This window comes from Calypte anna, chromosome 4A (genome assembly GCF_003957555.1).
Source record: "Calypte anna isolate BGI_N300 chromosome 4A, bCalAnn1_v1.p, whole genome shotgun sequence".
Lineage (NCBI taxonomy): Eukaryota > Metazoa > Chordata > Aves > Apodiformes > Trochilidae > Calypte > Calypte anna.
Window position 1 is genome coordinate 19,148,282 of NC_044248.1, and position 562,777 is coordinate 19,711,058.

General features: G+C 35.9%; 1 protein-coding gene across 2 annotated transcripts; it reads right to left on the minus strand.

Moving 5' to 3' along the window:
- Positions 1-12,676: 12,676 nt before the first annotated feature.
- Positions 12,677-419,080, minus strand: SGCZ (sarcoglycan zeta). Of its 2 annotated transcripts, none has more exons than XM_008491837.2 (8): positions 418,959-419,080; positions 186,646-186,840; positions 125,196-125,297; positions 78,567-78,654; positions 56,783-56,905; positions 36,230-36,302; positions 22,933-23,056; positions 12,677-12,883 (listed from the first exon to the last, which is right to left on the minus strand). In XM_008491837.2, exons 1-8 carry the CDS (start codon positions 418,995-418,997, stop codon positions 12,677-12,679), a joined length of 951 nt encoding a protein of 316 aa, XP_008490059.1. In that variant the 5' UTR covers positions 418,998-419,080. The 2 variants fall into 2 exon arrangements, with proteins under 2 accessions (XP_008490059.1, XP_030305789.1); XM_030449929.1 differs by lacking the exon at positions 418,959-419,080 and adding an exon at positions 193,733-193,795.
- Positions 419,081-562,777: the final 143,697 nt, after the last annotated feature.

Below are 562,777 nucleotides of genomic sequence, written 5' to 3' on the forward strand. Positions count from 1 at the left end.
AGATATTGTGATGATAGGCATCAATTCTTCATGGAGAGGGTGGTCAAAGACTGCCTTCTAGAGAGAGGGTCAATGCTCCAAGCCTGTTAATGTTTAAGAGTTGTTTGGACAATGTCTTTAACAACATGCTTTAACTTTTGATCAGCTCTGAGTGGTCAGGCAGTTGGACTGGATGATCAATGGGGGTCCCTTACAACTTAAATATTCTGTTCAGCTCTATTCTAAATCACACAAAATCAGAACTAGGGGAATTAACTGAAATTATTTGAAGATCACTTTAAAACAGATGAAAGCAAGCTCTTATTTGAGCAGAAAGTGATGAACATTTGGAACTTGCTATCACAAAAAAGCTCCTGTGTCGGCAGCTTTGAAAAAGTATTACAGAAACTCATGGACAACAGATCCATAAACCAACACCAAAGGTGCAATACAACCACGGATGCTAGAGGATTCTGTGGGAAAGGGGCTTTGGAAATCATCCAGACTCTCATGCTGTCTTAAAGCACCATCCCCTGCTGCCACTGCCAGAGATTGTTCTGACTTACCCAAAGATTGTTCTGACTTATACTGGGACATGACTTGGCCTAAGTGAATTTATTGGGTATTTTCTCTAGTGTCCACAGAAGTCCAGTGGGGATGCTAACAGGAAAATTACTCAGAGTGCTATCTAAGGGGTTTTATTCAGAGGGTGAATCGTATAATTTGATTTGGAATTATGATAACATTTTTAAACTTGGCCTATAAAACATACTTGGCTGTGTGTTATTTCATTAAACTTGAGAAGGCAAGTCCATTAACCTGGACAACTTTCACATTATTAGCATTTACTGCACATGATTTCTTTGCAGAAAGGGTCTCCTACGAAGTTATAAGACTAATGGATAAGAAAAGAGAAGGCACAAAGCAGAGTAATCATCAAGAATGAAAACACAACTAGAATTTTTTTCAGAAAATTATTCTCCCCAGAGTACAGCTGACAGATGGAGTAGTCAATCCTTGTACAGCTGATAGCCAGATCTTCCCATACAAAATCTTATATTACAGAGCTGACATTTTCATGGGGCAAGACTATGAAACCTGTTATTTGCTTCCTCTTCCCCCTTCCTTTATACTATGATTACCAATTATTGCAGGTGTGAAGAGAACTCCTTTCTCTACTTCTCTGAACTCTTCTGAATTCCATGATAAAAAATCGGGCTGTCATGCAGCTCAGTAGCTTGTTACATTTTACAAACCAATTTCTTGTTTGTTTTTTAAACCCCTCTCTAAGACTCCAGTGTTATGGAACAGCTGGCAATACACAGTGACCATCTGTACTACCTTCATCTTTTGAGAATTCAAATTGATTTTCTCCAGTCCAGCATGTGGAGTTAAGGGGTGCTCACTGCCTGATGATGTGCATTCACACCATTCAATGTATCTGAGAAGACAATTTTAGTATGAGACAATCAGGATGAGCAAACTGCATTGTGGCCCATGAGTTGAGGAAATAAGCTGCTTTTCCTCCTTATCTGCAGGGTAGACGTTTCATCCATGTTTCAAAGCTTCAACTAATTTCTAGGGGTGTTTTTGTGAAACATAGCCAAATGTCACCAACTTGCTTCTGCTGATTGATGGTACTTATCCTCAGAACTAGAGTATGTTCATGTAAAGTCAGCAGGGCTTTTTAGGACTTGCAGAGAACATTTTCAACATAACAGATGCTGATATAACCCAAATCAAAAGTAAAAATGGGTATGATACATGCAGACAGTGCTGCATACAAGTCCTACATAAATCTGAAAAGGGAAATATCGATTAACGTAGCTTCTCAAGAGTGGCTTTATTCAATAAAACTAAACAAATTGCAGTACTGTGGAACATTCAGAAGAGACTGCCACCTTCATAATGCCATAGGAAGCAGCTTTTATACCTGCAGAATATTGCCTTTCTTTACTTGATTTATGAAAAATATTTTGTCATGCTCTTAACTTCAAACTTCAGAAGTTCCATTAAGTTTACAGGAATCAATCACATACTTATTGCTTAATACATATTCAGAGCTTTGAAGGAGCTTAACCTAAATATTAAGTGTAGTGGCAAAGCTGCATTCAGGATAAATAAATCCAAAGGATAAGCTGATATGCATTAAATAATAGAGAAAAAATATATGAACTCCACACAAAAAAGATGTTCCAAACATCAAAAAGTATATCCCACTCACATGAAGGATATACGAGATAATGGAAAACAACACAAAACATGAGAAGGATTAGCATGTAGTTTAACTTATTTTCCATATGAATTATGTTAATAGGAAAGTTCAATAAACTGAAGGTGCACATTTCACAGAAATTTATACTAAAGAATTTTATTTATATTTATTTAAAAAGTGATATAACTTAACTTGTCATACTTCACAACATAATAATACATTATATACTTCTAAAAGGGAATAATACACCATTTAGAAATTTTTCTTTGGAATGTAAATATTTTGTCATCACAATAGCCTAACTGAAGTGATATTTTTGAGGCAAACTGTACAGTGTCAAATTTAATTAAATGTTTGCTTGTTAGGTTTCCTGAAAATACAGAGAAAAAATTGAGTAAATCAAATGAAAGTATGCTCTTCTGTAAAATGTGAGACAATGTGATTTAAATGTATTTTTCCCTTTCAGTTCTCAGAGACATATGGCCATTAATAAAGTTTTGTGGTTTAGATATATAATTTAAATTTCTTAAAAAGTACATAATGTACTATAGTTAAACAAAAAGATAAAACCCACATTATATTAAAGCCATGCAAGATTTTGGAAACTGGAGGTAAATAAACAAATATTTTAGGAAGCAGCTCCAGGAATCTGGTTAATCATGAGGTGATTTTCTCGTAAATATATGCTACCATGCATGAGAAGAGATATTTATTATCACAGCACTATAGAAAGGACTGCTATGGTGTCCTAGACTTTGCCAAAGAAAAATGGTAGTACCAATAGTTCAATATCAGAATTTTAGTAGTTCTGCTGTAGACCAGCAGTTTATGCTAGGAAATGTGAAGGTGAGGTGGCAAGAATCATTATAGAGAACAAACACTCGGATGTAAAATTTGCACTGCATATGAGCTATTTAACCAGCAGAGGCTGAAACTATTTCTTTACAAGGTGATATAAGAAGAGGACTCATCTGGGCTTTAAAACTGTGAAATGTGGTATGTATGGACATAAATGTATTATGTGTTTAAAAAAAACTCAGTACAAAAAAAGCTTCCAACAGTCCAGTTCTTAGATGGTGAATCTACCTTTCATAACACAAGAAAGCTGTTGTTTCTAAAATGCTTGCAAGAAGACCTGCTTATATATTTTTTACATAGGTATATATATTTTTGAGTGCTGCAAAACAAATCACAGCAAAAGTCAATGCTTCCTCCCAGATGCTGTTTGGGAAAAAAAAAAAAAAAAAAAAAAAAAAAAAGAGAGAGAGAGAGAAATAAGAAAATATCAGATACAGATTCTTATATCAAAAAACACCCACCCGTCTATAGACTATTCTCCATTTCCTAACTCTTGCTCCAGCTATTTTTGTTTACACTGCAGTAGCTAATGTAAACCTCAGTGACTCCCTTCTTCCAGGATTGTCCTTTTGTACGTAAAACATTGTCTTCTATATAGTTTCCATAGCTCATAGATTCAACATCTTTGCCTTCTCATCACAGCCAGAGTAGCAACAGATTTTTTTTTATATTACCTGTACCATTTCTTCCTTATGAATAGTAAATTTCTCGTGTTGGAAATTATTTCTGAATCAGTGGTATCCTGAAGTTTTTCCTCTGGTTCCTGCACCTTGGGCATGATTATCTGACATGGCCAGAGAGGTAAAGAGAAATTTTAAACAGTATTTTTAAACCATATTTTTTAAACAGTATTTTAAACAGAAATTTTAAACAGTAAATCTTTTCTCACACCACTCTCTGTCTCTTTTTCCCATGCCTTCATTCTCTTTCCATGCCATTTCTCTGTTTAATATTTTGAATGTATGCCCCACCATAACAATAATGAGCAATAACCCACTCCCTGCAGCAATGAAAAGTCAGTTTTAGTAGCTGACATCAGACTTTTCTTTCTCCTTTACACTTAAAAACAGGGATTACAGAAAGTCTAAAGATAGACCATGCAATGAATAGGATTAATTTCCCAAACTTAACATGCTTGTGGTGGAAGGAAGGGAACCAGTGTGGTCTGCAGAGACTCTTTCTTGACTCTTCTATCACAAGGAAAATACTTGGTCAAATTATGAAAAGGCAGTATCAGGAGGTTTTTTGGCCATTTTGTTTTATGACTGAACTTGTATATCTTGCAATTTGTTAATTCAGTTTTCAAGTGACATGAATACACAATCACTTGGAGCTCTCCATGTATGGGAGTTAATGTGGTACCTATAGTTAGAAGTGAGAATAATTTTCAGAGAGAAAATTATACCAATGCTAATGCTGCATTGCAGAAAAAAACACCAAAAATCAAAACAAAACTGGAAATAGTCATAGACTCTTCAGGTTTTTTTGTACAAACTTTTAATGAACATTGACAGTGTAATCCAAACATGGATTTTGCCCGTTTCCTATTGTCTTTATCATTGCCTAAATCCACCCTAGTTGCCCAGCCTGTTTTCAGCTTTTTCTGTCATAAGCACACATACACATGTGAACAGAGTTCCCTGACACCTACTAATTGAGAAATACAGAGTTTATACATAGTTTACTGCTTTCCTCTATTCCAATTGGTGTTCTTAAGAAGAGTCAGGAAAAAAAAAGAACAAAGTTCCACAAGTATAGACACACAAATTATGCATCTCCACCTGACTTTCTGTCCATTTCTGATAGTTACTGTTGGGAAGTAGTCAAATGACAAACTTTTTCACTTAAACAAAAATTTTAAATCCAGCTTTTGACTATATTTCTACTGTGTACTGTTGCAATATGGCTGATTTTAATTTACTGCCTATGTACCACCTCATATCACCACCATAATAGGTGGTGATACTACCTATTTTCTACTTTTTTTTTTCTTTACTTTATTTTTCTACTTTTTACCTACTTTTCTACTTTTCTACATAGATAATCTATTTCCTTCATCAGGAGAAGTTCCCAATCTCCCAAAAGTTACACAAAACAACAGAAAGGCATGCCGCTGGAAAATAAATCAGTTTCTTAATGTACATGCATAGAATGAATGTGATTGTCATCCATGAGCTACAGAAACAATATTATGTTATTAGTAGGGGGGTTTTAACTGTTACCAGCTGTTTCAACAGAAAATTTATACAATTTATCACTGCAGGTTTTTTTTTTTTTTTTTTTCAAATTTGAAAGGTAAATAAATATGTGAGTAGAGAGGGGCAAATAATGAGCTTAGTGATGACTTTTCTATTTTTGAAAAAATAATCATAGAATCATGGAGTGATTTGAGTTGGAAGGGAATTTAAAGATCATCCAGTTCCAACCCCACTGCATGGGCAGGGACATCTCCCAGTAGACCAGGTTGCTCAAAGCCCCATCCAACCTGGCCTTCAACACTTCCATCGATGGGGCCTCCATAGACTCCAGGAAACCTGTTCCAGACTCTCACCATGCTTACACTAAAGATTTTCTTCATAATATCCAATCTAAATCCAGCCTCTTTCACTTTACCCCTTGTCCTATCACTACATGCCCTTATAAGAAGTCCCTCCCCAGTTTCAGGTAGGCCCCCATCAGGTACTGAAAGGGAATGTAAAAATGTAACAGAATAGGACAATGTGCATATTTATTTAAATACATTCACTGATTGATTAAACTTATAAGAAATTAAAGGTTATTAAGAAGTTTACAGGCCAAAAAATTTCACTGTTCACTCCAGTTAGTCAGAATAAAGTTGGTATTTACCTGTGTTTGCTTTCCTTATGTAACTTCTGTTTTCACAAAGCAAATAATCTTCCTCTCTGGTAGAAGATTCCCCTTTCATACAGCTCCAAAGTGTTACAGAGGAAGGAGTCTGATAAAGAGACTCAGCTAAGTCCTTTCTGTTGCCTACTCTTTTGTTATCTGGCAAGAAAGAAGGAGGCCAGGGGGACAACTGAAGCTCAGGTAAAGGAGTAAGAGTGGGTAGGAGTTAGGGGGAAAGGTTTTGCCTTCATTAACTGCTGTAGTGTTTGGAACAAGAAAACTGAGTAAACATCATCTAGAAATGAACCAATGTGGGCTTTTTTTTTCTTTGTTTGTTTGGGTTTTTTTGGTTTTTGCTTTGTTTTGTTTTGTTTTTCAGGAATATTCTGAAACATATTACAGAATCACAGTTCTCTTATTCACTGTGCTCTACATGACATTGGATGCTGAACTTCTTCCTCACAGGTGTCACAAAGAAGGAGGTATAGATGTGATTAGAAGGCACCATTACTTCTCAAATCAAGTCATGAATTTAATGAACTTGATTAAGCCAATGGCCAATTTTGTTACTATAAATTACTCTCAGTGCAATCTGAGACATTGGAAAATTATTAAAAGGGCCCTTAATGATTTAAGTTTTCCCCAAACTGAGAGGAATTTTCTAATTGCAATTTTTTTTTCCTCAGGTAACAAGATGAGGCTAATTTGTGTTATCTGTAATATTGACTCTAATCAGACCAGACATACAATATAGGCTTTTACCTTGGCTCTTCTGAAATTTGTCCTGGTCCTGGCCTGTATAAGAAATATATTGGTTAAAGATCGAATAATACTTTCAAATTCAATAAACATAACCTGCAGGTCAGTTCAAAGTTTCAGAGGAGAGACTATTTTACACAGAGAGTTTGTATGAAAATCTAGAAGCAGTACGGACTGTGTTGGATCAGCACAACGGTTATGGTAGATTTCTTTTGACAATACCTTCTATTTATATTTTAGTACCATTAGGTTTTCCCATATTGGACTAGTAAAAGCCTGAATAAAATGTTTAAGAGCAATATTTTTTGTGCCGTACCACCATTTGTGTTTCAGTCACTTGAGACTTAGCAGGACATACATTAGTGATGGCTCTATACAACTGTTGCTCTTGTAGAGAAATCGTGATTTTTGTAGGAATTATGTAGCTGGCTACTGTCTGGCTACTTGCTGAATATTGCTGAAATCGTAGCATGGCATCAAGCAGCTTGGTGCAAACAAATCAACCAGATGCTAACCCTGCTTTATGCCAGAGATCTGTGCAAAGCTATGCTGACTGATGCAACCCAATTTCTTCACATTGACCACAAGACCCTTTACACAGCTGTGTAATTGTCAAGTGGCTTGTAAATTGATGCAGTTTAAACATAAACATAAACAGTTTATGCTTCTTCTGGAAAGGTACAAAGGAACTTGAGCAGTGTAATTTGTTTTTATAGTCAATGAGATACAGTACTTATTCAGAAATAAAATCTGTATTTCAAACTGTATTTTCTTATTTTAAATACTGCATATAAATTCAGTGCCTGTTTTTTCGAAAATAATTTTGAACTAAAACTCTACTATATTGTGTGTGAACACAAAAAATGGAAAACCAAATTAAAGCTATTACCATATGGCTAAAAGAGATTGAAGTAAGGAAATGCATACTAACACAAGACCCTATCAAATAAAAACACATAGAAAACATAAACTCTCAGCAGTCATTCTATATCTGTCTCTCATCATTAGAAATTATCCCACCTGATTATTCTTGGAATGAGTTTTGATATGTCTCCTACTTTATGCATCAATCACATTTATTTATGGTTATAGAGTAGCACCAGATCAAAATGTGAAGACCAAATGAAAGAAGTACAGGAAAGATTTCATACTATGTTAACTGCATACTGTAAAAGATCTTACTTTCCAAGAAAAAGGAATTTCCAACTTCCAAAACCTTGCTACTATTTTCAAAGGACAAAAATAAAAAAAAAAACGAAAATAAAAAAATATGAAAATGTTTTTAAATAATGTTATCTACAATTTTAAGACAGACAGTCCATTAAATAGAAAAAAGATTTTTTTTTTTTACATAAAGCAAGAGAGTACAAAAGCACAGCTTTTGTAATTTTGGTAATATTGCAGTTTTACAAATATATTGCATAGTATGTGTAAGAAAATAGTTCCCATCTTTTTTTATATATTTATATATACAAGAAAAGTTTGACGTGAAGGTTACAAAACAAAAATGGTTAGCAGACTTTACTGAGTACTGATTGGCACAATATGACACTCAACTTACATATGCATTACAGTGGATCACCTGATAACAATTCCATAGTTTAAAGATTGGGTTTTTTTATTTTGTTTTTTATTTAGACAATGATTTAGATTCTAAAAAAACCCCATAGAAAATAATACATGGTATTAACAACTGAATAACTTAAACATCCTTCATTACATCCTTCTAGACATTTATGGCTGTCAACCCAGACTTAATAGCCCTCTGCATCTAAAATGTTTCAAAGTGAATTCTGTTATGCAGTCCAGTCACTGTTTTGCAAGCAAAACAGTATAATTTCAGTTAAAGCAAGCAATATTTTAGGACAATATGGAATACATCATCTTTTGTTTTCTTAGGAACATCAAAAGATCCTTGTATGCATGAAAAGTAACGTAATTGCACCACACTGACAAATACTTCAAACTCTGGAAAAAAGTGAACAATCTACAGCTCAAAATGCTGCACAAATCTAAACTATGTTACAATTTCATGTTGTAATTACAACTTGTCATCTCTTCAATCCAACAGAATTAGTAGAAGCAGCAGTGTCATAGTGTTAGATATAATAGAAGTGTCAGTCTTTGGTCTTATCACTTAGCAAATGAATGAACTGCAATACAAAACCATACAGCTAACAGTGCTCAGAGAGGTTGCTTTTCTTTTTCTTTTTCTTTTTTTTTCCATTTTTTTTTAAACAAGAAAGAGACAGTATCCTATCTTATGACACAGATGTTTTATGGAAGATAAATCTATCGTATATATTAAATACATGTAGCTAATAAGGTCTTTTCATATATGTGTTGCTATCATAAGGATAGCTCTGAAAAAGTTGAACAGCTGCAATATCATCTTAGTGGTTCCCATACAAACATTCTGTACAAAAAAGAAGCTTTATTTGATACATGTATTCATATACTATAAAAAAAACTCAGAGGAATTTTTTAGCCATTGACCATTTTTGAAAAAAATTGCACTAACAGTAATGCTGACTAATATCTTAATAACCTTTCCCTAAAGTTGTCAAAACAGGGACTTGTTATTGGAAAACTCTTGCCTTAACCAGAATAAGTAATGTGCCTTTTCTAAAACACACAATCAAAATATTCTGTCAGATAAGCACTCTACCTAGAGGAACATTAGCTGAAGCTTAATCCTAAATTGAATGCTGGATATTATAAATGTCCAACAAAGAGAAAGCAAAAGGCCAAGAATCTAGGAGGAAGGCGATAAAAAGAACTCAAAAATTTCCTATGGCTTTGCACACAATGCATTATAAAACCAGCACTGAAATAGCACAGCTATGGCTCCATGTTTTAATACAGTCTCTGTCAAATCTTCTATCTTCCTTCCATCTGAAATGACATTGCAGGATTTCTGGGTTTTTTTAGGGCACACTCTAAGTGGAAGAGCTCTAGTAATGAGGTTTTCACTATTGCCAGATCCAAACATTAAAAAATATGATGTCTGTTTCTCCTTCTACTCAGGAATGGTGCTGATGCTGGTTACAGATTTTCGGTGTTTTGATTCTTTCAGTTCTCTAAATGTGTTGAAATCACTTTTCCAATACTCTCTAAAATCATGTAAGCTAAAGGTATACTTTGAAATAAAAACCATGATTTTAGCCTTTTTACAGCCTTCTTTTAGCCTTTCAATTTATTTAAAGTAAAAAATCAATATTATGGAACTCACCAGAATATTAAGATATCATGAGAACTCATTATGCTATTTCGTAGTAGAGGTACTCTCTACTTCAGACTGAAGGGACTCCAAGCAAGAAAATCCTAACAGTGCAGAGCTATGTGGACTTACTGGCTTGGTTTTGTTGACTCCAACGTGCCATATACACCTCTGCCCTGAGTTTTCTTCATAGAAAGTGGCAAATTATTCCAGCCTTGCTGTTAAAATGAGTTTAGTAACAGAAGACTTAGGGATTTTTTTCTACCTTCCCACTTCCACCCATGTGTAAAACTTATAAAGTTTGGATCTTTCCACTGAGGGGGCAGAAATCTTTTTTGTATGCATTAAAAATAAGTAAACACATAAGGTGAAGAGAAAAGAAATAAGGAATTCTCAGTGGAAAATTCATGGAAAGTTATTTTCAAGAGAGTATGTGATTTTAAGAGAAAAAAAATTAGTGTACTTGTGTGCAATTTTTAAGAAGCCAGAATTAAATTTACCAAATACATTACTCATAATAACCTGTCTGTTCATCTTTAAGTTAGCAGTGTGTGTAGGTGTGCACAGACAATGAATACATACTGATGTTGTCATATATATCTATATACTTCTAAAATATTGTTTATCCACATGACTTTCTCACTACCATTCTGTTACTTGTGTACACAATAGAAAAAGACAGCTTATTTCCCTACAGTTTTAAGGGGTATTTTATGGCTACACTTTCTAATGTTTTATTATCTATCATCTTTGCTATCTGTATCTTTCTGTCCTTCTTACTGAAGATCCTCAGGTTTCTCATATATTTTCTTGCAATGCTTGCTAATACATTTTCTTTCCAAGTAAGAGAATAAAATCCTCAAAGAAACACAGATTAGCTCCTAACAGGGCTTTTTTAGTTCTTTTTGTTTGTTTCCTTGTTTTCTTTTTATTTTTTTGTTTTTTAAGAGATAATATATTTAAATCTTTCTTTAAATGTTATAAATAGGAAATACAGAATTTTTGCTCTGGGGTGAAATTCACACCTCTGAAGAGGGCCAATGGAAAGTTAAGCACCAGTCAAGCCTTGGACATGTCTTGTGCTGGAATTCTGCATAGGAGTGAATTTCACTTCAAATGAGAAAAAAACCAACATTATTAAGTGGTAATAAAATTGAAAGGTAATCACAGGATTATTTTGCTTTCTTTTATTATTTTCTCTAAGAAAAAAATAATTCTGTAGAAATACCCACCTTACACTGTCTTCCCTGACTCCCAAGTTACCTCACAAAGGCCATCATTGCATTGTTGATCTTACATTCAGAAGCTCCTAAAGCTCCATGCTATGTAACTTAAGTGTAACTTAAAGGATAGAATTCAAAAGCACACTTACCTCATGTAACCAAGCCATCTTCCATGATAGGAAACATTATTTTATATACTGTTTTAGATTCCTGGGTTCTGCAAGTTTCAAGATATTCTTGTTAATCAATCTTGCGATAAATTTACTTGCAGTGTATTTTATAAGGTTTGAAATACCACTCAAGCCAAACAAGTATGAGCATTGATACAAGAAAGAAATCACACAACAGACTTGTCAAAAATGGAAGTCAGTAGTGAGATCAGATCACAATTTAAACATAGACCTGAAAAAGTCAATGTAATATCAATGTACTTTTTAATATTGAATGTCATTTTGTATGTTTTCATATATATTATGTTACTTTGAAAACCTTAGCAGCAGATGGTAAGCAAAAGAGAATAATAAATGCAAATGTCATACCAGTTGTTAGTGCATTGCTTCTCACCATTACACATTAGAACAGTACTTGCATTTGTACTGTGTTCAAATGGCAGCAGTTGGATGCAACTAGAAAATGGACAGGATACACCTTTGAAGAATTTCTCTTAGCTTTGCTTTGCCAATTATAAATACCTTGTGAGGAACAATACACTGATCAACAAACATATCCTCAGTATCCCACTTTACAATTCCTCTTTTCCAGAAACTGTATGTTCTACCTAAAGTAATCACGTCACATGCAGTAGCCATGAAAATATTATATAAGGCCATTCAGATCTGACAAAGAAGAGCAGATATCTGTTTAACTCTGCAAGGTAATATTGCTGAGCACTTCCAAAATTTCACCTAGTGTACAAAACCCTAGACTTAGTAGACAAAGAGTAACAACACAATTTTAAAGAAACTAAACTCAGGGAGGGATTCTGTCTCTTTTTGTGTTAAAAACCATTTACTGAATTTAATTGTTTAGGAAAGCAAGCATCACACAATGCTTCAAAATTTTAAAATTCAGGGATAAAAGTTTACATCCAAAAAGATGAATGGAAAATTGTGCTTTCAGACAGTAAGGTTATTTATCATACAGGGGGAAACCAATTCATCTCACCATCAGATTCTGGGCAAATTTGTTTACGTACTATATATATTTATATATATATATATGTCTATATCTATGTGCAGTTCATATCCAGGTCCTGCAAAAATCTAAAACTATGTGCTTCACTTCATGTAGCAAAGGCACCTGTGTTATTCTCCCGTTTGCACAAAAGTTGATATTATGTTCCAGGTTTCCTGATGAAGATTACACTGATTTCTGAATATCTGACTCCCATCTCTGCGTTGAGTTGCAACACAAACTGCAAGAGAAGGCAGCTCTGTATTCCTGCTTACACTGGAAGAAGATGCTCTGCAGGCCATTTGAAGTGTCAAACTTGTCACAAGGGAAACCGAGCAGAACTGTGAAGCAGAGGGATAGTAACAAAAGGCTATTCTGGTGTGAGGAAAAATTGGAGTCATTCTAGCTCCACAAGCAGATGTTGCTACTGGATTGACACGTGGAGCCTGCTCCTGCTGGGGACAGGTAAAGTTTACCATTGGGACAGACGCAGAGCTCATATATAGTCTGGCGAGGAGCTGAAGAGCTGGGTGAGGAGGAGGAGGAAGAGGAGGAAAAGGAACCCATTGGTAGATTTCCCAGTCGGATTGTATCTGCATTTAAAAATATCTACAAGAGGAAGGAAAAAAGAAAAGGAATAAGTCGATTTCTTTCAGCATCATGACATATTTTAAAGATGTGTTTTGAGTCAGCCATGAATTTTTAGAAATATAAAAAAATTAGAAATATTTTATTGGAATTATTAGAAAGATTATTAAAAGTACAAAACAGCAACAATTATTTGTGAAACAAAAAGCCCTCAATATTTCTTGTTTTTCAGCTCTATAATTGTTTACACATTGGTGCTCACTTCTACTGTAATACAAATACTTCACCCAATATGTTTCTTTAGATACAAGTAGTCTCATAAAAAAACATTTTGACAGTATTTTTGAATAGGTTGAATTTTCATTTATACATTTTATGATTAAAATTCATGCATTCATGTCAGTAGCATATCCTTGCTCTGGAATAATCTGTGTTTTAATAAGTGTGAAGTGATATTTAAACACATTCCCCAGTGTGTTCCTGTAAGCAGCTGGAAATATGTGCTGAACTGTACTAAATTGCAGGGGCTTAACAATGGTTACATCCAGGGTACGGGTGCAGAGTCATGCACACAAAATAAAGATCTTATTTGACCTAATATGAGAAGATTTCAGGTTAAAGCCTTATTTAAAAAATAGATTTTTAAAGTCTATTCTCATTTGTTTCTGAAGATTTAATATAATTAAATTTTTAATTTTTTTTATTTCCTTCCACTGAAAATAACATAAGTCAGCATGAGGCTGTAAATACCAGTAATGTTTATGAACCTATATAGATTTCTGCAATGTTTATATGTAAGTTGCATTTTCAGGATGTTGAATAAACAGTGTCATTAAATTAGGTAACGAAAACAGGAAGAAAACATCTTTCACTAGCTGACACATTTCCAGCTGCTTCAAGTTTATTTTTTATTTATGGAAGGAGTATATGAGAGCCAAATTAAGATCAGGCATTTCCTCAGGTACAGAATATGGACTTCATGAAGATAGGTAACAAATCAAAATGTCTTTAAGCCCTGCAGATATCAGTACAATCCTTAGAAAAAGGTAAGTTCCTTAACTACTTACTAGTGTTTATTATAAGGTACTGAGTATCAGCAAAGCCAACTTGAAACCATTATATCACAAAGTTGGCAGTACATGTAAAAAATATGGGGAGATATAGCATGTGTTGCTTTTTTTCTACAGGAGACAAGTAGTATTTTCTGATAAAATCAGCAGTACATGGCAGAAAAGAAGCAAGGATGCATTACTAAGCCACTTTGGGAGATAAGTGAAGGAGAGCAGGCCGGGAAAATTTTGAGAAGGTGAGATGAAATCCCATACAAAGTCTGATGCACAGTCATGTTAGCATTCTCAGCAGAAGTGTTGTAAACGATCAGCAAAGAAAAGACAGGCTGAAAGTAGCCCAAAACAGTACAACCCCCCATCATCACAAGTTCTCCCCCATCAGAGCAAGCTACTGTCATCACTGGAAATTTTGCACTAAAAGGGACAGAAAGTGAGAATCTCAGAGGCACAGGTTAGAACTGCATGGCATGATACCCATTTTAATTCATAGCCAGGCTGATGGTGGAACTGATTGCAAGACAAGGGAATGATGCATTTACACATGCATCTTGCTGCTTTTGAAGTCTGGTATCATAGATCTGAAATACTTAGGAGTCAAAACCCCGGCAGAAATTATTTAGATGGAAGAAATGTGAATAGTGTTGGGAACAATTTAATAATATTCTGCTAGAATCACAACTGAAAAAAAAGTTTACACTTGTAAAACCATTCAGTTCAGATAAAAGTAAATGTAAAGGTAATGACAGCTAGCAAAATAAGAAAACAAAAAAAGAGAAAAAATCTTAGCAGAATAGAAGCTATTAATGGGTAAAATATAGGAAGGAAATAAAGGGCAAAATCATTACTCAGTAGCAAACTGAATAGTAATAACAAAAAATACTATTTCATTTTTCGTATCAAGATGAATAGAAAATTCAGCAAGTCCACTATTAAAGTAGCAATGGTGGACTTGTTAGTAGTATTAAGTAAAAATCCAATATTCAATTGGAGTAATTGCAAACTCCATGTAAGTATAAACATATCTTTGATAATGAATACTGTTCAGCACAACTCTGTGTTTGGAGAAAGATCAAGTATGGATATCAGAAAACATCTTTGATAAAATACTTTCAAATTGAACAGTAACTCAACAGGATATTAAACAGGAGCCAGTAACATCATATACTTTTAATCAGCAGCTCTTTGTAACTTTGAACAAATAAATCTTAAAAAAAAAAAATTAAAATTGAGCAGAGTTTGTTATCTATGTGATAGTAAAAGACACTTGACTGTAGAAGGCATACATATATGAAAAGCTAACAACAATGTAGGATTATATATACTTTTGTTGGAGCATGTGACTGGCCACTTGAACAGTTTAGCTACACTGTTGATGCAGAAAGATCATCAAATCTGGGAATCAAAATTAAATGGGTTCCACAAGGCATGTCTAGATTAAAATAAGAACTTAGAAAAAAAATCAAAAGACAAGCGTCAGAGAGCAGGATAAAATCTCTTGAACTTTAGGATATTTTTTTCTAGGAGCTCAATATTCTACAGAATTACAGAATCATTGATTTGAAAAGATCTTTAAGACTGAGTATGAGCATTAATCTAACTCCATTGAGCCCAGTGCTAAACCATGTCCCCAGGCACCACATTTACACATCTATCAGTTAAGGAGTTGCCCAATTCACAAAGGACTTTAGAGGAGCATAGTTCATATTTGAGGATACACCCTCTCCTCTCCTATAATCTACCAAAAACTGACATTCATGGCTGAAAAGTCCTCCAACATTCTTAAGCGACTACTACTTAGTCCTCCATTCTTAAACTACTTACCAATTTATGCCTGGTGTTTTAGGGTTTTTAAAGAGAAGGGAAGAAGTGGCAAGAGAAGAAAACTGAACAGAATTCTGATCCCAGGAAACACTGTTGCTAGATGACAGCAGTGAATGCTCCTACACGTGGTCTTTCTCTAAACTTTTGTGCTCTGAAAGGCACAAGATAAGCCATTTAGTACTTCATGTGCATGAAGGCCATGCAAGCCAATCATGCTCCTGAGAGTCTCAAACCTCCTCAGATAACCTGGTAAGGATAACACCAAAACTTTTACCCATTCTTGAAACATCATAAAAGACTTGACTGGGAGTATAAAATGGAAAGGCAGCAGCTACCTAGAGAAAGGTTATTTCAAAAAGAGCAGAGCTCTGAACAGCATCGTTCCTTCTAAATACTTACAGTTTATAAATCCTAGATCATTGCCTTGTCTTGTGCATCTTAGTTCTGAGAAAAACTTATTATCCCTACAATATTTAAAAGGGGACCTTATTTCTGAATAATTCAAGTAGCAAACTGAATCACCCTGTAGGGCATGTGATAGGAATGGAAAAACAGTGCTCTTTTTAGATAAATCTTTTTCTGAGAATCATCTCTTTTTTTTTGCTACAAGTCATTTGCTCAATAGACTTAATCTGAAGATTGAGAGGGAGAGGGAAAGGAAGGCAAGACAGAAAATATGGATTATCTGCAAACCAAGGAACTAAACCGAAGGAGAGAACTTTCTGTGGGCAAAATGCAGGCAAAAAAAAGCTAAAAAAGTCAAGTATTCCTACAATCCATTTCATTCAGAGATATGAACCTGACATACATAAAAGCTCTCCCCTGGTTCCTTGATGAAGGCCTCTCAAGGGAGGAGATGGTAAAGTCAAGTGCAAAAGTCAGGATTTATAAACATTGAAGAATTTCCTGTATTCATATGCAGTTTGATTAGAAAGATAATTCTATAGAGCTGCTAAGGTATACTTCAGGGCTAATGTGGATAAGAAATGGTAACAATCTGGGGGAAATATAGAAGAAAGAAAGGAAAGCTGAAAGGTTAATAATCATCAACCAGGATAAGGAGACAGTGTAATGACATTTTGCTGAATAAAATGTCTGGATTCCCTTAGGCTCTTCAGAATTAATCTGAATTATAACAATGCAAGATTTTATCTAGCCTTTTTGCTCTTCTGCATATGCTATCAGAAGCATACATATGAAGAGGATTATACAGGTTGAATCACTAGACTTGACTAATTTTCCGATGCTGGTACTTTTTAACATTCAAGGTGAAGATGAACTGTAAGATAGATTGCAGTACTTTAGTTCATGTGGGCCATTTGTTCTAACATCCATCTATGTTTTTGACATTTAATTTAAAACCACACACCTAAACTAGCTTACACTAAATCTGAAAGATAGTTCTGTGAGAAAAGAAAAAAAAATTGTAGTAGAAAATTAAAATATTAACTCAATAGCATATATGCTGTAAAATCTAAATATATGCCACTACAATATCTGGAACTATATCTGTCATAATGATTAATACTAGCCAGGAAGGGGTAAACTGTGAAATGAATGTGATGACTGGCATGAAAGTATAAGCTAGATATTCAGAGAAGACTAAAAGATCTAGTATACATTGAAAAATGCATTCTCTATGGGAAGCAGGATCAACTGACCACAGGACAAATGAAACCTTTAGGCCAAACGGTGGTGTGGTGAGTGTTCTCTTCCCGAAGTATATAACTGATACACCAGGACACAGCCACCCTGGTAAATTTAATTTGTTAACATTGCTCCCATTTCCACCTCCATGTTATGCCTGGAACTACCCACAACTTGAATTTATTTAGAAACTAACACACACAAATAAATATATATGTGAAATTTACTACTGTACATGAGTGAAATGTATAGGTCCTGAGCAAATAGAAGAATTTCTGTTTTGACTCCTCAATACTGAAGTGGTGCTTGTAAGAGCCATGTTTCACTCCAAATACACATTTTTGTAAATTCATGTTCAATAAACAACCATACATTTTAAATTCTGAGTTATAATCCCAGCTCTATTCATATGGGGGACAACTGAAGCCAAAACTTGCTGGTGTATTTATTCTTTCTATTGAGGAAATAATTTTCAGGCATAAACAAATGGGGTGGCTGTGAAAGTTGCCCAGTAGAAGTTTACAAGCTCCAGTGCTTACAGAATATCAACAGCAGTCTCTTACAAAAGAATTCTCAGAATCAAATTTTACATGATATGAGAAGGTTTTGCAAATTCATTCAATCAGGGCAGAGATGTGATTTCTTTGTGACTTACGTACCCAGCTCAGTGAGGAAAATACATTTGGCATATTTGTGCTTAGCCTAGAGTGCACAAAAATGAGGTAATTAATTACCATTCATATCAGAACTAGATTAAAATGTAATATTAATGGAAAATACTTTATTTCTATAATGAATTATTCATTGGCATTTCTTTTCCTCTTTCTAACAAAATGATTTATGGTGTCGGTCTTCAAACTTTGCTCATGAATAAACAGTTCAAAGATAGGTGAAGTCAATTAAAACCCTTTGCTTTTGTAGTTTAAGAACACTGTATTTTAGTTATAGACTTCTACATAAAAGTGCTTTTTGCTAGAAATTAACTTCCATATTAATTACTGTTCTAAGAACAAAAATGAAAGGTTTTGTTTAAAAATAACATGGCAATTTAATATTTTAAATACCTGTCAAAACAACTTAATAGAATTCTTGAAATCAATAATTAAAAAAATAAAGAAAAAAAATCCCTTAATTGCCACTAATCTCTTTCCTTCTAGAAAACAGTGACAAGTCAACCGTGAAGAAAGGCAGTGAGAACAAAATGCAGCACACATTTGTAAGACAATTTCTGGTGAATAAGCAGTGTATTTTTGAGCTCTGAAGCCTGTTCTTTTTTATTGAACTCACTTTATCATATTGAACACTTAAGTTGGTTTTAATCAGCCATTTTACCATAGTTACAGCAAGCAGCTTGCAGAACAAGGTAATTCCATTTCAGTATATTTCTATATACTTTGTTTTTATTTTATTTTTCTGTTTCAGAACATAAAAACTATCTACAGAAACCCCTCCAGAGCAAAGGCTTCAAAATGGTACTGTTGGTTCAGCTTACAAGGGAAAACTACTCCAGTTTGATTAAGTATTAATCTCTGTCCATTTTCTGGGTTAAGCAAGAATACCAGATGGAATTTGAGAAGAAACATTAGTACTAGATGCATTTGTCAGTCTCTAAAAAATAATCTTGGGTGTATGCCTCGTACACTATGTTGTACTAAAATGGTAAATAAAAGCTTGGCCCCTTGTCTGCTCCTCTGAGCTTGAGTAAAATTTGTCTGCTAAAGACTATTGCTCATTTTTATTATGATAGTTATAAGCCTCACTATGCCAGAAACAACCAAACACAGTGTACAAATGATGCTAAGGAGTGTAAAATGACAAGGGAATGCAAGAGCATAAAGAGGTAAATAGGAAAAACATCAAAAAACAGTGAGTATAATAAATATGTTTGTAAAAATGAGATGTCTCTGCATGTCTTTCTCCTTTTATTCATGGGAGGCAATGAAAGTGCAGACACTAGAAGATACTTGTTAAATACATAGGTGCACAAAACTCGTAAGAGCTGAGGCTGGTTAGCAGCCTTCTCCATCAAAGGGTGATGTATTGTCAAAATCATTAAAATCAGGTTTTAGACCAATAAATGGACAACTTCAGATAGACTTTTAAGCTTGTTATCATTATATGAGAATGTGTTTTATGCTCAAGTGTAAGATATTTTCATGCCTGGTAAAATGTAGAACCTACAGTACTCATTACTAATCTGTTCTTTTGCATTGTGTTTACATGTGAAAGAAGAAGTAGTCACTGTGTTGAATTTCCAGACAAGAAATGTTCTTTTTCTTCTTATGTGAACCAATATATTCAGATAGAGCCCGGAGCTTCACATTTCATTTTCCTTGTAAATGACTGCTGCTTTAAACCATTGGTTATGGTTTATTTATAGAATAATACAACTAAATGCCAAGCTGTAATTGAATCAAAGGATTCTGCTGATGCCTTGACTCACAAGGGTGCAGCTCAAGAGCTTTATAAAGGGCAGCAGAATCTGAGTCTAAATTACAGCACCCAGTATTCAGTCTGGAATCATGCATAATAGGGGTAAAAGGATTATTATAATACTGCAGTAAGTAAAAAGAAAATATATCAAGCAGCAAAATTCAGAATGCTTGCAGAGGCTTTCAGTTTATGATGTGGGGGGCTAGAGATTAGACTGCATGAGAAATAAGGCTCGAGGAAAAGTATTTCATAAACAGCCCCATGTTCTTAAAAATATTTTCAAGTTATTCTTAAATAAAAGGAAAACATGTTTCATAGATTAATCCACGATAAATTCACAATGTTCTGCTACCTGGCTCTAACTAGTGAGTCCAGATGCCACATAGTTATTTTCTGGCATATTAGGGCTAAGAAAAAGAATATTAATTTATATATCTTTGATGATTTTTTGGAATAAGCTTACAAACACTGAAAATTTAAATAGAATCAAACAGTGTGAAAACAAAATCAAAAACTTGTATTTTTTTCTCATACAAAATGTCTTGTCACAAAAAAATGGTTCAAAGATCCAATCCACTAAGATAGAATTTCTTTTGAATAACCTGACTGAAAAAGCATACATTTTTAAGGCTAAAACAAATAATATTTCTGACATAGATATTTTGTTTTGGTTTAGAATGTGTTTTACTAAAAAGGAGTAATGATAAATCCTTCACATTTTTTTTTCATCTTTTCTGCTTATCTGTGGTGTGTCTGTTGAGCTGTAAACAAGGACACTATTGCAATATTTTGTTATGTAGATATTTCAACCATCAGATGTTTACCCTGGCTGTAATTAGTCCAGCTATTCCCTAATGTGGCCAGAATAACTTTGCACAACTGGTGATGCTGTGGAAGCTCATTGTATGCCTTCCAAAGTGTTTCTGCATTTTCCTGTAATCCTTTACAGTGTAAGAGATAAAATAGGGTTGTAAAGGCATTGTTCAGACTTCAGGATGGTATTTCTCTGTATGTTTATGGTACATTTCTTTGCAGATCTTGCTAGAATTTCAAGTATGCAAGAGATAATTAGACACTTTGAACTTTGTTAGATGTATGTTTATAGAGAAGCTCCTTGGGAAATAGTGGGGAAAGTTTGGGAGCTTGTTTTTTATCACTATCAATCTAACATCAAAATGGGAAATCACAGATGTGCCACATACAGGAATATAATGATTTTTAATATGCAAGGTCTGCTTTACACTGCCATTTTTTCCCTAGAAAATATCGAATACTGAATTGAATTCCTGTTCCAAATAATATTCCGTATAATATTATTATGATATAGTAATTATAACTTTTCTGGGTTTTCTAATTTCAAAGTCCATCTGTTATAGGACATTATTTCTAAAACTATCTTTTTGGTAAATGGATGTAAACACTTAAAAAAAATGAAAAGTCATGCAAAAAACTCACAGTGTTGATTTAGACAAAACTGCCTGATGAATCCAGAAATTAAATATTTGTACAGAACACCATAGAGAGGCACAATGCTAAACCAAGATTTAAATACTGACATTGCTTCAGGGAACATGGGAGACTGAGGAAAGGCAACAGTCTTTCTGCTGGCTCTCTTTTTGCCTTCTTTTTCATTTGGGCATTACCTTTTCCCTCTGGCAAAATCGTGAAGGGAAAGAACAAAGAAATAAATTCTAGGTGAAAACCTCTTGTTAAAAATTGTAGGAAGCATACTAGGGATTTGTGAAGAGGTTACAGGAAGCTGCAATAAAAATACCCACAAAAAGGCCAAAGATGAAGGAGGATGATATTTAATACTAAAGAGGTTTAGACTGTCGTTACTGCTATCCTGGCAGCTTTAGGAAACTAAGACATTTGTGATGAATTTAGACAGATGGTAAGTAAAGATGAAAGATTACGGGAAGAGCTGCCTTTTGGAGGAATTCAGAAATAAAATGGGGCATGTGGTATACAACTATCTGAAGCTCTGAAATAGGAAAATATTGTGCTTTAACTATGCAGGACAGATAGTTACATCGATAGAAGTTATCAAAATGGACCTTTGATGCAATATGTTAGCCAAAGTATTGCTTCCTGCATTGTAATGAAAAGAGTGTGAATTGCAGGGAGGATTATGGGTAACAAATGTGAACGCTGATTTTGTTTGCAATTGATTATTTGGACAGTTTGTAAAGTAACTGGAAACATTTGGTAAAAAATAAAAAGTACAACCTCAAAAGGCAAAACAGTTCTGAAGAGCTACATTCCCAGTTAGATAAAGTAAGCAGCTGACTTTCTAAAATACTGTAACCTGTCAAGTCCTCCTGAGAATAATCTGAAAATCTGTAATTTTCTCCAAAGTGCCTAATAGAAATCTGAAAGCCTTTGATACCCTTGCACAAGGGTTTTTTTTGATGGTATAGCATTAAGTACTGAAGAAGAAAGGACTCTCACAACAGTGAGAGTCATACCTTTCTGCAGTACATGGATTAGCAACCAAGCCAGTGACCCAATTTAAAACTGTTTTCATGAGTTCACACAGGTTTCCACATGAAGAATCTATACCAAAATATTTCTGTGTCCAGCTGATCACTGAAACAAGACACTGATGAAACAGTACAGTGAACATAAAATCCAAGTCCTGTCTTACAGTGATAGTAACAGTTCAAGGACACAAACCACAAGAGGAGCATACCTGTAAAACCTGTTCATTGTGGTTTAATGAAGAATTAAACCAAATTAATCCAAGCTTCCCTCCTTAGTTTGTCTGATTCATCCAAAGTAATTTTTTACCACCATCACTTGGCTGTCTCTGTCCCACGGATATGCTGAAAGACTAGGTAGCTTTTTCCATGGCTCTTAGATTAATTTTTTTTTTTTAGACTAATATTATTTTCAGTGTGAATGCAACTTAGTGATTCAAATATTTGCAAAAAGCAAATAACTATTAATAATTGATCAAGTTAAACCAAAATTACTTTAACATAGGCAAATGCAGAACACTTCTTGTGATGTTTACCTTGCTGCTGAGTAAATTATCCTCATATTGTTTGCATAGTGCTGGGCATAGCTGTAGAACATTTTGCTACTGACCAAACTTACCTCCCCTTCTGTGGACTGTAAGTGCAGTTCTTTCCTACAGGTTGCCTTTAAGTCTCCTGCAGCTGCATTGACCTGCACTCCCCTGGGTGCTTCCATTACCAAAGATCTAGTAGGAGATTCAAGTCTGAAAGACAAAATCAGGCACTGAGAAAAAATACACTAAATCAAACCACCAGAAATGACCCAGCCCCCAAACCTACAATGCATGTAACTACCATAGTTTACAAAATGGTAGGGACTGGAAGGAAACTCCTGAGATCTTGTCCACCCCCACTGCAAAATCAGATTCACATAGGGCACAGAGTTATGTCCAGGTGAATTTTCAGTCTCCAGCGAAGGAGACTCCACAGCCTCTTTGGGCAGCCTATTCCATTGTTCTGTCATCCTTAGTGTAAAGAAGCTTTTCCTAATATTCAGATGGAACTTTCTGTGTTCCAGTTTGTGTCCACTGCTACTTGTTCTGTTGCTGGGCACCACTGAAAGAGTCTGGCTCAATCCTCTAGACACCAGACCTTTAGATATTTATAAGCACTGATAGGTTCCCCTCTCAGTCTTCCACATGTACATAAACATATTTTGAAAGATCAAGAAGTAAATGCCTGTTATATGTGGGACACTCTCACAACTGGCCCAGCGAAAGAAAAAAAATTAAATATATGTTTAAACCTATTCCTATTTAAGACATTATTTAAACATACACTGATATAAGCTTGTCTGCTTAGTGATGATTTTCAGCATTAGTAACTAATTTGCTAGGCTGCACTAATACTGGAATATGGGTACTTAAGAATCCACACATCTGTGCAAGTGCTTCTGTAATGACAGATTAATAACTAAAATCTTCCTAGTGACCAGTGACAAATATCCAACTAAATGAAAACAAAACACTTAAAAAGATTTAAATAATGATGTAAAACAGAGTAGAATGACTTTGCTTTCACAGGCTCATTCATATTTCAGGTACATGTAGCAGCATGATGTACACAGAGGAAAAGAAAATCTGCTATGTCCCTATTACTGGTGGGTTTTTGCATGCTTTTTCTATTTTGCATAATACTCATTATGTTCTATAACCCAGTTATAATAGGGTAATCACTGCTTATCACTGGGTCTTGGTATCTTTCCTTCAAGCACCGATTGATCTACTATCACTCTTTCCATCTCTCTCTGCCATATACACAAGATCCTCCATCAGCCTTTATGCAGAGTTATGAAACTTCCTTAGCCATGTTATCTCACAGTTTTGTATAGATTTATCTTGAAAGGAAGTACCAATGCAAGGATATTGTAGAAATCATGCACACAGACTGAATGGGAAAGATTACTGGTTGAAAATTACTGAATTAGGAAAAAAATATTTAGGCTTCCGATTGTGTTCACCTGTAGATTTATCACATAGCCCTGTTAAGAGGGAGACAAATCTTTCAATATCCCAATAATATAATGACAGAACACATTTCCACTGTACATGAACAAAGACTTTTTGCAAAATGGAATGTATTAATAATAGAAGTGTCTAGAATGAGTAGCTTGCAGAAAACATTGTATTTTCCTCTTCAGAAAATTGTATTTTGAGTGTTAGGTCTCATCCATCCAAAAATATAATAAGGTACTAGATGTCTAAAGGAAAGAATAGTTTTACAGAATTTGCTACACAAAAGCCAAATGAAAGATCTGTCAAGCAACTGAAGAAAAGAATTTCAGTGTGTTTCAACTATTGGGTTTTCAAAGTGTTCAGAATAATGATGGATTATCTCTTTGAAACCAAAATGCCACATTTGCATGCAAAGTAAGTCACTGAGATGTTGTCTGTGAAATATTTTTGTTTGTTACATGTCATAGACACTCAGTAGGGGAAAAACAAAACCAAAACAAACAGGAAAGCAATTACTTGTCAACAGAGTAAGACTATTAAAAGCAGATGTCCAGATAAAGAAAAATACTATTTGTAGTTACATATATATATATAAAAGAAAATACATGAGATATGCATAGATAGGAAAAGTAGAAAAAACTGTATTTCTTTTAAACTAAGTAATTTTCCTTCATCATTTTTTGACACTCTGAGGGAGAAGTTAATAGAAGGTCTGTAATTCTTTGTGCCAAAGAAGAATCTAAACATCCTTAATTATTTACTCATGTACCTCAGTGTTTTGCAGGTGGTGGTTTGTGAAATCTTAATGACTATAATATACCAGAAAAAGAGCTTCTAAAACTGTTAAGAAATCACTTAAACTATAAGTTTAGGCATTACATTTTAAAAGGTTCTCTGACAAATTCACCTTGAATTTAAAAGTATACTAGATTGTATAAATATTAAATGATGGGATACCTCCATTCCATATTCTTCAGCAGCATGAATTTTTTATTTAGAATCTAATTTCCATGAATATAAACATTTTTCAGTGGTTTCAGCTGACATTTCGTAATCATGAAGACAAAAGTGCTTGTAACTACATTTATTGCATTGACTTGATGGTTATCAAAGTCAGAAATACTTTGGTTTGATAACATCAAAACCACTCTCAGACCATTCAGCAGGTGATCAACAAAAATCTATTTAGGAATATCTTTCAAAAAACTATGATCTTGTTTGAGGAACTCCAGGCAGACCTTTTTTTTCTCAAAACACATGACAGCGTATAGCTCAGTTTTTTGTATAGTTGCATTACTGTTTTCATGAAATATATTCACATAAATGACTTCCAGTTTGTCTAAACAGGAGTCATTTAAGCAATTAATTTCTGAACTTAAGAAGAAGTTGTTCGTATCAGCCTTCTACATACTGTCTAGAAGAAACGTCTCTTTCAGACAAGAGATATTTTTTAGCACTTTCCTGGAATCAAATAAGACAGCAAAAATGTCAAATAATGGCTGATGATTAGCAGAGTAGTATTTAAAACCCCTCTACAAGCAAAACTGAATGCTTAAATCCATTTTGCAGTTAATAATTTACTTCTCATATAATAATTATAATAATATTATAATAATAAATATTCTCTGAATAATCTACATCTGAAAAGTGACTCAGATGTGCAATTTGCTTCATGCTACTGGAAATGCAGAAGTCTATACACAAGAAGAGATTATTTCCTCAATGTTTTGAGATAAATTATGTTTAACATACAGCTGTTTGATATTTCTTCTTTGTCATATTTATGAAAGCTTTAATCTCTCCTATAAACTTAGAGTAACACTCCACATTGTAATACTCATCCTGCCAAAGCAATATTACAATAACATATCAAGAATTTTCTTTTCCTTAGATATTCACTACTGGCCTCTCACAGTGACATTTACATCTGTGAGTGAATCCTTTTCATACAGTTTAATATTTCTCTCCCCAACAGCAAACAGCTAAGACAGAAAAGTAACCATTGCTTTTATTATACAGAAACTAAAACACTGTAGGAAAGATAAAGAGGTTTTTAAATAATATGATCTACCAATTTGCTATATGTCATGTAGACAGATGAGTGGTTTTATTTATCGATGATTAATTTACGACAAAAAGAAAGAATTCAGAAGTTCAAAGCTATAAGAATTTGAGTTGCATTAATCAAAGAATTATTGCTAAAAAAGGAAGCTTTTCAAATATCTGGAATATGTTCCTTTGAAGTTATTAAAATATTTTTCATCAGAAATGAAGAAACCTTGATTTTTCATTTGGTATTTTCTGTTTACAAGCTGACCTAGATTTATTAGAGAAAAAGAATTCAAAAAATGAGGGAAAGGGCTTAAGTTTGGATTTTAAGAAATATTTTAGATTTACCTCTCACACATCCCTCATTCTCACATGGAATATATCTATGTTAATTTTGCTCTGATGGCTAGTGGAAAGTATTTCTTAAAATAGAAGGATATGCAAGATTCCCCTGTGCAAATGTGAATAATTTATTTGGTTTACGTCTACTTAAGCAGTGGATTCCACCGATGCTACTTAGTAAATTGTTTGATATGAACCTCTAGCAATCTGGAATTTATATTCAAAACAGGGGATTAAAAAATATGCTCTCAAGTAGAGATCACACATGTAAAGCAGGGACTCACTTCCCCGCTACTGACATCTTCACACCTGCAGGTCAAGAAGTACAACACTTCCAGGTATTTAAGTTCTGTCTTCTGTTTATTACTTTATTGCTGCCTTTTTTTTTTTTTTTTTTTTTTTTTCATAGGAATCCTGCTATTTAAAAAAGTTCTGCAAACATGAAATTAATGAGAAATGTACACACTGACTTGGCAAACGTTTTGTAGATTTCTATAAATTAAAGTGATTGTGATATCTGTCTTGCTGCCTGAAGGTAAAGAGTTGCAGCAGGCTGAGGCTGCAGGGACGTAAGAGACCCAAAGAGGAGAAGATAAGGTAAATGGGTGTGCCAAGTCTCTTACTATTCCTCTTTCTTCCCTTTCCTTGTAAACAAACACCCCTAACCTAGGAATACTGTAGAACACAGGGTCTACCTCTAATAGAAGTGAAATAATTCTGTTCCAAAGTAGAAATAAGAATTTTTCTTATAAATAATTTTGAAAAAAAAAAATGTTTTCCAGAAACCTCCATTTTAACTATATATATTCTTTCAATTTCTGTTATTATAAAAAAGAACAGGTGGCTACCCTGACACTTAAGGAAACTGATTTCACTCCCCCTCAGTGAAACCATGAGTCCTTAAATGAGTTCACTGAATAGTGATAGTGCTAGACAAATTAGGGTTTCCACTCAGTACACTTCCAGAGAGCCAGGCTGCAAACTCAAGTAACATCCATAAGGAATAACCAGGGACTTTTATAAACACGTTCACAAAAATATGGAAGCCTTTTTTTAAGAAATAGTAATTAATCAGAGAATCGCTGCATTTCACATCACAGTGGGAATGATATGCAAATGAAATTACTTTTCATTCATTCCAATCTCATTTCTTAAACCATGTACAAGATTATACATGCACTTTAAAAAATATATATAACAATGACTAAAAACCTCGATATATTTACATTTATTGAAACATGCATCTCTGCAAGATGCATATGGACCATTGCCAGAATAGCTATTTTTCCTGAAGTTTGTTATATTACAGTGTTTTTAACCAAACACTTATATGAATTTTTGAAATGCAAGGGTAAATATGCAGGCCTCTTGAATCCTTAGTTTTATTCACAGATCATCAACTATCTTTTATCAAGAAGCAATTTTTTTTTATATGTACATGTGAAGATCTCTGATTTATGTGGGAATCTAACCTTTAGGTGTGCCATTTGGTTTTCTATTTTGTGACTTCACAATATAAGCCTTAAATAACAGAAAGTTAAATAAATGTTTTATGGAATATATAATGGCCTAAACCAGTAAATATCAACAGGACTTTTTTCCAATATCCAATTTTGCAATTCATGGACAAAAATTTTAAATAAAGACAAAAATTTCTTAAGTAGAACAGCAGCATGACATTCAGTACAGCATTTCGTGTTATGTCCACATTCTGCAGATCTCTGACTATGGCATGTGTCAGCATGCTCTTATTATAAGTCACGAATTTCTCATTAATCCAGAAACCATGTCACCAGACTAAAATCTGAGTTCTAATTGCCCCTGTACATGTCATTGGTTTCAGTTCAATGGGCCTGCGTTATCATAGTGACACTTGAAAAAACGGAATCTTTAATGTTATTTGGCATAGATGATAAAGCAGAAAAACAATTTCCACGCATAGTGAAATAAAGAATCTCTCCCAAGAATAAATATTAGTTATTCAGAAGGAAAAGTAAGGAATAAAATGTCATTGAAGATTTTTTCAATGATGTTATTAAAAGGCTACAAAAAGTGAAGGGCAGGTGAGGAGTGCTAGAGAGGACAGATGTTTAATGCAAGAGCTTGACAAAATAGTCTCGTGATGTGAGGAAAGTTAAAGAGAACTTTATGTATGACTCTTTCTTAATAAGGTGTAGTCACATTAGTTAAAAACAGGGAAATTATCAAATCAGAAATAACACTGAGAGCATAACAAACCAAAAACCTAAATGGATCATACATTTTTAAATGTAAAGTCCACCAAAACTTAAACCTTTGAAAATAAAGAATATTTGTAGAAATGTAAGATTTAGAATGTGAGCTACCATTTCTTAGAGTAATACCACAACATGCTTGAAAGTCTAAACTTTCAGGAGAGACAACGATCGGCATATGACATAATCCAAATTAGTCTCTTAAGGAAAGGTATGGGAAAGGGATTCCTCAGAGCTACCCTTATTTATTCTAGCCAAAACTTCCCCTCCCCATAATCTTCCTTAGTTTTGCTCCTGGAACCCCTTTCTACTCATGCTCTGCTACTCCACAAAACATCCTTACATAAAGTTTATGTCCTTTCCAGAAATAGTTCCATTACCTGAGCTGTCTTTCAAAATATATTTTTTTAAAATAGAAATGGATCTTGACAGAAAAAGTTTGAAGTAATGTGCCCATAGATAATACTCAAGTGGCTGTCAAGAGAACAACCTGAACATAAAGTGCCCAGAAGAGAGTAAAGGGCCAGACTGGGCTCTTTGAAGAACCAAAATCACGTGAGAACTCACTGACATTGATTTTGAAAACCATTGGCTTCTTGTGCTTAAGAGTTGTAAGTCCAGACAACCTGCAATCTTCTAATTTCACTTTCAGTAATTTCCCTAAAATGCCTTAAGCTGTTATAAACAATACATTTTAGCAGAGAAAAACCAGGTTTGATCCACGTCTTGAGGAAACTGCATCTCATGTGGAAAATTATTCTTCTGAAATTGTTTTGAAAGGTGTGTTTCAACCTTTGCAGATTAATCACAGCAGAGAGCTGGAATGGTGAGCTACTTTTCATCACTTTTTTATGGCAACCACCATTTCAGAAAGAACTAGAGAGATTTTTTTTTTTTCCTTCTGCAATACAAAATATAGAGTGATAGACTAAGAAGAAGCCAAATAGCTTTTTCTTTCTTTTTGGTAGTGAGTTCTATTTTGTAATAGAACCAAAGATAGAATGCAAATTGCAGGATAAGAAATGTAAGATCATTCATTCTTCTCTACTACTCAGGCTGCCTCTGGAGTCCTAGGTATACTTACAGATACAAGCAATAGGAGCTGTTTGGTGGAGTGGGGAACCAGCAGTTTTATAAACTCAGGTACTCCTTGTACCTATGCACAACACAGCTCTCCATCTTCTGAGCCTCCTTTTTCTTACACACAGCCTGAATGAACTTCAGATTGCTTGTCTGGCTCCAACATGATGCTAGACAAGAACCCAAGTCATAACCTCTGCACCCACAGCCACAGCACTGTTTAGAAACTCCATGCTGTCCATGCCTATAACCATGATGTGACCATGAAGCAAGCTATGCCAGAAACTGGGGGCAATCTGAGGCCACATGTATACAAATAGGTAAATTGATAGCAGGAATTCTTAATACTAGCTGATTTTCTGTCACCATCTCTCGTTAGGCATTGGTTGCAGAAAATGTAACGAAACTTAAGGATATTTTGCTTGCCTATAAAATATGAATGCAACCTCCCAGCTGCTTTGCAATTATCAGGGAGATGAGGGGAGAGAGTAGATAGACAGGAAAATGCAGAAGTCTTGTTTTCTTGAAAAGAGTGGCACAGAAAATGGAGATTCTCCTGGGATGGGGAAAAAGAACAACTCGAATGAAAAACACACAGGAGAGAAATATAGTATAAGGAAAGAATAAAAAAATTACATGTTGCTCAAATGACAAAAATATAAATAGCACTTCTTTATTGCAGCAGTAAGCCTATTTAAAATCATAAGAAAGACAGGATATTAAACTATTACAGATGTCACAGCAGTCTTACTTGTCCTCATTGATGTATAGTACAAATTTTTAAGGCTGTAAGAATTATTTCAAATCACATTTAATCAGAAAAAACACTGTAAAAAGAAGTATGGAGGTATGGCAGAATAAGTATAGTATATGTAATATATGTGTATATATATACATATATATACATATATTATAGATACTATGCAGTATCTATAATAGTATAGTATATAGTATGTAGTATATATACTACATTATATAGAGATACTATATATGGTATCTATACTACTAATAGTATAGTATATAGTATGTAGTATAATACTACACTGTATATAGATACTATATATATTATCTATATATAGTATCTATAGTATATGTATAGTATATAGATACACTATATCTATATACTTAGATATAAGTATTGTAAGGTTAAGGTTAGATATTAGAAAGAATTTCTTTATGGAGAAGGTGATCAGACATTGGAATGGGCTGCCCAGGGAAGTAGTGGATTCTCTGTCCCTGGAGCTATTTAAAAAGAGACTGGATGTGGCACTCAGTGCCATGGTCTAGCAACCGCAAAGGTGGTTCAAGGGTTGGACTCGATGATCTCTGAGGTCCCTTCCAACCCAGCCAATTCTATGATTCTATGATTCTATACTATATATAGTATATAGTGTATATATATAGTATATATACTACATATATAGTATATAGTATACAGTATATACTATATACTATATGTAGTATACTATATATAGATATAGACATACTATATACTATAGTATTATAGATACTATATAGATACTATATACTAAAGTAGTATATACTATATATACTATATACTACTATAGTATTATACTACTAAATATAGCATATATAGTATATACTACTTTAGTATATAGCATACTATTATACTAGTGTATATATACTAGTATACTATAGTATACTAGTATACTATAAAATAGTACTATATATAGTAATATAGTATACTAGTATATACTACTATACTATACTAGTATAGCAGTATATACTATACTAGTATATACTGTACTCTCTATATATACTATATAGTATCTCTATCTATATATATATCTATACTATATAGTATATTATATACTATATAGTATCTCTAATACCATATAATAGTATAATACTATATAATAGTATTTGGTCCAGAGTCCAAGGAATTTCAGAAATGAGTTCTGGTGCCACAAACATCAGACCCCAAGGCATTAAAGACTGTTGCTCAATTTCCATGTAAAAAATTAGTCAAATACTTCTACCTGGAATATTTATGAAAATTAAATATTTAAAGAAAGCGTGTGCTTTCCATGTCTCATCCTAAAGTGAAACTCTGTGGAACTAGAATTTCCTGAACATGCAGCAGCAGCTTAGACCTGGAAGCAATGTAAGAGCTCCAGGGCAATGACACATGTAAGCAGCCTTGCTGGAGCCAAGAGCACACACAAGGCATGACTGAAACCCTGAACACATCTTCCCCTGGGACTCTGAGCAGCCTGGGTGGTCATAGCTTCTCTTAGACCTGAGCAGGCTTCATGTAAATATTCTCAGCTGCCTTCACATCAGTCTGTAGAATGTAAAGTTGCCTTGTCTTTCATTAACTCAGCACTGTGCAAATGTTTGCTATTGCTCCAAGCTTTTTATGGCTTTTGAGATAGGATTAATAGGGTAATGTATTACACTCATAACCCTATTAGCCTGAGACAACTATGCTTGGAGCCCATCTGTGTGTTCCTGAAATCATGGCATGGCATAATCATAGAGCAAACATTCAGTCACTTGATAATAAAGATTTTTGGTTATCCCCGTTGTTTCTTTTGAAAGGCTATTCCAGAAACTCTTGCATCCGAGAGGGAGAATGCTGATTTCTGTCTAATATTTAATCCAATCTGCATGTAATAATAACTTGTTACTACTGACTTTGTTCTCTATTTCTCTTAGTGTCATATATATGTGAAATATTTATATACACATTCATACCTGTAAAAAAATGAGCTTGACTGACAATTTTTCAAATTTTTACTACATCCATATCTATCATTGTATGCATGTGGATGTAACAAAAATTTAATAAATCATATTTTCAATAGCTAGGGACAAGCCTAAGCAAACAAGTTTCCGAAAATTCACATTCTCCAACATTAAAACAAAAATTAAAAACCAAACGGAAAATAATAAATGTTTCCAATTTCTTATTTCATCATTGAAACAGCATAGGAAGGAAGCTGTTTTTGCTTTACTGCATCTTCTGTCTTTCCATGAGGTTTGGTTTATTACTTGATTTCTGTGTGAAAGACGTGAAGAGTCTCAGAACTTTTGCTATACTCAGCCTGCTCAGATGACTAACAAATTAAAGAAAAAATTCCTTTCCTATGCCTTTTCTGGGTCCAGGCTTTTATAAAATAGATATTTTGCCCTATTAGTAATCCATTCATTAAATGACACGGAACATAACTCTTATAAACCATCATTCATCATTAAGTGAAATAGACCTCTTGCACAAGATTTGTGTATTTTTGATTCTTATCAGAGGTAAAGTAGGATCCACCACCACCAAGGTCATTCCCTGCTGCTTGACCAACTTTCATCTTACTATGCCCAGTACTAGCTTGCAGGATTAGGTGGTAGTCAACAGTGTGAGAGTTGATATAGAAGAGAAAAAAAAGCCCCACACTTGATCTTCTAGCTGATCTTCTAGTTACCCACAGAGAACACCAAATTCATTTATTAAGAAGGTTACTGAGGGTGAAGCTATCTGCATTTAACTACTGCCTGCTTCTGGTATCACCAATTAGTTTACCATGTTTTAATGCACTATTAGCTTAAACCCAATATTGGGGGACCTATTATATTATCAGTTTAGTTTTCCTACTGTGTTCCTGTGAGAAAAAGTGGTGAGAGAAATATGAAGATTAAACTATTAAAACATAATTAATTTTCCTGATTCTAAGGCATGGTTCTTTTATACAGCTAATGAAAGTCAAATAAAATTAGTTTTCAGGATTTGACCCAAAAGGGCTTACCAGCTTTCACAAAGGATTGCAGAAAAACACTTTCCAAAAGCAAAAGCTTGCTAACTATTATTTGAAAATGTAAGACAGGGGAAAGATGTGACGCAAGTGGTTGAGTACATAGGAAAAAAATATTTTAAATCTCAACTGAATCTTATTTTCACACAACACACTTTTGATAGCAAATATTACAGATGTTTCTCTGTCTGAAGATCTCAAAATCTGTATAGTTTATCGGTTGAGCCTGAGGCCAGAAAAGTGGTTCTGTGTGGTTTTGTTTCTGTGACAGCAGTAGCTACTGAGGTCACAACGAAATGTTTAGGGATTTTGACCTATGCTGACCTCTGGGTGTATTTCGCAAACAGTCATCTAAATTATAGATCAATGTTTTCTGACATATTTTTTTTTAATTAGCACAAAAAAAGCATTTTTTTGGGGGGGGGAAGGGGAAGGGAAGTGGGGTGGAAAATGAAGGTCTTGAACTTAATAAATACTACAGTTGTTTGGTTTTAAATAATTTGAAATACGATCAAAAGGCATATGGTAACCTTCATTTTTTAAGGGATATGTATGATTGGAGCATGTAATTCTATTCTGCTGTCAGAAAATATCACACAAACCCACAATTATTTATAGATCTTTCAAGCTACAAGGTTAAAAAGGATTTTTAGGTTATCTTCTGGAAAGATTAATGCAAAAAACCAGTAAGACTCTGTCCTAATAGCTGTTGCCATCATTTTAAAAAGATTAAAATTATTTCAGAGTGTTTAAAAAGGAATTATCACTGAATCCTCACTTATATATAGGAACACATGTACAAAAACTTGCAGGACAGAATATAGACTGAATGTATTAAGAATAAAATCACTTGCGCATCAGCTAATGCTTCTTGACCAAACAGGGTTTCTGTTTCATCTGTATGAGTTAAGTTTGTTATTAATGAGAGGGCAGAAAGTTAAAAATTCTCACTTCAGAAGGAACAGTGGAGTTGGAAAAGCAAGGATGAGCCTCATTGCAATGAAGACAAACCACAGAAAAGGTGAATGCTGAATATATAAGTTTCACAAGCAACACAAGGTGATTTTAACCTTAGTGAAATTCATTCTGAAGACACTGGTTTATCTATTTTAGCATACATTTGCACTCTGTTATTATTGTTTAAGTATTACAAAGAAGTAGACAATACAGTGTCTCCATACTCTTTTGATTGGGACAAACTGCATGCTCTTACTCAAATTTTTTGGCATCTGAAAGAAGAAAAACTTGTTATGTTTTCACTTGGATTTCTGCTGAACCCCTTTTGATTCTAAACCATACCACCTTGCTGGTCATCACCAATAAATGCCTCTACAGCAACCCTCAACAAAGGACTGACAGGAGTCTTGGTAGGGGGTAGAGGTTTATAAGACAAAAATCTAGTGAATAGGATGCTCTGGAAGACTCCAAACCATTGTATTACCTCAAAATGTTCATTGTAAGTAATCAAACTCAATTACTTACTTCTCACACCACACAAACAATGGTCAACCTTGTCCACATGGGTAGCTTCCTGCACATGATTTCTGCAACATTACTGCTGGTCAATGATCCTACTTGCCTTTGCCAACATAGGGAAGGACATTTAACAGTGCTATTCTGTAGCAATTCATTGCAAACACTGCTGAGCAGGCAAAGGGCTAAATACATAATGCTTTGGAATCCCAACAGAGTTGAGTCCAAGTCTATACTGTTCAACTGAGAGAAACAGAAGGATAGACCTTTGATTTTCTGCGATCATCATATATTCTCATTGGTCACCCATATAAAGTGCAGATTACCATTTAGTGGTGCACACTCATGCACTTAAAAAAAAGCTATCACTATAAACCTTTTCTCTTTCTCAGTCCATACATTGTGTCAGGTTTTAGACTTGATTTTTACTATTTACTTACTTGTCCACTTCTGTGACTATGTACAGAAAACTTCAGATTTTTTACATTTACAAATGTAGCTTCAGTTGGTAACGAACTTTTGAAGTTTGATTCTGTAGTATTAAAAAACCACAACCCAGAAATATCACTTGAAAAAAAAAAATCTGGAACTTTTTACTTCACATATATTCTCTGACAGCTCAACAAAAAAAAAAAAAAAAAAAATCTGGGTCAAATGCTATTAAACAGTACTGCACATATATGACCTTAAAAACCCCTGACTATTCCAGTCCCTGGGGAAGGCAAGCTTCTCAAGTATTCCACTAGAGGAGGCAAATAATTTATAAAAAATAATGTATTTTACATTTTGTGTGATAAACATCCGTAGTTTGCTTTTTTTTTAACTAGTCAGAACAAATGGGAGTCTGCCAGCATTTTGGATATGTGCAATTCATTAAGTAGGCAGTATATAGTTTTGTACAGATATCTACTTTTACTCAAGACTTAATCACTTTTGAAAATACCTGATTTTAAAACAACTTTTTCAACAGCACCTACTTGAGGTCTTGGGAAGGTTCTGCTCTGATATGGGGTGTCTCCACAGAGTGCCCAAACACTGCCCCTTCAGTGCCTAAAATACATAAATAAAATACAGTATAATTACTTTGAAAAATAAAACCACACTTAAATGTATGACCACAAATTGACAGTTTTTAGCACAAAATATCTGATTGAATCCTTTATTAAAGTTTGTTGGTGTTTTTTTATATTTATCTTTACAATTCTGATCAAAATCTGGACTGACTTAATATGAAACTTTAGACTTGTGCTTATGAGTGGATTAATTTCATACAAATCTGAAAACATTTACGGATCCAAACTTTTCAGCACTGACTTGTTGGAATGGTCATCTCAGCACTTTGGAGATGAATTGTCTTATTGGTAAGAAAGAATATCATAGGTTTATTTTGCACAGACACACAGACACACAGACACAGATTACCTATTTGCTCATTTTGATTGCTTTAATTGAGAAGCCAAGCTTTCAAGTTTTGAAATAACAAAAGTTTATTACCTGAAATTACTAGCCTGAAGCTCAGTATTTGACAACTACCTCCTACTGGGCTCATCTACCTCCTACTGGGCACTCAAAATCAAGACAAAGAAAATGAGTAAGTATTTCCTGACCCCAAACTTATTCTCTTTTGAATTTTAATGAATATAACTAAGTCCAACTTGCATATGAGAGTTCCACATTTTGAATCATGTGACCAAGATTTTGTTTGTTTGTTTGTTTTTGTTTGTTTGTTTTTTGGGTTTTGTTTTGTTTTGTTTTTTGGTTTTTACTTTTTTTTTTTACTTTTTACTTTACTTTTCTGCTGATGGTAGACTGGCACTGTGTACTGCTAATTGCCTAGGAGCACTGTGTGAGTGTCCTTCCAACAGAGAACTGCCAATAACAAATGAACAGAATAAAAATAAAATCACACATAGAGCAGGTAATGTATTTACTTTCTATCACTAGAAAATCAAGGAAGGAAACTGTCTGAATAATTATTGCTGATTACTAAATATTCCAGGATTAGCCAACATATTTCAACAGCAGAATTTTTCCAATGTTCTGAACCTTGAATTAATTCTGAGTGCACTTACAACCAAACCAATGATATCTCACAGTAGAGGTGTTAGTAATGCCCTTATGAGGTATGACTCTCTTCTGTAACAAAAGATTGTTACAGTAAATTAAATACAAAGTATATTTTCTATTATTTAAATATTTTATTTAAATATTTCACACTTAATTTCAGAAGTCTAGCTGCTAATCGAGACGGATATTTAGATATTTTTGCAGTTAATCAATAACATTAAGTTTACTGGTTTAACCAGTATTTGAAAGGATAATGAGGCTTCAGAATTGCTAATACTATTTTATTCTATGATGTTAAAGAGAAAATATCCTGAGCAGAAAACTGAAAAAATCTAATTAAACTTTAAATTAAATTACTATAAGTAAAATCATCATATAAGCTTTAAGCTTTACCTATATCTTGGCAAAGCATACTGGGAACAATTTCATATCAACCTCTCAAGAAAACTACCAAATCCACTTTCTGTAACCAAACTTTGCAGAGTGTTATGGAGAACTGCAGGAAGGAAACAACAGCATAACTTTTTCCTTAGAAGTGCTCATAGAGGTGCTGTGCAGAATCTGCTTGTTAAACCTGACATTGCCTTGCAATTCTGCTACCTTGAAGAGCCAGGAATAGCATCTCTGTAAAGCCAGGCTTTCTGTCACTCACAATAGGTCTCACCCCCATCTATAATGGCATGGAAGAAATTCTATGGGAGCGGAATATCAGAAATCAAAGATTGTGCTTCCAGATCCCAATCACCTTTCCCATCAGCAAAATTAAATACTTTCAAGGCCAAGGGCTTTTAGTATTTTTGAAGGTGGCAATGGAATATGAAGATGTAAGTGCCTGAGCTGAATGCAGAATTGCCAGGCTTTACTTATGAGAAGACCACAGCTGTAATGTTTGAAAGAATAGAATCAATGCAGACATGTTTTAAGCATCACTGTAATGCAGTTCAGACACTAAATCAATCAGAATTGCCGAAGATAATATTAGGTAAGGACTGAGAAAAAAAGACAAATGACAGTTGTCTCTAAGCCAACATTAGCATTTCCTCACATTCAGCAGCATTTGTTTAAAAGCTGAGAAGGTGTTCCTCCCTAACAAAACAGAAATTTAAAAAGAAACTTTGTCCAAGCAGGCTAAAAATCCAGGCAGGTAGAACTAAGGATAAACTGATATAATTAAATTGAAATGTAAAATAATTAAAATAAAAAACATACCAAATGTGCTCCCTTTGCTATTTGAGTATTTTTCCTTCTCATAAAGCCTCAAAAGTAAAGGTTTCCTCAATAAATATTCATTCACTAAGTTCAAGAATATATCCAATTCCTTTTTTATTTTTTACTGGAAGAAAAGCAGGCACTCACAATTGCTTTGGTTCTAGTAAAAAATGGTGAAAACAATCTGCCAGCCAGAATGTACTGAAGTGTTTCCAGCAGGTAAAAACTATGATCAAGAAAAATGGAAAAATGGAAATGGATTGTACAGCAAATAAAAGACATGGATCGGCATTATTTAAATGTACAGAACAGAGGAAAAACTACAGGAAGTTTTCAATTTGCTATATGCAAACCTGTTGTGCTGTGATGGGGAGTTAGATCATGTAGATCATCACTGCTGAGGAATAGTGCTTCAAGCATACCTTTCTATGAATAATCAATATCTTTATTTTAACCAGGATTCAAGTGAATATTTTTCTTTTTCTTTCTTTTTTTTTCTTTTATTCTTTCCTTCTTTCTTCTTTTCTTTTTTTTTTTTTTAAATAGAAGAAATACACTTAAGATATTTAATGCTTTACAATGATAAAACACTTATTTCTGCAGCAACATTTTGCTTGGAAAAGACCTTTAAGATCATCAAGTACAACTGTTAACCTAGCACACTGCCAAGGCCAATACTAAACTACATCCCTAAGTATCACATTTACATGTCCTTTAAACACCTCTAGGGATGATGATGCCATCACTTCCCTGGGCAGCCTGTTCCAGTGCCTAACATCCCTTTAGTAAAGAAATTTTTACTACTATCCAATCCAAACCTCCCCTGGAACAACAACAAGAGGCCATTTCCTCTTGTTCTATCACTCGTTACTTGGGAGAAGAGACCAACACTTATCTTGCTATGAAAAAGACAAGCATATATTAACTGTATTTCCCAACCTAAAAGAATCTTAACCAGAAACTACTTTGAAATGAGTAAAATTCTAGATAGAGATTAATGAATAATAATAAAAAAATAATACAAAGGAAAGACTTGAACCTTTAAGCCCTTTCAAGTACAGCTCAAAAGGACGTAGTTAGGGAACTGAATTCAAAGGAACATGAGTTAGAATGGATAGCTATAAAAAGTGAACCTTTCAGAGGAAATAAAATAGCAAGGGCACGGAGTATATGCAAAGGTTGTAAAATCAAAACTTAAGTGTAGCTTAAGTGTACTTCCACCTCCAGCTTCCAGTGGAAGAGAATGAGTTAAGTAAAGACTTCAGTAAGAATGAAGAATCTGTGAAGGCAAACCACAGGTCAAAAAATACTGGTTGCTGTAAATAGCCCAAAAGTCAAGAAAAAAGGCCAAAAGACAATTTTGTATTTATAGAATCTCTTTATGAATAGCAGATGTATAAACATCAGACCTTTATACCATACCTACTCAACACAGAGCAAATTAAAAGGAAGCTTTCACTACAAGTAAAATAGTCACACATTCCTGCTGAAAATGAATATTCATGACACAGAAAGACTAGTATAAACTAATCATTTTTGCCCAGTTTACCAGTTCTTGAGATTAAGCCTTTGGGAAATGACAAGTTTCATAAAAACAATAAAAATACAATGTTGGTGTTTGGTGACAGATTGTATTTGCTTATGTCTGTGCATGTTGAGGAAATTTGGTTATTTAGTTAAAAAGCAAATAATCCTTTCTAAACTTACTAGTTCACAAAACAGCACTGGTACCTTTCAGTGACTTAATAATCCACCAGTGTGAAAAGACTTTCAGCTGAGCATATTGATTAGCAGAGCTATTTCTTTTGTAAAAAGAATGTCTGCAACAGAGTTGATGAGCCAAGACTTAAAAGCTAATTAACTATTTTGCAATGAAAAATGAGGCATATATTAACATTATCCCACTCCACTTTATTTGTGTAAGCAAATCACCTCAAATGTACCGACTATGGAATTCTGTAGTATTTTGATGTATACAAATTATACAGCATTGCAGCACCACAGGCACAGCTGAATCTTACTGTCTTGATGTTTCCCTAGGTTTTTCAGAAACATCAAGTAATAATATAATGAAATATTAAGATTATGCAAGCATATGTAATTCCAATTTATCTTCTGAGAGAGTTTAAAGAGTTTGTAAAATACTTATCCTTTTTGAAGCTTCCAATTTTACCCATTGCAAAGTTTTCACAAATATGAGTAATAATGATTGCTTTATCACCGAAGAGACCTTGAAAACAGACTTACATTATAAAAGTTTAATTGCAATTAAAGAAAACCCAATCCTTATATATTTTACCATGTGTACATAGCTAAAATTTAAAACTGCTTCTGTGAGATTATCTAGCTGTTGTTCAACACTACAACTTTTGGAAGCTGATCACTGCCAGCCTGAAAAAAAAATTAAATATTCAGCTAGGCAGATCAAAGATCATAAAAAGACTAGAGAAAGTTCTTTTTGCTTATTTTTTAAAAGCACAGTTATTATAATTTATCTTGGGATGATTAGAAATGCAAAGGAGTCAGAACGTACCTTCTGAACCTTTGATTGTGCAGCTCTTCACAACTTTCAATTATAAAAAATAGCTTGAAATGTAATTTAGCTGGGTATTTGTATCAAATAGTGTGATGGGACTGGGTTTTTTGCCATGGAGCTAAACAGAACTGAAATGAAAGTAAGTAGGTTATTTTCTGGAAACATGATTGGCATGATTGTGGAGTCTCTCAGCAGCAAAACTGATAAATGTTAAGCAATGAAGATTTCAGGTATGATACTGATGAGGCCATATGGGAGCTATATTATAGATAGAAAGCTGTAGTACGGCCTGCCTAGATACAGCTGTTATAAACTAAAACATGAGCACTGAAATCTCCATAGGTAAGACATGATTAAAAAATAAATTCTAAACCAAATGATTTATATTCATTACTCAAGGCCCTTGAAGATGACTAATGTGTGATTCATATTTTCTGTATGGCAAACCTACTACTGCAAAACTTCTACTAAGCCTTTCATTTAGATAAGTAGAATGAGTTCCCCAATAAATTAAAACTCAGCATCTTTAGTGTGATAAATTTTGATCAAGCAAACCAAAACTCCAGAAAATCCTTGCAGAATTGGAGCAGTCAGTATCTTTTGAATTATCATTTCCATTTCAGTTCAGTACAACCATTTGAAATATTGCTTCCTAATGGTGGACCATTGAGACACCTCTTGCCTGATATTGCAAATGCAACTGGATTATGCTTATATGTCCAGTTGCTCATTAACATACTTGTTTGAAGGTTCACATCCAAAACCTATGTTTGGCCACTGCCTGGTTTACTCTGTTGAAAAAAGTTAATTTATTTGAATAAAATTTAGACTGAAAGTAGCAGTAACTTAACTGGAAATGGCTATTCCAGATGATTCCAGGATGAAAAAGTCACTCTATTTAAATGAAACTGCTGAGAAGTCACATTAAAATTTAGAATCACTGCAAACATGAACAAAATGGAAATTATATTGGAGGTTTACAAAGAACAAGTTTTTAAAGTAATAATTTTAATAACATCTTTTACTATTTTCCTCTATGATGTATGACTGATAGAGATACAGATGACAATAAAAATTAACTACAACCATTTTCTGCTTGAATTGATACAGTCTCCTTCAAAAGTTACAACACCTAGATATATGAATAGGTTTAAACCTTACACTTAGATTTTACAGCAAATAATTCCTGAAAAGCAAAAAATAATCTTATATTCCCAGATACATATATGAAAGTCTGGAATTGCATTTTTCTTAAAATGGTGTAAATGACTCTGGGTTCCCACTAGCGGAACATAGAGCAAAAACTGCCCTTGTATGAATTTTAAAAAAATTAAGTTTTAGGTGGCTTGTTTGTTTTGTTGGTTTATGTGTGTTTTTGTTTTTTAATTAAAAAACAAACAAAAACCAAACAAAAAACCCCAAACAATAAAGGCTGTATTTTCACTTTGTTGATGATAACCCTAGGATTTGGAACACTCAGGCTTATGTTTTTATAAATAATTAGTCAGTTACAAAACAGATTTGCTGTTTCCTTGATGAAAAATGAAGGAATCAATGAGTAGGAGGACTATCAAACAACAGTCAGTACCTCCATAACCAGGGATGTAAAAGAATGGGACTTAGATATTCGTAGTACAAAATGAAGGCTTTAACTTCAGGGCTAATTAAATTACCTTGTAATTTTATCTTGATCTATACTAAAAGCAAGGTGTCATGTATTTGTACAGAATACCACAACAAATTGGTAGAATCTGAAGAGTGAAAAAATAAGAATGAGAAAACTGTTCCTCACCTAGTTCCAGTAGCAAAAATTGCCCATTTCAAAGCTTTCTGAAAATTTTATAACATACTTCTGCCTATATTCAAAACTAATTCAAAACCTACCTAAAATGTCTATTCGATTTGCTCCCAAAACATCTAAAAAAAATTATTAATGATTAGCTTTTGACAAAAGGGTATTTGCCCTTCAGTTAGGATATGCTGTAAATAAATAGTTAGATTTTGAAAAGTCAGAAGCTCAAAGGAATTTATTAGTTTATCAATTAAGTCCAGACATCTCATTAGCTGTCCAAATTAGAGGCACAGATTATTTATATTACTGTATAAGCTGTATAATATGAATATATATATATATATATGAACTATATAATAATATTTTTATAAGTAGCAAACTTCTGTTACTGGACTGAGAATAAAGCAATAATGCACAAAATTTAACACCTTGATATTTTTGCCTTAAACACCTGGTCAGTAGTTGACACAGCTGTACTCTACCAAAACTGGAAAAGTTTATTTGGAAAGCTCACTTTAACTGTATCAGAAGTCATCTACATCACCTTTAGTTTTAAAACTAATTCACAGGGTGCCTCATATAGGTTTCAGTGGCCAGTTCTTTATGGCATATGTAGATGTACACTTATTTCTGTCCTGTACTTTGCCATCACTGCAGCACACTGAAAAATTGTTATGATTATGTGATAATTACTACTGTATTCTTACAGTTTAGTAAATTGTTTAATTTAAGCAACATGGAGCCACAAAGCAGCAGGATCATTATTTAGATTTTTAAAATAGCTCTACTATAGCATTTTTAGTGTAAAAGAATCAACTCACTATTGAAAAATTAAAAGCAAACATTTAGATAAGTGCATTTGTGCACCCTGTAGAGGGTACAAATACATATATTAAAAATTCCATTATATGCAAATATATAGTATGTATTTTAAGTCACTGTAAAATATGCTTTCAAATACTTTTGTATTTATGAAAAAATTAAAATTGCAGAAGAAACCTTACATGTATTTCTACAATGCTGAAAAAGAGATATGTTGATACAACACATGTTGATGCCTATTAAGACAAAAAGTAAAACAAAAATGTTAGTATCCCCAATTATTGAAAGTCATAATTTTTTTTGAGATGAGAAATTAATTAAGCTACACTACCAGTTCCTTCAACAAGGTTGTTTAAAAGTTTCCATTTGATACTACCATAGTAACCTTGTTCATAACCTATTATGACTGCCTTTTCATTTCTGCTCTTAATGTTCTGTTTTTCTCTGTAGAAGTAAATTACACAGATGAATACAGCACACTCAAACCTGGCATTATTGCACTGCAAAAGGGCAAATGACTTAACTTAGATAAGTATTTACTGCATTTTCAATGGTAATTCTGCAGCTGTGAGAGACAGCAAATGTGCAACAATAATTTGTCATTTAATATTCTCACCTTCAAGTCAGCATAGCAATGAAGCAAGTCTTTTAATTTAGCAAGAAAATGAAAGCAGGTGTACTTCCAGTAAGTGAACTGCAATGGCTGTAAACCACCAATGGTCACGTTAGCGAGCATGTGCCTATCTGTAATCTGTATTAAGCACAGGATAGCATATTTTCTCCAGGTATAGACAAGATACTGAAACGTACTGCAATATGCTAAAATTGGCTGAAATACACATCTTTTGCCAAAGACTCCAATATATTTGCAGGCAAGAACCACAAGAGACTTGCCACATACTTGCAGGGGCTGTAGGAAGAGGGTTTATGTCAGTAATTTACTGCTAGATCTACTGCTCCGTCTTCAAGATGGGACTGTGCTGGTCACAGAGTAATTTATCAGTGTTGTTCTCAATACTCTGTTCTATGTAATCAAGGAGAAGTATCAGTACGAACAGAACAACTACAATTCAGATTACCTGACAAACCCTGTAATAACACCTCTCTGCTCTGAGTCCTGCAATATAACCCTAGTCTAGCTTTTGTTCTTTTACTGTTCTTGAGGAGACACTCAAAAAATCCCACTCTTGTCACTGCTGCAATCCATCTATCATAAATTAAGCACAGGACTTTTAGGGTTTAAGGTATTTTCATTGCCTTGCTACATAGCAAGCCATGTCTGGCTAAAATTAGCAAAGCAGGATTTACTTCTGCTTGAAAATTCGGTGCAATCAGCTGCCAAAGAAACCTGTTGTTCATGTATTCTTAGGCATTAAGCTACACTATGTTCAGGCACTTTCAGAACAGAATATTGAAAACCAGGCATGAGGGCTGTCATGTCTAGGGAACAGAACATCTTATAATTTGGCAGTCATTGTGAAATCCTCTCTCTTGCTTTATTATTTTTAAGTTGGAATTACAGAAATAATGTACTTTCTATGTCCAGCCATCCATGAGACACATTATCAGGTTCAGAGACAGGTTAAAAGACAAAAAGAAAATTTTCCTTACTTTGCATTCTCTTCAGATCAGCTCAAAGAGGTATTTCTCTATACTTACACAGTTAACAACACTTATTAATCCAGCCTTTCAGTTTTCACTGAAGAGAACCTTACTTGGAAAAACCTCTGTTCTTTTATTCTTAAACCTTACAAAGGAATTTATTTCTTTTAGACTCAAATTTTCTTTTTCCTTTAGTCTTCCTCTGGCCTCCAGATATCGTATCACTGTAAGTAATGTGGTCTGTTTTTTTCAGCAGGAGACTCCCCTTGCTCCATTTCTTCTTTTAAAAGTTCCTTTTGATGTCTGTACTAATTTTTCACATTAATGTTTTGCCAGAATTAAATTGCTTTGAGTTACTGTTAGTTTTGCTGTCATGAAGAAAAAAAAAAAAAAGTATTTTCATTAAAGCTTCAAATTCAGAAACTCTAATTGGTCTTCTGCTTTCATCCTAAAGCTAAATATAAACCAGGGAGGCCAGGCTAAGAATGACAATGAGAAGAAAAAAACCCTGCAACTATAAAAAGTCTGAAAACAGTCCTGACAGCTAAAACATGAAACAAACTTGATGATAAATACTCTTTCTGCACAGTATGCTTTATCTATTGTGTTTTCTCTGCTTCACACTGAGAGTGCAAAAACAGATTAAAAAAGTTGTCCATCATTTGGCAATGCTGCTAAGATAAAAATAGCAAAAATAATACAGCTGGTTTGCTTGATATGAAAATAATATTTTTAAAAGGTATTTCCCTTTGATGTTTAATGAGAAAAGACTTTCAGATGTTGTTACAAACTAACAATCCTACCTCATGTTTTCAACCATAAATAGGAAAAGGAATTTTTCAAGGGAACCTAGCACTGGGCTACTGGCAGCATTTTGCTTTTCTGACCTTGTTTGTCTTGTGTCTTAGCATGATCTTAGCATGTACTTTAAAAACTGTATGTGCTGTTGTATCTAGACCTTTGATCACTGTAACACACTTCCTTTGAAGTCACTGATACAGAAAAAGGACATGAAAAAGCACTATTCCTAGTTACACTGTAAGTACTTGCTGTCAGTTCTATCATGCTTTATAAATCAGGTTGGTTTGAACGATGATGACTTCAGTACAAAGTCTCCACTTGAGTTAAAAATCATTTTGGCATTTGGAAAGAAATAGAGCTTCCTGGAAGAACTGAAAGCCATTTCTGTGTTCATATGATTGCATATGACTGAGTATGCGTGTTCTTAGATCTCTGCTGTAGCAGTCTTTTTCTAGCATACTCACATATGTTCTAGATGTTTTACAAATCTGGTAATACCTTCAATAAAAAGCAAGATATTTGCTAAAGAACAGTTACCATAAAACTGAATTCTAATGCCTTCTGAGTAGGAACAGCTAGATAAACACATCCCACTATATCCATTACCAATATTTGTGTTGACAGGATCAATACAAGTGTTCTTTATATATCTAAACGCTGAAATTTATGGTATGCCTGTTGACTTTAGTTTATCTATGAATGTATCATATACCACCAGGAAACACTGACATGTAGGTTTTAGTGTGGGCTATCAACCATGGTGTGATTATACCAGAAATGAGAGATTTCCAGTTGCTTTACCTTGCTGTGCTCATTCATTCTATCCTGTCTTCTAGTGAAGTGTGTTTATTCATCCAGCTTTCTCATCTTCCCCTCACTGTACAGAATCTTACTTAAGTGAAATTCATATCAGTACATACCATAGTAATCACATATTAAAATTCAGTAAATAATATAAAGCCTTTTAAATTATTCAAAATAATACTATTATACAGTGGTATGGTCTGGAAGCGACCTTAAAAAGTCATCTAGTTCCAGCCTGGCCATGGGCAGGTACACCTTTTACTTGACCAGGTTGCTCAAAGTCCCATCCAACATCCCAGTGTTCTAGGAAGTGTTCCATCCACAGCTCCCTGGGCAACATGTTCTAGTGTATCACCATCCTCACATAAAATAATTTCTTCCTAATGTCTAACCTAAATCTACCCTCCTCTAGACTAAAACAATTACCCCTTGTTATTTAGTTACATGCTCTTAGAAGAAGTCCCTCCCAGGCTTTCCTGTAGGCCCCCTTCAGATTTTGAAAGGATGCTGTAAGTTCTCCCGACAGCCTTTTCCTCTCCAAGCTGAACAACCTGAATTTTCTCTGCCTGTCTTCACAGGAGCCTGTCTTTCTCTGCCTGATCACCTTCTTGGCCCTCCTCTGGTCTGGCTTCAAGACCTCCATGTCCTTTCCATGTCAGCAGCTCCAGAACAGGACACAATACTCCAGGTGGAGTCTAACATTTTCTATGTGAATAATACAGCTATATATGAAATTTAAAATAAAATAAACAAGCAGAAACTTATGAGAAGTGCGTAATAGTGATCATGAAGTTCAAAACCAAATCAGGATTGATCAACAGATGAAGAGGTGTTGATATAATTTGTTTTGTGGAAGAAAAGGAAGAAAATTCCACCTCCTCTACAACCAAACTATATAGTGTTTCACTATTCTTTCCATTTAAAACATTTATATAATTCAGTGTATAATTCAGATTCAACATTGATATAATAATTTTCCTTGTAATCTAAAAACCTTTTTTTGCAGTATGTATCTTGAAGTTGGGTTTTTTTATTTGGGTTTTTTTTTCCTGACCAACCTATGCCTATGTAGTTAGTAGAAACAAGCCCCCAGATATTCCAAAATGCAGTCACTAAGCCCTTTGCATTAGATGATTATTTTTATTAATAAAAAGCTTCATCTGTATAATCTTTGGTTTGGTGATCAACACTACCACATAGATTCTCCTGGTGCAGATTCAGGCTATTATTTTATAGTAAGTAATGCTGATTTTTGTAACTTTTCCTTCTGATATTTCTGTTACTCATTCTGAATTTCTATACATTTCTATCGACACTGCTTAATCTTCATACACAGATACATACAACCTACTTTCTGAATCTTGAGCAAAGCCACATTGTTATATACTTTTAATTCAAATACAAAGGCCTACATACATTGATGGTATTTTTCTAGAGCCAAAAGGATGGCTTGTTATATTTGTGTCTTGGTGTGCTGAATTTAATGCTGTCAGACACTGTGAAATGTAAACTTGTCATTAACCACAATGAGGACAGAAATTTAAATTCACAATGTAGGCTGAAGCCTGCAGGCCATATTTCGTGGGTGATAGAATTTTTTTTCTGGAGTAGCATCCTGTGGGTGAAATTATTCCTAGCTCATAAGAGTCTGCTATGAATAAACTTTGAGATGCATTGCAGAGCAGCAATTATTTGAGTCCGTGCTTCTCACAGTTTTCCTGCATACCTGTTTTATAAATAGATCTACAGGTAACAGGGAAGTCCAAAATGTTAATGGTGGAAATCTGCTAACTTTTCCTCTGAGTAAAGCTTGTTTTAAACCTTGGACTGCCTTGGACTCAAGCAATACCTCCTTGTAAGGACTTCTGTATTTAGTTTCTGCTACATTCTACCTAAGATGAGAGTGAAGATCTTCCCACTCATTCATGTATGTTACGAAAATATGATGTATTCATGACATATTCTTCTCACCTTGCAATTTATGGGTACTACATGTATTAAAAGCTGGGTAAAAAATTTGCCTTAAGATTGGACAAAAATTAAAAAGCCACTTTATACTGGTTTCAGATAGGATTCAGAGAAAAGTGTGCAACTCTGACATGTAATACATGGGTCACAGTAAAAGGTACTTGTATATAGTTTTTCATGAAAAGTCATATGCCTACTATATTTCCTAAAAATGTAATAGTATTCCTCCTATTCTGAAGACTTCAAAAAATTAAAATCCATATTATCTTCTAGTATCTAATGAGAACACTGTTCCAGCACAAAACAAGATATTTTTCACCTTTAGTATTATTATTATAGGATGAATATTTGGAGCCAAATACTCCTTTCACTGAGCCTAAATCCTACAGTGCCTTGCAGCCCAACCCTTATCTCCAACAATAGAGTTTTGTTTCTAGGCAGAAATAAATCACAAGTAAACACCTTAAGGCAAAAACAGAAAATGGGAATACTGGAGCTTTTCATGTTTCACCTTTCCCTTCTGTGAGTAGTTACATTAAAAATAGAGATGGGTCTGCCTGCTCTAATTTAAATGTGCAGTTTCAAAACTACCAAACCCTGAGGGCATGTGAGTGTCAGGTTTAGCTCAGGTTTTAAAGAGTTAGTTTTTTTACTACAAAATCTGAACCCAATTCATAAACAATTCCTGCATTAAAGCCTTCTGATTGTTTAGTGTATGTTTTGTAAACAAGATGGTTTGGTTCAATTTTCAAGTAACCTCAGTTTACTGAAAAGGGAGTAATTGTTCACTGGGCTTTGACTTGATACCCTTCAAAATTAGAACTACTATTGCATTTCCGACTCTGCAGTCCTTCAACTTATAATGTGAAATATAATTGGGAATTTGATGCAGATATTGGCAGGTTTTCCTGCTTTAATACATTGGTCAAAATATCCAACAATTTAATATTGCCAAGGTTTCATCTGAAAACCAGATTTAACCTGGAGGTCAGAATCAGTCTCTGGATGAATACTGCCCTGTATCAAATAGAGCAAAGAGTCTCTTCCTTAGCTTTAGGAACCTATCAGCTGTGTTATGCAAAGCAACAACTCAGAGAAGTACAAAATCAGCTCTATAACATAAGCTCTATTTCATAGAATTTAATGAACTACAGCCTTTTACCCTACCTAAATACCACTGTGTCATTTTGCAGGTTTTGTTTATCTTCGTTTTCCTTTCTCCTACCTGCCTGTATGCTGGCTCTTCAATGTGTTTGTCTATAGAACAGCCTTGTTGAACATTTTCTAGTGGAATGCCTATAAGAGCAAGCACGTATTTTCCTGGGCTGGTAGAATTGCTTGCACATTTCTCTGCTTTTGGTACTGTTCCCTTTTCAGAGAAAAGCTGTTAAAGCTTATTTCTCTTTACATGCATTCCTGAGAGTAATCACGCCGTTCCATGGCATGCTTTGTTAAGCGTAAAAATAAAAATCTCTTTTACAAACTGTTATTAGCTCAATGTATTCCTCCAACAATCTGCATAGTCACATGCAGAGTGATGTAAGTACATACAGCTTGCAACCTGAGCTGCCTAGATGTATTCTACCCTTAGCTAAAAGATATAAATCTAGTTGTGCAATGTCCTGAATATGAAATTTATTTTTTTAGTCTCACCACTTTCAGCCTGTCTAGAAATTTTCCACTCCATAGACACCTTGGAGCTTATATATATATGCCTGTAATAAGCTCTGTAGCTGTACCTCAAAAAGTAATGCTCTGACAGCTTGCTCTGTTGCCAAGTGGTTAGGTGCCTGCAATAACATTTTCTTTCAATCAGAGCTCTCACACAGATGAGCCTGGACATTAAGTGCTTCCTTGAAATCTAAATAAGCTTATCAAAAACTTTTTTAATCTAATACATTTTGGGGTACATATTAATGTAGTGATTACTGAAAATCACTTTTGTTACTTATGTATGATGATAAAATAATACTGGTTCTTTCAGTGTTTAGGGTACTGAGTGTTTGGCATATCTACCTAACAGTTTATTTTTTAGTACAACAGTAAAAATCATAGCTTTACTGTTATCACATTGTTTGTGTAAGCCATCTAAAGTGATAAAGGGCTTCCCTTCATTTTGCATTACTTCACTCTCCAAACTCCATCTGTCCTGAATGACAATCACCAACAGAACATGGTAAAACCAAGTGCATTCACACTGAAATTTCTATTCAGTGTTTGAAGGCACTAGATATATGCTGACTGTAATAACAACATATATCCCATAATCATTTATATTCTATATTTCAGTACTTGTTATAAATATTTTACTTCTTTTCCAGCCTAATTTGCAAGTTACATATATTTCCTCGTATTTCTGTCATATTTCCCTTTATAGCTGTGAGCCATATTTCTACTTTATCATTTCCTTTTAACTAGCCTGGAAGACCTTTCTGTATTTCAGTTACCTGCAGACTCACAGTCCTACAGAATAATCTTAAAATCAGAACTGAGGTACTGATGCACTCCTCTGCATGTTAATCCTGGCTATTATTAGAACACTATTAGAATATGAGTATGTAGGAATTTTCTGAAGTTTCCTTGATACATCAAGGCTCTCATCCTTCGTCTAGAGAAGTAAATGGCTTTGATCAAAGCCATACTGCAACCACTCTACGTGTATAGTGTAGTGTAATGAGAAAGATACTTGCAGCCCTTCACACATTTTTTCCCTGGCACTATTCTAATGTCAAAATAGATTCAACCTACACATGCTCTGCTATTAATCTGAGAAAGTTTCCATTTAAACTGAAGTTGCCATTAAAACTAGAACTCCTGTTCTCGTCTGACTTTCTGCACAACTTTGCTATTTGACAAGGAACAAAGCTCACAGGAGGTCACAATGATCTGCAAAGTTTGTATGCCTCTTCTTCTTGTTTCTCTGACTACTGCTAGAAGCTATGTGTAAGTCTTACTACAAGTGCAATTCCCATTATAAGATCTATGATTATGTTTGAAATATAGAATAAAAGTGATTTTCAGCTAATTATATCAGCTCACATGATACAAACATGGAGCTCCATATATTTGAAAAATTTTTATTAGCTTATCTATTTTTAGAGGAAAATATTACTGTTAAAGTATTAATTATAATTATTTAAAATTCACTTTAATCTATAAAGAACTTAAAGTCCTGTGATAAAACAGATTATAACAGTCAAACATGCAGGAACAAGGGATGAAAGAAAATAAGCCCGCAGTTAAGAAAGTAATAGGATACAATATAAATTAGTTTTACAGAAAGATGACTAATATTTTCTTAACAATCTATACTGGATTATTTAGAAAAAGTGGTAAAGCTCATTTGCTGCATCTAGAAAACATAATAGGATTTGACTGCAGAGTAGCAATGGTTTCTTGTGGAAGACCTATGTGTTTTAATTTGCAAATCCATATTTGCCTTGCCCTTTTAAAAAACATTATTAATAACAAAGCCACATATGCAAGTACAACTGATTCAGAAGAAGGTACCTAAAGATGTAAAAACCAAGTTAGGCTACTGTCTTGGAAGAAGTCTTGGAAGAAGGGTAAGAGATATGGTCAAATAAAGAACAGTAAAGCCATGTCTGAATGAAGTATATAGATGAGAAGAATGTTCACGAGACTACAAGAATTGAATTACAGTCTCTTCTCCATTAAAAATGAGAGAAATACTCTTCTTTAAAACCCACAAATTTTTACATAAACATTTTAGCATAAAACATTTTAAGTTTCACAGGAAAAAATGTTTCTGATAACATGCTTTCAGTCTTAACTGAGCACACTACCTCAAAAGTCAGAGGAGAAAAAAAACCTTGCATTTTCAAAAAAAGTAGGTGTTTTCTTAGATTATAATTAGACCACCTCCACTTCACTTAGTACTTCTTATACAGCTGCTAACAAGTTTGTGGAAGTTTCGATGAAACAATTACAACCATCTTTTGTGGCAGTGTCTCAGAAAAATGTATACTGAGCTAGGGGTTCTTAATCTATTTTCTTAAATGTAATCTAGCAGGATAAGGCTGAGTCACAATATATACTTGTATATATACTTTTATTGTTACTGATGAGTGTGATCACTACAGTGTTTTCAAGTTCTGCTACAAGAATACCTTGGAGAGATTGTATGGCTGTTAAAAGAAACATGAAATAAAAGCATAAAACTTTATACTGAGATTCAAATAATAGAGTAAAAGTCAAACAGATACTCTTGCTTTAACTAGAGAGTGAAGATGACTTTATGATGCTATAGATGCCGTCCATTCATTGGGAGAAAGTGAATATACTGGATGGAGAAAGGGTTTACTATGTGTAGAAAGAAATCTTAGAGCCCACCAGACATTCAGCTCCTTATTCTGGCTTGTTTCCCAGCTCTTTGGCAATGTGTTTACTTCATCTTGCTTTTCTCTTCCCTCCCTACAAAGGGCTAAAATATTTGTGAAACCTGACAGTAGGAGCCATCCCTGTATGGCGGGGCAAGAGTAAGCTGTAATTTTAACAGCTCTGCCTTTCAAAATAAAGGTTGACTCCTTTGTCTTCTTTCCTTGAATGATCAAGTATAAAAGAGCTAATGCAATTGAAGATAAAGCAAAAGTAACAATTGAAAGAATAAGGAGTCTGAACTAAATCAGGCAGCTGCCAAATATTAAGGAGAGGCACTCTTAGCAGGGAAATACAAAGCTGCAACTTCTCTGAAACAAACAGTACAACTGCTGACATATTTTTCTTACCTGGGAAACATATTGGTATCTGAATCATTAGCCTATTTCTACTATACCTTCTTCTCTGGAATGGACTGCCTATGTAAAAATTTGCAAATAAAAATGCCATAAAAATAATCAATGAAAAACCATAGGTTTAATCTTTCAAGTTTTTATTAATCAAGAATTTCTCACACTACCATATGCTGTATCACTTTTTAAAGCTGTGTATTGCAAAAGCATTCTTCTGAATTTAAAAAAAAAAACAGGTAAGATTAATCCCACATAGCCACAGTGGCTTATAAACGCACATGAAATGGGCACACTTTAGAGAATTAATTTCTAAAATATTATCTTGTATTGGACCTATTCATAGTCAAGTGTTCTTAAAGAGACACTGTTCACAGCTAAGCAAGAAAACAAAATCAAGTTTTCATTGTAGTACCACACTAAATTGGCCACATTTAAGAGTTTCATCTTGAAATAATCATAGCATATTTTTGCTTTTTAATATTTTTTCTTTTTTGTTCTTCCACAGCTCCTTCACTATATTCACTACAAAGGATAATGATTATCAAAACACAGGCTTGAGAAAAATACACTAATTTTTTTTCTGTTTGATTTTTGACACTAGGATGCCTTGCCAGGTTTCACCAGTCATATCACATTATATAGTGAAATGCAGCCTGGTTCATGCAACTCGCAGGGACTCCTCACCTTTAATGTGTTTGCTGAAGAATGTAAAGATATCATACATTCTTTGGACAGAATTCAAAGAGCTACTATATCAAAGATTGATTTTGTTAGTTTATTTTTGCATGAAGATAGAATTATTTTTTTTTCCTTTTGGCAGACTTTTTAAAGAACATTTTTCTTGAGATTGCACGGAACATACAACTTCTAGCCCCAACTGGGAAATTTATGCTAAATAATTTCAGCTTCAAACTGAAGTCAAGATTGAAGCATAGATGTCTCATTATAGATTTATGATTTGGCTACAGATTATAAATTACACTGCAAAAAAAATCTTTTAGGGATACATAAATAGATATGTGGTTATTCTAAGTTTTTCACAAATATTGATTTAGAAATCTAATACTATTCATTCATACTTCATTCTGTGGAACAGTAATTTTCTTCTCTAACAAGGTAACAGAAGGGTTAAACTAAAAAGGGATTCAAAGGATACAATTTTGAAACTAGGTTTTAATAGTCTCATTATAAGAAAGTTTACTAATGAAATCTGATTTCAAGACAAGATTATTATCCAGTGATTAAAATCATCCCAGCTCCCTTAAATTACTTTTGAATAAACAGTAAAGATGACAATAATTTTCAAAAGTAAATTACTCTTTCAAATTACAACTACAAAACACCTTCACGTTTTCTTAAAGAAACTGCCTGAAATGTTGGACATTAGAATATTTAATGGAACATAATTTGCATTTATCTTTATAACATAAATGACAACATTAAGAACCTGATAAATTCTCCCATATGCATATTCTCTTTGTGATGTTTAAATGCTACCTAAATCTTTTTTTGGTGTGTAAGTAGTTAAAATCAATGTTTTTATTTTTTAAACCATAAAAGAATATTTCTAGTTTAATGAAAGAATTGAAAATTCAGTCCTAACCCTTGTTTATATTTTATTTCAGCTACAGAAGGAACATCAATTACTTATACAAAAAACTCTAGTAACTAGAGAGATTCTCTGGTAGAGCTGAACAAGTATACAGTAAGCCCTGAAACTCAGATGATTATATCAAAGTAGAATTAGCTTTTGCTAGCCTTTACTTTTTGTTGTTGTTATTATTATTATTATCATTATTATTATTATTATTATTACTAGCTTGGGTATAAATTCACATACAGCAGGCTTTATTTCTTGAATTAAGGAGAAAATACTGTTCTTTTCACAGGGGATAATCTTATATTCCATGCTAAGCAACACTGAGTAAGTTTTCATTACTTCTGCTTTCTATACCATTGATGTCAATAGTTTCTTTGGGAACTCAAGCCTCTTCTCTTGGAAGTTAAAAACATCTGAGCAATTCTTTGCTTTTGAAGCCTGACAAAAAATATTACCATGACATCTACAACTTATTATATTTCTCAATGGCAGGATATCTAATCTTCAGTACAATTTGTAAGATATTTTATTTTTTAACTCATAGATACTTAGAAATCTCCTGTGTCAAATGTAAGTTTAAGATAACTTTCTCAGTATTTAACCTTAACTTTCTCAAGTTTGAACCTCAGCAGAATTCAGTATTGTTTTTTTCTTGTTTTACAGCTAATGTCTTGGGTTTTACTATGGTAAATTTCTCATACAGCTGTTACCTATGACAAACTGCTGCTGACTCAACAAAACACTGATGTCTCCATCTCCAGACCCTGAATTAGGTAAACTGGTAGAGTTTAGTTTATCAGATTGGAAACTGCACCATCACTAAACTATCTGCTTGTAAAAGACTTTAATTTTGGTTTAGCAGTATTTAAAAAGATTGATTAGCTGTAGAAGATATACAGAAGTCAGATAGGGATGAAAGGGAAAAAAAGGTTATCCCACTGTTAGCAACAATTTTGAGGCTTATGAGGAAAGTTCAGTTGCAGCTTGACTCTGGATTTCCTGGATCTATTTTAAAGATATATCTGGAATAACATGCAGAAATACCTAACTCTTTTTATAAAGGGCTTAAAATCCTTAGTAACGTGTTTCTTAGTTTTACAGACCAGAAAGGGATATCTTATCATAATCACCATAACCAAAACCATTTTATACTTTCTATGAAAACGAACTTTGACATTAGGAGGCTGCTTTCAAACTCTGTAAAACAGATGTTCCAAGATGTAGACTGATCTAAAGCTAAACACAGCTGTAGGTCTGGAGAAACGGTGAAAAAAACCCAACAGTTTTCATCATTGTGAAGGGGCATGACCTCAACATATGCCATGAGTTCCACAAAAATTGTTTAATGGTAACATCAGACACCCAAATCATTATGGTAAGGGTGGTCCTGAAGAGTTTGAATTCAAGTCTGCCTTTGGAGGAATTGGTTTTTAGATTATGCAGTATCTTTTGGTTGGTCAAGCAATCACTGATGATGAGATCATCCTCTTCACTCTCCAGAGTAAAAAAAAAAAAAAAAAAAAAAAAAAAAAAAAATGAAGAGCTCACATCAATTTAGAAACCTTATTAGTAGCGTACCTGTTACTTTCAGTCTGTCAGCTCCAATGACAATCTCATCTTCATCTGCAGAAAACAATACTCTTCCACCTTCACTTGCCCTCACTTCAAATCTCTTACACTGGGCCTCTACAGCATCAGCTCCTGAAATCAGGAAAGTAATGTTTAAGTCACTTTGTAAGAAAAAAAGTAATAATCAGCACACATGGAATATCCAAAACATAAAGAATAAATGAGACTTCTGTAAAATACCTGGTGTTATGAAAGCTTGATAGGTAATTTGTATTATATTAATTTACTGAGTAACTACTTTACTATTGCATATCAGGTTAGAATTTAGAGAAACTCTGAAAAACTCCTGCTTCATGGGTGGAAACCAAAACAAAAACAGAGAACGTGCTTAAACTCTGAGATCTGTAAATGCCAACACAGAGAGAGCTTTCTGGTGTGTACTCACCTTAAATTACATTTGTTTGCCAATGGAGCAAAAGAGAATACTATGTGCAGAAAGATGAGACTATTCCACTAAGACCATCAGATCAAGACAGCAGAAGAGAGTATTTTCATTCAGTTATATGCAAACTTGAACAGAATAACAAACAAAGCAAAAAAAATGAAGTACTATATCACAATTCGTCTCATATTCTGTGAAAAAAACCTCCCAAGTCTCTCAAAGTTCCAAAACCCTAAAATAATTCTGAAATCAAGCAGACCTACTAAGCGTCACTTAACAGTGCATTAAAAAAATGTGTGCAGATACCAAACATCAGAAGAATTTACTATGTTTTTCAACTTACAGGTCTTATTTTTCAATGTTTTGCTCACTAAATTGTTTCTGGGGTTTTGTTACAAATTTAACTAAACTTTTTTTATTATTATTATTATTATTTGTAAGAGGAAATAAAGTGTTAGTTTTGAGCTTTGAAACTGCATACAGCTGCAAGACAAATTACAAGATTTTAGGGAATAATTATCTGACAATATTCTCAGTGATTCTTAATTAAAATTCTTATGTACACCTGGAATGACCCATCAATTTATATGGGTAAAAATTCCAGGGAAGTTATTATGAAGAAAGAAATCCATGTGTACCATTTCAGTTTATCAGTCTGGTTTATAGGTTTGTGACAAACCTGCTTCTATAATGTGGAAGCTTTCAGTTTAATATGCAAATGAACATTACAAAAATATACAATAAATATAAACGTTGTGTTGACAAATTTTGGATTAGGAATTGTTGTAGAAGCCCTTAAGTTGCAGTATTGACTACAAAATAAAAATAACAGTTCCTCTCACTTTCAGATGAACTAAAATTTGTACTATAAAAAATCTGTGGTTATTTTTAAATTTTAAAATGTAAAAAGAAGATTGAAAGGACTTATAAAAATACTTGCAATCCTCCACATACTTTAAGTTATCCACACTGTCTTTTAAAAGTGTATTATGGTATTTTCTTCTACTCTCTGTACATCTAACTGTATTGCAAGTGTGATAATCAGGTTGATGGATTTGCTTTTTAAAAAAATACTACATTTTAGAAAGAGAGACAGGGGCAAATTTCAGATAACCTAATGTTAGCCATGGGATAAATGCTAGCTCTCACAAACATTCCAGGACATTCACTAACAGAAGGTATAACTAAGACAAATTGTTCATCAGGATAAACAAAATAACAATATCTATTGACCAACAGTTTTCTTAATTTGTCGATTACCCTTAAATACTGTCCCAAAATTCATATCTGAATTTTTATTTTTTTTTAAGGCTTGTATTATGCTAGTTATACAACCAGGAAAGTTATTCTATTCTTTTACACCATTCCAGATAAACATACCTTTTAAGAGAGCTATTGAATTTATTTATTTATTTATTGCATAAATGTTTATTTAATGAAGCCAAATGACGTGCAGGCATTATCAGATCCCTGGTGAGTTCAACAGACTGTTCTGTCTGGTGACAGAAATACAAGAGGAAATTCAAAGGTCAGTTTACCAATTTCTTCGATTTTACAAGTCTGCAATTATGTTAAATGTTGTTTTTCAAAACAATTCCACTGCAAAATAAATCATACTGCTGTTAACACTATCCAGCTACACTATGAAATTGGGATGACTGACCTGGATTACTGTAAGAACTGTAACAAGCCAGATGGAAATTATTGACCACAACGTAAGTGTCAGCTTCCCGTTTGAAATAAGGATGTATGCTGCTATTTAGCCATTTTGTTAAAGTTGGAAGAACAATTGTGCCCCCTCTGTTTATCACTGATATTTGGCCATCATGTTCTCTGGAGCAAAAACCAGGCCTCATTCCAAGTTTTTTTTGCCCTAATAAAATTGTACATGGAAAGGATCAAAATCAAACAGCCTTGCTATAGTAAACAAAGAAATCTTTTACATTTTACATAAGCCTTTTACAATATATAGCTTTTCTGAATTGATATCTACATTCTCACAGCTCTGTTGAGTATCTTTTTCAGAATTAAAAAACACAAACCTGTCATAGTATCGAAATATTCCATTTTGATACAATTTCAGAATAGTACTCAATTCTGGTTTGGAAATATTTGTTCTTCATTTTGAATTATTTAGAAGGCTTACAATTAAAAGGCACTAATTTAATGCAAAACTTATGAAGGCCATTTTAAAACTGACCTAAAATATATTGCTTAGAGGAAATATGGGAAGCAATAATTTTTCCTGTTTTAGTCACAAGATGGATTTCAAAATCTCAAAGCCCTTCTGGAATTGAATATTCATTTTTATGCACAATTCTAGTTTTCAGTAATTTTGCAGATTTCTTCTCATTTAAGTTCTTAGAATAGAATGTATAACATCAATGAGTCTGCATTTTGAGTCATTATTAGAAAGCATAGATAAAAATTCTGTTGTAAAAGTAATTTTCAGTTAAAAAGAAATGTTAATTTTGTTTTTAAACAATAAACTCATTTTTTCAGGTTACTTAACTACCTCAATTTCTGTGTGAAACTCGTGCCTAAGGGAACATATTGTCACATATAGACAATCACAATAATCAGGATCACACACTTTAAATTCTTTAAACACCACTATATATGAAGCAAGTTATGGAAACATAATAACAGGGATGAACTTTTTAGTAGGGTTTGTTGCGATGGGACAGTGGGTAATGGTTTTAAATAGATTTAGACTAGAAATATAGAAGACATTTTCCATGATGAGGGTGGTGGAACTCTGGAATAGGTTGCCCAGAGAGGAGTCAGGTGCCCTATCCCTGGAAACATTCAAGGTCAGGTTGGATGGAGCCTGAGCAACCTCATCTAGTTGAAGATGCTCCTACCCTGTTGAACTAGGTGACCTTTAAAGGTCCCTTCCAACCGGAATTATTCTATGATTCTACAAAACATTCCATTCAATAATTAGAGACAAAGTAATAAAATACAATGGTTCTTTTCCTGGCCCAGGAGACTTGCTCTCTACCAGGGATGGGTTGTAAAGTGGAGACTCCACCAGTGTGCTGCCTGCCTGACAACAGCAGCAGCATCCTGCAGGGATACAGAAGCAAATCTGAAAAAGGTGGAACTTATCCTTGTTCTGCAACCATAGTTATGGCTCAGAAACCAAGGTTAATGACAAATAAAGTAATACTAAATTAGTTTAATCTTTATTTAATAGCTAATGATTGCTGAGCTACCTAAAAGTGAAATTATAAGTACTGCAATGCTGTTAATTTACACACTGAAAGCTGCTACTTTGTAAAGAAAAGGGATTAAGAGAAAATGAGAAAACAAAGAGAAATAAAACCTGCCACATTCTTATTCATTATGTATCTTTGCAAGTAACAGCCTATATCTCAGTGACTGACTTCTCAAATTGTGATGTATTTAGGAGACTATAGCTTGTTATGAAGAACAACACAGAACAACGAGCTGAAGGCTTCTACAAAGAAAGACATATTTTAGATGCTCTAAATTTGTGCTTCTTCAGCATCACATTGTATAAAAGTACACCAAGAATTCAGCTAGTCCAAAATATCATTACAGGATATATCTCTAGGTTTTATGCTAAAAGAAATGGCCTTTTACTTTGTGTTGCACTCGAGACTTAGCAGTGCATCACTTAGTATTACTCACTCACTGCTGAAACAGTGGTTAGTGTATTCAAGCCACTTGAGAGATTACTTACAAAACATAATACATGTTAAGTTTGTCTCTTTGATGCAGAAGCAGATGTGGATGTTATGAAAATGATTTTGAAAAGTTAAACTGCCTACAGAGTAATCAGTTAAATCAAAATGGAATTCTGTTTCATTATGTTTTCATTTCCCAGTTGAAATGAGTAAGCAGTTGCATGTGCAAAGTAGTAGTGTATTATCTTCTTAGCTGTAATGCTAATGCAATGTTTTTGTTCCGAAAACACCCTACAAAAATACACCTCAGAAAGTGTCTGAATCTTGAATAGCACTACTAAAAAAAATTAGAGAATCAGCTCTTAGAATATCATTCATGAACAAAGCAAATCTTTTGAAATCTTTAGCTTAAGCTTGTCGAGCAATCACACTATCCACTAAGCTTATTTTCAGCAAATCATATCTGCTTGAATACTGCATACTTCAGTTCAGAGGAACATAAAAAAAAAATCGAAATTCTTTTTGGAAAGGTAATTTCTACCAAATATGTGGCTATCTGAAAAATCTAACTGTCCTACTTCGTACTAGAGATGCAGTCAGCTTCTGAATAGTTTAATCAGTTTCCTATGTCCATGGCAAACTCTCTTGTCATCTTGTGTTCAGAAAAACTAATTCCTTGTAAATGGAGTTGCATAATAGTGAATTACAGTATTACGTTTCTGTGAAATTCCATAATTTTCAAGTATATGGATGAAAAATGTCCATTTCATATTTATCTATATGCAATGATGGTTTAACACAGACTTGTTGCACAGCAGTTGCATAATCAAAACAGTCATGAAATCAGCTACCTTAAAAAAGATTTAAAGCATAAAATGATTCATTTTAGTTATAGTGAAGATTTGTTAAATGAAAATGCTGGGCCAACCATATAATATTAATTCAGAATATTATAGTACTGTAAACAAGATTAACACTAAAGGACATTAAATTTCAAGATAAGTATTGAGTCTATTTTGAACTCATAGAGTGCAAAGCTTGAATTATGAAGTATTTGATGATGACAACAAGAATGCATGCTTTTAACATTTTTTAAAATCAGTGGTGCCTTGTACTACTTTATTATTATTCAGGAAAACAAATTATAACCATTAATTGAAATTATAATAAATACTACCAGGAACACGTCAGTCTTCTAAGATTAGGATATGATTATAAAAATAAAATTTTAAAGATGGAAATGTAAACAATCCATTTACTAAATACAATGTAATGCTGATCGGGTGAAATCTTGATATGGTATTTACCATCATCCCATAATAGAAGTGTAAAATATTGGTGGTTGCTATTAAGAGCTGAGGTCAAATTTTCTGTATGGGATAACTGTACATACGTGGCTTGGGTGGGGGTCTTCTTTTGGCATTACTACAAAGCTTATTGCAATGGAAATTGCTGTTCCTCCTGGGTAGCATATATTGGGGTTTTTTTCACTGTTTGGAGAGAATGAACAGGCATAACAGCTTGCTGGCCAGTTTGGATTCATCAGCAGATTGAACCTCTTCTAAACTAATTTTGTTATGCATATTTTGCTTTATAATGCACTGCTTCATGTTTTTTACTGTAGGAAAAGATTTTCCGGTTTGATGGCCTTTTTTTTTTTCCTACCTGTTTTCCACAAAGTTTACCTCCCTTCCAATTATCTATAAAATAATAGAAGTAATAATGCTTGTCTTATCCTTGTGAACATAAGAAATGATGTAGAAAGTCATTACTGTGGAAACAAGATAGACAAACTAAAAGTCTCAATTTCCCTAATAGCAACAGTTTCTACACAAACATTACTTTAGATTCATTTTTTAGATTTTTAGGACTATCTAATACTGCTCATTACTCAGCACACAAAATATGTTTGGGACTTTTAACACTACATATTAGAATATCATATGTATTTCTTTGTTATCAGTAAAGTGCTCCACCCCCACTTCTATCAGCAGCAATGAAAGAAACACAAATATTAAAACCAGGCTGAAGGTAACATTCTTTGCCTTTTATTCTGGTCTGATTCTAGACATCTACTGTGCTTTGCCATTCTCACTTTACTGAAGCATAAGTTGAAACAGAGATGCATAAGTAATAACAACTGTCAGCAATACTAAGTAGATAAGAAATTACATTTTTTTTTCTCTTCTGTTGATCAAGATATTTTGTGTGCTGATATGAGATACATACAAACACTGGCAGTTTCATATCTGCCTGGTGAACAAACCAACCTTCCATAATCACCTGGCAGACAACAAACTCAGACATAGAAGTAGATAAGAATTTGAGCACTTTAAATTTAATATAGAGTCTAGAATTCAAAGACAATTACCATGAATTCAAAAATTTTTAAATGGAAAATATAATGAATTTCAACATCCTCTCTCCTGATTCTTCAATGAGAAATGGGTAATACAATAATTTACTAAATGGAGGGTGGTTTTGGATTACAAAGTTACTTTTATGAGAATGTGTTGATGCTTCTGAGATTGGAGATAAAAGAGACAAAGCATTTTTAATAAATATTCAAGCCCCAGGCAGGTCTGAAATCAATATTTTTCTAAATATCAATCTCATATAAACCTTATAGAAATTTTTCTTAATATTCATGGAAATGTTAGATATTATATTATTTTGGCCACCAGAGGTCTCAGAAGTTTTTCAGTGAAGGCAAATGCAATAATGCAAATGAAAGACTCATACCAGTTAAAAAGAAGCACTGAGGAATTTGAATAAAGAGAGCTTTTAGCTGAGAGCCAGACATCTACACAAGCAAACGTTCATGGCAATCAGAACCTGTTATGTGTTCTGTTTGCTGAGGGAGGGAAGGGACCATCTTTGTTGTGTGAATAAAGGGTGAAAGTAGCAGTTAATAAAAAACCCTGGTTCGGTCAGTCAGCAGTTGCTGAACATGCTATGGAGACATCAGGGAGATGTCTGCTTTTAGGAGAGGTTGAAATTTGAGTTTTCCTGCTCTGAATGATTGCCTGTTCCGAATGTTTCCCGTTCTGAATGATGACAAGGGAAACTAGAGCAAGTGACAGGCCAAAAGAGGCAGTGCGTGTATTTGTTACAGGTTTTTTTGCATGAAGCTACAATGAATAATACCAGCCATCAACATGAATTATTAGCTTGGGGATAAACCACATACATATACATATAGGAGAAATATATAGGAATAAAGCAAATTAAGCAGAACCATCTGAATCAGACAACAGGTATGGTGGTAGCATGGTTTTCTCATGACCTTTTTCATGACCTACAGACCCACTTGCATAGAGAAAAGATAAGTAATATTACAGGTTTATGACTTGGTCAAATGGAAACTCACAGGAAAATTTTGCCCTCTTGGACAGGTATTACTTACAGGAACAGAAACTTACATTGCCTGTCACCTTAGCAATGGATATAATATATCCTTCCCTCAGCCTGCTGTCCTGGTGCATCCTGATGGTGACACTCCAGGTATGAAAATACATATGTAAGTGGCATAGAAGTTAGAGCAGAGAGCATTCTGCATGCTATGAGGCTGCAACTGCAGAAGAGCAAACCTGTGCTTTTCCTGTGCTGGCTGGGATGGCTAAAAGTACATTCACTTTCTGCTCCTGTGGCTCAGCTGACAGGCTGTAACTTTAGCTATAGCATCTTAAGCACTTGTATGGATCCTTAGATAAAGAAGCTAAGCAAGCTAAAGGAACATAGGCCAGGCATCCAATTGTCTGTATAAGACTTCAGACTGTATGTTTTGTTCTATTTATAACCTGAATAATTTCATTTTATTCAAAAAATGAGCTAAATAATTGAATTGAGGCTTTTCATGAGTATAATGAGTCTCACTTGACTGATTTCTTATAATACTATTATAATGAAATATATTACAAATATATAAATATATGTAAATAATTTATTAGAAATATACTTAAAACCAAATTAAAATGGCTAAATTAAAAATTAAATTATTAAACAAAATACATCTAAAGAAAGTAGTAAAGATATTAAATAAAAAATAAATATATGTTAATCTTTATTATCAACCTTCTTATGTTATCCTTCATATGGATGTTTTTGTCTGTTGTCCAGGAACCTTTTGTGACATCAGTTAATAGCCACATTACATTAAATTTATCTTATCTATGCCTTTAAGTAAAATTTCACAGACAACTTCATGCAAATGCTCAGTTCATGCAAATGAATTATTACAACTCCAATGTATTTTTGAGTACTTCAAAACCTGAATGGCAATTGAAAGCTTATCAATTTTTCTTCCCCGTGATGAATACAACCTGAATAGTACTAAATCCTAAGAGAATTTTTCAAGTTTTCAGCATTACCGTCAGTCTTGGAGTTTTTAGCTTTCTGCAGTGTGACTGGTTTTTGAGCTAATTATATACCTTTAGGAAGCCAAAGCTTACAGAAGCAATCTGTGCATTATATTTCCACCTAAAATTAGTGGGAGAGTTTCCATTGTTTTTCTTAGGCGACTTAAACTACTTTTACATTATTTGCTCACTATTTTTTTTAAATGAAAATCCAAAGCTGCCTGCTAAGTAATGGAAGCATAATATTTACAGTATTTTCAACTGAAAAGAAGTGAGAGTAAAAACAAGACAGAAAAGTACCTGGTATGAGATAACTGACTGCATGCTGTGCTTAAATGAACAGCACATTCAAATCAGCTACCAAGAGCACACACAGGTCAGTGAGGGGAATATGAAATTTCTTAATTATATAGATGAAACTCCAAGACAAAACAGGAATTTTGCATATCTCTTTGAGAAACAAACCATTTTTCAGATCATAGGGTCATCCATTACTCTGTTTCTATTTCTCATGATACATTTCTTTTAATTCAGACTTTTAGTCTGACATATCTACTGAATGTTCTAAAAATTGCCTAGAAATTCAACTGGAAATGGCCTATCTGTAAATCTGTACAACAGTGCTTTTTTCTTTGGTTAAAGCCAGATCTGATGTTTGACCTCTGTGTATCCTTGGAGACCTTATCTCACATCCACATATTCTTTAAAATAATTGTTAATACCCCAAGTATTTTTCTGCTGCCTGCTTTATCATTCTGAGTTGAACAGTGCTGGAACTGATATGAAGTGAAGTGAAATACATTCATGTCTCATAACTATTCCTTACCTTTTGTCTTCCTGATTTTACCCTATGACCTTTTTATTAAATGTTACATATCTTACATTGTGAAGATTTAAAAAGAAAGGTATTTCAGTTTTATTTTTCTTACTGGTAATGTTTTCTGCAAGCAGAAGACAGAGTTATTCTAAAATCTGTTCATAATCTGTAGGTATTTTAAATATTTTTGGTGCTTTATGAATATAGTTAAAAACTAACAAATATTTCTATTGTACTCTTTAAACACACTTATTATTCAGGAGTGAGTTTTCTCTGCCTACTCTTTTTTTTTTTCTATCTTTTTTTCCCACTCCGTATTTTATATTTAAAAAAATAAAAATTCCCAGATGCCTTTGGCAGTTTTCCATGGACTTCAAATATAACCAAGCTATTGTCATGAGAAAATATTGTATAATATTATTCATAATGTACTGATTAGAGCATTAAAAGTTTTCTGATTGCAACTTAAACTTTTTTTAAGATGAATAATTGACATCACATTTTGAGAGAAGACTGAAACAAAGGGTATGAGCTACCAAAGCACCTAGAAATTTTCTTTGAAAAGGAAGGTAAAAAGAAGTTTTATGTTCTTATAAACTGAATTAAACACTGATAGCTAATAAGATGGGGAGGACTGGAAAATGCATTCTTTCCAAATTTCTCAGATTTTCTGCTTTAGAATCATAGAATCATAGAATCCTAGGGGTTGGAAGGGACCTCGAAAGATCATCTAGTCCAACCCCCCCTGCCAGAGCAGGGCCACCTAGAGTACATCGTGCAGGAACGTGTCCAGGCGGGTTTTGAATGTCTCCAGTGAAGGAGACTCCACGACCCCCCTGGGCAGCCTGTTCCAGGGCTCTGTCACCCTTACAGTAAAAAAATTTTTTCGAATATTCAACTTGAACCTCCTATGCTCCAATTTACATCCATTACCCCTTGTCCTATCACTGGTCACCACTGAGAAAAGCCTAACTCCATCTCCCTGACACTCACCCCTTACATATTTGAAAACATTGATGAGGTCACCCCTCAGTCTCCTTTTCTCCAAACTAAAGAGACCCAGCTCCCTCAGCCTTTCCTCATAAGGGAGATAGCTAGAGAATAAAAATCCACTGAAGTAATCTATGCAAAAGGTGCTAGAATTTCATATAATCACACTTTATCTGAGAAAGATTTAATGATTTAATGAAAATGAATGTACAAAATATTAAAAGATAACACAATGGCTACCAGTGGATGTTTCTGGGTAGTAAAACAAGAGTAAAATATTATAGCCTTATGACTAGAAAATGATGGTTTTATACCCTTCTGCTACTTTTTTGCAGAGTTTCAAACAACTAGCATCCACTATGATGACAGAACAAGATGAAGGTGGCTTAGCCCAGCTCTCAGGATTTTTATATTATCAATTTAGGAAATTACTTGCCTCTTTGCCCTTGGCAGTGGGACAAAAGCCAAGAAAGCATCAGAAGCAAGACAAAAGATGATTTTGGCTCTTAGCTTCTATAAGAGTCTCTTCTGATTAAGGTTCTCAGTAGAATTCATTGTTGACTTGTAACACAGAAGATGCAATTCAATTCCCAGATACCTCAGATTCCTACCCTGCTAGCACTTACATTCTGCATCTTAATCTGTGATTTGAATCACTCACAGATTGTCTGTCTTTCAAATACAACACTTAAAAAAGTTACGTTGATACCCTTGGGAGTTTTGTATCACGGGAAAATCTGATGTGTCCTTAAAGAAATGTATGATTTTGTATCTGAGAAGAAATCTAACCTAGATGCATACAGATGTATGAATTCAGAGGCAAGATCTGCAGCAGAGGTGGAATTTTTCTCTGGACTTGCTGAAAGCTTTTGCTTAGGAAATCTGGCAAGCCAACTAGAATCATTCCCCCACTGAGAGAAACAGATGTGGTAAATTAGCATCTGGCTTCATACATAAATTCCACACAGAGATAAAGTTAAAACCAGCCAATGAAAACAAACCAAAACCCAAAAAAAGCAAGTTAAGAACAATAAAAAACCAAACTAGGGACAGAGGATAAGCAAATTTCCTTTCCTTCTTAAAAGGAAGGTGACTGTGAGAATCATCCTGTCATCGTCCTCCTCAACAGAAAACTACTTTCTACATTCCAGAAGCAAAATATCTAGGAAGCTCTTAGTGCCTGACAGCTTCAAAGTGGTAGTGTCCAGGTGCCTTGTGACAGAAGACCAACAAAACATCTTCTCTAAACAAAACATCTGTCCATAAAATCACAAAAGGAAACTCAGTAAGTTTTGTGACTCTGCTGTTGAAACAGTTGCTTATAAAGGCAACGTTTTCCTTAATTCTGATTTGGCAAAAATGTTCACTAGGTATTTTTTTCATGTATAAATGATCTCAGTGATTCAACAAGGGAGAATTATTCCCAGTGACTAATTCATTTCAGATTTATAGAATGTTTTTCTTCACATGAAGAAATCTAGTTGAAATTTTAAAGTATTTATCATATATTCAGTTCCATCTATTCATAATTCAGCTGCAACTGCAGTATTTGTCACCATAAGAATAACCTAAGGATAAAGAGGGTATTTTCAGATCTTTATGTATCTATTGCAGAAATTCTAAAAATCCACGTTAAATATACCTTTAAATGCCCTGTACACGCTGAACACAAATTCCATCATGACAGCTCTGTCAATAGCACGATTTAACATCTCTAGTATTGGCATAATATGGGATTTGAAACTCCATACTGTTGACAACAAACCATGTTTAATATGGATATGAACCAGTATTTTCCAATGTATTATTCAAGTTTTGGTGTTATACATTGGAGTTGGTTTTGGAACTGCATATTTCTAAAATGCTCAGAGAAGCAGTACAATAAATAGAAAGTAAACTTCAGTATCAGCGTTTTTAAAAACACAAATTAATTGTAGCATGACAGTGAGATGCAACTTATGATAGTCTAGAGAAAGGCAAGAAAAATTTCAAGAAAACAGATTTATTTATTATTTTTTTTAACACTAATGATCTAATTATATGAAACAGAACTAAGAGGTTCATGAGCTTGTATGGATAAACAATTTTCATGGAAAACCAGACAAATGTTTCCAGGCCCCACTATCCACTTACAAAAATCTCTTTCACATAGAGAAACAGGATGTTTTCTTATTACAGGCTCAGTAATTGATTGACTTCAGACTTTTAAAAGATAACATAGCTGAATAAAGACTCCAAGTCTTCAATAAAATTACTCCTCATCCTTATTTTGATAAATCTCTTTGCTGTCACTTCAACATTGTAAACAGCAACAGCATGCTGTTGAGTTCCTTCTTCCAAATGTTCTTTGTAGCTCTGACATAATGGAGAATATAAAAAAGTTCTCCCGTTAATAACGGCTTCTCTTTTATCTGCCCTTATTTCACCCTTCACCTAAGCAACTCTTTTTTAAATAATATATTGTTACAGCTATTAATGAGCTGTCTGAATATCAGGAAAAAAATAAAATGGTAAAAATAAAATCTTTATGTCTTGTCAGGGACTTGCTAAAGGTCCAGATGCTCTAGGTAATTTAACAACACTTAGCACCCAGCAGCAGCTTTTGAATATCACAGTGGATGCACAGCACCTGTTCTTGCAGTTAAATTAAGTATTAGCAGTTGATAAATCTGACGACAAAAAATGAGAATCCTCTTTTAAAGATGTATGCTGCAGCCCTCAAAGCCTACTCAAATCTCTCTGAATAATGTCTATTTGTTTGGTTTCTGGCATCTTTCTCCTACAAAAAGAAATCACGTCTCTTTCCCTGCTCTGGACATTTGAGTAGTACTTAGCTGTCTGTATTGGCCAACAGTGTGTGGGTAACAACAGCAGGACAGATGGCTATGGATTAATGTTTAAACAGTAACACTTCTCTACAACCATGAAAACCACTAACGACCTCTTTCCAAAAAGACTCTACATCTACAATTAAATACAACCACTGTTCACAGTTCCATGTCCTTTGGTATAGAGGGCATATGGGAAAAAACAAACAAACAAAAAATAATACTGAGGATAAAATATTTGAGAACTGAAAAAGAATACCCTTTTCCCCAGTTTTCAGCATCAGTTTTCTGGAAACAGTGGAAGCATCCTGACTTGAATTTAAAATACAATGAGGTAATATAAAAAGCCTATAAAGCAGAAAAGAAGTGGAGGACTGCTGTACTGTTGGAAAAGTAGCTGTTAATAATTCAAATCTGCTTCAGTGTACATGTGTTCTTACTACAGATTTCTAGAGTCAAAGTTAGCAATGAGATGAAACACTGCAGCACTGAGCTGAGGTTCATATTCAGTGTACTGGTGATCCCTCCGCACAGAGTAAGTCCTGCACTCTTGCTCGTCCTCATTTGCTGCCTGGATAACACTGATTTAGTGTTCCCTTTCATTGCTTTTTCATCAACCCTAAAGTGACAGGGGGTACACAACATTAGCTACTGACCTCTCATGAGAAAAGAATCCTGTGTCTGCAGCTTTTCCAAAACTTTACTGTGGGAAGCCAGCACGCTGCCAGTCAGTCCTCTGTGTGTCTGGCTATTCCTGCCAGCACCAGCTGTCAGCAGCTGGGACCTGAGGCATCACTTGAAGCCCAGATTCCAGCAGGCTGACTGAGAAATTGTCTCCTACTTGTCCTTCTTCCTCCCCGCTTTGGATTTATTTTGTACTTCTTCAAAACAATCATAGAATACCTCAAGTTGAAAGGGACCCAGAAGGATCAGAGTCCAATTCCCTGCTTCTGGCAGAACTACCTAAAAGAAACCATATGACTGAGAACATCATCCAGACACTCCTTGAAATCTTACAGGCTTGCTGCTGTAGCCACTTCCCTGGGCAACCATGTTCTAGTGACAAACCACTCAGTGAAGAACCTTCTCCTATAGTCCAATCTGAACTTTCTCTGACACAACTTCATAACTTTCCCACACATAAAAGAAGAAATGTCCCACTTCAGAAAATGGCTCAATGATAAATTTTAGAGTGACTATATGCAAGCAAATTGGAGCAGCTGCAGAAGTAAAAAGCACACTGCCCAGTGGCTGCATTCACCTTGAAGGATTTCTGAAGTCCAAACATTAGAATGCATATTTTGCATTTGAAAAGACATCTTCTCCTCCATGTGCTTGTCCTTTACAAACCAGCTCTAGATTACGGGAATAAAAACATACCAGAAAACATGTACTGGACTGTAAAATTCCTTCCAAACATAGATGATGAACAAACTGAGAAAAAGAGAGAGAAAATAACCTGTGTGCATTTTGTCTTTTAGTCTTCCGTCTATAATATTTGTAGTAAAGTTCTAAATGTACAATGTGTTTTTCTTTATGTCTGTCATAGACAGCAAAAGGTGCTTTCCTCATTAAATTGATACAACTTCAGATATGAACTAAAACAAGCTACACCCTGTATAAGAGGTAGAAATAGGAACCTGAGCTCAGACTGAGGGAAGGAAAAAGAAAATAAGTTGGATCAAGATTCAAATGTCAAAAACTTTTATTCTGAAGAAGACAAAAAGAAGAAAATATACTGAATGCAGAAATAAGCGGAAGAGGTCTCAAGATCCCAGCTCTGGAAGTACTTCTGAAGTGTTTAAATAATTTAATAAAAAGTAATTATTTCTAAGATTAAGATAAAATTATGTATAACATGCTTGTGAGGATGTTAAAGCAAAGAGTTTTATATCCACAGCAATAGACTACCTTTGCTATGCTTTTTAGGACCAACAACGTAAAGGCACACTTATCCCTGAAATAACCACACAGAAATTGCAGAGAATTTAATTATTGTCTTACTGCTGCTTATGTTTTTGTTTACTCATGGGGGATTCTTGACATATCAACTGACATGATATGCACTTGTATTTCAGGAATGCAGTTTCAGGTTAAATAATGGCCATATCTACCAGGAGAATTAGCACTTAGTCCAAATAAGTGACAGAGATATAGCTTAATGCTCTTTATTTTTATAGCACAGCTTTTGTATGGCAATTCATAGGGGAGATGTAAGATTTATTTTACACCTCAGGGTATTTCAAATACTAAACAGCAATGTAGTGTGTGTCTGCACATAACATAAATAAGAGTATCTTAAAGATATGAAAGATATTGTTTAAATATTCAAACTGTACCTAAAGGATTAGCAGTGATCTGAAGTACTGCAGAAAGTATCTTTCAAAGAGATTTTATTACCCAATACAAACTGTGTTGCAAATGGTTGAGGACACCAAGTATATTTAATAGTTTTATGAGTTAATTAAGTAATGGATATATTAAAAAAGTATTATTTTTCAATCCAGTTAAAGCAAGGACTAGTAACAAGAGCCTAAGTTCACCACTGTTGAATATCAAATGTACATATGCAGATTAACACAGAGAATGATGCAACTAATTTACAAGTGAACCAGAAGTAAAAACTAAAAAAGAGTAATTTGCAACTGTTTTTACTGGTCCATTAAGTATTACTCCCTCTTGCTGCTGAATCAAAACAAACAAAGAGGCTTTGTATTATTGGAACATGCCTTAAACAGAGAGTTGCTGGTGAAATATGGATGAACTTAAAATAAATAACAGGTTAATTTTTAAAAGGCTATTTTGGCAGGCCCATCAAAGTGCTGGCAAAGAAGTTTCAACCAGTTTTCAGAGTTTCACATTTTCCTAATATTGTACTTCAAGATAATTAATTAATGGGAGTAGATTCTCATGGTAACTTAGCCAAAGTAATTAAGAGTATATCTGAATATATTTTATGTGAGCTCCTATTGCAAAACCTGTTACAGCACAGATGGTTTGTAAAAAGACTTTTCCAGAGCCCAGACAGACTGAAACAGAGGTAACGTCACATTGCACTGTAAATTATGAGAAGGGATGAGACTCAGATTCCAGCTGGGCATTTCAACTGTTATGAGCAGCATGGCTTGCTTTCTGACTGCCTCTTGGCTCATCTCACACGTTTTGCCAGGAGGAGATGTAAAGCCATATGGCCTCTCAGACTATGCTCTGTCGTACCTTCTGCAGTGATTCCTGAAGCTGAAAGACATTCTTTAACTCTGCAACTAAGTAGCTAGCTGGCTTGTGCTAAAAAAGGGCATGTTATCTTGCATTTACCTCTCTTCAAAAAAGTCTGACAATGGATTAATACCACAAACCAGAAGATGAGCTGTATTCTCACCTCCAGATAAGCTGCAGGTATTCCTACAATTGGAAAGAGTGTTTAGCTGGCTATAAAACTTTGATAAGAAACATTATACTGTAAAATGTGTATACTCAGAATGTATATTTTGCTGTATAAGTTATCTAAATATTCTCTAAATTGACAGCAACTGACTTAAAACAAGGGAGAACACAAGATAACAGAATAACATGAAACAGGAAATTCTGTTTCAGGTGCAAAAGTACATAAAAAATGTAAATGATGCAAGCAATTGGCACAGAAATCACAGATTCTGTGTTCATTGTTTCACATTAGAAAAGGCAGGAATGACTTAACTATAAGCTAAAAACTGGTGCAAAAATAAGAAGAGCCTGATCAATGATAACATGCCACAAAATCACCTCCATTTCCGATATCCACAAATTAAGGTGGCTTTAAGAAGAAAAACAACAACTTTTTTTTAGTTAAGGTACAAAAGAGAATGCTGATAAACAGATAACTGATTTATCTAATTTTGTTTCTGCAACGTGTCTTCTTAACAATATTCATAGTTCAACTGCACCACAGTGGTTACAAGCAAGAAAGTAAGACTAGCAGAATGTTTAATGTATTTTAGATTTTTGAAATGTCACTCTAGTTTGAGAGTACAGATAGGCAAATCTTCCTGATAGAGAAAGGAAAAAACCTTTATTTCACCTGTTTCTCAAAGTTAAGTTCTGATCCATATTCTATAGAATAATAGAATGGTTTGGGTTGGAAGAAGCCTTAAAGATCACTTAGTCTTGCCCCCTGCCATTGGCAGAGACCTCCCACTAAATCAGGTCGCTCACAGCCCCAAACAACCTGGCACTGAACACTTCCAGAGAGAGGGCATCCAAAACTTCTCCGGGCAACCTGCTCCAGTGTCTCACCATCCTCACACTGAAGAATTTCTTCCTAACATCTAATCTAAATCTATCCTCTTCCAGTTTAAAACCATTAACCCTTGTCCTATCACTACATGCCCTTGTAAAAAGTCCCTTGCCAGCTTTTCTGCAGGCCCCTGCCGTCTTCATCTCTCCAGGCTGAACAACCCCAATTCTCTCAGCCTTTCTTCATAGGAGTGTTGCTCCAGCCCTCTGATCATCTCTGTGGCCTCCTCTGCACTCGCTCCAACAGTTCCATGTCCTTCTTGTGCTGAGGACTCCAGAACTGGGCACAGTACTCCAGGTAGTGTCTCATGAGAGGGAAGCAGAGGGGGAGAATCACCTCCTTGACCTGCTGGCCATGTTTCTTTTGATGCAGCCCAGGCTACTTTTGCCTTTCTTGGCTGCAAGCATACGTTGCAGGTTCATGTTGAGCTTCTCACCCAACACACTCAAGTCCTTTTCCTTCAGCTTTTTCTCAATCTGTTGTCTGTCCAGCTTGTATTTGTGCTTGGGAGTACCCTGATCCAGGTGTGTGACCTTGCATTTGGCCTTACTGAGCTTCATGAGGCTGGCATGGTCCCACCTCTCCAGCCTAAGTCCCTCTGGATGGCATCCCTTCCCTCCAGTGTTTTGACCACACCACACAGCTTGGTGTCATCAGCAAACATGATTTTCTGATTCTATGATTTCAGGCTGCTGTGTATGCGAAGATGAAAAAATACATTAACATTGTTCATCCATTGTTACTTAAACATGTTAATACTTCCATTGTCTTAACAGAAAATTATTTCAGCTTCATAGGAATCTTAAATAAGCAAATGTCTGACAAAAGGTATCATAGATCTAGAGTAACATGAGTAACAAGTTCTACCAAAGGCAATTCTAAATTCAAGAATGTTTGAAATGCTGTCTCATGCTTCATATTTTATTTGACATCTGTATGTTGCAAAGGGAACATCACAGACAACATTCAGGTAACAATTTACTGTCATCACCTCCCAAGTGAAGGGGTAGCAGGATGTGTTACCAAGTTAGGTATTGGTAGATATAGACACAGGGGATTGGTACATGTGATACAAATAAGAACGATGAAGGAGACTATTTCCATTCCCGGAAGTTTCCATATGCATAATGTCTAATGTCCAATAGTTTCTGCAAAAGAACCTGTGTTCTTGTGGTGGAACACAGCAAGGAAGCAAGCACATGTGAAAAAAAAATCTCAAATACACAACCTAAATTTCGTGATAAATGGATGGAGTGTCATCAAGTTTAACAAGTTATTTGAATGGCTATATCTTTTAGTACTGTTATCAGTCATACCAAAGCTGTAACTGAAAACTATACATCTGCCTGCTATTTTCAAAAAGTAATTACAAAAGTGTGATATAAATTTCACTGGTATTGCAATAATTTTTCTCAACTTGCATAGCTCTAGACATCTGAGTGAGCAGAGCTCCAGGTTCAGGAGCTTTCTAAAGCTGTGACTTGTAGAGCTCTGGACATCTATGAGAATTATGAATCTTTCTTAAATAGCCCAAAGCTTAGCAAAAATGTAATGCACATTTTTGCACATTCGAGATATCCTCAGGGATCTTTATGAATGCAAAAAGGTCAAGCAATAGCTGCAAAGCCTGTCAGAAGCAATAAAATAAAAGAAGAAGAAGAAGAAAAAAACTCATGAAAAAATGAGAAAGTTGGTGAAGTAATAATCAAATCTGAATATGAAGTTATGCTAAATACACATACGGGTTTCAAATGTCATCTTTCAGCCATACTTAATTGGATCCCTTTAGCACTTGTCAGCCTAATGTACCCCCCATTCCAAACCAGGCAGAGCTCTACGTGATCTGTGAAGACAGCACAGGAACAACAGACTTTTGGCTTGAGGTGAGCAACTATTTTGCATTTGTAAGACTGGCAGAAAAGAAGCAAATAATTTTCCATGTAGCTTTAACCTATGGGAACATTGACTACAGAAAAAGGGTTGTTTCAAACTAATTGAGTAGAATGCATGCTGCAAAGGGTATTGCTAAGTAAGGGCTGGGAAGAGAGAGACGTGACTACTTGTTCTTATCTAGTTTAGATACAAAAGTCTGTGGATGGTCATCTTTACTCTGTAGATACACTTGATGTCTCTGCTACATCTGCTCTGCTAGTCTTAAATGGCATGTCTAAAAATTGAAGGCTGTAGAGTCCTTTTTGAGATCAAGATACAAACTTGGCAGCTTCCTGACCATATGTCATAAATAGACTGGAGCACAAACCACCGTTTCTAACTCACTTGGTACAGATCCCAACAGAAAGTGTTGCTACACCTGTGACTGTCTCTCTGTACAGTTTTCATTGTGAATATAAATACATTGTATTGTAATAATAGATGCATCCTTGGTATTGTAAGATCTGGAGCCATGACTTCACAACATTTAAACATGTAGCCACTGAATCATCCCGTTCTCCTAGCTATCTTTTCTTAAGTACTTTTTCTTTTCCTAGATGAGGTATGATGCAAAAATGTTTTAATGATGCACTTTACTGAAATACTTTGTGTTCCACAGCTACTCACAGAACTGCAAATCTGTTATCAAGGCTTTCAGTGGAATTTTTTCATCTCCATGGGTGATCATACAGTATTTTTCCTCCCAGACCCAGTTTACACTAATCCACCTTCCAGTTACTGTTAAAATCAGATGCTATTAAGGCAGTCCTACTCTTGCATAGTGCAATTCCAAATACTATAGAAATAATTTTAGTTGTCCTAAAATTGGACATACCAACAATCTGAATGTCAGAGATGAGAGACCAAGCTATTTATTGCCTTGAAACATCACTTATGTCCTGTCAAAGACAGGAAAAATGCCAATGATATGACACGTGCAGGAAGTGCATCATTATCTACCAAAATGCAAGGCCATCCTTCTTTCTTTTCAGAATGTTTCTACCATGCATAGAAATTTGTATTCAATGCCACACACACAGCTGCTTCAGCATCTAGCAACAGTGAAGGGACAAAGAGCATTTCTGAAGAACGCAGGGACTTTCCATAGCATATTACAGCTAACAGAAATAAATCTTTTCTGATGTTAGCAAACCTGGAATAGAGAGGTCCCCTTCCCTTAACTCAGCAGCTATTTCCATGATTCTACCTAGACAAGAATTTAAAAATTGTCTTTCTCTGCTCTATACAACAAAATATTTTAGAAGGGTAAGAATAATACATTTTGAATTTTACATTCCTATTAATTTCTTTAATTTCCAATAGGAGAATGTTCAGGCTTTTACTGATTGTACTGGTAGTTATGAGTGCCTGTACTAAGTAGGAAATATTAAATATTAAACAATAAAATAAGGAATATTTTATATGCATTCAATACTGCATGAGGAATTTATAAAAATTCAAGAAGATTTTTATGTTAATATAAGAAAACATAAAGGCAATACAGCCATCATGGAAAAGAAAAGGAAGATAAAGAATAAGAATGAATACAAATATGGTATTGCAATTTAGCGGACTTCCAATCTCCAGACACTCTGCACCAGCTGCACACCAAGAAGCTTACAGGTGCTCACTCTCATGATGGCAATGTAAGAACACATGTTTTCTTCAGGCTTTTATGTTTTTAGAATATTAACCTCTAGTGTGATGTCTTTAAGTAGGTCAGTCTCAATGCACTTGCATACGTTTTCAGTGTTGGATTCACTTAGCACGAATAGTGTTAGCAATCACAATACCATATTTATTTCAGTCAATGTGAATGTTTGCCATGGGCATCTCACCTTTTAGCAATTACCAGCTGAAATGGAGGGTTTTAATAATACAGCTACTAGATGAAACAGAACTATGTTCCATAAACGCACCGGGCAAGTACAATATGGCTAGAACAGGTGTTAGCTTAATTTTCCTCATCTGTAGCTGCTAGCAAGTCTGGTTACCTTTGCACACTTATTTGATGTGGTCATTCAGGGAAATCAGTGCAGATGGTGTGTCACTCTGTAGGCACTTGCCAAAGATTTTTTACAACTTGAAGCCACTGTCTCCAGCCATTATGAAAGCTCAATTACAAATAGAGTTTAGCTAAAAACTATTTGTGAGCACATCCTTGGCACTCAAGGAAAACAGAAGGGATAAAACAGTTTTATGCAGGAGTATGAAATATGTTTTGCTGAGATTTTTTAAAAGTTTATTACACCTGTCCTCCCAAAAATCATGTTCCATTAAGGTGTATTTTAACTATTCTGAGGCATTTCCACTTCCTCTGCCTTCAGTTAATGCTGAATCTTGCTTTTATGATCCACTGTATGCACTGGGGTTTGTATGAGTACACAGACTAGATTTTTTTCTCTGACTATTCATCAATCTTTTACTTTCAATGTTAATCAATGAAACCTATTCATAATGATAAATCAATATACATGAGAGTCTTATAAAGAACACTCACCTACTGTCAGTTGTCCAGTTAACTGTCCCATGTGATTTCTTGCATTCACTGTTACATTTCTGTCAGACTGTAAGACCAGCGGGCTATCCTGGGAAACATGTATAAGACAATACATGAGAGAAAAAAATATTTAGGTAAAATTAAATTAGAATTAAATATAGACATGCATGCTGAGAGGGGAATTGTGCCAATGCTTTTTTAAAGAAAAATCATAAAGTATTTTAAAAGTCCCTTTTTTAATACAAAAGAATAACAATAATACTACTTTAAGCTTATTTCTACATAAAATTCCTGTTTTAGAACGCAGAGTGAAACTTAGTTTAAACAAACTGGGCTTTATTTTCTGAAAATATTACAAAGTTACAAATTAAAAAAAGTTATTAACACAAACCTGTTCCCTTATCTCTTCCTACATACTCCTAACATATTTTTTATTACCTAACAGTACACCACATTATTCTATTAATCTGTACAACCTGTAGCATTTGGATTGCACTTAGTAAAACCTTACAAAGAAAGCTGTGCATTTTGTTGAAGGTAAAAGGTATTATTCTCAAAAAGCAGAGAAAGAGAGCTCTGGAAATGTGGTCATATAACAGACAACCCTGATCCACAACCAACAGTACCTGACAAGAACTACTAGCAATCAAGCTTACTGATCATGGTCTCATTGGAGAGGGATGAGTGCATGAGGGGAGGGAAAGTTAAGATGTGGCTGCTGCTGCAGATTCTCTTCCCTCCCTGGAATCACCTACTACCACGCTGTTCATCCCCTGAAGTGAGATCACGGGCCTATTAATGCTTCTGGCAGTTTGCTAGCACTTACCCATACTTAAGGAAGTTTATCCAGCACCAATAAGACAGAAACAGCTGGAGAACTGCCCTAGTTAGGGGCTGGGAAAATATTTCAGAAAATTACTATATATTCATTCCCTGGATATCCATTTTGGTCATTCCTGGATTGACCATAGTAGGTTATATGAACTACTTGTGTGTCTGAGTGTATGTCACTGAACATATTGGTTCTTCCTGATCTTGAAAGATTTTTGAGAAGGAATCGAGGAGACATAAAGATTTATTTTTACCTGAATGACACATTAGGTTTGCAATTTTCTATCTATTACATTCCTTTGAATCCAGGGCTTTCCTTTGTTAGAAGCAGTCTTTTCAGTTGTTTTCACCGTGTTTATTAACTTTAAATGATACTCAGTTCCCTGGGAAGTCTGAAATTATTCTGAGCTAATTTCTAAAAGTTCAGGTGTACTTCATCTCTCACTGGACCATGCTCTGACCTCTCTAGCATCCTGCCAATTAGCTCTGCATCACAGAATCTGGCAGATGAAAGTCACTGTTTAGCTTGTCCATCTTTCTAGATAAAAAGCTATAATTATCAGTGAGACACTGTGTTCAGTGTGACTGGTTTGAGCTAAACATGTGATGCAATCAAGGGAGCTTCTGGCAACAAAAGCAGATGCTAAGGACCTTTTTCTCAACACTTGATTTGATTTCCACTTTCCTTATGGTCCTTTGAAGATCATAAGTCCAGGCAACTGCTGCTCTGGGGAAAGTGGTTGTCCTGATATACAGCTGCATGGCCAAAGTATATTCTTAGGGAGCCCTTTTCACTTATGCCTCTCAGATTTCTTGTGCTCAGACTCTAATTCCAAATGAAGACTTAAATCTATAAATTCTTAAGTCTCAGACCTTAAATCTATAGTCCTTAGTTCCTGGATGGCAGGAATAGAGCTGCAAGCTTAAATTCTGGGCCAAAGAAAATGCAGTGGCAAAACTCCCATCAATTTAGGGAGTCCAGCATTTTATCTACCTGCTCTGTTTGCCTGAACCTTGGTTTTTCACAGGCAGTGCCAAAAGACAAGAGGTTCAAGGTACTCAAAGGTAGTCTACTCAGAGGAGTTAGCAACTCAAATAAGATTTAGCTAAAATCAGTGGAATTGCAGATCTTCAAGATCTATAGTAAGTAAGGCAAAGTCATATAAATACAAACTAGCATCTATCTGCAGCATAAAAATGTTGGATAATTTTATCTCTGGGTCAGAAAATTAGATCTGCTACTCTTTTGACATAAACCTCATCTTGCAATTTAATAGATTTGATATTCTACAAAATACTGCACGTTCAGATGGTAGAAGTGTCATAAAAGTGTTTTTGTGGCAACTGGAAATTTAGGAAAAAAATGCTTGATGAATATATGCACAAGTAATAGGATATAAAAATGGATGAGGAAGCTCTCCAAATACTGCAGAAGCACAGGAAGATTTATTTTTTTAAAGTCAGAGAAGCCTGGAAACATGCATAGTTACTGTCTTGATATAGTTTTCCAGGATGATACTGCCCAATAGCTGATAAAGAATAAAAAATCCAGACTAGTATGTTAGCAAATAATTTCTGTGTATTTACTTAATGAAAAACCTGATTACACCTGATGAAAAAAACACACATGAAAAAGGGTAAAGATATATTACTTCTGCTGCTGACATTATATACAAAGAAATATATATACACATATCAGATCTTCCATTAAGAGGAAAATATAAAGAATACATTCCCTTACACCTAATTAAGTAATGTAGTTCCAAAAAATTAGTTCCATGGCTTTCTGTAGCTCAGTGTTAAGAATTTCAGGAACAAACATGGTCCATATTTATAATATAATCACATACACGCAGTATAAAAGTTATAGTGAACAACTCCAAGGAACATCCCCAAAGAAGTTCTTCAAAACTTAATACTATTTCTTGACACTTCGTTCATTTTAGTACATGAGAAACAGAAATAAATGGCACATCTCTATTGCCCACCACAAGCTTTCAAACCCTGGAAAAGGCCATATCATAGTTGCAGCCACAGACCCCTGAGTTCAGAAGCTGGTTTTGCTGCCTGAAACTGCAGCAAAGGACACTGGAACAGGGAGTTTGCTGAGGTAAAGGAAATTTATACCATTTTTGGATCTTTGGAATTTGATCTTGGAGCAAAGTAGTCTAAAAATCCAATACTACAAGCTCAAATCTGTATTATAAAATCTTCCTCCACAAAAAGCACACATAAAAAAATTGTAACTGGAGAGCTGACCTTTTTCCTCCCCCTTCCTGTCATGGAAATTCAGATCCGGCCCTCCTGTTTCTTCGTTTTTCATAGCAGACAAACCAACACAGCTTATTTCACACTCGCTATAATTCCAACTTGAACTGCAAGAATGTGTGATGAATTAAGAATAGCAGTGTGCTATATACATTTTCTCTGAGACAGGTATAGTTTCACATATACTACAAAGCCAGTGAAAATTCTTTAAGTGGAACAAGTCACATTATTCATATGATAATTTTTAAGTATTCAGGAACAGCAATAGTAGGGAGTTCCTTAGATATCCTTTATATTTGTCGTATGAAACATTGGCACAGAGTTGTCTGTGATGTTACTAATTCATTAATATTTTCTTTACAAAAAACAGATGTCATTTTAAATAAAGCATAATGGGCTCTATATCTACTCATCAGCAGAACACTTGAGCTGTCTATTTCTGCAACTGGTCAGAAAAGACATAAATTATTTGTGATGAGATTTTCAAAGTTACAAAAAGGAGCACAGTCGAAACATTCTTACAGTTACATAGAGCTTTTGATAAGAAAAATACTCTAAAACAGAGGGATCCTTTCAGGGCCATGAGGGCACCAGCAGCCCTTCCTAGCCCTGCCCAACCTCCCTGGGGCATTCCCTGCCCCTGGGGGAACCATTTTAGTCCAGACCCACTTGAACCACTCTTGGCAGGGATTGGCTCCCCTCAGCAAGCAGTCAGCCCTCACTCCCTCCTGGCAAATATGAGGACAGCAAGAACCAGATGATGCTCATGATACTGCAGGAGAAGACTCCTATTACAAGTGCTGAAACATCACAACTTAATGATTTTCAATAGTTTATTCAGGGCAAACCAGATGAACATAATGCTATCTATTATAGTCACTACTTATCTAAAACAGTTATGCATCTGGGATTCATTACAGGATAAATAAAATTAATTCAGTTGGGTTTGGGGGTTTTTTTTGGTTTTTTGTTTTGTTTTGATGTCTTTTGTTGGGTTTTGTTGTTGTTTTTGGTTTTGTTTTGTTTTTTTTAAGCATTCTTGAATCTCATTCCAGTTATAAATACAATGAAAAATCTGGGGATAAAAAGGGTTTGGGTTTTTTTTTAGTAAAGTTCACAGTGCACTACTAATAAGTGTTAACTTTTATTTTTAGAGTTAGATGAGCAGATTACTGTAAGTACATGAAATACTTACAGATTGCTTTATAATTTTACTAAACAATGTTCCGCATGAGCAATCATAGTAAAACTCTAATTTTTTACAGATGGTTCAATTATTGTTAAGATATTTTGGACAAATTTCATGCCTTTTGTACACCATTCAGCCAGGCAATCCCAGCCAATTAGCTTGGTTTTGAAGAGCATTTCCAAACTGCACCTGTTAAATTAGAAACAGTTTAAATGGAACAATTTAATTCCTTTTAGTTTAATTCAACATTAGTTTACTCTAGGTAAGATGTAACACTGTATAATTAAATATAATCCCAGAATTATGATCAGAACACAGTTAATTATGATTACACCACCCACTTTGACACTTTTAGGAATAGCAGCAATATGTATACCCTAGCTTATAGTGCAAGCACAAGCACTCATGATTTGATTCCTGTTTTTGGGCAAGCACACCCCTTCAGGTTTCTACACAGTGCCGTATAGGTGTAAAAAGTAATTCAGTAAATAGACAGGATTCTGATCTGCCAAACCTATCTGTTTGTGAGAGGATGTAAGGTTATATACTGCTCTGTTGTTTGAGGATATCTCCATATAGATATGGCAGGACATTTCCTTACAAGGTTCTTACCTACCCTGATAAACCAATGACTCAAAAGGACCATTGTATTTCCAAGGTATTTTTGCATTAAAATAAAAATTTAAAATAAAATCAGTTAGACTGTGGTTTGTTGAGAAACTCACCATGGCAATCCCCATATCCAATCACACAGTGGCCGTACATTTCCAGACTTCAGCAAAGACAGGGAACGTGTTTCCCCACTGCTGCATAGCCCCACAGCTTGTCTACTGCTTTAGAGGCTCATACTGTTGGTGACTGGAGAAGTTGATCACTGTCTCTGGTCAGTGATACAGGAATTAGCACCAACATTACGTGAGTTATTTGACCACATCACAGCAACAAAATGGGAACTGAAAGAAATGGAAAATACTAGGTCCACTGGTCAGTCCAGCAGCCCAAGGGAGTCCAAGAGCAACTGAGCAGTTTTGCAATAATAACATGGACAGATCAGGCACATGAGGGATAACAAGCATAAAGACTTCTTTGAGGGATTTAATGCAAAAGGTTTGGGAGAAGAATGAGAAGGAGTGTCAGTCAAGATTGGTAGAAAGCTGAGCAAAGAAGCTGTGAGAGTACGGAGACCATTCTGTGAGAGTCTGCTGATCTCACTGGTTGGAATTTGCCTCAAAAGGACAATTTTAAAGTGAACAGCCCTGGCTAAGGTGGCTGGGTGATGCCAAGAGAAAAAGAACTCACCCCTTTGTGGCACATTGGACCAGATGGAAGCCCTCCCTCCAGGCAAGCCTGTCTTCAGTGGCTCTCATGCTAATGAACCTGGCTTGGCTGAGCACAGCAAGGTGTGGGTGAAGTTCAGAACTGATTGCTGGCATTGAAGGCTGTCTGAAGTCTCCCCCAGGCCATAGCTCTGACTAGGGTGAGGAAAACACCTTGATTGTTCTGCTGCTAATGCCCCTGGCTTCTGCAGCAGCTGACTGACAGCTAAACAAAAGGGACTCAGGGGTATATATGGCTGTCCATGCTGTGGCTGTTTTGTTGCCTCTTGACCCACCTCCATCTCACATCAGACCCTGTCCAGGATCAGCGACATCTTGAAGAAACTTGCTGGGCAGCTGGGCCACTGGTATTGACTCTCTCTCTCTCTCTCTCTCTCTCTCATTCTTTCTTCCCACTTTCTTACTCTTTTTCTCTCCCACCCCTCTCTCTCTCTCTCTGTCTCTTTCTCTCTCTCTTCTCCTTTTCCTCTCTCCCTTTTTTCCCTGGCAAAATATCCCCCATACTTTCACGGGGTTCTATCATTTTGTTTGTGTGAACTGTCAAATAAAAGTCTGTGACTGCACCTGACCTTCGATGGTTAGATTTTGTTCATGTGGATCAAAAGAAAAAAATAATTTAATGTTACTCCAAATGTTACACATTCTTTATCTGTTTACCCATTGTACAGAACCAGAAAGCCAGCATGCTGCTCAGTAACCTACCTTACAAATGCAGAGGCAATGATTGAAGCGGACTAAGAAAACACGTCTGTAAGTCTAGGAGTCTCAGAAACAAACTTTCTATCAGGAACTTAATTATTAGCATTAAGAAACATGAAGGAACTTGAATAAAGAAAGATTTGGAAAAAACCAGACCTATAAATGCCAGCAATTGCCAAGTTCTTGAGTACTGAATAAGATGGAAGTATCTGTTAAAACTAGTGGAAACTTTTAAGAGCTTAGGACCACCAAAGCAAAAATTAAAGAAAAATGCTAGTCATCAGAATATTCACAAGATACTCTTTCCAATAACATTTCCAACATTCTTATTTATCAATGTATTTTCAGTGAAATACAAATTCTATTTTTCCAAATCAAGGAGGGAATGTACCTCATTTAATTGACTCACCAAAGAACTGAAAAGCCGTGGAAGACAGGTAAAAAAAGAACAAGCAAATAGTTTGAAAAAACCACTAACTGATATTGAAAGAAATATTATACTTGAGGGTACTGACAAGGTTCCAAAAAGCATACTTTCTGGATAATTCTTGTTCATCAAAGCAAGTTATTTCACTTCCCAACCTCTGGCCTCATTTCATGTCAGCTTCTTAAATGCTGAAGGCAATCACAGCTATACTCCAACTTCATGATACAGGAAATCTGAGCCCAAAGTTGGTTATACCTACCAAAGGAGGTAATAGAGATGTAGCCAGCAAGAATCATACACAGCATTCTGAAGACCCACAGGAACTGGTGAAGCTGCGCAGTGATCATGGCTATAACCTCCAGACAGAAATAACTTCCTTGTTTTACTTCCTCGTATAATGCACCATGAAATTTTTATGACAGCAGAATTCAGTCATGCATAGGAAAACTTAGTGATAAAGTAGAAACAGATATTTTAAAAAGCAGACAGAAGACATGACTTTTCTGGAATTAATTTAAACTTCAAACAAAATTTTAAATGGACTTTAGATATAAACATCTCAGCTAAAAATAAAACAAGACTAAAAATGTACTTGGAGGAAGCCTGTTAAATACCCAAAGCTCTCTCTCTCTCTAGTCATTAAGCTTGTGACACAGCAAGTAAAAATGTATATTACTGAGCTGCAAAATCCCCAGAAGACTTTAATTAGGACAAATGTAGAAAACAAATATAACTCTCAAAATCTGAACCCAAAATCTTAAAGGTAGAATCACTATACTTCACTCCTTTCAAACCATCATTTCTTGCTGTGTGGATATATCAGTTACTGAAAGGATTTTTTTCACTAAAGTTAGTCCAACAGTAGTCTAAAAGCCCCTTATGCTATTTCAGATCCTGGAAAGCAGTCTTTCAGTTCCTGTTTGAGTGCCGGTTTCAACCATGATTTACCATTACAGTGAAACAAGACTGCGTTTCTCATGCCTTTTCAACTTAAAATGGTAAAACTTGAAATATAGCAGCAATTAACTGCAGGAAGAGGTTGAAGACATTACAGGAAAATCAAAGTATATGCACCAATTTAAAAGTAATTTTCCATCATTCCTGATTGAGGGAGCACTTCTCTGCAGAACTGGAATTGCACTTACTTTAGACTCACTAGCTGAGACAAAAAAAAAAAAAAAAGGTGTAGTCAGTGATCTGATCACCTAGATATATGTGTAACTTTTACCAGATTCCTAGTTACTGAGATGTCTATGGCATGTCTATCAGTTCAACATCCTATGGAAAAATTATAAAATGAAAAAATTGCCAAAATAAACTTATTGTTATATTTACCTAATAGCATGGAAAATCTGACATAAAAGTTCTAAAAAATGTGAAAACTCTAGCATATCAATAGCTCTGGATTTCACTTCTGTGGTGCCTTTTAGACATTTGAGTCACTAGGTTTTGGGGGTTTTTTCACTGATTTTTGTGACAGATCTTTTCACATTCTAAAGATGAAGAAAGATAAACAAATTCTAAAGGATGGTTAAGTTACAAAATTGAATTTCAAAAGTACATAAAATGTAGCAGAAATCTGGAATAGGTTATCTCAGACAAAGTCAAAAAAACTTGCTACTACTACTAATAAAAAAGACCATTTAGTATATATTAAATTAGTATGTTAAAGCAAAATATAAATGCAAAAGTAAGGCAAGACAATATACTTAAAATGTTTAGAGAGTTTAGCAAGAAGTTGTATTTTAAGCTAATATGAAACATTTTTTTATAGAAAGTTAAGGCGGTGGGAACATATTTGTTGAAATTATGTCACTAGTATTAGCAGCAGCTTCAATAACAAAAGTCAGAAATAGCTATCTGTATTTTTGTTTCTTCACATAGCTATCTTAGTTTCTACAATGCTGGTATTTCCTGATAAGCCTTCCTTCAAGAAGAATCACTCACTGCTGGATCCTAATTACCTTGGTACACGCTTTCTGCATTGATAGTTGTCTCTACTGTGCCTGTATTAAATAACCAGAAGCACACAGATTTCAAATGAACTCTGAAAGACCTTACTGAAAAGGAGGGATATTATTGTCACTTTACTGAGCTTGCACCCATTGCTTATTATGTCAATTGTTAGATGCTTTCAGGCTTCATTATTGCACTTCCTTGATGCAAGCACTAGCAATTCCACGGATGCTTAGCATGAGGTATAATGAGGCTTTAATAAAAGCAACAAAAAGAATGAGAATGGCAATTACAGGAATAACAAATAATACATTGATTATATTTAGTAATGCCTATTATAAGAATGATCTAAAATTTCAGAAAGCGTCTTGATCATGCTATCCCAGGGATGAGGACTTTTATGGCAAAAGTCTCAGCATGTATTTTATTGGCTGCCAAGCACAGGAATTCAGTCCAAAAATGTCTTTCCAGCATTTCTTTTCTGCAAGTAACATCTGTGGCATTATTGAGAAAATTAACTGTTGGCTACCTAGCTAGAAAAGTCAGATAACTTTCCATGTACTCTGGCTTTAAGAAGGCAGGGGAAGCTACTTGTTAACTCTTCCGTTTGATTTATGGAACTATGCCTTACACCCTTCCACACTACTTGCAGTCAGTCATAGTTTTGTTTTCAGGACCAAAAAAAGTTCCAAAATTTGGAACTCTCCTATCTTATAAGAAAGGATCAGTCTCATTATTTCTTTCCTTTTCTCTAAGACATTAAGTTTCCCCAGGTGACCCTGCACCTCTGACTACTTAATAAAATAAACAACTCTTGTTACCACAAGTTAGGAAGAATCAGTAAGAAACCCAATATTAGCTTGAACACAACAGGTAGAAGATAGAATTTGAAGATTAAAAAAACAAACATCCACTACACATCAAACATTTGCCTGTAATTCTGAGACACTAACAGCTAGAAAGTGACCTTGAAAAGGTTTTGCTATTGTTGATTCTCTAACCTTGCAAAACATTTAATAATAAGCTTTGCCATTAGAATGACACAAGCTTGGTCAATATATCTGAGCACAGAATTTGCTTCATGTCTCCTCTAAAACTTGTCATCTCTGGAAAGGAGATATTCATCCCCCCTTTACTGCAAGACATGACTTGGTGGTTCAATAAATTGCCTCTCTGCAAGAAAATTTGCTCTGAGACTTGACAATCACAGACTAAAACAACTCACCAGCGCTCTTCTGAAGGTCAAAATTGAGGAAACAAAAATGCCACAGAGAGGATTATGGTTCAGGGAAAGAGACGGTATATGCCCCTTTAGGGAAGCATATTATTTTCCAGTGGGAACAGCACTAGTGCCAACTTTGCAGTCATAGATAATTGCCACCTTTTAACAACACAGATCGTTTCCAAAGGATGTAATTAAAAATTTGTCTTTCTACTCGCTAGCTATTGAGAATTTATTTCTGTTTCAGTAACTGCTTAACTTTCTGTTACCAAACTTTTCCACAGAAGATATTAAAATACTGGCTAAAACTTCCCTCCACTGACAGAGGCTACAACAAATACAGCTCTGTGACTTTGCAGTTTTCTACAGATAACATTAAGATTAAAATAGTATGAGAAATGCCAAGGACCTGGATCACTTGTGCAACCTGCAGCATTAATCAGCAAAGTTCTAAAGATGGAATTTCTTTTAAATTCAAGATTATAGAGTGATATGGGAAATTTAAAATGGGGGTATTTCCTTAGCAACAGTGCTACGCTGCCAAAAAGGTCTCATTCTGACGTGCATTAGTTTTTCAGTATTTCTCATACTTCTGCAAAAGGAAAACAATGTGCATGGTACTAAAAAAGATGTAATTCTGAATTTTTTTCTTCACTAGTGACACCAGAGTGGTTTTAATATGCTATGTTGTGTTTCTGGAAACTAGTCAAGCTCTCCAAAACGTAAAGGGATGACCAAACAGTTCTGTGTAGTTCTGTAATGGACTATTACACTAATTGTCAGTACAAACATTATGTTTCTATTATAATCTTATTAATATTGTTCTATGTCCTTATTCAAATCTCTGCAAAACATTTCCAGTGCATGTTAGCTATTTTCAGCAAAGCTTTAAACTAATTAGTTTTTACCCCACACTTATCTTAAAGGGTGTTGCGAAGTTCTAGTTCGAGTTTTGAGCTCTGACTTTTGAGCAAAATTAATCTAAAAAAAGTTTGTGATTCTCACAGAATGCTTCTTGTAAAGAAAAAAGTATTTATTTTAAAACTGCCAAAGTGTTAGAATATAGGAAAATTATGCCAAAGTTGGCCAAGATACTGTAAAAATTATATATGCAACATTATAATAAAAATAAACTATCTAACAGTGAACTTTTCCAGTAAGTTCTTCTGGACTCTAGGAAGCCTGTCTGAATCTTTTTTTTTCCTTGAATCTTGTCAGACTTTTCAGGATTCTGGAGCATTATACACATGACATATAATCTGATAGATTTTATCCTTAAAATCAGTCCTACAATGGAAATAAACTCTGGAAAATTTGTCATGAGAACTTAGCTGCTATTGAACTACGCAAAGATACTGTTCAGTCTACTAATTCACATTTTACTACATACTAAAATTAAGAAAATTCCTTCTCTTAGTATTGTAAAGAAAACAATGGGTCTTCCTTTTTGAATCTGTAAGATAATGAAAAGAATTTATATTCAGGGATTTTTGGTTACGCTCCTTTCAACAGTAAATCAAAACAAAATTTTTTATCAGCCAATCAACATTCTCAGAGCTAATCACACAAAGTCTGCACAGAAAAAATTTTTCAGTGAAAATGTTCCAGTGTTTTATTCAGCTTAAAAGATGCATATATGTCTGTGTGTATATATATATACATAAAAATAAAGGCAACAAAACCCCAAAAGCATGGCCTCAGAATTGAAATAAAATATATTAAACATCTCCTAGCACAGGTTTTAATGGTGTAAGACTATTTTTAGCTTTTCCAGACCCAGAAAACAACAATGAAAGGAATACTTTTTTATCTTCTCTCAGGATACAGTTTTTATTATCTTTTCCTTGTCAGCCAAAGTAAAAGCTTACATAGTTCTACCTCTAGCCTTTGTCCTGTTACAGAAATTATCTTGCTTACCAAAGAATAAAACTAGGAAACAGCTAAAAAAATTAATTGTTTTTATTATTTACACCAAAAATGTCATTGTTTTCTAAAAAACAGCTTGACTAAAACCATTGAACTGATAGAAGAGTGAAGCCCTGCAGTACAAGATATGGTTGACCAAAGAGCACAGACTTCTTAAACCAAATCTAAGACTAGAGAAATACTTCTCTGCCGAAGTACCTAGCATGAAATCACAATAAGTCCTCCAATATTTACATCATTTCTGTTCAAATGATGCATGGCAAAGTGGAAGAAGTAGATCAGAACTTTTGCTCAGAATGTCACTATGCATTCATTTGTAACAGGCATTAAGATATTTGAACCAAATGCAGATAGTAAATACTAAAAGTACCAAAACCAACAAGAATTGATTTAAAAGGCTCCAGTTTTACTTCAGATAACAACATACAATGTTAATTTAAACGACTGATAATTAATGTGGTTTTATATCAGGGTGAAATTTATAGTTAACTCCCTATTGATCTAATAAAATACAATTCTGTACAAAAATAAAGTTTAACTTGTGAATTGCCAAAATTACTATCTAAACTGCAGCACAGTATTTATGAGGCAAACTGTGCTGTCAGTCAAATTTGATCTTGTTGGATTCTAATAAGTAACTGCTTCTTAATTGGTAGCTGTCTATGAGATAATTCCTCCCCCACAAAACACCATTCTTTTGTTTTTACTTTATCTATTTTGCCATTGGGGATTACACAGGCAGTTAGCACCTTGAGTACAAAGGATTGCCAGGCCAATGGAAAGCCATTCAAAGGCAAATTTTGAAACCATGCTTAAATATTATTTCTTGTAAAAATTTAAGGAACATCTTTTTGGAACAAATGTTTTGTTATCACTTCCAAAATGTAACTCCTTTAAAGAGAATTCTAGCTAACTGGCACAAGTTGTATTGTGTCCATGCCATAGGGGTAGGGGAGCAAGGTTAAGTACAATATATCAAGAATAAAAGAAAATTTTCTCAGCTGAAACGTCAATCTAAAAATAAATTCCAGCTAAATTTAGCTATATTGCTACTAATCTAAGGCCTTTATATAAGAAAATCTGAATTGCTAAATTTTTATCCTCCGTAAGTACTGTATTTATACTATATTTTTCACTTATTAATCTTTTATCCATGGTGGTAACATTTTCATGAGTAATGGAAGATAACCATCTATATATAGATGATATAATGGATGGATAAGCTTGCACCTGGAGAATGAAAATATATATAATATGCATATATTTTGAAAATAATTTTCTCTAACAGCCTGTCAATAAATCTATGCAATATACTCCCAATGTGATCTTGATACCTGGATTTTTTTTTCTCATCTCCCTTATTTAATAACTGTGATAACATTTATGGAATGCAATGCTTTAATCTATAATCAAAAATAGCTTTTAAAAAGTAGAACTATGCATCAGATGTGGGAAAACTATACCATAATTAGTTTTGCTTCTTCTCACTAATCTTAGCTAGTGGACGTTTTTATTTTAACCAATACAATCACAAAAGCCATGAAGAAATACAGTTGTATTTCCAAATTTCCTGAGCTTGAATTTTATCTGATCCTACACAGCCATCACTCAATAGTCCTACCTCAGCTAAAGCCTTTGAATGCTAGTCATCTATCAGTTTCTCTTCTGATGGTCTATCACAAAACTGCATTTTAACTGTGCTCCTTCTAGGTCAGCTCTTCTGTCTGAAGTGTCAGACATCCTGTGGAAAAAGGAAGAATTCTTGCTGGGAACAATTCTACCCTGAGTCAGCATTCGTGTAGCTTATTGTCAGGAAAGTTCAGACAAAAATTTTGAAAGAGAATGCAAAAGGCAAGGGAAATTCTAACCATAGCCTACATTGTAATCCACGTTTTCATGTCTTATAAATTATGCAAAATGAATTCTAGCAGTGAAAGTACACTAGTCAAAGTTTATACAGATGGAAATGGAGATTGTCAAAATCTACAATATTCCTGCAGTGTCACATGAGACAGAGTTCTGTACTGTTTTCATTTTGATGAAAAAATCAGGAAGGTGACATTCAATTTCACTAAATTAATCTATCTTTATTTTTATATGTTATACTGAAAACAGATAATGAATAACATTTCAAAATCAGGGAGGCTGTCTATTCAAGACAACAAAAAAGGCTGCCCAAGTAGAAAATTTCCAGCATTCAAAATGAAAAAAAATTAAACACTCTGACACATAATTGTTTCCCCAGTTGCTTTGATATGATTCTACTTTAAAATGTCTCAGTTAATTCCTGAACACACAAAGCTATAGCTTTTAATCTTGCCACCTCCTAGCACCCCTTTGGGAAGACAAACCTTTTTTAGATCATACAACAAGGTAGGTGCTTTACATGGCAGGCTTCATAGCCCTGAGTCTCTTTTAATTAAATCATTAAAAATTAATTAAATCATTTTAATTAAATCATGAAAAGTAGCCATTTCTTCCCTGGCCTAGGCATCTGGATTTCCTACTGCCAATAGGTGAGAAAGGATGGACAGATGCAGTTCATCTGGCTTTCATGACAGATGAATAACACCAAAATGCACAACTTGGGAAGCACTCCAAGTCCCATGATACATTTCTCTATCAACTCATTCTCCTGACAAGCTGAGCTATGAGGTTGCACTGCACACTTCAAGGACACGTTCCCAAATTTGTTTCAGACTCCAATGGAATTTCTTTCCCCATCTCTAAAGGAATCATATGATTTATACAGTTCAGTTGCTTTTGCACGGGCATTCAAAAAAAAGGCCAAATATATCAAATTGTCCATCCATTTTTACTCCCTTAGTAATTCTTTCAGGTGATTAAGCTACCAGTTCCCACCAAGCGGATGGAGATCTTGCCAAGGGACTTCATTGTCAAGGTGAAGTCCTTCACTGCCATGGAAGTCCCCTTCTCCTTAGCCAAAAATTATGTACTGTCTAAGGTGATTTCATCCAGTTCATTAAAGCATTTAAATCAAAGTTCTCTACTGCCAGCTCAGCGTCAACATTTAGGAAATGCTATCCTAATGTAAGGATAAAGAAAGAAAACCAAATTAGTTCTCCAGATGAAGTTTGCTGCAAGAGAGAGAGAGTACTGAATAAAAAATGTTAACCACAACACAATTACCCAATATATTATTATGTGGTATATTATTAAATAATGCAATGTATTAGATAATACCCAAGATTACTCTGCTCTTGTGAGACCCCATCTTGGAGTACTGTGCCTAGTTCTGAAGCCCTCAACACAGGAAAGACATGGACCTCTTGAAATTAGTCCAGCAGAAGGCCACAAAGGTGATCAGAGGGCTGAAGAGGGCAGGAGGAGCAGGAAGACCTTGTAGCTGCCTTTAGTACCTGAAGGGAGCCTACAAGAAAGCTGGAAAGGGAATTCTTCCAAGACCATGTAGCTACACAACAAGGGTTAATAGCTTTAAACTGGAAGAGGACAGATTTAGGTAGGACATAAAGAAGAAATTATTTAGTGCGAGGGTGGTGAGACACTGGCACAGGCTGCCCAGGGAAGTTGTGGCTGCCCCCTCCCTGACAGTGTTCAAGGCCAGGTTGGATGGGGCTGTGAGCAGCCTGGTCTGGTGGGAGGTGTCCCTGCCCCTGTAGGGGGGCTGGAACTAGATGATTTTTAAGGTCCTTTCCAACCCAAGCCATTCTATGATCCTATGATACAGAACTAATCTGAGATTATTTCAAAACATTTCCACAGGAGGACTGAAATCTAACCTATGTAGGCATCTCTGTACAACTATCTTGCATCACCTTATTTCAGCCTTTAGCTTAACTTTGTAAGATGTCGCAAATGCTGCGATGTCTCCCAAAGGTTGAAATGGCTTTGCCTTTTACTGGCTTGTAACTTCTTCTTCCTCATGCATTGTATAATGTCTACCAGTACTCTTTTATTAATATAGATTTATCTGAAATAATTTGACTCTACTTTAACACTAGTGATTCCTGATATCTGGATGCTGTAAAAAACAGAGAATTGAAATCAGAGAATTGATTGAATTAGGGGTAAAATGTCAAGAATTGTAGTAAATGGAAATTTCATAGAATTTAAAAGTAACATCAAGTTCTGCACTATGCTATGAATTCTTTGGTTTCCCTTCAGGAAAAATAAAAATAATCTTTGTAGCATTAATTAGCATTACTAAAGTTTAAATTAATTTTTTATTTTAGGTTGTTTGAAGGAGAAAAGTCCAGTAATGAAGCGATAGACTGCTTATAACTTAAAATGTTTTCTTATGTCTTTCATTCACTTCCTTGATATAGATTAGATCACAATATATTTTATCATCACTGAAAGTGAAAAAAAAAGAACTGGTTTTGTTGTGCTGATTTAGGGAAAATGACACATACATTGGTCAGTAGCTAAAAAATCATAAAGAATTTTTTATTAACAAGAAGTTTTATTTTCTCAAGGATTATACAGCAATTCTGATAGGTGTAAATAGATAATACAATTGTAGGAAGAGTGGTGCCAGAGATGACATAGATTTCTTTATGCTGATTTAGGTGCAGTGGTTTTGTGAGTACATAGGGATTTATATGCAAGATCTTTGTGGATGGCCTCTGCTTATTACAAAATGGCCTTTAAGTATCTGTATGCACCAATTATCTGTCTTTAGTATTCAAACTTCACTACTATCTAAAGAGAAAAAAACACTGCAGATACAAAACTGCAATTGCAAGAAAGATGGGAAAACCTGAATGTTCTGAATTGTCAGGAATAGTAGAAGAGAAAAACCAGCAGTAATTTCCTAAGCTATCTTTTCCATTTTGTCACTATGGTATCAAAGAACCAAAGCCTGCTCTGACACTGCTGATAATGAACTTGTCTACCTGAGCTGGGTGCTCAATCTTTGTGACTTCTCTGTGCCATTAAATTATTTTTGGGAAAGGCTGGGATATTCAGCACAAATACGTGTTCTACACCTTTGCCTGAAAAACTTTAAATTTCTTCACTCAGAGATTCACAAAAGTGGCAGTATAATTTTTAGTTCATTACTGAGGTGAAAACCAAACCAAAACAAAAAACTACAAACAAATAAAACAAGACACAAAAAATCAGCAGCAAATCCTGATTAGGAACCATAAAACATAAAAAAATAAAAATATAAAAATAAAATAAAAAAAAAAACCACAAAACATCACATAAAGTACAATGGTTGAGAATAAAGAGCTCTGCCTCATTCCTCGAGTACTGAAAAATTTTCACAACTGTTTTGAATTTGTTAAGGGTCCAGACTTGCAGCAACTTGTCTGGACTATTAAAATATTTTCACTACCAAGAGCGAATATAAAAATCACTATATTTCAGACCAGATTCCTTGAGGTGACATTGCTTCAGCTGTTCTGTATGCCCACTTCTATGCAGATTTCAAAGGGTTAACACAAAATCATGTGGCATAATGACAATTCCTATTTATTTATTCTAATTGCCACAGTTTCGTAGAAGATTGTTTTGGCCAAAAGATAACTTTCAAGCATTCTTTCTCAAGACAAAGCCAGGCTTTATCACAAGGCCAGCTGTCAGGGATTGCTTGTTCTCTAAAATTACAAACTTTGGATACATAAAAGCCCAAATGTCATCATCAGTGTAAGAGGCTTTTAGCAGAGGAAGACAAGTTGATCTGTCCAACAAAGAAAAGGCAAAAATAATACAGAATGCTTCAATTCTTATGATTCCTACCTGTTTTCACTTTCAAGAAAGTGGTTCGTTCTATGTTTACTGAAATGAAATAATGCACATATTCACATACATAACAAACAGATTTTCTAACTTGGGACTCAAGGCTGATATTTTGACATGATGGAACAGTACCAGAAATAAAAGATGATGTGGCAGTTCTCTTTTATCAGATAAAAAGTGAAAGTAATTTTCTCTATGCTGATCTGTTGAAAAATTTAGGTGTTGTCTCCTGACTCTCCTGCCTCACTTCTCCCCTCAAAAAAAAAAAAAAAAAAAAGACCACTAAGTCCCTAAAGTAAACAAACTGTTACTTTCTGTTGCACTAATAAGTACATTGAACCCACATTGGTTGTTCTGTCAGTTTCTGAATAACTGAGTAACTGAGTTTGAGTAATTATTGCTTAACATATCAAACCTATCTCAAGGGCAATAAATGATCATTTTTCTAGTATATACTATATTTTTAATAGATTTTGTGATCATTTGGGGTTATACAATAAATATATAAACAGAAATGCTAAAAATTCCTAACTTGTAGTCCACAGACATTTTTTTAAATCACATGTGAGACTGTTCCAGAGAAATTTTTAAAAATCTGAAAAATCCCACTTTGTTATATTTCCAGTCCCTGATAAATCTTTTTGATTCTTCATCTAGGGCTGGTCCTTTTTAAGGGGTACTCTTGGACTTCTGCTTGGTGCAGAAAGCCCTAAAGTATAATTAGCTAAAGGTAGATTTTGCATTTGCTCCTTTCTTATTATTTGTAAGATCTCCTGTTAGTCCCAGACCCTTACAAATAGTGGCATTTATGATATTGTTGTTGGATTTAATTTACTCTACAAAGTTAAGAAGCTGAAACAACAGCAGAGAGCAGCTTCCCTTCCTTTTATCCTCAAGGAACATATTGCATTAGTTTTAAATTTGTTTACACTCATATTCTGACCACAATACATGTTGTTGTTGTAAAGCTATGAAGTTCTATATAATCTGAAGACCAAAATTAAATGTTATGTAATGTGGTCTCTCTTCTTGTGTGTCACAACAACAGCACGTATCCCCAAGGATATTCAAGAAGAACTGTGCAACTGCAAGCCAAGGAGGAAAAGTAATTTTTCTCAGCAGACTCAGATATGCCTGAGCCCAATGATGTTTATGAAATGAATGTCTCATTTCTTTGGCAAGAGACAGAAAGGATAAACATACATAGATTTTCAAATTAGAACAATTAATTAATCTGGCTTTCAGTACAATGTAGACCACAGAGCCTTAAGTCAGTAACTTCTGCATTGCTTTCGCTCCCACATCCCTTAGGCAAACCATCATGCTCTCTCTTTCCCAGCTAACCAAAATTAATTATATTTATTAAAATATCAATGCAGGCCAAGATTTCTGAAAACACTAATTTCAAATCCAGGCAACAAAACACAGGCAGTCAACTCCCAGAAGATTCTTGTATGAAGAGAAACCTTAGCTACATTAGTAGCAATGTGTAACACTCTTGTATACTGTCAGAGATTTGTAAGTTAGTGATAAACTCTAAGAGGCTATCAGGTGAGAGAATCTATGGCTGTTAAGTCGAATACCTCTACTATAAATAGTTCGATGGTAGAATTCTCAAATGGGAAAAACTTACCCTTGCATTTAATAAGATAAATTTCAGAGAAATTGCATAAGATCACTCGATCAGTTCTACAGTTCAAAATAATTCTTGATGCAACTTCAAGTTTCCATATACTAGCTACAGAAACCACACAGGCACATCATCTTCAGTGTCTTTAGGAAGAAAATACATTTCAGGAAATACAGAAGGACTGCAAGTACCAAAGTTATGCAGACAAGAAACCCGATTTATATCTTTCCCTGGCATCTCAAAATATACTTACTAAGTACTTTAAAGTAAGTGCAGCAGTTGACATCGCCTTACCTTACGGTTTACTGTCCCTATTAACATTTAAAGTGCTATGAAGCACTAAGTATAACCATTGTTAGCATTTGATGAGGACAGGGCACAAACAGAATTTTACTGCTAAGGCAGTTGCCTTCCCCATTATTCTAGTTTCTTAAATTGCATAAAATCTTTCAATCTATTACATCACTCTATTTTATATTACAGCTTTGCCAGCCTCTAGGAGGATAGGGTCTGGTTATTTTCCAAACAAGCCTGAATATCCTTACAGAAAAACACATGGACAGATGGCTGTCTTCCCTGCTGATGTTACATTGGAAATATGCTTGGAGGGAAATACTGTCAACATCTCTGGAGCCATATTTTTGTATTACCGTATCGGATAGTATTTCAACATAAATAAACCCATGAATAAATTTTATATTAGTGTTCAATGGAATCTTATTTGATTGGTAAAAAATGTTCTTCATTTCTTTTTTTTTTTTTTTTTTTTTTTTTTTTTTTTTTTTTTTGTGGGGAAAATAAAGCATGCAACAATCTGCCAAAGTAAAAACTTTAGAGGAACAGTATTTTATGAACATTTTTTAATCTATTTTTTTCAGTTTAGTTCACTTAGAATAAACACCACACACAGACTTAGTATTGAAGGCCTGCAATCCCAAAATAGTCTTAGCAACCCTAAGTTGAAGAAGGTGATCATAAGCAGTCAGGATGGATTTACAAAGAAGAAATATCTGATGAAACTGACAGCTCTCTACAATGAAATGACTAACTTGACAGATGAGGAGAAAGAAGTTGATGTTGTTCATCCTAAGGCTTTTGACCCTGTCGCCCACAACTCCACACAAAGAGATGGCCTAAATAAAATGACAATTAAGTGGACTAAAAACTGATAAATAGCTGTATGCCAGTCCAGTTACCAGTGAGGTCCCCAGCGATCAGTGTTGGGCCCAGTCCTATTCAATATCCTTATTGACAACCTGGATGAGGGGACCAAGTCTACCCTTAGGAAATTCACAGATGACACCAAGCCTGGGGGCAGTGTCAGTCAGTTAGAGGGTAGGAAGACACTGCAGAGGGACCTAGACAGGCTGTTCAGTGAGCCAAGGCCAACAGTATCAGGTTCCACAAAACCAAGTGCTGAGTCCTACAGTTTGGCCACGACAACCCCATGCAGCACTGCAGACTGGGGGAATAGTAGCTGGACTGGGACAGAGTGGGACCTGGAAGCAGTGGTTGACAATCCATTGAACATGAGCCAGCAACGTGCCCAGGTGGCCCAGAAGGCCAATGGCATCCTGGCTCATATCAGGAATAGCGTGGCCAGCAGGACTAGGGATATAATTCTCCCCCTGTATTAAGCACTTGTGAGACCTCACCTCTAGTACTGTGTCCAGTTTTGGGCCTCTCACTTCAAGAAAAATATTGAAGAGTTGGAGTGGGTCCAGAGGAGAACAACGAGTCTGGTGAAGGGACTAGGGGGAAAGTCTTATGAGGAGAGGCTGAGGAAGCTGGGATTGTTTAGCCTGGAGAAGAGAAGACTCCGGGGAAACCTTATCACTCTCTTCAACTTCCTGAAGGGAAGCTGTTGTCAGGTGGAGGTCAGGGTCTCCCAGGCAACTCATGACAGGATGAAAGGGCACGGCCTGAAGCTGTGACAGGAGAGAGTTAGTTTAGATCCTAGGAAGCACTTCCTCACAGAAGGGGTAAGCAGATATTGGAATGGACTGCCCAAGGAAGATGTGGAGTCACCATCCCTGAAGGTGGTTAAGGAGAGACTGGATGTGGCACTTGGTTCCATGGTCTAGCCAGTGTGGTGGTGTTAGGTCACAGGCTGGACTTGATGATCTCTGAGATCTTTTCCAGCCTCAGTGATTCTGTGATACAAAAAGCTGTGATCAGTGGCACAAAGTCCAACTGGATGACAGTTCATTACATGTATACCTCAGGGATCTACACTGGAACCAACAGTGTTTAATCCCTTCATTAATGACTTGGGCACGAGCACAGAGTACATCCTCAGAAAGTTCGTATATGACACCAAACTGGGAAAAGTGCTTGATACACAATTATTGATGCCATTCAGGAAGACTTCAACAAGCAAAGATAGTCAACAGCCCCATGAACTGCATTAGGAAGAGTGTCACCAGCATATCTAAGGATGCAGCCTTCTTTTCTACCTTGTGAATCGTGTGAATCATGTGCCATGCTAGGACATGCAGACATTAACAAACTGGGTCAATTTCAGCAAAAGCAACACAGATAATGGAAGAATTGGAGCATCTGTCATAAGAAAGCCAGTGCTGAGAGAGCTGGGAGTGTTCAGGCTGAAGAAGAGGAGGTTCAAGGCAGAGGATATTAGTAATGTCTATAAATACCTGATGAAAGAAAGCAAGAACACTGTGGCAGAGTCTTTATTAGTGGTGCCCAGTGACAAGGAGAGTCACTTGTTGCAAACCTAGATAAAAGAAATTCCATTTAGACATAAGACGAAAAACCCAAAACATATAGTTTGAGTGTATTAAGCCACTGCAACAGGCTGCCCAGAGAGCGTTTGTAGTTGTTGGAAATATTCAAAACCTTACTGGACTCAGTCCTGGACAATGTACTCCAGCTGACTTCTTTTGAGCAGAGGAGTAGGACAAGATGACCACCAGAGATGCATTCTAACTGCAATGATTATGTGATTCTGTGAATGTAAACAAGTATGAAGTGATTATAAATTTTGCTCTTTAGGTGCCCACATGAGTCCCAGTAAAGCTGACAGTATTTTCTTTCCTCAGAGGTAAATAATAAATACTACAATAAAAACCAATCTGGATGAAGAACAATTTGTATAATTTAGTCATGCATGAAGACTTGCCTTTACGTGAAACCTGCTATCTCACCACAACTCAGTAAGATCTTCAAAAGGATATATATACCTTAGAACTTTGTGATCTCCAGGTGGCAAACGTGAAGATAAGGTTTTTTCCAGAACCGTATTAGAGTCTATAAGACATGATTTATGAGTACAAAAAAAGACACAGATCTGACTGACATTTGCAACTGAATTCTAAAAGAACATTCAACTCGTTCTTAAACTTGATAAACTTCAAAGAAATAGACAGTCTCTTACTTAGTCTAGTTACACATGTATTTATTTACCAAATGTTGTGCGGTAAGAAGTTAACTCTTGTATTCTGAAAAATAATATAGCCTGGTAATTTAGAATTGTATCATCTGTCATCTAAATAAATTCACAAGAGTACAATATTTATTAATGTTAATAAATGAACTGATATTAAAAATATTTAGTTCTACAGCAATTTGTTCTAAAGTACTGTTTTAAAGTTTCTTGTTTCTTAAGTATCAGTACCTTAATGTTATATCTAGATTTTCCTATAGAACTTTATGTACATTTATTTACCAGAGGTTTCTAAAATAACTAATAACCATATCTTAGCACCAGAAAGACTAACATGAAATGGAAATCAATTATTTGGTTTTCAAATTATTTTTATCTCTTAGTTCCTTTCACTCTGCAGGCTACATGAAACTTTCCCAATCTTCAAATCAGATATACTTGAGATCTGCACATTAACCAAGAAGAAACATTACTGGCCTCACTAGGTCACCAAGATTGACAAAAAGAAAGTTTTGTGAACAGTCATCCAGTGGCAAGGAAACTTTTACACGCTGAGGCCAACTACAAAGTAATTTTTTGCATTCAGTATTGCATAAAAAGAGAGACAATAAAAAAAAATAATGGATAAATCCATGCCAAATTAGTCCTGGTAGCATAGCTGAACCAGAGTGACCTACAGCAAAATGCAAAAATAGGAGCATCTTTAAGAAATTACTGAGAGAGCAGATGATCTCTACAGGCTGCTGCCAAAATCACTGGGGTACAAGAATGGCTCCAGGACATATTCATAGCTACTAGATGTTTTCAGTGCAGATACAAAGCACAGAATTTTATCTTATATATTCTTTCCAAAACATGGATTAAAATAGAAAAAAAATGTTCTGTTCTTATTTAAACCTACCTTTCAACAATAACTTATGAAACTCAAGCTATAGCACAAACTTTGAGTCATTACTGCAAAAAAGATTATACAAGGATTTGATGCAACTCTGTTTCCAGCAGGGAATCAGCAACAGAGATTTATATGGGCTTCTACTCTTGCTAAGAAATCTGTTATTTTTAGAGAAGGAAAAGGGAACAGAGGCAGAAAGATGAGAATGAAAACTGACACCATGAGTAAGGAAAGATAACAGGGTCTGAAAGACTGGCTATGTTCAGATTTTTTTTAAGGCAAATCAATTATCTTTAATCTGGAATTAAATTTTTTATTTCTTTTTAATCAATTTATTCATATGCAGCTGATTTATAAGCAGTGATAAATTAACAAGAATTACCATGAAAGGAAGAATGAATAGAAACTTAGAGAAAAGCCGCTTGTTCTAAAGGGGCTAAGTGTTGTTTCTGTATGAGTTGATGGGGAATAAAATAAAGTTCTGTTCCTGTACTGGTAACAAACACATTGAAGAGAACACATAAATCAAATAATCCTTGACAATTTATGTTCAAATTCATCTAAGGATTTTGCATTTGAGGCGCAAGAAAAGCACTTATGGTTTCTTATAAGAAGGCTAATTTGAAACTTATCCCATAAAACCCTATTTTATCTGCTCAAGTACATCATGTACCTTCAGTGCTTTTCTTTTTATAAGAAATAATTACTGGGATGCTGAAAGTTTTGGTCCCATCCATATACAAAACTAACATTCCTGTATGAATTAAAGTCACTAGGTGCCTCTGTACTAAGGATTTGTTAACAGTGATTCTTATCCTCAGCCCACAAATAGAGCATTGAGACTACATGTGCAGATTTTGTCACTACTACCACTCAGTTTTTTAAGTTGTTTAATGATCATAGCATTTGCTCAAGAAGTAGGAGGTATGGTCTAATCCCTTTTTCAGCACGAAGGAATTCAAATGTCTCTCTCTGACTTCTCTATCAACTGTGCCAACCAGGCTTCGAGCAAGAAAATAATAACAATGCTGTGTCATTCAAAAAGAAAAAATAAAAATAACACTTCAGTTTTGGAGGGTGGATATTGTAATTTTATAACGTAATAATTAGAGTGATAGTTAAGTTCTATTGTGTCCCATTCTCAAGCCTCCAGCTGGAAACATCTGCGACAAGCTCAACACAATCTCATAAAGATATTATGCAGCCAAACCACATTTAAACACTAGACACTTCAGAAAAACAAACTCCTTTCTCCTTCCAAACCCAACCCTGCTGTGGAGTACTGATGGCATCTGACTTCCACTAGAGATATGGTTACTGCATATGCTTAAACTTTGCTTTCTAGCCTCACCTGAAAAACACTCACTTATTTTCTTATTCACTTTTCACTTATTCACTTTTTTTTAATTATTTCATGTTAAATAACCATAATAAATGAATGCATTTATATTTTTATCAATCAGTTCTTTATAAAGCTTGAAAAGAACAACTACTAGCCTGGCACTGAGAGTCCTTTTTCAAATTATTGTTTATATCTAATCACACTGATATTTAACTGACATGTTCTAATGCATGCACATGAAATGTAGGTAATACCATAGAATCGTAAAATGTTTGGGTTGGAAGGGACCTTTAAAGGTCACCTAGTCCAACCCTCCTGCCATGAGCAATGGCATCTTCAGCTAGATCAGACTGCCAGAGCCCCATCCAGCCTGACCTTGAATATTTCTAGGGATGGGGCATCTACCACCTCTTTGGGCAACCTGCTCCAGTGTTTCACAACCCTCATTGAAACAGCAATCTCCATTATATTTAGTCTGTGTGTACTGTCTTCCAGTTTAAAACCACTACCCCTTGTGCTATTGCTCTACTAAAAAGTCTGTCCCCATGAATGAACAAGGAGTTCCTGAACACACTTAGATATAAAAAGACCACCTAGAGTGGGTGGAAGTTAGGACAGGTAGCCTGGAAGGAGGACAATGAATTTGTCTGAGAAGCCAGGGATCGAGTTAGGAAAGCTAAAGCCCAGATAGACTAAGTCTGGCCAGGGATCACCAAGGGCAACCAGAAAAGATTCCATAGGCACATCAGTCATAAAAAGGTTGACTAGGCAAAATGTGGCCCCTCTCCAGAACGAAACAGGCGACCTGGCCACATGGGGTAGAGAGGAGGCTGAGGTGCTCAGTGACATTTTCACTCCAGACTGCACTGTCAAGGGCTTTGGCCCTACAGCCCAGTTACAGAAGGCAAAGACAGGGACTGCAAGAAGGAAGATCCCCCACTGTAGAAGAGGTTCAAGACCATCTGAAGAACCTGAAAGTCCACAAGTCCACGCAGATCCAGCAGATGAAGCTATAAAATATCTTTCTGTCATATTTGGAAATTTCAGACAGTCTGGTGAAGTTCCCACTGGCCAGAAAAGAAGAAACATAATGATGCTGTGCCATCATCCATCTAACTGGTTATATCTTCATAGAAGCTTAATTCATTGGTCAGGCATGACTTCCCCTTAGTAAAGCCATGTTGACTGCTCCTGGTAAGACTTGCCTGGTGACAGCATCAAGAACAAGTTGTTCCATCACCTTTCCAGGGATGGATGTGAGGCTGACTGGTCTGTAGTTACCTGGGCCCTCTTTCTTGAAGACTGGAGTGACATTTGCTTCCACAATCTATAGGTTCTCTTCTTCCATTTGAGTATACCTAGCAGCTCCCTGTTATACCATACTGGTCTCATAGTTCCCTTTCTTGATTTCCTTCCCATTGGGATGCCCCGGTCTTGAGCTCAGAAGTGGTCCTTGAGTGTTTACCAACCACCTTAGGCCAGAAGACAGAATACCTCTGACTTCTAAAAGACATTCCCTCTGAAATAGGAAACAGAACTCAGTATTCTAGACTATGTATAACAGTGGTGCTACTGCTGTCATCAAGTTACCAGAAGACACACTGACATACAGTTTTTGCTGTGTCTACCAGCAGCTCTAGAGAGTTCAAAAGCTTATTGCATGTATCATTTAATAATTTTGCTTAAATTACATAAGTTGAACTGAGAATGAGTTCTATCCCTAACAGTGACCTTGTTAAAGTAGCTATTATTTTGTATCACTTTTCTCATTTTGATTTTTTATCTTGAAAGTCCAACTAAAGAAGCGAAATACCATTTATGTATCAAACTCAAGAAATTATGAAACTAACAAATTAACATGGTTTGTGCAAGATTAAACCAATATCTTTTTTCACTTTTACACTCTACTAAAACAACCATTCATTACATGATTTTATGCTTTTACTCCTATAGGTATTATTCTTATGAAGTCTATATACAGTGTACAAAAACTGTGCACTAGAAGACTGTTACAGTAGGGCCCATGCTTAAATTCTCGTAATTTCTGGAAAGTACAAAGAATGGTGGAAGTGAATGGGTAAGGATGAAAATGCCCTTAGAACTTTGGATTCATTACCTGCATCTGTTAAAATTTTCTGTTTACATTTTGGAGCTAAAATTTAAAACAGTATCCTCTTTAATCTTTACAATATTCCAGAGTTTTAATATATTTTCCTTCCCTGGAATCACTGATATACCAGAAAAGTCTGTCTGGACTCTAAATACCTTTGCCAAAAGAATGAGAAGTTAGCATATGATATCCCCCAAACAAAACCTGCCAGTTTCTATTTCTATTTCTACTGAGTCATTTTTGTTTAGTTAATATTTCAGCTGAAAAAGCTATACTCTTCCTAACACACTTTGAAATCTCTGACTGCTCTGAAAAAAATTTAGTTCAGAAGATAAAAACCTGCTGAGTCTTTAAAGCCTTTTCAAAATTTCTCAGTGTAATTCCTTTACTTCACAGAACACCATACTGTGAGCAGACACTGACACACTCACAGTGCTCTTCTCCTTGAGACAGATTGAGTCTCTTTGCAGGATATCAAGAGGAGGCAACATTTCCCTGTGGTCAGAGGATCCCATTTGGAGGCTTCTTTGTATTAGTTTGCAAATATGATTAGACCTAGTTGCATTTTATAGAAGACTGGAAACTGTCTTTCAATGGTAATAAACTTTTAGAGAAAAAGGACAATTAGTCCTTTAAGTCTTTGCCACCCTGTATTCTCTCTCCCTCCCTCCACATATTTGGGAAAAAATGAGAGATATTATCTGACACACCTATATAATCTACTGCTCCATATAGTCAGGAAGAGCAAAGGTAAACCAAGCCTCTCCAATACAAAACACAGAAGCAAGTTGTGCTTAGTAGGAAGTTGTGAGACATAAGAAGATTAGCATCACTGTGGGGCATGAGTTATAGAGAGTACACCTTGCAGGTGACAAAATGGAAATTTGTTTTCAGTGGTGCAAGGAAACACTTTTAATCACCTGGGAACTGTGTTTGGGGTAAAGATGAGCCAGCCCTATACATTCTTCATATTATAGGGATTAAGGATCAAATTTTGATGAATGAAATTTACAGAAAGGCATTTACTATAATGAACTCAGTGAGATCTGGGCAAAACCACATTAAGAAATTTTAAAAGTAGTAGAAAACATTTCAAAGTTTGTATTAAATTTACAAAATTTTACTAAGATCACTAATGGAACCGAGGTGCTACTCTTCCAAGTCAATGCTCCAACCACTTATGTGCTTACACTATCACATTAATGATTTCTCCCAATCTTCAGGATTTATACAAATTGAAGCAGACCCAGAAAGACAAGAAAACATCCTCCCACCCCCCAAAAAGAACCCAACCAACAAACTGGGAAAAAAAAAAAAAAAAAAAAAAAAAAGCATAAAGAGAGAAAAATAGAATGAGACAGAGGGTCAAAGGAAGAAATGAGAAAGAAAAAGGGAGGAAGAAAGATGGAGTGAAAAAGTGTGAAATAGAGAGGAGGTAGGACAGAAAGTCACTGCAAAATGTGTCATAACTAATTAAGTATCTTGTTATTCTGATTTCACAGTCACCCTTCCAATCCGAAAGACTGAAAGGATAAGCAAGTTTTCATTTGCTTTTCCAAACAAGGGTCTTTTAACCAAAGAAAAATTGGGAGGATTTCTAGTGAAGAAAAATGTGTTTCAACTATGAGCTTTAGAAAAACTTCAAAACAAGTGAAGAACTCAAGGACAAGATGTAGCTAGTTACCAAGCAACTAATTCTGTCACTCTCACTTCTACTGTGTAATACCATAAACCTCAAAGTTTATTTTTCCTTTACTTAATTCATTAAAATAAATATATATGACAAGTTACAAAGAACAAGGCCTATGGGGTAGGATTTATCTCAAAAGGACAAGCTAAGATATACCAGAAAAACACTACAAAGGCATGGCAGTTCTACAAAACCACAATGTGTTCCACACCAGTTATTATATATAAAAGCTAGTGAAGAAAAATGGTATTATATAAAGCATAAATTATGCACTCAAATCATTATTGCTTATTGGACAGGAAAGATAATAGCATGAGCAGATGGGTAAGGAAAGAAAAGCACCTATGTTGTACAGTCCTGTATATTGATTACAGATATTACAAGCTGAAAATAACAAAAAAAAAAAAAAAAATTGAAGCTAAAAGATTAAGAAAACTTTGCCTGAAAAAAATGCAGTCTTAGAACACAAAAATGCAGCCTCCACCAATGTCAGTCCTATTAATGAAATGCTATAAAGACTTTTACAAAATCTGGGAAAGGAAATAAAGGCACTTGCTTTTAGTTTCCTGCAGGCTAATGTTAACTGATTAAGGTTTTCAAAAGAAAATGTTCTCTAATTGCATTTAAGCCAACCAGAGAGAAGTTGTGATGGTCAGCTAGTTATCTATTAAAAACATTACTTGTGCCAGCTTGGAAATATCCCAAAATACTGAAGAATATTTCTTCTATGACAACAAAAGACTAATTAATCTTCACTGCTGTTTCCCTCCTACATCCTTCATAAATATCTGTAAATTAATGGAAGCAGCTCTAAAGACTAGGTATGGATTGTGCACACCCTGCTGCAGAAAGAGTAACTCTCTGAAATTTGCTCATTCTATAGTACAGTATATTTTCATAAATGCAGAGTAATTCAATAAAATAACAGGGACAGTGGGCTCAACTTTTGCAAATGTGAGACAGGTTTGGACACATATTTTAATTATTCTCAAAATACCATCTTAATTTATATTTCAGACCAATTTTTAGTGTGATTAAAGTAAAACAGATACATAAATGATGTCCCAAACAGGCTAGCATGTTGAAAGGGCACTGCTTCTATAGGTCAATAAATATTCAAGAGCTGCTATTAAAAGCTATCGATTTTGCTTCAGATAACATTTGACATTAAATTACTAAGGACCTAGGTAGAGTCCAGTGCAATCAGATGGAGCTCTGCTATTAGGTAAAGGCTTCTGGTTACAATGCACTTTGGTGCAGCAGGTGAATTCTCATAGAAGGCAATTTTATAATTAAGAATGAGTTTTGTTGAATTAAATATGAAAATAGAAATTAAAACCAAAACAGCTGCTCTTTGGGGATATTAGGCTGATGGTTTTAGTATACCAGTAGCCTTTCAGCTTTTCCATTTATGAACATTTTTGTCATTAAATCTTACATCATCAGAGTTGTCAAAAAGTTGGAGACTGGAGTTGTTGGCTAACTGATAGCTGGGCTGTTTCATTTCCACTGGTGAAGACACATCTGGAATGCTTCAACAACAGCATTTACTCAAACTAAACTATCAACAGAAAAATTAACTGACAATTTAGTGTTGGTATTGCTGTCTGTGGACATAAGAGTTAATATATTGACGTGTTTTGGTGGCACTTGTGTCAAAGCTCTGATAAAAACCTCTGGCTCATTCAGAAATCCTATTTTAGAGATTTAAAAATAAAGATATTACCTAACCATTTTAAAATTAAATGAGTGATCTGAAAGTATCTGTCTGTCAGGAACTAAATTTGATAGGCCACTGAGAGTTTTGTCCAACAGAATCAAGATTAAAATGCATAATATAGTGAAAGAGGGTTATGACTTCTCTTCTTCTGTTCTAATCCAATGACAAGAGACAGCTAATAAAAGCACAATACCATACATTTAAAACCATTAGGATTTTAAAAAAACAAATAATGAATAATTGTTTTATGGTAATTACTAAGGATACACAGGATATACAATCTATTTTGAGAAAGGATTAGAGATTTTCTGAAGGAAACTGAACACCTACTGCTATAATAAATAATGCATATTAAAATAAGCAAACAAGTTATCTGAATCTTCAGATTGCAAAATCTGAATCAGACATAAGTGGAAGAAATATGGAACAGTGAAGGAGAATAATAATTAAACATAACATACTCTTTTGTGACACTCAAGGTTTCTTTACTGGACAATTCTAACTGGGAAAAACTAGACCAACAGGTCATTTACCAGCATGAACTACAATGGTAATTGTATTCAAGGGCACTGGCAGTGAATATTACAAAAATTATCTTTTTTTTTGGCATCTCACATTTGATATTTTAAGTTAAATATGAAAAAATATTAATTTACTGCAATCTTCAGAAATTTATTAATTTTCATTAACAAAGAAGGAAGCAGTCCTAATCTGTTATGGAATTAGGCTCAAAGCCTTAGCACTTACCAGCAATCTTACTTCAATGAAATCTAAACCTTATCCAATATTCCTTGCTTTTTTCACAGAGGCCTCCTTATTCTAAAATCTATGAGAAACTACAGCTGTAGGTATATACTACTGCTTACCAAAAGTGAAAGCAACACAAACAAATAAGCCCTGCACAAATAAATCCTGCACATTCTCCCCAGATACCAGGCATTTTTACTACTGCACTATTTTTAGATTGAATGGTATTTTGGAAAAAAAACCCAACCAACCAACCAAAAAAAAAACCTGAAAAAAAAATCAAATTCTTAGAATTTGATAAACCTGAAATAAGGATCTTTACCAACTCTTTCCTAATTGAGCATACAAACATGAGCATAATTTAATTAATAGTTAGAAAATCTAGCTTACCTTGCTAGCAACTAGATACATTTACTAGCAATAAAAGTATTTCCCTGAAATCTTCAACTGATAGTATTTAGTTCACTTAGGATCTGTACTGAGACTGAATAACACTGCAATATATTTAAGATGAATCCTTACTTTGGTCAAGTCAAATCAAGCTTCCAGAGATTTTACATAAGTGTGATTAGCTATTTTACCTTGACAATATAAGCTCCTTATTTGACAAGATTGTCAATGTCTATATTGTCCCACTGGCAGTTACAACTCCAGGTTCACTTTTTTGAAATCAATGCTATTTAAATTTCATCCATTTACTGGATTATTGCAATTCAATTATTGGCTTTCAGCTGGTGTACAGCTCAAGGTTGGCACATGATTTCCTTTTCTTTTAATTTCCTTTTCAATGTGTCCTAATGGGGTACGGTAAGGTAGGAAATCACTATGAATGATGACCAGAATTTCCTGTAAGTCTGTAAGGGCAGGAGCTTCTGAGAATAATACATAATTTATACCAAAGGAAAGTAGAGTGAGAGATTTCATAATTTTAGAGATGGCTGCTCATACTGTGGCTCCTGAAAAAGATGAGACATAAAGCATAAATAATATTTTTTTCATTAAAAAAACTAACATAATAAATAATTATCTCAACTTTTATATGAAAAAATCATCTTTATATCTCAATTGCTCATATGAATCTTTATGAGAAATTCATCTTAGACATTTCTGTGAAGTAACCATATACTCTGGCAATCTGAATCTCAGAAGTCAGTCACAAATATATAAATAAGTTTTGATTGACCACTTTGTTTTCCTTACCCTGGTGTCTATGTGCACACTGATGAATCAGATGAGAGACTTCTGGCACTGAATGTACCTTCATGTTTTGACATGCAAATTATATTGTATCCAACATCACACCTGCTTCAAGCAGCATGGATGTTATTTCATGGTCACTTTGGCCTGTATAAAAATACAGTATGGGGATTTTTGTTCTTGAGAATAACAACATGAAGAAAAAATTTCCCAGATCCTTCCTGTGTTCTCTGGCTAAGGAACAATATGCATGCCTGCACTGCAAACTGCATCATTTTTAAAAGACATGAAAAATTTCCATGGAATAAAAAAAAAATTCCAACACTGGAGGTTCACACTAAACATAAAAGAGCCTGATGTAAACACTTTGAATTGAAAATACAAAATATGTCTCTTGAATCAATTTTTTTTTCTTCTTCCTGATCTGTTGCAACATACTGTCAATTAACATATCTTTACCTCACCATATGCCTGACAGACACCTAAAAGATAAGAATGCTTATCAGGTCGCCTCCTGGTGCATGGTGGAGACAAAGACAATAAAAGTAGCAGGACACCCAAAAGACTAAAAGATAAGGATGACTCATCTCCGGGAAGTCTGTGTGTATCTGGGACTTATGCAAAAAAGAGACCCCTCTTCTTTGTGCCGTATAAACAAAACCTAGGAGAAAAGGAGAAGCAGCGGCTTACTCTTCCCCCCCCCCTTCTCTCGCTACTTTGGCTTCAGCTACAGGACAGCAACAGCGAAGGAAAGGAGAGGCCAAGAACCCCAGATCAGCAGGAGCGACTCCAGCCTGAGGCCAGGGCCGGCGGACAGTGATAACATCTTCATTACGCCCCCCCCTTCTTTTCTCTTCTTAACGACTCTTCTCTCCAAAGTAGCTAATTGTATGAATCCTAAAATAAATCTTTGTAACTTGTTTAAATCATAAAGCTTGTTATTTTTGTAAATTAATGCATCATCTATGAGTAGTGGCTGAATTTTCCTCACAATCAAAATATAAAATAATAACTCGGATCGTAACAGAGCTACATCAAAAACTGTAGACATGGTCTCAGAGCCAGGAAAACATGTCCAGCCTCAAAGTGAGTGTGGATCTAAATGTCAGACAACAACCTCTCTCACCTGTGAAAGGTGAAAAGGACAGAAACCAACTCACATAACACAGACCTTAAGCTGTCAAAGCAAGACTTGCACCTACATCAGAAAGCACTATTTGCCAACTTCTACAATTCCAAAAGGCTCAAAAGAACAAATGCTTTTTTCAGTTTATAGAACTTCATCCTGAGCCTCTTCTCTGAGCATATACTGCCAGGAAAACTGGTCAAAGTTCTAGAATTTTCTGTATTCATTATTTCTAAGCTGTTGAAACTCTCTTGGAAAGTGCTTTTCGTTTCTTGCCATGCTTTAGAAGCATAAGAATCAGGCAGGGCTTCCTCACTCATTCTGGAAATTTAAGAAGTGCCTGGAAAAAAGGTAGTTAGGAATTTTTACATAATTCAGATGAAATTTTAAAAGAGACATTTTAAAAAATCAAATCCAGAAGAAATAAATCCTTAATAAGAAAACCCTTCCCAGAAAAAAAAAAATCATCAGATTAGTGACTATAGTCCTTTTGAATTAAATCATCTTTAGTAAGATCAGTAACTTGAAAATGAATCTCCTACAGCCCTATGTCTGGGATGAGGATCGCTTTCTCCCTCTTTTACACACACACACACACACACACACACACACACACACACAGGTATATGCCCCAGAAAGTCAGAAAAATTTAAATTAATCCTTGCAGAGGATAAAGATTAATTCTCATGGAAAATAGAGGAAAATACAACATTTCATATAGAGGGAAAGGCAAGTAATAAGTTTTCCAGCTCCAGTAATTCAATGAGATCTTCAGTTTCTCAGAACATGGTACACTTCGCATACTATCTTTATGATCAAGCTTCACTCATTTCTGAAAAGGAGCAAGCAAAAAAAGCTGTAGGAAACATCAGGCCCATGAAAAAGTTCTAGGATGTGAAGTTGCATTTCTAATGCATTTTAGTGAAAAATATAGCATTATGATGCTATAAAAACATTCGCTGAGAGTCAGAGCTTACTTGCACTATTTTGGAAAGAAACATTTCAGACAAGCAGGATGAACTCAGTCTTCCAATTTTTTTATCTTACATTGACAGAGCTGCTGCTTCTTTACATGTGCTCTCCTAATGTCAGTGCTCTTGTCCACAAAGCATCACAAAGGATGAAGACGTTTGCTAGAAACAATTAATAAAACTCCTTATCCGTCTTTCCCAATCAGAAGCAACATCATTATCAGTTTCACCTTTTAGTTGGGATATTGTATTGGTGGCTTCAGTAGCCAAACTACCTAGTAAAGCAATAAAATAATGCCAGGCTTTATTTTTTATAGCTTCTGGTCAGTATAATTACCATATCTCACAAGCAATTTATACCTCATCAGTTTCAAAACACCCAGGAAATATATTTTAAAAGAAGGATGATCTTAGAAAGGTGGCTACAAACTTGATCTTCAAGACAGGAAACAATAGTGATTGTAACAGTAACCGAGGACACTGAACACTATTGGGTGATCTCAGTATGCTTAATATAGAAAACTCTATACAAATACAATACATCTGTACTTTAATACCATGCCCTGATGTTCTTGTTTGCTGGCATTGTCTAACACTACACACAATCTTTAAAAGTATCTAGCTGTAAAACATCTTTGTGAGATAGGGAAGTGCTGTACATTTGTACCCATCGTAGTACAAAAGCAAATGGCATAAAGACAATAATGGTCTAAATTCTAAGCCTTCACATAACTCCTAGAAATGGCACTCCCTGGTCTCAAATGCAGTAAGAAATATCAGCTGGGTGGTAAAATATTCTTTGGATTGATGCTTTACCTTTAAAAGGCTTATCTCAGTCTAAAGAGGGTGAATTTCTTACTGTTAAAAATGTCATATCATTCTTACCCTTCATTCTTGCCTTAAGGAGAAAGACCAAAACATAAAAACAAGCAGATGGTTGACTGAGTTTCCCAGCTTTGCATCATATTCATTTGATAACACTTTTTTATTCTCAATTTATGAATGGTATTTCTGTTTGCTAAAAAACCAAAATAAAGTAGTAAAACATTGAATTACCAAAGATCTTTCCAAGACACTGAAAGAAGACTGATTAAATCTTGCTAAGCTAGAGGCCCAGCACACCTAGGTACATATAGGATACATAAGGTTTACTGTTTAGGGAGAGGCATGTAGAAAAAAAAAATAGAATTCAAATAAAATCATTCTCTCCATCAAAAAAAGGATTCGCCACAAAAATATTAATGAATCAAAAGGGTTATTAGTACAGTGACAATAAACCCAAAATAACTCTGAAGACATTATGAACCTGAAACCTTTGAATGATTGGCAAAATAAATTCTAAGACATGTTTCTTACATATGCATACGCATATCTTCTTACATAGATACCTGAAGATCTGAAAGAGAGTGAATAAAAAAGGAAAACAAAAATTTATTAAATACTTTAGCAAGGAAAACCTAAACTGCGAAGGAAAGGTGACTGTGAAAAGTTGTTGAAAACTGTGTGCATACACAGAATTGTTGATTATAATGCCATAGAGATTCCAGCCCATGGAAACTTTCTTAAAATAGTTTCTTATGTGAACAGGAAATCAAAAGAGTATTACAAGTGAGAAGAATAAATATTCAAAGTCTAATAAGAGCCAAAAAAAAAAAAATCTAATGAACTTTAGGGGGGAAAATTTTTAAGAAGAAAGGTTTCTCATTTATTCTCAGGATAATGATTCCTCAGCTACATTTCTAGTTCAGACATTTCAGTCTTCAGAATTTTATCAGTATTACTTTAGCTTAACCTATATATCCAAGGTCTCTGTGAGTGACTGCATTTTCCAGATCACAGATAATATTAATTAAGCCTTTTGCTTAAATCTCCAGGTGGGATGACTAACTAGCATTTTTCATTTTAAGGAAGCAAAGCAAAAGAAGAATTGCTTAATTAGTAGAAGCAAGGAATTGGTTATACCTACAACAACATGATACAATTAAAACAGATTTTTGCAATGAAACTTAAAGTGCTGAGGACCTAACATTATTACTTTTTTCATTTTTTTTTGTTATACTTCAGCATATTTCAGCTTAGTTTTGCAGAAAAGGATTCCAGTTTGCTTGCTGCAAGACCATATACCAATGGTTTATATTAATGGTTTTATATTAATGGATTGCATGCTGCAAGTGCCATACAAACCACAGGACAGTATTTGGAGAGGATTAGGAGGGGCATTTCACACTCTTGATGCTAACTAAAACACTAAATTTGATTATATGGATCATAGGAGATTTTGTTTTAAAAAGTTAAAATCACATTTTAAAAGGACTACAAGATGAAATTCTGAGATACTAAGCCCAGCTACAGGGAAGTGAGTCATTCACGTGTAATTTATCTTCAAGAACAAATGCTGAAAGTTTTTCTTAAAAAGAAATAAATCAAAACTCATTAAAATGTTAAGATTATTAAATTGCTGTAGAAAAACTTGAAAATCACAAATTTGCAGAACCTAAAAATAATGGCAGAAGTGTCTATTGACCTTCATACACTAAAGGGAAACATTCATATATTTAATATTTTTAGTTATTTTATCTAAGAGTAGTTTGCTTTAAGGGATATGCTATACAACATCATACAACAAATTTAACTTCATTATGTACATGAAGTGTAATTTGACCCAAGTGTAAAATTGTATGTGTCTCATCATTTCACACAGAAATCCACGTATAAAAATTGGTAATCTCAGATGGTCTGAAGCAAGCATCGCTATGCAACTTATAAAGGATAATTTCATTACTGTTTTAGGAGAACTAAGGGAGTTTGGACTCTTTTCCCTGGTCTTTACAGGTTAAATTGAAGCATGTGTTAGATTTTAGTTTGGACTCATCCACGCTTAAGGCTTGGTTTATGTTTATTTACTCTATTTGCTGTGTTCCAAGTTTCAACTTGTTTTATTCAATGGAAAGGAACATAGCAGCCAGGCTATATTATGCTGGAGGCATCTGCAACTTCTTTTCAGTTACTGGAACACTTTATGGTCCTGGACAAACTCTCATCCATACCAGACACTGTATGACCTTGTGGTTATAGGTCTGTATGACCTATGTGGTTCCTATGTAGAAACTGAAACACGTGGGAGATACTGGTGCCATGTGGTTCTCATTTTATCTAGTGACAGGGATGTGTGTGAAATACAGTCACCTAACTGAAAACTTGGTGGAGAGATCACGTTATATGGATGTAGATAGATATCACCTTATGAGAGCTAAAGTCAAGGTCAAAACTAGATTTATGCCTATTGTTGTTATAGAAATAGAAATATGCACTGAAGTATTCTTTGCAGAATGCCTCATTAGTTATTGATTTATACTACTTGAATTCACACAAAGCATCTGTGCCATGCTCATCAGGTGCCTCTTCCAATGTTTTGATTGTCAATTACACCAAATTGCTGAAATCCGCAGTTAAAAACCCAGACCGAAAAATAACTGCAAACCTGAGAAAGGTACAGAACAGATGACCAGAAATACAGAAATCCTAATAGCACTATTTGTAGCTTAAAACAGTTTTCTTAATGTTCCTCTCGAAATGTGAGGAAAAATTAAGTGCCTTAAAATGCTAACAATATATGAAATTACGAAATGCCGTCTTCAATTAGGAGAAGACTGCCTCTTGCATACTCTGACAGTATTTCATATATCAGTTTTCTGTGGTTTATGAAATTCTTTTAAAGCATTTCAAGCTATTCAACTAGCAGGAGAAAACCTTTGAGGAAATAAAAAGGAGCAGGAAGTGCCAGAACTAAGTAGAAGCACTATTTTTTTTTCCTCCAATATATCTGCTTTTTCCATACACTTACTTGAATTTTTTCCTAGTATCCAAACAACACCATTTAATATCGGATAAAAAAAGAAGCACTACATTCTTGCATCAGCTGTTTCGAGGTAATCCCAGCACTTTATTTTTGCAGTATAGGAGATCCACCAATTCAAATGCTACCACAGTTTTCCTTATTTTCCAAGTTAAGAACAAAATTTTATTACCCTTATTCACACTAACCAATCAACGAAGCTATTACAAAAATTAGTATACTAATCAATATGAAATATGAATCAGTGTTTAAAAAAATTACTTCATGCTTATACTAAGTACCTTTTAAGAGAAGCAGCACCAGCATCCTAAATGAACAAGCTGTAGTATCCAAGATCCAAACAGTCATAATGGTATTTTTATGCAAATATTTTTAAAAACAAATTTTCTGCTTATAGAATGTATAGTAGTTGTTCCTGCAAAAAGCTTATCCACTTTTTGCATTTTCTGTGCCAGCATTTTGACTCAGCTTGTCAGGAGAGTTAATTGACATTCCAAAGTGCCTACACTTTATTAAAATAACAACACAAGTGTGAAACACTTTCCTTCTGGGATTCTGTAGTTAGTTTACTTCAAGAGACCACAGATTTATATGAAGATTCTGATCTGGTGCATACCAGTGAAGAAACTCAGAGACAAAAATAAACTTTCTCCAAACCTTGTATTTATACATTGATCTAGCAAGAGAAAAAAAAAAAATCTTTCTAGCTATTTTTTACTCTTACTGAAAACTTCAATTTTTCTTCCTACTAAAAGACTGTGACATCTTGGATTGGATTGCCAAGTTTAGTATCAACACAGTATTGACACAATCTCTTGCTAATGAGAATTATGTACAATAACTTTCTATTTTTAAGAATTACTTTGGCTCCAAACCAAAAGAAAATTCACCATTCCCAACCTAGACCCATGCTACTGCAATTATCGCTTAGACTTGCAGAAACTTCAGCAAGAATATGTACTGTAGTAGCTGATGCAAAACTGTGCATGACAGATTGCCATCCTAAATTAACAAACTATGTTAACTGCTGTTACTTTCTTTGCAGAACAACCAATTTTAATTCAGCTAAAGACACAAATGAGTCTCTAGCTGAACCCCGAGAGCCAGTTTTACCAAAAATCCTTAGATGTTTGTTGTACAACCATAATGCTGAAACCGTAATTACCAATTTCAGTACAGGATGCTAAAATATTCTGCTGCTTCCATTGTAAAAATTCTGCCTTCCCTGGGGTGTAGCTTTATCCCAGTTCCACCCATGAATTCAAACATATATAGTCTGAAGATCTTGTCAGTGTTTATTTCCAACTGAATATAAAGAAAAAACAAAACAACAACAAAACTGCTTTAAATGAACAATATTTAGCAAAGATTCATGCATATAGTCCATAAAATCATGAATATTTTTTTCCCTAGGTTTATTCTATGCATCTATAGTTCTAAGGTTTCTACAGAGAAGCAAAAAGTAAGGTCTACCTTAAATTTATAAAATGGAGTGCAAGGCATACATTTTATTCTCCATCAAGAACTGTAAGTAAATTCCCACATGAAAAGATAACGGAAGACATAGATTTTTCTCTCACTTCAATCTACTTTTACACTCCAGTTTTGGAACAGATTTTCCATGGAGATATTAGTAATAATTTTTCTTCATGTGCCTACAAGAAAGCTGGGTAGGGCTTTTTGCATGATTGTGTAGGGAGAGGACAAGGGGAAATGGTTTAAAACTTGAAGAGGGGAGATTTAGGTTAGACAAAAAAAAAATTCTTTCCTGTGAGAGTGGTGAGATTTGGGAACAGATTGCCCAAGAAGGTTGTGGCTGCCCCCTTCCTGGAAGTGCTCAAGGCCAGGTCGGATGGAGCTTTGATTAATCTGGTCTGGTGGGAGGTGTCCCTGTCCATGCAGGGCAGGTTCAAACTAGATGATCTTTAAGGTCCCTTCCAATCCTAGCTATTCTATGGTTTTAAGAATACAAGAGTTATTTAAGTAGTTGCTCAGCCTCTTTAAATTGCAACTACTTTATGGTGAAATTGTTCAGGAAAATAGAAAGTTCATTCCTCAGGTTAAGATGCCCATAAAATTAAAACAGCTCAAACCAAATCCACTTTGAGTAATTAGGATCCAAAACAAGACATGATGAATGTCAAACTGAAACATCACAGGATTTTATTGACATTTATCCCAGTAGAAAACAGATGCACTCCATGAAGGATGTACTTGGAAAACTGAAAATACCAAGATCAACAACACCAGAAAAATAACTGATACTTCATTAACTTTCCCACATACTTCTGAAAAAGTGTTCCCAGATCAACTTTATGTCCTGAGGTTGGTATAAAATTGGGTGGATATAGACCATTCATGAGCTGTAATCAACCAAATTAAAAAGTCTGAGTAAAATTAACTCAGAGTTTTCATCATAAAGAGCAGAGATCCTCCTCGACTGTACAGCATAATAATAGGAGGAATAGTAATAGGAGGAGTGCGGGTTGACATGAAAAAATGATGTGTTCAAAAGACAGTGCTATTCAACTAGATGACCCCCAGACTAGTTTCAATCAAATGTAGCAAATCAAGGACAAAACCATGAATCATAAAAGTTCTTATCAGCTGTCAATGAAGAGCGAGCTCTGCCAATTTAATTTTAGAGTGGCAATCCCTACAGAGACCACCAACTAATATGAGTGACTTGTCTTGGCAAAATTTGTGATTAAAAAACCCTTATATCTTGGTCATAGCCAGTAAACTGACAGTGAGCTCTCAGTAGATTGGAACTACATCATGTTGAGAGCCAGAATGACTTAAGGAGTCTTCTATGCCATAATAATGACTTCATTGTCAGTGACAGGTGAGTGATCCCAAGGGCAAGGCTGGAGAGTAGGTAATGGAAAAATGAAGAGGGGAGCATTTCAGATTTTATCTGATAAGATTGTGACATGTAGCTGCAAGAAGCATGCATTGTAGTTCATACTGAATAAAAATTCTCATGTGTCTTTGATTTTTGTTATTAAAAAAAAAAAAAGAAAGCAATGACATCTCCTAATTGGAATTTCTCTGGTATCTAAAATACCTCAGTAGTAATAGGATTGCAGGACTATCTAGTTTTACTGCATAGAAAAAGCATACCTTACAGAGCAGAAAAGAGAGTGGATGACTTGGCCTTGAATTTTTAGAATGTATTTAAGGGTTTGGTGAGGGAATATGTTCTTCCTCCCCAAACCCAAAATCAACAAATATGACATACTTGCAGGACCTTATTAGAGATTATGAAAACCTTGCAAGAAGGGAAAACCTCAGAAACTTCATTTTCAGTACATAAGATTATGGATTCGGATACCTCTGAAAAGCAACCCAGATTAGATGAAGGAAAAGAAGGCAATAGGAAAAAATAAGAGCATGGGTTTAATAAGGGCAAGCAGCACCTCTTTTAGTGATTTTGTATAATGAGAAGACTGGCTCAGTGAACAAGAGCAGTGAATGACCTTCCTGAACTTCAGAAAGGTTTCTGATAATGCTATAAAGAAGAAGCATAAAAGATCATATGAGAGAGAGAAGCTCAGCAAAGACATTCTCACAAAAAAAAAAAAAAAAAGAATCTGGAGTTCTCACAAAGGCAGCTAAGGCCCAAACATAAAATAAAATATATGCTATATGCTGGCTGGAATTGATAAAGGTTAATTCTGTGTTGATGATTATAATCATTTAGAGAGACAGTGAAGATTAAAATATATTGTAGAATTCCATCTGTCAAGATTTATTCATGTTTGGAAATAAAAAAACCCAAAACAATCCATCTAAAAATTTACAAAGATATTTAGCCTCCCTAGTCACCATTTAGAGAGAAGGAAAATCTGAAAGAAGCTCTCCTTTGAAATCCACCTGCAGTTTCTTCTCATACAATCACATATTTTAAAAATAGAATGTATGGAGAGAGTTTTCAGAGTTTCCTGTGTTCAGTTAGAACAGTTCAATCAGTTTACATATATCCAGAATTTTTTGTTTTCTAAACCTTTTTCTCATGACTATTAACTACATCATTATATTCCATCTATTCTATCTATATTAAATTCTGTTTAACTATATCATTAAATTCTTTAAGGTCCCTCGAACCTGAGCTATTCTATGATTTTATTTCCTCTTCTAAGGAGACCTCTGGAAAACACAATCTCTAGGTACATGAGAATACACTTTTAACCATGTTAATTGTACAGAAAAAACACCCAACAAAACAATCCTCTCTAGTTCAAGGGACAATGATTTTCTTGTTTTATCTGCAATGGCAACAATTTAACAAAGAATACATTTGGTTTTCTTCAATACTTAATTATTTTATGTATAAATGTAAAAAATAATGAAGCCAAGAATACATTCTCAAGAAAACACCATGAATTGCTTTTATTGCTATGTAGAAAACTAGTAAAACTGTTCCTTTATAGTTTTCATTCACAGATGCAGTAGTAAAATGAAGAAATTTCATTCAGAAAAATTGAATTATTGTAATAATTCAGGTTAATGCATTATGTGTTATTTGATTTCATACATTTCATTAATGATACTGCTACAAAGAATGCAGTTTGCATTATTTCTTTACATTGTATCAATGGAAATTTCATAAGCATAGAAATATAATATTGTCTAAATTAAGTTTACTGGTTTCAGATTTGTAATTCAATCAAAAGTACTCAACTTGTATAGTCATAGTAAAAATAAATTCCCAGTAAAATTCAACTCGTAGACTATCTTTGCTTCAAGGAGATAGAGATGTCAAATACTAATCAAATGAACTCTTATCTGTTCGGGTTCTGATGTATCAGTTTAAGTTCTGGCATGTAATTAAGTCATTTGATGAAAATGCAGAAGTATCATTTTTGTGTGAGCATGAGATTTTTGGTAGACATCTGAGGTTCTGTAGACACCACTAACTGGATAGAGCAGCAAGTGTAAAGTAAGAGGAACAAAGTTGGGAAAAGGTACACTCTAAGCAGCTTTCTCATCAGAAAACATGAATGAATATTCACTTTACCCAAGGCCTGGATTGTTCAGTATTTCTTATTGAAAGAAAATTGTATACTGCCAGGAAAACAAAACAAAGCAAACAAACAAACAAAAAAAACAAAACCACACTTGGAGTTTTGGGGTTTTTTTTATGAATTAATGCATACTTGTTCTCTCACCAATTTAACTCAAAGTATTTTAGCATTTATGTTTAATAATCAAGGGTTTAATGAAGCAAATAAGAATTTTTCAACCTATATACAAAGTTCAATACATCTCTTTTGATAAAGGCAGCTTAAGACCTGTAATTTACCTCATGTAAATGATCTTCTTTGGGGCTCATTTCAGCCTAGCTCCTCAACAGATTGCCCAGGACTTTTATCAGTAGTCACTATCAGATTCAGAGGTGAATACTGTGCTATCAATGAACACGTTTTATCAGCTTCAGATACAGCTAACGAAAAGAAAGGTCCGGAATATGATGCACAGAACTCCATTCATTCCTCTGGGCCATAATCTAGCACGCCTGCGTGCCATACCCAGCTTCCAATATCATTGTTCTTCCCACCAAACTGCTTTGTCCTGAGTAATGGAATAGGAATCATGTCCTGACCTGCAGGGCTGAATGCCCTACACGAAGGTCTTCCCGCAGCCCTTCTACAAACTGTGTCACCAGTGAAGAGGAAATAAACCCATTTCAAGAAGTTATATTTAATACAAGTAATCTCAATAGTTTATGATTCACTGCCATTTTAAGGTCTGTGTTAGAGAATGGGTAGATTTCCTTAAAGAGCAAACTCTCCTTTCAGAAAATAAATAAGCATAAGCATTTAGAACATGTAGAACACAAGCATGTAGAACACTGCAAATACATCAACTTTAAATGAGTTTTTGTTTCTACAGTACATTTTAACTCCCATGTTTATCAAACTTAAATAATTTTGGCTTCTGTGGAATAGGCTGGAAAAGCATTCACCTCTGTATCACCTAAAGTAAAAAATAATGGCTTCTGAGCAGGTTAGGTCTTCCGAACCTATTCTTGATTAGGTTGTGACTGACTGTAATGAGAGCTCAGAAAACCTGGGTCATTCCTAGATTTTTAAAGCACAAAGGTCAGTTCTGTCAGTGACAATATATCTAATGACATATGCAGATGCTACACACCTGGGGAAACACCAGACAGTGACATCACAAATCCCTACTGGAAATGACACTCACAGTTTTATACACCACAAGTAATGGAAACCTTAGCACAACAGCTACTGAGCAAGCTGCCAAAAGACTGGAACATGAACCAAGTTCCCAGGTGCTGCATCATGAAAACCAAGTCTACATGTAGACCACATTACAGTTAGGTAACAAGTGTTACCTAACCTTAACATTAATAGAAGTTGACCTGAAACACTAAAAATATTTTAGTTGAAATACTTTGTCCAACTCTATCTCTTTCAAGCAAATATCCAAAACTGCAACTCTCACCTACAGTAACAGGATATGGAACAATAATAGACACACATGCAGAAAGGAACTGAGAAAACCCAACAAAACGTGACTAATGTTCAGCACCTCTAAGAAAAAGCATGGTTATGCAGCCTGGAAAGATTACATCAGTTTCATAAAGTCTATGTATCAGAATGTTCATACTAAAGAGGTTCATTCTTCAGGCATGATTTTAAATTTATTTGTTCTACTAGATATTAGGATTTGGCAATGCTTAAAATGTGTTGTTTTAGGTTTTTTTTTTCAATTTAGATACAGATAAAGGACAATGTACTTCAGTTAATTTGATGAACTCTGTAGTGTAAAAATTGTAAACAAATATTAGACTATTACAGAAGCTACTTTAAAGGTGCTCATATGTTTCCACAGCAAGGTACTCTAGGAAAAAATAAATCCACATCCAAGGTTCCCTTTTGGAGATACCTTTCTGTATTTAGGAGACAGAATCTCATTGTTTTGCTTTACTCTTGGTAGCAGTGATTACTACTTAAATGGTCCTTCATATAATTATGCACTGACTTTTCCATTGTCATTGTTCTCTCCCTCCCTCCCCCTCAAATTCAGATCAATATCAAAGCTACAATATTTGCATTAATTTAGAAAATTATTACCAAATGTTTTATAGTGCATTTACATAGATTTATCTTTGCTACTTAATACTATTTTAGCTGCTATTATAAAATAAAAATGATGAATATTTTATAGCATTGGTATGGTGAGTTGAAAAATAAATGAATACCTGTTCAATAAAGTGATCAAAAAATCAACATTGTTGGGGAAGATGCTGTTAATTATTATAGAATTTTTCATTTCCTAGGACAATATTGCTACTCTCTTAAACATTGAAAGACCTTCATTTTAAAGAAAAAGAGGACAAAGAGATTACCTGTTCATCTCACACATGTATTAATACCAGAGTGAACTAAGAGAAATGGGAAACTGTTATGATCTCATTTATTAATGTACCTCAAAGTTTTTCATAAACATAGAAAACAAATTTCAAAACAATTTTCCAGAGAGGCATTTAAGGTAAACACACTTTTAATTCCTGTCAAATGTTCAGTATGCGTATTAAAATTCTTTGCTAATGATTGACTGAAAACCATTGCAATATTCACCTCTGATCATAGGTCATCACTTGCATGGTAAAATGAATTAAGAAATTTCCAGTATTTCAAAATTAATTTTTAATTAATTTGCAATGTTAATGTAAATAGCATAACTGAATCAAAGACAGTGAGTTAAAATGAACTACATTAAATTTCTGAATACATAATATCTTGGTTTTCTTTTTTCCTCTGTAACAATCTGCTGTTAAATGATAAAATAATTACATTTAAGCAACATTAGAAATGATGTGCTTTGAAGAATTAAATTCTAGAGACATTATGTAGTTTAACAATATTGTTTGTACTTCAGGAGGGAGGGAAAAAGAAGAGAGGTAGGGAGTGAAAGAAGAGAAGGAAGGGAATGCAGTAGATAAACATCAGAAAGGGCTTAAGAATATACAAAGCCATTCTTTATTTTATTGCATTTTACACATATCACCAATCTTGTTTTTCTGGTCTCCACATAAAATGAAAAAGTCAGATGTTCCATTCCCAATGGTGAGGTCATTTGAAGTATTAAAATATACATGCTTTGAATCTCATTTCTTTAGAATGAGAAATTCTTTTTAAGGGGCAAGGAAGGTTTCAGAAAAGAAAAAAATATTTTTTTTTTACAAAAAGGAATCTTTTACTGAGTATTCTCAAACAAAACCTCTAGCGATTGCTAATTCAGAAGGTTCAAGAATTAAACTTTTTAGTTTGAGACTGAAGATATTAATTTATATTAGCTGTAAATTAAGAAAAAAAATTAAAAGCACCTACCTTTCGGGAATGGATTTCTTTCACGTATAGTGGAAGTAGAAATTCAGATATGCCTTCAAGTCGTATTCCTTTTTTAGTGACTCTCAAATTTCCCATTCCATCCTACAATCAATAATATATATATTCACTTTAAGAAATAACCTTATCCAGAACAAGGTAAAAAGAACACAATAGTTGGCCTAACATATAAAAATAATGAGGGCTGCCTCAACGTTGTCAGCTCTAATGATGACCTGGGCAGGAGCTGGATGGGGGGGGATTAACACGCAGAGCTTCACCTAGGACTGAGGTATTTAACTGTGTAGCCTGGTGGTCATCTGCATATTCTATTCTTTGGCTGGACCAAGGGTACTTTGGCTGGTACAAGGGTAATGTAGATTAATTTGCTGTAGACATGAAGTTAAATCTTGAATTACAACTGCTAAGTAAATTAATTAGCTAATTATCTCTATAACATTTTTTTTTTTAGTGAAATAATTGGAAAATATTATATCATTGTAATGTCTTAAATCAATTGTCATTGCTTTTCCCAGAAATTAAAATACATAGGAAAATATCCCCTAGGAATTAAAAAAGAAAAGGATTTTTTATTAGAAGTTACTTATCACTTCTAAGAGCATGCTATTAATGAAAAGAAGAACTTCAAAATGCTGAGGATTATTTCTGTATACTTGCTTTAATTTATCTGAATAGCAACAGGAAAGGATGATTGTAAAAGTCTGCACGAAACAAGCAAATCAAGTGATTCAAAATACAATTAAGTTTAAGCATAGAAAAGAGGCATAATAAGGCTTCAGCTGTATTCTTACAGGAAAAGCAATGAAATCTGCCTGATACTTAAGAGACAGGATCATTTTGCACACTGATAGAAATTCAATATTTTTATCCCTGGATGCTTATTACTATATTCCTGACAGAACATAATTCTTCCCTGTACAGCCAGTGAAATTCACCTTGATACACCTAAGGGCAAAATTAGCAAATTTAACCTAATTGCTGATTAAATGCTTTGAAGCCATTGCTGACTCTCATGCAGCAGAACAGCGGGAACTCATATTTCTGCTCTGTCAGCTGAATTGTGAAACAAGTAACCTCCATTTCCTGGGCAGGCATAAACAGCTTCATAGCAGTGTCATCAAGTGCTACAGCTGAAGCTGGGAGACAACAACGAATCAAGAAACATTATACTTACCTGAAGACAGTTCAGCTACTATACAACTATCTTGCTATATACAACTATACCATTGCCCCCTTTCTAAAAAAAAACCAAGGATGCCAGTATGGCAGATATTTGATACCACTGCATCCACACCTGAAGCAAGACTGTGAAAATGTTAATTCTTGAAGACAGCAACGAGAATTACATTTTATACAAATTAATTCATCGCTATCATTTCCCAAACGCAAAGATATAGTGATAGATAGCCTTTCACACTATGACAGATTTGCAAAGAACATACTGTTGGGAATTGTGTCTTCACATGTCAAAGCAGAGAAAATGTGGAATAAAAAAAGTTGCTGTGGAGGCTATCTATAACAGAGAATATACTTGTTCAAGTCATATGGCACCAAGAGACATTTACAGACTCTGTATTAGTCCATATAATTTGTAGCAAAATTTGTAACTGACTACATAAAGCCAAGAACTGACTTTTTGTTAGCAAAAGTGCTATTTGTATTCAAACTCTGTGTCATGGTTTAACCCCAGCAGGCAGCTCAGCCCCACATGGCTGATCTCTCACCCCCACCCCCAAGTGAGAGGGGGGAGAGAATCAGAAGGGTAAACATGAGAAAACGCATAGGTTGAGATACAGACAGTTTAACTGCCAGAGCAAAAGCTGTGCATAAGCAAAGCAAAACAAAGAATTAATTCACTACTTCCCATTAATAGAACCAGGCAGCTATCCAGCCATCACCAGGAAGACAGGGCTCCATCATACGTAACAGTTACTTAGGAAGACAAACACCATCACTCTGAACGTCCCTCCCTATATTTCTGGAGCCATTCACAAGAATTGGATAAGAATCCCTAAGAATTCCCCATCCACTCTATAAAGAGTGGATAAAGAGAGTAACTCTCTAAAGAGAGATGGAATAAGAAGAGTTTCTTCTTTCATTTAGTTGAACTATGCTGTTATTAAAAAAAAAAAAAAGTTTTCAAAAGTAACACAACTTGGTCAAAAGACAGTAACTGGGGACCTAGAACAGGTTTTGCAATACTGGCTGGGAAGACCATCAAGCTATGGAAATGGCTAAGAAACATTTCTTCTAAATCTTACAACTAGATGAGATAAAACTTTTTGCATGAGACTTGGATCAAATTCATACCTTTAATGTTACAAAAACCTGCAAACCTACAGGTTTCACCTATTATTTGAAAGCTGCAAAAGTGGAGAAGAGACCTACAGTTCCTTAGGATCATGTACTTAGATTTCTATCAAGAAGCACAGTGAAAAGTAAACTGAAGTGCTGGTTAATCTGAACTGACTAATATATTAATAAACAATATTTTGTATTTTGTGGTTTTTTTTCCTGTTTTCCTTAAAAATATAATACACCAACTATTTGTTTCAGTACTTTACAGCAGGAACAATAAAGTAGCTGGTAGGCTGGAAAATCAATTATTGTAAATAATAAATTATTATTACATAATAATAATTTAGATAATTATTATGTAAATTATATTCATTATTTCCAAAAGTTCTGCTGTTAGATGTGATTTTCTTCTTGTTTTCTGATTACATATCTCAACTCAGATTCTGTCTCCAAAGATTTACGGTCTGAAGCAAGAAGCACTATACAGCTGTGGAGAAGGAAAAAAAATCTTGTAGTGTTTAAATAAAGTGCTTAGACACAATGTCCTATAAATTAATAAACATTCACTACCTGTTGCCTTGTTGTCATCACAGCAAAGATTAAACACAAAAAGTAACCTGGAGGAGGTGTTTGCAGAGCACAGACGAAACATCTGCAGAGAAATGCTATGCAAAGGGAACAATAAGAGTATAAGGTATCAGAAGAAGTGTGGTTGAAGCAGTAGCAAATCATACTAAAGTGGAAAAAAAAATACAGATTTTGATATTATGGGTACAAAAAGCAGATTTATATGGTGGGACAGTGACAGAGAAAATGAAAGACATTAGCAGCTACATTGTTGACAAAATGGAAGAGATACACTAAGGCTGAGAGGAAGCTGATACAGGAAATTTGTATTTTGTTCACACACATGAAAAAACAGATTTCATTAACAGAGTTGTAGCATGATTCCAGCTGGAGAAAAATGATGCATGACTATGGATGTTCAATCAAAAGAAAAACTGTAGGTAGCTACAGTCCTATATGAACAGAAAAAGTGTAGTGGTATCAGCTATGTAAACAGAGTGTGTTCTCCTGGATTACCAGAAAATTACAATAAATTATCCTTTGTATGGTCTCAAGAAATAATGAATTAAGAAAAATATAGTGCCATTGTTCTAAAACCAGACATTTCAGGAATGTAAGCAGAATAGACAAAACCTTCAGACATACTGAACACCTGCAATTCCTACAGAAACTACATGGTGAGAAGGATATTAAGTCTAGACCAAATAGTAAAGATATGAACAATCTTACACTTACCATCTCTAACTTTCATACACAAAACATTATTTTCTTTATTTGGATGTATGTTTTGTGCTCTATCATTTCATTCAATCTTCTGTTTGAATTAAAATTCTGTGATTTCTTTTTCTTTTTTTCTGTGATTCTATTTCTTTGTGGTCAGACTAACAAAGTAATTTTTAGCTCAACACGTCTTTTACAATCAACAATTAATGAGTCAGAAAACGCAGAACACTGCTTACAACTCCCTACTTTAATGCAGGTGGAGTGGAAATATACAACATAATCAAGGCATGGTAAACCTCTGTAATCACCAGCAAAATTATAAGAGATAATGAAGTATTTCTGGTCTATGTAGAGTTAATTACAGGACACCAATTTTCTATTTCTGGAAATAGAAAACACTGAGAGATGAGATTATGAGGAGAACAAGTTCTGCCCCTCACCTAAAGGTAACACCAAGAAATATTAGATCCAGAACTGTTATTCTTTTCCTCATTATCTTTCCCCTCTTCTTTCCATATAGGAAGTGATCACAGAAAGTGATCAAGTAATTGGATTTTTTTCAGTTGACTTCCAGTCAGGAAAACAAATTCAATACAGAACTATTTTACTGAGACCTGTACTTTTCTCCACGTGGTTATAATGTGTAATTAATTGAACATGGAAGAAAGAAAAGATTAAAAATAAACCAAGCAAGCCAAATATGTCAAAAAATGTAAAAATAACTAAAGGGAGATGAAAGAGCAAGGTGGAAGAACAAATCATCATCAGTTCCATGCTGCTCTTGGAAAAGCATGATAATGATTCATGATACCACACACAGAAAGGGTAGGCTAACACGAGAGAGAGAACTGGACAGCAGGAACTTGAGTGTAATGCTTTTAATTCCTGCATCATTGGGAGAGAGCTGTAACTGCATATTTTGTATGATAACTGTTAGTCTGACTGTAACAGGACTGATAACTGAATAAGATGGCTAATTTTATATTAGACTAATACTAATTGATTGGGTGTAGGCAGTGTTTATTTAGCCAACATAAATTAAATAGGTTATATAATATGTTTATCTTCTTTTGAGGTTTGGTTGTAATTTCAAACAACATTTTGAAGATAATTTTATCCATGTTGAAAATATAATGACACATTATCCTTTTATTTTTCTTATAAGTGGATGCCTGACATCAGAAGGAACAAAGATAAACTGTAGGTTGCCTAGCATTCTGATATTGAAGAATAAACAAAGATGCTATTTACAAAAGAGGTCATCTTGGTCAATAAATCTGCAAGAAATATTGACCTATAAGAAAGAAGAAGAAATTTGTACACTCCTGTTGTTTCTTGTGTACATATGAGGCTTAATTAAAATGTTGGAGCAGAGGCTCTCCTGTTCCTCTTGGAATCTCTACAAAGAATTTACCCTCCTTGTGGATTCCAGTCCTGACAATGAAATAATGCTATAATATCTATTTTGAGAAGCAGAAATGTGATTTGGGTGGAGATGCCTAGTAATTCATTGTAACATACACAAAACAGGTTGTGTTGGTGGGATTTCCTTTTTGGTGTTTGTCATGTTTACAACTTGTTCTCTCAGGGAAGCCTAAAACAACCCAAAATTCTAATCCTTGTGTCACTGAAACTCTACTATATTCTTGTGACTATTTCTACTCAAAAATATTTCAAAACCATTTCAGAAGAAAACCAGGATAATAATCATAGAATCGTAGAATAATTTCTTTGGAAGGTACTTCTAAAGGTCATTTAGTCCAACCACAATGCAGTAAGCAGGGACATCCTCAAACAGACCAGGTTGCTCAGAGCCTTGTCAAGCTTCACTCTGAATATCTCCAGGGATGAGGCTCCAACTACCTCCCCAGGCAACCTGTTCCATTTTCCCTCTACTCTCATGGTAAAGAAATTTCTCCTAACATCCAATCTAAAGCTACTCTAATGTAAGACCACTAAACTTATACAATGTGGCAGTTCCTCAGAATCCATATATTTTAGTTTAGAACCAAATAATAGATTTTTTTTTCCAACGAAAACATTTTTAATTAAGTTCTTCAACCACGTTCTTAATGAAAAAAGCTGTGATGAAACCTTCACCCATCCCTAGTATATATTTCATTCAAATTTTATCATCTTGCATTGCTACTGTGGTTTCCAAGCAGATCACAACTGGACATTTCAAGAGTGGGAAAACTGGGAGAGCAAAGAATGCAATCACTAAACAACCAGTAGTAACCTTTCCAGCAGCATTTAGTCACATTCAAAAGATGAAAATCATGTCTTGAACTGAGTGGTAGGCTTAGTTGACAAGTTCTAAAAAACTCTGCTATTCTTTTGCATGCAAAATCAGCTATACCTAAGCTATTTCTTACATGATGGTTGAGTTTTCTCTTTTTATTTTCCTTAAAGACAGACTCTGCACCTCCTTTAAACAATTCACTGTATTGCCTCAACTATCTTTCTTTGTATGTTATTCTCTATCTTAGTGCTTCCTATTGCTTCTCATCTGCCTTTAGTTTACCCACACCTCTCTAAGTAGCAAAATAAAAAAACACTAACAGAACAAGTACAATTCGTGAGCACTTACCATAACTAAGCAGAGAAAATTTTCCTTATTTGTATGAAGTATTACCTCATATCTGCCTTTTTTTTGTAATATTTTCCTGTCACTAGTCTATGTTATGTTTAGAATCAGATACTTGTAAAAGGACAAATTAATTTAAAAATTGGATTCCACAAAGTGGCTGGAAAATAGCATCTCCTTTATGTACTCTTTAGAGTACTTACCCTGTACCTGATAGGGTCAATATTTTTTTAATTCCCTAGTCTGAGACAACTGCAATCTATTGATGACTATTATAACCACATTCCTCTAATAATTATTCTCTTCTCAGTAACAATTCTGCATGTATAAGTAATTAAAATTTCATTGGAAAAAAACAAAGTAATTTCTAGTAAATTCCTTTAACACCAAGATTATTCACCTCAACAGATCTGTTAACACCACTGGAAAATCCACACTGCTCTATCAGAAAAGACTGACAAACTTTTTAAGATAAATTTTGCAAGTTTGGACTCTCATCTGCACGTCTGATTACTAAATATAAAATATTCCTCAGTTTAGACTGCAGACTCCAAAGAAATAGGATTCTGGAACAACAGGGGAATAAGAATAATTAGAGCACTTATATTCAGCAAATGGTGCTTCTCCTAAAACAAATAACATTAGGTTGGAGCTATTACACTGCTTCCTTGACTCCACTGTAGCAAAAAGTATTAAAGATATCAAACTTCAAGACAGTCTAAGAAACCTATTAATGTAAAAAATGAAAGTGATTATTTTAATGTGAGGAAAAAGTGTTGCATCAGATTTAGTAGTTGCAGAAGTGTGACTGTCTAACATGGCAGTCTTTACAGCATCTATGTTCATACACATTACTTAGTATTCCAGCACAAACCCCGCATGCTTTTCAAAACAGCTACCACACATCTTTCAATAAACAACAGTTTGCTCTATTGATACACTCAATAAAATAAATGGAACTAAGAGCGAAGCAGCTTGCTGCAGACATCCATCTCTTGCTATCAGGGCAAAGGAAATGAAAGTGCAAGAAATGCCACAAAGTTGCTTGAAAATAACTCCTCTCTTATTTAACAGTCTGCTCAACAGAAAACTTATCTTGTTACTGATAGCTTCTAGCTCCTTCTCTACAGTCTGAAGGGATTAAAAATCATAACCTCCACTTTTTTGAAGAGTTATAATCACAATGATCAGGAGACCTACCTAATCTCCTTGCAGATAGCTCAGCGTGCCAAAAGACTTTGAGAAGTTATCAGATATGTTGGAAAATGGAAGAAGCCTCATAAAGACGATAATTTCAAAAGGAATCTGAAAACCAAACTTACTGAATCATTTTGAGGGATCACATGTGTGTTCTCACATATTACCAAGTTGCCATGATATAGATAAACTCCTGGTCACTGACAATGAAAGCTATGTATTTGTGAATCAACAGTCACTATCTCACTGACTTTCATAACAGGGAAATTTAAGAGAGCAATTGGAGAAACGTATTTTAGAAAGCAGTTTAGTATTAAAATTCAGCCTTTTAAAAGCACAGAATCAGGGTCATGAAATCTGTCTTAGTCTGTAGCTCTGAAGATCCAGGGTGGATACAGGGCAGTGTCCTGCAGCTGTGTCCAGACCAGAACCCTGGAGGAGAATTCTTTAATCCAGATTATGTGTGCAAACCAGAGAGCAGAGACCTGCATACCTGTAAGTGCAAAAACCAGGAAAGAAGCCCTGAAAATATTCTTTAAGAAACTGGTAGAAGTCCCATAAGCAAACTGATTAAGCAGAGAAGCCCTTGTGTTCCAAAAGGATATCAATAACACGTCAACAATGAAGACCTCTAATGAAAATTATTTGACCATCTGGAAGGGAATACAGGGGTATCAGACATGGAGAATGAATAGGACAACAGCCAGAGAAGCAGCTCACTAGGGAAGAAGGCAATGGCCCAGTACCCAATAGGAAATGAAGAGCCTATTCCAGTAATAGTGAAAAGAAAGGTAAGTATCCTTAACACCAAGACTCATTAGATTTGAGGGTCACCAGACTTCAGATTATTATTTCATGAATCTCATTTGTAATCATATAATAATATAACTATCTAGGGAGAAAAGAAGATTAGAGAATTCAAACTCATGTAGTACATCTTGCTGAGGAAGAACAGTAAGGGAGCATGGGTATTACACTTCTTCTGAGGTTCAGACCAAAATGGACTACTAAGTGACTCCAAATGATGGTTGTACATTTAAAAAGAGGTTGCCACTTTGGGATTTCCTTCCCAGACCAAAAAGATTAAGTCCATGATGTATTTGTGAAGAGTAAAGCAGAACACAGACCTCAGGAATAATGTAGGTTACTGATTGACACCCTTTGTGAATGCAGCAGGAGAGAGGATGAAGAACAAGTTCCTGAAATGCTTTCATGAGGAGAGTAATGAGAAGTTATCAGCTAAAAAGTTAATATTAAGTGGTAATGTAGTTGAGATTTGTCACAAAAGGAAAGAATCCTCAAAAGCTATACTACAAGGAAAATAAGAAAAAGCAAGGTGGGAAACCAGTAAAAGGACTCTGATGGACGATTTCCTGGAAGATTTCCACACTTAGCTAAGGTGAAAAAGGAATTACAGTGAAATGATAGCTCCCTAATGAAACAATTTACCCTCAAGAGAAGAAAGACTTCTGATAGATCCTGGAGAATATTGACATTTGATGTTGGGTTTTTTTTGGCTTCTTAAATTTCTCCTTTAGTCAAAAGGTCAGCATAAATTGGTTCACTGTTTTAACTGGTGTACCAGTGGTAAAAGATTAAAATCCTGAAGGAAAAGGATAAGTGCATTTATGAATACTTGTATAAGGCAGGTGTTTCCAAGCAGCTGAGTATAGTGAACTTCATCCAGAGGTATCCAAAATCTGCAAGCCTTAAATTATTTATTAGCTTAAATGTGTCTACAACAGTGACATTACGCAGCAGAATGCAGCATTCCCTTGTTTCCCCCACTTACTCCATGTTGGCTCAGACTGGGGGCAGTTTTTCTGCATGTGAAGGGGATTCCTTTTGGATGAAATTAAATCAGAAGATCTGTTCAAAGTGCAGCAACAGTCTCTAAAAGGAACAGAAAGGTCCCAATCAATGTGTGATCCCACAGCAAGTACCAAGTGCACATGCACTAACAAAATGCTCTCAAAGGCAACAACTGACTGATTTGACTTTGCACTTCTTATTGAAAAATGCTGGTAAATTTTATTCCTTGCATATTCTTTCCTCACTGTGAGCCAGCACATAATTCCTTTCATCTCTCATCATCTCTCTCTAGAGTTACAGTTTAGTTCACCTGTCCTGTCAAATTTCTTTGTTTTAATAACTTAGAAAGAAACTCAGCCTAAGGAGTTCTAAAAGGAGATCAGACTAAATGATGTTATGGTGATTTCTAACTGTATCTTCTGTACACAGAAGTTTCCTGAGTGTATGAGTCAAAGGCATGGAGGGAGAAAAAGAAAGTTCAGTAAGGTAATCCCAATGCTTTAAAGTCTTAAATATGTGATATTCACTGTCTGAACCATGAGGACATTTTGTTCTATTGAACACAAGAAACTTAAAATTTTTTTTTACAGTGAATCTGGCACTTGTGGAAACCCTAGGTAACTACTGTGCGTCTAATGATTCACCAAATCAAAAATACTTGACATATACTTTCATTTTGTATTTTAAAAAGTTTAAAACTCAGCCTTTCATACCTGTTTTTCAAGGCATATAATCTTCAGTACATCTTAATTTAAAAGAAGCAACACTCAAATATATCTTTTTTTCAAGGCTGCCTATCTCAGTTCTTCTGTATTGGTTCAAAGGAAAATTACTTATTCAGGATAATGTGCACAGACCTAACGAGAGAGGAAAGATTTTTAACAGCCTAAAATCTCTACAGCTTTGAAATGTTCAACAAAAAAACAGTTCTTTGAGTTGTTCTCTTTCACTTAGTAGTATCACAAAATTGCTGAATTTCCCTACTAATAGAATGCTGTATGACCACCAGTAAGAGATTAATCTGATATTTCATAGCCACAGTTGGGTATCATGATTTTGACTGTATTTTTGGTAGGGAAGAAAGATTCAGTATGAGAAAAACAAAGTAAATAATACTTTAAAAATATTAAAGGAAAACATCCTTCAACGTTAACTCCATCATGTGTTTCAGAACAAGAAATGTTAAATTATCATCAAACACATCACAAGCAGGAATTGTATCTAATGTCCTACAAAGTCAATTGGAATTCTTCTTTTGGTTATATTTATAGTCACAAGCAATTTCCCTGTATGCAGAGGATCAAACATTTTGGGTTTTTTTATCTTCAGTGAAGATGAAATGATAGATCTGTTGGGACATGCAAGGTTTTGGCCTGATGCATTTACAATGCATACAAAAGTGTACTTGCATTAGAGGTTATGAGCAAGATGTTGATAAAAAAAAAAGGAGGACAAAAAAAAGTTGATTGCGATACATCTATTCTGTTTTGGTAGCACTTCTTCCTAATTAAGCACACTTAGAGATGAATCAGTTTTTCAGGAAAGTTAAATAACCATAAATAAACACTTTTTCAAAATTAAGAGTATTAATCAGGAATTAAATAAATAAAAATATGTGAATCTTCTGCATGCAAGCATCATTCTGTCCTAACTACATTACGTGTTTTATATGAAAAATTCCAAATGCTTTTTTGAAAGTAGCAAAGAATGCAGTGAAAGTAGAAAAATTCAAGATCTCTAGTGCTGTCTTGTAAGCAGTATAAACCATCTAATAAGTACTACTCTCTGCCACCTTATTTTCCCTACCTGGTGTTTTGAAAAGCAGGAGTAAAGGTTTGAAACTTCATTAAAAAATATTATAAGCAGACTTAAAAGAACAATAAACCTACATTACTAATCCTGTCTATAAATCCACAGTTTGCAAACATTCAGAACCTTGTTAGTCCCTATTGCCAGCATAACCAACTTGCATAATAATGAGAGAAGTAAAAATACATTGCCAAGCAGAAATTTAAAACCAAAGGACTCTATCTCTGAGCTCCTGATTTTCAGTGCCACAAAGAGCTTAAGGAACTCAGTTATATCAAGAATTTAGCTTTACAAAGGAAAACTCTATTCAGCATTTCCAGAACTTTCAGATTTTAACTGCATTTGTCATTTGCTAGCTTCATAAGCATAACTCTGACAAGCAGTCACAGAACGCCAATAATACAGTCCTCACTTTAGGAAGACAGACTGAATCAGCTTAAATGTCCTAAATTGCAATTTTTGTTGTCCCCTAAGAATCTTCAGTATATTCCAAGAAAGCATTGACCAATTATATGATGACTTACTGATGCCACCATGCCATATTAGAATAAGAAAAAAAAATATCTAAAGTAGACAATAAAACAAATATTAATATGTAGTAAATAAAAGACTACATTAAAACCAGCAACACACTGGCAGAAATGTGACTTCTTTCATATGCACTCTGGTTTACCACATTTGTCAAAAAACCCCCAAAATCTCATATTGTCTTATCTCTGCAGGTTCCAAGATGAAATGTATGCATTACCATTCTGAAATTAGAGTCTATGCTTATATGTGTCATAAATTAAATCAAAGCAAGAGTAATAAAGACATATTTTATAGGGATACATTACATGTCAAACATTTTTTTTCTTCTGTGTCTTGTATGTCACACAGCTTCAAGCTGTAAACAACTAAAAATTGTTGGCAGGTCCATCTGTTTTATTATTCCCCTTGGCACAGGCTATATTTATCATATAGGTCTGAAATAGATTATATGTGTTTTATTAGATTAATTTGTGTATCAGCATCAGTATACATCAAAATAAATGGCTTTTTAATAACAGTACATGCTAATGATTAACTACAAATACCAAAGAAAGGTAAAGGTATGGTTTTAGATATGATTGATTTTATAAGTTTTTAAATGTTACTATACATAGAACTGACACACAGAGACACATAAGAAGAATGGATCTAGGTTTGTCTCCCTCTTCCTTCTATCCTGGAAATACAAGGAGAATGGCAAAGCACAGAAATAATACTTGCTTGTCTTTTATCAATCTGTAAGTACTCTGCATAACCCCAGTGTAGTTAAAATGTTTTTAAGTAAATACAAGGCAAAAATTTAAGAAAAAGAGTGAATACCACATCACTATGATACTGTATCTACAAACATGAACCGATTTTCATCCCAAGTTTTTTTACAAGTCCATTTCTACATCCATCACTACCCCACCTAAAGAGTGGTGTTTGAAATAAAAGTCCTGTGCAGGGCTGCTAAAATGGTCAGGATGCCAGAGCACAGCTCTGACAAGGGGAAGTTGAGGGAGCTGAAGGGGTCTGATGAAGGGGTGAGTAAGGGGAGATACAATACAGATTGCAAATATGTGGGGAGCAGTTCCAAAGACCTGGAGCCTCAAAAATGGCAATAGAACAAAGATTCATTATGACAAATTGCAGATGGCAAGCTTCAGGCTGAACATGAGGAAAATCTGTTTATCTAAGAGAGGAGGACAGTGTGTGAGCATTAGGCTGAGAAATTGTTTAATTTAGAGACGGTATGTATAAGGTGGAACATGGCAGAAAGATAAAGCACAGCTAGAAGTAGAGTAGTACCAGAGATAGATGTCTCACATGAAAATGACAGAGAGGAGCAGAAGTAAAACTCTATTTGCAAACTGAAATATAGAACTCTAAAAACCAAAAAAACAACCAACCAACCAAACAAAAAACCCAAAAAAACCCCCAAAAAACCACAACCAAACAAAAAAGACCCAAAGCACACACAAAAAAACCCCAACAAAAAACCACAAGCCTCCACAAACAGACGTTCTGAAATATTTTCTGCAACCACTACTGGCCACTGCCAGCATGTAGGGCAAGAAAGTTCACTGGTGTACCTGGCTTTGAACAGAGGAAAGGCTCATACACAGAAAAGGTTTGAAGCAGCTTCTACCTTTTCAAAAGTTGACAGCACTGAAGTACCTACGTGACAAGACTCTTGACTCTGATCTTTCCTCTTTCACCATCATAATAAATCAATTGACAGTACAATTTATTCTCCTACACCTTCTGAAGTCCAGCTGTAAAATTATGCACTTCTAGCTCCAAAACAATACATTGTAACTGCCAAGGAGTATTTATCATTTCAGATGTTAAGTTCTTAGTGGTATTAATAATTTATAGAACAAAGCCAACTCACCTCTTAAAATGTAAAATAAGGAGACAAAGTCTGCTTTGAAGGATGTCCTTTGAAATTTGAAAGTGTCTTAAATCGTCCAGTTGGTTATCTTCCCAGTTGAAACCCATCAAATGATTTGAACTTATCAGAAACATTTTGTGCTGTTCAGTTTAAGGAAGCCAACTATTCAGAAGATAATTGAATGTGATAATTCAATGCTTTGTACCAAGATTAGATATTGGCAGTATACAGGAAGCATCTTCTACAAGCATTTTTATAATCCTAGTTCTGGGGTTCACTTTGCAACAAACAGAAATAACCACCAACTGTGGTTGAAGCTTTTGCAGTGAGCAGTACATTACACTTGCAAGTGCAGTCAAGACAATAAAAAAACCAACAACGAAGAAGTATTGTCAGGATTGCAAGGTATCAAAAGTCTCTTCATAAATGTAGGAATGACATTGCTTTAACTAAAAATTATTGGTTTCATAGACTATTTAACATTCTAAGTCATGATGGAGACTGCAAAAAATGAAAATCATCTGGCTGGTACATTAAGCCAGATCACAGGTTAAAGGTTAAATAATTCTAAAGGATGGTCTGCTATTTAAATAACCAGGAGTATAATCAGGAAAAAAAAATTCTATCAAGTAATTAGCATGTAGCTTTAGCAGCAATTATAATCTAGAATATCATATTTTTAAATCTACAAAGCCTAGGAGGAAAAAAAGAACTAAAATTTATTCAAATATTACTAAAATTATTACTTTTTTATATTGTATTTATATACCTTATGTAATTACCTTATACTTCTCTATGTAATTGTGATCACCTTTAAAAAAAATAGTGGTGAAGGACTCCATTTGTACAGTCATTGTATTATGAAGACTGTATATTGCCTTTACGTAAAATGTCTGATTCTTTAGCATTATGCATTTTAAGGAGTCATGTTAAAAAAACAGGTGCTTAAATTATGTCACTTAACAGATGACAACAATAATATAAGGAGTTTATAGCTACGATTTTAGCTGAAGAGTATCATCAGCAGTTGGGATTTGGAGAAATTCACTCTAAAACAAGCAAAGTTTTCCCAGGCTGGCACTACAGCTTTTTTAATGGGACCATTGTTAGGAGAAAATGGAGGTAATAAAAAACAATTAAAAGACAAAAAAAAAAAAGGTTTTTGCAATAAAAGGATTTCAACATAGTACTGAGAGCTCAGGGTATTGCTAATTTCTCAATTAAAAAGTAAAACTTTTGGGAATGGCATAGTCAGTATATTTAAAAAAAAAAAAAGAGGAAAAAAAAAAAAAAGTCTTTTTCCTTGTCCAAAGAATTCACACCACCTTTGCATAAAGATCTCCCATGGCTTTCACTTTCTTGATGAAAAATAGTTATCTCAATACGTTCAATAACTGAGGCAGAACATCTAAAGAACAAATAAGTACTCTCATTAATATGAGGCATATTCAATTTTAAAGCATATTTTTTAACATCTATGATCATACACAGTTTTGCCTTAAAGTTCTTTTCAGCTCATTGTTCTTTTGGGAGCAAAACCAGAAGAAATACCCCAGTATTCCTCTTCAGGCATCAACCCCAAATTAAAGTCAGTAGTGCGTGTCTGTAAAGGATCAGGGGTTTTATTTATTTTACTGAGGGGGTTTTGCCCTTCTTGAGTTTTGGAAAGTTGGGGGGTTTGGAATTCTTTTTTTTTGTTTGGGTTTCTGATTTTTTGTTTTTCAAATATGTTCCATGTTAGCATCAAGTTGCTTGAGCTGCAACATCAGGTTACCCATTTTGGTTTTAAAATATTTTCCAAAGGCTTTCCTACAAGATAACATACTTCAACCTGTTTCACAGACAATGCCTTTTGTGCCTAGCTAAAAAAATTTTTATTTAAGGTTGGTTTTATTTAGGGTAGTTAATATGGCTGAGTGAAACAGCAGACAAACACATAATGGAAGTTCCTGAGTTACAGGACAACTTGGGGTATAATTGGTCCTCGACATAGTTTATTAAATTAATTTCTTGTATTTTCTGTAAGTCTGTATCTTACATACATGAGTTGTTATAGGTGGGAGGTTTTTAATTAGTAAAATGAAAAGCTAAAAATTAAAAAAAAATAGTCAACAAAATAAAAATTAGAAATTGAAAACCAGACATTAAAAAATGTTAAAACTAAAATTAAAAAAAATTAATTACAAAACTCAACTCCCCAAACCTCTAAACATTAAAACAAAAACCACACAAGATACCTAGGTTGCCAGCTAAAATACACCACACAACTGTGAAGTCCATCCTCACTAGAGCTTTATAACTCTCATTAAAACATTCCAGGGGGTGTGTTCTCTATGTCACTGTGACCACTAACACAGGTAAGGATTCAACTAATCCTTGTAAAATAACATCTGATGAGGAAAGACTGTAAGGAGATTAAATCACACAGAAATCATTCAAAGAAAGAAAAACTTGTTAAAAACTAGAATCCCACTCGTAGCTTCATAAAAATATTTTTCTTGCACATACAAATTAGACAGCATAGTTTTATCATGCTTATGGATTATGGAAACACTGTTTAATTTTGGTCTGCAGGGTACCTGACTGTCTTTTCTGTGCAGATCTAGAAGGAAAATCTGAAGAAAGCCACTGATGTTAAGCTACACATTTCACTCATTAGATAGTTCCACCTATGATTGTATTAATGTTTGCTGGGTTTACTGAAATCATCCTTATTTATCAAGCAACTATTTGATATGTGTATCTTTAAACATATATCTACAAATATCTTTTAAAATCTATTAAAGTAATTTGAGTAACACAGTATTCAGAGAGTAAAATAATGTGTTTAAGCATGGACTATTGAAAACAAAACTCATTTTTTGTAGCAATGCACTACATGTGATTTGTTACTTGTGTTAAAACAGTGTCTAACAGTTTCCCTGGTAAAAATCCAACTGTGCTTAGTGTTGTACAAGGAGGAAATAAAACCAACTGCTATCTTTAACAAAAAGCTGATAATCTAAAAAATCACAGACACTGCATAATGGAAATAACTATAAGAAATGTGTAATGGAAAAATACAGAAGCATTAGAAAGAACTTTAATTTGCATATACACAAGAATTATTCATAGATGGCTTACACTTGTTAATTTACATATTGAAACAAATAACTAAATCTAATTACTAGCATTCTTTATCAACAATCCCCAAAGTTTCTATGCTACATGGAATCAGCCTGTTGATTCCTATACACTGCAGCAGAAAGTAGACTCTACCAGAGGGTCCAGGCAAACTTCCTGCACTGCAGGACTGTGTTCTTAAAGGAAGAGAATCCCAGGAAGCAGCAGGGAAATACAAATGGACTGCTGTGACCAGATGAAAAAAACCTCAAAGGTCTTAATACAAAACTTCATTTAAAATATCAAACTCCTAATTGATTGGTTGAAAGCTACTGTCACTGCTACTTAAATCTTACTGCCATTTCTAGGTTCACATCCCGGCAATGTAACTGGAAGCAAGGTCCTTAACAGGACTGCAAATGGGCTCAAATTACACACGATGTAATCAAGAAAGAATTCAAGAATTTAATAACCCAAAAAACCCCACAATCAACCAACCAACAACAACAAAAAAACACCCAACAAACAAACAAAAAAAACCCAAACAAAACAAAACAAACCAAAAAGGTTTTTCAGATTTCAATGGATAAGAATTTTTTTTTGGTAGAGTCCTGAAACATGTAGCTCCAATGTGTGAAAAATGAGATGTGATCCCATTCAGCATTTAATCAGTATCTTAAATGTTACAAATAATGAATTCAAAAAAATGTTGGAATGGCAGGGACAAGGCAGGCATTAACAGAAGCCACATAGAAACAGCATAATATAAGGGAATGCCACAAATCTTTGGACAGAGAGGAAAAATGATGAGACACAGATAATGATTTCGCAGTCTTTCTTCCACCACTTCTTACAGTCAGAACTGCTATCTCTTTCTGGGAGAAAGTCCATATGCACTTTGCTTGTTTTGCCTAAGTGTATACAGGCCTATCAGTCACTGATACATCTGTACCTTCATTCATTACTCGTATCTGTGAAGGAATCATGAAATTTAAAGCATTTATTAAATCTTTTCCTCTTCTATCCACTTTCTATAACATATCACCTCAAAAACTTATAAAACCCAACTCCTCAGAAGTTTCAGTTATCTGAAACATTACTTGGACTTACTCAGTGACTCAGCCACTTAATAATTAGCAAAGTCCCTACCTAGATTGATCATCTAGAGTCTAATTAAATACTCAGTGTGAACATTTCCTGATTACATTCAATTGCATTATGCAAAACTAACACTAAGCCCAGACACCTATTCTTCACTTGAGCAATTTGTACCAGCAGTCCTCTCTTTTATAGCTTGGTTTCACCCCAGCTTCACATTCTGAAGTTTGTTATAAAAATTGCTTTTCATAATTCTGATATTTCAAATATTTAAAGTGCAATCCTTTTGTAAAACAAAATAACCAATGGCTGCACACGAGAACACTTCCTAAACAAGTGATCCTTAGGAGGATCAATCTCACTGATTTCCCTCTTATTGAGAAGGTCACTACTTTATCACCCCTCACCTACTTCCAATGCAAAGACTACTGTATAAATCAATACTTCAGAGGAGTCAATTCATATGGAGACAAAAAGAAAAAACATGCACACTGATTTCTCTATTCCTTCATAACACTGGTCATGAAGCCATAAAAGTTCCACTAAGTCGAGACTTCAAGAACATACCTTTCCTCTTTTTTTTTTTTTTTTTCTTTTTCCCCCCCTTCAAAAAGCCTAGTAAAATCAGACTTCTTCAGAAAATAAAAGACTTGAAACTCAGAGATACTGCCCTAGTGAACTTTTCACAGCAATATCCATGTCAAATTCACAGATACTATGCTTTGAAAAATGAAAGGGTACTGTGGAGACAAAAAGACCTAAAACTAAGAAGAAAGATAAAACTGGAAAGCTTTTGGTTGCATTCAGGTTTTTTTGTTGGTTTTTTTTTTTTTTCACTCTAGAGTTCAACTTCAAGGAAATTTTAGAATCATATAAGGTAAGCAAGACAAAAATGAGAGTTAAAAAAAATAAATAAATTTGAAACCCCACCAAAATTGCTACTTTGATACTGTTATTCTGGAAATATTCTTTGGTGTGCTCACTTCTAAAGGAAAGTGCTTTTCCGTGATTCAACTGCACATAAAAGCAAAAAAACACAAAGAAAAAATACACCCACCCCCAAAAACCCAACAAAAGTCAACATTGTTATTTCAGTAAGGAATGTCTACTTTCAAATTCATTTCAAAAGTAAAAGAAATTTGTAACTATGAGTTGAGCAGTCCTCACAAGGAAAATACTCCTTCCCCAGAAACCAAACAAAAATAAAAACTGCTGTTCTTACCTGTATGACTTTTTTATTATGTGTGAGAGAACATCTTGCAGTCACTCCTGCTGCTTTTCAAGGAGGAAGGAAGGATCTCACCCATAGTTATTTATCACAGCCCATACAAAAAGGCACAAAAGTAGCCAGGTATATTTTTGGTTAGAGTGAGTTGTAAGCAGATGAGATTAAGGCAATATGTACTGTTTTAACGAAACAGAATTACTTTGTGCAGATATTTTTCTTGGACACCTTTTTAGCTTCTGGCTTTAGCCTAGCAAGTAAGGCACTGCTTTCTCTAGACTCAGGCTGACATTCTTCCAACAACCATTTTTTCAAATCCAGTTCATTCCAATCCTACCAGAGCCCAAGGATGCTTATAGATGCAGCACCAGACATCACCTCGAACATAAATTTGTTGTCATTAATTTAAAAATCACAGCTGAACATTGAATGGTATCTAGGTATCTGTATTTTGAAAAGATCATATACTATATACCTTATTAACAGTCTAGATTGGAATTAAAGAAGTCTTGAAACTTAAAAAAAGAAGCAAGAAACCCCCCCTCCAAACACAAAAAAGTAAAACCAAACCAAAGAGAAAAAGCACCCACAAATTCTTGTAACTCTCAAGTCATCTGTGCTTTAACCACTGTTCTACCATGTAATGCAAGCAGGGCTGTACAATGTAACAGGCAGCACAGAAGAAGGATACATTTTAAGTATTGATAGCAAGACATACTCTAGTATAAACATTCTATAAATCCAAAAATAGTAAGCTTAGAGAACAACTGAAGAGCACTTAAATAAGCTAGTGTTGTAAATGCCTATCAAAGCATCAATGTATTTTATCAACATTATGCAATGGGCCTCCACTGGACATCCTGCAGTAAAATAAAAGACGAACTGGAAGATGTTTTCAATTTGGAAAAAAACGTTTCAGCATTTAATCCCTAGATAAACAAGAAGAAACATGGCTTCTTGTCTATAAATGCAACTACACTAAAACCTTCCTTAAGGCTAATTTTTCAGCACAATTACAATCCTGCAAACATAAAATTAAACAGACTTGATTAGAAGTCATATGGAATGGTTATGTCATACTCAACCTCAGCGATTACATAAAGACAGAAAAATAAACCACAAAAAGATACATCAGCATCATCACAAGATTTATAACACAGTAAAATGTGGACATTAAAACCAGCTATGTCTACAATGGTAATGATTCCTGGTTTTTATACTACCCAGAGTAGTTTTACTCTTTCTAAATTGACTGTTCTTGCTTTTCTCTTTTAATATGTATCAGGTGAACTAACCTTTCTTCTTTTATAAAACTTAGCAAACACAGTTTAGCAAAGACATTACAGCAAATAATTCTGAATGAAGGGCATTGTATATTGCCCGTGATTACAAAAAAGGTTTTTAACAAAAGTAGCATAAAAAAATAAACTTAACATCAAGTTTGTGAATTTACCTAATTTGAATAGCAGCACATCCATAGAGCTCAGGGAAGGTGTTTCCAAGAATGCCTCTAAGAGATGTCTGCACAAAATTTGATGTCTGTCAAGGAGAAACAAAACCTTTCTGCTACATTTTTGCTTGCTTAGTTCCCAAGGGCATTTTTAGGCCTCCCTAATTAAGGCAATACTTTACTGGTGCTCCTGCAGTTGCAGGTAATTGGCAATCACTAACAGCAGGGTTCTGATGAGGATTTGCTTTGTTAAAGTAGAAAAAACCCACCCAAAACCAGAAACCTGTTTTTTTCTGTTATTTCTCTGAGCCTAATCCTGCAAACAATGGTAATAAATTCCAATTTAACATAAATGCTACTAGGCAACCTATTTTATCAGTCAGTTATATGAAAACTTCAAAGAACCCAGCCATCAAAACAAGGATTTCTCATGGCTGCAAAATGCTAAATTTGAACAGTGAATGTTAAATTTTAAGTAGCAGATCTATGTTTTCTTTTTAAATACTGATAATACAAAGACAGGGGGGGAAAAAAAGCACATTAAACTATTCAATTTACATGAAAACATAAAGGTATGTTAAATGTTACATAGGAGATAATGTGACATGTGGCATTGCACAGTTCTTGTAAACATCAAGTAATTGTTATATAAAGTGGGGACCTGATCCTTACCAGATAGGTCTCCCAGGTCTCTGCTTAGAGAAATTGTCCAAAGAAGAGAGCTACCATCAGTAGATGAAGACTGAATCAAGGACTCATTGAAAGAATTCAATTTATAGAATTCAACAGGACCCAACAGGCTAAATCTGAGGGTGCTGAGAGGTCTGGTTGATGTACCTCCTAGACCTCTCTCAATCATCTTTGAAAACTTGTGGAGATTAGGGAAGATTCCCAACAACTGAAGAGAGAGAAAAATGTTGCCCCCATCTTCAAAAGAAATAAAAAGGACAATCCAAGGATGTGGATGGGTGGATAACAAGTAAAACTGGATAATTAGACTCACATGGTAGTGGTTAATGGTCTTCCCCTGTCACAAGACTGGTGACAAATGGAGTACCAGTGGGGCTTGTGGTATCTGTTTCAATGACTTGGAGGGGGTGGAGGAGGGGGAAATAAAGATGGGTTATCAAGACATTTTAGTGACACAAAACTAATCTGATCCAGTCTTAAAGCTGGACAAGTTCTGCAATTCTGTGTCTTTAATTTGTATGTGTATGTATACTTGTGTGCTTTTATGTGTATATCCTCACCTAAACCACTAACAATTTCAAATGTCTTTCATGAGTTCTCTTACCATAGCTACCCCAAGAAGGAACTACCTCATGAAAAGTTTAATCATGTTGAATTCATCTATGATGAAACACTACTTTTCTTCAGTCTTCTGCTGAAAAGCTAGAAAACGTAAGAGTTCTTTTTCCTCCTCTATACCTCAAAAAAGACTGCAAAACTGTGGTTTATTACACCTTGTTGCTATATATATGTGTGTATAATGTATAAAAGGGGGATTTAAATCATTAAAAGGTATTTTTTTGAGTTTTTTTGTATAGCAGTTCTTGTACAGTTCTACAGGTCACATATGAACATCATGGTACAGTACTCGGTTCCATTTTTTTGTTACAAATCACACCCTCCTCTACTCCTTCAAGCTTTACCTATGTTAACTGCAGGGACCATTCACTCAGTGATTAGAAATGTAGTAGCCTTCCTGGTTGGTCAGTACTAATAAATTCAGTTTTAATGTAAAATGTAGGTATTTCATAGAATCATAGAATCATAGAATTAGCCGGGTTGGAAGGGACCTCAGAGATCATCTAGTCCAACCCTTGACCCACCGGAGCAGTTGCTAGACCATGGCACTGAGTGCCACATCCAGTCTTTTTTTAAATGTCTCCAGGGACGGAGAATCTACCACCTCTCCGGGCAGTCCATTCCATAGCCTAATCACCCTCTCTGTGAAGAAATTCTTTCTAATATCTAACCTAAACCTCCCCTGGCACAACTTAAGACTGTGTCCTCTTGTCTTGTTGAAGATCGTCTGTGAAAAGAGTCCAGTTCCCACCTCGCTACAGCCTCCTTTCAGGTAGTTGTAGACAGCAATGAGGTCTCCCCTGAGCCTCCTCTTCTTCAGGCTGAACATCCCCAGCTCTCTCAGCCTCTCCTCATAGGGCCTGTGCTCGAGTCCCTTCACCAGCCTGGTTGCCCTCCTTTGGACCTGTTCCAGGACCTCTACATCCTTCTTAAACTGAGGGGCCCAGAACTGGACACAGTACTCGAGGTGTGGCCTAACCAGCGCTGAGTACAGGGGAAGAATCACCTCCCTGGACCTGCTGGTGACGCTGTTTTTGATACAGGCCAGGATGCCATTGGCCTTCTTGGCCACCTGGGCACACTGCTGGCTCATGTTCAGTTTCTTGTCGATGCAGACTCCCAGGTCCCTTTCTGCCTGGCTGCTCTCCAGCCACTCTGTCCCCAGCCTGTAGCGCTGCATGGGGTTGTTGTGGCCAAAGTGCAGGACCCGGCACTTGGCCTTGTTGAACCTCATCCCGTTGGAATCGGCCCAGCTCTCTAGTCTGTCCAGGTCCCTCTGCAGAGCCCTCCTGCCTTCGAGTTGGTCCACATTTCCTCCCAGCTTGGTGTCATCTGCGAATTTGCTGATGATGGACTCAATCCCTTCGTCTAGGTCGTCGATAAAGATATTGAACAGAACTGGGCCCAACACTGATCCCTGGGGGACACCACTAGTGACCGACCGCCAACTGGATGCAGCCCCGTTCAGCACCACTCTCTGGGCCCGGCCCTCCAGCCAGTTCCTAACCCAGCACAGGGTGCTCCTGTCCAAGCTGTGGGCTGACAGCTTCTTCAGGAGAATGCTATGGGGGACGGTGTCAAAGGCCTTGCTGAAATCCAGGTAAACCACATCCACAGCCTTCCCCTCATCCACCAAACGGGTCACCTGATCATAAAAGGAGATCAGGTTGGTCAGGCATGACCTGCCCTTCCTAAACCCGTGCTGGCTGGGTCTGATCCCTTGCCCATCCTGCAGGTGCTGTGTGATTGCACTGAGGATGATCTGTTCCATAACCCTGCCAGGCACTGAGGTCAGGCTGACGGGCCTGTAGTTTCCCGGGTCCTCCTTCCGGCCCTTTTTGTGGATTGGCGTGACATTCGCCAACTTCCAATCGTCTGGGATGTCCCCCGTGAGCCAGGACTGTTGGTAGATGGAAGAGAGAGGCTTGGCGAGCTCTTCTGCCAGCTCCCTCATCACTCTTGGGTGGATCCCATCCGGTCCCATAGACTTATGGGGGTCCAAGCAGCTCAAGAGGTCACTGACTGTGTCCTTCAATATTACAGGGGGGCTGTTTAGATTTTTATCACCTTCTATAGGCTCCAGAAGCCTGCTGTCAACAGGATAACCTGTCTTTCTGTTGAAAACTGAGGTAAAGAAGGTGTTAAATACCTCAGCCTTTTCCTCATCTTTGATAACTATATTCCCACCCATGTCCAGTACAGAATGAATGTTTTCCTTGCCTCTTCTTTTGCTATTGATATATCTGTAGAAGCATTTCTTATTGTCCTTCACAGAAGTAGCAAGATTCAGTTCATGTTGTGCTTTTGTCTCTCTGATTTTCTTTCTACATGATCTGACTATATTCCTAAATTCCTCTTGAGAAGTTAGCCCTTTTTTCCATAATTGATAGGCCCTCTTCTTAATCCTAATTTCTTTCAGAGTCTCCCAGTTCAGCCAGACTGGTTGCCTTCCCCGCCGGCTCGCCTTCCGGGACTCTGGGACAGCCTGTTCCTGTGCAATTTCAATTAGTAGTTTATAAACACAGCAAATATAAAAAGAATCTTGTTCTCATCTTTAACCACAGAATGCATAATCTTGAACAGCTATATCTACATACTAGGTATAAATTCCTACAGTCTTTACAATATCTTAAATATTAAATAAGCATGACCCAAGCTGAATGACAGAGAATTAAAATACTTCTTAGAATTTATCCATCCATACATAAGGAAGAAAAAAAGATATATGATTAACAGTGTTTTATGGACGTAAGCCTCCTAGCTTTACTTTGTAAAAATATGTATATTTTAAATAAAGTATGTACACCATCATATGGGCACCTATGCTCTGTATCTACCTTTAATTACAACCATTATCCTTTAAAAAGCCCAGGCAAATTAGGCAGACATCAAAAAAGAGGCCAGGAACTCAATAAATAAATCAGTGATAGACACAACTTTTTAAGTTCCTATGCTGAAGCTGTTCCTCCAGTTGAACAAATAACATAACTAAACTGCCTTATTTTTAAGTTTTTGTTTTCCTGTGACTCAGATTGCAACAACCAGAAGAGTAGGTGTGAATTTAGAGCGTTTTGTTTATGACTTTTGTTAAGTTTGGAAATAGAGCTGATAACTAATCTAACATTACCTGTCTCATTAGAAATGGAACGATTTCTCAAAATAAATCACTGCACACTAGATTTTCACTGTTTTGATTACACAAAGCACTTAACAGACTCAAGTATTTGACCACAGATTTCAAATGGAGAATATATCACTAATGAGGCATTGTTAGGAAAAAAATGAAATTGCATAGTTATTCATAATTGGTATTACTTCTGTCAGCATATGTCTTCGTAGTGAAGTAGAATACTTTAAGATGGGGAATGTTCCTCTTGGAATCTGCCAGGTTTTGAGCGCTAAAATATTGTCTCTCCCATATTTTTATGAAAGTGTAAAACTCAACAGAAACTCAAGAAGAAATACACTGGTAAAAAAACCTGAAGATACAGTTTAGAGCAGTGACAAACTACTATAGACTAGGAAAAATACTGTAAAACCTTATATTTGATTTTTATATATTCAAGGAGCTCCATCTTTAAAGCTACAGACAGAACTCAAAGTTAATGGTGTACAATATGAAATAAAACACTCATTGTATGCAATAAAAATCCTATAATAATGTTGTTTCAGTACCCAGGAACTAAATATAAAAGCCAGGCATAATACAGATAAAAAAGATGCACTTAGTATGTATTACACAGGAAAATCAACTAAATGACCGCAACAGATCTACTAGTTGTGTGGTGAATTAATTTCTCCTCCTCCTTTCTTTTCCTTTTTATTTATTTAATTGAAATTATAGCACTGCTTTGAGAGGCTGATCACATTAGAAGGATTATGATAGCTGCTACACAGACATAAAAAACCAATGCCCTCTTTGATGTCTGCAAATTAACACAACAGGAAAGATTTCAATGAGGTAGTCATTAAACATCTTTTTACTGATTGATTAAACTTCGGCTGATGTCTGTTTTAGGGAGGTGAGACCATCTCTACCTTTCTAAGCAATAACTCCATTTTTGTGTAGGTTCATTTATGGAAAGAGTGCTATAAAATAGCCCAATTCACAGAATATTGTGTGTAATTAAAGCTCCCTGAAGTATATGTAGGTGAACACAAGAAGCATTGTTGATTGGGTCTGGCTCACGAAAATGGAAACTCTATGTGATCAGTATTTAGCAGTTCTGATCTTTAAAAAGCAGAACCCAAATAAGACATTGTAAAAGAAACAGTGAGAACAAAAGTCTGGTTTCCTGGAAACAAATTGCAAAGAACATTATTGACTGGAAGCAATTTTATAACCAGGACATATAACTATTCTGCACATAATATTTGCAAATTAAATAAATTGTTTGCCACTGCCTTCTGATCTATATGAAACCAATGAATAGCCTATAAACTGTTTAGCTAAAATCAATCCAGAATGCTCACTACACATCCTATCTTAAAGAATTTTGCAAAATTCTTTGATCACTTACTGGGTTTAGAGATTGATCACAGAACATAAAGGAAGAAATAAGAGGAAAATACAATGGCTGTACTATAAAATACAGATTTCTAATTAAAAACAACAAATCTATGTAACTCACAAGATTAGCTTAGATTCCTCTATAGATGAACCCCACCAGCACACATATTTTGAATATGAAAAAGTAGCATTTCAAAGCGGAACCAGATTTGCAGCTTCCTGTTATGCACAGTGCTTCTGCAATCACAGAAACACAAACTCAAAATGATGGCACTACATGGTATGGTACTGAAACCAACAACCAAAACAAAGCAAATAAACAAAAAATAACCCCCCCTAAAGCCCAACCCCCCCCCCCCCCAACCAATAAGAAACATCAATAATATGAAGCTATGACAGTAGTTCCTTTTTCATGATTTTGTCCAGGAAAAAAAAAAAATAAAATCTGAGAACACTTATTAAAAATACAAACAGTATTTCAGAATGACAGCTTCTGTGTAGGTTTAGGGAATAAGTAGATTTACTCTCCCCTAAATTCAAGACATCTTTAAAAGGCATCACAGACCAGCGCCTAAACTCATAAAATACAAGTTCAAACTATCCCTCCAATGTACATATTTATTTTTCAAGAAACACTTTCGTAATTCACTGATACTGTATAAAAACAAGGATTACATTGACTCCTAACAGATAAAATTGCCTTATCCCCCCCAAAAAAAAAGTGCAGCTGATGTTCCTATCAGAAAAGTTTATGTTGCAAGATACCAGTTTGACAGCTAACTATACTTGAATTTTTATGAAGTTGAATTTAATTTAAGCTGTACTGGATTAATCCTATTATGGTTAACAAAGACAAGGCCTTTGGAAGGGATTTTTAAGTATCAGTGGCTGTGGCTACTCCTTTTAAATTGAGTCATTGAACATTCAGTAATTTTAAACAGTGGAGCTCTGCTTAGATATGAACTATTCAGCTAGCAAAAAAAAAAAAAAATTAATTAAAAAAACAAACTGCAAGCATCAAATGAAAACTAAAATCAATAGTAACATGGTACTTATGATAATCTACTCATTATCCAGAAAAATGAAGCATTAAGACCAGCCTCATGACTAATTGAGTTGTTGCACTGCTCAGTGCTTTTTGCCAAATCTCCCCTTACTACACTTAAACTGGAAAATTAGAATGCAAATTGAATGATCAGCTTACAAAAGCTCTACAAAGAAGCATTAAGCAAAGCAAATCAATATGGGTGAAATGAGAGAATACTTCATTTGTGAAGAAGAGCCTTCCTAAAGTAGGGGTAGAAGGTCAAGGACTGCAGTTATGGACTGTTATTTCTTGCATACTTCTTCAGGCTATGGAGTTTTTCTGCTCCCTATTAGGTGCAAAACCATAGAATGACAGAACGGTTTGCTTTGGAAGGGACCCTACAGATCATCCAGTTCCAACCCCCTGCATGGACAGGGACACCTCCCACTAGATCAGGTTGCTCAAAGCTCCTTCTAGTCTGGCCTTTTGCACTTCCAGGAATGAGGCATCCAGAACTTCTCTGAGCAACTTGCTCCAGTGTCTCACCACCCTTACACTAAAGAATTTCCTCCTAATGCCTAATCTAAATCTATCCTCTTCCAGTTTAAAGCCATTATCCCTTGTCCTGTCACTACATTCCCTTGTAAAAAGTCCCTTCTCAGCTCCAGGCCGCCTTCAGGTACTGGAAGGCTGGTCCAGGTTGAACAACTCCATCTCACTCAGACTGTCTCCACAGCAGAGGTGATCTGATTGTCTTTTTGACCCTCCTCTGGACTCACTCCAACAGCTCCAAGTCCTTGTGCTAGGTGCTCCAAAACTGGGCAGTACTCCATGTGGGTTCCCGTGAGAAAAGAGGGGGAGAATAACCTCCCTTTAACTGCTGCCCATTCTTCCTTGATGCAACCCAGGATAGAGTTGGCTTTCTGGGCTTGAAGTGCACATTGCTGGCTCATTTTGAGCTTCTCATCAACCAGCACACCCAAGCCCTTTTCATCAGGAAGGCTCTCAATACATTCTCTGCCCAACCGGTAATTGTGATTTGGATTGCCCTGACCCAGGTGCAAACCTTGCACTTGCCCTCACTGAACTTCATGAGGTTGGCATGGGCTCACCTTTCAGCTTAGTATATTTGGATACAGCTCTGATCTAGTCCAACCTCAATTCCTCTAAGGCTAGAACCATGACAAGTGCCAGCTGCACTACAGAAATAGGATATGAATGGGACCAGAGCTGAAGTGGGAGTCTCTCTTCTTTATCATATATGAGAGGCTCCTATTTCCTTGATGGAGGGTCAAAATGAGTATTTTCTTTCCAGTCTTGATACTTGCTATTGCTGTTTCTGTCCCCTTTTGTGAAACTGACTTGAAATAAAAAGAGTTGAAACCAATTTAAGTGTAGGCTGAGCCTGGTTCTGGGGCATCTGCTCACCCTTGCTGTTAGCCAAGTGTTCCTGGCCTCTATGTTGTGCCAAAGTTAGCACTTCTGCAGGTTGCATTTGCATAGCTAGACTTGAGAACTAATCTGCTTGAAGGTAAAACATTCTTTCTGTGTGACCATTGAACTAGGAGTTTCATGAAGTCTGTATATATCACATGGTTTGACAGGTTTCAACCATGCAATAAAAAGGTATTCACTAGCATTAATCAGTGCAATCAAGTACACACAAATAGCTTTTATAACTAGCTATCGGGGAAAATTATCAAGTAGAAAATTACTTTAACTGCGTTAATGCTGCCAGTTGGCTTGCATGTACCTCAGAATTATTCACAGAGGTTTCATGGTGCTACTGATAATGCCAGGTTCCCTTCAGGGAACCCTGAGGTTTTAGCTGGCAAATGAGCAACACAGGATGAAGTCTCAAACTGCTCTTCCCAGCTGTGCCTCAGACTGCCACTGTGAGATTGGGTAGATAGTCTCTTGCCTCATTTCATATGTAAAATGAGGAGGATAATCTTTTGTTATTTCCACCATCCTCTTTTGACAGGAACCAGATAATGTTTTTGAGAAAGAAGCCTGGCTCTCTGCAGACAGAAGTGGGAGTCTTCTCTGCACTTCTGTGATGCAACAACAGCAAATACAAACACACAGCCTCTATTTCATTATTACATATTATTCCAAAAGCCATCCTGCTGTTGTTTGTAATCATCCCACCTTTTTTTATTCTATTGAAGTGGTACAGAATGAGACATTTCCACACAATTTTTTTGGTACTAAATGTATTTACAGTAAGTTTTACACTGAAAAATCCTGTGAGTGCAAAGCAGAAGCAGGCATACAAATATATACCCTCTCCTAAGCAACCCAGTCTTCTCTCCAGCCCAAGTATGCAAAACCTATAAAAAAGACTGTAAGAACACATACCACTTCTCTGTTTCTTTATAAGACTCCCATTTTCCAGTCCTAAATTGGGCTATTTTCTTTTTTGTTTGTTTGTGTGTTTTGTTTGGGGTTTTTTTCTGATTAGACTAGCAAGATGTATCCTCTTCATATCTGTACATATCTGAGATAAGTAAATTCCTTGAAGGTCATGTCCTTTTATAAACTGTAACTTTCATTTCCTATTTTAACTTTTTTGTAGTGTCTAGCAGTATTATCCAACAGAAGTTTCCAAATTGTGTATTATTCCCTTTTACACTGAAGAAGTATGCTGAAGAAGAATCCTAGAATCACAGAATGGTTTGGTTTGGAAGGGACCTTAAAGATCATCCAGTTTGAACCCCCTACCATGGATAGGGACACCTCCCACCAGACCAGCTTTCTCATAGCCCCATCCAACCTGGCCTTGAACACTTCCGGGGAGGGGGCATCCACAGCATCTCTGGGCAGCCCTGGCCACTCTCACTACCTTCTTGATTAAGAATTTCTTCCTTAGACCAAATCTAAATCTACCCTCTTCCATTTTAAAGCCATTACCCTTTGTCCTATCTCTACAGGTCCTAGTAAAAAAAGCTTCTCCCCATCTTTCTTATATGCCCTCATTAAATATGGAAAATATTAAGAAAACATTTAAGAATGTATGAATAAATTAACAAACGATCAAATTAAGAAACAGTAGAGAATCAATTGAAAAACATCAAGAAAGCATAGAGAGAGGGCAGTCCTCAGTGAGTCACATAGTGAGAACCTGATAGTATAAATGTGGTAATTTGCAAAACAATAAACCAATCTTGCTTTCATTATTAAAAAACATGAAGTTGTTACTATATAAGCAGTCCTTTAATGCAAGTTAATATTTTAAATTACTAGTGGCCATAAGGCACAATCTTTAAGGACTTGGTTACTTATAAATACCTGTAATTATATTACGGGTTTCAGAAGCTCTGAAGCATTTAGTATTATTTCAGTATCAATTTATGTAAGTTGTATGCATTAAGTTTCAATATATTTAGGAAACTCCTAGCACTCTATATTACTAGTGTACGATGTAGCCTGTAAGGTTATTATAAATCTTACAGGTTTATAATTTTTCAAAGAGCCATCATCAAAGACAGGATTTGCAAACCAATCACACATATAAAAAAGAGATTTTACCACTTTGTGAACATTATAAACAATGACTTTTATGCTTGGAAATTTCCCAAGAATTATTAGAGTAGCATCTCATCTACCTATTGCAACCAAACAGTTCCTTCTGTGAAACGGAGGCATGAGAAATGCTACCCTGAAGTTGAATTTTCTAATTCTAAAACTGGGATTCAAGTACTTAAATCTGCATAGCCCCTTTTGGGATTTTTAATAGTGGTTACAGTAAGGCTAACAGCAAGACTTTAATCTCATTCTGAGATTCCATGATTTAAGAATTTTATCTGTGAATCTCAACAGTAGTTTATTGGCTAACTTGCTAATAAGATATCATGCTGGCTTTAATAAAAGAACAAAGTAGTTCGATTTCGCTGCTTGCATGAAGTCTCTTTTAGCTCTGAAAATGTTTTTTTAAATTATGGACAAATCCAGAGTACCAATGAAAGTGGTCAGGAATGGAAGATACAAATCTACACACCGTATGACCCAAGTGTCAAGCTGTACCCCATCTGTCTCTTCAGACAGTTATATCTATTTTATCTAAACAGCAGCAGTTATAGGATTTGTCTCAGAACAGATCTGGTGTGATACAATATATGACAATTTGCAGCAGCCTTTGCTTGAATTATTAGCATGGATGCCCCTAGCATTGCTGAAGCATCTTTTCCAAAGTTCAAGGACTGACCAACACTGGTTTTCCATAATTTGTTAATACTGTCAGACATGAACAAACAGATTCTTTTTTTTCCCTACCTAAAACCTGACAGATTTAGTTTTTACTCTGATCTGAAAAGATTACTTGTGTCAGAGCTTCATCTTTTTATCACAGAAAAATATGGTTTGTTTACACCTAGATCAAGCTCTCGATAGAGCAAGTTGTATCAGTATGTTTGGTAAGCGCAATTCATCCTAAATTCCTGCAACTCAAATTTTACAAACAGTTGTGCTTTATATTCCTTATCTAGCTTCATACTAATTTTCTCAACTTCTCCCAGGCCTGCATAAGCTTTAGGAACAACTCTGAGGTTGAATTTAAATGTATAGTTTTAGTTCAGGTGTGACTCCAGACCATTCTCACTTACATTGCTTAATTCTCAAAGCACACAAAGACCAGAGACTTTTCCAGTGAAAATCCTAGTGCTCTCTAACCACTAATGGGTATTCATTGCACTGGAAATACAATCTGTGACCATAAAAGCTTGCTTTATATTTTACTACTCCCACCCAAATCTTTGGTTTCTTGAAGCTGATCAAAACAGGTAATCACTTTTCATTACCAAGAAAATGCATCCTAAGAGGAGCCTTACTTGAGAACAGTTTGATACCTATGATGATATAAAACAAGAAAAGGAGCTTGGTTGAGCAGAAATAAACAGATAAGGCAGCCACACGCCCAGATGCTGCTGCTGCTGCTGCTGTGAAACAGAATTTTTTAGTTCACCATCTGGAGCCTAAAGCTGCCAAGCACATCTTGTGAGTAGTCAGTGGTACTGAATCTGCTGTTGAGGCACGTTACCTAAGCTGGCAGAGGATTACACTAAGCCACTTCTCTAGTACCACCAAGAAAGACAGACTGAAATTATCCTATGTGCCAATCCATTCTGGAGAACTCAGTTCAAAAACAGCCAACAATATTCAGAAGTGCAGCCTATGCTCTGAAGTTTGGACTAGGCTTTTTAAAAATGCAGTAAGTGAATAATGGAACATTTTTGTCAGGATTTTTTCATTTTCTGCTTTTTGTTTTCTTTTCGAGTATAGTCTACATTATGAAGACACAGTTTTTATGTGTTCACATACCAGATGCTAATGCTTTAGACTGCAAAGGGAAGCAAATAAAACAAGAGGCAAATCATACCATAGTGTCTATATTCTGTTCTCTTTTCAGTTTCATTTATAGTTTACAAGAGCACCAATCTATATGAATTGAGACAATCATCAAAAGAAAAAAAAAATACAATTCATACAATCATCAGACTATTCCATTAGTCATAATTCTAGTAAGCTCAAGATCATGTTCATGAAAATCTTAAGATTCCTCAAGGATCATTATGGAAATAATGCACAGTCAGAGGACAGTAAAAGCCTGATTTTTAAGCCTTAAGATTTATCTGGAGAGAGAGACACATGAGAACAATAAGATTCTGTTTCAATCCTGTTGTACTTCTCTTAAACCGAATACTTTTTTCTTGCTGAGACAGGAACATGAGCTGTGATTTAAAGCAGGTTTATAAAACCAAAAGAGCAAGCCCTGCTCGTGAAGTTCAGTCCCTTGGCTTTCACTGGGCAGTAACATTGCTCATTCAGTAAGGTCCCTGATTCGATGATTCTTTCAATGCCAGACACTGGCTTTATGGACAAGCAGCCTAAAAAGTGTAACATCAGTCACACACATGCTGTGGCAATACTGACAGAAAGGCAATGTAGAAAATCACATCTATATTCGGTGTAGTTAGGAAGGAAGTAAATAAATAAATAAATAAAGTGGTTTTGGCAGCAGAAGAGAGTTATTTTTCTAAATTGTAAACGACTACATCGTCATAAGGGACAGAGTGTGTTTACTCCTTCCAAGGGCAGACAGACTTTGATTTAGACAAGAATTGATTGCTAGTTTCTATTAAGAATCAAGATTACTTCTCCAGTATAATCTTAGACTGCAATGCATGGTTTACAGGATAGTAAAGCTACAACCTTTTATTACATCACTGTTGGTCCAGGTTCTGCTGGTCCTGGTTGCATCACCGTGTCTTGTCTGACATTGTCAGTGGGAGGATGCCAAGACTCCACTCACACTCTTACCCCATTCCTTCTGATCACACCAAAGAAACAGATACAGATAATCTTGTGAATCTCCAGCCTCAGATTCCTGTATTCATCATGTAAGGTGATTTGTAGTCAAGCCCTCACCAAACAACGAAGTCTTTCAAACACTGCAGGTCTGTGCACTGGTGCAACGTGGCTAATGCATTAAAATGGGTTTTTTTCTGCAGTGGATTTTGATGTGTGAATGCAGTTGAATTTATCCAGACAAATATACACAGAATATGCATCTAAGAATATACACTGAAGCAGCAATATAAATTAACTACATCACTCACCAAAAGTTATTTGGATTTCAAATGGCTTTTGATTTTCTCGACTATGAAAACTTTCCTGACAACACCAGCTACCTCAGAAGAGCAATGCTCTCTTTAACTTTTCATATTCAGAGACGATTTGTTCTTAAGCATGAGTTCTGAAAATTAAGGTGGTGGTGGCAGGAATGTGCCACTAACATGAACAAAGTAAATTTCCTGAGACTTACATGCACTAAGCCTGTATCAGACTTTAAAAACTTTTATAGCAATGACCAGATCCTGTAACAAACAGTATTTTTAATCAACATGACACAATGACCAGAGCACAGCAAAAGGAGATTATGAATAGCAACTGCTTTCTAGATTTCCAGGTTTCCTCTCATTTTGATACTGCCAGTAGTCTTTTATTTCTACATACAAAACTTTGAGTTTCACTGTACTTGAGTATATAAACAATATTAATTCCACAATTATACTAAAATAAAGTCATTTTCATTGATGAAAATAATGCTCTAAACATAAGGTGCCAGGAAGTATTTAAACCTTAATTTAATCTATTATTATTACTACTATTTGGTCCCTTAGAATATTATTTTATTTAATACTGGAATAACCTGTGAAATATAATCTCCAGAATGATAATCCATGATTCTACTATCAATATTTTCTAGCCATTTAAAAAAAAAAAGATGATTTTTGTTGATAAGAAATTAACCACATTTTCTTCATTTTCATATTTGAATGTGGTTTCTAGCATTTCTTGAAGGCATGAGGTCTATCCTTCAGCTAAAGCTCTGCCCCTTTTTTCCCTTATCTTTCCTGATATATATATATATATATAATATAAAATACCTTTAAGTAGGTCCCAGTTATGGTCCTTCACTGAGCTTTCGGGGCATATTCTTCCTGTGAATCATTAGGCACATTGAATTTTTTAAATAAAATATTTCCCTTTATGCTGTAGCATTATTAACTTTATTCAATAATGATGCACAAGTCTCTGGAATGTAAAAAAAAAAAACAAACCACCACCAACAGCAGAAAACCAACAAACAAAAAACCCAAACAAACAAACTAAAAAAGCCATACCGAAAAAAATGAAAGAAACTTGAGCCAAAAACTCCCCAAACAAATAACTGTATTTTTTACTTCATATGTTTGAATAGAAGGGAGTAGGGGTAGATGTTTTAAAAGTTTTCAAAAACTCATAATAATCAAAGAAATATTCCAGCTATAAATCAATTTAAAAATCAGCCTTTATTTCTTGCACTCTGAGTCATAGCAAAACTTTTTATTTCAGACTAAGACTTATTTTTTCTCACTTCAGTTTGGGTATTTAGCATCACTGTGCAAGTATTTAGAACGTTACTGATGCTTTAACATATCATGAGAGGAGGGGGTCAGTACCATCAGAAGTCTCGTTAGAGAGTGCTTCCACTGAATAACTTGGTAAGATGATGATACTAGTGTAACCTAATAGAGAAATTATATATTATGGAAAATTTCCCATAGTGAATTTAGAAACACTTTCTACTGCTTTCTGTATTCCCACAGTAAGTTAACATGTATTTCCATACTCTACTATCATAACATCATTTTCAAAACAGGCTTAGAATATTCACATTCACCTACTTTTTTGTCAGTTAGCTTTACGCTAGATTAACCTGAGATGATTTGAACAAGTTTCTTTATTTCAATAATAATACAGCTTGGTACTGGCATTACTTTGTGGCAAATAATGTTAAAGCTCACTAAGCTCTTTGATAAAGTCTGTCCATGCTAGGAGGATGGATTTTAGTTTTCTTTCTTCTAGGACTGTAGCAATCACTAGTGCCATTCACAAAGGAAAGATCACAGCATTGTATGCAGGCTATTAGACCAGAACCTGAGCAGGTTTTCTGTCACTTTCCAGACATCTGAAGATAAGAATCATCATCATTTCAAAGAATGTAAAAATAAGAGGTTTACGTCATCTAAACAGATTTCTACCTAGCCATTGGAAACTTCACTGAATTCCTTTATGAAAAGATATTTTAATGAATGCCACAGAACTCATCACAATACATCCATACACTGCAAGCTGGGGAAAGAACAATATAATCCATTATTTATGCTGTTTTCTACTGACATGACTTCTAGCAAGTTTTAGAGAAAAAATGTAGGAAAGTTCAAATGTGTATGTGAATACAGGCTCTGAGTCACTGAATACTAGAATTTTCTGGGGTTGTCTAAACACACTACAAAGTTTTTTAGTCATTATGGCTTCACAATTATAAGCACATTGATGGCCAGTATTTGGAAGAGGAAGAATTCAGAAAATGAGCCATAGGTTTTATTGTAAGATACTCAGAAATTATGCCTTGCAAGATGTATTTTTTTTTTCCCTGATACATCATAATTAATTCCCATTTAGGTGACAGCTGAAAAAGTTTCTTGAGGGGAGGCAGTTTTGACTCAACATTCAAATGAAAACATCTATCTAAGCACAGACTCTAAGCTGTATTACTTGACACATTGCAGCCTTACAGACAGAATTATCATCCTGCTACTAAAAGGTGTATAAGATTTCTACCTTCTGTTGCAAAGAGCCTAGAAATTCTGGAACAAGTAATAAAAACTGAAAACCAAATAGACTACTCAGTTAATTGTAGATTATTTCTTCATAAAAAGTCCACTTATGAACCATATATGACTGTAGATGTGCACTAACACTAGGTTTGGCTTTTGACAAAATTGCTGTGGTGTATCAAGGTGAGTTCAAACTAAAGCTTTACATTCAGCCAGTATAAGTATTTTGGACCCCCTGAGATAACTATATTAAACCCAGCAACCTGATCAACTCCCAGTTCATTATAGGAACAGAATAGGATGAACTGTATCCATTCTTCATATGTAACCTGTCATGTGTAATCTGAAAGACAATAGCACTGGATGATACAGGTGGACTTCTGGGGTTCCCTTATGGATTCCCTAACAGAGGAAAGTGAGATAGCATTGCAGCATAGCTCTGTAAAACATCAAGGAATGAGGATCACAAGCTAAAATTCAGATATACAATGCCTGTCTCTCTAGGACAAATAAAGAAAAAATAAAAAGGGTCCTGCAAACAAAAAACCCCACAATATCAGAAAACATAGTAACACATGTCACATCTACATACTGTTACTGAATTAAAATGCCTTGGAAAACAGGTCTGTTATTCAGAGAAATATCAAATTACTCTATGCTGATATGTATTAGTTCTAGTAACACCAGGAAAATGAATTCTAAAGGATTCCTGTTACACATACACATTCACGCAAAATATTCTGGAAAATACTGAGTCCATAAATAATAGCAAAATGAATAGGGATGTGATCTAAGAAGTACAAGGGAGGATTTCATAGCAGAAATGTTTATCTAACTTTGCTGAGTGCTCTCTACCCTTAGATGACAGTAGTGTGGCAGGGAAACAACACACAGAACAGCACTGAGCTTAAACATTTGGGGTTTAAACCCCCCTGTCACACTTTTTTTCCTCTGTACTGTCTGATTTTAGGAGGAGATAGTGGTATATTCTTTTAGCACTGTCAGAGTTACCTTTCTTGGTCTTCATTTCATATCATGAAGAAAAGGAAGGAAAGATATGACAATCAACATAATTGACAGAAGCATCACCATAGGATTTTAGATTGTGTGTTCTTATGTATTGACTTATTAAAGCAGAAAAGCCATTCTTCTGGAATAAGCACACTTTAGATTCTAGGTTGAATGCAACAATTCTGTCTCTAAACTTGGTTATTTGCTCAACAAACTTTCCATAACACCATTAATTGTGTGCAGCAATTTTTCTTTCTAGTCCAGGATATACATGTAAAATCTGTGAAAACACAATTCCTTCATTTTATAAACTTAAAACCAGTCATGAAATCTCTGCTTAATATCCCTCAGATTCTCTTATACCCCACATTATTTTCACTACCACCACTGCTGTGATATTTTATAGAAACTGAAAACTAATTTCATCAAGGTCAGTAGAAATTTACTTGATGTTTCCCCACTAAAATATTCTGATTTTATTCCAAAAAGATATTTTTTAAATTCAAATGACAATTCAAGAAATTCTAGAAATTCAAGAAAAATTGTAGCTTCTTTGCACTTAAAATGTGATGCCTTTGCATTTAAAAACAAGAAAAAAACCCCAAAACGTTCACTCTTTCAATCACTTCTTCCTTTTACCACAGTTGATGGATATTTCTGCCTATCCTATAAGAGTCTGTATGGAGATACAGCATGAACCTCTTTCCTTCTCTACTACACTAGGAAATGAAACAATTGATCAATCAGATCCAGAGTTCTCTACTGCATTACAGTTGACAATGATATCTTTGGCATGTCTGGGAAAACAGTATTTATAAATACATTAACTCATTTCATTTTGTCCACTTGTCCACTATTTATTTTGTAACTAATAGCTTACTTGGACCTTTTAAGGAAAATCTACCTTCTTTTTTCAGGAAAGTCTACCTTTTCCATTGGTTCAGCATTGTTTTACTACAGAATCATCCTAGAAACATAAAATGGGTTTGGGCTGTAAGACACATTAAATATCACCTAGTTCCAACCCCTTGCCACGGGCAGGGACACCTCCCTCTAGACCAGGTTGTTCAAAGCTCCATCCAGCCTGGCCTTCAACACTTCCTCCCACAACTTCTCTGGGCAGACTGTTCCAGTTTCTCATCATCTAAAAGGATTTAACAAGAATGAAACAGAACCTGACAGTCAAAAGAAGTTCTAAACTATGAAATCATGATTGCCCTGCCAGTAGTTGCTCAGTGCAACCTATTCTTTTGGTTGGAACTCCAACCACTGTCACATTTCATGAAGTCTTAATAGATCTCCTCACTCTCACACAATAAGGTTCAAAGCAAAAATATCATTCCTGCAGTGAGGAAGTTCCCATAAAAGAAAGCAGAAATCCCAGGAATGTACAGATCATACAGATTTAAAAGAAATTGGAAGTACTTTTGTGGGGTTTTGTTTTTTTGTTTTGTTTTGTTGTTGCTTTTTTTTTAATAATGTCACTGCAAAGATCAGGAATTCTAAACGTAATTTTAAAACATTAAGTCCAGTAAGCATCTAAATTCTTCAACAACTAAATAAAAGTAAAAAAATTAGACACAGTTATAATCAATTACACTGTGAGGTGGTTAGTGCCAGAAATGGAAAAACAAAAAATCTAAGCAATGACATGTACTAAACATGGGGTCTAGTTATAGATGTAGGAAACTATCTTTGAGTTTTTTTATTACCTTTACCTCCCTAGATATTACACACAGTAATGTTAAGATACCTTAAAAGTATGCTTGCTTTATAGATAATAGCCAGGGCTTAATGAAGTAAGATTCTTATTCACTTATTTAGAATACCAAATCTGATTGCAGAGTCTAAAGAAAATGTTAATGACAAATGAAAGAACCCTTTTATGATAATTCTCCCTATATAATCTCATCCTTGTAATTTATAGATTGGGTTAAATATATTTCTTCCTAGCATCTTTATGGTTCTGTGGCATTAGTTCCAACAAGAAATATAATATCATCTATAAATAATTCCAGCATGCAGCACATTTCCAATTCACAATATTAAAACGCCTAATATGAAAGATTTGCACTAAATTATTTTTATTTCATTTTATATGTAATAAACTACCAGAAAACTGGTTGTTTAAGCTTTCTAGATGATAATAAAAATTATACAGATGGTCTGATTCAGTTTAAATGGAAACTTAACTTTAGAAATGTTTAGAAACAATTCAATATTGGAAATATGGATTCATCAATCCAATCAACAATCAAATTTGTTACAGATTCAGGTGAATTACAGGTCAGTTTTGTGCAAACGCACGTAGCTGTTCCAGGCATTCAGTAAAAACTATTGACTTGCACAATCTGTACACCACCAACTTGGTCAGGAATCTCTGTGCTCTACTCTTAATCTATACCATGCTAGCAATGGTGGTGGTGGGCCACATACATTCAAGCTCCACATCCTACCTAAGAAATCATTATAACAATTGTCCAGCACATCCCAGATAAGTTCTGTTGCTCCTGCTCTCTTGGGCACTTAAGACCATTTGATTCCATTTAGTTTAGAAATTTAGGATTTAGAAATTCATCCCTCAACACGACAAAACTGTCAGAATTTATGCATTTCTTCAAGAACATTTTTCACATTCACATTAAAAAAAAAAACTAACCACAAAAACCCAACTTGCTGGCCAAATCTAGATGATAAAGAAAATTAGTATTTAAAGGTCCTTTCAGAATTTTTCAACCAGAATTGCCTTGAAACAATATAGAGAATTTTTGCTTAAAGCAACATTGCAATATATATTGTCACATAAGGATGCTGAATAACTGGCATTTAAAGAGAGTTCTTTTGTCTTTGACAAACTTTTTCAAACCTCAGGAAAAATAAAAGAAGTAGTTGGATTCTAATGAGACAAAAGAGGCCATCTTACACTGTTGGACTTTACATCCTGCTAAATTTTGATTCACATTCTGAGCACATTGTGAATTTTCAGAAAAATTCATTAGTGGATCATCAGGGATCTTGATGAAGGAAGTCCTCAAAGAGGACAGTAAAAAAAAAAATCCCATTAAGAGATTTCTTCATATTAAAAGAGAATACTGTTCCTTCTGAAGCAGAACTAGTGTACCCAAAAAAGTTTCAGAGTTGCAAAGGGGCAACAGAAAACTACAGCATAATCACATGGTGGCTTTGAAACCTTGGTGCCAGCAGTAAACAAGCTATTAGTTTTTCCCACAATGTTTTCTTTCCTTTCAAGCTGCTGTGCTACAAGTAGCTAAGAATTCAACACATTAGAAAGTACTCCATTTCCAGAAACCCTGCATTGACTGCCATGAATGACATTTGCTTTTATTAAAAACTAAGTTATACATTACCAATATTATACCTATTTAACTGATGAAGGTTTTGACACAATTAGAAATAACTTTGTTTCAGAAGTTGTTTTATCTATCCACCACTCAAACTACGATACTGTAAGCCAGTCATACGCTCCATTATTGGTAATTTTCAAAATTTGCAATTATCTTCTCATATGACAGTAGCAAGTAGGTCTAATGATACATTAGTATTTTTCAAAATATCTTTTAATATATTGCAGAAGACCTATCTAGTCCTATCTTGTTCCAAATGTATGCCATCATCGCAAGATTTATTTAAATCTATACTACTTCATTCCTAAAGCAGATAATAAAAACTATTATATTAAGGTCTTCTCATACACAGAAGTGAGGTAGTTAGCTGGTTCATTTGATTTTCCCTTATTTGTATATAGTGAAGTTATCACTTTTTTGGCAAGGATTCCTCAGTTCATAATTGAGTTGTGGACTGGTTCCTGTGTCAGGCTCTAGTGGGGTCTCCTGTAAATGAGAACCACTTAACACATTGTATTGAAGACAAGATGCCTCATGAAATACATGGTGCTAAATTCAGTCCTTCAGATGTGCACTTTACTCTTATTAACTTGCAGATGATATAACTTAAATACCAGCTACCTTACAGGAGCCATGAACTGGCTATTCCCCGTTGCCAAAATGGTTTTGTAAAGCTCAGAGGTTATGAATAAATCTGAGGTTTGCATGCAGGTGTGTAATGACCACGGACAAACCCTGTCATCTATCTGCAGTTCTGTGTTGTTATTTGAATCAAGGGAGCACAAAAAACCACAAACACCTGCCGAGGTTTCTGTCAGACTCTACAAAATCACATGGGAGAGAGTGGAAGAGGAAAGCATGACAGCTAGGAGACACCTGGACAATGGTTGCTGTGTGACTTAACACTGGGTCAAGATGTGGTCTCACAACATGAAACCTGCAGCAGCAGCAGCTGCTGTTCCAAGTTCCTTCAGAGATAATTTCAAAGCTGAATATTCACTATGCAGAGCATGCCCGTGGTAGAAATTAAAGGAAAAATAAATATTCTTACAAATCAAAATGTGAAATTTAATTATATGTTCCATTGACGTAATCCCAAGAAGAGCATTGCACTAATTACGATGCATTATTTGTCACTATTCAGGTAACAGCAAAATTTCCAATTGAAATCCTAATTCACAGGATACCTCGCTATGATTACTAGAATATATATATATATATATCAGGTGTAATATATATATCAGTCTATATATATATATATCAGTCTTCTAATTTAGAAAAAATTCTTCTCAACTACTGGAATGCACAATCAAACACATTCAAACTGTTATTACCTCCTTTGAATTTTGTCCCCTTTGTCTCTCATTTAATATGACTATGTAATAGATCTTTATTCCCACATTCTTTTGTCCTTGCAGACATCTTCTACATGCTTTTCAGGTCTTCTGACAGTCTCAACTTTCCATTCTTTCACCGTAATTTTATAATCTTTGAGATTCCTCACTTTAAACTTAATGTCTGGTAAATAAAGTTGGACAGTCTTGCCCACAAGGAGTCAAAAAAGAGCACATCAAGTTACAGAATAGAGTAAAAAACAATACATAAAAACTAGAAAAATATAAAATCAATCTTAATTCATAATAAGGCTGAGAATTAAACAGAATTTTTTAATGTGCTGGAACATTTTGCATTTAGTATCACAGAGTATTGACAGAGGGAAACTTCTGCACCTCCGACCAACAACGTGAAATCCAAATAAAGAGCATAACTCTATTCTTAGAAAAATTATACTGCTTTGTACTACTCTGTTTCTTCTAGCTCTTACTGTAAGTAAACCTCAGGGAACAGGTTGTTTGCAGTTCAGCAAGAACCAGGTTCAAAGCAGTACAGGCAGCCCATCTGGCTGTTCATCTGCACCACAGTTCACTTCTGCCAGCCATGCTCCTCTGGAAAACTATCACTGGCTAGGGTGCTTAGGGTGCCTTTTTTTTTAAAAAAAAAAAAAAAAAAGAGAGGTTGTTTCACTCATCCAGTGATACAGACATTCAACTGTAATGACTACAAAGTTTGGACAGCAATTTCATAAGCTAGTATGAAAATCAAATCTCTTACCTGGCAGCACTCCTTTGTGTTTACATTCTGAGAATACAGCAGGATCAATGAACTTTTACACAGACACAAGCACAGATTATTTTCTAACCATCTTTCCCTCATGATGCATGAAAAATACCAGAACTAACTATCTGGAAAGAAGAAGACAAAGGTATAGGAAAAAGCCGTATCACTTATTAGACCGGCTGGTACAAAATCAGTGAACTCACACTGAAATAGAAGCAAACAGAAATTGAGTACAATTGCTTTGACTTTAACTTAATTATGTTAATCAGTTACATAATGTGAGAGACAAGTATGGTTAGCACCTGTGAAGCAGAAAAGATATAGCAAGGGAATAAGTCATTAGCTTTAGAGGAACAGCAAAAGAGAGAAAGGTAGTTATTACCGATGAAAAATCAAGGGTGATCTGAGAGAGAGGTGTGAAGAAAATTATAATGTGTCAGAAGCTCAGCATTTTCACCAAGTTCCCTCTTGCTATATCTTATGGTGTTGCTAGTTCTAGTTCTAAGATTCATTTGCTGAAGATATTTTGAAAGTTTCCCTTTATAATTAGGGAGCAGAAATTAGGTCAAATGTTTTCCCACTGTTCACTGAGATTTTCTATTCATTATCATTGATATTAATTTATTTTGAAGCACAGACTATCTGATCTGATTTGATAAACATACCTTCCCTCTGATAAGTAAGCAATGTATTTTACATTCTCTAGTGCATGTCTAAGAATGGCATTAATTATACAACAATGGAAAAATGTATTTTCCCTACTGAAAAATTTCCTTTCTTCCATTAGGAAAATTAACAAATATTCTGCAATTTATCTTTAGCCAGCTGACAGTTTAAGGACAAGACATGTTCTAATCCATAGCTAGAAAATAAAATTCAGATTGAGACAGAAAAGTATCTGTCATTTCACTTCAATATAAAGAAAGCGGAGTATTTAAACAGCAAACACTGAGTGATTTGAAGTAAGAACAGAACAGTTTTGCTTTATAATAATATGATTGTGCTCCTCTAGTGAGGGGGAAATTATTTGAACATAGTGTTAAAGGGCACGATGAGAACAGAGTGTCTAAAATCACCTGATTTTCAGTGTCCTCAAATCTCAGAGACAACTATTTGACAAAAAAATAAGAAAAATAGCCTGTGCAACATTCCTAATATGCATCAATTTTCCCACTACTAGAAAGGATTTTTTTCACTGTCACACACACACACATAGACAAAAGTGTCAAACTTATTCCCTTAATAAAAAACTCTTCTAAACTGTTAGAAACTTCTCAAGGAGAAAGTCTGTAGTCCTTCCTTGAGAAGGCATACTGTTCCTATCAAGATCATTGAGAATTCTGTCAAACTTCTGTGCAGACCTTGCTTTTTCAAAGTAGGAATCTGTCTGTATATTTAGAGTCAGTTTTTCCAGCTGTGTCCTAGGGACAAGTCCAACAAAACAGGGTTAGAAAAACACCAGGCTGTAATTATTTAGTGGTAATTTCAATGTTTCCTTGAAGGCAGCAATTACCTTCTCACATGGAAAAAGAGTCTATAAAGGGCAGAAGGGACCAACCAGGTCATGTTCTGTGGGTGTATCCCAGGCTAAAAGGATTAGTCAGATTCAAAGAAAGACCTGCTGCCTCCCAAAGGGCTGCAGCAATGCATCAGCCCTGAGGAATTCAACAGACATCAGACAGACTGCAAAAGTCTCTAAAACTTGGCCCAGATTGGACTGCGGTCTGACCAAGTAACACTCCAAGGTCCCTTCCAACCTAAATTATTCCAAAGCTATGAGACTGTATGAATGTATGAATTCTCAGTGTTCTGCTCTTCTGTTCAATTTTACAAAAGAAATAAATGAATTTGTCATTTAGATAGTGGTAATATAACAGGTGTATATATCAGATAAATCTTAAGCCATCAACTAAGGCCTGCCAGCTCCTATGACATAAGAGATCCTACTATATGGAGACTTCTTCCATTTCCAAGTGCCTCAACATTGAGGACGGAATTACCTAATTCCTTCATTTTTAGTGAAATATAAAAATGTACAGAAAAGATCTTGAAATCACTTCTATTAAAGACTCATAAAACTGAAAACATTAAAAACCCCATAGTGCTGAGGGTAGGCATTTATCAAGCTGTAAAATGACACAAATCTGGACATAATCACTGATACATGATACAGGACTTGCAAGATATGTGTCACCTTCACAAGATGAAAGGCCACCAACAATACCTGAGAATCATATGCAGCACCCAAAATATAAAACACCAAGATTAATCTAGAGTGGCAAAAGGGTTCCCAACATTTAAAATGATCCCCAAGTACACTGTTATGAATACATAGGCCTTATATGTGAGTCATTTTCCTCACATTTGCAATAAAATTTCAATTTACACACAATTAGGTACCAGAGCAATGCCATGGCAATCTTTACTTGAAAAAACATGTATTTCAATAGAAAGTGTAAAATATAGCAGCTAAGGAGAGAAAATAATTTTAGCCCTTCCAGCATCTACTCAATGTACATCTGAAATAATAATACATCACACTTTAAAAAAATTATTATAAATTAAATCAGCAGGCATAAAATCATCAGTGGTAAAAAATTAATATTAAACAGGAGTCAGAATTTTTTTTTCGTTCCATTATATTTACAGCCTTGAACTTTATTTAAAAAAAAACAGAATTGTTGTCCTGTGTGTATCCTTTTTATTACCTGATTAGCTTTTTGAATTTACAAATATATGAGTGTAAACATGCTTAATAATTAATGTTTGTCACCCCATCCAAGCCTCTTAGTCTTCTTAAGAAAAAGGCTGCCTGAATCCCTTGCAAAACCTAAGTTACTTCCTAAATCCAAGTTTTCCCAGTCCAGAACAAATATTTTTGTTACTCTCATGTCAGTCATTCCTATAGCTTGTTTCAGGAAAAGTGGTCAGATAATCTGCACCACACCTATTTGGAGTGCATTAATCTGTTGCATAATCTTTTCATCTTGATTGTTTAGCATACTTCACTTATATTGAAAAAACATACAGTCAGCAGACATGTTTATTGACTCAGCCGAAATATATGTTCAACACATTATGTCTCAAAGAAACAAGAAAAATTCTATCACAGAATCTGAGCAGCTGTCTGTACATATTTGTTACACACTTATATATCTGAAATTATACCTAGAGTTGGAATATTCCACGTTCTACTGTGTTCATTCACCTGCATTTTCTCCTAATCCCTTTTAGTTATTATTGACATGAATCTGAAACCATCTACACACTAATCACTCTTCTGTCTTTTTTCACTCGTTCTTTAGGAACTTACTGGCCAACCAGCCCCACAATTATGTACACAGAAATATGCTCCCTATAATATGGGGATACATGATCAGTACTTCTGTTTTATAGGAACCAGTACTGCAAAAATGGCATGAGCACATATCGTATCTAGAAAGACATAGGATATTTCAATCACTTTATAAGTCTAAAGATTTTTACAATTTGACACCCTTTCCTTGCTTGCTTAACCTATAATTAGCTCAGAAAGTCTGAAGAAAACATTACCCACAGCATTAATGTTGTTTTACTCTTTTTATAAAGAAAATCACATCAATAAAATAAAAAAACAACCAACCAACCAAACAAAAAAATTAGCAAAAAAGCCAAAAAACTGAAAGTGGCCATCACTGGCCTGACTTCATCTACTACCATCTTCACTTCTCAGGTTTCCATTCCCCTGTTGGCCAGCTTTCTGGCTCCTGTCTTCCATCCTAGGTTGCTGCTATTAATAACTGGATTGAGAAACCAAGAAGTCTTTCAATTTAGTTAATGAGCTTAACTGGAAGATCACAATATTAGCAACAGAATTTTGTAGACAGCTCTATCTGTTTCCTCTATGTACTGCTTTAGAGTGTAATTCTGTAGGTCTCTGAGTGCCATAGAGCACTGTATGAATAAATAAAAATTTGAAGAAAAGCCTAGGATTAAATAAGTCATTCTGCAACACTGCAAATGCCTTTCTGAATTTTATTTACCATCATACATAGTTTTTTCCTACAATATTCACTCTTCTAAAAGATGCTTTTAAAATAATACATAATGGTATTTTCTATAAAATATCAAGCACTAGATGTTTGTTATATTTGTTTCTTTTTGTCAATAACTGTTCATGAAAATTGTTGTATTTACTTCTGTTTTAATTATATCTTAAGCAATTTTATATGGTTTTCTAGGTTGTATTTTTATTAGGGCTGTTTTTACTATTTGCTTCCTATTTACAAATGACTCGTCGTATTATTTGAGGGGAGGAGAGCACAAGATCGAGGACCACTGAGAAATGGTTTATTCTCTTGCCATTATTGGTCTGCCAGTACAAAAATTACACCACTTTTCTAGGCATGTAATTTTTGCTTTTTCTGTGCTATTTTTCTTGATATTACAGGTCCCAAGAAAGTTAAATTTTGTGAAGTAAAGGATTAGAGACAATTTTGTCTGCCTTCTGTTCCACTATGGGATGACAAAAGAATTATTTTTGTCATCTCACCTCCATCTACTGCCTGTTATTATCACCTAATGCTCAAAATCTCCAGACCTTGAATCTGTTCATGTTGAAGAGAACTGGAGACTTAATATAAACTTGCTCTGGTCTAGATTCTTGCCAAAACATCCACTATTTGTTGTTATCTGTTAGATTCTGAAACACAGTGAGTTTGATTAAGTAACTATTTAAATGTTAAAAATCAGTATGTAATCTAGTGGGTTAGTGAGAACAATTGTTTAGTTTTTAAATGAACATTGTATCTTTATTTGGATGATTCATTTTTCCCCTATGTAATTAACTGAATAAATTTATAGTGCTTAAGATGATAAATGCAATTCTAGCTAACTCTAGCAATTTATTTCTGTATATCCTTTTCTAAAATGTTCATAAGTTATTTTCTTGAAAATAATTCTGAATGGTAAGAGTAACTTGCAATAATAATTACTACTTGGAATAACCAAATAGGAGGGGACTAAATTACTACAGATCATGAAATGGATCTTTAAAAGAAGTAGAATTATACCACAAATAGAATTTCTGGTGTTCTCTACTGAGTTTTAGATTTTATTTTAAGGCCATGATCATCAGGCACTTGCTGTAAGGTAAGATACACATGTGATTTCAGCCATAAACCTGCATATCCACTCTTCCTGCTGACTGAAATTTCAGCAACTGTTTGACCTCACACAGAATGCCAGGGGTCAGCTTGCATAAGCAGCATAAGATCAGATGTATCATATTGTTCATCATCAGTGCCTGACTTTGCAAAAATACATCCCTAGAAATTATCTTATTTTCCTAGAATCAGACTGCATTTTCTTCCTTTTTGTTCTGTCTTTGCTATCAGCCTGAAACCACTTTTTACTAAAGACCTTTCTCTCTTCAAACTGAAATTTTTATGGTTTCATTACAGAGTTTAGAAAGGGTTTTATCATAAGTAATAAGTATTTCTAAAATCATTCAGGCATCCAGCAATTGTGTTTATTTTATGTTACCAGCACACCATGAACGACCATAATGGTTAAAGGCCAAAGGCATTTCTAAATTAATATAAAATTTATAGTCCTTCATTAATTAGGCAAAGTAATAAAAGAACAACTAATTAGAGCTTCTAGATATTTCAAGCACTTTTAGCATACTTGAATATTTCCAGATACATTTAAACCTATTAATCATATAAAAATGAATGTGCCACATACTTCTTGCTTTTCTGCTCACATACATGCAGGCAACTGTAGTTGTGAAAACTCACACCCACATAAATAATATATTACTGGTACTGGTAAATATGCTAGAATTTATTTTACGGTGACACAAAAGGTAAACATAACTGATAAGAATAAACTTGCATTTCCTCTAGTAGAGACTTTCAGAGAAAGCTGAATATGTGCCTTTTTCCAATGAAAGATAATAAAGAACATTCAATATAGTTTTCTGTCAATAAAATGCCAGAACCTTCTCAAGAACCCAGTTTAAGGTGTATTTTGGAGCACCTCTCTGTGACAATATACATGGCAAGTCCTACATTAGATGCTCTGAATAAATAAGGAGTGAATTTATTTGATTTGTCCTGCTTCTGATGTCTTGTTTTTATCTTTTTATTTCCTTTCCTATTACTCATTTTGTCCAACTTGTTTTTTTCCTGGACTCTCATTTCCTTTTCCTTCTCCAAAACAATATATTAAATAAACTTGTTTCCATAATTAAGTTGATTACTATCAGGAAAGCTTTTTTAATTGGAATGTTTATTTATTTAAAAACAGTGTATGACTAAAGAGGATGACAAAATTCATCAAACAAAATCAAGAATCAAGCACTTTTTGAAAGCCATCAAAGGTTGCCTTTGAGCAATATTCAAGTTAAGCACTCAATCATTTAAAAATCAACATTCTTATTAAACAGAAGTATTTATTCTTCCTCAGCAAAGGATATTTCCTTTCTACTCAAATAGTGTGAAAGAGAACACAAAGACATAAGATGCATAAGAATTAAACAGACCTCCCCAGATCAAAATATATTCCATCACTACATTGTCATCAACCCATTTTGCATTTATTCCCTCTAATATTGAGAGAGATATACAAGGTGCCAAAAAACACAGGTACTTTAATTGATCCATTGGGTCATATATTCCTCCTGTTGTAAAATTCTAGTAGCATACATGCATGTTGATTTCATTATCTATTTTTTAAATATTCACATGGGTTTTCCAGTAACTTCTATTTAAAGTAATAAATCACAAATACTCACAGTTAGGCATCTGCAAAGAGTGCTAAAAATCAAGCCTTTGTTTTCATAAAACTTGTCTAAGAATAGAATATTGCCTTGCAGTAGAAAACATCTGCTAAGGCTGTCACCATTTTAATTTTAGTGGCCTAAAACGTAATGGCCATTAGAAACTATTCCATCAATTAGCTAAGAAACTTTTTTTATATGAAACAAAAATAGGGTTTTATGGGTAATTTCTACCACATTAGGTAAGTCCTTTCTTCTCTCTTCCATTTATTCTTCCCTTTCCAACACACCTTTCCTGCACATCCTTTTACTTTAATTTTGTAGCCTGTAGGAACTCAAATGTTTACAACAGGTTCAGTAGTTGTATGAATAGTTCCACTCACAAAAAAAAATTGAGTGGATAAAGTATTTTATTTCTTGAAGTTTATGACCTCATACTCATTACTACCATATAATTACATTAAATTAACATAGCATGGCAATGGGTTGTATGGACCATGGATTAGCAAAAAAACAGGAGACTGGTTAATACTTATAAAAGAAGAAAAAAGGGGAAAAAATTATTATTATTAAGTCATTAGCTGAAGACTCAACAAGTTTAGCTGACTTGTGTCATTTTTGTCATGAAAAAAAAAGACACTGAAAATATGAAAGTCCTTTCTGCTTTCACTTTATATTAATTTTAGATTGGGAAGCTGGTTTTGGCTCTTATATTGAGGGGGTTTTTTAAGTTCTAGGTAATTTTAGAAGATGTTATTCTGTTAACCTGTTGTACTTTTCATTTCCTTTGGTTGATAGCTGAATGAAAACTGCCATTAAAGAAGGGAATGACAGAGCTTGGTTGTGGGCAGCTGCTACCCAGCCAAGGTCAACCCACAGCAGCTCACTGATGTTTCTAGTCAAGATAGTACAGATTTTGAAGTATTTTCCAGAAGTTACACAACCAATATAATATAATTGCATTTGTAAATGTGAAGTAAAAAATCTCTTCAAAATTCTCACTAAGAAAATACTCTAAACAGATCCATATACTGTTATTCCAATAACTTGAATTGTTCTTTTTACCATCTCCTTAGAATTTATCTTCATTTGTTTGTAAAATTTTATGAAGGCAAATATCACTTGGCAAAAATTTAGTAAACTACAACATATTTTTATAACAGAGAGCATTAATTTAGTGATCAAAATCTACTATTTGGTTTGACAAGGTATCTCAGTTTAGTTTTGTTCTGCTGTGCTACACTACAACACTGCTACTCAGCATACCCCAAGTATATTTTTTATTCATGGGAGATTTCCTATTTCCTATTCAGAGGAAAGAAAGGTTTATAACTAAAAACTATTCTGTGCACTTAAATCTTATTAGAGATCTTAGAATATGTATCTGATTATTTTTTTCTCTTTCTGGGGGGAAGATGCAACAGACTCAAAACTCTCAACATCTTACAGAAGGCTCTACACAATTTCACAGAATCACAGAATCATCTGGGTTGGGAAGGACCTCTCAAGTCCAATCTTAATCCACTACCACTGTGGTTACTAGATCACATCCAGTCTCTTTTTAAAAACGTCCAGGGATGGAGAATCCACCACCTTCCTGGGTAGCCCATTCCAATACCTGATCATCCTCTCTGTAGAGAATATTTTCTGAAGAAATTTGGTTCACTTAACTGAATTACTTAAGTGGAAAAAAAAAATCACAACAAAAAAATTGGCATTGAGTTTCCGAGGGCTGATGCTCAACCAAATTGGCATGATAGGCATTAATATTAGAGAAAAGGTATGCACCATGCTGCCTGCAATAACAAATCATTAGACAAGCTCAATTGGTCCAGATGCTTCAAGAAAAAAGTAGACAAATTTCTATCACAATCAAGGACTTTAGTACAGTGTAATAGTGTTGACTTCTACTTTGTAGTGGCTCCCTTATTTCTACATTGTCTCTGGCAATACCATTTATATTCTGATTTTATTGGATTTCTTTACTTTTTTCCTGGATTATATTCAGCAATATATTAAAGTATGACTGTCAGACATAAGCAAGATATCCCATCAGAGTTGCATCTTTTGGGTAAAGGTCTCAATTTTTTTTCTCCTCATCTTCTGCAGGCTACACAAATATCTTATTCACAATTTTGATTAAAAAGGTTCTTGCTGCTGTATTACTTTTGCTTTAAACTTTTGATTTCATCATTTAATCCTATCTGGGATTCCAACCATGTATCTAATATCCTGATTTATAGGGAAAGAAGGAAATATTCAGCCATGGAAGATACATATCCTTATATATTCTATCTTATCTTTAATTTTTTTAATTAGAATTTCTAGATATAAAAGGTCTAAATTAGGCTAGAATGAAAGCAGTGTTTTCTGCTCCCATATGTAGACTTGTATTGTTTTCAAGATGGAAGATTTGTACAAATAAAAGTAGGATTCCAAGCACTGACTGTAATTTTTTATGTACTCTATACCAACATAAATCATTCCAATAATAGACGAGAAGGAAGAAAACATGGTTCATTTAGCTGTTCACACAGATAGCTGCTGTCTTTAATTAACTGAAGTTTGTTCAAGTGTATTGATATCTTTCTAATTACTGCTAAATAAAATTACAAAACATTACTGCTTGGCCCACTTTTTGTGCTATTTGAAACAAACATGCTTTATTTACTTTTCATGTAATGACTTTCTGTTTATTATTAAAGTATTATTAACTTAAACTGATAATTTTTTATTTTTTTTCCCCCCAGCCTGCTACTCAGGCTATGCAACTGGACTAACCTGTCTGAAATGGCTTCCTGGATAAACCTTTAAGAATTCAGTTATCTTTGTATAATCTCTTAAAAATCTCACTTTCCACAAACACTGTCATGCCAAGGGAACACAGCTAAAAGCCAATAATGGAAATTAAGATAACTCCATTTTCTTGAAAGCAAATATTTGACAAAAAAATTAGAGATAGTTAATACAGCCTATTTACTCAGTGAAAAATTAAGAATAAGTTGTCTTGTAAACACTGATCACTCAGCTGAAATACGCTATTTAATGAAGGCAAATGTCCACAAATTAGAAATAAATATACATATTCAGTGTCATCTAACTTAGCACATGAACAGAGGTTGTTGCTGCCTTCTCTATACTTTCTATAACCATACTCAGAGTTCTTTTTGAATGTTAAAACTCTTACAAGCAGATGCTCAAGTCATAGTTCAATGCACACCATAATCACTGCAGTGAATGGTAGAAGAGATGCCATTCATACCTTCTTGGAAACATGGGACAAGTTACTTGTGGCACACTGAACTGCTGACATGGAATAAAGGTAATATTTATGAACCTGTGCCCCTTAAGTGGATTCTGAATCAGTCCTGTCACTTTATGAAAAAATCTGAAGCAATGAGACAAATGAGTAAGCAGTGACCTAGTATGGGCAAATACCTCCATGTTCTCAATGCTTTTCTGTAACTAAGCACTGGTAGAGTTTTTGCTAAGCATTCATTGGATCCTATGGTACCTTTTTCCAAAGCCATAAATGCCAAGTCAGGTTGAAATACCTTAAGCTATTGTACAGGTAGACAGTTTTTTCCTAAAGACAATGAAATCACATTTTTAAAAGGTTAAGAAAAATTCAAAAAAGTACTCTCCCTTTTCCTACAGCAAACTCTACTATTATTTTGGCCACTAAATCTTCATGACCACAAAAATACAAAAATAACTAATTATTTTTTCAAATTTTTCTTAGTCAGATATAATTTGTAACAATAAACACCAAGTACACTCATGTATGTCAGGAATAAAATAAAATATTTTAAAACTGCACTCAGTCACCCAGAATCAGTGATGTAACATGCACATCAAATGAAGGCAATTCCTCTTTGCTTAAAAAAATCTGTGAAATATCACTGCTTCAAACAATACCTTCCTACCTTTTACAGAAAGATGTTTTTTCATGAGATGCCTTTGACTCTGAAATAGCTAGTCAATGATGTGTAACAGTGGCTTGGCTGTGCAAACTGTTGTCATATGTATGTTCAACAAATAGGTGTTTTTTTATTTTGTCCCTTTCATTTGGAGAGGGGGGGAAGATAAAACATATTTACACATGCCAATTAGGATTGTGTGCATGAATTTCTGTACAGTCAAGTAAAGGTACACCATACTTGCACTGACAGACTAAGGTTGAATTATTATTGAATTATTTTTTCTCCCATAATGCTAGAAAAGCAGGCGTACACTACAGAAGTACACATAAAAAATGAGATTAAAAGTGAGTTAGAAGAATGTTATTAGAAATACTGAAAATGAGTTCTTTGTGGTACCTAGCAGAGCAACTCTATGATGTGCACAAAGGAAAGTAAAGGGGATGTCACAAAGTAGAGTAGCCACTGCACTTCAAATACAAGGGGACAAAAATTTTACAAATTACCCTTCAAATACATAAAGTTGTGCTTTTACAGAACGGTTAACAAATGGGACAAAAGAGTAGAAGTAAAATTAACTTGTAGCAAGATTCTTCTGCTGACATGCTACGAACAAGTCTCTGAATCATGCATGAGCTGAAGGGTTCCTTCAAGATGCTTAAGTTTCTGTTTTCCAGAGTGACATAAAAAGGAGATGAGAACACAGTCAGTTTCATAAATAAGACTCTGTGTGTGTGTGTGTGTATGCATATGCATATGCATTTTCTGTAACACTCATTTTCCTGCCTCACAATTTTCTAAACATCTTTTCAAAGGAATTATAAATTGGAGCAGAAAATATTCTCGAGGAATGCACAACTATTTCATAGGAATTTTCAATAAAATTTGTTATAAGGATAATGTGTAATGTTTGAGACTAAAAGACAGTAACACAGAGGTCATGTATCTATTGAAAAAGAAACATGAGTGATCAGAGGAACTAATAAGTAAGTGCCTATGAATAGCACACTTACCTGTGACATGGTCTATACTGCAGACTGCATGAATTTGAACCTTGCTGATATCTTGACTAAGTCTCTTAATCATTAATAATAAATGATATTGCCTGCTCTGGACTGGATCTTGCTCACTACAAAAAACAAGCAAAAATGAAACAAATGCTTTCTTTTATTCATCCCAAAATGGGACATCAGGTTCTTGAAAACTAACATATTAAGGGATGGATAGAATTAATTTTCTATCTAGTTGAGAGAACAAGTTTTGAAAATGAGATAATTTACATTTTAAAATAAATTACTGACAATAAGTGATTGCTACTGAAATAACTTAAATCTGCAGATGCAACAGAACATATTTATTAATATCCAACAACAGCCATTATTAGGTCAAGATAATTCAAAACCTAATAACTAAATGCTGCATTTGTAAAAAGAAAGATGTCTATTTGCCAAAAAAACAAATTATTTCTGAGTGGAGATAAGTACAGCTGTTACACAACTTCATAAATTTCAAATGTTTATTTGGTATATATTGGAAATGTATAAACAAAAAAGTAGCTAGGAAATGGAAAAGAGCTTTTTCTTAATTCTGCTTGAGACTGTGTTAACTGCCATGGGCAAATACTAGCTTCATCACATATATCAGCAGAACCAACTCAACTGATAACAGAAAAAACATTGTTTTGAACATCACATAAAGAGATCTGGCTGGTCAAAGAATGTTAGACACCTGAGAGCTCATATCACTGTCACACTTATTGAGAAATGGATAACAAGTATTACAGTATAGTTCTGCAAGGAAATTACTTGCTTATTCTACATTACGCCAAGATAGTTTGCAGTATGTCATTGAACACATCTGCTTTAGTACTGTATCACTAAAACTTTAAATATCAAATTATACCTTTAAAGAAGAAATTGTACTTTTTAAGAAATTATAAGCTCTTTTTCTGTATTGGGTATTGAGATCAGAAGTGTGTGTTTATTCCATCACAGAAATTTCCTCATTCTTGCACAGCAACCAAAATCCAGGAAAACATATTTGTGTTTACTGGTCTGTGTAAGTAATATTAATAAAATATTAACATTCAGATTTAGATTTTTGCAGATCAGAAAGATTCTAATTCTTAAAGTCAAGCTCTTAAAGAACTACAGGGACAACCTCTAAAGATGCAGAGAGGACTTAATGGCTGCATACATCTGCATTATTAAATATGCTGTCAGAGAAGAAATCATCCTTCATTGGCATGTGTGTCTTCCCACAGACATTCAACCATTTTGCAAACTACTTGTTGTTCAACCAACAATAAGTTGGAGCTAGACAGTCAGCAACTGGAGTAAATTCAACTGAGAACATGAAGGCTGTGAATTCTAGCCCGGAAATTCAAACTGTTGTTTATGTTCTGCTTGTGTTTGAAGATACACTGAAGTTCAAGTTCCCTTGAGAAATAGTCTCTACCAAGACGGTAAGTTGTCCCATTCCTGATCTTAAAAGTAATTCCCCTGGTACTTCTGCCAAGAGGAGTTTAACATGTACCAGTACTGAAAGCATCATGCCATGACAGCAGTAAAAACTGACTCAAACACTGCAAATAACTACAGCAAGGGAACAGACCTGAATTTGGTGACTTTGTTCTTAGAGCAGTAACAAAATAAGTCTTTTCATACACCTGTTTCTGATGGGAAAGCAAAATATAGAGAGCCACAAAACCAGATAACCATCCCAAACCAGTAACAGAATTATGTGTGATACTTCCTGCAATATGTGGCTGAGTCATCTTCCTTTGGGCCAAACCAAAAACAATATTAAGAACTAAAAGGGGCTCAACATTTTCATTTTTCCTACCATTATGTTTTTTTCAGTCTCAGTAAACTCCAAATTTCAATGTAATACAATAAGCAATGGAAAAATGCAGTATCCAAAATATGTTGCTAGTATATATGCCAGTCGTGTACATGTTAGAAAATGTATAAATGAACTGATATGCACCAGGAGAGGACTTAGCTTTCTATGTTGATTGACCTATGTCACTTCACAGCAGCAACAGGAATATTTTAAATGCCTTTTTAAAACTAACTTGAAATACCTGCAGAAAATTTCTACAGGGACAAAAAAAACAAGGTAAATCTCTTTTACAGAGTAAGCAATCAGACTGACAGACTATCAATATACTTCATTCTTTAACAGCTATATGAAGAATAAAATGTATACAATTATGGCTCTATTGATATTAAAATAACTTAAAGACTACTCAAGATAAACACTGTACCACAGAATAATGTTCAAGTGAGTAAATCTTTAAAGGAAAAGTAAGGTAATTACCTATCCTATGGACCATAAAGTACATGACAACAAGAATGCAGGCACAGTAAAAAAAAATCATTCATTGGTAACCTTTAAAATTTATCTATATTACATAAGTGAATCAGCCAGGATGCTATAAATGCACAACATATCCATGCTTTATCCTGTGGTTATGTCACCAAGTTATGACTTGAGCATCCCATCCCTCTTGAATAATTAGCATAATAATTGTATAGGCAGAAAAAAGAAACTACCAGTTTTGAGCTTCATTAGATATAAACTAGAATGAGTGAGAATAATTACATCCTGAGGGAAAGTGAAAGACAAGAGGTTTCCATGGGAGAGTCTGAGGGTGATGGTTAACACAAAGAAAGGAAATTCTAAATGTTCCATAAAATTTAAGTCCCCTATGTTAATTATTTTTATATTGACAAAAGCTACAGATTTTAGTTTGTGGATTGATTTTTATAAGGTGCTTTGCATGCATCCTTTGAAACCAGGCTTAAGAGACATGAGGAAAGTTGAGTTAATTCTCTAAAGCAGCATTTGTTTACTTTTCATAGGGTATTTAATGTAATAGATGAAATACGAAATTCAAGTATGTGATTCAGAGATTTTGACGGTTCCATTATGGGATGTAGAGGATGTTAAATTATTTTACCCTTACCAGTCAAGACAGAATTCATCCATTCGATACACATAAAACAACAGAAAGTTTTATTTCGGTTACTAATTTAGTCTGGCATTTATTTCAGGGCTAAATTATTTGCAAAGCATTTTGTTCAAGGTCAGATATTCCTCTAGTATAGCCTGCTCATCATATAGCCTATATCCAGTAAACCAAGGACAGTAAGATGTGTTACATCTTCATGCATCTATTAGTGGAAATGTTTAGGGACCTGAATTTCTTTCATGTTTTCACATGTATGAAAGATGTAACTAGATGATAGAGCAGCGAGGTAACATAGCTCAACTAGACATTAAAATACAGCTACTACCGAGAGAATATCTTTCAAAAAATGATTACTATATCTCTGATTCCTCCCTCTAACATTCTTTCTGCTACAGGTACTAATTAACTTTAGTTTTATTACATCAAATTATTTTTAACTTGTAGTTACCTTTCAAGTTTCTTTCTTACATCATACACCGGAAGAGATTGTAAACCCAAAAGTTTCTCTACCCTTCCAATATATACTACATAAGTCTAATAAGAGGAGACCTTCCTGTCCTGTGTTTTCACATAATTGAAAATGATCCATATTTCTTTTTTAATTACTTCTTTGATGAGCTGCTCAAGATCCATGCCTTACATTCACTTCAGTTGCCTGTCTTACTATAAAATGAAAGACAGTATGGGAGACCCTATTCTATGCACAAGAGCAGGGGATAATTAGCTCAGATTGAAAATACAACTTTTACATGCAAGGTCAGTATATTAAGGAAAAAAATTCTAATTGGACAATCTATAAATTGAACTTAGAAAGGCTTTCATTATGCCAGTAGGTCAGTGGCTGCAGTTGTACAGTTAAAAAAAAGAAAGTGAATATCTAATACCACTTAACAGTGTTGCAACTGTCGGGCAGCAAGGACAAACCCATACTCTGGCTCTTCACGACCTCTTGAAGTGGTAAAATTGCTATTGTTTTCTAACAAGCTTGACACTGGGTTCTGCTAAAACAGCAAATAATTTAAAATACTGTCAAAGGAGTTCAATTTAAACAATTATTTTGTCATGGCTATATTCCTCCTTTGTCCAAAACCTCTTTAAAACAGTTTACCTTAAGTATTTTCCTTTTCCAAACGTTTCTTCTAACTGCACTTATGATTTCCTATCACTGTGCAGACACACAAATACAGATTCTTAGTTTATATCTATCTATGCATATATACACATGTATGGGAGAAACATACATATGTTTCAAAGCTGCTGCATTCTTTAAAGACATGAAGTTTAAGTTCAAAAACTAAATTATTTTACTCTCAGATGTCTGTCACTAAAAATGTGACTCCCACAGACTTGATATGAATTTCCCACTGGTACTCAAATGTGCATGTCTGGACATAAGTGTAAAGATTTATAAGACAATCTTCTAGCAATCAATTTTCAAAACCATTCAGAGACTCTAATGTGAATACTGACTATTCCAAATCAAAGACTAATATCCCATGAATCTGGAAAAAAAAACTGGTATTCCTCAGCATATATTTAACAAAATTATTTTGATCATGATCTTAAGTACTAGTGCTTATAAAACCAACAGCAAATGCTGAAAGACTTTTTTAATTCTTTCAACTTTATATGATATCCCTACAGCTATTACATGCAGCTTTATAGTATTAAATAAACTATTGTAATGCTATTTAGTTACTCTATTTTTCAACAGTCTCTCCAGAAATATGTGCACTTTAAGAGATTTGATTTCAGATCATAAATCAGTTTTATGTCCACAGATTTTGTTTTCTGCAACAGTTTAATTACAGATCATTCCATACATTTATATAAAAGCTGGAAGACAAAGCAAAATTCATTCTGAAGCAATACATTTCATTAAGCAATGAGCATAAAATCTTTTGCTATAAAAAGAATAATGTTTAATAATTAGGTCAATAGGGATATACTACATATAAGTTTGAGTAAGAATGTCCTTGTAGAAATACAATCATTAAATAAAATGCTTCTATTATTCTTTTTAAGTACAAAATCCTTTGAAAACAGCAGTTTTTTCATACTGTTCAAAATGTTAAATTGGAATTTCCCTTTCTGAGGCAGTTAACGGGTATATTACATTCCAAAACGAATTCCCAAGCATATGCAATATTTTGTTTTCTTGGCTTTTCTTTTATGAAAGAGCAATGTTATGTTCTACTTTTATTTTCCAAATTACTTAATAATGTATATGACATATGTATATTAATGTATAATATATATGAGTTTATAAGTGAAGTATATAACATTACAAGCACTAATTTTGTGAAATTATTAATCCAGTGTTTGCATAGTTATTTGAGAGTCATTCAAATCTTAAGCTCCTAAACAAAGTTCCTTAAGCAGTAAACAGAATGGCTAAACCAGTCCAGTTGTTTCCTGGAGTAGATTCCTGCTCTGATTTAGTGATTCACCATAAACTTTTAACTTACCAACAAAGCTTTGGCTTGCAGGGAAGAAAAATATTTCAAAATCTCTTTTTTTGATTTATTTTAAAAAGCATGTATGGTCAAATTGTAAGACTTTTAAACTGGCTAGTACTATAGTAGATTTTCACAGGGAAGGTCAAACATTGCCCAGGTATGGAAGCAGTAGTTGCAAATATTTCACTGGAATGCAATCTTCTGCACAGAGAAAAAAATCTGTGCCTTTTAAAACACCTTCTAAACCTAACTACATTCCCATGCTTAATTTTTCTCCAGTATAACAGCAGACCACTTTACTGAAGTCAACACATATACCTAAACATCCTTCTTAAAGGAATGGTAAAAACAAATCTGGATGCCCTGTTTTGCAAGCACATTATCCAAAAAAAAAAAAACAACCAAAAAACAAAAAACCCAAAAAACCCACACAAAACCCAAACCAAACTGAAAACAATCAACTTCCCCCACCAAAATAACCCAAATTAAAACCCCAAAAGAATCCCAAACATCACCACCACCCCCAGATTCTAAGTTCTACATTACAAGAATATTAAAGTCGCACAGCTGCAAAATATGACTAACATATCAATCCAGTAGTGGCAACTCAGAAATAGCAATATGTTTGTATGTTTGTGTAATATATCTAACCAGGTGACCATCTAAAATAACAATGAATTACAGAACATGTACAGATGCAAAAAAATTTTAGATATGAGTTTAACGCTCGTTCTGTTGGCTTTTTTCATTTCTAATAAACTAATGGAGAGCAGAAACGTGCTATGACCCTACAAATCACAAATTTATTACCAGATACATCAAAATATGCCTTATGAAGATCAAAATCCATAGACAGACCACACTTATTCCAGCAGAAACACTGCAATTATAAACTGTGAAGTGTTCTGTCTTTTATTTTGATAAAGTAAATGACACTACCCCACTGCCAACTCCCGAGCATTGCTACTATGTTTATCAGAACAAAGCTTAGGAAACAGCTGGTCAGATAATAGTTTTCACTGAATGTGGATATTCTTTCAGATGTACATCTGAAATATAGATTTAGTAATACTTTGCTGATACTAAATATTCCAGCCAGAATTCCACCCGTACAATATAAAGCACAAAAATCACCTTAGGTCAGTGCAACTAACCTAATTTCCTCCTAAGACAGATACCATACAGAACACACACAGCAAAAGGTTGCTGATCACTATCAGTGGTTACAAGTAATCAAAAGATGCTTGGGGTTGTCACCATGATGGTTTTGGTTGGGAAAAGGAAAAAAAAAATAAATCTAAGATCCAGAAATATTTTCAGCAGATATCATTAGCCAAAAGTATCTGTATAGGGCAAAGGCCCACCTACTGTAGAATATGTACAAAAAAGTATAAATATGTGAAGTGACACTCAAAGAAGATACAATTTCAATCCAAAATTACAAGATTTGTATATAACATGGTGAAGGAAAGAGAATTAAAACTACAAGTTCACTACTTCAAGAAACAGGGTACATAAAGCCACTGTGATACTTACCACTGTGAAATTCATAACCTTCAAAATCCATATTGTCATTGCTAAATTAACAATCATGGTAACCAACAGCAGAAGGACAAAGAAGTATAAGCACCTCTTTCGCCATCCATATATCCCTACTGGGTAAAACTGAGGATGTTCAGTCCTTGGAAGGCTGTTCTGTTGTGTTGCTAATATATACTGCTCTCGTGTCATCTGTAAAAGAAAGATGTAAGCATAAGTAAGCAAATGAGAGCTCTGCTTTTCAAAGATTTTGCTACACAAGGATTATCTGAGAATGTATAGACAATTAGTTTCTATGGGAACAGAAGGGACACATTCATTCAGCACAAACCACATCAGTGTTATTTTTACTAGGCGTTCAGTAAAAATTGGGTGATTTTTGTTAATTCAAAGTACACCTTCGGTTTGATTTTTCAAATTGGATTTGAATTTTAAGTTTACAGAAAGAAAATGTAAAAAAAATTAATGTAATCCACGCATTTGTCTTACAGTAAACTGCTGAAAACTGTTTTATCGTGTTTTATAAGGTCATTCAGGAAAAATTGGTTTTGGAGAAAAAAGTCATGTAACTTTTTTTGTACTGGTTTTGGCTAATACAAAGGCAATTTTTTCCTTACTACCTTGTAGCTAAAGTCAATATACTACTTCATAAAAAGAGAAGAAAAATCTACACTTATACTCTACACAAAAGCATGCCCTTGTATAAAGTATAGTTTATCAAAAAAAAACCCAAACCAATAAGAAAACCTTGCAAAGTTTTAAATTTTGCCTTTAGCACATATGGACACTATCATCAGCCATTGTTTTCCTGAACTGGTTTAAATTCTTTCAGCATACAAGCACACAGATTTTAGATAATCCTGTTAGCAAACTGCTTAAAGAAGTTATCATTAGTTCTTCCTTGGAACAAAAAGTTTATACCATTTAATAGGAAAACTTTAATACCTTCCAGTCTAAAGCCAATGTGACTGCTAATTGTGATTATAAATATCTGTTAAAAAAACTTCAAGATGTAAAAAATGTTTAATTTTTCTCCATGACTTCAGAATGAAATTGAAGCAATCTCTTTGTTACATTATGTAAGTTTTTCCTGAAACAGGCTCATTGAAAAGACCAGTCTTACAGCTTTGTGCTTAGGAGGAGGAAAAAATCCCAAAACACAGAACAAAAAAATACTCCGAATAAATAAAGAAACAAACAAACAAAACTCCAACAAACTTATAAACCAGACAGAATTATCAGGCTTGCACTGAAAAACTGCTTTTCATTACTGAAAAGAAAGTAAGAAATGCACCACAATGGCTCAGCTGATTCACTTACAAGTAAAACCCACATTAAATCCATTCAAAGGATAAAAAAAAATGCTGAGTTCTTAAGATTTTTAAAATGTAAAGATAAAAAATGTTTACACATCTGTGTTGATAGATATTTATACAAATCAAAACTCTTGAGGTTTTACAATGATTGTTAGTGAATGAGATAAAAATGGCATAAATTAACTCATTGTGAATAATTACACCCACAAGTAATAGAAGACACATCCATATTACAGGTACAATACAAAAATCACTGAAATAAGTCAGAACAGAAACAATATACAAAGCACCTTTTTAAATAAGGTAGTAAACAGGCATTTTGTAATTTTTATTCTCTTCAATCAGAATGGCTTCTCTTTGACCATTACTTCAATTGAATGTAACCTTTAGCAAATTATTTATCCAGTGAGTCTTTACAAACCAAGTTTCCCTCAACAACATTTCTCTGTCCTCCCAGTGCAGAATTAACCCCACTGCAAGACCACAGAACACCTCTTTACTGTATGCTGCCAGTATTCACCCTAACTCTGTCTCATTTCCTTGTGAATTCAGAAAATGAACAGATGAAAAGGTTGACCATATGCCTCCTTATAATGAGCTTCTACACATTTACTCTGCCAGCTATTGTAATAAAAGCACAATGCATGGTTACATTGTGAGATTTACAGTAATTTGGATTTTTTACACCACTTCCATTGTCTTACGATCTTAGTCTATATACTACATTAAAAAATAAATATATTACAATTAAAACCTGTTGAAAAGTCTAATTCCAGAGTTTGAGAGTGCCAGAATTGCCACTGTCTCTAAAGCAATGAAAGTATACCCATGAGATACAGCTTTTGCAGCATTAAGTGCAATGACATTTTATTCCATCACCACAGCAAGGCATCCTTCAGTTCCCTCTTACTGTTCAACCAAGCGAGGCTTGGTGATGCCAATAGTTCCCCTGCAGCACATGGAGGTGAATGGTGGAATAGTTATCCACTCTGCAGTCTGTGGAGCAGGTAGAATTTTGACAGAATCTGTGACCCCTTGGAGAGAAGCCCAGAGGGGAGGAGCAGGTTATCTGGCATGACCTGGAGTAGTCCATTCCTGAAAGAATTCGACCCATGGAAAGATACCATGCTAAAGCAATCTGTGAAGAATCGCAGCCACTGCAAGGACTTATGTTAGAGAAGTTTGTGAAGGAGCATGAGGAGGAAGTAGCAGATGAGAAAATGTGAGGAATGGACCACAACTCCTGATCCCTGACCCCTTGCACTTATTGAGGAGGAAGTATAGAAGCCAGAAGTGACATTAAACCCAGGGAGAAAGGAGAGGGGGGGGAAACGTGTTTTTAGTTTTATTCTTATTTCTAGTTATCCTGTTCTGTTATTAATTTACAATATATTAATTTAATTTCCCCAAGCCAAAACTGTTCTGCGTGTCATGGTAAGTGCTGAGTGATCTTGTCCTTAACTTGACCCACGAGGCTTTTCTCATGAGCCCTATCCAATTGGGAAGGGGGAGTGATACACAAGTTTGGTGGGATTCTGGTGGCTTGCCAAGGTTGATCCACTACAATCTACAAGCAATTTTTTTTTTTTTCTTAAAATTGTGGAATATTTTTCCAATCAAAAAAACCCAAAATATACATTTTAACTCTGAAACTGTTCCATATAAAACTATGCACCACCAGCTGACTTTGGACCTCAGGCAAGCTGATCATATCCAGTTCATCTCATGTCAACTATTCCCAACCACTCACAAGAATTAAGGCCTCAGCTGTCTAAAAATTGCACAGATATAAGTAATAAACAGGCCCAACGAATGTGACATTTTCTATAAATATAAAAATGTTATTGTGATTTTGTTTTTATTTTGGGGTTATTAATCTGGCCAGTCACATTTTGTGGCAGCATTACCACTACTTATTTGTATACTTGTATAAAAATATAATCAGCTGATTTTTAAACTATTGAAAAACAAAACAAATCCGAATTGGTCTGGTAATTAGTATCTAGAGATGTCAAAAGTATTAGGAAAAAACCTCAGATAAATGGAATCATGGAATGGTTTGGAAAGGACCTTAAAGATCATTCAGTTACAACCTCTTGCATGCTTGATAAATATCTCTGTTTATCATCATGTTTTTATCAGCAGTGACTGAAAAGATATTAGAACATATCTAGATAAGTAATTTTAACTGAGGAGAAACTGGTGTGAGCTCTGTGCTTTTGTAAATCATGAAAAGACAAAGAAATTCCAGAGCACTAGAAGCTTAAGTTCTTAAAATATTCTTGTAAGAGTAACTTGAATGAGCCTTCCTAAACTATGCAGAATAAACTATATATGACAAAATGTTTCAAAAAAAGTCACACCTAAAAAAAAAAATCTGACAAGTTTTTTGCTAACAATTTTGTTTGATAAAGTGCAAATATACTTTATAAAAATGCATACACAGAGGTGTTTATAAAGATTGATGTATATATGTAAATCACAGAAATACATAAAAATATACACACAAACTTTTGATGACTGAGTTGGTATTTCACCCTATTCAACTTCTATATTATTAAAACTATATTATAAAAACATACAACTTAACTAGGTGGCTTGTTGATCTTATTGATGAGGAATCATTGTTAAATTAACATTGTTAAAAATTGACTGCAGTATCAGTTTAATGGTATTTGATTATTCAGGTCTTGTAAATATGAAATGACTGGTGACAAGATTTCAAGATGAGACAAGAATTATGGTTTGAAAGTTTACCTGAATTTTTGACATTAGGATGCTTGAGAGTCTCAAACAAAAAATAATTTCATTACAGAAGTGCTCCATTAAATTCTGGAAGGGTTTCAATGTTAGCATCTTAAACTTAGACTGGTAAACTCCATGGTGCACACATTCATTTATGCACAAAGTCATAAGCAAACCAGAGCCACATGCTAAAGAAATTAGAAATTGCTCCAGTGCTCTGATAACAAATGAGATTTCTAATTGAAATCCAAAGTAATATGGGATATGTTACTCAGTGACTATGAGGAAATTAAATCCACCCTTACATTGAACAACTGTCATAAACAAGATAAAGGACACTATCACTGCATTGCAATCTATTTATTCATGTCACAACAGTAACTCAATATATTTTGCAATTTTTTAATTTTCATTTTTGACTACTGCTACAATTTTTAATCTTTGTATCATAACAAATATGACTGTGCATATTTACAAGGCACAGATGAATCTGAGTAAGCACACAGCATGAAATCTAGATCACAATCAACCTAACGACCTTTAAAATTACTAATATTTTCGGGCCACAATGTACAATTGGAACAGATTTCTTAGACTTTTTAAAAATTATTTAATTATTTAAAAAATTAAAGAACAGAGCAGACACTTTACATTTTCAGAGCTTATTTTTAGTCTTCAGGAAAATCTGTAAGAGGTCAATTTTCAAAGCAAGATTAAAGAGAAGACATGGAGAAAATGAACTAAATCTAGAGATTGTGGATATACATCCTGATGTTAGATCCACTTAAACAAGTGTTAACAAAACCTCTTTTGAACATGATTATGTCTAGCAAATAACGCTCTAAACAAAAATAAATGTCTTAATGGCTAATGGCTCTTTTCTAAGTGTCACAAAAGAAGGATCAGACTCAAAACTAAAGGAATGAAATAAAAGGATCATTGTTCTTAATTAGAAATGGGTAGTCTAACAGGAGAAACCATTTTGTACACAAAAAAAGAGATGCAAAAGATATATTTAGATAAAATAATCTTAAATGATAGGGATGGGGTGCCAGATGGTAATTCCACCCCAGGAAGGCAATTGAAAAATTCTCTAATGTGGTTGACTGAATAAAAAACAAGATTAAGGCAAGTGGCTTCTCTATGACACACTGAGGAGTGCTTAGGAATATCACCTCTCAGCTTGTGCATCCAGCTGCTAAAACAGGAGGAAAGCTACACTTGGTGCAGTACCTTCAATCAAAGCACAAAATGCCTGAAGAAATAAAAATTACTACAGAAGAGTAGATGACATTTGACAGAAACAGAAGAAGTTATGAGAAGACTTGTATGCAGATTGGCATGGCTTCTACGTGTGTGAAAACCAGGCAGTCTGATAGAAGGTAGGAGAGAAGAAAGTGATCCTAAGTGATTTGCCAAGATAGCTACAATTTCTTTCATATCTAAACCAAACATTCTCCTCTAATAATTATGGCTGGAACTCTGGTGTTTTTCCTGTCCCAAATCTATGTTTCAAGCAAGCAAAGGTCTTTACATCAAAAAGATTTATGTCATCATCATACATATGAAGAATGGAAGCTCAGGGAGGGTTCTCCACAGACAATGAGCAAACACATCAAAACCTGAAGAACTCAATCATAAACCTCATTCCCATGTCTTCCACTTGGCATTGCTTTCAGGGATTTTTTCTGGTTTAAAGGTAATACAATTTTGGAGGCATTATAACGAGAGGTGGCAGAAGCTGTATTTTCTATTTCTTGTTCTCTCCCAATTTTGAGAAGTTCAAGTTGAAGGTCTCAAGAGTTCCACAATTCCTACAGCAAATGCTGTAACTCAGATTGCTGAGAGATCCACTGTTCTCTCTGATCTTCCCCAGACTTTTGCTTCAGTTAATAATTTCACAGGACAGTCCTTGCTTTTAACCAAGCTTTCATACTCAAAAAATATCATGCAGAAACAGAATGTATTCCCAAGATGGTAGAACATAAAATGCAAATTAAGTGTATTTGAAACATCAGTACAAGAATTAAAAGTGGTTTCAAATTTTGAGTGAAGAGTGCTCTGATTGAGAGCATGTAAATCCATTGAACATAATGTATTTGAACAAACTCCCAATAAAATGGAGATGGTTGCCATCACATCTTCACCCATATCTCAGGGTGACATAAGCACTTTTTTTTTTTTTACTGTAGGTTTTTTGAGTTCCTGTTTGTTTTTTCCTGTGTTTTTTTGTGGTTGTTTTTCATTTGGGGTTTTTTGTTGTTGTGGGGTCTATGTGTGGGGTTGTTCTGTTTTCTTTTCATGGTTGTTTTATATTTTAAAGACCATTCAATATTTAGAACTTCAACAATTTCATATTTGAATATGAACTAAAAATAAAAGCATTATTTCATGTTTCTTCTGAGACTTCAGGTTTTTTGTAATGCCACTTATTAACAGGAATTATCAACACAGATATACCAAAACTTAAATAAGAAAATAACCCGAATGGTGGCAGAAATATACCTCTGGGAAGGATTATGTAATTGTTACATTTTAAGTGGAAAAAGCTACCAGCAATTTTCAAGTCTCACAAGATGTTATCATAATAAATACTTAGCTTTATTTAAAAGAAAAAAAAAACCAACAACTAGGAAATCAACATCTAATTCAACAGATAGACAAAACTGTTTACTACTCACAACGTGATTTTCGTTACCTCAGGTACTGTAATTGTACATGACACACATGACACTGCTTCTAAATATTTTCTTTACTGATTGAATCGTTGTACATTATTTTCTTAATTCATAGGCAGACTGAAAAATATAGATTAATTTTAAATGCTTATGACAGCATCTAGACCTAATAATGATTTAAATTGGTTAGGAACATATCAGCAGATATGTAGAAGTGAACAGACAGAAGAAAAACCATAGATAGCGTGGAAAATTCTTCACATCAGCATTTAGAGAAAAAAAAATAATCAAAAAGCAACCTGTTCATAACTGCCTATAGCTGAGGACATCATACAGATGATTTACCAAAACCAGCTGGTTCTCTCCACTCTCCCTGACAGTAACACAGCCTTTGGTCAGCAGCTCATGCTGTGGACACCTCTTTTTGTATGACACTACAGCAGGTTATTAATTTTGCTTCACTCTACACAGTATGCAACATTAATTAAGCATAAGGTTGAAATATTTTACTTTTTTTTCTATATATACTTTATCAGGAAGTTTACCACACATAGTGAAAAATGTATCAGAGCAGGAAGTGCTGTAAGTGCCATAACATTTCTCGTACAGCAAATACACAAATACTTAGGATGATACACCAATTTCAACACTAAAATCCAGAGCTGAGATATTGATAATTCAATAAGTTCATTGCGACAGTAAATATGAAGATGGCAAGCAAGTATCTCTTGAAAAGGCCTTATGAACAGGACAGATTTTCTTGGAAAGCTTTTAAAATGCCAGCTATATACAAAGCTCTTGCTGTCAGTTCCAGCACACATTGAAGCAGCTAAATTTCTTCACTTCTGCAATGGTTTGGCACTCTACAATTGATTTCTAAATATAGTAGAAAAACACATCTTCAGTTAGTGGGAATCGTAGCTACTGTGTATACACCAGCTACGTAGCAGAGCTGAATTCTTAGAGAATCAGTTGGAGGGACAGAACAGCTTCCTTTGAAAGGATTCCTTAATTGGGCTACACATGAGACCAACAAGTCTTCTTATTAAGACTTTCTAAAAGCAGCTGAAAGCATGTCTTCAGCAGCTGACTTCGGTATAACTAGTCATTGGGCCACAAAATTTTGGCCAGATATGATAAAAGTCATCCTACTTCATTGGATGTTATTGGCAACAGAAATCAGTGTAAATCCTTTTTTCCCTGTTGGACAATTTTAAATTTGTCCGATGATTTTGTTTTTTCTGTTTAGTATAATTGTGGTCAATCACTATTAACTACAGTTACTCAAAAGCATTTGGAAAGTGTGTTCCTTCTGAAACCTGCACTAGGGAATGTCACAATCACAGAATGCTTGAGTTTGGAAAGCATCTCTAGAAATATCATCCAGTCCAACCCCTTATTAAGTAGGGCCACCCAGCTCAGGTTGCTCAGGACAATATCCAACTGGCACTTGAACATCTCCAAGGATGGAGAAACCCAAAACTTCTCTGGTCAATCCATGCCAGTACTCAGTTACCCTTAGAGTAAAAAAGTATTTCCTGGTGTTCAGCCAGAATGTTCTGTGTTTTGGTTTGTGCTCATCGACCTGTACTGTCATCAGGCACCACTAAAACAGAGCCAGTTTCTGACTTTTTTGCACCTTCTTTTCAGGTATCTGTACATGTTGTTAAGATGCTCCCTGAGCCTGCTATTCTCCAGGCAAAACAGTCTCAGTGTGCAAGATGCTCCATTCCCTTAATCATTTTCATAGCCCTTCACTGGAGTCTTCACTAGCCTGTCCTATACTGGGGAGCCCAGAACCTGACACAGTTGAGAAGAATTTATTTAAACTTCTTGGCCAAAAGGAACAGCTTTGACATCAGGATCAACAAGGCTTAAGTCAGCATGACTTTACTGACAATTTGTTTGGATTTATGTTGTCAATTGGAATTCTATTTTTTTGCTAAGTCAATACAATTAAATTACTACAGAGACTTCATTGCAGCCACAGGCAGGACAGCAGCTGGGGTACACAGTTTTCTCCCTATGATGCCAGAACTCACTAAACAGTTATTTGAACAATTGTCAGTAATAGGATAATAAATGTTTGCAACTTGAATATTGTTCTCTAATAAAATTATCAATTCACAAAAATAGATACTAGTAAGATGGTACTATCACCATTACTCAGTGAGAACTTTTATGGCTGTTCTGAGTTTAACATATTTAATTGTAGTGCTCTCATTGCACAGTGAGGTTCACAGCATGTTAACAAGAATAAGTAATCATCTAATTAATAGAATCATATTTTTCCCACTATTCCATGACTTGAAATGTTCGAATAAATAGGAATGTGCTATATTGAATTCTTTAGGAAGATGGATTAAAATATGTCTCAAGCTATGATGTTTTCTAGTAAAAGGCTTTTAAGTTATATTTTCAATGACACTTCCAGCATATTTTCAGTGTATTTTTTTCAAAGAAGCTTTGGCTTCAAAAGCTTACTCATTACTTCGCTTTCTCCAGGTCATCTAAAATTGTATAGTATTTTAGAAAAAATTTTGAGTTGTTCTGTCTAGCTACACTGACAAGGTAGTAGAAGAATAAACTTTATTAGATTAAGTGGGATTGCAGCAGCAGTCTAGTAGCAGCAACGCAAGATTAAGTATAGCCGAGTTGCCTGAGAGAAAAGCAGATACCTGAGAAGATGAGTAGATGATGAATAGGCAGCAGCACAGAGCCCTGGCATCTATTATAGCCCTCTGAACTTAATCTCATATATTCCAATGAAAAAAATAAACAGATCAAATTTGTCTAGCTGAAGATATTCTAAAAATCTATTAAAATAGCAAGAAAATTAGGAAAACCATAGTAAATAATTAGATTTGTTTTAAAAACACTTTTAATCCTGGTGGGCCTTCATTATGTCATGCTACATGTGCAAGGCATGTGCACAAGCACTGTGATCAGCACACTTTATCTTCTGCTGATATCCTTCTTCTAAGGCCACTGAGAAAAGATGAAGAATATCTTTGTTCAGGGTATTACACCAGAAAATAAAATGGCAATTGTATCAATGGAGGAGTGCAGGACTATAATTACAGCAGCTTCACACAACCTGGCACTAGCTTTCTCCTGTGAGTTAAATCGATTTTAGTAGATGATGGTGTAGGGAAGTGTAATCTTCAAGAGGCAGGAAAGAAGTTCTAAGAGTGGCAGATTCACCAAGGGAAGAAAACTCATCTGGACTGGAAGAAATACGAGTAATGAACACTTGAACTATGAGAGGAAACATAATTTAACTAGTTCATTTCTGCCTGTGAGCAGAAGTCTAAAATTCATGTGGTTGGGAAATCATGTAGCCCACTATCAAACAACAAATTTGTGGGAAATGTGAACCAAATAATGGATTACTAGGAAGATGCAGAACAAGTTTTTAAGTACTGTTCCTTTTCTTCTTATTTGCAGACACATGTAATGAAACAGCTGCATGTCTGGGAAACAAATGCTTGTAGAGGTAATGGCACGAGCATGTCTCTTCTGACCTAGAGACACACATCTCTGTTAATTCAAAAATACATGGACCAGCACATAATGAGCTGCACTGAGCAAGTGCTATCATATGAAGAACATCAGTATGCCTTAAAAAGACAATGTTTACATCTTGAGTTTGACTTCACTGTTGTGCTTCTTATGTAATGTAAGAAGGCAACAGTTCCATACCCTCAAGTGATACTGAGTTTTTAATTCCCCAGTGTAATCTTAATGTGAATTTGATTACTTCATCTTAAATATGAATCATATTCTCTCTGCTTTCAGATTTCTTAAGAGATAATAATTATAACAACATCAATACACAAATGAAAGTCTTGGTCTCATAAGAACAAGGTATTCAAAGCTCTACAGCTATTTGCTATATTCCATCTAGCTGCCTGATACAGTACAGCCAGAAAACAGCAGAATTATCTTATTACAAGAAGATAAAAAATTTAATTCTGGCAGAATTCTCTAAGTACGCACACATATATACAGTATCTCTCATTTTACAGCACCTACCAGCATGGGGTCCTGCTCCAGTCAAAAGGAATGACATTTTATAATTCTAAACAGATGTGTTTCACCATGGGATAAATATTAACATTTCGTTTACCAAAATCCTGTCAAAATAACATTCATGAACAACCCAATACTTAAAATATTCTGAGAGTATTTAAAGAAATTGCATAGATGGAAATCTTTGGAGAAACAAACAGAGAATACAGATTTCAGTTATTAATCTATGATTTGATCAGGTATTTCAGGTCATACTATAAAGCAACAGAGAACACCTGAGCTGTCTGAGCAGACACCAAGCATCTAAGATCCACAGCTCCATGTTTTATGTTTATACATTTTTAATTTAATATGATATATAGAACCAAGTCCCTAATTTGTTTCCCTATTTGTCTTCAGCATTTCCTCCCTTACATTGTGTCCACATCTACTATTAGGTGTAACTCTTCCCTTGTGATTATTAGTCCCATAACATCCTAAACATGGTTTCACACTAATGGGTTGTACCTGCCTCCATAAACAATAACCCTTACATTTTAATGCTGTGATAAAAATTTTCTTATCTTTCCAGTACTCACCTGACCCACACATCACACAAAACATCCTATACTACCAGATGCTGAATATGAAGTCCAATTTGTCAAAATCTGATGTAAAAGTAACTTTCATAATCTTCCTCCATGATCTGAAAAAAGCATTATCAAGACAACAGTAATGTCTGCTTTTTTATACCTGGAATTTGGAATTGATGTTTGCTGCACTCTTAAAACTATCTTCAATATTTAAAAAAATCAGCTGTATTCTTTAAAAAGCAAAAGAACTTGAGGGTTTTTTTAGATTTTATTTGATTTTTTGGAAAGAAGCATAACAGTTATGTTTGAAAGCTCCTAAATGACTTAAGATCCCAGAATGAAAGTAATTTTGACAATATTTTCAAAACCTGTTCTATAAGTAGATGATGGTATTAAAGGCATATTAAAGAAATTTCCTTTGGAAAAGGAGATCTAAACTCCTAAATCATCCTGGCAATTGTCACCTGGGAAATTTTTCATGAAAAATGGAGGCACATATTTTATTCTATTCTTATAATTTTATTCTATTCTTACTCTTATCTCCACATTTCACCTTCTTAATTTCATTTTTATTTGCATTTTGCCCTTCCATAAAATGCATGTAGAAGTACATTACTTCCCTAAGAGCCAACCTGTTCAGATTTAACAGAATACAAAGCACTTAGGGCAGAGGCTCAACCATTCAAGAGTTGCTTACTTATTTCACAGGGGATCCAAAAACTTGTTAATGTCACATTTCTGCTAGGCACATTAACACATTATCTAGCTAAATTGGCAGTACTGAACTTACTGAGCTAATCTTTGTCTTTTCTTTAACAGATGGTGCCAGCATCATGGGTTAAATAACAAAACTGAAGTCACTCAATTTCTGGGGTAAAAATCTCCCTCCGTTTCATTTAGAAATTCTGGAGACATTCAAGTGGTCATCATACTTCACCTTTATTGCATTCAACCACCTACAGTTCTTTACTGGAAAGAGATGGGCTAAATCCTTTGATAACATAATCCAGGTGGAGATTTTCCTGGCTTTCCTCAAATGACTAATAAAAATTAAATTAGACCTATCCTACATATAATGTATTCTCCCTGCTGTGAAAAAAAAAAAAAAAAGAATCAGCACTGCCAGATGAAGAGAAGACTGATTGGAATTGAACAAATGAAGCCTTCTATACTTTTATTTAAGAGGCTGATGGAGGAGACAGTGCCTATGCCATTTTATCTTGTAAAATACTCGTAAGCATTGTTGGAAGAATGGAAGAAAAAATAACTCCTCTTGTCTCGAACTATATTGAGGCAGCTTTATGAATAGACACTGTGCAGCTGCCTGTCCCTGCAAGATGGTCAGCAAAATGTAAAACTGACAAATATGAAACACTTGATTTTTTGGAGACTGTATTCAGATATCACTACTCAGCATGATTCTTGGGAACAGTAGATTAAGTACAGTAAAGACATACAGACAAACTCCTTAATGATCTGAAAGAAGAAAAAGCCTGGAAAACAAAGATTTTGAAGATTCTAATGTGGATACAGCTATAGACAGAACAACAAGCAGATGTCTTCCCTAAGTCTGTGTTAGTCCCACCAGCGATTCAGACTGGAATTTATAACTGATTAGATATCCACAGACAAGGCAGAAAAACCTGCTTAATGAGCTATGAGAAAGACTGGCAGGATCCAATCAGTATAGTTATGTAAAGAAAGAATGTATGGAAAGAAGAAAAAACACTGAAAAAAGTGTTGTCTATGGCTCAAAAAGCAACAAACTTTGCAGGAAACAAAGAACTGGGAAAAAAGCCAAACATTTGCTGTTAAACTGGCAAGAGTAAGCTAATTCTCTGTGTATTTTGGGAAGGCTGGTAGTGCATGAGCAGAAAACACCTTTGCATACCCTAGAAGTTGGCTGTGACTGTCACAAAGAAAGAAGCAATTCTTACTGAGCACAATCTAGGAAATTCATGAAACTTCCAGAGTCAGCAAAAATCCTCAGCACCAAAAAAAAAACACCAAAAACAAACAAACAAAAAAAAACCCCCACAAAAAAAAAAAAACCAAAAAACCCCAAACCAACAGCAAAAAAACCAGGTTATTTCTTTTACAGTTTGACTATACCACATTGTAACATTTGTCTTATCAATAAGCAAAAACCTCCACATTTTCCTTTATACAGTCAGATTAATAAGCAACTTACGTTATTCTTCAGAGCTAATTTGGTTAGTGTAAACTTATCAGTAATTGAAGAGCCGTTTATGAGCACTCTGACTGCATCTCAGCATGGGTAATGGATAATTATCAAATTATGATGGAATCAGAAAATAATCTCCCTTTTGATGAACTTCCTCTTAACTCGTTCATGTTTGTGTCGATGAATCAAGCTTTCTGAACACACACTTTCAGAGTATTTTCTCTCTTACTTGTAATGATAAATGAGGTATAAAGAAAGTTTGCAAAAATTCAGCTTATTGAGATCTATCTTTCCCTATGTTGCATTTCTGATAAGGAATATTTTTTACAAAGAATTACTAGATTTTATATTTCTGACCAACAGACTTACTGAGCAATGACATTAAAGTCTTTAATTAGAGCCCCTAACACTTAAGAAAATTCCTACTTCATTTTTACTCTGCAACATTCATTTTTGATGGATGCATCTGATTTCTTGGTCTATTACCTCCTCCTTATGCAAACCCCATGCGATGCAGTCTTTCAAGACTTCCTGATTCCAGACATTAAAAGACTTAGGATCTTGACTAAAGGGCCATTCCATAGTCAATTCCATATTTATGGAAAGCTAATTCCTAACTTCAATGTATTATTCTGGTAGTTATCCCTCTTACAGAAGGGATCATTGCATTAACAGTAGCCACCCCTTCCACTCCCAGCATCCCCCTTAAACTCTCTCCCTAAAGAAACAGAGAACATTTGTTGGTTACAAAGCTCTCCATTCCTTGCCACAACACAATATATAAACATACTGAAAATAACAGATGCTTATAATTATTTTATTGTCTCAGCTTCCTTGGTTATCCAATATATTTCAGGGATTCCAGAGTCCTCTTAGAAATCAAATCTCCCACTCCCTGTCATTTCTCCTTCAGAGCAAGACAATTTGTTTCTTTGGCACAGATTCATTTCAAGGATTTTATAGGCAACATCAGTTGTTCCTCAGGCAAGTGAGTCACACATAAACAGTATTTTTCTACTGGAAAGAAGTGGTGGTTAATTATTTCACAGCATGAGTAAATGAATCACCATCTCTTCCTAAATCTATATGTACCACGTGACAGACTACCTGACATACTGTGTGATACCCACAACACAGAGACTTAATAAAACAGACTGATTCTCCATTTGTTCAGATTAACTAAACAGGGTGTTTCACAAATGCCAGGCATCCAGCCCATGTAGATCAGTGTTGTTAAGGGAACTGCTTTCTTGGACTCCTGAAAAAGTTAACTGCAGAAACACAGAAATCCATCTCCTTTTGAGTTTCATAGATACGTTAGGGATTTAACAGTTAATGTGCAAAATCTCATTATAATATTTAGTGACTCTATAATTTGCCATTCGATTATGGCCTGAGTCCCATGTAACAGGACTTCAAGTAGAATTGTTTCCAAAACCAATCTCCTTCAACTTAATTGCTAAAATGGCTACTGAAATTGCTTTCTTTATTCAGCCTCCCATATCTTCAAGTAACACACGATCAGGCTTAAAAGCCATTTTGGCATTTATTTACTTCTTCCAGCACTCAGATTCCAAAAGGCTAATTTCCTGGAGATGTATTTTGTCAAGCAAGATTATATGCAACTAATCAGCATCCTCATTATCTAATTGCAAAAACTACTGGAGGCTATCACAAACCACTATACTGCAAAACTTAAAATCCACATCTCTTCAATCTTTTCTAGTACCATTAAATAAATTTTAAAAAATAATATTTAACAAAAATCTCTTTAGGCATTCAATTATCTTCATAGAAATGGAGAAATAATAAAGCATGAATCTAATAACATATCAAGTACACTGCTAACTGCGAAAAAACAGTTCAAAAGTTTCAAATGTACATGATAGCATTCTAGGTGCTATATATCAATGTTGTTAATAAACTGATTTAATTTCCTGAACTGAGGATAGTAGTTAACAAAGAGGATTCTGGCACACATTGAAGCATTGCTCTGTTAACACCTTGTTGATTCTAGGAAAATTGCTGTCAATAATAATAAACTACTAATAATTAATAAGCACTGCTTTTACTCAGCAGTTACATCAGGAAACTCATCTGAAAAAATAATTAAAACAGTGCTATAGTTCTGGAACAAAAGTAAATAAGCAGGCAGATTGTGCTTTTAAAATTTTGAACTGATCATTTTAAAGGTTAGTAGTATATAAATATAGAAAGTAAGCTGGAAAGCAAAATCTCACTGACTAATCAGTGAGGGAGTATTTTTTTAAGCCTTGTTTTTTTTTATTTTTTTTTTTTTTTTTTTTTTTGTTTGGATTTTTTGATGCATGACATGAACAGATCATTGGAAACAGGAATCTACTTGGTAAACACCAACCTATTGTGCAATCTGACATAAGAGTAAGTCTCCAAATGAGTAATGAGCACAGTATCATCATGATTCTGAATCCTTGGTTTTGTTTTTATTTTCAATTTATAACTCAAAATATCGTGCAAAATAGTTCCAACTAGGTCAGGTAACATTACAGTTAAGAGAACATGAAGAAATACAAATCAAGCATAAAACATATACACCTCAGGGAATTGTGGGAATTAGCTAACACCTTTAAAGAGCTCTTGATGAAGAAAAACTGAGTATGAAAGTAAACAGTAACAATAAAATACTTGATTAATTTAGGGGGGAGGGTTTAGTGGAAATGTTGGTCAGCAAATCATGACCCTTTCAGAAAGTGTTTATTAACTAAGAAAAAGAGGTAAAATGCAAATCTTTTTCAAAGGATGATTGATTTTCTAACAAAATGGAAAATAAACTAAAAATTAACAACAGAATTAGGAATGATATGCAGACATTTTAACTACTGCTAATAAATGGTTTGCAAATTTTATTTCCAATGAATTAGTTATGACATCATGTAAGGATATTTTGGTGAACTGATGAATGAATTACTTGATTGGATATAACAATTTTGAGTCTCTTCTTACTAAATATTTTTATTAAAACTTCAGAGAATGGGTACACAGCAACATTTATTCACAAAAAAATCAGCACAAATAAAGAAACTGCTCACAGAACTTAAAAAAACCCTAGTATTATGAATGTTAAAATAATTATACAGCATTTTTTTTAAATTTCAAAATGAAACTGCTTCTCAGACAAACTGAGAACAAAAAAAGCCAGCTGTTAAGTGGGAAAAACAATTTTAGAAACTGTCAAAGGAGCCAGGAAAAGAGAAGCTGGTAGTAAACAGGAAAAAGGTAAGTCAAGTCAAGAGGATCTGGCACAGATAAGAATAGGAACCACTTTGAGAATTTCTTGTCAAAATTATATTGTAGAGAAAGGTAACAACACTATTTCTATACCTCAGAGAAGACAGATTTTAAAATACTGCAATTCTGATACTTCAGGAAGAAAAGGGAAAAAATAAGAAAAACAAGAAGATTGGCACAAAAAGATAGATGTGAATTATCTTTGGCTTCTAAAGCAAGTATTAAGAGTCAATCACTGAGTTTCTGCACACAGATTCTACCTAGTGGAAATACAGTAACTACCATAATTTTTTTCTAAACTCTCTAGAAGGGCTTCACCTTATATGCACACCACTGAAGCTGCTACTGGAGTATGAAAGCATTGCACAGTAACTTCTTTAGACTGTCTTATGAATTATTCCCCAAACTTTCCTAGTGTGGAGCTTTGCCAAAATAGTGTAGACTTTGTCCCCTCTGAAGCTGCTACCTCTGTCATCAGGCACAAGGTTTTCTACCAACTCTGACCTCTTCCAAATTCCCACACCAAGCACATTTCATTTTTTCTAAGTCATCTTGACAAGCATAATATATTATTGAAAATAAATACAAATGTGTGTTTGATATACACACACAAGAAATACAGATCCAAAGTATTGTTTTTTTCCCTGAGCCTACAATGCCATTCCTCATCAGAAAGGCTATACTCTGCTGTTCATGTGGAAACTTAGTATGTACAACTAGATTGGAAAAGCAATTCAGGACTCTTTACCTGGATAAGAGTTTTAGTTTATTTATATTCAAAACTCTGGAATAGAGTGGGTAATTAACTCCTTTTGGAACTGTAAGACCTAAAACAATTAATTTACTTACAAGACCTAAAATTATTAAAAGTGGGTATTTTTTTTAACTTCAGGGAAAGGTTTACTGCTTTGTTTTAAGAACAATATGCCTGGCTTTCGCAGTCAGTAGATTTTCAACCCAAAATTTTAGTGGTATTATGGTTTGCTAAATTGAAGAAAATCTGTGTGTGCTATGTTACACTAGTCACATTTTCATATAGCTAGACTGAAATCAAACATTTATAGTGTATAAATCAATGTAGCAGGCAAAAAATAAAAACAAAGCAGAGTAACCAAGTAACCACTATCATTCATAATATGTCTCCCTCAGAGAGCTTAGATTGATCTTCTTGCTTATAGAAGACGGATCTCATTTTATCATATAGATCTTAAATTTCAGACAGACCAAAAAAATTAAACTGCCAAGTTTTTCCCTGAGCTCTCTGTACAGGGAGATACTTCACCTAGTGAAAACAAAACATTTTTTTCTGAGCTCTTCATCGTCTGTATTATACTTAGGATAGGGGAGTGAGAAATAGTACAATTTAAGTTTATATCCATTTAATAAAGAGCAGTATTTTTCAGGAGAAAGGCTACATTCCCTGACTTATGCGGATACAAAATTAAAAAGAAAAAAAATTGAAAATACTAATGCTTAAAAGAAACATTTATTGCATCCTTTAATTACACTTATCTTTGATTACCAAGTGTCTATTACCAAAAGAAAATTAAATCAAGTTCTACTTTACCATAATAGAAAATACCACTGAAACACCCTACTGTGAAACACTGACAAAATTAGTTAGGAAGTGACTTCTACCTCTCCTCCGTGTCTCAGGCATTCACACTGTGGAGAGTGAGCCATTCTTGCCTTAAAAGTCAAATTTCTGGGACACCATCTCATGAGATCCATGGGAAATGTTTTCAAAGGAATCTGGCATTTGCACATAAAAGTGGGCCCTGGGTCCTAGAGAAGGAATGAATTACAGTTAAATTTCCAGGTGAGGCATGTTAGCATACTCTGATTATCTGGCTCCTTGGAAACACATTTCTGCATAAAGATAACACAGTCTAAGAAATTCCTTGTTTTAGCTAGAATTTTTCTTTTCTACTCTTTTCTACTCTTTTCTTTCTACTCTTTTCATGATGAGGCAGGTTCTTCGAGATGCAAGAGTTATTATCTGCAAATATATATTCATATTTGTATATAAAAGATCTCATTAATGGCAAATAGGAAACACTAAAGGTAAGACCACACAAGTGACAGTGTTTGTCTTTTCTGACACTTGAAGATATGCCTGAACTTAAAATCAAGATTTAATAGTGTTGTGGTATCATTCTAAACAGTCAGTAATGTACTTATGACATAATGCCAACTGATTTTTGACCTGTTTGTGTGCTGTTCTGAGGTTCCTTACCTTACAACCTATGGATTTCTATCTTCTTCATACAAATTATGAACTTCATATAAATTATGAATTATCTCTCAAAAGAATTATTATAATAGTATAGCTGTCGATAAGACACCATTTGACACTACTTTAAAACTGCTCAATTTAGGCATTTATTCCAAGCTTATAATTATGGACTTGGTACTGTTTGAAAAGTAAATATGCTATCTATATTTTAAAACAATAATTAGGTATTGTAACACCTTAAAATATTACCACAGTGTTGCATCTGAAAGTATAGCTTACATTCACAGAAACTACAAGTTTCCACACTGTCCAAGTTTTATGCAAGGACTGTCAGAGAAAAGCAAAAATGTTTGTACTGATCCAGGGATATTTCAAAATAATTAAATTAGGCTGAGCAAGCACAAGTTCATTCTCAATACATATTACTGGCAGGATGAGAGGAGGATCCTTTAGCTCTCTAACATAGCTTGCTCAACTCCATCTCTTCTAAGTCAAAGTTGCTCTGATCGTGTTCTCATTTTCACAAAAATCTACTTATTTCCAGAAAAACATGGAAGCAGTGAAAAAAAGGAGGCAAGAAGAAGAACGGGAGACAACAATGTGCCCAAAAGCATTTAATTACTTTTCACATTTGATTTAGGATACACCTATCCCTAACAAGGCCTTCCTAACCACGAATATAGTTTTAAATGCTCTGGAAGTCCAAATGCCACATCTCTGTGTAGTCCTGCTTCAGACACATCAGCATTTCCATTTCTTGAAAAACTTTATTTTACATGAAAACTTCCAGATTTAGTGATCAGGCCTCTCCTGAACTGATTCAGAAATAGGCACAGTTATTTAATAAAACTGTTTGTTTCTATTGTCTTAAAGGAATGCATTCAACACGAGGACATAAAACTTGGTAAGATCTCTACTAAGCCAAAATGAATTGAGGAAATGGTAGAATTTTATTAATAATTAACTTGCAAACTACCATACTATATATAATTAAATAAGTTGCATTATTAATTTATCTCTTTATAAAATAGTATTTAAGAATAAACCTGAATATAAATTTGCAAGTTTTTAAAAAATAGCATTAATTAATTAATTAATTAATACATTAACCAGAGCTTCTAATTAACTGTTCTTCCGTATTAAAGAACACAACACCAAGAACTGGAGAAGAGAGAGAGATAGAAACTTAAATAGCCAGGGATGAAATTTTCAAAAAGCAATTAATTAGTATCTGATCTTTCATGTTTATGCTAATCTACATAGATTTCGGTATCACCTTCCTGAAAAAGGAACAAGAGTTACACTGTCTGAAATAAGTGAAGGGGACAGAAAAAGAAAAAAAGAGTAATATTAATTAAAAAAAAGTAATTAGGGATTTTGACCTCTGTCTCAAAGGAGGAGTCTGCAAACTGCTTTTCATTCTTTGGTGAATCCTTCAAGAGAGCAATCTCCACTATGAAGTTCAATGCAAAAGAGTGGAATATCTATAAATATCACACTCACAATGTACACGCTAAAGTACTAAGAATTTGTCCTCAAAGGACAGTGATAAGATATGGTGTAGTGCTGCTGGACTCATTTTCAATACATGGATTTCAAATATTTGTATTTGAAGTTAAAGAGTTACATTTGTGGAAGGTAATGTCCCTTTTTTTTACTTGCAGGTAGATTCCAAAGTGGGAACTTCATTTGTTTTTTTAATTAAATGGCATTGTGAAATCATTTTCTCAGATAAATCTGCAAATAGGGATCTAGTGCCTGAAGTAAAAAAAGAATGGAGACTTACTCTTAGACATACAGACTGCTGATGGCATGGGTTTTGGTGGGGTTTTTTTGGTTGGTGTTGGAGTTTCTGTTTGTGCTTGCTTGTTTTTTTAATAATTACTAGAAAACCTAATGAAGTTGATTAGAAAATAACTCATTTTCAAGTGAAACTTCATCTTGAATGATGTGCCTCATCTGCTGGTATGATCAAGAGACTTCAGAATTTCAAGCAGTATTTTTACAAAGGGCAGTGTCAATTTTCCTGCTATGCCTATATTCCTACTTTATGCATTCCAAATGCTGCTTCTTCCCATCCCAGTCTTCTGAAGTTAACTTCAAAGAGTTACTTGAAAGGTAAAGCATTTCTTTGCTAGCCATATTAGTATTGCTTGCTTGAATTCCTGTGTTGTGTTGTACTTGACAGCCAAATTACATCTTGTCATTAATTATGACAAACTCTTTTAATTTATAATGTTTTCTTTCTGCTAATATTTCAGACAGATGTACAAGATTTTATGAAGCTATACACCAGGTGCTAGATATAAGAAAATGAAATAATTTATTATTTCTTTCACCTCATCTTTAGTACAATTTGTAGCTTTAAACAGAAATATGAAAGAGTATTTGCAAGCATTTTAGTCCACTATGCCCTGTACTCACTTTCTCTCTAAAGTGATCACAATTTAAAAAAATAAGCAGCATGTGGCTGTGGTTTTCCACTTAACTGTCCTACCAAGCTAGTTGCCAATGTGAGTGTCTAGCTATTTAGTGCATATATCAACATATTAAAGCTTTAAAAAGAGACATACTTCTCCTCCTTGCTTTATCGTAAGTTCATCTGTAGGGTATCTACTGAAAGATAAGGCTTATATGAGATGTTTTAAAATATCTGAAAGGATAGCACTCACCCAAAGAGCTTCTGAAAGCTATCAGAGATTACAGTCTTTAAAAAAAAAAACACAACTATTAAATTTGCTATTATTCCAAAATTACCATTATTAAATGCTAACGACTGTAACCATAAAAGCTTTGAAACTGATATGCAATAATTACAATAAAATAATAAAAAATAAAACCTACATTGTTCTGCATTTTTCCTGATATTAAACTAAGAAAACAGAGTTCAAAATTTAACGTCTGCAGTTCAACTTCCACCTAAAATCACTGAAGGTGCTTGGCACTTTCTATTAGAAATTCAGTCGTTTCCTCAAATTTCCCAAAATAATAAATACTCATCAAAACTCTCTAGATGAACTAGAAAGGCAACAGAAAAAACTAAGTGAAATATGTTAACATACAAAGCTTTTACCTATGAAATAAAGGCCGGCAGAAAGCTACATGTAGACTGAGAGATTCAGCCAAGATGAAAGCCCATAAGCAAGTTCTATCTCCAACTTTAAACATTTCAATATGATCCAAAATTTTCCCTGAGCAGTAATTTTATCTGAAGTTGCGCAGTACCGGAGTGCCATTCAAAATATTCCATTTCACCAATCTAAGATGTCCATCTGAAAAAGGAGAGTTTAACCCTTCTAAAATATTTCTTAGAACTGCATATTCGAACTTATTCACCAACTGAAGAACTTTTAATGAAAATTATTCCATAATATATATATACACTCCATTATATATACAACTATGAACATAATATTAACAAAAGTCCTGGAGATTTACATCTATTATCAACAGGAACATATGAGAAAAATAGTTTTTCACTATTTATAAACATAGTTACACATATATATCAGGTATAACATTATCCTGATCACCATTATATGATTTGAGAAACTAAAACTCATTTTAATGATCACCATGACTAGATGCCATGTGATGCTATTAACAATTTATAGAGATTACAGAAAGTTGCAATATATAATAAATAGTGAAAAGACTAATAAGGTAGAACCATCATTAACTGAAGCAAAATTCTGGTACTATAAAAGAGTGGATAGAAAATTCAACTCCAACATGTTAAAAGCTGGTCGGTATTTGTGTGGAACCACACATTTTATCTTGACACATCTCATATGGAATTGATTATTAGTGATTGAAAGCCTAGCAAATAATGAAGCACTACCTAGAGTTCTAATATTGAAACAAACAAAAAACCAAAACCACAAAAAACAAAACAGAAATTAAAAATAAAAAGGAAAAGGGGAAGAGAAAGAACAAGAAAAAAAGAGATTCAAAAGAGATTCAAAGGACACTCTCTCATAAAAGTCTCCCCAATTCAGTTTATTCTATTTTTCAGTTCTCATATTTTATATAAGACCAAGTCTTGTATCTAACTGTTGCTAGCAGCTTTTTATAACTATTCCAACTATTATACACAAATGTATACACACCAATATCCCTATATTTTGGGACTCACTGATAGGCTTTGGATAAGGTTATTTCATCAGTTCTATCTAATTTTTCTAGCTACTCTTTATGTGGGGTTATTTTGATGAAAACATCTAAGACTGCAATTGGCATTTTGACAAAAGCAATCAGTAACTGGTCACATACATTGAGCAAAAAAATAGGGGAAAAAAAAAAAAAAAAAGGAAACATTGTTCAGCAGCTTTCTATCACCTCACACCCCTCCCAAAAGGTGTTTAACAGTCTAACAATGTCTGTGTAGAGTATTAGATCATTAGGTATGCTAGTTGTTACTAAGTCATCTGGACTGAGTAGCATTCGTGCCAGAGTACCACCTGGATGCAGCAGAACTGCTGGAAAGCTTTGCAATGTTACTGCAAAAAGTCTGAGAGCGCAGGGCTGCAGCGAGGGGTCAGTGCAACCTCCACCTGAAGAGAACACTTTCAAAAGTAGCAGTTCAAGGAACTACAGACCACTGACCCTGACTTCCAGTTGTGGTCATCTTTTAAGACTGTAATACAGCATAATGTCATGGTGACAAACATGGTCTGTTGGAAGGAGCCAGCACAACTTCTGCACAGAGAAATTCAGGCTCAGAGACCTACGAGTGGTCTGGAAGGTATCAGTAAGCACATGGCCAAGGGAAACAAGTGGGCAAAACCACTTAGAATTTCAGTAGGGCACGAAGAAGCTTCCACATCAAAGTGTTACAAAAAATAAGCAGCTGTTGGATGTAGGAAAAACTTTTGGTTAAGACTGGTACCAGTTTTCTTCAACTACTTCATTAGTGCTTTGCAAATGGCAGCATGCTGTGCAGTTTTCACCTGTAGATTATATTAATATCTTCTGGGTAATACTGCAAATCCTGAAGACTGCCTGGTCAGCTGAGTGGAGAACATGTTGGCAGATGATCTTCAGAGTTGATAATTGTAAGATCATGTACCTAGGGAAATAGAGCTAAGCCATAACTGCACAACCATGAACTCAGATCTAAGAGCTAAACTGAAAAAAAGGGATCTAGGGGCTATTAGCAATGTTTCTCTGAAATTATCAGGTCCATGTACAACAGCCAAAAATAGGCCAATCAAATGCTTGGAATGTTTTAGGAAGGATATTGAGAGTGTAGTGTCATTTTGACACTGTAGAAAACCTCCATAAATGTCTCTTTATAGACTGCTGTTTTATTAGGGTTTGCTATGTAAATATAAACCAACAGATGTTTTAAAGTAAATTATGATATAAATCCAGATTAAGTTCTTTAGGTTGACTCCACAGATGGAACAGTAAGTTCAAAAAAAATATTCATTACAGCAGTAAAATGAATGTCAATTCTCAAATATTTAGATAGTCTGTAGAATAGATCTGCTGCTTCCTTAAAAAAAAAACTTCCTTCTTGATATTGATACTATTTAGTTTTACTTTTTTAAACTCAAAAAACCCACAAAAAGCCCAAAACTAACAAACAATAAAGCCAAACAAAAAAAATGGAAAGGAAAAAAGGGCAATTTTCCCCATATTTAGTAATGGATAATTTAACTAATATAAAATGGCAAGAATTAAAGTATTAGATGTCTTCAGAGGAAAATAACTGTGGTATGAAATAGTTTCTGTAGTAAAAAAAGAAGTCTAATGTCATAACTACTATCCAATTTTCTGAAATACCTAAAAAGCCATTTAAAGGAACAGAGATACTGTGAGAAGTGAAATGAATGATGTATTACGAGGACAGTAACCAGCAAAAGAAATAAAACCCTGTGCACATGGAATAAAGCCATCTGAAATAGTGGAAAAGTTACTGCCAGGTGAAAGAAGTGGAAAAGGGACTCTTGCTAGCTATCAATTTACTAATCACTGATGAATTTTATGTTAGAGTCATCTTGTTAGTGTTCAGTTTTACACAGATTTCTAGAGATAAAGTCAAAGGTATCACACTAAATTGATGATGGGGAAAAAAACTGAAGATAAAAAAAGGTAAAGATAGATATATATGCTTATATATCACATTAATACTGAAATATTTTATGGGAAAATTGTTTCAGACTGGCATACTGAAGTGAAACCTCCTTCCTTACAAAACTGAGAAGTGGTTACATCAATTAATATAATGTCAAGCTGACACCGATATTTTTATTGGATTCTTGCACATCACACTTAAGTAACAGTCCCATATTATTTAAAGAACACAACAATATCTAAATATACAGGCTGCTGAAAAGATCTGTAAAGCATTCTTATTCTACTTACTCAAATTGCTATCACTTCCTGCACTTTAATATCTGTATGTGTAAAAATCAAGGCAAAAATCAGCAGAATTAGTAATGTTAAAAACTATCATTCATCTATCGTAAACCCTTTGGGTTTGAATTCTTAGTCTACATCAGGAGCTTCTTTCTCATCCTGTGGATAATAACTTACTTAAAGTTTCCTATCTGGCAAGAGTTACTGCTGCACGACCTTTGGCAATCCATACTGATGAACTACCACAAAATTCTCCTGTATCACCATACTCAGAAAATTCTTAAAAAATTCTAATAAATTCTATCAATCAACTCCTTTTACAAATACTATGCCTGATTATCCTCTTGGTTTTGGAGCTTTTTGGTTGGTTTTTTGGAGGGTTTGCTTGTTTTTTTCAGTATGCCACTGTATTTATTCTTTATTGTATTTTTTACTAATATATTTTAAGTTCTAAAGAAAACTATTTAAAATCTCTTACTCTACTACTCATAAATTTCTGTAAGCAAATTCTTTAAAATGTGTTGTTTCCTGCCTTAGTTCTTGATGGGGGTCAGCACTATACAACACTTTTAAAAAATCTGTATTCCTTTCATTCCCTGAAACTAAGGCATCTTCAAGCAAGAGACTATACATGATGTTTAGTAGCTCCTGTAACTCACTTCTGTGTTGCTCAGGAATGCTTAAGGAAAAAGTAATTAGTTCACTGTAGTTAATTTTGTGATCTTTGTCTTGTATCAACAGTTCGATTTGAAGCAGATTTTCTAGCATCGTGTGAGTAAAGGTGAACTGTTATTTTTCATATTTAAAAAAACAACCCATAAAGCCAAGCTGCTTATGCATATTGACAAAGACAGTAAAGTTGTGATTATAATATTATGTGTAATTGAAAGTCCTATGAGCGATGCATTTTTCTACTGTCTTCTATGAATAAGGTTTTTTATGTAGTTCTGTGATACTTTGGGTTTTGGTCTTTGAGCTAAGAAGCTTCTAAAAATGATATATTCCTCTTTCCTAAAAAGCATGTACCTTAGTGCTGAGAAACTGGAACAGGTTGATGAGACACTGGCACAGGAAGCTCAGAGAAGCTGTGCATACCCCATCCCTGGAAATGTTCAACAGGTTGGATGGGGTTGTGAGCAACTTGGTGTAGTGGAAGGCATCCCTGCCCATGCAGGAAGGGTGGAACTACATGATCTTTAAGGTCCCTTCCAATCCAAACCATTCTACATTTGTGCTTAGATGAGAAATCAATTAATCCTAAATGAAGAGAAGTACACAGAAACTGTTTAAAATGTCTTCAACCACCCACAGCTTTGATAGTTACCATACCAAGTATCCTTTAATAATACCCTTCATCAACTGGAAAATAATTATATATTTCTTATATTGTACATAATAAAGGTGAGACATCCCTTTGAACCTAGAAACTCTTCCTATTTTCCCAGCACTATTAGCACTAACATCACTATTCTAGTTTCCTATTTTAATTTCTCCCTTATAAATCACACAGTTTCTAGAAGAAGCATTTCCATCATTTCAAAGCCCTTATAAATGGCAAGGAATGACCCAAGTAACTCATTACCTGGATGCAAAAGTACATCTCCACCTAGAAGCAAATGAAGCAGAAAGACAGAATTGAACCCACCCTAGCCTAAATTTATTTCTAATGACTGTTATTTTCTCAATTCAGTAGAGCAAATAACTATTATTTTTTCATTTTTTTTAATACATGTTTCTTTATCCTTTACATCAACAGGTAATGAGCAGAAAATATCAATTCTATGCCAGCCTTTCTCTAAAGTAGCAGCAATGTCTCTGGCGCAAAATCTTAAGAAAAGAGCATGGTGCTGCTGACTAACCTAATAGCAAAACCAATGTAAAATCTTGTAATAATTGCTGTGAATATGTCCTTATTGTTTTTTTCAACCTGAATGTAGCAGAACTAATATTACAGTGAGTTTTTTCCCAGCCTTGAACATTTCATTTCTTGGAATTTATGAGAATGAGTGATAATGACAATCAAAGATGAAATAAAATTTATCTGTGTTTGGGACAGTGAGGAATGTTTATTTCTTCATGAGTGCAAGAACTACCAGCATGATGAATTTCTTTTTCCAGTCAGTAGACTCTATTTCCCAGCCCAGAGCTACAGGCAAGCATGACTTTGGCTATTGAATTGTTTTGATGGCTGCATGTATAAATAATTTGGGAAAGGTTTTAGAGCTCTTACAGAAGAACAAAGCCACAATTACTCAAACGGTAACTAAATACTAAGCAGTTATAATCTCATGTAACACATGACAATAAACTTTTTCAAGTAAATAGAACCTGTTCACAGCCAATACCCTAAATGACTGAGTGGTCAGATTTATTTTTATAATAATAATCTAATATAATAAAATGATTACTTCAGCAGAACCATTCCAAATTAATGGTGGACAACAAACCTTTCTATACTATCTGCCATCTCAACAAAACTTTCCTGTTCTAAACGCTTTAGTCTGTTTCCATCTTTTATTTCTCCCAAATATTAGAATCTTATAATTCCTGTGAGGAACAAGTTTATATTATTTATGCACCAAGTAGAAATACATCTCAATTTTAACATGCTTGGAATGAGATGGAGTTTTTTGGTGAGTGTTTGTGGTGCCAAGACCTCAGATTTATACTTGTCATTCTCATGTGGCAGACATGAAGTACTCACATTAGATGATGACTAGAAAACAAAGAGAGAAGGATCAAGGTTACAATGATTGCTTGAAAGAATAGTTTCTGTATGTAGCATACCTGTAAATTAAAGCTGATCTCTGCAAATGTCCATCGTTTGGTAGTAAAACAACAATCTCTCCTCTATTTAAACATTTGACTTGTGAAGAAAATAAGCTTGCAAAATTTTTAGGCTGCTTTGATATCTATGAAAAACTTGCTCAAAAAAACACTAGTAACAAAAATGTAATAAATGTACTTAAAAGTATAAATAAATACATGGGCTTGAAAGAGTGAAATAATTAAAAGGATAAGGCTTAAAAAGATAAATCCTGTATGTAGAGGAGATAGAAGAAATATACGAGAGGGAAACAAGACCAACATTATTCTGATTAAGGAAGATTTATTAAGATAGTAAACATAATGTAGAGAATCTTATTGTTCTCCAGAAAAACACAGTGCCTGAGAGGCCTGAGATGAACATGCAATCAAAACCAAACAAATGCTTCTATATTGTCTCCTTTTAGATAAACATTTTAGTAGTTCACACTTGTCTTGTTCATGTTCATGAAAAAAGTGAGCAGTGCTATAAATGACATAATAAAATCTATTATCTTGCATTGAGTAGAATATTTAATGAAAAAATAGACAAACTACCTAATAAATTCAAAACTTGCTGAAAGTTGTGAAATTTGGAACATTTTCACACCTCAACTCCTTTCAGAGCAAAGTACACAGTTCGTGCAACACTTCATTTCAAGAGTTCATCTGGTTAATCAGTGTATGATTTCTTTTGTTGTGTTTCACAATGTATGTTGGATGCAGAGTTCCACATAATTTTTACATAAATTCTCCTTCACATCTTGAGAAAAGGCTTCTTTGGATATCAAAGTTGTTAATTTCATGGAAACTTTATCTATAAAAATAATTACCCCTTTTTAAACTACTTGTCCTACTAACATTTCAAATTTTAAAATTAAAAATTTAACAACCATGTTAATCTATGATTAATAATTATTATAAATTTAAAAGTAGAAACTAAACTTTGCAGCTGAAGTAAATAGGAAATAAAATACAATTCTTTAAAGTTTAAAAGCATTAACTTTGGAATCCTTCATTACCTATAATGTTGTATACAAAAATTCCAAGAAACAAAATAGTACCATCTATGCTTTAAGAATATTATTTCATAACCAGATTAGCTTATTTACTGAAACTAAGAAGCTAGATTTTTGGATGTTCAAAACCAAAAAATAACAGCTTCTGAGGCTGGACTGTCATGTGGTGCTTTCTGTCACTGTTCATAAAGTGGCACTGCCAGGTATTCTAATGACATTCTGGAGAACACTGCCTGTCAGAAGTAATATTTCTAGATTTTGGGAGATGTCATGCAAAACATCCATGGGAAAGAATCAAATTCTGGTCATATTCTTAATTTGAGGTTTCTAACCTGTAAAAATATGTATTTTTACTTTCCAAATAGCATTCTCATGCCACAGTCTCAATTTCCACTCCCCCCCCCCAAAAAAAAAAAAAATAAGGGAGTAAAGAAATTATTTACATGTTAATACTATGCAATGTTATGCAATGGCTCATATCAGTCCTGTTTGTGTAGCATAAATAAATCACTGAAATGTAAGAAATAATATTTCTGGCTAGGGGTGACTGGCAGATTACCTCCATTACTCATCTATATAGGCTGGTTCTTCAGTCTTAGGGAAGCCATGGGCCCCTGTGTACTGCTCTGAATAGCATAGTCTGACTTTTATACTTGAAAAGTCAAGAGTCTTCTCTTACTTGGAAAAGAAAAGCTCAATCAAGCTGGATAGTGATGGACAACACTCACCTCTCATCTCTTTTCCTGTTTATTCAGTATATTCACTGTTTAGTGTACAATCTCCTAAATGCACTTGATTCATCATGTATCCCCCTGTCATAATAGCCCTCTGCAGGGCTTTTAATTCCTTTTTTTTTTTTCCCATTAAGTTTTAAAAATGTATTTTCTACTGCCTACCAGAATTACTGATGCTCAGATACATTTTTAGGGTGATGTGAAGAGACTACAAATTAGCCTGCTCTTTCAGTACTCTTTACTCACTGAAGCAGTGCCAGAGTGCTAAATGCTCTGCCAGCAAGAGCAGAACTAGGCTGTAGAATTCGTGAGATGTGAAAAAAAAACAAACCAAAAAACCTCAAACAAGCAAACACACCAACAAACAAAATGAGGCACCCCAGAGCAGGAGAGACTATAACAAAATAGACCATTTGAAAAGAGCCACAGCTTAGATAATCAGCTGGGGTCCACAGCAGAAAGAGAACATAAAAACAAAGGTATCAAAAGTCAATAATACATTTAATAAAAATATACTAGAGATATATCAGGAAAAATAGGCAATCGCTGTTTCTTGAGTAATGTAGTACAACATAACAGGATCCCCTACAAGAAGAATATTGGCAGTAATATTTCACTGCACATTACACACAGTCTCTTAAGACTACCAACACTTTTCAATCTCATTAATTGCAAAGATCTACAGAAAAGAGGTTACACAAATTCAGTTTCATTTGTTCTAAATGTAATCATGGAGATAGATTTGCAATTCCAAGCACAAAAAGATTACTAAATAATTCTTCTGCAGTGGTGCTCATTTGCATAATTAAAATCTGTCAGCTCTTCATTCAGTGTTCATTTCCTTTACCTACTTGTAATATTATTCTGTTTTCTCAGTGTACATAATTAAAAAGGAAATTTACAACTTATAAATAAATAATACTAATCACCAACTATCTAATTTAAAATATATCAATTACTTCTGAATTTTCTGTTGCTTTGTATTGCAGAATTAGCTGCATTCCCATAAATACAGAAGAGCCAAGATTAGTTCTCAGGGGAATTTAAGAGTGGAGGATTATATTTTTCCCTGTCTTCCAAGACACAAGCACTGTCCTGCTCCTGATTTGTGCAAATTAATGAGTAAGCAAACTAAACAGTACATACAATATACAATAAGGAGGCAACCACATGATTACCCAAACCTTTTCAGAATATGCCCTGCAGAAAAAAACACCTCAACTCAACAAACAAAAAACACCCCAGACTCCATATACTCAGACACAAACTCTACTCACATTGTAACTCTGCATGGCAATTCAGTAATTTTAATTAGTTCTCAGATTGGCATCTTATTTATCTATAGCTTTCTCTATTATAGTAGCAAAAGGTAAGAACATTGGCACTATCATTCAGGCCTAAGTTGGGAAGAACTGCCCTCAGAGTGTCACTCACTTTGCAGCAACAAAATATGAACCACCCAGAGAAACTAAGCTTCTCTCAGAACAGGCATCTCGTGAAAAATGTCTGAAATTACAATAATGAATCTGAACAATGGAATAAACCAAAACAGCAGAAAGAAACATTATTAGCCCTAATATACCATAAAATATGTTCAGTAAATGAGTTTCCTGTGTATTGAAAGAACATACAAATATTATTTATATGAAAATAGATATTACCATGTAAATACACTGCATGGACAAAATACTGTAAACAGTAAATGTATAGTAACAGTAAAGCATCAGGAGTAAATGACTAAGAGACACTGCAGTGTGGCTATGACTTTTTATTTAGAAACTCAGCAGCAATTCTTCATTTAAATCAGATCTGAGATCTTCATATTTCTGCTCTTTAAAAACCTTTCACAGATAAATAAAATAACTTAAGGTCAAGCAATAACGTAGGGTTTCTTCCCCACCTCTGTCCCACTTCCTTGCAGCCATCCTAACTCATCCTAACTCAGGCTGAGAGAGCTGAGCGGACAGCACCACCAAAACAGGTTACCATATGACCTTACAAGTTTGGGTATATTTTCTTGATTTTTTTCCTAGTCCTATCAAAATCTGTTTATTTTCACAGTCTACTGGGAATCTCTAAAGAACAGACTGTCACTACTAAGACTTTATCAGTCTTTCTCAGCTCTTCGTAACTGACACTACATTGAAACTTTTCAGCTCCTTCTTTAAGCTTCCATTTTTATTTGCAGCTCTCACTAACTGAAGTTGTCATTTAAATGTTTTTTGAAAACACACTCATTTTGCATCACCTATCAATCAATAATTTAACACATAAAATGCATTGCAAGATGCAATGCAGAGAATACATATTTTTAATCCCTGATATGTTACAATGCAAATTGTTTCATGAATCTGCTAAGCTTGTGCAAATGCAATTTGAGCTGTATATCGGAAAAAGGCTTCCTTCTCTTCACCCAACTTGGGCTACATTTTGCAGCAGGAAGGGCCTAAGGGCTATTTCAGCACCCAGTGCTGCTTTGCTGGACGCAGAAACAGAAGAAATAAGGAATGCTGTAGCTAGAATAGAATATGTTAAAAAGACCATTACTGGACCCTCTAGAATGGATTATGGCTTACTGGAACAGGCTTTGAATACCCTGTTTTTCTTCCATTAGGTTTCACTCAGGAGCACAGACATTAGCAATGCAGGAAAGTTTCTAAGTTTTTTGCTCTCTGGTTAAGAGCTTGTGTTTAAATTCAGGCTTCTAAGAATAGGTTATATAGAGAGTTTATATATAGGGCACTAGACTTAGGCTAAAGATATCTCCATACTAGTTGACTGATTACACATTTGCATAAAAACTGACTTTAACTACACTGAACAGCAGTGATGCAGAAGGAAAGTGAACCAGCACAGGCTTGACTGAGAAGACTTTTGACACCCAGCATACAACATCTGTTTTCCTGCTTCAAGTGTCATGACCTTATTGATTCTTAAGAATGGCAGCATTATTAAAACTCCTAAATGTATTTCGCAGGAACCAATATTCCTTCATAAGGTATGGAATTTTACTTGCCAAAAAGAGATTAAATCCCTCAGAAATTACTGGTTGTCCTTGGAGGTGGTGATGACACCATGATGCATAGTTTGAGGCTGATCAAGAGACTTCAGGGCATTGGGACAGCTGGTAAAAGGGAATTGGGAGCACAGGTTCATTTGCACTCTCTCGTTCCAGCTGTGACCTCTAAAGGTCCTTTCCAACCAAATTATTCTATGAAATCTGGCACTGCAGTTCACCAACAGGAATGTGTCCACTGTTGACGCTTAAAGGGGGGAAAAAATAAAGCAAATCTAGATGTTTTTTTGCTGGTAAAAGCACCAGAATGTGAATCAGCAGATGAAGCTATTAAAAACAGAATCTTGTCCAAAAGACTTCCTATTAACTTCTGCAAGATTTCTATTAGATATCTGAATAAATGTTAAAATGCTGAGGTTTTCCTGATAAGGTGATATATTTGTGGTTCCTAGACTTTGAGCAATGAGAACAGAATTATTTTACCACAATTGAAAAAAGAAAGGATGAGCCGTAATTTGCTACTCTGCTGCTGTGTAATCTCCTGGTCTTATCTTTGTAGAACTGGAGAATAATATCTGAATATAAGAGAACTACATAGAAAACTAAATCAAAACCACATACCCTTCATTGTAAGATACATATATACTGTTCATCAAATAAAAGAGTGAGAGTCATAAAAAGAAATACGATTCACAGAAGCCAGGCTCCATGTTGTTAAAATATCTATTTCATTTTCCATAAGGATTTCATATTCATAGAATCCTAGAATGTTGGAAGGGACATTAGACTTCATCTACTCCAACCTCCCAGCCATGGGCAAGGATGCTTCTCATGTAGAAAAGGATGCTTAAAGCCTCATCCAACCTGGCACTGAACATCCCCAGGGAGAGGGCATACACGACATCTCTGGGCAAACTGTTTTAGAGTGTCACCACCCTCATACTGAATATTCTGCTCCCCATATACATGATTTCATGACCCAGGACTGAATTCAGAATACAGTATGTCTTACCTAATTTATAACTAGTTCACAATTTTGTCCATCACAAAAGGTGAACTGATTAATGAAACAAACTGCAACCTACTTTCTAGATCATACCCTATATCACCTGCTTATAAACAACTGAACAGAAATTAACAGTTACATATGTTAATATAGAGAGAACTACACAAACTTTCAATTTAAAAACAACAATTATGTCAAAATTGTTATGAACACAACTTGAAAAAAACTATAACCGTCTTACCTGAAACTAGACTGGAAGCATAAAATCATTATATGTTATAGAAGAAAGCCCAAATATATTTAATATTAGTTTAAGATTTAATATACTTTCTCACAGCTACATATTAAGCAGCAGGTCCAAAGAAAAACCTGCCCCGTGCTGCAGATAGATAGGTAGATCTAGCTTGAGGTCACACATGACACAGTAACTAAATGAGAAGTCAGCAGATTCCAATAGCTGATACATTTTGGAAAAAAAGTATGTATCAGACTTACAGCACATATAGCCCAGCACAAGTTTCCCTTCTGGTTTTCAGGTTTATTTGCTACACAATGACCAAACAGTAGTTTGAATTTACACTGTGATGAGAAAAACTCCTTTCAGCTACATGTACAGACAGACTGTTCAGGGAACCCCCAGAAATAAACTGGGACCCACAAATTACCTGTTTGGTGTGTTATAATTTAAATGTATTTCTGTGACTTATCAGTAAAAAAATTTCTATGGACAATGCCAAAAGGACATGAAGTATCTGATTTCTGTGTAAAAACTATTCCCTTTATTTTCAATGTGATGTTAATAAAATTCTCTACTCAATTTTTCTGCTTTTTCTCTATTATATACTGTCTTCAATCAAGAACAGTGAACTACTGAAATGGCACTGAGCAACAATTTTAACTGCTTTATTTGGTCTGTGATTAGGCTAAACTCCTTTATTAAATGGATGTTCTGTAAAGCACAGATAGGGAATACAGAAAAACACAACATGGATGTTAGAAAATAAAAGAGCCAGACATAAGACTTTGGACTAAACTAATAAAAACTGAATTGCTCAAAACTACTTGCTATGAAGATTTCTTTAAAATTAAAACTTTGAAGAAAAATTAGATATATATACATGGACAGAAACAGATGTAGCAACTGATGAAACTGAAAGAAGAGCTTAAAATTCATGAAATGTATTACCATTAGTTATATGATATTAATCATTAGTTACTCAGGCAAGTATAAAGTATAATTACAAATATGAATTACTTTCACAACAAACATGCTCGCAAATTCTTCCTCCTTAACAAAGCCACTTTTAACCTTATAATAATTAACATAGGATACCTCTGAAGCTTAATCACATAAAAGTAAACCTACAAAATTTTTGCACAGACTATGAACTAGCAGCATTTTTCAAACTTAAGCATACACACTGTCTGACTTTAAAATTGACCATGTAGAGTAGCAATTGTGTCAAAAATTGCTTGCTGTCATCTCCTGTGTTTTCTATAAGAATTATATGGGATACACAGTATGGCTAACAATTCAACAGAAAATTCCAGTGCAAAGCATTCACCAAGTGAATCAGAATTTAATAAAAAAAAAAAAAAAATCAGATATGTCAATATTCATTGTATCATTTCAGGTCTTGATAAAATAACATGGGGGTTTTTTCTGGTTTCCTCAGGGGAAAAAGGGAGAAATGCACCTGCTCAAGTCAAGAAAACATGCAAGCTTAGGGTAAAAGCCATCCTGCTTTTCTATGCACACCTGTGCTTCATATTGAATTTATTGTCAGAAATGTCCATATTTCCACTGATCATAGATTTCCCCAATAGAACTCTTCCATGCAATTCCATTTAACTCCATCTCTGGCTAATTTCTTATATTACAGTTAAGTTCAACCTTGCATTTTTAACCTGACCCTGTACCATTCATATGAACTTCAATACTCTGGGACCTTCATGGTGGTGCAGTTTGCTATCAAAGTTCAGTTCCATTGCTTCATGAACTCTGTTGATCTGAAGATCTTCCAGAGCCTCAGAAAGCAACACCTTCTAGAGTTTCCAGCCCTGAAACATCATCTTATGATGAAAGATCCAAAACCGAGCAGACTTTCTGCTGCCTAACATCTGTTTTTGCAGCACAACATGAAGCCATCAAATGTTTACGAAACTGTTCAATGCTGGAGCTTCTTCCACACTTCAACAAGTGACTCTAAAATTCATTGTTAAGCTTCTTATAATGCTCAGCTCCAGCTCCTCCCAGATTTCACTATAGGCTGGTTTAAACCTCACAGTTATTAGCATCAGTCCTTAAGCACACAACTTTCTCCCAGAAGAATACACTACTTATCCAGAGTCCAGCACAGCAAAGAGCTTCAGCTTATCTACCATAACAAGTACATAGCAGCACTTCTGGAGAGGAAAAAAAAAATGCTTTAGAAGCCTATGAAGTTATGCACATGTACTATGTATTTCTGAAGCCAGTGGACTTAAAAAAACCTAAACAGAAAAACCCAACTCATCTCCAACTCGTGCCCTGCAAAAAGTACAAAAAGCCTCCAGACATGCACAGTGCTTTGCAGATGTGAGTACTGTACACTAAACATTGAATAGAATTTTTTAAACTATTCAAGCAAATTTGTTTTGCTTTTCAGTCTGTAATAAATTCCATTTAAGACAAAATTAATGTGAAAATTGTGAAGAAAAAGTCCAATAGCTTTCCACAAGTTTGTAGAAGAGTGTCTATTTTGTTGGAGGCAGCTTCTAACATGAAGTCAGCTAGAAAAGCAGGAGAACAGTTCCTATACTCAGTATTTATTCCTTACATTCCTATGTAAGAATGCTTCACTGGAGGATTCATCATCCCTGCCTTCGATCCTGGACCTTTCTACTCTGTTCCGTGAACAGAGAAACACCCTGTGTATGTAAGCTACCCTGTGATATCTATGTATCTGACTCATGCTCATGGTGCTTGAAGATAAATTTCTTCCATTTGCTTTACTCAGTAATTAATCAAATATTTCTTTTCAGTACACAGCAAACAGTCCCCCAGAAGTTTTCTAAGCAATGCATTTTTCAAGGTTGTGACTTGGTTCTGATTTGCCTTGGAGTGGCAAAATGAATCAGAACTCATATCCTGACTGCACAAAACTCTAGCCTCTCTCATATATTTTCAGTGATTTTTTTCTGAATGCATTGATATAACCACGATCTGACAGGATATGTTTTCTAATTCACAGTAAAATCTCATAAAAAGAAACCATAAGTCACAGGCCAGACTAGATGTCAGCTACACATTTCTCTTGAAAGAGCCAGACCAAGATACCATATCGGCAGAAAAGGAGTACAGAAATGATGAACAATACAACTGATAACCAAGAAATATGCAGAAGTACACTACACAAATTACATGGATTTAAGGTGTCATTTCTGTTTACAGACACTTCTATATTCAACACTGGGACCATGGTTTACATGGGAACTGGGCTGCTACCAGTTTTCACCTTCACCTGACTCCCACCATTCACAATATATGCTCAAACATCAGCAATGAAAGGAACATGGGCATTGAAACTAGAACACATTTGTGTAATAGGAATCCACCTGCCTGAACTGAATAAGTGAATACAGTTTATATTGCCTAAAATGACATCCATTCATTTACTCGATTTACTGACATCATTAGATCCATAAGATAAGCTAGATCCATATTGACATACTAAACTAGAAAACAGCTTTTAAACTAAATACAGCTTGCCATCTCTTGTTGCCATCAGTTTATTATTATTTTTTTCCAAACTCAGCAGTTAAAGAGAGGTGCAATAATGGTTAGCAGGACAGACAGTGGTTGAAAAAGAATATAAATGTAATTTTAGATTCCATTTTGTGGAGAATTAAGGACATTGACTAAAGAGAAGTCAGTCTTTTTAATTCAGCAGAGAACAGAAAGAACTTCTACTTTTGCTTTTTTTGATTCAGTCAATAAAACATTTATACAACTCCTAAGACAACACAAGATAAATTACCTTTCCCCACTCACCTATGCATGTGTGCCTTGTAAAGATGAAAAAAAATTCAATGTTTACATTACGAGCATTTTCTTAGCCCCTGACCATTTTTACTTTACTAGAACCACCTACCTGCCTACTAATTTTTACAACACCAATGAACTAGGATTGCAGTTTGAGGGTGATATTCATTACATGCAAAACCAGACCTAAGGTGAAAGGTAAATGTATTATCATCCTTGTAAAAATTCTAGTGCTATACATTGCAATAAACAGACATTCTGGGACCACACTAGATCCTCCAGCAACAATAAAAAAATTAAAACCAACTCTCTGTACCAAAAAGTAACTTCTGCAAAACTAGAAAACTGAATTGTGTGGCAAACAAGCCAGAGATATGCAGCCTGGAGTCATGAGCTGGGCAACTCTCAAATTAAATATCCAACAAAAAGTAATCTTAGTAGAGCAGAAGTGTTGAAGGATTCACCTTCTCACTAACTCACTATCACATTTCTGTCTCCTGTTATTTTACAGTGAAAATGAATTCTTCTACTGTCTTTTTTTACATAATACAGAATCAGAAAGCCATAGAATGGTTTGGGTAGGAACAGTCCTTAAGGATCACTAAGGCTTTCATCCCCCTGCCTGGGCAGGGATACCTCGCACTAGCCCAGGTTGCTCACAGCCCTATCCATCCTGGACTGGAGCACTTCCAGCATAGAACATCCACAACTTCCCAGGCTAATCTGCTCCAGTGTCTCACCACTCTAAATGGAATTGTTTTGAACACCAGTATTTAGTGACAGCATGAAGGGAAAGCAGTTGCACTATGTCTTGTAAAGTTGTAAATGGTAATTCATATGTTGAGCACAATAGCATTGCTCTGACTTTTGACTTTGAAGGTTGTATCAATTCTTTCATAAAGTCATGGAACAGTTTCACTTTCACTTTAAAGTTATCTATAGTCCAACCTCCCTGCAGAGAGCAGAGACACCTACTTACCATTAAGGTCACTCTCCAGGAGGTAATGAAATCTGAAGGTTTCCTAATTTATCCAAATTACTGTCTGCCTATTGAATCTATAGAAGTATTAGTGCAAAAAAAACATTATTTGGAATATTAGATGAAGAAATTTTGCATCAGCAAAATTAAACAGTGAACAACATCTGGAAATTATCCTTACTAAATATTCATGTTAGTACATAAGTGAACTGAATGATGAAACTCACTGTTTTCAAGTATATGTAATTTTACAGTTATTTTGACATTCATTTTGGAAAACAGCAAATTAGTTTTGATTACTAATGTGATGTTCTGAATTCTTATTCCAGTCTGCATTGCCTAACCTACACAGTTACAATCACAATATTCCTGCTATTATTTTATAAACTAATTTATTTCAACTAATCTACTCTAAAAGTACTTACAAAAAGAAAAAAAAATAATAAAAAAGAGTATCTCCTACTCAACAGGTTACAAATGGTCTGAGGATGTTAAAATACTTGATGTGGCTTAGGATAAATGGCAGTGGTGTTATGCACTTGAATTAACACAAATACAGAAAATGGATTAAACATGCCTAAGCTGCAAAAAAAATTAAGCAGTGACATATTTGAGAAGTTACCCTCATTATCACTAATTTTTTAATTAAACATTCCACATATATCAACAGGGCACTAACACATAAAGCTCCTAATGATTTTTTTTTACATAAGGCATTTTTACTCCAGATGGTAGTAGTGTATTGTAGGTTACTGTTAGCAAAATAGAAATAATGAACAGATACTCATATAAATTTCATGCATATTTCATTCTGTTTAGTTACACCTGAAGTCCTTCAAACAGCTATACTTTGCCTTCCCACATGCGCTTGAGAAAGGGGAAAACAATAGGAAATGTAACAAGAAAAATATCTTCAAGGTACTCAGCTATAATTTTGCTCCAGAAGTTCAAAAGGAAAAATAAAAAAAAAACCTGTAAATTTTAAAGTCTTATGCATGAAGTTTTTCTTCTTTCCCTGATGATTTTTGAAGGCTCCGTCAGACACATAAGGTAGAAGGATGACTTAACAAACACATTATTCCTACCACATCTTTTCCAGATTTTGGGTCCCTATTTTTCTTTCTTCTCACTTGCAATTTCACAAACAAAAGATTTCTCTGAAAAGCTTAGACACTGTGCTCAAATGAATTGGACAACAGTTTCATTGAAAATTCTGAAATTCTCTTCTCCATTCCACAAATCTTTTTTTTTCTCTTTCCTAAAAAAAGAAACCACAAAACCAAGCCTAACAAAAAAACCACACCATCCCAAACAACACCAAATTTACTTGTTTTCCAGATGTATTTGTAGTTGAGTTAATTAGACTTAGACAAGGGGACTCTAAATTCTAGAGGTTGACTGAACAGTTTTAAATATACCTTTACTTCACTATTAGAAAACATTAATGTACTTAATAAAATTCTCAGAAAATCTACTGAGAATCTGCTAGTGAGGATCCACAGTGTTATTCACAGAATAAAATAATTTTTTAGTGATTCCTGATCAGTTTCCTTCAGAAACTGGAATAACAAAATTGGCTATATGTACGACAACTTAAAATTATAAAACCACAAAATATTTTTATGCTGATTTTCAATGAATGGCATAAAATAAACGGCTCTGAATAATGTATATGTTAGCCCACAAATATCAAACTGATGAAGTTAAATTATTGGGGGTTTTTTTAGGGTTCTCATAGATTTATAGTTTCATAGTAAACCATTGTTTGGTATAATTTTAGGAACAGAGACAAAATAAACAGCATTACTTGCACTCTGACTACAGTAAGTATGGAAAAAAATCAAACTCCATGCAATGGAACTATTTATTTAGGGTGAAAACTGATAAAAATATGGCTATTAAGTCAAATAAGTAAATACCTATTTTTATTAGCTTATAATTTATCATTGTTTAAAGTTTAGCAGAAATATCTGGTTTTCTATCACCGTATTACTAGTATGCCACTGTGGGGAGAGATGGCCACAACAACCCAGACATCCCAGCAAAACCTCCCCCCTGTTCTCCCAATCCCAGATTCTCAAGACCTTGTATCATCTGCTTGGTATTGGTCATCTGTGTGGATGACATTGGTCCTAACTATAAAATCTGCAGTTTGTTACATTCTCATAGTAAATTACTAAAACTCTAAAGCACATATTAAATAAAGCTTCCATTTAGTACAGACCTGGAATAATCACAGAATCACAGAATGTTAGGAATTGGAAGGGACATCAAGAGATCATCAAGTCCAGCCCCCCCTGACAGAGCAAGATCACCAAGTGTAGGTCACACAGGAACATATCCAGGGCAGTTCTGAATTTCTCCAGAGAAGGAGACTCCACAACCTCACAAGGCACCTTGTTCCAGTGCTCTGTCACTATCACTGTGAAAAGCTTTTTCTTAAGTTTACATGGAACTTCCCAGGCTCCAGCTTGCACCCATTACCCCTTGTCATTTGTCATCATTCAGAAAAGCCTGGCTTCATCCTACTGACATTCACCCTTTATACAATTTGCAAACATTAATGAGGTCACCCCTCAGTCTCCTCCAAGCTAAACAGACCCAGCTCCCTCAGCATTTCCTCATAAGGGAGATATTCCTTAATATAACATATTATATTAATATATATAATATACACTTAACTTCTAGTTCACTTTTATGACTCTTGGTCCAGTTTCCACCTTTGGTATTTTATACCATTTACCAAGTCCAGCAATATATTCCACTTTTTTTTTCAGCCACCTGAAGGGGATTAATTGTGTAACAAGAGCATGGTTCCTTGTTCCACAAAACCAGCAAGAATGCCAATAGGGTCAGGCAGCACTGTATTTTACCACTCCCAAACTTGTGACTAGGACTGAGAAGACTTCCACTGGATGGCATGGTATCCATTCATTACACAATTGTAAAAGTAGTTTTATATGCAAAAGCCTTGTATTTTAGAGTAAAAAGCATAAAGAAATATTTTCAGATGTCTTCTCTTGTACCACCAAAAAGCAGTTCCATACCTGTTCTACTTCATCATTTACATCTTCTTACCCACTGGAGCACCTTTTCTTCCCCACTGAGTCAACCTTAATTTTCCATCTACCCATTAGGGCAATTACTAGATTTTCAAAGCAGGACACAGCTTTCACATCCTCAGACCTATGCTTTATATGTTCCCAACCATCTATTACTTCTCTCTGCTCTTTACAAGACCAAGCTATTTCTAGCTTAATCTTAGTAATGGAAAATTAATGTCTATTATTATCTTGACAACTACTGACTGAAAGTACATTTAAAGCAGGGTTAAACCAAAATCAGTATATTACGAAAAACTTGCAAACTGACAGTAAAAAAGGACAATGTAGTTAGACACACAATGCATTTAATTACTTATTATTTCACCAGTTTCAGAAAAAAATAAATAAACTTTTCAATCTAGAACTTGGATTTGAACACACCAAAAGACCATTCTGTGTGGGAGAAAAATCAATAATAAATAAGACACAAACAACAAAAACAAAACCCTCAAAAGGTGAATATGAAGCACCCAATTTGAATTATTGGAATGTGAATTTGGAGTGCAATCTTAACAATAAGAACAAGTATACAGATTGATTATTAATTGGAAAAAATTAGTGTTTCACCTTGAATGAATGTATTGCATGACTAAATGAGGTACAGTAGAAAAGAGCAGAGGGTAGGAAAATCTGGAGAATTACTAGATTTTAATTATTTACTGTAAGGAAGAAGTTAGCACCCTAAGTTGGTACATCATGAAAGGGACAACATAATGCACTAATGGTGAGACTTTTGATGAGACTGTTAAAATAAAATACGTATTTATATAAGAAAAAAAATGTTGAATTTCTGTTATACATTTTTTGGAGGGAAAAACACTGGAGAAAGAACATTAAATATAGTGGGATTTAGAGATTTTTGTCTGCAGGGCAGAGACAGGTAACATTCTGAATAGCTTTTCTAATAAATTTTATTGTTGCTCTCCACATTATTTAAACAAGATTCCTACACTTAAAAAAACCCCACAACAAACAAACAAACCTAAACCAAAAAAACCTCACCTCTGACTTAGATGACATCTATTACTGTAAAAGACAATTTTCCCAAAACTTCACCTGAACAAGCCACTAATACACTACTGAAAACAGCAGCAGACCATACCCAAGCAGACTTTTTTCCAAAGTGGTTTAAGAAAGCTTATTTGCAAAGATAACCTTTACTAACACTCCTTAACATAATAAGCAATTGAAGTTGGGTCATACTAAGAACTTCAGTACCTCTAAGTATAGTTATTTGAAATCAGTTCAGTCAAATTCACTGCTTCTGTTTCAAGATAAATGTTCCATTTTTATAATTACTTGTCCCTTGAGGTAAATACTTTCCTATTCCTCACAGAACCTGCAAAAGTTTTTTTATTTTTGTTTGTCTGGTTGTTTTATCCTTTGGAGGCTCTGAAGTTTTCATTTTTATTTTAAAGGTCAAAGGAAAGTGAGGCTTTCAAGTAAGTTTCTGCCTAACCCTCATCTATTCAAGAATCTCGTGGTTTCCCCTCAATTCTGCCCTCCCTAGCATTATTAAAAAATTATTTTCTGTAAATGCAAGTTTTCCTCACAAGATCTCTTTGAGCTATTTTTTCTACCTCTTATTTTTATCTGTATCAGTTCTCTAATGCTTTTTATTCTTTTCAACTATTGCTAGTTATCATTTGAAAAAAAACCAAACCAAACCTCTGTTTTGTTAACAACCACATCACTCATCAGTTTTACTTTCAGCAGTAAGGCTCTAAAGGCTTACAAACTTATTACTGAATCCTCAACAGGAGGACATTCCAGTACCTGGCTATTGTTTTGAATAACTACGAATTAAATAATATAAAATTAACTTTACTGAAAAAAAAAAGGAAATTTCCTTTTCCTGCATAACTAGTCGTATCTAATTCCAAGCAATAAATTAAAATGCTTTTTAAGAAGCCAAAAAACCCCCACAACTTAATAATCCTAAGTACAAGGAAAACTCAGTCCTTCAGAAGTGTTCTCCAAGCTAACTGCATCTTTTTATTATGGATGTTTCCTAGTAATAAATCTGCCACATTTAGAATTGCATGCTTTTAGTCTGTGTGTTTATATTTCAAAATTATCTTTGGTCCATAATTTTAAATCTTACTATTTGGCTTTCTTCATGAAACAATGAATACTGTTGAAAGGTGTATTTTATGTTTTTGGTCCATGAAGAATGTTTCTAGTAAGAACTCATTTGATTCACTGTAGTTATTGCTACAGAAAAGGCCAAAACATTTTAACTTTTCTGGAACAGTAACAGATATTGCTGAGATGAATAAATTCCAGCTTTATTTTTTAAACTCTGGATTTACTTCTTCCCAAGTACCTTTTACTTTCCAGTGGAGTACTTTGCCCTACAGAAATTTGTAAATTCTAAATAAATTTTTAACAAGGGACTATTTGCAGCTGCCCCTTCTTGTATCTGTAGCATTAAAATGCATAATCACTGTCATGCTTTCCTGACTTGGGTATTTTCTGCATAAACTTGAAAACTGAGTAAGCACTTTTTCTAGGGACTAAGAAGTAATAACGACTCAGTTTAAATCTTAAATGTATCAAAATGTATTTCATAAAAATCTTTTTCAAGTCACAAAATAAATCTGTCACTTCCTCTATAATCAACTTGTTTATGCAGAATTAATTTCTTGGTGCTCATTGTGGGCATATTATAAAAAGAGAAAATAAAAAAAAAATAAGATCTCTCTAATGTATAATTTTATGGTTCAACTCAATGATCTTAACAGTCTTTTCTAACCTAAATGATTTTAGGATAACGATCTAGAAATGCTAACTCTAATAATACCATTCAGTGGTGATATGTCAGTGGCACATTCTTTACTGACTTCACTGGTTCCCTGATTTCTCTGAGCTTCCTCTTCTGCTTCGATACAAATTCTTAGCTACGTGACACAAACTGCAGCCATCTAAGCAACCACTGAGCTTTGTTCATGTTCTGCTATTAAAGACCCATTTTCAAAAAGCAATATATTGCAGAAACCAGTACCAATTAAACGGTATCATTAGTTTCTACATTTTTCTTTTTTTTTTCCAGGTATTTCTTTGTATTTTCACTGTACAGCTCAGAATAAGTCTCAGTCTTCCTGATTATTTATTTGAAATATAGACATTCACATGTAACACAAGCTCTTTCCATGAAGCTTACAACTAGGACCCTAAATATAGAGCATCTCATTATTATTATTATCATCATCATCATCATTATCATCTCACTACCAAATCTTAGAAGACATTTCAGCATAAAAATTCCAATTATTTCATAAAATAATCTTGTTAAATTTCTCCTAACTCCTATTGTTTATGAATTAGTGAACAAATATATAAAAGATCTTCAAAGAATTTATAAGATAAATCAAATACTTGATTTTTTGCTGCTGTTTAGAGATCTGAAATCCAACAATTTAAACCCAAACATTTAGAAATCAACAAAGTTACACAAAATCAACATTTATGTCCAAAATTTTAGAGGCTTTAAAAGTTACATATTTTGAACTTAATATTTAACCTTCTACATAACCCCCTTGTTTTATTTTAACTTAAACAATACATGACATGATTTTTTTAAGTCCATACAGATAATAAATTAACATCTTGTTGCACAGGTGAACAAGGACTTGTGACCAAAATGTTTGGATGGGAGAATGGGACTTCAGATGGTTTGGTGCACAGGTTTAGACCCAAACTATAACCTAGATCTTCCCTAATGTATTTAATAGCATTTGGTATAACTGTTTGGAAATTACCTTTTCAGTTTCAATATAATCCAAAAAGCTTTGATTAAACTTGATGTTTACATTACTTAGTTCTCCACTCTGGAGCTCAGCAAGGAAGTATAAAAGTGCAGTGATCCTTAGGGTACATGCTGTTTCATAAGCCATATTTAATGATTTTTTTAACTACAGAGAAAATCCTCATGTGGTGAGCCTTGAACTACAATAATGTCACTTAAAGTAACTATTAGTACAGCTTTCAGTTCAGAAAAGATCTATTTTACCTGGCCATAGCAACCCCAAAGGAAGTTTGTCCTACATGATAAAAACCCAACAAAACAGAAGACAACCTCACACACAGATTCTAAGAAAACATATAAAACCTAATTAGCACTTAATTCATGGGCCAAGAAGAAAGAGGACTGAGTTGCTTGATCCTATTTCATTTCTTTTGCAAAACTGCACATACTGCATTTGACTGGTATTTATAATCTTAATACATCTATTCCCCTTGCTTTCATTACAATTTTGCTTCCCAATGAAGAAAAGGCAGCTACCTGAGATAAAGGCATTAACAGGACCAACTACATAAATCCTCCTCCTTTTTAAATTGTATTTATAGTCATTGCAGGTGCACATATCACCTATTGTGTAAACTATTTGTGCTTTGTGGTCAAGAAAAGAATTAAGACCTTTGCATAAACAGTATCCAAGGAAAGATGCATCACTTGCTTCCTGTAATAAGTATGATACATAAAAAGTTTGCAGGCTACAGGCAGTTTCAAATGCAATGTAAGGTAACTTACAGGACAAGACCAAAGTGGTGGATAGTAAATATACTGGTTCTTGAAACAACATCTGTTTTGTGTATGTTCTGAACTTACTTTAGATCAGCACATCAAGACATATTTATAGTATCTTATATATTTATGAGAAGAGAGAAAAAAGAAGCATAAGAAACCAAGGACACTCTGTTGAGACTAGATTTTTGGGTTATACATATAACACATACATATATATAAATGTTACACGGATATTAAAAAACACACATGAAAAATATATAATTTTATTAAAACACAGATATACTGCTAACAGAAATTACAGTATTTTCTTACAGAAGAGGATTTTAACAAGGATAAATACTTTACAGGCTATGATTCTAAAAAAATAGGATAATGGTGATCATGTATGATTTACATGAATAAAAGAAGGCAATTTTCAGTGAGAAAAAATACTAGCAATAAGTATACAAAAAAAGGTAAAACTTTATACACAAAATACTGTCACATGAAAGAGACAAGTGACTTGGAAAATAGAATGATTTTAATTTCTTCTTAACTTTCAGTCACAGGCATCTCAGATAACATTTGCACTCATAGCACACGCAACCTTTTTGATGGAAAGGGCTTCTACGTATACAGTGAAGACTTAAAGTGTCACAGTTCAGTCATCTGCGCAAGTTTGATAACTTTAGAATTATGTAAATTGTCAAAATGTTACATTTAATCTAGATTGCTAACTGATGGATGTTTTATCCATGTCCTCTGTCATCTGAAAGTGCCTGATAACTGCAAGACATTTAAAGTTTCTGTACTAGTTTATAAAATCACTAAGTGTCTGGTAAATTGTGTGCCAAATTCAAAGCAGTGGCACGAACCTGGGAGAAGCAAATCAAATATATTATATGAGCCACATCTTTTGAGATTCAGTACCAATTTTTAATATCCATGACCATGATAAGTTTCCTATTAAAATTTAAGTCAGCACTTCAGGAAGAAGAACAAACAAACAAACAAACAAAACGTTTATGTTCCTGCTCTGAGTTCCACCAATAGAGCGGTCATTTCATTCAAATCATGATGGTAATTTCAGACTGGCCTTTTCTTTACAAATGGCTCTTAGTCCAATTTGTGCATTAGCTCTTAGAAGTTTTCTAATAATTAGATTCAAATTAAGTCAGTAATTGGACATCTAAAAAAACCGTTTAGATATAGTTGAATAATTTTTGCAAGAAAGTCACATGATACAGGGCAATGGATCAGAAGTTATCAGACAGAAGGACATAGAGCTCCCTGAGCACGACCAGAGAGCCACAAAAATGATCAGAAGACTGGAGCACCTCCACTAAGAAGTTAAGCTCAGAAAGTTTGGATTGCTCAGCTTGGAGAAGACTCTGAGATGACCTTATAGCACCTTTCAAGTACCTGAAAGGAGCCTACAAGAAAGCTGGGTGGGTTTTTTGGTTTGGTTTTGGTTTTGCTGGGTTTTTGGGGTTTTTTTGCACAGGTGTCTAGTGAAGGAACAAGGGGCAATGGTTTAAAACTTGAATAGAAGATATTTAGATTAGATATTAGGAGGAAATTCTTTACTATGAGGGTGGTGAAACACCAGAACAGGTTGCCAAAGAAAGTAGTGGAAAACCCATCCCTGGCAGTATTCAAGGCGAGACTGGATGGGGCTCTAATCAACTTCATGTAGTGGCAAGGAGGGTTGGATCTAGATGATCTGTAGGATTCTTTCCAACCCTAGCCACTCTATGATAAAAATACTATTTTTCATTATGTGTTTTTTTCTGAAGAAAATGACTAATTTCCAAATAGAAGCAGTGCATTTCACAATTCCTGATTTTCTTCGATAACAGAAATTGCTCATGAGAAAGTTTTCAACTATTTAGGAAATCCTCTGGTGCTTATTAATGACGATTCCACTCCTTAATTAAGAAGTTTCAAGCAGATGAAAATTCAGAATTTCTTGGAATAGCCTGCATTCTGCAAACTATTTATGTTTTACAAATGCTATTAAGGATATTAAATATGACAGTGAAGGTGACCATGGTGTTGCAGAACTGCCTGTTACTGTAAAACCATGAAAAATAGAAGTGTTAATAATAATAATAATAAAAAGGCTTAGTAACCTTCCAAAAGAATAGCATTATTACTACCTGTTGTGTAGTAGAAGATTGGATCACTGCCAAAGTTTGGGCACTACATTGGTGGAAGGTAATTTAGAAGATAATTAAAGCAAACTAAATGAAAATAAATTACTGAAAACAATTAAGTCTTTTATAACAGGATATCAGAAACAATGAGAGTCAGGAAAAAAATGTCTATATAGAAATTAATATGGGTTCTCCCGAGTTTCTAGATCTCCAACAGGCTTGCTAGTAATAAATGTTTTTAAAGACAATAGTTTTCCAGAATGCAGTCTTAAATGAGCCACTATTTCCATTTCCATGAAGCCAGATTTTCCTTTAGGAGGTCTTCCTCCAAGGAACTGTGCTAACAAGTCTTTTGTGCTATCATTTCATGAAATATGATATTTCACAGTGTACTGGTAACTATGCTAATCTGCAGGCAATACATAGTAGTACCACGTCATTAAAATCTGTTTGTCTTAGATTTGATTCTCTACCTCTTTTCAGCCGTTCTGAGTAGTCCTACTGTACCTCCAACACAGTCAGCTCTCCCCTTGTGATCCACATAAACACAATACCCTTCACTCTCCTTTAAGATTACAGCTCAATTTTCTTTGGCATCTCCAGCCACCAATTGCTGCATAAAACCTGTTTAAAATTGGCTTATAATAATTTTATTGGCAATTTACAATTTCAGACTGAAATAAAAGTAAACACATAGACACCTAAACAACTACAACAGGAATTGTCACTAGTTAAAGGCAGATCAATAAAGTATTGAAACACACTTTGGAAAGAAACAAGAGGGAAAAATGAAAAAGAAAAAAACACGTAAAAGGCTTTTAATTTTATTTATGTGTTTCCTTTTTCTTCAGCTCTAGTACAAAAATTCAAAGTCCTAGAAGAAGAGACTGACTTTCGACAAGGTAAAGATGAAACCATCTGTTATGGATATCCATTTCTCCATTGTTAATAGGTAGCAATCCCAGAGAGCATGTCTCTCATCACTGCATTGCAACAGGACGAGACTAGAGATAAATTTAAATTAGCTGCCAGAATTCTCACTGTTGAGAATTAGACCAAATAGCTCAGACCAAAACATACTGCACTATTTCAGTCCTGCTTCTTGGGTAAATTTATATTTTGGGCTACCATAAACTAGGCTTCTTTTTATGCATGAACTGACTAAAATAGTCTTATGCACACATTATGCTGGTGTACTGTAATACAGACAGTTTTTCTCCTTACTTCCAACTCTAGATAGGCATCTTAAAATAAGTTTCTCTCGTCAATCTTCTTTTGTTATGTTTTTTTCCATGCAGAGAAGGGCTACATTTCTTTAAGATGTGTTATTCCACAGGGAAAATAGTATGTTATTTTTGTGGTGTATGTCAGCATTACAAAGAAAAAGACCTCCAACTTACATTCTATCTAAAGGAAATGTGCCTTTTTTTCAATCAGAAGTATTATTACAGCCATTGATAGTCATAACAGATAAAAAAAAAATTATGTTTTCAGGCAAGAGAGTTTTCATGCCATCTGCCAGTGTATCAATGGGGAAAAGATGCCTTCATAAAACATCAGCTCTACTGAATTTTATATGCCACCTCTTCAGAGACCAGCCTTCTTTGTGATATCACTGAATTCACAAATGAAGATTCATTTTACTCTCTCTAATGTTGGTAAAAAGCACTAACTGACAATTCCACTCACAAGCAAAATCAGGATTTGCTGTCACTTCATGACAAGCCACAGTATTTTTTTAATGTTTCAAGAGTTTTGATAGCCACTCTTAGATTACTGCCAATACTCAACCAAGACAAAGCACAGAACAAAAACTATTTTAAGCATCTGAATAACATTGACTAGATCAAAATCTGAATTTGATTTTAGCTTCTTTCCTGCCTTATTTATTAGTCTTTTAGGCTCATCAGGATGTGAAAGATCACAATAGCAGCTAGAAAAACCTACACTTAGTTCCATTATGCTCACTAGTAAATACACAGATGTAGATCAGCTCCTCTATGTAGAGACTGAAAGCAAAGGGAGGGTAGCTCCACCATTAAAATATATATTTACTTATTTTCGTTGCCAAATGTACTAAGAACTACTAATCTGTAATTAATATGAAAAATATTAATCTTATTAGTAATGTGGCTGCATGGCGGCTTAGTATTCTCTAAGATAAAAGGTATATTTTGACATGTCTTTCTACTGATCCATGCATCAGGAAGACAACAGCACAAACACACCAAAAAAAAACAAAAAAACAAAAAAACAAAAAAAAAACCCAACAACCAAAAAAACTCACCACCACCACAAAGAAACAAACAAAAAAACATTATTTTGGTATCTCAGGTCCTGAAGGAAGTTCAGTTGCAACAGGAAGAATGGGTGGGACAACAGGGGTTGGGATGAGGGGGAATGGGGGTACAAACAACCTGAAAATGTGTTTATATACAATTTAATGTAAACTAAACCTGTATGCCCTAGAGACAAGTCCATCACTGGAATGTTGCAGGACTATGGCTTGCTAATTAAACTTTCCAACTCCTGAAGCAATCTCAGAGGATAGCCTGAAAAATATTGATTGCATTGTAAGTTTGACACATATTTGGGCTGCCATTATTGAAATTATGCCACAATTCACAGTCCCTCTTTTTGATTAGTGACTTCCTAAAAGGTCAGGTTAAATGCTACTCATATCTGACTCACTTTTTTAATCTACAGTATACACCTTTTACTAACTGTCTCTGCTTAATCTAATCAAGTTTTTAAATAAGTATTTTAATTAAAAGATAATTAAATAGCCAATCTGGGAACGTCAAAGATGCACAAAAGATCAGTTTATTAATAATAAAAAGGTTCTCAGGTGGTTGAAGGGACTGGGAATACTGACTTAAGACAAAATGAAAACAGCTTGATACCAAGCTGCACATCTCTGCCCTCAACCCAAGTAATGAAATTGTATATTATTCACACTTTAAACAATGAGGCTGAAAGTAAAAGTCTGCTTTGTATTTGAGTGTGCAATGCACTGGATGTAACACCATCAATATGGCTCTCCGAAAGTATTTTTTTTTTCACTACTGCCTCTGTTTGGTTTGAGTCATTACGATAACGCATTCTAATTTATGCATTTAAAGATATTTCTTTCTCTGTATCCCCAATTACTCCTAAATTTAGTGCTTCTATGCTAAGTACTAGACATAAGCTTCTCAAATAACCACAACCTGTCATATAAAGTGAGGAAGCAAGAAACTGTATTCCATAAAGTGAGGTTTACAGGAAAACTTAAAACATGACATTTTACAAGGACTAAGGTAGAAGGTTTAATGACCAATTCACTTCTGTTGTATAAATAAATAATTTTTATTAGTTTACTGTATGCATTTTCCCCTGTAGCATGTACTTAACAGGACCCCTATTAAATACCTCTGAAATAAACCATAAAATAATTAGTATGAGACAGCATGTCATCTAAGGCCAAATACATCCAGGAGAGCATACTTCAAACGCAGGCACATCAATTAAAAGTCATGTCTGTTAAATATTGTAGAAGACAGTGAATAAGAAATAGTCCCCCTACCATTTTTTAAAAAGGAGAAATAAATCTGGAAAAATTAGAAACAACATGAGAGGAAAGAGAATGAGTGCCAGGAACACATTTATCTTGACCTCATGCAATTAGTATCGCACATTGGTTTATAACTGACTGAAACAGGAGGAATATCTGCTCTCATTTTGGTCTTCCTTGCATCCTGACTAGTTGGCTAAATTGTAACTTTGTGAGTTCCCAACTGTCTATACAGAATTACATACACCCAAGATTTTGACTTTCTCTGTGGATCCCTACTCAGATTGTTTTACTTGTGGCTTCTTTGTTTTCAACTCACCATTGGGGTATATGTGATTTATATGAAACATTTAGGTAGAACTTTGGGTTTGGATAATTAATATTTAATTCAAGAACACCAAGCATTACCAGAGTGCTGTTATCTTTTCTAGTGGCATAGCACTTAGAAGTCCTTGTCAGGATACAAGAGTTGGCTGCAGTAGGTACAGAAGAAGCAAGATAAGCACAGGTTCAAAAATGCTTCTAGGTGTGAGATTACACCATGCAAAAGACTTTAGAGAAAACCCTTGGGAAATCAGCTCCCAAATGTGCACTTATATGCTTTTATTAAGATACCATATCCATAGTCAATACACCTTTGTTGTTCCAGAAAAACAGATTCTGTATTCTTCATTAGTCATTCTTCTTGGCAGATATTTTGTGACTATTTTCATCTGGCATTCTTACTTGCCATTCTGAACTGACCTGAGTGAAATATATTGCAATAAGCTTTATTGAAAACCAGACCTGTATTTTTATACTTTAATCAGAGAAGGCTGAATCCCAAGTGTTGGTTAAATAATAATTAAAATTATCTTCTGTCCTATTCTGGGCCAAATTTCATCTCTCATGTAAGCAAGCAACACTCCAGCAGCCTTTACTGAACTTGTAACTCATCAGAATAGAGGATGAAATCTTAACTTCAGAGTTCACTTTTAAGCACACTAACAGTCCATATTTTCTTTACAGATAGTAAATAAAATTTGCATTTATCATGGAACCCAGTGAAAAGAATAAGTGCTGACAGCTTTCTTAACTCAATCTGGTTTATTTTTGCAGGCATAGGAAATCTGCTCCATGGATAAAAATCAAGCTCTGCATAGCATAAACAAAAAAGTAACAAACTTGAACCAAAGACCTATGAACAAAGTCTTCCAATGTCTCTTATAACCACTATATCTGGATTAAAATTATGAAGGTTATATATGAACAGCTGGCACTACAAGTCTCTGTTTCATCTTCTTCATTTCTCAGAGACTTTACACAGACTGAGGTAACAAGACAATTCCTTTTGGTTTTGTGACAAACAGTATAGTTTAAGTTGTATACACTCACCTAAAGGAAATAAGCATTATTATTACCTTACCTGCCTCCCCAGTATTTATACCATGTAGGTATCCTACTAATTTGCCCTCGTGGATGTGGATTAAACAAGTGGGAGAAACACTGCATCTGCTGGCACATTACCATCCCTTGAGTATAAGAAGGTGGAAGAAAAGAGAAGGTAACCTACATCTCTTGCAGCAATTGTTTCTTTCTTTCTTCCTATCACTCTAAGGTAATCTGCTAAATGCTAAAACCAATTTATTCTTTCACACATACATACTAGTACCAGGTTTCCTTCAAAATTATGTTTGTCCTACCCCATAAACAAACCTCATCCAAATAGACTAAGCCTCTCTGGGTTTTCCTCTGTCACCTATATGAAAAACAGAACTCACAATGTCCTAATTTTTCTTTCATGCACTTAATGGATCATGTATGAGAAATGAAAGGGCTGGGCTTTGTTTAGGTTGATTTTGTTTTTTCTTTTCACTTGCTATAAATTTATGTCTTGCATCATACCTTACAGAGCTGGATGCTCTTTCCTAGTGTCTTTATTCAAAATAAACAGCTACTAGAAAGTAATAATGTCGTAAGAATGCATCAGAATGAAACTTCCAAGGATGGAATCAAAAGCATTGTGACCAGACCAAATGCAAGGAAAAGCACACAGGGTAAATTAATTCACTAAGACTCTTTAAAGGTTTTTATGAACAAAAAAAGTGAGAGGTTAAAACACTGGTTCCAGTAAATGACTGTACTCCTAACACTCCTGCCATATACAACAGTGCTTCACGAAAATATCCAGTGATGAATCAACTACAAAAGCTGGAAAACTGAATCGCTGGTAATGAAACGAAGACCAGATCTAAAAATCTGATTCTCATATGCTTTTTAAAGAATCCCTTAAGTAAAGGGAAGGGGAGGAAAGATTTCAGTTTCAAGGGACATACAGTGAACACTGAGTCCAACTGCTTGATCACTTCAGGGATGATCACAAGTTGAAACATCTTAAGGGCATTGTCCAAATGCCTCTTGAACACTGACAGGCTTGGCACATCAAGCACTTCTCTAAGAAACCTTCTCCAGTATTAGACTGTCGTATTGGTAAAGAAAGGTTTCTTGAAGTCTGAATCTCCTCTGCAACTAACCAGAAACTCAACACTCTCTCAGATCACGGCAAAATCTCATGTATCTAACTAAGCAAAAATCTCCTATCAGAAGGATATCTGGTATTAACTATGAGGAAAACAACATTATAATCTACTTTACCATACACACAGAAGAATTAATTTCCTATCAAAGTCCACTCTGAACTGTGGTTAAAGGCAAATTATTATTTACTTGAATTCTGAACTATGTAACAGGGATAGAGGTTTTGATGTCCCTGGTGGAGATCTAGTATTTTTGGGTGATCCCCTACTTGAGACTAGAATTTTAATCTACTGATTAAAGCATTAAGGAAATCAGGATGTCAGCATAGTTAAAGATTACTGGAACTTTGCTAACTGCTTGAATTAAAAACATAACATAAAACCAAAACTCACTATCATGATAGCTACTTTGTCTAAATCCCTACTTGAAATCTGCACTGCTCCCTTATTTTATCTGAACTCAATGGCAAAAACAAGCCTCAGATAACTGGAACTAAAATTTCCCCCGTGCCCTGACTACCAGACCCAAAATCCAGTGGAGTCTGAAGAGGCAAGCTACCTAAACCAGAAAAGATATTTTTATGCCTTTATGATTTCAATTCACCACCTTTAGCTCTCTTAGAGTCTCGTCTTGTGATTGTTTTGTGGAAAAAAATGTAAGTGGAATAGTGAGGACTAACTGAATGTAGTTAGAGCATAAGACTAGATGCTGCAAACTATTTTTACAGTCTCTATGGCTCAGTTTCATGGACAGAAGTAGCTCCTTCTAAAAGTAGTACAAGTCACTCTACAGTTCAGATTCATGTTGTCTAAAAGGGAGTAATGCTTAATTCATAATCTCCCACAAAAATTCATGTGACAGACCAGTTGCATACTAGGATCAACACCTATTTCCCTAAGGAATAAAACTGCAACTGTGTAAAAAAAGAGCATCTGGGAAATAATATCTGTTTAATAATAATATTCTGTTTAGCATCTTTATTGATGATTTAGATGAGGGGATTGAGTCCATCATCAGCAAATTTGCAGATGACACTAAGCTGGGGGGAAGTGTCGATCACCTGGAAGGCAGGAGGGCTCTGCAGAGGGACCTGGACAGACTAGAGAGTTGGGCTGATTCCAACGGGATGAGGTTCAACACGGCCAAGTGCCAGGTCCTGCACTTTGGCCACAACAACCCCATGCAGCGCTACAGGCTGGGCACAGAGTGGCTGGAGAGCAGCCAGACAGAAAGGAACTTTGGAGTTTGGATTGACAGGAAGCTGAACATGAGCCAGCAGTGTGCCCAGGTAGCCAAGAAGGCCAATGGCATCCTGGCCAGCATCAGGAACAGCGTGGCCAGCAGGTTCAAGGAAGTGATTCTGCCCCTGTACTCAGCGCTGGTGAGGCCACACCTCGAGTACTGTGTCCAGTTCTGGGCCCCTCAGCTCAGGAAGGAGATTGAGGTCCTGGAGCACAGATCCTATGAAGAGAGGCTGAGGGAGCTGGGGCTGTTCAGCCTGGAGAAGAGGAGGCTCAGAGGAGACCTCATCACTCTCTACAAATCCCTGAAAGGAGACTGGAGCCAGGTGGGGGTTGGTCTCTTTTCCCAGACAACTCTCAGCAAGACAAGAGGGCAAGGTCTTAAGTTGTGTCAGGGGAGGTTTAGGTTGGACATTAGAAAGAATTTCTTTACAGAGAGGGTGATCAGACATTGGAATGGGCTGCCCCGGGAAGTAGTGGATTCTCCATCCCTGGAGATACTTAAAAAGAGACTGGATGTGGCACTCAGTGCCATGGTCTAGTAACTGCAGCGGTAGTGGATCAAGAGTTGGACTTGATGATCTCTGAGGTCCCTTCCAACCCAGCCAATTTTATGATTCTATGAAACAATGACACAGGGGCTGGCTGCTCCATAGTAGCCATACATACCTTTAAAAATTCGTATTACAAAGTAGCTAGAATCATTTATTATAAACAGACACTCATGTTAGTACAGGTTTCAGCTGATCACTTAGCCACAGTTGAACTCACATTACAAAATTGTGTCAGATAATAAATGTGTCTTCAAAAGAGATGACAGAGCAATGCTCTGAATTGTATTTAGCAGTTCACATTATGGAACAGCATCAGTGAAGTACCTGGTTTTCACCTACTGACATTTTCTTCAACATAAAATTTTTCAAAAATGCGTGTGGTGTTAAAAACTGGCACTGATGACACCCTGGGACTTTCAGAAACATGACAAGACAGATGAGATTAAATCAATCTGAGACCTAGGAAGTGCTATTATTTCAGAAAAATGATGTTCTGCCTCTCTGCAACTGAAAATAACACGAGGAAGAATGATGGCACAAGTAGGGAGCATGAAGAGAGGATGTCTGTCACCCCAAAAGAACATCTACCACCAGTCTATGATACACACATCATAAAAGAAGGAAAAACATATGACTGTCAGATGCTTTATTTTTACATCTTGTATCACCAGAAATAGGCTGCAGACAGAGCAGCATCACCAAGTCATGATATCTGAACTATCGGACTTGCAAACATGTGACTCAAAAAAAAAAAAACCCAAAACAACCCACAACAACAAAACCAAACCCAAAGCAAAACCACCCAAAGAGCTGCTGTTCTGAGGATTTTGATTCATATGATTCTATGATACAAGGCATTTATTTATTTAATCATAGAATGTCAGGTTGAAAGGGATATCGGGGATCCTCTGATCCAACCCTTCTAATATTATTGTTTATATGTTTCAGCACCTGTAGAGCTGACACTTAAAACTTTCCAAAGTAGGGGAAACACATCCCCTGGGAGACCATTCCAATGTTTTCACTCAGTGAAAAATTTTCCTTGTGACCAATCAAAATCTCCCCAGGAACAACTTGTGCCCATTACCCCTTGTCTTATCAAAGATTTATTTAAGATAGCAGATTCTATTTTACTTTCCTTTCTTTTCTCTCCAGAATTCCTGCAATGACATCTGATACTTCTTAAGGACATCTGTTTATCTCTTTGCCTGCTGTAACTCAGCATTTAGTATGGAATCTTCTGTACTTCCATAAAGGATGAGAAAAAAAACTCAAGACCTAAGCGTGTAGTTCTCACTCTCTACTTAAGCAGTACTATCAAACATGACAAGGAAGCCTTCATTTTTCTGCAATGAAAGATCAAAAAACTGTGCAGCTCAGTGCTAATTGTCTTGCTTTCATATATCATGAACCAAAAAGGGGAAAATAAATGCCTATCTGAACATTCTACTGTTGGACATTGAGGCCATTTTTGAAGTATTTGGCACCTGATACAGCATTTGATATTTAAAAAAAAAAAAAAAAAATCTTGGTGTTCTACTGTTGTCCGCATATAGGGCAATTCACATATTTCTTTCTGAGGAGTATAAATAAAGCGAACTGAAGCAACTAACACAGTTTCCCATTTCCTGAGCTGAAAAGTATTATTGCCCATTCAGAGACATGCAGGCAGAATTGAATAGAATATGACCATATTAATTTAGATGCAATTCCCATCTTCCTTTTCTCATCTGCACAACTGCACTATACTTAATAAAATCAGTCTTGAATTCAAATGCGCAGCATACATTAGTCCTACTTCTCACCATCTATACAATCCCTTTGTGGAGAAGAAACTGTATTTTAATTTTAGCTGCAGTATCAGGTAGCTTAACTCCATATTTGCTGGTTTGAATTTTTCTTGTCTTCAAATAATATCATTATCTCAATCTGAAAGCAGTTCAAACATTGCATGTCAAGTTTCCAAAGATATGAAGCATTCTCCTAAGTGTGAATTGTGAGGAACTTTTCTGTTTCTTACCCAAAATAAATAAATAAATAAAAGTCTCTTTGTGCTCACTATTATACAAAGAAGGTTTTCTTAGGAATACTGCTCACAGATGTTATGAAAATTATCTCTCATTAGTGGCATGGGTCATCTGGACAAAAGATAAAAGGAGACACCTAGATGGTATATATAGAATTAATACTTTGCAGACTAAGACCCTTGCTTTTGGCTAAGTGCAACTGAGAAAATCTCACAAATCTCACTACAACCAAAGTTTGAACAAATTTGTACTAGTGTTGTTTGTATACAGACTTAGTTCTGAAAAGAGACTGTAAAAGGAAGATGTGTGTTTCTATTTTTCCTGACCAAGTCTGCACAGCATCCTATAAATATTCTTTTTTCAGAGTTAGGGTCAAGACTCACTTATGGGGGAATTACCTGGAACCACAGGGAACAATTCCTTCAAACCATTTCATCAAACAAATGAAAGAAAAAAAACATAGCCAAAACAAATAGTGCGAAAATATTCCCCTGCGTTAGGAAGCAAATGGTTACATGCTTCCAAGAAGACTGAAATGGAAAAATAATTACTAGAAGAAACTTTTTAAAAAATTATAAGCCTAGTGCTTGTGCGATGAGTAACCTCAGTTCCAGATTGGGATTAATTTGTAAACACATTTATTAGGATATGAATTTTAAGATAGTTTAATTTTAAAAAATAGATAAATTAAAATCTATCAATTCACAAATAACACTCTTAGAGAGTTTCCATACCAGACAAAATGCTCTGCTTTACAAAATATTTAAGATAGAGCTGACTAGTTAGTACTTAAGAAGCATATCTATGATAAAACTCATTCTCTCAGTTTCAACACTATATTTATTAAATAAAATAATGTGTAGCATATCTAAAATTCATTGTACTGAGAGTGGGGTGTGTAAAAAATAACAATGAATTCAGGGCAGATAATATTTCTTAAGGTAAGGTAGTTCCTCTCTACCTTCCTTAAGTTTTACATAAAAGATATTTAGCTGCCTCCCTAGCTGTGAATCAAAAGGCCAACCATCTAATGCTTATGGTATGGGAAATCAACAGGAGGAACGTGAGCAGTTAGAAATTTAAGATATCATAGAAACACTTGAAACATGGTGATAAAACTCACATGGGATCTTAGTTACTATGACTACATATAGTTTAGACAAGTGTACACTTTGCTGGATAGCTAGGCCCAAATAGTTAAGGCAAATGGAGTTAAATCCAGCTGGCGGATGGTCACAAATAGTGTTCCCCAGGGATCCGTGTTCCCTTTAGTATCAGTATCAATGATCTGGGTGAGGGAAGCCTGTGCGCTCTCAGGAAGTTTGCAAAGGATACTAAGTTGGGAGGGAATGTCTGTTTGCCTGAAGGTAGAAAGGCTCTACAGAGGGACTGGGACAGGCTGGATCAATGGGCCCACACCAATTGTATGACATCCAACAACGCTAAATTCTGACTCCTGCAATTGGATCACAACAAATCCACAACGCTACAGGCCTGAAGAAGAGTGGCTGGAAAGCTGCCCAGAGAAAAAGGACCTGGGAGTGTTGGTCAACCAGCAGTGGAATATGAGCCAGCAGTGTGCCCACAAAGCCAACAGCATTGGTGTGGCCAACAGGACCATGGGGAAGTAATTGCCCTCCAGTACTCAGCTCTGGTGAGGCTGCACCTCAAGTGCTGTGTTCAGTTTTGGGCCTCCCACAACACAGAAGACACTGAGGTGCTGGGGCAAGTCCAGAGAAGGGCAGGGTTAAGGGTCTGGAGAACAAGTGTTACGAGGAGCTGCTGAGAGAACTGGGGCTGTTCAGTCTGGAGGAAACGGGGCTGAGGGGAGACCTTAACACTCTCTACAACTACTTGAAAGAAGTTGTAATGAAGTGGTGGTGGTCTTTTCTCTCAAGTAATAAGTAACAGAACAAGAGGGAATGGCCTCAAGTTGTGCCAGGAGAGGTTTAGATTGGATATTAGGGTTGTCAGGCACTGGAACAGGCTGCCAAGGGAGGTGGCTGAATCACCATCCCTGAAATAAAGATATGTAGATGTGGTGCTCAGGAATATGGTTTAACACTGGATTAAGAGAGCTAGATTAGTGGTTGGAGACTTGATGATCTTAAAGGTCTTTTCCAACCAGATTGATGCTGTGATTTATATTAACATATTCTCAAGTAATCCAATGGGCCTCAGACATTCTGTAATACGTGCTACAGAAACATTTTAATTCAAATAATTTATGAATAACAGTCAAAGTAATTTCAGTATTTACAAGAATAAGTAAGTACAGACATTGATCTGGAAACACGATAACAAATTGATAAGTGAAACGCAACTTCTATAGAGGCTATTTTTGTTATACTTTCAACTATTTATAGGACTGTACCTCTATGAAAAGCAATCAAAGAATTATGAACTTCATGTTCATGGAATGATAAAAAAAATCCTTTCATTGATTATCAGAAATAAAACCCAAATTATCCTCAAATTATACCTCAAAAAAGTAGAAATTTCACAAATTTCCATAAACACAATTCATTGCAATTTTACTTAAACCATAGTCTCAATCAATTAACAGCCCCACTCTGTTACAGTTAGTTACTAGCTAATGAGTTCAAGCATCTTAGACACATAGAATAGTACTTGAAAAGTAACAGTTCTGCTTCTCACAAAAGGTGGTGCTTTAAGCTAGACAGGTATCTTGTCTCACTCTAAAAAAATGTAGGACATCTTTCCCCTGAAGGCATTTTTTCACTTCATTATTCATAGTAACTGGAAAATTCCTAAGTTGAAGGTTTATGCTTATGCAAAGTTTATGTAGATCTAGGTCCAGATAGAGCTTTGAACAAAGAAATGCAACTGGAATAGATTCACTATAATCTATGATATAGATTATAATGATAACAGATAGATATATAATAGATAATATAATGGATTTCCAAGAGTTAGGCAGCCTAACTCAAAGCCAACAGAAATCATTACCATTTTTCACTGGTTTCATAATCTACAATCCATAATCTTATTATGAAAGATTCTGCATATTTCTTACTCTGAAAATACATTCTGACTTAAAAAGTCACTTTCTATAAGCACTGACCATGTTTCACATACATCAAAGCCACTAGGCTTAATTAAATGCTTGTTTACTCTAAATACTCACATAGACCTCTTTGGTCTTTCTTTAGCTTCCAAAGAGTTTCCAATTAATTTTTTTTTTTTAAATTAGTAAAAATAAAAAATTGTCACAGCTGAATTAGGCTTCAGTATACATGATTCCGTAGATGAAAAAATGCTAAGGGCAGAATTCCCATTTCACCAGCAGAAAAATAACTGGAATATATAGTGTCTAGCATCAAAGTATGATATGAATTCTCATAGTTCCATTACATAAAAACAAATTTACTACTTAAAATACCAATTTTTCTTGTGAACCAGTATAGGTTGGGGGCTGACCTGCTGGAGAGCAGTGTAGGTGAAAGAGACCTGGGGGTCCTGGTAGACAAGAGGATGACCATGAGCCAGCAATGTGCCCTTGTGGCCAAGAAGGCCAATGGCATCCTGGGGTGCATTAGAAAGGGTGTGGTTAGTAGGTCAAGAGAGGTTCTCCTCCCCCTCTATTCTGCATTGGTGAGGCCGCACCTGGAGTATTGTGTCCAGTTCTGGGCCCCTCAGTTCAAGAAGGACAGGGAAGTGCTTGAAAGAGTCCAGCGCAGAGCTACTAAGATGATTAAGGGAGTGGAACATCTCCCTTATGAGGAAAGGCTGAGGGAGCTGGGTCTCTTTAGTTTGGAGAAAAGGAGACTGAGGGGTGACCTCATCAATGTTTTCAAATATGTAAGGAGTGAGTGTCAGGGAGATGGAGTTAGGCTCTTCTCAGTGGTGACCAGTGATAGGACAAGGGGTAATGGGTGTAAATTGGAGCACAGGAGGTTCAAGTTGAATATTCAAAAAAATTTTTTTACTGTAAGGGTGACAGAGCCCTGGAACAGGCTGCCCAGGGGGGTCGTGGAGTCTCCTTCACTGGAGACATTCAAAACCCGCTTGGACACGTTCCTGCACGATGTACTCTAGGTGGCCCTGCTCTGGCAGGGGGGGTTGGACTAGATGATCTTTCGAGGTCCCTTCTAACCCCTAGGATTCTATGATTCTATGATTCCATAAATCAAACTGGCTTATCTCTTTCCCCTAGATTCACATTAAACAGATTATTCTGTTCTGATTTCTACTATTAAGGCCAGAACTAGAGGATTTGTCTCTTCTTGGCCACTTGGGGTAAAAAAATCATAAAGCAATGAGAGTGACACTGAATATGAAGAACAGTACCTGAGAAACCACAGAAACAAGTTCTGGATCAAAGATGTGGCTGAGAAAATAGGAATTTCTGCATACTGATGCTACACTTTCAGTTATATAAGACTCTCTAGATGAGAAAATTAAAGATTTTTTTCCTGAAATGCATTCACTCCAATTGCAGCTGCATATTATCTGGTAGCATGAAAGAATGAGGAAATTTTGTTAATTATGATATTTTAGCCAGTTCAAATCTCTACACAGTTCCTTAAAAAAACCTGAACACAGTCAGTACAGTTGGTAGAGTAAAAAGAATGAGAAGAACTGATTCTACTTTGAACTCATTTCTGTCATAGTAAAAATTTACATTTCAATTAATTCTTAACTGTGTTGTAATCTATTCACACCTTTTAAAACCATTGAAGCTTTTTTCCCTTTGACATATTGTGTTGAAATACCTTGATGAACTCAGAATTCCACAATTACTTTACAGAAAAGCCTTCACATTAGTACCACATAAATAAAAGGCTATTAAAATCAGTCTGATAACATCAGTGATAGAATATGTGCTTTTTATTTATACTTCAAAGCAGAGATTTTAATACACTAAATACATGTCAGAATTCTGCAGAACTCTGCATCTACATGCTTCCCTTCCCCTTCCCTTCCTTACTTCCTGTCTTTAAATGTATGCTATGTATTGCTAGATTGACTTTTTTTTTTTCATTCAAATGTTAATGTATTACATCTGAGTTTATAAGCACAGGCATGGAAGAGAAAGATAAGTGATACATCTTAGTACCTTTTCCTGTGAAATTACATTAGCCTTCTGGGATAGTGGATAGGATGAAGCTGCAGATTCAAAGATCATTACACTGCTTATTACCCTCTGTATTTATCTTCAGTGCTGCTAAAGCTTCATAGAAAATCTAATTTCTCTGAAGTTGCATTAATGTCAAAACCCACCACTTTTTTGGATGTCAGATTTCATTCCAACTGGCAGATAATGCACAAAAGGATCTAATATCAATCACAAGGAATTATATAAAAGCTAAAGGTTTGGCATATTTGGCAAAGAATTCAACCAATACTCCTAAATTACTGAATGACTTTGCTCTTCTAATTCAGTTCACGTTTTACTAAGCAGAAAGATGAAGTTTTGCGCAATGGAGTCAAGGTTGTACTTAATCCTTCTGCATTCTGTTATCACTTGGGAGGTCTTTTATGACTGTTACGAATAAGTTTTTCCATTTCAGCAACAGTCACTCTAGAAGAAATGGTACAGGGGCATGCCTGAAGTAGGAAAATAAAAACTCCAGTGTAAGCTCATTTTGGGTGACTGTGAGAGTCTGACCTCACTGATTTGCAACTGTCTCAGAGGAGCAATTTTAAAGTGAAGAGCCCTGGCTTGGGTGGAGGACCTGGCTGGCCAGAGCTGAGCAGAGGGTGACACCTGGGGATGTGATAAGACCTACTGGGTGGAGACTACTCCCCTTTTCTGAGCACCAGCCTGCTATGCTGGGTGGTCTCTCCAGGCACTACTGAGCCACCTTGATTGTACTTGTGAAGTACCTGGCTAAGAGGGCTGGAACAGAGCAGGGAATAATGCCTGGAAGAAGATAAGAACTGATGACTGGGTGGGGGACTGCACCCTTCTGCAGAAGCTCCCCTCCAGGCAGCCTGTCTTCTAATGAACCTGGCTGACTAACAGCTGCCCCTTCGGAATAAAAGGAACTCAGGGATATATATTGCTGTCCATGCTCTGGCTTTTTGGTTGTCTCTTGACCCACCGCCATTCTGTATTGGACCCTGTCCAGGACCAGCGCCATCTTGAAGAAACTCGCTGGACAGCTGGGCCCCTGGTGGTGACTCTCTCTTCTCTCTCCCATTCTTTCTTCCAACTTTCTTACGCTTTTTCTCCACTTTTCTCTCTCATTCTCTTACCACTTTCTTACCACTTTCCTCTCTCCCTCTTTTGCCTGGCTCTATAGTTTTGTCTGTGTCAATTGTCAAATAAAATATGCTTGCACCCAACCCTCCTACTTGGACTTTGTTTCATGGATCCAAAACAAAAATAAATTTTAACGTTACCTTGGACTGTAACAGTGACCAAGGAATATTCTAGTCAAAGCAAAGCAGAAAACAGAAACTTTCTCCGCTTTCCCACTCTACATTTTTTAACAAAACCAAAACAAACCAAAAAAACACAATAGCAGCAATTGAAAACCAATACTGCCCTCTCAGCCATCTATTTTAATGACTGGCTACTATTTCAATTAAAAAAGATTTCAAGTACAAGCATTTTAAAAAAACACATTGTAGTGTATAAAACTGTCTAAAAAAAAGTCTAAAAAAAAAAAGTCCATCCATGTCCTTAGAATTGATTCCATTTTGTTCACCTAAATATTACTGAAAATAGTCCAGTACATGATGATATGCAAGTATGATACTCCAATCTCTTTCTGTTGATGATAGTAGATAAGCTCTGAAATGAAGATTCTTTTTTGCCTGCATTAACACTGACATGAGAGGAATTCACATTTACAATCCAAATAAAAGACCCTTCAAAATTACCAGGTGCTCCCAGGTCAACACAGAATCACAGCGTGGATAGGAACAGACCTTTAAAGATCACCTAGTCCACCTCTCCTTGCCACATGCTGCAACATCTTTTACTAGATCAGATTGCTCGAAGTTTCATTCAACCCAAAATCAAACACTGCCAATGATGTGATATCCACAAATTCTCTGGGCAACCTCATCCAGTGCCCCACCACCCTTACTATGAAAAATTTCTTCTTACATCAAATCTAAATCTACCCTGGTTTAGTTTCAAACCATTATCATATGTCCGAGGAAAAAACAAAAAAACCCAAATTAAACCAAAAAACCAAACAAACAACAAAAAAGAAAAACACACTAAAACAAACAAACAAAACAAACAAACAAAAAAAACCCCACCACAAACCAGAAACACCATCAGAATTAACAAACTATTAGGGATATGAAAGACTAATCTAGAGCTCAAAAAAATGGAGTGGTGGGAACCATGTTTAAGAATTTAAGAACGAGAAATATAATGACAATGAATGAGAAAGAAAATGTCTAGCATACCACAGTTATCTTATGTCCAAACCAGATTTGTCCAAAGAACTGCCTGATTTTAATGGAAAAACCAAGCATTTAGGTTGCACAAGCAATTTCATTCTCAAATAGCAGCTCCAAATACCACACATACAAAAAACAAACTTATTTGAATATTGAACACAGTGGAAAGGGTGTATTTAATTTAATGTATACATTTCAGATTTTTAGATACAATACAGAGGACATACAATTTTTTAAAACAAACCTTTTAAAAATCAGGTTCTCTTAAATACTAAATTTCCATTCAGCTACATACCAGTACTTGGCATGCTTGATTCATGGCTTTTTTTTTTCTTATGATGTTTTTCCCTGTCATACAATTCTCTTACCTTACCCTTGTTAACTATTCCTAAAGCAGTCACCCTCAAAGCAGTAGTAGCAGCATTCTGCTGCTATTTGTCTCTCAAAACACAGATACAGCTTGCCTGAGCTTGCTGGACCACTATTCCAGTAATCCAACTTAAATCTGTTACAAATTGAACTATCCTGGGCTACGGATTTAGCAGTAATCTTTACTACTGTCACCTTTCCAATGACCTTCTCACCACCAAAAGATTATTTTCTATATAAGTACATCGTATTTACAAGAAAGTAGAAAAGAGCGAATAGCCAATAAAAATCAAAACAAAGTAATAAAAAGGTAAATCTATAGTATTTTACTTCTGTGCAAGAAAAGACAGAAAAGTTTTTCATCATATACAAAGATAAGTCACATAATTTTCATAGATTTCTCCATGAGAGGTACACTGAAGGAGAACACATCTATTGTAAAGACAATGAGCTATTATAACTGGGGGGATTTTTTGCCAGAGAAACATCGTAATAAATAAGAATAGAGTCCAGTTAGTAGGGACTCCTGAAAGTCATCTAGTCCAAGGCTGCTAAAATATTCACAAAATATTACCTTCCACCTTGGACTACGCTGCTCAAAACTATGTCTGCCCCAGTCCTGCCAATTTCCAGGGTAGTCTGTTTTAATCTCTTATGTTGAAGAATTGTGTCCTTATGTCCAGTGACAGCTTTCCTTTTTACAGCTGGTGACTGTTTCCATTTGCTATTTTATTATGTGTCTTTAAGGAAATCATGGATCTGTTGTCTCTATAAAAGCCTTTAAATGGAAAGACAAGAACTAGATGACCATCCTTCCTTTTTTCAGTATGAACAAAACCCTCATCCCTTGACATCTCCTCTTTCAGCCTACACTCCTACCCCTAACCATCTTGGCAGCTCTTCACTGATGCCTGTCTCCAGCATGTTAAAAATTTCTTTCCAGCACTACCAGATCCCAAAAACAGTTGTACCAGGATAAAAAGTTGAATTAGGAGTGCACCCTTGTGACAAAGATATACTACAGTATACTGAGTGGCTGAACAAGACTGCAGCCAGGAGATGGTGGGACAGGATTCTTCTCCACTGCTCAGCACTTCTGAGACCATGCTGAGTGTCAGTACTGGGTCCAGCACTGGGCTTCCCAGTACAAGTAAAACATTAATATACTGGAGCAGCTACAGCATACAGAGTACACAATGGTTGAAGAAAGAATGAGATTTGTTCTCTTCATGCTTAGAAGACTGAGAATGACCTTACTGCCATAATTAATGCGAGGAGATAGAGAAGGACCAGTCATTCTTCTCAGAGGTTCACAGAGCTAAGATAAGGGACTACAGATAAAAAAAGGTAACACAGGAAACTTTGAGTAGGTGCAAGTGAAAGAGTGGCCAAAGACTGGAAGAATTACAGTCCTTACAAAAACCTGAAATTTCATGGGGCAAGACCTGCACAGTCTGATCTAACTGGACCTTCTGTGAACAAGAGGTTGGACAAGAACACCTCCCTCCCATGCGAAATAACTCCATGATTTAATGTGTGATGCAAATCACAAGAAAAGATGGTATAAACATAAGCTGGCAACAATTCTCAGAGGCCTGAATATACATCAAAGCAAAACTTCAAAACAAAGATCAAGGAGTACTGAATAGTTGAATGACTGTTTCTTTCCCAATGTCGAGTTGATACTTTCTGATTCAAATGCCTCATCTATGACTGACATATGTATGTCATGGCAGCTCCATTAAGCACTGAAGAAGCTCTTCTCTTCATTAGCCTTTTTTTTGAAAATTTTGAAAAATTCCATTAAAAACCCACACACATAAAACTGCATATCGAAAATTTAAAAATATAAATTAAATTTCTTGGCAGAACTGGTTATCTTAGTTAACACAAAAAGTTTAAAACAGTTTTTGTACTTCACCAAGTACTGATTTTTTTGTTGCTATACTTCCTTTTACTTCTGCAACACATCAGAGGAAACGTACCAAAGTTACCTCAGTGAATCTACAAGTAAAAATGTTTGGGATTTCAGATGCTTACACTAGTATGTTTCCACAAATAAACAAGGGGGATTTGAGTAAGATTGAGATCTAATGTGCAAAAGTGCTCAAGAGTTTTTATTTGCAACTGAAGCCAAATGAGTTGTACTTGAATACTGGGTTTACATTATTTGTAAATAATCACTTTTGCAAGTGGAATACTTAGCATTAGTGGATATTTCAAACTTAAAATCCCACTATTCATACTTTGTGACTTACTGTCAAAGTAAGGATGAAAATGCTATGATACTATAAATTAAGCATTATGAAGCATTTGGGTGCCATAAAAAGAATTGTTACAGAAAAAAAAGAGAGCAAAATAAGAATTCTGTCTTTAGGGTATGTCTTAATAATAACGAATGAGGAATGTGATCATGCACAGCATAATGAAAAGAAAAAAAATAATAATTAGCACTTAATATTTGGACTTCGTCCATCATATAAAATGAATAAGAGAGTTTCCACAGAGTACTATATACATATAGAATTACAGACTATGCATAAATACAATGGGATTAAACGTAACAATTAAATTCAGTTAGTTTTATTTCTGGTATTTCCTAACTCTGAAATCCATAATTGTATTATCTTGTTATTAAGAAAGTTCTATTATACTACTTTATTTCAGAAATACAATTTAGCAAAACACCTACTATAACATGACACTTCAACAACAGCTACTGATTCTATAGTACCTGGGACCTGTCTTTATTGCAAGAACCTCAAATTAATTACGATGCAGGCAGAGGGGAGAATGATACTGCCTCTCATTTTCTTACAGCTGATGACTAATTATTCTACTGTTTTTAAATCTTCTTCACAGTTTGAAGTAACACTAATTAAAAACTGGCACATGCTTTATTCACAAATATTTAAGGATTCAGATCAAATGTTGTGAAATATCACAGATGAAAAATTCAGTATGTCTCTGCAATATCACCTACAATCCTGAACACAGTACGCTGTCTGCTTCACTATTTCTGATATTGCTTTTCTATAAATTAAATTCTTTTAGGAATAATCTAGAGAGGGCTCAAGACTTTAGAACTTCATTTAAATGTTTAAAACATCACTTTCTAACTGAATTTGTTAAAACTTTTAGATTAACCCAGATACTTACATTTTTTCTAAAATTAATTCAGATTCAAAGTAAATTTTTTCCATAAACTAATACTGTAATCTATTTCTGATTCTCAACTAATGTCTATAAACTATTTCTATAAACTAATAACCATAAACTGCATTACAATGCAGTTTGTGGGTTAAGATCCATGTACAGTGCTGTGTACCCAGCAGGGAAACACCATGCTCCCAACACCCACTGATTACAAGCTGGGTACAGAGTAGGTTGAGAGTAGTCCTGAAGAGAAGGACTTGGTGGTTGATGAGAAGCCCAACATGAGCTGGTAGTGTACTCATGCAGCTCAGAAAGCCAACCATATCCTAGGATGCACCAAGAGGAGCGTGGCCAGCAGATCAAGAGAGGTGATTCGTCCCTTCCACTGTGCACTTGTGAGATCCCACCTCAAATTCTGCATCCAGTTCTGGTGTCACCAACATAAGAAAGACACAGATCTGTTGGAATAAGCCCAGAGGAGAGCCACAAAGATGATCCAGGGGCTAAAGCACTTTTGCTATGAGGATAGGCTGAAGGAGATGGAAGTTCAGCCTGAAGAAAAGACTCCAGGGTTACTTTATACCTGCCTTCCAATACCTGAAGGGAACCTACAGCAAGACTGGAAAGGGACTTTTCATAAAAGCATCCAGTGACAGAACAAGGGGAAATGGGTTTAAACTGAAGCAGAATAAGTTTAGACTGGGTATTAGAAGTTCTTTTCTACAAAGGTGGTGATACTCTCGAACGGACTGCCCAGAGGGACTGTGAATGCCCTCTTTCTGGAAGTGTTCAAGGCCAGGCTGGATGAGGTCTTGAGCAACCTTGTCTAGATTAGAGGTGTCCCTGCCCATGGCAGGGAGGTTGGGACAGATCAACTTTAAGGTCCCTTCCAACCTAAGCCATTCTATGATTCTATGAATACAACAATTTCATACAACAACATACAACCTCGGATAATGCTTTAATAAATTATAATCCTAGAATATATATTTATGAAAGGTAATCATAACACAAAAAATTCTCTGTAATGGACAACTTAATTAGTGAAAAAAACCTAATTCTCAATAAGCATACTGCAACAATGGAATATATATATTTTTTTCCTAAACCTTTAGCAAATCCTTTGGACAAATTCAGGAGCTTGTCTGAGCAAAACAAGGCTGTAAGCCTCAAAAGCATCTCCACAGTAGATATAGAAAAGTAATAAAATATCTTATAGGAAATATCTGCCAAAATAGCTATGAGATAGAAAAAGAAACAAAGACTTTTAAAAATAATATAATCTGCAAAAATACTGAAATACCACGATTGTAATTATGCTAGTAAATGGTAACAAAAAGTACCAGAATTAAGGTTGATTGTTTTAGTGATGCCTTCATCTGAATAGATTCAAATGTCACATTTAATCATAACATTTAGTTTTCCTTAATACTTATCTTGACATCTCTCTAAGCCTCTTTATCCTGTATTACTAATATCTTATCAACCTACCTTTCATTTTCATATAGTTAACATTTTGAATATATGAAAATCCATGATTTTTCTCTCACAAACATAAGCCTCAAATTTAACAATACAACTACCAAAACACCAAATATTAATTATGCAATCCCAATTATTTTCTGATATTTTTCCTTTTCAAATTTTAACTAAATTTTCCATGTACAAGGAAAAGGAGTATGATTTTTTTTTTTTTTTTTTTTTGTAACTGAAACTGTACTTCAACTCCTCAAAACTTGATTAAAAACCCCTGGAGTCAGGATTGTGGAGACAACAGGCTCAGAAAGTGGAGGGAAAAGATGAATACAGACCTTCACAGAAAAAAAGCTTAAACTTGCACTTGTAGTTGTAAACCTGAAACAAGTGGCAGTCAAACCCATTAAATTTTGGGAACCACCATTGTAGATTCTGAAGCTGAAAAGCCTCTTGCCTTCCATGCAATATGATGTGCAAAATTAATATAGTTTAATTTTTCTTGTTATTCAACAAAGTATTAAATAATAGGCAAAGTGTCATGAGGGTCTGGCTAGAAAATACTACCCCTGTATTGGTATTTCAGAGCTTGTGAAGTTCATGTATGACAACTATTAATGTGTACACTGACCTAAGAAGTCATCTGACCTCTCATACAAGATCCCACTGGGGGAATACTAGGCATGCAGTATAAAGGTAAAACACCTACCTGAAAAGTAAATTCAGAAGTTATAATCTCAGAGCAGTCTTTAGAGAATTATGTTTACTTTGCTTACAATCATCTAAAATAATTAACTCTAGAAAATGCACAGCTGTTCCAAATAATTTCTTTAGCTTTCAATATTAAGTTCCAAAAATATATATCCTTTTTCTTCACAGCTGAGTGGGAAATGAAAATTACATTTCACAAGCAAGGTAAAGATTTTGAAATTTTAGCCTTATTCAAAACTTTGGACACTCTCTCCTTGGAGGTGTGCTTTTTTCTTCTAAAAATCTAAATCCTTTAGCACTTAGACTATATTCTACTTAAAAGAAAATTTGTTTTTCCAAAAGAGCACAAACCTTTATAAAACTTTATAAACCCAAAAGAAAATTAATTTATTAGTTAATTAACTACTGAATAAAAACTGATTCCAGATGCCTGAACAACGTTTCCTGTTATTAATGTAAAGTTTGCATAACAGTTTTTATGCTTTCTCCAAAGGAAGATGCTACCACAGAGCTTGAAAAGTAAAAGAAAATGAAAAAAATAAGAATGAGCTAGCTGGATTCCAGACAAAGTAGTGCAATTTCCTATTTGGGATGACTTATTTTTAGATCAAATACAAAATCCTTTAAAACAGTTTCTTCTTGTAAACAAACAAAAGTACAGCCTTTTTTCTACAATTCCTTTTTACAAATATAAACACTCTTAACTATTCTACATACTGAAGCATAAAAGTCTCAAATCCATCCATTAAATAGGTCCCATTTTTTTTCTTTACAAAGCAGAAAGAGACTTTTATAATTTCCTCATATATCAGTTCAGGAAAAATTTACACAAAATGACTGCAATATTTTTATATACTGTTTTTTAAAAAAACAACCCACTTTTGATTAATTTTTAAGATTTCACGGCCAAGAAATAACTTGATAAACATTTTCATGTCAGCCAAATGAAACTGTAATGAGCTAGTTGAGGAAGATAAATCTCAGCAGTTGCTACTCTACTGCTTTTATCTTTCAGTACTAGTTTTTACACCAAACATTTTGAAACAAAATGAGATGTGACCGTATTTTTCAGCAGTGCTCAAATTTTCTGACTCCAAATTCCTTCATGTGACTTTCTAGGCAATAATGAAATGATTTGATGAAGCCTACTTCTGGAGAATATGAGCAAACAATTCCTATGTTGGAATACTTAGACACTGAAACTTGATGCTGGTAGCTGAGCATGTTGATATGCAACACCTTCAAGTAATTTCAAACTGGTCACCCACTGTCTCTTTTCTTTGTTTGTTGAACCCCTTCAAAGAGTACGCCCAACAACAAAAAGTTTTTGATTTAAAGAAAGCCTAGCAGGCTGCTTCATTTTTTTAGGCCAACAGCAATGACCATCCGATAAAGGAATGTGTAACTCCTAGGATTTTTGGTTGTGAAAATAGTGCTTTGGCCATAAGCACATTGATAGTAAGTTGCAAGGATTATCGTTTGTCAAAAACCAAACCAGAACAAAACAAAAAAAGATCTCTCTTATCACGCAAGTCATCCATGGAAAGTAACACAAAAGCTAAAACCAGAGAGGAATTCTTTAATTCCTGCCCCTGCAACCACAGCACCATGACAGGCATATTTGTTTTTCAGATAAAGCAAATTCATACCAGGTGGTGATTCTGACCTAAACTTTGAGTGTGGTATCAGTGTTCCATATAAGGGTGCCACAGGAGCTATACCACAAAAAGTTACTCTAGCTGTAAGAGTTTTGACATTCATCTTAATCTAAAATATAAGCTATTCTAGAGGTCAGCTGTAGAATGATTCCACTTCTAATGAGTTTTTCTTTCAACAGAGGACAGCTCTACTCTTCCAGCATTGAAAACCAAATGGAAGTCACAGAACAGTAGCCTGCAGCTCCCTTGCAAAAAGGAAAATGGAAATCTTCCAACAAGCACAGGTTTCATTCAAAATACTTAAAAATATTACCAGTAACAGTATAAATTACACGCTTTTTCACTTGAATTGCTCATTCTCCTAAAATTGACATAAGGAATCAAAATTGAATTCTCAGTTTAAGACTACGCCTTCGCTTTCAAGCATTCGCTTCTGTATTTATCAGTTATCACAGAGCTGAAAATCAATTATGTATGGTATATGTTAATCCTAAACCTATATTTAAAGTTTGTATATTAAAATGTCAGGTATAAGAAAGTACAGATTAAAGACTAAATATAAGTTGGGAGGAAAAACTAGAACATTGCATTGAACTTCTTGAAACCCAAGATGCAAAGATGAAATTGCTAGGTTGGTGGAAGAAAGGTTCAGAGAGGCTGAGGAGTCATCAAGAGGACAGTAAGTGACAGCATCCTGATGTGGAACTACAGCCTGTGTAAAGACTAATGTGTGAAAAAGCCTTGAAAACCAAGTCAATAGAGCTGGAGAAATGTTAAATGCTCAAGTAAAAACTAGTATCAGATGATTTGCATATGTTACTGTTAGACGCCTGATGTAGAGACAGGCTTTAGTTACCACATCAGCCTTTAGCAGACAGGAGCACTAAGGTTCTGTGCCTGTCCCTGTCCCAGAAAGTCTTAAGTAGGCATCAGAGTAGAAAAGAAGGTATTAACTGACACTCAAAAAAAAAACCCAGGATGAATGCAGATCACGTAAAGCTGTAACTACCAAGTTATGCATGGCTGACAAGGGTTACAAGTGTTACATAAGGACATATGGATTGGGAAACAAATTAAAGCAAGAAACATAAATCTGAAACATTAAAATGGAACAAAGCTAAAGCCTGACAGTAATTATAAGCTAAGTTACATGTCTTGATTCAAGATGATCCAAAAGCAAAGGCAGACAAGGAAAGGTACTCCTTGTAAAAAGGAACATTCAGTTAACTACCAGTCAGTAGTTTAATGGATGCATATTCAAGCAACTGAAATTCATAATATCTCTAGATATTATGAATTTCTGCAAATGGTGTCTAGTGTTACAAATTTGTCCTTTCTATTTTATTAGCATGTTTTATTTCAACTAAACTACAAGGACACTAAAGATTCTGCCCCGTGTGAGGGACTCTTTCAAGTTTCACCTACTGTTACAGCAAAGCCCATCTGGAAGGTTAGAAAACTCCTCTACAAAACCAGAAGAGGAACAGCTCTTGCAGACTACTATTAGAGGAAAAGTTACAGCTTCTGCCACTGTAGTTATTTCTGATCTAGAAGGGTGCATAAAAGAACTGTACTCCTAAAAGTATTAAATTTAATTATCCTGATCAATGTCACTGCTTTAGCAGAATGTCCCTCTGTGAGTTTCGCTATTCTACTGCTCCCAGGAGCAGGAAAGCATACAATGAACACTAAGTCACTGTAGATTGTGAAGGAGGTTTGAGCAAAATGCCTTGAAGTTCGGAAAGACAGGTGGAGTGCATCTGCCAGGTAAAGAAAAAAAAAAAAAAAAGTATAAAAGGCAGTAAGACCACATATGGAATTTTAAGTACTTTTCTACTAAGTAGGCTAGTTTCACAGTATTTTCCAAAGGCTCTCTCAAAAATTATGTGCATATTTTTTTCCTCCCAGGCCTCTATTCATAAAATAAGGAATACTACTACTCCTCATTCAGCAACAGTGTATTGCTAAGCAATCACTTCAGTTCATAGTTGTAAGAACTTCTGTGGGAGTATTACTGGTTACAACAGAAATTTATACACAGTATGTTCTTTCATACAGGCACATAAGTACAGCTGGGGATTATGAACAAAGGTCCTCTCTTTACTTTTCCACATTATAGTATTTTTATCTGTCTCTCAAGGCACAGGAAAGAAAAAGGGACCGATACCAATACAGCTCAAATGCCACTTAATTCTTAAATACTAGATTAAATTTCTACTTTATAACCTGTTATATAAACCAAAACATTCAAAAGTCAAAAAACATCCTTCTAAAAAATAAGACTCAATTTGTTCAGACAGTTTCTACTGGATAAAATGTGCAAGTTCTTTACTGATTCGGTATAAATGAAGTTAAATACTTCCCAGGTTTCACTAGGCTTATCATATAACACTTTCAAACAATCTAACAAAAACAAACCTCTAAACCAGTTTGTGATAAATAATATATCAGGAAGCACACCTTTAATCAAGGTAGCTACAGTAATTTTAATCTAGAAATCAAACTTTCAGAAAGGTACAATATACTTTTCTCATAAGTGCTGTGTCTGATCTCACTGATTTGAAATTGTCTCAAAGGAACAATTTTAAAGTGAATAGCCCTGGCTAGGGTGGAGGATCTGGCCTGGGCAGAGGGGTGACACCCAGAAAGAGATAAGAACTAAGGGCTGGGTGGAGACTGCTCCCCTTTTCTGAGGGCCTGCAGTGCTGGGATGTCCCTCCAGGCACAGTTACCCTGGCCAGGGTGGAGGAAGCCACCTTGATTGTACTGATGCTGATGGACCTGGGTAAGGGGGCTGGAACAGAGCAGGGAGTGGGGACTGGGAAGAGATCAGACCTTAATAACAGGACCTCCTCCTAAAGCATTATAAACTAAGTAGGAATTGCATTTTTCCTAAATACAAAAAATCCATGTGAGCTGTTGCTCAACTGGGTTTAAGATAAAATTCATCTTGCTTGTATTCTTTGCATACACCTGGACACTTAGATATCACATTTAATGTATACATTTCAGATCTATTCTTGTTATAAATTTTATATTCATCATTACATCATTAATAAAAACCTGAGACAAAACTAAATGGAGTTCCTATATGGAACTCCTAAGTGGAGTTTCTCTACTCCCTAGAAGTGTATTTTCACAGAGAGGCAACTGATAGCAACCATTTTAATGGGTTACTTTGTATTGTTAAGGTACTGACATCCACTGCACACTGATCTTTATACGAAGATGCTACAATTCACAGTTCTTTGATGACACTTGGGTGTCCTCAACAGTCTCTTCTTTCTATAAATCTTTCATGGGCAATTAAGCTATTTCCCCACAGGTTTTAAGAGTGGAAAACTCTTCTACAGATATAAAAATTAATTTTCTGAGTTATGAATACCTATTTATAGCCTTGCAAACTACAAGGCAAATTTCCAGTTTCACATAATTCAATACATGGAAATGATAGGGCCTTAAAATTGCTGCAAAGTATTAAAAGAAAACTGAGACCTGAGTTTAGTACATCATCTTTTTGTTTCCAATATTAAGTCCAATGTGACTTTCTACAGTTCTCTTCAATGTCTTATTTACCCTGCTGTTTGTTTTTAGCTCTGTTCAGTATTGACTGCTCCATAAAAAAATCACTTACTATTTGTTGCAAATGAAACCAGCAGCAAACAAATTGAACTACAGAGAAATTAATCCAAATGGACTATTAGCTACCTGTGTTCCTTGGTTTTGGTTTTTTGTCAACTCCTTTATTTAGAACATTACAAGGTAGCAACTTTTGTGGTTGCCAAGACCTAGAAGAGAACTTCATGTCTGAATAAAAGATTAATTCATCTTCTTACATATTATTACATATCCCAATCCCAGTAACCTTTGCTAACAAGAAATACGTGAACGGGCGAATAAATCTGAATCTCATGTCTTATGCTCTTCCTACGCACTTGCCTCCTGAAAGCTTTCATCTTTTTACTAACAGGTTCATTTTTGTTTACCTGATTATTACTTCAAAATTAATTGGAAATTCCTAACGACAGACAAATTAAATTCATTTTTCATACAGATGAGGATCCTTAATAATGAACTTGACTTTATGAACACTTCATTTCAAACATCTTTAAAGTTACCTAAAAGAGAATTAACTAAGTGCTCTAGGGACCTTGCTACTAGCAGTCTTTGATTATACTCTCCAACATTCCTGTCATGACAGAAGGAACATGTTTAAAACAATGGGACACTATGTCAGGTACCCTGGAAACTTCCTGAGAAGCAGATAAGCACAAGATACAGCTTGTAAGGCAGAAGATCCTGAAGGAGCTCTGGACTCTTGAACTCTTGCTATTTGGCTAATCTGAATCTTGAAGGCTATCACTTATTTTGAACTGTGAGATGAAAATTAACTCTGGATATAACCTATAGTGTACATTTAACATACAATGTAAGAAAAACAAATCACTGTATATTGCAGTGATTTACTCCATGCAGGAGTTACTCCATGCAGGAATTACTCCATGCAGGAGTAATTGCAAGCAATATATATCACCTTTTAGTACAAAAAAACCTGCAAGATTTGTTTTCTAGGCTTCATGTAAAAGCCAGACCATTGCAAGATAAACTCAATTTGGAACAAATTCACAGAGTACAGGGAAAGTAGATAAAACAGGAAAACATTAGATGGCACTATATAGTAAATAATTCAGGATCTATTGTCATTGAAGACCGTGATAGCAGAAGGATGGGTGTCTGAAAGAGATGCACAGGATTTAAATAACCATTCTTCTACACATTATTTTCAGCAACAATAAAGGCTCATCTTCTTGAGTAAAGGGAAAAAAAATTATTTTTTATGGTTATTCTTCCAGCTAGAGCAGCATCTTCTATTAGCTATCTTTCAAATATTTATAATTTTAAAAGCTGTGAAACATCATCACACACAAAATCTTCTATGCAAGACAGACTTCAGACAAAGTGACAAACATTATACATGCATTATAACTTCAAAGCAAAGTTATCAAAGAAAGGACTCCTCAAATGTTTTAATCCCTCAGTAGGCACAGCTGATAAGCATTATTCATAATTTATTCTACTGAAAATATAGAAGGCTTAATTTTATAATTTTTAAATTAAACTTTGTATTAGCAAATGAGAGAAGCACATAAGAGCTCATCATACCTCATTTCCATTCAGTTGTGAAAGACCTAATTCATAAATCAAAGATGAAATAAGAAGCTGTTATTGAAGACAAAACTGTAACAATTACATGCAAGAATATATGGGAGAAACTAACAACACGAAGGCCCTGTCATCTCCTGTAGTTCTTTGCAAAAGACTAAGTGTCATCATTTAACCTGCAATTTGAGAAAGAGTGACCCAGGAGCCAGAATCCACAAGTCTCTTACATGCTCAAGATTCATCCTTGCAATAGGAGCCATAAAAGCAATTATCCTGCAGCTCTCCCTAATGGGGAATATCACTGGGGTAATCTTATCTGTCTTTCTCAAGAGCATTTATGTCTTTCTGACATTATAGGCATTTAGAAAAACAAAATAAATGTAAGGTGTTCAAACTACAGCACACAACAGGAAGAAAATACAAAATAGAGGTACGAAAAGCCGTTCATCTCACAGCCTTACATCTATACATTTTCAACCTTATGTCTATACATTATACAATTGCTGTATTTCCTCTTAGACTACTGATCATTTTTGCACAATGGTTTGTGTCACTACATCTAATTACATAATCAGAGTGAATTCAAGTAGCCACTAAATGAGAATATTTAATTACCTATGATTTATTGAGCTGCAAAGCATGACAGACTCTAGATGAGAAAAAAAGCTTCAGCAATCCATCTGACAATAGGCTTTTTTCTCTCTGAAATTAGGAAGTCTGAAAAAAGGTAGGATGAAGTAGTAGTACAGTAGTGAAGATGTAGAAAGGAACTGGGTTTCTACTATAGAAGTAGAAGTGAGGGAGAGTGGCAGGAGATATGGATGTTTTTCTCTGGACTGTCTGTATAGGCTTCTGTGAAATAAAAAATTTAAACAGATATCCTTTTTAAGTAAAAGTTTACAAGGAACAAGAACTCCATGTGTCTGAGGCATGTTCCATTATAAAAGTTATTATTGCTCTTTCATGTCACCTGTTCCTCCTAACCCTTCCAAAACTGGTATCCTATTTTTTCATGCTCAGTCACAGCTTGGGAATCAAGCAAAGCACCATGAAAATATTTATGCCTTCTAAAATTACTTTTATACATATATATTTATATACATATATATATACATGTGTGCATGTGACTTAAGTTGCCATAGAGCTCTTCAACACAAGGACATAATATTTTGATGGTCAGAGAAGTTTTTTTCATCCATTAAAGTATAATGTAAGACCTGAAGAATGGTATTCCATGGGTGTGTATTATTCACTGCGTGTAAATCTCAAAGAAAGAAAGGGAAAAAAAAAAAAAAAAAAAAGACTGCAGCAATCCCTAAGGACTCAGCCTTAAAAATTTCTGAATAATGAAGTCATTATATTTGTGAACATGAAGTCACTGTACTTTTTTTTTTGTTATGCAAAAATAGACAAAAATAAATCAGTGGAAGATCAGATTTCATAGAGACATATTTTGTTGCTGTTGTTTACCATGACACAAACTTCTTAATTTAAATTAGCTCATGTAAAGTTAACTGACTAGCTCTGGTATGCAGTGCCACAGATTTTTTTTTTCCCACATTATAAAACATGCTTTTTATGTTAATGCCTTTTATGATGATTATTAAAAGACTTTGGGTTTTTTTCCGTTTGATAATACAATACGGCAAATGTGAAATTCTTTCCAATAATAAGATAGCACCATCAACTAGCATAAGATGAATTCTCAATAATGATCTGGAAATAAACAACTCTGGTTGTTCCTAATGTTTTTTTATAACCCATTCTTCTCCAGAAGAACCAGAGAACTAATTTTCCTGACAATGTACCACTTAGAATGGTACAGTATATACAGCTACCTACACTTCAGCAATTCTAAAAAAAAAAAAAAAAAAAAAAAGGAATGATGAATGGCGGTTTCTTCACATTTAAGAGAAGGTTTGTGTCAGTCACATTTCTCTCCTTCAAAAGACTCATAACAAGATTATTTATTGTTGGCTTGACTGTGAAGAACTGACACACAAAACTCCATGGTTTGGGGAATAAGCAAACAGCCAATATTAAAGAGAAACCCCATTTTTCTTCTTTATTTAAGCATTAATCTAACATGCATGAATTTAGGCACTTTATGCCAAATAATTATTCTTGATACATGCAGTGTAGTTCAACAAAAAGCTTGACAACATGTTCTGCTGGTTATTGTTAACACCACACAAACACCTGAAAAAACTCATTCCTGAGTTTAATAAAATATGAAAATGTAAGACTAAGGTAATCCATCATCCTATTACACACAAAAAACAAATGGAGATTCTCCACAAAACTTGGGAAAAGTTTTAAAGAGTCACAAAAAGAGGTCTTTGCTGCTCTTTATAACTCCTATAAAAAGTTTCAAATCCACTTTTTTGTGATATCCTCTCCCATAAAAGCTGTCCACTAGTCCCTTGCCTTAACCTTATCTCAAATTCACACATCTACTTGCTTTCCTACAGGCTACAGCAGAAGTCTCCAGTACCACAGGCTGAAAGGTTGTAAGGGTAGAATTAGGATCCCACCCACCCACCACCACTCTTACTATATTACTTATTACTATATTTTTTTGCTTCTGCCTCCCATATTTCCTTGGCACAGTGCCATGGAATGTCTCCTTCTTAACTGAGCCTGGACTCCATTGCTTTTCATAAAAGCTGCATCACAGCATTAAGATATCTAGCCAGAAATGGTGTTGCAGTGAAGGAATGGGTGTCCTTATTCAATCACAGCCAAGACAAATTCAATCCAAATTATAGCCATTTTCCTCCCCACCTGCCCTCCCACTCCCTGTCCCAAAAAAGCTGCTTCTAATTCACATGAAACGTGATAAACCATCCCTGAACCTCTTCTAGCTCTCTAGAACATCTAGAGATACTCAGTACTGTCATACAACTTCAATGTATTTTTTAAAAATAGTTTTTAACACAGTCTACTCCTCCTTACTTTCCCTCCAACTCAAAAACGTATCCAGCTTCTTCTACATGATCATCCCAGCTTTCCACTTCTCGGGTACTCATTCACTTTCCAAACACTACTTCATATCTCAAAATTTCTTACTATAATTTTTCCTGTTTGTCAATTTCACTACATACTGCAGTTGCATTATATTTGTTTTTAAATACATTTATAATCGGTCATATACCTTTAGCTGCCAAGTTTACATGCCTAATTCAAGCATGTAAATTCATTCTGTATCTTCAGCAAAAACAAATCAAGAAGGCTATTCCAGCATGTGATTCAGAGAATCTATATTACCAGCTTATTTCTTTCAGCTAATTTACTGACATTTGAAACAGCTTTCTTTCTAAGATGTGTTTAAGATTTTGTGGTGTATCCCTGCAATTTTGGACTTTTTCACAAGTTTTATCCTACAATGAAACGAAGTGTCTAAAGAGTAATAGATACTTTGAATCAGCAGACATTGATAACATTACATGATTATACACATTTGAATGGTTTTGAACAGTTACTATAAGAATAGTATATAAATCGTGTATTTTTATATATTAAGTACTATAAAATTTATATATGAAGTTCGCATTTTAGTCAGCATTTTTTCCACTTTTTAGAAAAGGTCTATTACAAACCAACCTCACCTATTACTGACAACATTAAATGTACTCCTGTTGATTTGCTCTCCACAGGCTGGACACAGTCCCAGGTATGCCTGTTCCACCATTGACACCAATATTTAGAAAATTAAAAACTCTGCATAATTAATAAAATTGTGTCCTTTGTTTACTTCTGCCCATTACAATAATCCAATAGCTATAATAGCAGTTTCAGTATCAACATTATAGATCAATCTACCTCACCTTCAAATATGGCTCAGAAGAAACTGCTTTCAGCTCTGTCAGGAATACAGGTCAATGCAAGACCTTGATCAGATCTTCAATACAACATTAAGGTGTTCACTGTATTACTCAGAAGCATCCTTGAGCCAACATAATGAATTTGAAGTTATTGTCAATACATTTGACAACCACAAAACCACTAATTATTTTTAGAGAGCTGAACTGCATATGGTATGTAGGTATTCAGCACTGAACAAACATTTTCATTTTCTCTGTGAAGAAAACAAGTGCCATTTACTGTGTCCACCAATAATCTGTAACGTATCAATAAATCTTCCCTGTATATAAAAAGAAAAGTTGTTTTGGCCCTCCCTGTCTAAGGCCCCCCTTCATCTAAGTTTACTTAACCACAGAACTATTAGAAAACATTCAAATTCATTCCATGTGTATCTTTCTCCCTATATCAAAAACCATAAGACAGCTAAAAACTAGTTAATAAATATTAGGCATATAAATCCTTATTTAGTCACCTCCAATTATATTTAATATTTTCTTATTAAAAGTATTTCAAATGCATTTACAAACAGAAATATATGTCTTCTGTATCTACTTATAAAATATTTCTGAAAGTACTTACAAAATCCTGTTAGTGTTGAATATCCATTACTAATCTGAGAAATTTCATTTTCCTTTGTATAAAGGTGAACAAAGAGAAAATATTTTCTTGTTGAACTGCCACAGAACTTAACTAAACAGAACTAAAATTTTGTATCCAGTCGCATTAGCCACGATATTTTACATGTTTACCAAACCATGCAATGAGTTAGAACAACTTACTTACGTATTCACTTAGGTGAAACTTGGATATGATTTGGTAATGAGAAAAATAAATTACATTTTCTTTAAAGAAAGATCAAGATTTTATTTGCTTCACATAATTATTCCATGTGCAAAAGCCATCCTGTGAATTTCACAGCATCTGCAGTATCACCTATCTGTTGTAGCAAGCCATCTCTGCTCATGGAGCCTGTAAAATGCTAATAACATTTAGAAGAAATAACTGATGTTCAGTAGCTAAAAGTACTTACTGCTGTATGACAAGAGTTCAAGCACTAGCAAAAAAAAAGGGGAAATTCAGATGTGCAATTTTGAAGGGAGGACAAATAATGTAAAATTTAAGGAGTAATTGCTTGTAAATAAATTTGATGTAATTGATCATGCTAAAGTATCCATATCATTGCTGGCAAATTTTGTTAGGTGAGATGTGGTTCTGCTATTGCTTTGTATAACAGCAATTATGAAGCACACACACATTGACTTTATCTACTTTTCTAATTCTCTGAACATAGGTGGAAAAGTAATTCTGTCAGTGAAAAGGGATTCCAAGTCTTAATAAACCAGTCAGAGATGAGTCAAACTTAGTATCTGATTCAAGGCATATTAATTGATTGATTTTATTAAAAACCTACACATCATTTTTAAACATCAAAGATGATACGCTTTGTTACAATCCAAGTCATATACCTTCTTTTCTACCAAGTGACCCTTTATTCAATCTTTTGAAGAGCATCAATAATCAATAAAAGCAGTAAAATCAATATTTTAATGAAAACCAACAGAATTTTTTACTTTCTGTTCATTTTCTCACAGTTACTTCCTAAATATATCTGCATCAGCTCTGCACATATTACTAACATCAGCCTGCCCTCCTCAATGGGTTGGAACAATCCGCGCTATCAGTACAGGCTTGGGCGTGAGGTTTTAGAAATCACCCCTACAGAAAAGGAGTTGGGGTGCTGGTGGAGGAAAAGCTGGACATCAGCCAATAGAGAACACTTGCAGCCCAGGTCAATCACATCCTGGGCTGCATCAAAAGAAGTTTGGTCAGCAGATCAAGACAGGTGATTCTTCCACTCTACTTTGCTAAGACCTCTTGGAGCACTGCATCCAGCTCTGAAGACCTCTATGAAGGAAGGACATGGACCTGATGGAGTGTGTCCAGAGGAGGGCCAAGAAAATGATCAAGGGAGCTGGAATACCTCTCCTAGGAAGAGAGGCTGAGGGAGGTGGGGTTGTTCAGCCTGGAGAAGAGAAGGCTCTGGGGAGACCTAATTGCAACCTTCCAGTACCTTGAAGGGGCCTTCAGGAAGGGTGGATATGGACTTTTTGCAAGAACCTGTAGTGACAGGGTGAGGGGCAATGGTTTTAAATTAGAGTAGATTTATACTGGATGATAGGAAAAACTTCTTGCTATAAGGGTAGTGGAAAAATGGAACAGGTTGCCTAGGGAGGTAGTTGAGTGTGCATTCCTGGAGATATTCATTGTGAGGCTTGAATGAGGCTCAGAGCAACATGATCAAGATGAAAGTATCCCTACTTAATGCAGGCAGGTTGGACTGAATGACCTCTAGAGGTCCCTTACAATCCAAACTATTCTATGATTCAATTATCTATTGGCCAAATTAACTATAAGCAATGAACACTGATATATGGTTTACAATAATAAATTATGTGTCAAGCCAAAAGCAGCATACCAAATTTCTTTTTCTAAGATGAAGAACAGGTACATCATCAAATGAATACATAGTATCAAAATAAGCATCTCATTAGATTCTACTGTAAAAGGCCATGCCAAATCACATGGTCTGAACTTGTACAGAACATATGCCATAGAAAATATTCAGAATATTCTTTGTTAATTTCTGCATTCCATAGACAATATTTTTTGCAAAATTCACTGAGATTTGTAAAGTAACGGAGTCTTCCTCATACTTGCAGGCATGCTAGTTTCGATTTAAAATAATCAACTTATTTCTGATTTGGATCAGCTTATCATAAACTTTTAAATCTTAAATCTCTTTCCAACTTTTTTCCAGGATTCAAGAAACGTCTTCTCCCATATTCCTTTCTCCCTAAAAACTTAATCTTCTTTTATAAATTAAGACAGCTTCCAAAATCCCCTTATTCGACATACTTCCCTGAGCTTAAATTACTGTTTGTGTTCCCTGAGCTCTCCTAAGTATTGCAACATCTTTTAGACTTGCAGAGAAGTGAACAGAAGCCATGTCTGAGAAATCACTTCAGTATTACCATGGAAAAAAAAATACCTGAACTTTTTCTTACAGTTCTCTGAGTAATATTCTCTAAAATACCACCCGAGTTAAAGCACCAGAATTGAAGCTCTCCCTTCATTACAAGTACAACCACGTTCTTTAGGAGAAATGTGAGTATGCCCTTACCTACCCTCCCAAGTGAGCTTTGCATTTGGATAAAATGCATTTTAAGCCACAGATTATTTCAATGATGTTTTATCATTAATATTGTCAAATGGTTTTCTAGCATTTTGGGAAATCATTTTAGTATTAATAGTTTATAGAAACAAAAAAACACGGGTTGGATGAGAGAAGGAAAGACAGATCTTATAACTGAATACAGGTAAATGTAAAGCTTAAAATTCTTATAGCCACAAGGATTTTTCATTTTTCAGATGTATAAATAACTTAGAAAACATGGATGATATACAGTAAAACTAATTTGTTTTACTTAAGAGCTGTATTAAATTTAAGACTTCTCCTCAAGGGATCAACACTCTTAGGCTATTTTGTCTTTCCAACTAATCTCAATCTAATCATAAACTTTAAAACACAGTGTTTATGCTTAATGTTTAATTCATTAACATAATCCTAGAACTTCGATTTGCTGGTGTTTTGAGGTTTGGGGGTTTTTTAAGTTTTATTCTCCTTAATAGAGCAATTTTATATTGGTACAGAAGGATAGGACTGTGTTCTTAGTGAGACAGTAATACTGTAAAAATGCAGTGGAATTTTTAGAATGGCAATTCTTGATATAAATATCCATAATTAGATTTCCTACATAAAACTCCTAAAGCTTATACAGGAAGGTACAAATCCTCCCACTGACTGCAAATTCAAAGCAATACTTGATGGTTCCATTCAATCGAAATTATGTTATTATGCTGCTTTTATGTTTCCTCAATCCTGGTGTTTAGTAGCTATTCCTGCACCTAAGATTGAACAACTGAGAATAAACACCAGAACACCACCTGCTTTTATGTTAAACTACATGGGCTATCTCCTAAACATAGTTGTGGCAGCCACAGGTGACCCAAAACACAAAGAATGTTCCAGCCCTGATATTCCCAAAGCAAGCTAGCAGTGCTCAAAACTAATGTTAGCAAGCTATTAAAAATTTATTTAATCATATAATTTTAAGACTTTTGTGATTTCTATGATAAATATATTCAAACAATCATTAAGAAGCACAAAATACCTCTGACAAAATGTTGCCTTGATACAGTTTGGTGGTTACAAATAAACTACTAATCAAATTTCCCTCCTAGGTAGCAAAAGTGTTCAGTATTGCAATATTCATAAAGCAATTTCTCATAAAAATCTGAACTGGTACTTAAATAGCAGTTTGTATATTTAAGGATTCTTGAATTTGTCCTACGTCTCCATAAAAATGGAAATTAACAGCAAACCAAGGGACTTGTCCTAAACATACACTGTCTTCATGTAAACTTCGTGGCTAAGTGGTGTTTGTTTCAATTAGACTCAGGCATTGGCTGATGACAAAGATGCTGAACACAGCTTTGCCTGGTGCACTAGAGCATCTCACAGGACCAGTTACTACTTTCTCCATTATTCTCTGAGCCCCAGAGCATAAGGAGCATTTGAGTTTCAGTGGCATTGCAGGACATGGTGTTGGCAACAGGGCTAAATGCACCAGGGAGACTCAGTTGGTTACACACAAACCTGGCTTGGTTTGTGGTCCAGACCCAGAGAGAAGCATTTCATTCAGAAAGGCTGCAGGGGCACAACCTTGTGTCCCAAGACTAGGACACCAACTATAGTTCCTCATTAACAAAGACATGAAGTCCCTAAGAAATAGGGTAGTTCTCATTAATGCTGTTACATATTTTTCAGACTTCTTTTACAGTTTCTGTTGCTAAAATGAATGTAAAAGTGAGAAAGTGCCTTTTTCATTATAACTTCCCTTTTATCACACTATCCTGACAATCCTCAAACAGCTCTGGACAAACACACTAATGCTTATTAAATTCAACACATTGACATAGTTTACAGTTCACTACAGCACAGTAGAATAATATGTATACCACTCCTGCTTTTGAGATCCAACCTCTGCTGATCCTTGTGAAGCTGCAGTGATAAGTTCCAATGAACAGTTTTGGGCTACTAGAAAATTATCTCTCTGGGATATTCTCTACCAAAATTAAGCAATAACGAATACAAAGATTTTTTTTTTTTCCCTCTCAGTAATGCAAATGAGTTGCTAAACTCAGTGCTATCAGCAGTATCACAATACACAAAACAGCTTTGCATTCTTTCCTCTCCTCTCAAAGAGGAAAACAAAACCAAAAAAAAATGTAAATAGTAATGTAATTTCAGTCTATAAGAGGAAATGCTGCTGTGTGTTTTGTGCTGTAAAAGAATACAGCTGAAAATCAATAGAAAAGAAGGTGTTCAAGATGGGCAGACAGTTGTTCTATAGCTCCTGGGTCTAGAGGATTAGGTATTTTTCTGTATTTAAGGTGCTACAGGAGAAAGAATTAGAAGATTTATGTTTGCTGGGCAGCCAAGGCACAAAGAAATATGAAGCTGATTAACAAAAACCTGAGTCCTGAACAAAATGACAAAAAATTACTTTATACATAGAAAAACCAAAAGAAAGCATTTTTTTTCCCATGAGGAATTACATTTAAAAGCAGTGCATGTACTTAAGTATGTTACAACAATGTGATATACATGGACTGCTGTTAAATAATCATATTTTAATAAATTATGGGCCAAACACATTTCTAATATTTAGAAGAGTGAATGTTTTATGAAATTCACAACTCAAAATGCTTAAATATTATAATGATCACAGCTGACCTTCTCCCCTTATATTGTACTATGGATTGTCAAAATAAATGACATTGGCTCTTGGTCACACAGTAGGTCCCAGATAGTCACTTGCTTCACAGTCAGTTTGTCTTCCCCAACCACAAAGGAAAATCCTACCTGATATAGAAATTGGTCACAGCAAGTCCACTTTCCTACTCCCTAAAATCAATCTTTTTAAAGTAGACTTTAATCAAAGCGAGAACCCTTTGTCCTTCACTTGACCCAAACCTGTCCTTGATGATACACTTCAGGTTTCCACTGAAATGAAAAGCTGCTAAGGCTTATGTTAAAAATTCTGATGGGTATTCTCACTCTTTCTTCCAGGGGCTGGAAAAATAACTTTTCTGCCTCTGTCCTGCAATCAGTCAGGCTTTTTTGTCACCACTTTGCACAAGGTGACCACAGCTTCCTATGTAACCACACACAGCAGACAGAGGACAGCAGCATGGCAATGGAAAAACTACATTTCCTCTCACCTCATCCTAAGTCTTCCCCAAGAGACTGTCATAAAAAAAAAATATATATGAAATCACCTACACCAAAAAATCATCCACAAAAGTCAATTTCTTCATGCTTCTCCATCTCCACCCAAAGTTACAAAATGGTGTTAGAAATCTTGCTCTCTGCTCTTTTCCTCCCTTATTTGTTTCAAAAGTTATTCTTTATTTATGTTAGTTCTTCAGAGCTTATAAATAAAGCAAACTTATTTGAAAATGAAATGTCTGTACCTAACAGATGTCAGCCAGGACAGCAAGTAAAATAAATCCTTTCTGACTGTAACCTGTATTCACCTGTGCTTGTCACACTCTAAATAGTAGCAGTGTCACCAACATCCTGCCTTAGACTTCTTCATTTTTTACCGAAAGCCACTATTTTTTCAGGTTACAGTCTGATGTTTGTATGCTTTCATAACCACAGATCTAGTCTTAAAAATGGCTTCACTTGAAATTTTTGAAGAAGTGAGCAGCTCTTTAAACTTACTTTAATGGAAAGCTATATAATGTGCTAATTGAAGCCTACACAGAGAAATAATGGGAGAGTTCTTAGAAACCTCTTTTTTGACTCATAGGCTTTTCCATACATTCTGCATAACAACATATTCAGGAAATTGATTTTATGAAATTATCCACTAATGTATCGAAATTTCAAAACTTGTTTCCACCATGTATAAGTAGGTGCATAAGATTATTGATCTTCAGCCCTATTATTAAAAAATTTTGCTGGTAATTCAAATATGAATCCAAAGAAAATTGGTATTTCAAAAAGCAGCTGACATAAATAAGTGAGAATGTCTCTTATCTTTGATGCTGGGTAACAGTGGTATATTGGACCATGTTTTACATCTTTGAAAACAATTTACTTATAAAAAAGCCATCCTTATTTGGTAAAAAATTAAAAAATAACAAACATTGCATGAAGCAAAGGATTTAGTATAGTACATGGATCAGATTATTTTACTTAATGTCTGAAAATAATGTGTTTAATCCCCACACTCCACCGCCAATAACTCAAACATTCTGTTTGAAAGAACTGTAACCTTATACTTTTCTAGCAACCATTATCAGTATTTTCAGTTAAATACAGCTTGTAAAGTTACTATAATTAAAAAAACAAAAATAACAACAAACTCTAATGTCTAAATCAAGGTCTCTTTGAAAAAGATATATATTAGTTTAAGCAAACTATCTCTGAGAAGATTGAAGTCTTTTCTACAAGGTATTAGGTAACATGATCAAATAGATCCCTTGTGATAGTTTTCTGTTCCAAGAAAACATCACTATAAAAATTTAATAATGGTCCTCGTACAATTTTAATTTTTAAACAGCTCTATTGTTCCTAAATTCAGGAGATTTTAAATGAGTGAAGGCTCATAAAAGTAATTCAATCTGTTTGTAGATAAAACCAAAATTAATTAAATGCCATGATACTCCTAGCTCACTATTCATACAATGCAAATACTCATCTTCTCAGAAGTACTACCCACACAAGTAAGCTAGGAAAACACCATAACTATGCAAAACACAATTGACCATTATGGCTTGAGGGTTTTTTTAGCATTGTAGCAACTATGGCTATTTATACTGACCTTACTAAATGTAGAATTCAGTATCTAGCATTAATACAAAACTTTCACACAAAATTGTTACAAAGCTTATGATTAAAGTGAGCCAGTGTATTTAAAGTATTGAGCTTGCACCTGGTTTTATATGAACAAAAAAGTGATACAGCATATCCTTGTAAACCTAAGTCAATAAACCATAGTCCCCTGTGCTAAACCCCTTTGAGAGGGGGGGGAGCATTTATCCATGAGGCTATAAACCATTTATTTATTTCTGAATTGTTCTGCATGAACATGAAAATAAGCTCAGGGCACAGTAACTTGGTAAAAAATTATACCTATCTGTAAAGGCACTGCAATGGGGCACCTCATTTCTACTTCTCAGAAAAAGAAGCCAGGGAAGTCCAGTTGAAATAATAACATGCTCTTTCTTACTGCAAATTAATTGGCAATTTCTCTTTTGCTCACTCTTATTAAAACAAGAATAAATAATAAAAAATAAAAAAAAGTAAAGCTGCAGGAAAAAAATTACAAGGGTATGAACAGGCCTAGGAAAGCAGGTCCCTGACATGCCCTGGCAGTCCTTTTGCAGCCCTGGCACTCCTTTTGCAGCCAGTTGCCAGACCACACTCACTGGCTGTGTAACTCTTTCCCCTTCCCTGACTCACCAGCCTGCCACAGAAAGGCTCCATCCTTATCCTCCAAAAGAGAGAGAGGGTGAGCCACCAGAGAGGTAAAGAGGGGCCTCCCAAGGAATGGAGAGAAATGTATTTTCTCAAAAAACACGAGGGGTCTAGAGTAAGTTTTCAGTTGGTGAGTGTGTGAGGTGACAGAGAAAGCCCAGGGAAGAGGACTCACCCCTGCAAGGACGCCGTGAGCAAGCAGAAATGCTTTTGCAAACTGGTTTATTTTTCTTTCATCTTAGCCAGCAGATCTGAGTTTTTCCTATTGTACAGGTTATCTAAGCCTAATAAAAATCAGGTTTAAAGATTATAAAAGCTTTGGTGTTCTGGAAAGGTAGAGGGCTGGGTTATTGTGTCTGTGAGATGATGTCAAGCCCTACTTCCTGTATCAGTTTACTTAGCAAAATTACCTGGGGCAGAAAATCGATAAAGCAGCAGCAACTTCCAAAATTACTAAGTCTGACCTGAAAAAGCATGGACTGCCAGGAGAGACAAACTCCGAAACATTACATACAAAGTATTGTTCTAGGAAATAAAATCAATAGTCTTGCAGCCACATGTGATTTTGCAGTATCAAATAACGTGCAAATACTTGCAGAAAACACTCTTGTTTCCATAGCAGATGGGTCAGCTGAAAATGTTTGGAGTTGGCAGATTGGAAAGTTCACTGTTTACTGCTATAGGCTTTTGACTTACTGTACAGACAGTGGTCAGCATGAATACAAACTTGGTTTGAATAGGAGTGTGAGTCTTATTCTCCAGAGTCATGCACTGCATCATACTCCCCAGATAAAGTCAAGTCTGGGTGATAAATCCATCTTCTGGAGAAGAAATGGGAAAAAGTGAAGAGAGGACACACATTTCTGACTGCTGGGAAGCACCTGGATTTCTCTCCAGAGCTCTGGAGTACTCAAGAGAAAATTTGTTATGTATGCCCAGGGCTGGTTTCTTGAACTGACAGAGCTGTAATAGGGCATCTCCTTGTTCTCCCTGGTGAATGCAGAAAGATAGCAGGACTATTTTGCCATTTTCCCTTTTTTCCCTTGATGCAAGGAATCTGGTAGCCGATTACAGTGAAAAATTTATTGCATCATGTAACTGCAGTGGTGCAAGGCCAGGAATGTGGCGGCTGAGATCTGTCATAATCCCAGCAGGCTGTCATCTATGGCACCTTTGGATATTTTACATCCTTTCAGTTCTTACTTTCATGGCAATCAGTAATATAATGTAGAGATTATATTAGAAATCTTTAACGACACAATTTTCTAAATCTTTCACAGGAATTCGTTTAACACAGTAGAATTATTGTTCTCAGCAATTAAGAAGTGTCACAAATCTCCCAATTTGTTTGATGTAGAAATGGTTTTCATTTTGTGGAGCAGAGAAGTTGAAGGCAAAATAAAATATGAGAAAAACACATTGCAGAAGAAAGCACCTTGCTATGCACATGGTTTACTTTTTAAGAAAAGCTTTTTAAGACAAAAGAAAAGCAAGCAAACCATGGCATCAGTCGTACCACTGAATGTATACTACAAAGCCTTCAGACTACCCAGGCAGGTACATGATTAGGTAGTATCAGAGAATCATAGAATGGCTTGGGTTAGAAGGGACTTTAAAGATCATCCAGTTCCAACCTCCAGCTCCACCAGGTTGCTCAAAGCCCCATCCAACCTGGCCTTGAACACTTCCAAGGAAGGGGGCAGCCACAACTTCCTTGGGCAACCTGTGCCAGTGTCTCCCCATCCTCAAAATTCAAAAGAAATTTCTTCCACATGTCTAACCTAAATCTCTCCTATTCAAGTTTTAAACCATTCCCTTTGTCCTCTTACTACATACCCATGTAAAAAGCCCTACCCCAGCTTTCTTGTAAGCCCCCTCCAGGTATTGGAAGGTTCTCTAAGAGCCTCCTCTTCTCCAGGCTGAACAATCCAAACTTCCTTAGCCTGTCTTCATAGGGAGGTTCTCCAGCCCTCTGAGCACTTTAGAGGAGAAGCCCGAAATGCTGCCTGCTAATAGTCTCAGGCCTAATAGCTCGCTCTTCCTATGGCTACATTAAGGAACAGGTATTTTTTTGACAGTTCAGTTAAGAAGTACTCGTGTCTCTGTGTGTAAACGTGAAACACCTAGAGGAGAACAAGGTGATACTTTAGAGAATGGTCCCAGAGTTCTTGCCATCCCAGAGATCTCAACATTTTGTTCAAGTTCCGCTAATACTAATTATATCTTTTTATCATGCTTGAAAGGAGAAGGTGATTATCATCAGAGAGAGGCTAAAAAATATTTTTAAAGGCTATAGATCTGTTAACAAATACCAGATGTTTAAATGGATCATAGACAAAGCAATAAAGAAAAATATTATTTAAAGAAAAATATACTTCATGGATGAAATTACTTTTATAATGAAAAAAGCAGGAAAACCACCATGTTCTACTAGTTTAAAAAAAACAAAAATTGATGGTAGGGAAGTCCCACAAGAGATGTATGACCTGGGGAACTGCCAATATCATTTAGGACTGTGAAGAGTTGAGGCAGACCAAAGTAAAATTATATTTCCCTACAGGGATGGAACAGAGAAAGAAACCTCTACTGAGTGAGAGTTGAAATGAAACCTTGAAATAAATGCAAAAATAATTCAAAGGTAAAATTTTGTGAAGAAATGGTTTGTTAATTTATGACAAAAATAGTTTGAAATTTGGCAGTGGGAATGCAAACAGAAGAAACATCTTCAACATTTTTTTTGTCACAAAGCAGTATTACCTCCTCAGCAGTAGCCCTCAAACATGCTTTTATCAGTTAACCCAATGCACACAATAGGCACACATCTTGTCTTACTCGATACCGTACTGTTAACAGTAAAAAACAGGCAGTGATTGATGTTAACATACCACATCCCCATCTGATATTTTAGTGTAATTAAGTGCAATACGCAACCTCACCTCATGTTGTCTCATACAACGTACTGGAGTTTATTCAAATAAATGAGAAATGAAAAATCTGTCAGAACTACTGCAAACTGTGAAGCTATGCTGGATCTTTTGGCTATATTAAAATTGGTAGTGAAGTGATACAGTCACTTTCTATACAGGGTCAGAGCAAATAGTGAGATGCACAAACCAAGAAAATTTCATTATCAGTGTTGGGTTTTTTTCAGGGGAAGGCACTGGAAACCTGAAGGTATGGTGCACACACAAATATTTGTGATTTTCAGTGGGGTGCAATAGTTGTTTTCCTGAGCACATCTTTCTCAGCTTCTTAGAAGCAGAAGACACAAGATAAGACTCTTTTTGTTGGCATAGTAACATTTTGTTTTGTAAGCACTCACCTATTCACCCTAATCCCTTTTTTAACTAATACTCCTATTGAGCCCCTGAGCTTCAGACTCCCTCCTATGAAGGTTGCTGCATCCCACAACATGGGGGTTTTTTTGGTATCGTCTATAGCAGCTTTTAATCCTTTTAAGTTCAAACATTACAGTTTGAAAAATATGCATTTAACTATATCTAAATATATTTGTTAAGGCATAGATAATGTGCTGTGATCTTTATTCTTACACATTTCAGAGCCATAATAGCTCTCAGAACAGTTAGTTCCTGAAGGCATTTTACCTTAAAAACCACAGTAATAGAGTTAGAGGTGAAGGCCTTCTTCAGGCAATAGACTGTACAGGTGACTGGAGTGAAAAGCATTGCCTGATGGTAGCCAATATCAGCATTGCTTTCAAAGAACTGCTATCAAAATTAGAATAAAAGGAAACAGCCTTGTGACAAACATAACAGTGTACACATTAAAAATTTTTCTAAGCATGCAGGAGTTTGTTTGGTGGATTTTTCTTTTTTAGCTAACATGAGCAAATAGTATCATGAAATAACAGCTTGACATTTTTCCTTTCTCCTTATACTGGATTAAACAAAGTCACAGTGGACTCATGCCAAACTTTTGAAAGCACTTTGCCTTGGCACTGATGATTCAAACTGGTTTTGGCGAAAAAAATATTTTGTTTTCACATTCAATAGACATACTCAGTTTCTTTCATCTTCAAGGAAGTGCTTATGCCAGATGCTTAGATGTGGCTAAGTGTTTCCATTTCCAAAAATGCACAGTTTAATTTTGTGCAGCCTGTGTTTCCTTCGAAGAAAATGACTGAACTGTTTTGTTTAATGCTAGAATTAACCCTGTGATATACACTGCTATATACTCTAGGCATTCAAGGCATTGGGCTTTTTCCTGTCTCCATATTCAGGCAGTGCATGGCTTCAATTTATTCAACTGTCTGTTACCCTTTGTGTAATAAGTTGTGAGAAATATATAGTTACCAGGGAGAAGTGGCCTTGGCACAGAGAGGAAGGTCCTTCTAGCTATATTTTAGCCAGTATATCATGCTTTAAGTACATATCCTTCCAAATTTTTAGCAAAGTAATTTGGAAGCCTGGAAAGACAGTGAGGTTTTCTCTATTTCATTTATCATCACTGCTAAGATCTCATTTTCTATACACATTTTAGCTGATTATACAGCAAAATCACACTCCTAATACTAACAAAGTATGGTCTTAGTTCTGCAAAGAATATTTTTTCAAGTTAACAATCAATCTGTCGAGCAGTACTAAATTTAAACTTGGAACCCAGCTTTCCAGAAAATCAGAATATCATGAAATCAAGCTAAACATTTAGTAGTACCAGTACCAGTAAGCAGTGTCGTTCTGTGTTTCCCCTGCACCTGGAATTACTGTGTATGGAAAAGGCAGCAAACATGACACGTGTCATGAACTATATATATCACCAGTCCTGAAAGATGGGTGGAATGGAATGAAGGGGATCCTTTATTTAACTCAAAACCTTCCTAAACTTCCCATTCCATTCTTGGTTTTAAACTCTGCTCAACTGCACTTCAGCTAAATGCAAATGGACTAAGACTGTAAATGAATGAACAATTACCATGCACAATCTTACGGTTAGGAGACTGAATGATGCACAAAAGCCCTTTTGTTCCAGAAGCTGATGCACAGTGTTCTACACGTTTTTCATATGAACCCCTTAGTGTGCCACATCACTGGTCTTACAATATTATTTTTAAGCCCAGCTAGAGTTACAGGGCTACATGCATCTGTCAGAATATTAGTAACACTGGTTTCTGTATTGCCCTCTTAAACAGTACCAGAAATGTACTTTATTTCTGAATTACTGGTTGTACCGAATAATGGTTCATCCTATATTGAAGTCCTCATTTTACCAGAACTGAAGGTGACTTGTATTTTCATAAATTTCTAGTCTCTGAACTATTAAATGAAATTACAGGAAAACATACATGCTGAAGTACTGGTTAGGAACAGGGGACCTCAGTGAAATAAGTGTCTCCTTTCTTTTCCTCATGACTGAATTTACAGGACTGCCTTTAAAAAAAAAAAATCCACAGAATGCAGTGTTGAGGAAGAGCTTACTTCAAATTGTCCTCACCATGCTGCTTAAAACCTACTAAAAATATAACTAACATACATTCCATCTGTTTTGAATAATTATGAAACAGGAGAGGGGGGTAGTTGTTAGAAGGGTTTTTGAGAAGAAAAAAAAAAGTGTCAGACTTGTTTTGGGGTTTTTTATCTCTTGGCTGAAAAGTACTGATTTTCAAGAGAATGGTATTTTGATATAGTAGTAGTATTTTTTTCATATAAACCACACATAGAATGCTCATGTGCTTGCTTTTGATATTAAGTTTATATTTGAATCTTACAATAGTTTTAACTGGCATTTGTATCTCTGTTATTGTTCTGCTAATGAAGAAGGTTACAGTTACAGGTTGGATACAGAACCATCAAAAAGTTAGTGAAGAGACCTATAGAAATGATTGGAGACTCCTTATTTCATATAGTCTATCATATCAAAAGGCCAGAGAAGAAAGTAGAAAACAAGCAAACCCATCAACCCCGTTTGTATTTGGTTAGAGTCAAGCAAAAAACACCTAATAGCTCCACCACGACCCTCTGAGCTTTGAACAGTTTGGTGCCCATTTCCTTCCTCATCTTCTGTACCAGCTGGTACAGTCTAATTTTACTGCCAGGCCACAATTCCCAGTCCTCCTGGGAAGCAGCTCAACCTTCACAGAAGTCAGGCTGCCAGGGCACATAGTGACAAATGGCCACTGAATGCATTTGGACCTCCTTAAATGTCTATGATATTATGTCTCAGGTAATTCATTCTTGGCACTGATAAATGCTCAAAACTGGTACATACAGAAGTATTTGAAAGTCCTAAAAATGATTAAATTAGCTAATATGTTATATACAGAATCTGAAAAGAATCTAAAAGTGTACTTTGGAAAGTACACTCTTATAAATTAAGGAACTTTGAGAAGCAATGAAAACCAAGTTACCTAAATTGAAACATAAATGAGGTAAGATATTTATTACAAAGCCTTATTTTTCTTTAAAAACACTGATGAGCATCAGAACTATTCTTTCCCTTTCCTTGTTCAGGTATTAAATATGTATCTTTGATCTTTCCAGAGATACAAGAATCAGTTTACTCTAGACAAATAGGAAAGGAGCAGAAGAAAAGCAAAATATGTCATTAGCAAGGATATCTATACTGAAGATTACTGTTATCAAAGTCATACCACAAAAAACAAACAAACAAACAAAAAATCATCTTGGATACTAAAGCTATCCTACGGCAAATAAAATAAGGTAATGGGGAAAATCCTGAAGACAATATTCAGTCTACCTTGAACTGCCCGTCTTAGATTCTTTGAGCAACAAACAGTATTTTTAGGATGGGCTGTAAAAGCTAAGGTAGTTCTCAGCACACAGAGAGGTCTTGTGTTATTAGCATTGCTAATGGTGGAATCTAAGCCAGGTAAGATAGGTCTGCACACATACAGCCACATACCCACATCCTTCAGAATGCAATTGCAATGTTAAAGTATCATGGACCATCTCTTGAACACAAATGCTTTATCAAACAAAGATTGAAGTAGAGATTTCCATTGCTCACAATACACACACTTTGTATCTGTGCAAAGCTTTCTAAATTCTTATTTGTCTTTGGAAGAAAAATTAGGTGGGAGCACCAGTCAGTTTTTCTCCGAGTCACATAGGGATAAATCTTACCAGGAATTTATCTGGAAAAATTCTCAAAAACGTAGCTTCAGTTTGAAATTACTCTCTGTTTTAATAAAAAGTTTTTGGAGGACTAACAGTCTCAGGTTAAAGTTCTATCACAGCTTTCTTGGGTGAAGGCAATACTGATGAAAACCAAAGTAAAATTATATGCTGTGATTAATAGCTCCTAGTTTTTCAATTCTGATATTTACAAGCTGCAAACACTGTATGAATAATTTTTAATAGACCCTTACCACATGTTTAAGAGTTCTTAAATTCTAAGAAAGCAACACATCTTTTTAGATACACATAAAGTACTTTGAAATAATAAAGTGCATGTTTAGGAAATCTCTGTGGGCCTTTCTTACTTCTGTATTCCTTTAAATGTCTCTTCAATGTCTTTTAAAATTTTTATGATGATGCAAAAGGTACTTTTTGCAAACATAGGTGCAGCTGGGTCATCTGTTTATATTACTGAAAAGGGGATTTGAAACATACTTCTAAGCAACAAAAATACTTTTATCTAAACATTAATGTACATTTTAAGCATCATAGTAGCTATATGAGCCAAATCCTCCAAATACATTACCGAATTATTTTAACAAAATATTGCTCATCTTCTCAGTATTAGCTACTATTTGTAATTATTTTTATGGCAAGAATAAGGCTTCTTAAGAACCATAGAAATCCCCAAAGTGATAAATATAGCATGTAATAATTAGAAAATTATTCACAATAAAAAACTTTGTTGTTTCTTTTAAAGCTGTGTTGACTAACTAGATTTTGAAATGAGTTTTTTCATATATTACTCTTAGTCTCGTTTTTATATGCAGCTTCATGCAAAACAATCTGACTTAAAATCATGTATGCTGAAGTTAATAATGTAAAAATATGTGAGATTATCTCTACATTGCAATCACCAAAGTTAGCATACATTTAGCACTGCTACTGTAGAAAACAGTACATGAACATGAACCAATCAATAATAATCGCCAAGTGAAAATGGATGCAGCAGAATGTAGAAATAATAGGAATCTTCTCCACTTGCATTGTATTCTGATGAGCACCCAAAAGATTTCACTTTGTGATGAACTAAATGCTTCACAGTATTCATACTGTGCATTGCAATGAACAACTCTTCTAGAATGCTCATTTGAAAAGAATGCCCTATGCAAGAATTCAGCTGCTCACTGGTTTGAGTTAGTGCTTAAGAGTAGTATGCATGTTAGAAGCAAAAAATAAATCATAGGTGCATAATCAAAGTGCCTCCAAAGAGACCAGACACAGAATATATACACATTTGGGGGGCTACATTTTATTTCATTCAGATTTATGAAGCCCTTTTTGTGCAGCTCTTGCTGTACACATATGCTGTATTTCTCCAAGAAATACTAGTGAGGAAGTACTGATGAAAAAGTTGTGTTGACTTTTTCCTGTAGCTTGTTAATGCTCATATTTAGAATGTAGAAGGATACTTGTTTCTTAGCTTCCTAAGGAAGTAATTGTAAATGATGTGCCAAATCCTCTCTCTTGTTGCTTTCAAAAACAAATTTTTCAAGATCCAAGCTCACCTTCACAATTTCCTTTTAATTCAATGGGCTCTGCACATGAAACTAAGTCAATAAACCTACTAGCTAAAAATCACATACTTGCCAAGGTAATTTGATTGCTCATATAATTCATATTGCAAAAATAGGATGCGTTGAATGTCCTTCATTTTAGACATAAAACAGATTATATTACTTTATGATATATATGTAACTTCTGGTCTGTATATTTCTTTAGAAAGCTTGTTAAGCAGATGAGATGAGATACCTTAAAGTTTTTCATTCCTTTTCTTTTACCCCTTAAACAACTCAGAAAATTGTAAACATAAAATAAACATTTTTACTGCCTGGAAGAGAATAACCACTGAAGCTTACTTGAAAGCTTAGAATCATAGAATTGGCTGGGTTGGAAGGGACCTCAGAGATCGAGTCCAACCCTTGACATGCTTCTAACAGTATGTCTCATGATAGACTCCTATTTCACAATACATGCCACATTCCCAAAGAAATCAAGTTTGCCAAACGAACTGTCCCTTTGGACTAGAAAATTTCTTGCACAGATCTTGGTCCCTTGAACTCACCCAAGCAGTTGGGAAAGCTGGGAAGAACATGGGATGGGGTTGTGAAAGAGAGAGGAAGAGAACACCACACCTCTCAGACTGCTAAATTGCTAGTATTTATTCACTAGAAAGGAAGGAAGTTGAAGCATTGTTCACAGCATTAAATGTGAGCAACACTGGAATCTGGTAATGTGCTAATGAATAAAAGATAGCTGTATTATAATTACTCATTGACATTTACTTTAGGGAAGATACCTTGATCAAACAGCTATTGTGATGAAAAATATTTACGTGTCAAAAGACATTATACAACTATTAGTTCTAACTGCATAGATGTGAGGAGTGTTGGAAGGCCAAGTGTGGTAAAACATTTAATGCTACAGAAATAGAATTAAGTCTGGTCCAGGTTCTGAATTATGTCTGGTTTGTATTACTGAATGCAGCATCAAGGCCTCATACTTGTTATGCTTCCTGCTTAAGGTGAGTGGCTGCCTTGATAAACTTCACTTACAATTATACACAGAATCACAGAATTATTGAGGCTGGAAAAGGTCTCAGAGATGTCCAGCCTATGACCTAACACCACCACACTGGCTAGACCATGGAACCAAGTGCCACATCCAGTCTCTCCTTAAACACCTCCAGAAATGGTGACTCTCCCACTTCCCTGAGCAGTCAGTCCATTCCAGTGTCTGATCAGCCTCTCCAAGAGGTCACTATTATGATCCAAAGATTTTAAAAAAAGAAAGAAAAAAAAGAAAAAAACACACAAACATTTGATTACTTCCTTCCTTCTTAAAGTATGCTGCTTTACTGACATTTAATATTCTAGTGACAAATCTGCTTTAAAAAAGAAAATGAATCAACGGACTAGGCAGTCCCAGAATTTGGTGAGTGATCTAATTAAGAATGCATTTTCTAAACAGTTTGTCTGATAATCCAGACCAAACTCTTATGGCCCAAGCTGGCCATATCATGTCAGAAGTTTTCTTACTGCATTTATTTTCTAGTCTTGCTGTCCTCAGATACTGTTGAAGAATCAAGTACATTTATCCAAGACAATCACATTAAGTAACCGTAATCTTTAGGATCTAATTGCAGCCTGAAGCAAACATGGTTTTTATGACACAGAAAATACAGTATCGCTCTTACAGAGGACTATGTTCATTCTTAGTATTTCAAAGCATCCACATAATTCTTTATTTCTGTAACAGAATAGGTGTCAGCTCCAAAAAGACACTCCCCCCCCAGATTCCTCTGAAGAAATGCTATAATGAACCATACCAGATTATGTGGCAAGACAGTCAGTAATACGTATCCACAGGGAAGTGACAGCATTTTCTTCTGGGTTTCAAACCTTAGCACTTGATGAAGAAACAGGATCTTCAAGCAGCAAAAGGCTAGTACACCTGCTCTTTCTGACCAGGCAGTGCTGTGGCTGCTTAATATCTACTCAAAGCCACAATCACCTTCTGATCTGAGGAGCAGGTGACTTGGTGATTCTCTTCCATTGTGATTGCTATGCACAGACAGTCATGAAAAGGTTATACATAAAAGATTAAGTGGCATTCTAGTCACTCAGTTTATTTTGCCCTTTTGAGAATTGGTCCGATGCATCATCTTCTATCATAAATGGCTTATAATATGACAGTGCTGAATCTTTAAGGTTATCTATGCTTCAATGCTAAATAAGAAAGATAAATCTGCAGAAAAGCTCAGAGTAATTCTAGTCAGCAGTAAAGGGCTGGTTTCCTTTCCTAACAGGTAGTCAAGCCTCTAAGTCCAGCAATTTGAACTATGCCTGTGGCTCAGGGGATGAAGCAGCCTTAGTTACCAACAAGGAGATGCTGTGCAAGTATCTTTTTTAAATATTTAGCCATTGCCTGCTTCTATAATAAAGTTAAGAGACCAAAATCCAAATTTAGGTCACTCATTTCAGTGTATATTTAATAATTTGATAGACTACAACCTTTCATTTGCACATTTTTATTAAACAACTTTCTCATTTTACAGCACCCAATGCATTGTAACATAATGATTAAACTGAATCAAAGTTAGGACAATTCTAATAGCATTCAAGTACCAAGGCATGTCAGTAATGTTTTTGTTCCAAAATACTGGATTATACATTCTTAAAAAATATAAAAAGAATAAGTATCATTAGAGAACAACTGCTATATACTGTTAAACATCTGCTATATCTTGAAATACTGAATAAATTTGATGTTTGATAAGAGTCTACAATATAAAACTATATTCCAGATTTGATCAAACTGGAGAATAACCAGCTGCTTCTGAGACCACTATACAGTTTGATCCTTTGTTTGTTTGTTTGCTTTATTTTGTTCTTGCCTTTGGTTATTTTCTACTAGGGCACTTGCCCTCCAAGATGTACAAGGATTTGAAACTCATGGCTCAGATCAAAACAAGCTCTCACAATAAAGTTGTCTCCTGACCTTTCAATTTTGAGACAACTCTGGTAACTAAGAGTCTCTTTACCAGTGCAGACAAACTACCTGAAAAGTTATCAAAACCACTAAAAGTAAATGCATGGTTGAGGTTGTACTGAAAAGCAGTATAGATATATATACAAACATGCAGTAACATAACACCAAATGGAAATTTAAGTAATCAAATAAAGATGCTGTGGGAGTCACTGACAAATTTTAACAGTTCTTGACATAGATTACCAGGAGGTCAGTTTCTCAGGGGTAGCAGACATATGGAAAGGCATGCAATCAGGTTAAAAGTATAACAGCAATACATCTCTCCATATCAATTTACTTTGCTGGAAAATTGCCAAATGTGGAAAAACAAATTCACTGTAATGGAAAAAAGAACCATTAGGAGTTCCCAAAGTCTACTGAAGCAGCTCAAGAGTGTTCAGATGTTACATAAAGAATGACTTGAAGTGAGAGCAAGCCATCAAAACAAAGATGCTGAAAAGCTTTTTAAAAATATTGAAATTAAAAAATACAAAACTCTTGTTGATTTAAAAATATTATGAGGCTATATTTACCATTTGCTAAGCAGATTCTTTAATTTTTCCCTTTGAATTTTTTTTTTTTTTTAGGAAAATTATAAACATGAATTCCATGCAAACCTTTACCACATTACTCATAATGTAGCAATTCAAACAAGTAAGATTCAGTGCAGGATATCCTGATGTGTTCATTAGGACTGGAGAGAGGAGAGAAGTACAGATGACCACCTGTATCAAGAAGCAATCCACTATGTATTTAGGTTGTAATAAGTAAATAAATATGACCTGCATAAGAAAAACCAAACAAACAAACTTGAGCATAAATCTGATGGAGCATTTTAGCACCACCATCACCGTGCTACTGCAATTAGAAGCACCTTTCTCAAGGCAAAATGTGCACTTATTCAGCAAGAATTAGTCCAAACACAAGTTGATAATGAATACAGCTGGATACTCTGAATTTACACCATGATCAGTTTTGTAGTATATAAAACTTACATTTTAATTTGTTACACATTGCTAAGGAGTTGATGGGTGCTAATGTGCTGCTATTTCCAACCAGTACATGGCTGCTGACACAAAAGGTAACACAGTTCCTGAGTGTTCAGCTGCATTATTTGACTAAACCAGAAGCCCTTGGTTTCACTCTACCTGAATGGCACAATATAAACTCCTCAGGGAAGGAGAAGCTCACTGCACCTACGATTTGGGAACAACCTCCAAAAGACCCACGCTGCCCAAGCTTATGCACCTAATAATCTTAAATCAGGCACCTGTCATCAATGAATTAACCATCTTTATGTCTAACTGTATTTTAATTCCAGCACAACCGTTACTTTTGAAGACCCAGGGTGAAAGCTGAGGTCACAGATCTTTTGCACTGAAAACAAATGGTTGAACCATTCAGGATGTGTAAGACGAGTCTGCCTCTTCAGCAGCGCTCACTTTTTTGGGGAACAAGGAAACCAGATGGTTCCTTCCCCTTCTCTCCAGAACAGTCCCTCTCATTAATACCTCGGACTCATTAATATCAATTGTTTCATTATCCATAAACCCACAGCAAGGAAAAAAGACCTTTAACAGAGAGTTACCACCAGAGCTTTAAATTTCTGAGCTTGAGCATAGAGCATGGGTCATGCAGTTGTCTAATGTATCTAAGAAAACTGCCACAGAGAACAACTTGGTAAAAAGGAGACAGTCATCTTACTAAGCTTTCTAAAGGGTAAGGTTGCCTAGTGTGAAAACTATAAACTTTAGTTGAGGTTTGCAATCTGCTACTTCAAACTTTCAAGTTTTCTTTAGTTACCACAACCAGAGATACCCATGTAATTTTTAATCAGCTGCTACAGAAATGTTTACATAAAAATATCTGCACCCCCAGCTATGAAGACATTGTTGAAGCAGTAACCCTGTTGCCACATCTTATTGTTTAACCCAATGCCAAGATTTACTTGGTTGTGTAAATCTACACGCTAGTGCACTGATTATCTTCTGCCTCGCAACAGAAAGGTGTCATAAGAGTATCTGGGGCCTTTTTTACATTCTTCTAGGAGTTGGAGGGCTTAGTCAAATTTCAACAAAGCAAAGGTGCACTAAAAAAACCTGGCAAAAGCAAGTGTGCATATTCATATTCTTAATTTTCTATCCCCAGATCAATAATGAAAATATGATCTTTGCATTCTATCCATTCACGAAGAAAGGAAACACATTGTAAGAGAGACTGAAATTCAGAAAGAGATTAAATTCCAATGAAAGGTATTCAGTCTCTGCTCAGCAATACAGCATACTTTGTACAGTGTGAGAGAAGTTATTAATATTAATGTAAAGAAGTGGCTTTAGAACAGCACCATAGATGAACACTACAATAATCTCCCCTAAAACCAAGCTAAAGCTAAAGCCCTAAGATTAAACCCACCAATTTTCAGTGGAAAGTTGAAGATCAAAAAAAAAGCACAAGCCACAACCACATCAGCTTTTGATGTTATTTGATACAGAAGAACTGAACACCAAAAGCTAAAATTAAGCCATTTCCTATTTAACTAGATCACCACTGAAAGTTTGTTGAGTAATAGCTGACAGTTGCAAAAGTTTCAACTTTAAATTTTACTAATACTATTTTCAAGTAATGCCTTGCTGAAAATGTCTTTTATATTATTATAATCTGATTTTGTTTTGGTTAATAAGAGCCTGAGAGTTTCATTAGTATACATTTTCTAGACAAATCAAATTTTGCATTATAAAGTTAGAATTCCTATATTTAGGCAGAATAAAACCAAGAAGTATACAACCCCAAATTAAATGGCATGTATCACATCATATTAATTAAATTAAATTCTCACCACAGTACAATAATCTGAAAAAATAAAAATTTCTCTTTTCCAACAGTCAAATATAGGTCCAACAGAAGTTGACCATTTGAGGAGCAGATTAGGAAAACACCTGAAAGTCTGTTTACTAAGGACAGATCATTTCATACAAATGGCTCTTGATACTTCTCCACTATCTATATGTGTGTGTATTTATAGTGCTTTTTATATCTGATAAATGATTCTGAATAGAAAAATGGACTCAAAGCACAATACTTTTATAGAGGCAAAGACAGGATATCTTTTGAAGGTAAGCATAAGTTTTGATGTATGCAGCCTATAAATAATATACGACAACCCTGAAAGCAAACCAAAATTCTTTCAGAATTCAATATTCAGATTAATTCTAGTTCTCCGTGTGGCAATTTATTAGCAGGACTTTTTCACTCCATGTCCTTATTGCACAATTGTATGGAACTGATGTAGCATGATTTTTATGACACAAAGAAATGAAGGGCAATGCGTTACCTTTTTTAAGGTATGAACAACTCAGTGTATCATGTTTTTGTGTAGCATACATAGAGCAGCCTGATTCTCTTTAATTGCAGGTATTGAAGAGTTTGAGTAGGTTCTAGAAAAGCCATAGCAATTTAAAGGATAGGATGTGTCAAACCTTTTTTTGTATTATATAATCCAGACATTTTGTTCTTAGCCCTGAAAGTGTGCATATGGGAACATGCATATAAACTCATTATTATTTCCCTTCATTTTTTTTTCTGATACTGCTGAAGACTTATTTTTAACCAATTTTGACAATACCTTTTGCTCCAGATTGTTTTTTTTTCCTGCATTTTCTTACTTTGTTTGTTAATACTTAAACAACAATACTTAGCAACAAGAAATATATTTTATTTTGCCCATGGTCACATTCTGTGGCTTCCAATTCTTCAGAAATAATCTGTGTCCTACAATAACTTGTTACCACATACAATAGTTATATAATAGAAAATGCTAAGGTATTCATATGGACTGAACAGAGAACAAAGTTGTTCATATAAAGAACATTTTTTTCAGAGTAAAAGGTTAATAATGACATGGATACTTCATAGCCTGAACAGAAAGTGGTTAAAAGTAGCAAGAGATGTCAAGAGTAAATTTCGTAAAATTTCAAAGTGCCATTTTACTGTTGTGAAGATCTACAAAAATAAAAATAAGAGCCTATAATTCTAATTCTATCATCATTCATAGAAAAAAAAATATTTCCTTCTTAACCTAAAACTATTTGCGGATTTGCATTCATTAAGCTCGACTAAGTTTGTAAAAGTTTGATAAAGCCAATATTTCTTCTGACCTATAACAAAAAATTAACCCTTTAGGATCAGGAAACCTTACAGCCTTGTCTTGAACCAGAAAGAAAGAGGATCTGAGCTTAGGTCTTCCAGTCCTCCCACAAACATACTGGCAAGAACTCTAGTGGCTATTCTAGAAATTATCTCCATCTTATCAATGCTGGTCAATTTAAAAGGAAAAAAGAAAACAAACATTTTTTTTCCAAAATTAAGAGGAATATAGCAGAGTTGTAGCTGATCATTCAGGTTTAGATACCTGGCTACCAGTCCTTGAAACCAGTCAAATAAGAGGGTATTGTTGTCGGGTTTTGGGTGCTGGTTTTTCTTTGTTTGGGTTTTCGTCTTATGTTTGGTTTTGTGTTTGCTTTGAGTTTTTTTAAATCATGTGCCTCTGCCAGTAGCCAATATTCCTACCTGGTTTAAACACTGTTAGGAGTTGAGAGAAGAAACTTTATTGAAAAGAGAAGTAGCAAATAAACCCAAGTCTCATCCAACATCTTACTAGATTCTTCTGTGATCAGTGGAATACTAGCTAAGAATTTAATTATGTATCTGGGTACAGATACAAAAACTGTAAATATTTTACCAAAACTTGTCATTTAATCAAAAAAAACCCTCACTGTGCCACAGCCCTCTTGCTTAGCTCCCTATCTACATATGTTCCATGTCTGTGTAACCACATATGCAGACAAAACCAATACATCCCATAATCAGTAAAAATTCATTTTACATGCAATGTCAGTGCACACTAATTCCTCAAGTCTTAAAACATTTATGCAGAAGACCTCTGGGCTCTCTTTGCTGGCTGGCCTGGCAGGTTGCATATTTTGGAAAACTACATGGAAAAAGATTAAAAATACTTGTCTGAGAGTTACTAAAATTTTAAATGAGATTATTTCTCCACTCTCATCATAGATACGACCTCCTATTTCTATGAGCAGGCAAACGTAGATGATTTAAAATGAAAGAGATACCTGGAAAAAGTATGCTGTTCTTTTTATGCTTCGTATTTCTCTACCAGTAACCCTCCTATGCACCGGCTACTAAGAAGAAAAAGTTTTAGACTTCTTCCATTCTCCTGTATCTAATATAGCAGAAAATATTTTGGTATGCCCTTTTAATTCAGAGGTGTAATTTTATAGTAGGAATTATGAAATGATGTAAGAAAACAGAAAATTTAAGTCTTAGGAGAGAAGTAATGTGAACAACCTAAGCAAATGTCTTAGTGCCTGTAAAATATACAATAAGTTCCTTTCTCACTTAGGTGAAATGGACAAAGGAATTGTAAGATCAAATCTGTCTAAGTTTGCTTAGAGGAAACAAAAGCAGACAGAGAAGGAAAAGAGAAGATGAGAATCAAGTAGTAAGGAGTTCCTCTACAGTGTGGTTTTTAGCCTGCAATCCCCATTCCCCTGCAATCCCCCTAGATGAGACAAAGCTGTGTGATTACTCACAAAATCAGCAGTATCTCATTTAAAAAAAATTACTTAAGAAAAATCAATTCACCAAAACCTTTTTAAATTTTTTTTTCCTAAAATACTTCTGGCAAAGCAGAATCCTACATAATCAGCTCAACAGGAGGGGTTAGGTATTAAAGAAAATCATGGAAGGTATTGTTATTTGTTTGCAGATCATTCTTTTTAATTAGAATGACACTGAATAATGACATCAATTTCCATTTAGAATTTTATATTTTTAAAAAAATATTCCAGAGCTTTATCATTATACCAAGAGCAGCAGATTTTCTGGTCATAGATGGGAGCATAAATGAAAATTTCTTTACACCATGTCCAATCTACTGTATGAACATAACGCCAGAAAGATGTCACAGAGAGGTAATAAGGCAATATTCTTTTAGCAGGCATGCTGATTAGATTTCCAACTCTCTCAACTGTTTTTCCAGAATCACATAAGGTGCTAATTCCTACGAGAGAGCTTGACAGTATGTATTTGTCAAGTACTTATCACTTACAGTTACACTGCAGGGCGCAAAAATTCCAAACCTAATTTAATTACTCAAACTGCAATTATGTGATTCTCATACTTCACAAATGGCTCACCTACTTAAAATGCAACAACACAGCATTATGCATGGGCTATGAGACAGAATATGCACAGGATCATGAATTTTTCAGTCAAGCCAGATCTCTCTCAGAGGCATGTTACCTTGAGTCTACCAAAATCAGGAGGAAAGCTGTGCTTAGAGACATTTTGGAGGCCACTTTCGTTGCTGCAGTCTGTGTGACAACCTAAAGCCAATTGCAGTTTAGTCAAGTTTTTCTGTTATGTGCTCCACAGGGATACAGAGCAACACTGACATTTCAGTGTGCTGTGGGCAAATGGAAACACATAGTTTTGCCACTCAAGATCAAAGCAGAGTATAAGACAGGATAGTCACAATCTATCTTGTTTTCATTCCCTTTTGGGAAACAATTACCTCTATCCAAGCTATTTTTTTCTTTCTTTCTTTTTTGTTGTTGCTTTGTTTTGTTCAGTGCATTTAACCATCTTACTTACCATATTCCTAAATACAGGTGTACTGATACAAGTCAGCCCCTTTCACACTCCTCTTTTTTTGCTACAGGGAACTCCCCTGCTCTTGCTGCCATTAGCAGAGTGGTGCAGGAACAGGCAGGCTATGATGCTCTGGAGTTCTTCAGGGCTTCCAAGTTGGAACAGAGGCTCTTACAGAGATACAGCAGAAATTGGTACTAAAGATTGTCAGGAGCTTCCTAGAAATAACATTAATTTGTTTCTCCATCATTTATCTAGCCTGTCATGTGCTATTTTATTCTAAGCAAATATTCAGCCACGTTCTCAACTGTTCTACAGAGAAATTAAATTTGCATGTTAATATAGATGGCAGGCAATGCTCCATATGGAAATACATAGACTAGATTGAACACAGATTACTGGAGATTTAACATATGTAATTGGAAAAGAGAAGAAAGGTAAGCTTGAGAAGGACTACTGAAAAGGACCTTTTCGGTGATTCTGTCTATATTTGGTCTCATGTTTCTGTCGTCTCTCTACTAGCAGCCTCTCCAGTCACTGGTAAGATGGTATGCACAGGTGAACTTACCATCTGACACTCACACATTCTTGTAAGTTCCATCAACTCTTGGAACAACTGTAAAAACTGTTGAATATATTTAGCTTTCAAGCAAAAAAATTCTCAATTTTATTCTCAAGTTCCAAATATGTTTTATACTCTCTCCAACAATACCTAACAAACATTCTCATAGATATAAGTACAGACAGATTTAAATTGCTCCTTTGCATTTCACCAAGCACAAGGATATGGTTACAGAGCCTTTTTTTGACTGCATATAGTACTTCCTTTGCCAGGGACTTGGATCACCAATCCTGTCTTTACCTATTATTTGGGGGAAATAATTGTAGCAGCTAGCATATAACAAGAGTTCTCTTAAAGAAAAAAAACATCATCACTAGGAATTTTTTGGGTCTCATTATATATAAAGAGGGTTCTATTTTCACCTCTAGAATGTTTAGCAGGAGTGTTTCAGACAATAAAAATATGGCTGAACCATTCAGACCTATGATAATGATTATCTTTGAGTAATCATACAGAATGTCCATCTTGTACATCTGTCCATGATAGCAGGCTGTGTTGATGTTAATGCACCCACCTTCAGCTTATAACATTATTATAGCTTTAAGATACTGTATTTGTGACGACTGTAACACCATGCATGGCTCCATAAGAATCAGGAAGCTATGGCAGAGACAAGTGTGAACTTTAGTGCATGAAGGAGAAATGAAATAAATTTGGTTTTATTATGTATGCAACAATTTAGAAAATATATCAAGGTCAAGAAAGAAAACTAACAATATTAGGATGATACCAGCTTTTTTTTTTTTTTTAAATAAAAAACAAAAAATTAAAATATTTTTTTAAATCTCTATTTTGAAAAGGACTGAAATTCGCTTTGAGATACTGTACACTCCCCGAGTGAAAGGAATGAAAGTAATTAGAAGAAAGGAGCCATTCATGACTACAAAAAGGATATATGAGAAATTCACACTGTTCATAATCTACACTTTTTTTTTCTTTTTCAACCATCATCTTCTGCTCCTCAAAAAGTTCAGATTTCAAAGGGAAATAACTGTAGGAGTTTATTTATTAAAAATATATTGGCCACCTACAATGAAATTCATTCTTCTCATCACTTTCCTTAGACATCTTCTGAAACACACATTTAAGCATATGCATTCATTTGCTGAAAATTAATTCCTGTTCTTGAAAAGATAATTGACTGTCAACATTATAGCCCCAAAAGAAGAACCAGATTCTCATTTTTCATTACATACAAAAAACCATCTGCTCTGTCCATCTTGTTATCTCCGGAAAGAAACTGGCAGTGATTTGTGTAGGTATGTTAACCCAGAGCCTTGGCTTCAGGAGAACCAGAGGACCATCACTGCAGACAGGTGAACAGAGGACATTTAGAGAAGGATAAAGCAGAATATCTAGGGTAGTTCAGTGTTATATATTTAGTGCTAGAAGTGCACTGCGTTAACGTGGTTTAAAGCTGTGGATGAAGTGCAGGGTTTTCTCAATTATTTATATGTAACAGAAGATTAATGATATGCCAGTATTTTCAAAGTAATGAACTCAGTAGAAGAGGTAATGTCAGGAAGAGTGCATAAATTTCTTTTCTGAAGTACTTGACATCATCAGGATCTCACCCCAACAAATTCCTTCCCTTTCCAGGATTAGTTGAGGCCCATCACCTTCTTACATACTACTGTGCTTTTTAACCCTCTTAGAGAAAGATATAAATAAATATATGAAAAAGATAACAGATCATAGAGATATGAAAAGGACTCAGGTTTACAGAAAATGAAATGTTTAACTTGTGACAATTGCTTAAACAGAATAAACTGCCAGTCAAGAAAAGAATCATTCTATTGGCTCATTGCAAGGACTATGCCAAAATAAAATGTTGAAAAATAGTTTACTATTAGAGAATACCTCCACAACCACTTCCACAAGAGTGAAAATGGTAAGAACATTCAAAAGTTACCCAACTGACATATTTGTTAACACTTCCACAAAATTACACACAATGCCTGGCAAATACTTACAAGTACATATTCAGTCTGTTTTCGGTTTCTTTTCTGCTTGATAGTACTTACATACTTTAAAATATTCACTACATGTACCTAACAGTTACATTGATGCAGTTAGGAGTACACAAGTTCCAAATAATCATGACATGAAGTGAAAAGGCTAAGATGCTAGAAAAACAATAAATACATTAAACTGCCTAAGAGTCCTCTAGAAAGCCTTTGTGTTAGAGCAACACAGATATATATGCAGCATTAGGTTTTCAAGAAATAATATTCAAGAAAGATGCCTGTCTGCTAAATAATGGGAACAATTTGGTTTAAAAACTAATATTCTGGGGGGAATAAATCAATAAATAAAAATAATATTAAAGTTATTATTTCAGTATGTAGTAATAGTAACTATGCTTCTGTCTAAAGGTAAGAATCACCTTCCAGTAAATAATACTTTACCAAAAAGATTCTTTTCCCTACCAGTAAGTCTATATAAAATCATTAGCTATTTCACTTGAACTGTATGACTTTATGTTCAGTAAGTACAGCCTCCAAAGAGATAATAGTTCTGCTTTACATTTACATAATAGAAAAGGTAAGAATTGAATTCCACCTTGGATGATAGCCCTGGCATTTCTTTCATTTCTCTTTGCAATGAGAGCTACATAATTTGTTCCAGTCAAAAGGGAAATTTGTCGCATGGAAATGGAAAAAATACCACAGCTCCTAAACAAGAAGTCTCTACTCAATTTAATTTCAAAAAGCTTGGGGGCTGTGCCAATGCCCCCGATAACAGAAGGCAATAATAGCATTTGATTCTATTTTGGCCTCAGCACAGCTGCCATCCCCAGGGAGCCAGCTCACCCTCCTCCAGTCTTACAGCTGCAGTGGCCACGGAGAGCCCAGGCACAGGATCCCCAGGACACAAGGCTACTTTCACCATGATGGGCAAAGAGCACTCCTGTGAGCAGTGCCCTGGGGAAGCAGCTATCTCACCAAATCTGCTGGGAAAGAACATCAAAGCAGCGCTCTTGTCTCTTCCCCCCCCCCCTTCAGATCATTGTTTCCCTAATACATGGTTCCTTTCAGCATCCCAAGAGATTATCACGGCCAAGCAGAGAGGACACAATAGAAAACACAGTTTTGGAAACAGAAAATGTGTCAGAGCAAGGAATATTCCCTTGAAATACTACATGGAAACCAGGTCACCGGAAGCAGTAAAATGTAAATGCCACTGTGCCACTTGCCTGGAGTGTCTTTTTTACTTTAAGCTACTAAGGCAGCACTGAAATTTTTATTTAAAAATAAGTAAACAAGAAGCTCAAAGTAGCCAGAATGCTGAAGACCAAGGCGATACCAAAGAACACACAAAAAAGTCTCCCAGGAGAACTTTGTAGTCACTGGGGCAGTTGCATTGCCATGAGGCAGAAACTTTTTTTCCTACAACCATGTATGGTGAGAAGTACTGCAGACAGAAGGCAGACAGATACATTGCCCATTCTGAAAAGTAGCAAATATCAGTTTCCCTTCTTCATTCATTCCCAACAGATTAACTAAATACCAGTGGCATTTGCTAGACATTGTGCAGCCATTATCAATATGCTCTTAGATAGTTAGTAATGAACTGAATAACCTGGTCAAGAACAAGCTCATCTTTCTCACTCTTGTTAAGAACCCAGAGAAATCCAACTGATGTTCTGGAATTGTGACCCTTTCAAATAAGTGAATACAATAAGTCAAAATACAAATGGACAAATAATTAGATTTCAAAAATGTGACATGAATATAAAGTTTCTATGCATTTAGGAATTAAAAAAAAGAGCCTTAAATTTCTATTCAAGCTCTGTAAAATATTAAAAAAACTATTAGTATGACAGTGAAGAACTTTTAATAATAATTTTTCTTTTTCCCTTCAACCCCTCCTCCACTAAAGGCAAGTGTTTCCAATGTGATAGAAAGAATACACTTCCATGAAATTGGTATACTACCTCCAGAGGCAAATTCACAAATATTACTACAAATATTATCAGGTACAGACCAGCACCTGTAAGGGTGTTAATATCACTTTTATATTTCAAAATACTAAGGGAGTTGTGCATGATGGAAACATGTTTTGTTATGGTATGATATTTGTGATAACATTCCCATCAAGACAGATTTACACCAGGAACTTGAAGATATTTTTGTACCATCTTAAGGCAGAACCATAGAGGATTTTCAAAATGTCTCTAAGATAACAATCTGAGGACAATCAGGCTGTAAAAGAAATGCACCGTAACAGCTTGCCGTGACGTTGTAAGTAACTCAGAACTTCTCTGCAAACTTCTTGGTTCAATAAGTATGTGGAATAAAGGAAGTTACTGTTTAGGAGAGAAAGCAAGAGTCTTATCTTACTTTTTCACTCCATTGATCTTCAAACTGACAGCAGAACTAATATATTTAACTCAGTTGCTACCTGGTAAGGCATTGAGAACAGTATAATAGGAAACTGGAACAATAGTGTATTGACAGTTCCTTTTGTACATTGCTATAGCTCACAGGAATCAAGAGCTGACTGTGCTATCCAGACAGGCACTAAGATGAGTCCCTGTCTGGACAGTTTGGCTTTGAAGAGAAGTCTGAGGGCACACAAGAGTCTTCAAATACAAAGAAAGCTACAAGGAGATACCAAATTCAACTTTTGTTAATGCTGACAACAGATAGCAAAAGAAAGGGATCATACTTGAGGTTTGGTTCAGGTTAGGCATTACAAAAATATTTCTAAAAGAGAACAATGAAGAAACAGAATGGACTGAACAGACTGATTGTGGAATCACTGCCATTTCAGGGTTTGGTTTTGGTCAGTTGGGACTTTGTTTGCTGTTGTGTTTTTTGCTTTATATAAAGGGTATCTATCCTGGAAACTAAAAGGTGGTCCTTACTGGAGCAGGTATTCAACAAGCAAACGCTATTTAATTCTTTATGGTCTCATTTTTAAGTGTTGAACATACATGAACATATACAGTTATTATGCCAATACTGAATATCTGAAATAGTAACAGTAAAACATAAGCTTCTAGTGAAACTTAGCAATGCTTCATGAAATTCTTGTAAATAAAAATTCTGTGAAAAGTACTGCGAAAATATGTCAGTGTTTAATGGTATTAAATATATCAATGGATATATATAGTATCATGCAACCCTAAGAATTGGTATTATTTCTCTGAAAGAGGCCACAACGTGAAGCTCCATTGCTTTGTTCTGTCAAATATCAGAAAGAAGAGAATTCCTGCCTTCAATAGAACAGGGAGATAGAAGATAAATGTATTAACTTTGTTTGTCCCATCTCCCTCAATAGTATTTATCTACTTCGTGTGTAACCAGAGGTGCTCTTACTTTAAAAGGGACTGTTGGATTTTCACAGTCAATGCAACATTCAAGAGGGAAGTGAATCATCAGAATTAAAGCCAAGAGAGGATTCACAGCTGAGACCTGAACATCTTTATCTGCAGAGCCCATAATACAACTTAACTCCCTTCAACCATGTTGCAGAGGGAATTAGAAAACTGTACTATTAATGTACAGAAATAATGGTTTTCCTCTTAGGGTTGCCAAATCAAGCACTTTCACACAGGAAGACATAATTCAAACAAGAATTGTTGAGAAATGAACCAGATTTCCTAAATGCCAACATGGAACTGGAAGGCTCAAGGGTTTTCTTTGCAAGAAAGCAGAAGAATTACTTAGGGTGTTTGCTTCTAAATTCTTAGCTGAGGAGTGGTTTTCTCCGAGTTTTTTTATACTTTTTGCAAGCATGCAAACCAAAGTAATTCATGCAGTAGTGTCTCTGAAGATCACAGGACAGTGATAGATTGACAGAATGGCAGGTTGGAAGGGACCTCAAGGATTATCTGGTCCAACCCTTCTAATATTATTGTTTTAATGATATGTGTATCATAAATATCAAACAGGACCCCATCAAGCTGAGAATTAAAACTTTCCAAATTGGGGGAATCCAACGCTTTTCCTGGGAAACCATTCCAATGTCTGACTGTCCTCATAGTGAAAAACCTTCCTGATTTTCAAAGAGAATCTCCCCAGGAGCAACTTGTACCCACTGCCCCTTGTCTTGTCTATATTACTCCTCATAAATAGGGAGTCTCCATCTTCTTTGTAGCTGTCCTTTAAGTATTGGAACATTGTAATAAGGTCTCCCCTAATCCTTCTCTTCTCAAGGCTGAAACAGACCCAGTTTTCTCAGCCTCTCCTCACATGGCAGGTGCTCTAGTTTGGTGCTAGTCTGCATAACACTTCTGGCAAGCTGTCACTATCAGACTGAGACCAAACATTGTACCATGTTATATTTGTGAAAATCAGCTTTCTACATATTTTTCGCTAAACCATTACAGCACTATTTCCAGCAATATTAAAACACCTACAGCTTGGGCTGACTTTATTACAGTTACTGGATACCTTTGGAAACCACCCTGCTCTAAATCTAACTAAAGAAAAAAGTGAACAACTGTCTCTACGTATGTAATAAGTACATTTCTCTCTACTACAAGTAACCCAACTGGGGCAAAGGGAAAAACTCTGATATCAGTAACTAAGGCATGTTTTCAACTTTGGGATCTACAGCTTCAGTTAAAAAAATAATTAGATAAATTTTGAAATTTCTATTTTCTTCGCAATGCCCTTCAAATCCTGCTGAGCAAAGAGTTCTCTGCTTGAATATTTTACATACATATAAAGGATGGCTCAAACAGACAGCTCTGTTTCCACAGCAAGTTTCAAACTGCAGCTTTCCAAACAAAAATGAAAACCATGCAGAGTGTCAGAAGAAATTAAAAAGCTAGAATCAGCATGAATTTTGGGTTTGTAACCCAATTAATGTTGTGGGGGTTTTTAATCCTGTTACCATGTTCAGTAGCAACAGCAGTAAGTCAAATTAATTTAAATTAATTTAATACTTCATTATTTCAAGTCCTGTTGTTTCTTGTTCTGTTTCATATCATTACTGCCTAGTTGTGAAGTAAACTCATACTTTGCTGAAACTTATTCAGCAAATTCACCACAGAGATGGCAGTGGAAGTGGGCAAGGCATTTGTTCCGGTGCTGTTTAAAGCTTTTGTCAGATTCTGTAGTTTATTGAAATGTCTGCAAGATAAAACAAGCATTTCTGTAAAAATAAAATTTGAACTCACAATCAAGTGAATGCTCTAAAGAAAAAAAAATTATAACCACAAATCCTGTGTAAAAAATTTCTACATGGGCTTATTTATTTTTACTTTGATTAAATGAGTAGTTTTGGATTCTAGGGGATTTGAGTGAACTTTTCTGTTTTGAAAGTGTAAAATTACTTTTAACTAGGAGAAATTTATTTAGAAAGAGTCAGAAGTCCATTCCTAGCCTTCTCAGAATGATGTTTAAAATAAAAGGGTAAACAATTAGAACACTGAAAACTGGTGAATTTTTTTTTTAGTCTATTCTTAAATTTTGCTTTTGCCTCTTAAGAAACCATTGCACTATGGTGCTTAATCCAATATGTACACACAATTCCTAATTTTAAAGTCTTCAGTATCCATACTTTAGAAAATACTATTTTTTAGCTAGTAATTCCATAAATATTTGACATATTAAATTGTGAGAAACTGTGCACAAAATCAGAGGAAAGCAAATCAATCCAGTGTATATTGACTCTAAAAATGCACAATATTCAAATGAACCTGTTCACTTGCTACACATTAGTATTCTAATTCACCAAGTAAATTTACCTGCTAGAAGCTTTTCAAAATAGTATAATAAGGAAAGTCAATTTTAAAACTTGTGCCCACAGTTAAAAGCAGTAAATGGCAAGTGTTTCACACTAACCCTTTCCACCGTGAAATCAGTGAAAATAGTCAGTTTTTACTGAGCTAGGAACTAGATGAAAACCTATGTTGTGCATTCAGTTCTTATTCAGTGCACAAGTGTTCCAGTTCCAGAGTGTTTTTTTCATTTATTTACATTGACTTCAGGCTAAAAAGCAGATAAAACTTTAATAGCCATAAATCTAAACTGCAACAGCCATCATGAGGAAGTCAGAACATCTACAGATCCTGGTGTGATACCTTGCCTACTCAGGCTTTTACAGTTAAACCAATTAGAGCACAGTGATACCAATGTGCGAACAGGATACACAAGTTTCCATGAGGAAAGGAAAATAAGAAAAAAAACCCTATTCTATGAACACAATCTTTAAAAAAAAAAAACAAAACCAAAAAAACACACCACCACAGAAAACCCTGTAAGAATGCCATATATTAGGAGAAAAGATCAGCTGGATACCCTAGACAAAGGGTCATGATTTTTTTAAAAAAAGAACATATTATGGATGAAAGAAAACATTTCCTGTCTGAATTGGGGCTACTAGGCTTATTTTCTACAAACCTATCAGCAATAGTTTGAGGAGAAGCTGATAGAAACATTAGAAAAGAAACAGCATTCACCTCTGAAAATGTCACTGAGAATTCAAGAACTAACATCATCCTAACTAACTTACTGCGTGGAGGTATCTAAATCCCCACAGAATGGGGTCTAACTGGCATTGGGCTGAAATACATGTTTCTATGATACCCAAAACATAGCATTGCAAATGCCTAAAACCAAAATGTACAAAATCCAGAGAGAAAACATAAGACAGACTAGAAGTATGCATATTACATCACCCAAAACGATGGCTTGACACCTAAAAACATTGTTATTCATTAATAAGATACTTAAATAAAGCAGGAAATTTTTAATACTTCTGTTTTTTCAACTTCACTTTTCCATAGCTATTTATGAAGGAATATAAAGCACCGTTAATACATATCTTTAAAATAAGAGAGTGTTTCATGCCCTGAAAATGCTGTTTTTTAAAACCTTATTAACACTTATCTCTAGCAACAGAACAATAAAAATCCTAGTTTCTGCTATAAAAGAACTCAAAAGAGAAGCACTTAAACTGAAAGTCAAAGAAAGCCTTTATAAATTACTTCCAATAGGAGGTATATCTATGCATATATATCAGTAACTCTGAGTCTTTACAAGCCTTTGCAGACACAAACACTGAATGAGGTATTATATTGCATTAAAAATATCCAAAGTAATAAAACCACATATCTAGGTGGGAAAAAAATTAAAAGCTTAAGTGAAAACAGTCTTTGTAAGAGCTTGTGTACACTGCTCCTCTACTCTTTCCAGTAATTTTTGTTGCAGTCAGCTGAACATTTCACCTGCTTCTGTGCAAGCAATTTGCCCTGTACAGAATGAAACTCTTATTCTGCCAGTGCAAAACCCCACAGAAATATTTGCCAAATGGACTTTTCAGACTCATACTAAACTTAGAAACTGTTAACACACAGGAAACTAATATACCATTAAAAGAACATATGTATGTTGCAGTTTTGGTCTGTGTGCACAAATAGAGAGAAACCACTCACAATGCTATACATGGCCATCACTCCATTTTTGCCCAGAGCTGTGCTTCTAGGAGAGAGATTATGGAAAGGAAGCAACTCTTGACTTTCACACATGTGAAAGAGGCAAGAAGCAGAACAAACTACAGACTTTGAAAGGTCAGAGTTGAAGGTGTTAAAACCCTTATAAGAATATCTGTCTCTGTCCTCAAAAAGTAGCAATGTTACTGTAACTAGCTGGGTTGAACAGAAAGAACAGATAAAATGAGACTGAAGAAGAATGCAAGATAGACTACAAAAAAGCATTTTTAAAAGGAAAATGAGAGGAAGAGAAAGGTAGCTATAGCTGTTGAAAGAAGCACAAGAAAGACAAAGTTGAGAGTGATAAAATGTACATGAAACACTGAAAGTAACCAAGCCTGCACGGGCAACCTGTCCCAGCTGCTACCCTCAGGAATGAGTGCTAGAGATCAGTACCAGCTCATTAAGCTTTATCTGGTAGAAAGACTATTTTTATCACTTATATTAAAATGAAGATTGATGTCCTAACCTAGACCGCATTGATGCAGGAGCATCCACAGATACAAGCAAGACAAGCTGGTGGTTGAGTAGCTTAAGCTGCTTGAACTTAGGAGGAATACTTTCAACAACAAAGAGCACATCACTAAAATGCACCAGTTCCTGAGTTTCTGTATTATTTCGCACAAGCTTACAATAATTACCTAGTTTTACTTTAATTCAAATCAAAAGCTTTCTCAATCAAGTTTAATATTTCAACCAGTATTTAGTTAGTTAAATTTTTGATTCTCCTCAGCAGTTGATCTTTCTTGATTGGACTGTCAGAATCTCTATCAGATCCATTAGTTAGGAGATGTGTTGGCTTATTCCAGAGAGACAGCAGAAAAATGTGGCCAATCACAAATGCTACCAAGCAAATCTCACTTCTTCCAAATCATCATTCATCAGCTTCATGAGACAAGTAAAATTATGTATACGCAAACAGGAATGCAAAATTAGTTAGAAATTGTCTGTAATATTACTGTTTGGAGGTACTGATTATCATCAATTTATGCAAGCTACTGACTTCTCCAATTTGATCTTCTGTGCCGTGGCTTGGTTTTTGTCACAAGAGCCTTAATTACATTAGCTTGCTGCTCCCTGCTCTGCCTTTTTTTTTTTTTCCCTCCTCTTAATGGACTGCCTTTATATCGCTATCAAGCAGGCAGTTCAACATTCCCTTAATTAAATCTATACAGCTTTGAAACCAACCAAACATATAGTTATGACAGTAATGTAGTATTGTGATTCTTTGGTGCACACCATGTCACCAAATTATGATTTGATAGCAAAACCAATATGTACACCGAATTGTGGTCATTGCCATTTCATCCCAACAAACTTTGTTTTAATTTATGAAACTTGAATCTGGAACCATGTAGAATTTTATAGGCTGAATCTGCAGATCAGTGCACCAGCCAAAATGCATTCATTGACATAATGTGCAGCTGGTTAATTAAACTTTTCTATACCAAAAAGAAAATTTGAGGGCTAGCCACTGCAAATTAATTTTTTTTTTTAGTTCTTTCTTCCTCTGAAATTCATTACCTTTATCACTTAGTGCAGCAGAACCAATAAACATGTAAAAACATTTAATATCTGCCAGATTTATCACATATAGTGATAGTTGGTGTCACTGAAAATACTGAGTTAGTACAATCATTTACAACTGTGCCAATGTGATTGCTTGTAACTTGAGATACCATTATCTCAGGGTAAGAGTAAAAAAAGAAAGAAGTCTTTAAAGACAACACTATAAAGAAATTCTCTTTGAAATTAGCAGTAAATAACTTACAAGGTAGTTCTTCTGTACTAAAACCCACTCCACAGAACCACTGTTGCTTTTTTCCTTTTCCAGATCAAAGGAGAGTAATTGACTAATATCATTGCTGATATCAGCAGCTTTGAATAAGATTAACACATATCTCTTAGAACAGTGTTTAGTATTTGCCCATTCTGACCGGTTTAGGCTAATAAATTGTTAACAGCACAAGTAGTGTTACAGCTATGATTCCTCAGTGCGTAAGTTCTGCAGTAAGAAATTAAAACATTCAGTTTGCCTTTAAAGTGGTTTGACACCTGCTGGACTGGCTTATTCAGAAAACTGAATGTTAAGCTATCTATAACATACTGGTTTTGCTTTCTAAACTTCACTGTTTTTACTGGGGTTTTATTGCTTCCTTATATTTTAACCTTAAACCAACCAACCAAACAAAAAGTTAAAAACATATTTAAAAACCCAGAAGCATCCACCTGCTTTCTGAGGCAGAATTACTCAATCACTAGGTGTGTTTTCAGGATTCAGCAACAGGAATAGCAGCCAGTAAGCAACTGTTCTGCCTAGGTGTCCTTACAGTGTTGGCCATGCAATACACTCTTGCTACAGAAACAGGAGAGAGTCCCTGGGAGAGTTGCTGCCACAAAAATCAGCTTGTCTTCAGTTTCCATTATCTGGTTCTGTGAGAGAAAAAGCTCTTTAAGCTTAAAAATCTGGATTTTAAAAAGCCACTATATATTAAAATACAGCAGTCTCTGACAGCCTGCTTTCCACACCAATGCTTTTCATAAACCCATCTCTTCTGAAATACTCTCTGAGAGACAAGTCAACCTGAGAGGCAACAAAAAAAAATCAAAGAAAAGTTTCACAGCTACCTGGTTTGTTTCTCAAAATCAAAGTGCATCAAAAGAGAAAAGATGTGGTCAAAGAGAAGCAATTTGGATTCCAAAGCATGATGCACACACCCTGATCCTTCAGTAACAAAACAAACAGCATATACTACAGGCAGAGAAGAAAACGAAGACATTAAAGGGAGATTAGCAATAAGGCAATGGCTTCACAGGGACATACCACATTTTTCTGCTTTCCACAGCACCATCCTGGCAAAAGTTTCCTCTCACATCAGGGAGAAAATCAGAGAGCTTCTGTGATTTTCAAGAGATCAGCTTAGAATTACAGAAAATGCAAGTGCTGAAAAACAAAGTGGGCAGGGTGTGGCAAAGGGTTTTATTCCCTAGAGCCAGACTTGCTGATAGGCAGCACTTCACTGAGATAAATGGGAAACACCTAACATCTGTTTTGTATTAGTAGTTAATTTTTTCTCTCTGTCAGTCCCTTTACAGGTGGCCACTGTCAGCTTATCAGTTTCCTTCATGATTAGCAGGTGAAACAGAGACAGGAGATACTGGTAATTTAGAAGTAAGGTTCAATATGGGAAGCTCCTTGAGAAAGCACAGAAAGGTAGGAATAGATAAAAACAACATCCAGTAGCTTCTAGCAGACCACGCTGTGTTCAGAATAAAATCTGAAACTACCCCCCCCCCCATGGTACCATAAAATTTAAGATCAAAGCATGTTCATTTAAAAATAATCAATATTACACTATAAACCATCAAATCTATGTCTTTGTAGCTAACATCTATGATTAGAGCTACTAGGATTTCAAGAAGGTACTAGTAGCCAATTTGGAAATACCTGTGTTTGAACATATAAGATAAGGCCATCAAATTTCAAAAATCTGATGAGCAGTAGTCCACATTTCTGATTCTCTGAGTTCATGGTCAGGATTAAACACTGGGGAAATAGTGTGAAAGACTTAATCTGTTTTTACAACACACTTTTATCTTGTTTGCTGCTAGAGAAAGCAACGTAGGGTTAAAGATTGGTATCTGAGAAAGTTATTTTTCTCCAGATTATTCATTTTCTTGTCAAGTACCATTTTATGTGCTCTCCCACAGTACAAAAACTTAATCTGCAGAGATACAAGAAGTCTTTGTCATCGGAAAGGTGCAGAGTTCATAACAGATTTGTGTATATTCTGGATATAGAGTTCTTAGATGATGTGGAAGATGAATCAGAGGTGAAAGCAGAAGAATCCCAGCTTCTTCTGCAAAGCACTCTCCCATCACCAAATCTGACTTTCCAAAAGTACATTTCACCATTTGCCTTCTCTGTGTTCTACAAGGTCTAACTATACCATTGACTCCTGAACCAGGATGTTTGCAGAACTCTTTGTAAGGATGTATAAACAGCCTAACAGAATTTGAATCCTACAGTGCATAAATCTACCCAGTAACACCCTAGAAACAGACATTTTGCTTAATGCTGCAAGTCAGTGTGACTTTCTAATGCTTACACTCTCATTTTATTGAACTGTTGTTTGTATTTATCTCTAGACTTGTACTTTCTGACTCTCCTTATGAGCCAGCTTATCACAGCAAAAAGAAACCAAGTTAAAAATTAAAACACTTGAGTCCTCTTAATCTCTCTTTTTCCAGCTTTCACCCAAATAGAACTTTGGCTTCAGCTATTTGGGGACTGGCTGAACTGCAGATAAGCAGATCCCTACCATGGACCATCACTGGAATTAAAAGGCTGCTGCTCCTTTGACACATTTCCCTTTAGCAGATTAAACTAAGACTATTAATTTTGTATGGAGTTCATAGCACATCCAGTGATACCACCTACTGTTACTACTAGAACAGATGCTTTTGTATTCTAAACTTTGAAAGAAATATTGTGCTTTAGAACTTAATTGACCTTCTCAACTGAAAAAAAAAAAAAAAGTCAGCCAAAATTGATGGCTTGCTGAGAACTAGCAAATTTGAAGATTTAATTTACAGGGCAATTCAGTAGTGATCCCTGTATGAAGTTTAGGTGAGTGAATTGATCTACCAAGTCCATTAGCAGGCAAGACAGCCTGAGCAATCCAATCTTTTTGCAAATTCAGCAACAGAAACTGGTATAACAGGTCTGTGACATCCAGGAACTTCACTGAGCACTAGGTATTAATTGTCTTCATAGCATACATTGACTAAAGAATGTTATTCCAGTGCAAATACTATGTTTACAGAATACATGCAATACTTGAAATTTGCCTTGAAAAATCCAAAAAGGTACAAGATCTGTGGAGCACTTGTAAGTCATGATTTTATACCTTTATAACACAAATCGATGGCTAAGTGAAGCTCTTGGAATGAATCCTTTGCCTAGGTACTAAAAATAAAGATAGATTACAATATCAGTTCTCAGAAGAGGACGTTAATGCATACAGTTAATTATTACAGAGTTCTCGAAAGACTTTTTTTTCTATCCAGAATGATAATGTAAAACTGTTAATTACTCGTTACTGTTTCGCTTATTCTAATTTAAAAAAAAAAAAAAAAAAAAAAAAGGAAGGAAGGAAAGGAAAACGAAAACGAAAACAAAAAGAAGCAGTATTTCTCCACAACCAAATAATTATGTAGTTTGTCATTGTTTAATAAAACTTCCCTTTCCCAGTTTGGAGACATGCATGAACAATCAGCAAAATAATTTATATGCCTGTAAGCATATCAGAGTGCTGAAAAAACTGTGATGCTTTTTGTGGAAGATTACAAAAGTTGAGACTCACACCTTTCAAAGACATAGATACCAACTTTAACTCATATTTTCTTTTCACACTCTGCATTCCTTTTGTCTCTCCAGGAGCATTCTTCACTCTTCTTTATTTAAAAAAAAAAGTTTCATTCACAAAGAAGAACACAGCTTCATAGTCATTAAAGCCCCAAAAGGTAAAATTTGGACTTTTAATTCTTATTATTTATATCATGAGGTATCTTCAAAAGGTGTACACATACACTTGCCATAATCATTAACTGACCACCTTCTAGGTTCTAGACCCAGACCTGAGAGATGGTGTTAGCACTTACTAAGTTCCCATTGATCCTAAGAGGTCTATGGATCCATGAGCAGTGCTTCTGTGCCTCTTTTTTTGAAACCAACACATGCAATTCAGCATTGAGGATGACGCAAGGAGGAACTGGAGTCTGATTCTGATCTATGCTTCCAATGTATGGTATCAGTTTCTTTGTGCTATAGATATGTCCAACACTGGAACTGGTTTAGTATTTCCTTCAGTGTGCCTTAACCATGGATAGAAAGATGGGACAAGCAACATCCCTACAGGGAAGAGAGGAAAGAGAGCTCTGAGGCTTTTTCGTCTGTTTTCTCTCTCTGTCCCATTGATGTTAAACACTTCAACATGCCTTCAATTTTTCTAACATCTTTTAATCTTTCTTATGTATGACAACTGTAGTTACATCTTCATGTACTCCACTTACTAGTCTAGCCTTATATGCAACTCCAAAAAAGTTTCGTTCAACTCCAACCAGCTTTTTCCAGCATTTTACTTTCTTATACTGTGGACATAAATTTAGAAATTGTAAAGACTGTAGCAAGGATCATGATGGAAAGTTATGTGAGTTGTTTAAAAATTCTTGTAAGTCCTCCACAATTCTAATAATAGAACAAAAGCCTTTAGCAGCAGGTGGTTTTTGTCTTACTCCCACCCCCACCCCCCCCCCCTTTTTTTTTTCTTTTTTTCATTACTATGATTCAACAAGAAAAGCCTTATGGGCTTGAACAAGCAGTGAGTTTGACATTGCAGCAGGCAACACAAGCAGCAGCAGACCTTGTGCCTTTTTATCACAGATAGGACACTTTCAGAAGTTCAGTAATTTGCTGAAGATGTGACAACCCAAAAACTGCTGAAACAACTATCGTAGCAGTAACAGGTACTGCAAGATACAAGAACTTCTGAAGCCACAGAACTTGTGTTTCTCTGGGCTCTGATTTAGCCTATAGCTAACTCTGGCTGTCACAGCTGGGCAGCAAAAAGACAAGACCATCATTATTAACTCCAACCTTTATTTCTGCATGTCTTGCAAAAAGAAGAAAAGTTCAATATGTAGCAAATGTTGTACAGTAATATTGGTATCATACAGGCTTAGTCATAAAGAAGAATTATCCTATTTTAGGCCAACTCATAGAGAGTAGAATTAAATAGCCACCAAAGAAACAAATATAAAAAGTCAGGAAGAGTACCAGAGAGAGAGGACCTAATAGCAGCCAGCTACACTCTGTGCCTTAAGGCAGAGGAAAATACAAAGATAATTTGTACAATTAAAAGCTAATACACTTCTTGTTCATAATTTGAAGCATTTAAGAATCGTAATTGGTAAATTGTTACCAATTTTTCCCCATGAGTGCTCATCTTGCTGGTTATAACTAATACAAAAATGTTCACAGCTATATTTATTCCTATCAGAATTAAGAATTCCAGAGCAACTATTTTCATCATAAAAAAGACCTCTCTTCCTCTCTTTTCCCTCCGCTTTTTACCAATACTTCATCTATTATTTATATGCAACAAATATCCCATAAACTTTGCAGCTTTCAGCTGTTTAGTCCATTAATTAGCAAGTTAATAAAGTCTTTACTTTAGACTTGTCCTCTATATTTCTAAGAAATATTCTTAAAATACATTCTTTGCCTTGAAGCCAGAAGTAGAGCATGCCAAACAATACTAAATTAAACATGGTAAAATTCTGGACAAGGGTAAGCTCCTTCACTCTATGCCACACTGGTAACTGGTGGAAGATAAGATTTTTTTTCTCCTTATTGAAATTTTCATCTTAATTAGTCCAAATTTATTATTGTTTTCCAAATGTCATATTGCATAATCCCTTTATCTAGTTCACATTGCGACAAATCCCTAACGCTCTCTGCCAGTTGCCAGAAGCCCCTTCTATGTTTTTCTTCTCACCTTTTTCTGTTGGGCATGACTGTGTACATCACACAGAAAAAAGATTCAATTTTACAAAAGAAAACTGTTCAGCTTGCCATTGCCTGATAGGGAATTCATTACGTGCAGCTGATCAGATGCTTACATTAATCTTTAAAGGAATTTTTTACAATAAAATCATATTATCACCACAGTAAACATTAACAAGAAAATTCACATTTGTTTGGGTGTTTTTTAACACAAAATAGGTTTTCCTCCTTATGCAATTTAAGCTACATTAAGCAATTGCTCAGGACTGAGTCCATAGGCCTCTAAAGATTCTGAATTCTCTATTCAGTATTGCTGCACAATTCTCACTTCAGAAAGAGCTTCTAGTTACTTGCTGCAAATAAAGACCACCCTGTTGCAACATAATGTAGTCATCTCTTTCCCCTTTTGATACAGTTAAGGATGCTTCCTGAATAATAAGTTGTATCTTCTCAAAGAGATTCGCATTCCAACTAAGAGGTAACTAGTCTTACAGATTCATTAAAAAAATTAAAATCCAGCTATATACCAAATATATGTAGTTTTGTTAGTACATTACAACTACATGTGTCAAAGGCTATCACATTAATTCATAAGTGAGGAACAAGTAATTAGAACAAGATGTGCCTACTGTACAATGACCAACATTTCTAACCCAAACTTGTATGGACATGGTTTTTATGTAGAATTTAAAAATAAAAAAAATTAACAATTGGGCCTCAGTTGGCCCAACTGCATAATAATTAATGATGTACGATCTATTGGGGTTTTTTTTATCTACTATGACCTGATTTTTAAAATCATTTAAGAAAGACTTTTTATTTTTAATTGAACAGCTACCATGTCACAACATTCTTGCATTTCAACAGTAAGTGCTGTTTACAGAAGGATGAATTTATCTCAAAGAAAACAAAGATAATATTAAATCAGAATTGCTATAAAGAATAAAAATTACATTAAAAGTTGTAGAGAATATGAGAGGAATATGACTAAAACTGTGCATTAGTTTCAAAATAAAATGCCTAATTCAAAATAATAAAAAGCTTATTGTCTTTTATACAGGAAATTTTGATATATTTTGGTACTGCTTCTGCTTCATATCACACAAGTTTGATATGAACAGTACTAGTAAGAGATGGTGTAATGACTAACAGTGCAGATTAGAAAACAGTTTGACTTACTGCTGAACTCAAAATATTACTTTGATTTTCATTCTTAAAATATTTTAAGTACTGAGAAAAAAAAAAACCTTTTGAGATACCTCACCTGTAACAATATTTTTTTCTTCTCTCATATACAATTTCACATCTTTTATCAATATTGTCTATTCCTTATGAAACATCTTATAAAAAACGTTTTCCCAAGAATCATTGCATAGCCTCACTGATCTTCGTATTGTGTGATCTTCCTGTGGATCTAAACTTTCCTTGAAAATCATCAGAGAGAACACTTAGCAAGTAGAGCCCAACAAGTCATCCGGCTGATTACTCTAAAATCTTCTCCTCATTCTCATATGGATTTTTCTTCAGCCTCCACAGAGAAGCTACCTTTAATTACTCAGTTAAAATCATGTTATATATTATAAATAAAATAAGAATCTTAATATATCACCACCTTCCCAACCAGAGGTCAACAAGGACCTAAATTTATGGGCTACTGCAGTTCTTAAGGTATTTTGTATAGCTTTCACATTTTCTTTTTGGTTCTTCCTTTGGATGAAGAAACCTTGATTTCTGAATGGATTTACATTAAAGCACAATTACAAAGGAAGATAATAATAAAAACTTACTACAGTCAGTGTTTTTCCTACTCATTAACTATCAAAGATATTTTGTTTAACATAAAAACCAGAAATTATTCAATGTGATATTATTCATTTTTATATTTCAGGATGATTTATGATACAGCAGGCAGTTTTTCTGTTCTAGTAACTCCCTACTGGAGAGTTTAGATTATTTTATTCATCTGAAAGCTTTGATAATATTTCTCCTTTGAAACTCAATAAATGAAGAAATTCACGTGAGTACACATATATTTCAAATTTACTTGCACAAGTATTCACATTAAAAAGTTAACTTTTAAATCTGATTCCTAGCCCTAGCTCAGAGAGAATTTTAAATACTAGGTTCAAAAAGTGCATTTAATCTCTCAAAACACTTGTACCAATAGCAACTCCTTACTTAGTGAGTTCAACTCACTGCAGACATTTAATGCACAAATCTAATTTTTCAGGATCTAGATGTCAGGCACACCATCAAGTGCTGTCAAAAAAGAATTCTTGTGGACTATTGCCTTTCCAAGAAAAAGGAAAGTTAGTCCTTCTGGAAGAATTCAAAACTTCCGTTCTAGAATAAATTTGGGAAGTGGTAGAATTTCTTCCCATTTTGTAAAATATATTTATTACCTATCAGTTTGGGGCTGTTGTCAGGGGTCCCAGAATATGTCAGTTAATGTCTGCCAGAGCCCCTGAGAACACGTGCATTATATTTTTATAGTGAAGAGAATGTCCAAAACCAAATTTACCCACATCTTACATCTGTACCACTGTACATATGTTGTCTTAGAATCAAAGTGTTCACACTGTATGTAGGTAGAGTTCATTATACACTATTTTTTGATGGACTAAACTGCATAACATTGTGAAATTCTGCATCTCTACCTTCCTCTCACCATCTGGCCCATGTAAATTGCTGGGAGTTTAGGTCTGGATTAATTCACCCCCCAGGCGAGGCTCCTGGGAATGCTCCAGAGTTTGGAGTAAGCTGAATAAATGAATTGTCAGTGAACAATCTGGCACCAGGTTTTATAGCATCCTGGATGGTGTTGAGAACCAGCACAACCCCACTGTCACTTTGCTAATGAGTGCTGCATATTTATCCTGGACAGAAGTCCAGATCAGTATCAGCAGATAGCTTGCTGGGCGATGCACCCCAAGCCACTGCAAAGAGGAAGAAAAAAATGCACCTCTCTCGAGCAAAACCGCAAGAGTTCAGTGGTTGGCTAGTGAGGTATCAGAGGTGACATGTGCCACTGTAAGAGCTGAACAGCTGAGTGCACAGCAGCATCATGCTGGACGGGAGAGGAGGACAAGGCTCTGGGCAGCTGTCAGGGACAGAGACAGAGCAGACTGGCAGAGTCCAGACAGCAACTCAGGGGTCCAGTTTCAAGATGTTTCAGATGACACATTTTGAGTTCTGTGAATCAGCATCTACAGACGAAATGTTCACTAGGACATTTCAAGCCAGCTGTAGTAATAGGATTTTTGTGAAGTCATTAATCATCATTATCACACAGCCCTGCAGTAGTGCTGCGGACCCAACCAAGACTGTGATAGTGCCCTGAGGAGAAACAGTGCTTATCTCCACAAGTTTACAGTCAGAGTAGATAATTCTGATTTATGGATATGGGAAACAGACATAGAATGCAAAAACAGATTAATAACTTCTGAAGGCCACAAACATTTGCAAAGAGTTTGTTAGGAAAGGTGCAGTCTAGCACAAGGCAAGAGCAAAGAAAGCAGCAATATGGGGACAGAAGAGACTAGAGGGGAAGGAAGGGGGCACAACATAGCACCTAGAATTGCATCAAAACTGCAAATCTGAGCATCCCTGCAGGGATTTGTTTCCCACAAAGGACAGCTGGATGGGGGAAAAGCTTTTTAAGCTTTCTCTTTTTGAGAAATATTCTGTAAGACGAAAATATCAAACTCTGAGATAAAAATTAATAATTGTTGACATGAATTCTATTCCCTCCTTAATGATACTTCTTATGTATTATGGCTATAGAAGTAAACCACTCCATGCATTTTTATATCTCAACAATGCAGTGATATTTCACCTGAATTTGTTGCAGGCATAAAATGCTACTTAAGAGAAAGGATATAATTTTTCATGATTGCCTATCATATTTATGCAGATATTTATTTGACAGCTCTGGTAAGGTCAAAGTATTTGTGAGAGGACTGTTTGATTAAAAGGATAGAAATAATCAATCACAGACATGAAAATGGAGAAGACCAAAAATTTGTGATTTACTTAATGATTCTGTCTCCAAATTTTTGGCAAAACCTAAGCAATTCTTCAGTTCCATTGCAGAAGAAAATTTGGAGCTGGTTACTGCAAATGACATCAAACTGCCAGTCACTGATTTACAGAGGTGTTGAATCAGGCCTGGTTTGGCATAGACAGATTAAATAAACCAGAAAATAAGCTTTGCATCATTCCTGTGCTTAATTAGCTACTGTTGTTTGCTCTCCTGAAGTTCTTCTTGTTTGTGCCTCATTCTCAGGTAAGAGTTATTAAGCCTGAAGTACAGGTAATGAAGAACAGGACCTTCCAGAAAAGAGTAAGATATCACTTACATAATTATCATAAGCCATGCTCTCCTGAGCACAGGGAAACAGAAAGCAACACCTAATATGGATCTGTAGATCTTGTATAATATTTTCAGAAATTATAGATAGAATTTGGGATGTATCTTGAGCAAATCTCTGGGAATATACCAGTGCCCAGTCAGACTAACTACAATTTTTGCACTCTAGTACGTAGCTAAACTTGTATGTAGTAAGAGCTCCAAAGGAAAATGAAGTCACCTAATCCTGTTATATTCTCCCCAAAAGGGAAGACTTGCCACCTACCCTTCAGCCAACCCCTAGCATTACCAAGATCTAGATTACCAATATTTGGATTATTTGCTAATTCCTGTTTATTAATACAGGAAGATACATGTGAATAAGGTACAGGAGTCACCAGACTAACTTTCATTTCGGCATTTAAAAAAATGGCCAGTTCTCTAGAGGCTTTGGGACTCGGGATTCCCAGAGGTCACTTCCAGCCAACAGCTGCATGACTGTCTGAAAACAGCACCACTTGGGAGTCAGGGAATGGATCCAGCACAGGAGGGTAATGGCAAGAATGGAGGAATGTACTCACAATTGAAGCCTTTTATCCACTTCGTAGGTCCAGTCAAAGATACCTTCAAGCACTCACTCACCTCAATATTGCTCTACAAATTGTCAAGCTAACACATTAAAGTCCTCCTCTAGAAACAGAAAAGGTTAGGGAAGGGAGTTGTGGCACAGAAGAAACTCAGCAGTGACCTCAGTTTCTATAGGAACAAGGATAAGCAAAAGCCTTTCTGCATACCACTCATACCTTTACATTAGTAATAACTGTAAACAGCAAGCCTTATTAATTCTAGGAGCAGACACAGTCTACTGCAGAAAGTGCAGGCACTCAGAAGAGACTTTACTGAAAAGGAGAATTACCGAGAGGAAAATTGGTTCTGTCCTTGCTCAAACAAGGACAATATACTATAGTAATAATCATAAATATCAGGTAGCACAAACTAAAAACCCCAATGTCATAGACCAGGACTTTAAAAGTGAGTAAAAAGCTATACACATAGGTTTCAATAGAAAAATTTAGGACAAAGTCCAGAGTATGTAATACAGAGTAGCTGGTTTAATAGCAATTTTTAAGCTGTCAAATGCAATATCATGCAAGGAAGTTACCTATCAGACAGCAATACTTATGGAGATTTAAAAAGCAAGCACACAAAAACTAAATAACTGCGGATATTAGCTACAGAGACTCTAGAACCTAGAGGAAATGAGTAAATCTTAAAATATTATGTATTAAGAAATTTTCACTGTCATCAAGTCATTCTTTAATAATCTCTACCTTGTTTTTGCACACCTACATTCGGGAACTGCATACTGGACTCCACATATCCCTGGGCTTGCTCCTAAGCTCTTTATCTCATCAGCATGAAACATAATGAAAAAAAAAAAAAAAATAACCACTAGGAGAGAACAGAAGTCCCCTTGCTGTGTTGACCCGCTCTTCAAGTACAAGGAAATGTAAAGGCAGAATTGAAAACCAGTTAGAATATTTTAGTTATAACACTGCTTGGTATGAAGATACATTGTAGATCCCCACAAACATGTTAATAAAAACCCGAAGTTTTTAATAGCAGTGAAAATCAGGAAACCATCTGAGGTTTAAAAACAGTGTCAATATTCCTCCATCCTCTAACATTTATAGAAATAGATGAGTTTTCTGCTTTTATTTAGTTTTTCCAGTAATTTAATTGACTACCAGTGATTAATCTGGGTACAGAGACAAAACATTCTGATATTAACCTGAAAACTATATTTAAACTCAGTTACATTAGTCTAATCTATCAATTATCAAACTTAAATTAATTCATAAATGTATATGTATATGTTACAAATGAGATGGTTTTTAAGACCAGTTTTTAAACTGAGGTATTTTCAAATACCTCACTTGGAAAAAGAGCTGGAGTTTTGAAGAAGTAAAGCTGCACATGGAGTAAAGCTGCACATGGAGCTGCACATAATAAATGCTCTGAAGCATTAATGATTAACTAATCTAGAAAATAAAAATGGCCTTCCTGAGACCCTGCCCCAAATAAAATATTTCCTATTTAGAAAAAACAAACAAGGTGGAGTTTGGGGCACACTTATCACCTGACACCTTCATTTTTGATAACTGCAGGTTCCCAAGGGTGCCCAACACCCCCACTCCCAGCATCTTCCTTTCCAGCCATCCCCTACACAGGGCACTCACCTCCCAGAAGAAAGAGGGAGCCAGCACACAACAACATTAAACCAAGAGACACCCTCAAACTTGTGAATGTTCTCCTGAGTGATAACAAGTTCACCAGAATGCCACGCAGTCAGTAACAGAAGTATCACACTTTTATAAAACAAAGCACTCCAAGAGAATTAAGATATTCATGAGTCTTATTACCATCCATAATTTCTTCACTACAAGAGATTCAGGATAAGGCCAAGCTCCATCTCAGGTCAACAGAAATTTTCTCATAACAAAACAGAAAAGAGGAGGGAGAACTGCACTTCATATGAGTGAGATAGGGAGAGAAAGTGGCTGAAGACCAGTCACGGTTATGATTTTATTAAATCACAAAACAACACACCTCATAGTTATATAAAATTGCTGTAATACCCAGCAGTGACTGCCATCATGTCTGTACAGTTGCTAATTCCATAAAAGAGCATCTCATAAATTAAGGGAGAAGTGGAGCGATTTTTCCTTGCTCAGGAAAGCATTTTCAAGCTCATTCAACACATCTCAAAATCGACACAAGATAATTACCAAGTTGACCCAGCTCACGTCGTTTATTAATTCCTTCTGCAGCAAAATCAACATACTTCCACATTTACAGTAAAAAGATGTATGTGGAGGTCTGAATATTTTGCTTATCAACCTCATTTTTGCAGAATAAAGCAGGAGCAATGAATATACTTGCAACAAGCTGAGGAACTGAATACTGGTTCATCCACAGGAAAATCTTTCCACTATGAATTCATTAATATTATTTTGAACATTAACATAAGAACCACTCATGTGTATAGTAGGCACAATTAACAAATTATTTCTGTAAACCTACAACTAATGAAGAGTTTAAAAGGTTCTTGAAGGCTTTTTATATATTTTTTCTAAACATTCTAGTTACCACGAAACAAGGAAATACAAGTTAATAATAACAACTCAGATATTTTAGTTAAGTCAATAAGTTGTTTAGGTATCACACTGTGGGTTACTTTATTCATTAAGTGCTTGTCTACAAAACATGTATCCATAATACCAAGTTTAGAAATCACAGTAAGATTTGGAGCAATTACGTGGATTGTTTGGATTTCTCTTGAAGTGGAATGAAAATTAGTCATTCACCTGATTATAATAATAGCGATCATTTGAAAACAAATTAAAAGCATCAAACACCTCGATTTCTATATTGTCTAAGACCTTAGAAGCCTGAAAGAAAACCAAGTATGTTCAAAAATTGCAATTACTTAAAGAAATGTTAATCTAAAGTGACTAATATCGAACAAACAAATATCAACTAGGGAGAAAATAATAACTGAAGAAAATCAGTGGTTATAAAATTTTATTTCTTCATCACAGAAATAACATATCAGATTATACTTGAAAATCACATAAGAGACAACTGGAAAATAAACATGTGTCAGGTAATAATAATAATAATTGTTACATTTTCTTCAGAGTTCTCTAACATGTACTCCAAAATAAGTCAAACCAATAGTTTACATTTTACATTAAATTAGAAAGAGAAATCTCAAACAGATGATCAGATTCCCAAAGAAAAGTTTTCTGATATGACCGAAGGTGAAACATCTCAGATTTTTACAGAAAAGAGACAAGACGTAAAATAACACGCATCCATAAAGAAGGAAACACCCCTAAAGAGTCTGCTGTAGCTGTCTGACAGCTATTGGATTTGTATAGTGATTTGAAAAACTACTGAATATTTGTATCATGATACGTGAAAGAAAAATATGAGGTGAATGTGTTTAATTGTATGGGAGGAATAAAATCAACTGCATTATTACTAGAGACAAGACATTTGGAAGTGACAGAGAACAATAAACTGCAGTAATAAAAAATCACCCATAGGTTATGACAAAGCTGGACAGGAAACAACAGCTTCAGACACCTGGTTTGATCTTCAGCAGAAAATTAACAATTGATGAATTCTGCTCACACAGCTGTGGGCTGAAATGATGCTTAGATAGTAAAGGTAGAGATTCTGCGTGGCAGCAGAAACTCTGTGGGTTTTATTGGCTATGAAATCCAGATATGTATAAGGTGTATACTGATCCTTCTTGATTAAGTTTACAACCAGAGAAACAACACACTGTCTTCCATTAGGGAAAATGCTCAGACCGGCAACATAAAGAATGTTGAGTTGAGAGAGACTGAGGCTAAGCAGTTTGCTGAGAATCTGAATTTACAGTTCCTGTAGTCTGAGCCATCTGAGTTGCCTTCTTTGCTACCAAAATACACATTTCTCTTAGAAATGGAGAATAAATTCTTAGAATCATTAACTGGGAAAAAGGAGAGAAGCTGGTTCAGCAATATAAGACTGCAAGATACTGAACAGTAGCAAAGAGAAAACAGGAAAAGTTGTGAAATGGCAATTCTAAAGAAAAAAAACAACACCAACCAACAGAAACAGATTTGTATGAAAGAAGATCTGGATACTTCAATACTTATAAGAAATCAGGCATCATTTCATACTATTAAACTGAGATCTAATATTAAAGCTGGTGTGCAAATTCAGAAAATTTAAAATTCTTTAGTCATAATCTGAATTATAATTTGCATTCCGCATTAATCACTATTGAAAAATCTAAGTTCTATATTTACTTGGTTTTGCAAATACAGCCATTTATCTGTGAAATTAAACCACACGCTGACATTCTAAAATAAGCTGTACAGTACCAGTGATTTTCTCACCCTCAGAGTAGATCCAGGTTACTTTCTAGAGGACAGAAATGTAAGGAGATCAGGGTTGTCCATTGGAGGGACAAAGGAAAGGAGCTTGGAAAGTAGGGTATCTGAAGGAACAAAAAGTGCAAATAAACGAAAAGCTTCTGCCAGGGTGCAGAGACAGGGTTTAAATTCTGTCAGTTTTCATTACTGGTATTCCTACTATTGACAGAGAGAGCGGAAACTCAGGGCTGTCAGTAATGCCTCCTCCCTCTCTTTGCCTTATCTAGTTTATTCAGTGCAAGACTGATGTGATCAAAGACAGAGCAACAAGGCAGAGAATGGGCTAACAGGAACTTCAACAAGTTCAAAGACAGAAAGTCATTCACCTGCTGTTGCATTAAGCTGTGCCACAGTCCAGCACTGGCTTGTTCACCCGTGGCATTGCCAAAAAAACACCAACTTGAACCTGAGTCAATAGTAGAGATGTGGTGTGAAGATCTGTGCCATTCTGTTTACCAGTTTTCTGGTCACCCCAACACTGAAACATGCTGATCAGAGCTTGCTGGGGCAGCTCATCACTCCCTAAAACTGCAATAAGATCTTCCATGCTGGGAACATATCCACAGGTCACCTTAGGACCCACAAAGCAATTCCTGAATTCAGACTTTGAATACATGGGGCACAGTCAAGGCTTTTTGGGATTACTCTGGTATACATTTACTGCTCAAAGTGATGACGTTTCTACTGATTATACTAGATTATTTAAAAAAAAAAAAAAAAGAAAATCTTTCACATAAAAAGATGTGAGATCCTAAATTTTGGTAGGAAAAGCCACTTTAGCAGCTAATTATCACCTTTTACCTGCTCAAACACTGCTGCTGTTGCTTGCAGTATTGAGATGCAGAACAAGGTACATATTATTTCATTCTGCATTACATTTCCCAAATACAGATACTGTAAGAACCCCATGTGAGGAGCCTCAAAACCTTAGAAAAATCAGGTCAACACTCATCTTCTATTTCTAGAAAACTTCTGATCTAGAAGCCTGTGTTAAGATGATAAATGTCAAGAAAAAAGATTACTCTGTAGAATGGCCTCAAAAAGTATTTATTAGCCTTCTCACAAGATGACACTACATTCCATTACTATATTCCATTCCAGATCTACTTATAGCTCTTTAATGAGTTGCTTGTACTTAATGGGAAAATCTTTCACATGCCTCTTTGATCTTCAAGTAATTTCAGGTAAAATACATGAATGCCATTTCCTATAATTCCTGTTAGAAAATGAAGATTGCAATAATCTTAAACTTTAAGCATTCATCTTCCAGTAAGAATCTATCTAGTTAGAGGGTCTGCACAAACTTTATGTGAAAAATTTACATATTGTTTCTTCAACTTCTGTCAAAGTCATTGCATATTTTTGACAGAAATGCATTTTAGTAGGTATAAAAACATATCATGGCTCCCTAGAATGGAAAAGGTATTTGAAATTTTTATGTTTAAGAGATTAATGTCCAGTTTGGTGCTTGATTTTGAATAATTTAAACCTTAGTGGTTTATTGCTATATTTTCAGTTGAAATGGAAAATGTCTTGTAAATCTGCCAAGCTGCAAGACAGATGAACAATTTGTATATGTCCCTTTTTTTTTCTGCTTAGAACAGCAGCTGCCTTAGAAACACCTTTTTCTTCTCTTAGTATATGCTGGTGTCATTTTTATACTCTGCATAGTATGACAGGCAATTTCACTTCTTTTTGCAGTACTTGATCTGGTAGGGATTCTATATAATATTATGAGATACTAAAAGTAATACAGCTTTGCCTGTATCGAGTAGCTCAGATGGTGATTTTTCAAAACCCTAGAGAAAACTTAAATATTCTATTGGTATGTTAATTAATTTTCCTACATGAACTGAAGTTAGAGATGTACTTAAGTTCAAGAATGTGCAACTAACTTTCATCAGTTCCTACATATGCCACCTCCTCATGAATGGCAAGAAAATGAAGAGATGAACAGTAACCTTTTCAGTCATGAGCTGGGGTTCCCATCAAGGACATTTTTCCTCCAAGAAGGAAAGGCAGCAGCTTGAGCTCACCTTCCCTGGGAGGACTTGAGTCTGGAAGGACCCTGTTCCAACACACTAGATGGTGGGAAACAAGTACCTGAAATTAGACATGCCACCAGGTGCCCATCTCTCAGCTCAGATTGGTATAGGTACCTGGTATGTCACACCTCCAAGCCCATGAGGATATTTTGTACATTGTGGGTACCTAAAACAGCACTCCTCCCAGGATGTCAAAATTAAGGCTTTGAGACAGAAATCCCTTTGCACAAAATATATGGTACTTCTTTCTATATAGGAATTCAATGAGGTCTAGAGTAACAATACACTTCACAGAGAAGAGAAAAGAATTTGAGTAACATGATTAATAATATAATTTGCATCTTCTTGTCTTTCACTCCTTTGGCTGCTTTAAGATTTCATAAGCAGAAATAAACTATCATGCTAAGTAGATTTTATCTCTCTCCTCCTCCAGCACTGAAGGATAAAGGGAGGATGCAGTAGCTGTGAGGCCTGCCTAGTGAAGTTAGCACCTTCAAGAGTTATCCCAGCTAAAAGATCTAAAGTGCAGATCTCAAAATGCAAATTACCCAGTACTACAACCTAGAACTGCCAAAGGGCTGATTTTTCCCATCTGTTGATGACTTACTCAGAAGAAGACATGATGTCAGATAAATACATCATGGTACCAGAGTGCTTACAGAAACAAATATAATAAAAAAAATAATGAATGTGTATATTCTGTGAGAAAGATTTGATTAAAAAAAAGTTTGCCAATAGTTCCTGTGATAATTTTTTTTCATCAAATTCACTAAAATAGACTATAGCAACAGTATAGACTAACATTTTGTCCTAGAAGTAGTAGCATATTCAGAAAAACAATGAATAGAATATAATGATTAGAATTATTAGAACACTTGTTAGAGGCAGTATGCACTTTTAAAATAAGAACAACTGTAAGGTTTGTATTTTCTTGCAACTTCCCCTCCACACCAGCAACAACAAAACATTATGCTGGTTTTAAGCTTAGGAGATATCAAGGTCTTTATTTGTCTTCACTTCTTCCTCCATGATATAAGAAGGTAGCTTTTAAAAAGGAAAAGGTGGAGGTATGTCTTTTTCTTAGGAGAGTGCACTATTTTAATTTTCTTGTTTTAATGGTGAAGGTATCTGATATTGTTTTGCATGGGGTAGAGTTGTGGTTTTTTCATATTTCAGCCATACGGTCACTATTAGCATTTTATCAGTTACTAGGAAGTAAGAATCAATACATTTTACAGAAAATGGCTACAGAGAATGTCTGTGTTTAACACCTGCCTTTGGCTACTTCCAATACTTAGGCACAAGGCCAGGTTAATGATAAAGTAGGTCTTCAAATGCAGTAGCATAAAAATTAGGCACATGCAGTGCAGTTTAACAAGAAACCTTGCTTCTTTTTTAAAGAACCTCTGGAGCTAGTGTAAGATACCACTTTTCAAAGCACAGAAATGCAGAAACTTCTGAAATGTTGCAGAGGTGACAACCCCAAGCCCATGAGGGCACTCCGACTCACACTGGAAGGACTCTGTACACACTCGTTGATCCTTGTCACCCTCACCCCATATACAGGCTGTCATTTCACAGCCAGAAAACATTTTAAAACACAATTCCTCCCTCACTCCCCTCTCCTTCCTTCCATTAGCAGCAGGAGTTTGACATTTTCTTTTGTCATAACACTGCATTGGACAACAGTTTTAGGCAGGAAGGAAAAGAGCTCATAGCAAGGCAGCAATTAATTGCCCCATATTTCTTCATGGAAAAATTGCTTCTAACCAACAAAGGCTGCTTGTTCAACAAAGTTGTAGACATGAGCTAACCCAGCCTGGAAGCTGCACAGCTCATTACAATAATTTGATTAATTTTCATTTTATTTGTTGCCAAATTCAAATAGTGTTCATTTTTTTTTGGTCACAAATATCAAAAGTTACAGGTTCGCAAGCTGTAAGAGTCCCACTGTGTGGGAACTGTAAGCAAGTTCTCTAAGCTTCTGAAAAGTTTTCTGCCTCTACAAAAGACTGACTGGTTTTCAAATACAAATGCCTTTGACTACTCCATCTATTTAGCAAATTAACACATACCTGGATTTGTGAAACTGTCTTATTAGGAGATTACAAGATAGTGGCACAGTGCAGCTTGTAAAAAATGAAGCAAGCTATTAGCTCTGACAAACAGCTATTGAGTAGATGCTACAGGCCCAGGAGATAAAGCCTATCCTCAGATCAAGCAGAAGTTAAAGCCATCAGCAAGAATCCTCCTCTTTCTGGATTCAGATGTGTTGAGGAAAAGGACTGTATTACAGCCCATTCCCAACACCCCCCCACCCCTGCAAGGATTAGCCGGCAGTAGTGACAAATCCTGCTCATTGCCTTCTCCTCAGAGAAAAGGAGTCCAGAGAGATCAGATTCTATCAGCAGCTGCCCATGCTGATTAACATCCTAACAACCTGCTCCAAGCTAACATTCACTAATTTCTCTGGGATTTAGTTCACCAGATCTTTCCTCTCCAGGCAAGCATGTTCAGACAACTATTATGGATATGTGACTGATCTCAGGTGCTCAGGTCTCTTTTCATTCTTCACACTAGACAGAACTTGCCTCCAAGCCCAAGACAGAGCTGCACCAGGTAACTGCCCAGGCAAAGAGTTTCAAAACCAGCCTTCCTCAAAAAAGACATATTACAGAAGGTCTAACTCTTCCAAATCTGCACACAGAAAGGAAGAAATCCAATGCAGTTTTAGCTCAAGTGATGTTTGAAATTTGTGTATTTCCCTGTTGTTTACAAAAAGCGACTCTATATCACAGATGCGACAGTTTGAGTGTTTTACTCAATAAAAATTGAGCTCCAGTTCAAATATGGACCTTATAAACTGAAAAAATCATATGGCAAACTACTGAGTTTGGTACCAGGCTGAAAAAATGTTTCTGATCTTGTCTGAAGCTTCTTAATACAATGTCATTCTTCATGTATTCTCTAGTAGAGATACATTATAGTTTTAGGCATTACATTAGTAAATGCTCAGATTAGAACTTAAACATTTCAGCATTTTTAAAAACAATTTTCTTATATGCAGATAGAACTATTTTACAAATTACTTTCATTACAGAATAGATTTTCTTACCAGGAACCCCTGTGCACATTCTGCACATTGAGAAATAATGGTTCAGTGATCTCTGTCTTTTCCTGCTTATATAAAAAAGAGGAGCTGTACCCAGACAGGCTGAGTACAAGTGCAGACATGGCTACTTTTCTTTCTTCCAGTCTAAGGCAATAACATCTTGTGTCCTACTTCAATGCCTGAAAAGAAATCTTCAAGGCTTTCACAGCACCAGACATTTTATGGCTTCTTACTTCCCTTTCCAGATCTGTCAATACAGCTACATGAGTTTACCCTGGCTGCAAAACACCCTCTAATTTCACAGTGTCAAGAGTAGTGGTGTTCTGAAGCCAGGCTTACTCTATAGGATTTCTCTAAAGCCACTTGTATAATGTATGAGCACAGTGCTTCCATGTGTGATTTTGAGAGGGTGAGAGAGCACAAAGATAAGTCTTTTCCATCTTAAGATTTACTTTGTTACCTACAGCAGAACATTGGTATTGGTGACAGTGCACAGACTGTTGATCTTAACACCATGGCTGATGTGCAGATCCATAACTTGATGAGACAAAACCAGTAAAAAATGCTGGCGGGTGTGAGTTTTTTGTTTTCCAGGGTGCTGGCCAATATTAAGTGCACTTCTTATGCGAAAGTGAACCATTGCATCTAATATGGCATGAAAATCATGAGGATTATTTATTTTTTATTTTCAGGAACCTAACACAGAAATATGAAGCTCTGTATACTTTTTTACTATAAAATTAGCCTCTATACGCACCCTAAAGGATTGAATTACACTCATGGTGCTTCCCTTACAGCAAGTTCCATCAATAATTCCTCAAGTGGTTTGTTGTTGGCATTCATACTATCAGAAGGGTTCTCTTTTGATCCTGTAAATATGGTTATGTAACTACACTTAGCATATCATAATTTTAGGAGGCACCAAGGCTTTCTGAGAGAAGTAACTGAATGCCTTCCATCAAAGTAGTAAAAAACAAAACAAAACAAAACAAAATGAAGCAAGATCAGTTAAGCAACAACCCAGGTTCCTTTTCTCATTTTGCTCAAGTATATCGATTCAGATCTGAGGATCTCCACCTGCAAAAATTCTGGATGGAAACCCTATACGTACATTAGAACTCTTCAAATGAGAAATATTAAGAGTATAATACTCTGTTAAGAGTAACATGCCACTTCAGTAACATAGCATCTGCCTCTGACTTACCTGGGTTACTGAGTTCTGTATCTGTTTTGATAAGTTACATGCAGGTGTAACTCAATCATATGTGGCACTGGGTGTTTATAGGGCAGCTTCTCCCACTTTATGTTGCTTTGTATGGTACGTTTTCCAGCAGCACAGGAAGATGACATCAAGTCATATGGAAAGACTCATATAGAACATGGCACTTAGCCAACAAACTGCCCTGAAAGGAATACTACAGTATGCTTATAATTCTCTTTGCTAGTCAGAAAATCATCTGTAGCAATCTAGGCATGGTGGGGCAGAAGCTATTGGCTATTGGCTATTGAAGTTCCTTATAGCAGCAAAATTTCATGGAAACTTGACAACAGGCAGAAACTCTCACATTCTGAGACACCAAACCAGTCTCACATTTATGGAAACAAGTTGAAGAGTGTTACTAAAACATTTTCCCGGAGGACTTCACAGGAATGCTATTTTGGTTTATAGGCTAGGAGAAGTGAGGCTCTGAGTGATCAACTCAAAGGTCATGCAGTGACTCAGTGTGGAATTAGATGTAAAATTGAGTGATTTGTCTTATCTTCTGACTTCAGGTGAAAATCTGCTTCAAGGGAAAAAAAAAATAAAAAAGCTTCAGTAGTCTCACCAGCGTCTTATCTCTTTGCATATTTCTTCTGTATTTATCTCTATTAGCACTCAATTAGCAACTGTTTAAACACTGTTGAGAAGACACTGAACTTAGAGGAAGAAAATCTGTTTTATAGTGAAGAGCATCATGTTATCATTGGATTTATACACCACGGTATTCTATTCTTCATCTAATTTACCTTTAATATATTCAATCCTTTGGGAATTTATAGCCAAGAAACATGGAGACAAAAAATACTTGTCCTTCATGAACTTCTACATTCTAATTCAACAATTCCATGTTGTGCAATCACAATGACCAGCGCGTTTCAAACAACTCATTGTGTGCTTTGAGTTACATTATCAAATTCTGATGTACTGAGTTCCCCAAGTACAAACTGTGCAAGTCTCTTCATATTATTGAAAACAAGGTCACAGAAAGAGGACCTTGTTATAAGTGTTCTGAGACCGAGACACAACAGGAAAACAGGTACAAAAATCGAAGCAGCTTCAACAGAAGCAGAATGTGGTGCCTCAGAATCAGCAAGCAATTTTCTTGTGCACTTATCTGAGTCACCCCTCAGCCTCCCTGCACCATCCATGGGCACAGCCTGTCCCAGCACAGCTGCCTCAGCACAGGGATGTGGGCCCTATCAGGAACTGTCTCCCAGTTGGCACAGCCCATGGATAATTGCAGATGAAGCAGGAATTCAATATGCTTGAGTTTAGATTCATTGCAAAGTAAAACAAATGGCAGCAATAGCTGTATTTCCAGCCTTCCTTTCATAGGCCATACTTAGAAGCCATTGGCCAGACATACAAATGAAGAGACCTCTCCACTACTATCAAAGGCAAAGGTTCATTTCAAGGGTAGCAGTAACCATAACCCACAAGGCAGTTAGAGCTACTACATGAAGCTGGACAGAAAAGTAATTTGATGAATAAAGTAACAATGAGAATTAGATCACTTCCCAGTGTGACCAATTTGGCATAGATTTTTGTCACAGCATGCTACATAAAGGTAGAATGGGTCTTGGATTTTTTTTTACTGTGAAGTTATCCTGTTGTTACTTATTTTACTTAGAAGTCAGTAGGTTTTCAGCCATTGATTTGATTATTGCAGCATCTCCCAGATGGGTCATATGACAAAAGGTCTTGATTTTCAGATCTGCTCACCAATTTTCACTGATAAATACTTAATTAATGTGGCAGTCAGGGTGTTAAACAAGAACTAACAGGAGAACATATATTTTTCTCAAAAAAAATATAAATCCATTATTTAAACTAAAATGTTTGATTTGTCAAAAAGTTTATGAAATGGTAACTGCATAAAGCTTTTGGTAAGTATTTAGTTAGCATGATTCTCCATACACTCACATCATGTCCTCTGTGTCCTTCAGTAAACAGTTGCTTGCAGTATGCAAACAGTGTTCTCATGAGCTCCCTATGGTCAGGCAAGAAGGGTAATACAAAAGTATGAATCCAGCACAGTGAACTCGAGTTGGGAAGTCGATTTCCAGATGTTTTTGGACAAGATCACAGTAAGTTCAGAAAGAACAGAAATAATATTTTAAAACATTATGTGACTTGTAAAGTTATAAAAAAATTGAATAGAAGAAGAGACAATTTTTTATTCTGTAATTAAAATGTATCAATCTGAAAAAATAATTTCATTTTAAGCAAATACTTCATTCAGCCTTTTGCACCTAAAAGGAAATCCAGACTCACAATTAACTTATGTAATCAAAAGGCTCAAATAAATATTTAACAAACATTTTGTTGAACAAGCCTATTGAGTCAACATGACTGCTTCATCTAGAGTAACTCTTTATATAGCATTAAAAATATCTGAAATTTTCTGAAGCCCACAGCTGGAATATAGTATTAGCATTCGCTTCATTCGTAAGCCTACAAGAAAGCTGGGGTAGGGCTATTTGAACAAGTGTGTAGCAAGAAAACAAGGAGAAATGCTTTAAAACTTGAAGAAGGGAGATTTAGGTTTAACATTAGGAAAAAAAATTATTATGGGTCCCTCCGCACCTCTGCTCTAAGTGAGTTATTTATATATTCAGACCAAAGGGACCCACTGCACATAAGGCCATTTGTGTTCAGAAAAAACATTTGCATCTAGCTCCTGTTTTCTGTTTTTATAGTTCAAGTCCCCAGAATGAATTTCCTTTCATCTTTTGACAAGTTTTCAGGAGTCCCATTCACCTCATCATCCCAAACATCTCTCTATTTCTTTAGGGATTTTCTGTGGTTGGGTCTGTTGTTTTGTGGTTGTTTGGTTGGGTTTTTTCCAAATGTGCTATGATTGGATTTGCATTTTGAAGCTTTCTATTCAGTGTTATATATGGAACAACCAAAGCTTTGATTTCCACTTACCAACAGACAGAGATAAAAGTAAACATGCATGCAGTAAATGAGCTCCTTTTTAGCAGAAGTGCACTGCAGATGGAATGTAGAATTGATGACTACACAGTTTCAGCCATGAAAAATTCTATTTCATGTTTAGCACAACAAAACTGAGAAAGATCTTCTATCTAACAAGTGTTCTCACTGACACCTGCAATATAATTTTACAAATATCTGTTGTTCCTCTTTTGCTTTGCATTTACATTCCTCCTACCCTTCACTCTTTCTAATCTTTGACTTGTCATTGCTTTTTTTTCAAATAACTATGAGTAATGATAATGTATAAGTTCACCATTTCCCTTCCCAGCCCCTCCCAGCATTATTTTTTACTTTAACACAACAGTAACTATGCAGTCTAATATTTCAAGCAAATCAAATATTCCTCCTAATCCTGGTATGAGTCAAAGCAAAGCCAAAATTCAGGGGAAAATCTCTACTATTTCAATTGCTTGATTCCATTTAATTATGGCTAAATGACATATGGGAGAAACACTTATTCTGTACATCAAAATCTAGCTTTCAAGTAACAGTCACTCTCTCAGCTCACTAGCTCATAAAGGTCATATCCTAAGTCAACACGGTCTTCCTAAGCCCAATTTAGATGTCCTACTTCCCACCAGTTTTTTTGTTCCTACAGACAATGCCTGCCTCTTGTTCAGACAGTGTTGCAGTGATCAGTGCCTTCCCTTGACAGTTTTCTTGTACTAAGGTTCATCTGGCTGGATTTCCAATTACTGTTGGCTTCTTTTCTCCTCACACTCTAAAAGCTGTTTCAAATCCACCTGATTCCTACAGCATCCATTTTTCAAGATGCAGTTTACTTGCATGTGGCAAGAATACTAAATATATTTTCATGACATGCTGTAACAGGTATTTTTCTACAACTCCCCATAGTTATTTTTGCTTCTACTGAGTTAAGAGCATACAAGAGCATAAACACAAGGGTGTTTCAATTACACAGGTCACACCCAGAATTGAGATGTCACTTTTTATTTACAAGCAGGAATCTTGCCTTTCACAGCAGATACAATTTTTAGGATGCAGCCATCAAAAGAGGTGTGCTTATTGAGAAGATGTTTTTGGAGCATCACAATAGTATGCACAGAAAGGCCTGTTTAGAAGTGAAAGCCTAAAATCATATCCAGCCTGTGCATACATACAATGCACTTAGGAGAACACAAACATGGAAGAAGTCCATCATCCATCATTAATATACCTACAGAAAGTGAAGGTCTTTACTGTTAGATTGAGAAGGATTTAGATAAAGATCTGACTTCATTCTAGTTTAAACAGCTTGCATACTCTAAAGTGCTAATGAATGCTGACAAAGATTTATGCAGTATTGTCTGAATGCTTTAATGGCTGCCACTATGCAACTGTATTTAAATAATCACAGGAAGAAAAGTTGTGAAAAAGAGGTTCTAATGAAAGCTAGTTATGAAAACATGTCACAGCAGAGTGGCTTCCCAACAGACTACATTGATATCTACAAGTCAAACACGTTAAACACTGTAGAGGATTCAGACTTGGAATATTCATGAGTTCATTCTCATAAATCCATCATCTTGATATTTACAAACAATCTTTGAAAACTAATTGGAAAAATTACTTCAGGGTTTGCTTGTTTTTTGAAAACAAACACATGCATGTGTCAATTCAAGAGAAAAGTCCTACACCAACAGAATTTATATACAACATATTATTTCAAGTTCAGGACACTGAGTACATAATTTATACTTATTCAAATAGATAGGCCAAAAGGTTTTTATTTATTTCTTTTGAAAGTTAAAGTTCAGTTTTGTTTCGTTTGTTTTGCTGTTGTTTTTTTGGTACTGTTGTTTTGGGGTGGGTTTATTTCTACTGTTACAGGTAGAATTTATTATTAAAACAAAACTGAAAAGCCTCTTTGATGTAAAAAAAGGTCATACTCAATGCTAGCCCCAGAACAGATTAGCCGCTCCTCACCCTGACCCCTTTTTGTTATTTTACACATAACCCAGCAGCACACCAATATTTAAGCCATGAATCCTCAAGGCTCTATACCTGCAGGCTCTCTTCTTCTACAGCCCCATAGAAACCCTTATACAGTTGTGTGAATTTGGCTAACAAATAATATAGCACCCTAGTGGGTAATACCTTTGTTAAAGCAAATTTAGCTGTGCTTGATTACATGGGTAGTGCGTGGTATTCATAATACAACACTAAAAAATCAGAAGGAAGAGCATGTGTGTGGAGATGGTGGACACTGGTTTGTGCAACCAGAGTCAAATCTATGCAGTACAAAAACCTGCAAATATGGTTTTCCACTGATAAGAAGATCTATGCTTCCTGATTTGGGTTTTTTTTAATGCTTATTGCAGAAAGTATTCAACGTGGTTCAACCTTTCTGTATTGGTAATACTTCCATTGACTCTGAAGCTGGGAGTCATAAATAGTCTTTGCATAAATCTTAACATCAGCAAAGAGAACCCTCACCACAGGATGGGTATGATTCAAAAAGATTTTTTTTCTTTCTGTAGCTCCATGTTCAGGCTCCAGGCAGTATGTAAACAACAGTTTCTATTTACATTCCACTGGGAGATGTAGAAACTGCTTTTGTTTATAATTTTTTGTAATTATAGCAACAAGTTCAGAGTGTATGTATAATTGTTTGTAGCAAATTGATAGTCTATCTCTTTCATTTTAAAAACTGCTACCTGCTATTCTTCCTGTCTGGTCATTAGTTCTCTTTCAATTATAAGCACCAAAAACATTTTTACTCCTCAATTTGCACAATACTTATGAACACAGACATAGAGTTCAATGTGTCCATTGATTACAGTACTTGATGTGTACAATTTGCAGAATAAAACTATCACAAATGAAATATCACAGCAGCTACTAATGAAAGTGGTCAGTGATTCCATTAGATGTTTTAAGTATTTCATCTAGTTTGGTACTTGTCAACACTTTAAAATATGCTGGTTTTGAGATTACTGTAAGCCAATTTTAGGAAATAAATGAAGAGAGTCAAAGTTGCAGCAACATTACTGATATTAATGACATAAGTTTATGAACAAACCCAAAGTTCCAATCCTAACATACCCTATTTTATAAGTGCTTCTAAGGGCAGTAGAATGAAGATTTCTATTACAGTTTGAAGTATTAGCAGAACTTGAGTTTCCTTTTGTCACACTTCTGTAAAAAGTCACAGGAAACAAAGTAATTTTTTAGGGACCATACCAATCAGCATACCTAATTTATTTTACAGACACTCATCCTTTTATGTTGTTTAGTAAATCAAATTCAGTCATGTTTCCACAAAACTATACCAGCTGAGAAGCCACTTCATTGGCAAAATAAACAGTTTCATTAACCTCACTCCATCATTTCACCTTAAGGCTCTTAAGAAGTTTGGCAAAAAGTGTCTAAATATTTGCTTCAGTGATCACTTCAAAATAACCTTATCCAAAAAAAATCTTGAAAGCAACACATATTTTATATAATTTTGGGCTACTGTAAGGCATAGAGATTTCTTTGAAATCAAAGATATTACTGAACCTTACTATCTGCTAGATATTATTGTGTATCTAAAGACATCCAGTTAGTATGTGCTAATATTCTATGTGGGACACATTAACTCGAGCTATCTTCTCTCTCAGAAAAATTTATATGGATGTGAAATGCAACACAAAATTAGTAAGACTAAGTGTGCAGATGCTTATAAATTAGTAACACACCCCTAACCTGATTCTGAGAGAGCTTTCCTCTGCCTTTAGTTACACACAAAACCCCTGGTGCCCCCTGGATGCATACCCCCTGGTGTGCAACCCCTGTGTAACCACTATTGGTTACACAGTTGTACAGAATCATAGAATGGTTTAGGTTAGGATGGGCCTTTAAAGGTCATCTCATCCAACCTCACTGCAGTGAGCAGGGACATCTTCAACTGGATCAGGTTACACAGAGCCCTGTCCAGCCTGGCCTTGAATGTTTCCAGGATGGGACACCTATCACCTCTTTGGGCAACTTGTTCAGTGTTTCACCACCCTCATTGTAAAAAAGGCTCTCTTTATATCTAGTCTGACTCTACTATCTTTTAGTTTGAAACCATTACCCCTTGCCCTGTTGTAACAGGCCCTGCTGAAAGTTTGTCCCCATCATTCTTACTATCCCCTGTCATACTGATAGGCCACAGTAAGGTCTCCCCAGAGCCTGTGTAACTCCAAACACAACACCAACAGTTTTAGTGGATGCTCAAGTTTACAAACTGTTCATTTTGATCATGTTCAAATGTATCACCTGGTGCCTCAGTTCCTTATACTTGTCCACTGAAATTTCCAAATAAACCATAATGGAGGGAAAGTATAGTAGTGAATTAAGATATCAATGAACCCAGATTATCCGTGGATTATTTTAAGTAGCCTGTGTTCATAGATAACTATGAAAGAAAATAGTAATTTTGATTCCTAATTACATTTTCATATTCAGAATTAGAATTACTTCTCTTGCACAGAATCTCAATTTAATTATGTGAACTATTAAAGCATTGAGTTATCAGGTAAAATAAATTAAGTATAGAGCATGGATTCACACTTTCATAAAATATGGATATTGCTGTAGCACTTTCCCATGGGTTTTAGAAGTGGCTTGTTAAGAATCAGCTACATCTCAAGGATAATTTACACTTGATAGAGCCAGGGCAACTGAAAAATTCCAACAATTACTGTTACTACAGTTAATAGCCATCATCACTAAATAGTTATTACATTTTAGAACTTTAGGAATGCAAATGTGTTTATATGGATTTCAATAATCAGTTTTATAAAACAGTATTTATTCACAAGTTTTGTGGATCAAGACAGGCATACTAGGTGGCATCAGGACAAAGCTGTGATGCTGCAGCAATGGCTGGAATCCATTAAATGATTAAAGTGCTGAAACTGAACGATCCTGTAAGAAAGTATGAAAACAAAATGTTTAGCCTGAAACTACTTTTGTTTTTTTATGCTAAGCAGATTTACTGATTCTGATGTGGAAACTGTATCGAAGAACAATTACTGCACAAAATGAGGATGTACATATACCACAGATCAGTCCTTACCATGAAAACAAAATGGGAAAAAGGCCTCAAAAGTCAGTACTGTTGAAGTATATGGCCACTGAGAATTCTGCTTTCTTCTAAGAAAACTCCTAAGTCCTGTCACTGACAAGTACAGAGCTGTAGAAAACTATCCCACTGATTTCCTCAAAGCTTTGTAATCTAAAGTGTTGTTAGAAATACCAATTAAGTCATAATTCTAATTGACAGTTGAATTAAGTATCACCTCAACTGAGATCTGCATCTGTTGAAGTGAAAGCCACTAAAGGAATGTTCCCTTCTCCCAGTTACTACCGAAAGGTTTGTAACACACTTCTTACCAACCAACCTTGTCTCGCCTGCACCAGCAGGTGCTGAACACGTGGTCACCATTCACATCTATCTTCTCGGCACTGTGCCCATAAGCTCCATTTAAACCACTTGGGTTTGTACTGAAGGCAATACTCACACCTGAGCATGGATAACACCGTATCCATCACCCAGCTGAGCACTGCGAGAGAACTAGCTATGTTAAAATGATGAATTTAGGGGTTTTTTTCCTTCTCAAGCATGCTGGTTCCTTGATAGAGCTCCAAACAGCAAAGCTACTCTAATGTGTGTAGCTGCTTACTGTTAAACAATGTATTGTGGCAGACAGCCAACATATTCCTTATCCTTTCTTTTTCATCTACTAAATAGATAAAGAGAAATCTGGCTATTTACTCTAGTTTAAAGTAGAATGTGGAGATATAAAGACACCGTGTTTCCAGCAAGGGGGGTGGCAGGTTCTCTGGCACAGCCAGAAGTATAAATCTACAAGTTTTTTATGCTCAAACATTAATTAAAGCTTTAAATAAATAAATAAATATCCTTTACAATAACTTAAGAATAAAGAATCTGTGACACTACTTTTAAAACCCAGTCTGCAGGCACTGTAGATTACTTTAGTAATATATTACCTCTAATAATTTTCATAGCATGTACTCAAATACAAGCTGTTGGCATATCATCAGAATTTCAGATTTCTAATTTCACCTGACTATTGCATAAATTGCTGACTCACAGATTTTTGTTTATTCCTAAATTATAAAATATTTAACTTCAATCCGCAAGTATTTTCACATGATGTTGATTCACTTTGTATAAAACATTTACTGTATTGACATTTTTTATTTAAAAAACCCAAACCTGTTTACATACTTAGTGTTATACTGCTTCTAATTAAAAAGCATCAACAACTTTTGCAAAAAGTTTAGCTACTTAAGAGTAGTGAGAGACCTGCACTTAACTTGAATATTAATGTTTTACCAGTACTTCCTAAAACTGATTCAGACTGGATGAGAAATTCTGGAGCAGAATAAAATTTGGGACAAATAAATTAAGTAACAGTCAGTTTATAGCTTTATTATTGAAATATCTGAGATGGTTATAAAATTTCTATCATTATGTCCTCAGGATGTCTCTGTAGATGATCTTTTTCTTTTCCCATGCCCTTTCTGTCTGTTACTCTTTTGCCCTTGTGGTCTTCTATTCTGGGCTTCCCTTTGTTTTTACAATGCTGCTGTTAAGAACTTTAATACCATGTTACTACAGCCAAACAGCACTGTGTTACAACGACTAACTTGACCAGCTTTAGGGGGAAAAATTTTTAAAATAAAACCATAAAAACAAAAAAGTGTCCTGAACTACTCCATTAACAGCACAGTCCTACTTTTGCCAGCATAGTAGGACTATTCCCTAGAATAGGGAATTTTTTTTCCTAGAAGAAGGTTGAGCTAAAATCTACCTTGCTAAGCACTCGTGAAATTACATTTATATTTCTAGAAGACAATGGGATTACCTGCACCAAGACAAATGAGACAAACCCACGATTTTTAACATAACAAGAAGCTTTGGGGTGTAGTTTGACAGATTGGCTTGCTATACACTGTGCTAACAGTTCTATCTGTAGCAGTTTCTATTACAACTTCTATTCACAAATACTCAGTGAGCACATATACCTTTACAGTGCTCCAGTTATTCCACAAGACACAGCATCGAGCAGGAATATCCTCTAAACACACTATAAAAAAATAAGAAATACAAGATTGTTTATGGATCTCATGTGCAAAACAGAAATCATATGCTATCATTATTGTTTCCAAAATCTGCAGCTTAACTCCTAGAACAGCTGAGTGGTGCTGCTAAAATTAGTGTTTTACAACAAGGCTGCTAAAATAAGAGACAGAATGCGATGGGTCATTTAGATGAGAGCACTGTAGAAATAAACCTTCAGATTCAGTCCTGTTTTCAGAGCATTTTGATTCAATGTGAGACTTAAAGAAAACCAAAACCCTTTCTACTTCAGGTATTTTTGAACATTGCTGTGAACTGCACCAACATTTAACCTCAAAGTATTCCAGCACTGATCTCCAACTATTTTACTGTTAAAACATCCATTAGCATTGCTTGCATCACATTAGCAGTGTATTACAGAAAATGAGTGCTGCATCTCAGCCAATGTGCTAGTAAAAGTAAAGGGCACATTAAGATGCAGGCCCTATTCTACAGTGTAGATATTTATACAGAGATTACAGAAGCTAGTGGAAAGATTTCCAGCTAAAATTACTTGTGTCATTAAGAGAGAACATTTAGTCAGCAAATAAGCTCTGTTTTTTTCTCAGCTAGAGAGATATTATCCTAGGTACAAAGGCGATCACACTAATGCTTTTCAGAAGATAATCTAAACTTATTTTGGTACTCTAGATTTTTGTTAGATCCACTTAAAATTGCAGTCCTTTGTCAAACAGGTGAACTACAGCAATCTTGCAATTTACAACATCTAGAGAATGTCAAACGTGCACATTAGTGTGGCACAAAACTGATTTACGCTGCTCCAAAGTGTATTCTAGTTCTTGAGCAAAATAATGATTGGGGGAAGAGGCTTTTTTATTACCTTAATCTCTTCAATAAAAACAAAGCCTGTTATAAAAGAGCACAGCTTGATTTATTAAAAACCAAAACAAATCAACAATTATCTTTTACATCTATTCACAAGTCAGGTAAGTAGCAGAAGAGGATGCCAGTTGTAAACTGAAGCAAGATGTTGTCTCAGCTAATATGACTATTAGTTTTGCAACCAACAATCTTAGAATTGAAATGCTAGGGTAGATAGTATCACAGAAAAAAAAAAGCATACAACAAGTAATTCTGCAAGTTTGTTTGCAAGACTAAGGACTGAAGAATATGCAAAGAGAGTAAACAAAAGGCCAGTGTGGTGTGGGGGCTTGATTCAAATACTAAATCCTCTCAGGAGAGGCACTAGGTAACTTACTTATCACCTCTTGATAAGCTTCGTAGGCTTGTACTCTGAGGAGAAACATAAAATTTTAAATGTTTTGGGTTTTTTTTCCAAAATGAAGCAAGTCTACTATCCAACTGGTAGTAGTAGCAAGGACAAGACTGACATGCTAGTCTGATGAACTTGTTTGAGCTCTCAAAAGAAACCATTTACTTGGTTTGACATAGTTCATTGGAAGCTTATGTACCAGATAACCCACAGATGATGGCAGTGTTTTTGCAGATTCATTAGTAGCTAGGGCTTTGTCTTCTGAAATAGGTATCTGTAGATTTACAGACTCCAAAATGTATCTAAATAAATTCAGTGAAACTATTCTCACAAGCAATATGGGTTATGTTACACAACACCAACAGAGGTACTTTCAAATTTTAACTCATCTGTAACATGGTGTAACTATAAGCTTAAGAGAAACTGAGCTAGCTTTTACTTTGTCAGATCTAAGAAGAGACATTACATTTCCACTAAAGACCATAATCTCCAGACTCAGGTCTGTGTTGAGTAATATTCACTATAAAATGGTCCTCTTCTATGTTTGCAGGGCTTTCATGCAATCAGGCTGAAAAAGAACCAGAGCTAGCAGCAGAGGCTGAGGGGAGGGACCCAAAAACAGAGTTTTAGTTGCTGACATTCTCTAATGTAGCTTTTATTTTCTTCCTGTCCACTCATTTCGTAGGTTTTCTGGGACCCTAATGTAGCATATTGATGCTGATTCAGTGTTCTCCTTGAACATACAGAGGTCAGGATACAGACAGGACACTGAAGGCATCTATTTAGGTTCTCCCTTCCATGTAAATTCTTAGGATGAATGCCAAGAAATCTCATAGCAGAAGACACTGAACATTCAGAGATACTGAACAGCAGATTTTACCTTACCTGCTCAAGAACTTGCTGCTCTCTACATTAGTGAAATAATGTATTTATAAACCCCAAAATTATGCTTTCCCCTCATCCTGAATCTGCCATGTGCACTTCACAATTTTTTGAAATTGCACCACATTTTACAGCATGCACAAACTTCAGCTTTGTGGGGCTGTTCATACAGAAATTCAACATTTCTAACAACCAGAGGCATTCTTTCTCCTTCGTTTTTTTTCAGGATTTCCTGGTCATTATTCTCCTAAAATAATTCACAAGTCTGAAGGACAGATAACCTTTCTGAGTCCTTCAGTCCTTCAGAAAAGCTTTCCGTTTAAGTCTACTGATAAGTACTCCTGTTTAAAAACTCTGGTTGTCCTATTATCTCTAGGTAAAAATATGACAGCATAGCTGGGAAAACAGAAAAAGAAAAGTAAAGATTGAACAAGTTCTGATCAGTAACATAAAAGAAAGGCATAGGGAGCTCTCAGTGACTGAGTTTCATTTCCTTTGTAATTTTCAGCTTTTGTTTTTCTGCCTAATACCATATGACTAATGTATCAGAACAGGTTTTAATGATAATTGTGGATATGTTTAATTCACTTCCTCTTTGATCTGAAGCTATAATAAAACCCCAGATGGGATTTGGTTATGTTTTACTACCCAAGTCAAATCCTACATTCAGAAAAATAAATCACTTATATGCTGAAGTATACCAATGTCTTAAGATCCTGGGCCACACCATGGTTGCTCCTCAGTTGCCAGACAACCCAGAGTATAGCACAGATCCATAGCAGAGGTAAGAGGATTAAAACATCCTGATACAGAACAGTCATTTTTAGCTGCAGCAGATTACTCAGTAGTAGCAGCCACAGTAGAAAAGTAGAAAGGGGACATACTCAAATGGAGTAGAAGTGCTTGAATACTGAATTGGGGCTACTCTACCAGCTAGTATCCATAAGAGAGAGTGAAAGGGGTTTAAGAAAGTGCATGATGAGAATCAGTAAAACTAGAGCCCCCAAGACCTTAGAGCATCACCTAGCTATGTCAAAAGAACAGCTAAGCTGCCATGCCAAGCATTATTGATACCAACTGTTGAGCCATGTTCCTGACACCACACTGAGAAACAAGCTGAAAGAGGTGATAACTGCAAGGCATAAAACACAGAACTGCAAGGAAATGAAAATCCTCCCAAAACCCCAGAGTCACTTAAGCACACAGTAGAAAACATCCCTCTTCTACCAGGTGAACAGCTGCTGCACACTTGCCTGTGATTTAAAAGCACAGCTATTAACTAAATGGAATTTGGCAGACGTATCCACTGAGGCTCTCACCAGTCTGCACATGCTGAGGCACTCAAATTGTGCTTCATTAAAATGGTTTTTAAGCTGGTTTTGGCATTCATGAGGAGTTATATTCAAAGCAACCCTATTCTGGTCAGTGCAGACAGCATGTGAAAGGTTTTCAGCATGCATGGCAGTGGGGCTGGTACACTGAAACAGAATACTCAAAATAGTAAGGCTCTCCAGAAGCTCTGAGGAGGGCAAGTATGCCAGATAAACAACATATGTTTACATGTCATTATTTAGTTATAATGAAACCTTAGTACTCTAAGGTTTGACCCAAAAGCATAGACACCTACAAGAAAAGACCTGTTGATATAAATATGTATCTTAGCAGGCCCTTTCCTCCAAACACTGCTGCAGAAAGATTTTTCAGCCTGAAAGAGTCACCCAAATGACTGAGTAATTAAAGGTGCAGCTCTCAAGATAAGTTGGTCCTCATTCACTCTTTTACCTTCACATCCCATGAATGTGCAAAAGCTATCCCCCCCAAAATTTTGAAGATAAATTGTTTGGCCTTTATTGAAAAGTAGATCCTACTCTAAAAAGGATAAAAGATCTTTTGGTAATGCCACTTTGGTCCATATAAATTAACTCCTTAAACAGGAGTTGGTTCAAGACGACTTAAAAACAAATTGCTGGTTTGAGATGGAAAAGCATCTACAGTGTGTAACAGAGGTTGCTAATGAGTTTCTTCCATAAAAAAGAATTCATGAACCACATGTTCAGAAAACTCTTCCTGTATTATAAGGTTTTAAACAAGGATTTTTAAAGCTGCCTTCTTTACAGAACTCTTTACTGCTTGTAGAAATTTTTGTTTCTGTTTTACAGCTTAGGAGAGGAAAAACATCTCCTTCTTTCCCTTGCTAATTATTTCACGATTCCATAGACTGTATTATTCAGAAAGCCAGCAGCACAGGAGCATTTACTGACACCCATGACTTGCAAGTGCACAAGGCCCCATAAGTCAGTGGTGTGGCTACTCTATGAATAAGACCAGAAAACCTAAAGAAATCAGTGTACCTGTGTCAATACTACTGCAAATACGAAGCAGGATTTGCATTTGCTTTCAGTCAGCATCTGTTGTAAAAGATACTTGATCTGAAAGGGCACTGTATTCTTTTACTATTTAAGTTACACAAAACAAAATTTTCCCTTAGTGGAAAAAAAAATCACAGAGGAAACAAGTTTGAAAACATCTTCTTCAAATAATTTTGAATAACGGTCTTTGGTTTAATTATTTTCGTAAATTACAAGCTATACAATGAGTGGGAACATACTGGCAAACATTTGTGTTTCACATTTCCTTCCTTTCTAAAAAGGGTTTAAATATCCTGACCAACTGTCCTCTCAGAGATGGGGAGATCACGGGGTGGGGGAGAAAGGAGGATTTCAATTGAGATTATCCAGAGCTGCAACTAGAGGTGAAGCCTAACAAACAACAGCTACATATTTGTGTAATAAAGGGAAGACATTAGTTCTGTGTACCTTATTTAGTGAAAAATTTATTTACATCTTCCTTATAAGACTACTACAGAATAAAAAGAAAAATAAATCAAAATAAGAATAAAGAAATAAAAACTAGGCTTTAAATTAAAGTATAAAATAATTTTGAATGCATGAAAGTTAAATTATTTTGAATGAAATTGTAAAATGTATGCTTTAAATTTCAGTGCAAAATAAATTATGTTTTCTTTCTGAATGAAGGAGACAATAGAAGAAAAATCAAACAGGAGCAGACAAGTAGCCCAATAACTAGTTGTATTTACTGCTATGTGCTTGAACACATGCAGGTTACTGGAAACTATCAATAATGAGCATGGACTAAACATTACTGCTTGATATACGTGGATTTTCAATTCTTGTTTGCTTAGGGATGGCATTTTGTGTTTTCTGAACCTGAATATTTAGGGTCAAAGCACAGAGAAAAACACAATAATCACCTGTCTGAAAGAAGCACAGTGCTATCAGCCCCAGCTGTTATTGCTAAGATGGCTCTAGGAAATTTTCCTTTAATCCCCTCTCTACCCCTAAAAAAGCAGGTCTTAGAATTAATCATGTTACTTATAACATAAGTTAATTATGGCAATTAAAATGAGAATGCACTTGACCATGAAGTCACTGTAGCCTCCAGTCTCTGACAGAAACCAGCATCTGTTCCAAAAACCAATTTACAAAGTAAATTGTATCCTTAGAAAAAAGAGCAGGCTAGCATCTTCATCATAAATAGCCACCTCAATTTTTTAATCACTAGTGGTATATTTCCATACTGATGTGCATATATATATATGCATACATATTTATGTATGTGTATACACATTTACATATATACACACATGCATATTTATGCATCCTGACCAAGGATAAAGCATCCTTTCACTTGTGGAGAGCTCTAAGTTTTTGCACCCTGTAACTTACTAGTTTTAGTTACACTGCAATACTTGCATGGTGACATTCAAGAACGTCCCTCCTGTGAATCAACAGCAACAGTGTTCAGCTCACTCCCATGCTTCAGCTGAGACTCTGGCTCCTTATTTCCACAACAGACAAGGAAATCATCCAAATCCTTTTTGGCAGGTGTAATGAAACACTCCTACGCATTATTTTGCTATCTTGATAGCTCCTATCTAAAATCCTGGCTTTAGTGCTGCACACAGTAACATGTTTACTTTCAAACAAATCAGATTCTTGATATAGAACTGTATTTGAAGCCAGAGTGCTTAAAAATATTTCTTCTCAATTCTCTATCTGTTCCTAGACAAAAATAATTAGTGATGCTTCAGAGATCAGATTAATAGATCTATTATCTCATAATTTTTAACAAAACTACAGTTGTGAAAGCCTTTCCAAGTAGTTTTCAGGGGATGCCAATAAAGATTTCTTCTTGTTAACGTAGTAACCCTTAACTACTTGCATGACATGGAAATCCATAGATTCGGTACATAGATACATCACGAAAAAAAGGTATTTCCAAATGGGAAGTATTATCTGTGAGCTGTGTGTGCTCAGTTTTGCTAGCTTAGTTTGAGTTCCAGGAGCCTGTGACAAAGAACCATCCATTTCATGATGTTCTACCACATGCAATTAAGGTATTCTTTCTGATAAGGCCATCAAGCATCAAAGCAATTCCTATTAACTTCCCAGAATTCATAGTATAATAACATAATTATAGTGTGTAAAAGGGATAAGTAGAAGTGATTCCCAGATGGCTGCTGGGATGAAACTCTTCCTTTCTGGTTCTGAAAGCAGTTTGCATTAAATGTGCTAATGCTGGATGCCAGGTGGATGTTTTGACCTGCATGCACCACCAACGTGGAGGCCTTATGTTCTGTTAAAGCAAAGACTATGTGCAAGATGCACAGTAGTGCTTCATGTGCATGCTGCTGGTTTGCTCATTGCAAAGCCAAGCTCCCTATTGGTTCAATGCCCCTTTACTTGAGAGTCCCACAGCAAGCATCTTTAACAACAGCTTTTTATATATTGTCATATTTCACTACTGGCATAAGAAAAAAGCCAGGGGAAGTAAACAGATCTGGCTTCACTATAACCTTCATATTTACACCACCACATCATGCTGCTACAGAGCAGATAGAAATGCAACAGAAGTGTTCCCTTCTACATGGAATGTGTAGCTCTATGCACAGCTGGAGCAGAGCTAAGGTTATACTGACAGCTAGAAATAAGATTTTCTTCACCATAGATCACTTGAGTCTAAGACAGCAAACAGTACTTTAAAATACTTTGCTTATATTGTGCAGATATTGTATACACATGTATATAAAAGGACATTAAAGTATACACTGATACAAAATATTTATGAGAGCATTTTGTTCCAGATCTTTCTTGGTGAGTCTGATATGAAGGTATTTCATTATTTGATCATCCTTTTTTCCACAACTTCAATTAGAGAAAAAAATTTTGGAGCCATTTGATAGTATTTTTCAAATACTTTCTTAAAATTCTGCTGAGAAGTGTCTTCCCTGAAGTGATTGGTTTATTTGCTCAAGTGGGCAGTGAAACTAGCAGCTGTAGGATAAGGAAGTTTTAGCCCTGATGGCAAAAAGATCCTGCTTTAATGAACACAAGAAAAAAGAAAAAAAAAAGCTCTCTAAGATGCCCTCATCCACAAGCAAATAGGTGTCGGGTTTTTTCCATCAAAATGCAAACAATCACTGCATAGTGTTTGAGGCTTTCAATTAGATAGCTTGGTTTTAAATAAGACCGTAGGAGTAAGAAAAAAAACATAATAATATTTAAAAGAACAGTAAGTGAATAGCTACAAATCAACTACAGAAACGATCCCTGCCCTTCAATGAAGACAAAATTAACTACAGCAAGAAAGAGCCTGTGAGAAGGAAGCCTTGATTATCCAAGCAAACACTGGCCATCTGATCTTGGATGCTGGCAATAAGTAGTGTAATCATTTGGATAATTATAGTATTGGTGGCCCAGCACTCCCATATGTTCCATTAAACAAACCTTTGGCATTACACACAGGCTGTAAGCAGATCTGTCAGAACTGAATTGAAGATACCTGAACTCATAAAATGGATGGCAAAGCTTAATGAAAGAGAGCTAATAGCAACACATGATCCCAAACATCAGCTAAACTAGGCAGGCCCTTGATGGTTTGGGCTTGGAAAGATACAAGGTATGTCACCTCAGGCAAGTGGCATCTTTGCAAATTCGGCAGAGAACATTTTTTTCTTTTTAATTGGATGGTAAAGCTCTCATGAAATAAAGCAAGGTTCCTTGTTGTGAAGGCTTTTGCACACTTACACAGTTTGTCATGGCAGCCTGAAATATTTTGACATCTTTATCTCACATGGCGCTTGAATTGCTTTATCATCAGATGAGGTACAGCTGCAAATTCAGAGGGGTCTACCACTGTACCAGCCATTATGGACTCCAGCCATATGCTCATGTGCCAAATTGGTAGTCAAACACTCCCTACTGGCTGGATATGACAGTTACTGCTTGATCCAAACGATCTTTAATTGTCATGTCACAGCACATTGATCATGCAAAACTTGGTAGAGTGTACTAACTGTTCATTGTGTTTGGCACAAAGCACTGTCATTATAGTTTGTTACTATTCAAATGTGGTATCAGGTGTCATTTTTATTTTCTTCCAAACAGCTGATGATCCTGGGCACCAAAGCTAGAAGCCTGCCCTGCTGCAAGGATCATTCAGCATCTGCTGTCATCCCAGCGTTCTATGTAACAGAGGATTTCCACAAATTAATCCTTCTTGCAATCCTTTGTTTTCTTTAAGATTTCAATAAAGAACTGCTAAGCTGTTTGCCTGTACTGCCAAGGTCCAATATCATCACTGCGACAAAGTAAACAAGTAGCTCTCTATTTTTATGACTCTGTTGAATGCTTGCTTGAAATTTTCTTCCTGTGCCTAACTGAGGGGAACATATCAGATAAGTAACCAAAAAAGATATTTCCTAACAATCCCTTTTTACCTTGCCATTACATGTAGATTTGCCTTGATGCACCAGGTTTTGTCACTGCTATCTACTTCTTCTGGATTTACTAATGAATCCCACAGAATTTAGCAGCTTTGCATCAATGTTGTAATTGAGGAGAGAACAGTTTAATAGCTCTAACGCTTCATGTTACAATTACCAGCGTATGTGAAATCTCATTTTTGCTAACCCTACCAGGTTGCTTTGTTGGTTTTTAAAAACATAATTCATGAACAGTTCTTTGAAAAGAACTTCTTATAACATCCGATACAGAAATTAATAAGAAAGATAAACAACATCATGCAGGTCACAAAGGTTATTGCAAAACATTAAACATTCTAAGTGAATTATCATTCATTCTAAAGCATTTCTAAATCACTTCCCCATTTCTAACGACATGACAATAAAAAATTAAGTATTTTGTCATTTCAAAAACTGCACACTTTAAAAAGTTGCAATCCTGCAAGAAGTATGAAAAAGCCTTCCTTAGAAAGACACCGTTTAGATTAGTATTTCAAACTGAGTTTCTGGTGTTTCATTATTAATATTTCAGTTTAGGTTGTCTAAAAACCATGAAGTCAGAAGGCCAGGAGTCAAGTAGTGTTTCTAGCAAGATTCAGAAAACAGGCTCTAAATATAGCACTCAGATTTCATTTAGTGCTTTCTATCATGTCAACCGCCCTGAAATTACTATTCTAGGGAAGGAAGTTAGACAAATACTCACTTCCAGTATTTGATAGCCCTGTTATTACTTCACATAAAATCCAATTTTTTTTCTTTCAAGATCACACATTTAGTTACAGTTTACTAAATGCCCTGCAAAGGGTAAAGGCTTACACAAAGTATAAATAAGAATTCACTTGTTTCTATCACATATTGTTGAATGAAGGGCAAGTGCCTTCAGCTCTTTAGGGGTAGGGCTAATTTTAGGGCTATTTTATCTTGACCACCAAGGGGCCATTTGTACTTCCTTCTCCTCCTCTTTCTTCCACACTTCTTCCCTTTCACCCATCTGTAGATATCTCTTTCAAGGAATCCTTCAGGATAATCTGTAGCAGTCCTATCAGTAAAGAAAAGGAGAGTAAGAACTCATGACCTTCTCAAGACCAAAGCTATGTCTTGACTTAAATACATTGTAGCATCCGTTGTCTTCTGCTGAAATTTTAATCTGAGGCTTAAAAATAAATAGCAGGTTCTCAACAACTGAAATGACAGACTAGATAGTGTTAAGGACCATCAGCATGGTTGCATAGCAAGTTAAGGTAACAGTGAAACACCCATGGTCACGGTCAGATGAAGATGTTCATGAGCAAAGGCACTTTTGCATGAGTAGCATAATAAAAAATATCTGATTAGACAGGTACATCATCTTTTCAGAGACATTCTAGGAATAGAATGACTTCTCACATTTAAGGCTACTTAAATAAAAATCTTAAGCAAACAAACCTCACATCCCACACATATCCAAAAGCAACAGGAAGAAAGCCCACACAGAGTTTAGACCCCACTGACTGTTGTCATTCATGTTTAACTTTACCTGGATACTGTTTTTTTTCTAAAGGTACTAAATAAAACCATAATTGGGCAATAATTTACAGAGAAAACTAACAGTATTTTGCTAATACTTCATCTTAAATAAAAGGGCACTTTATCAAATTTCGCACACATGCTATCTTGATACACCTGAAGGTCTCAGGAAGGCAGCAATATCTCCATCAACAGCAGAAAGCAACCACTCCAGACCACCTGGGATTTCAGAGAAAAAACTCCAGCATGCAAGAACTGCAAAGTAGGAACTCATCCTCTTGTCAATGTTGCAATGAGATCTGGCTGATAAGCCAGGTGATGCTTCTCTTTAAATATGGACATTTACATAGAAACCAAAAGATAAGTGTGCCTTAAAGAACACAAGGAAATTACACTTCGAAATACTAATAAAAAACTAGGACCTACATGCAGAAGTTACTAAATATTGCTAACATAAAACAGCAGAAAATTACTCAGAGCAACACAGAAAAATCACTCTCAGAGAAAAGAAGCAACTAAAACAACTGTGAAAACCCAAAAGAACTGTGAAACTTCTGTGAAAACTTCTTCTCCAGTAGAAATAAAAAATGGCACTTTCTTCACAATCAAGTGTTGACACAACTGTAGAAAAGTCAAAAGAAATAACTGAGGCTTAATAAGGAGAGATTTAGCTTGCTTGAAGACCAGTAGCTGATAGCTTACCAAACACGGCCTGTACACAGTACGTGGTCTTGCAGAAGCTTGTGCAATTTAGCATTGACAGCAAAAAACAACTTAATGTTCCCCTGCTCACACCGAACCTTCAGACAGGTTCAAACAGAGTTAAAATACTAGAGGTTACCAGCACTCAATTAATCTTACGCAGCTATTTATAGAACTCTAATACCTGTATCTTACCCAGCTGTTTAATCCTTAACACTCTGAAGGCAGCTGGAAGGCACAGCCAGACACTCTGAAGAGGGAAAGCTCTATGTGCCACTGCAGCTGCTTTGGGACGAGTTCTAAAGCAGAAGTGGTTCTGGCAACGGTGAGGTTACAAGATTTTTGGAAATTCACTTGAGCTGGAGAGTCCTGCATAAACAAAGATAATTTACCCACATCATCACCACAACTCCAGTATTTCAGCTCAGTCAGCCAGACAGCAAATGTAAGACTCAGCTGCTGCCTCTGCGTAGCTGAGTTACAGCACACTGCAGAAATGCTGCTTTGGGTTCAGCTGATGGAGGAAGGGGGCACACCCACACCCACACCCACCCACCTACACACACACATACACCCATACACACACACACACACCCTTCTGAGAAAAAAAATCTCAGACACAAGACAACCCAGAGTTATGCTAGCAATAAACCCTTTCAGTTCAGGGACAGGCCCACAGAGCAGATTTAGATGAAGGAGGAGGACAGGTTATTCAGCTGTCACTCCGGTCACTCAACACAACTCGACTCCTCCATAGACTTAAAGTACTTCAACTGGATTTCCAGAAGCTTGTATTTCATAGCTTGAGAAACTGTTGACACAGTTAGCCCTTGGACTTCCCTCTTAGTGTTTCTCTTCTCCCCACTCTAATTTGGTACTTAAATTACAAGCTTTTTAGATGTACCACATGCCTTTTATAGTAAACAAACCAACAATATAATCCACCAGCCACCTAGCTACTTACAACACAGTAACTTCATCTTACCTACTAAATCATCTCCTTGCTCTGCTCTCCAACATTCTCCAGGACACTCTCTAAGCTACTCTCTAAGTAGCTTTTATATAACACACCAACTCACTCTTTTATTTGGAACTGAAGGAATTAATAACATTAATTGGAATCAGATGCTTAAATTTCCACTGTTTGAGGAACTGGAGAACCACTCTCATGAGGTCCTCAAGTTCAGCCTGGAGAAGGCTCAGGAAAGTTGCATCTTGTGTATAAAAATCTGATGGGGAGATGTAAAGATGAAGGAGTTACACTATTTTCAGTGGTGCCCAATAACAGGACAAGAGGCAATAGGCACAAACTGAAATGCAGGAAATTCTTTTCAAATGTAAAAAAATATTTTTCTTGTTAGGGTGGTCATATACTGGCAGACATTGCCCGGAGAGGTTGTGGACTCTCCATCCTGGCAGGTATTAAAAACCTAAATAGACATGGTCCTGACCTACTCCAGCTGATCCTGCTTTCAGCAGGGGAGGTGAATTAGATGATCTACAGAGGTCCTGGGCAGACACTTGATCTGTCATAACTGTCATGTGGTACAGTAATTCTGAAAAAAGCTTATTCTGCAGAAACATAATAAATGTTAAATATTCCAAATATAAGAAATCTCTATAGCTGCCATGAAAATGTTTCTGCATACAGAGAACTGTTCTTTCAAGTATTTTTGTACCTTTTAAGATAGAGAAGTCAAACAAGCAAGACGTTAGGGGAAATCACAGGAAAATTACTATTTTTAACCTTGCAAGAGAATATTAAATTAGCAGTCATGTAATGAAACAAAGCTGTTCAGCTAATAATCTTCTCTCCTGAGTCTTGAAAACCAAGTTCACTCTTTCATGAAATTCAACTCTGCAAAGATTATTCAGTGGGAAAATGCATTTGAACTTGCAATTCAAATATTCCCAAATATTCCTCTCTTAAGGCATTTCTGTGGTTGGGTTCCATAATCCCTCACGTTTGATAATGAAATTGTAGTCATTGCAGAGAGTGTAAGCAGCAGCCAGTTGCATGCTTAACCAGAGAAGCAAGAAAGACTAAGAAGTGAATACAGTCAGTACTACAACCAGGTTGTAAGATTACAGTATGTGATTGAAGTTATTCTGACTTTTACTTGATGATGTATATTAAAAGAGGTAGAAACATCACAAGAAATTATGGCTTTTCTGTAAATAATGCAGCCTTTGTTACCATCATTGCTGAATATCAGTGTCTGAAAATGCTACTTTACTTCAGGAGAGTATTATGCATAGCATCCAAGCCTCCTCAGTATGTAGCCCAACCTAGTTTTCTCATAGAAGGTCCAGTTCCTGAACATTTAAAAACATTTAAAAATAGATTCTAAAAAAAGAAGAAACGGATGAAAGTATCTATTCATACTCTGACAAGCTTTCATGTGTTTGGATGTTAGAGAATGACTTATTCCTGTATCTATTGAAGTTACTGGCAATTTTCCCGTTATTTTTAACGAAGGGAGGGACAGTCTCTCGGTGTCTCTGAGGATGAGTTATTCATTACAAGAAAGGAATATGGGTCACTATGGAAAAAGACCAAAGGGGTTGAATCACAAACACACAGTGAGATGCTTTGGTGCTTGTTTCTCTGTGAAATCTTGTGTCATATACTATCACTTCTCTGTCAAAGTCAGTCCTCTTCAAAGCCTGACTGCCAGGATGCCACCTCACAGGCAAGGAATCTAAGATTCGTATATTTTAACGGGGTGTCTCATATCTGTCTTCTTGGCCTTCCAAAAGAAATTAGCCACATCCAAATAATAAGGAGATTTATCCAAATAATAAGGAGATTTACCAAAGATGGCCTCTAATGAAATCCATGCTGCACAAGAATCCAGTCACTGAGATGTTGTACCCTGCCCTCCCATAACCACCCCTCAAAACCACCGCTGCGCACAGTGAGAAAGCGGAGAGGGCATCATCTCCTCTTAATCCCGGTTTTATAGTTACAAGGCAGTAAACCTTGTCCCTTGGAAAGCTGCATAGCACATCTGTGTCCCACTAACATTGCAGACGTTTGCTTCTCTGCAGGAAGATAAAATATTTCCTTCCAGTGCCACTAGGCCAACACTTTCACAGACTCCAGGAGCCTGATCCAGTGCACCCATCACAAACCTCTCAGAGTAATTTACAACAGACGTGGGCACACACGCACAAGTTTTTCACTGCTTTTCACAGAGATCATGTATGTTGAAATGCTGTGTCTGCTTAGGCAGCACAGATGGGCTATTGAGTGGTAAATATTTATTCTCACTGTTTAAAGGATAGTATAAAGTAAAATGCATTAACTGGAAACATTCCTGTTTCCCTCTTTGATTTGAGAGAATACCACATAATTTCAAATAGTCACTCTCCCTGAAGATAATGTAAGGTTATTTTAAAATTTAAATGACTAAAGGATAAATAAAATTCAGACTGTACTATTTCCTTTTTTTTTTATTTTTTGTCTTCTATGCAGAGTTTAATTATTGAGGACAGATCTCATAATTTTAAAATCACACATGGATTTGTGATTTGTGTGTTACATATCACATCAGAAATCAAATTTACTCATGGGCTCTCCCATTGCCTTTTAGAAGTGATATTCTATGAAGGTTTTATTCTTGAAAGTTTTCTAAAAGGTATTCAGTGGGGAAAAGAACCAGAGAACCCCACAGGAGCTCCATGCTGCTGCCCTATGGACAGCTAGGCATGACTCAGAGCACTCTCTGTCAGGGCAGGAATCCAGCCAGTTCCCATCACTGCTGTAAAAGAGAACAATTTCTTCATTCCCCACCCTTATGAAAAAACACTTTTTTTGCCTTTTCCTTGGGGCTGCCTCTCTGCTGGTGTAGAGCAGGCAACTGTGCCAAGAAGAGCAAATGCGGCTGCTGTGCAAAAACTATTTTGGAGCTTAAATAGGAATATTTAGGCCTAATATAATTTAGAAAGTATCTTCACTGAGGAAATGCTTAAAAGCAATTCGGATATTACCACAGCAGAAATAAAGAATTCCATTTGTTTCACTATGGCATTCAGTAATTAGCTTTTAAATCTTTCAAAGCTAAAATTTCTTTAAAGTAATGTGATTACTAGAGTTGCTACATTACCCTCATTATAATGGAATTTCACTTATAATATCACCTGTAGCAGAAATGGTTTTATCACTTAAAGGTCAGTTACTTCCAAATTTTTCTCTCCCATATAAAAAATTAATCAGAATGTAATAATTCAAGGTCTGATACAATTCCAGTTGTTAATATATCTTAAGGTTCTGTGAAACTGATCTAATGAACAACTGATTATTTTCTTTGAGTACATATCCCAGACATGAGAAAAAGACAATTAAATAGAAAATAGCTTATTTGTTTATACTATAGTTTATATTTGGCATGTTTGTAAGCACAGTTTGTACATGGTAGATGAAAGAACAATGCTAGGACTCTTACATTTATACATTAAGTAGATATAGTAAAGTATCTGCTAGAGCAAAAACTTAATGGGAATCAGCGCTTTTTTTTCCTCACAGATCTCTTATTTTGGATTTCTTTCTGTTCTGAAGATAGAAAATCCAAGCTAAATTTCAAGACAAGCTTCAAGCACTAAACAATTAGAAGTCAAATTTTCAAAATGTTTTTCCCTTCTGCTCAAGTGGCCTCAATATTTTTTTTTTTATTCTCACTCAACTAGTGGATTACATGCTAAGTGGTATTTACATAATTTTATCAGGAGGCTGTAGGCTAGATTTTCAAAGCAGAGGATATAATCGTGGTACAGGATATAATCATGTGGAACAGGCAGCACAGTCAGGGCATCAGCTCCAGTCAGCAAGGGTTCATGAAAGGCAGGTTCTACTTGATGAACCTGATCTCCTTCTAAGACAAGGTGACCTGCTTAGCATACTTTACTTAATTTCTTTATCACTAAACAGCTTAAAGAAAGACTAGGATGTCTAGAGAAAGACCATATAATTTCTTAAGTTTCCTTTCTAGTCATACAGCTCCTGTAGCTCCAATGGAGATAGGCAAGGATGCAAGTCATCTGAAAATCAGCAAGCATAAGCTCTCCCTTTTTTAAAACCCTCTGTTCATCATGAAGAGAGAAATCTGCACTTAGGAATAACTGTGTAGATTTAGTGGCTTCCAGAAAGGATATCAAAAGTTCAGTAATACCCTCTGAAGATAGTAAAATTTTCAGTTCATGAAAGAATTTGCTTTCAGTCAAATACAGAATACCTGATTTCAGATACTACCTTGTTATTAGACATAATACTGACTTAGTCCTAACAAACAGTCCATTCAGTATGGCAGTGTCAGAGGTTTTCACTACACACAAAGAAGTTCATGTATTTGTCTTAAGACTTTGGATCATACCTTCAAGGCTGTTTAAATAAAATTATAAAGAAAAATCATGCTGTGAATCTGTTGCATGATACGATGTTCCAACTTTTAATTTCTTTCTCCCTCCACCTCCCTCTCCCCCAGTTCCTTTCATTATTCCTTCTACCAGCCTGTATTTTATCTTTGGCAAATGCTCATGACAGACTGAAGCTCATGCAGGCACCTCTCAAAAGATGAAAAGGCAAAAGATTTTATTCAAGCTTTCCAAACTCATTGTTAGATTCTTTGTAATTTATGAGTTTTAGCTTCATTCTTAACAATTTATCAGCATACTGAAATGTAAATGAATACTTGTTAAATTAAAATGCCAAGTACTCTTTTACTCACTAACTGATAAAAATAATTAATTTCACAAAGTTATGCAAAAGTGCATTGTGTTACCTTAATGTCCCAGGGGAGGGAGGGCTTTAGAAAATATTTTAAATCATCGATAAAAGTTGACTGAAAGTTCCAAGAATATTGTGACCGTATTTTGAAAGCACAGTATTTGTGTGTAGGAAGATAGATGTTTGTTACACAGCTGAAGGTAGGGAATGTTAAGATGCTTCCAATTAAATTTTGCATAATTTTACACAACTCTAATGAACTAGCAAACATTAACCTTCTAGCATGAGACTGTCATCCGCTGAATGCCTCAGTAGTTTTAATCTGTTTAAGAATCACTGTGGAATAGCATATACTGAACATTCACCACCTACATTCTTCTTTCCCATGTTGGGCAAAGTTTAATGGCCTTATCAGTGTCTAATGAGGAGGAAAAACATCCAAGGGACTTAGATGTAGGGACTGAGTAATGAATGTGGTTTAAACAAACATGGAAAGTTACTTTCAGTAACCTATCTATTGAACAGTTTAAAATGGGCTTAGACACAACAACATGAACCAAATTACCTTTGTGCTGTAGTGTCCAAGAAGACTGCAAGAGTTTTAATTTACTACTGCCATAGAAGGAAGCAATGCATCAATCTGAGCTGATGAGCTGGGTTCTCCTGTCTTGACCTACTGTGATACATCTGTTGAGGGTGATGAAAATCTGTGCCAGATGGAAGAGACATCAATGGCAGCTGCACTATGTGACAGTTTTCTCTCCTACAGTATAAACCACATGATTACAGCTTCCCTTTTTTAAAAGTGTGCTATTACACAAGGGGTAGATGAGTGTTTAAGGGTGTTCTCAGTCAGTTTAGCAACGTTATTCTGTCAAGGAACAATCATCATTCAGGTATTCCAAATTGCTGGAGGAGTAGGATTCTTCATTCAAAGATAGTGAAGATGCATAAGCATTCTTCTATGGCTAGATGGCTGGAAAGTTCTGCTGTGTGGGTGGAGTGATTAAGCTAATTTTATTCAATAGCTATGAAGAAATTGAATTATTTGTGCTTGCTTTGATGAGTATAAATCTTTTAAGACTAACACACTCTAGAAACCTTAAATCAGAGCATCTGAATATACAAATGCATTGATTTTAAAGTCTGAAATCAGAAAATAAATTTTAAACCCATCTTAAGGTCCAAGAGATTAAAACACATATTTAGAGTTCATTTTACTCTCTGACTATGATAACTTCCACCAGCTCTAAATGTGCAGAAAAAATAATACTAGAGAGGTAGATCCATTTTCCCTTGTAGCCTCATTGTCCACAGGTGATAAAATGGGGATTTTGTCTACTTCAATAAAAAAAAAGTGGTTTTTTAAACCCTTTTTCTAACCTAACAAAATTTTCCTTAGTATCATTAGGAAATGTATTTATACCAAATAAAGCCCACATACAAAGCAAAAAGCAGAAATACAATCAATGAAAAATATTTAACAGAGTTTGTTAAATTAGATGAAACTGCTATTAGCCAGTAAAGTCCTTGCAAAGAGGTCAGTAATATTCTATCTTAAACACAAATGACCATAATGCTTTTGCTTTCCAAATAACTACACATAGAAGTGTTTTTTTCCCTAACAACTTTCTTCCTTATTTAATGCACAGGATACAAATCCTGATACTTTATGGAAAAATAAAGATTTTAACATTGAACTATTATCTGCAAGTAACTGAAAAAAGTGAAGAATTAACTGAAAGTAAAAGAAAAAGCTTCTTAAAAAAAAGTTAAGGACTAATTAATGATCAATTCAAGCTGGATGCTTGCTGCCTTTTTCCTAATATTAAGTGACCTCCTTCAATCTGAGTCCACTGACACAAAACAAGTTGTAACTATGTTGTTACTCTTGCAACCCATATGGAATCAAGTGATTCGAAACTCATAGGTGGGTGCTTTACTCCACTGAGAATAGTCAGTTATAAAAAATACTCAATCCAAAATCAAGCCTTTTAAATCACTCAGCAGCATTTTGAACATCACTTGTGTTCTGTTTCTCTAATATTTAGTCACTATGCTATATTAGCAGACATTAACCTGGAGGTTATTGAGTAAACCTCTTGGTTCATTCAATGTCTGTTCCTATTGAGTAATTATCATGTGTTATAAGATATTTGTCTGCAGCCTGATTAGCTTGATGAAGGACAATCATTAATAACTTTAAACAGCACCATACTGGAATACCAGAACATGTATTTTTTAACCGACCTTGACATCTTTCATTTGTAGGATTCACTGGATTTGCATCCAGCTTTCCTTGAGTTTCCAGCAGTCACATAATTAATTACCTTAGCTCTAGAGTATTCACTATGTTATAGTAATACCTCATAGTTTGCTCTCCTAGCTATCTGCTACACTTAGTGCAAGACTGTGGAAACAAGTCTTTCAGAGAGAAGTGATAGAACATAGAGTCACAGCCCTCACTGGACCTGATCTGAAACATTGTGCCCATACAACTTGGAGTACAAGATAGGACATCTCTGTGTCTCACCTCCTCATCCCACCATCCCCTACCCCTGCAAAAAAAAACCCAAAAACAACCAAACCAAACCAAACAAACAACACAAAAAAACAAAACACAGAAAAAGGTAGCTGTGAGAAAAGGCAGTTGAGGTTAAGTTACTTAGAAATGAAAGTTACTTAGAAAACAAAAAAAAGAATAATGAGAAATCAATTGCCTACCTAGAATCATCTCACACCAGCCACATTTTTTATTAGCTTTTCATACTTTGGTATTGTTTTCCTGCCTGTGCAATTCATTGTATACATGAATGCATCAGAAGAGCATTTTTCCCAGTTCAATGTTGCTCATTCAAAATTCTTAGTTTGTTCTGTTCAGACATGAGTGGATAAATTTTTCAGCCCACCATGAAAATTTGACAAAATGAATCACTAAGTTGGGCCAGAAATATTCCAAAAAAGCTGAATACTTCATTTTGCCCCTAAAAACTGCTCACATAAAACAGAACAGACTTTCCATATAAAAGTAATGTTCAAGACATCTAAAGTCAAAATATGTTGGTTTTCAAGTTCTGGGAAAGTCTATTTGAAGCCAAGCAACTTTGTGAAACAGACATGAATTTGCTAAATATTTTGGGTTAATAAATATTCACTCTGCAAAAAAAAAAAAAATTCTGTTTGTTAGTTCCACTGAGCTTAAGGATTTGAAGGAAGCTTTGCAATTTTATTTGAAGCAGTAAGGAAAACCATACTTCATTCCTCCCAACAATTTAAGTGAACACAGAGCTAACACCTTTATTCATTTGGCTACTGAGTCACAATTATTTTTGATTACACTTTGTCTATTAACAAAAATTATCCTAAAGGCCAGTTTCAAAAAATGACAAACTAAAAATAGCATGACATTTAGCCCAATGTTTCCTTGTAAAATTATGGTAGAAATAATTATCAGGAAACCAAACCATTACTGAAAACTGTATTTCATTATTCTTCCTAATCCTCAATCTTTGCTTTGAGGATGATCTTTGAAATTAATTGAATAAAACAGAATAAAAAATTAAAAATTAATTTAAATTGCATATTATTTTTTTAAAGTTACATCATTATGAGGGTATGCTAATTTAACATTGATTTTTCTACAGAAATTGATTACTTGGTATGACAGATGATGTATGGTCACATTATATCACTATTATTGTTGTTATTGCAAAACTAGCAACAACAGTTGAAACAGAATCAGAAATACCAAGTCATAATAATAATAATAATAAACATCAATGCCTTTTTATGGAGTATCCTAACAGATAGACAGGGTACCTCTGAATAAATATTTTATAAAAATAATTCCTGCTTTCATTTAACTACCGTTTCATTTCAATATGAGAAAATAGTCAAGTATCAAAGTGCTCTTCTTAAAAGGGTCAAAAAAAGATGTTTTAACATAGATGTGGCACTTGAGGAAGGCTCTAGTGGGCATGTTGTGTTTCTTTCTGGGTTAATGGTTGGACTCGATGACCTGAGAGGTCTTTTCCAACAATGACAATTCTGTGATTCTATGATCAACCCAGAGCTAATTTCTAGGGGCTTTTCTAAATAACAGGCTATAGCTATGACCTGTTGTTTGTTTTTAATAACCTCATTATTCCTTGTAAAAGGAGGATGCAAAGTGGGTGCAGATTCACGGTGTGCTCCAAGGTAGGATTTCCCATATAAACACAGGAAATGATGTTAGTCTTTTCTTGCCCTGACACAATGAATGAGAAATATATTTCTTCCATAACACCCAAGATTTTATTACATATTGGCAATACCTTTTAAGTATTCTTTTATATCACTCTGTTGCAACTGAAATAACTCAAGCCCTTAGAGTGTATTAATGTATGAACCCAGTGACATTCAGCACATCATTTTTGGAAATTTTCTCCCACACTCTGAAACCCTATTTACGCTTCAATGGTACCAATTTCTTTACAAAAGTGCTTAGACTGTTACTAGAATCCTTCCTAAATTTTCAGCTGTTCATGGGATTTTCTTGAAAGTATGGCACAATAGAAAAGCAGATGGTAACATTCAGCCCTGGTTTTAGGAAACTGAAGTGGAACTCTTTAGTAGTATTTAAACGTGAGTGAGAATAAACATAATCTCTGCATTGCTGATGTACCCTTTCTTTTTCTCTTAGGAGAGAGTGGGGATGAGCAAAGCCTAGAGAGGCTGTGGCACTGCTCTGCAATTGCCTGAAGGCTTACAGCAGTGAGAGCAATTTGAGGGATGAGAGGACGTTCCTACTCCTCTCTTTTCTCCATTCAGTCAGAATGTGTTAGTTTCCACACATAAGCCAGAGCCAGCAGAAAGTTTATTGTAACTACTCAGCCAAAAGCTGAGACTCCAATGAGTTCCACTGGCAGGGGCAGTGGGTTAGAGCAGAGGGGATGTGCATTGTGTATGCACAGATGCATAATCATTAAGAATTATTAAAATCCCATGTGTCCAAAATGGGAAAAAAATGTACTACTAGGTTACCAGCAACCCTTCCCTCCATCCAGAAAATTTGCTGGGAGTAACTAGTTAGGTGGCAAAATGCAGAAAATACATTCTTATTTCTTCCCTGAAACAACCCTTAGATTCAAAACCCAAAAGGGTTGAGGACACAGTCTAAGAGCACAGAAATGCTTCTCCTAGGACTTACAATTTCAAAGACAAGTTCATCAAGATTAAATCAACTGCTTAGAGCCTGCTCTGATCAGCAACTTGCATACTTTAAAGGATCAGTTTTAATTTTGGAGGCCAACAGTAATTATGCAACAGCTGCTGTCTGTGCAATATTTTCAAATAAATAACAAAGCAGTAAGCACTAATCATGCTCCTGAATGAAATATGAGGGTCATAACTGTAAATTTACTTGGCATTATCAAAACTGCATTCTAATAAGAATTTACTGTAACATATTATATGAAAGTTAAATACATGATAAAAATAATCATATCCACGTTCATAACTGCAACACAGTGCTATATAAAGTGAGCTCCCAAATCTAAATATATTCACAATTTTCAGAGTATTTCTGGGCAATTAAAACTAAAGCACTGATGTTCAGCTTTATGTCTAAATTACCCTGTAATCCAGGTTGATTTAGGCAAGTAGAGTCAGACTAATGAAAAAAAACCAAACAGATGTTAAGGAAGTTCGGATCCTAACTTGACTTTTTCTACCATAAAACTGTCATTAAAATAAATTTTCTCAAAGCTTCTAAAAAAGACATAAGCTCTCTTCTTTTGGCAATATGAAAAAATTAAATGGATCAAAATTCTAGTTTAATTATTTCAGATCATAACTGTTTATTTCTTTCCTTAGATTATTTCAGGACTTTATTTCAAGCTTTATTTCAAGACTTTAAGTAAAATGTGAAGGAGAAAAAAACACTTCCAGAATCTGTCTTGCTCAATACCTATTTGCAAAACCAGTTTTCTGTAGCTAGCAATTCATTTATGTTTTTGAAATTTGAGAGCAAGCAAAAAATTTACCAGAAAAAATTATTTGATATACACCACAAATTACTCATCTCCTACAAATTTCAAAGTGTGCTATGGCAAGGCTACTATACTTATTTTAGAATCCTTTAAGTTTTCATCTTATAATATGATCATTACCAACTATCCTAGTTTAGATGCACAAATCCATTTTTGGGCTACACAAGGAAAAACTATGCAAATTTTCAAATGCCAGTGAGTGTAAATAACCACTACAGAAATTTAAGAAATTATATTTTCCAGAGGAATGCATGCTCCTTTCATTTTTCATTCTCTTTCATCCTAGTAGCTTTTGCTTTGAAAATCCAAGTTTCAAGGCAATAACAAGGGCATAAAGTTATTTTCTTCAAATTGTGCAGTTCTAGCAATATTTTTTCTCTTAAGCATCTCTGCTAAAGTGGTTGAATAAGCATTTTCTGATTACACACTCAAATGTTAAATATTTTTAATACAGGTAAAGGCCACAATACTCTGTACTGTTGTGCTAAGTCTACTCCCATCAGTTTGTTACTTTACATACATCCTGTTAACACCATTAGAAAAGTTGAAAGAAGACACAAAACAGAGGAAAAAAACCCTACCTGAATAATGGAAGTAACGGTGATGCATTTTAGTGTTTAAGTAAGATTTACAGCTGCTTACAGCAAGCCCACAGTTCTGCTCTGCCTTCAGTACAGTTCTTACAGCTTTTGCCTTCAAAGGCTACTATTTATCTCTCTTTTCCTTCCTTAAGCAGGCTTCCCACAAGTCTCAAGTCAATTGCCCAAATAAAGATGGGACCTCCATTTCAAAAGAATTTACTCCTTTTGAAAATTCCCTTTACTTCTGCAGCCTCCTGAATTTGCTGAAATTCTGTTCTCATCAAGACAACTTTACAACTCAGTCACCCCTGCAGGATGAATTGCATAGTGCTTCTGGATTGAGTTTCCTCTGAAGTTCAACCAAAGAGGGAAGCAATGCAGGTCTGGTTCAGGTTGGCCTGTGACCAAAGCAGTTCCTTCAGGGGCATTTAGTGGAGCTGCTTGGAAGAGATTTGTAAAATAAAGAGGCAATAGGTTCAGCTGTGCCACAGGAATTACCTCACAACTGCACAGGCAGAATGAGATTTCACCTTTTATCCATCTGGTGCAGCACACAGGGATGGAAAGTCTGGTGTTTTCACCACAGTCAGTGAACTTGAATAATATCCTTCGTAAGTAAGCCAAGGAGTGCACAAGAAGCTGGGAGGGGACACAGCCAGGACAGCTGACCCCAGCTGACCAAAGGGATATTCCATACCATAGGACACCATGCTCAGCAATAAATCCAGGGGGATGGGTGGCTGGGAGGCACCACTTGGGGACTGGCAGGAGAGCATCAGTCAGTTGAAGGCAAGCAATTGCTTTCATTTATATCATTCTTAGGTTTTATTTATCTCTTTGTTAATTTCCTTTTCATTTCAATTTATTATTACTACTTTATTATTTCATTTCAATTATTAAACTGATCTTATCTCAACCTGCAAGTTTTCTCACTTTTACCTTTCCAGTTCTCTTCCCCCTGTCCTGCTGGGGAAGTGAACAAGCACCTGTGTGGTGCTAAATTGCCATCTGGAGTTAAACCACAACAATCAGATAAAACATCAGTTGGATTACACAACCTTAAGCAAGCTGTGTGGATGAGCTTTTTAGAAACCACTGGTCCTAATCTAGTTTATTTTTAGGCAGAGGAAAAATGAATAGTTTGTGTTGTAGAAATATAAAAGACTGACACCTTTCTTTTTACCTTTTAAATACATACCCATGACTATCCATGACTACATAACATTTAGATATAACTCTCTATTTTTCCACTTGTCATATTGCCTTTCATGTCCTTGGAGTAATGCTCGTTAACTCTCTCAGCTCACAACAAAGTGTGCTGAAGCACCTGACAAACAGACTGATTTCATGGCTGACAAGCTTGTCACTATTACTAGATACTTGAGGATCCATGGCATAGATTTTATCTTCAAAAATCAAGACCTCAACAATATATTTGTATATTTTCATTGCAGCTCTTGACCTTCCACATTGCTTTGCTTCCCATTACAGGGAGTCCAAGCAGGGAAAGCTGCTTTGCTCTTCTAAGTTGATTTTTAGCTCTACATCAGTGCTGGTTTGGGCTGGGATAGAGTTAACTTTCTTTACCCTAGCTGTTATAGGGCTATGTTTTGGATCTGTGCTGGGAAACACTCTTGGTAACACAGGGATGCTTTCATTATTGCTGAGTAGTGCTTAAACAGGGCTCATTGTCGTGCTAGGGAGTAGGGTGGGTGCAAAAAAAGTTGAGAGGGGACAGCCAGGCCAGCTGATCCCAACTGGCCCAAGGGATATTCCATATCATCTGATGTCATGCTCAGCAATAAAAGCTAGAGAAAGAAGGAAGAGGGGGACACTCAGAGTGATGGTATTTGTCTTCCCAAGTAACCATTCCTGGACATGGCTGAACAGCTGTCTTCCGATGAGAAGTACTAAATTACTTCCTTGCTTTGCTTTTGCTTTACCTACTTTCAGCCCAACAACAACTATGTCCTGAGCTCATACTGTTTTGAGAGAACTAGAGTAGCTCATCAAGACAATTTTGCAGACCTGAACTTACCAGATCTGGAAAACAAGACACTCCCAGTCACCTAATTCATAATAGAAATACATATTTTTCCTCACATGTATCCAGTTTAGGCATGTCTCTTGCTTTTAAAGTGTGACTTCAATGGCATCAAGTTCAAATAAATCACTCCAAAAGTGCAGTATTTTTCATGAGTGCTAAATGAATATCAAGTAACATGATTTTTTTTAATGCTTCATTTTTTTGTACTGTGTATTACACCAAATTAGGAGCCATAAGAGAATTCATTTCATGAGTTCATTTCATTTCAATATTTCAAACAAAATGAGACATGGGTGAAAGACAATGAATAACAAGGATTACTTTGACACTGATTTTACTTTTTCCCGTAGTGGTTGCTTGCTTTCTCCCTTCTTCTTGACATATTTTCACTATTCTCCTTTCTTTTCTCTTTCTAAGGTTCTCTTTCCTCCCTCAGTCTTATTTCCTCCTGCTGCTATTCTTTTCCAGTATTTTTAGTTACTCTGCTTCTGTGCCTTTTTCAACCATCATTTAGGCTCAACAAGAGAGAAAAATAACTCACGCAGGGAAAGAGCTGTATTTTTTTTTCTCAGTCTTCCCAAGTGAATCCATAGCTTTTCCAAGTGAAAATACACTTGAAGGAATAATTTGCTGAAATTCACTAGTTTAACAGGAAAAAGTTACATCTATCTGCTACTTAAGCAGCAATTTACTTCAGTAATAATTCAGTCAGGTAGTGCAATTCTGGTTACCATAGTGGTAAGTGTTACTGAAATTCTAATTAATGGGAAACAGCTATCTCGGTTAATATAAGGAATATTTAGTATATAAAAACTATCTGTGGATTGCCCACAATTGAGTTTATTCTTTCTTGGGTGTACACTCTGACTGCTTCTTACAGATGCAAATTTAAAAGAATATAAAAATGAACACAAAAAGATAGTAAAATCTTCTTGGTCACCACTTAAATTTATGGCAGTTGTGTGTTGGGACTAAACCAGCAAAAAAAACCCATGCTGTAGATCTGTTTGCTACAAAAAAAATAGGACAAAGTTTCAATAGCTACTTTGTGTCAGCATTAATTTATTATATGCCCTGATTTTTATGCAGTATAGTTTTAAACTGAAACATTTTTGCCTAGAAAAGCATTCTTAGACAAACTGCACCTCAAAAAGTATGTTCAGGATGTTACAACTGCAGAAGTATGTCATTTCAGTTTGCATAATATTGAAAAACCTAAGTAAGAAGTCCCTTTATCCACCCCAAAACTGTACTTTAAACAGAGGCTTCCAGCTTGGTATGGAAAATTTTGAGAAAATCTAGTACCAAGTATTTTTAACATTCTCAAATGTTAGGATTACAAAGATTATTTTTAATAATTGTATTGTCTTAATACGCAGCAGTTGTGAAAAATGTTGGAATCCCTTTTGCACATGTACTGCACTATCTGACAGAAGAAGGTTTTCTGCCCTCAATAGAGGACAGAGCAGGTAGATTAAAAAAAGCCATTAGATGGGGAAAGTCAGAAGTACTGTATCTTTAGCATATCCTAATTCCCCAATTTGTAACAACCTTCAAGGAACAACTGCATTTCAATTTCCAAGTGTTCAAAACATATGTCCTATTAGCTCTTCTAATTATTTTCAGTTTATCCAATATATTCAGCATATTTGGAGGAATGTACAATCATGGATATTTTGGAGTATTTTTCCACATCCTGGAAAGACTGGAGATAAACATATTTACAAAAAGGATATGAATTCTTTATGCACTTTAACATGGCAAGATAACTGTAATTTTTAAGTGTTCTTAATGCTGGTATCTTGATATTTACAGTAAGGTGTATAGGAAAGTTGTGGAATAAATACTTAGCATTTAGTTTCTCTGCATAATTAAGAAAATAACAAAGAAACATCTCAAAGAAAAATGCAGGTAACACTTTCTAATCCACAGAAGTTACTTGAACCTTAAAATGTTTATAAAATAATCAACTTCCATTTTTATCCACAGATGTTTCTGAGCTAAGTGGTATGGCTGACATGCCTGAGGGCTGCTATGCCATCCACAAGGGAGGTGGCCTGTCTGGAGAAGTGGGTCCATGTGAACTTCAAGAGGTTCAACAAGACCAAGTGCAAGGTCCTGCATCTGCTCAAGGCACTTCCCAGTATCAATACAGGATGGGGGAAAGAAGGGTGTGGGGGTACTGGTAGATGAAAAGCCAGACACGAACCATCATCATGTGCTTGCAGCCCAGAGGGCCATCAGTCCTGGACTGCATCATAGGAAGCATGACCAGCAGATCACGAGCTGATTCTGTCCCTCTACTCCCCTCTTGTGAGACACCCCACCCCCAGAGTATTTCATCCAGCTCTGGAGTCATCAATAGACATGGAACTGGAGCAAGTCGAGAGGAGAGGCACAAAACTGATGGAACCCCTCTCCTATCACAACAGGCTGAGAGAGCTGGGGTTGTTCAGCCTGAAGAAGAGAAGGCTCCAGGGAGATCTTATTGTGGGATGTCAATACTTAAAGGGTGCCAGTAAGAAAGATGGGGAGAGACTGCATAGCAGGGCCTGTTGTGATAGGGTGAGGGGTAATGGTTTCAAACTAAAAGACAGTAGATTCAGACTAGATATAAAGAAAACATTTTTTACAATGAGAGTGGTGAATCACTAGAGCAGGTTGCCCAGAGAGGTGGTAGGTGCCCCATCCCTGGAAACATTCAAGGCCAGGCTGGACAGACCTCTGAGCAACTTGACATAGTTTAAGATGTCTCTGCTCACTGTAGAGGATTTGGACTAAATATCATTAAAGGTCTGTTCCAACCCAAACTATTCTGAATTTAATAAGCCAATGCCAACAGATTGACTAGGTGCAATTAAATAGAAGTTTTAATGGTTGTATTTAAATCAGTGGTACAAGAGGGTAAGACAACTAAAATACTTCAAATAGACCTGGCTTGGAGCTTTTTTTGTATTTGCTACAAAAGTAAAATAAGATTACATAATAGAGCTTTAGGATGTATAATGTCTTTCAGAACTGGCTTGCAAACTACAGCTCTCATGTAGGACAAGCACATACGTTTGGTGTTACATCTCCCAAGTCTTCACTAAAACTTCTGAGAAAGACATGATCATTATTTCAGTAAAAGTACAGAATCCACTGTGATATTTTCTAGGAACATCACTTTTGTACATAGATTTGTATGAGAGTATTTGTATAGTATATATATATATACACTATAGTATCTGTATAGTTTTTATATGAGAGCAACAAGTAGACTACTATGTGATCTAAAACTGTACACAGCATTTTTCCTTAAGAAGTTCAGAAAAAAAACAAAAAAAAAAACCAAGAAAGCAACATTCAGACCATGCACTACTGGAAACTTGTCTCTGACTTCAGTCATATCACCGTTTATCCCATAAAAACAGTTTTTCATCTTTAACTCCCATGAAGTGTCAACTATGCAAGTTTAATTACAGAAAAAAAAAAAACAATGTGTTGTTGAAGCCATATGGAAATGATAATCAGACATTTCTCTTCTGGCATATACAATGCTGGCCTCTCAAAAAAATAATCTTTCACTCTACCACAAACACGTGTTGCAGGAAAGCTTTTCCAGTCTATTTATAGATGGAAATGTTATTTTCTTTTTCTGAGGCTTAAAGAGAAAGAAATATTACTCCAACAAAATACAAGTTGGCTATCTGTCTTTTAGCAGTAACAACAGTAGAATAAATAGAAGCTGAAAATCTAAAGTTTTTGCAATGCTGTTAGGCCGGCCACTTCAAGATCAAAAAAAGTGTGCTTCTCAGTTTATTTATAACTAATTATTGAATTAAACCACCACAGTACCTTCTTGCTTATCTGTGTATTTTTCTTTATTCAGATGAGGGTTGCCAGTTTTAATGGTATACAGCATTTTGAGTTTAATCCAAGCACTACTTATTTGTCAAAGGTTCTTCCCAGTTGACAGTCCTGTGAAAAATGCAATTACACAAAGCTGATAGACTTTATTTTTTTTTTAGCAGAAACTGTCACATTTATTCACCTTGCATGTATAAGCCTGCACACAATTATGTCAAAATGTGAAGATATTATGGACAGACATTGGCAGAAATATTTTTAGGTCTTCAGGGTGTCCAGATGATGCCTAGATCAACAATATAGCCTAGAAAGCATAAAAAATTACTGTATTCAAGAAGACTAAATTAACATCTCTACTCAAGAAGGTCTGTAATGAAGTTTTCCTCTTTACCTGATTGATGTCACCTTTAAGTGACAAGGAGGCCATTCATCTTGTGCAGTAACTGTGGGAAATAGTCATTATTATCTTTATAGTTTCATCTCTCTCTTCCTTCAGCAAAAATGATGCAAACACATACAGTGAAAGAACTAAAAAAAGGAATGGGACCCACATAAAAAGCTACTGAAGTATGATAAGAATGTAAAAAAATTTATTTTTTTTTTCACTTCTACCAGCTGCAATACAAAGGAGGGAGCATGACCTTCACAAAACAAGCGACTTCAAAACTGCTAAAGCTCTTCAAAAGGTATAACCTCTCCCCCATAATGAAAGTGCTCAACAGAAAGATTAACCACACGTCTACTCTTCTACAGCTTCTTTCCAGCCACCAGAGTAAACTGAACTTCCAGCCTCTGGGACCAAAAACTTGGACCTGGAAGTAGGAACCAACAATCTTATACTGTCCCAGGAGGAACCTATTAATACAATCTCTTCTGCTACCAGGTACATCTCTTACTTACTCTCAAAAAAAGCTTTTATGCAATTAAAAGATCATCCTTATAACACAAATGCTGCAACGATACAATCTTATAAATTCATCTATACATACATTAGGAGAATATATTTTATTGTAAACTAAGAAGCTGACATTGAAAATGGAAAATACAACATGAAGACACATTTTCTCACCAATCTAAGCCATGCTCAAAATCTTAAGTTCATTATTCTAGATTTTCTTTTAACACCTTATGCTTAGGTTAGAAGGGGTGAGGTTAGGGGATGAAAATCAAGGCTCACTTGTTTTGTCTCCAGAGCTAAACAAAGTTAGTAATTTGTCATTAATTTTGTGTCTGCTTTTTATTGTCATTGAAACAAAAAAGACAAAAGGAGTTGAAGAGTAGAACTGCAGAAAGTTGAACATGAAAACTTGAGACCTGAAACTGAAGTTTTTTGCAGAGCTGTTAGTGTAACATACTGGCTAATATCCACCTTATTCACTTCTAGAGAAAAACAGATCCACTTAGCATGTGGTTAATAGAAAGTCTTTAATTGCTGTCAGAGAGAGTTCCCGAGGGAAGAGAAAATTCCACATTTTCCCCTATGGATGGTTTAAAAGTTTCAATGGTTGCAGAATTATTACCCTGTAACATGTGGGAATCACGTAAAACTCTATTAAGTGACTCTGTTCCTCTTTTAAATAGTTAGAAGGTTTAATGTCTCATGTGGAGGCATGCTAGCCAGATCCATGCACAGAAGTTTTCCTACTGTGCCAGAAACCTCGTGTGGAAGATAGTGACAAATCCCCCTTGACTTCAGCAAAGGCACCCTCTCATCTCCAGCACTGCAGCCCAAGCTAAATATACTTTGTGCCTCCTTTCCTCACTCTTCCCTTGCCATCAATACCACTCCCCAGCCACTGGCTGAAGTGTGGTTCTGAGCACAGGAATTCAGCCTGACCATCCATGACCTGCAGCCCTACAACTGGGCACTGCTACTCCCCTCCAGTGGCTAAAGCAGTGCCTCAGCCATTGAGGAGCACTTTTGTGTCCCTAATGACCAACTCCACCTAATGCCACAGCAGGTTTGTTCCCTGAGCTAGTAGATTTAAGTCTTGATTTGGCTTGTCAAACTGGTAAGAGCCTATAACCATGGATTAACTTAAACACTCAAATTGCTGGGTTGATATGAGGCTTAAAGAGCTTAAGGAATTTTTTTAATTTATTTTCTGAAAGGCACCAAACATTTGGAGCCGCATAAGAACTCAAATGAAAGTCCAAATTTGCATTAAGCAGTGGAACCTGAAGGTATTTGCACACCTCAGCCATGGAAAGTTGTTTCCTATGTTCAGTATATATTGATACAGGCTAACACAAAAGCTTCTGAAAAAGGGTAAGGCTGCAAAAGCAGCTGCTCAAGATGTGAAAGATGCCATAAATCAACAACATCAGGACAAAGCTTGCCTCATTTGCAATTTAGAAACTAAAATCATATTCCATCTGTAGTATTTTTGAGATGTCTGCAGAGCTTGGCATCAGAACTCGTCACCAGAGCTTGGCTCTGTTTCTGAGCTGTTGCTTGAGTATAGGGAGGATTCTCTAGCAATGGTAAAAATAACACCACGGGCTAGCACAGGAGGGGGAACAAGCAACACTCATCCATAGACTTCAAAGATAGCCAGCAAACAGAAGGGGAGAATACCATATTCTATTTTCTAATAGAATATTTACACACATGAAACAGTAGATCATCACAAGTTTATGATTAGAGCTCAATTTCATCCTTAAATATGACTTTGTTAACGTATCTCCTTTTATGTTCCTGTCAGATATTTCCTATTCCAGATGCATTACAGCTTAAGGAGGTTACCACTGCTACCTGACTGTTACATATAAGAAAATTTATACTAAAATAAGTAGAAATCTTACCTCCCTTACATCATGAGACATTCACCTCTAAAAACTTGTATGAAAATAGTGACCCATGCTTTCACATCTTATTACATGTAAAAGTTAAAGCTTATATGCTTAAATAGCTGTAAGGTTTTAATTTTTATATGCTAAACAGCAGTATTTATTGTTCAAAATGTCATGATTTCCAAGCCTAGAAAAACTGAAATAAGATTAATGCTGTATTTTATTTACTAAATATACATATTTTTCTCTTGAAAATCAAGACATCTGCAGATGTATATGGATGGACATACATCTATCACATCTATTACTGTTTTTAAGTTGAGTATCTGAAAATAAAACTCATTTTGTCCAACACATGAGATGTCTTTCCTATTTTTTATGCCAGTGAATTTATATAAATCATGCACTACACTGGAATATTGATGCTCAGGAAGTTGGAAGTTTGGAAGCCATGTTTTTACCAACTTGCAACACCAATGCAACATCTGCAGTTGAGGCCCTTTTATATTCCATTAGGTGTTGCTTAACTATGGTTTATAGCTAATAATTCTGCTCATTTATTTAAGGAAAAATCATGATGAATATATTTGCACATTTTATAATATCACCTTCATGTGTTTGTAAATTTATGTAATTGAAAGGATTAAAAAAATCCATGTCTTATCTTGACCCTTGGGCAATAATACCTCAACAACTCAGAAGATTATGAAGGAAGCCATTTTAATGCTGTTCATTTACTCTGTACTTTTTCTACACACACGCATATGTGTATATACCTACACACTCACTTCTGTATTCCTAATTTTTTGCCATACTATTTTTTAAAAAAACCCACTGCCCAAATCCACTCAAAAGTACTTGAGTATGTCACTTCAAGGTTACATGGTTACACGTTCAAGAGCCAGGAGGCTCAGTGAAGGCTGAACTTTTTCATTTATAGTAGTGGCTGCCTTGATTACTTTTTGCGGTCCCATACAGATTTAATAGAACTGATACCTTCCACTTCACTAGAAGCATAGAAATAATTATGCACTTCAAAATCTATTTATTTTTCAAATCTTTTTACAGAAACATAGATTAGTATTTAATTAATAGATTAAGAAAACTGGGAGATTAATAGTTTTCAAAGAAAATCCAGTTCATCAACTGTGGTGGGGGGGAAAAAAAAGTAAAAATAAACATTCTTGCTCTTTCACATGATAATCCTATATAAATTGACTATGATGAATATTGGTTATGAAGTGAGTGAGATTTTAATGCTACTCTCAGCAATTAAACTGAAAAGAGTTAAATAGCAGTTCTAAAGTTACTGAAGCATAACTGAAGTAATTGGGTAAGCCATAAAAATGCTACTTCAAATTTATGAAAGACAGCTCACAGCTATTCTTTTGGGATCCTTTTTTCCAGATCTTTTTTCTTGGACAAGGATAAGTGTAAGAACAATTAATTATTTTTTGCTTCTTTGTTCTGCAGTGATAAGCCAGACTGTCAATTGCTTATTACACCACTTGCTCAGACTGGGGAATCTTCCAGATTTTGGATGCTAACTCTGCTATGCTGCCTTTTCTTCCATCCCATCTGTTGGGGGAGTGGACATAAAAAGGTTTTTGTTCAGTCAAAAAGACCATTTTCAGAAGGCAGTTATTTTAACAGTTTTTTTTCAACGAGTAAGTGGTCTCCTCACTGTTTTGCACTGCACCTTTTTTTGTTCATATGTTGGTCGAAGCATCTTTGACATAATCAGTTTAGAAACATAAATATTTATGCCTATGTACTACACAGGGAAAAGGAGAGAGAGTCTGCTAAAACCAAAGTCCTTTGCTGACAGTCAAAGATTTTTCAGCTTTGATACAGATTTAATCAGCAACACGTTTCTCTTGTTTTCAAAAAGTAGAAAAGAGTAGACCAGGAAATACATGGTGAAGCTCAGGCTATACCATAACATACTGATATATATTTATTGATACCAACATTACTGTAAACACATCAAAAGCACTTATCTATTGAAATGTTTTAACCAACTGCTGCTGGCACATTAAATGGGGACAACTGAAGTATATTCCAAGATCTCCAGAGCCCAGGGTTAGACCTGAATATGATTTGTTAAGAATATTTATTTAGCCTGGAAGTAATTTTTTTAAGATTTACTATTTCTTCTAGGGCAACAGAACCCCAAATTAAATTACTAGTGTGCTACCTTCAAATTTATTCTTTATAAAAAGAGCAGACCCGTCTTTAGTGATGCCATTACTATTTCCTAAAGGCAAAGGGTGTTTATATACAAGGGAAGCAACCCTAAATAAAACTTGTAAAAACATGAGTTACTACTATATGAGATGCTTCAGAAGAAGATGCTGAGAACATTTTATCTGAAGCAAAAGATGGAAAGGACCCTTAGAACTGGAAAACAAAGGGCTAACATGCTACATCTTCAGACTACTTTGAGGTAACAGTGTCACAACAGTCAGGAAACATTGGGCATGTCATTTTGGTCTTCAAGGTATAAAAATTCCTGTTAGATTTCTGGAAGAAAAGCACTAAGATTAAAGTGAATTGAACATAACTTCAAATTTTCACACTGCTTTATGAGTTTTTTGATGACCATGTTTTCCACCTTTTTCTTTTGTTAGATGTGTTGTAAACTTAATCTTGCTTCATTTTAAAGGCATATTCAGATGAAGCTGAGTAACAGGGATAGAGATTATTTATTTTTTAAGTCTTTATGTTTTTTTTAAGTCAAAGCATTGTGGAAATTCTTTTTTGATCTACAGATGTCAGCATGAAGACGTATTTTGAGGAAAAGCCTCTCCTATCAGGCAGGCACAGACCAGTAACTCCCTGACAAAAAGCAGATGGCATAAATTCAGCTGAATGCTCTCAACATTCCCCAGGATCATCACTAATCAAAAAGAGAAGCACAAAATAGCCAAACGAAAGCACAGAAGTTACTGTTAATGCTTAAATCTGCTACAAGATATAAATCAAGCAAAACCGAAGTGGGAAGAACCACTCTCTCTCCACAAATTGCTGCAAAAAGGATTTTGCTTCTCTCACAGCTTTGCCTGCTCTAGGAAGTGCTTGGCAACGATCAAAAATGAAGTCTCACTTCACACTTTTCTTAGGACAGGTAGGATTAATCACTTGGTCTTTGAAAACAATGTGATCAGAGAGAAAGACTAAGTAGGATTAAGAGATACTGAAAAGAAGACAATCCAAAGAAAAATTTTAGCTCTATTTTGTGTTTAAAGTAAGTCATGAACTAATACAATTTCAGACCAAAGAAATGAGATCTGAGGATACCGTGACCCATATAACTTGTCTGTCCAAGCAGGTTATCTTTGCCCTCTAACTACATACATTTATGCATAGATAAGTATAAATATGTGGAAACTCTTAGATTTGAGCTAAGTTTTCATTTCTGAAGGCTGGTTTTAAACAAGTATACATAGGAAACAGCATCTCTGTAAAAATAATGCAAGGGCAGCATCCATCTATTCAGCCAGGGTTATACAACTAGGAGCTACATATTAGTAGGTGTAAGAGCACTTGTAGTGAGTATATCCCACTGTGAATGGTTGCAGTTGTAGACCATGTATGTTATTTTGGTTATGACTGGGTAATCTGTAGACAATTTTATCAGCTATGATTCACTCAGTAGTCTCCCATAGTTCTTGATTGTGTTCTTACTCCATGAGGCACTTTGGCACCTAAATCAACTTCAAGAGTTGCCTGTAATATGCATTTAGAAATCACAGCAGTTGTACTTCAACATTTGAAAATGCAGCTGTCATGTTCTTCACTTTGGTGTGAACAAAAACAATTGCTGAATGCCTAAAACAATATACACACAGGGAAAGATTAACAACATTGAATTATTGCTATTGTATCACAACTGTATTTGCCAAAATAACAGATTGAGTTGCTATCCATTAGACAATACAATCAGGAGGGTTTTATGTTAATTTTCCTTTAATTTTGTAATTATGGGCCCTGCTGAAATTTTTCATATGCAAACTTTTCTAAAATTAAGAACTTTTTATTTAATTGTTCAGGCAATTTTAGTGCTAAGAATAGTTAACTCTTCTAGAGTGGCAAACCTCACTTCAAGTATAAAGTTTCTTTTCAGAGCTGAAGCATACCAGATTCCACGTAGAAGACTCCTAGACAATAGGAGAGAATAAACTGTCAGCATCAGTACCAGATCCTTAGAGGAAATAAATAAATAAATAAATAAAATAAAAATCACAGAACAGTCAAATACTGAGAGGTTGCCCAGGGAGGTTGTACAATTCGTGTCCTTGGATATATTCAAAACTCAGCTGAACAAACAGAGAGGACTGATCTGTTCTGAGCAAAGGGTGGGAATAAGAGAGCTTCAGAGGCCCCTTGCAACATAAAACGTTCGGCACTTGTATGATTCTATTTTCACTAATTCTATGCAAGTAATTTTCTTCAAATCACTCTATTAAGAGAAGACAGATGAAATAATTGGAGAACTGAGTTGAGAAGCACAGGAGGAGTGAACTGGTTGCTCAGAGGTAATTGCTTAATTATTATCAGAACCGGAACCACAAGATAAGAAGCTCTGACAGTAAATTAGGCTGTTTGTTCAGTAGCATTTCTAGCAAAAATTTACTGCAAATCTTGGTAGAATTAAATCTAAAGCCAGATTGAAAGGCAAAGAATGAAATTCACAGAAGCAAAGCAGGAAGTGTTGAAAGGGAAGTAGTACAGGGAGGGATAGACACAGTAATTACATTTCAAAGTTCTTCTCAGATTATATGAAATCATCTTTTTTTTTTTTATTAGAGGAAACAAAGCTCGTGGAAAGAGACTAAAGTCAAATTAATAGAACAGGAACCAGTGTGGCACAAGAGTGAAATGGTGGAAGAAGGAAACACACAGTGCCTGGGGTGCATATGTGATGGAAGAAAACATTTATTGGAAATGGCAGTGACTAGAGAAAGACTGCAAAAGAGATTAAACCAACAGAGACCTTCTTATAAATAGCAGTTTTGCTGCTAAAGTAGATCATGTTCATTGAATTAATATCTAAAGTGAAACTGAAGAATAAAATCCACTAGTGTAAGAGAGTACAACTTCCACCAGTTAAGAAAATGTTTATTTAACTGGAAAGGCTTAGAACATTATCACAACCATAAAATAAATTGCTTCAATCCATATTGGAACACTTAAATATCTTTTGCACATGCTTTATAGATTGTGACCCAACTGGCTACAAAAATTTTTCTAGCATCCCCTACCTACCAGCACTCCTCAGTAAATTAAATGCCTATTATTTTACATGAGAATGTGAAAAAATTTAAAATAATTAGGCAGATCATTAGACCAAAACATGATAAATTATATTTTGGATCAACTTACAGCGATCTAGGCAACATGTTGCGTGTGCATGTTTTGGATGACAGAAACCAGACATTTCATATCAGAGCTTATGGCAGCCTCTCTCCAGGCTCCTCATCATCATGAAGTGTTCTTTCTTTTCCCTCACCATTCCTTATCCACTCCTGCCTATAGAAAGATTTAATCACTGAAAATATCTGCTCTCTCATCAGGCCTCTAGAGCCTGAAGTTTTCCAAGTTCCTTACCATTACACATGGCTTTGAATGAATGTCAAGTGTTGCAGGTTAGACTTACCACACATTTTTTTTCCTGCTGTCTTTATTTTAATCTTTACAAACATTTACCTAGTGCCTCAGAACAAGTTCAAATCCTTAATTTTGCATCTTTAGTAACAACCAACACAAATTACTGTGCTGAAGGAAAATCAATCTTTTAAGCAGAAAACACCTGAACTACCAACCTCTGCTAACACCTGAACTAAACACCTCTGCTAACAACCTGAAGAAAACAGAGCTGTAGGGATATTAATTAGTACCAGCTCTGTTCATCATATGCATTATAGACCAAGGGCAGATACACACTTATTCCCAATTCAGTCGTAAGTGTGCCACTACTTATGTCTCTGAAAACACCAAGGAAAAAAAATGCTTTAGTTAGGCCCATACTTTCTATAAGAAAGAGCTGCTACAGCTTACTGTTTTTAATGTTTTTTTCCTTCTAATGACAGAAGGAATGGACCAGTGGATACCACTTACAACAGCAGTCTTTGAATTACCATGTAGTGGAGCTATTTAACACCTTCCCATCAAGAAAGAATGCATAATCAATACTGTAATAGTCTTCTGGTCTTCATAAAGTGTTCCAGTCCTACAGACACTAATCATGACCAATCCTGTTGGATTTAACACAAGAAAGTTTAAGTTCATGATAATGGACATCTGCCTGAAACTTTTGATTGAATGGGATTTGTTTTAAAAGCAGCTACAACTGTATCTGTTTTCACAACTTTGAGACATTACTAATACGCATGGACATCCTCTCTACCTGCTGCCAATTCCTCATCCCTACAGTCTCACAGAAGAGGTTTAATCAATATTTTTTGCAACTTTGCTGTCTTCTCTTCAACACACAGAACTTGAATTTAACAAAAAACCCAAACCTCAGCTGCTGTAGTACAGCACAGCTCTGCCCTTTAAAATGGAGCAGACACATCAGTCCAGTATCTTCTAGGTCTGTCTTATTTCCTGAGGATGCATGCAGCTATTTTCTCTTTTTTGCTGTTTTCCAGTCATGATTAAGAATGTGACAGTCTAAATTTAGGATCACCTCAGCCACAGGTACTGTACAGATATGTTAAAAAAAATGGTATTTTTCTTCTTGCCATACCAGCCTGAACAGATACAGAACAGAGTCTTTGCAGGGAGAGAAATTAGGGGATTAGTTCTGTAATCCTTTGTAGAATATTGTTGCTCAGCAGCTTCTTTGTGAATCAGGGAAGGTGACCCTGCTATCATCACAGCTCATCAAATTTCACTTAATGAGAACTCAAGAGGGCACTGGTGAGAAATATGGTATAGAGGGATAACTGGAATGAATTTGATGATAGTACTTTACAAAATGTGCCTAGTGTTACTCAATTAGTTTGATATGTTGAAATCTCAGAGGAAAAACTGAGCAAAGCAAGTTTTACAGTGAGAGGGGACTTATCTCAGCTAATATTGTTCAACAAACACAAGCAAACTTCCAGGTCAGAAGTAGTATATCAGATAGTTTCTCTATTTCCTCCATAACCCATCAGGTAGTCCAGCAGTCTCTTCCTGAAAGCTAATGTTTTCCTAATACATCACAGTAGCCACAGCATCACTGCAGCATCTGAAAGGAGAGTTGCCAAAATAGTGTATGATTCATTAATTCAGTCAGACTAATTTATAAAAAGTAGTTGGTAAAAAACGTAGAGATGCCACTTCCAGACACACCTCCACATCCCCCCAGAGAGAGAAATCCCACACTCAGCTGGTATTTTCACCATCGGTAGAACTGTGAATTTTTAACTGATGTAATTATTAAAGACTTCTTTTTTTTTTTTAACTTAATGGCATCAACAAACATTGGAACCATTTTTACATTACCAAGATTTGTTTCCCAACTTCTATTTAGAGTAGGTGCAAGACATACACTTTAATTTTAAAAAATGCCTCCCATAAAATGTAATGAGGTATTTAAAACCAAAGTCTGTTTTTGGCATTGCAGGTAATTAAAAAAATGTTTTTCTCTAGCCCAGGAGAGCATCAAATTCCAGCCTTCAGAATGCTGTGAAGGTGACACCTGATACACAGATCTCCCAAGTCAGTCCTGTTAATTCCAACAGAACAGTGAAGGAAAACATGGTCAGAAAGCTTCAGTGGCCCTTGGAAGTGATTTACTAGGGGTGGAGGGGCTTTTAGCACAGTAAAACAGGGTCTCAGTTCATCTGTAACTTTTCATTAGGACTTCATAATAAAAATTATATACTTAACTGAAAATTACTTATAAAAGCCATTTATTTTTACTGAATACTATGGGGGTTTTTTCCAACATGGGCATTTTCCAAATGTTTGCTCTGCTAACAAAACAGCTTGTTTGACAAAAGAGCTGTGAAGTTTTCCTTCTCTAACCTCACACACAACACATCCCCCTCAAAAAAAGTTAACTGCATTTTATGTTTCATCTGTTAGTCACAGAAGTTGAAGCATCTTAGTTTAGCCTTACTAATTTGACCACAGCCTCTTCAGAGCAAATTTGACTGCTGTGTTCAGAAGTTACTTATCATGGGGTTTTTGATACATGATTAACAGACAGCATCATATCTGTCTACCATGCTCAAAAACCTTATTTGGCTTCATAGGCCAAACTGGCTGGAGACCAAAAACTAAGACCAGTCAAATAAAATTGTTTCTATATTGTTATTTTATGATACCTCAAACATTAATTACATTACATGATGTACAACACTCCATGATTCTGTTCATTTTTCCTCCAACATATGAAGAAACCCACATTTTCTTGCCCAAAGAAACCCAGTGTCACAGTTTAAACATTTATCAAGCTGAATTGGTTAACATGAATTTTGAGCAGAAAATGCCTTTGACCCTTATGATACAAGGGTGGCTTTCTCCAGCCACCACCTGCAGATCTGAATGCACTTGGAAGGTGCTACTCTTTTTTTGATAGCAGCCTGTGTGATAAATATGCCAATTAACTGCAGAAACCTGCAAGCACATCTTCTAACTAATGTATGGGCATAACTCATAACTATGTAATAGTATCTTGATGCAATTCAGATAAGACTAAATTTTTTTTTTCCCCAATCACAAGAACTTTGTAGTTCAGACAGTGTTTTGGTTTGAACAGATTGACTGGAGGGCCACAAGTGCCCTCCTCTGGATATCTACTGCTACTCCAGTTTATTCAAGGAACAGCAGAGATGACTGACTGGTGACCAGGTGTCTAACCCACCCTGTAATTAAGTCTGTTGCATATATCCCCTGCACGAAAATTAAAAGATTTACTGAAGTGGAAGCTTGCTAGTGCAGGCTGCACAGACTAAGAGCATTAACCAAATAATTTAATAAAAAAACCCTAGCTCTGTATCTTCAGTGTTATTTATAGATCATTTCCCTATGAATGTTTCTTAACTGTGTACAGAGAATTGATCTTTAATCCTACCAATTTCAAGGAGGATTTAGATTAAGTATGCACCTCCTCCTTTTTCTAAGTCTGACAATAATTTTTCCAATTGTTTGTCTTGTAATATCAATAAGGATAATCTATATGTGAAAGACACCATTAAAACGTAAAAAAAAACACCCACCCCACATTAGCATAGATTAATACCTAGCTACCAGTCCATGGTGAGGCAGATAAATGTTCCCAATTCCCAGCCATGCTGGGAGCATTCAGAGTTCTGAAATTCATCAAAGCACACCTAGAAATCAGTTTGTGCCTATATATGGACTTAATACATTTACTGTTTGTCTAGGTATCTGCATTTGTCAATCTGGGGACATATATTTACATAAAAAAAGGATAAAATGAACACTGTACATGGCAGCACAATTTGCATGTTACTGGTTACACAGCTATCCAAAGGAACACTGTAGGGATGTTTTTATGCTATAATCAGAAACATATGAAAAGTTATGCAGAAAATGAAAGCAAAATTGAAAACGTTGAATTTAAAGCATTGGCCATATCCTACTTCAGTTACATTACAGTCAGCTTTCCATTCTAACATGTAAACTAAAAAACACAAGGATGCTCATATGAGCTCTAACCAAGTTACCTCCAGCACTCCATGTGGCTGTGTCATTTAGTAGATGAAATTACATAGGGGAAAAAGTTCAGAGACCCGGGAATTCTGGTTTTATTTTGTTCAGCATACATGCATATCATCCAGATCCACACCATACACATTCAGTGAAATCAACCCATCTGAGATCCACTAATATTAGAAAAACCTACCATCTATTTCCATCTTGTAGAGTAAAGGCAGGCTTTGGCCATCTCAGTTTAAGAACGCAAGATCCAAAATCAAAAAGGCAAAGGATGGAAATCAAAGTTGGAATTTGATGGCATCCCAGACAAGTTCAATTACTCTCATCAAGTGCGTTGCAGTTTTTCTGCAACATGCTGATACCAACATGTCTTTTTTTCACAGTGAGAATCTGGAACTAAACACACAGAGAAGTTGTTCTTCCCATCATCACTAATAAGTGATGTGGGAGAGCTGTTCAGCTCTGCTGTTCTCTGTGTTCAGTGCCCCAAGATTTAGTGTTAGGACTCCATTGCAAAGTTGGATAAATTCTCGTGTAAAGCATACTTAAACATTTCATTTTCTGGACAACAGAGCAACTTTTGTAGTTCTCAGATCTACCACTAACCCAAGTCACTAATGGTTCATAGATAGGAAACCACCTCAGGAGAAAATGAAATATCCAGCCACCTGAAAGGTAACTGGCAGCTTGGGTCTAACTTGTTCTAGAACATCTTGGACCCAGCATGAAACACTGCACTAGGCAGTCATACCACACAGTGAACAAAAGTAGCAAGAAAGGCAGACTGAAAAACCTACTGATAATTCATTGCAGGATGGTTTAGGAAAGCTAAACAAAATTAACCAAGCAACCATAAAAGGAATATTAGAGCAAAACTTCCAAAGCAGCATTGACACACTACAACCCAGATATGCATTTCAATCTTTTTTTTCTACAAAATTATTATGCTGATAAATGTGAATTTCTGACTCACTCCTTAGAGGAGTATTTGCTGTCCAGCCTCAAAGCCCATACAAATGGACTTTTATAAATCATTCTCTCATTGCCTGCACTGGTTGTATGTTTATGTTGCTGTCTGTAGGAGGGTAGAAAATAGGAGGCATAGATGATGCCAGAAAGCATAAAAGCACTTGCCACTGTGGACATTATGGCCAATATGGAAATGCCAGCCCACATTCATATGCAAACATGAGAACACCAAGGCACTCACTACCTTCATCTTGCCTGGCACACAGACCTACTTGCACATGTATCAGACTTGAATACAATAATTTCCTTGTTATCCAAACATTGACTCCAGTTATCTGACTTTTCACCACATATGCAAGTTGGTAGCCTCTCTGATCATATAGATTGCTCAGTTTTTTAAACCTCCCAAGATCTCTGAACTGGCTTTATTCTTCTCTATTGCTTCTTAGGACATCTTTATCTTAGGTAACTAATTAACATTCTGGTTACATCACTTGCTAATCACTAATGAAAATGTTAAAATTAAATCAGACATAAAATTGATCTCTGTGACACCCCACTACACACTTCTTGCCCTTCAGATCCCAGCTCAATATACTGTTGCTTATCATTACCTTGCCTATCATTATTCTTTGCTTATGGTCCTTTGGGACAGTTTTCAATCCTTTTGTTAGTCAAGCCAATTTCCTTTAATTTTTCAATGAGACTTTGCAAAGCACTATTTTATTAATTCCTGCTATCACAAATATCTTATTAAAGTCTAAATACCTTCAGCTTCCTGTATTTCTACATTGCCTTTGTCAGTTATTTATTAGATAATTTTAAAATTATGTGTGCCTGGCCCTCATTGTTCTTTCCTTATTCTCTTGCTCAGTAAAATCTGAATGTTTACAAAAGCAGTATTTGTTTCAGTATATTACCATGACTTAGAGTTAGGACTCTTGCACAGTTCTGTAATTTTCAGGACCATGCTTTTGATCAGTAGCACATTTATCTTATCTGAGTGGCAGCTTCTCAGTTCTCCATGATTTTTCATAAATCACTACAGTAAGTGTTGTCACCATCCTTTGGATCCTGGGGTGACATGCTTAGAATAAACAATCTGTATTTTTCCACCCTGAAATATTCTTACCAGTTGTGATTTGCTTCCTTTCTACACTCCTCCTTAGACAAAAAAACAGCATAGCTTTTTTTTATCTTGGAATATGCTAAGCCTTTTCATTTCTTTCTTATCTTTCCCCAGTTCTATGCTGCAGTTGACAGTAACTGTAATACATTTCCTTCCTTTCTACAAAAACAAACAAAAATTACTGGTTTTATTTACAGTTGCTTAAACATAACTTAAAAATCCCGATAGACATCACAAGTCTGAAGAGAAGACTTTTTTCTGGTCCATTTTAAAAAAAGGAGTAACTACATTTTCAGAAAACTTCTGGAATTATTCAAGCTGTTTTATTATTTCTTTAAGAAGCATTCAAATATCTGAAGAAAAATATATTCCTTTAACTTAACTATATATAATAAACAGTACCAGGCTGACGTTATTTCTTATTTTGAAATTGGCCAGACTGATTACTTTTTCAGGATGTGGAAAAAGTAATTCTTCTGTCAAGATCATACACATCCTTAAATAAATATTAATGGCATCTGGATCTAGTTTTATTTGTGAGCTTTCAGGGAATAGCATTAAGTTCCTGACACTGTAGAAATGATTCAGTAGATAATACACAAGCAATTCTGTAGCAAATACACCTTTGAAAAGCAGAACTGAAGGAAGACTTTGTCATGTGTATACCTAAATACCCAGATGATGTCATGCCAAAAAGAAAACAGTTCAATGGGTCTTTCTATGGATTATAACTTTATAATTCATAAAATGCTACTAACTAGTATTTATAACAGATCCATACAAGAGAGTTCAGTGATGCACACTGTCCCTTAGAATTATAAAATAAGCAATAAGACAAAAAGTACAACTTCTTTTGTTTTCTATATACAGCGAACACACTGAAACCAAGAACAGGAAAAACCTGATCCTAGAAAAAAAGTCTCTTAGAAACAGTTTTTTACAGATTAAATAACTGTATTTTAGATTTACAATCTAGATGTTTAGTCCAAAATGGTCATTTGGCTAACTTTATGCTCAAGAGAAATTAATTCTTAGCTGGCTGGGGAAGAAAATGATGGCAGGTGCCCAAATGCAAGCCTCTCACACCATTTTCAGCTCTCTGTACAGGATTGTCAGATATGATGGGGGACCACAGGAAAGCCTGCAGTCTCCTGGAGTGACAGATGGAGCCATACAGTCAGTCTCAGGACATTAATGGTAATTTGGCCAAAGACCTTAATGCATTAAAAGCAGATACTAAAGGGCAGTGTTATAATAAATGACACTTTAGATGCAGAGATGCAGGTAAACAAAATGTAAGAGGAATCTAATACAAATTTTAAGACAGGTGCAGAAATAATTAGAATGTAATTTTGAACGTGAAGGTCCATGGAAACTTCCAGAAAATGCAGGGTATTTTTCATAAGGAAGTCTTGGTTTAACACACCTAGAAGTAGATTAAAAACATTCTTTTGGCAACATGCTTTAAAGTACTGAAATAGGGCAATATCTCGTGGCTAAAACTAGTCTAATTCTGCAAGCTTTCTTCAATATCTTGAGCCTTGTTTAACCTTGGAAACTTAGCTTGAAGTTGGTGAACATTTTAAACTATAAAAAAAAAAAAAAAAAAAGAAAAGAAAACTCTATGTGCTTGATGGGGAGTTTTTTATTAAAGTACCTTTTTTCTTAAGGGAACCTTATATGAGTAGGGAATCTACCACTAGATTAATGGAATGTAAATTTTATCTATTTACATTTCTGAATTCCTTTTTATCAAGAATTAATTATTTTTTTCCCCTCCATATTTTGCTTTCATTATGAACACCATCTGACAAGCAGCTAGCAATAGGTGATTTGCATTTTGAGCCCCTTATAATCTCCCCCCCAGCTGTCATCTGTTGCTTGCAGTTCTTGTGATCTCTTTGGAACAAGGATTCCTGTCCTTACAGGCAGCACTGAGACTGTTGTGTGAGCTACCAAAGCATACACTAATAGTGGCAAGAGTAATAACAATTTAACCCAAGATATTTTCTCTCATCTGCTCTCCAGAATCAGTTCACCCATCTAACTTTACTAACACCCACCAATGAGTTGCCAAAATATTTAACTTAAAAATTGACAAACGCGTCTTGGCTGCACATGCTTAAGTATTAAAAATCTGGAAAGCAAGCCATATGCTGCCTACACACATTGTATATATATAGAAATACACACACACACACACACACACAGAAACATGAAGCCTCATTATGTACCTTATCATCAACTTAATAGTGTTTCTCACACTCAATAAAGTTTTGGTCAGGAAAATCAGTATTGCATAAAAGCAGTCACCTCTATTCATAGATAAAAGTGACAGTACAAAAAGACCCAAAGCTTTCAATGCAGTCAATAACAAGCAACATTAGAAAGTGGCAGAAATCTCTTTGTTAACAAAAAATAGGAAAGTGACACCTTTTTGAACTACCAGACATAAAGTGCAAGAGACTAGTGTGAAGCAATACAATTCCTGACTGTATGGAGCATGGGAATAAAGAAATAGAAAATCTGAGATTGGCACTTGCAACTTGGTGCCTAAGGGACTTTTCTTGAAAAATGCACCTGAAGAGCTTTCTGGGATTTTTATTCTTACAGTTTACTACTACTAGTTGCAACTGTGTAATAGATAAAGACCCAGTATGGTAAAGAACAGCATTTAATCATGAAATTAGAAACTTAAGTTTGCTTGCAAACTGAAGTGGCACAGACAACCACAACAGCAGTGCTCTGTCTCTTGCCCATCTGCCACTGAAGACTTAAACTTCATGCATCAGAAGAACATTTTTAATGCGTGCAATAGAAACAGACACACGTGTGCCTATGTAAGAAGCCAAAGTTACCACTACACAAATAATATAAAATGTTGTGAGAGTCTGACCTCACTGATTTGTAGTTGTCTCAAAAAGAGTAATTTTAAAGTGAATAGCCCTGGCTAGGAGGGAGGACCTGGCTGGCCAGAGCTGAGCAGGGGGTGACACCTCAGGAAGCGATAAGAACTACTGGGTGGAGACTGCTCCCCTTTTCTGAGTGCCAGCCTGCTATGCTGGGTGGTCCCTTCAGGGTGGAGGAAGCCACCTTGATTGTACTTGCAAAGTACCTGGCTAATGTGGCTGGAACAGAGCGGGGAAGGAGAGTCCCCTGGAAGGAGATCAGAACGGATGAGTGGGTGGGGGGCTGTGGAAGCTTCTGTGGAACATCCTCTCCTGTCTGCAATGGCTCTGATGCCAATGCCCTTGGCTGCTGTGGCAGCTGACTGACAGCTGCCCCTCTGGAACAAAAGGAACTCAGGGGTATATTTGGCTGTCCATGCTGTGGCTGTGTGGTCATCTCTTGACCCACCTCCATCTCACATGAAACCCTGTCCAGGATCAGTGCCATCTTGATCTCTCTCTCTCTTCCCACTTTCTTCCCACTTCTCTCTTATATCTTCTTTTCCTCTCTCCCTCTTTTGCCTGGCTCTATATTTTTGCCTGTGTCAATTGTCAAATAAAATCTGCTTGCAACCAACCTTTCAATGGTTGGACTTTGTTTCACGGTTCCAAAACAAATAAATTTTAATGTTACCTCAGACCATAACAAATGTATCTTATCATTATCCCCCAAACTAAAAAGACTACAAGTTACAAGAAGATAAGAAGTGAAGTCCACATATATGCTCACACAGAATCAGAAATTCATGCTTACACCTACCACGGGGAATTGTTTTTCTCTCAAGAGCTTTTGCACAGAATTTCCCGTTACAACTGGAAGCAGTTGTAACAAGCCTGCAGAATACTGCAGAGGCCAGTAGCTAGCATCTTTGATACATGAGAGTGAAAACAGAATTCAGTCAGGGTAGAATCCAATCCCAAAACTTTGGTAGAATTTCCAGGAAAACTGGGCTGAAAAGACCAGGCTAAATACAGTTCCTAAAGTCATCAGTGATATTTTGCTTATATTCTCACCTCAACATTCGGCAGGACTCAAAATGGAAAAACTAAGCATTAGGTATCCCTTAGGAAAGTATTAAGAACAAGGCAGAAGACACATTCATCCTGTGGTATCTCCCACAAAGATCTTTCCAGAAAACCTTAGCTAGCCTATAACCTGAGGAGCAAATGAAACTCATCATCTCAGGAAGACACAGTTGAGTTACTTAGGCTCCAAAGTACAGGGCATTTCAATGAAATACAGACAAAGGCAACTAAAAGTATTAAAGGCTTGCATCAGCTGCCCTGTAGTGGAAGATTAAGGCAGCTAAGTCTCTTTAATTTATAATAACAACACAAAGGGAATATGATTAAGCTAAAAAACTTCTGAATACAGTGAATAAGCCAGCACAGAACTATTACTCACTAAAATGTACTATACTAGGACTAAGAAGCTTTTGACAAAGCTAGAAAAGAGACTATTTTAAAGCAGGGAAAATAAAATACTATTCAGCAACAACAGTACTCTGCAATTTGTTAATGCATCTAAGGCTGGGGAGGCAAACAATACCAGTAAACTATAAAATAGCCTACCAAAAAAAAAAAAAAAAAAAAAACCACCACCAAAACCAAAAAAACCACCACCCCATACTAAGCGGGTGCCTAAAGTGAAATCAGAAAAAAGGTCTTACCTGCCAATACACCTAAAATAGCAGCTTTAGTACACTGAAGAAGAGAAGTAGACTGAAAAAAAGAACAAAGCTGAGCTATTTTCCCTAAAATAGCACTTCTATTACCACAGTCTCAGATGGAGAATACTAAGCTGGATGCCCATTGCTCTGACTCAGCTGGGCCTTCTTACACACTAATGTCCTTAATTTGATTCACCTTTTATCCTTTCATTGCACCTATGAATGTGCAATCATTAACAAAAGCAAACACATGCTTATCAGCCACAGCGTTAACTCAGCTAAGGTAATATAGTACTTCAAAACAAAATTGTAGAATTTATTTAATATAGGGAAAAAAATTAAATTTAAATTGAGTAATCATGCTAGGTTTGAACAGAAATCATTGTTTGCATTTCTTCAGAAATATCCAATGTTCACAAATGCACTTCTTTTTATCAACAGTTAATCAACATCATATACTTTAAGTGCCATATACTAAACTTAATGATCCTGCACTAATGTTGGGAAACATAAATTTTTTACATTCCACCCTGTGTATCACTTTATTGGGTTATTTGGTTTTATACCTGTGAAAAAGAGGAAATGTAACAGAAAATAAACCATCTACCAAAGTATTTTTCACTGAGTAAACTGAAAGAAATGCAGGAACAAGAGCAACCTGTTTGTGACATGATCCTATTTCTAAAAAAAAAAACATCATTCAAATCTATTTCTGGCTTTTAGGGATATCATATTAAATATTATGAAGTAACTAATGTTGGAGAGGTTTTTATCTTAAAAGAATTAAATTAAATATCTATAATTCTGGTATTAAACTGCAGTGTCTAATTTATAAATTTTCAAAGGGATAACAGCTGGGGGCCTAACGAAAAGTAAAACATGAAAATTAGATCCAGAAAAAAACTCTGATTTTTTATATGGGCAAAAAAATTAGCCCAAGTTAACAGTATTTGACAGTTTTTCAGGTCCTAAATATGTCCTTTCTTGTTTTCTGCAGTGCCTATTGAAGAAAAGCCTTCAACATGCATTTACTCTCTGTCTGCAGTGACAGTATCAAAGTGACACACACAAATGGTGTAAGCAGAGAACAAAGTCAGCTAAAAGGGAACAACAACATTGTATTTCTAACCACAAATCAGACTCTTGCCCTAGACTATGGAAATTGTCCCAACACCAACCCCTTGCCAAGCAATGTTGTTACAGCTCCTTCTCTCAGTAAAAAAACAACAAACAAAAAAACAAAAAACAAACAAAAAACAAAAACCAAAAAACCAAAAAACAAACAAAACAAAACAAAAAAACCCAAATGATGAAACCATGACACAACTGAACACTTACATGTTAGATATTTGATGGTCAACTTCTATTTTCTTATACAGGATATATGATAAAAATATTTCTGCTTATGGACACCAGCACTAGTGGCTTATCATGCTGGAACAAAGAAGCATACAACCAATATTCAAACCATTTTCTCCTCTCTGCACATGAAATTATTAAAAGTGGAAAATTGTAAGCTCTGTGTCAGAAACTAATCCTGCAGATGAGCTGATATAGTAACTGATATACTGCACTTTGTTGCAAACATTTATTCACTTCTAATAGGGTCTATACATACTTAAATTCATTGAGCTGTTTTTAGTTTTAAGTACTAAATCTGTTAGAAGTTTCAGATGTCTGGTAGAATTATTCAAGTGCCTCTTCAGCACTGGTGGAATTAATCTACTGGCAGTCAGAACCTTGGCAACAGAATACACAGAGAGAGAACTTAAAGGTCAAAAGAGCTACCTGATGTTATGTCTTTCAAGAAGTATGGGAAGCCTAAAAGGACAAAGCCCAAAACATTGTGGTTTGATTTGAAACTAAAGATAAGAAAGACCCATTAAATATTCATTAATTCATAGATGAAGGTGGGACCTTGAATAGACTGATTCTGTTTGTATTTACACAGGAGATTTTACTTCAATCAGTCAGATATACTGAGAACTTCTGTAGATCATGAATTCTAACATGTAGTAGTTGCAATATGTCAGAGACATTAATAGAAGATGTTAAGTACTAACTGAAATTAGGTCAGGTCAGAAAGCTTCTAGACAAAGAGGATCTATCACTGAGCTGAACACTGAAAACTGCAGTCTTTCACACCAGTGTGCCTCACTGAGGAAAACGTTAACTTCTTCGTTTTGATTTAAGTAAGGCCCACACAGCATGATCTACGAAGAAAATCGGGTATTATACTACTTGATTCCAGCATTTCTGAATTTTCAATTTCAAAATTAAAAACATGGGCCATTTGAGAGTATTTGCTGTAATGAACAAAGAGGTTTATTTAAGTCCTATGCCACTGGTTAGCAATTGGCAGCTAAATAATGAGAAATCACTGAGCCAGCATGTAATTAGGATGAAGACCCAAACTATGTGTAATGCTCATAAGTAGGCCTATGAAAGCTGAAATAGGCAAAATTATTGCCAGTTTTTAAATCTGATGGACACCTCACCTACTCACTGAGTTGTTTGCACATGACATCAAAGTTCTGCAGGCAAATTTTGCAGGAAACCATGCTTCATTTGCTCCTGTACTGACTTCAGAATCCCACCTCCTGTGTTTCAAGTACTGTACCAAGGCACTGCAAAAAGACAGCACAGCCCAGTGAACAGGCCAGCAGGCTTTTCAATAAATATAGTCCAAGATTACAAAAATACAGCCCATTAGTGCAAATTGCTTACTACATAATAATGTTTTTAATGTCCTGCTTTATTCAAACAGATTGTCTTTGTATATCCTTAGTAATTACTAATTTTATTTCCATGTTCCAGTTCCTTTTGTGTGTTTTCTTGCTTTGATAATTTCTAGGTTGAGTGATCAACATAGCTCACCTTTGAAATTGCCCAAACATGCATCACTACCACCAATATAACCTGAGAATCACTTTAGATGTGAGCTCTTTTTTTTTTGTCTGAAATTTTTGTATATGCAAAATTCAAAAAGGATTCCTTTAACGTATCAATATGTATAAAAAAAATACTTCCAAATCCAGGCAAAGTTTAAACAAAAGTTATTTACAGTAGACCAAGGGCTTCATTTCTGCCATTTCTGCACTGGGGAATACAATTCCTCAGCAGACTTCTGTAATTTAAACACAAACATTTACAGAAGACTGTCCTACATACTGAGGTCTCAATTCTGACACTTATTTTTTCCTGAAAAGCAACACTCCTTTTACCTGAGGAAAAAACAACTCCAAACAAAACAAGCAAACAAAAAATAAAAAAAAATATTAATTAAAAAAAATTTAAAAAAATCTAAAAACCCACCAGTATTAAATATATGGACTGAGTAACACACACAGAGAAATAAAGAAACAAAAGGCCAAAACAAAACCCCCTTTCACACTATAAGGACAGCAGTGGATCAGGCTGTGCAAAACCTGACAAGGTAAAGCCCTGAACAACCTTCTCTGATCTTCCATAAACTCAGATTGCAAACCTCCTGAGGTCCCTTTCAAACCTGAGTCACCCTGAAGTCTATGATTCAGTAAAAAACACAAAAAGAAGGAAAAGACTCCTTTCCATTGAAGGTTCGATTATGCCTGTTCCATTTCCACCAGAATTTCAGTGTAAGTTTGTATACTTACTTTTTCAGCCAGCTCTTAAGAGTGAATGGAAACACTGCTTACAGCTCAGCCACAGATCAGGGTTGCATGAGGGTATGCAACATGTTCTATAGTTCCTGTATTTAACTGACTAAGAGCAGTTTCTTTCTTCTTCTCTTTATCTGTTTTATGCCAGAAGTCAGGAGGCAGACTGTAATGCTGAAAGCAAACTAACAGGAACACAGAGTCCTTCTGACAGTGGTTAAGACTGGTAAAAAGCACAGGAATTAAGCCTGTGGCTATCAATCTGGTACTGAATCCTAGGCAATCTAAACCAATCATAATCTCAGGTAAATCTACCTTCATCCTGCCTAAATAAAAGCTTAATACAGTACCCACTGGACACAGAAGACAGTACTTCATTAATCTCAATGTGTTTAATGTGTTTTAATATGTTAGCGCTACAGCAATGGTGTTCAACTAAGAAAGAGTAAGTGCCTCACTTATTTTCTTGGCTCATAAAGAGCCATAAAGTACAGCTATTAAATGCTATTATGAGATCTGTCATATTATTGCTAAAATCTGCACAAAAGAAGAAAATGAAGAACCTTCAATATTTGAACTTTAAAATCATACAGCATTCCGGTAGCTTAATTTTCGCTTCATAAATCCAAAAGGTCTCCACAGCTAGAACCTACATATAATCACAGCCCAAGCTGAAAATATTACAGTAAATGTGACAAGATAGATGATAAATGTGGTGTTACAGTTCAAGGATTTACAGTCACGATGTGAATACATTATGTACAGTAACAAGTTTCATAACTTATTCATCATTTTAGGAATACTATGAAAAATAAAGAGGCATTTAAAAAGTCAGATCCATTATATGTGCACCAGTGAGGAGCTGAAGGTATTTACTGAGTGTTTTTACATTCTTTCATGTATTATTTTGTTTAGGCCCCAGTTCCAGGATGGTAGCACTTCGTTCTCCTACTGCTGAAGTTCACGGTTGTGTAATTTTGTTGAAGCTCTCATAAAAGTTTGGATTCTCAGAGGTCTTTTGAGGCATCTGCCACTGAGTACCAATGGATATCACTGCTACCCCATAACAATCCACAAAGAGACATTTAACTGAAATTAGGCATTAAGAAGCTCACAATGCAAAAATGAACAGAAAAAAACATATATTTATAGTAAGTACTGGAGAAGTTAAGTGCTTGTTCCTTCCCATCTTCCCTGTCTATATTTGGGATCACACTAGAGGATGCCATATAACCCTTCTGGTCTGCATGGCCATGGAAACAACCACACAGGGGAAACAGAGCCCACTGTATGGGCTCACCTACATTCACCTACAGAGCTAGGATACTGCCTACCACAAGAGAATGAACTTTACTAATACATACCTAGGAACAAAGGATACACCCATTAAATGCAGACATAAGAAAGAACAGAGCAGTGCTCTGGAAAGCATTGGCCAACAATGAAGAATTCCTCATGAACCCAAGTCATCCATGAAATGCCATAATGAAAAGGACTACTTTAACCTTTGTGTACAAAAACAAAAACACAAATATATATAAATATATAAATATATATATTTGCATGTTAATACATACTCTAAGGTGGACTCTGCAGTGTATCTGACTTTTCTGCTCACTGGAAAAATATTGGTAGTTCTGGTGCTCCCTTCTCAAAAGAGATGCTGGGGGATTGTGAACTATGTTTAAAGGAAGCCACAAATAAAATTTTAGTACCTAAGAATCTGTTTTACAATTAGAGATTCAAAGGGCTCTCAAGCTGTTTCTTTTATCAAAAAGTATGAGGAACAACTTGATAACTCTATGAAAGTATCTCCACAGAAAGAAAAAACTAGGTAGTAAAGAGCTCTTTAATCTAGCTGACAAAATGAAACAAGAATCGAAGGTTAGAAGCTAAAGTGACACATATTAAAATTAGTAATCAGGCATGTATTTCTACCGTAAACAATTAGCAAATACATTTGTAAGTTTTTTTCCTGTTGACACCTTTTGCAAAGCTCTTTTTTAGTCTTTAAAAACATAGTTTTATGCAAACTTCTAATCACACTTTCTCCTGCTTCTCTTACAGATTAGAACAGAAGAAATGTTTACACAAAATGCCTGGCCATCTAGTCTAGAAGAGACTGAGAAGAGGTGGTTTTTTCTTCCCCGTGACAGAAGAACAACTAACTTGGTAAAAAGCAGAGTTACAAAAGTTTTGCTCTATATTCCATAGTTCAAAGGAGGCCATCAATTTATCAGAAGTGTTACCAAAGAACTTTCACTGAGAACAAGTCAGACACTGAATTTTTGAGCTGCTTAAGATTTGAAATTTTGCAGTCTTGAAATTTTTAGCTGTGAGCAAGAACTCAAGAAGTTTTTTGAGTACTTTTTTAACACAGTTACTTTCAAAAACATAAGTTCAAACTCCTAACATCTTTAATAAAATACTTCTGCTAATGCCAGTCATTTCCTGTTCTAAGAAAAGATAGGATAATGAAATGTCTCGCCAGTGACTGAACAAACTGAAAAAAAAATCCAGTCAAGCTTTCAGTAGTATTAGGCAGACAACATTTAACAAGATTCCATACTACATTGAAAATATGTTAAAAAGAATAATTGAAGTAAATTGCCAAATCAGAAGCAATGTAATTCATGCAAGCATTCAAGCTTAAAGGTTTCTAGTCATTTTGCAAGTACTCTTACAGGCTTAAAATAAGGTGAAGAACTCAAAGCACCTTCTTTAAAGTACGGAAGAGGAAAAATCTTTTAGTAACTGGACGTTTACTTTTTGCTAAGCATAGAAAGATGGATACTAAGGAATTCATGCTATTCTGCAGTTTCCTAATTTTATTTTATCATTGAGGAATGGAAACTAGAGCAAGTTCCATGATTCATTTTATAATTCATTGCAAAATCCTGGCCTGTATCAGGAACAGTGTGGCCAACAGGCCCAGGGAAGGGATCCTGCCCCTGTACTCAGCACTGGTGAGGCCACACCTTGAGTCCTGTGTCCAGTTCTGGGCCCCTCAGTTCAGGAAGGAGATTGAGGTGCTGGAGCAGGTCCAGAGAAGAGCAAGGAGGCTGTGAAGAGATCCAGCACAAGTCCTGGGAGGAAGGGCTGAGGGAGCTGGGGGTGTTCAGTCTGGAGAAGAGGAGGCTCACGGGAGACCTCATCACTCTCTACAACTCCCTGAAAGGAGGCTGGAGCCGGGGGGGTTGATCTATTCTCCCAGGCAGATATCAGTAAGACAAGAGGGCATGGGCTTAAGCTCTGCCAGGGGAGGTTTAGGTTGGATATTAGGAAGAAATTCTTGACAGAGAGGGTGATCAGGCATTGGAATGGGCTGCCGAGGGAGGTGGTGGATTCTCCATCCCTGGAGGTTTTTAAAAAGAGGCTGGATGTGGCACTCAGTGCCATGGTCTGGGAACCAAAGTGGTTTTAAGAGTTGGACTTGATGATCTCAGAGGTCCTTTCCAACCTGGATGATTCTGTGATTCTGTGAAAATCTATGTTTTATTTGCTAATTCTTGTGAGAGTATCATTCACTAAATTTGTCTTCCTGGTAAAAACAATCTGTTTGTATCACCAATGGTCATAAAAACAGCCTTTTCATCTCTTTCCACAATATACATACTATATACATATTCCAACCTACTTAGCTTGTTGTTTGGAGTATTTTTTTCCTTCTATTTCCTATAATTCATCCATTAAGTGAATTAATATTTGAGTACATAATTAAGATAAAGTTAAAATCTGTGATTTCTAGATTAGGCATAAGAAATTTCTTCAACTGTAATGTGCAAAGTAATCTCTACAAGCTATTTAAACCCTAGAAGTTATTTTAATTCTACAATTTGCTGTCTTTTCACATTTATCCCAATAAATGTGAATTTTACACTTCCATGAAGTCTTGACACCTGGTTATTCAGCCATATATTCCACTGGCTTTCTTGAATTATGCAGTCAATGAACTGTTTGACACAAAAGTCAAACTGTTCACTGTTGCTCAAGTGTGCCTGCCCTGCAGCTGCCTGGTCATGTGGAGCTTCTGATGCTCCAAATATACCAATAAGCCAACAGTGAATGTCATTAAAGATCTGCTTTAGCCAAAAAAAAAAAAAAAAAAAAAAGAAAAGCATATATTCTTATACTGAGAAAAGGAGATGCAAAGCTGTGGTTCTTTTTGCTCTGCCTTTCTCAATGACCCATGTAGAGCTAAAAATGGGGGGACTACACAAACCAGAACATTTGTGAAATAATTTCTCTCACTGTCATTTGTCTAGTGTTAGCAAATTACATGAAGACAAACAAGGAGAAACACAAAAATATGGCAAACTGCTTAAAAAATGTGACATATGGGACACATGAAAAATGTGTGCGTTCAGTCTGGGGAATTACCCTTGGGTTCAAAAAGCCTCCACAGAAGAATGCAATGTACTTGGCACTCTAGAGTTTGCTTTGTCTTGATTCATTTCCTTTCAGAATCTTGCCAGAAAGAGCAAGATTATCAAACACTCCAATTTGTAAATCATTTCAATGAAGACTGTACTGAAATTATATCTTGGAAATTTCATTTATTTTTTAATCTATAACTAAATTAGAAAGGTTACACAGGGTGAAGAAAGGAACTTACTACCTCTTTATGAGAGAAGTACTGTTAGGTAATACTGTACTGTTAGTTAGTACTGAAACCTCCATGAAATTCAAACATTTCCTGAATTTGGGACCAGGAGCCAGAGCGATGCTTTTGAGTCAGACACGCTTGGAGATAAAATTGTAGACAATTAAAACCATCTAGAGAGATTACAAACCAAACAGCAGTTGGTGCTTCTCCAGAAGAGGAGAAAAATATTTCTCATAGGCTAGGAATTGGTATTTTTTGAACTTGGATACCTGCCACGAAAGCCTAGCTTAGTATCTGTGACTGTGGAAAGAAATATGACAGTCTGTTCCAAGAAATAAAAAAAAAAAAATTAAAAAAAAATCAGTTTCTAACAGATGATGAAGTTTTCAACCACCTGGCAAATTACACTTAAGTAGCCAAAGAGGGCAGATTGCTTGTGATAATGGGCCTGCTGATCAGGTCCCCTTTAAAGAAAGAACTTCTTAGTCAGTGACTTAAGTCTAATGCTCTGTCAGAGACATTCCCCAATCTCTCACCATTTTTGTTGGTCTGAAAATGAAGTCTGATAGTTATCACCAGTTAAAGCAGCCTCCAACGTCAAAGAAAGGTATCTCCATGCCGACATCATCTTCTGTACTAGGGAAGAATATATATGAAACAAGGCTGACCAAATATGCTGCTGATTACTGCTGTGGAAGAAATAACTTCATGAATAGAGTAAGACACACCAAGTTGCCATAAAGAAATTTCCTCCAGGCTCATGACTCACAGCAATGGTACTTACAGCACCAGGTCTTCTTACTTCCTCACTTATAATTATCCACTTTTCATCCATCTGTGGGAACAGAGGCCATGAATGAGAAATTCAGTTTTGTGAAGTGTTTTAATTTATGACTTCCATAACAGAGGAACTGTATTATAAAAGGTTCATCTCTCTTTCTTTTCTTAATACCGTACTCCCACTTCCTCTTGAAGCAAAACGTATTTGGCTCCCTGGTGGATACAACACAGAAGTCCTACACTGCAGCACCAAATCCTGTGACACTTTTTATTTCCTTACTCCAGTTTGTTCGGTTTTTTTTAATAGAAATGTGCTTCTAAAGCTCATGTTCTCTATACAGGCTTACTGGACAAGTGTATTTTCTCTGCTAGGGGCTTATCATAGCTGTGTGGAAGAAGTTGCTCCTGGAGCAAAATACATGAAGAGCTGTGATGGGAGATGCTAGAAGGCATGGGAAACAGTTACAAGGACTTAGTTGTAGAACCTCCTCTGCTGCCTGAGCACAATGGAACAAAGAGGATTTAGAAAACAGGGGACATGTGAGTGTGCAGTGCACAGGAGACAGAGTACTGGGATACAATTCTGGTTTCAGAGATGTAGGGGGTACAGAATAAGGATCAGAGAGATGCAGTAAGCCTGAAGAATAGAGTTAAATAAAGAACTGAGGAGGGTTGTTTAATATGTCACTACTGGATCTGAGATATTGAATAGAAATTCTCCTCATTTGTTTCATGTCTTTAGAATTTTTGGTATTTTAAATTATAGGCAATCTTAGATCTGAGTACCATCTGAATACACTGCAGTAGACTATAGGAAAAAGTAATTTCCCAAGGTAATTTTGCCAAAGAAACAACTTCCTTCTAAAGCCGAAAAAAATCAAAGAAGGTCAAAAACATATTCAAGGAAGAATAAAATGTTGAAGTAATACAATCTGAAGGAAACTGTAGGATTAGAAAGGTTTCCCTATGTTTGGCGTTTCAATTGTATTCCACTTTTTTTGAAGGTGCTCAGCTCCATTTTCTGCTCTCAATACATTTTGATTAGAAACATAAATCAGCTGACTGAAAGAAACTCAGGAGAGCCAGGACTTGGATTTTATAGCAATATTGTTAAAAGCATGGGACATTCCTGCCAGAACACTGGCATTTGGCCTGGGAGGCAGTACATTGAGAAATTTCTCCAATTCTTCACACATCTAAGGACATATTGTTGTGCTGCCACTGATAAATGTGAAAGAAGAAAAAAAAAAAAAAAAAAGCTACAAAATTTGGAAACTACAAAATAACAGGTTTTCTTACAACATTTCAAAAGGTGTAACTTGCTGAAGACTGGGTAAGTGTCAGAGGTACAGAGTATAAAGGGTAGAGTTATTCAAGGAGGGTTGTGACTTAAAAAACATAAAAGAAAAAGCATGGAAGTATCTAGTACATTTTGTTTGCTTCTTTTAAGCTTATTCTCTTTCTTTTTAAGCTTATTCTCTTGCTTTTTTTTGTCATCTCATGCTATACCCATATTTACTAACTATATAAATAGAACTGGGAGTGACTCATATTTCCTCCTCCTAATTCACGATCAATTGCACCAAAATCATCCTCACAGGCCAGTGTGTAACCTGTTCATAAAAAACTCCAGTGATGAAAAAATATCCTAATTTCTACAAATCCCTTGTTGCACCATTATCTCATTACTTCTTATCACTGGATGAAGGAAGCAGATTATTTCTTTCTTCCTCATGTAATGTTTTCTGGACCTATGATCATTCTCCATGCTTTTCTCTACTGCCTCTTTAGCTGGCCAGTACTTTGTTGGAAATGCAATTGCTCAAGCCAGGATAACAGATGTTCAGATTTTTTTCTTTTTTTCTTATTTGCCTCACAACAATATGAATTTGGCAACTGGTATTCCCTTCAATAAAACATCCCGAATTTTTTTTCTGCAACTTTTGCCTAGCTAGCCAGTTTCTGTCTTTCATTCCTCAGCTGATTATTCTTACTGAAGTGCAGTAATTTGCATTTGTCCTGCTTGAACTGCATCCTGCTTTTCAGACCAAATCACCAATTAGCCAGATTGTTTCAGATCTTAAACCTCCCTTCCAAAGTGCTTGCAGATATGTCCTCATCCGTTTTGACTTTATATAAGGAACACACCATTTTACAGCATTCTGAGACAATTATCCCAGCTTCCTTTGGTTTCATAACTATCATACAAGAACTTTGCACTTCACCCCCGCCCCCCCCCAGGTGTTATCTTCCACCACAATTCTGCATTGTGGGGGGCTTAATGAATGTAGAGTTGCAATTAAGATGTTTTGACTGCTGGTCTAATTATGTTATTAATGAATAACAAAAACTTCACCAGTAATATTTAGCTATTCCATTACAAAAATCCAAAATACAAAGACATTTATTTGTATGTAATAAACACCTGCTTAAAATTTCCGCCCAGAATAAAACTTGGTTTGCCCTCATATCATCTAGAACATACATCTGGATTTTCAAGCAGCAAACTTACAGTTTAGAAAGAAAAAATATGAATGACAAAATGTATTGAATAATAAATCGGATGTATATTGAAAGAGAACAAGAGCACAACAAAGCCTTGCTTTGATTGTCAAATAGAAACAGTTACATTTTGCATAAGGATTAATGGATTAAACTACTCTAGCATGAAGGAAAAAAACTGCTGTTTATGACCTTGTGTTACAAAACACTAAATGGCTTAATCTGGTTTTCTCCAAAGGAAAGGCTTTATTTATTAATGGAATTGAGAGGCATCTAGAGAAGTTTTTTATTTAATTTCATTAGCACAAAAACTATAAACAAATTGCTGTACATGTATATGTATAACCTTTTATAACTGGCATTTCCACTCCAGGACTGAATGGGCTTTTCTTTTTTTATTTTTTTTTCAGAGAGGAAAAATGCCCTGTGCCAACAGAAAATATGGTGGGATAGTCTTTCAAATATTGTACTTGAATGCAGTAACTGGATTCCTAATGACAAAGTGATGATATGTGAACACCAATTAATATGTGAATTAGAATATTCATGCTGAGAAAAACCAAAGCACTTATAGGCCATAAACATATTCCGGGCATCAGACTATCTTCTCACTGTATCTTATTAGTTCTTTGTGAGACAACACTCAGCAAATATGAGGGAAATACAATTTCTGGGATGTGTTAGATAGAAAAATTTAAAAAGCTGTATAATACTCCAGATACATTCTGTGCTATAAAAGAGAATTAATGAAGTGTAACAGCTCAGAATTTTAAGACAAATAAGCAAGTTTTGTCATACCTTTGAGCTTTGCCTACATAATCCTTACATTTTATGCTGCATTTGATGAATACAATGCCTTGCTATGAGTCAAACAATTAGTCTGCAAGAATTAGTTTGGAACTTGCACTGGTTTCAGCTAGAAAGAATAAAAATTAGAAATCAGCTGCATAAACATAATTACAAAGTTGTTTATATTATAAAAATAACGGTTTTTATTTTTGTAGTGTTGTGCAGATGTAGCATGCTATAAAAAACCATTAATAACAGCCCAATAAAAACATAAAATTAATTTAGTAGAAATTTTTACAATACAAATAATGCTGTTTTCCATAAGAAAGATATTTGAGAACACATACATACCCAGTACTTATTTTAATTCTAGTAAAGCATAAGGAAATTTGGTAATCTGAAAATCTCCCCAGGTAAGCTGTTCACCCACTGCAGCACCACTCAGTTCCAGGGTTCAGACATTTCCAAATTATTTGTCCTGAATCTCAATTTTTTAACCCTGTACCACTTCAGCCAGAAACTAATAATTAATAGTCATTTGTCATTTAGTGTTAATGAAATATAAGTAGAACCTGAATGCCAAGAAGACCAAAAGCAGTAGTATCTAAATGCATGGATGTTTAAGGAAAAACAGCCCAACATCTTTCATAGACCATTCCAATACAATTGAAAAAGTGGACAGATTTTTGGAAAGGTATAGTCCTTTTTATGCATATTTATATTCTTATTTATGCATATATATATTCTACATTACATAGTATTTACCAGTATATTTGCTATGTAGAAGAACATCCTAATTTATGTCTTTGGGCCATCCACAGAGCCTGCATAGGGCCCTGCAGATCCCACCCTGGGTGTACCACACTCTCTGCAGCCTTAATCTGTAGCTGCTTAACTCCACTCACCACTGACATGAACAAAAACCTGGAATACACATGAACCAAAACTTTATACTTGTAGGCTTGGTGTAACAAAAAATAACTATAGAGAAACCACTTTTGATTTTTATGTACTATGAATTCTTTCAAATTTTTGAAAATTATCTTCAGTCCTACAAAAAATTGTAAAAAAAATCTGTAAAAAAACCTTGTAAAATGGTATTTATTTTGGTTCTCAGTCTCCTATTTATTTACCTTTATTAAGTATCACCAACATAACACAAAACTAAAAGGGCATTAAAGTGAACCTTTAAGTTCTTGCAGATATGAGATATAACCTGTATTTAGCAAAAAGTTTAAAAGTAAGTCCAGCAAGTCCTTACTAAAAAAATTATCATCTCTTTTACTAAAAAATAATTTGTTTGTAAAAAGAGAAAGTCCCTACAAATTCTGCTTTTCTTCAAATTTATTCAATGGTCCAGATGATAGATAATAAAGCCACCACCATGCATGATATTTTTAATTAGGGAATATATTAGAACTCCTAAATTATATCTTCAGGCAGCAAATACAGTGCTCCAGATTTCTGCCTAAAATAGCATTACCATTTGAAAATACTTTCTATTAGATTATAAAAGGACAGGGGGGTTGATTTTCCAAATGAAAGATGTTTTTTTTTTACAAAAGGCATCTCTAAAAAATCTATACGTCTACAAATCTGTGTCTTAAATCTTTGTGCAACCTAATTCTTCTGAAAAAAATCACCAAGTTGGGCTTCACAACAGATGAAATCAAACTAAAGCCATGGTTTCCATTTGTATGGCATGCAATAGAACATACTTTCAACTGATTTGGGGATGGCTACATTACTTTCAGAAATGTAAAAGATCTTTTCACAAAACCTTATCCAAAATAAAAACTGAGAAAAATAATTATTCCATACATAACTACTAAAAAGTCTACAGCCCATTTGAAAATGTGTTTATGGCACTTGAAAACATTGCTTCATTTTGTTAATGTTTCAGTCAGAGACTTTGAGATCATTCCATTTTTTCAAATACTTAATATCTTAACAATCGGATTATTCTCAATGTCACAGGTTTATTTCACCCATTTACCTTATTTACTCATGTTAAACTGGTAACATAAACTAGACTCAAGCATAATTTATGAATGCCTAAGGCAAATCATCTTGAAAAGCATTCAGTCTCAACCTGTAAACATCAAGGGATTGACAATTCATCTCTTTCCTGGTAACTTCACCCCATCATCTAATCATGCTCTCTTTTATAATTCTGTGTGCCTGATGGGGCTATGTTTATCTTCATGCCCTGAGCAGGTATTATTATGCCCGTCTTCACTACACTGAAGTCCTTCACTACACCAAAGTAACTCTGCATTCTATCAATTCAAGTCTCAATTTTCTGTCTCTTTACAAAATTAAACAAGCCAAGCTTATTCAGACTTTCACTGGGTGGTATTTTTTAAGATGCTCCTGTTTCAAGGTAGCTGAGATGGTGCAGGTGTTAAAGCAATGCTGTTCAGCTATTTAAGACCACAAAAACAGCCACAGCAAATGAGATAAATAATGGATTGGCACAGGATGATGCTCAGGGACACGTATAAAGACAGGAAAAGTATTTAAGGCTATTTCTTTTGATTTGCATTCATGGGGATGTGATAACTGTTATATATGTGCTCTCTTTTATTCAGTTACTGTTCATGAGAGGATTTTTAAATGTAGAGGTTTAAGAACCTTTGCTGGAGGACCTCATCAACAGTATTTCAGATGGGGACATTGGAGATCCTGAAGAAATGCCTCTCGTTGCCTTACCCACCCCCGCAGCTCACCAGAAAAAAAGACCTTGAGTGACAACCTGCCCCATGTTTTGGCTCTTCTCTGAAACACCCCTTGTGCCACCATTCTTCTGCAGATATGGACCTTGGAGCAGCACGTGTTGTCACTTCCACCCCACACCCATGAGAAGTTGTCTGAGCCATGCATGCAGCTGACTGGGCTTGAGGAGTATTTCAAATAGAGTTAATTTCTCTTGAAACATGTAAAAGGTGAAAACTGTGTGATAAGTTACAATGGAATAAAAGATGGATGTGCACATTTTTAGAAATACTTACACAGTCTACTAATGATACTGCTGTCATCCAACTATGGCTACTACAGAGCTGTTCAAAAACTTTCTTACAATATTACAGCACAATTCTTTGGATAAGGAGACACTACAATGTGTAAATTATCTTTTTACATGTGAATAAAGACATAGAGCTGGCTACATTGTTTGGTTCCAACTTGGCTAAAATATAATTATTTCATTCACAAAGATTCCTATTGTGTTTCCCTAGCTATGTGATACATTTTCAATGCTCCAAGTGTCATCTACATGCAGATCACTCTGGAGAAGTAATTGTTGGTATAATTCTCACACACATAGCCTGTATATGTATCATGAGCACGGCTGGATTCACTTGCTGAAGCAGAACATTTGTTTTGCTTGCTGGAAACTGAGAGACATAATATCTATGTTCAGTGTGTTAGAGGCTGCAAGTGCAAAGAAAAGCTATTTTTGATTACATGGCTGCAAAAGCTGTAACACTGCCCCTTATTTTTATGACTAGGCTACGTTTTCTTCCAGCCACTGTAAGTACTGGTAAGCTGTAAAATATATGCTTGTGCTTGGTTTTTTGAGTTAAAGCTAAGCTGAAGCTTAATCTTCTGAGCTGAAACTCCCAGCAAAGGAGAATATGTCCACCATTGACACCAGTTCCCCATCACCTTGTTAAAGAAGACTCAGACACCTCCAAGCAGAAAGGGAAGATGCTTTAAAGGACCTGAGCCAGAGAAAGGTAACAACAGGAACTGCTTTTCTTTACAGATATCATACAGGGAAAATAGCTCAGCGGGAGACCTCACTGCTTTCAGCAGAGCTGCTTTGGGTCAGTCTGTCCCTGACATTGCTGCAGAAAGGAAGGTGGATACAAAACCAAGCCCTCTGCCTCTTCTGGAAAACATTGACCAAGGGAAGATTCACACATGCACACTGCTACAGTAATTAGACTCGCAAATGCCCTGGTTCTATCTGTTGATTGAACTTTTGCTGCTGTTAATGAGAGTGTGTAGTAAAGAAAGCCACTAGACAACAACAGGGTCAATGAGCACAAATCTGACACCTATCTCACTGGTTATAACACAAGAAAATTTTTCCCACCTGCTTCTGTGAATATTTCTTCTGTGGCAATTATGTCAGAACACATAGCTCACATTTTTAAGACTTGAAAATTAACATAATCTAAAAATCTCACCAAGATATTCCTTATTTTACTGAAATTAATGAGACTGTTACAATCAGATGCAAACCAACCAATTTGTAATTCTAGTGTAATTCTACAATAGCATACTTCTTCTTGCACTGTTGTAAAAAATAAGTTTCAAAATTAAAAACAAGGAAACAAATTTATGCAGGCCTATAAAAGTAGTATACACATATGAGATTACATATACACTTTTTAATACATACTACTTACAAAAGGTTTGAGGTAATATACTTAGAGACCAGAATTCCAAACAAAAGATGGCTTTGGTTCAGGCAATACAGCCCACTGTTTCAGCCAACTAACCAGTAAAAGTCTGACTCATGTGTTTTTTTTTCTGAAAACTACTGACAGGCTATAAAACTAATTCAGAAGAGATAAGCTAAAAAGGCGATAGAAAATAAACAGAATCAAAGATCTTGTATTATCTTTATTACATTCAGTTCTCTTTATTCATATCAGCTCTAAGATGTTGAAGCATTTTACTGTTTATATATTTGGAAAGCAGCACATCATCTTCTCTTTTATTTGTGCAGCTAAAGCAGATGTCTAATGCAGATCTTGCCTCTTTTAGAGAAGATAGGAAACAAAAGTCTCCCAGAAGCAAATTTTTAAATTTCCTAAAAATGTGATGCAATTTACTAGCTTTAATGTTAATTTCCATGCCAAAGAAGCCTCAGTGGTTGGAGGGACTTGGGCAAAAAGCAGGCAAGGAAGGTAGCCACTGACTCCACAAACATCTTAAACAGTCACAATGGAGGCATGACCCACCTGATGGTCACCTCACATGGGTCTCCTTATTCCATTCCACTTCTTCAGGAAAAGGTACAGGCAGCCATACATGTATCCCATCAATGAAGGAACTAAAGGAAGCCCCAGAGCTGATAACCTGTGAATTTTTTTTGCCACCAGCAATTTTTCTTCACTGACATTTTGCAGCAGTATTAATTATTGGGCCTAGCTAGATAGAGATAGTCTTTTAAAATAACTGTTAAGAAAAGTTCCAAGAGAAATGTGCTATTTCAAGAGAAATACAGCCTTCCTGAACTCATTCAAATCTAAATCACACCTAGAATCAAGTTTGCTCGACTGCTTTCCAGGAGTCAATGCATAAATATATTAACTTCCACAAGCCTTATTCTTCACATTACTTAAAAAGTTCAGAGCTATTTAGTCTCTGAGGCTGACAGTCAAAGCAGAGGTCTATGAAAAAACACTTTTCCTTATTTAGTCAATGTCCATAAACAGAAATACTTTCTCTACCAGAATATATGGACATTAACTACATAAAAAATCTAATCATAGCTTATTCTGGGCAAAAAGTGTAAGAGTGTCAAGTGACAGCAGGTTCTTCCCTGCACCACTGACACTTCATTTCATGAAACAGAAATAAAAATACACTTGGAACTCATAATAGGCATTTTAATTAAAGAAAAAAAGGTTAAGTTCTACAGATGTCTTTCTTCATACAGCCCTGTCAAAACTGTTCACTGCTGGTCAGACATCTATTTAGCCATGATCTGGAGCATTGGTCCCAAGAGAACTGAGATGGCTTTACAGACATCTCTCTGGTTTGCTTTCTACTGTGCCCTCAGCCTCTTGAAATGTTACAGCCTATCAGTTCTGATATTGCAAAATGTAAAAGTGGGAAATTGGGCTCACCTTCTAACCTCTCAGGCCAGTCTGTCTCAGTTGCCTGATCTGACATTTACATTTTCAATTCATCAGCATTCCCCTATCACTGGACAAATAGCCTTGTTAAAGAGATGTTTTAAAGCTAGCATAAGAAGTGCAGAATTTTGACTGGGAGGCAACTCCTCTGTGCCCTGTTCTTCCCCTAGAAACTTGCTGTCTTTACCCAGTGACTAGCAACAAGCAGACCCATGCTCTTCAAACACACCTGTGCCCACATATCTGAATAAGCAAACAAAAGAAGTCAAGATCTCACAGGTTAGAAAGAAAAAACAAGGCTGTAATGTATGCAAACCACATCCCTCCATGCATATTTTTAGGTGTACACTGATGGACTTATCTCAAGTGTTTAAGTTGCCTTTAGGCAGCCAGGTCTCTTTCCAGAGCTACTGATGATGAGATTATTAACCTTTGGTATTGAAATGATGTTAGTAGCACCTGAGTGATACCAATAAACAGCACTGCCATTTCACTCTTAGCCCTGGCCTGTGAAAATTCAAAGCTCTAGGGTTTTTGATAGGTTTTTTTTTTTTCAGAAGAAGGTACCAATTAAAGCAAACTACCTATCAAACACATCCTGACATAGACTGCAAGTGAAGGATGCATAACAATTTTACTTCTCTTATAAAAGGTATTTTTTTAAAAGGTATATGAAAAAAAAAGAAAACCACAAAACCAACCAACCCAAACCAACAACCCCCCCCATGTTATTTTGATGTGCTCTAATTTAAAATAGAATAAACTGAGGAGACAGGTGAACCTTCCTTCTCCTGTCTCCTCTTCCCCTGAAAGGTTCACAGAGGGTACTGTTTTAATAAAAAGCAGGGATTGTGTCTGTCATTAGACCTAATTGTGATATGACTATAAGGATTAGTTTTACTGAAGTGTAATAACAATCATAAAGACATCCAGATTAATTCCAGTTCAACTTTTACACAAAGGCATCTCTCAGCTCCCTATGAGATGAACAGCTGAATCCTTTGTATTCTGGCTGAGGCAGTTCAGAAATTCAAAAAACAGGATTGTTTTGCAGTACAGGAATATAGCATTTCCTTCCCTTCGTTCAAATCACTTTTTGTAAAAACTTCTGAGCAGATGTTTAGAGCACAAACCTTACTGATCTAAGATAAGTAGAACACCTGGCTCTTGAAAGGTGTGGTCTTCTTTACTTACAGTTGACAAGGCCTTTTGAACTGGACTTTTTATAAGTTTCCAACTACATTTAACTTTATTCCAGCAGACAGCAGAATCAATCACAGAATAAAATTGATTGTCTTAAAAGTTTAACTTTTGTTTCTTGGGCTTCATGTTTTGTGCTATAGAATTACATTTAAATCTGTTTCCAAAAAATTCCTTTAAAAAGAACAATTCTTTCTATGTCACTGGGGCAAAAAGACATGAGTGAGCACCAAATCATTGCAAGGTGAGGGAAACCGGGCTTTCACCTGAAGAGGAAATAAGTATTTAATTTCCTCATGTCAAAAATACTCTTTTCGTAGCAAAAATTCAACGTTTTTTAAATTTTTGTTGTACCTTACAAGACCAAAATAGAAATGTGGGAACTTTCAGAGTTCTTTATTTAAACCAGATATCTAACAATAATAATAAAAGAAGCTAGAAACAAAATTAACATAATAACCAGAAAGCAAGCAATTTGTGTAAAATATGTACTACCCATCTGCCCTTATGACATGATTCTTGGGACAAATTCTGGAATATGAATAGGGGCAACTCACAGCATTCACAGACTCTGAAAAATATTATATGCAGAAGGAGCACTAACACTGTGGTACCCCCTTCTGTTTTGGGAGTTTCAATCCAACTCAGGATGCCCCAGCTACCACCAGCCCTCCAGCAGCACTCACTGCCTCTGTGCTGCTGCTGATCAATCAGCATTTCAGATTGTGGCTTATAGTGTTTGTACCCTCTAAAATTAAAAATTATGGCAGTTTATCATTACTAGAAAATGTAGGCACAATCTGTGCAACTTGCTGTCAGGTCAGATAAGGGTGAGAGAAAAGCACAGAACTGTATAGAACTGACTTGGGTAAGACAGTGGAAGGCACCTTAAGTTGGCTCACACTGGCTTCTTCCACTAAACTTGCATCTTGACATCTGCTCCTATTCTCTTCCTTTTCATGCTACTGACTTTATCAGGAGGGAGTCATGTGAAGATGCAGAAAGTATTAATGTATCACTGCTATAGAATATTTTGGCATTGTGATAAGTCATTAAAAATTCATAGTTCAAAAAGTAAATGAGTCTTCTTATGCACATAGACAAAGATGTGATGACAGTGTTACAGAAATTACAAGTTAAGTAGACTTCTGTTTTAAAGAAAAATCATAGTATCATTGTAAGAAAAATGTAAGTCTATTTATTCATTACAAGAGCAGACAAGCTATCTTCTCCAGAGGTGGAAATAATACTGATACCTGTAACTGCTAGTCTCTGCTAGTACTGCCAGATCTTTATTCAAGGGTCAGACAGCAAACAATTAAATTGTTTGGTATCACAAGATACAAGAAAGTAAAACTGTTTTACAGAAGAGGATAGGTTTTCCTTAAAATAATACAGTGAAAGCTAAGTGAAATGGGTCCCATTCACATCTTTAGGGTAAACTTGCAGTAGGCAGAGGCACAAGTTTTGGTCCTATGCTTAGATCAGAAAACAATAAAACACATCCCATATCAACTCAGTGGTAACAATATGACAGTATCTGTCTTAACACCATCCAACTCATTCGACAATAGCAACACTCACTGCTACCACAGGTTCTCAGATTCTCCTACTCCAATCACCTGCTGTGCCAAAGGCCCCACCCAGAGACACGTGTTTCCTTCAAGTTTTTGAATAGTCACTTGAGTTTTCTAATACCTAGAGAAATAAAAGTTCTGTTTGGTTTTGGTTTGGGCTTTTTTTTAACACATATTTAAATATTGAACATGCCATGCACAGACCATTTACTGAATGGTAATATTAGCACAAAAGACTCATTTTTTAAAAAATTAAAAAACATAGTCCTAATATGTGAATAATTAGGATACCTCAAGGAGGCACCTGCATGAAGAACAGTGCAGACAGCCCTACAGACATTTGGATTCAGTTTACTACCAGCTCAGCACATGATCACAGTGCTCTCATCTTTGTTAATGCACCACTCAGCCTTCCCTTTCAACATTGCACTTGGCTATTCTAAAACTGTGTTGGCAAGCTATGTCTGTTACAAAATAACAGCACTGTAATCTGATGCAGCAGCATATGCCTCAAACTGAAATGAATTCCATGCAATATAATCTACAATTCTTGACATCTCAGGTGTTAGGCTTCAGTGCAGCTCTCCTAGGCGCTCCTCCTGCACTCTGCTCATCATGCTGCAGTTTGCTGCCTACCAGATACATTCACTCACTGATCAAAGCTAACAAAGTCCAAGTTCAATAGGAGAGATGACACCTTGGCAAGGAATACCTTCTGGTTTATACCTGTCAGCAGTATGATGGAAATTTTATCATGAGACACAGAGACACTACTTGCACATCCATAATTTTGTTAAGCAATAACACAAGTGGTCTCGGTAGACTGAGTAGATGACATATTTACACGGAGTGAATATTATCTACCTCATCTAAATTAGTACTGAACAAAATAGAGAGCTTAACTAGGTAGAGGGCTCTTCTGGGCAAACAGATCATTTTCCAATCACATACTCACTTGCACCTGATAATGAGTTGGGGGAAAAAAGAAGGAAGGTACGAGATCAATTCTAAAAATAGTATCTCACTCCCCTGAAAATATGATACACTTACAGAAATGAAAATGTCAATGCCAGCACTGGGGAAACAGCACACACTAACTAACTTGCTATTCTCTGAAGAATGATATTCTTTTGCCAATTTTTTCAGGAAAATCTAATAAAACATTGATGAAATGGAATAATAATTTTCTCTGCATGAAGATTAAGTGGGAACATGAGTCTACTCAATAGAGACTTTTTGCATTCATCTCATGTCTGCCCAATTGCAGAAGTCATTGAGAAATGGCATGCAGAATATTTCTAAACTGAAGTGTATCTGAAATAGTAGATGTCAACTTGAGTCCTACAGGAGGTGACAGTCAATATCAGCTTGTTGCAAGCTATTTTGGCAACCGCCTATGAAGTCTGACACAGCTAGGCAGCTTTCTGCTAGCACTGGAACCTAATATTTCAGAAGAAATAATGGGGAAGATAATTATTACAAATATTTACATAGCAGGTACTGTCTCTGAAGGCATAATTGTGCAGAACTCTGCACACTGGAACTTGTGTGAACCTCCAAAGGAAACTGAGTTTGTGGCAAAGAGTATGAGGTTAGAAGGAGGGCAGATTCCTTAGCTACCCCACAAACTGAGTAACTCAGCTGGATGATTTCTTCAGAGTATTTGCCATCTGTTGGTGATGACTCAAGCAAAACAAAGCACAGATGGATCTTAGTCCCAATTTTTGTCTTTTTCTTATTTGCCTGAACTCTTCTAAACTTCAGAGCAGATTAGGGTTTTGTGACGTTTTGGAAAAGTGACATTTTAGTGAGTGGTTCCTAGTTTGTACTTATTCACAACTAATTTTCAAACTATTGAATGTAATAAATGATGTCATGAGTTTCAGCTTTAAGGCTAAGTCATCTTCTTGGAAAAACTTCTTTTTAATGCATTCTGAAATGCTCTCTGCCGCTTGTTGAGGAGTAGGTCATTCAACTTCCTTCCTCACACATCTATTACCTGGTGAACAGGATTGACAACAGCCAGCCTGCTCTGCAGGGAAACTCCTAAATTAGCCAAGAAAAACTACCATGCGCAAAAAAAAAAAAAAAAAAAAAAAAAAGTAGACTGAAAATCTTATATACCTGTTAAAGCCTTAAAACCTTGACAGCAATCTCTCTGCTTAAATGTTCTACTGGTCTACAATGACCAAGCAATCACTTTGAGTAATGAAAATTGGCTCTGTTTCCTCTTCAAAATAGAAACAAGCCTTATTAGTTGTGCTACAATGGTCTATTACTGGTAAAAATATATGCAGTTTAAGCTAATAGTAAAAAATCCAATTAAAGGGAAGACAGGAACTTTTACCTTGTTTGGCCACTTATCAAATGAAAGCCATTAGGGCTACTACTGTGTGCTGAACTCATACCAACAAAGAATTCACCCTTTGAGGACCGTGATTGTATCAGTCTGCAGAATTCAACATCTCTGGTAGATTACTATCAATGTCCCTAAGCAGGATAAATCCCAACATACTCCTCTAGGTCTGGATAGGAAGCATGCAAACCAGTGTGCTAATCATTAGCAGTGTGTGCTTAAGCAGGAGTAGTAGGGAGAACTGAGGCGTCTGCAAATGCTCAGTGCCTGGTGGGTGAAGTAGGGTATTGGTAGATTGCCTTCCAGGACTAAGCCTCTGTTGCACTGGAGACACCTTCCTTGTAGCAGCTCCCAAACAAAATAATGGAAGTTCCTGGAAAACACAACACTTCCAGCTCTTATTTTGAGCCTCTTAATGGCTCAACTACTTCCAAAGGTACTTACAGCCAAACCACATTTATACCCAAGCCACAAGCACAGCCAGAAAGATGGAGTAGAGGGGACATCCCAGCCCTGAATCCCTCTCAGCACACAGAATGCAGGCTGGTTGTGTGCCACTAGGCACCTCTCTGAGGTCAGATTCAACATCCTTTTCAACATAAAGCTTTACATGGAAAGCTTGGTAAATCCCAGATTCTGAGGCTAGATTTACCTGACTCTCCTCATTATAAGTAACTCCTGAAATTTTAGATTGCCTCAACTTTTGTCATCTTTGTTGATGTGTGTGCAGAAACATACTAGCTTACAAAGCAGCAAAGCCTCAAGTCATTTTTTAATTTTAACAAGTTTTGCTTGTTTTATGTATAATGGTCATTTGTTAAATGCAACTCTACACTGAGCAAATGGGAAACCTTCCTCTAACACAGTTCATTTACTTGTCTTGAACTAGTTAAAGGGCAGAGATGTTTATGGAGTGCTTTGAGCATGTGGACTAGCTTTAACTGGAAATAATATAATTTAGCATTACTGAATAACTTCACTTCGAAAGAACAGTACCTGTAATTTCAGTGGTTTATGGCATTTTTCCTCAGTTTCAAGTCTCAACACACCACAATATAAACTGTCAATGCACCAATCAAATAAATTTGCTATTTTAGGTTAATGTGATTTTCCATGAAGGTTTTCCTGAATTAAAATGTACTGATTTTTAAGAGCTATTGTGCCATGTACCCACTAAACCAGGCTAATTGCATTGCTTATGTTAGCAAGCTTGCAAGTTTTTCCCCTTTTCTGAATCAAACTCAAAATTCCTTATTAACATTTTTGAGTAGAAGTTGACCTACATAACTGAGAAGGACAAATATGATCAACACTGATCGCAAAAAGCAAAAACAGTGAAAATGCATGTGGGGATCTGATTCAACAATCTTCCCCTTCTATCCCGATGCAAAAGATTGAACCTAAAACATTATGCAGAATCTTTAAGAATCTGTAAGACTGTAACAATACATTTCTATACTCACATTACAAATCACATTACAAAGAACAATGCTGTCAGAAAGCAAAAATTCAAAGGAACTGTGTTTTCTGTTTATATGCTTTCATTAACAGAATTATCATCTTAGCAGCTGGAAAGGAAATGTTTTTTCAGTCGTGGTGGTCTCTGTTTACTAACATAATTTCTCTGTTCAAGAGCTGTAGAAGCAGAAAGGTGGAATCTATAAATTCCGGACTATGCTGTCCAGATGAACTGAGGAGGACTGATAAAACCAAGAAATATGGCTACAGGCCGGATTTTTATGCCTCACTACTTGTGGCACTGATTTTTAGATACTGATTTAACATAGTACTGCTAATTTAAAATTGCAGGAAGATTCTCAGTCCTCATACAGTCCTTTTCAAGCACAGCTACATCACAGGATCACACTTAATGTTATCCAGAAGTAGAAGAAGAGAGGTACAGAGAGAACATTTTCTTTTATTAAAGTTGTTGAACACAACAGCTTGCTTTGACTTTCTTGGTACCTCTGTAAATCTGGCCCTGCATGATTAGCTGCAGTAATACTGCTAACTGAGAATAAAGCCTCACATTTTGTGTCTCTCACTGCTGTGGCAGTGAATGCCAACAGACATTCCTTCTTGAGGCACAGAACAAAACCCCAGTACACATGGACAGCAATCTCACAACATCCTTCTTCAAAGATGGGTTTTGGTGTGAAACAAAGAGTAAAAATCTAACATAGAGTCAGCAAAGGACAGGATGACTTAGTAGATAAATTTCAAACTTCATTCAGGTACTTTTAAGTAATTCTGACCCTTTAAACATACAGAGTATTTAAAAATAAAGATAATGGTACAAATTCTAAGTCATGTTCTCCACTCTTCTTTTGTGTGCTTACCCCAGGAGAGGCCCCTGGAATTTTCATGTCACAGTGAGAAAACAGTGTAACTGTTTTTTTGTATTTGAGTCTTTTGTCTTTGTCCTTTGGAATGCTGCGTCCTGAAAGAACACAGGAACAACTAGGCTGGACTTGGACTTCAAAAGTTTGCATAAAATAGCACAAGGCAAAATTACTTCAGAGGAAAAGTCTCTCGTGACATTTCTGCCATAAGACTCTACAGGCTTGCTCATGGCCTAATCAGGAACTACGGCAATATCAATCTCCCAAAGGTTAAGAGAAAGAAAGCATGGACTAAGACTCCCAAATAAGTCTTCCCATTATTTTTCTTTGAAAGGCTCCAGCATGAGTAAGACATTGTCTCCAAGTCTTACATTCAGATCCATAGGAAAAAACCCAGCTTACAGTAGCATCACACACAAACCTCTTTCACTTCAGGAAGAAAGAAATGTGTTGTTAACCTTTATGCAAATCTCTTACGCTTATTGTTGCAAACTACAGAATACAGTGGCAGAGGAAAACACAACAAAATTTATCCCAAAAGCCATGGAGAACAGGAAGATAAAGTGTTTTTTTTTTCCTTTTAACCAAGCCTTTAGATTTTGATGTATTTTCCATTTAAAGAGTGTTGAGCTTAGCTAAGCTGTAACACACAATGTCAAAAAGCTCGGCCACAGGTTACTACTGTTTCTTGATAGTGACAGTGCAGGAATGATTTCTAAAGTGTACGGTGAGAGCACTGCTGCTGTCTTGACCTTTTTTCTGTGCCTGCTGAACAGCTATATCTTATGCATAGAATTCTCTCCAGCCTCCTGGACTATGACTAGTCCTTCTTATACATACTGGGAGACAGAGAGGAAACAGCACAACAGGAACACAGAGAAAAGGCATTTGCAAGTATATTACTTTAAAACCATTTCAGCTTGACCTTTCATGAAGAATGGTTTAAAGGCTGAATTCTGACTGTGAATGCAAAGGTTAATTGTCTTCATTGAGTATTGCTGATAGGGTCCTAGTAAACCATGACAGTTTCTTGAAGGGAGGTAGGTAGAGAAGTGCAGGAAAGAACAAGTTGTGCATTAAACAGACAAATCCCTTAATATCCACACCAAGATGGTCATATTCCAAGCAGAGAATAAATGGACTTTCATAAGAATATGTTGACTGTTAAGAGTACTATGCTTTTCGTTACGGAATGACTAACTTAAAACAGAAATAAAACCACCTACTGAGTCTCATCAAAAGTCCTCCCACACCACACCAAGCACTTGAGTTTCTCTGGCTCCTTCTTTAAAATGAAAATAGTAATAAAATTAAATAAATTTTAAAATTTTAAAATATTTTTTCTGAGTATTAATTCTCCTGTTAATTTAAACAATTAAGTGATTTATCATGTTTAAGAACCACAAAATTACTTAATCAACCTCCTATTTAAACATTTGTGGTTTCCTTGCTTGAATTTATCAAGTATTTCATAAATTACATAAGTCACATTGGAAGACTATTATCGCAAAACCTCATCTGTGATCAGTTTCATGAAGATGCTAAGTAAACAGTTTTACATCAAGAAGAAATGCAAAACCGTACCTGGATTACAACTCTTTTCTCATGAACTGAATAAAGAAATTCAGCTAATGTTTGTAAGATGATTTGGAAATAGTGTGCAGTGTTTTAACGATTTTTGCATATTAAAAGTGGTAATTTTGAGACACTTAAGCATAGTATTACAAATAATACTGTGGGACTGGGACGAAAAATTCTTGCTGAACCAGCATCCTCAAGTATTAATAAATTGTTTACAGGGTGTTTTTAACTTGATCATGATAATAATCTCACCATTCTCATATCTTCAATTACAAACCAACTTGCTTCAATAAAGTATTAGTGCTTTAGAGACTACAAGAAATACTATGTCCCACTATCTAAGACCATACACAGTTTGATAGTAAACAAACATAAGGAAAATGTCCGCAGTGTATGCTAAACAAATTGTATTCCAAACCACTGGACAACTGTGAGGGATAAAATCTCTAATGACCCATCCATCCAGGGTTAATGACAATCATAAGTCAACAGTGGTCCAGCAAACACAAAGGCACTCTCTGCAAACCAAACTTACACCATTTCAACCATTTACATAAAAATCATCACAAGTTTTGAGAACATTAAATGTAAAGTTTTTAAGTTAACTGATCATATTTTATACTCATATGGAAATTACACAGCCCTATAAAATAGTTAAGATAGTGATACAGCTTCATTTATGTTCAAAAACGTAGGCACAGACAACCACATATGCCTTAGGTAACAGAAAATACTTCACAACACCAAACCCAGACTGCAGTGTCTACAACAGAATTATTTCATCTGTGTTTCCAGCTCCACTCCTTTAGAACAGAAGCCCCACAGGCTTGTGAATAAAAAAGCCAGAGGAAAGTTCATGTATGCATCTGAGACAGAAGATGAGTCAGATCAAAGGAAAAACCAGAACACCTCAAAATCTCGGGATGAGTAGTTTCTCAGTACTGATCTGTTTCATCAGGAATTCAGGCTTCCCCAAAGGGGAAGCACACCTACCCACATTAGCAGGTGTTGCACACACAGTACTTGCTCAGAATCATTATATATGTAATTCTGAATTCAGTACAATCAGTGTGATAAGTAACTCACAGGTTTCAAATTAATGCACCCTGCTTCCATATCTGACCCCTCCGTGCAGTACGATGTGGGAGAAACCTCACACATCACCTGAGGAGCTACAACTGCAAAACTGTATGGTCCAGTGCTGTATCTTTACTCTGGCAAGGGACTGTCTTGGCCCAAGGGAGGAGTGGAGAGGTGAAACCACTTAAGGTCTCCTGAGTCTAGACATAAATTAAGTTTTTCACCAGAGCAGTGATGGAGCTGGTCTTTACTGTACCCCACTGCAGCTTGAAAACCCATTTAGACCCCAGGAGCTTTGCCTCCCTTGTATCCCTGCTGGTGCGAAAGCGATTGGACGATTCGTACTGCGGGAGAATCCCAGGCTGCCAGTGCAAGATACAGGACTGCTTCGCATGCCTCTTCGGCACCAGGAGCCCCTGGGAGGATGGGGATGCTCCCTCCGGACGCGAAGACGCCGTGCTGGCGGCCGGGCCCGCACCACCCCCTGCCGGCGGCCGCCCCGGGCAGCGCCCGCACCCGCGCCCGGCTGATACCGGCAGCCTCGGCCCAGCAGCCACGCGTCAGTAAGCACCGGGCACAGCCATGGAAAGCACTGTGCTCGTCCCAAACAGCCGCTCGAATTCTAAACAGCATCTACAGAAATTCCTCCTCTTGAAGCTCTTCTCATTCTTACGAGAGGAAGGGGACAAAAAGAAATTTAAAAAGAGAGAGAGAGAGAGATGAAAGTGCTGATGCTTAGGAGCGGTGCCGCTTCTCAACTGTGCTGCTTTTCTCAAGGTCGCTCAGCCTGTACACACTGCAACAGAAGTCTCTAATTGCATCGCAGATGCCTGCGAAATTAATGGAAGCCCCTTCCCCTAAACCAGCGCCGCGCCCGGATGCCCTGCTCACAGCGGGACGTGACGCTCAGGCTTTAAGGACAATTCCTGCCAAGTGCTGTCCCCTTTCAGCATAAACATATTTTCTTTAAAGACACTTTAAAAATAATCCGTCGAAATAAAACTTCTTTTTTCCACCCTTGATTGTAAGACTTAGGTCCTGTCTTTCCCACACCAGCTATCTCCTATAAGTCTTGGAAAGGCTGAGGAAGGAGGGAGAGGACTCCCCAGCTCTGTCAGGCAGCATTTGAGGCTTGAGTACTTGAAGCTCTATGAAGATAAGTGGTTCTCAAGCAATTGTTTTAATATCTTCTCCGTCCTGCTTTTCTGTCAAGTCAAATACCCAAGCGGTGCTACAGTTCTGGTGTGCCTTTCCTTAGGGGGATTATAGCAGTTATAAGCATGGATGGGGCGGAGGCGGGGGGCATAGTGGGGGTGACACTGTTTTTTCATTCACGTTTTACAGACAAGTTTGAGATCTAGCTTGTCAGAGAGTCCACGGTAGCACTTCAGTGCCCTCCGGAGTTTCCTTCCCCAACGGAGAGCCTTCCTCAGTCGCGGGGATGCCTGAGCCCCGGGTGGTTGTCCCGAGGATGGCTGTGCGTTCGGCCGAAAGAGGGGAGGGCTACGTTCCCGTTCCCCCGCGGCTTCCTCAGCTTTCCAGAGATACCTCCGCCACCCCCGCGGCGGGGTGGGTGTCCCCCTCCCCCGCCCCTCCGGCTCCGGCTTGGCCGTCGCTCGCTTCCTGCCCGCTCGCCCTATGCGCCCGTTCCCCCTTCCCGCTGCATCCCCCGCCCCTCCCTCTTTAGCATGATATAGATGGATATTTATATTATTATTATTATGGCCCATTTTCTCTCAGGGTAGGGGACTAATAGCAGGTGTGGGCAGGCTCTCCATCCCCGCAAAGGAGCATGCTCAGCCCTCTCAGGCATGCTCCTTCAGCAGGGAGGGAGCCAGAGCTCGGTCGGGGGGGTGGAATCCTCGCACTTGCATCGTCCTAAATGCAAAGTTTTATTGTCCAAGCGTCCCCGGAACCGGAGGGCAACCCGGCGCCCCCTGCCCCGTACCCCTTCGCCGCTTCCTCGGCTCGGGGAGGGCACCGGGGCGCCGGTCCGGCGGCTGGCAGCGAGGCGGGGTGGGGATAGTGTGGGGGATGTGGGGGTGTTCCCCTCGCTCTCGGCGGGGAAGAGAGGAGGAGGAGGAAGGAGAGAAGATGCCCAGGCGAGAAAGGCTTCAGAGGCAACTTCTGCCGGGGAACCCGCCGCTCCGCTGCCGCCGCCTCCCAGAGCGGGATTACTGCTGTGTCCGGCGCTGCCCCCAGTGCTGATGCAACGCCGAGAGCGCACGGGCAGCACCATCATCACCACCATCATGACCATCATCATCACCCTCATCATCATTATTATTAATACTACTATGACGATGCTCACGGCCGCGCAGGCGGAGGGGGAAGCGGCGCTCGGCTCTGGCAGCTGCCCTACAGCGCTTCCCCCCACCGCAGGGCGGCTGCCCCCAGCTCCGCGCCCGCCGCCCGGGGCTGCGGGAACCCCGCGCACCGCCCCGCGCAACCCCCGCCCCCGCGGCCAGGCAGCGGAGAGGGCAGGACGGGATCCAACCCGAACCTTAATTACGGTACCCGGCGGGTCGCCTACCTTGAGCTCCTCCGTGTCCAGGTTCGCTGATATGTCCATAGAGCGAAACTGAGCGGAGCGAAGGGGGAACTAGGGAAGTTGTGTCAAATAAATAAATAAAGAGGGGGAAGAAAAAAAAAAAAAAAAAAGAAAAAAAAAAAAAAGGGAGGGGGAATCTAGTCTCTCAGTTTCCAGCCTAAACTCAGCCTTGTCCTCCAAACCCTGGCAGCTCTCTTCAGCTTCATTCTCTTGCGATCACGCCTCCACCGGTTAAAATAAATAAAATAAATATTTCACTTTTCTTTTAATTTTTTCTTTTAAAAATAACTCCCTTGAGGATTAAAGCGACAGGTGATTCTTCTCTGGTGAAAGAAATTCTCGTCCTCTGGCAACGAGACAGAAAAAAAAAAAAAAGAAAAAGAAAAAAAATCCCCTCAGTTTAAAGATTATTTTTTCTTCTGCAATAAGCTCAGAAACCGGCGAATCGCTGCATCCCGAGAAAAAATCCTGCTTCCCTGGACAGCATCATGCAGCAAATTTCAAGCGAATGTGTTCAAACTGAAGAGAATAGTCTAGGATAAAAGCCTTTCTCCGTCATGCCTACTCTGGCAGCTAATTTAGCACCCTGCGAGCGCAAGACATTAGCGATGAACAATTTCGCTGGCAAGATAACAAAATCCCCCAAGTCCTGCATAGACTCAAAAATTGTTTTGGACCTAAAGGTATTCTGACAATAATTGTTTTCGGGTTTGTTTTTAAATAAGAAAGTCTGTAGGGGATGGTTTTTGAAGGTTATGCTAAAAGAGTTGGGAGGAAAACAGGAGGTGGATCTCTTGCAGAAGAGAGAAGGGAGAGACTAGAGATTTCCCTCTTCGTTCCTGTTTTACTGTCCTTCACCGCCAGGTGACTGACTTCCCGCCTCACGGACCGCACGGGCGGGATTTCTCCGGCTCTCAAAAAGCAACATTTCCTTTCCGAGCAGCGCAGCCTCCGGGTCTTAATGCCGGCGGCAGCCGCGCAGCCACACCGCGACTCTGGGGGGCGGGCACCGGCCCCCCGCTCCCCGCCCCCTTCGTCAGATGGGTCCTCTCGCCAGCCGCATGTGTCTCCAATAAGAGCTACACTCACAGCTTCAGAGCTGTTATTGCCGTATCTCCCCTATTAAAATAAAAAATAATTCTATATATACATCTGCAGGTATACCTAAATTAATAAGGTGATGTGAGACTTCTTAATCTTTGGCATGAAGTGCTCAGGTTTTGTTCAGCTGTTGAGTGTGTCATTAATGTGCTGCAGCTTTGGTGGAGCAGCATTTCCGATGGCACATGGATTAAGTCCCAGTCTCTCTGGGTGTAACTTTACTAATCTCCTTTCCTAAAGGATTTGCTGTCTTGTGGCTCCTTCATCACTCGAAAAAGAATCAAAATTAGATTTAAAATTAAAACTCCACCAAGATTCTATCGCAGTCCTTTATCATACTTAAAGTTTTGAAGAACAAGGCTGTGGGTTTTGGTTTCCTGCTATCAGTCTTCTGGGGACCTTATTTATTAATGCCATGAATGGCAAATTCAGAGCTACTGCTTTCTAGCTCTGTCACCTCCTTTCTACACTACTTTAAATAAAATTGGTACTCCTAACAATAAGACAGAAGTGGAAAGATCTAATAGCTCAAAGTGGATACTGATTCCAGTTCAATATAAATTTGTTTTCAGCTTCCAACACTTCAAGGTTAACATAAGCTTAAGACCTGGGTAATGGCCAGTGAGTGCCTTTTCTGAAGACTTAATATAGCACTCATTTTCTGTAAAACTACAGATGCAAGGCAGACACAGGCAAATGACATTTCTCCTCAGCACAAGTTGCACATGACTTCCAGCTTCATTGTGAATGCACTGTAAATATCATTATTATCATTAATCTAGAACTGCAATTTGTAAAGATTAAAGGCTTGGTCTAACATTCCTTTCTAAGCCAACAGACTCACATCCAAATAAAAAACTGCCAAAGTGGGCATTAAATCAAGCAGCTGTAAGACCTATGGAAATTTAGGAGTGGTTTTCCCTAACAGAAAAATACCACCCCACCCATCCTCCCAACTACAAAACCAGGAAAGACTTCTGTAAGAGACCATGCTGAAGGAAATCCTCTCTAAGAAGGCACTTCTTAGTCTCCTCAAATGTGTCAATATGCAGTTCCTGGGAAGAAGAGAGGCCTGCTTATAGCATGTGACACCAACCTGGGCACAATAGTATCAGCAGATTTTGGTGTCCTGGCTGGTGCCACTGGATAGCCAGAAGACTCCTGAGCCTTTCCATACATGTACATATGATTGCATGGTGCAACAAGAAACTGCACAAAATGCAGCTTTATAAAAGCAGAGGAAGGGCTGCACTGTGGTTTTCTACTGTATTGTTGCTTCCACATAGCAGACTTCCTTGGATGAGGCACTTCTAAGTTTGTTTTTATATTGGCACAAAATGTGTAGGGGGTATAATATATTGGAGAGTCCGCTGCTGAATTTGGTCAATATTGGTCAAGCATTCAAGGAAGAGACAATAAAAATTGACAGAGCAATCATGTAAGTCTAATTTCCATAGAAAGCAAGGCAAAACAAATTGCTTTTGACAGTTGCTTGAATAATACTTCAGAATAGGTTTCATTCTTCATAGGTAAAATACCCTAACAAGTCACTTTAAAAGTGCTTTTTGGTTGCTAAAGCAGGCATTCCAAATGTAAGTAATACCAACCTTCTAGTTGCTTAAGTATCTTAGTCTTTTATCTTGTGATTAATCTGTAAGACATCTCTTTTCTCATTGCATGGCCCTCATTCAGTAGGCAGGGCTGACATTTTTGGCCTCATTATTCATGTATGGGCCTCTGCCTTAGTTGTTGCTTAGAGTGTGGAATTACTGTTTTCCTTAGAGAGCTTTCTGTTGCATGCAGCACTGTTAACAACTGTATTCTGCAGAAGTGTGAACACAAAGTTTTACTATATGGGTAAATATTATGAGGACTGGTAATACAGGGGAAAACTAAAACCAATTCAAGAGGCTAGATCCAAAGAGGAACCAGGAAATCAGAGGCTAAGCTCTGAAAATGAGCCCTGAGCCTGGTGCTGGCAAATGAGTATCTGAAACATGAAGCAAGCAGCACTCTGCAGTCTTGCAGTGACAAAGCAGTGACTTTCACCTTATGCTATTTGTTCAGCAGGTCAATGTGTGGTATACCAATGAAAGAATTATTTCATTTTGTGTAAATACAACTACCTTAGCTACTGTATCACATTTATTAATGCATTTGTCTGCTTCATTCACCTGCTAATCTGCTAAGACTTCCGGCTTTTTTTTGGTTTTCTTTCCCCACTAACAAACCACTATGAAAGTCATTCACTTCCGAGTTCTGTGTTTTCTGTTCCCCCGGACTTCCCCTATCAGACATTCCTAGTAAGCATAATTAAGGATTATATATGGGATATAATTAAAGATCATATTGCCAGGTTATAATTAAAGACTGTATGAGAGGAAAAGTCAGTTTTTATCATTGAAGTCTTTGACTTTAGGTTAAGGTCAAGCTTAGGTAATTTTTTTGTACTTGGTATTCCAGTAAACCCTCTGCTTGCAGCTTTTTTCCCTTAAGAGCAAAAAGACTTGCTTTCTGCAGGTCTTTCTTGTATGTTTTTGTTCCAGATATGATTCTGAAGTACATAAGCAAGATAGGGAATGTATGCAGGACTTTGCAGTGGTCACCCAGGTCAGAGCAAAAATTTACCAAACCTGGAAAAATTGCGTTCTGGACTAAAAAAAATTAAATTATGAAGGCATTGAGGCTACATGCAAACAGGGGAATATATTTACCTAAATGAAGTCTGCAAAAACATTGTTATAATCAGTGTATTAGCAAGCAAAGGTAGGCATGGTGGCCAGCTCCCCTGAGATACATCTTAAGAGTGAGCAAGTGCAGTTCAAACCTGTGCAGGGAGCAGTGAGAAGGTACAGGTTTTCAGCAGCAAATCATGCTTTTTAAACAGGCACAGTAGTTCCAGTGCTAGGTAGCTATCATGATTTCTTTCTCTTTTCAGAGATGCCAAAATAGGTGTATGTCCAAAAAAACCAGAGTGCTTTGTCTTCTCATCAGCACATTGATTTTACCTTAGAAAGTGACTTTTCTCAGACTGAGGAGTTTCCGAGATTGCTCAGAAAACCTTCTTGGGTCAGTTTTTGTTCTCTGTGCACAGATAATTTACTGTGTTGGCTTAAGCTCTCTGTATAGCCAATGAAGGAAGATAAACACTTACAAAGGGTGACTTATATCATAAAGGTCTGAATCCTCTCTGGACTTGGACTGGATCGTTTCCTTCTGCCTATATAAGTGGTTCCTGAAGTTTGATGGCTGAAGTTAGATGGCTGAATCTGGGACCACATGCTCAGCAACTTAATAAAAATGTTTCTGAACTCAAGGCAGAGTTACACATGCACATGTGAAAAAAGATATCAATAATGCAACCATGGGAAATGATGGGATCTTTCATAATGAAGCCACAGGTGTTACTCTGTCTTGCTTCTTATCCTTTTAAAATACAGAAGGCAATTTTCCTGGTATACTGCTAGTACAAAGGGAAGAATGATTCAAAAGCCAATACATCTTTTTGATACATTTCATAGTTAATTTCCATTAAAAAATAAAAACTAAAAACCTGAACAACCAACCCTACCCCCCAAAAAAAAACCCTATTAAAAATCAGCAATCTCAACATTTAAAGCTACAGATACAGACTTCAGCATCAAAGATGAGTACTAATACAGTTCTTAAACAGAACAACTACACTTTTCCCAAGTTAAAAGAGACACCTATATATGTAAAAATGTTTTTTCTACTGCTCCACAATGTGTAATTGTATTTTTAAATAGTGGATGTCAAGCTAACCTAAATATACATATGTTAAACTATAATCACAATTACATCTCACTAAGAGTGTTCTGAGTAACATTAAACTGGAGACCATTGAAGTGAATAAAATATCAATCCATCTTCTATGCTCCAGAACCCACCGCAAGCCAGGAAGAATAATTTTTGTTGGGCTAGCAAGGAAATCCTGATTATGATCATGAATAGAAATGAATATAATTGCAGCACTCTACTGTCTGTTGGTCACTAACTTGAGGCCACCCTTCTATGTCATCCTAGAAAACTCTACAGGTATTTGAAATGTATGAATGAAATATGAAGGCAAGTAGGAAAGCTGAAGAAATAAAGGCAATATTTAACTTCAATTAATAATAAGGAAGTCATAAGAGAAGAAGTAATTTCACCCGAATTAGGCCTGGAAAGTTCAGGTGCTCCTTTCCCAAAAGTTTTGGACTTTTCTTTCCTATCACTCCACCCAATCCAAATTACTCTTTCCCTTCTTCTCTGTTTCTTTCTCATTTTCCAAAGACTCTGACATTAACTGTTTGCAAAGTTCTATGTGAAGACTCCAGAATAATGCCTATTTGGAAGGTAATACAGAGAAAGTGGTTCTTAGCTTTCTAATACCACTATTTTAGATGGTGTTCACTCATAGGCATTGATATTCAAATACTGCTTATCAAATTTACAGTTCCCTGGTGTGTTAGAAATTGTAAAATAAAAATAGTACTTGGAGCAGTTCATTACAGTGCTTAGTTTGCCAATTAAATTAACATGCAGTAAGCAGTAGGATGTTCAGTGAAAATGTCAGTAGATAACAATAAGGAATTCATTTTCTTAGTAAGAGCAAAAATAAGGAAGTATTTGTTATGAAAAGATACATTTTCTACCAAATTCCTCCAAAAGATCCAATTCATGCATGGAATAGCCCAACTGCAAGATGACATGGTTAGGAAAACTCTACCAATGTCCTATGCTATGACCTTAAGCAATTCCCTTATTGCTTCTGTTTCCACAGCTGTAAGATGAAGGACATGACACTTATCCATCTGTGTTAAGTTTATGAATGAAAGAGTCTGCAAAGCATTACTGTATGGTAATCCAAATTGCAGCCTACATAGCTATTTGGATATTCAAAAAAGAAACACTGTTCACAATTCCAGCTCAACAAAGTACAAGATCTCTGTAGCTCAAAGAATTTAAAGTATTCTAATAATGAATAATCCATATGCATAATTCCTTCTATTGTATATGGATTCCTGAATAAATAATCTTCCTAGCACTATTATTTACTGATCTCTGACAAATAACATGAGCATTTTATTCAGTAAATATGCAAATAGATAATGAGATTGAAAAATCTGAAATCTTTTAGCAATAATGATAATAAATGTTATGAATCAGGAAAAAAAAATCCTGCTTTGTGGAGAGAAAACCATTCACTTTCTAGTGCACTGCAGAGAGAACCTGGTCATTTCCATAGGAAAAAATAGTTTCTGAGTATGTGCAGTTTCATGAGAAGGTAAATGCTTTTTACAACAATGGTATTTAGACTGTGAACTCTTGAGGACAGAGACCTTTTCTTTTTAATATCCAGAAAGTGCCATGCAAAGATACATGTATACATTAATATTTAATACACAAATATTAATAATACCTCAGAGTGAGGAGCATACTTTCTCACAAAATGTTAAATTACAGCTTTGAAAGTAAATATAACAGTCTTACAATTGTAAGTAGAGCTGTTCCAAGGTAATACTTAGACAGACCCAAGTGCTGTGTGTTTGCAATCTGTACATATTTGTAAATCAGATTTCTGAGGATATGGGATTTGTGTGGTTTGAGTTTGTGTATGTTCATATATGTGCACAGACATGAGCCCCATCAGTAACCTCTGAACCTAATGACCAACTTCAATCTGCATTAATAGAAGTTGTAAATAGAACCTCCCACTTATTTGTAAAAGTAAGCAACTTCCAACAGGAGAGAACAAAGACCATGCTATACCTTCACTAATGGGACACCTGCAAGGCAAAGTCAGGGTACCTTAGTAGGCACCCAAAAATGCACAGGAAAATGGTACATTCAAAAAGCTTGAACCATAAATACATATTTATCTGACATCAGAGAAGTCCATACTCTGCCAAGCTTAGTGTGCCTTGATGATCCTCTCATGTCTAACAATGAACAGATTTGACAACAAACTTCTTTTGCAGTTATGTTTACCTCCTCAGTGTGTTCTCTGCTGTCTTATTAGGGATGTTAGTCTTATTAGGATGCTGGTGCTCCAACCTTCATATAATTCAGTTAAAATATCAACCATCTAATGGAAACTATGCTTTTGTTAGATGCAGTGTTCGGACAACTTCTTGCTGCGTAATAGTTATATGATATTGCTATATTACTACTTTTTTATATTGAATTAATATTATATGGTTTTTATATACACACATATTCTATCCTGTCTAATACATTCAACAAGTCTACTTGTATCAATACATCTTGCAGACAATTAGAAAATGTATGAATGTATAAATCCGGTTCTTTCTTACTACAAAAAAAAAATAAAAAAGCATCTCTGTTACTGGACTGAATGTATTGTGTAGTCCTGGCAAATGGCTTACAGCCTGGAGTTCCTATACTTGTCTATTTGGGCAATATGAAAAGCACAAAGTTCATTTATTTTTGTATGTATTAGGATATAGGTTTAAGTTATTGCTGGATGTGTTCCAACATACTTGTTGGAATTTTTAGCACTTGAGCTTTGGGTTTGCTGAAATGATGTAGTCACAGAATGCATCCAGAAATCTTTGGCATTTTGTTTTCCTTTATGTACAGAATAAGGGACAGAACAAAAAATGTTCAATATATCTCAGGCAGCATTAAAAAAAATGGAGGAACACAACATTACTTCTGGACAAACTTACCCTGCACTTGGGAAAATACTTAAATGCAGGAGCACTGTGTGAAACTGGCATCACTTTTTGGAAGTTGGTATCCCTAAGGAACAACAGTTTGTCAGGGAGGCTGCTGCTAGCCCTTCCAATGGATAAATTATTCCTCTTTTCAGTGCTGTGCATATCTGAGGGTATCATCAAGTCTTAGTGCTGGAGGGAGATACTTTTTGTTCTAAGAAATGACATCTGGATAGAAGCCATTGTGCTTAATGTCTGTGAGGCATTACTCTTAAGTTTCATAAAGAAATGGCTCTGCAGTTTCACCATTTCTCTCAGGTTCATGTACACTGAGAATTTCTTGAACACCTTGAGACCAAGGAAGGTTCCCATACTTACCTCCATTTCCAACTAATGGGAAGTAAACCTGCAACAATGAATGGGTTGTTCTGAGGATTTTAGTTCTCTGCAGACTCTGTTTCCTCACTCCATTAGCACAAATCCAACCTTGTCCTAATGAATGACTCCTGATGAGTACTTAGAGAGATATGTGACATGTACAAGTAAGGACATAGTGACTACAAACCTGAAGATTGCCACCTACTACTGCCATATCCTTAACTGCACAGAAGGGGTGTCAGAAGGAGTGAAACTGCAATGTTTCTGTACATGTGAAAAACTTCCTCCAAAACTGACAAGACATCACTTTCCACAAATGGAGAAAGGCTTATTTTTATGATACTTTTAATGCTTACTGTGTGTTCTTTCCCATTGAATAAAAGGAAAAACATGTAATCAGTATTGTTGACTATAAAAATAGGGAGTTTATGACCAAAGATGAAACATGATGACTTAACCTTTTCAAGAAAGCTGTGTTTAAATAAATTATTAACATTTTTCTTTCATCTGCTTCTTTTTCAGTCATTTATTCAGTTTTAATATATAGAGTGTGTGCATAGGTTTATCTCTGACAGCAAAGATTGATAGTAGTAGTTCATTTTTTTGTACAGATAACAGTGCAAGCTTGATCATGAAAGTTAAATCCAGGAATGACAGAATATTAACCATGCTACTAACTTCTCTACTGCTGCTAATATTTTTCCATAATCCTAGCCTACTTTTTCTCATTTCTTTGCTAGGGGATTAATCCTGCCTTTTTGTCTGAGGAATGTTGGCAGGGGCTAGGATTTGCAAGAAGAAAAACTGTGAGACATTTCCAAAGGTAGGGTTTTTTTTCTAAGGAACAAAACTCAAAAAAACAACAACCAAACAAAAGCTTTTTGCAATGCAAGTTGTGCTCCTGTCTAAACCATGTATCCACATGACCTGTTTTCAGATTTTTAAAATCCTTCTCTACCCTCTTTTTTTTTTTTTTTTATACTCCTTTTTATTGACTCAAATTAAATTAAATTAAATTCTTTGGTCTAAATTCAGATATATTTTTCTGTTTTTTTAGAATGACTAAACCAATAATAATAGGAGTAATATATCAGTGCTCTGAAATACTTTATGACTTTAGGAATGTTTATGTACTGAAATGTTTTACAAGCAAATGTGAAATGATCTTTGATACTTATACAACACCAATATATGGTATCTTCAGGAGTTCTTCCATCTGAAACACTAAAGCAGCTGACTGGAACTACTTTAAATATTTATAACAGTGTCAATGGTTCCAGTTGTTTTGCTCTGAAATGCTGGCCCTCGTGGTGGCCACAGGAGCCATCTCCATCCTGTCTTTTATCTGCATGCTTCGAGGGGCCAGCCAGCAGCCCCTCTGAGGCCAAATATTTTTTTAACTTTCCTGGTTTGCAGTAGAATGTGCCTTTCAATAAGTCCTCTTGAAGATAAATGGGAATCATCTAAATATCACTCATATGAAGATGAATTCCTTATCTTTTTCATGTAACTATAGATGGAAGGAAAAGGTATAAATAAGTTATTTTTATGTATAATATGCATGTCTTCTGGAGCGATACCTGTGAAGATGTGATCTTACACATAGCTAGGACTCCTAGGCACAAACTGATGATGAAAAACATACTTGTACTAAAACAGGTGAAGAATGAGTGAAGTACAGAGATGTCCATGAGGAATGAGAAGAAGTAATTATTTTGCTAATTGTTGCAATTAAAGAAACAAACCAGAAACCAACAGTTTATTTAGATATATGCCACTTGGCTCTGAAGAGGCTCATGAAGAAGTCTCTGCTCATACCTTTTTTTTATGTCCAGTTTCTACATACCCTTAACTTATTTAATACAAATTGCTAAAAACACTAAGATTCTGATTACTGAGAAAACTCAGTCTTACTCTTTGCAAAAGGTAACATATCTGCCAGTAAGTGAAAACCATAATTATGTGAGATGTAACTGAAATGTGAGAAAACAGTTCTTTTTCAGGGTACCATTTTCCTTTTCAAGGTGGAATAAAAAAAAAAGTTTATTTTGTTTCATTACTATTTTTCAATATCTGAGGCAATACTTTTCTGAAAATTGTCAGGTATCATGTGAAAATCAAAACACTCATCTCAGAAAAACACAGGAGCATTTTATTTATGTCCTGTTACACTTCATACCTCTTCCCAGTTTTCAACATTTTTGCAAATATATATCTGTGTTAGATGACTAAGCTATTAAGTTACTCATAACAATTCACAGTGAGTCAGCATATGTGAATCTCAACCTGTTCTGTTTTTTATTATTTGGAATCTAGATTTAAGCACACACAGGACAGAAGGAAGAAAACCACCAGTTCAAATTGCACATTTTTTTTCTCAGATGTTAAATCCTTTTGTCTGTTTCCACAATAGACAGGTAAGATAATTTCTCTTGAACGGGATACACAGGTATCATTTGCCACCAGAACCTGCTTTACACTGCTGCTACACCATCTTTCTAGTTATTTCTACCTGTTCTCACATCAGAAGCCTGGCAGCAGACCTTTAGGGTAGAATCCAACTTTAAAATAAAGTGGAAGAAAAAGAAATGTTCAGACCAGTGTCTTGTTTTACTCTTGTTAAAAGTGGGAATATTTCCAATTTTCAGGGTCCTTTCACAAGCTGAAGGAGAGAAAGCAACAAAAGCATAGTGGTGCCAAATTACAAAGAACTGGCTGTCCAGGCATCCCATCCTTCACTCCCTCCCTGCAGCTGAGGGGTTCTATCATCTGCCCTTTCAGCCTACTGAGTGCTGTGCTGCTCACCGAGACTCAAATTCAGAGTCCTCTTCTGTCAGAGCAAATACAAACTAACACCATATGGAAAATGTCCTACCCTCCAGTATTTGGGGCATCCCAGCATAAAAAAACTGCCTCTCTTTTATAAGGCATGTTTTGTTAGGTTTTTGTTCTGTTTTTAATTTTCCACTGGAAAAAAGGAAATCCAAGACAAGTGTTCTGCTGGGTCATTGAAAGATCATGTGGCCACAGCTGTCATGCCCAACAAATTAGTCCATTATCTCTAATCACTGATACTTGTTCTTTAATGAAAATTAAGCATCTTTATATGAAGTATATGAAGGTAAGAGAGCAGTGCCTTGAATGGGCTGGAATGGAATGGCAGCAGGGCATTTGTGGGGGTGTACAGGACACTGCAGAATAAAATGCTTTCTGTAGTTTAGAGGAGTGAAGGCTTTGTAGTTAGTCCTAATCAGCAAACTTATTTTCTTTTGGAGAAAACAGTGATTAAAAGTTTGACAATACATGAAGAAAATAAGGATATTTTTAAGAGCTTTTTCTGTATGTTGAATATTACAACATTTTCTAAAGAACTATCAGAGGGAGGGCAAATGGATGTGGCTTTAAAATGAATATGTGCAAAATAAGATGATTGTCAAAGGGATAACTTAGGATGCTTTTGTTCAAATAAACTGTGTTTTTGTCTAAGATAATGATATAATTGCCTCCTCAAGATACCCTCTCCCAAGGTAGGAGGCCCTTATATGGGGGGATACTATCTTGCTTCCCACCAGAGCTGGTAGAGGGGTGTGGGACCTCACACCTGCCTTTTGGTATTCTGGGAAATGTAGTGTAGCAGTGAAGTGGCCATTTTGCATCTGCTCTGCTTGCTTGCAAATAACTGAATTTAAAGTCAGGGATGTTCAGAATAAGGGTATGTCTGCCTTGCATGTTAAGTCCAAGAGATGTGTTTTCATTAACGAACAAAGAGCTTGTAGATGAAATGCTCTAAGAGCTCCTTTTATAAAATAGAGGGTGCTAGAAACTATGTGTTACTGCCACTATCACCTAATAGAGGTTATGCACTGATAGAGGGAACAAGAGAGCTGGCAGGAGCCTGTCTCTGGCTGTCAGTTCCAGGCTGCAGGCTTTTATGTTCATTTGTAATGCAATCAATAAGGAATAGCTTAAATTGGGCTCTGGAAGCTTGATTTTATAGTTTGCTAAATTTCTCTTTTAAATCTCTTTAAAATAAAAGAGAAGTTTCTATGGAAACCTTGCCTTTTATTCAAGAAAAACATCTCTAAGTCTCCCAGGCGCTGTCTCATCCTCGCACAGCCAGGGCTGGCTCGATCCACTCCCTGGTACCTGCTGGGCTGGGCAGCGTGGCAAATGTCTGCCACCGACTCCATGATGCAATTAATGTCACCTCCTCTGCCACCTTCGATAGACCAGGGAGGTGCTGTCCCATCTTCACACTCTTCAAGCTTCCAAAGCAGCTGGTGCTGAAGGAACCCCCAGGCAGGACGGGCCTGGATGGACCCTCGCAGCCCAGATGGGGCACCCAGAAGCCATGTGGCTCTTGGAACTGGGGCCTCTTCAGGCTTGCCGGAAGGCTAGGTGGCATCCAGAAATCAAGACTGTTGGTTCAGATAAATCTTCAGATGTGGAAATAAAACACATCTACCCCTGTTATGATGGGCCTGAGGTGAGAGTTGTGGGACAGCCCTGCCAGCCAGCCTGGGGCAGCTGCCCTGGCTCCACCTCCCAATGGCTCAGGGTTTGGAGCATCCTGCCCTGGGAACACAGCCTGAGCCTGCTCCATGAACACCAGGACACTGAATTACTCTGCTTTTAAGATACCCTTACCCTTTTTTGGCATTGCCATCAGCTGATAGTTAACATTTCTTTGTTTGCCAGGGTGCTTAGGGCAGTTTGCCTGCTTAGAGCTCCAGAGCCTCTTTTCCAAAGGGCTCTTTTCCTCAGCCTCTCTCCCCTCTCACTTTTTCATTTTCCAACATTATTTGTCTGCCTGTTGATGTGAACTGTACAGACTGCTGCTGCTGCTGCAGTCAGGACCTTCCCCCAGCCTTCACTCCTGTTACTCTGCCTTGACCAGCCTTAAATAGCATAATCCAACCAAGGAGCCAGGTTTGAGTTGGTGGAAAGAAATTAGGCTTTAACAGCTTCTTAAATTAATCTGATCTCACTGTGACTAGGTACTTACTGTCAAAAAAAAAAAGCTAAAAAATATATTCAGTAAGGATATACACCCATCCTTATGGGTCCTATCCCTACAGCAGAATATTTGTAGAAAGATAAAAATATATATGAATCAGAAGTAACTACGGCTTCTCATAACTTTAATAAAAATTCATCTAAGGTTACTAGCTGTAAAAATACATAAAATTTTAGAACTGCATTGCATTCAATTCCATGTAATTTAATCTCAGCACAGAACTTCATTACATGACCTATTTGATAAAGAAAGTAATTAATTTTTGTGCCTCCTTATTCTTAAATTCAGAAGTAAGATATGCAAGATTAGAGGCATGTATAGCATTACTAGATTTTAAAAATTAAAATAAAAACTTTAAAAAATATAATGGAATCTTTTCTCAGCTGAAATAAATTAATTTACGTGAGATCCTAACAATAAGATATGAGTTATATTGTAGTATCTTTCAAAAATTTCTTGTCCTGGGTGAAAGAGGGGTGGTGGTTCAATATAACATATCCTTTACCTACCCTGGCTGGTCATTCCTCATCTCTAAAAGGAATGCTGCCGAGAGAAAAAAAAAGAAAAAAAAAAAAGAAGGTATCTCCTTACATGTGGAAAGAGGAAAAAAATTGTTTAATTTTAAAGCTTTAGATTGTTAAGAGCACAGAAAACCATCTGATCACCTTGGGGATTTTTTCTCATACCCTCCAATGTCTCGGTACTCTGAATTCAGTTTGAAGTCCACTGTAACTTAGCTGGCATAAGGGTGACATAAAACAGGTCTGTTCAACTTTCTGACAACTATGGCCAGATTTTATTACAGTGAATTGCTCAGGGACCAGAAGAAAAACAATGTGATGATTCAACCCACAGGCCAGGGAGCTGGACATCAGCATTGCAATGCGTTAAGGGCTCCATTACATTGTAGAGATACTGTGCAAACAAGAGCTAGAAGGTTATGTACTTTTTTATGCTGTTAGCAAAAGATGTAGTTGTTCTTTCTGCAGAAACATGAACATAATTAAGCAAGGAATTAGCAAGCATTAAATCATTATTACTAGTATATAGTCTGTTATTTTGACTGTATTATTTGTACATGCTGGTCTCATGACTTTGTGATTCAATTTGCCAGAAATACCATTCTTTAACCTCACTGTCATTACAATTTGTTTCAATTGTAGCATTTTTAATTAAGGATTCTTTCTTTTTTTTCTGTAAGAAAAAATTGCCATTAAAAAACACAGGAAGTTTCAGAATACCCTTTATCTCATTCAAAAGACCTTATGGCTTTATATTTACTCCAAACAAAAGGAATGCCTGAAGACCCCTGGAATACTGTATCATGAGGCTTGTGTAAACTCCTGCATTTCTGATGTACATCAGTACTTTTCATTCATTCTCCACATCACTGAGAAAATCAAAATAAGGACGGGGGGAAACTTCTGGACCTCTTTCACTTCCAGTATGTGTTCCAGTATGTGTCAGGCACATACAGAAATGATGCAACATCTTTGTGTAGCAAAGGATGTGCAAAACCTGGGTTTTGCTTCCTTGGCCTTTAGCTTCAGTTTCCTTCTAGACATCTTCTGGCTGCTCATTCCTCTGTTGTTACAGAAATAAAGACACAGTTCAACTTCTGCTCGCAAAAGGTTTGAATTTTTATTGTGACTTTGTGTATTTTAAAGATAGAATGTGATGGACTTGGACTTGGAGAATGTTGACCCTGTGAAAAGAAAATGGATTTCCTTAATATCCAGTGAAAAGCCTTTCCTTTGCATTTGTTTGTCCTTTTCTTTATCAGGAAAATTATGAGAACACCACAGTGTAACAACAATACAGAGTCTCTTTTGCAGGTAAAGGGCTGAAGGTGGACATTCCTCTGTGTTAAAGCTACTTTCTTCTCAGTTTCCTCTGCAGGCTTTTGACTATATTGTCTCTTGAGTCCTTAATGTCATCTCGGCTGGCTCCTGCAGGTTTCTTGACCAAATGAACACCTCAGATTTTCTTAATTTATTTTACAGGCATCTCCCCAGATCCTTCCTCACCTTTGGCCTTCAAAATTCTTTCTGTGCTGCCCTTCTAGACTTTGCAAATTGCTTCCTCTGTTTGATTAGACAGCCCTTATGGTAGGAAATACCATCTTGCAGCTCTAGGCCCATTGTAAGGGCATTTTACAAGAGATGTCTTTTTATGTGCATACAGTTAATGGATAATGGCTCATTATCAAGAAACTGTGACTTTGCTCATAGGTTTTCTTCTAGCAGTGAAAATATTGTTGTTAACACACAAATTTTTGGAGCATTTACATAGAAGCAATTAAGGCCAGATTCAAATAGGCTATTATTGTACATAATGGGTACTTAACAGGTATTTGCACACCTATTATATATACTTCTCAGTTCAAAAGAGCAAAATTATCAGGCTCTTTACCCAGGCCAAACAGAGAAATTGTCTTGATGACTGACTAACAGACATCAGGCTATCCTCTATTAGGGGCTCAGATTCATTGTTCTGGGCAGGATTTCATCTGTGCTTCCTCTGCAGTGGGTCTTAATTTCAGAGCAGAGCCCTAGAAATTTGTGCAGTGTTTGACAGTACAGGATCTAACACAAGGACCAAGTGACTTTCTTACAAAGTGTAACAAGCCCCTTTGAGTAAACTAAAGAAGTAAAGTCAAACATCAAACATTACAGCAAACATCCACTTCGTAAATTTTGAGACAGCCTATCAGAAGATTTTCTTCAGGGACATGACACTGTGAAACATGAACACTTTTTTTTTTTCCATTTGAACTATAAAAAGAAAAAATGTAAACTCTATTTTTAAAGACACAGTTGTAAAAACTCCTAGTGCAACCTTTTTTATTTAATATGCAAAATCGACTACAAGTAGTAACTGCTTTGGTACATTGTAGAAAACAAGCACTTCTTGGTTTGTTGCAGAAATACATTACCAGAATAATTAGTCACATTCCCAATGCACTAATGCTTAATACATTTTAAATGTTGAATAGGTTTTTACTTCTGGAACTACACGAGGCTCTCCAGTCCCTCTCATCCTCCCAGTTTTCCTGCAGATTTAAGGTAGCTGCCAGGAACCTGCCAGAAGCCACTACATTGGGGAGCAAATAAAACAGAGGTCCTTGGCAATGAGCAAGTAGCTTGGAGGAAGAAGAATTTTCAGAGGCCAAAATACCCCAAGCAAACCAACTGCACAGTAAAAGGTGTCTTGTAAAGCTGCAAAGTCAAAAACAAAGGAAAACAGAAGCTTTGTGAAAAAAATAGTATCTCTTCTCCCTAATTAATTGTAGTCAAGCTCAGCGAAGGAGTCTGCCGCTTGAAGTTAACAGGTGGAAATTCAGCCTCTTTGTCTTCATGGTTCCCCCTCCAGGTGCTTCCTGATGCCTGGGAAAAAGCAGTGCTTGTGTTCTCACACTGACTTTGCTTGAATTAGGAAACAGCTATGATGATTTTTCTTGGAAAATGTGCTGAATGAATTACAGTTGTGGAATCAGTCTCATTATGGAAAAAACTGAGGTAATCTTTTCTTAAACTCTGGTTAAAACAACCTTTGTGTGGTTTTCGAGCACATTGCTCTACAGAAAACCACCACTCTAGTGATAAAATATTTAAACCTATCTCTCAGAGGGCCTCTGATTCTGCCTGTGGGTCCTGACCAAAGCTCTTTAGACATTTCAGATATTCTGTTAAATCTCCACAGAACTGATTTTTAGCATCTTTTAGTGGTGAAACTCTACACCATCCTTTTCTGATACAAGCTGCATCACACCATGGCTGCTTTTATAATGAAAGGTGAAGAAGAAAGTTTGGATCCCTAATGCTCCGCCAACAATTCTGCTTTGACAGCTTGCAAGGCAAATACTGCAAGCCAAAAGATAAACCGGATCAAAACAAAGCCAAATGATTCAAACACACAACAAGAACAACACATCCTTCTGGTCTCTTTTTCTCAGAAAGGGGGATGCATAAAATGTCCTGGGGTCAGCTCTATCATCCCCCAATGCAACCCTCTGGAGATGCTGGCTTCTTCAGCTCTTTCCTGGGCTGCCTACTGGCAGCTTTCAGAAAGCTCATTTCTAAAGCTGAAAAATTTGAGTCTTTATAACCCCTCCATCACTGCAGCAAAAAAAGAAAATCTCATTAAAATCTAGATTTGAAGAAGTGCTCTTGCACCATATTAAAGCATCAGAGTATAACTCTCGAGTCTCACTCAAATTGCTGTTGAAAAGCTGAGTGTAAAAGGTTCCTAAATTCATAAATCCTTAACTCGATTTGTTTTATGTCTTCTGGTCACACCAGAATTATTTTAAAAAGGCAAAGGCATGCTGACATGGAAAATAAAAGGTAGAATTTGTATTTTGTGGTTCATATGTGGATGAAAGCAATTGTTTGTGTTACTCAGTTTGTGGCACATTCTCCAAAAAAAGAAACCATGGAGAAAGGTCCAAAGCACTATTTCTAATGCTGCTATTTTATTGATTTTTCACCTACTTTATAGATATATTTATAAGCATCTTGTAAACATGTAATGACAAATGTTTAACCATATTGCATATATGGTTTGTTTTTGTGAAAATTGAGCAAATATGTTACCTTCTTAAATTTTTACTATATAAAAGTTGGAAATTCTGGAAAATGGCTCAGCATAATTGATAAAACCATTGTGTCTTTTTATTTTGTTTTGTAACACCAAGTTACTTGTCTGTAGGATATGGGAACTCTACTAAATATTAATTTGTCTTTGGGGTACTCCCTTAGATCAGTCAATTCCCAGGCCTACATTTTTCCTTCTTCAGGTCCTCAATGAAGTACCAAAAATGAAGTACCAAAAGATTGTATGTCTCTAGTCTCAAAATCTGCTGAGCTGATTCGTGCAGTTGTGAAGATCTTAAAAGGCAGTCCTCATTAGCATAACCTTTCTATCATGTTCCTAATGCCCCATAATTGCAGTAGTCCAAATAATCACGTATTTTGAAGTTAATAAAAGGTGTTATTAAGTCTTTCAGTGGCAATCCTATTCAATATTCCCATTTTACATGGCCATATACTTTCTGAGTAATGTATAGTCTGAGTAATTTCTGAGTAAATTGCAGTCTTGACTGAACATAGTGCAATTACTAGATCAAACATCTCTCATTTAAGATCGGTCATTTACCCAGGATTATGCAAATAAAGAAATAGAAATTAAATCCTACCACATAATATAACTTTACCGTGTCAGTAAAAACTTAAGAAGGTTCCTCTCACTGATGTTTTCTGCAAAAAGTGCTGTTTGTAAAAAGTAAAAGTATGTGTCTACTTAGTATCTACGTCTGTAGGGGCTTGGAAGTAGAAGTTGCTATCTGTGGAAGTGAAGCACAGAAAAGGAGGCAACATATGAGTTCAAAATCTACTTGACAAACACATGGAAAATCAACTGAAAATGCAAACACAAAGAACGTTGCTCATGAAATCCGAGATCCACAAATTGTTGGAGTCTGAGGAAGTATCACTGTATGTTGCCCTGTGTCTTTTGGTTTTTTCTCCAGTGTTGAGCTGTGTGGCTATCAAGAAACTAAGAGTACAAGAAAGAACAGCTACAAGAGCAAAATGCTGACAGAATGAAAACTACTTCAGACTGTATATTATCCTGCACATTGCTTATCAAAATTCCTCTTAAAAATTGAAGTAAGCATTCAACCAAGGAACCTATTGTACCAAAGCAGCAAAGTAAAAGAAACTCTTAGAAATTAAAAAAAAATCATAAAAATTAAAGCCATATCCTAGGAGAATAAAAATATGAAATAGCCTAAAAACTTTAATCCATTAATGCATATTTATTTTGCTAAATATAAAACCCTAATAATAAAGAGCAAAAGAAATTTCAAGGAACAAGTTGTTAATTACGTAAGAGTTACTGAGGTAAAGAACTTTTTTTTCAAATGCTTTGGAAGCAGGAATTCAACCCAAAGTAAAGTCTAATAGGCAACTGAAGTATATGGGCTGATCTTGTGAAATACAAGGCCACAGCATAAAAGCTAAATGAATTCTGTTCACCTATTGAATTCTATTCACCTATACACAAAAAATGAGAAGGAGGGAGCAACTGTCTACTATTGAAGTTTCAGATGTCAGAATAGCTCAAAAGAATAAGATGTAGCTAAACATCAACACAAAAAGTTTCTTAACTAGGAGCAGTAAGGAAATTCAAATATTAAATTGCTGAAATACTATGATATTGGTCAAATCAACCTCACTGGGGGGCAGCAAGAGTTATCCAGTTCAGACAAAATAGGTGAGTGACTTTAAAACTGAGACTATCAATAAATGCTGTAAGAAAGTCAGACTTACTAGATAGTGACTATACTACATGGAAATCTGCTTTATACAAAGGGAATGTAGTTTGCAGAATAATTTTTGTGTCACAAATCTGCTGGAGTCCTTTGATGGAGTCAGTGATTTGGGTAAAAAATATGTTTAGAATAGTGTGCTAAAATCTACAGCTGACTGTGAAGACCTGCAGGAATATGTTGTGATATTAACTCTGTAAATGGGAGTGCAATGGCAAATGATATTCAATGTCAGTGAATGCAAAATTTGTTTGCTAGGAAAAAACCACAATAAGCACAACACTATAGATGCATGATAATGATGTCTGAAAGATCTTGTAGTCATTATGAATAGATTTCTGAAAGCATCAACTGGATGTTCAGAGCAGTTAAAGTAGTAAATAGAACTTAGGAAATATTAGGAAAGTAATAAAGAACAGAAATTGTCATTGTGACACTATGTAATGTCTGGTGAGTCTACATCTTGAGTTATGGGTGTAGTTCTAATCATCCCAGTTAAAAAGATGTGGCAGAACTAGGACAGTTCCAGAGGTGGCAGATAAAGCAGATCAGAAATAAGTACATTAAAATACTCTTTGCTTTGGAATATAGATGACTGATAGGAGGAATATATGATAGGATTATATAAAGTCTTGAACAGCTCAGATAATGCAATAAAGGAAAGTTTATATAGCAAAATTGTCAGGGAACAGGCTTAAAACCAATTATAGGTCTTATTCCTAGTAAATAAATACAATGTAGTCAAAATTGCCACAGAAAAAGAGAGCTCAAAATTATGTGTAAAAGAGGAATTAATAAATTAATGTATCATAGGTCTATTAAGAACTAATAAAAACAAAGGTTGAGAGACAATCTCAAGATCAAGTAGTCTTCAAGCTGCTGTTACCAACAACTGAGAGGTGTAAATTTTATACTTATACTCCATTTTTATCCTTTGTGTTGAATCATCCACTATATGTGATTTCTGAGACCTGGGGAAAGGTTTACTGGGTTGGACACAAAAGAGAGTTTCTTATTGGCATTCATATTAATTTTTTTTCTGGCCTCTGTTCAAAACCATAGCTTTTTGGTGATTTCTCCTATAAATAAATGCTGCTCATCGTATTAAAGATGTGTCAATAAGAATTTTCAGGAGGGTTGTGCTAATAAATTGAAAAGGCTCTCCCTGATTTAAAATTTAGGAATCATCACTGTCTTTTCCATAGTCAGTCACAAGACTGAGATGCAATTTTCCTACTGTACAAAACATCCTGCTTGGACCACATTATTTTAAAGATGAACATTTAAGACAGAAAGCTGTGTCATTTGTTTAAATAGGGTTTTTGTGAAGCATTTAAAAGATAATTTGTTTTGACACATGAAATTTATTGATCACATTATCTAAAGCCTACCCAATTCCTCACTGAGTTTTGTTTCCGATATGGTGGGAAATGGACCACTGAAAAAGCACAACCTTATACAAAAAACAAGACTACGTTGAAATAATAGGGCTTTATTTAACCTGGAAAGATTGCATCCGTTAACAGAATTTTTTATAAGTGATTATATGGCAACATAGTTAATATGAGAAAGGATCGTTTTGTACATAATTTTTCCCCCAAAACCTTTTGTTTTGTATTTGATTGAGTAACTAAGTGGCTATCACACCCTGCCTGAGAGATAGCTTTGTTTTAGCAATGAGCAGGGAACCTTTGAATTACATCCAAAGCAGAGCTGCACATTGGAAGAAAGTGAGGTTATCAAATTTATACTTGTATTTCCATGCTTAAATTATCAATAATTTCAAGAATACATAAAAATATGGCTAATGCAGCATAAAGGTCTCGCACAGAAATTGAGGAACAGTAATTTTTAATCACTGGTGATGACAAGAAATTGCTCAAAGCACACTGATAATTTGTTAAGATGGGTACAAGAAATAAAATGTATTTTAATCCCACCAAGCATGTGGTTACATATCAAGGACAGAGAAGTAAAACAGTTCTTTGTGGAGCAGTGACTGTATCCTAGAAAGCAGGGGAGGAAGAGATTTTAGAACATAGCAAGGAGGAAGAGGGGAAAAGTTTACTTACACATGAACCACTTATCCTCCTGCTCTCCAAAAGGATCAGTTTGATCTTTGAATGTAGAAACCAGAGGATTTCAGTACTAGACAGATTTTTATACTAGAATAGCAATTATTGGAACAATTCCATGGTATATTTTAGTAACATCTTTTTAAATCTTCATGGACACAATTACTTGAAACTGGCATAATGGCACCATTGCATTGTGCAGCATTGTGCTATCTCAGCCAGAAACAAATTATGAGCAGGAAGAAATTTCTAATACTTGTCTCTCTTGTTAAAGTAATACTTGACATATATCTATATATCTAATTTTTGATAGAGATTATATGTGTATAATCTACCTAAAAAGGTTAAGTGGACGTGAATATTTATACAGGGTAAAAAAATTTACTATCTCCTCTTATTTTTGTAATATATATTTCCTGCATAAGTTGTATCATGTTATGAAATGGTAAAATATTACTGAAATATGTAAACATATACTTATGAGAATGTGAATTGTGAAAAGGTACAGTTAAGCTACTAAAAAGAACATTCTGGAGTTCTTTATGAATTGAATAACATGAAATAGTTTTTCTAATTTTCATTGTTTTGCTATTATACTGCCTCACATGTCTACATGTTTTATCTTCTCTGTCTCATTCATCTCTAAAACTTACTGGTATTAGTAAAGGGAATATACTGCTTCAAACTTTCCTTTGGTGGAGTCCCACCAGTGATAGCTGCTGATTCTAAGTTGCATGCTGTGATGACCCTAGCAGTACCACATAGCTTATTTTCCCTTATTTTCCTTTTTCCTTCAGCTCAACTGCTTTTCAAATGAGCTTTCTTACCATACCTGAAAACAGTTCAATATTATTTGGAACAAAAGCAGCAATTCAGACAATTTGACTGCAGTTCTCTAAACCAGCCTCTTCTCCTCATTCCCTTTGGATAATGAAAGTATCTAGATGCAAAGTCTCCAACTGATTTAAGTGAGAAAAAATGAACTCTTTACGTTATTGGTATCACTGTAGACTCCTGAGCCTACAAAATGAATATATATTATACAGTGGCTGAATTTAGAAACAGACTATCATAAATCATATCTACTTAAAGTGTACCTGTTCAGTGTGTTTGAGCCTTTATTTGCTGAAGCTCTAAAGAGAGCTGATTCTGCAGAGCTTGGTATTATACACAAGAGAGACTCACAAGATAATTGTGTGTAGTGCAGGAAAATATTTGTTCATTACTGTCTTTACATATATATTCACAGCCACAAGCTCAACTGCTACTATATGAAATACATTCTCTGATTGATCAAAATGAAGAAACAAAAAGCACTAATTTATATTAGTGCATCTTATTTATGAAAATAAAATCATATTTGTTTTTGCTTATGGCTTCTCACTAAGGCAGAAATGCTGAGTGAGCATCACTAGGGACATTTTTATTTTTACACCAACTTTCTGTGCAGTCACATGGGATACCAAGTGTTACTGATGTTATTGTTCTTTTATTTGTTTGGGAAAGGTGATCCAGCAGCAGCTGAGGCCTATATGCTGATAGATATCTACTTAGTAACTATTCTGTTCTTATTGATTCACCTTTGCTCATTTCCTGAATTTTACAAATTAAAATGAAATTCCTGAATAAATAGCATATCAGTAGACCACAGGATTTTAAATATTTTACCTATTATGTTGAATATATTTCCTTACAATGTTTTTAAGTTCTAAGATCAAACTAAGATCATATTCTGAGACCTTCAGGGCTTATTTACACATATTTTCACTCTAAAGCCAAAAGCATAGGAAATTAGTTAAAGACAGGCCATTTGCATCATGAAGTTTCCAGGGCTCTCCCTGATTAATTGAAAAGGGGAAGCTAATGACTTTGGGGTTCTGTCTGGATCTTCACAAAAGATTAAGCTCACTCAATATAAAAATAAATACATAAACTTAATTGAAATACAACAGCAACAACAATAAGGCTAATAATACAAGTAGGAGTAATGATGCTTGTATTATCATTCTCTCCACAACAAAACTGGTTGTTAAAGAAACCATAAAAACACTTTAATTGTAATTACAGTGTCAGCAAGTAGTCAAAGGTGAGACATGTAACATAGTGAGCTATAACATTTCAATACAGATGTAGTTAAGAAAATACTTGCATTTTGTGTGTTGATAAAGCACTGTATATTTCTCCAAAGTTGTGTATGAAAGATTAGATTTCTGGGTTGCCTGGATACACTATGTTTTTGCTCAGTGATGATGCAATAGGTTCCAGATTAGTATGAAAAAAATAAATTCAGGAAAGTATATGTTCCCTTTTAGAAATATTGGTCACATAAGCATGCTCCTATTTGCCTTCATTAGTTCCAGGCTTAAAGCCAACACAAGGTTTACTTCCATTTCAGTGCTATTTCTTTTTCCCCAGTTTGTCTCTTTTAATTTATAGTCAGTAAAGCTTAGCCTCAAATGCTCTAAAAGTTTCCCTTACACACCTGCCTACCTAGGTGGAGGTTTTGGTGAAGTTCTATTCAATTCACATCCCTGATGCAGTTTAAGCAACCTAATTCTAAACATGTGGCCACAGTTCAGGATGATGATACTTTCAAAAATACCCAGAATTACTTTTCCATGCATTTTTTGGTATGATTGAGCCAGACAATAGCTGTGTGTCCAGTGTTTAGGAGATGGTGCAGCACCTGCCATCCACTCAGCATGCTGGTTTACTAATGCCCACAAGAAGAGCCTGTCCACCAAATGGAAAAGCTCCAAAACCAATTTTATGGGAAATTTGCATGGCTTGAGTCTCAGGATCTGATTACCAATGTGTGTGAATATTAATGTGTGCCTAAATCCAGTGAACAGCCAGATTTGGCAGGCGTTCTGAAGCCCAAGTGTAACAGGCAACACAAAGTGGTTGTACAGTAGACTTCATTAAGGTACACAGTAGGTTTTATTTCAGAAAATGGCAGCCAGACAGAACACTGCTGATACTACCACTGTTTTTTCTAATTATATCACTCAACCAAGCTGAGAAGGCCACACTTCATTCCCTTCACCTGTCAGTAGGGATTAAAATTCACACCTAATGCCTCCTCTGCAGGTGCTTCTTCACTAGTGTTTGTTTTTGGATTAGTTGTGCACTTTTGATGAGCCCTCCCTCATGTCTCTATTTAGTGCCCTGTGGTTAGCATTGTCTTTCCAGTTGTCTCCAGTGAAAGCCCTGAAGTGTGTTTTCTCAGGCCTTTTTGGGTGGTGATAAACCAGAAAGTATATTCCAGGAGCACCCTTTTGTCCTCCAGCTACTGATGGACATTCAGTCCCCAGGACCAGGTTAGAGCTGTCCTGAGCTAAAATCCTGAAGAAAGAGCACGTTCTGTACGTGCCAGTCCTCAGCACTCTGCTCTGTTCGTGTCCACTGCTACAGGGCTGTACTTTTTAGTGCAGCCATAGCCTGAGGGTCAGCAAGCACCTCCTTGCACATGATCTGAAATTGTTTAATGTCACAGCAAGGAACTCAGAATTCATTTTACTGGAGACACACAAGTGCACACATGCAAGACTAAAAGGTATTAGTGTACTTCAAATAAAGGCAGGAACTGAGTACTCAGCCCTTTCTCTGAGACTTGTCTGTTTTTATTATATCAATTTAATTGCAAAGACTGTTGGGTTAGCTTCTGAATGCTTTCTTTTCCAGTAGAAACTGCCATACTCATGGGCTTTCATGTAGACTGGTGTTTTACATTGCCTGGGTTCCCGTTGTAAATGATGAAGAGTATCATCAAATGTGCCTTCTAAGTCAGATATAATTTTTAACTCAGATAAAGCATAAGCTGGTAATAGGACTATATCAGTGGTCTGAGGGGTGATCATAAGAAGGATTTACAGGCTGTTTTCCGGAATATATAGAGATAGTACTTCACTTCCAATGCAGCAGGATAGTGAAAGTGCATTTCTGTGAAAGTTCCTTTTCGATGGAATCCAGAATTTTCCTTTGTAAATGTAAAAAATAATTATGAGAGACAAAATATAGAATACAAATAAGACATTTTTTCATATTGGGCTTTTAAGGAGGTAATAACTTCTTAGACCACTGTCTACGTCATGGGAGTTATCTGTGCTGACCTATTTCAGCCAATGATACTCAAAATATGCTGTAAAAAGTTATTTAATAAGGGTTATAGATAATCATAAGGAGAAAACTGGGAAAAAAAGTGACAGATAAGACATAGGATAGGCATCCTTGCATTGTCAATGTGATAAACTTACTAACTGTTTTCTAAGTTCCCAGCATCCAAGAAATGTGCATATTTGCTGCTAGAAGAAGTAAAAAAAGGACCTGTAGCATCTTTCCACATTAAGAAAATAAGGCTTTTTGATTTAATTATAGTCAGACCAGTGAAAAAGAGACTGAAAAATCACAGGCAGAGGTATAAAAGTTCTTTTGCTATGTTTGCATTCTGCAGTACAGAGAGTTATTGCCTAGGACTAACTGATGATTAATTGATGAATCAGTATTTCATCCAGGCTGTTCTTACATCTTTATAGTGATAGAAATAATGAAGTTTTGATACAGCAATTGGAATGTCTAACACTGCATTTCGTACCGCTGGGTCAAGTATTACTTGCATAGTCATAAAAATAGAGTAAGTGGGAGAGAGAAATTAGTATAACTAAAATGTAATTAATAAACCATTCTACTGAAATTCCTGTGAGAGGAGAAGGACCAGCTTATAGCCTGACCCAGAAAAAGGAAGCCAGCTGAAGAAGGGATAGTAGGAACTCTGCAAGCAGTCTTCCTTTTTGATGCCCTGCTTTGTGAAAGTAAATCAACATCAACTGATGTGATCTAAATCCAACTTGTACGTAGTCTTCATGGTTCATCAATCCAGCATACAATAAACTTCTGTGCTACAGCCTACTTGACAGAATAAAAGAGTCACTTTTGGGATTTCTGTCTGACATATGTGGAATCATTCTCAATACTGCAATCCCTTAGGAAAAATCTTTTATCTTGTCAGACATATCAGTCCCAGACTTAAAAATAGGTATCTATACATATGTATCTACATCTGCTTATTAGTAAAACAAGGCCTCTTATCTCCACAATGTGCAAATATTAAAATTAAATACATTATTAAAGCAAAATATTAAATTGAGTTTAATTTCATGGTTGTGTGTAATAAATTATTAAACTTGTAATCCTCTTCATCCAAGTCAGTGAAAGACATACTGTCACTTTCTCCAGTGAAGAAAGCAATTGAAAATATTAGACTTCTTACAAGGGCATATAGTGAAAGGATGAGGGGGAACAGTTTCATGTGAAAAGAGGGTATATTTAGATCAGACATTAGGAAGAGGTTTTTTAGTTTGAGGGTAGTGAGACACTGGAGCAGGCTGCCCAGAGAAGTTGTGGCTGCCCCTTCCCTGGAAGTGTTCATGGCCAAGTTGGATGGGGCTTTGAGCAACCTGGTCTAATGAGAGGTGTCCCTGCCCATGTCAAGGGGGTTAGATCGAGATGATCTTTAAGGTCCCTTCCAACCTAAACCATTCTATATTTTTTTTTTACTTTCAATAGAATTCAGGATTTTCAAACAAAACCCAGCTTTTAGATCATGGGAGTAAAGAAGTGATTGATCAATTCGTTCTACATGGTTTAGTGAAGATGCAGATGTACCATAGATTATGAGTACTAATTTTTTCTTGTAGCTGAACCCTTCCCACCTTCCCTGCCAAACAGCCTCTAAGTTAAATGACAGTTTAAAAATGGTGTAACAAAGCAGTAACATTTTCATTGGCTATTCTATTATTATGTTAATTGGAGCATATAAAGGAGAGAAGTCAGAAGACACTATCATTTTATCTGTGTAACACTGGGGAATTCCAAGTGATGGAGACCTTCCTAGTTAATTATGTACCATATCCTACATCTAGCTTTAACAGAGCATTAATGTAGTAAAGTGTAATATCCAATAATGAGAATAGAACTAAGGTTGACTTGGAAATCTTAGTCATGCTTCTCTGCACATGCACTAATTTGATAATTACTCCATGTACTTGAATTGAGAGAGAACGTGAAATGCACTGAATATTTAAAAAAATGCAAATCCTTCCCTCTTCATAAGCAGCAGTGATTGACTTAGGAAAACCCAAACACAATTACATGAATTTCACAAAACCAGCAGAGTCCAATGGGGAGTCAGATATGGTTGACTCAAGTAAAACTACATCATCCGGACCACAAACAGCACTCCAGGCCATGAGAGCTCAGACGATGAGAACGTACCTGATTTCACATATCTAGTTGCAGAGCACGATACATTCCTCACTGTCTTCCTAAAGGTCACCCTACCAAAGTCAAACTAAAATCCTGGATTCAGTGAAGGGGGACTTTGTTGAGTGATACAGATCTGGTTTAAACTCAGTTAAACTACATGGTTGTAATGGTCAGCTTTGGTCATGCCTCTTTTGTCATGTTGAACTTGAGAAAAGTTCAGGAATTTGGCTGTTAACTTTCCCATCTTGCTTGTAATTATGATTTCTGACCACCTTCTAATGTTCTAAAACTTGCTTTAAGCCTCACAGTTGATAACATTTTCTGTGTAATATTTCTTGTTCTTTACTTCTCTGGGAAGATACTTTTAAGAACAGAGGGATGTTCTCTTACTTCTCCCTCATCTCTTCCTTTTCTTTGCTTTCTTCTCCAGTCTTCCTTTTCCCTTTGTTTCTTATCTCCCCTCTTCCTTTTTCCCACCTTCATTGCAAGATGTGAAAGAGGGAAACCTAAGCCAAGGAAGTGAGGTTTTCACTATGCTCTGAAGCCAGGGAGATTTATGGCCATCCTAATATCCACTGGTAATGAGTTCCCAAGACTGGGTGTTGCTGCTGAGCAAGTCTTCTGCTCTTGGGGGCTTCACTCTCATGACTGACAGCTTCATTGCTCCTAAAACTGCAGCTGTCAGGACACAGCTTTGTCGCAAAAAATACCAACAACCTCAAAACCAACCACACACAAAAAATGCACTCCCTAGCATATCTGGAGATAATATCTCAGATAGCTCTAAGTTAACATGTAGTGAAGCAGGAAAAAACCCAGTTTATGTTCTTTTAGCATATTTGTCCTGAAATATGCTCTTTTGTGAATGGGAAGCTCTTTTGTGAATTTTCTTTTCTTAAAATCAGTGAAATATGCTGTTAGGAGCTGGAAAAGATGCATGCTTATATGGCCAAATCCTTGACTAAGAAGATGCTATTTTTGCATCCTAATTTCCTGAGTGCAGCTGCACCTCCAAGCCAAGAGCAGGAAGCCTGCAAAAATGAGCATGAAGTTCAATTCTTAAATCTACATTTAAGAGCCTAATAAAGAGTGTCTGGGGGGAGGGGAGGAGGGAAAGTGTTTTAAACTTTCAGTTGGTTGAAGTGTTATACTTTGGTGACTCAGAATCTTCCTTCAGGCACCCAAATTTGGGCCTGAGACCAAAAACTGAGTGTCCTTCCTTAGAACCTTTGTTTATCTATGAATTTCTTTAGATGTTTTTTGCAGACTTATCATAGACATTGCTTCAATTTATCAGTGAAAGAGTAGTCAAGGTTTAGTATTTTTAGATGCTTTTTGTTTACTGGTTTCTTACAGCCAAACAAATTAGTGACTGAACTGACTAAGCTCCCCCTCCAACTATTACTGCTGCAAATAGCTAAAGAAAATGTTTGATGTGCTTCATTTTTCTTAACTTCTGTTATTTTGAGCAAATAATCACTTAAAGTTTTCAAGGCCACTTCTCTTTGATGAAACATTTTTGTTATGTTGTGTAACAGCAATTTTTTAATGCTCGGTTGCCAGTGCCACGTCCCTCACCATTTCAAACTATTATTTCAAGCCCTTGCATGGCAGTTCTTGGCCCCAGCTGCTCAGCTGCAGAAAACATTTTGTCCAGCAACGGCAGCTGCTGGCTGCTTGGCAAGCTGGGCAGGGATGCCCAGGGGGACCAGAGCTTCAGCAGGGCCAGGGCAGCCAGCTGTGGAAGCAAGGCAGCCAGAGATGGGGCTATGGCAGCCAGCTGTGGGGCCAGGGCAGCCAGCTGTGGGGCTATGGCAGCCAGCTGTGGGGCTAGAGCTGCCAGCACTGCTGTGGCTGCACTGAGGCTGCAATGGCAATGCAGGCTGCCAATACACTGACGGGCTCAGGTACCCCTCTAACTCTTTAGCTGAAGACCTTGCGCAGTTGTCTCCGTTTCAGTTCAAGAAGCTTCAAAAAGCTATTGAAAGATTTTTTTTAATTGGTGCAATAAAAATGGGGCTACTGCCAGGTCATCATAATTTCCTTCTAGAGCCCCAGCCTTAAAGACTCGCTCTCCTTGAATGTTAAACTTTCTTTTCTTGGTAGGCAGGCAAGCAGGCTGTCTGCCAAGTCAAAAAAACCTTTGGGTTTTGTGCACTCTCACACATGACCCATATATTTGTGACTAGGATTTTAATTATGCCCTGAGGAGATGCAATTTCTTCAATCCACTGCCACCTGGAGGAGTTCAGGTGAAGCTGAAAGTGCATCTCTACCTACAGTTATGTTTTAACTCTTCAGGATGGCTTTCAGATTTCATTTGACACCCCTGACAGGGAAACTAGACTGGAGGATGAGTTTAAATATTAAAAAAAGGTGTATGTTTGTGTGTTTGTATGTCTTTAAATCATGGCTTATTAAAGCAAATGAGAACTGATATAAATAAAATATGAAATCTCTTCTCTGTAAACCATGTCCACATTGCTTTACTACCTTTAATCATGTAGTGGAAACACAGCTGGAATTCTTTCTTTATTTCTCCACTTTCCTCAGTTTAAAATGGGCCTATTATTCATGAGATATCTAAAAGCTTTAATATTTTATAAACTACACTGTATTACTGTTTACTTAGTCATTTGCAAGTTCAATCAATTTTAACAAGTGGCAAAGCTCTGTTGCGTCTTGAGGTTCTTCAGATTTTTATATCAAATCTCTGGCTACCTAAAAATTTTGAAGAAGTCCATAGTGTTTTCTTGGATGACAACAGAATGTCAAATAAGAAATACTTCCTCAGCATTCCAGAGATATTGACAGTAGTGTTTTACTGAAAAAAAAAAAATAAAAAAAAAATCCCCTATTTTCTCTCATATTTTCCCAATTAAATGAAGACCCTATTCCAATGGTATAAGGCTGTATATACACTCCCTAAGTGCTTTTTAAAGAATATATTTACTTAGTAATTATTACTGAGTCCCGGGAGTGGTTTATCATTCAAATCATGGACTGGATACACATTGATTCTTAGTTTTCAGGTAAGATTTTAAATATATGCTGTTAATGATTTAGCTCTCTAGCCAACTAATATGTTACATGTGAAAGGGCAAATGCCTCCAGCTGAGCACGCTGGCAGACAGCTCAGATGAGCTGTGCAAAGATTTGGCCAAAATCCACCTTTTAAATGGCACAGCATAAAGAGTCTCTCTCCTGCTTCTCTCCCTTTTCACACATAAGGTGCTGATGGGAAAGGAGATGGAAATTAGTTCTGATGCACACCCAGAGCCTGCTCTTTTGCCTCTCTGACCATGCTTCAGCAGGTCTGGGCTGCAGTCTCAGCCTTGGGCATGCACCCGCACATTGAGCAGGGCTGCAAAGGAAGGGCTGCGAGCTTGCTCAGCCTCTTCTAGACACACGTCCTTGCCTGCAGTGCACATCCCGGGGTACAAGAGATCTTTTGGAGAGAAAGCCATTGTGGAGAGGCACTTTCCAAATTAAACCATACCAGTCTCTAAATTTGCAAAATTGATCTCTGACTCATACAGTAGCAATTAGTCCCATCTACAGACTTCCTTCTGACTGCATGAGATGTATCTATTACAAGAACTAATGTTCAAACCAAATGTTGCTTGTAGACATTTTGTCCATAAGAACTCAGTGACAATAGCAGTGAATGAGATCTTTCAAGGCTAAAAAGAGGTTACTTGCCCTGAGACAGAATTCAGAACATTCCTGATTTTTCTATTTAAAATCAATCCCTCTCTGAAAAACCAAAGCTTACATGACAATAAAACACTTTTGCTGTTACATTTTGTGTAGAATTAAAAAGGCTTTCACACCAGATATTAATATTTTATTTTAAATCCTTCATGCTTAATCTAGTTTAATATTTTATTATTTAGTTTAGAGCTAAATTTTCTTTTAGCCTATGAAGGGTAGAATTGCTTAGGCACAACTGTGACTGCTGTGCTCTTTGTCGTACTACCTGACCTCAGACTCAACTGGGAAGTTAGAAAAGGGTAGGTAATATTATCAGGATTCAGTTGATTGAAGTATTTTAAAGTTTTTCCAAAAATTGGGTAATGAACAGTCAGTTTCAAATTTCTCCACATGCAACTAAATTTTCAATCTGGATTTAAAAATTGCTGAATATCCTCTAAGTCCAGAAGAAAGCTTATTGTAAATATACCCTGAAAAATTAAAGCAGCCCTCCATTCCTTAATTAGGGCTTCATTTCCTGCTATATTTTCCATTAAAATGTCAACCATCATTGTTGAGATCATTATGGTTGACAGGGCAGTTACAATATGTCCTCCACAGAAGTAGGTCTCTCGGCTTGGTTTTTCAGCTAAAATAGAATCTCTCCTTCTTTATAGATAAATCATCACTTTTTATAGTTTTGTCATGTTTGGTCAAGACTTTTCTTTTAATATCCCGTATCATGGTCTTCCTTATTTCTTTCTGGAAAGGTTTCTGGGTGTCTTCTCCCCTACTCCAGGCTTCTTGTTAGTCTGTTTCATACATTTTAAATATTTGGTTGGATTTATTCCTCCACACCTTTTCTTTTTTTTTTCCTACATTTTTTCTATTTACTGTTTTCCCCTCATTCTTTGAATGTCCTTACTTGCTTTCATTTGGCTATATCTTGGGAAATTCTGAATGCTTGCAATTCATCATTAGCTGGTGTGTCAGGAGGGGAGAAGGACGGGAAGAAGTGATATTTAAGGGTAGTTGTCTCAGTTCTGCTTACTGGTGGTGAACAGACTGTGGAAGGAGGAAATATCTTCTGAAATATCCCCCCTCACAAAAGAAGGAGAAAAACCTCACCTCTTCTCCCCTCAGTTCCTGCCATTATGGCACCAACTGGTAAAAAGTCTGACTTCAAGGAATCCCGCCAACAAAATATTACCTAAGTGAAATCTTGCTACCAGAAGCTAAATTTAGCACAATGCTCGACTTAATTGCTCTTTGAAAAATTTCTGAGGGAGCTCAGATATCCACAGGCAGTTCCTTGGCTAACTAATTTTTCATCTTCGTGGGAGGACATTGTTAAAGTGTACAGGCAGGGGACCCTGGCCTGAGGTTTACTGAACAGAAAAGAGAAACTACTGAGCAGAAATTGTTGGGCATAGAAAATAACGAAGTAAGAAGCTGACAGAAGTTACAGATGGGGTCGTGTGGAATGAGCAGCTTTCACAGACTGTCACAGACAGTTCTGTGGGAATGGTCAGTGTTCACAGATAATTAGGGGCTGGCATTGAGGACCTTTTGGGGAGTACAACCTTGTGTTGCCAACAGTACCTCGGTACTGTATCAGTAATAGCAATTAGTGTTATTAAGACAACCATATAAATAATTCCAGTAAATCATACTATACAGGGCTGATATTACCTGGGGAACAGTACCAGAAATAAATTTTTGTGCAAATGTAGCGAAGCCATTGGGGAAAAGGAGCAATTATTATCAGGCTTTTTACTTGGATGGAGGCAAGAGCAAAGAAAGGCAGGGGATCAAGGTGTTTGGAGGAAAAACTAGAACTGTAAGATGGAGAGAAGGGGGGACAAAATGGTTTAGTCTAGTGCAATTGATTATAAGCATGCATTTATAAATACTTGTTTGTGCCTAAATACATAGACACAGTATAGATGTGTGTATGTATTTATATCATGTAAAGATAAAGTTAACCCATCTCTTCATTCCCTCCAAGTTTTGCAAGGTAATGTGGCAACAGAGGAAGATGATTTAAAATCTAGGAGGAGGAAACAGAGTCCACAAAATCTTGAAAAGGAAAAATTGGATTCTATTTTATAGTTTTGAGAAAAAGAATGTCTCCTGATACAACAGCATCTGTGGAACAGACTGATTTATAAACAGGAAAATTAGAAATGCAACTTTGCCACCTGTATGTGTTTAGCCTGCTGATGTGAGGCACCATGTCTAGGATAAGATTCATATACGCCTTCAACTTCTGGCTGACTTAATTTATGGATTGCATAAGACAAATAACCTACCAGCTGAAAAGGTTGGGGTTTTTTAATCCTTATATTAAGATTTGTTTCATTTTCTTTTAAACATAAGTACCTTGTAGGAATGTTTTAACTGCTACTTCTATCATATCTATTTCCTGATATAGGCTTAAAATTGGTATCTTTTAAAGCACTGTATAAATTTAAACCAATTGGTTTTGTGAGAAGTCTTAAAATAAAAAAGATTTTAAAAGAGATTTGAAAATATATAAGATTTCTAAATATGGTTGATGATATCAAGAGGCAGGAGATTATTTTTGTACTTCTGCTCTATGGTGATATTGTTTTACTCATCTAAGTTGATTTCTGTAATCTTTAAGCCCTTAATGTGTGGAAGGAAGACTGGTGAAATATCAGGAAATTTTAATCCAGTTTGAACACAGGTTAATCAAATTTCTCACTGTGTGTGTTATGTATTCTTCAATTTTGGCTGGTTTTGAGAATCTTTGATAATGAAATACCAGTTCCACTCTCTAATGCAGCAGAAAGGCTGAAGGACCAGTTACTAGCTATAAATTAGGGAATCCCTATAAAGTGCTTTTTTAGTTTAAGCTTGATAAACACTGCTGGGGGTCTCATATATTTAATTCAGTGTTTTGAATCAAAAGCTCCTCTTTACTCATCAGGTTTGTTACTGCACTCTCAAATTCTGGTTAATCTGGGTTTCTTGAAAAAGAATAGCTTTCATTTTTAAAAAGGTAGCAAAAAATTGACCACACAGATGCTTGTATTTCTCATCTATTGAAGCTTTCATAAACTAGATTCTCTGCTTGTGGTCAGAGTTAATATTGGGTCAAAAAATAAGATTTCTCAGAAAGATAAATCTAACTTAAAACAGAGCCAGGTGTCAGCAGAGTTGATAAACTTCACTAGTTTTTATATAGTATAAATCTAGTCAAGTTTTAGATTGATTATTGTATTTTTATACTAATTTCAGTCCTTTTGAAGCTGCTGATTAAGAGCTCTCTTCATCTGCATGAACAGAGAGCTATTTCAAAGCTATTGTATCACCTGTGATTCATGTACATCCTGTCTGAGGCCACAATGAAGTCAGCAAGAATGGAAACTTCTCTAGTCCTAACATATGCAGATTCTGACCTGGACCACCCATACAATTAAATGACCTGTTTTTCTAATTATTTCAGCTATTCAGTTAGTTTGTAGAAGTCAGTCAGTTTCAATACAACACCTCTGCACCATTCAGTAGATCCAACCCCACCGCTTTGCTTAAGATTTATTTTATTTTTTTTTATTTATTAATTTACCATAAAATGTATCAAGTCCACGGCAATAGAAAATGTGAACTTTTCTTTTTTTTAAGATGGATACAAAAGTCAGAATGTTATCTAAAGAGTGTCTGGATTTCCTGACCTTCTATAGCCTGATGTTAAGGCAGTCTTTCCCAGAGGAGTCTATCAAATAAAAATAATTTTGTGAATATCTTGAATCTTGTCCTATTATTTCACATGGTTACTATGTCTTCAGTCGAATAAAATATACTGTTCCTAAACTTCTGAAAGGTATCTGTATATCTGTATCTGAAGCACAGCTAGATACAAGAGAAACATACAAAAACTGAGTTGTTGAACAGCTCTGTGACTCCTATTAACTCAGTATTTCATCTTTACAAAATACATATACACACAGGAACAGGCACAAAATACCTGCGTATGCTCAAAAATGTATGTATAAGACTACAGATATTGTCATTTTGTACTAGATATTGGATCAACACTAAATGATTCATGGGATGACTTTTGAAACTTTGAATATGAGAAAGAAACCATTTTATGCTGCAATTGGAAACAGTCTTCTTTATATTCTTAATTGTACTTAATTAAATCTTAATTGTAATTAAGAATATGGCATAAAGATCACACAGAGGGTCTCTTTGAGACTTACTATTTTAAAGAAGCATCATGGTACATAGGGCTTACTCAGGTACTTTCTTTTGACCTTTTGTCTGTGAATTCTACTAACAAAGGTTGTATCACTTAATTTTTCCATTACTCATTTCCTAACATGAGTTGAAATAACATTATATCTATTTGAAGAATCTGTATTTGTAATAGCTGTGTTAGTGCTTGACCTGGGTGTCTTGGGTGTAAAGCACATAAAGCACCTTTCGTATTTGAGAGCTATGTTTCTGTCAACCACCAGTAGAAATACAGCCAGTGATCTCATTCAATTTCTATGTGATATTCTTTTCACAGTGAAGTATCATTACAAAGTGTAGCACATTATTTACGACTGTCAGTCTCTGGTTAGAAAAGGCTCAGGGCTGAGATCAGAACAAGCTATGAAGGTCAGGACTGAAATACATTCATTTTTAAGGATGCAATAGAAAACTTGAACTTCATTTACTAAGAAGTATGGGTCACTGGCTTTGCCCATTCTGAACACAGATACCCAGTATGTGTCAATGAGATTGCAGTGCAAGGAATGCAAATAGAATCTGCTTTGTATCAAGGGGTAGTGCTCCTTCATTTGTCAGAATGAATTAACTCAAACAATGAGAACACATAGAATAAACAAGCATTCTTTTTTTATCTGTTACATTTTCTCTCAGATCTATTCATATCAGCATCACCTAGGATACCCTGGAAGTAGGCATCTGCTCAAAGTTCTAACTCTGCCTAGGTGAGAAAACTTGCATAATGCTGCAGGCAAGGATTGTCTCCCCTTCCACACTAATAGCAGATGGGATTTTTTCTGCTGGATTTTTTTTTTAAACTAATTTGCTTTTTTTCACTTATCATTTGACCAGAGAGCATCATATTTAAAGGTAACAGGTGACAAAACATACAGAAATAGTGCTCTGGTGGTACAGCCACCTGAAACTCCTCTGTAAGGGAAGCACAGTATTTCAGAGAACACAGGTAAATCCTGTACAGCATATGTACAAATTTCTCTGTCATTCAAACTTTGTTGTGGTGTTGCTGTTTGAGGCTTTTTTGTTTGTTTGTTTGGGGGGAGGTTGATTTTTTTTTTTTTTTTGAGAAAGACATACTACATGTTAAATGCCAGAGGAGGCCTCTGAAGTCTTTATCTCAGAATGGTAACAATATATATATATTGCTTTAAGATTCTGATTGCTTTTCAAGGTGAAGCAATATTTTGCAGGCAAATTATTGTAAACAGCAAAATACTTCTCTCTGTATTACCTTCCCTAACCTTGAGTGACAAGCAACACTGTTTTATGAAGGGAAGTTTGGGCTGGAATTCAAGATCTTGGGGTCTCTAGTTGTATTTGTGGCTATGAATAAATAGCCAATGTTCCTAAGAAACTGTAACTTACTTCTGTTTATATAGAAAAGAAAATACCCCAAGATTTTACAAACAAGGAACAGAAATAACCTTTCTTTTTTTGTTGTTCATTTATTTTTTAAATGAACAGTCTATAAGCCATTAAATTTAAAACTTTGATTTGCACCTGTCTTCCTCTTTTAAATAACTTAAACAGAATGCCATAATAATATAAAGTCTGTTGGAAAACCAGAAATAAATATGACAAAAAACATGGCTTTAAACCATATTCACACCAGCCAAATTAGTACATTATTTTGGCAGCACATTCAACACCAAAGAGGTCTAAGTACGTGAAAAATACCACTTTTGAAATAGTTTTTTCTTCCAAATACTCCTTTGCTTTGATAATATGCACTGTATTAATAATATGCCCATAGGGTCTACGAATAAGAATCTTTTATGTCTTGTAGTCCCCATTTTGCTATGGGTGATGTATTTCTTGTGGTGCTTAATCACAATATTTTATTGTGGATTGAGCCAAAGGGTAATACTTGTTTTAAAATATATTTCATATAATATAAACATCAAATTTCCAACTTCCATTGCTTTCAATAACAGATTGTGCTTACATATCAATTTAAAAATATTATCTCCTAGTTTTCATTGAGCCCTGATTGTTCTTTAAATAACATCCTCCTTCCATTCCAAATAATCCTAAATCCTGACTAGGTCAAATTTACAGCCTGAACATTCACCATTTCAAGATTAGAAATATATAGTATATTAACATAAATACCACCTTCACTTCCTCTGAGGTGGCTAAACAGAGCCTTTCATGCACTCTGCAAAGTGGTGGGTGCTTGTTAAAATTCTATGGAAGTAAATGCTGAGAGGGACAGACTTTTTTTTCTTCTGGAAGAAGGAGTTTTGGTGGAGGTAAGATTTTTGGTTTTGCTTTTTTAAATTTTTTTTTCTGTGTCTTCATTAAGCATTTTGTCAGTACACTCTTACTCAAATGAAAGTACCAAAAATTCAGAAATATATGGACAGAAAATATGTAAACTAAGAAAATGCATTGCAATGATAAATTACAAACTTTATAAGCACAACTAAGACATCTCTTCTCATTTCTCAGTTACAAGCTTGGACTTTTTATCTGTGCAACAACTCAAGTTCTGAAAATATATATCCATGCAACTGTACTGAGATAAGTAAACCAATTTGCTTTGATGGAAATCACTGAAAGCATAAAATTACTTGTACATATAAAATGGAACATTTGGGGATGCTCAGCCTTCTTGTCCCTGCAAGAGACTGATTTTTCAGACTTTTACAGAGGTTAAAGGTTTTATGATCAGAATCTAAAGCAACGGCCCTGGCCATAAGCATAACAAACTGCTGGCTGATGCAGAAACACAGAGATAGAGAAGAAGATGGAAAACTGTCACAAGGAATTGCTTGTCACAAAGATATCTAAAGACAAAAGGTAGAGCTGTGTGAAAAATAGGATTCATGCCCCATAAAGTGTTCCTAGACTTTATCTTGAAATATGACAATGCCGACATGCCAAGAAAATTATGGTAGGAGGAATTTACTGAAGGTAGCAAACTGTTTTTCTAAAAAGGTATTCCTAAAAAGAAATAATTTTAGGAATTTTAGGAATGTTTTAGAAAAAAAAAATTCAAAATTTCATTGTGTTTACATGTCATAATACTATTTTGTTTTGATTTTCAGACAGAGTAGAAAAATGTTCAGTTGTAAATTACATTATTAATATTATAAAACAATTTAAAGGAAAGCACATACCTGTGTCAGAAACAATGATGAGGAGAAAATATTTCAAATAACTATGGAGAATTATCTTTAACCTGGAAAAATTCAAGACTATTTCTGCATTCTGTGAAAGATGTAACTAACTGCTCTAAATACTTCACACTCATTGGGGAGAGCCAAGTAATACACTGTGTTGACAGAGGCTCTGACCATCAAATTGTGTGAATTGTATATACTGGGGGTTTCTGTGTATTAGTAACCATGGTCTTCACATGGAGCTATTCCAGCATGCATACTTACAACAAGTGTTCCATAAAAGCTTTTCCCAGAAATAAATCTTCTATGGTAATACTGATGGCTAGAACCCAGAATGAATCTCTTTTGTGTAGTCAGTGGATGCCACTCGGTCTGAGTTTTCAACCATTTCTTTTACACTGGAAGTAAATATATGGGCACCATTCATGTGAAAGAGAAAGAACACTAATTTCTCAAGAATTAATGCCTGTTATTAAGCACAAAGGAATTGTTGTGAACCAGCTATCTGAAACACAGGGACCATCTAACCTTCCTTGCCAGTAATAATCTTGTCATATGAGTAGATCCTCATTCATACATTCAGAAACAGACACATCTCACTCTCCCTTCTTGGGAGGAAAACATAGACATAGTTTTTACTCTTTTCTCCTCCTTTGTCTTCCTGTTAAAAATGCTGAATTATTACTGGTGTGAAAGCATAATTTGATAATGTCATAAATCTCTCAGTTATTTAATTAGGTATGTATTTAAAAAGATACTAGGCCATTGGGATTGGGTGGCTGCTGGTATCTTAAAATTCAGGTATGGATTGTATGCTGTTATTTATTAATATTATTATAATAGAAAATAAATACCTATTTTACCAAATATATCAAAAGCCTAGTGTCTTAGCTACACACTTTCTGTTATGAAGACTAAAGAATAATAATAATGAAAAAGACTCTAAGTATTTTATTCTGCTTTCTAGTTCAAAAATGGAGCTCACAGCATTGTTCTCCTGCTAAATTTGGTGCTTTTAATGGTTGCTAATAATGTATTTAATCTATCAACAATCACACTTCACTGAGTGTGATAGCATGCTAGATAAACTGTCTTTCAGGTTAAATGAAGGAATAATTAAATGTCTTCCTACCTGGAAACAGCTGAAAGAACAGAAGCTACTGAGAGAGACACTGGTCCTCATAAAGAGACTGGAACAAGAACTCTGAAAAAGTAAAGCTTTTTCTGGAACAGAAAACAAATACTATGGCAAAACAGCTGCTGAGCTGCATGGAAAGTCTCAAGGGTAAAGGATTAAAAAGACAAAATTAGCTGAAGGAGGAAACAATGAGGAAAACTTCTTTTTGGCAAATATCGAATAGAATAATAGGAAATATTTTGAAACACAGAAAAAAAATGCAGCCACCCAAATGATATTTCTTACCATATAAATCAGTTTCTACTCTGATTTAAAAGAGATTTTAGGCATTAGTTAACCAATTAAGTTACAGGCAGCTCTTCTATACCTGTCAAGAGAAGTGATCTCTTGCCTTATACTGTGTACTATAGCATGTCAGGTACATGACAGATGATTACTTTGATGTTTCCAAGCACTTAGTGATCACTTAAGTGATTCTGGGAGAAGGACAATTATTTCAAATAAATCTGAATTTTGGAGTTGCCACTATTCATTCTGTTATACACAGTTGTTTCACTAGCAGATAGGTTACCTTGTGTGTCCATTATAGCCTGAAAGGTAGGAAATCTAAGAAATACTTTGCAATACAAATGATTGGGAAATGGAAGGGATCCCTGTATCAGCAGAACCTGAGGCAGAAATCTGCCATGGGAAACTTCTAAAACACTGACATTTCTCCTTCCTTGGTTCCCAATAGAGGAATAGAGAACATCAGTGGGGCATTGCTACTGACTGAAAAGTTATATTGTACACACAAATCTATGATTAAAATCAGTAGAGTTATGGCATAATGCTTATATATCAATTGCATTTGGCTATATTCATGTATTGTCCATACTTCATAGCCAGTGGTCACCACAGACATGAGTTCTTGCTGACATGATATACACAGATAAAATAAGCACATCAAAGTAAAAGATGTCAGGCAGCCAAAAACTGACTAAGTGTGAAGAAGTTCCAAATAACACTCATGCTGCCATGAATATGCCTCATGGACATTTGTTTTCCCAGCAGCATGATTAGTGCTGTAACACAGCAGATAGAAATCTTTAATTGCCATTGGCCAACACAAAGCACATGCTTATGCAAACCTGTCACAACCTAATTATTCAGGGTGCTTGTTTGTGTCAGCTTTGACAGACTCTTAATAACTGAATTTCTTGATGTCACAAATTAAATACTGGCTCAGGACTCACCCACCCCCCCAGCATCTCCCTCCAGCTGCAGCTGCTCTGCTTGTTTGCCATGTGCAGGGGATGTGCTACCACCTGGGTAACTTCAGGGTGCAGATTTCACTCCTGTCAGGGGAAACCAAGCTACTGGTTACACCAAGACAGACAATCCATGCCTGCCATCACAGTAAGGGGGATTAATCCTTCCTCTCCTTGGAGTCCTTCTTCAACCATGATATTACTAGTGTTGCTGGATCCTGTCCTTCTGCCTCATCCTTTTATGCTTTTACATGTGGTCTCTGACAGACCTCTTGCTTAATCCAAAAACGAAAGTGAAGAGAGACATTTAAGTTTTATTTTTAAATGTTTAGATTTTTCAAAGGTTGCGTGATGTGGAAGAAGCAGTGTCTACACTGAATCTACTCTTCTGCTGATGATCAGTTAGGTGAATAAAGATTAAATGTGCTTGTAGAATCCAAGTCTAATATGCCAGGGGACAGGTCGCATAAAAAAAAAAAGCACAAGAAGAGTTACGGTTTGTGCTGCTTAACACATTTTAAAAGGGTATAACACAAAAGTCTAGGTGACATTCAAAATTTAACTTCAATTTGATACAGTTCTAGTTTCAGGTAAGTGATTTACACAGTTTTGTGTGTCACATTGGAAAAGAGAAATGTGTCAAGATATAGCTAAATTCTTGCAGAAAGAGTCTTTTAAAAAGATGACAATTTCAGAATGTGATCCATATGCTCCTATTTCCAAGGTTAAATGTGTTCTCTGAACCACAGAGACCACAGAGTAGGACCAGGCTTCTAAGATCAAATTCTGCCCAACTATGGTTTTAGTATTTACTTAATACCATTTTAGGTTTCTGTAGCAAAGAAGACAGTACCTTCATGAGGCTCCATCTAACACAGCCTACTCCTTCTAGGAAGTTTTGTTTGCCTTTAAAAATTTTAAAATGAGATTATTTTAAAGTCAATAAGATGGTTACAAGCTAGACTGCAATACCTTTACTGCATTTCTGAGTAAATGTCTTCTGTATTTTCACTACAAAAATCTATATGATCTATAGGAAACTTTTTTCTTTTCATGTAGAGAAAGAATAATCCATCACGTTTTTGCTCATGTAAGTTCTCAGTAACCTCAGTTAAATGATGCAGCACTACTGCCATGAGTAAGGCTTTTTCCAGTTGTCATAACACTGAATCCATAGTTATGTAAATATAGTGGACAAGAGGGTTGTTTTCCTCCTCAGTCTTATTCTACTATATACTCTGCTTTTCATTGTTTAAAGATACTTGCCATCAATACATTTTGTAATTAATTGTATACACAAAGCTAAAAAAGTTATTTTAAATACTTCCAACAGCCACCTTCTGGCTAGCTCCAGTATCTCAGCCATTGCATATGAACTGTAAGGAATATAAACTGGATCATAGAAAAGCAATGAAAAGAAAAATGCTGAGGTGAACACTACAGCATTCTGCCTGAAAAAATTACCTCATTTTTTTTCCTACTGAAGTAAATCTTTAAGTTATTGGACCTGTTAATAATGTTTAAGTGAACTGCTGAAATATGAGAACTTAGGATGTGAATATTTTATTATATGTGTGGATATTTAAAAAAATATGTCATCTGTATTGCTTGGCTGCCTATTTATTGATATTGTTCTGGAAAGAAATGGGAATTCTTAATCCTTTTTTTGTTTATGCAACTAAAAAAAATCAGCTTTGATTTTCTATCAGAGATATTTTTTTAATTCCACGTGTAAAATTCCAAATACAGTATTCTTAAAATGTGTTTTATCAGTTTATGAAACAAGGATTATAAGACAAATCTACCACAGAAGATTAAGGGACCAAGAAGACCTTCTTTGGTTTGTGCATCTTGATAAACATTCCGGTCAGAGTACAAAACTTCTGTTTCCATACATTTAAAATCTTGGCATTTGAGGAGGTAAGCACTCTGCATCATGCTTATTAGTATTTTTCTCAATTCTTCAGTATGCAAACACTGAGCTCCATCCTGCCGTTCTTATTCTCAGAGATAGTTTCTGTGTAATTGAGCACATGAAAGGATCCCAGGCTACCAATATGCCCTCAAGTGCCTAGTTTCCTTTTTTGAGAAGTCATATTGATTTCAGTAAATGATTTGAATGCATAAAATTACTCTCAAGCTCAAGTACCTGCAGAAACTGTGATCTTGAGAAAGCAGCATAGCTTAAGAACATTTCCTATATTGTCCCTGAAATTGAATTCTGTACGTAATTTATCATATCCTACCAGTAAAGCCTATCTAGTCTAGTATTATAGTTTCTCTAACGTATCATCAATATACATACAGATATAGAGTTTAAATAGATAGTTTACTACAGTATCATAGTGTGACTCAGGTGGATGGGGCCTTGTGGTTGTGTCTATTCCAACTTCCTTCTAAGAAAGCAGGGCTAGCTGCTAGGACTTGTGTCCAGGTTGCTCAGGGCTTTACCAAGCTGGGACTGGAAAACCTTCAAGAAAGGAGCCCCCCCAACCTCTCTGGGTGACCTGATGGTCTTTCCTCATGGGGAAAACATTTCTCTTCATATCCAGTCTGAACCTCTCATATCCATTGCCTGTAATCAGTGCACCACCATGAAGACCCTGGCTCCCTCTTCTCTGTGCCCTCCTTTGGGGGCTGTTGTTGGGTCCCACACAGTAAAAACTTCTACAGGCTGAACAAGCCCTGGATGTGCAGTCTCTGCTTGGAGGATTAGTGATCCAGTCCCTTCAAACTTGGCTGTTCACCCCTGGCTTGTCTCTGTTGTTCTGAGAGGCCCAATGTTCTGGATGTGTCTAATGAGTGCTGCAGGAAGGGGGATTATCCCTTCCCTTGACTGACTGGCCATCAGTGTGATAATGCCACCCATGAGGCTGGTGGCCCTCTGTGCTGCCCAGCTGCTGCTGCCTCATGTGCAATTCATTGCTCACCAGCACTCCCATGGCCTCAGCCACAGAGCTGCTCCAGCCCAGCATCCCCAGGCTGTATCACTGCAGGGCTTGTTTCTTTGCAGGTGCAGGAGTTGGCCTTTGACAGGGTCCTATTAATTCACTCCTCCAGCCTGTCTGGGTCCCTCTGGGTTGCAGTTCTGCACATAAGTGCACCAGCTGCTGTCCCCAGGGTGGTCTCAACTGCAGATCTTGCACGTGCACATAATTTTGCATATATGTGTATTTTCATGAATAAAGATACGCACACATTATAGTTTGTCCATCAGTGTATCAGGCATAATACCTAGTATTTAAAAAATAAGTGTGCGTGTTAGCCACAGAATTCTGATTACATTTGAGTTGTTCTTTGATTACGCTGTGAATTCTAGTTTGACTTTGACTTCAGTAGGATTTAGATATCTTCTTGGGTTTGTGGTTTAATAATAACTTAAATGCATGTTCAACACCATTTGGATACTAAGTATACTAACTTTTTTCTTTCTTTTTTTTAATTCTTTCCTTCTAGGTGTGATTACAATGCACTTAAACTCCTCTTGGAGTTTAGAGGTGCTAAAATAAACTAGAACTCAAAGTGAGTAAGAATCACGCGCTCAAAATTCGCATGCAGGTTCATCTTGTTAACAGCCTTCTCTAAATGTTTCCATTTTTCCTCCAGAGCTTGTATGTAATTTTACTTTGGAAAATGGTGGTTTTGTCAGAATTGGTGGAACGATACTTCGCTCATCATTAAACAGGGAACATTTTAAAGCTACGAGACAACAAGACATAGGTCTATCACCTAGCTATTTACATTATAGGAGTATATTTGATTTACAATTACAATAATTACAATATTTACATTGTAAGAGCATATTTTTGATTTTAAGGAACAAAAAGGTTACTGGTTAAATGCTATAAAGTTGTAATTCTATCTATCTGATACAAAGTCATCTAAAGGCATTTTATTGTGATCAGATGACCTGGATTTTCACTGGCTCTGCATGTTTTCTCCCATCAAGGAACTGCTTGTTTTCTTTTATTGGTATCCTTGGGCAACTCTGAGTAGAAGACAAAATGATATATTTATCTTTCTCAATTCTCTTTCCCCTCAGATAAGCTGTCAAATCATGGCTCAGGTCCTTCACACAGCAGTTTCTGACTTTGTGAAACCCAGAGCAGAAGAAAGATAGGAAGGGGAGAGGGAAGTTTTGGAGTTCTCAGTTGGGGTCAATACAAAAGAAACAGACATGCAGTCAGACAGAGATTTAAGAAGAAAGGTAATAAATGTGGTCTGATGGACCACTGTGTAGAAATAATAAACAAGAAAATCAACATTTAGAGATTTCCCTGGTAATACAGATCAGTCTGGCAACCTATGCTGCAACCAAATAAGTAGCAATAAGCTATTGACCAAAGGAATATTCCAGCAGCTGTGGAGGTCACAGATGGTCTGTTTGCTGTCAGGATCCTGAGCATTTTGAAAGTGAGTGTCATGAAGTAATTAATTTCATGCTGTGAAGGGTATGGCTAACATACAGGACATATTATAATCATGTTATAAGGACTAGTTAATTTGAATACAGATCAGAAGACTGTGCATGTAAACTGTATATTTTATGCTCTAGTGGAAGCTCATATTTAATATAAAAAGGTATACACTACAACAAGGTGGTGTATATTTTATGGAAAATGGCAGTTGATGTACTAATGGCTCCGCTCTAAAGAAGTATGAAAATATTCTAAATGCTGCAAATATTTTTTTTTGCTCTTTCTTGTGTTACTCTCATTGTCAAGCAAAAAGGATACATTATATTTTATCTTTAAGACTACAAGAACCGTAAGAATCAGCATGTCAAATAAAGGAATGCTAAAATTCCAGAAAAAAACAATTCTGAGCTGTGTCTCTGAAAAGTGTTGGAGATTTCTGAAAGAAGATAGAGCTACAAAATTATTTGTTTCTAGACTTGCTTCAGTGCGTTTAAAATGTGCATTCAGATTCAACAGTTTGCCACATGTCTCTACTTACATTCCAAGATCTTCATTATTTGACATTGTTCTGCTCTTTTAATAAGTTTTCTTAATTTTTCTATGTAGTATCTGGAATTTTTCCTCAAGTTTTTATATCATTCCAGTTTCTGAAATGCTTGATTTGCTTAAACGTTTTCCAAATCTTTTACTTTGTGCTTCACTTCTTTCTACATGATTTCACTCTTTGTGCCTGATCAGTCTATCATAGACTATAGTCTATCATCATAGGTATTTTTAGCCAGTTGATATCTAGGCACCCTATTAATATTAAAGACATTAGACAGTGCTCTAAAATATAATACGAAGAAATATTAATCAGGATTAATCAGTATAATCCACTGTAAACCAGCAGGACAAACAGCCTCCCAACTAAATGAAGCAGGGAGTAGTGATCAAGCATAATTCTGTTTTTTATTTGTGATACCACTTGTGTACAAACAATTATAGCAGTCATTTTACATCAGTGAGCCTGCATAGGCCCATGTAGGTGTCAGTCTGAGCAGATATTGGGGGCAGATATTGGGGAGGTATACAGAGAATCTCATTCTACAGAGCAAGATTTGGAAGTTGGTCAGTAAGAATAAGACAGGCTCATTTTCCTACCTCTGCCATGTCTGATAGAGGAGAAATCTGCTACATTGTGCTGACATTACTAATACCCCTTCCAGTATGGAGAAAGCTACAGTCTGAGGATCCACAGTTATATGTACTCAGTGCTGTTGTATCTCCAGAAGGGCAAGATGTAGTATTGCACTATATGGAGAAGCTCTCCTTCCCATATCATCATTATTATCACCAGCTTTTCTATGCAGTATAATTTTTCATCAAAGGAATTGATTGCCTCACAGAAAATCAAATCTGAACCTTCTTTTCCTTTTGCTACCAGGATTCCAGCTGCAACATTTCCTGGTAACCTTTCTGACTTGGCAGACCCCAGGAAGGATGAGATTTCTTTCTCTTTTTTTGCTCCTTAGTCTTTCAGATGAACTAAGAGCTCTCAGAAGCTGCTGTGGTAGTGGTGGACAGATTTCTTATCTAAATGTGAGGCAACTACTGCTTCTCATCTCTGCTTGTTTATCTTGTGAAGGAGATGAGATGGGAAAAGACATCATGGCTTGAGGTGATATTGGTGAGTAATTGTTACCTGATAAAACAGCACTCAACAGCCTGCCAGTGCTGGCTGGTGGCCAAGACAGAGATACTCTGGCAGCCCTTTTTGTCTGGGGAAGCCCCATTGCTACTGCTTCTTATATATATTTTCATGAGAGATGCAACCACAGGGCTGCCACCCAAGTGTAAAATCAAACCCACAAACCCTCAGTCACAGGGTGCGCACGAGTTCAAGCACCTCGTAACACCATCACAAAAAATCACAATGAAGAAAACCTCTGACAGGAACAGGCTTCTAACACCATGTCAAATTGTATTTATATGCTTCCTGTACCAGAAGAAAAAGAAATGTATGTCAAAAGTTGGATTAGTACTCCAATAAAAGAATTTTTAACATTAAGCTAGCAACTACTTCATTTAGTTTGCATTCAGAGCAAATACTTTTGCTGTTTTCCTGTTGGTGCTTTGGTTTCTATTTTGTTTTGGGGTTCTACTTCCCTATTGCTGTTTCCCAGTTTGGTGCACTCTGAAACCCTGCTGGACTTACTTGTAAATTAAATACCCTTTAAATTCAGCATAGCTACAGATCATTGCCAGGTCTTGCGTGTGTGGTTTTGAATGGCTGAATTAATGGTATATATAACTGGTGCTCATGTGCCCCTTAGACTTGCCCCTAGACATGTGCCCCTTAGACATTGAGTCTTGGGGTGGGTATTTTCAGACTAGAGCACCTGACATGAATGTAACAGCTGTGTTGTACCACCACAGAGTGACGTTTACGTGCTCTCTAGCATATCCAGGCTGTGAATACACTTGAGGCTGCAGAGTCTGCAGGGATAATATAGAAGACTGCATTCTAAAAGAGAACAAACCTTGTTCTATATTGCCCATAATTTCTTTTGGAAATTGTTTTCCTGAAGTTGGGAGGTCTGCTAACAACAAAACAGAGTGAGTGGTCTCATGCTTTGGCTTGTTCTCTGACCTGGCTTTATTTAGCAGTTATTAACTATATCTCAAAACAAGAAAATGTTCTGAAATAATGCTCTTCAATAACAATGTGATGTGCAATCATGGCAGGAAATGCTCTCTGTGCCTTTCTGATTTCTGGCCTCCTTGCACAAGTAAGTTTTGATTGGCACTGACCAGCGTGTCCCTAGTACTGGCATAACGTGCTAGAGCCAGCAACCTTGGACTGGCTGATGCTGTCAGTCTGCAGTACTGCTCACTACAAGCCCTTTGAATTCCTGTCTGAAATATGCATCTGCCATATTCCACAGGCAGAATGCCTGCTTTCTTCCTTGTTTTGGTAGATCTTTCTAGTTTGGCATACACTATAAAACTATTGACCAATGTTACACTGATGCAGAAAGTATTACTTCTTACCATGTCTTTACTAGGGCATGAAATATTTAAGTGTCTAGTAAACATGTTGAGAATTGGCTGGCTGGGAGTCAGATTCAAGTGCTCAAAGTGTGCCCAAAGATCCTACAATGCTCTCCTTTTTCAGATGGGGGATTTGGGCTCTCCATGCCTTCTCAAATGTCTCATAGAAATTATGATCTGTTAGTGATTGTTCTCTAGAGTTCATTTAATTAACCCTGTCACCCACTGCGGTTTCAGTCTCAAAGAATCTAAATATTGTTGCTGCTGTTTTTAAGCTGATGCAGAAATTGGTATGTCTATCACCTGGCAATTCTGTACTTGTCTAAACATAATGACAAATGTGGCAAATAATCCATATACACACTTGTTTTTATAGATGAGGTTACAATTTAACAGACCTAAGACATGCCTCAATTGTCAATGCTTCAGGTCACTCCTATCCAAAGGGTGTTACACAAACTGTTCATTCTGCTTATATCATGGTCTACTGCTACTAAAAATAAAAAGTCTAGCTTTTGCTTCTTGATCCTTTCTAGTTTGCATTAAAGCATATAAATTTTGGAGGTATAGAAGAAAGCTGATGCCTACAAAAAAGCTGAGGAGGGACCTTTCACAACGGTGTGTAGTGATAGGACAGGGGCTGATGGTTTTAAACTGAAAGAGGGTGGATTTAGGTTAGACATTAAGAAGAAATTCTTTAGTGTAAGGGTGGTGAGAAACTGCCAGAGACTGCCCAGAGAGCTGCAGATGCCCCCTCTCTGGAAGTGTTCAAGGCCAGATTGGATGGGGTTGTGAGCAATCTGGTCTAGTGGGAGGTGTCACTGCCCATGCAGGGGGGTTGGAACTAGATGGTCCCTTCCAACCCAAACCATTCTATGAGTCTATGAAATCTAAAATGGTTTCAATCCAAAATGGTTGATCAATTTCTTCTGCTCTTAGTGAAGTAATGAACTGCATGAGTTTATTTTATACCTAGATTTTTAAATCAGATAAATTAGTCAGTGCACAGGAAGATGTAAAATAAAGTGGATAAAAACATAAACAATTATGTCAAGGGAAATACCTTTTTTAGAGGTGTGAAAGGGAGAAAAGTTCAGGCTGCATAAAAGTCCTGGAAAGCTATATACAAGTGAATAGCTATGAAGCCAAATGTGCTTCTGTAGGAAAAGAATAAAGTCAATTTTACAATACTGGAAAATCTCAGTATGTCAGAAAGGAAAGCACTCATTTTTCCTTATGTTTATATTGCATAGTATAAACCTCTATAAAATGTACACAAGCTGTTTTGGTAACTTGTACTGGAAAAACACAGGAGGACAAGGTACCTGCTAGTGACAACCAGGAAAGCTCTCTGATGCAATACAAACCCAGATGCATTATTTATGAATATATGAGACGCAAACAACATGATTCATAACACTGTTATAAAAGGCTGTAGTTGCAGTGAAATAGATTATTGTAGCTATTGACTGAGAAAGTCTGATCAGTGTGTATTAGTTTCCCTTTGTGCTATTCAATATTTTTTTTTCTTGGTAAACTGCAGTTTCAAATTAGGGCCATATTTGCAACCTCTTTGTCTAACTGGTGGTAAGTAAACACATTTTAAAACTATGTACCTCCCTTAAAGCTTTTGTTTTCTGCCTAATAGGTTTTTTGTGAGCAACAACTATTTTTCTCAATCATACTATTATTTATATTTCCACTAAGAAGATTTAAACAGAAGCTACACAAGGCTGTTGGTGACCATGACTGAAATACCAGCGTGTCAAAGATTGCAAAATGAGTCAGATTGATGGAAAGAGGAGGGAAAAGAATAAGGCTAGGTTCTGAAGGCCTAACCTTGAATTTGTAGGGAGGAAAAAACCTTTTTCCACAGGAGAAAACAAAAAACAAAGTGAGCTCTTCCTAATACTTCAAGTGGTTCTCCAGGTAATTCAAGAAGTGTGTCTCTTGTACAGCCTAAAAAAGTTTGCTCTAGATATCTGACATCATAGCATTAAGGCAGAGAGAAACACTGAATTTCAAATGTGCTGAATAAGTTTGTGGCAGCTTTTCTCATTATAAAGGAAATAAAATTTGGGACTGTCAGAAAGAGTAAGTTCCCTGTTTGATCCAACTGCTTTTTAGCTGAGCTTCTGAAGCTGAAGATTTTTATGAAGCCAGCAAATGAAAGATTTGAATGCAATCTCAGTGTCTTCAAAGATACATGATAGGTGCTTGGTCAGTAAACTCTCTGTATCATTTTACTCTTTCACACACAGACCATAGAAGAAATTACACTTCCTTATTTTGAATGTTGATTTTAATTAATTTGTATAATTCTGATATTGCTGGAGTATTTCCATTTTTGTAATGTTAAAAGCTGGATATTAAAGCAAGGCAGGTATCAACCTCCATTGTTACAATTTTTTCATGGCTATATATTTCTGCTTAGCCTTTTAAGAAACATATTCAAAACTTTATCTTGTGTAGTTGTTAATGTAGTTCCATTAAGTTTTGTATTTAATTACTTTCTAAATTCTAATCTCTCTTTTTGCCCATTAATGACATCAACAGGACTAGCTGCTACACATTTGCATTTCAGAATAAAAGGCTGCAGTTTGACAATAACAGTCTGAGGAAAATGAATCTGGACACATCCATCCATGCACGAATGCATTCACGTGCTTGTTGCCTTGATCAAATAATGTACCCCTAACATGACAGGAACTTAACTTCAGAACCTGATGTACTGAGTTATTCAATACTGATGATGTGTATTCAGATTCACTACCACAAAATAATTCAGAGAGTCAAAACTTCATGCTCTAGGTTTAATTTAGAATAGGTTGAAATGTTAATCATTACATTCCTATTTCTTCCCTGAAGTACTTAGTGCACCAAATTTTCAACAGAAAATCACATACATTTCATTAATGCTTCTGAATATATGTTTCTTTTCATGAAGTCTATGAACTCTTAGAAATTTCTGGAAACTGGGCAACTTCAAAAAAAGCTCAAAAAATTGAATGAATTACTGTCTACAGTCTCTGTGCAAGTCCTGACAGGTGTGAAATGAGCTGTAGTTTAGCAGTTGATTGTATCTCTCCTAGAATACATCATGATTAGTGATCTAATCTGTTCTTCTGAGACTCCACCTGGAGTACTGTGTCCAGTTCTGGAGCTCCCAGCATAAGAAGGACATGGACTTTTTGGAACAAGTCCAAAGAAGGTCTATGAAGATGATTAGAGGGCTGGAGCACCTATGAAGGCAGGCTTGAGAGTTGGGGTTGTTCAGCCTGGAGAGGGCCCTGAGGAGACCTTATCGCAGCCTTCCAGTAGACCTACAGGAAAGCTGGGGAAGGAATTTTAACAAGGACATGTAATAGTAAGATGAGAGGTGATGGCTTTAAATTGGAAGAGGGTAGATTTATGTCAGATGTTAGGGAGCAATTCTTTAGTGTGAGGGTGGTGAGACACTGGCACAGATTGCCCAGGGAAGCTGTGGATGCTCCCTCCCTGGAAGTGTTCAAGGCCAGGCTGAATGGGCCTTTGAGCAACCCTGGTCTAGAGAGAGGTGTCCCTGCCCATGGCAGGGGGGTAATAACTAAGATGATCTTTAGGATCCTTTCCAAACCAAACTATTCTACAATTCTATTATGATAAAGTAACCCTTAAAAGTAACAGTCAAAGAGTTAACAGAAATTACAGTCAACAGCAATACTGAAAAGTATGAAAAAAAGGAGTCCCGATGACTATGCATTCTCTTCAATTAAATATAAAGAAAAATGAGTAATTAGCAAATAAATAGTTTGAGATTCATGCTTTATTATTCATTTTCATGAAACTATTGTCCTGGCTGTAAGAGTCCCTTGTGAAGACAATGCTCTGGTGTAGTTTTTACAGTATTGTATTCCAACACTCTCCCACCTCCACACCCCCACCATGTTTTAATAATTTGGAAGGGCAACTGAAACCAGACAGAGCCATACATGAATTACACTGTATCCCTACAGTCTCACCATTTCAATGCACTCAGTGTGTTCCAGTGTGTGGCTGTGTATTATCAGCTGTCCCAGTGAAATTTCTGTGTGAATTCACTATTCATAGATATACTTTCATTATTTATGTTACAATAGTGTCTAGTTGCCCTCTCTGAGACTAGAGTGCTATAAATTCCTCTAATTAAATGAGAATAGCTTCTGCTCCTGGAAGGTTACCATCTCAATAGAATGGATGGGTAAACAGCAGAAGAAAGGAAGTATTGTTAATCTCATATTAAAGATGAGAAGATGAGGCACAGATGCAGGAGATGCATGAGTAGTATTTTCTGGGGGAGAACTGAGGAAAACCCCCTACATTTGCACTGAGTGAAAAAAAAACCCAAAGAAACCTATTATTGGTAAAAATTTAGAAGTATTTTTCTTACATTGAGAAGTATGTTTCATTCAACAAGAAAAATCTTTTTTGAGGAAAAACATGGAAAAAACCAACTAACATTACAGTGTTCCTCCATTTCTAAGAAAGATATCTTTCTCCCTTCTTCCCTTCATCGTAGTTACATAGCTCTTCCAGAATGATTTTTTTTCTTTATCTTAGCTCCATCTTAACATTCAAGTTTCTAATCACAGTATTTTTGTATATATATTTAAGGGGGGAATGAAATGCAGTTATTTTAATTTTTTCTGTTGACTTCAGATTTACTTTGTGTTTTCCTCAGCGGTGGGGATTTTGACAGTGGGACAAGATGATCTTAGAGGTTTTTTCTGACTGTGACAATTCTGTGATTATATAAATATCTAATGTTTATAACTCTGCTGTCTAGTAATTATTAAGAGTTATTCTCTCTCTTTTTTGATGCATATGTATTACATATATGATGAAATTACTTCAGTTGAAAGCAGCTGAAAGTAATCTACACCAAGATGTTATGTAGTAGAATAAAAAAGTATTCCAAGTCCTCAAGGATGAGGAGAGAATTAAGAGAGGTCCAACTAATTTCTAGGAAATTATATATTATATAAATGATGAAGTTTATATACTAATGGATTGAACAAAATAAACTTTCCTGTTGCTTATTGTCTTCAAAAAGACATAATTTATGCCCACCATAAATTATTTTGATGCTTCTGAAAATTTTAAATTATTCAACCTCTTCCAAATAGCAAATGTTGGCTAAAATATTCAAAAGATTTGGTGTGAAATAAGGTGATTTTCTCAAGTCACCTGTGAAGTTTGTGGTAGGAACAGAATATGAAACATTTTTCTGTGCCATAGTCCATATCACTGTCCATTGATTATTGATCTCAAAGTACAGTAATTATGACATATAACTTAAAAAAATAATTGCAAGACTATTAAGATTCTCTTAATTCAGATTCCTCACAGGTATCAGTTATCATTTCATTATCTGATGTTCTGTTCCATTGGGTTTTTCATGACATATCAAACAGTCATGTTTGACTCCAGAATTGAAGTTTAGCATGACTGAGACAAGAGTAAGAATCCTTTTTAACTTCAAAGTCCTGAATGGCATGAAATTTTGTTTCCAAGGAAACTGCAGATTTCACTCTGGTAGAGGCTACAACACAAATAAAGTATACAAGCCATCTTGCAAATAGTCATTACAGATTTAAAAGCCATGTACAAGATTCTTTATAGTAGTCTGCTTCTTCCTGCCATGGAACAGAAATGAAGCTAATTTCTTTCTTCCCATATATATGAACCTACAAATGCAATAGAACTGTACTTTCGAGATGTAAGAAAATCAGAATTCAAGTATTACTGAAAGATATCCATGAAAGATAAAACTAAAACCTGAATCTATTTCCAGAAATCACACTGAGGTCCATTATGCTCTATGACAATAATGAGAATCTCGAATATCTCCATCTTTTCGACAGGAGCCACATTCTTGCCTTTATTCACAGATTTTTACGTGCTGGCAAGAGCTATCACCAGTAAGAACCCATGTCATTCTGCTGAAGTTTAGTGTTATACTGATTCATATCAGCTGAACAGTTTATACCTAGCTTCTGGTATCTCCAGTATTATTCAAAATATGCCTACTTTATAGAATATCACTAAATGTCACTAAAACTAAATGCCTGTAAAGTAAAGTAAATATGTAAATTTCTTTACTGTAAAGAAATATGATGTCTATATTTGCTGCCATTTTTCTTACCACAATAAAGTCCCAGTATAAGATTTGTTCTGAGAGTACATTTTTTTCACACAAATACTCTCTATACTTTTACTTCTATAAATTGCTGTGAATTTTCATTTTTTTCCTCCCCAACTGATTCCCAAACCCCAATGCATTTAGCATTACACAGCAGTAATTAATGAAACGATGAGTCTGTGCTTTCATTTGTAGGTGAGATTATATAGTATACTTTTCTCTTAATGCTATTTTTCCTTGACCTCTATTGTGTCCTTCAGTTTCTGATACCTCAGACTTGGTGAACAAAACTCTGGGATGCTGGAAATACTCCCTATCTCAAAGGAGCAGCACTGAAGATTTACACCACTTCTTGAATAGCTGTAAAATCCCAATCAGATAAGTTTTCTTGGAACAGTCAAATATTCTTGGATTTCTCTAGATTTAAAGAAAGTGTCCTGTGTACTACACAGAAAAACCAAAACTACTACACAAAGCATTATTATTTCTGGAGTCAACTATTCTTAATTTCAGCTTCATGTTCCCCCAGTGATTGCTTCAACACCTTCAACACATTAATACCCTCTTCATTCCACACTGCTTGACACAGCTGCCTGTAAGCTTTATTTCAAGTGTGTACTGATGTTGACTATTTGATTAACTCAGACCACAGAATGACTGGGCATAACAGTATCTAACCTTGCACACAAGCAGTAACTAATGAGTGAAGGTCTTCAGAAACTCCTGTCCTTACAGCTAAAAGTCTGCTCTCTAAGCTGCTGATATTTTAGTGATAGATACCAAGCTCACTTATCATTCAAGTCAAGAACCTTCATCATTAGTAGTACTGGGAATAAACATTCATCATGTAGGCTTGATTGTCTGCAAGGGATGCTTTTATGTGCTTAGTTTTAGAGGTCTCTTTAAAATAATTTGTCTCGCATTGCAAAGTGAGTGAGAAAAAGCATTACCTTTCCTATTAGATGGCAAGAGCCATATTTTGAAACCTGACATCTGCATCATATTTCTCACAGGCTTCACTGATATAGATATAAATATTCTTCAGAAGCAATGGGTGTCTGAGACAGAGAGAGTAGAAGTCACCACATATCAAAGAGCAATTACAATTAAGTCTTTTATGTTGGGTTGGTTATGTCTGGAATACATGTAGTTCCCCGAATACCTTGAGGAAAAACACAAATCTTCCATCTGTGCCCTTATCACTGGAATACACTCAGGCAATAAAATGCAATTTCTCGTCAAGAGTTAAAATTTTATTTCATTCTATACCTTAAATGATTATTTGCAATAAGAATGAAATTGCCCCTTTACCCCTAATTAGCCCAATTAAATGACCCAGCTTTAAATCACTACTCCAAAAATAGTTGATTTGGATCATGAACACCAGTACTGTTAGCTGTTGGCTGTCTACTCTAGTATGGCACTCCATTTTACAAAATTTCTGTAAAAATACCCCATATGAAATACCATTTTTAACAGATGAAATCATACTTGGAATGGAAATAACAACCCTAAGTCATTGCTGCTCTCTGTGCTTCATTTGGCACAACAGATAAGTTCCATCACATTGGACAGGTATTGTCACTTCCTTTTTTTTTCCACAAAAAGTTTCCAACCCAGACACTTACATAACAGTATAAGCAATAAAAGTAAGTACAGCCTCAAGGCCTTGAAAATGTAAAATCCTTTTTTAAGGGGAACAGCTTTAATGTGATACTTTACTAAGGTCCTTATGGAGGGCCCTGTAGGTAACTGGGATACACTACATACCCTAAAAAAAGTCTTTATGTGAGAAATTAGTAATTCCAAATTACTTAATTTATTCAGTGATTTTGCTCCTTTCTCAATTAGCTCAGTGCATCTCTCAAGCTTGGCACCAGAGAACAAAGACAATGTTTAAAAAATTGTGTTCAAAGCCCTGGCTGACTTCTCGGCTAAATGAGCAGTGCAGGTGGGACCTAATTTCAGGCAATAGAAGGGCTTCATATAACACAGAAACCACAACATAATTTTGTATGAATAAAAATTCCAATGAGACACTCCTGTGAGCACTATTCTTTGCTACAATTTTAAATGCTTTTAAAAAAATGTTCTGCCATTCATATTAATTTTATTGACATTTGCTGTAGCTATAAATGAAACAGTTAAAGAGCTGGAGGCGTTCTTCTGAAATTACTGTCAGCTGTGAAGAATATGGTAAAGCTGTGAAACTGTTCCCTTTAGTGATTTCAAGACCTGCTTCTGAGAATGAAGTGTATCCTGTCCTATACGAAGTGGGGAATAAATTCTCTGGAAAATACTTAGAGAAGAGTTATGTATCATGATAGGTGGAATATGATTCAATAATTCTGCAATTATTTGGAGGTAGTATACATGAAAGTAAGCAAAAAGGGCAGATAGAATTTGTTATCAATCTGTGTTGCAGATTTTATTTCAAACAAAAGCCAGATCTTCGCTGGAGTGAAACATCCATTCTGCTGCTGCTAGGAGAAAGGTGGCCCATTGATGGTCATCCTATTCCAGACAATGTAAATGATGAAAAGGACTTCAACAGGCTGAGTTACATTTCTTTGTTCTCAATTGCAAGTAACTCACTTTAAAAAGCAGTTAGCCCAGAGCCACCATGAAATATTGTTGTTTCATGCACACGTTAACATAATGCAGCCCACTCCCTGGCCATGGAGCTGGTGCATGTGCCTCGCTTCTCCTGGGTGCCACACTTCTTCATTTCTCCTCAGATTGTCTGCATCTGATGCTGAGAGTGGCTCTGAAGTATCAGAATGTTTAAAAGTGGTTTTATGGGCCAGCTACATCATAGACCAGTGCTGTTAGCAAAGAAGCTGCAGCATTGCATACCCAGCAGTGCATATAGCTCATAACTTGGGATCATGATAAAAAGGAGTTTGCTAATCATAACAGTAGGTCCACCAATAATTTAGGCCAAAGACGTCAAAATGGATGAGGCTTCTAATATATTATTTTTCACACATTAATATTACAGGGCAGTAGACTTTCCTATTAAAGCCCTTTTAAATTTTTTAGCTGTCTGATAATTGTTATTCCTTCTCTCTCCTTAACAAAGGGAGCTTTCTCAGAAATTGTGTCCCTAGGGCTTTATGGGAAATTTTCCACCTTCCATTTAAGAAGTCAGAAATCAAACTGTGCAATGCTTGTAAGCCAAGGGGAAGAAGCATGTGCTAAACTCATCCCTCTAACTTTCTACTTTACTGATGCAACAGATTCAGTTAATAAAGTACCTAGAAGTGAACCTTTAAAAAAAAAACAAAACAAAACAGAGTTGAGGTTTCCTCTCTGGAAATTTCAGCAGTGAACATTTCACCTGTTTGGCTATGCCATTATTCAACTGGCATCATTCCCTCACAGGAAGCATTTTCATAAGTTCCAGAATGGAAGAATAACTAGCAGAGTGAATTATATAAAAATATATATTTATAATGTGTTTTTATTCTGGTGACTATTGGAAAGATGCTAAGTATAGAAATATCTAAGGGTTTGTTTGTGTGTGTTTTGGGTTTTTTGCTGTGTAGGGAGGATTTACTCAACCTTTACATTTGTGAATTTGTGTAAGAGTTCTATCATTTAAAGCAGAATTCTATATAAATTTAATCAACCTACATTATTTTTTGTAACATATAGTTCAAGGTTTTTTGCAGAGGCAGTTGGAGAGGTTTCATTATTTGATGGTGTATATTCCCATATAAGAAGACTGTGAAGCAGACCAAAAGTTTATTTATGTCTGTGTGTAAAAAAGTCTACACCCTGTATAACTATAAGGGCAGTGTTTGCATGACATACAAATTTCTCAGAATGGTTACAACAAGGATACTAAGAGTTAATGTTGCAGGAATGCTATAAAGATAATACAGGAGATATAGTTTAATATTTTCAGAAACCTAGATGGTTGGATCTCTCCTTCAGATATAAGACTTCATACATAAATACAGTTACACCATGAAACAACACAAATACTCTGCTCCTGGGTACAGGTCTTGTGCATGAGGTAATATAAGCTCATTCCTGCTTACCCCTTTCTTGTCTCCGCAAAAGTAGTCTGATACTCTTTAGTGTGAGGGAGACACTGGCACAGGTTGCCCAGGGAAGTCGTGGATGCCCTCTCCCTGGAAGTGTTCAAGGCCAGGTTGGATGGGGCTTGGAGCAACCTGGTCTGGTGGGAGGTGCCCCTGCCCATCACAGGGGGAATTGACCTAGATGGTCTTTGAATCCCTTTCCTTCTATCCCAAACCATTCTATGATTCTAAAATTCTGTGATATTTTCTAAAGAAGAAACATACATTGAATATTAAATTTCTAGATGTGGTGCTGTACCTGATTGAATTGAATGCATCTTATCTGCCCCACTATTTTTCCAGTGTGGTATGGTCCAGAGTATCAGATTCTTTCACATAGATGCAGCAATCTGTATTTACAGTACTGAGAATACATATCCTCCAATTCTTTCTAAATGTAATTTTTTGACAGTTCTTTACACTGAATTTCTGATTTTCATAGCTGATGTAGAGTTTATTTTCCAGGGCTATACATAGAAAAATTAAAGGTCATTCAGTTCAGCTCATTAACTCAACTGTTAATGGTCTGCTTTCATTGCACATTCATTGACAGTGCTGATTTCAAGCAGCATAAGCTTTCCTGTAGATTTTCCTATTGTGTAGTTTGTTTCACAGTTACTCTTATCTTTTTCCTGTATGAAAAACCCATGTAAAAACAACGCTTGAGGGAGGTGAGAGGAATGATTTACTGAAAGATTTATAGCTGTACACATCTAAGATTTATATTCTGCAGAACAGTGCCCTTATTATAAAGTACACCTGCACCACCCTTGGATAAATCACCTGTTGTGTACTGGTAGACTTGGAATGCTTACTATGTTGTTACTAATTTAATTCCTGAAAGAGCCAAGCATATTTTTGGATCAAACCTTGGGGTACTTATGAGTTTTCAGTGCAAAATAGACCTTCTGTGCAATCTATGATCACTATTCCTACCTCTTGCCCTTAGTATACATAGTCTGTCCCCTCCACGACTAAGTAATATTTTTGTCATGTGAAGATGTGAAGAGTTTTCAGAGCAGTAATTGTGTGTATGCCTTTATGGTTATTACACCAAATTATGCATCAGTCTTTAATTTAAAATTAGATCATTGATATTTTTACCCTCTTGTAATCTCTATAAACATAAACAGGCTGTTCAAGAAAGTGGATTGAGAACAGCCCTGAGGAAAAGCACTTGGGGGTGCTGGCTGATGAGAAGTTCAACTTGAGCTGGCAATGTGCTTATGGTTATGATCACTTTTTCATTTTAAGAAAAAAAGCTGTATATTGATATTTTCTTTCCTCCTGCTTTTCATTTTACATTTGACCTGAAATTATTTAGTTCTGACAGAAAGTAACAGTAGGCCAAAAACTGAAATGTGGCAACTCCCATCACTAGTTCTGGGAGAAAGCTGGGAAAAACATTTTATAAAAGAAGATTTCTGGTAAACGCCTGCCATTCCCTGAAGCAGATTTGCTAATGAACTACATCACAGCTGGAATACAAAGTGTTAATGCTAACCTATAACATTTGCTATTTTTGGTTGCTTAAATCTAAAGAAAAATCTATCTGACTAAAATGTGGTAAATTTTCCCATTCTGAAAACAGGTTTTGTAAAACTGTTGCAAAGGCAAAACACCTGATTACATCTGTATTTTCTTCTTCTTTAACTTTTAAGCAATGCTAACAGATTTAGTAGCCACAGAAGCCTACCTGCCTCAGTGTTTTCTTTGGGTATAACAGAACAGGCAAATATGATTGTTGGGGTTTTTGCATTTTCATTACAAGAACATAAGTAATTAATATTTTTAACGGATGAGGTCTACCGGGCATAAATTACCATTTGGTTTAAATGTATATGAGGGATTTTTTGGTATTTTTTAATGACTACTTGTTTAAAATAATGATTTTAAAGTAATTGCATTCATTGCTTTCATTCCCTTAATCTTGACATTTATGCCATGCACTTGTTTTATTATATAAAGCATTTCTAGGTACTAATGATATTAACGTTATTAAAGTAGTTGCTTAGAGTGATGTTAAGCATAACTCTATTAGTAAGAGTCAAATTTTAAATGTCTCAGGAACAAAACGCTTTCATGAGTATATGGGCAAAATTTTCAACACTGCATGCTTTCCCTGAGCACTGGCCATAGCCAGGAAACATCTGATATGTAATAAATTAACTTGCATCTTTCTAAAAATAAGATTATACTGGTGTAGAGGCCCTGCAGAGTGCAGATTACTATAAATATTCAGTGTTAATAAATTTACAGCAGAACTTAAGGGTATGCATAAAGGAATTGAATTTTTTTAGGAGAATTATTAAAGTTATATTTAGCTATAACAAAGGGATTTTGAAGGTGCTCGCGTTGTTTTGACTTTACCTACCCATCTTGTGTAAGGCATAAAGTTGTATTTTGTCCATTGATTCTTCATCAGTGGAAATGGAATACTTTAAGTAGTACAGGCATAGGTATATAACCCTGTATTCAAGATTATAATGTCAGGAATTGCTTCCTGTTTGAAGATAAAAGAAAATGTGGCTGTTTGATGAATTGCAAGTTGCACTACTATAATTGCATTGCTGAGATGGAAAAGACATCTTAGATGAACTAGAAATGACTGGTATAGTCAGTGACAGTAAACAGCTCACAGTAGTCTTTCTGATAAGTGTAGCTTTCACCTGCATTCTGCTGGTCTTTTGAGAAGTTGGCTAAAGGCTTTATTTCATTTTAGTATAAGATTTCATTTAGTGTAAGATGGGAGAAGGATAGAGAGTGCAGATTGGATGTCTTCTTGAACTCAGTGGTCATGAAATGAGTACTTTCTCTGGAAGACAAACATTGGAAGGATTGGAGAAACATAATGTGAGAAGGGTGCAAGAGGAAGACTGAAAAAAAAACCAAAACAAAAAAACCTTCACAACCACAAAAATTAAGAAGAGATAGAAAGAAAGCAAAATGGCTACCTGATAAAAAGGACTGAAAGCTAATTATCTAGAAAATATAATGTGATCAGTCTTATGGAAGAGAACCAATTACTAGGGTTGAACTAGAGACATTTGTATGTTTCAGATATGACAAAGAAGAATTAGGAAGAAATGCAATTCAGATTTCAAATTACAAGATCTGTAGGCATCTACCAAATATAGCCAATGAAATATATTTAAAGATCCTTTATTAATAACAACTGATTGTCTAAAGAGGACACAGAGGACAGAAAGATGCAGAAGTAAATATTTAGGCATAATACAGAAGCTAAGAAGGAAGCTTGGTTTGAGCATGGGAGGATTCACTGAACACTCCTTATGCTGTGGTAAATTAAATTACAGGAACAAAATACATATGCCCAGTGACTGCAGATATTCAAAAAGTGACAATTTAGATGATATTCAGTCACATTTTTCCAAGTCTTGTCAAAGTTGATTAGAGAGTGACAAGCTCAAAGATTAGTATTGCAAGGAATATATGACTACTGGGACCCCTGATAGAAGAAAGGAAATTTTTTTGATGGACCCATGCTATCTGAGGTATTAGTCATTAGGATTTAAGCTGGCACAAGTGAACACCTTTTACTAAAGAATATAGAGAAAGGAATGAGATAAATTAACAACTTCCACTTTCAGCTATAATAATTAAGATAAGGGAAAAAAGGAAAATGAGGGTACGTGGAGGAATTCAAGAAAGAAAATGGAATTAATATGCAAGACCTGTTATAACAATGTGGTTATCAAAGACATGATGAAAAGATTGCAAATAAGATTTTAAAAAAATAGGAATTGTATTTATATATGTTTATATGTATAAAAGGCAAAAATTTGTGGTGTTCTATTGCATAATAACAATATGAAACTTTCTAGGGGAGTAATACAGAATCATAGAACAGCTCATGTCAAAAGAGACCTGTAAAGATCATGTGGTCCAACCTTTCATGGGAAAGGGGGGCTAGGTGTGATTATTTAGCACACCTTGAAAAGCTCCAGCAGTAGGAATGTCATCATAACCCTGAGGAGGTTGTTGCAGTGATTTTTTCTTCTCACCGTAAAATATTTCTTATGCTCTGAAAACAAAAGGAAGTAAAAGGGTCACACCTGCAACCCTCCTGTGGGGAGGAACAGACCAGACAGGTGACAGGTGACCAAAATTGGCCAAATATCATATTGCATTCTACAGGCATCATACTCAGTATAAATCTGAGGGATCATGAGGGTGAGGTCTCTTAGTCCATGGTTGGTGCCCTGGGAGAACCCAGTCTGTTCTTCTGCCCTTGATCCCAATACGTGTTCTTGATTCTCTACATTCCTGAATCCAGCTTCACTCATTCCTGAAGCCCAGTCTGGGACTTTGCCAGGTGGTTACATGAGAGCCTTGGTGGTTACATGAGGAAGATGGGTAGTGCTACAGTGGTTTTGTACATATTTGTGTATGTTTCATTATTTTCATTGTCATCATTATTGTTTTCATTAAAGCTGTGTTTCCAGCCCGTAAGTTACTGCTCATTATTCTTTCCCTTTCTGAGAATGGAGAGGGGTTAATAGAGAGCATCTGTCATTCATTTAACTCCTGGCCCAGCATTAAACTGTGACAATATGTGTATATGCACACAAAAATATATGAATAATCATTTTATACAGCTATGAAAGGCCTGAAAAGCACTAAAAACTGATTATATGCTAAAGAGCATAATGTCTGTGGTCCACTGAAGGACTAATGAGAGTCCATGCAAGACATAATACCATGTAGTGAGGATAAGCAGATCAGGAAATGGACAAATGTAGCAGGCAAAGATTTAAACATTTGGCATCTGACCTTGAAAACATTCTCAGTGTTTGGCTAATCTAAATACCTATTACAATCCATGATAGATGTATGGCAGAAGACAGTATCAAGTAGAAAAACATATGGATATAAAGGGCAGTCATTACTTGCAATCCCTGTTCACCAGCTGCTGAAACCTCCTGTGTGCTGTTTAATCACTGTTACACAATGTTATGCTTGTTATTTGCCAGACTGTGGGATAAAGGACACTGAGCGGTAGTTTTGGTATTTCACCAAGCTTTGTGGCTGGACAAGGTTAAATGAGTGTCATCTCTGGACTGATGTTAGAAATAGCTTCTAAGCAATTATGGTCCCTGAAGAAGGTGTCTCTGGAGTGCCAAAACCAGCCAGAGAAACAAAATAGTCAGTAGCCAGTGACAGATCCTAAAATAAACCACCAGCAAAATTACCTGTTTTTACGAGTGATGGGGGAGTATTAATTTAATTGTTTAATAATATTTGTCATCTACATTTCTTTATACAGGTCATGTGCAAGAGGGAATCACAGCTGATTTTGGTACAGAAATGGGACCATAGGAGAAGCAGAGAACTGGTGATCTTTCGTGACAATAAAAAAATTTCTACTTTTAGTGCAGGGATCTTCCAAAACAGGTTTAGGAGTGAAGACAAGCCACTAAAGCTTTCAGATAGATCTTCATAAATACAAGAATAAGATTACAAGTTATGATGATTGTAAGGTAATGCAGAAAGCTCTTTACTGATGCTCTCTGTGTTTCTGTGCCAGGGCCATTTTATATTTTTACTTATAACCTTATTCTTTGCAAGTAAATTATTTACTTCATTCATCCCATGTCAAAAAAATTTATCTTTTGTTTACAATGCAAACCAAATCCTTGCCCTTGTACCTTGAATCCTGTGATATGCCTGGTGTTTCTTTCCAGCTGGTACAAATCAAAATCCACCATTCAGCGAAGTCACTGGCAAAAGAAAAGAGGCAGCAAAGTGGAGCAAGCTCCAGGAAATCTTCAGCTTAGGATATATTACTTCATGGAAAACCTGCAGCTACTAACACACTCTCCTCTACTTTACCATGACACCTCACGATAACAGAAAGCAAGAGGCCTAGTGCCAATTTTACCCTAAGCCTTGCTTAGAAAAATGTTGGAGCCTATATACAAAGCTACTATGCTTTCTGTGGTGTTGCCAGGGGGGGTGTTTCCCATGCTAGATATTTTGCAGTCTTTCTGTGCATGTGGAGATGACTAATGCCCATTTACTGCCCTGTCTATGTAGTGGTTTAGGCCCAGCTGGTAACAAAAGCACCGGGCAGCCGCTCACTCCCCATTCCTCCCACTGTGGGATGGCAAGGAGAAAATCCAACTAAAACTTTGTGGGACAAGACAAGGACTAGGAGGGTTTCACTCACGGTCATCGCCGAAAACAAACTCAACTTGGGGAACAAAATCAATTTCATTTGTTTTTAGGCAAAACAAAAGAGGGCAAAAACCCCAAAGTTTAAACACCATACCCCAACCCACCCTTCCCTTCTTCCCGGGCCCAAATTATTTTGTCCCCGGTACCTCTACCTACTTCACCCTAGCTGCACATAGGGGAGGGGAGTGGGGTTTATGGTCATACACTTTTTCAGCATTGTCTTCTGTCTTCTTCCTTCTCAGGGGGAAGGCTCCTCACAGTCTTCCCCTGCTCCAACACCAGGCCCCTCTCACGGGAGAGTCCTTCAAGAACCCCTCTGCCATCAGTCCCTCCCACAGGTGCAGTCCCTCAGGCACAGACTGCTCCAGCCTGAGCTGCACATAGAGTCACAGCTGCTGAGGGAACAGACACCTCCCCTGCTGTGGGGTCCTCCACGGTTGCAGATCCACTCCTGACCCACCGTGATCCTCTATGGGCTGCAGGGGGACAGCTGCCATCTCACCTCAGGCTGAGACTTCTTTGCTCAGGCATCTCATCCCTTTCCTTCATCCACCTTGGTACCTCTGGTATTGTTCTCACCTGTGGTATTGCTTTCACTTCCCACCCCCCTCTCTTCTGCCCTGAGGTCTTAGCAGCTCTTATTCCCTTCCTTGAATACTTTAATCACAGAGGCATTCACTGTCACTGATGAGGCTCATCATTAGCCAGGGGTGGGGCCTGATTTTCGAAGCAGGGGAGCTTTCAGCACCTTCTGACAGGAGCCACCCCAGGGACGCCTCCCCCACTACCAAAATGGCCCAACACCAACCCAAAACAGTTCTCATCACCTTGCTTACCTAATGGAAATGCCTCGTGACAACACATGATGGTTTTAAGTTTAACAACCTCCTGATTAATACCAGAGAGCACATTTGCACTCAAATGGTCTATATCAATGAGGCATGTGGAGAACATTTTGTACATAAGTTCAGCAGTTCATGGACTGGTGCCATTACTGACATAAAACCACTTGTTATTCACCTCGTGAGCTCTGTTGCAGTGTTACAGAAAGCTTAGTCTTATGTAAACAGTATTCCTCGTGTCTTAAAATAGATGCTTGGAATATTGCTTAGAATTTGCACACTGGCAGCCAACCTTGACCACCCTGAGAAACAGAGTGCAACATAATGCAACCTCTACTCCAGGACTGAAGGCAGAGAACTACCCAAAAAGGTCAGTGGACATTTTGCCCATTATTCAAATGAAGACACAAATGTAGAAATAAGCAACTGCTGTGTTGCTTTGGAAAATTAAAACCACCATTAAGTGTTCCATACAGTGGAGAATTTACTACTTCTGCCACTTCCAAGTTTGGCTTTGAAGACAAGTATTTCTTTCTGTCTTTAGGCCCATTTGTGGTACAGGTATTGCTGGAAAGCAACCTAATTTACTTTTTCATAAACAAAGGAAGTTCTACTAAATGCTTTTGAAATATGTGGTATTTCTGTTTTAATTTATACTCTTAAGCAAGGCTTTGAATCAGTGATTGCTTTTTCATTATTAACTGCATAATCACTTTAGATTTAACCTTACACTACTGTCCTGGAACACTAAGAAAAATAATTTTCTGTTATGAAAGCACACAGTTTAGTAATATTTCATAGAAGATTGGCAGATTTTAGGATAAAAATTATTTAACAACAATAAATAACTTTAACAGAAAAGAGTGCAGATGCTGTGCAATCTGTTCTAGCTGCACTCATGATCTCAGTTGCTGCTCTAGCAAGACAAACCTCTCTTAGGGCACAGCGCTCCAAGGTCCAACAGGTGTTCCAGCAGAGGTGCACGAAAAGTGCCCTGCATCTGCTGCCTCAGGACTGGTTAGCCTGGCTCAGCACTACTGCTCCAGAAGCAACTGACCACTCTGCTGGCTTGCTCTGGAGTGAACTGAGCCTGTGCTTCAAGCCTCACCTTTTATTGGCCCCCAATCCTGCTCATGTGCAGTGGGGGCCCGCCCTAATCAGGCACAGGTGGGCTTAACACAAGCTCATGCCCACTGCCTGGTAATTAGTGGCACCTGGTTGCCTCATTTCACTACATGCTGCAACAGGTCCCTTTATCTGTGTGGATGAGAAACATTAGCATGGGGCTTGTCAATAAAAAAAAATTACCTGCATATATGTTAACAACTAAGGACTAGATCAAAATAAAAGTATATAACAGAGAAGAATATAGGTCATTGTTGCTGAGGTTTACAGAATCTGCAGGTTCCATGTCAGCTCTGTGCTTGCAGATCTGAAGGTTGCCCAATGAAACTCTTTCCCTGAAATACCTCCCACAAACTCCTCCACCCCCTGGGGTTTGTGAGTGTGGGTACAGAGGACCCAGACTGCGCCTTGACGTGGCTTAGCTGTGTTGGCTCAGACTGCACAGAAATAGCCATGAAACAATGTGTAGAGACAGAAAAAGGCAGGATCAGTAATAAACCAAGAGGAAAACCAACAGCAACGAATGGCACAAAGCCCAAAAGGAAAACAGGAAACCTAGTTAGTATCACTGGGGGTCATTGGGTTGAATTATGATGAGGAACAGTAGACTAGCAAGATCCATGACCAGTCCAATGTAGCTACAAACTTTCTCCCCTAGGGCTAACCTTTCTGGCACATATATGCTCTGTTCCATGGTCTTGATGCACTGTACTGGAGAAGTGAGCACGATAATGCTTGGCCAAAGAACTCCCTAAAACTCCTTTATACTTGTGTATACCTGGGTTGCAAAGTCTATTTGCACCCAGCCTGGACAAAGCGTGCCCAGTGAGGGGCTATACCATGAGGAGGAAACCCTTTTGGCAACATCTGGTGTGGCTCAACTCCTTAGAGCATGAGGCTCTCCACCTGTTAGGCAGTATCTGTTAAAAATCCTGGTAAACCTTGTCTCACTGGGCCTCACTGAAGTGCAGACTCAAAGCAACAGGTACTTTTATATTCATCTCCCATTTGGTGCCACTCTGCAGCCTTTCTTTTAAACACCCACACTCTAAGAACTTTTCTGCCTGAGCTCAGCTATAACAACACTGCAAATCTTACATTTCAAATGTCAGAGCTTTCAGCTCTGAGCAAGTAGAACTATTTCTCATTTAGTAGTAGAGGACAACTGTAGAAAAATGTGATTTCGGTTAACACATTGACAAAAAATGCTGGGACTGTCTGTGGAAGCTTTAAATGAAGCAAAAGGAAAGATGAATTTACAGCATTTCGAGCAATGACAGTGGAGTACTGGGTAAAGGAATGGGGAGAGGTAAAGAAATGAATGTAGCAGGATAAACTAGTAACTGAATGTTTGTATTACACTGAAGGTTTGGGAGTCTGGACTAAAATGTGGTTAAAGCTTTGCTTGTTTATTACAGACAAGCTGCTGTAGCCTGCTTTAAAGCAGTGTAGACATAACGTAGTTTAACATATAATGCAATTCTGTGAACCGATGTTGCCCTTACCTCTGGCATTTGGCTTTAGCATTCAATTTCTCTACCTTATTTCATTAACGATGAAGCTTCATTCCTTTTATAATTTTCACTGACAAATGGTTGCACACCCAGAAGAAAGATACTTTTTTCTTTTTTAGATGCTGAGTAGGGCTGTAGACTGTTTTTTGCCTGCTCAGTTCATGTGATTATAACATACATATATCTGCTTCATTAACAGATTATCTACTTCATTGTCATGATTGAATATGTCAATTTTCAGGTCAGTCTTAACATCCTTCCAGTATAATGATTTGTCTTTATGAACAGATATAATTAATCTAAAGAGTCTTATAAGTAATACCCTCTTTCATTCGTGTGTCTTCTCTTTGGTGGCCTGATATATTCTCTGCTGTCTTGTTTATAGATAGATGCTCTTAAAGGAAAAGAAATAAAATACGTATCAGTAAACACTTAGGTAATTTCAATACTTTTTTTTTTGAAAGGACCTTTGTCTATTCTGTCTGATGCATCCAAAGAAAAATGTGTCCCATTCAAAAACTGTAATGACACATACATTATGTTCAGCCAACCTGGATTTGGAAAGTGTAGGTAATAATCAAGCATGGTTGAAAGTGTCACCATCAAGCCAAAAAATAATATAAGTGCCATGATTTTCATTACTCACGTATGTGCTTGAAAACGTGTTTATCCTTTAACTTTCATACAGACCAAATAAAGAGAGTATTGGAGGTCTTAATCTACAGTTTTTGTCAATGATAGTTAATAATTTTGGGATAGAACCTGGCATTTAGAAACCAAATATGGATTTGCATATATTATGTAACTCAGAGAAAGTGATGACATGATGTAAAATGCTTGTCATTATTCCAGTTTACTACAGGAATCACTGAAAAATTCTGGATTATGGCAAGCAATCAAGGTTAGTATTAATTGTTAGGATTGGCCATAGCTGAACTTTTTGCGTTGTGCTTGAGATGCCATGTTTCATCCGTAGCCAAACTTTATGCCACTGCCATGCTGTAGTCCATAAGGAGGAAGGAATATAGGGGAGCCATTCCCAGCCAGAACTTTGCCCTTGTCATTGAGCAAAAGCACATGAAAACAGGTTGACTTCCATCATACATTCTATGCACCACCTGCCTCCTTTCTGTTTTGGGAGCCCCAAAGAGCATTTGAAGTGTTTTGGTGAGGGCTTTTCTATGGAGTGCCAAGGTAGAATTCTCAAGAGTCAGAGCTGATCTGTCCTTCTCTACAATGCACTGATCATCTCACTGCCCCAGAGCAAATAACAATTTAATCTTTTCAATGTAGAAATCTGAAGACAGATGCAACACAAGAAGTCCAGGTTCTGTTCCAATTACAGAAAAGGATATACGTTTTTCTTAGCATGGTTGCCCTGAAGGACCAGACCGTTATATCTTTGGGGTTATAACTCAGACACTTCGAAAAATTTATCCCATGGGATATTAGCTATCACAATGCTAAATATCTATATGAAGTCTGGTATATTGTTTTGCTGAGTTAAATATTTTTCTCCAGAATCATAGAAAAAGAATGCATGTAAATATAAAAATACATTATAGCTTTCCTCATTCTTTTGATTATGTTATTGATTTTGAAGTATTTTTCCTTATTTATAGAGCCTCTGGCGATATCAGTCCCTACTTCAATTTTCTCTTCTTTTTCATACTGGTATAATTCCTAGGTCAGAATATCCTGATTAGTTATTTTGTCCTAACTATAATTTAAAGACTCTGGATGTTCAAGCTTTTAGAGTGTGTTTTCACAGTGAAATGAAATTCCTATTTATTTTTGGAAAGCTTATTGTGAATTTTGCTTTTTAAAGCAGAATTTGAAAGATATATTTTCTGTGCTACATTTGCTTGCTTGGGATGCAAAACTCCCTGGGACTCTGAGAATGGCACTTTATAAATGAGATTTACTATTATAGCTGTTTCCTCCACAGTAAGAGCTATTATTAGTGACAACTGAGTTGCAGCATTACAGCTCCCTGTTCTCTGCTGTATCATTCAAAACTTCTTTTGAGCTCAAACACCTTATGCTTAGATTAAGCTGAAAAATTTTGGTTGACCAAAGTTGGTTCAGGTTTTAGTCAGCAAAATGTGTTTTACAGCAAGAATCTATATGCAAACAGAAGAGTGTCTATTTAAAAAACAGGATGCATTTTTAAAAGCTCTTTTTTTTTTTTCCAGAGCACAAATAAATTAAATAAGTTGAAATATGGTTAAATGTTTAGTTGCTGTAAGTATTGTAGTTTCATTCATTTAAATGCAGCTTTGCCTTTCTCATAAATTTTTGTCCTCAAATATCTATCTCCTACCCAGTATGTCTCAATGAGAAGCTGTCATTCATAATGCTCTGATCTTAAGTGGTGAGTGGGAGTGAGTGAGTACATGTAATTGTGAGTGCTAGAAGTTACTTGCAAACTTAATTTACAGAGAATATATTAAACTCTTGAAAAGTTTTTTAAAGCCTACATTTAAAGCAGATCTTCTGCTTAGAAGTCTTAAAATTATATATTTTTAAAATTTCATTATTACTTAATATTAGACATCAAACAATTAAAAGGTTTCATTGTAATATAAAATCCATACAAAACCATTTAGTGCATTAATACATAACATTTAGGCTTATGGATTGCTTCTTAATGAAGTAGTGTTATATGTTACAGCTGAGATTATCTGGGAGACTCTCTGTGTTAACTTCATGAATCTTACATGGTTACTATGTTTCAACTCAATCTTCATAAAATTTTCTTCCTTCTTTTTATTTGGGTAGTCTGCAGCAATATTGTGTTCAGAAAACTGAAATACCGGGTAAGCAGCTGACAGAAGCCAACTTTAGGTGCCCTATTTCATATAACTTACTGGATGTAACAACTTGGCAAGGAGAAATTGGTTAACTGCTTGTATTCAGTATAGGTGCCTCAGTGTAATGCAGCAAATCTTTTCTCTCTGGATAAAATAATTACTTCTAAATAGTTCATAAAGTGATATAGGTCCTGTTTTCTTTTCTTCTCTTCCCACCTGGTTGTTTGGCCATTCATCTCAGTTGACAGAGGCAAAAAAATCAATTTTCTCCCTTCCCTGAAAGGGATTAATCCCATATTGTAACAAGGACACCTTCCCCCAATACTGTAATGTGTTTTGGGGTGGGCTATATGCAGTGTGTCCCCTGCACTGTGACTCTGTAAGTACTGGATATGTACCAAGAAGATTTACACTAGATGATGGATTTAAGGGTCTTTTAGTCATTCTCCCAGGTTTGGCAGAATTTGTCTTCTGAGCCTAGTGGCCTGAATTAAGCACAGATACTGAGCAAATGCTGCCTTTTGATTATCTTCCAGCCTGGTGATTTGATCCAAGATAGGAAAATCTTACTCACTGCAAGAATTTCAGTATGTCTCACAATTACACTGTTTTGCTGTTGTCTTTCTCAGCCACTGAATACCCCAGAGTACTTTATTGTATGGTACTTAGCAGACTCTGAAGGTAGATGAAATCAGATGACAACTCTGAATTTGTGTCAGGCACCATGAGAAGTAGGCAATGGGGGATATACAAATAACAGGATCTTGAGTATGTGAGAGAAAGGTTTTTATCAGCATCACCTTTTATATCCTTCAGTTCTGTGAATGGTATTTAATCAGGTTAACTAAATCTAATTGATTTTTTGTAGTACATTTTTTCAAAATAAATAAAAGGGTTGTGTTTCATATCAGAAAAATAATTAATCTACAGTTGTTACCTTTTGCTTTTTGTATCTAAATCTTTGAATGTTAGGGGTTGGAAGGGACCTCTAGAAATCATCTAGACCAACCTCCCCAGGTAGATTTTAGGAGGGGTTATCTAGGTTTTGGTGTGTGCAACATATATGTGTATGTACGTATATATGTACATAAACATCTGTAAATATAAGCTCAAATAAATTTTCTCTCTTTTTTACAACTATGAGGGATGACATTTGCTTTTTCTCTTTTCTGTGTTATGCTGTGACAGATTCCTTTAAGTAAGTAATACTTGGATTAGGTGTAAGTTTCTGAAATGAATTTTTTATGTTGTTTTTTCACTAACCCCATTCTCTGCCCCAGCATGCAGTGGTGTCAGCAGAGAGTGCTGGGAAGGGAAGCTTCCTGGGGGCAGGATGGGTCTCACTGGGCATCACAGAAATTAAGAAAAAAAACTCGACTAAGATATCTGGGCAAAGTGCAAAGGGTGACACAAAGGCAACTCCAGAACATGATGGGGAAAAAACCCTGATGTTCCAGGAAGAAGAAAACATGGGGTGGAACTGCATGTGGCACCAGACTGAAGGGACTGGCCTTCATCAGGGAGAGTATTTTTGATGTCTTTTATTCTGTTGCACCTAACTCCTTACAATATTTATATTTTAAAAAATGTTTTTAACATTGCTTCAGTTTTTGCTTAACTAAAACCAGTACTCTGAGCTTGAAAATCATTATAGCTTTTTGGAGGTGGCAAGCTGCCTGAGTAGATCCTGTCAAAGCAGGGGCAAGTTAATGTGTCAATGTAAGGGCAAAACGAGAAAGTACTTATCTTCTGCTGCATCCCAATCATATGAGTCTCAGTGTTATATTAAAGGGCATACTAGGAACCAGGAACAATCCAAACTGCTTTCCTTTTTCCAAAGAGAAAGGAGCTGGTGGGCTGAAAGACCCCAAGAAGAGTGAAGTCTTTAAACACTGTGGGATGAGTCTGTCAGAGTGGGAGCTGGCTTGGCTGATAACAGCATAAAAAGGTCTAAATACAGATGAGTCAGTAATCAGCTCTCTTATTCTAAATGTTTTGTACCTTTGAGGAATAAACAGAACATGCTGTGTTAGGAAAAACCTCTATTAAGTACTTTGACCAACTTTTGCCACAGGCTCCTGGAAGGAAGCCTTTGAAGGGAAAACTTAAACCTTAGTTTAAATTGTGACCTAAAGGTTACTCAGGCCTTGTTCTACATGATATTAGTGTAGGGAACTCTGCTGAAGGTCACACACCTGAGTGGGTGCCCTCAGTGAGACCTTGCAAAGAAGGGGTCCTCAAAGATTTCTGTTAGCCTGGTAACCATGCCAATAGCTTTCCCAAATACTTTCTGCTAATGAAGAGTACAGAATGTCACATCTGCTTCTTTCCTTTTTTTCCCTGTGTATTCTGTGGATGTCACCAGTACTTTCAGAAATGGAGAAACTGATGAGGAGCTGGTCTTGATCAAAAATCCAGGTTCTTCCACACGAGGCCAAGGGGAAATAAAGGGAGCTACTCTAACTCTTCACCTAAACAAAAAAAGACAGATTACAAGCAGTCACACTGAACATAAACAGATCTCACAGATCTACAAAGACATACATTTTGGGGAAGAAGGATGTCTTCAAGTATTATTCTGAATAGCAACCAGTGGTGTATTCTGAATCTGTGAGCAAAGTCAGTCATCAGGGGTTGGTTAGCATCTGTCTAATTCAGCATTTGAAGTGTTTTAATTACAAAAAAGAAAACTTGTTCCTCCTGAGGGATAATGGGAGAGAGCAGATGCAGGATGCATGTTTTTGAGTCCCTTAGAACCCAAGTTAAAATCTTCTTCCTAGGCAGGAGGTGCAAAGAGCACTGAGGAAACAGCGAGAGTGAGTTGTGCTGGATATCCTGTGTCTATGGAGCTTGGGCATCTGAGGCAGTGCCAAGTATTGGGTGTGCAGTAAATCCAAAGTCTAGCATTGTCAGGATGAAATCAGGACCTAGTTCCTGAAGCTTGTCTGTGTTATGCAGCTAGAAAAGCCAGTGTTTAGTTGTTGACTTACCTGAAAAGTAAAAAGTCTGAAAAATCAAGTGACTTTTGGAGATTAATCCTGGTGGAAATCCTCAGGAGGAAAGGCGGTCACCCAAGGATGGAAGAGATGGCCTCACACTCATCCCCCTCACCACTTCCCTCCCAGGGCTAAGGTTTGTAAATATGTAGCTTTGCAGGATGAGCACTGTGTGACTTCTGTTGGAAAGCCTTCTCCAGTCATATGGCAAAGGAGGCATTCTCAGTGGACACATCCTCCAGACATCACACTGAGGTTCCCTGCTCCCAGCCTGTAGGGTTAAAGCAGTGCCTGCAGCCGTGGATGTAGCAGTGGCTGCTCTGCAGGGGAAGGTGTGTCACCTCTTAATTATCAATATTTTAATTAAAATCCAGTAAAATATCAGTCCTTACAAACATTTGTCCCTGATACATGCTGCCAGCTGTTTAAACAGCTGCAGAAAAGAAGTCTTTTCCCCTCTTCTATGTGCTAATTTCTAGTCTATCTTCTGTAGTGGTTTTAAGCACATTCTGTGTAGTGTTTATGTTACGAAAGTGATTTAACAGTAGGTAATTCAGCAGTCTCACCTTCTTTTAAAAAGATTTTCAGACACAGAAGGGAAATGCCACATCAGTTATCACAGTTATACTACCTATATTTATACTTAAATAAGGATTCTAATATTTTTGATGGATGAAAAAAAAATACACAGTAAAAGGAAAATCTGACTGCTAACAGTACAATGAACTGGATAATGGATGCTGTTGTCATTTGGCAAAGTACCCCTTCATAAAGTCAATTTTAAACCATTAAGGTTACTCCTCTTGATTTATGCTCTTATTGTTTTCTGAATAAATAAAGCTATGGCCTCTCCCTTCCAGTTAATGTGCCACTAGCTTAATTAATTTTGAAAACTGAAGAGGGTGCAGGAGGCAACTGATATTAATGAGCTGTACTAAAAACACTAGGGACTGACTGAAACTGGTTATTAAAAATGAAAGTAGGGCTTGATAGTGCTTTGGAATAACTGCAATGAGTAAATCTAGAAAATCCAAACTAAACCCAGAACTTTATGATATAAGCTGATCTGCATATAGCTACTGTATTCCATGAAATATACAGTTGGACACAGTGATCTCAGAGATCTTTTCCAACCATGACAATTCTGTGACTCTTAAAAATTCTCATCTGAACCTGAGCTCTGTGTCTATTTCCATACTTTCAAAAGTTCATAAAACAACACTCCCACCTCTAATATCTTCTCCACTGTGAAAGCTAACATTTCACTTAGGGCTAAGAAAGGCCTTGCAGTTAAAATTTTGCAGCTAAATTGATATATACTTCAGGATTTACTTCATCTGTGAATAATTCTATTTCCTCTCCTATTTTTGTACTACTAGTACCCAAATGTCCCAGCTAGATGACCATTGTGCTGGGTACCATACTTTCATGTGTATTCAAAGTACATAGATTTTTCTGTCATCTACAGCAAAATGTTGTAAAGATGAGAAGACAGTAATGAACCAACAGCAAAGATGAAGGAGAAATAATTGGAGGGGGGAAAACCCATCCTACAAACAGCTGACAATTCACAGTATTCCAACTCACCTTGGGGGGAAGCTGCCCTGATATCTTCATAATAAGGAAATCAGGGAGACTAATACTACTACAAATCTCAATAGTTGTCCAAATCTACTGTAGTCATGTCTTGTATTTATTTCTATTTAATATCCTTTGAGTTGGAAAGATAGTCTATTAGCTCACTTATATTTTGAGCTGCTGCTGTTCTGCATGAATGTACTTACCACATTTCTGGGTGACTTTATTCACTATTCTGCCCCATTTGAGATAAAAAGGTAGTTTTGAGAAATTTGGTATAAAGATTTGGTATAAAGGTTTCCCCCAAACTTTTTAGTTTTGACCCAGATTTCTCTTCTTTCTATGTATCATCCTCAGATATTTACTTGATAATTTTGGTCATGTTTCTTCCAACAAGTATTGGAAGCCTAGATATCAGGCATCAGGAAATATTTGGTCAAGCTGAGCTCAAGCTGAGATGACTAACTTCATCATCCCCCTGGATGCAGTAGAAAAGGACAGATCAACACAATTAGAAGTTTGTTTTGGTTTGGTTTTTTTTAACTGCTGTTAATCCAGAGTATTTGCACTATAAGCAAGAGCAATTTTTGACCATCTTTCTACCTAATAGGTACAGACAGATTCACAGTTGAAGTCACAGGCACCACTAGTAGCTGTTAAAAGAGTTCCCTTTACTCTTTGACAGGAAATAATTTTCATGGACATCAGGTAATAAGGTTGTGTAGTGAGAAAGGAAGATATAGATGCTAAAGATTGGCTTTCACATAGGTGAAATTGTTTAAATTTTCAAGCTGTTATATGGCAAAAGGAAAGAGAACCAAGTTCCAGGGACAAAGGGAGGAAGAGTTACCTGATTGCCTAGTCCTGACACTGGAGAGAAGCTTCAGTCCTGCTTGGAAGCATGAATATGCTTCAGTGGATCTGAAAGAATCAAAGCTTATTTAGACAGAATTAATGTAGAAATCCCCTTTCTCTAATATAACATTTATAGTGTTTTGGTAGTTACAACATATATATTTAGGAGCAGAGTTAGACTGTATATAGAGAAAACATACCCTTTTCTGCAACTGTCTCAAAATTAGGAATAATTATTCCATTGGTAATTAGTTCCATTAGAGTGTACACTTAAGTAGGAACAGTATTAGATTTAAAATAGTTTTCACACTGCCCTCAGTGATTACTATACTTAGAATACAATCAAATATTCAAATGTTTGTGCAAAGTGAGATTCAATACCTTAGGATAATTTGATATTTATTCAAGCTGGATGTATCTTCAGTTTGCAGAGATGGCAAAATGCTATATTCTTTATAATTAAAACACAAGTATGACTGACATATATCCAGATCTCATGGATAATGTAAGTGAAATTTTGCTTCCTATAGGGATAGTAACTATTGTCAAGATGAATGGCTGGTATGACAGAAAAGTGTGCTTGCCATGACATAGAAGAAGGTATCAGGGAAAGATCCTCAGCTGATAGCATAAAAATCAATTTATAAGTACATTTTAAAGCCTGGAGGTCTGGTATGAGCAGAATTGAGCTGTTTCAGCATAACTTCAGAAAGTTCACAAATGAAGTGTTTCTCCACAGAGAGAAAAGGTGACACACTTATGCCATGTGATAAGGAAAGTAAGTGATCACCACATTGTTCTCTGTCTCTATAAATAAGGGTGTAAGTACAGGCTTGCTCAGTAAAGCCAAAGAAAATCTGGATTGCCTCAGTTACAATATATTCAAAAGAGGAGAGTAACTTTTATTTCTCAAATATCTCCCACAACAACCAAAACTCCATATGGGAAGTGGTCAAAATAAAGTTGGATGCCAGTAGTTATTCAGTGTGTTTTCTAAGATACTCAGATATTTTTCTCTTCTAACACTGTAAATTGCTACATTCATTTGATGGCTGATGGCTCCAAAGTGGCTTTGAGGAAGGAAAGGAAAAAAAAATTGATTGCAGATGGCAATCATCCCCATGACCTTACTCTTCTGGTTTTTGTCATCCAACTAGGCAATAACAGCTAGGTAACAGTTCTAGCTGTAGTTTATCTCCTTTCAGTACCGAACCAACTCCTATGTCTGGGGCCTGAAAAAGGGATTTAAAAAAAAAAAAAAAAAAAAAAGACAAATTGGAATTGTTTGTACTTGTGGAACATGCCTGCTATCTCTACTCTGACATTCATAGCTAAAAATTATCACATATTTACAGTTTTTACGTCTTCAGAAAGATCCCATTACAAATATACATTTTTCTAATTTTCAGCAGATGAAATTCCCAGATTTTACAGTGTTAAATTAAGCTTCTATACTGTCATTGAAGATTTTTACTTACATGTGATGTGACATGGCTGGACTGCAGCAATCAATCAGATCAATTAAAACAAGTGGTCTCAATGTGGAAAATAAAATTTAAAAAAATGTATTTTAAAACTCTGTCCACCGATATTTCTGAAATGGAAATAAAGCAAATAAAATAGAATGAGTAAGCAGTCAAAAATATATGAGAAATAATGTTTATACTTTACCTAAGTGTTTAGATGCTAACATTAGCGCTACCATCTAAAAATGGAAATATTTCTTCACAAAATTATCTCTTTTGATATAAATTCGGAGCAACTCTAGGCCAGTTATAATAGAGCCAGTACAAGATTTATGCTCAAACAATGTAAATCCACATACTATTCGGGTCTGTCTAATTTGACATCAATTTCTGCTAATAAACTAAGGCAGTGCATTCTGAGAAGGGAGGAAAATAAAGAAAAAAAAAAAAAAGAAAAGAAAAAAAGGGAAAAAACAGGAAGTAAAATAAATATATAATTTCCTGAAAAATAAAGAAATATTGTTATGACCTTTATTTTACAGTTCCAGTCATCCAGCATGATGACCTTTGGAATTCTAATGTCTGGCAGATATTATTTGTGTAATGATTTCTATTGATGGTGAAATTACAAATGGTAAATAACTGTATGTAAGAAAGAATGATTTCAATTCAATATCATTCTATACAGTATTTTGCATAGCTATTAGTCATATCACCTGCAGACAGCATTTTCTATTTTACATTATCTTTGGTTTCAAATATCCCTACTATTTACAATACATTCCAAAGTTACACTGTTGAATAACTGTCTGTCAATAAATGAGTAATTTCTATCTATTTTAATCCAATTTTGTATGACAAGACCTGGAGAAAGTTTATCTGAGCACCTTGTGTGCTGACTTTAAAACTGATATATTCACAGCACCAGCAGTGCAGTCCACTATGAATGTGAAATAAGAATCAGTTTCCATCAAAACAGTCTTTTTCTGAAACTCAATACATTCACTAAGGCTTGCAAAATCAGAAATGATATGAATGTTGTCTGACTTCATTTTAGAGGTCATAAAATGCATTTATCACCCTTAACATCCTTTATGTCTCTGTAATTAAATTATATCGTTCGTGTGTTTCTCAGAAGTTCCTTGTATGAATACTCAGGAAGGTACAAAAGATAATATTTATAAGGGCAGAATTACAAGATTATTGGAATGAATGCTACATGAACTCTACAGCTTAAGGGTGAGTGAATACATTTTTCCATCAATGATACACATAATTATGACCACGTTGCTACTTTAGCAAAGAGTGAACTACTGAAATATGCCTCAGTTTTGACTCAGCACTTAGTCAAATATATTGACTTCAGTAAGGAAGGGCATGATACTTATTTCTCCTCAACAGAATACATTTATCAAAGCCTATGAATGCAGCTGATAGAGTCTGTGTCATGGTGCTTTCATTCTCTGCAACTTCTACTAAATGTTATATTCCTCTAGGGTCTGGGTGGCCAGTTCTAGTTCCAGTTACTTCCTCTGCCTCTGCCAGTTACATTCCCTCTGCCTTGAGTCCCAGGAACAGTGAAATGGTAAAATATATTTTTTTGTTGCACAGGATAGAAGATCCTGTAAGGAGATCAGAGTTGATGGGGAAGTGCCAAAATATCACACAGAAAAATACTCCTGACTCCCAAAACTAAAATGAGTAGAGCAAGTCCTCATCAAGGAACTTTGACAGTTCTGCTTAATGGTTCCTATTCCAGCACATATGAGGAAACAAAAGCTACTACACCTGAAGTATAGAATTTTAATATAACATTTTCCAGTACCCAGATTTAGGAGGAGTCCTGTTTGTGAAGTAAAACTGAAAACTGCAGTGATCTGGATAGCATGCCTGAATGGCAGCTATTATGGTTCTGAATTTGTTTATGAATAAGAAGTGGCCTCCTGCATGGCTGCTTCTGGGATTTGTTTTGCCCCCTCACACTCAGCACAGAGTGCAATAAATTCTGACATTTCCTTCCACCTGACTGTAAAAAATTCCATTGCTTTTAGCCATCAAGGTTTCTCTGTCCTTCCTAACAGTGTGTTCCTTATCAAAAGCTGAGAAAAAATATTTACTTAGCTTTCCAACAAAACTTAGTTTACCTTTAAAATTTAACTTTCCTATGTTCATAATCAGCACATTTCTTCTTATTCTATTTTTCTTTAAACAGGTGAATTTTTAGTTGTTGTCCTTACTATTTTCAAGATCAAATTGCTTTTTTTTTTTTTTTTTTTTTTTTTTTGAGTTTCTTATTAAGCCGTAAATTACCTTTCTTTCACAACTCACCTTTTTTGTTTTGTATCATTGCTGGTATTCCTGATGCATCTTTCAGTAAATTGGGTCTGGAGCCTTTTTTGGTAAGTTTTTTTCTCCTTTATTTGAAATACAGTTTCCAGAGAATCTTTGTGCTAATCTACTAGTCAAAGACTAGATTCTTTGAGAATCTACTCAGCTTTTATGCTGAGTTCTCTAAGCTCTTCATTCTAGATAATGTAACTTGGAATTTCATTAATTTCTAAAAATTTTCTCATTTGAACCCAATAAGTTGTGGGCTAAACTTTATTTTTATTAGACTAAAATAAAATCTGCAATGGCATAATTTCCAGCTGGTTCAACGAAGAGTTGCCACAGGCACCACACCTGAGAATACCCAGACTGTATTAATGGTCTTTGTTTTCCAGTGTCTATTTTGGCAACAAGTTTACAATAGATAGATGTCCTGGTAGGATATTGTTCTCTGGAAACACAATATTAAAATAATATGTAAAACAGAAAACAGACATTTTTTTCCTCCTTTACTGACAATGCTTTCTCATGAGGCAAAATTTGTAGATTAAAATAATTCCTAGGAACATTATTTTAATCAATATTATCAGAACCCAACCATAAATGGGTAAGAGCAATTGCAAGCATAACAATGAAAATATTTTTTGGAAAAAGAAGGTACTAAACCCTTAACTGACATCTGTGTTAAATGTACATTTTTCCTGAAAAGAATAATGAAACAGTTTTTTTGATGGAAGCTATATATTGGAACTAGAGAAAAATATTGATAAATATGCTGTCAATATTCATAGTTTTGCCAAGATGAAATGTTTCAGTGGAACTATTCCAGTTTCTGACCAAGTCTATTGTAAATGATTTCTTGGGGAGCTGGAGGGTCTGGTCTTTCTGCATACTAAGCAACATTGGTCTCCAAAGATTTTAATGCTAATATAATCTCTTGCAGGGTTTGATCCTAAAGGAGCTACATATCTCTCTGTAGTACCTTCAGAAAAAAATAGCAGTGCTGAATAAGTCTCTGAAGACTGAGAGAAATGAGAGAAAAGGCTCTGTCAAAGTAAGAATACAAGTTACATACTGTCTTATGAATCCATGATCCAGAAGAATAGTCAGTCCTTCACTATTACATTTATGGCTTGAGGGTTCAACATTCCTTAGTCTGATACACTAGGTAGGTACAAGAAGCCACAGTTTTTACCAGTCAAGACAGATTGTGCAAGATACAAACTAAAACTAAAAATGTAGTCTGACTGGAAGTTTCCCTTAAAAGCTATTCTGGAAAAAAACAGGTACCCCCAAGGAGAAATTAAAATTAAACACAGGATATTTTCTACTAAGAAATACTAGCAGCTTTTTGGTTTTTTCACTAGATAAAGAAAACTGTAAAATCCAGTTATAAACATCTGAAGAATGAAATTGGAATACGAAAAAAAGTAAATAAATAAAAATACCCAGCAGTAAGGATATGGTGCATTGTGTGAAAATACTTCAATATAATTATTTTGTTTGATTTATCTGATGAGTTCAAGATGTTTTATAATTTGGGAAGTATTGTTTTCTGAAGCAGTAGATAAACATGACATTGTATGGCATGTGTTGGGTTTTAAAATAGCAGTGTAAAAGTAGGATTTGGATCATAACCCTATGATTAGTAAAATGCTACTGCATCAGTACTCCTGTATGTCCAGATGATGAACCATTTATTAACATTCATATTAAATAACTCATATGTTTCATCCTTCTGAAAGTTTTTGAAATTCTGGCCACCATGTTGGTTTCATAGGATGTGTGAACAATCCAAATTTCTTGACTAGCTACTGCTCACTACCTAGTCAGAACATACCTGTGCTGAGTGGGCATATTCTGTGCACAAAGGCAACTCAATTAATTCCACAGCATTGTAGTTATAAGCACTATAAATGCTGATATAAGTACACCACATTCTCATCACTTCTTTGTGTCTTCTTCTGTCTCCCAAAGTCTACTATCCTATGAGAAGAAGTGTCACATCAATAGGAGGGATCAGGCTCAAAAGTGATAAATTTCCAATTGCCTTAGATTTCTTAACTGTTTAATCAGCACTTGTGTAGGACTAAATGAAGGAAAATAATTTGAGCTATGGCATTCTTCCATTTCCTTTTTTCCACCTCCCATCAAATCTGTTACCTAGTAAAATGGGTTCTCATTATTGCCATGCAGTGCATAACAACTGATAAAAATGATCAGGCTATAGAGCTTAACAATGCATAGTGAAAGATGTTTCATTTTATTTTAGAATGCCTTTTATGACTGCATACTCTGGCAGAGCATATTGATTAAACAACTGATAATGCCACATTGTAAAAGACTGAGACACTTGGTGCTTTTTAAGAATTAGCACTATAAACTGAGCTGAATTTCTCCTGTCTAAATACAGTCTTATTGAAAACGCTGCAGTCAGAATCCCATTATAACTTATTCTCTGAGATAACTATGCAGTATGCTGGAGCTAACTTCACAGACAGAAAGATAAAAGTGAAGTCTAGTCAAATGTCTCTAGCTTTTTCTTGATTGCATGTTACTCTGAGAGCAAGTAAAATGGCCTTCAGTCCCAGTCAGTAGAATATCTCTTAGAAATTTAATAGAGATTTCTTCTCACATCTTTTAGGTTGCTTAGTGGTGTACCTCTCTTGCCCAAAGCAGTTCTTATTGTAGTTAGAAGGTGATGAGTAAAAGTGATAAGGTAAATAGTTCTGTCTGCCCATCCATAATTTCATTTACTTGCTTATCCTTCACTTGAATCCTTCTGATATGCATTCCCAGAAAGAAGATAAAACAACAACAACAACAACAACAACAAAAAAAAAAGGGAAAGAATGTGAATGAGTTTTTTTGAAAACCCTAAATGTCATTATAGATTCATTGTTTGATTATTTGCATTCATTCCTTTCAATGTTTTTCTGTCACATCTATAATCTGATAATGGAAGCCCAGCCAATATTCTTCTTGCTTTTCAGGAATGTCTCAACAACCCTAACCCTATCTTTTGAAAATGAGAAAAAAACCCCAGCCTGTTCTGATCTAAATGGAGGAGGGCCTGAACAAAAACCCAGCTTTGAAGAGTCCTGTATTTATTACCTTTAACCTTTGAGTCCTGAATTTTTATCTCGTTTACATCATGACATTGTTGATAAATATATAACTCATTATACAAAACAGTAATCTGAATAAACCAAGCTGATAGATCAGGCTGTTTTACATTAAAGAGAAAAGGAAATGAGGAAAAGTGGAAAGATAAGTGAAAAAAACCACCAAACCAAGTGTTATGAAGTAATGCATAAAGTGATTACTACTGGAGAAATGTTTTGTTTTACCACTGAGAAGTTTTATATTTTTAAACCAGAAATTCATCTAGCTATGTACATTTAGATACCAAGGCATGCATCTAGTGGGTTCATAATAAGAGCTTAGGAGTTTGAGAAGGACCAAAACTCATACCTTTGAAAATGGAGAATAAGGAAGTCCTATACTGATGGTTGTGCTAAGCATAGTTTTGAAACAGAGTCCTTTGAAACAGTGTCACCTTATTTAAATGTCAGAGAATGGCAGTCATCTACTAAGCTGAGCCAACACTGTCCCTAAGAAAAGACTACATTAAAGTGTATTTAAGTAGACAACAGTCATCCACTGAGAAAGTACATTATAATTAATAAAAAATACACTTTAGTAATTATGTTTACTACCAATGGCTATTTCTGCACAAGAACGCCATCATTTTACAAACGTATTTTATATTAACCTATATACTGAAGAAATTTAAGAGGTACCCTGCAGATTTGGGGTGATTTTTATATCCCTAAGACTGAGGTATGTCTGCTGGTTATTGCCTATAAACATGGTTAAGATGTTATCTGCCTCTGGTTACATAGTTCTTTCTTGCCTGGAGAAGAGGAGGCTGAGAGGAGACTTGATTGCTCTCTACAACTACTTGAAAGGAGGTTGTAGTGAGGTGGATGTTGGCCTCTTCTCTCTACTGACTGGCAACAGGACAAGAGGAAAGGGATTCAAGTTGCACCAGGCGAGGTTCAGATTAGATAGAAGGAAAAATTTCTTCACCAAATGAGTGGTGAAGCATTGGAACATGTTGTCCAGGGAGGTGGGGGAGTTGTGCCTGCAAGTATTCAAAACACGGATGTGGCACTTCAGGAGACGGTTTAGTGTTTACAGTGGTGTAGGACTGATGGTTGGACTTGATCTTTAAGGTCCTGTCCAGCCATGATGGTTCTATGATGCCATGATTCTAGATGCTTCTTTTAGCCTTTTCCACACATATAGATTAGCTGAGGGCTACATTAACATCTAGCTAGGCAGAAAACTATCCTCATAAAATGTAGGATAAATGACAAAGTTAAAGCAAAAATGGTACAGCAACACAGATAGATTTTTTTTTAGTGGGTAGCAGTGATAGATATGCATTGGAATACCTGGCTGGCTGCAGGTCCCCAGAGGCACTCTACAAATAGCTGACCTAATTGCAGGTGCTGGGATTGCTGTTAACGTCAGCAATTGCCAGCAGTTTCCAGAGAGTAGTATCTAAGAAATTTTGTTAATTCCACATGATGGTAGAGTCAATTCAGACATTTTCATGAGATGATATTAATAATGTGCACTTTGCTGGTCTTATATTTATACTATTCTCTTTTATTCTGCTAGCAAATTGGATAATCTGACAGCAGATATATTCACATGTGGGAGGAAAGAAAGAACAGGAGCTGCCTCTCAGCTGGTGTCATGTGAGAGCAAAAAGCCTGCTAGGATACAGTCACAACAGAAGATTGGTGGCCCTCCAGCTACTTCTATCTTAGTCATGGTCCTCCAAAGCACATAAAAATAATACTGAACTAAAAGCCCCAGGTGAGGATCCTTATGCTTTTTTGAAGATCAGTTCCACATCAAATAGAAGAAATCAATGTGTTTTCTAGAGAAATGCAATTTTCTAAATTCACCCATAGAGCTTATAGCTTCAGAAGGTCACTTAGAACATCCATTCTGAGTTATCAAAGACCACAGAATTTCAGGGAATCTCTTGTTATCTCAAAAACAACGTGTGGATAAGCTAACATCTACAGTTTATTAAAAAATAGCTAATTCTCTTGTCTTAACTTCTCCATGGAGCTGATGATACACATCATCTATAGATAAAATATTTCAGAGATTAAGTATTTTTACCCTCAAAATATGTCTTCTTTCTAGTCTTCATTTATATAACTTTGGCTTGATTCTTGATATATCTACCTGTTACAAACAAAGACTCAGATCATCTTACCAGGTCTCCAGATGCAAATATCTATCTGTCTTGGAAAGGATAAATTTGAAATTGTAACTAGCATCCCTCTAGAAAATAGATTTAAGACTATTAAATAACTGATTTGCAAATCCTGTCTAGTGGAAAAGCATTTCTAATCCCATATACAAATTTATGGGAAAAATAAGAGAAGTGACACATGGATGTTCAGATTAGAATATTCCTATGAGGATCAAAGGTTGCAGGAGAGAAAATTTATTTAAACTAACATCAAACTGATTTCAGTTAATCGTAAACAGCGTAAGCAAATGATGTATGTACATGCAGACACATTTTTTTCCTAGACAATTCAAAGCAGATATGGGACTGAGATGTAAGGAATAGTGTTTCAATAAGATGAAGGTGAATCTGCCAGGAAACAGATACTATCCTAAGGAAAAAGGAATCTGTAGACTATTATTGAGACATTAGGGATTAAATGTTTTTCCATACTTCCTGGTTTTCACCTCATGTTGTAGCTGTTTTATATAGCTGAATGCGAATAAAGAAGAGTTCAACAAGTGACCTCTGTGTGCATTAATGTGGTTGCAAGCACACTTACTGGTACTGCAAGCTGTGAGACTGAAATGAACTTTTCTCTTTAAAACTCTAGGTTATCTAGGGAAAATGTTTTAAAAAATACTGAATGAAATGTAATGAAGTGGGAATTCCTAAAAGCTCTGCAGAAATGCAGAAGTATTAATGCTAAAGTCTATGATTGCAAATTAATCCAGTGTGAGAAGAAATTCTTAGCTCTTGAAACTAGAATTTGAAGATAAACATCAGTAGGACTAGAAATTTTTAAAGCAAATTTAAAAGAGCTTTTAGAGGCCTAGGAGCTTCTGAGAGAACTGAGACAAAGAAGTCTTAAAGGAGCACCCATATTTGCAGAGAAAAAATGCACAAAATTTTATCTTTCATTATTTGGATTTTAGTTGATAAAGCCAGTCTCTAGATGAGTGTTGTGGTGATAGTGTGCGAGCTACTACTACTTGAGTTTACTACAGTATAAAACTTGAGAATCTTAGCAAACACTTGTCATATGACAAGAGTATTTTTATCCTAATACCTGAATATTCAGGCATTCATCTGAGAATGAGTTCATCCTGGGAAGTAGAAGATAAACCTATGAATCAGCTGGTAATTTTTTTATCCAATGAAAAATATAGGCTGAGCCACCACTCTTGGATTTTATACTCCAAGTATACTTGCAATCCAAATCAACTTTTATTAAGTAAAGAGCTTTTTGAACTTATAGCTAGACAAAAGAATCTGCTCAGCATACATATCTCCAGAATTTATAGGCTTGCAGAAGGATTAGTGAAATACTATTATTTGTTTCATCATCATCTTGTGCCACAGAGAAAGCTATCCATTTAAAATTCATAGTTACCTATTTTCTTCAGTCTCAAATATAATATTTTTCTCTCAGTTTTTAAGCTGATATGGAGTTATTCACAGCTTTTTACCAAGAGAAACTATAAATATCAGTTTCTGTAACAAGTAAATCCAATTCTTTCCAACAGAAATAGCTTTTGCTGTCTAAATTAGGGTGCCATATCTACCTCAATTTAGGAATTTCTAGTTATTAAATACCAATGTGATATAAAAGTGAATACTGAATTCCAGCACTGCCTCACTGATATGTTGAATGCTAAAAATTAGCATTAGTTCTCCCATCAAGAATTGTAAATCTACTATTACGTGTGGTATTTGGAAAGATGTTGCTGGCTCAAGTGTCTTATCATAAAACAGTTTTCAATTCAGTATCCTGACATTTTCATTTGTGTGTTCTTTACTGCTCAGAATTAAGGAGAGGGCGTAATTCCAAGCTCTTTCTCCAATATAATTTAGAAGCAACATGACTTTTGACCTCTGAATTAAACTGCAAATCTCTGCATACAGTGCTGAATTACTCCTTACATTAAATCTCCATCTGGTTTACTTTGCCACTGAGAAAATGCAACCACTTGTTCAGCAAAAATGAGATTACTGCGAAATAAATTACTGTTTTTTCAAGGAAATTAAAGGTTTATGGAACACCTTGATTCAATGTAGAGCTTCATTGCTATTCTAGAACCCATCAGTCTGTTCAGCACAAAGCATCTTCATTTATTTTTGTTTATGTAAATAACAAGGAACAACATAATTTCTATTATCTTTGGACTTAAACAAAAAAACCAAACAAACAAACAAAAAAAAAGGGTAAGAAGGAAGTTCTGGGATACTACAGGTCTGTCAGCCTGACCTTGGTGCCCAGAAATAATGGAATGGTTCATATCTAATGTGCTCACATGGCAGCGCAGGACAGCCAAGGGATCAGGCCCTGCCAGCATGGGTCCTGCCTGACCAACCTGGTCTCATTCTGTGACCAAGTGACCTGCCTAGTGGACAAGGAGAAGGCAGTGGACATTGTCTGCCTGGACTTTAGTAAAGCTTTTGTTGCTGTGTCCCAGAGCATTCTCCTAGAGAAGCTAGTGGCTCATGGCATAGATGTGTATACTCTTTGTTAGGTTAGAAACTGTACTCTTTGTTAGGTTAGAAACTGGCTGCATGGCAGGGCTCAGAGAGCTGTAGTCAATGGAGTTAAATCCAGCAGGTGACTGGTCACTGGAATGGGGTGGTGTCCTCAAGAGCTCAGTTTTAGGGCCAGTACTGTTCAATATATTCATTAATGATCTAGATGAGGGGATTGTGGGCTGCCTCATTAAGTTTTCAGATGACACTAAGTTGGGTGGGAGTGTTGATCTGCTCAGGCAGATCCCCCTCTGCAAAGGGACAGGCTAAATCAGTGGGCCAAGGTCAATAAAATGAGCTTTAACAAGGCCAAGTGCCAGGCCTTTGGCCTTTGGCTTTTTGCCACTTTTGTCACAACCCCATGCAATGCTACAAGCTCGGGGAGGAGTGACAGAAAAGAACCTGAAGTGCTCATCAACAGCTGGCTGAATATGAGCCAGAAGTGTGCCCAGGTGGCCAAGAAGGCCAACAACATCCTGGTCTGTATCAGAAATAGTGTGACCAGCAGGAGAAGTGAAGGGATCATGGCCCTGTACTCGGGACTGGTGAGGCCAAACCTCAAGTACTGTGTCCAGTTCTTGACCCCTCACTACAAGAAAGACACAATTGCTTGAGCAGTTTCAGAGAAGGACAACCAAGCTGGTGGAGGCTCTGGAGAACAAGCCCTACGAGGAGAGGCTGAGGGAATTGGGAGTGTTTAGTTTGGAGAAGAAGAGGCTGAGAGGAGTCCTTATTGCTCTCTATCTACAACTACTTGAAAGGAGGTTGTAGGGAGGTGGGTGCAATTTCAAGTGCAATGCCTATTCTGTGGTCACCACTCATGTAAGTTGCTAATCTGTATTAAATAGGAGTGCTTTCAGTGAAAGCAGGGAATGTAATGGAAGAGCAAAGGCCAAGTTTTAAAACTGCCTCCTCTCATCCTATTTTCTTGTCTGCTCTGTATAGATTCTTTCCTTTATATATTCTGATTTAGTGCAAATTATATGTGGTCCCAAGAAATTCCTCACAGCAGAACTTAATATGCATATTTTTGTTGCCTGTTTAGTTCTGAGCTATTATAAAAAAAAATAATCCATGCATTTATGTATGTGAAAACAGCAACAGCCACTGGTAATGTAACAGGAGATAGACAGAAAAAGGGATTTCCTAAGTTCAGCGTACAGCTGAGCCATCTCTGAATAAACTGACCATGTTCAAAAGTTTGATGGAGTTTCAGCATCCATTGAAAACTCAGTAAGAGAGATGTGCAAGAATCTGTGGGATCTCAGAGCCTGGAATCAAATGGAACATTACTTTGGTTTTATGACAGCAGTACTAGCTAAGGGTTGGCTCTGCATTAATGCAATTATACAGCTGTTGTTTTCTTTAAAAAAATTCATTAGCAGTTTTTTCCATGTTTCTGTGGATTCTTGCATCTAGATTATGTATGGTCCTGAGCTACTAAAACCCACATGCTGCTGTGCTACACTGCATATTGTTACAGCCTCTGGTTTCCACAGGATAGTTTCTACCTTTTATGACATGAGTACAGTATAGAAATAATATTCACATCTAGGGACTTATCTGCAGCCACAGGATCTTTTCAGTGTGTGACAGTTTTTTTGTGTTGGTTCTGTCTGGCTCAAACCAGAACAGAGTAGTTTGTGTTTGTTCGTTAATTGTTTGGTTTCTGTTGGATTTTTTTCATTTGACTTAAACATTCAGTTATTCAAAAAGCTTCATCTTAAAAATGCTTAACCAGGCAGTCATAGTTGGGTGCAGCCATGGGCTGCTGGTTTGGGCCTTTAGAAGATGTGATGGGATGATTATGAGGCAGAAGGAAAGGTTGCATTCCTTCTGCCTTTTGTATTTTGTAAAATACAAAAGGATGTCTTGTGTGGTACTTTTACTTAATACTGTACACTGAGAAAAAGCCTAAAATGTATATGTGGTCCCAAATAATGTCATAATGTGACAATGAATCAGTGCCTCTATGCTAGGGTCTTACTTGTAGGTATGACAGTCAGTATGGAATTTCTATCATATATAAACTCCAGATATTTTAATGGGTAGACAACAGTAACTTAAAAGAACAGACCTCAGGTGGATGGTATTTAAGATCTTAATTGCCCTCTGGGTAAACATGCAGTCACTTTCTATCACTTTCTATCTATTTTTAATTGTTATTTTATGGAAGAGAAAGAAATAAGATTATGGAATGGGTCTGAGCACCTTCTAATCTGAGGCTCCAATGAAAGGCTTCAAATACAAGATGAGGTAGTATGAAAGATTCATGTTTTCTCATTTGCACTCACACAAGCTGCTGGTGACAATGCCTTACAGAAGTCATTGTTCTGTAACAAACCTAGTGAAGTAAATAGCCATCTATGAATTGTTCATACTCAAATAAAGTCAACAGAAGATGTATCTTTTGCTTACTAGTAGAAATGAGGCACTCCATGGAAGCCCTTTCTTTATCAGTCTGTGATGGGCTGACCCTGGCCAGTAACTGTGCACCACACAACCACTCATTCACTCTCCCTGCTGCAACAGGACAGGAGAGAAGAGCAAGAGCAAAAATGAGAAAACTTATGGGATGTGCTAAAGACAGTTCAATGAGTGAAGGAAAGAGAAAGAAAAAAAATTACACAAAACAAGTAATACAAAGGGATATAGATCATTGCATCAAGGTGTTCATCTCTGGTTAAGATAAATTATTTTCTCCATCAGTCTTGGGCGTGCTGCTGGACCTTAATAAAAACTAAATGGAACTGCTAAAACTAGCATGCTTCATAGAGTATAGGAAAGACAGTTGGCTTCTGGAATCTGGGAAGGCAAAAGCAGCTATCTGCAAATATCACTTGGTAAGTCAAGTTTAGTTACATATTGGCCATCACCCAAGCTCAGTAGCATTTCATTAATCTGAGGTATTGGATGCACAGCTGAACCAGATATTACATTTAGCTTCCAGAAATCAATACAGAAATCAGATATGCTGGTAAGGTTCCGGAACTAATGTAATTAGGCTGTGTAATGCTGTAATGACTAACTGTAGCATCTTCCATAATTTGCCTCTTACCATATTCCATAACTGTTCAAGATCTGAGTCATTTGTAAAAGTCAGGTGTTCCTGCTATAGAAGTAATCACATCCAAAAGCTTTTAATTAGCTATCTAACTTCTTCCTGTCCAAGAGCTGCGTAATCCCAAAAGGTATTTCTGGTCCTTTCATCAGACTTCTGAGGTTCCAGCTGCTTGTGAAACAAGCCGCTTGCCAGCTGTCTTCTATGTCTACCACTGTTTTAGGATTGTAGCATGACAAACCTGAGCCCTTCGCCATTTTCTAAGTAGCAAACTTTTTTGCTAAATGTCTCTTCATACCCATAACTTCAAAAGTCTTTAGACCAATAATTCATTTTCTCCAATAGAAAGCAACAATACCCAATTGTCTGTCTCTGTATCAATAACAGGGTAATTTTATTAAAGAATTGCTCTGAGTACTGCTGCTGATGGTAGAGTTTTTTCCAGTGAAAAGAGTAAAAATGTTTTGTATTTTCTTCTGTCGTAGTACATGCTGTATAACATTCTGATTTGTGGTCCCTTTTTTCTATCAGGTTTGCTGAAGGTATTTTCAAGAGAGTAACATAAAAATCTTTCTGTAAAATCTTTTATATTTGGAAGATTTTTCTGATTCTGGCATTCAATGATCTGGCCTTTGAAATGTTTTGTTTAGAGTATGGTTGCCCATTTTCAGTCACAGTGTCATGGGCAAAAAAAAAATAGCTTAAATAATTTTGAACACTAAACAGATAATTAAGTGTATGTGTGAGTAACCAAAACTGAAGCACACACAGACACTAAAGAAATCTGATGTAGGGACAGCATGGTTAGAAACAAAAGGGGTGTCTGAACAGCCTTTGCAATGGTGTTGCACATACTTGTGAGCTCAGGTACCCCAGGGCTGGCCCTCAACTAATGTAGTGCACGTACCCCTGGGACTGTCTGCACCCCAAGAGACTGTGCTGTTTCAGCCTGGGATACCACTGATGGACTGGTAGCAATTCCAGTAGGCTCCAGCTGAGGATAACCAAGTCTAAACCTGTCCACTAAATCAATTTAGGGATGCAGGTACTTGAAATAGGATGTGTCAGAAGGGACTTCTATAAATTTAAATCTTTGATCCAGTTTGTAGGCACCTGATATCTCTGATGTACAGGTTTCTTGTACACACTTATCATCTGATGAAACTCTGTAATAATTATCTCTGCTAATGTAATCCTAGCAGGCAATATATCAGAAAAGAGATCAAGCAAATTCAAAATTATTTATTCTTTTCCTATAGCTGAAGTATCTTCAGTAGCGGAAGTAGATGCTCACTTGTAAACCCATAATCAGTCATAATCTGAATTCCAAGTATATCCATGGGGACAAGCTTTAAACAGCAAAATGCTAGTTTGCTTGCCATGTACTACATACTTATACAAAATGATTATATAAGTGTTGTCTGCTGGTAGTGCTGTGTAATGCCAGACATTGTGGTTCATGGCATTTAGAATAGTCTCACTTACATGGTTTTGCAGCCATTTAATGAATAAAGGCCTTGTGTAACAATGACATCCTCTTCCAAGACTTGCCCTTCAAAGTTTTTCAGATTTCCATTGGATTGCATTAAGGGGAAAAATAAACAACAATTACTCTCTACACCTGGTAACACTGGAGAGCCAAAACAACTACAGGACCGACTTAAGTAGCTGAATAATGTGCTAAGGAGCATTTCCCATCTCATATATCTTCAACAGAAGTGTTAACTAAATTCCATTAATGGTGTAAAGTTCTGCCTTCAAGTACACCTGTGAAACCTAACGGAGAGAATGACATGTGCAGAGACTTTGGCCTTGTGGATTCTTTTTCTTTTTGCCTATAAATGTATGACAGACTGAAAAGATATGACTGAGATTTCAGGCTGAGCATGCAGGGCTGCAGCTGGAAGGATTTTTTTTTTTTTTACTGAGAACCTGGGCAAATATGATACAGATTCACTAATCTAAAAAAATTCCTATTGTTCTGCTGTTAGACTGACAGAAGTCAAGACTGATCCAGAACTCAGGAAATAAAAATAGCTCCGTTGCCTCATGGTCATTGTATTCAAGCTTAAGTAAAATAATATGTGTGTCATGAACCCAGCTCACATCTCAAAATCTACATTTTCTGAAGTATTACCTCATCACTTCAAAACTGGGTTGTTTGATGAAAGTGGAAAAAAACTTGCTGTTTTTATGAAATGGCAAAGAGTAGCCTGCCTACAGTTTGTAGCCTCTCTAAAATATGTCTGAAGGGTATATTTCAGAAACTCACGTAGAAAAGAAAGAAAAGACTGCTGTGTTGCTGTTAAATAAGAAATGACACTGTAAATATAAAATACTGTTTTCATGATCAAGGTGAGATTTCTTGAAGATGCTGGAAGACTGGAACTGAAGGGACACTCATCTGCTCAATCATTCCTAAAAAGGAAAAATGGTTCCTGTTATGGCTAATCATTTTCTATCACACATTGTTGTAGTATTTCAATTCAAAGTTGTCTAGAGAAAATATTTCTGAAGTTATTAACATTTTTGTATGAAATTCCCATGACAGCACTGGAGGAAATTTTTGATGTAGTTGCTGTATATTTTCATAGAGCCCTGCACTGTGGGTTCCAATAATTTTGTAACAGTTTCAGTGCACTTAAAAGAAGAAAACACTTTCCATCAACTTCTATTGACTTTTGCAGAGATCTCAATGTAGACACCTTGTAATCCGAATCCATTGTATTTCAAATGCAATTAAAAATATTTCCTTATATTGGTATTTCTAGGAGAACATCATTTATGAAGGTGTAAGCTTGAGAGTGCTGAATAAATAAAACTCTTCCATTTCCTAGAAATCAGTTTTGGTTTACAGGAACATTTGTACTTATTGGTGCAAATGCCATGCAGAAGCAGCCAATTACAGACAGGACGAGAATCAAAGAACAGAAGATAAACTTTTGGAACATATAAAACAAACAAACAAAGAAACAAAAAAACCCCAAACAGCAACCAAACCCCCCCGAAACACCAGAAGTTTTACTGCAAGCTCCAAGACACCATACAGAAGTAACTTAGAAATATATCCAGAGAAGCATTTGCAAATGGATGATCCTATAGAGCCAATCACCCTCAGCCTGACAAGGGAAAAGTGTATGGAAAGAGAAGTGTGTTCAGCTTGCAGCCCTTCCTCAGGAGCCTCCTGAGTGCACAGAGGTTTTGCTCTTCCCCACGTGGTATAGAGGTGTCTGAACTCAAGGTGGTCTCTGGCAGGATGCAGCCCTACAGCCTTGCACCAGGACCTGTGGCAACAGCTGAGGCACACAAAGTGGGAGCCTCCACACACTCACCCTCTACTGCATTGGCTTGGGAGCTGCATTGAAACTCCTGCTGTGTTGTGGGTTTTTTTTTCACTTAAAGCTTTGTAGGCATGTATGTTCCTGGTCTTCTTTGGCTTGCTGGTTGGACTTCCTGGCTTGACCTCAGACCTGCCTTGTTTCTACAGGCTTTTTTAGCAGTCACTAAGCTGTGGCTTTCCCTAATTACTGCTCTGGGACTTGCTTTGCTTTGCTGAAGTGCTTAAAAACTGTATTGTATGCTAGTGAACCTACCTGGCCATCATCTTCAGCTCCTGGCTTGTCCTCTGTTGAGGAGCAACTCGGCTCTGGATGCTCACTACCACCACTTATCCCATCCCAGTAAATAAGAGTTTCAGATATGGACAAGAGCAGTCTTTACAGAGCCTACTGGATCAGTGGGGAGCATACCAGGCTACAAAATGTCTAGGAAAGTGCCAAAGCTTTAGTTCTCTAGTACAATGTAATGTGGAAGTAGGAGCTTTTTTTTTTGGGAGCCAGCATGTAAATAATGTTTCAACAAGTGTCCAAAAGATATGCTGCAAGACTGAAAAATTTAAACACTGGCTTCTAAGTGGAATTTCATCTCTGTTCACTTAATTATACACACATAATAGCGTGGCATAATATTCTTACTAGAATTTGTCAGAAGAGGTAATATCACAAAGGTCCTTTCACAACAACTAAGTCTTATTGGCATAAATATGGCACTAGATAGGCCTTGAAAGGGTATATATAGATGTTGGTCTTTGTCGCTGTTACATACCTAAATGTTTAAGGGTACTTCAGACTATGTCTTCTGTGGATGTAATGCTAATATCTGAATTGAAATGAACTTGTATATAAAACCTTTAAATGCTGATCATGGCAATATGATGTATATCCCAAAGGAGACAGACTTTCTGTTAGTAGCAGAAGATTCTGAATGCTTGACATAATCATCTCCTATAGCTTTTTTTCTGGAAATACTCTAAGCTTTGAAGGTAAAGAATGTAATCAACTATCAATAGGCTTTTGATTGTAACATTTGACTCATGGTTTGTAAAAAAGATTAAAGTGATAAGCACTCAGTAAAGTTTAGAAACTGTTTCCTTCCCTGCTATGCCAGGAAGACACTCTTTTTAGCTACTTATCAAGTTGTGTGTTTCTATTCCTGCAAGTTTTCTTTTTCTAAGTAGAAAAGATACTTGGGGAGCACCGTGTGTCTATTAGAGTTGTCATCTAACAGTAAGTTTGTTAAAGTCTAAATCAGATCATGTAATAATGATCTTACACTGTTTATGCTACCAGTAAGCAGGCATGAAAAATCAAAGGCAAGTCGAAATGGGAACAAGCTGTGTACAGTCTCTGTAAACATTCTTGTGTTATACTTCAGCTGAGTTTTGCTTCTGGTTAAGAAACTGCAGGGATCAGTCATCATTAAAACTGCAGAAAGCAAGCTGAGCAAGCCAGTGCAGTATTAGCCTGTACTCCCCCAGCTGAAACTGCAGCTTTACAGCTGCTGTCATTTAATTCATCTGTGCCTTTGTTATTCTTCAGTAGGCCACCCACTGTTTGCTGGCATATTGCTGTACATGCATGTTGGAGATTATGCACTATCATGCTCTATTTCACTAAATTTTCCTTTAAATAAAAAATCCCTCTGGCTTTCCAGATGCATGGCTTTCAACCAATATAAAACTTGGATTAACGATGACTATAAAATTGTCTCTTCTCTGGCAGGCATTTCTCAGTTTAACACATACCTATTGGCTAAAATGACACGTTCATGACCACCTGTTGGTTTTATAAAACCAAGTTGTAGTGCTGTCAGCGTAAAGTCTGTTTGCTTAGTTGAAAGATTCACATTATCAGAATACCAAAATAATTGAGTGGGTCAGACTATATTTCTAAAAGTAAAGTTTTTCCATTGAGAAGCTATTAGCCTGGAGCAAATATTGGAAACTAGCTAGACTGCATACACTAACCTGAAAAAATGCTTCAAGTTTTCATGAGACAAGTAGGGTGACTGGCATTATGCTATTTCTCCTACTGATTAGTCCTTAGAAAAAGAGATAAAACCAATTATGTCAAAAGGGTTAACTGAAAAATGAATGCAGGCAGAAAGAATAAACTTATTTAGCCATCTGACTTGAAAGTCTGTTGCAGTATTTCTGCCTTCCTAACAAGAGCTATGAATGTCTTAGTCAAACCTGCACAGTGACGTGGCAACTGCCAGCCTATATTTGCACCAAGGAAGAAGGATTCTGGGGTTTTATTTATTGGATTTTCTTATAGTGTCCTTCAAATAAGTTTATAGGACTTGTTCTTAAGTATACCTTGTATAACCCCTGTGCTTCAGTGCACTATATCCATCGCTCCCATACCAGGAGAATCTTGTTTAGCAAGGTTTAGGCAGAGAGAACATTCATCTGCAAACAATCACTCCTGGTCCAGCTGACAGGGATTTGGACTATAAAAGCCATTAGTATTAGTGCCTGCTCTATTTTTTGACTCCTCTGGCTTTTGCAGAGGACGGTTCTTTTCATTGGTATTTTAGGGGCCACAGTTCTGCTTGTTTCTTGTATTTGAACACTGATGCAGCCTGGAGTGTTGGAAGGATGCTTAGCTTGGCTTTCTGGTCATGTCTCTCACATGCTCAGCAATCAAAGCCAGCAAGGAGCTTGCACTGAAAGTACAGTGTGGCTGTCAATGAGCCAAAACAGGCACACAGCTGAATTCTCTGTGTGATACAGACAGGTAAGCTGACACATCTATATTAGATTAATTGCGGTGGAGTAAAAATTTGTAAAGGTGAGATGAAGTTTGTTCCAGCAAAGATACTGTGGGTCTAAACTAACAGTCACCTTAGCACTTGGATGGATTGGCAAACTTGAGCCCAAACTAGTGCACGCTTAACTTGATAATCAGTTGATGGGGAGCCTTTCAGATCCTCTATGCCTCTGTTAATGTATATACTAATAAATTTAGCTTCTACCTTTACACTGTTCAGAAGACATAGATGTTGCTTAGTGTTTGTATCCCTGCTCAGGAAATAAATAAGAATTTTTTGTAAAAATGTATGTATTTCAGAGAAGTCAGTACTAAATTTACAGGTGCAGGGAGCAGAGTGAGTTTCTCATCACGAGGCTGAGTGGATGGCACTCGAAGCCACTTGCTGTGCTTCTCCACATCATTCATTGTATGCGTAGCACCAGCATGTGAAAGTATCAATATCCACTCTCATCCTTCTGAACCATGCATCCCCTCAAGAATTTATTATAATGGTTGTCCCCATAACCTGGGAGCAGTGCATTTCTTGATAAAGCACCCTTAAAACAGCGTATTTCAGAAAATCAGCAGGCAAAGAACTTTATATTGTGCAAGATTGCTTGAAAGACAGCAAAGTTTATTGTTGTTTTTTTTTTTTTTAAATTTAAGTATTTATGGCAGATACTTTATCTTCAGCTCTGCAATACTTAGTATGAAAAACACTAGCTACCACATTGTCCCCTGAAGTAGCAAGGGGGAAGAAAAAATATTAATTGCAATGTAACACATACTTAGTTTTGTGATCAGCGGTATGGATCATACTCCATAACTCTCAAAACAGTGCTTACAAATTATTCTTTTTGCATCATACCAATACAAGTCACTAAACACTCTTGGAACTTTGTATTTTCTGTAGAACCTACTCTTTTTTTTTCTCTCTCTCTTTACTGAGACTCTCCCAAACAGGCTTTTTTATTGTTGTTGTTATCTTATTGTATGGTGGAACTGTAAGAACTTGACTCCATGTTCTTTTGTTGGTTTTTCACTTACTGTTCTTGACAGAAAGACGTACTGATAATCTAGGAAATAACTCTAAGAAGTAGGTAAAAAAAAAAAAAAAGCTCAAAAGTGAAATGGGAATAGGTGAAGACTCTGTTAGCAAGAGAGTCTTGGAAAGGAAAGTAATCTTCTAAAGCCAAAGTTGTGTAGGAAAATCTTTAGGACTGGGGGGGTAATGGACATGAAAAATAAAGACAGAAGAGTTTAGGTACAGAAACAATTTTATAGGATAGGAGATTCTACAAATGAAAAAACAAATGAGAGCTTTGGAGTATTCCCTAATACTTCAAGAGCAAAACAAATGAGTAAAGCCAAGAACAGATGAAGGAAGGATGAAAGAATTCTAGCCTTCAGAAGACTAGAAAATTCTGGGATGAAAGAGTTGTTTACACATAGCTCTGAGAGCCTGCAGTCCTTTCAGGCTTTAAATGGGGTTTCAGGAACTGCTGAGATAGATCTCTAGCTAAAGGTGCTGCAGCCTGATGAGAGACAGAGACAAAAGAGAAACCCAAAACAAAGGTATGATGCTTCCGTAGGTTTGAAGATTCCTGTTGTTTGGCGATGCTCTAAAGACATAACTCATTGAGCTGATCGATATGATCAGTGATGATTTGTTTGATATATATATATATATATATTGTTTGGTAAAATGATGTATAGATAACTTGTACAGATACAAGCTTTCTCTCGTGAGTCTGAAAGGATCAAATATTATTTCAGGTCAGATATATTTAAGCAAAATATTGGACAGAGCATGGCTTTCAGCAGGAAGACTTGACCTCAAATATCTATTATTGAAGGGTTTACCTTACTGAATCAATTTGTTTTGATTACTCACTGGAATTAAGTTTTATACAAAAGTATTTCTTACTGATTTTTACACTATTACCTATGCTTTTCATCATAACATTTATAACTTGTAACTGAATATATTGTGCTGAGACTGTCCTGCACCTTTTGTAGGTTTTTCTGACAGTTTTAATGGTCTAATAAAGCACTGGGGTTATGATGTGTGGGCAGGAAGAGCAACAAGATGTAAAGCTGTGCAATGTGCTCTTATTGTTCTGCATCACAAAGTTGTTCAATTTGACTGAAATAAGATGTGGATCAAGAGACCCATCTTAATATAAATCTATTTGCTTTCATTATTTACATAGATCATTCCTGTCCCACCTGCTATATTTTTCCTCCTACTGACCCTTATGAATCAAGCTAAAAATGTAACACAAGAGGTTTAAAAGTTCTCCACACTAATTCTAAGACCCCAACAACTTTCTCTTCACATTTTGTGTTTAATAAGAGAGGAAACTAAGACACTGCAGAAGTCAGAACTGAGTTGCTGGGTACTGAAGAATAGTAAGCAGTTTTTTCTATAAATGTGGATGGTAGACACTTTTCCTCATTTAAAAGAGAATTCTTGTGTTCTGAAATACAAGCACTATGGAATTTGTCAAAAAATGGGTTTTAATAAGTCTCTTAATTGTTTCTTCTATAACTTAATCTGACAAACTGGATGAACAACTGATGATTCCTTTCTCAATTTTGGAAACTACAAGAATTGTTGTATTTATGTTAGCAGAGACAGCCCTGAATTACTTTTTGTATTTGTAGGTATATTTGCACTTGCTCATTTTCCAACTCCAAATCTGGAGTTCTGTGAACTTCAAACAAATTCAAGATTTTGGTTTCCGTTAACTCACTACTGTTGCTTTCTGATAGTTATTTAGGAACTCTAATTGTTACCACTGGCAATTAAATGATATCATGTGTAATTGATGGGGAACACAAGAGAATTTGTGTATACTTCTACAGAGTCAGATATTTTGGTGTAGTGTGTAATTCAGTTCTAATAGACCTAGTGGCAATACTCAGTTCACAGTTATACTGAAAAGAAGGACATGGAGAACAAAAACTCTATATATGTGGAGAAATTACGGGCTGAAAGACTATCCCAAGAAAATAATTTACCATCCAGCTTTCCATGAAGTGTTCTGAAAATTTAGTATTTGATGTACATTGTGCCCTGCTAGTGTCTAACTCGGGGTGATGACACAGATATGCTGGACAGACATAACAGAAAACTGTGAGCATTATTATCTTTTGCAACATGTGTACAAATCTCACTGATGTGAATGACCTTATAGAGACTGGCAGTTTGGTTCGGAACTCTGTTCTTGGTAGAAATACTTATCTTTGGATTAAAAAAAAAAATGTATAGAAACAGTGCTTGGAGGGAAAGTCTGCATCCTTGCTCTTCCTGAATACCAAGGGGAAATAGAGCAGTGTATTACTTGTGCTGTGCTAAGCACTGTGTGAGAGGCAGTAGTGTTTAGATAGTGAAAAGGAGTTAAAATCTGTAGAGGGTTTTTTTTACAATGTAAACTAGCAGAGGAGGGAGAAAAGCTGTTCTACATTTCTTTCCTTCAAAGAGTTCCATCTCTTTGTATGAAAAACCACATAGGACTATTGTGCTATAAAATCCATAGACAGCAATTCAGTTCCTGAAAGCCTCTTTGCTGTATGGGAACAATGATCAGGCAGTCTTCCAGTGCCAAGCAACAATTCCCTCCCCAGACTCCTTTGTAGGGGCTGTTCCTCACTGTTTCTAGAGTCTGGCTCCCCTTTCCCTCTTTTCTCCTCTCAGCTGGAGCCACTCAGCAGCCTGAAGGAGCTGAAGGGAAAGGGAGTTAATAGGCAGAGCCCACTGCTGCCATTCTAAAGTACTCATGCACCAACACAGCTGGTGTTAAAGTGATGTGAAGTGGGGTATCCCAGCCTTTGGTTTTCTCTCCTCTTATTTGCAGCCTGTTTCTCCTTTTTGTTGAGAAAGAACTGTGCCATGATACTGCCTCTTTCAGACACTCCAGGTGGACCTATATGGCCTTCTCTGGTTGGGTTGGAAGACACGTTTATTGCATGGGAGGAAGTGATGGTGGCCTCTGCTGCCAAAGCTTGGGATGTCTGCACTCTGCTGCCCCTGTAGGACTCTCCTAACAGAGCCAAATGCCCTCTGATCACAGAACTTGGACAAGCTGCTGAAAATTATATTCTCCAACTTTACTGAATACTCTAGTAGACTCATTTTTACCCTAGAACCAAATAAAAACTTGGAGGTGATGCTCAAAATCTTTATTCCTACTTGGTAGATGGAAATAAATTCAGACTTTGTTCAGTGAGGAATAAAATCTGACCTGAATGCACCTGAACAGGGATGAAGACACACATATTGTCTCGCACTATATGACACTGCATAATAGATGATTATTATTTGATACATTTTATAATTTTTTATTTGGGGGGACTGAAAAACATTAAGTAAATACTAAATGTTATGCCAAAATGAGTTCCAAGATTGAGATTTGTATAAAATGTCTGTTAACAAGCTCTTAATTCCAATGGCATTAGAAGCTGTATAGAGAAAGACTGGAGGAGAGAAGTTTTGGAGAAGAATAAGATAGAGGTGGATAAATAAGGAAGAGGACAGGCATTAGCCAAGAAGCTCCACTTTCTAACTTGCCATTTTTAAGTTATTTTTTTTCTTCCAGCATACCTTTAATAGATATCAAATGGATTTCTGTAAAGGAGCTTCATTTGCTGATTTGTGTGATACTTAGCCAGGAATCTGTTTTAGTTCTCATTGCATAATTTTAGTACTAGACACATGTTTGGTGGTGATACAGCTCATTGATTGAGAAGAACTTGTCACATTTCTGCAATTTTATTTCTGTCTCATAAAACTAATACTTCAGTAACTTTTTGAGAGAGCATATCCTTAATACAGGAGACCAGCAAATCTCTAGATGGAGAAATTTTACTTTAATGAGATAAGGATGAAATAGGTTGTTTAAGGTGCTTTCTTTTTCATAATATTTTGTTTCTGACCCCATCCTTTCAGCAAATGCTAACAGGCTCTCCTGGGGGCTCCAATAGAAGTCTTAAAACATCCTCAGAATCGTGACATCTACCCATCCCCTGTCGATCTCTGTTGCTCTCTGCATGCAACATTTTCATCTGCCTGCTTGGGAAGCTTCATTTCTATATATTCTGGAGTCAAGAAATTCCAAATAATTTTCCCTGCTGAAATGGAAAATAATTTCCTCTCAGAAGTTTACCACGTAAGCATAATTATTCTGAAAGGAAAAAAAAAAAAAAACAACAAGACTGAAAATAAAATTACTCACTTTTTTTTTGTTGTTGTTGTTTTAAACCATTGTCCTCCACTTAGCTGTGAATGCTCTGTGTAATACATTGAACCTAAGCTGAAATGACAATAGCTAAATGCCTATACCTCTTTCCTAAAGAAAAACTCCTCCTTGCCTTCCCTTTGAAATACTGAGAAACAGCATTGGAGTTTCAAGAATCCCCATTACTGTTAACTACCACAGTGTTTGTTAGGACATGGATATAATTTAATGGTTTCTTTCTTTATCTTACTAGTGCAAAGAAGTTTCATTTAAATTTCAGCTTACTGGGCAAGAAGCACAGGGGAAGTAGTCCTCTCACTCTTGAGATCAAAGAGATAAAATCCATATAGATGATGCTAATCCTAGAATTTCCAGAGGCTGAATATAGGTCCTTAGTGAGCCCATTAATTAACTGTTGCTGGCAAGGCTGCAAATGACTATTTCTAAGACTGTATTTTCAAGCTGTCATTTCTCTACAACATCATGTACACAGAGGCATTTTCTCTTGCTAACTTTGGCTTGATGCTGTTAGTGGAGCACTGCAAATGGGGCAGCTGTTTACCACCAACACATTCACTGTTTTGTAGCTTGATGTCTGCATGTTTAGAGACAGAACTTAAAAAAGCCAGTGTTAGCCTGCTACCCCACTGACTGAACTGCCACACATCTGGGCTTTTCCCAAGCAGATTTTCTTATGAGGGATTGCTTTGGGTGACCTTGAAGACTGCATTTGGGATTTCCAGACATATTTCAGCTCTGTATCCTCAAGTAATTTCTGTACATACAATACATGCTGAATGTGTTCATTGTGAGCAGCTCAGTCCAAAGGCACATGCATTTTATAGGGGATGCTCTTGAGAGCTGTCACACTGACTGTGCCATCACCAGAATCACTGGTCCAACTTACAGCAGACCCAGCAATGTTCAGAAGAGCAGAATGAAAGACTTGCTCTGCACATGTGCAGTAGGACAGAATCTGAAGCCCTTCCACTGACTGCACTACTGAGCTGTGGGGATCCTTACCTGCACTACTGAGAAGGACTTAAACCATTTTCTGGTATTTAAAGGCTTCTATAGAGGGGAGAGAATGGACTGTTCTCTTTGTCTGTGATACACAGGATGAAAAGAAATGGCCCTAAATAGCAGCAGAAGGTTAATGTTGAGACAATGGTTATTTTCTTATGTGTAGGAGCTACGAAACACTGAAATGCTTAGGGAGACTGGAATCTTCATCACTGGAAATACTTTAAGACAAGTTTAAAAACACCTGTCAAAAGACAGAGATAGTGTTTTAGGGAAGACAATAGGCTAGATGGTATCCTCAGGTTCCTTTCAGGTTTACTTTCCCATGATTGTATGTACAATAACCCTGACATGTCCCAAAAGTTTCCAGTTACTGTGCATGAACAGACCATCTGTGGTAAGCAATCTCAATATGCCTGATGCATATTGATGCTTCCTGGGAGCATTTTACTTACTGAAACAGAAACAGTCCTACCCATTTATACAAATGTCTGTCCAGAGTCACTGGGAAAAAATTCTTGAAGAAACACTAATCCAGAAATTGTTTGGGTTTTGTTTTTGGTTTTGTTTTTTTTACTTAGCATCTGCTGTTGAATTTGAAAAATACCCAATTCTCCCAAGAACAGTGTATGCTGGAGATACCTAACAGCATGAAACTGCTGATAAGATGTAGTCATGCCTTTTCTTGAAACATACCATAGGATCCTATCCCATGAGCCCCTACGGGGAAAAGATTCATGTGAGATATGCAGAGCACTATTTGTATGAGTGTTTTCAGGATCAGATCAATAACAAGAAGTCATGGTCTTGTACTGAAACAGTTAATCTTGTTTAGGAAATGTATCAAACCATTTCCTTAATGGAAGGCAGAAATGCATCTAAAGCTGAGTTACAGTACTAGTTGCTGATATTTGCCAAGCTGTCTATAATTGCAGTCTTAACATGATAGGGAGTAATTTGTAAAATAAATGGTTGAACTTGGAATTAAAACCCTTAAGCAAATTGGAATTCCTCTTTTTCAAAAAAGGTGGGGTTCAAGAAGAAAGGAAATTGTTCTTAGATAAACCTCTGATCATGGACAGCTATGTGGAGAAAGACAATGGCATTATGGACATTTGAGAGCTGGTGAATGAAATCATAAATCAACAAGATCACTTTTAAGACTTCCTTAGACTGATTAACATGCCTCTGGTTCATACTATTTCTGCAGCTGCATTATTCTTACAGACATGATTGTTATGACAGCTTTTGAAATTTAAGTAACATATGCAAAGAAAAAATTATAATCTTTAAAGCTTTTTTGGTAAAAATGCAATATATAGTTAGCCTAGAAACCTGTCTTCAAAGAGTAGAATTTGGTAAAGCAGCTCCATCTTAATGTTAAGAATAAAAAAAAAAAAAAAGTATGTGAAAGTATCTCTCACTGTCTTTTACTCTAGTTTGTTGCTATTGCTGCTCTTCTGTGGCAGTAGCTGGTGGTACTGATTAAATCTGAGGTAAGTCCAGAGACACAAAATATGTATTCTGTCTTGTGTTCATGCTGCAATGAGTTCTGCAGTTTTGGAACCTCTCTCTCTTTTCTAAATGAATAACATGGTGATAAAGTAAGTCAGGAGGTAACGGAATTTAGTGTAGATATTGAGCCTAAAAGAATGAGGCAGGAAAAAAATGGAGGATGTACACAGAAAGCATAAGCAGAGGAAAGTTTGCCCAAACTATCTAATGTTAGTTTTGTGTTTTAGACTTACAGCTGATCTTGTTAAAGTTCCACACTGTACATTGCACTCTGCTGAATCAACAGACATGGAAAGTAAGCTTGCAAAAACCCAAAACAATATCTAAGTTTCAGTAAAAACACGAAGGATATTACATCAATCCTTTGACTTCTGGGGGATGAAAAGGAGTTCTAGGAATATGCTGAGAATCAAATTTTCAAAACTAAGTACATGGTACAACATTTGATCTTCTGGCTCATTCCGAAAGAATGCTCCAAAGCTTTTTTTTTTTGCTTTTTTTTTTTCCTTTTTTTTTTTCCTTTTTTTTTTTCTTTTTTTTTTTTTTTTTAATTTCAACTGAGTTATAGTGCTTTTAAATAATTAGTTTTTTGAATAGTGTAATTCAAAAATCTCAAATGTCTGCTCCCTCTACACAAAAGTCAAGACAGAGAAAGTTCAAAAGGCTGAGATCTGAATAGGAAAGTCTGGGTGGTGAAGCAGCAAAGAATAAAATTGGCATGGGTTGATAACATCTTTGTCGAAAGGTCATGAATATGACCATACATCTGTGTGCAGCTTCCAGGCCAGCTAGATGTGAAAAATAATGCAGCCTAAAACAAACAGGAAAGGAAACATCCAGAAGAAAGTAAGGAACACAATGAATTAAACTACAGGTTAGAGCCAGTAAGAGATGACAGCACAAAAATGAAGTTGGAGCCATTAGACACCAAGATAAGGAAACAGAAGCCAGCAAGGTACAAGCTTCATGCTCATCACCATACAGTAGCAGATGTGCCTAGTAACTCACTGACTGGAGGCTGGAGGGAAAAGATCACAGCTACTGGCAGCTGCTAATGGATACAAAACCCAGTGCATTTTCCCTAGCTGGAAAAGAACTCAGAAAAGGTGGTGGGGACTTGAAAACAACATGTTTTTTCCCTTCTGCACCCTGGAAGAGGCTTTCATTTGGCATCTAGAGCACCCCTGGGAAACTGGCTTTGGTCCTGCGGTAGATGAAAGCTGAGACTCAGATTTTTGCTTCCCAGGGACTGTTAGGAGAAAGAGCAGAAACCTCTCCAGTGACAGAGGCATTGGGGAAATGGAGGTGAAAAGGAAAAACAAAACCCTGGTCAAATCTGTGGCAGGGAGAGGTAAGGGAGAATAAGGAAATAATTTATGGGGATTGTTTTGGTTGATGAATAGAGGGTTGCCTTAGTGCTCTTAAATAAGATGCCCAAGTGAATGTGAAAAATAGTTCTTAGACCTAGTATTTCCTCTTAACTCTGTGTCTTCTTGCTTCTCTGTGGGAAAACAGTCTGCGGAGGCTTAAGGATTCCATGTGCACATCAATATGATTGTATGAAATCGTTTATTAGCAACTTGCACTCACTTTATATAGAGAAGCCTTGTTTACACCATCTTATCATGCAGGTGGCTTTGTATTCCAATTACACATACCATTCTCACGGAAAGATTCTTCTCACATAATTATTTTCCTCTTCTGTTGCCAATTAAGTTATCTCTTTCCCAGCAGCTCATTCTTAGAAAGCCTCTAACTAGGCCTCAATAACCATTAACCCAATGTGGCCTAAATTGAAGTAAGTCAGGATTGCTCACAACCTGTATATTTCTGAACTGTTTCCCCAACACTTCTCTTGCTGGGTAACTATATCCCATCCCAGGGCACTGACTTGCCTCAGGCTCTATGTTGAAATTTAAGCTCCCTAAAACAGGTTCTGGGCTTAACAAGCATCACTGCAACTGTTTCACTGAGCAAACACCTATTTTTACAAGAATCTTTAAAATCCTGTTCTGCTGCTAGAACTTAGAAACATTGTTTGAAGCAATTCAGTTTGAAAAAAAATTTTAAAATATGTCTTTGTCTTTCTTTGATTTGCTGATCCGACCTGCCAGTTACTTAATTATGGGAACAGCTGAACACTTTGGCTTCCATTAAGTTTTTATACCAGCTATTTTGGAGTAAGGATGGCAAGACAATGTTGACTTTCTTTTTCTCCCTTTGGAGAAAAAGTACCTGGTCAGAAATACATGATGCAAGGGGTGGTGATCAAAATAGAAGCAGAGTCTAGATGGGATAAATATGCACTTTCAGGGACAAATTCTTAGATTATATGAATCTGGATAGTTTCACTAACCAAGACTTACACCCTTTCAAAAGTAGCATCTGACATAATCTTCAGTAATGGTTCTGTGACTTCTTAGAAAGAACATTGGTTTTGCATCTCTGGTGCTAAGATAGCTTCTCATTATAAACCCTTTAAGATAACTCAGTGGGAAAAAGGTTGGGAGAAAAATTTATGTCTTCTGAATGCTACTTAGCTCTCCATCCTCTGCTGACTCCCATCACAGAGTAATGTAAAGACTGAGGCTCTTTGATTGACATATTGTGTGTTGAATTACTGCTGAGCCATGGGTCTCTATGTTTTAGGTATAATTTTTCTTGACTTCTTTCAAGTCTTAGTGTGAAATAAATATATATTGTTGTTGTGGGGCTTTGTTTCTGTGTTTGGTTTTTTTTTTGTTGGTTTTGTAGCAACAAGTCAAAGGAAAAAAATTAGATACTAGCAGTCTATAAATTCATAATGTCCAGATGAAATATTTCTGTCACTCCTATGTATGATTGATGTATTTGATCTGTTCAAGAACTGCTTATTTTAGGATATTAGTTACCACAAATTAGTAATCAAGCTATATAAATCTGGAGGGAAAAATAAAAGGTTAAGGATTTAGTGAACAATTTGTATGTCTCTGCCAGTCATAACAGCTGTTAAAAATGTCTGTTAGATGCTTTCATCCTGTGACTAACATGATAGCTTGAAAAGAAACGTACAGGCTTTAAAATTTTCTTTTAAAATTTATTTCATAGGATAAATTACTTTAGACAAGAGGTGAATAAGAAGGCATGCAAGAAATATAATGAATAAGAAGAAAACAGAGGCATAAATTGTATAGTCAGACACTCTCTCCCCATGAAAGAACATTGAAAGGAACCAGAAGACAGTACACTGTAAAGCTAAATATATTTGCAGGAAAACACTAGATTAGAAGTACCACAGATGGTATAGACTGATTGAAAATATGACAAAGTTTCTCATTGGCTTTAATGAGCTGTAGTCTCTTCTTGTGAGGTGAATTTGAAAGCTGAAAGAGGCAATATGAAAGGGACTTGTGCCTAGTGGGAGAAGTGCACACCTTGTTCTGTCAGGGGTTAGTTCTCTGAATTGCTGCCAGTGAAGAGCTTTGCGTTGTAAGGCATCAGCTCAGAGCCAGAGAGAAACTCCCTCTCTTTGATCACGGTGGTGAAGGAGAGAGATTAGAGATTTCAAGACTTCTACCAAAATATGTTGTCTGTCACCAGCTAGAATGCCTAGAACAGATACAAAATATAGCTCCAGAATTTGTGTTATAAGTTATGGACCTGAAGTTAAAAGCATCCATTTCAATATGTAGATGATCATCTGTTGAATTCTGGAAAATAACATTTATAAGGACTTGCTTGAACAGATGGGAAAACTCTGCTGAGGCAGGCAGGGGAAGATTGTTAAAGCAGTGGAAAAAGTTTTTCTCTTCAATGAAATTTTTCTTGACCCGTGGGAGGAAAGTGAAACGCAACAAAGATGAAGAAACAGCACAAACGTTAATAAATCTGCAGGGGACATTGGAGCACTTAGAATAGTGAATAGAGATTACTTACCCTGCAGCCTAGGGAAATAATATATTTTGGGCTGAGGTTGGCCTGAACTAGCAAAAAATGCTTTAAAAATTAATAATGTTGAGACGTATGTGTAGTGAAATGAGGCAACCAGGTGCCACTAATTGCCAGGTAGTGGACGTGAGCTTGTGTCAAGCCCACCTGTGCCTGATTATATTGGTCCCCTAATCCTGCTCATGTGCAGTGGGGGCCCGCCCTAATCAGGCACAGGTGGGCTTGACACAAGCTCACACCCACTACCTGGCAATTAGTGGCACCTGGTTGCCTCATTTCACTACAGGTGTGTATGTAGCTCTACAATTTACTGAAGACATAAAGAGAAGCACTGATAGATAAGGGTATGGCAGTAGGTAAAACAGTATCAGACATCTGAAAGATGTATAACTACAGGTAAGAACTTTAGGCAAGTAGTGTAATTAAGTGAAGGGCTTGGATAGGACAACAAAACAGTGAGTGATAGCTTAAAGGCTTGTGCTTAGTTCAGGACCCCAGACATCAATAGTTCTGCCAGAATTACTAATGCAGAACTAGAAAGTAGTTATTAACATGGCAGTCATGGAAAAGCACAGCTTCCAAGAGGTACAAATCATTCAGGGAAGGTAGATATAAAAGTGAAGAGGATGAATACCACTACATGTGGTCCTGTGTTAGATGCAAAGAAAAATATTAGATAGCAGAAGAGATAACCAGAATAAACTAAAACTTGTTTTGAGACAAAATTAATGAAAAGGTTAATAAACCAGTTGTATTGAGATACTACCCTAATAGTCTTTGGATCTGAATTAGATAGAAGAACTGATGCAGAAATAAAGCACAAGAATTATTGGTACAGAAGACTTCATCAGTATTGAAGACCTTAATTTTTTAATGATAGAGCTGGCGGTTACATATCTGTCCAGTCCTGAATCATATATCTGACAGAGCTTTTTCATTGGAAAATCACTTACAAAAGGCAATGCCAGCAGTGATTCTGATAAGACATGTAAAATGTGATCAAAATATGGTTAGAGAAAGGTGAGGAAAAGTATTGCCAACAATCTTAACTTTATTTCTGCTAAATAGAAGATTGATAGGGTTCTATGATAAATTTTGGATTTCAGAAGCTCAAAACTGATCAGTGAAGAAATCTGTTTAGTAAAATTATCTGACAGTCTTATGGGATTGAATATAAAAGAGACTCAGACTTTCTTGAAATAAAATACATTTCTAAACAACATAAAAATATCAGAAGTGTAAATAGATTCAGAATCCCAGAAACCCATGTTAGGTTTAAAGGGTGAATTTAGAAAAAGTGGAACAACAAACTTGGTTTAAAAAATCTGAATGTCAGAGATGATGAACTGTAGGGATAAAATAAATACAGCCGAAAGTGGAGACAAGTTTGATCTTAAAATATTAAAAGATTTTAAATGCAATATGTTAAATAGTAAATGTTAAACACTGTGTATGAAAAGCAAGCTACACAAATAAAAGCAGAATAAGGAAAGAGTGTCATTAGCAGTTAGGATAGAAAATTGTATTGAATATGCTCAAAGAATAGATGGAAGTCATTGGTATTTCTTATACATTCATAATTCCTGCTGTGACCTTGATCTCATTAGAGAGAAATTGAGGCCCAAAACAGTTGAGGGGTGCATCCATGAGCATGGTGTACTAGAGGGGCACAGGATATCTGAACTCCTGCTGGCATGTGGTTGTGCTGACAGAGAGAGGGAGAGAAGAAGCTGTGGCTACTTGGTGCATTGGAGTGAGCATTTCCAGTGGTGGTGGAAGGGAGAACTAGAATTCTGCTCAGTTCAAGGAAACATGGTCTGAGGGCATAAGATTTCTCCCCATAAATAAATCAGGGGCAGAAATATATATTTGGAGTCTGAACTCTTTGAACCAAATGACATTGCTGGTGGAGAACAGGAGGTTTAAGCCGGCTTCAACAAAGTTCATCTAGAAATTTGAAGGTTTAGGTACAGTAGGAGTGATGGTCCGAATAAAAGAAGCCTCCAACTGGAACCAAGAGCACTTCTACTTACAAGTGGTGTGGCTACTCTAAGGAAAGAATTGCATGCTGTACTGAGCAGTGATATCTTAGGACTAGACCTGATGACTTTTCTAATTACTGGAGTAACAAATTTTTCCCATTCATTTTTCCTCCACAATTCTTTCCTTCTCCATGGCTGTTCTGAGAGTTTTAAATGTCCAAATGAATTCATAGAATCATAGAATGGTTTGGTTTGGAAGAGATCTTAAAGATGATCTAGTTCCAACCCCCTGAATGGGCAGGGACATCTTCCACCAGACGAGGTCACTCAAAATTATGCAAAGCAGTTCTCCTTTGTCACCCTCCATCTTAGAGACTTTGTTCTTGTATTTTAAGCACTTTTTTTCTTGCAAAATTATCCAACTATTCAAGCACTCAACACAAACATTAACAGAAATTGAAAAACAGAAAAAGTATTCTGAATTTAATGTATCTCTTATATGTATTAAAACTCACGTTATAGACATTGTTCACTCATCCTTTCCCATAATTTTCAGGATACTTTATTTGAAATTATTGCAGCTACGTTGAAAGTCATGCAAGCTAAACTAAAATAAAAATAAATCCAAAATACTAAAGAAAACAACAACTGAAACTACCTAAAGAGAAGACTGAATTCTTTGCTCTAGCAATCAGTTTTATTTCAAAACTGGCTCATCCTTAGTTCCTGCTGTGCTTCTTTAGGAAAAATGTTAGTGCCTGGGTGCCTGAGCTGTAATTAGTGCTAAAGTTCTGTTCAAAGCACCTCTGAACAAGTTGTCATCCTTCATTGCAGCTTCAGTCTTAAGCAAAGCTAAGATTCTCTTCAAAGTTAGAAACATCAAATGAGTCTTAGTATTTTCAGAAACAAACCCTAGTTTGATGCTTCCTATGTCTTTCTGCCCATGACCTAAGCACTTCTATGGTTCAGTAAAACTAATTCCTTCCTCTGGGAACTCCTGCCAAGGACTGGGAATACTGCATGGTTTTGATTTCTCATGCTGCAGAAGTACAAGCCATAAAATTTCAAAGAGCATCCGGCTAATTTTATTAAGGAAAATGACGTCACACAGGAGTCCTGAAATTCTAGTTCAGTGAACATGGAAGGGGAGGAGGGAAAGGACGGGGGTGTGGAGAGTTAAAGAAATCCAATAAGAGCTCTTTCAGAATATTTTAGTTATTGAAGTTTCAAACCTCAGACACCACAAAAGAATAAAACTTTTTAACCTGTAAGCTCTCTGCATGGAAAATGATGGAAGTTAACTGATGGAAGTTAGCCTTGTAGGAAATTTTAGTGGCACATATAAAAAGTACAATTAATTTTCTGACGTAACATACCTGAATATCTTTGCACACACACAAGTTTTTATGTCATCAAAGGCAATAAGAAAAGCTTCTGTATGTATGTTAGTGATAATAGGCAGACTATGGCAAAGTGGGCCCTCTCTGGTTGGAAACAGAAGACAAGGTTACCTGGGATACAGAGAAGGCTGAGGTACTCAATGACTTCTGCCTCAGGCTTCACTGGCAAGTTCTCAGGTCACACTGCCCAAGTCACAGAAGGCAAAAGCAGCGACTGGGAGAAGGAAGAACCAGCCATGATAGAGGTCAATAAGACTCAAGACCATTTAAGGAACCCAAAGGTGCACAGGTCCTTGGAACTGGGTGAGATACATCCATGGATCCTGAGGGAACTGGTGGATGAATCTGCTAAGCCACTATCCCTCATATTTGAGAAGTTATGTCAGTCTGGTGAAGTTTCTACTGACTTGAAAAGGAGAAACACGATGCCCATTTTCAAAGAGGGGAAAAAGGAAGACCAGGGAACTACAGGCCAGTCAGTCTCACTTCTGTGGCTGGCAAGATCATGAAGCAGATAGATCCTCCTGGAGGCTCTGCTAAGGCACGTGGAACATAAGGAAGTGGTTGATGGCAACCAACAAAGCTTCACCATGGGAAAATGCTGCCTGAAAAAGTTGATGGCATTTTATGACAGGGCTACAGTGTTGGCATATAAGGGCAGAACAACTGGTGCCATATACCTGGACTTGTGCAAAGCATTTGACACTGTACCTCACAACATGCTTGTCTCTGAATTGGAGAGACATGGACTTGATGGATGGACCACTAGGTGGATAAGGAATTGGCTGGATGGTCACATTAAAAGAGTTTTGGTCAACAGCTAGATGTCCAAGTGGAGATCAGTGATGAGTGGCATTAAGGGCTGGTGCTGTCACAGGGACATTGGGACTGAGTGCATCCTCAACAAGTTTGCTGGTGACACCAACTGTCCGGTGTGGTTGAAATGCTGGAGGGAAGGGCCCATGCCAGTCTGATGAAGTTCAATATGGCCAAGTGCAAGGTCCTGCATCTGGGACAGGGCAGGCCCAAGCACAGATACAGTCTGGGCACAGAAGAGATGGAGAACAGCTCTGAGGAGAAGGACTTGGGGGCTCTGGTTGATGAGAAGCTCAACATGAGCTGGCGATGTTCAGTAGGAATAGCAGATGCACTGCACACAAGAACACTGATCACTCTAATCCAATATATTCTGCCTGACACTGATCGGAGTGAGTCAGCTGAAAATGCAAGAATAATGCAGTAGCCTACTTTTACAAGTTTCTTTTCAGTTCCTCTCAATTAGTAGTTGCATGACCTGAAGAATGAAAATGTCAGTGGATTCTTTTCATTTTCTGTAACATAATTATGGAAGAACTCATGGTGAATTCTGAGCTTGCCTGGAGAATCCATACATTTATAAAAAGAAATGTAAATTCTACAAGGGATTTATTAAGGTAAATAAAGCATTTCATTTATTAACTTTTAACTGTCTATTGTGTAACTGGGGCATGGTTAATTCTGAATGGGAAAATTAACTTATTTTATTTTAGTTAACCTGAAAATCAGATGTTGTTAGTACAATTTTATTTATCCTTCCCTTAGTTCCTTATTCTCTTATCTTTAAGAGGCAGGAAGATTTTCTGTTGAGACATACAACTTGATTTTAATTTGCCATTTACTCCTTAGAATAGCCTTGTAATCTGAAGTTAAATCTTCCATTTTTGGATGAAGGGCTCCAGTGGCTATGTTGATTTCAGGAGTTCCTGTCACCCTTTGATCCCTCACCGTGTCTGCTCTTGTCCCTGCTCCTGCAACTTTCCAGGCTGTCAGTTGTGTCAAACTAAATGATTGCATAGCCATGTTCAACTTGGATGAAAATACTTTTTTAAAAATACTGGTTTTTCTTCCTCTCTCCTTTTTTTTCCAGAGTATGCTTATGTTTTAAGCTGCCATCAGGCCACAGGGGAGTCCAGCAAACAGCTGAACAAAAGGGACAGCATCTGTGACAGCTTGCAATGGCAGGAACTCTGTAAGACATACTGTATCCACAAGCCCTGCATCATCAAATTCAGGCTTCTGTCTGTCAGGAAGGCTGTTACAAGACGAGATTTTTCCAGAGAGTCAGGAAGAAAGTTTCATTGCTTAAATATAATCATTTGACAGGTATGGTGATGTGTCTGCATTAAACACCTTCCAGAGGAAGGCTCAGCAGCTCTTATTTCTAAACTTCTGCTGATACAAGTGCAGTTCTGTCAGGCTGTACTTCAGTTAGCTGTAAATGTTGCTTTAACTTGCTGGAGCAGATTTAAACTGGTAGCTTTTCCTCGTATAACTCCATTTCTTTCCAGTTTACATCAAGTGCAGATCAGACTCCTATTTCTCTTACAGCCTTGCAAACACAGTGTGCAATTTTCATTCTAAATTAGTCAGGGGAACATGGCTGCTTGTAGTAATTTTCTAGTTTTATATAGAGCAGCCAAGAACCCAGATTGTAGGAAGCGATGCAGTAGATATATGTCTGATAACAGGGTTTAATTTGCATATATTGAGCTGCTCGGATGTCATGAGCTTTGTATTTTACTCCACATTCTTACAGATGTTTCTTAAGGTTTTGCAAATGAAGCAGCAACAACTGGCTACATAGAGAAGCTTTCCATCTTATGAAGGCTGAACAATAGTTGAAGCTTTCTGCAACTGCTTTTAGGAAGACAAATAACATGATTTTACCATCAGCTTAGTTCCTCAAGATCTGCTCCTTGTTCAGCTTTTTAAATAAGGTTTTAGGCAGTTTTCAACCCAGTATTTACATCCAGGTTATGCTATTTCTGCCTCAGTTCCAGTGCTGATCTGTTGCTGAATTCTGTGTTTTCCTGGAAGTTGTAAGCACTTAAGTATAATCTACAGACACTGTAGAACATGCCTAGAAACCATCTTAGGTTTATAACTTCACAGAGGAAAAGTGCTTTCTCAAGCTGTGTAGTTCCAAAAATCTTCAAGTTTACTGCAGCCAATGTAGACGACATTAAGGGTGGGGTTTCTGCACTAAAGATACTTTACAGTTTTCTAGAAATCTAATTTTCATTCATGTCTTTATTTTTAGGTTGAAGATGCATTACTAGAGATGCGAATAATTCATTAGAGAAATGAACTGGATCCGGAGTCTGGATTAGATTTTGTGATTCAAACTTAACAGCTGAACTTTGAGTTTGACTTTGAGACAAGGAGGGAACATGAAACACTGCAACACGTTTTTTTCCACTGTATTCTTGGATTACTGAGATTTGCAGACACCTGCAAATGCCCATGGAGCATGAACAGCTAAAGAATACAGTTGACCTATAAAAAGGCCAATATCCCACCAGCTGTGCATGTGTTACACAAATGATGTGACTTTCTCAGGCTGCATGGGGTATGTATTCTCCATGCACTTGTGGTTCCTGCCGAGCTGGTCTGAGGCTCACTGCACGCATGCTAAACAGCATCTGTGTACATACCCCTGCTCAGGAGAGTTCCAGTCAGAAAGAAGGCAGTCATTCCTTGAAAATTAGCTGGCATGTGTTCCAAAAATGATTAATGTGAACAATAAAACCAATTTATAAACAGTGTCATTTCCCCCTGTAAATTACAATGCAGGAATTACTTGTATATAAAATGACTGTTATTCTGGCAAATATGTGTATGGAGGAAAAACAAACCAAACCAAACAGAAAACAATTTGCTAACAAAAGTGAAGTATACTTAAGACTTACGTTTTTGGGCTTAAAGTTTAGAACCATGAGTTGTATTGTTCAGAACTGGGAAGGATATCTTAAAGAAGTCACTATAGTCACTATCCCTGGAAGTATTTAAAAACTGTATAGATGATGCACTTCAGGACATGCTCTAGTAGATGATACAGATATTGATATGTATTCTTTTATTTGGAGGGAATATTAAAAGTTGGACTCAGTGATCTTAGAGGTCTTTTCCAACTGTGACAGTTCTGTGTTTCTGTGCTTCTGCAGCAGGAACCACCCAAACCAAAGGAGGATGAGCCTCAGAAGAAGCAGTGCAAGTGCAGCAGTGACATGGGCAGAGCTGTCTCTGGTGCCCAATGACTCCATGCAACACATCACCTCTCCAGTTCTTAGTGACCATCGTAACAGTAAGACCCCAAGCCATGGACTTCATGAACTGAGTGGACATTTTACAGGGGTAAATGGGATGGAGTTCAATTTCTTCATAGTTGCTGGTTGGTGCTGTGTTTTGGATTTGTGACCTGCATAGTTTTGCTAAGACATGGATTTTTTATCAACTGCTGAGCAGTGCATGCACGGTGTCAAAGCCTTTTCTGCTTCTTACACTGGGCCAGGCACAAAGTAGGCTGGGGGTGCACAAGAAGTAGAACCGGGCTGACCAAAGGAATATCCCATCCTATATGATAACACACAGCAACAAAATGCAGGCATCTGCCTGCCTATGGAAAGTAGTGCATAAATTCTTTATTTTGTATGAATGAGGCTTCCACTTTACTTGTTAAAGTGTCTCTCTCTCAAGCCACAAGTTTTCTCAGTTCTACCCTTCCAGTCCTCTCCCATCCTGCTGTGAGGCCTTAGTAAGCAGCTGTGTGGGGCTGAGTTGCCTGCTGGGGTTAACACATAACACCACACTTAATGAAACCATGACAACAGCAACACTGAAAAGGAACAGTACTGTGAGTGGTTTAAAAAAATAAAAAAGTATTTGATTTTTAAAAATATAGTCATCTATTTGAAACAGAAAATAAGTTGTGTCATACTCCCAATACGAAACTATATATTTGCTATGATTAGATACCTGGGGAATGGTGTTACTGGGGTTGCTGATATGAAATGATCAGAGGTTGTATTTCTGTATGTGACAGAAGCAAAATCCCATATACAGAAACTTTTTTTTTGTGGCACCACTTTCAATTGTAGATCCAAGCGAGAAAATCAAAGAGTGCAGAGAAACCTCTGTTTGTCTAAATGCTTATCTAGAAATGCAAAAACTGAGAGAGGACTCAGTTTTAGTAGGAGTCACTTGACAACACTCAAGTTGAAAGGTTTATCTTTGGATGGAATGGTGGTTTTTTTGTTTTTTGTTTTTTTTTTTTAATGCTACAGATTAGCAAACTAGACTTCATCCAGACATGAGCTAATATGCAATGGCCTTATGTCACGGTTTAACACTGGCCCGGCAATTAAACCGAATAACAGACGCTCTCTATTAATCTCTCTCTCCTTGATAGAGAAAGGAGAGAGAATAAGGGAGAGAGACTTATGGGTTGGAAACTAAACTACACAACTTTAATGAAACAGTAATGATAAATAGGTAAAATTACTAAATATATACAAATATACAGGAAAATAGAAACCACATTCCTCACCCCTCTCCCCCAATAACTCTCACGTCACCACCGAGGCTGTAGGGCAGCCCTGGGAAAGTCCAGGCTGGACTCCTGGAGTCGGCAGCAGTCGGGAACCGGAGGCAGGAACACACAGATATGGGCTGGCACGGATCAGGACCACAGGCAGATGAACAGACAGGATCCTTCCAGGATGCCGGGTGAAGGAAGGGAAGCAGGAAATCAGGAAAAGATCTGGCTCGGCCCTCGTGATCCCTCAAATTTATACTGAGTGTGACGTATATGGGATGGAATACTCTGTTTGGTCAATTCTGGCATCTATCTTGTCTGTTCCTCCCCAAAGGAGGGTTCAGGTGGGACCTCTGTATCCTCCTGGACGGTAAAATATTTTCCTCAGAGCTGATCAGTGTCCTTGGCTCTGCATACCAGTCTCTAGCAGTAACTATAAACATCAGGTGTTATCAGTCCTTGAAGCACACACACTGTCTGAGAAACTTGCTGTTAATTTCACCAAGTGCAACTACTTACAAGGAACTTAGCTAAAAGCAAAAGTACAGAAACAGAAAACCACCTTTATCCTGGCCCAAACCAGGACACCTTAGTACTCAAGGTGTCCATTACTCACATGAGTTCCTTAATTAATTTTATGGCATATCTCTGCTTTCAGTATACGTTCAGAATATACAAGCTAGGAACTAAAAATAGTTTAGCTAAAAGAACTATAAACTCACAACCTAAACTAACTGAAATTAACTCTAGGTAAAATTTAAAATGGTTGCCATTGTCATACATGGAGATGTAAGCTGAAAAAACCTTTTTGTTTTCTCTTTAGTTGGGGCTGGTTTAGAAAATTAATTGTATGAACTGCAAACTATTAAAAACACTACATTAGCACTGATATTTGTAAGAAATGGGGATATTTTTCTTTATTGTGAGCCAGTGACAGTATCTTCCATAGTAACCATAAAAAAAGGAGCTATACAAAGACTTAATTTCATAGAGACTATTACATTTTTATCAAGCTTGAATTACCTCAAAATATAAGCTATTATTTCTATTACATATCCATAATGGGAAAGCTCAATATAATGCTAAAGGTTGAGCAGTAAGAGGACAGCATTAAACTGCTCTAAAGCAAAAGCTGCATTTCTTCCATGTCTTTGGAGATAGTTTGTGGAAGGGAATATTTTTTTTTTTTTTTTTTAGTTGATTCAGCTGCATTTCACATGTGCCTTTTGGAAACTGCATTCAAAGAGGTTGGTTTTAGAGGAGGAAATAAGGCACAGCTGATTCCCATTTTGGTTCTTATAACAGGCCAATGATTGAACACAGAGAGCCTGTGGGCTTTGTTTCACTGGAAAAGATGTACAGTCCTGAGTTAACAGTATCATTGTTAATGTAGAAATAGGGGTTATACAATTTTACAGTGAAGGATTAACAACTCAGAAAAGATCAGACCAGTCCTTCTAGGGCCCCAGCATGTTCATTGGTAGTTGAAGTGATCATTGTGATTATTCTTTAAGAGCTACAACTCCTTTTGCCACGGGCAAGTACCTTCAAAGATGTCTCTAAGCCAGGAAGGATGATTTTCTTGCAAAACAGATGTATATTACCTCACAAGGGGCCATATTGTGCCCAGAAATTATGCAGATGTATGCAGAGAGAAGGGGGAACCAACTTTTTCTCTTCATCCAGAGCCTCTGAGGCTTACATAAGGACACTGCATAATTGTAGCCTTTGGACTTGGTGGACTTCAGGGATTTCTCCCCCTCTACATTTCTAGGAGTGTGAGATTACCCCAAAAGGGAAGTGGGAGAAGAAGAATGCTTCTTCTAAGCTATCTATGTCAACTTGAAATATGTAACAGAGATAACATAAGTGACACACTTTGGAGATCAATTACCCAAGCACCATTCAAATGCCTTAGCTTTATGGCTAAATACAACTAAGATGGTACCTTATATGCAAATTATCAAAACACACTTGACTTACCCATTTGCCCTTGAGGCATTATTGAGAAAACTCCTAAATTGATAGTAATTACCTCCAGAAACAGATAAAACAATGTCTCCACTTATTCCCAAGGACGTATTCCCTGCATCAGTGTCTAAACTGTGAAATCTTTGAGATTAGTCATTAACATGCAATTTAGATATTGATTATGAACCCTTTAATTCTTGTTATAGAGTTGCTCATCAAAATCTACTAATGAAGTCTTTCACTTGCTTCTGAAATGGAGATGCTCTGGGCCTCGCTATACAGAGCCAGGAATAGTCATATTTTAAGAAATTTCTCTAAAGGCTGTTGGCCTGTATTTTTAGCTCAGGCACAACAAATATTTCAATGAAATGCTTCAAGTCCTTAAAGGAAACTTAAGTCCTATCCAGACATTATAAAAAATACAATCCAAATGAGGAATACTAAGGTCATGCATTCATCTTTTGTTTTGGAGATTCTAAAGTTGCAATTTTTTTAGTTTTCTTTTTCTGTATAGCACTTGTTCTTAACTAGACTGTTACCAGGTCCGTTCTTTATTCAGGATTACTCTGATGTAGCAATAAATAGCTGCCAAAAAAAAAAAAAAAAAAAAAAGGTTGTTGATTTCACAGGTTTTAAACTCTATTATAACCATTAGCAAGTTGTTGTTATGTGCCCAGAAGCTTCACCTTTAAATCAGACAAATAAAACAGTCTTTTCTAGGTATTATTACTTATTGCTACCTATGGTTTTAGATTTGGCTACCAAGACATATTACCAGATCAATTCTGACTTGTGCTGATTTGTTGCATTAATTCTTTTATCTGCAAAATATAGTGCATTTTTCCATTCATAGAATTAACTTTTCATCTTTAAGAAAATATGTAAATGAGATGAAGATGGTTTTGCATGAATCACAATGGAAATTAAACCTCCCTTACATTTTCTTATGGTTGACAAACATTGCAGATATTCTTTTCTAGTACTACTTCTACTAGTTCTGTAGAGTAGTATAAGGTTTTATTGTCTACCAAAAAAAGGTTTTTGTAGGAATATTGATTTTCTTCTGGTTTATATGGCTAAATCAACCAAGCAATTGGATTGATTCTTACATTTTTATACATAAATGGCATCCAGAGGTAAGAGAACAGTACAGAGTTAATTTATCTAAAGAAGAAGAATTGCTGAAATTAATTTAAAGCCTTTGATCCAAAGTTTTAGATAGTCTTGACTGATCACCATTGAATAGTTTGGCATGCTTTCATGTGGTGCCAGTGTCCATAAGCTGATGGGTTAGGTGGGAGCCAGGCTCTGCTGGTGCCAGCCTCCTGATGCAGAAGTCGTGTGCATCTCAGTATAATCACTCCTGATCTGTTAATCATGTCTGTGCTTCAGAATAGATGCATGACCTGGCCCTTTACATGCATGAGATTCTTCTGCTGAAAACATAATTTGTGCTTTAGCAGGTGGGATCTACATAATATTAAGAGCAATCAGATTGCCAGATGACATAATACGTGTGGTGAAAACTCATCTACTGGTTGTCTGCTTGCAAAGTTGATGAAGGTAGAAGTGACTTGCTCTGGTTGATACAGAAGCAGAACTACGTTTCACTGCACTGGACTATTGCTGCTCAGAATTTGTCCTCAACACACCAAGACTCTAACTCAAATCATGTACCATTGTTTGAATTGATTATATTACACAAATTAAGTAACTTTGCTTACCATAATATTCTACTCAGACATCTGATTGTAGAATTCAACCCTCAGAGAAGTAGATGCATATTATTAGCATCCACTAATGAAACTAATTATCAGCATTTACCCTGAAACACACTAGTGAATGCAGATACCATTTAGCTTTGTAATTCTGATACTTAATATTCATAGGGTTTTTGGGGAAGGTATTTTTTAATGGTGTTTAAGGCCAGAAGGGAGGATTAAATCATCTGCTCTGACCTTATGTATGATATCTTCCACTGAATTTCATGCAGCTGATGGCAACGGATTATTTTATAAAAAGACAGCCTCTTTCCCTCAGTTTGAATGGGAACACAAAGATACTTCTTTTTAAAAATGCATTTCCTCTTTCTACCTTGACTGCATTTGGCTTGTAGTTATTATATTTTATTAAAACCTTTCTCTGCTGAGGTAGAAGGATGTTTAAAGCCATATATTTGCTCATCAAGGAAATACTTATGCACTGTGTCAAGTCACCTTTCAGTCTTCTTTTTGACATGTTAAACAGATTAAGTTTTTATGTCTTTTCTGCTAAGGCATTTTCTCAGCACCCAGTGATTTTTGTCTTTTTTCTCTGTCTTTTCCAGCTTGTTAAATGTGAAAAGTAGTAGAATATGCAGTATTCCAGCACTGCAGTCAGCAATATCACCCTGAGAGATGAAGTCCCCACTTCTTTGTTTACAGCCTAGGATCAGATTAAACTGAGGTCACTGTGAACTGGTTTTCTCTTGTAAATCTTTTTCAGGATTCCCCTGTCCACAATCAAGGACTGCAATTCTTCTTTATAGATGTATAAAACTTTTTTTTTTCCTAGTCTCTTCAATCTGCTATGTGTTCTAAGTAATTCAACGAGACTCTTTTGTTATTATCACCAGTCTCCAGGTTTTTTTCAGCAGTGTGTCTAAGGGCTTTCTTTTTCTAGAACAGTAATAAAAATGTTTAATAGCAGCATTCAGCTGCACTCTGCAGAGCTCCACTAGAAGCATCCTGATTAGATGATTCTTTATTAACAGATATTCTGATGCATGACAAGTAGCTGTTGTAGATCTACTTTATTGAAGTTACTTCATTTGTTAAAAAACATGTTTTATGTAAAAAACTTGTCAAAAGACTAAGTTCATTAGATTTACAGTTAACTTTATTCTCCAAAACTGTAACCTCATCAAAAGCTGAGTATAGTCCATGGATATTTATATTCAAAAAAATTCAGAAACCTTGAAGACTTTGATGAATTTTGAAACAGCTGTCATTGCCACCTGCCTAAATTTTACTAGGGCATTTACGATTTTATGCTTGTCATCCTACTTTTTTCTTTCTTTATACTTTCTCATCTACATTTTCTGAGCACAGAAAAAACAATGCTGCTTTGTTTCTCTTGTATTATGCTATGTAATATTTAACACAGAGAATTTCAACAGAGTAAGAAGAAAATAAAAGGGAAAACATCTTACAAACAAAACTAATGCGCAAGTGTAGCATGTGTATGTTTGTATCACCACATTTTTTGTCAAATATCTGTTCAAGGAGTAGCCAGACAGCTTGCTTTACTTACATATTTTTTTGCATTGTTAATGTAAAATAGTCAAATAAAAATATATGAAGAGAACACTGGGTTTGCAAATTTAAACAAGCAGAAAAGTAGGGAAATACCAAGAGAAAAACACCAACAGAAAAACCTCAGGCATAACATTGTTTCCAAAAGCCTGCTACATTTGGATTTAGATTTTGTAGTAAGAAATTGTACAGAATTCCCAAAAGGAATGAAGCAGCCAAACCACACTGTGTGCTGCAAGGGTGAATAGAGAGGTGTTCGTGTGGATTGTAAAAAGTACACAAGTAAAATATGTTGATTTGCCAGTATGTTATTTTTGAGTAATGAGGTACCTCACATGCCTCAAAGGAAGTGAAGCTGACAGTAGTCTCAGGAAAAACTCTGGCACCCATGAGCTCAAGCACCCTGCTGAGCTCAGGCTGTGCCTCTGCTGGTGGACTGTTCTAGAAGAATTTACATCACATGAAGTTTTCAGTAACTGGGGGAGTCTGATCTCAGAGGTCTATGGTTTAGAAAATCATGCTACATTTTTGCAATCAATTTATGCAGTATCATTTACAGGTTACAATCAAAGATGTTGTCATTTATGATAACATCAGTGTTTCATCTCTGAAACACCAGTATATATAATTGCTCAACTTTAAAAGAAATTTTAAAAGAAATTGTTCAACTTTTGCAAGAAAGAAAAAGAATAAGCATAGTAAAAGTAATTCCAAAATGTATTATGTACAGATAGTCAACAAGATAATGTGGTTTTGGTTTGGGATTTTTTTTTATTCAGCATTTTTAATATCTAAAAATGTAGACTTCATGCTGATGGAAATATTATCTGAGTTGCTGCTAGAGAGGAACACACGTGCATATTCTTCTGCTATTGTATATAAATTTGACTTGCTAATGGTCAGAATTTTAACTTTAATTAAAGACTAAAGTACATTACTTAAATGACATAATCCAAATCTGGTAAAGGCTCTAAGGTCAGTGTTTTTCTTTATTCTTTACTCTTGAAGGCTGCTTCCAAATCTGGCCATCCAACTGTGTCTATTGCATTAAGTCACTGAGAAGTAGTTAGCAATATGTCAGAGTAACTTGTCAAAGCAGCAAGGCCTGAGGTCAGCCCATCCTTCTTGCCTGAGAATCAGTCTGAAGTGCCCAGCTGAGCCCAAAGGTTCAAGCAGAAACTATATATAAAGTCTTTTCCAACCCACCAAAAGCAAGGTCTTATTGTCTTTTTAACAATGAAACAAGAAATGTGAGTACTGTGCAAATATTGGGTAGGTGGAAGGATTTTTCAGAACATACAATGGGTGGCATGATTGACTCTGCCTTTCAGGAGGGGTATGGGGGGAAGAAAAAAGGTGGGAGGAAGATGAATTTGAACAGAGCATAACATGCTAAGTACCCATAGCTTTATTTAAGCTAAGATTCTCCAGCACCATATAGGAGACTGCAATCCCTGAAAATAGACTCAGAATTCTTCACTTACTATATATTAAGGGAATGAAAAAGTCAAGTCTTCAGATTTTTCTTCAGTAACTGCTGTTTTCTGTTATTGCCTGATACCATATATTCCACGTCTGCTGTGATAGAAGGTTATAACTGCAGCAGTTACATTGCAGTTAAACAGAAATGGGTGATCTCAGTATTGGAGGCTTAACTGCTGTCAGACTGAAATTGTTTTCCCAGACTCTCAGAACACTGTCAGTAAAGCCTATAAGATTAATATGCCTGCATTCCACAGAACTGCAGTAAGGACAGCACATCTACTTCTACAGGTTCCACAGCAAACTCCACATAATTTTTTTTAATTTAAAGATTAGATTTTAAAATCTTCAGTTCAAAAGATGCAGGTATTATTCTGTGTCTCAGTAGTAATAAGCACAGAAATCTAAGTAAAATATGCAGCCACACTTGTGTTGAAGGTTAGTTATCCATCTCAACAGAGAGGAGACAGATTGGCAAACAGTCTCATGTCCTCCTTAACCTGCACCATTCAGGTGTGACACCATCACAAATACACTCCTCAGTTTAATGGCAGCGTAATAATGATGGAGCTTCAAGAATGAATGGCTTGAGACTGAATGAACCAAAAGTGGAATAATGTGCAACATGGCTGTCACAGATATTATATCAGCAAAACCAAATTGGAAAATGTAATTAATCTAGCATCTCAAGTAAATTTGTGTGGATAATTTTATTTTACACCTGTCCAAAGGCAATGTAACAGCCTACTAAACAGGGATGGTAAGGGATATGCCCTTGGTATTGGTTTAAAGGTCTTTGCAAAGCACTGCCAGGGGAGAATTAGGTACACATATTTACTGAAGTATCCCTTTGGAAGACTGCTACTACATCTATTAAACATATGATTCACTGAAATATTTATGAAGAACAAATGTGTCTGCTTGAGTTTAGTCCAGATTATCAGAAATGTGTACCTGAAGTTTAGTGAACATGATACATCATGGTAATGAACTTCTACTGTCTGCAATCTAAAGACAAGACTGTGATGAAAACCTTGAAATTTTAAAATATACAGTGTTTAGAAATATACGTGCCTTTCATTAAGACTAAAATGAACAGCAAGTAATTGTGTTAATTTCTTATGCAGTTAAGGAAAAATTGGTTGTTTTAGGTGGACAGAAAGTAATACATGTGATTTTTCACACTATGGTTGTGGCAGGCTGCAACAAATTGTGACTTTTATAACTTTTTTCTTTTACCTATACTCCCACTTTTACCAAGGGAAGTTTTCCTAATTCATCTGCTGATGTAAGGTTATTTCTTCCAATGTTTACCTTGTGTTTACCTTCCCTTGTGAAGGGATTGAAGTTTTGTTGCCCATTGGGAAGGACCTCAAGTTCACTGCCAATTAACTTTCAGATCCTTTATGAGTTGTAAGTTTTCTATTTCTTCTGGAATGAAAACCAGTATATAATTATTGACAACTTAAACTTTAAAAAGCAGGTCAAACCAATATTTTGAAAGAAAGCCAGTGCAGGTAAGAGTCTAAGAGTTGGGCTGAATGTTTCTGATAATTGGCAGAGGAATCTGTTCTTCCTTATCAGGAAGGTATCTGCTACCCACTGTACAGAGCAAGGGTAAAGAAAAGCAAATGGCCCTTCCTTTTGAAGCACACCTTGAAGAAGCAGCATTCAGCTTATAGAAAAGAAACACAATGATGATTAAGGTGGCAACCTCTCAGAACAGAATTCAGCTTTCTCAGTCTTTTCAAATTTCCCATGCAGATAAATGTTATAGCTGAGCATATTGAGCTTGGTTTTCTTAAAGTGATACGTAACTGTTATATGAACATACAAAAATAAAACTTAAAAGAAGAAGCCATGCAGTTCTACAAATGTTCTAGATAATGTTTGGGTGACTATTTACAAATTTCAGATTTTAATTACTCTGGTATCATTTCCCTAGGACACCACTCTTAACATTTTATTTGTACAAGCTGTTATTTGTATAAGCCTTCTAATTTCTTGTGCCTCTTAACTGGGCAGTAAAAAGATGATGCCCTTCTTTCAACTAGGAGTTAGTCACTCTTGTACTACATATATTCTATATATATTTTCATACATGTGTGTGTGTTGCAAATATAAGCAGTGTCTGCCAAGTAGCCAAGATCTGTGCCCAACTGTCACGATTTCTAAGGCAGATCCATTTTACTTATTTATGATACAACACCATCTAACTGTATGGAACCAGACTAGAAGCTCAGCTGCTGAATAATGTCAATGAGGCTTAGAAATTAATTTAAAGCACCTTGCTTTACCCTAGGCCTGTACTCATTTTGTATGTAAGGCAGGCTTGGTGTGAAGTGTATGTTCAGTCCTGTGCTCAGAAATGCAGTGCAATATCTTAATTGCAGCTATAGCTTAGTTTTACCCTGCATATTTTCATTCATAGTTATTTTTGTTATCTCCTTTTTTATGTTATATTTTTTGTTCATAATGATAAACTGGTAAGCTCTTCTGAAAGTTAATCCCCTGTTAACTTTGTAGCTTCTATGCTAATCTCTTGTTAGCTTTGCAGTTTGTACTCCTGGAGCTGATTTGCATTCCCTAATCCAAAACTGAATCTCTTTGCTCTGATTACTTACTTTTGTATGGATATGTGTTTATTAAATAATTAGCTGAAAGATATTCCCCATAGAACTTAACCCAGATTGAAGACATTTTATATAAGCTGATGTTTAAACAAGTCAACTTGGATTTTTTTTTCCAATTTATCTTTTTATCTGGGAACAGACAAATCATACGATTTTAAACATTATTGCTTATCTCTAATTCTAACATTGCATTTTTTAGAAACTTACTTTAGTGCTTGCAAAATAATTGCAGCAAAATTCTAGGCCTTTCCCCATCTGATTTTTGCAGTTTTAGGCACAAAAGTGTAAGATAAGTCTGGCTGGAGCTGTGAGTATTTGCCTTTCCCTGGGATGCCCAGGGGGCACCGAGCTGCTGCCTTCATTGTATTGTAGCCATCCCTGACCCAGAAAAAGGGATGTGATCACTGCACTCACCCACTCGGATGACTTGCTTTGCAGATGCCTGCACACTGAGGCAGCTCTACCTTTTGTAGCTAAACCAGGAGTGCTGAAAATGCCCAGGATTTCCTTCTCCTCTCCTTCCCTCCCCAGTGATTCTGTTGTATTAGCAACACTGCAAAACTATATCAATATTAAAAGGTAGATAAAATCAATTTTCCTAAATATCTATTCTGTTTCTAAGAATTCTGGCAACATAGATCCCACTCATCTAATTCATAACATAAATTCCACACATTTTTGTAGATAAACAAGATAAACCAGGTGCCTCGAGTTGCCAAAGAGTGGGTGTGAGTCCACCTGTGCCTGATTAGGACAGGCCCCTATTGGGCATGAGCAAGACCAGGGGGCCAATAAAGGTGGGACACACACCCACAGAGGAAGCTCACTCTTGTGTGAGGCAATGGAGAGGTCAGCAGCTCATTGAGCCTCAGGGGCAAGAAAGGCTCCTCCCGCTACACATTTTTATCTTGATATATTTAGAATGGATCCATAGAATATTACAGTCACCATACTCAGGGCATGTAGCCTCATACCTGACCTTAAACAGTAAGCAATAGTAGATGGCCAGAGAAGAGTAGAAAAGTGGGCTACAAATAGTATTCCTGGTTTCTTTGAGATCACCATACTTTAATTTCAGTAAAAACATTTTAACTTTCAGTTGAATTTTTTAAGCTCCCTTCTGTTCTTCTTGAGCACCTCTTCTGTACTATGCTTTTCATTTCTAGCTCAGCATACTCTCCAAAATTCTCTGAGAACAAAACTGTTGTAAAGCTTTTGCAACCAAATATAGGAAATCTCCTTTATTCCATAATTCTGTTTCCCAGTATTGCAGATTTACCAATTTTTAACTCAGCATTGTTGCTTACTCACATTTAATTTCTAACAAGAGCTATTAAAGTCACTATTCTCATTTGTAAATTTATGTAATGAATAATTCTAAGCTACATATTATAAATACATAAATTTAAATAAATACAGTCAGAGAAGATGTTACTTTCACTGACTGACTGACAAAAAAGAGGTATATTTACATTAATTTGATACATCTGAATGTAAACAAATAAATTAAAGACTAAGTGAACTCCACTTAGCTGAAACTTCCATTTAAAGGTGTCTTCCTGGGATAAGTCCGTGTCAGGCAGAATACCATGGCACAGGATATAGGGATGTAGAGGTTGGATTGGTCACCTGACTAGAAGTTACTGAAATCCTTTTAATGATCTTATATGCATGCAAAGTCACTGAATACAGTAACAGCCCAGTCATCAACATTTTTGCTAAGTCAAACTTGAGTGCATGCCCTGCTTATGGCATTCTAACCCAGCTCTGATGGGCTGGAGGAATTTTCTTGTGAATTGAGCTGGCATCAGAATCTGCTAACTGCAGAGAGGAAGCCAGAAATCAAACCCTTAATGGGTGTCCTTTTTTCCTTTCCTTTATCGCTTTCCAAATAAAATATTAGATTTCATGAGCTTTCATAATAAACTTACCTAGCTTTTATATCAGAACATTCAGAGCATATTGCCAGTGATTTCAGGGGAAGCCATTCACAAGTCATGGCAATTTTACTCCCAGGAAGTGGCAGGTGTAAGTGATGTTACTGGGGTATTCTCAGGTGCCCAGCAGAAGGCCAGAAATTCCATAAGAGCTTCTTTCTCAAGTCTCCAAAAAGCCAACTGGAAGCTGGTATCACAGAGAACTCTTTCGGAAGAAGTACCTTTCAAAAGAAACTATTATCTAAAGTCTCCATGCACTGCAGCAGAATAGTGAACCTACCTGTTGGTGGAATATCTGGCAGACTACTTGAAGAAACTAACAACTCAGGTCATGACCTTACATGAAGTTATTCTGTTCAAGTGCTTGGAGAACTGCTACACAGAAAAACTGGCCAGCATTCCTTTTGATGCCCAATGCATAATAAAATTATATAGAATGGATAGTATTGTCAGAATGTCATGAACCTTTTTATGTTTCCCTCTTTTTTTTCCCTCAGGATGCTTCAGGTTGCCTGGTTATTTATCTCATTAATATATATTTTATGGTACATCATCATTCCTGAATGCTTATTTTTATCTATGGTTGCATTCACAGCCATATGTGTTGCCCTCTCAAATTGAAACTGGCAGCTGCAATTAGTTAGGCCAGGGCAGTAAGAGCATGGGGGAGGCAGAGGTCATGCCTTACAAAACTCCCAAATTGTAATTCTTCATAAATTAAACTGCCAGTGGTACTAGCAGAAAGACTGTTGTTCTCTAAGGAGTGTAACAATCTGATCAAAACTTTATTCCATTACACTTATCTAGAGGGAAAATATGCTTTCCTCCGTACAACTACAAGAAAGACATTCATACAAACATTCACTTTTGCCCTCACTTGCCTTACCAGTCCTGAATGAAACTTATCAATTTTGTGTGCTGATGGTATGGTTTTGGGTTTTTTACTTTGTTGTATTGACTTGCAGAGTGGACACCCCCCCTCCATGATTTTTCTGAGCCCTGTGGCACACTCAGCTCACATCTGTAAAACCAAACCTTGTTTCATCCTGCTCAGGTCCAATATACACAGGAGTAGTGTTCAGAGGTTTTACACCTGCAGTGTGGATGTGCTCTTAAAATACAATGCTGACTTGGTTTCCACAAGAGTTTTTTCAATGAAAAATGACCAAAAAGTCAGTAAGTATTAATGCACCTCATGGTACCTGAGATAGATACAAACAGCAGGTTAACTTGTTGGAGTATCTAATAAATTACACTTCTTAGATCTCCATCTGTACTAGACAATATATTACTGAGGGAGAATATAATTTGTGGTGATTAGATTAATTAGGCTGCTAGGATTCATTTTTCAAGAGGTTCTATCCCTTTCCATGCTTACTTATTCCCAAATTGTGAAAAAGCCATCCTAGTAATACAAAGCTGAAGTGCATTCATGTTTCATATTTTTTGAATGCATGCTAATTGGGAGAGATGATTCAACCTAAGACTCCCATTAAAACACTTAGGAAAGAGTGCAATTTTTTTTCATTTGCCATGAAACTGATAACACATGCATGACATGACAATTACCTTAAGTTCAGTAAAGAAATTAACAATTAGTTGTCTAAGTCTTTGCTTAGGTTATTGCAATACTGTTCAGCAGTGCTGTACTTCTGCTGATTAATTTCAGTGTGTGATGATACACTCATCTGCTGACATAAGATCTATTGCTCATTTTTAAATTAAATTTTAAAAGAATAATGGAGGACACTAGATTGTGAAAACACTGATCATACTTCACTAATTTCAGTCAAATTCTAAAACTTTAGATGTAAATCTGACTTGAAGCCTACAAACACTTAAACTATAATGTCTTTTTTGGGTATTAATCCCAACACACCTTTTCTGCACTGTTAGCATTTTCTTTTTATACTCTGCATAGGTGGGTGTTAAATAACTATGCAAATCATATACTAATTTTTACACAGGCACAAATAAAGAATATAGTTATGTGGGTACCAGGCATATGTTCCCAGACATAATGCTTTCATTCAAGTAATTTTATCTATTGATATCAATTGAACAGTCATTATAGTGTAAATGGCAAGTCTGGAACACATTAATTAATTTTGTGTGCACTAATTTTCACCATGAACAGAGATCTCAAGAAATTAAACATATTGATTCTGCAAGATTGGTGATCACACTCAAATCATGGCAAGTCTTTCTACTGACTGAGTTTTGGAAAATAAAGGAACAGAAGTTGTTCCTTCTCATAGTTCTTGATGATTTCATAGATCATTTAAATTTCTTTCATCACTGATTCCACTTATACCACAGTACATATAAACTTAATTGCTTGTAAAGAAATTTGTTAACAGCAGTTAGTGAATAAACATATCCTAGAAGTTTTGTAGACAGAGGAATTTTTTAGGAACTTATGGCTATATTCTAAGTGAAGAAAAACAAATCCAACATATCTTGCGTAATCAACCATTTTTACATATTTCTGATTATATTTGTGTCAAGAATGATCTGTTTTTTCATAATATTTTGGAAATTTTTTACAAAAAAATTTAAGCGAGTAATTTTACTTTCCATAAATGTCCTTGAGCTGAGACATTCTTTCTGTTTCTTTACTGTTGACTTTTTTTAAAAAGCTGCAGATATATCTGTAAGAATGACATTCAATCTTGATTCCCAGTGATAAAGAATATATTGAGATGCCTTTCAAACAGCACACTGATGTTATTGTTGATATTTTGCATCTTAATTTGTTTGCATTAATCTAATTTCAATTTCTAACCACTGATTCTTGTTAAGGTCTTTCTCATATATCTTAAAAAGCCTAATGTCAGATTTCTTTACACATATCATTGTGGAGTGTAATCACGTTATGCTACGCTCCTTTTTGGAATTAAATAGGTTGAATTTCCTCAGTCTTTACTGTAAAAGTACCTACTGCTCACAATAACCTCATGAATAATTAGCCTTTATACATCATTCTGGTTGTAACTGCAGTTCATGAAGTGTAGGTACTATCTGTAGACATATTGTTCTGGTTTTGGTCTCACTAGTTGCTCTAAAGAAGCAGTAACACTTTCCTAATTCAATTTTATCTCTTGGCTTATGCATGGAACAATTGTGCTAGAGAACCACCACATGGCTGCTGCATACAAATGAGAGGTTATGTTATGTAAGTTGCTAACATAAACCCCAGGTCATAAATATTTACTGGTTTTCTATCCTGTAACTGTTCTCTAAATTTATTCTCATGTTTTGGTTTTCATTTAATGTTATTAGAATGCGTTACACGGGCTTAATAAATTAAAGTAAATGATTTTTTTTAAAATTCAAGAAGATACAGAATGAAGCTTCAAAAAAAGAATTTCCTCCCATGTTGTGAAGCCGATGCTATTAGTGGCAGCAGCTGTAACAAAGCTCACAAAACGGAGCCTATTAAATATCACATCTGGCAGACTTTGCCTAATCATGTAAGCACTTGAACTCTGCTTTGGCAATGGTCTTGCCATAACAGAATCACAGTCACAGCACTACAAATAACAGCTGAATTATTATGTGGGATATGTGTGTGATGTTTATAATGGGCCATTTGAGATGGATGGGTTGCAGTTTTCCGTGGAGGTCAGAGAGTATACTAAAGCTGGATGGGGAAAGGGTGAGGTGAGAGGTTGTCTTCACCAGCTAACTGTGAGAGAGATGGTGTATGACTGGCCATAGCAGTTCTTGAAGCTCTCAAGTTATAGTTTATGGGCTTATGGTGGTCCTCATTTAAGGGAGAACAGTACTGATTCATCTTATGAAGTTCACAAGATGCCAACTTGTAGAGAAACATTGTCAACCAGGTGCCTTGAGTTGCCAAAGAGTGGGTGTGAGTCCACCTGTGCCTGATTAGGACAGGCCCCTATTGGGCATGAGCAAGACCAGGGGGCCAATAAAGGTGGGACACACACCCACAGAAGGCACCTCAGCTCACTCTGGTGTGAGGTATGGAGAGGCCAGCAGCTCCTCGAGCCTCTGGAGCAAGAAAGGCTCCTCCTGCTACACTTCTACCCTGGAAGTGCTGTGTGGTGGCTGGAGTCCTGGAAGAGACCAGCAACTCGTCAAGCTTCAGGAGCAAGAATGGCTCCTCCTGCTACGCCAACTGGCAGTTTTTATGGTTACTGTCATTTTTATTCTTTAAGATATTATCCCAACCCATACTGGGGAAAGTGACAGAAGTGAAGAGGTTGTCCATTACTCCCATATCTTCACAGACTGCCAGGGGAAGGAGGGTCCTTGCTACAGACCACAAGGCTTCTGATACTTTATTCCCATGTTGGTAAGCTTTAAAATATGTGTTAAAAAGTTAAAATACATGTTAAAAAATTGTCTTTATGTAGGGCAGAAGACTGCCTTGTGGTAGCTTGAAAGAGAAAAACTCTTGCATGAGCATTAAATAGCTTGCAGCATTCAAAGAATGCTGAAATTATTTCACAACAGTGAAAATTAAGTGCTAATGGGAAACATTCATAGTCTGTAAACTGAGCTGCCATCCCAACAGAATCATTTGCTGGTTTTCTTACTTGGTGACTCTTTGCTGAAGATTTTCAAGAGGATGACTAAGGCCTGTCTCCCTTGGAATTAAGGAGTTTTTAAGCAATAAATAACTATCAGCAAAAAATATCTCCCATATTAAATACAAAGTCAGAGATATACCAGTAGTTTGAAATATGTGTACTTTCAGGAACATTAATATTAGAAGCAATAATAGAATACCAGGAAATTGTCATTTTCTATCTGCAGTAACTAAGAATTGCTTTCTGTGAGGAATAAATATCCACAGGGATGCAAATGAAGTAATTAAGAAAATTATAATATTTTACTCTGATTATTACAGGTCATTAAAATGTTTCCATTACTTTTGCTTAATATCAGATGTTTAAAATTATCCTCATATGCTTGATGAATGTAATAATTTATATATTTATGTTGGTGCTTACTTTATTAAGTAAAGTATTTAAGATAAGCTTAAAAATCCTTTTTTTTTCCTAAAAATATCATATACAAAACCTTCAATAGGAGAGTCTATTTTTATTATGCCTGAGAGATACACCTTACTGTAAGTTACCATATTTTTGTTTTATCTTGCTGGAACCATTTGATTTTTCCTGATCATAGAGAGAGCTTTTAAGAGCTGAAGCTTATTGCTTCAACAAAACTTAGAGTTTTGGCTAAAACAATAAACAGCATCGAGAGGGTTCATACAGAGTTTCATACAAAATCCTACTTCCTTTTTGAGGAACATTTTTTTCCCAGAACCTTAAAGAAATTCATACTTTCCCAACCCATCCATGGTCAGGCCACCTCTAACAACATCTAGAGCCCTTTATCATCTTTTTATTCATTGCACACTCTCTAGAGAAAATTGGACCTTTTATACTCACACAGAAAAGTCTGAAAGTGATGAGAACTAAAAAAAGGGCAATTAAGATTTTGTGTTCTATCAGCATTGACCTAAGAGTATGCGTAGGTGAATGCACATCAATTCTCTCTTAACATCATTTCTTAAGAGATTATTTATGACTGAAATGTTGCCACTGCAGTGATGACTAACTCTGTAATGTCTTCTTTAAAGAGCCTTAACACTTACTTTAGTTTCACCCAATATTCTTGCCAACTTTACTAATTAATTATTGTTTTGACTATCCACAATAAACTAAATAACATTGAGGGGTCCTTAAATTACATTCTTTTGACAAATCAAATATTAATTTATCCATGAAAAGTACAAGATTTGAGCTGGTGTTTAATATTTATATTTAGAATCTTCAAGTAAAGCAGCACTTTGACAGTCTACTACAGTTATTACTGGAACAGATTAAACCTTATTCTATGCAATAAAAAGACTCATTACTGATGTGGAAATGATGTACATTTCTCTTAGCTTTCTTAGAGAAGAAATAACTAGCATTCTCATAGGTGTAATTTTTATTTAAACCTTTCCACAGGGAGATATGTAAAAAAGATTGTTACTGAAATAATCACCTGTGCTGCTTGACTTGGGATTTTTTCTTACACCTCTTTTCTTTTGTTAATTTTGTTGAAATATTCATACCTAAGATTAGTAAGTATTTTGTATGTCTTTAATATAATTATCCACAAAACATAGTAAAAAATGGTCTTTGAGCTTGGTATGCTGCACCACATCCCTAAATTAGTGTCAACCATGATGATGATCAAGACAGTGACTGAAATTTGGGACTATAATTTTTCAATACTATAATACTTTAGTTTTGTGCACTTTGTTACTCAGTATAGAATCACAGAATTATAGAATGGCTAGGATTGGAAGGAACCGTAAAGATCATCCAATTCCAACCCCCCTGCATGGACAGGGACACCTCCCGCCAGACCAGGTTGCTCCAGGCCCCATCCAACCTGGCCTTGAACACTTCCAGCGAGGGGGCAGCCACAACTTCCTTGGGCAACCTGTGCCAGTGTCTCCCCACTTCCACAGGAAAGAATTTTTTCCTAATGTCTAACTTATGTCTCTCCTTTTCAAATTTTCCCCAGTGTCTAACCTAAATCTCCCCACTACAAACCAGACAAAGAGCCTGACCCCAGCTTTCTTGTAGATCACTTGAGATATTGGAAGGTTGTTATATGGTCACATTGGAGCCTCCTGTTCTCCAGGCTGAACAACTCCAACTTCTTTAGTCTGTCTTCATAGGGGAGGTGCTCCAGCCCACTGATCATTTTAATGGCTCTCCCCTGGACATGTTTCAGGAGCTCTTTGTCCTTCTTATGTTGGGGACTCCAGAACTAGACACAATACTCCTGGTGGGGTCTCTCAAGAGCAGAGTAGAGGGGGAGAATCACCTCCCTTGACCAGCTGTCTATGTTTCTTTTCATGCAGCCCAGGACTTGGTTGGCTTTTTAGGCAGCAGGTGCACATTGACAGCTCATGTTAAGCTTCTGGACCACCACCACCTCCCAGGTCCTTTTCCTCAGGGCTGCCCACAGTCCTTCCTCATCCCAACCTGTATTTGTGTATGGGATTGCCTTAACCCAGGTGCAGAACCTTGCAATTGGCCTTATTGAACTTTGTACAGTTTGCACGAGCCCACTTCTCAAGCCTATCAAGGTCCCTCTGGATGCCATCCCTTCCCTCCAGTGCGTAGACTTCACCACACAATTTGGTGTTGTCTGCAAACTTGCTGACAAGTTCGATTCCACTGTCCATGTCACCAACAAAGATGTTAAAAAACACTGGTACCGACCCTGGAGGAACACCACTTGTCTCACATCCCCATTTGGAACTGAGCCACTGATCATAACTCTTTGGGTGTGGCCAGCCAGACAGTTCCTTATCCACCCAGTGGTCCATCCATCAAATCTGTATTGTTCCAGTTCAGAGATTTACTGTTGTATCTGCAGAAATCAAAAGCCAGACTGAATGGCAAGAGAAAACTCTTGTTCTAGGTAACCATTAGGAGATAGAAGGTTCAGGGTTCTCAGGCACAGTTGCTAATTGTAATGACCTAACTCCAAAATAAAGATTATTTGCCATTCATGCTCCCAAAGTATTTATTGATTATAGATCCATGAATGGTGTTCATTTGTTCCCCTGTCTACCAACCAACAGTTTATTGCTTACACTGAAATAAGGTGCCTATACTGGCAACAAAACCAAGCCCTCTCAGAGCGATTCACAGAATCAGAGAATCAGACAGGTTGGAAAGGATTTCTGAGATCAAGTCTAAACCTTAATCCACTACCACCATGGTTACCAGACCATGGCACTGAGTGCCACATCAGTCTCTTCTTAAAAACCTTCAGGGATGGAGAATCCACCACCTCCCTGGGCAGCCCATTCCAATGCCTGATCACTCTCTCTGTCAGGAATTTCTTCCTAATATCCAACCTAAACCTCCCCTGGTAGAGCTTAAGTCCATGCCCTCTTGTCTTACTGAGAGCTGCCTGGGAGAAGTGCCCGACCCCCCCCCCTGGCTCCAACCTCCTTTCAGGGAGTTGTAGAGAGTGATGAGGTCTCCCCTGAGCCTCCTCTTCTCCAGACTGAACACCCCAAGCTCCCTCAGCCCTTCCTCCCAGGACTTGTGCTGGATCCCTTCACAGCCTCCTTGCTCTTCTCTGGACCTGCCCCAGAACCTCATCTCCTTCCTGAACTGAAGGGCCCGGAACTGGACACAGGACTCAAGCTGTGGCCTCACCAGTGCTGAGTACAGGGGAAGAATCCTTTCCCTGGGCCTCTTGGCCACACTGTTCCTGATCCAGGCCAGGATGCCATTGGCCTTCATTGATCCTCCACCCCTCCCCAGTTTATCTAAAATAGCTGGTATATTTGATCATAGAAAAGTTTAACTCAAACAGAATTAGGTGATACAAATCCACCAGAAGAGAACACTTTGACATTCATGTCACGCCTGTTGGTGTTCAAGATGCATTTGGACAATGCTCTTACATTAAACATACATGGTTTAACTTTTAGGATGCCCTGTGTAGAGTCAGGAGTTCAACTCGATCATCCTCATGGGTCCCTGTGAATTCAAGCTATTCTATGATTCATATAAAACATTTACTTCAGTCTTGATTCTGGAGCGAAATATTAAAATGCATGAGCATATTCAAATGCCAAACTTTGACTTTTCTCACAAAATAGCATAGCTGTTGCTGCTGAGAGTGTAATGGGTTATAGTCACACTCTTCTAAAAACTACAGGTGGCTATTGGCATAGTTCTAAAATAAAATATTGGCATATTTCTAAGTTTTATTTTCTACTATTTTTCAACAATGGAAAATTTCAAAATATTTTTCAGCCCAGATGTTCATAGGCAAAAACTGAACAGCTAAACCATGAATCAAGTATAATAGCTTCACCATCCTTTAAACCTCTTTAAGTTACTGAAGATACAAACTTCTTAATGACAAAACAAAAAGTGAATTTTAAATTAAGTGGAAAATTGTGTGAATTAGAAGTTATTACAGAGTAGTTAAAAACCATACTTATTATTTGGAAATGATTTTGCTGTTCATTGGGGCACTGAAACATTTTTTCTAAATGGTTTGTTTTCACTTTCGTAACTCAAAGTTTCCACAATCTGATGTTGTTGATGCATGTCTGTAACTTTTCTTCAAGGTTAAAAACACTTCTATGATATTATAGATGACACACAGATAAAATCACTTTTAGAATAAGATTAGTCAAACCACATTAAATAACCAAAACAAAACAAGGTTTGTAACTAGAATAAGAAATCAATCTAAATCCTAATCCACTCAAAATACAGCTAGGAAGAAAAATATCTGATTATACATTTATTTGTAATAATTATTTTCCTAATTTAATTTTTAGTGACACATATGCCCAGACAGAGACAGACTACAGTAGTCAGACTACTTTATGAACAGATAAAAGCTCTGTCTGCTTGCAAAATTTATTGCATGTACTAACTTACCAGCACTAAGTCTTTTTTACCTGCCTGTCACATTTTTTTCCAGCCTCGTCCATTTCGTTCAAAGGGATACTTGGGCCATGTCTCTTAGTGCCTGACAGTTTGAACAATCCCAGGAAGTATAAATGTCCTACCTGTTGCTTACACCCTCACTTCCCTATCCTACAGGTGTACTCTAAGAGAGTACTCTAAAGCCTGAGAGTTGAAAAGGTCCAGGATCCATAATCGTAATTACTTCTGTTTTATCAATATGAATGCAAAATTGGGCAAATCAAGAATGCAGTCTGAGCTGTGGTTAAATATAAGAACCCCCATTGTTAATATAAACTTACATGCAGCTATGTATATATTTGTATCCTTAAATGTAATGTACAATAAGAAAATTCTTCACTATGCTCAGATTGTTCTTTTCAGCTTCCTGAATATACATATTATTCTATTCTGTATGTGAGTGTTTATCCAAGATAAGACACAATGCATTCATCATAATAATATGAAATTAATTTAGTAACAAAGCAAAAAAGAAAGTTTACAAACCAAAAGAAATTAAAATGTATGTGTGTTGATGTAAATGTAAATTACTTTGTTCAATTCCATCCAGAAGTTTTTTGCAAAATATTTCTGGGAATCTCAGTTGCAGTCAGTGAAATGGAACCATGATAGAAAAATTTACATCACTCGAGCTGTATACATAAGTAAGAAGTTTACTGAAATTAAATGCAACAGAAAATACCAAAGTGAAGATGCTATGAGGTTTTGTAGTTAGTCAGGTTTCATAGCACTTATCTATTATCTAAATGGTATAAACGTGCTAATAAAATTTATGTGCAACAACGGACACAGCATGCTTTGTCACAAGGATTACCACTGTATTCCCAAGGAAAGGATCAGTGCATTGTTCAGGAATAAAAAATTATGAAAAATTTTTTACTCTGGTTCCAATTTAAGCAGGCATTTCCAATGACAGCTGCTCTTGCCATTTTTTGTTTAGGAAAAAAAATGAAAAAAAAATAATAAAAGATAGATGCAATAGTCCGTTTAGTAAGCCAGTAAGATTAGATGGCTGACAGGTAAATAGGTAGTTTTATCTTCTTTACTGTAGTAAACAGAACAGGAATCAGCAGCTACTACTCTATTGCCAACCATAAGCCATGAACAGATTTTTTCTAATGGCATGCATTAGGATCTGAGCTATGCCAAACCCCATGAGCCTCAGTATCTTGAAAAGCACATCTGTGAGAGGTAATAGTGCTATTAATGACAGCAACTTATTAATGGCAATTTGCCTCTCTGGGAGGCAGAATCTCTCAGCAACTCTTAAATTTTGTTTTGCACGCTTAATCTTTATTAGGAGAAAGGAAAAATGTGGGTCAGTACCATCCTTCAGACCTGACTTGGATGTGATGTGGCTCACTGGTCAGGGAGAGATCAAGAGGGTGATGGCTGAGAGCCAGATGATACCTTCCCGTTTGATTGTAGGAGTAAATCCATCTTTCAATATTAAAGTTTGCAACCTGTGACCTGTGACTGTTAAAGGATCATATAAAAGAAGTAGAAGATTGTTCTTTGTAAACTGTGTTTGGGCAGAAGTTTGTATTTTTTTCTCTTGGAAGTAGCCCTTGCTGCTGCCTCTGACACTTGTTATCATAACCTCTGCACACACCTGTTGCCACAAGAGCAGGATTATACCAGTATGGATCACTTCCCAAACCTATTTCTTCTACACATTTCAGATACAGGAGTCAGAAAAGAACTTTAAATTTCTTGTGGAAAGTTCTGTCACATTATTTATTTTGATCCCAAATTTACTTTGATCCACCTTTTTTTCATATACTTGAAATTTTAATTAAGAATCATCAAAATATTTTAGCCTCAGTTTTACAGAAACATGTAAGCATTCCCAGAGATAGGATGTTTCATCAGAGCTTAATAACATGAACAAACTGCTTTGCTTCTGTTCAGCTCAATATTAAATTGTATTTAACAAATGTAATTCCTTTTCCCATTAAGCTGTACTGTATAAGCCTCATGTGACAGCTCTCATTGGGCCAAGCTGCTATCATAACTAAATGTTCCAGTGATGGGCTTGATAAGGAACAAAAAGCTCACTCCTGAATGGGTGCATAGTTTGAGAGGAAGTAATGCTGGACTCCTGCTGTTGTGGGGTCATGGAAATTACTTCCAATTAAAAAAACCAAAACAAAGCAACAAAATTCCCTAAATAAAGCTAAAAGTGACTCCAAGAAACAGGTAATACCTGACAACCACAGCAGTAACTATTTTTTTTTTTTTACGTATGTCTGAATATGGCTGTCTAACTCGCATAACTCTTCTGTTAGGACTCAATTGGCTGTAACAAAGGTCAGGTTTAAATTTAAGAGGATTACTTAAACAGAAAAAAAACTACTGGCTTGAGCCTCACCTATAAATCTCTGGATAATTATATTAAACTTTCTGTTTCTGTGAGAGCTGGTTTTCCTCACTCATGAATACAAATTATATAGCACACAAAGAATGCTGCTTTTCAAGGAAAAAAAAAAGCCAACAAAGTAGGTAAGCAAGATAAGAATAACTAATTCTTAACATGTTACTGAAAGGCTTTAAAACAGGTCACTTTTTTTTTTTTTTTTTCCTCTGGTAACCAGTCTAGCCAACTCCCAAAGCTCTGTTCTCTGGTTACAATTAGGAGGCTCATGCAATATTGTGAATGGGCATAGTCTCTCAGCTCACATGAGGCTTTTAATACTCTTATTCAAGACATCTTGCAGAAAATGTGAAGTTCACAAGAAATGCATAGGCCACTCTCTTCTCATAAACCTTAGGAAGTCTTTTACTTTACTTTTTAAAGCGTACTACCCTTGTTGTCCCAGAGTCTTGCATTTGCATTCAAGTACCAAAGAATGTTCTATTTTCTAAGGTCAGGACACTCAGCCCAACATTTGCAGGGTTATTTGGGCCACATAGATCGACACTATTACAAGTACAATATGTCTTCATATTTTTTTGACTCAAATAATTAACTCGAAACTAGTTAACAGCTCTCAAGAACAGTAACATTACAAATGTAAACTAAAGATTTCAGGTAATCTTTTCCATTAATTTCCCCTTTTCCAGCACTGCACTTTTGTTCCAGGCTTATACTCTTTGTTTGTTTTCCCTTCCCTCTAGGTCTGCTCTACCAGGTTTATATTCATCCATGTCATGATGCAACAGCTATGCCTGTGTATATTTTCTTTGAGGTTGGTTCTGTCAGCATGGACTACATACAGCCTCAGAGTACAAAATATGTAGGAAAACACTTTACAGTTGCAGGTTCACCAGGTCACTTGTTTATAGTATCGCAGCTATTTCATCGGCTGTGTGAAGTCTTTTTTACCCAGTGTGCTATAAAAAAAACCAGGCCATGAAGGTTCTGATTTATATGAAGATTAGAAAACTGAGCAGAAAAGAAGTAAAGCTGCCCAAGTAGCAGTTTTCTGCTTTGGGTCAGGATTTCAGGTGCCTGAAAATGGATACTTTTCATTCAAAATGAAAGTAATGATTTTGACAGTTAGTTAGTTGAAGAAATTTTGTAGTCTTTTCAGGGAATGAAGAGTTCTCAGTGGTTTTCACATTCTCAGTAGTTCTAATGTTCTTTTCATACAGGGAAAATGTGGAAGGTCCACAGTTTATTAGGCTCAGGAAGAGACCAACAGATTTCTAAACAAGGTCTGTTTACATCAAGGTCCCAAAGAAATGACCTTCTGGATTTAGCAAGAGTAGTCTAATCCTTTTTAGTGAAATGTTATTTTTAGCACACTAATTATAATATGCCTCTCTTATTCCAGTGCAAAGTTTCTTACCTCCTAAATGAAGGGAATTAAAAAAGGTCCTTTTTAATGATAGGTATATCCTATCTCTTAATGCAGTGGTCTGTTAGATATCTCTGTAATCCATTATAATGATGGCTATTTTTATCTTATTTTCTAATCACTTACCATCCTCATTCTCATTTTCTGGGGGAAGAAGGGAGGCAGAGATCATGAGTGGCCGGCAATACGAAGTTCACACTATTTTCACTATGTCACTTAACTTATTAAATAGTTAATTTCAGAATTTAATTTGAATTTTCTAGCACAGTATAGTGGTAGTGATTGTGGGAATACTGAGATACTTTTTCTCCCTGTCAGGCTGAAGTACTTATACAAATACAAATAATATGTGAGACAGTTTTGGATGTGTAGGCTTCTCAAGAGCCTGGCTCTCTTGCTTCCCGGGAAGTTGTTCCTGTTCTTCCTTTTTAGCCATGCCCTAGAAATGGTGTTAGAATATTTACAAGTGGATGGTTTAGGACAGAGAGAGGGTTTCATGGAGATGAAAAGGATACTTCAATCTGAACTGAAAAGAACAAAACAAAACAAAATAACTATCTGAGGTTAATGCAGCCTCAGTAGTATAAGGGCTTCCTTAACTGAAATAGGATCTCTCTCTCCTTAGTTCACGGGAAAAAAACAAACAAAAAACCAGAAAAAGGTGAGGTATAATGACTTCTTCATCCCTTTCTCACCTAGCTCATATAGGAGAGAATAGGTCAACATGCTCCAGAAGACACTGGACATTCAAAGCCCTGGAACACATAGGTAACCCTCAAAACTTCTCACCTGTCAGCTTCCTACATTCATTTCACTCATCCATGTAGCCCTCTTCCTCTCTCTTGTCTTCTTTTCCATTTCCTGTTTTCAGTCTTTCTTTGAACTCATTCCTTCCCCATTGATTCCTTCCTCGGCTGTTTACTGAACAGTGTAAATTTTGGGTAGCTGAGATCTGACGTGACAGGATTTGTGATTTCTCTTTACAAAAATGTTGGCATATAGACATCACCTTTTTAAAAGACA

What these genes read in the sequence shown, in the direction of transcription:
- SGCZ (XM_008491837.2), bottom strand. Translation starts at nt 418,997, where the DNA reads ATGGACATATCAGCGAACCTGGACACGGAGGAGCTCAAG. An exon ending in AGGTTATGAATTTCACAGTG is followed by an intron (nt 125,298 to 186,645) that starts GTAAGTATCACA and finishes TATTGATTGTAG; the next exon opens with GATGGAATGGGAAATTTGAG. An exon ending in AACTGGACAACTGACAGTAG is followed by an intron (nt 56,906 to 78,566) that starts GTGAGTGTTCTT and finishes TCCTGATTTCAG; the next exon opens with GAGCTGATGCTGTAGAGGCC.